This window comes from Xyrauchen texanus, chromosome 45 (genome assembly GCF_025860055.1).
Source record: "Xyrauchen texanus isolate HMW12.3.18 chromosome 45, RBS_HiC_50CHRs, whole genome shotgun sequence".
NCBI lineage: Eukaryota > Metazoa > Chordata > Actinopteri > Cypriniformes > Catostomidae > Xyrauchen > Xyrauchen texanus.
The window spans coordinates 8,356,274-8,879,399 of record NC_068320.1 but is presented as its reverse complement, the minus strand read 5'-3'; the positions used below and the strand labels follow the sequence as shown (position 1 = coordinate 8,879,399).

The following is a 523,126-nucleotide window of genomic DNA, read 5'->3' as shown; positions in this document are numbered from 1 at the left end:
TTTGTAATACATGGATTTATTGATTGATTTATTGATTGATTGGGAGAAATTAGCTAAATTAATAATAACAATTTTAATATTATTTTATTAATTTCACATTTAATAATTGTTTTTATTTTTGTATAACACCAACATTGTATTATATTATATTATATTACAATTTACACCTCCAAAAAAATGGGAAAATCAACATTATAGACAAGAGTAAACATGACAATTTGCACAATTTGTTTAAAGATTACAAAAAGTATCTACTGTACATGTATGATGCTATATTTGTAAAATATAATATAATATAAAATAATATAATATAATAAAACAATTTATAGAATAAAGTGTATAATAGCTTTAGCTAAATTGATAATAAAAATGTTGTTTATCATATTATTTTATTAATTTTATAATTAATTACTGTGTGAATTTTTGTATACAAATAAATGGACAAAAATATTATATGACATGATGATATGATGTGATATTATATTTAGGGATGTCCCGATAACGATACTGGTATCACAATCAGGTCCGATACCGCATTCATTGAGAATAAAATAAAAAAAGACTAACAACATGGTAGTCTGAACTCTTAAATAACCCTTAGAAACAAATAACCATCTGTTTCCCTAAGCATTTGTGCACTTACACAATGTTCCGTTTCAGTAAATGAACATCCTGTGCCTTTAGACCTCAGGGTCAAATATGAAAATGAACAGTGAATTATTCCTCATGCACTGATGGCTGTCTGCATACAGAAGAATATATGTTTTGGTAGATATATATGTTGTTAAACCTTTGCTATAGAGCTTCTGTGGGCAAAATGAATGAGTCATCTTAAGCCTGGCCTACATTTCCGAATCTGAGTTCATACTGTGACATGAAGACTTGATTTATATGCAGACCGCACACCCACAAAACACTGCTGTGAACAAGGACACTTCTGTTACAAAAACAAAAACATGCATCATTGCAGTCAATATGATGATGAGGAACAGATACCATGGGACAGTCATACTAGTGACATTTGGCTATTTTTAAATGATCAGCAGTGTCCCTTGTCAGCTCCAAAATCCAATAGCTTGGCGATATAAAATTATATAATTTATTCTATACAGTAGATATCTGTATTGGCATTGGCCATTGAAACACCCACATCGAACGAACATTAGGTAATACCATGATACTTAGAAATATATACCATCATACTAAATGATATCCATATTCATATACCATGGTATTTACATAGTACTTCAAGGTTTTTTAAAGGACACCATTGTACTGCCATAATGCAACATGTCCAAACAAGCAGTGTTACCAATACCAAATTTGCATTTCAACATTCTGCACTGAATTCCTATGAGGACGCGCTGTTTCTGACATAATGGAGGCTCTTTACTGGTAGTGATCACATGTGCATGCTTGATGAATATTGAGCAGGTCAATGCTCCGCTAGCATAGTAGCATCTGTTCTCCAGTCATTAAGATGTTTTGCTCCTAGCCCAACACATGGAGCTGAGCCATTGCTTTAGCACTTAAGAGATGATAGTGAGCTGTATTGGAGTGCTGTCATATATATTTAATCATTTCATTGGTCATTTAGACGCAATGCTTTCAGAAACCCTATAACTAATTTATGTGGAAGAGAAGTGGCCCCTCTTAACCGATCCAACATGCAGGCACAGCTATATGGTGTATATGTAGCTGGTATGTGGTATATGACTCTCTCTCTCTCTCTCTCTCTCTCTCTCTCTCGCTCTCTCTCTCTCTCTCTCTGTGTGTATATATATATATATATATATATATATATATATATATATATAGTGAATGTTACATAAATGCAACTTATGATGACTTCATTTAGTCATATAACTTATGGAGACTTCACATTGACCATTCAGTGAAGATTTAATTCATATAATTTCCTATAATATAATATAATAAGACAATTAAATTACAAAAAAAGTCAATAAAATAAACTGTAATTCTTATTCAACAGAAAAAAAAGGTTTTAGATGTAGTGGTGAATAAATGAAGGTCTTAAGGACATATTGCTCTCTTGATATGTGGCAACAGTGTTCAAAGAATTGTGCCTTTACACAATAGGAAAAGACTTACTACAGGTCGGGTCAATGCAATCAGCAATTTCACACCCTCTCAGTTTTGAAAAAAGGGACACACTGTTTAGTTCCTTAGTCTGAATTATAGAGCAGAACAAGCTGTCCTGTATCACAGCACCACCTTAAGGACACAAGAAGAATGATCATTTTGTTCAAGTCATGCTCTACACTAATAACTCTTACACTTATGAAACAAAATTTTTTGTTGATCGTTAGCGTCAAGTTTTGAGGTCTGTATGCGCAACTCTATATAAAATAAAGCAAAACAAAGTAGTCTAACAAGGTACACACTGTAGCATGCATTCCGATTATTCATGGAAGACTTCTGTATGTCATGTGGTACATGATTCAACATGTGTTTTTACGGAAAACACAGCTCAGCGAGTATTGACGCTGAATACCAACCCTGGAGTCATGAGATCGAATCTAGGGTGTGCTGAGTGACTCCAGACAGGTCTCCTAAGAAACCAAGTTGGCCCGGTTGCTAGGGAGGGTTGAGTCACATGGGGTAACCTCCTCGTGGTTGCGATTAGTGGTTCTTGCTCTCAGTGGGGCACGCGGTAAGTTGTGCGTGTATCGCGGAGAGTAGCATGAACCTCCACATGCCGTGAGTCTCCGCGTTGTCATACACAACGGGGCACGTGATAAGATGTGCGGATTGATGGTCTCAGATGCAGAGGCAACTGAAACTTGTTATAAAAAAGATATAATACATGAAATACTGATTGGAACCATGCAAACTAAATACAATTAAAATACAGCACTCGTTTTGAAAGTGCACGTGACACCTAGAATATTGGTAAATATTTTATTTTATTTGAATATACTGTATGTTTTTTCTTTTTCCTGAGTGAGAGAGAGGGAGAGAGAGGGAGTGAGAGTGCATTGCTGAACAGTAAAGCAGCATGTGTTGTGGGAACATAATTGACTCTCAGGGGCTTTATGGGTTTCCTGTGTGGGCTGGTAAACCTCTTTAATGGGAGTCATGGTGTCAGTAATAAACACATTAGTATAAGTGGCATTGTGAGTGCACGATCACCTAAAACAAAGATGGCGCATTTAGATGGAATAATGCTGTGATTGGAAATTATACTGATACCCATCTAGGTGAAACATTGGTCAACCTAAACTGAGGTTTAGAGTTGTTTACAGTAATTCATTTGCAATGGAAGTCTATGGGGAAAGGCACAACACCGTAAATAACTTTAAAATACACACTTTCGAAAGTATAGCCTCAAGACCCACACATGACCTGGAATTCTTTTTTTTATTGTAAAATGATTGTTTTTGTTAATTCAATTAACTAATGTTTTTAACTTCTGTTAACAAATTGAACCTTATTGTAAAGTGTTACCAAGGTGGAGTGTCACATTTAAACTGAAGAATTTGCATGATTCCTTACAAACTTTCCAAAGGTCTGATGAATAGGAGATCATGAGAATCTGCTGTGGTCTTGACCAAGATGTGTCCACAAATGGATGAAAACTCCAGTTAAGAGACGTTTAGTCTCACTTGCTGTACTCTTACTTCCAGCAAGCAGACTTTCTCATGTCAGAGTGAGTGATTCAACTTGACTTACACGTACAACAACATCTAGGAAAGGTTAATGGATTACTATCAGGAAGATGTGGTTTATCCTTCCTTCCTTCCTGCACCTTTTTTCTTCCTTCATTCCTTCATTCACTCCTATCTTTCTTCTTTCCTTTCATCCTGCATTTGCTTCTTCCTTTCTTTATTACGTCCTTCGCATCTTCCTACCTTTCTTCCTTCCTTCACTCCTTTCTTTCTTTCGTTTTCTTACTTTCTTCCTTTGTTCGCTCCTTCCTTTATTTGCTCCTTTCATTCTTTCTTCCTTTGTTCGCTCTTTTCTTTCTTTCTTTCTTTCTTTCTTTCTTCCTTTGTTCGCTCCTTTCTTTCTTTCTTTCTTTCTTTCTTCCTTTGTTCGCTCCTTTCTTTCTTTCTTCCTTTGTTCTCTCCTTCCTTTCTTTATTTCTTCCGTACTTCGTTTGCTCCTTCCTTGCATTCTTTTGTTCTTTCTGTTCTTTCTTTCTTTCTTTCTTTCTCTTTCTTTCTTACTTTCTTCCTTTGTTCGCTCCTTCCTTCCTTTGCTCCTTTCATTCTTTCTTCCTTTGTTTGCTTCTTCCTTCTTTCATTCGCTCCATTCTTTATTTATTTCTTTCTTTCTTCCGTACTTCGTTTGCTCCTTCTTGCATTCTTTAATTCTTTTGCTCTTTCGTTCTTCTTTCTTTCTTTCTTTCTTTCTTTCTTTTCTTCATTTGCTCCTTCCTTTATTCCTTCCTTTGTTCCTTTCTTTCTTCCTTCTTTCATCCCTTTTCTCATTCCTTTCTTTACTCCTTCATTCTTGTCTTTCTTCTGTCCTTCATTTGCTCCTTCCTTCCTTTCTTTCTTTCTACGTTTGCTCCTTCATTCATTCCTTCATTCGCTCATTTCTTTCTTTCTTTCTTTGCTCCTTCCTTCTTTTCTCATTCCTTCCTTTGTTTACTCCTTCCTTTTGTCTTCCTTCTGTCCTTTATTTGCTCCTTCCTTCATTCCTCCCTTCCGTCCTTTCATTCTTTCTTTCTTCCTTCATCCCTTTTCTCATTCCTTTGTTTACTCCTTCATTCTTGTCTACCTTCTGTCCTTCATTTGCTCCTTCCTTCCTTCCTTCCTTTCTACGTTTGCTCTCTCAAATTTGAGATTTATTTGAGATTGTATGTCTACAGAGTCCGCTATGATGTATGTACAATCCATGTTTATTTCTCATATTACGTATTGTTTAATAACTTGATTACAAGCTAGTACAACTACTCTAAAACCATTGGAGTCTCTATATAAACAATCACTAAAAACTTGTTTATTTTCATCATTGTTCAATATTAAAAAAATATAATCTGCTTAGTTGGGAAAACATGATCAAATATTATACATATATTATACATAGCTTGACCTCCCTGTTAAAACAGTAGGTTAACATAAGAACAACTGCACATCGGTCCACAAGGGGTGAGGCAAGAGGGGACTGTATTATTCCCCTTAGAAAGTGTCAATTTAGTCGGTCTGTATTTTCCGTGCATGGGAATGGATCTGCATCCCATCGAGAATTAGAGGACTGGATACATACGGTTCTTTAAGTTTCATCTTAGAAACTTGATAAATTAATTCTCAGCACTGTCTACATTAGAGTTTTATTTCATCCAATTTTAGCTTGTCTGTAATAATTGTTCTTGGTTAATTGTTATTCTCCTGTCGCTATCTCTCTGACCTCTTACTTGGCACAATATGAGTTTAGATAAAATGTCCAACTAATATAATGTATTTAATATAATTTATTGTGCTTGGAATCAATTGTGTGCTTGTATTTTATCATTAGTATTAACAGATGAAAAATAGCCATTTGGCTAATTCTGGCACATTTACAGTCATGTTAGTTAATGCATACCATCCTATATGTGTCCTTGTCCCAATCAGTTTTTGCTGTCTTTGTAGGAGGTGCTGACAACCGTGAGCTTTTTCTTAAAAGGATTAGAGAATTTAATAACGAACTGACTGAGGACGCTCTTTTCAGGGTTTCCGTTTTCATTTTTCACTGCGTTCCAGTCACACAAGCTTGACTAAGAAGTTCTAAATGTTTTAACGGTAAATTGTGTAATTTTTCGATGTAAAAGTACTTCAATACTTTGCCCTGTTTGTTGAGCATCCCTACCAGTCTCACACAGAACCGTTAGCATAATATCAAACACTTTCAGTGTGGTCTCAGAATAGAATAGTTCATTAGACTAGAAGTTAATTGTATTTTGGACACCCAAAGTCACCACAAGATAGCAGCATAGTCCTCCAAACTTCCTACAGTATATTTACTCATACTCAAATGGTGCACCCCTCAATGTTTTAATGCCTTTTCTTTTATGCTGAAAATTGGGCCTATTCCCAACAATCTGCTAAAGTGTAACATCAATATGTTTAGACAGATTATTTTTCTCTCTCTCCACATCCATTTCTTTGTTTGCCTGATGATTATAATATTTCATAAGTAAAGATATAATGGTTAGCTCAAATATATCTAATAAGAAACACTCACAAAAACACAGAAATAACAGTGTGTTGTGTGAATTAGTTATCATTTCAACCCAAATGACGACGCATGCATGTTAGTCATTCAATGAGCTGTATGAGCCTCAAGCAATCTTTCATTGACAGACATCTATATGAAATTGTCTCTTGAATAATTAAGAGGGCTTAATTGACTTTTTAAATAAGGACGAGCTGCTTATATTCCCTGTATTGATTACAATTCCAGAGACGTTCAGATCAGTGCAGTTACTGGCTTCCTTGATTGCTTTCCATTTGGTTGCACTTTCCATCACTTTGATATGAACGTTCCAGCACCCTTGAAAAACACCACGCTTACCATCTACAATCCATAGGATTGGACAGTACAGCCCCAGTGATCTATATAGAGGATACAGAACAAAGTTCTTCATTTTTAACATCTTTGAAAATCTCAGCATGCTTCAGTCAGTCAAATTCAGATATGTCAAGAAACAGTTTGAGCATGTATTCATTTCAAGTACGCATGTACTGAGCTGTGATCCTGTATGAGTCTGAAGGTGTTTGTGCACAGCCGAGTTAAGACTGCTCTGAGCCTTCACAAAATTCTGCTTAAAGACGTGATGCAGCATAAAAGCCAGACTAAATTATGCCTGCTTTGATCCATCTCAGCCCCTATAGTATCAAATGAAGTTGTGATGCTGCTTAAGTTCTGTGTAAATGAAAGGCAGCATCAAAGCAGCCTTAAACGTTGTTGTGATAACATTGCATAATTTCATAATTCATTTAAAAAAATGTTTTGCCATCTCTGTGCAGCATTAAACAGTCATAAACCTGCCCTTGGTATATATGCCACTTCCACAGAGAAAAGTATTTTGATGGTTGAAGTTTCTTGTTCTATTTGGTTTTTCGTTATGCTTACACATTATCTTGTTGAAGGAATTTTTCATTCTGTCACTCACTCGACGTTGTGTCGAATGTTGTGACACAAGGGCTCTTTCTTGAGAGCCTCGCGTACCACTGAACTTGAGGAAAGGCCAATGAGAACTTGGCAGACAGAATTAGCATGTCCTGCCCCAGACATACAGGTATAAAGGGAAGCGGGTGTGCGTCTGTCAGTCAGATTTTTTCTTCGGAGCCGAGCAGTTGTGCAGCAGCAAGCTGAGTCTCCCTACTGTTACACTCGCCTCTATCAGAGCATTGCTGTTGGATCTACGGCGCAGTACCAGCGGATTTCTCCCTCTCTGCACACTGTGCAGTCCACACTCCCTGGGCGCTTCGACAGCGCTTCTATAAAAGAGTGTATAACTCTAAAAGAGAAGTATCTTTCCCCTCTAAAAAGTATTTTCATTCACAAAAGAGCAATACACAGCAGGAATTGAACGTCCTTTTCAGGACGTGTCTTTTTAAAGATGTCTTTCCGCCTCTGAGTAGTTCCTGGAGCAGTGGGCACCACAGGCCTAATTCCCTCTTCAGGTAACTCCCTGTGATGTATTTTCCACGATACGGTCCCCCTGTTGGCAGACCCGCGCATCCCTTTGGCAGTCCCTCTGCCCCCGGTCGCTGTGTTTGTAGAGCTCCTCCCTCACCAGGTAGGACCTACCACCGAACCACTTCCACGTGTGGCTTGACAACCCATGTGACGTATTGGCCACATGTTACCTCCTCCCAGTCTGGGCAGGATGTGGTCTCCGCAGGGTCTTTTTCCCCTGAAAGAATCGGAATGGAAAAGATTGCCTTCCCCGACGTATTTCATAGCGTTAGGATAGCCCCAGCTGGTTTGCTTCCAAGATAGTCATGTTGCCTGTTCCCCCCTTATGGGTGCTGGGAACCTAAGGTCTGTATATGACACCTTTTTCTGGGGGCGTTGGGGAGGGTTACGTGTGGCCGATACAGTTGCTTCTAGCATGCAGTAGCTTGCTTGCACCTGTGTCAGCAGTTCCCTTAACACGGTCTAGTGCATGCCATTTTTAAATGGGACCCCTTGTGTCACTAAACCCTTTTTGGAGGGTTTAAAGGCAGAAATGTGAAGCTTATCATTTTATAAAAGCCGTTCATAAAATCATTAAGTCTTCTGTTTAAACTCATGTATTATTTAAGCTGTTTAGTTGTTAAAATCATAATTTTTAAAGTCGTTTTAGGATTTGTTGACCTTACATCATCATGCCAACGAAGTGGCTATAACACAGAAAATGTAAGTGATTTTATCCCACAAAAATTATGTTAATACGCTGTGGCATGGGGGGGTGTGGTCGTGTGTCGGTCTGAGGGAGAGAGAGAGAGAGTGGTAAGGCTTGTCACCTGGTTTGTTATTATCTCTAACACCTGTGTCTTGTTGTAGTGATATGTTTAAAGGGACGCCAAGTGTCGAGAGGGAGAGAGTGGATCCAGAAAGCTCCACAGACTGACACACGACCACGCCCCCCCCATGTCACATGCGTAGAAATGTGAACATAAACAAAACAATAGCACACTCTTTCTAGATCCACTCTCTCTCTCTCCCTCTCCCTCTCGACACTTGGCGTCCCTTTAAATGTCTCTCTCCGTATCACTACAACAAGACACAGGTGCCACACACGCATATTGTTTGTCTTGTAGCTATACTTTTGAAATAGTGAGTATTTTAACATTTATGGATTCGCCCTCATTCACTTCCAATGTAAGTGACTCACTGTAACCCCGTTTTTTTTGTGTTTTTATTAAGAAAAGGAGGGACGAGTCAAAATAAATATTTATGCTAATCAACATTATGCCATTATGCAAGTTCAATAGTTTAACTGTTTAATGACAATTACAATGTAATCATAGTGTAACCTTTTTTTATATATAAAATGGTTAACAAAGTCCTGAAAGTTCAGCTTTTATTAGTCATATCATTTTCCAATTCTCCCTAATACCCTGACTTGGATAGTCAATCGACAATGTGACAAATGCTCTATGATCTAGTTCCATTATTGCTTTCGAGGCATTTTGAAAAATATTTTTTCTGTCAGCTCAAAGGAGTCTGGCATTCTCTATTGACCTCTCTCATCAACAAGACATTTCTGTCTGCAGAACTGCCACTCACTGGATGTTTTTTTGTTTTTGGCACCATTCTGTGTAAACTTTAGAGAAAATCCCAGGAGATCAGCAGTTACAGAACAGGCACCAACAATCATGCCAGGTTTGAAATCACTGAGATTCCATTTTTCCCATTCTGATGGTTGATGTGAACATTAACTGAAGCGCCTGACACGTATCTGCATGATTTTATGCATTGTAATGCTGCCACACGATTGGCTGATTAGATAATTGCATGAATAAGTAGGAGTACAGATGTACCCGATAAAGTGGTTGGTGAGTGCATAGAGTCTTATAATGCATTGGCGATATACACTTAAGTTTATCTTACATATGAAGCTCGATTTAGATTGAATCTGCCCATTTGATCCTATTATTAAAAAAGTCCACTGGAAAACAGCAAAAGATTTTGACTAACTTTTAATTACAGCATTTTAAAGCATGCAGACATTTACAGTATTTGTATCAAAGATTTATACCTCTACAAATGTGTCTAATTTGATCCGCACAAAACATTTTTATTGGAAGTTCTTTGAGACAAAGTATAAAGTAAATATATTTAAATTATATTTTAATGTTGATTAATTGCAATTAATCACACAAGACTGTGCGATAAATTAGTTCAAATGTTTTAATTGATACACAGTCCTAGAAATGGGTGAAATTACTGTTTAAAAAGACAGTATTCCATAATATTCCAAACAGGACAAATTAGATGTTCAGATGTATGAATAGTTACATTAGAGTTAAACAGCAACCTCTAATGCAAGTTTTGACTCATCATTCAGAAAGTGAAGAAGTCAAACATTATGTGTGTGTGTGTGTGCACGCATGTGTGAGAGAGAGAGCAAGAGAGAGAGAAAGAGAATTTGAAAAACACCTTTATTACAAATTCTCTCTTTTTTTTTTTTTTAAACTTAAAACAAACAAATTAAAATAAATTACATAAATTGAATAAAACAAAGATTGTCATTTACAACAGAGCACAAAGCCCCTCCATAACACCAAACATCCTCAAACATGGCAAGACATGAAGTAGCTTTATAAAACCTAAAATCAATCAAAATTCTTGACTTCACCATGGCACTAAACACAGACACCAGATTAAAATCCTGATTTTTTCAATTTTACCTTTTCGACTCATATATATTGTCATTTTACTTTTGCCCAAAACAAAATTTAACAACTGACACTCTCTCTTTCGTCTCTTTGTATATTTAACCCCAAAGATAAAAGCTTGCATTGAAAAATCTTCATCAAAAGACCCAAACAAATTTTGTAAAACCTCAAATAAAGGTTTAAGTCTATGACAACTCATAAAAACATGAAAAACAGTCTCCCTTTGTGAGCAAAATGGACATTCATGGCCTACCTCAGGATTCAACACAGATATAAAGGCATTTACAGCAACAATACAATGTAAAATCCTCCACTGCAAATCTCCAATTTTCTTATTTAATGGTGGCTTGTAAAAAATTCTCCAATTTGGCTTAAAAACTTCATCCAAACCTAACACCCTTCGCCAAGGTGTATCAGTTTTTCCATTTAATGCTTTTTTATTAAAACACTTCACACATGACTTGTACAATCTCTTTCCATTCACATCTTCAAAGTTCAAAACCACTACTTTTTCAGCTTCCAGAAAAATTCCACCTTCCTCCTCTAAATTAGGTGAAACCATCAACCTTGGAAAAAATCATTATCATTGGGAGTAATTTCTCCCTCACAATGTTTCTTAAGTAAATCAGTCTCTTCCTCTGTAAGGATAGTCTGTATCTTTCGTAATAGTTTTTCAACCACTCGAGTGGATCTAAACCCCAATTGTGTTGCCACCGCATCCACTTCAATAAAATCTGGTCCTGCCAGACTCATCAATTGACGAAGAGTCACCACTTTAGCCTTTACAAAGGCTTCTATCATTGACACTGATGCATTAGTGATGTCCAGTCTCGCACCACAAAGCAAAGGCTCTTCCAACAGCCAATACAATGATGTGGGAACGCTTCTCCTTTGGAGTTTAAAAAGACTCCATACTTTAAAAAGATTCCGATAAAAAACTGGAAGTTTCTCCACATTTAAAGTTTTTGGATCCAATAAAAATAAGGATTTGTCCAGAGATAGACCTGCAGCAGTTTTAAAAATAGCACTTGCCACTGGTCTCCAACTTGCAGACTCTGGGCCTGTCAGGAAGCGTTGTATGAACTGTGCACTGAAAAGTTGCTGTCCTACTTTGTAGATGCACAAGCCCTTGTCCACCTTCTTCCTTGGGTAAGTACAAGATGTTATGGATCACCCAGTGCATCTTATCCCAGAAGAAGTCTATCAACATTGATTGTATCTTAGCAAGAAAAAGTAGTGGTGGGTCAACACAAGTCAGTCGATGCCAAAGAGATGAAGCAACAAGGTTATTAATAATAAGGGTTCGACCCCTATAGGACAATATTTTCTTAATCCACTTCCATTTATCCAAGCGGCCCTTTATTTTCTCAATCATCCCTTCCCAATTTTTTAATTGAAAAGACTCATCCCCCAAATAAACTCCCAAATACTTTAACCCATCCTTTTTCCATGTCAGCCCGCCAGGGAGTTTGGGGGGCACTGTCATCCGCTCTCCCACCAAAACTGCTTCACTCTTTGACCAATTCACTTTTGCAGCTGATACCATTTCAAACTCATCCAAAGTTTCCATTAAAAGGTTTACATCATTTTGCTCTTTTACAATTACAACAACATCATCAGCATAAGCTGATAAAACAAAAGAACGTTCACAGTTCATCAATATGAGGCCATTTAAAACCCTTCTCAATCTTTGCAAAAGTGGTTCTATTGCTAATGTATAGAGCATACCTGATAATGAACAACCTTGCCTCACTCCACGCTGAACCTTAAAAGGAAAACACAAGCCACCATTAAATTTCAACATACTCTCAATGTCATTATATAGTACTTTAATGTAACCTTTAAAAACTGAATTAAAACCAAAGGCATCTAAAATCTTCCATAAGTAATCATGCTCTACGCGGTCAAATGCCTTTTCCTGATCAATGGAAATCAAGCCAAAATTAACACCACAAATATTTGAAAAAACCATCAGATCTCGGATTAAAAAAATGTTATCAAATATAGATCTTCCAGGCACACAATAGGATTGGTCAGGACTAATTATATCATCTAAAACTTTCCCTAATCTAATCGCCAATACTTTAGACAGAATTTTATAGTCAGAGCACAGTAAAGACACTGGTCTCCAATTTTTAATATCACTCAAATCTCCTTTCTTTGGAAGGAGTGTAAGAACTGCTCTCCGACTACTAAGTGGTAAAAAGCCACAGACCAAACTATCACGAAGAACTGCAAGCAAGTCTTCTCCTATAATGCCCCAGTATGCTTTATAGAATTCAAAAGGAATCCCATCTATCCCTGGAACTTTCCCATTTTATGTACTCTGGAGAGCTTCATACAGTTCAATTAAAGTTATATCTTCACTAAGTTTTGCATTAGCACTTTCTGATAAATTTGGCAGATCTTCAAAAAGAAACCATCAACATCTTGATCTATCCTAAGGTCAGAACTATAAAGATTTTTATAAAATGAAACAGCTCTTTTTCTCATTTCGACTGGGTCTGATAACAGAACCCCAGCTTCAGACCTTAAATTCTGAATATAACGTTTTTGACCGTTCTTTTTTCTAGTCCGAAAAAAACTTTGATGGAACATCCATCTGCTCCACATCCTGAAAACGTGATCTGACCAATGCCCCTTGTGCCTTTCTCTTATAGAATTCAGACAGTTCTGATTTTTTCATGAAAAGAGAATCTAAATGGTCTTGATTTCCTGTTTCTTGAATTAAAACTTGAATTTCTATAATTTCCTCTTCTAACTTCTTTATAGACTGAGTTAAAACTCTTGTGACATTTAGAGTATATTGTTGACATAATTGCCTAATGTTTACTTTCCCAATGTCCCACCGTTCCTGTAAAGATGAAAAAAGATCTTTTTGTTCTTTAAAAGACTCCCAATAAAACCTAAAAACATCTTTAAACTGTAAATCTGACAACAGAGACACATTAAAATGCCAATAAGAACTACTTAATTTAACAGAACTAACAATCATTCTACACACAACCAAACTATGATCAGAGAAACCTACTGGAAAAATTGAGCCATTTACAAAAAAACTAAGATGATGTTTAAAAACATAAAACCTATCTAACCGTGCCATTGACAACACATTTTCACGAGCATGTGTACATGTGTATTGTTTAACGTCATGGTTAAAGTTTCTCCATACATCACCAAGCTCATTCCCTTCTATCATTTGTATCAGTTTTCACGTGAAGCCATATGTGGTTCTACATGATTCCTGTCTATATTTCTTTCGACACAATTAAAATCTCCTCCCACAACCAAAAATTCTTCATTATCACATTTTTCTATTACTGTATTCAATTGATCTAAAAAGCACATTCTTCCTATCTGTGAGGTTGGTGCATACACACAAATAAAAACAAAAACATGATCTTCAAAATGAGCTTTTATCTTTAACAATCTACCTTTTACAGTCTCCTCTACTACACAAGATGAGGGAGCAAAATTTTTATTAAACAAAACTGCAACTCCTCCACTAAGTGAAGTATTGTGACTCAGAAAAGAAGACCACCCCATTCCTTAGCCCATTCAACAGCAATTTCCACATCACTATGTGTCTCCTGTAGAAACAGGACATCAATTTTATTCTGTTTCGCTACTTCATAAATCTGAGCTCTCTTTCTGCAGTCTCTAGCCCCATTAACATTTAAAGATGCAATGCGAATGTCACTCATAAATAAAAAGAAAAAAGAAAACAGAACACCGAGAGCAAAGCATCCAATAAGGGCATAAATACTAAACATAAATACTGATGATGAAGTGCATCATTATTCAGTTGGAATTGAATTTTTGTGACGATTTTGTTTAAACGATATACCTCTTTATCTGTAAATCTTCCTTCACTCATTAAACACCTAATATTTTCCAGGAGTCTTCTGAGATCTGGAAAATATTCTTCAATTTGCACTCCTCTCATATTTTTGGTCACCTTCAAGAATTTTCTGATCTCATCCACTCCATATTCAAGACATGACCAACTGGATTGTGAACAAACGGAGCCACTAGAATCAGAGCACTCACCCTCACTGCTTTCATTGTCCACTTTATTCCCTTCTTGATTCTTTCTAGCCTGTTTCAAAACCATGCTTTTGTCATTTTTTTTCCTCTTCAGTGGCGTTTTAAAAACAACCTGATCCATATCCATTAAAGTGTCCTCATTTTGAACTACACTCTCCACTTGTGACTCAGTATCAAAGAACTGATTCAATCTCATTTGTGTGTTGTCAAGAGCTCCTCCACAATCAATACTGTTGCTTTCCACACTCTCCCTGTTTACAATTTCAGAATTTTTGGCATTTCTTTCATTAACTTCAACACTTTCTCTAGTTAGATCAGATTCAACATTTTTTCTACAGACATTACTTTTGGACCACTAGAATTCGGTGCATTAGAAGTACTGGCGACTTCTCCGTCTTTATTCTGCTCAGCGTTACCATTTACAGCGTCATTCTGCCCACTGCGCTGAGCGCTGTTTTCCGGGCACCGCGGATCAAATGACCAGACTTTCCACACCCAAAGCACCTCATCGTGTCTGTAGTTACAAAAACGGTGTAATCAAACTCATCCACTTTAAATTTAAAATTTACATCAAGATCAGTTCTACTTCCGTTCAGAATCATAAACGTGAAACGCCTGAACGACACTACATGCTTCACCAACCCCGATTTACATCCTATAGCGATCTTTTTATGGGAGCAATCAGTTTGCCAAAACGTGACAATTCCTTCATCAACATCTCATCTTTAATGAAGGGAGTACGTTCGATATTGTGACTTTTTAGCAGGAGCAGAAAGAGGTAATACTGGAGTATATAATCCACGTATGTTTATTCCCTTTCCAACAACTTCATTCGCTTTTTCTACTGTATTTAAAAACAGTACAATTGAGTTATTCATTTTGGACGCCGCTAACACACATTCATGACCCACTACATCACCGACCGCTACACTACACTCCTCCACACTCCCGCAGCCACCACCTTCACACCGTGGCGCCGCGTGAGTGCGTCGAGAGCATTAATTCCCTGAGCCGCCATGCTCCCCAGTACAAGGACTGGCTTAGGCAGGCGCTCAGTACTAAGTCTCTCTACTAATTTCTCAACAAACAACAAACAAAACAACAAAAAACACAAAAAAGTAAGAGGGGGAAATAATCTTTTAAAGCCACAATGGGCACAAAAAAAGACCACACACTCACCACACCACTCGCTCCGCTCAACAAACGCCCGCACATGCGCACAGACAGAGAGAGAGAGAGAGAGAGAGAGAGAGAGAGAGAGAGAGAGAGCAAGAGAGAGATAGAGAATGATGTCTAAACAGAGATAGAGAGCAAGGCGTTTGGCCTCCAGTCACAGACGACATTAGATTAGCTCAGCATTGTAAAGACAGCCGTGGTAAATTTGATGCATGGTGGTGGAGATGAATGTTCACTTTGAAGCTATACATTACAACCTTTAGTGAGGTGCAAGGAATTAGCATGTCGAATGTAGATCTTACCTTGAAAAACAGATTTTGAATTAAGCTGCCTCTGCCTGACTAATCAAGTCATGACATAAAATGTTTTATTTGTTTATAGACATCGGCCAGTGTGCATGCAGGGCAGTCCTTGAGTCACATCATTATTGAAAGTATTTTTTATGGGTGTATGGTGTACGTCTTCCTTTCCAGTTCACCCCACCCTTCTCGCTCTCACATGTTCTCTTTAAATACTCTCTCAGTAATGAATTAGTCTTCTCCAAGTTATCCCCACAAACAGGGAATGGGCTTTATATCTCAATGGAATAGAAACCAGTCACCAGCTCTGTAGGTCCTTACAGTGCAAGTGAATTGTGACCAGACCTTTGAAGGTCCAAAAATCACATAAAGGCAGCATTAAAGTAATCCATAAGATTCCAGTGGTTAAATGTATATCTTCAGAAGCGATATGATATGTGAGGGTGAGAAACAGATCAATAAGTCTATTTTTACCATACATTCTCCTCCCTGCCCAGTAGGTGGCGATATGCATGACAAATGCAAATCGCCATAAAACAAAAGAAGAAAAAAGTGAGTGGGGATTTATAGTAAAAAAGGACTTAAATATTGATCTGTTTCTCACCCACACCTATCATATCGCTTCTGAAAATACAAATTTAACCACTGGAATCTGGGATGGCATGAGGGTGAGGAACTCATTTTTGGGTGAACTATCCCTTTAATACTCGTAATTGCATGGTCATATCTCGTAATTGACTTTATCATAATTACAAGATATAAAGTCACAACTGTGACTTTATTTCTTGTAGATATGACAATATTTCATAATTGCAACTTACGTTTCACATAAATTGCGTGAGATATAAACTCGCAGTTACGAGAAACTTTATCGCAATTATGAAATATAAAGTTGCAATTGTGAGTTCATATCTCATATTTACAAGAAATAAAGTCACAATTTTTCAAGTCAGAGTCAATTTTTGGATTTAACAGTAAGTGGAACAGAATTATCAAAGAGAAATTGTGACGCTGTTGTTGCTTTGTTGCACACTCACACAAAAAGGTAGACCCCCCTCTCTCTCGGTCTCCCTCTTTCTTTTCTCTTGTTTGACTTGCCCTTTCTGTTCTATGTGTCTAATACCTTGACATTTCTGTTTGTGCTGCTGAAACAGTCTGACCTTCAACTCTGAGAGCTTGCCAGCGTGCCAGGTGGTGGCAGACTCTCAGAACTGAGAGAGAAACCTTCCTCCTCCTAAAAAATACTCTTTACTCCCAAGTTAGGGACACATCAAATACGCTTTGAGTTAATTGTTTTTCTGACAGGAATTAATGAGCTAAACCAAGAGAAAAGAAATGATGTTGATGTAATGATGAAACTTAATTGATTAATGTGGAACCGAGGTACATGATTAAATCATGCACATTCAAAGCATTTTTTCCCAGTGTAGTTGCATTTGGAAGGAATAAAAATGTACATATTTGGCTTGAACAACCAGAACCATATATGCAGAGTCATGTCTAGTATGTGTCTCAAACCGTCTCTGTTTCTCACCCACACTTGGTCTTTCATGGTCGCATATAACCCGTCAGTGAAAAAGCATGAAGTGACCAAGTGTAACATTCACTTTGTATCTGCATTCATGAGTTTGTGAATGTGTTTTCCAATTCTGGATATGTCTGAAGCTAACAATTCTTAGCAATAAGTGTTACAAGGTTGCTTTTCAATATAACGTTTTGCCTGATGTTAACTTTTGCATTCTACAGTGCTGTTTCTGTGATGAACAGAATATTAGATGGAAAGACTTCAAATCATCTCTAATGCCTTTAGGTTAATGTACCATGATGTGGTACATTAACCATGCTGTTTATGAGCACACACACACACACACACACACACACACACACACACACACATACACACGTTGGTGCCGCTATCATTATGAGAACTCTCCATAGACAGAATGATTTTTATACTGTATGAACTATAGATTCTATCCCCAAACCAAACCCTGTATTTTTACATTTCCAAAAACATTGTTTAGTATATTTTTTAAGTGATTTGAATTATGGGGACATTAGAAATGTCCTCATAAACTAAATTTATAGCATAATAGCCTTGTAATTACCAGTTTGTATCCTAATAATATGTCCTCATAAACCACACACACACGCACACACAAGCACACACACACACACACATGCGCACACGCGCACACCAACAACAAGTGGCGGTGATGTCACCACAACACTTGTGCCAGGCTATGTGCACCTTGAGGCCATGTGAATTGTCCAAAGCCCGCTGGCAGGAGGTCTCAGGGCTGACTGAGACGACTGGCTGATGGACCACCTGTGCCCCCTACTGTTCCAACTTGCTGTGCTTTAGCCATCCATTGTTGTTGGAGGGCAACTGCCTGCAACTGCCCAGTAGTGTCCTTCACGAGCCTCCTCCACGGAGACCGATCTTGACACCGTTGTTACCAGTCAGTGGCAAGTCTGCTCAGCTCCACATCCTTCCATACCATATCACTCCACATCAGGAATACGGTGGCTGGGCAAGCAGGCTACATGGCCCAGCCAACGCAGCCTTGCCTACCAGAGGGGCTTACCGATGGGACTTTTTCCAGATCTTTCAAGGATTTGTGATCTCCTCACACAATCCAGCCTGGTAAGCAGCTGCTTAGTTTTGGTTATCAGCACCCCCAACTCCTCCTCTGTTTGAGCAGCAATTACCAGATCATCGTATACATAACATGGTTGAACAAAAGGGAGCCATCCCTTGACTGCACCCGGGCAGTCTCCCATTGTATCTGTACAAGATGGAAATTCCTTCTGTACAGCCATTGAAGGCTTCATGAACTATGTGGTCGAAATAGATGTTAAATAATATGGGAGCAAGAGGATATCCCTGTCGCACCCCAAGGTGCCCAGGGAATGGCTCTGACTCCCATGATGGTCCTTAATGATCGTGGGCAGAGGGTCAGGGACTCCGAAAACACGAAGAACAACCCAGAGCCCAGGCCTACTGATGGTATCATAGGCCTTGACCAGGTCAATAATGCAGAGATGTAGGTCTTTTTGGAATTCCCTACATCTCTGCTGTAGCAGACGGACAGAAAATATGGCATCCGTGCAGGACCGCCCTTTCCTGAAACCGCATTGGGGCTCCACAAGACTCTGCTCAGCGTGCCTAGCGAGGCGATATTGAATAATCCTTGCCAGGACCTTTCCCGGTACAATGAGGAATGAGATGCCCCTGTAGTTGTTACAGTCTGTGCAGTCACCCTTCTTAAAGACGGGGACCACCAGGACATCCTTCCAATCCTGCGGAACCCTTCCAGTGGTCCAGACTTTTGTTATGATGTCATGTAGGGCAGTCTGTATCCTCAGCAATTCACCTAGGAGATCATCTCTGTCCGGTGCCTTTCCCGGCCTCAGACTCTGGATCACTTTCAGTACATCCTCAACAGAAGGCACCTCAGCCAACCATTCACAGGGGGTGACTTCTTCCTCCAAGATTTACGCACCGCAGCCTCAGCAGGATCATCCCCACTTTTTCCCACATTGTTTTTCTGGCTGAGGGATTTCCCCTCCCCAGGACCTCACAGAAATGCTCAGCAAACCTGCAAACCTGTTCTTTGCTTCGGAGATTGGATCACCTTTCATTCCCCTAATGATGGTAATAGGTGTGGCGCTGCAGGTTACTTTTTTATGTAATTAAAGAGCGTGATCATGGGCCACTGAGGCAGACTCCATCTCCTGTGCAACCTGTGACCACCACCTATCCTGGTAGCGCCTCACGGCTCTCCTAACATCTGAGTGAAGGCTGCAGTAAGCCTCCTCATTCTCCAACGTGGGATAATGTAGCCGATGAGAGTGGGCCTGTTGCTTTTTCTCAGCCAGTTTGAACACCTCCTCTTTCAGCCAGGGTCTTTGGGGAGGTCTGGACCATGTACCCAAAGCAGCCATTGCAGCTGTATGAGCCACAGTCCTAAACATCCCCCATTTCCTCTCGACATCTGTAGGATTGGGGGATGATGCCAAACCCAGTCGCAGACAATGATGAAATTCTCGCTTTCAACTTTCATCAGCTACCTGAGACCATGCCACTAAGGGTTTGACTGGAGACCTGGAGTGGAACCAACCACCGGAGTGGAAGAACGATGGTCAGTGGTCAGATCAGCTCCACGGTAGGTCCTGGTGTCAAGGACATATGCCCGCAGCCACTATTTTCCAGGAGTTCAGTCCAATAAGTTACATTTTTGTCTCATCTGACTATAAAACCTTAGGGTACTCGTTACTTTTCAAAACTTGATCCGACACTGAATGCTCAAGCAGCCTAATTTACACTCCAATATTTCTGTGTGCTATGTCTTTATTAGAGCATCTCGTAGTTAGCTTAGCAACATGCTAACACCTTGTTGCATGTGTAGGTGACTGTCAGAGAGTTTTTGCCTATGTAGAGTGTTCCAAATCAGTCAATTAAGAGGTTTAGTTTTGGTTAGGAAGCCACCTTAGACGGCAGCTATCTAGACAGCGAGACAGCTCACCAGTTTTTGAATCTGAGCTTATGACTTAATTAGCTAGTTAGAATTCATAACTTCTTTGTTTTGTTTATGATAATTTCTCCAGTATCGGCACCAACCAGGCACTTTTTGTTTACTTTGTTTAATAAGCTCTTCTAGATACATTAATTAACTGTTCTGTTTTTAATTTGACTTTCAATTATCTTTTTGTTTGCAGAGACATTCTTCAGCATGAAGAAAACAGAAAGGATAAAATCTCTAAACAAGAAATGTTATAGGATACTCTGGAGTCTTTTGCTCCCGTTGGCCTACAAAAATATGTGGACACCGAAACAACAAATCTGTATACGCTTGTCTAGCATTTCATTGTAAAACCATGGGCATTAAAATGAAGTTCATATTTACTGGATTAGCCAGACCTCTTATTTGACCATACTTCCGGTCATGCAGTTTATCCTTTTCTGTTAACTGAACTAAGTGGAACAAAGGGCATTTTCAGCTAACTCCTCAGTAATCAACTTTATTATTTATTTATTTATTTTCATTTATTTATTTTTTAAGAGAGAAGGGCTTTCAAAAATGATTCTGCTGGTACTGTACTGTACATGATCTTGCATTTTACATGGCTAGTTACCAAATTAATAAATGAATGGACAAAATATGAATTATGTAAGAAGAAAGGGACCACAGAGTGATACTAGAAACATGAAACTAGGACAGATATATAGGCAATCGGTTGCTTGAGACAACAATCAATTATACAGTTTAGTTGTCATAATATATAAAACATATATATCCCCAAAATGCAGCGATTGACTCCTCGCCTACTTGATCAAAACCAGTATTCCATAAAGTTGTGTAATATATGTCTTTTGGACCTCAATGTTATAGCATCTGTAACATAACAGCTTGTCTCGCCCTTTTTAAATGGGCCCTTATTTAATGTATCCTCTTTATCAAGATGACCAAAGAGACTTATGTGCCAGTTCCGCTTCAGCTTCTTGTATTATGTGTGTAACTGACCAGGTGGAAATGTTCCAAATCTACCACCCACAGTCTCTGAAATGGAATTGTTCTTCATATTAAACCTGTATTTGAACCTTTTCATTCCTCTAAAGGACCAGCAGGGGGCACTGTCGAGCTGGTACAGTTCTTTGCTAAACCAAAAATAGCTCAAGGCAGGGCAGAGAGATGCAAACATGTTTTAGTATCTGGGTCATGTGAAATAATTTAATTTCAGTGGCCAGGGAAAATATTTATCAAACTGTGTGTGCCGCACATAGTGTGCAGGTGTGAAAAAGGAAGCAAATCACTAGGATTATAGCCGATTATATTAAATGAACCTAAAATACACTTTAACAAGTAATTGATAACCCTGTGTCAAGTTTTTAGAGGTTGTCAGAAACCTGAATTACTTCAAACAGTAAAATACACAGACTAAATCCTATGTGTCAAACTTTTAATTGGAGTTCCAGGTTAATTTAGGCTAGTCAAACCCGGCCTGCATTTACATTTTGGTACACTATTGTGGTTGGTTAGTCTTTTTCTGCTTTCATTATTCTTTTTCAAGTGTCTCCCTATTGACTGCAAAAGACCTCATATATGTGTGGATTTTCAAAAACGATCAACATCTGAAATATTTAGAGGGATGTACTCCCACAGCAAACAGAGTGTGTGGAAAATAAAACATCATTAGTCATTTTAGGTGGAGCTGTATCGTAGAATTTAGGGTCCTACTAAGCTCTGGGCTTTGATTATGCTTTGACACTTTCTAAATTGGCCTTATCAGTTGTTAGATGTTTACTCTGTCACACTTTGACAGCCACTTACAACACATTTTTATCCAAATGTACACATTCAGGGAACCAACCATTCCAGTGCAATTGTAATTGGACCACAAGAGATAGCCATTGATAGTACCTGTCCAAAATCTATTTGTGCTATCTTGATATCTTGTTCTATAATCAAAAAGGCCTTTCCGGTTATCATGTTGTAGCCTGGCTAGCTACATATAATAAATAGTACAAATAAATACTGTTAACATATTAACTTGTACACAACTGGATTAGCAAGCTAATCAGAAAGCTTATGCTAAGCTAGTAGGCTAATCTGTTAGCTTGTGATATAATTAAAAACATAGAGAAATGTTGTTTACTTATATTTTATAACTTAACTTATGAAATAACTTTCCTGCTAGTACACATACAGTACATCACCCAGACGTCTATTTGAAATGTCTGTTTACATCTGGAAGACATATTTTTTAGGTTGTTTGCTCATCTGCAATTAATCTATAAGAAGTTTCCTCTCAGATGTAATGAGGCATTCATCAGATGTCTTTGATGTCTGTTAATGATTTAGAATGTTTGTAAATCATATATTTTTAAGATGTTTAGCAGATGTTCATTAGATTGAGAGATTTTCCAGATGAAAAGATCTAAAACAGACATCTCAGAGATGTACTTGTGCTATCTAAGGCTATGTTTTATGTTTTATGATACCAGTGTTGTCAGATTTTACTGCTGATTTGAAATATGTTTTTTTATCTTAATCTTGGTGAACTGTTTTGGAGATTTCGGTCTTAAGGAGCTGCACTTTCATGACTGGAAATAGCTTCCAGTGATTGTTCCAAAGATGGCCTCCAGTGGCCTGACTTGCTAGAAAGACTTTGGGTGCATCTCAGTCAGCTCCCTAGATCAGTAGTCAAAGCACTGATCAGGGTGGCGGCCATTTTAAGGCCTCTCTAAATCGCAAAATTTCTCCAGTGCACTGAAACATTTACTCCCTAAAAAATCAACAATGCATCGTAAAAACCAGGGAGCATCGTTGCTCACTATGTTCCCTTACCGGAAACGTCATCATGTCTTTCAAGTCATTAGAAGATTGGCACAAGCGTAAATATATGATGTCAAAGCCATATTTTTCTTTAATAGAGATGTTGTTTGTAATTTCTTTCCTCCATAATGACCATGAAAGGGAAACAATCTTTTAAATATTATAGTTGTTAAAAGTAGGTTTAAAATATTCTCCTTTATATTTTGATTTCTTTATTTAATGTAATTTATCTTTCAGAATAACACTGTACGTTTGAATATCTTAAATGAAAATGAACGAGAGTGTCATTTATACAGCGATGTTGCTGATTAATAACAGCTGAGCTTGAATGCTCAAGTTTGTTAAGTCGCAGGTAACTGAGTCATAAGTGTCCCAATGTTGGATGAACACCCTTGCCAGTGCCCAAATTCATGTTCACTATATACTGGTTCAGGACAAACAGAGCTAGAGAGCTGATTGAGACAATTTGGTTTTATTGTGTCTGTTAGAGCATCTCGCAGTTAGCTTAGCAACATGCTAATGCCTTGTGTTGCGAGTGTAGGTGATTGTTAAAGTTTTTGCCTATGTAGATTGTTCTAAATCAGTCACTTATGAGGTTTAATTTCAAAAGATCTAAAATAGAAATTGCGGATATGTACACGTGCTATCTGGGTTTTGACATGTGACATTATTTAAAGGGATCATGAAGAGATCCAATGATAATGTTGTAAAGGTTTTTTTTCTCACCAAAACAGTCACAATTTAGTAATATATGTTCATTTTCCACCCTGTTTTTTGTTTTTTTGGCATAAGCACCTCCTGAAAACTTCAACATAAACGGCCACTGTTATGATTGGCTAACGTCATGCATCCCCTTAAATTCAGCAAACTCAATCGGAAGAGAATGAACCACCGACAATTTTATAAAACACCCACATTTCAGGGTTTACACATAACACATATCCAACATATTGCATCTGGATTTATTAAACGGTTCATCTCTTTTTTCTGATTAACTTTTTTTTATTGATTCATATAGATAAAGTAAAGCAAAACAAATATACACAGTCAACATATAACCCCTACTATTACCCCTCCCAATCCCCAACCCCACGCTGACCCTCAAAAACATCCCTGTGGTCACACATGACAAAAAAAAAAAAAAAAATAATATATATTAATCACACACATTTATAACTAAACTTCTCTCTCCACTGCCCCTCTCTGAGAGCCCTCCAAAAACATTCAATCAAACAAATAAACGAATCCCAATTCCCCAGCTTTCTACATGATGCTTCCCATCTCCATGCAACATTCTTGAAATGAGGGCAGTCCAGCTGACTTACATCCCCTTAAAACAATTGATCTGCCAACCATAACACTGGAAAGGACCCAATTTTTTATGTATTTATCTCCTATATTGATGACTGCCTCATCACCTAAAATACAGAGTCTGGGACAAAATTACATTTGAGTGCCCAATACATCACACATACAACTCTGAACCTTCAACCATAATTCTTGGATCTTAACACACCACCAAAAGACATGGGTTGTGTCACCATCTTCTGATTGACATCACCAGCAGGTGGGTGTGTCTTTAAGACACATACAATACAATATTATACAATCTATAGGGGGTCCAATAAAATCAATGTAAAATCTTGACTTGCATAAGGTGCACCCTTGCATCTCTAGATGCAAATTTGATGGTTTTTAGAATCCTAGCCCACACTCCCTCCTCCAATACCAAGTTTAAATCTTTCTCCCATAATCTCTTGAGAGAAGCAGAAGCTCCGTCCCCCAGACTCTGAATTAGCAGGGAGTAATACACTGATGCCTCATGACCTTTTCCAAAAGCAGTAATCACCACTCACAGAGTATCTGCCGCTTTAGGGGGGTGTATGCTACTGTCAAATATAGTACAGAGCAGGTGGCACAGCAGTAAATATCTAAAAAGCTCAGATCTGGGAATCCCAAAATGTTGAACCAAATTTTAAAAGGATCTCAACACTTCACTCTCATATAGGTCACCGAGTGTATTAACCTCCCTCACAATCCACTCTGACCAGCAGAATGGGACTTATTATTACATAATTTAGGGTTCAGCCATATGCTCAAGGCAACATTTAAATAATTGTCAGAATTAAACACTTGTCTATGCTGAGTGCAAATACAAGATAACAGGGTGTAAAAGACTTTACAATGGCAAATTAGGGTCAAGAACTTCCTGTTCAATACAAAAACAGGGAGGTGCTCTCTCAGGTTGAAGCGACCAATGAGCCAAATGTCTGATAACGATTGCATAATAATAAAAACAAAATCTTGGGTAGGCCTAGCCTTACTGAAATGTCATCTGGGACGTTTCCCATTCCAAATGAAGGACTTCGCTATGCTATCAAATTGCTTGAAATAAGAGAGGGGGACATCTATAGGGAGAGATTGTAGAAGGTACTTGAATTTTAGAATACAATTCATTTTAATAACATTAACCTTCCCAATCATAGATAAATAAAATGAAGTCCACTTGCGCTCATCACTCGAAAAACTTTTTATTAAAGGGTCAAACTTGACTAAAACTAAACTGAACTGAATCACACAAATTTGCTTGGAATAAAATGCCCAAATACTTAATGCCCTGTTTGGGCCACTGGAAGCCGTCCAGCTGAAAAGCCGTCACTGGGCAGTATGCTGTCAGAGCCAAAGCTTCGGATTTAAACCAATTGAATCTGTATCCTGAGAACTTAGAAAAGGAATGAATAATTCTGTGGAGGCAAAGCATAGATCTGTAGGGTCAGAGATGAATGATAAAATATCATCTGTGTAAAGCAAAAGCTTATGCACCACACCTCCCGCCACCACCCCTGGAAAATCATCGTCCTTTATTATCGTGGCTGCTAATGGTTCCAGGCAAGACAGAACAATAATAGGGAAAGATGGCAACCCTGCCAGGTGCCCCTTTCCAGAGTAAAATATTCTGAAATTAATCCATTTGTTTGTACCACCGCTACAGTGTGTCTATAAATTAACTTAATCCAACCAATAAAAGTATTCCCGAACCCATACATTTTCAAAATCTTTAAATAATAATCCCTTTCAACCATATCAAACGCATTTTCTGCATCAAGAGATATGGCTCTGATCATTCGCAACTGACCAGATGATATTGATAAAATGCCTAATGTTATCAGAAGAGCTACTGCCCCGAATAAACCCCACTTGATCTACATGCATAAGAGATGTCATAACTTTACATAATTGGTTAGCCAACATTGTTGACAATATTTTAACATCTAACTGGTTCAGGGAAATTGGACGGTAACTATTACACTCACTTGGATCTTTGTCCTTTTTAAGAATCAGACCGTGGCCAGTCTTACATCATGGTTGGCTTTCCATTCTTTAATGATTCTGAATAAACTTCTAGCAAAAATGGAGCCAATACTGTTGCATAAGATTAAAAAAATTCAGTGGCAAAGCTGTCTGGCCACGCTGTCTTGCCTGTTGGCAAGGCCTTAATTACCTCGTTAAGCTCCTCCAAAATTATCTCAGAATCAAGAGAATGTTTTTGCTCAGCCATCAGTTCTAACAAGTTCTAATGGTTGCACAAAGTTTTTTTTTATATCCTCATCAGTAGATGAAGACGTGTAACTATAGAGATCAAGATATAATTCATATAAAAAAGCATTATTAATATAAATGGCTGAGGTTAATATTTCACCACCAGTAGATTTCATTGAGGGAATGGTAGAAAAAGACTCTCTCTGTTTTATATATCTAGCCAGAGGTTTTCCTGCCTTGTCCCCTGACTCAAAGTATAACTAGCATGAATAGCAAAAACTCCACCTTCTGCAACAAAATAGTATTATATCTGTATTTCAGTATTATATTCTGTCAATTCTCTGATGCCATTAGATGCCATTCAGCACTTCAGCTCTGCCTCATTTTTTTTATATTCCAATTTAACAATAATATTTAACATTCTTCTGCTTTGGATTTTTTTGTGAATGAGGCATACTGTATGATCCGGCCCCTAAGAAACACCTTAAGTGCATCCCAAGCCATGCCCACAGAGTATACTGAGGACCAGTTGGTCTCCATATAAACATTGATTTCAGCCTTTAACATTTGTTGGAATTTAGGATTTTGCAAAAGGTGGCAAAAGTGCCAACTATATGATTTCATTTCTCAACACCTATAAACTCACCAGGGCATGATCTGAGACTAAAATGTTTCCTATTGAGCAATCAACCCTCATTTCTACAGATGAAATGAGGGACTTAGATATAAAAAGTCCCTACCTTATGGGTTCAAATGTCTCCAAATATCTGTAAGACCAAGATTTTTACACATCCTGGGAAGCATCAATGTTGCTCTAAGGGGCTTACACATTTTTGCTTCGCTATGATCAAGGACTGAGTCCATCAAAAGATAAAAATCTCCTCGTCCTAATTTATCTTTAATCTGTTTGAGACATTTTAATTGTAGATCCTTACTTATCAGTGTAATAACTCCCCTGCTCTTACCTGAGCCAGCACTAAAGAAAACATGTCCATGTTCTGGATGTAACACTATATCATATTTCTTACGTTTAAGAAGAAAAATAACTTTCCTTGTTTTTATGGGGTGGCCTCTTTCACATCCACGTGTAGAGAGACAATCCACTCATATTAACATTTGACATTTTTACATAATAGAAAAAATAGATTGTGTGTCAAAAACTAAATTATAAAGACCATATGTGACAAGGAGGAGGGTGGGGCAGGGTCGTGAGTCTGTACGGCCGGCCTCCAGTGGGGCTAATCAGCTGAAGAGAGGGCAGAGCCAGATGCACAGTTTGGGAGAGAGAGAGAGCCACATGCAGCTGCCATCTGTCTGTGTTTATGTTTGTGTTTTTGTTTAAGTTTTCATAAAAATATTACTTTGATGCTTTGTCTGGTTTCCTCCTTCTCCTTGCCCATTTTAACCGTGTTACATTGGTGCAATACCCGGGAAGGAGGAGGGATGCACTGTCGTGGAGTCATCGCCACTGCGTCTACCCAATGGAGCAGCCGGAGCCATCCGTCAAGGGACGGGGGAGTCACTGCCGGCCGCCTGGACTCTGAGGAACGTCCGCTGTCTGCGAGGGGAGGTGGGGCTCGTTGACGGCCGCCTAGAGTGGTGGAGCCGCTGCCAGGGGTGGAGGGGCTTGCTACCAGCTGCCAGAACGCGGAGGGGTGTTCTATCCATCAGGGGTCGTAGGACTCGCTCCGGTCCGCCAGGGGAGGAGCGGCTGTCGTCTGCCAGAGGGTGGAGGAGTGGTTGAGTACCAGGCGATGGCGTGTCTGGGAACTGGCGAGCAATTTTTTCTCTCTCTCTCTCCTCTTTTCCCTCCCCTTGTCTCCCTCCTAGTGTTCAAAAGGCGGGAAAACCTGCCAGCAGGCACGGCCGGAAGGGCAATGGAGGAATGTCATGACAGGGGTTCCCCGGCCGGAGGCAAAGGAGGGAGGAGTGTGATGAGGAGGAGTGCGGGGCTGGTTCGTGAGTGCGCATGGCCGGCCCCCAATCGTACTAATCAGCTGAGGAGAGGGATAAGGCCGAGCCAGATGTAGCAGTTCAGGAGAGAGAGAGCCACACTCAGCTGCCGTGTGAGTTTATGTTTATTGTGTCTTTTTAAAAACTAAAAATTATTTTGAAGATTCATCCAGTTTCCACCTCCTCCTTGCCAAATTTTAACCCTTGTTACATTACATTCCAACATTAGTGCAACAATCAAACCTCAAACTTCCCCCAGAAACAAACAAATTGAAAAAAGAAAAACGTGCGCATTAACGACTGCGCCACCTGGCATACATCCCTCTGAACCAGCATTTCTTAAACTTTTTGCAAGTGCGACCCCCTTTTAAGAATGACTGAAAATATAGTTTTATAATATCAAGCAACATCAATGTTTACAATAGAGGATGCGCTACCTACTCTTGGCTGAGTAGGGCTGAGAAAAAGACACAAACTATCTTCAACAACCAGTCTTGCTCTATACTTGTTCTTCAGGTACAGTAGTGCTAAAAAAACTGTCTGACAGAGATAGGTCGATGAAAATGGGAGAAGTTTTTTTCAAAGCAATGTCACTCCAAAAATCCACCAGGGGCTATTCTGTGAACCTCTGCTTCAAGGCCATGTCTGTTGCCATGTCAACCAGTGACTCTTCCAATTCAATTGCCATTCCTGTCAATGATGTCTCTGTAAATGGGTTTCTAATCCACTCTTCTGTTACAGACACGGCTTGATTTTCTGGGAAATACTCACGGAGTTGCATTTGCATGTAATTTAGGTGAGCCCCAATAACCGGCCACAAGTTTGCTTTTAGCACAGTGTTCTCATTCAGAAAATCGTCCAGTAAAGTTAAAGCATCAAAGATATCATTGTCTAAGCGTATTCGCCATAATGTCAGTTTTCTGATCCATGCTTCAATCCTATCATTAAATATATTTTTGCCCTAAAGTCCTGCGTTTAGATTATTAAGTCGGCTGAAAATGTCAGCCAAGTAGGCCAGAAGGGCAAGCCATTTTTCATCAGAACATTTTGATGTTAGCGGGGAGTTTTTCTCCAAATAAAAGTTCCTCACATTTTCTCGGAGCTCATACAGTCAACTGAGAACTTTTCTTCTGGAAAGCCACCATACTTTTCTATGGAACAGCAGCTGCTGGAGTTCTGCTCCAATCTCTTGACAGAGAACTTTGAAAAGTCGTTTTTATCGCATTGATTGTGCAGACGGCTTCATCCATTACTTGATTTAGATCAGGTGGCATTTTCTTGGCCGCAAGAGCTTTTCTATGTATCATGCAATGTGTCCATACTGCAAGTGGAGCAACAGCCTGCACTTTTGTCACAAATCCACTGTGTTTACCGGTCTGTGGCAGCAGGGTGTGGTCAAGCGCCCGTCTGGGAGAGAAAAGCGGTAAGGGCGCTTACACCTGAGCTAAATTATGTCTAACACCTGTCTCTAATTTCAGTGAGCACGGGGAGAGCGCCATAAAAACGCTAACCCAGTGCGCTTGTGTCATATTGTGTGTTATTATAAATTGTATAAATTACGTCGGCATTAAAAGGCTTACCTTGTGGTGAAGACCTGCTTCCTGTCCTCCTTTCCATTGAATAGTATTACACTGGTGCCGAAACCCAGGACTTTAAAGGAGGACAGGAAGCAGGTCTTCACCACAAGGTAAGCCTTTTAATGCCGACATAATTTATACAATTTATAATAACACACAATATGACACAAGCGCACTGGTTTAGCTTGTCGTCTCTCTCCCCTGGAGGCCCTCTCGCTGCCTTTTTATGCCGCTCTCCCCGTGCTCACTGAAATTAGAGACAGGTGTTAGACATAATTTAGCTCAGGTGTAAGCGCCCTTACCGCTTTTCTCTCCCGGACCTTCAGAGCAAATTCCCACACAGTTCTTCCATTCAATGTCATATTCACGTACATGTGAATCCAATGTGGCAAAAAGTTGCTCACCTGTTGCAACAAATCTGATGTAAACCAATACTTGTGCTTCTCTGGCAATTTCTGTGCTCTTGTCAATTTGGTCAAAAAAATACAAAATCCCCATTATCTGCTCTTTCACATCTGTCTGATTTCAAAAGGAAATGTTTCAGCAGGATGACAATGTGACAGGGTGGAGGGCGGGGCCGGGTCGTGATCATACACACCCGGTCCCTTATCAGGCAAATTAAGCCACCGTCTGTCATCGGCCTTTATCCCTCTCGGAGGCTTAATTTGCCTGATAAGGGTCCGGGTGTGTATGATCATGACCCGGCCCCGCCCTCCACCCTGCCACAGGCAACTATAAATGCACTTTTTAGACTGGGGAGAACGTTTTGGGTTCTAAAATGTACAACATGTTTTTATAGTACAGTTACCTCTTATGTGTCTAAATATCAAGGAAAATTTGATTATCCATTTCATGCAAGGACATTCATTGTTGATTTACATAGTTAAGACAACATACATCATGAAACTTTTTTAACAATTTCTAATCAGGCATAGAATTTAGTAACCATTCAAGTTCTTTCAGCCAATAGAATGGCTTTATGGACCTCAGAAAATGCATAGAGCACTATTATAGTTTTTCTTTATTTTAGACAACTCATTAAAATGTAATGGTGATATGGGAAAATGCAATTTGGCTGGTATTCAGATGAAAAACTTAATTATACGAGTGAGTCATGGGCACTCAGCATATATAAAACAAAGTCCAGTTGCTTTTTACTAGACACCTACCAGACAAGACTTGGTCTGCATTTGTATGCCACAAAAAGGATGACATCTGTCTGTCAGCTTTATAGTGCATTAGCTGTGCTTTTTCCTGCCTGCCACATTACATAAAGAATAGAGACCGATTTCTGAAGTAAGAGTGTTATATAACTGCTCACTTAGTGCAAAGAGTGTGAAATTATAGCTGTTTTCACTTAAAGGCATGTGAGATTCTTTGAACTCAGTAAGCAAGCATCATGTATACAACTACACAGAGCGTTAGAGGACAATGATGAGTAAAGAAGTGTAACCAGAATAATTAAGGAATCAGGTCCCTAAAAAGATTTAACTCTTGTGAAACCTGTTTGAGCAGGATGATTGCTCTGTTCCAGTAACCTCTTGCAGTTTAACACATGCATTATACGCTCCATCACACGCTCCATCACAGGTGATTTAGATTGGAGTCCATCATACTGTCAGCCACTTTGCCCACTAGGTGGCAGCTGCCATGTTCATGATGAATGTGTACAAGTAATTTACTACATTTTTCATGCCAACACTCCATCCTTGAACTCGTAGAGTGCTTTAGAAGAACAAACGAGAGACTCTTTTAGAAGCTTTGTGTTTGAAAGTAGTTAAAAGTGTTTTGAAGGTAACTTATCATTCAGCTAATATTTTGGAAGCCAAACACTCTGTCATCTCAGATATATTCCCTTGAGGGCTGCCCACTTGATTATGTAATACCGAGTTAACACTACATGATTTTCAGCCTGATCAATCATCAATAGTGAAATGTTTTGTAATGTGTTGACCCCATCGCCGATTCCTTGTGTAATATGAACGGTACCACGATCTGACATCTTTGAAAGTCATGTAGTGTGTAGGAGGCATAACTGGTCCTGCCGACCCACTCTGAGTGGGATTTGAACCAGCATCAGTTTGAACCGGTGTGGGAGGTGGACTCGCTATCAAGGAGGCTAAAGGCTACAGCATCAGTAGCTAGAGTGCCTACTGCACAGCTAACTACCGGCTGGCTCCCATTACACTCACCCCCCAAAACCTCACTCCCATCCGGGTCACAGCACCACTATAACTTTTCCTACTTGACCTGTTCTGAATGGGATTTGAACCAGTGTCTCTGGCATGGGGATAAAGGCTACAGCCTCTAATGTATGTCACTAGTGCACCTCGTGAGGCTATGGGAGTGATGTTTACATCTACCTACCAGCTGGCTCCCGTTACTATTACATTGCAGGTGAGCGAGTGTAAAATCCAGGTCACGGCACCACTGTAACCGGTCCTGCCGACCCGCTCTGAGAGGGATTCGAATTGGCATCTCCTGTGTGGGAGGTGGATGCGCTAACAAGGAGGCTAAAGCCTATAGCATCAGTAGCTAGTGTGCCTCTTGAGGCCAGGGAAGTGATGTTTACATCTACATACCAGCTGGCTCCCATTACTATTACATTGCAGGTGAGTGAGTGTAACATCTGTAGGAATGAGGCATGAGGAGGAGTATCTAAGTGCAGAATTTTGTCCATAAAACTCTGAAAACTAAACACACTTAACTCAGAACATAACAGAAGAACAAACCAAACATCCATACAGGTTTAACAACTGACAAAAATGGAGAGAACATGAGGGCAGTATATACACAGACAAGGGAAACACATGACAAAGAAAACCAATGACAAGACTTAACTAATAACAGGATAACAAGACTACTAAACAGGAACAAATAACAGAACAGAACTGATAACACGTTAACAAGACAATAAACCAATGAGAACAAGACACATGAACATGAGGGAAACAGGATATCACATGACTAGACAAACTAAAAATCTTAAATACACCTAGCGATCTCTAGTTTCCGCTAGGACATTTGTCTCAATTGTTTGAGCGAGAGATTGCTTCCTCCAGCTTTTCCAGACTCGATTGTCCCGTTTCGGAAGGCCACCTGCTCCCTGATGCACAAGCAGGGATTGAGAATCTCATATCTGGGAGTGATATCTTTTACTGTTGGATGAAAATGTGCAAGTGTGGGTGTCAGTGTGAGCCAGATTCAGAACAGACATAAACAGCTCTTCAAGTTCTGACCTAAAATCCAGATAGAGAGAGGGAAGAATTTGCTTTGCTAATATTGCAAGTGCTGGAAAGTAAATTTATCTTAAAGGAAGACAATATACTAGAGCCTAATTAAAGAAATAGTTCATCCGAAATGAAGATTCTGTCATTATTTACTCACTGTCAGGTCATTTCAAACAAGTACAGTATGACTATCTTTCTACTGTGGAACATAGGAGATGTGAGGCAGAATATTTATGCTGATCTTTTACATATAATGAAAGTGAGAGGGTTTAAGATCCAAAAAGGACAAAAACGTAAAATATAAGTAGTAAAACAAGTAGGTAATATGACTTCTGTGCTATTTTGCGTGCTATATACCAAATATAATTGGTTCCTCCATGTTTCGTAACTATTTAAGTTTGAATATAAAAAAGAGATTTGTGGTGAAGTGAAAGATTTTCAACCAAAAGCAATTTTAGTCTGTTTCTTACACAAAAATGTGTTCTTGTCCATACAATGGACCTACAAAATTGTTATTTTTGGGTGATTCCTTTCATTTTTTTTATTTTTTATTTTTGGGTGATTCCTTTAAGAAGCTATTCCTAATGTATTCAGGTTGATTCAGTGTTGTTAAATGATGTATTTGACTTGAAACATGACACACATTAAATAGTAAATGAAGGCAGAATTGTCATTTTTGGGTGCACTCTTCCTTTAAGAAGTCAAATTTATATAATGAGCAAAGCACTTCTTTCCTTTATGAGGATTAGTGTCACACGCTCTCCAAAACGTGGGCTATAGGCGTGATGTGATGTCCATTTTAACAACACAACACTCCTCAATATCCTTTTTGCCACTCTCAGGGAATTCCTAAAGTTGTTTAAAAACCTCCTGCCAAACAATTCTTCTTGCCTTGTCTTTTTCACCCTCTCCCTCTTTCTATCTATTTGTCTCCCACTCTCACTCATCGCCCAGATACTCCCATCTGTGGAATGCTCTGCCTGTAGGAGCAAAGGTCACGGCAGTGGCCCTTGTTATTTCCTCGGAACCTCACCTAATGCTATCTCAACATCATTCTAATGTAATCACTGTCAGTTCCATTTTTTTATTAAATAAAAACTGAAAAAAGACGACACAGAGTATGAGCAGAAGGCATTCTAGCAAAATCTGACTAAACACCAGGACAGTGGATATTATACATTCAGATATCAGTGAAAGAAGCAGACTTTGCTGTTTTACTGCAGGAGGAGAGATAAGAGTGAGTTTTCACTATGGAGTTCGAAAGTGACTCAAGGGAACTGTCTTGGAAGTCAGAGTACAGACATAAAAGCATGTGTTTTGTTTGATGATGGATTATACCAAAAGAAAAATACACTAAAACTCATTTGGCTTAGTTTCAAGCTTACTTGATCATAAAATGATGCTGTGTTGCTCTGTAACTAATCTACTTAAAAACCTGGTCTTATAAAAAAGCAATAAGAACGACTGCATTACACGGGATTAAAATAGATCTATAAATACCATGAGTTACAGTCTCATTTATTTATTTGCGTAGGTGCATATGCTTGTATATTTCTTTGTAAGTGTGATCATGTTGGTTTTAATGTATTAAGTGATGTTTCAAGATTACATATGAAACATCAGCACAAAGACATGCGAGAAGGCACAGATTTCTGCTGTCCTGTCTCTGGACTCTGTTAGACAGTATCCTAATCTATGCAGGATTAACCAGCTATCAACTTTACTGTCACTATGATTCTAAACTACTTGGTGCATAATCTCATAAACTGCATTTACCATGAATAAAATCAGTGGATGGGCTATATATAATGATTTTAAACAGAGATTATTTATTGATGCTGATAATACATATCTGACTGTCTCCAAATACTGTTTATCCTTACTAAAGATCTGTGTACTTACACACATAAATTTAAGTATAACCTTCAGAGCTGTTAATTCTGATAATAAAAAATATTATTATATTGCTTTTGTTAAAATGTTATAATAACTTTGATTAAAACACTATTGCATTATATACATCTTTAACAGGTCATCAGTTTTTTTCAAACTGAAAAAATATATAAATAAATGTTGGTTTAATTTAATAAATAACACTGGTTTAATACAGTTTAGAGTGTCAGCTGTTCTGTGTTTTATTTAAAAAATATATTAAAAGATTACATAATATAATAATAATAATAATAATAATAATAATAATAATAATAAATAAATAAAGTATTGTTTACTTGCTGTAATCTAAATAATTGCTGGGATGAGGGCTAATAATTTAAATACTAAAGTGTTTTATTTTATTTATTTTTTACATTTCTATTAATTCTATGCCTGCAGCACAACAGCTGCCGAAAAAAACAACTGCGTGTCTCTCCAAAACTCTACAGTAGATATAATTTTCAGCTTCATTTAGCATTTTACCCAGAAGGAGGCACAGTGGTCGTTTATAATGGAAAAAAGCGCTCCGGTCTGATGGTATGATGGAAGTTCCGTTACTTCTTTCTCTTTTCTCTTCTCTCCTCCTCCTCACATCACATCCGGCTCTGTTTCCCCAGCAGTTTAGACAGCTTCAATGCAGCGTTGAGAAATCTGTTTCATTTCAGCGATTCGGTTTGCTCGGATGAAGAGATTCAGAAAACGAGTCACCGGTTCCTTCGAGTCATCGCTCAAAAGCGTTACCACATGTCCTCGCACGGCATTTTACATCGTGCTTTTGTTGTTGATATGGACAGTTTTAAAAAAGAGTGACCGTTTTATTCGTATCATTGCTTAAAAGTGTTTCCTGAGGTCCCCACACGACGTTAATGTCTTAATTGTATTAGACAAAGATGTATTTAGCAAACTACTGCTATTAATCTCAATATTTTCGATTAAGTTTTATATATCGTGTCAATGTTTGAGTTATTTTGTCTCTAACATATCTCCCACTACAAAGTTTTACTCACAGCGTTCTTAAACAGTCGAGTGATTCGCACGCGCTTTGCGAATCGGTTTGGTTGAATCATGAAAAATGAACCGATTCAAATAAACAATTCTTTCGCGAATCGGACATCACAGTTACAGTGTAGCAGTTTTAAGAGGCTGCCGTGGATCTGCTGCTGATATGGAGACTCCTGCAACCCAACGATTCTGATCAGTCAACTTTGGTTAACAGACTGGCCGGATAACGCGCTTTCATGGCTGTTCTCATGTCACATTAGCAACTCCAAACATGTCCAAAAGCTTGAAGAAGAAAAGTCACTGGACCAACAGGGTCCATGAGGTTGTGTTGTCCAGGAGTCCGAGTGGTGAGCTCGGGTTCGAGCTGCAGGGAGGCGCGGAGAACGGACAGTTCCCTGTTATTGGGGAGATGAAACTGGACTGGAGCAAACTGAATCAGGACGAGCTATTGCTGGAAGTGAATGATACTCCAATGGCCGGACTGACCATCAGGGATGTGTGGGCTGTGGTCAGACACTGCAAAGACCCCGTCCGTCTGAAGTGTGTCAAACAAGGTTAGTTTAAGTAGACTTTTTTGACATTAAGTCAGTTTATGTGCCAAAATGGTTACCATGGTAACCATAGTTTCCACAGTTATTGTTACTATAAAAACAATAATAGACGCTTTCAGATTTTTGCTTACATACATTAATAAATACAAAATGTGTATGTATTTATTTTGATGACAGTAGTGGCTTATTAAATCACATTATTCGTGAATATTATATCTGTTTGTGTACTTGTTTGCTTTAATGAATGAGTATCAAATGTCTAGCATGTATTAATTTACATCAAAATGTTACTTAAGAAAGTAAACAAGAGGGTGTTTGAAAGTGATAAATTTGTTGCTACAGAAGCGCAGTTGGTTGAAAGGGGCGTGTCCTCACGGAAGACCGTAACGCGATTACGTCATCGCCAGGTTGATAACGTCAAAGCGCTGCATACCAAATTCTGTCTTCCTGCTGTAATACTGTTATGCAGTGTTTGTAAACTTGTAACTAATTTTACAGTCTTTGTTGAGACTGCAGGTTTATCTCTCCGTCATCCTTCAGTTTAGTTTGTGTTATCAGATTGTAATCTAGACTGTGTGGGTGTGTGCCACAGTTGACATGACTATTTTCCCTATTGGGCTGCATCTGAACCTCACAATCACACTGTCATGAATCATGCCAACCCACTTAAGCATACATAATCAAACTAAAGAAGATTTAACATAATTGCCATAATATATCCCTTTCTGTTTAGTAACAGACCTATAATTGTAAGCATTTTAGCTCCTTTAGCGTCGATTAGTAGTTTAAGATGTGTTTGTGGTATTCCTTTCATTACTGGAAGGTCACTTACCTGTCATAAATATAGACACGCCTAATCATTCTTTTTAATTACAGTTTTCACATTTAAAGGGATAGTTTACACAAAAATGAAAATTCCCTTAGCATTTACACACCCACATGCCATCCCATATGTGTATGACTTTATTTCTTCTGCTGGACCGAAATGGAGATTTTTGGAAAAATATCTCAGCTCTGTAGTTCCATACAATGGAAGTGAATAGTGACCAGAACTTTGAAGTTCCAAAAAGCACATAAAAGCAGCATAAAAATAATCCATACGACTCCAGTGTTTAAATCCATATCTTCTGAAGCAATATAAGTGTGGTTGAGAAACAGATCAATATTTAAGTCCTTTTTTTACTATAAATCTCCACATTCATTTCACATTTGTCTTCTTTTGTTTTTGTCGATTTGCATTCTTCCTGCATATCGCCACCTACTGGGCAGGGAGGAGAATTTATAATAAAAAATACTCTTATTTTGAACTGTTTCTCACCCACACGTATCATATCACTTCTGATTATATGGATTTAACCACTGGAGATAATTTGGATTACTTTTATGCTGCATCACCACTGAGTTCAGCCGAATACCACTGCTGTCTGTGAATATTGTTACTCTACATACAACTGTACTGAATAAAAGACAATGTGGTATTTCACTGTTATTATGAAGCTTGAGTCTGGAGTAGTAGGAATCAGTGCAAGTGTAACACAACGTGAACTGTTTATTAAAGCCCCCTTATTTTACTTTTGACAACATTTCAGAATATGGACCAATTAAAATTTTTTATTTATTTATTTTATGCACATTAGTTGAAAATGAAATGCTTTTTTAAACAGCCAGTATAGGAATGTTCTTTGCAATAATATAATGGTGCTGAATGGTTTATGTAGTTATTGCGCCCTCTTGTAGACTAAGGAAACAACGTCAATTTAATCAATCAGCTGACTTAAAAATGTGAATATTAGTTCAAATATATTAATATTTATATATTTATTTAATTTAAAAAAAGTACAATACATTTTCATGGTTCAGTCAGTACTGTTTATTTTTGTAATGAAGTTCAGCACTATTTTACTTTCATTCAGTATCAATTTTAAAAAGTATCGGTTGATTCATTGGTTATCGGCAGATACTGCCCAACTTAGTTATTGGTATGGATAAAATCCACTATCGGGCGACATCTAGTTTCCAAATAGTCACATTTTTCTTTGCATGCTCTCACTTCAAGTTAAAAAAACGTCATTATCAGAGGAACATAGTTTTTTATTATTATTATTATTCCTCTATCGGCATAGATTTTTGTCGATAACGGATAGTTCAAAAAAGCAACTATTTCCACCGATATATCGGTCTACCTCTAGTTCCCATGTATGTTTGTTGACTGCTTTTCCTTCACTACCCAGTCAAACTGACCCAGTAAAAATGAATAAATAAAGCAATTAAATTTTAGTTTAAACAAACAAACAAACAAAGATTTTGTTCTATAGTTTTACAAAATAGTTTTGTTATTAAATTCAACAATGTTTGTCTACATAACTAATTTCAAGCATTTAGGCATTGAAGACTAAGCCTTTAGGTCAAAAGTGTATGAAGCACTTTCAAATACAGTGCTAATTTGCCAACTCTCACCTCCCCTTTTGCCTTCTGAGGAGCAATGCTTGTTCAGCTTAAAAGAGGGACCAGGATGTGCTGTCCTGTTATCTTTTGGGTTGCACAAACAAGTACATTTTTATACAAAACCTTGTATCAAAATATCTGAACCCTGTGTCCTCATATTTGGAAGAAGGTTTTATGTGTCTAATTTATCTTTGGCTTTAAACATCTGCTACCTTCCTGTGAAATTAATAACTCTTGATTTGAATTTTATAATATTATACAAAAACTTTTCGGGCCTCTCTGTATTGTATCTTCATCACATGTGGTCATACTTGTTAAAAAAAGTCTACATTTTTGTCACAGCATTGCAGGTAATAGGCTTTTTTCTTGAGCACAGTAGCAGGTGGCTCCTACTTGATATTCATTGGACACAGTGGTAGGGCAGACTCAATACTGTGCTTGGTATGGTCAGGTGGCTAGGTAAGTACTCTAAGATGTCTGTAGCTTTTATCTGTGAAATAACAGGTTATGAAACACACACACACACACACACACACACACACACACACACACACACACACACACACACACACACACACACACATACATTCAAACAGTCTCCCGGGTTGACCTGGCCAACTTTTTATGTGTGGTTGTCAGTTATCAGTGAGGCCATTTGCCAAAATCATGTTCTTAACACTTGTATCACATTGAGAAGCTGCAAAGTGAAGGATGACCTTTAACTGTAGTTTTGATACATTGTAATTATTAGGGAACAGCACGTTATTGTATTTATGTTTCATTCACCCCCTTTGGGTAGAATGAGATGAGGTTTACATAAATTATAGTCTCTCAGCCGCCAGTTATAATTGTAAATTTAATTTCAGATTTGAAGGTGTAATTATTATCACGCCACTGAACTGATGTGTTTATGCACAGTGTTTTTTGTCATATTCAGTGTGGGATGAGTTGAACTGTACTTAATGGGCTGTGTGTTAAAAGAAAAGGACATAAATAAACATAAATATCAGGATAGTAGCATTTGCTGTTAATGGGTTGCAACTCATTCCCAAGGCTTCAAAGACTTACGCTTGTGCAAGAGCCCAGCGCGTCAATCTACAGACGCTAAAAGTGCCCTTCGGCATCAGTTTTACAATGCGTCCGGCAAGTGGGTTATTTTCAATGAAAAACCTTTGACGTCAACTGACTGACACGTTGGGCATTACAGTTTTAGCATCGTTTAGTAATAAGTTGAGGTACAATTTTTGTCTGTACACATCCTGCACTGCTGAAGCGACCCATTTCATTCTGGGTGTATTCCGAGTCTTAATAGTTTTATGTGAAGAATAAACATAAATGTAAGTTTTATGACCGATCACGGTGACTGCAAATGCTGCACAAGTTTCATTATAACACATTCAAAATTTACCGCCTCAAGTGTAATGACACGGGTTTGACGTCAGAGACTCAACGATTATGCCATTGGCTCTCGCGTGTCTTGTGACCGAATAAAACGGCCTCAAGTTTGGATGTATACATTTTTTGATTGAGACGTGCTGGTAGAATCAGGATAACAGTTCCTTCATGGAGGGGGAATATTTTCTCCAATTAAAACCTTAAGTTTCACTCTGCTATTCACACAATGCCATCGTATAGTTTGGAATATTATTATAGTTAGTTTATTTTTTTAAATAAATGACTATGACTGTACTTTATCCGCTTGTTACATCTTTTCTGTTGTTGAGAACTGGTTGAGTTTAGGCATAAATGTGTGGTTAGGTGCTTAAAAATTCTAATAAATCAAATTATGAATATCTAAGTGTCTCTTTTTCGTGTTATATATTGATGATTATCAGTTAGGTTTAGAAATGGGGTTGGGTTAGGGGGATCTAAAATATTATATATGATTGTACAGTATAATGTAGTATAATGCTAATATATTTATAAGTATTGTAAAACATTGAGGTTAAGCACACAAAATAATATTCAAAAATTTATAACTGACGGCAAAGTTTTCTAGCTGAACAACGGGGTTTCTCATTCCGACAATGAGAGGATGCCGGGGGAACCTTGGGGTCATCATGCAGATGTGGATGGCTTCAGCACAATGTGTCAAAATTGGACGCTTGGGGAATAAGAACATGTTGGTTAATTTTAATCAGGCCAAAGCACATGATTAAAATGAAATACAAATAATATATAGTACTGTGAAAAAGTTTTAGGCACATAAGATTTGCATTTGTCTTAATATGGTTATTTATATCTTAGACTCACAAACATTACTTTTGCAAATAGAATAGAAGTGGATTTGCACAGTACTGTATATATGTTTATGTGTGTGTGTGTGTGTGTGTGTATATGTATTTTATTTTTATTTATATTATTGCTTGTATATAGGGTTAGGGATTTGACCAAACCCTTAATCCTAAGTATTAAACAGAAATGAATGACACCTCTAGTTGTTCTACCTGTTGAGAGAGGTGAACTGTTACTTTTCTAAGCAATTACTGTTATGATTTTTGCCTGGTGGATGATAACGGGCAAAACAATCCCATTGAATTTAATTTACGTTGGGACCCTTAGACATACATAGGGACCAGAATAACCAGACTGATTGCACTGTGAATTCGGTGAACGTAGGTTGAAAGTTTTATTGCTGAAATCGGCCTGTGATCACTGAAATTCAAACAACTGCTCCCATTGGCTGAAGCTGGAAGTGTTGAGCGTGTGGAGATGTGTGAGCAGTTTTTGGGGGAAATGTCTACAGAGTGGCGCCAAAAGGAAGTTTATAGTTTTAGCTTTAAACGATGCAGTATTGTAAAAAGGAATACATATCCGGACCCACTTTACATTAGTTGTCTTTAACTACTACGTACTAACATTAAAATACATACAATATAATGTACTTATTGTGTAACTACATGTTGTTCTGCAAAATTCTCAAGATTCACATTTGCCACTTCTGAGGTTGTGGTACGGATAGGTTTAGGGGTAAGGTTAGGTTTAGGGTTGGGTTACGCAACACAACAGTACCTAGCACTAAAGGGAAAGGGAAAAACATTAGGCAGAATAGGGTAGATTTCAGGGTTCATGAACATTCAGAAGCAAATATCAACAAATTCAATTTTAAGGGAATTCAGTCCTCTCGGTGTCGATCTTGGAAACCCTCCCAGTGTCGATCTACAGCTCCTATCTATTTGAATGGGGAAAGACAGAAATCTCTAAAATGGTTGGTCAAGATTACAATCATAGTTTTTTTTTACTTGGGCCAGTAAGCAACCACCCTCAATACTCTAGAATCGAGGTGGCAAGTTTAAAATTTCACTCTGATAAATCAAGAAGGATCTGAATGTTGTAAATTCGAACTACTTATTTATGTTTATTTGCAGTGGATCCACTAGAGCCTGTTTATGAGAGCGCAGAAACAACCGGAGTGGATTATATATACAGTACATACTGTAGGCACTCACTGGGAAGCAGTCCCTAGTCTTAGGAAAGCATCGAATGTGTTCCAACCTGTCTAGACGAAATGAAATGTACTGATGTCTCTGTGCTATACTATCAATGCCTACTGTATATCAGCTTACCCGTTAATACTTGTCTTGTCGCATTATAGATGTATATGCACAAACACATATAGCCTTGTCTCCCAGGTGTAGGCATGGCATCCTGGTGCTCATGTGTTGTAATGATGTGTACGCAGTCAGCCAGAAATCCTGCAGAGCTCAGTAATACTGGACCTCTGGTGGTCTAGTCTTGTGCCCTCAGCACTTACTTATTGTCAGATTGCATGGTGTGACACCCATGAGAGGGGTTGTAGTTGGTGATAATGGATGGAGTCATTACTCTGACATCTGTCTTTAACATTCCCTCACACTCTGACTCTTAGTCTTTCACTTTTCGTTCAGGTGGGAAGCTCTCTCAAGGAAAAAAGCAGTCTTATTTCCAATACAAGATCATGTCTTTCAGAACGCTTGAACATTGCATTTCAATTGCCTTGCTTTTATTTTTGCCTGTGGTAATGAATGAATGAATGTTGCTGGTGCAATCAAGTACAGGAGTGTGATTGTGTATTATTTATTCTTTCACTCCATTAAGTATTTTATGCAGTGCTTGTTAAAATCTACCCGAAGTGTAAGTTACAGCCTCCACTGAGATGCATCTTGGGCTGATTAATTTAATGATACAAGATTAGTCTACTTGTATATCTCCTGCCAAAACACTATACAAGTGTAACCTGCAATTGTTACCTCAAGGATCTATTTCTACCTGATATAACCCTTAAAATGTGTTTTGTGGGTTTAACCTAATGTATTCAGATTGATTCATAGATGTTAAACATTTTTGGATGAATTAAACCAGTAGGGTTGGGCGATGTCCCCTAAATTGGCAGTTGACGATGTTGACAGTAAAACATTGCGATGGACGATGATATCGTCGGTGGGGGTGGGGTATATAATTTCATATAATTTAAAAAATTATATGAAAAATTATAATTTCGTTATTTTACTAACCCAACTAATGACTCGTCGGCGCTTTATCAGTAGGTTGCACCGACACGTGAAGCATTTATTTTTTTTAGCTTTCACTTAAGAAGAGTTGTGCACTATTTATTTTAATATATCTCTTTACATAAATACTATTTTCCACTTAAAAACTATAATTTCGTTATTTTACTCACTGATGAGCAAAAGGTCGAGGCAGAAATGACCATGTACCTGCAGGAAATGGCCATTGATGGGGAAGAGGACCCGCTGACTTGGTGGAAAACGAACGACAAAATGTTTCCGTTCATGGCAAGATTAGAACGGAAATATCTGTGCATATGTGCTACCAGTACTCCATCAGAGCGGGTCTTCGGCACAGCGGGTAGTGTAGTTACTCCAATCCGCAGCTTATTAAAACCAGATAAAGTGAATATGTTGGTATTTCTGGCCAGAAACATCGAAATTTAAACATGGTCTATGGTGAAAGATATTAGACTTCTTTACGCATTTTTCGCCATCCGTTGCGGAGCTTCGATTTTGCATATTATTTTTTAAACGTTCATTTGTGTAGTTCATATGACCATATAACATAATTTATTTTGTAGCCTGTGCTGAAGTTAATTGTGCTGCTAATTATAAGTGAAATGTTAATGCCGAGTTTTGGTCTGAGTGTTGTTCCCGTTTTCTTGTTCTTTATTTGTTGTTCTTCTATGTTTTAATAAATGTGTGTTATTCATATTCACCTTGTTTCTTTCATTTGATTTGACATTATGGATTTATGGCCAAGGAAATTTTTCTTTAAAAGTATTAACCAGACCAAAGTTATTTGACGTTCGCTGGTCTGGGTTTATCTTCAGTGTATACAAGAGCTATGTGACAATGAGCAAGATGTTCTGAGACACTACAACTACTAATAATTAATTAATAAAGGCTATTTTCTTGTAGCCTACAACATAAAATATTTTAATCTAAATGTACAGTGTAAGACAAGAAGCTAACAATGTCAAGATCAATATTTGTGTAGTCTGCCTGACACGGTATTTTCACAGACTAACACGTCACGTCTCTGGCATATACCACAGTATTTAAAATAGCATATATGCATTAGTTATATTCTCAATTTAATTTACAGAGCAATCCCTGCAAAGTTTTTAGGTTAACTATAGAAGAGACTAGGATTAGTGAGTCACACTAGCAAGACTCGCAAAAGGGGGCGTGGCATCACGATGGTGGCTCTACATTGTGATGTTGGTCAGCCATCATCGTCCATCGGCACAACCCTATAAACCAGTTAATTTAGATTTTACTACATGAAGCACATTTATTTTTCAGGTTAACAGTGTTTTCAGTGCTGGTAGGTAAGCATCAAAGCATCAAATCTTCATTTGAACAGTCTCGATATCAATTCTTAAATCCCAAGATCGATCTTTTCCTCTATACGCAACCCTCTACATTCGCAACCAAATTTGCTGTGAGTTTGTAGCAAGCTTGCCATGAACTCTCGATTTTTGTTAGATAAAGTAATTTGAGTTCTCTCTCATTCATCTACAGACGTTCTTCACAGAAGTGCAGATTTAGTTAAAGAGACAGTACCGGTTTTAAACATGTTCAACAAATCAATGTAAATACTTGTAAATGGTATAAATTATACGATTAAACAATAAACATGTAAATAAAAAATTATATATTAAATAGAATATCTTATCTTTTGATTGAATGCATGGATTTGTTCATTCTTAAAAGCCAAAATGTGATCAAATGATAAAAATAAATAAAATCTAATTAGTAAATTAATATTTTCATAATGTACCTAGATACAGTCACCTGTAGATAATTTCTTTCATATCTAAGCAAAAGGGACTTTATAACTTAATTATACCCATATGAATCGATATTGTATTGAATCGAATTGCAATAGAATAGGGCTGCAACTAATGATTATTTTGATAATCGACTAATCTAACGCTTATTAAAACGATTATTCGAATATTCAGTTGATTATTGCAACGATTAATCATTAGCTCCTAACTGACTATTCAGCTTGTGCCCGACTTAACATGTTGTAAATGTGCTTACTAACAATAAAGAGGACAAACTCTTCTTTTAAAAATACCTCTAAATGACATTCACTGAAATAAAGGAAAAAAATACTTTTTTATTAAGTTTAAATATCCTAATGTTATCAAGTGTTTTTTAATTGTTTTCCATTTAAAATGGTCTAAAATCATTAAAACAAGATACATTTAATTGATAAGCAACATATAAGATATTTAGACTTCCTTTAAGGTGATGTATCTTAAATATAAGTGTATTTTGTATAGAAGTGTATTCTTTTCACTTGGTTATACTTCTGCCAGTGCAGTAAAGACAAAATATACTTATATTCAAGATCTATTCTCTAAAAGCAAGTCTAAATATCTTATATGCTCCTCTTTTTGTTATATTTGTAGATATTTGTAAATATTTATATTTTTAATATTATATTCAACATTCTGAGATAAAAAAAAATGTCTTCTGCAGTATAGTTCTGCAGTAAAGTAAATGTACATTGTTTTAAAGGAGTTTTAGTTACATTTGAAAGTCAGGCGTTTACACAAACCTTAGCCAAATACATTTAAACTCTGACATTTAATCATAGAAAACATTCCCTGTCTTAGGTCAGTTAGGATCACTACTTTACTATTATTCTGAAATTTCTCATTCTTAAAATAGAGATTTATTTCAGCTTATATATATTTCATCACATTCCCAGTGGTCAGAAGTTTACATACACTTTGTTAGTATTTGGTAGCATTGCCTTTAAATTGTTTAACTTGGGTTAAACGTTTTGGGTAGCCTTCCACAAGCTTCTCATATTAAGTTGCTGGAATTTTTGTCCATTCCTCCAGACAGAACTGGTGTAAGGTTTGTAGGCCTCCTTGCTCACACATGCTTTTTCAGTTCTGCCCACACAATTTCTATCGGATTGAGGTCAGGTGAGGTCTTTGTGATGGCCACTCCAATACCTTAACGTTTTTGTCCTTAAGCCATTTTGCGGTATTATTTGTTGAGGTATTGTGGTCATTGTCCATTTGGAAGACCCATTTGTGACCAAAATGTTACTTCCCAACTGATGTTGCTTCAATATATCCTTGTAGTTTTCCTTCTTCATGATGCCATCTATTTTGCTAAGTGCACCAGTCCCTCTTGCAGCAAACCACCCCCACAACATGATGCTGCCACCCCCATGCTTCACAGTTGGGATGGTGTTCTTCAGCTTGCAAGCCTCATCCTTTTTCCTCCAAACATGACGATGGTCATTATGGCCAAAATGTAAAATTTTTGTTTCATCAGACCAGATAACATTTCTCCCAAAAGTAAGATCTTTGTCCCCATGTGCACTTCTGTAGTCAAGCTTTTTTTATGGTGGTTTGGCTTCTTCCTTGCTGAGCAGCCTTTCAGGTTATGTTGATATAGGACTTGTTTTACCGTGGATATATATACTTGTCTACCGGTTTCCTTCAGCATCTTCACAAGGTCCATTGCTGTTGTTCTGGGATTGATTTGTGCTTTTCGCACCAAGCAACGTTCATCTCTAGGAGACTGAATGCGTCTTCTTCCCGAGCGGTATAATGGCTGAGTGGTCCCATGGTGTTTATACTATTGTTTGTACAGATGAACGTGGTACCTTCAGGCATTTGGAAATTGCTCCCAAGGATGAACCAGACTTGTGGAGGTGCACAATTAATTTTCTGATGTATTGACTGATTTCTTTTGATTTCCCCATGATGTCAAGCAAGAGGTCACTGAATTTGAAGGTATGCCTTAAAATACATCCACAGGTACACCTCCAATTGATTCCAATTAGCCTATCAGAAGCTAATTGGCTAATTGCCTAAAGGCTTGACATAATTTTGTGGAATTTTCTGGAATGGTCTGAGAGTCCTTCAGGTGCATTTTGGCAAACTCCAGGTGGATACATACAGGCCTGATTCGTGGAGTGCTGCAGTGATGGAAGGTTCTCTTCTCTCCACAGAGAAAGGCTGGAGCTCTGTCAGAGTGACCATCAGGTTCTTGGTCACCTCCCTGACTAAGGCCCTTCTCCCCAGATTGCTCAGTTTGGCCGGGCGGCCAGCTCTAGGAAGAGTTCTGGTGGTTCCAAACTTCTTCCATTTACGGATGATGGAGGCTACTGTGCTCATTGGGACCTTCAATGCTGCAGAAATGTTTCTGTACCCTTCCCCAGATCTGTGCCTCGATACAATCCTGTCTCGGAGGTCTACAGACAATTCCTTGAAATTCATGTCTTGGTTTGTGCTCTGACATGCACTTAACTGTGGGACCTTATATAGACAGGTGTGTGCCTTTCCAAATCATGTCCAATCAACTGAATTTACCACAGGTGGACTCCAATCGAGTTGTAGAAAAATCTCAAGGATGATCAGTGGAAACAGGATGCACCTGAGCTCAATTTTGAGTGTCATGGCAAAGGCTGTGAATACTTATGTACATGTGACACACACAACACTTAGACATAAAAAATATAAAAAGTGTTTTTCCTCCCTTTTGAAATGATCCCAAATACAGTACATTATAGGTTGTTTTACCTCCTTTCCACAACACCTATTAAAACAGATCTGCAACCCAATTTTTTTTTTTTTTTTTTACGTGACCCACCAGTTAAGAACCACTGTTATGAAGTATTTAAGTATCCATCTAGTCATGTCTTTTACTGTGACAGACGTGGAGAAAATTGTTTCTCGTCCAAGGGATCTGATTTGAGATCTGTCAGAGACAGATCTGTTGTGTCTCGTGTTGCTGGATATCTGTAATAAGCATGTAACAGAATGACGCCGATCATTTTGAGTGAAGCTTTCTGCTGAGGATGTATATTAGTCTGTTTATAGTGTGTATTTGTGATTTATATTTCCCCAAGTGGCAGTCACTTAAGGTTACACCATCTTCTGCTTTAATTTGTTATTCTTAAAGCATGTGTTATCAAAAGTAATTAATTTCTGATATTCTCAAAGGCAGCGTGGCACCTCTTCCCACAAGGGTGCTTTTAGTGTATAACTGTTTGGCATCTTACTCAGGCTAATGAGTTTGCCAAAATGTGTGCCAAAATTGTATTTAAGGGGAAATACAGTATAATAGAAAACAGGATTTTTCTTACTTTTGTGTGTTCATATGTAAGAGTCTGCAATTTGTAAAACATTTGCTAAGATTTGAACTACGATTATATGCAAAAGTTAGCCACTCATAACAGAGGTCATTTACATATACATTCTTAAAGATACAGTAGCTAAAAATCTGTTTAAGGAGAGAGTCAGCAATTGTTGTGAAAACTAATATTGTTTTTGGTGCAAGAATCCTGAAATAACATTTTAAATGGACTTTGGGGGAAAAACATTAAATGCTACAAAAATGCGGCACACAATATGGCTGCTTTAATGTCATCTCTGAACCGCATTAAATACAGGGTGTGTTTTGTTTATGTGTTTGTACTTATTTTCAGATAGAGCAGAGAGAATGGTCTGTGATTGTTCTTTCCTCACCCAAGAAAATACTTTGATGACTCACTGGAAAAAGAATGACAGAAATCAGAATAAAGTGTGTGTGTTTCAGGTTGCGTATTTGTATCTTTCATTTCGACTGTAACAACTGGAGAATTGGACACACACACACACACACACACACACACACACACACATGTTGTGTTTCCATGTTTTATGGGGACTTTCCATAGACATAATGGTTTTTATACTGTACAAACTTTATATTCTATCCCCTAAACCTAACCCTACCCCTAAACCTAACCCTCACAGAAAACTTTCTGCATTTTTACATTTTCAAAAAACATAATTTAGTATGATTTATAAGCTGTTTTCCTCATGGGGACCGACAAAATGTCCCCACAAGGTCAAACATTTCAGGTTTTACTATCCTTATGGGGACATTTGGTCCCCACAAAGTGATAAATACACGCTCACACACACACACACACACACACACACACACACACACACACACACACACACACACACACACACACACACACACGCACACAATAGTACTGAAGTAGTACATGCTGTGCGCAAATGTGAATGTTTATGCAAGGTTCAAGGACTGTTGTACAAAATCAGGAAATATAAAATAAAGAAAACAATCATTATTAATGTTTGTACAAGACAAGTGGAAATAGACTATATTTATCTGTGTGTGGCTTAACACATGTTGCTGTATGTTTACACTATTCTGCAGTTGCCGTCTCAAGGTTTAAAGAACAAAACATTGAAAACTTTTGTTCAATTTAGTTCATCTCACCATCTGCACTAACAATACGCTTAATTGTGATACTGTGAAGGAATGAGCAATGCTTATAAAAAACTGCCCGCCACTCACTGTCATGTTATTGAGTTATTTACATTCAATGAAATGTTAACTTTGTAGAGAATTTTCTTTTTCCTTCCACCAGTTTTTAAACATATGGTCATGAAGGCTGGGTCATGACCGAAAGAACTAGGTCGCGAGTACAAGCGGCCTAAATGGGCTTCCTCAGAAGGGTGGCGGGCTTCTCCCTTAGAGATAGGGTGAGGAGCTCAGTCATCCGTGAGGAGCTCGGAGTAGAGCCGCTGCTCCTTTGCGTCGAAAGGAGTCAGTTGAGGTGGTTTGGGCATCTGGTAAGGATGCCCCCTGGTCGCCTCCCTAGGGAGATGTTTCAGGCACATCCAGCTGGGAGGAGGCCTCGGGGAAGACCCAGGATTAGGTGGAGAGATTACATCTACAGCTTCGGGGTCCCCCAGTCAGAGCTGGTTAATGTGGCTCAGGATAGGGAAGTTTGGGGCCCCCTGCTGGAGCAGCTGCCCCCGCGACCCGACTTCGGATAAGCGGTTGAAGATGGATGGATGGATGGATGGAAGTAATGCTCTAGTTTCAACTCCCTCAGGTTCTGTCATGGGGGAAATCAAGGCCATTTTGCCATTTTAGCAGCAAGTTTGTTTGTGGTCAGCAAAGTCTGCCAAAAAGGAAAAGCAACATCTAAAGAGTTTACCTCTGACATCACCAGCACAGTCATGTGAACCTGAATTCTCTTCTCTACATCGATCTATCCATCCATCCATCCATCCATCTGTTTGTGAACCCTTTGGAATTAGTTTTTCTTAATCGATTTTACACATTTCTCCAAACTATAATTAATGCTCTCAAAACAATTCACACAGCCGACAAAACAGACGAAATACTGACATCAAAACCATAGATGTGTTCTCTATTGAATTCATAGTATTTACAGCTATGGACACGACTCTACTATTGAAATAACACATTTGTCTTACAAATCCACAATAAAGACCTTTTTCTGCATTTTCTTTAGTTCTAGTTGTTTACTGCTTTTCCTCTGGAAAGAGGATGAGGAAGCTAATTATTAAAAAAATATAGAGCTCAGTAATTGTGGACATTGATCGTGGCATGCAGACCAATGCCATTCCTCCCTATTCTTTTTTGTTTAGTCTGAAGTCACTGTAGATCTGCTCACATTAGACCGAAATCTTTGTGTGTCTCGGAGAGACTGTGATTCAGAACATGATCAATAAGAGCAACTCTCAGATCATTTGAGCTTCATCTGTGTCTTCTTTACTCTTCCACCCTTCTGCCCTCTTTCTCTCTGCTCACCATCATTATAGCATCTCCATTTGGTCTTTCCTCAACTCTTTCAATGCTCACCCCTGTAAGAGTTGAAAAAATCGTCCCCTCCCTCTTCTCATCACATCTTCCTAATTCGTCTTCCTCCACTCTACTTCTTATCCGTTTGCCCTCTTCTTCCTTATTATTGTTTTGCTCAGAATTTTCATATATGACCCCTTTAATAGATATAGCAAATTCATTATAGTTGTGTGAAAAATATAGTAAAATGCATTTCCTTTGCGGTGTGCATTACTAACACAGCAGCCATCCAAATAAAAAGATTTGACAACCTGGCATGTGCATTTGAGAATTTGACTTTTTTTTAGTTGTTTGTGTTAACGGTTTTGAAAGCATGAATCTTGGATCAGAGAAATGTGTGTGTAGTCTTTCAAGAAAATGATGAAAATCAAGAAAAATGTACAGTTTGTTTAGGACAGTTTGGAGAAATGAGTAAAATCAATCAACAAAAACTGTAACTGGTTTTCTACTAAGGATTGGGGGGATTGGTCAATTGCTTTGGCTCATTTTTTGAAACAGTCTTAACATTCTCTAAACTGTTTGTGCAATTGTCAGGACTGATTTATGGGACATCACAACTCTGTTGCATGTCTGCAAAATGTAGTAACCCAGAACATTGAATTTATGCTTCAAAACAGTTATTCTGTCTATAAATTGAAAAGTTTTTTTGTCATTGTGTGAGCCGTACTGGTCAAAATGTTTACCTGTTTTTTCCACCATGGCAGTCAAATGTTTGTTATTGACAAATTTCATTTTTGTTCTACTTTTTTGTTGACACTGACTGCTTACTGTACTATACAAGAATGTCAGTTTTGTCTAGCTGAATGCTATTGTGTATCACTCTGAGCTTTTTAGATTACAATTTCAACAGTAGGTAAAAGTTTACTGGTAAAAGTCAATACTGTAGTACACAGAAAAAAGATATGCACATTTGGATGTATACAGTACATATATTTTTGTAGCAATGTGTTACATGTTAACAGAAAATTCACATTTGCATGTCCATTTTTACACATTTATTACATGTAAAGTCATATATAGGAAATAGAAAATTGCCACAAAAATGTTAATAAATAAACAATTACCCCACAGCAATGAAAAAACCTGCGATAGTTCTGTAAAAACAATAAATTGTACCTACTCGCAGTATGTAACACTACAAGTTCCCATCTTTTTAGTGGACAACTTTGCATGTGATGGCTCACACGATGAAAGAATGTTTAGAAGTTGTGAAGAGTATGACCATTTCACTGAGAATCAACTCATCAGTTTTGAACATTAAGCCATGTGTATTTAGTTATGGAGTCCGGTCCATCCGTCCATCCATCCATCTTTGTCTTCTCTCTGTGTGTGTGTGTAGAGTTTTAGGTTTTCAGTAAAAAGAAGGTAAGGGAGTGCACTTTTCCTCTGCTGAGTCTTAGAAAGTGTTTCTCAGAAACAGGTCAAGAGCCACATTTTGTCCCCACACAAACAAAACACCCACCTCTATCGCTTTCTCAACCTTTTATAACTCATCCCTTCTCCTGCTGTAATCTCCCTTTCTCACATGCCTTAACCCTCCCTGCATCTGTCTGCTTTTAATTAATGCCTACTGTATTATCGGAAGTATGTGGGTCCTGTTGTTTACCAGCGGTGTATCTGTTTGCCCGGAGCTCACATGATGAACTAAGTTGATTAACTTACAACAAGCAAATGATCCTGAATGGAGGTCAGGGTTTAAATGGAGGTTAGAGTTTGTACCTACTGTAAGTCTTGTTAAGTGAAGGAGCTGTCTGTCTAATAAAAACTAAATTTAATTTAGTAAATAATATAAGGCCATTAACTTGCAAGCCAACATCAGTTTAACAGAAAAAGAAAAAAAAAGCTTCAGTGAATTTTGCTTAAACTGTTAAAAAAGACCTTTCTTGTTATATTTAAATAGGTTCTCAGTATGGCCATCACAGGCGGGTCCAACAGTAAGGCTGCTGAGATTTCAGTTGCAGTTTGTGGAAATCATTCTAGGATTTGGATACACATCGTACACCTCTTCAATCTCTGCGAGTCACTATTGTACTTAAGGCCCTCTATTGTTCATGTGAAGTTCTCACAGCTGTAGACCGAGAAGTTAGGTTGACATGCTTCAATTTCTTTCCCTTCATACAGAGATGAAGTTATAAGTTGAAGTTGTAGGAAGGACCTATGGTCTGAGTTGTTACAATTGGTGGACTGGTAGTCTCTTGGGCCCGTATGAGGAACCCATCTCTGCATACATTACCATGAGCTATGGGCCGCCGTTGTCCCCATATGAAAGGACCGCACAGTTATTCTAATGAAACGTGGGAAAGGGTGGGGGGGGGGGATACAAGTGTATACATGTGTTTGTACTTGTGTGTGTGCAGCAAAGCTGGTAACAGTGTAACAGGGTTTTTTCCGTTCATTTTTAGATTTCATATGAAGTAAATCGGGGCCTTTATGTTTAAGGTTAGGGGTACTGTTAGGGTTAGGATTCAAAAATAGATAGATTATTTATAGATAGACTTTTTATCTTTTTATTGCATTGTTGGGTTTAATAAACGAACAGCATGATCGGTGTCCGATTTGTGAACAAATATCTTTGAGTCTGTTTTTTGTAATAAACCAGTCTGCACCTGATCAGCCCCAAAGAGCGCCGGCCCACCGGGAAAATGCCCGGTATGCCAGATTACCAGTCCAGCCCTGTGTGCCATCAAACTGTATGGCATTGGTTAGGTAATGCAATTATATTGATGTAAAATTATTATGTTGACAATTATTGAAACTTTACAGACAAACTCAACTCAAGTTATTGTAAGTGCTGTTGTATTTATGTAATTATGGACTAAGTATAAGATAAGACTGTTAGGATATAGTGTTTTCCAGAATCATGTAACACCCAACAAAGGCAATGACAGTATCAGCTGACTATAGGATGTTACAGTTAACAATAAATAATAAATAGACAGTGTATACTCAAATTACAGAGCAGGACATTTACAAGCTTTGCAATGTAGGAAAGACAGAAACAAGCAGTTCATTCTGGGAAGAAACTGCTGGAGCTATGGGCCTATGTACCTTATTAGTACTGCAAACTTTCCTCTTAATATTGAGAGAATATTTATGGGACCTTTAAAGGGCCTTGCTTGTTTTTAGTGTCTGAATATTTTTAATATCTCCCTCTCGCTTCCACTCATTTACCCACTCACTCACTCTTTTGTGCTATTTTAATCAGGTTTGAGATTCATATTCTATGCTGTTGGCTGGGGGAGAAGTTCAGCTATTGACTTATATAGGTCAGAAGGTTTAATTGGATCGCACTTTATTGAGATAGAACCCTTTGTCTAAATATGTGTGTGGATGCAGATGTGCACACACACACACACACACACTTTGCAAATTGGAGGCTGCAGCTAATGTAAAAAAAAAACACAAGGGGAGCTATAGCGGGCACTAGTGTAATCTTTCATCTACAGTCAAATTTCTCATTTAGGTCAACTATTGCCATGGTGGAGCAAAAGTTTGTAGACCAGGGGTATCAAACTCAATTTACCTGGGGGCCACTAGCCAGTTGGTGTTCTTCATCGAGAGCCAGTTGAACAGTTCATATACATATATATATATATATATATATATACCCAGTTGAAGTCAGAAGTTTACATACACCTTAAGACAAATAAAGTTCAACTCAGTTTTTATTTATTTATTTATTTATTTATTTTTACAATTCATGACATTTCATTGTAGAAAACATTCTCTGTCTTAGGTCAGTTAGGATCACTACTTCATGTTAAGAATGTGAAATGGCAAAATAATAGTAGAGAGAATTATTTGTTTCAGCTTTTATTTATTTCATCACATTCACAGTGGGTTCAGAATTTTATGTACAATTTATTAGTATTTGGTAGCATTGCTGTAACGTGCACAAGAAGAGACAGTCACACTGTCGAATAAAAACAGCTTTATTCGCTAAGCAGGCAACAGTACAAAAGGGCAAATCCAGTGAAGAGTCGTCAAGGGGGAGCGTGAGTCGAAAGCCGGGGAATCAAGATAGGGTAAAGGGGCAAATCCGGGAGCGGGAGGTCGAAGCCGGGAAACAGGACACAACTAGACGGGACTAGCGGGAGCAAAATACAAGGGAAACTAGGGGAACACTAGCGCTGGCAAAGCGAAGGGGTAAACTAAACACAATAACAAACACGCGTGAGACGAAAGGGTTGTGATATATATAGGGGTGAGTGCAGGTGTAAACAATGATGGGTGATCAGACGAGTGCAGGTGAAACTAATGTGGTGACGGAGAGTGGGCTTGCGAGCCTGAGGAGGGAGACCTGCTAACGAGCATGAGAGCTCGAGGGAGCAAAACGAGCGTGCAAGCTTGAGGGAGCAAAACGAGCGTGCGAGCTCGAGGGAGCAAAACGAGCGTGCAAGCTCGAGGGAGCAAAACGAGCGTGGAAGTTCGAGGGAGCAAAACGAGCGTGCGAGCTCGAGGGAGCAAAACGAGCGTGCGAGCTCGAGAGGGCGGAACGAGCATGGAAGCTCGAGGGGGCGGAGCGAGGGAGCGTGGTTCGTGACAGTACTCCCCCCTCTATAACGGACGGCTCCTGACGGCCGCGTTCAGTCGCGAGGAGCGCGACCTCTGGGAAGTGGTGCTGGACGATCCCAACAAACAAAAAACCCCTGAACAGAAAACCCACAAAACACATCAACAAAATTGAGGGCAGTCCAAGGGGCACAGAGGGAAATGAGACAGTCCATGGGGTCAATGGGCAGTTTCAAGGCAAGGTCAGGGGGAACATAGCGGACAGGCGGGTGGTCGGGAGATCTAGGGGGCAGCCATAGGGCAGAGGCTGGGTCAGGGGTCTGGAAGGCGACTGGAGGACAGGGACTGGGTCCGGAGGCCAGGGAAAAGGCCACAGGACAGGGAGAGGGTCAAGAAGTCCGGGCTGAGCCGTGAAAGGCAGAGCCGTCAGAGGCGGCACCGTAGGCGGGGTTCTGGAAGGCTCTGGAGGTGGAGCCGAAGGAGGCTTTAGGGGCGAAGGCCTGGAAGGCTCTGGAGGTGGAGCCAAGGGAGGCGGCACCGTGGGGGGTTTCCGAGGCGACGGCCTGGCAGGCTCTGTAGTCTCGGGGGGTAGAGCCGTAGGAGGCTCAAGGGGCAGAGCTCTAGAAAGCTCTGGAGTCTCTGGGAGCAGAGCCGTGGGAGGCTCGGGAGGTGGAGCCGTAGGAGGCTCTGGAGGAGGAGCCATAGGAGGCTCGGGAGGCGGAGCCCTAGAAAGCTCTGGAGTCTTTGGGAGCAGAGCCATGATAGGCTCGGGAGGTGGAGCCGTGAAAGACTCGAGAGACGAAGCCCTGAGAGGCTTGAGAGGGGGAGGAGTCCTGAAAGACTCGAGGGACGGAGCCCTGAGAGGCTCGAGAGGAGGAGGAGCTCTGAGAGACTCGAGAGACGAAGCCCTGAGAGGCTGGAGGGGAGGAGGAGCCCTGGGAGACTCGAGAGACGAAGCCCTGAGAGGCTTGAGGGGTGGAGCCATGAAAGACTCGAGGGGGGGAGGAGCCCTGAAAGACTCGAGAGGAGAAGCCCTGAGAGGCTTGAGAGGGGGTGGAGCTCCAAGAGACTCGAGAGACGAAGCCCTGAGAGGCTTGAGGGGTGAAGCCATGAAAGACTCGAGGGACGGGGCCCTGAGAGGCTCGAGGGGGGGAGGAGCCCTGAAAGACTCGAGAGGAGAAGCCCTGAGAGGCTTGAGAGGGGGTGGAGCCCTAAGAGACTTGAGAGATGAAGCCCTGAGAGGCTTGAGGGGTGGAGCCATGAGAGGTTCGAGGGACGGAGCCCTGAGAGGCTCGAGGGGAGGAGGAGCCCTGAAAGACTCGAGAGGAGAAGCCCTGGGAGGCTTGAGAGGGGGAGGAGCCCTGAGAGACTGGAGAGACGAAGCCCTGAGAGGCTTGGGGGGAAGAGGAGCCCTGAAAGACTCGAGAGGAGAAGCCCTGAGAGGCTTGGAAGGAGGGGGAGCCCTGAAAGACTCGAGAGGAGGAGCCCTGGGAGGCTTGAGAGGCGGAGCCCGGGGGGGCTCGAGGGGTAGAGCTCTGGGAGGCTCGAGAAACGGAGCCCTGGGAGGCTCGAGAGGAGGAGCCCTGGGAGGCTCGAGAGGAGGAGCCTTGGGAGGCTCGTGAGGCAGAGGCCGCGAGGGCTCTGAGGGGCGAGCAGGGGCTGGCAGAGCCGTGGAAGACTCGGAGAGCGGAGCAGAGGCTGGCAGAGTCGTGGAAGACTCTGAGGGCAGAGCAGAGCCCGGCAGAGCCGTGGAAGACTCTGAGGGCGGAGCGGAGCCCGGCAGAGCCGTGGAAGACTCTGAGGGCGGAGCAGAGCTCGGCAGAACCGTGGAAGACTCTGAGGGCGGAGCCAAGCCCGGCAGAGCCGTGGAAGACTCTGAGGGCGGAGTAGAGCCTGGCAGAGCCATGGAAGACTCTGAGGGCGGAGCAGAACCCGGCAGAGCCGTGGAAGACTCTGAGGGCGGAGCAGAGGTCGGTTGAGCTGTGGAAGGCTCTGAGGGAACCTCTGCGGTCTTGAGCACAAGTCGAGACTGGGGAGAAGGTCTTCGGCCAACAGGGGACGTGGCCATGGGGGACAGTCGAGGCTACAGGCGCTGGCTCTCTTACCGTGGAAGACATGGGCGTTGGCTCGCCGGCCGTGGCAGGCATGGGTGCTGGCTCATTGGCCGTGGCAGACCTGGGCGCTGGCTTGTTGGCCATGGCAGACCTGGGCGCTGGCTCGTTGGCCGTGGCAGGCATGGGCGCTGGCTCGCTGGCCGTGACCGGCATGGGCGCTGGCTCGCTGGCCGTGGCAGGCATGGGCGCTGGCTCGCTGGCCGTGGCAGGCAAGGGCGCTGGCTCGCTGGCTGTGACAGGCTTCGGGACTGGGGCCGTGACAGGCTTCGGGACCGCGGGCCGTGACAGGCTCCGGGACTGGGGCCGTGACAGGCCTCGGGACTGGGGCGGTGTCAGGCTTCGGGACTGGGGCCGTGGTAGGCTTCGAGACGGGGGCCGTGGTAGGCTTCGAGACGGGGGCCGTGGTAGGCTTCGAGACGGGGGCCGTGGTAGGCTTCGAGGCTGGGGCCGTGGTAGGCTTCGAGACTGGGGCCGTGGTAGGCTTCGAGGCTGGGGCCGTGGTAGGCTTCGAGGCTGGGGCCGTGGTAGGCTTCGAGGCTGGGGCTGTGGCGTGGAACTCTGGTTCAGAGTCTGCCTCCCCCACAGTAAATGAGGAACCAGCGAACAGTAGGGCGAGGTCAATAAACTGAGCCAGGTCGAGGGAGCAGCGACCACCAGGCATAAATGATGAGGTTGGCTCATTCAGTCCACATTGAAAAATGTCTTTTAGAGCCACCTCATCGAAGTTCACCTGGTTAGCCAGGGCACAAAAGTCAACCACATAAGCCTCCAAGGGTTGAATCCCTTGACGCAAAACCAAGAGTTGGGCCGCTGGGTCCATAATGTTAAGGGCACGGTTTAAAGTTCTACAACTGCTGCCCTGCATAAACAACCCTTGGCTAGCGCCCGAAGAGCCATCAAACCTCTCAGGGGGTTGAAGGCTTACGGCGCTCGGGGATGTGTTGGGAGCATAAACGGGCTCAGGGACAGACACAGGCGGAACAGGGTGAAACAAATCAAAAATCGCACGTACCTGCTGTCCCTGGGCCGTGAGCGCTCGGTCATGCCTCCCAACGGTAGATCCTTCTGCGGAGCGTGCTGAAGAAATCCGCTCTAGTGAGCTGTGATAAAAATCCTCCGCGGGATACATTGTGACTGTCTTCCGTGAGGTTGGTTATTCTGTAACGCGCACAAGAAGAGACAGTCACAATGTCGAATAAAAACAGCTTTATTCGCTAAGCAGGCAACAGTACAAAAGGGCAAATCCAGTGAAGAGTCGTCAAGGGGGAGCGTGAGTCGAAAGCCGGGGAATCAAGATAGGGTAAAGGGGCAAATCCGGGAGAGAGTGGTCAACGAGAGCGGGAGGTCGAAGCCGGGAAACAGGACACAACTAGACGGGACTAGACAAGGGAAACTAGGGGAACACTAGCACTGGCAAAGCGAAGGGGTAAACTAAACACAATAACCAACACGCGTGAGACGAAAGGGTTGTGATATATATAGGGGCGAGTGCAGGTGTAAACAATGATGGGTGATCAGACCAGTGCAGGTGAAACTAATGTGGTGACGGAGAGCGGGCTTGCGAGCCCGAGGAGGGAGACCTGCTAACGTGCATGAGAGCTCGAGGGAGCAAAACGAGCGTGCGAGCTCGAGGGAGCAGAACGAGCGTGCGAGCTCGAGGGAGCAAAACGAGCGTGCGAGCTCGAATAAATTATTCACTAAATATAAGTAAATAAATTATTTACTTCCACTGATGGTGGAAATGGGCATTTTTAATGTTTTGGCTCTCGAGCCTTCCAGGACTCAGCCTCTCGAGCCTTCCAGGGCTCCGCCTCTCGAGCCTCCTACGGCTCCGCCTCCCGAGCCTCCTAGGGCTCCGCCCCTCAAGTCTCTTGAGCCGTCCAGGGCTCCGCCCCTCAAGCCCCTCGAGCCTTCCTGGGCTCCGCCCCCCGAGCCCACGGCCATCTCCCAGGCCACCAAAACCGGCCTCTGTCCTCTGGGCTCCTCCCAGGCCCCCTGAACCGGCCCGTACCTTATGGCCAGCCCCCGGGCCATCTAAACCTGTGTCTGCCCGGTCAACACCTCCCAGACCACCTAAACCTGTCCCTGCCCGGTCGATACCACCCCGGCCTCCTAAACCTGTCCCTTTGTGCCCCCGTGGACTGCCTAATTGCCCCTTGTGCCCCCATGGACTGTCTCATCTCCCTTTGTGCCCCCGTGGACTGTCTCATTTCCCCTGGTGGCCCCCCTTGGACTTCCTGCCTGCCCTTTGTGCCCCCTTGGACTTCCTGCCTGCCCTCTGTGCCCCTTGGACTGCCTCCTTACTCTTGTGCCCCCCCTGGTCTGCCTGTCTGCCCCCGGTGCCATCATTTTGTTATTTGTGGGTTTTTTGTCTTTTGTCTTTGTTTTTTAGGATTGTCTGGAAGCCGATCCTTTGAGGGGGGGCTCTGTTATGTATACCCTATCTTGTTCCACCGTTGCCCTTTTGTTTACCATTTTTGTCACTTTTGTACTCCTTAGTTTTCACTTTTGGCCCTTTTGTAATTCCACTGTCTCCTTGTTAGCTTTCGTTCATTGTTTGCACCTGCCCTCATTTGTTTGCCTTTGGTTTCTGTCGATCACCTTGTTATCTTGTTTGAGTCCTGTTTGTTCATTGGCCCCTTTGTCCCACATTCTTGTATTTAAACCCTGTCTGTTTGTGCAGTCTCTGTCAGTCGTTGTTTGTATGTTCATGAATGTTGTTAGCCTGGTGTGTGTTTCCCTGCCCGAAGTTCTCTGTTCATGTTTATTTCCCCATTGAGGGTTTTCCTTTGTGTTTTGTTTATAATAAAGAAAGCTGCATTTGGATCCTCAACCTTCGTCTGCCTTCGTTGTCTGCAATTCGTGACACGTCCACACAGACACAACGTTTTTGTTCATTAAAGCGGTTAAATAAAAAAAAAATAAAAAAACCTGGTCTCTTCAGTGGTAGTGGTGAACCTGGAGCAAACCTTTGGCAACAATGAACAATTTGCTGCAAGTTTGCCACAAAGCTAATTTGCATGTGAATATGATCAGTGGCAAATTTGCCATGAACTCTTGATTTTTGTATATACAGAGTATGTTTTGAAAATGAAAACGCTGTTTTCATATTTATCCAGATTATTGTGGATGTAGACTTATTTGAACTAGTTTATTTGGATGAAGCATACAAACTAATCGATTAATTCAAATGAATATGACTTCCCAACGGTTAATATAATTGATTAGGTGAATAGTTTAATAGCTTAAGTAACATGAACTGTATGAACAAATAGACTGGTTCACTTAAACGATTTGGATTTCCAGCGCTACACATGAGAAAGAAACGAAAAGAGAAAGAGCTTAAATGCTGCATGTGCAATGCATCATTTCTCATTGGAAAATGTAGTTTGTTACTGGAAAAGCTACACTATTGTGAAAATAGCTGAGCTACTGTAGTTAGTTGTGTAACTACTTTACTTTTAGTTAGACACTCCCCAACACTGCTGAATCAAAATATAATTGTTTTAATGGCAAATCAAGGATGTCTAATATACCTGGAGAGAACTCCATTAGCATTCCCTTTCATCTAAATTCTTCACATTTGCATAAATGTGTTGCTGATCACTTTGGCACTGCGGGAAAATGTTGACTTAATAATGCTAAATCCATTTCATGTTTTTAAGAGCCATCCAGAAAATTGGTTAAAAACTTTTGAAAATTAATTTAAATTTTTTAAACTTTTGAATAGACGTCAATGGAGAAATATGCTTTTTTGCCTCACAGTAATGCAAGAACATGTTACAAAATGAAGGCAGCGAAGGCAGATGAGGAGAGCGGATCCAAATGCAGGCTTACTTTATTAAATCAACAAACAGGCAAAACACAAAGGAAAAACCCTCAATAGGGAAACAAACATAAAACTAGAAAAGCACGGGTAGGGGAAACACACCAGGCTAACAACATTTCAACGATTGACAAAGACAGAACAAAAAACCAGGGTATAAATACACAAGGACAGGATGATTACAAATGATAAACAGGTGTGAACAATGACACAAAATGGCAGTGATGACGGCAGGTGGATTGTGGGAAATGTAGTTCTAAACAATAGACTGGTGAGACACAGAACACAGGGGCAGACAACAGGGGAACGTGACATAGCCCCCCCTCAAAGGAGCGGCTTCCAGACGCTCCTCAGAAAAAAGGCAAAAAAAATCATCCAAGGAGAGAGGGGGGAGCTTGTGGTGGGCAGACAGACCAAGGGGGGCAACGACGGGCAGACAGGCAGTCCAGGGGGCAACGAGGGCCAGATAGGCAGTCTGGAGGGCAAAGAGGGGCAGATAGGCAGTCCGGAGGGCAACGAGGGGCAGACAGGGAGTCCAAGGGGGCACAATGGGCAGGTAGGAAGTCCAAGGGGCACGGCCATAAGGCAAGGGCCGGTTCAGGGGGCCTGGGAGGAGGAGTGGCCACTGGGGAGGCCGGCGGAGCCGCGGGAGGCGGAGCCGAGGTAGGCGGAGCCGTAGGAGGCTTTAGGAGCGGAGACCTGGAAGGCTCGAGAGGCAGAGCCGAAGGAGGCTCGGGAGGTGGAACCACAGAAGGCCTGAGAGGAGGCCACAGGACAGGGACGAGGTCAGGGGCCCTGGGAGGAGGCCACAGGACAGGGGCCGGGTCCGGAGGCCTGGGAGGTATCGACCGGGCAGGGACAGGTTTACATGGCCCGGGGGCTGGCCATAAGGCAAGGGCCGGTTCAGGGGGCCTGGGAGGAGGAGTGGCCACTGGGGAGGCGGAGCCGAGGTAGGCGGAGCCGTAGGAGGCTTTAGGAGCGGAGACCTGGAAGGCTCTGGAGTCTCTGGGGGCAGAGCCGTAGGAGGCTCTGGAGGCGGAGCCGTAAGAGGCTCAGGAGGCCCTGGGGGCGGAGCCGTAGGAGGCTCTGGAGGCAGAGCTGTAGGAGGCTCGGGAGGCGGAGCCGAGGAAGGTGGTGCCATAGGAGGCTCTGGAGGCGGAGGCCTGGAAGGCTCCGGAGGAGGAGTCGTAGGAGGCTCGAGAGGCAGAGCCGAAGGAGGCTCGGGAGGTGGAGCCATAGAAGGCTCGGGAGACTTGAGAGGCGGGGCCCTGGAAGGCTCGAGAGGTTTGAGAGGCGGAGCCCTGGTAGGCTCGAGAGGCTGGAGGGGTGGAGCCGTAGAAGGCTCGAGAGGCTTGAGAGGCGGAGCCCTGGAAGGCTCGAGAGGCTTGAGAGGCGGAGCCCTGGAGGGGTGGAGCCCTGGAAGGCTCGAGAGGCTTGCGGGGCGGAGCCCTGGGAGGCTCGAGAGGCTTGCGGGGCGGAGCCCTGGGAGGCTTGGGCGACTTGAGTGGCGGAGCCCTGGGAGGCTCGAGAGGCTTGAGAGGCGGAGCCCTGTGAGGCTCGAGAGGTGAAGCTCTGGGAAGCTTGGAAGGCGGAGCTCTGGAAAGCTCGAGAGGCTGGAGGGGCGGAACCCTGGAAGGCTCGAGAGGCTTGAGAGGCGGAGCCCTGGGAGGCTCGAGAGGCTTGCGGGGCGGAGCCCTGGGAGGCTCGAGCGACTTGAGGGGCGGAGCCCTGGGAGGCTCGAGAGGCTTGCGGGGCGGAGCCCTGGGAGGCTCAAGAGGTGAAGCTCTGGGAAGCTTGGAAGGCGGAGCTCTGGAAAGCTCAAGAGGCTGGAGGGCCGGAGCCCTGGAAGGCTTGAGAGGCGGAGCCCTGGGAGGCTCGAGAGGTGAAGCTCTGGGAAGCTTGGAAGGCGGAGCTCTGGAAAGCTCGGGAGGCTCGGAAGGCGGAGCTCTAGGAAGCTCGGAAGGCGGAGCTCTGGAAAGCTCGTTAGGCGGAGCTCTGGAAGGCTCGGAAGGCGGAGCTCTAGAAAGCTCGGGAGGCTCAGAAGGCGGAGCTCTAGGAAGCTCGGAAGGCGGAGCTCTGGAAAGCTCGGGAGGCTCGAAAGGCGGAGCTCTAGGAAGCTCGGAAGGCGGAGCTCTGGAAAGCTCGTTAGGCGGAGCTCAGGAAGGCTCGGAAGGCAGAGCTCTAGAAAGTTTGGGAGGCTCAGAAGGCGGAGCTCTAGGAAGCTCGGAAGGTGGAGCTCTGGAAAGCTCGGGAGGCTCGGAAGGCGGAGCTCTAGGAAGCTCGGGAGGCGGAGCTCTGTAAAGCTCGGGAGGCGGAGCTCTGGAAAGCTCGGGAGGCGGAGCTCTGGAAGGCTCGGAAGGCGGAGCTCTAGAAAGCTCGGGAGGCTCGGAAGGCGGAGCTCTAGGAAGCTCGGATACTGGCACTGGCACTGGCACTGGCTCTTGGATGGTCACGGCTACTGGCACTGGCTCTTGGAAGGTCATGGCTACTGGCACTGGCTCTGGAACGGTTGAAGCTACAGGCGCTGGCTCAGGGACGGTCGAGGCTACAGGCGCTGGCCCACTGACCTCTGGGACGACAGGCACTGGCTCACTGACCTCTGGGACGACAGGCACTGGCTCACTGACGTCTGGGACGACAGGCACTGGCTCACTGACCTCTGGGACGACAGGCACTGGCTCACTGACCTCTGGGACGACAGGCATTTGCTCACTGACCTCTGGGACGACAGGCTCGCTCACCGTGACATGCGTGGGCTCTGGCTCCCTCACAGTGACATGCGTGGGCTCTGGCTCGCTCACAGTGACATGCGTGGGCTCTGGTTCGCTCACCTTGACAGGCGTGCTCCGGAAGGCGAAAGCCTGTCTTCTCCTCCTCCTCTGGGCAGACGAAGTGGGCCGTACTGGCTCGCTGGCCGTGGCAGGCATGAAGGGACGAACCACGGGCGAATGGAGTACCAACACTGTGGGAGGAGTGGCAGGGCTCTCCTCGATGACATTCACAGTGTATGGTGAAGCGCAGACCAGCAGAGTCTCCTCAACAAAGTCCTGGAGCTTCCAACCGTACGTCGTCGGTGGCAACCGTTCTCGGAGCGCACAACTCAGGTTGGCCCGGAAAAACGCCACCAGGTCGGAGTCAGGGAAGTCAGTGGCACCCGCAATCAAGAGGAAATCGCGGGTGTAGTCCTCCACCGAACGGTTTCCCTGCTGGAGGCTTAGCAGTTTGCAGCTTGCACGTAAAGCCGCTGGATCCATGTGGCGGTCAATCGTTCTGTTACAAAATGAAGGCAGCGAAGGCAGACGAGGAGAGCGGATCCAAATGCAGGCTTACTTTATTAAATCAACAAACAGGCAAAACACAAAGGAAAAACCCTCAATAGGGAAACAAACATAAAACTAGAAAAGCACGGGTAGGGGAAACACACCAGGCTAACAACATTTCAACGATTGACAAAGACAGAACAAAAAACCAGGGTATAAATACACAAGGACAGGATGATTACAAATGATAAACAGGTGTGAACAATGACACAAAATGGCAGTGATGACGGCAGGTGGATTGTGGGAAATGTAGTTCTAAACAATAGACTGGTGAGACACAGAACACGGGCAGACAACAGGGGAACGTGACAGAACACATGATATAAGTATGTACAACAGGATCCAGGTCACTTGCAACGCACTGGCCAAGCTTCTTTGCATTTGCAAATTTGTGTACAGTGTTGGGTAAGCTACTCAAAAATGTAATCCATTACCAATGACTAATTACCCCTCTAAATTGTAATCATATTGAATGATAACTCCATGCATCACTAATTACTTTACCTTTATTTTACCTTTATTTTATAATACACTTTTCATATAAATTGTTTTCCTTGCAATGGATTAAAATAAATGTATATATTTCCTCCTTATGCATTGTCGCTCGCAAATCATACACTCAGCAACTCACGTTTTTCATATCACAGAAATGCAAACAGATATACATATAAACATATTTAATGTTTTAAATGTATTCAACATAAATGGTTTTGTTTTAGAAATATGAGAAATAATTTATTTAAATGTAATTAACTTAATTGAAGGTCAGTAACTGTAATCTGATTATAAGAATTTCAAATGTAATGTGTCACACACATTTTTTAAGTATGTAACTTTGTGTGTTGCAATACTTTCTCCTATCCCAGCTTAATATGCGGAGACAAATATTAGTAAGCCATTTATTGGTTAATTTTCTACAAAACTGTTTGTGTTGCACAATGAAAATGGCTCTGATTTGAGCAATCCACTTAGATCTGCCCCAACATCTTTACTCAACCAATGGCATGAGTTGGGGGTTGGACTATCTCTTTGTTTGACCAACAGCAGATGTGGTATGTATTCAGAAAGCTGTTTTGATAATAAGGTTATTTTTGCAATTACGTTTGGTGGCACATAAATTATGTACTTCAGCTTGAACTAAAATGTAATTGGATTACAGTAACAAATTAATTTGTAATCAGATTACACCCAATACTGTTGTCATTCAATATGTTTTGATCCTAACACTGTTTTGTTGGTCATTTATCCTGTGCTTTTCAAACCCTACTGCACCTGTTCAGTATGCTCAGTAATGTTGAATCAATTTCCTCGACTGCTTCCTTAGTCATAAAATGTAGCTCTTTTGTCAGCATACTTTAATGTGCTGTACTACAGAGAGGCTGTAATCATTGATTCTTCAGTGTGCAGTGTAAAAAGAGGCTCAGGAAGACTGGTTGCTTATTTTAGCTCCACTATGGCACTGACGCTCTGCTTTAATGCCGTCCAATTGCGTCCAGTTGTATGTTTACTGGTTATGAATGCATGCAGGTGTGTGATGTAGGGGTTTTGTAGGGTTAAATCTCACTGTGAAAAAAATTACTAAAATATTGATCTGTTTCTCACCCACACCTGTCATACAAATTCTTAAGTAATGGATTAAACCTCTGGAGTTGTATGTATTACTTTTATGCTGCTTTTATGTGCTTTTTGGTGCTTCAAAGTTTACTTACACTGAATTGACCTACAGAGCTGGAATATTCTTCTAAAAAAATCTTTATTTGTGCTCTGCAGAAAGAAAGTCATACAAATCTTGGATGGCATGAGAGTGAGTAAACAATGAGAGAATTTTCATTTTTGAGAGAATTACTGAAGTAGCACACTGTCCTGCTTTTGAGATACAATGTTTAACATTGTTTTAGTTATTGTATCTTTTAAGCCCAGAAATATTTGTGTTCTGATTCTATGATGATTATGCATGATGCACAATTTTCTGAAGTTTGTGACTGGTGGAATATTCTGCCTGAAGTATTGCTGTACAAATGTTGATCTTTACAAAGGCTAAGCATAATTATAAATGATTTTATAATCTCTACTTTCCTGGTAATTTATTATACCAATTAACACTCTCTCTACATCTGGGGTCGGTATTATTAAAAAACGAACAATATTTAATATTTAGTGGTGGTGTAGTGGTCTAAACCACATAACTGACAAACTGGTAATCAGAATGTCACTGGTTCGATCCCCACTGCCACCACCATTGTGTCCTTGGGCAAGGCACTTAACTCCAGGTTGCTCCGGGGGAATTGTCACTGTAATAAGGGCTCTGTAAGTCGCTTTGGATAAAAGCATCTGCCAACTGCATAGATGTAAAATGTAAATGAATACTTTTAAAGCTACACAAGTTATACAGCCAAAAGTAGTGAGTGGTTTTCTCGTTTCTTGTTGTGGTTTGATTAATAGCCTACTAGACAGTGCTCAATTCACGTACGTACACTTCAAGTCTGACATTTTATCAATCAAACAGAGACGTCAGGAAATAAAAAGTAAATGTCAACCTACAGCATGTATTCCTACCAGTGGTTGTCTTGCTATTGCGATCACTGAAATGAACTACTTCTAGATGTATAACATAGGCTATAGAACACTACTCAAAAGTTTGATCGAGGACATTTCTCTTTTTTCCGATAAACATTTAGATAATTTTAATCTCTCACAGCAGCCCAATAATCTCAGTGATATATAGTTAAATTACAGGCTACTTTATAGACACAGAATTTAGTAAGCAGAAATATGAAATTTACCTCAATATGTTTCTTCAAATAAACTCACATGACATGACACAGTCAAGCAATTGGCCTTTTACACAACGAAAATCCCTTTTAGGTGCTGCTGTGATTTTCAGATGATGAACTGTGTTTGAGGCATTCTCGAGAGATGGCGGCAAATCTGTTATGTGTGATTTGATTTGACGGGCGTCACGAGAATCAACCAAGAATTGTCAACAATGGGGGAGACCAGGGCTAGTTGTTACACTTGTTTCTCCAGTAAATATTTCTCAGAGTGGGTTTACATTTTTAAGTATTTTCTGTATTGACACACAGATTAAAGCCTCTCTAGCTGGTCACCAGCTTGTGCTGTGTTTTGGGTGCTGGTCAGCCAAGATGGTATATTAGTGTGGTGGCTTTTAAACTAGCTTATCCAGCTTCATCAGAATAACCATGCTGGTCAGGCTGCTTTACCAGTTAGTTTTTAATGGTGAAAAGCATGTCTATGCTGGTCCACCAACTAGACCAGCACCAAAAAAGTATAACCAACCTAGACCAGCATGGAAATTACATGCTGGTTAAGTTGGTCTTTTTTAGCAGGGTTGGTTGCAAGTAAAGCTGTTGAACACCTCCATGTTATTGCTCAGGAAAAAGATACACATTGCAGAACAACAGACCTAATAGGATGTTGTTGTAAAGGTAACATGGTTGCACCTTTTTTGGGAGCCCTGTGGAGGTATAGAGTTTGCAGGGCACACAGACTGACTCAGTTAAGCCAGACAAAAGAGAATGTATTAGTAGTAATACCACTGTGCACAACGATTTAGATGGTTGTCTGCTCGAGTCTGCAAGCTGGAAGTTTGAGTTGTGTCTATTGCACTAGAAAGTTTGGAAATTTCCACTATATGGGGGGAAAACAATGCAGCATTGTTAATTTGTATACAATGCACATAAGTAAATGTAATGATGAGACCATAGAACATTGCTTTAAAATCAAAGTTTAGTGGTTTTTAGCAGTGCTAATCAGTGCTTCCTCCTAAAACGCTTTTGAAAAGTCTCGAGACAAAACAAAATCTGCCTCAAATAATCACAAAATGTTTACATAATTATTTCATTTAATGCTAAGATTCTTATACCTTCCAGTTTCAGAGTTTAGAGAGTAAATGCGTTTTAATGGACCTATCAAAGACCCAGCTGAGGTTTGAAGCCTGAGTAATGATCGTAGAGACCCATGACCTTGTCTTTCAGTCAGAACAGATGACAACAATTACCTGCTAAACTGAATGACAGCACTGCGGTGCTAAAGCTAATTCATGTCAATAGATTTTCTGGGACCGCCAAGGCCAGCAATGCCCGTACTGATAGGACATATCCTTCAAACTCGGTTCAGGATTTTAATACATTTCTCCTTGTGTGTCCCTCAGCATAGACCTTCACCATTAAAATAAAAACTAGAGAAAAAGTGAGAAACCTTTAGCATTTACTATAAGCTAACAATGCTATTTGCTACCTGTTACCTTAGCTAACAATATAAAAAATCTAGATCTATTGAAACATTTATAAATAAGCTATTCACATTGCTGTTGGGTGAATTTATGCCACTCCTGGGGTAAAAATTCAAGCAGCTTGGCTTTGTTAGTTATTCCTCTTTATCACATTCTAGAGGTTTTCAATGTGGTTCAGGTCTGGAGATTGGGCTGGCCATGACAGTGTCTTGATCTGGTGTTCCTCCATTCACACCTTGATTGACCTGGCTTGGTGGCATGGAGCATTGTCCTGCTGGAAAAACTATCCTCAGAGTTGGGGATCATTGTCAGAGCAGAAGGAACAGTGATGATCTTGGTGTGCTTCAGCAAGGCTGGAATCGGGCAGATTCGTCTTTGTGAAGGATGCATGAATTAATGTATGCCACATACAAGGATATTATAGTTTTACAATGCAATAATCGATATTTCCAAAAAGCAACTTATCGCCACCGATAAATCAGTAAAACCAAAATATTGGTCTACCTCTAGTAAAGATGAATACTGCATGTTCTCAGGCTTTAGATATATATATATATATATATCTTTTTGATGAGCCCTGTTTGGTATTTACATGGTACTCCATGGTATTTCAAAGAATATCACAGTACTAACATGGTACATGTTAAAAAAAATAGTAGTGCCTTGTAGTGTTGTCAAAAGTACTGGTATTTTGGTATCAAATCATTTCTACAATAAAAAAGATGTAACGATTCAAGTGTTTCTCCAGTACTACTGAACACTAAATCTATCCGGTACAAGCACACAGTATGACTGACACACGACTGCTTTAAAATGCTCACAGGCTTATTTTGTACTTAAGGACATCACTCCTTGGGCACTGAAATGGACTGTTAATCAAATTAAAATCATGACATGTCCTAGTGTGATTTATTAAACTGCTAAAGGCTGCAATCTTACTGTGGAAGAGCTGCGTACTTTAAATAAATCTGACCGCTAGAAACTCCACAGGCATTGAGAATCATTCACGTTGTTTGAGATGACAGAGCAGAGCACTAATCCACTGTAAACCATGCAGCAAATTTGAAATATATATTTATATAATTAAAATCACAGCATTTACACTTTAATCTCAGCTCAACTTTATTTATATTGCATTTAAAACAATAGAGTTGACCAAAGTGCTTCACAATAAAACAATTTCAAACAAAATATTTCAAAATTACCACATACACAAATACCAGTAATCTAAAATACCTACATACATTTCATTTACCAGACGTAAAGGCCAGTGTAAAGAGATGAGATTTCAGCCGTGACTTAAGTCTTCCGTGATCACACTGGGCCATGTTGCAAACTGTCTATCCGTGAAAGTGAAGCTTCCGGCAAAATTTACGTCATAGTAAAAGCACGATTCAAAATAAAATCTATAAGCCTGAAGTTGAAGAAATTGAATAAAAATATATTATAACTGTATAGTAATGTGTAATATTCAATATAATAATAATAATAATAATTAATAAAAATATCACAAACAAGACAGCGGTTGAATAAAAAAAAAATTCAATTATATGTTGAAAAGTTATATTTTCACTTGTTAAAAGTTTTAAGCATGTATTGATTAGACACCATGTTGATGATTTGAATTAAATTAAACTTAAAAAAAAAATTCAGGAAAGTTCTGGAAAATAATAATAATTATTATACTATAATCATGAAAAATTACTAAACTGGTGTATTAGCATATTTTTGCAGTGTTATTAGATTCCTCCTGTAGGAGGAAATCTATTGTTATTGACGGTTTATTATTATTATTATTATTATTATTATTCATCTTGAGCCCCAATATTTAAAAAAGTCACTGGTCAAAAAAATTATAAATTGGGACATTGATACTCCATGCCAACGGGTACCCCCAACAACAAGAATGGCCCACATTCGCCCATAGGTGGCGCCACAGGCCACACCCAAAAAATATTTCAAAGTGATGTCATTTCCACCCCATTTGTCCAATTCTTCTGAAACTTGGTGTACATGCCTCATTTCTTATGGGGAACAAAAAAGCCTCATGGACCCATAACTTCCGCCATGATGGATTTTCCAGTACAGTGAAAATTTGGGAAAACCTACAAAACTCTTCTTCTCCTGAACCGTATCTCCAATTGACTTAAAATTTGGTACACATGTCTTTGAAAAGGTTACTTAGCAAAAATGAATATGATACAAAATGGCTGAAAGGGGCGTGTTTATGTAAATGTCCACATTTTATCAATATATATGTGTCAATAAATAACTTCCACCATGATAGATTTTCCTGTACAGTGAAAATTTGGAAAAACCTACAAAAATCTTCTTCTAAACCGTAGCTCCAATTGACTTGAAATTTGGTACCCATGTGTATAACTGATGTCTTTCAATACACAAAATGGCTGAAAGGGGCATATTTATGTAAATGTACACATTGCCTCAATATATATGTGTCAATAAATCAAATGTCATTTTGACTGATGTTTTTTCAAACCTAAAATTCTTCAAGATGACATCACTCTGAAGTACTATGCAAAGAATGGCCCACATTTGCCTTTAGGGGGCGCTACAGGCCATGCCCAAAAGAGCCTTTTTCTGGTCAAAAATGTTCTAATTGTGTACATTGATACTACAGTACAACAGGAAACCCCACACCAAGAATGACCCACATTCGGCCTTACACATTATTGCATTCAAAAACAACACGAGACACGAGGCAACAGCCAAATACATCCATCTACATGTGCATGGCTGTAGCGGTGGTGCTTTAAAAGGGGCTGATTTCAAAATTGAAACTTATCTGATAGGGTTTTAGCTTGCTAACTTTCAAAAATTAAAACACAGCCTGTTGTCTGCATGCTAGTTGAAGCACAGCTGCTAAAAATATATCTAATCAATAAGTTAGTTGTTGGAGGACTGTTTGACCATCGTGACTAGCTTAAATATTATTTATTTTGTTGTCATTTTTCTGACCTCAAACTTATTCAAATAAGCATGAAAAGTGTACAGTCAAGTAACTTGCCTGGCAGTCAAACCCACAGAAATTGTAGGGTGCCAATGAAACTGCTATGCTTTTTCAAAAGAGGAACTCTAAAATCCATTCCTGTGCCATATTTAGTCTTTACATATCCAGAAAAGCTCAGATGCCATTGCCCAGACTATGTAAGACTGAGGGGTTCTGTATAAAAAGAGTCTATGTCTAAGGCTAAGTCCATACTACAGTATATTTTCGGCTGAAAAATACTTTTCATTACTTTTCAAAGTATGCAGTAATAGTGACCGTTTCTGAAAGTCTTCATTTTCAGGAGAAGAAAATGCCTTCCCAATATAGACGAGTTGCATAAATGTAGCAAAATCAATGTGTTTTCAGTATAAAATGGATCGGGACATGGCTCTGTGACTGCTAGTGATTTGATAAAATATAAATATGTTGATAATTGATCTGCATGTTATTTTATCTTCACATTTTTCAGCAATCAATATATTAACATCAGCTGACATTTAAATTAGAAGCCTAATTTGTGTGCTTTAAATTCACTGCCAGTTGCATTCCATTCAATGTATTCTGACGTTATACCTTTGGGAGACCACAAGGGGACTACATAACATTTACTAAAGCTGGTTGCAGCTTTGACTAGGGCATATCACACATACATTACGAGCTGATGGCAAAGGTTTTTGTACTTCAAGAATAAACAAAGTGATGTTGTTGAGATTGCAGGTTAATGTATGAAAATTGTGTAACTGTGCAAACTGAACGATTAGAAATGGTGATGTTTCTTATGCAATTTTCTGTATGTGTTGTTGTAGAAATTTTGATACTCATTGATCAATAATAGTCATTGCAAGGGAATGCCCCTGTGTCTGAGGAATACAGAGGGGGAGGATCTGCTTCTGTCAGACAACCTTGGAATAAAAGAGTATAAAATACAAGTCAGCCCTCCCTATCTCTGTCCCACTCACAGCACAGATTAACTCCTGTGTAATGACCGGGTCCTTCTTGCAAGAATAAATAATTTTAAAAGACTGTTTGAGTCAGAGTGTCTCTTACACAGTGATAATGGTTGGTTAATAATTTTTTGGCCACAACAGTAAGCTCAATGAAGTCTTTCTGGAATTCTTGTCCCGGAACAGCGAGCTGTTGTCTACGGAGTCAAGACAAAGTATTTATGATACCTCTTGTACCCCCCCAAAAGGAGCATGGAGAAAATAAATGAGTTTGGGGAAGGTGCTTGCTGAGCCCTGTGAGAGGTAGGCAGAGGTGCCAAAGTATGATAGAATGAGCGGGGGTTGCTAGTGGAGGAAGCCTAGGGTCTGCTCGGGGGATAGGAAACTGGGAGGTATCGAAAAGGAAGAGATGGAGAATGAAAAGTAGGCAGTAGCACTGAAGACACAGTGGCAGATGTGGCCATATCGAAATGAGAATCCTAGACTCCCGGACCAACCTTAAACGTTTCTCTGGCTGCCCTGCCAACAACACTATATGGAAGATTCGTGGACGCTCTGACGTAGTTGAAATAGGTGGCAACATTCGTTCGGAATGCTTTGTTTTGTGAACTATATTTAAAGGGGCCACAAAACATCCAGACATGTTGACCGGTATATTTTTGCCGACATATCACAAGTAGCGTATATCCTCATGAAATCTTTTAAAATATTATTATATAAACCCTAATATCCACTTCATGAACTCACCTGGCACACCAACAATTTCAGACACCTTTGTCCACGCATTGTTTTTTTATTGTATTTATATCCCTGTAAGCAAACAGGGACAGATCAGATGTTACGGGGAAACCCACCACGGCAATAATCAGTTTCTCCTCCATTTTGTCTTCAGAACTAATGTTTAGTGGGAACCAAAATTTACACTATTGTGTTCTCTAGACTTCGCTAGTGCGGAGCACTTCTGAACTCCAATAGGTTGCCGCTGAACCTCGTCAAAGCTCATTACCATAATGTTGCAAGCACTTTAACTTTCCTCTGACGCCCACACCACCCAAGACGTGCCGCGCCACTTTTCGCTGCCAAGAGACGCTGGCTGCCATTGAAAATTAATGACTTCCGGTCGATTTGACACTCGCGATGCCTCTGGTCTGAACGCACCATTAGTCAAGTCAAGTCAAGTCAAGTCAAGTGGTTTTTATTGTCGTTTCAACCATATACAGTTAGTACAGTACACAGCAAAATGAGACAACGTTCCTCCAGGACCATGGTGCTACATAAAAACAACAAAGGACCAACACAGGACCACATGAGACAGCACAACGAAATAAAATACCTATATAAAATACCTATATATACTTATATAAAGTGCACGTGCAAACATGTGCAAAGTACATGACAGTACAACAAATGTCTGACAATGAACAGGACAATAGACACAGTGCAGCACCGACCAGTACACAGTAGTGCAAAAAGATGACAGTTACTAAAAACGTAAACATAACATACTATGAGATAGTGTTCTATGCACATAGCAGTTATTGAGGTAGCAGACAGTTATAAAGTGACAGTCTCCCTTCAGGCTTAGTGATTTCGATGGATGGGTCTGTGCAGCGAATGGGCAGACCCATTCCTGGTGGCCGCTCGAGCAGCCAAGTATAACCTGTGATCGAAATGGGGCTTTCACTACGGTTTGAATGGTAGAGCCCTTGTGGATTGCGCTGGGGGAGTCAAGGGCTGGATGGGAGTAGGGAGGTTGAAAATTTAAATTGATTGACCTGTTTGGGTTTAATCTGTTTTGCTTTGTTTGATGAAGTATCTGATTGTGTCATCCTCTAGGATCTGGAGGTCAGATAGCAGGATGGATTTTGGGGTTGAATTTTGACATAGTGGTGAGTTCGTAGCAACAGAGGACGCAACGTTGCCAAAGAACGCAAGTATGAACATGGTGTCTAGGGTCTTTTAGATGTTTTAAGGAAATGTAGCCTTGATGAAGAGTGTTTAGGATACGAGTTTGTAAATCGATGGTGAGTGGTTGTCTGGTACCGGTTCTGGGTGGCTGGGGTTTGTGGATGCCCTTGAGAAGGAGTGAGATCTGGGGATGGTTTATTGTGGAAGAATTTTTTCCAAAAATTAATTTGTGGAAAAAATGAATGAAGATTTGGTACCCTTTGATAGCCCCAGGATGAAAGTTTTTGGTTTTGTTGCTGTGTGAGGGGAAAGAGGATTCAGAGAGGAGAGATAAATTAGGAAATGGTAGGTTATAAATCAAATGGAAATCTTTGTAGGGTAGGTTTGTAGGGTTCGGGGGGAAACTGCTTGGAGAATGGAGTCCAGGGAAGCATGATGGAGGAGTGTGAGAGGATGGTTTAAGGGAATTTCAGTACTAAACATGGAGGAACTTGGTGTTGGGTTGGTGTTGGGTTTGCTTCTGGAGCCAAGGCTCTGAATTTCTGATGAATATCTTACTGATCTGCCGTGGTAGTGTAAGGAACGTAGTTAGTAGATTTAATATCCATGGTGGCATGTTGAGGGGGTGTAATTGAAGGGCAGGACATGGATTGGTGTTCAGTTGACCTGCAGATGGCACATGAGATGCTCTTGCATCCCAGGAACACTTTATTATGTAAGTCTAAATCTAGAGCTCCCCAGTACTGACATTGGTTCCCCTGTGCTACTCTAGCTGCAAATTTAGCAGAAAATAATTTGTGGTATGTGAAGAAGTGACTGCCTCCATAAGATAGTGATAGTTCAGTGATGATGGATAGATAATCATTGAGCTCACCCCATCTGTGTGGGAACGTGGAGCATATAATTATGGTATAACGGCCGAGGGCGATGCAAAATTCGGAGAAGGTGAGCATGTGGAAAACGCTGTCGGAGGGATTTTTAAGGTTAACAGAGAACTCGCCGCAGTCTATGGTTCTGATCATATTATCATGAGGGATTGTCGAAAGTAAATAGGAAAGGTATATGTCGGCGTCTGCTAGAATTTGAGAACATAGATGGTTGGAGACTGGATGGGATTCTGAAACTGCAGTGTTTGGAGGAATAGCGAGAGGTATTGCTTTCTGCAATGTAAGTGAAGGCAAGCAATCTGGGAAGTCATGAAAATCCAGAAAAGGATTTGGGACCGGATTCACTTGATGAGAAAGCTTTGCGCAAGGAATTGTTCCGGTGTGGTTGGGGTTAGAATGATGAATAGAAAGGGGATAAAGTTAAGAAGGGAATGGGTCTAGAGCGGGATGAGACTCACATGGGACTCCAGTGGCCCATAGATAGAAAGGAGTGGAGGGGAAGCTGGAGGCGGGAGGAATGGCTTGTGTGGAAAAGGCAGAGGCATTTGGAAGGGTTGATGTTACATTTACATTGTACATTTATGCATTTGGCAGACATTTTTATCTAAAGTGACTTACAGTGCACTTATTACAGGGACAATCCCCCTGGAGGAACCTGGAGTTAAGTGCCTTGCTCAAGGACACAATGGTGGTGGCTGTGGGGATCAAACCATCAACCTTCTGTTTACCAGTCCTGTGCTTTAGCCCACTACACCACAACCACACCTATTGTTGATGGATGTGGGCGATAGTCTGTATGAGCCTGCAGGACAGATGATTGGCTTGCTGCATGAAAAGAGAAGGGATTGTAGAACAATCCATCATTTGGTGGAGATTTACACTGAAAGCTTGGAGAGGGAGATGATGCGTGCTACGCGACTGGAGGCTCTGTGCAAGTGCCAAACTTCCATATTTACCTCTGGGTGTATGTTGCCACTAGAGCTGGATGGCTGAGGAAGGATTCCCACAGATTTGTGGTTAAAGGCTGCCGATTTTGGGTGTGTAGCGGGTGGAGATGGGGTAGGAGAAACATCTGAATCGCCATGTTTAGAGGTGACGAGCAGCTTGAAGAGCTGGGTTTTGTTTGCGTGCCTAGGGTGCATGATATCTGCGGTGGCTAGAGCGTGTCATAATCCATTAATGGTCAATTTAGCTATGCTGGGGATGGAATGGCAATCTGCCATGGAAAAGGCATGCGATAAGGAGGAATGTGAAGCTCTTGAGGGAGGGGGAGAAGTGATAATCCTGCTGGGGTGCCTGGGAGAAGAGGTCTCTGAGGGTGAGGTTTGGCAGCCTCGATTCACTCCTGGAGGTTGAGGAACGTATTGGGGAAGCAGAGATGGTCCTGGGTTTGATGAGCTGTTGTGGGGAGTCCGGAGCGATAGGGAATTAATTGTTGGAGGGTCTAGTTCCTGAGACATCTTCAAGTATGGGTGGGGATGTCATGAGACATCTTCAAGTATGTAGTGGTAAGTGGCTTTTTATATTTGCTTACTCAGGCGACAGTCATTGGTCAGATTAAATTACCTTGCTCCTCCCGAACCTTGTTTATAAAACTCAATTTAGTACTCAGGAATTTGTTCATATCCCTAATCATTAAGCAGTAATTTATAAGCAGTAGCAAGCCACTTTTTATATTTTTTTTCCAAAGTTTGAACAACAGAATTGAAAAACCATTTGAAACTAATCCATAGGCCTAGACCTTTAGTTCCCTCTGAATGATCAAAAATGAAGTTCAGTCATTACAACTCTCAAAATGATTTAGCATGTTTATTTGGGTATGGCAGTGTAAATAAGATTTGGTCTTGGTGGACTAGATATGCTATGTTACTGCTGTTGCAGAGAAAGTAAAAAGACTGGCTACTGCTAGAACATACACCTACATGCTGAGCTTTTTGATGCTGCTGCTGTTGAACAGTTAGACAAAACACAAGTCATGCTGTACTGAGCATGTAGGACATGCTTCTGCTCAATAAGACATACACAATCCCCATGTAGCAGACCTTTGATGCTGGGGAGGAGGAGGGTTTCAGAGAAGAACTTGCAGTGTGCTGCAGTAAAATGGATACAATGCGATTGGCACAAAACATCACATGCTAAAGAGTAAGCAAGCAGATTGGCTAGCAGATTACGAGTTCAAAGAACCTATCAGATTGTGCCGTTTAGAGCTTCATTACTGATCTATCAAGTAATTCATTATCCATGACATGAAATCTTATATTAATCGTGACTAGCTCTCATGTGTGTCAGCTGGGGTTTCTATGCTGCTGTAAGGTGCTTGTTGAGTGAGTGATGACTAACAGAGAGAGAGAGAGCGAGAGAGAGAGATATTTGAGAGGTAAAAGTGAATGAGGAACTGCTGTTTAAACAAGTGGGAGATTTTGGCTATCGAAGGGCCAACTTTCTGAAGTTTTTATTTTGGTCCAAACAATTTCTCTACATTGTTTTAATGTTATGATCTGTCCATGTCATGGAAGTGTGCAGTTTGTTTCGCTAAAAATGTATTTGAATGAAAGAAAGAGAGTAAAAGAGACATCTAAGTTTCCTGTGATCGAGTGAGCTGTACTTATCACATCCGCTGTATCTGTAAAAATTTTGAGGAATAATTCAACACATTTAGAAGTCTCTTTCAGGTGAATAATTGACACAATTCCCATTGATCCACTCTGCCTATTATGTTATACTTTAGCTGAATTATTTCAAATTACAGAGCCAAACTTCATCTGATTAGGCAAAGAGGGACATCAAACTTTTAGGTTGGTGTATAATGACCACTTAATCTTCACACTTTGGATAATGAAATATTATTAATGGATGCATTGGAAATGACTGCAGTCTCGCTGGTTTAGTATGCATTGTAGTAAATCATTGAGCAATCATTAAGTCTGTTTCATGAACTTGGTGCCATCTCCTGGTGGCCATATGTAATTAGAGTGAACAATCCTCTCTGCCCATATTTGGATGACTTCCATTTCTGGTTGCAGCAATATGAATCCCAATACAATTCCTAATAAAGTAAGCTGATCCTGGAGAGCTAATGTGTTTTTAGCCAGATAGCACATTATGTGCAGTGTGCACATTGTGGTCTTGTGATTATCTAATGATCTCTGCATCTGATTACATTGTGTGTGTGGGCTCATTTTAAAGACAATCACCTCCTCTAAGTAATGTGATATTTATGTTCTGTTTATTTTTCGTGAAGTTATAAGTGAATTTGCGGCATATACATACTGTGCAGCTATTTACATGTAACATGTATGTCAAAGACATATACTTAGCTATTACTCGCTATATTTGTCTGTGAGTAAAACAACTCTTCCCCTCTTTGAGAGCTTTCCAACGACATATGACACATGGCTATTTGATCAGATGAGTGTTTTATGGATTACAATAAAATGTACTGTGCAAAATAATCGAAACAGATTACTTCAGATTTGTCTGCAAATTTCAAAGCTCTTTTTAAGTTTTGGTCATAATGCCTACATACATTTTAATGTAGAGCTTCTAAGCTTTAAAACATTACCTATTTTGTGTTGGTCAAGACTGTAGTTATTAATATTTTGATAATTATTTATTCCACTGCTGGCTGGCCAGTGAGTTATATCATGTGGCCTTCAACATTATATCAGAAAGATGAAACTGTTATTTTTAAAGGGGCAAATGTCATAGCATAACAGGGTTGGAAAGAAAGTACAAAATATTTTTTTTCTCTGAAAATGCATAAGAAAAAAAAAAACAAATATACATAGACAGTAAAATCATTACATTTACATTTCAATAAATGCAGAATTTAGGTAGAATTGTTTTTTATTTATTCTATTTAAGCCATTAAAATACAATTGTGTTGAACGGGGACTTGCAATTTATTCTGATGACTTTTTTTTATGACACAATAAACAGTCAAATCTATCAAATAATGTGACTAAATTCAGTATCCTTTTAATTATATTTCCTAGAAATGACCAATAAGTTTGCATATATGATCTGTTTCTTTCATATTAGTTTCTGGCCTTATAATCTCACATCAATATCTAGTGGGGCCTGCTGGGTGAACATATTAAGTTAAGCATGAAGGTACCTTCTAAAGTCTCCTATGTGCAGATTAGTATTTATAATGCCATTTGCATTACTCTGCTCAGACTTTATTTGAATAACTCAGCAGATGAATCCTCTTTAAAAGCATCCTCAAAGGACAGCTGTTTTGATTTTTATTGTAAAAGATGATCATCATGGCCCATAATGATTTCACATGCAGCACTTGTCTTTATTCAATCCATCACAATTTGACGTTTATGAAATGTTTAAGCAGAATTTGTTGGTTGAAGAATGTAGTGTCTATTCATGTGTGTGGTATATTCTAATCACTGTGGCGTTAACCCTGTTATGTCACTGTCAGCATGTCAAAGTGCTCTGTGTGGAATGACAAAAGGACAGTTTGCTGGTTCAAAGAAGAAAATAGTTTGCTCTTTGCTTTCATTCTTTTTATCACCTTTCTATTTCTCATGCTTTTTCTGATGGGCCTTTTTCCGCAAAGCATTGAAATATGGATGATAGCTTATGTTTTCCTCTTTTGTAAGTCGCTTTGGATAAAAGCGTCTGCCAAATGAATAAATGTAAATGTAAATGTAAATATGGAATTAACTCTTTAATATCTGAGGGTGTTTTAAAAGGTTTCCTGTGTCAGTGGCATACCCAAAGTTAAAGGCTTATAATTCGACTCAGCTCGAGGAGGGTCAAGTGTTTGGCATTGTAAAGAAAACGATTACATTTTTAATTATATAGATTATTATGATACATTCTGAGACTCGCAGTCTAAGAAACTGCTGAAAAATCACAACTAATCACAAATAAATTCTTATTTTTCTCCAGGTGTCTAAAATCCTCTCCAAACAAATATAACCTATTAATTATACATAAAAAGTAATTACACATGCAAGCATGAGAATGACAAAAGGTTTCTACAGCATGCAGATGTGGTTTTAGTAATAAGATTTCACAGAATGAGTTTCATTCTCTGCCATTTGAGTCATCATTGAGTCTGTGTCATATACTTGGTGGCCATATGTAACAGTAACCAATAACATGTCGCTCTCTGCCCAGATATGGATGACTTTTTGCACTGATCTGAACCCAATCCGATTGGTTTAGCATTCCATGATGCTACATCATTTCCATAAAATTATTTATCTTATCCCTGCCAGTGTTATTTTTGTTAAAGAAAAAACTAATAAAACTAAAACGAAATGAAAACATTTTTGTTAACTGAAATAAATGACTGGAAAAAACTGAAACGAAGCTAAAATAATACGAATTATATGGTAGTATATGATAACATTTCCTCCACCTTAATTAAACATGAAAATGCCACTAAAAAAAGGTTAACACAAGACTGCCCTGAGATATGTACTAATGACACTAAACATATTTCAACATATAGATCTGGTACTAAACCTAAAATAGAAAGCTAAACTGAAACTAGAAAACACTAAGAAAATGAAAACGAAACTACAAATAATAGAAATAGTGTTAAAACAAATGAAAACTAAACTGAACTGGAATGAGAAATTGAATATAAAATATAATATATTTTTATTGATTTCTATGAAAAGTTTAAACACTGTGGCCATATCATTTTTGCAGTTATGTTTGGTGATGCCAGTGATGCAGAAATTACAGACTTCAGCCTTAAGGATAAGATTTGTCTCATAAGGTTCTTCTAAATCTCCTTGGTAGACTGAGAAATAGATACTAATAATGACACAACTGTTGACATACAGTAAGCTTTTACAGCTGTAATATTAATGTGTATTGCATAGCTCCAATAATTATTGTCTTGAAAAAACTCTCATTTTGAGATCTGACTTTTAAATACAGACTTTGGTATCTTAGCAGATCACAGTTTGAAACACTGTTGAGATCTCTTCTGACACTCTAAAGGGGAGATGTGAGTGAAAAATACAAGGTCTTTTTCTCAATTATATTGAGTCCCTATTTGATCTCCATTTGATCTCATTTCTCTCTTGGAGAAAAGATTGATATTATAAAGAGATCTCATTTGTAATTTTTCTTTAATGAGCTGAAATCATCTCACTCCAATGCAGTGCCAATGAACATGTTCCACCAGTAGAAAGCAGCAGTGAGTCACATTTGAGCAGAGAGCTATAAAGTCTCTGTTGAGAAAAGGAAATGAAGACAGGAGGGAAAAGGCTCGGAGAGAATGAGTGAACATGGCCAGAGTTTTAATGAGAGAGAGAATGAGAAAGAAAAAAGGGGAGGGGTGGATGCAGAGAAATAGCTGCATAAGGTGAGGTAGAGAGATGGGATAAAAATGGTGAGGGAGGGATGTCAAAATAGATTAACAGAAAGTTGAAGAGCATGTGGTGATTCCAAGAAATGCCACAAGAAATGCCACAAAATGTCATGAATTTTGGTTATTGAACTATTCACAAAGAATTCATCTGCACCAGTATCTAGACACAATCTCCGCTTTGTTTTGTCTTGTTTTATACTAAACCTGTATTGCATACAAAATTAAACAGACATACGCAACAGAAAACTGGAGAATTGCGAGAGCAATGTCTTCTTATTTCACTTGTCCTGTTCCCCTGGCGAAGCATCTAAGTCATTTTCAATTAGACAGAGTTTCTTCATGCATTCTAATTTTGTGTTTCAGTGATGAATTAAATATAAAATCTTGTTTTTTTCAGACATTAAGAGGACATTTTAGAGCATATGCTACAAATGGCTTACTTATAGATGTCTGTGCATATTTTATTGGAATATGATAAAGTATTGTATTAGATAAAAAAATACACACATCAGATTTTAAGAAAATAACAAAAATGTAATTTAAAATAGATACAAGCATTTGTCCAAGCAAGAATGGGTAGAAAAATCATTAAAAGCAAGCAGGAAAAAAAGAGATGTGTAAACTGACTCATGCTGTGTCAGTGAATAGCACAACTATGAAACAGCAGTCAGTCACTTTATGGGTCTTCGGTGAACTCTAAAAAGCCAGAAAACTCTATAACAAAAAGAAGGATGCAATAAATAGAAATAATGTTAAGATTTCTTTCTTTATACAAAATATAACACCTGTACTAACATGTGAGATGTTCTTATTTACAGTAAAAGATAACTAATGTATTAGTATGCACTTTATTTTTTATGACAGAATGGAATAATTCTTCCATGTTCCAGTTTTCTAAATGCTCTCAATTTATGTCACTACATAAAAAAAGGCTGTGAAACAATTGATCAGAGATAGATTGGATGATTTGACTTGTTTTATGCTCACTGTTAAAAGGGTCTAGTCTCTTGACACTAAAAGCAAGTTCTCTGAAACAGATGTTGTTTTTAAGGTTAACGTTCTATCAAGTTCCCCTTCTGTCACTCACTCGACGTTGAGTCGATGTAGAGACACAAGGGGTCTCTCTTGAGAGCCTCGGTTTCCTCTTTTCTATGAGAAAAAGCCAATGAGAATTGGCGAACAGAATTTGCTTTCACAAACGCTGCCTCGGTTTGATTGCTGCCCAGAGACTCTTTTTCTGCTTTGGTGGACAGCGGAAAGGGAACGCTGTCTCCAAACAGAGGATTGCCCTCTGGATCGTGGATGCCATTGCGTTGGCCTACCAGACCTTGGCCGTGCCCGCCCCTTGCAGGTTCAAGCACACTCAAGGAGAAGTTTGGCATCCTCGTGGGCACTGGCCCGGTCTCGTCCCATGTTTTGTCAGGTCCGAACACGTAGAATTCAGCTGGCCGGGTGTATCGCTTGCGCATAGCGCCTTTCCCCTCTCCTGAGGTGAAGACTTGCACTCTACTTCCCCAGTCAAGTCCACAAGTCACGGACCCTGGATGTCCTTCCTCCCTAGTCCTCTGACTCCGAATTCAGCAGAGGATTTCGCAGCCAGACCCACTGCAGGCACCGAGATGCCTGTACTGGAACAGGTGCTCCACAGGTACTTATTACTCCGGTAACCTCCTGTGATGTATTTTCCGCGGTACGGTCCCCCTGTCGGCGGACCCACGTCTCCTTGGGCAGAGTTCCCTCTGCCCCCGGTCGCTGTGTTTGTAGAGCTCCTCCCCATTGAGGCAGGACCTACCACCGAGGCTCTCAAGAGAGACTCCTGGTGTCACTACATCAACACAATGTCTTGTTCCCTCCATCAAGGAACTGAGGTTACGACAGTAACCAAAACGATTTAGTGCATTGAAATCTACTACCCTACCCTAAACCCTAAACCAAACTGGTAGTGTTATAAAAAGCAAATGTGTCATGAAAAACACAACTGACGAAGTGGTGCTTCTATGACATTTTCGGCTAAGGTGTTGGCTCTTCAGGGCTCATACTTTATTTCATTGTACTGCAAGTGTTAAAATGTATCGCCTTCCAGTCATACACTATACTAAATGTGTTTAGATGTTTATGAACTGATAATCTGCCATTTCACTCTTGATTTCTGTAAAAGGGAATGTAAAGGGATCAATGGAAAGGAGGAGGCGAGAACCGGCTTGACGATATAAATAATGGTTTAATGATAAACTTAAAAGACAACATAAACACACACGACGGACATGTCCGTAAACGATCTCTCTCTCCCGCACGATCCCCTGCAGTCGACCTTTATCCCTCGGAGGCTTAATTAGCCTAATACGGGACCGGGTGTGTAGGATCACGACCCGGCCCCGCCCTCCGCACTGCCACATTCCTCCCTCGTTCTCTCAGGCTGGGGAGCCCCCAGCCATCGTCCTCTTTCAGGCGGCTGGGCTCCTCGTCCCCCGGCAGATGGCCGCAGCTGCTCCGTTGGGGTGGACGGTAGTGGCGAGAACTCTACTACGGCGTATCCTCCTCCTTCCTGGGTTTCCGGCACCAGTGTAAAGGGATCAATGGAAAGGAGGAGGCGAGAACCGGCTTGACGATATAAATAATGGTTTAATGATAAACTTAAAAGACAACATAAACACACACATGACGGACATGTCCGTAAACGATCTCTCTCTCCCGCACAATCCCCTGCAGTCGACCTTTATCCCTCTGAGGCTTAATTAGCCTAATAATAGGGTGTGTAGGATCATGACCCGGCCCCGCCCTCTGCCCTGCCACAGGGAATAAGCCAATTCTGGCCAAGAACGGCCCACTTAGGCCACGTCCTCATTAATTTGTTCAAGTTTGAAATATGGCTGAGACAAATGGGGGTTTGAAACAGCCAGAGAAACAAATTATAAATAGAAACAATAATAAAAGAGACAAATACTGTAATGTTATCTGTGCGTGTATTTATATTTAAACTTTAGTTTGGCTTTTTGCTAGGGAACTTTCAAAATGGTACAGTGGACTCTTTTCAAGGTTGTCCTTTCTCAAAATGCCGCACACAAAAGAAAGACCACAAAGGATGCGCAAACCCTTAATGTGATAAACTGAAAATGAAATCTTTCACTCAAAGGTTATGAACAGCACTGATTTAACAGGATGATGTTTGTAGGGCATGAATAATTTAACCTAGCTGTATAACCTAACCTTAGACGTAAAAGTGAATGACAGGAATTGACATGATCAGACTTATTCTCTATGGCATGATCATCGCCAATCAGGCATGGGTTTGAGAAGGCATTTGAGATTGTTCATCATTGATTGCAGCCTTACAGCATTTCCCTAGAGGTTTCCTGCTGCTGTGTGGTATACAAAGAGAGGTATCATTTGAAGAGCGGCTAATGTATTGTGACTGTTTCCTGCTAACTACCCCTTCACCACATGGGTCACGGCTCTATCAGTGCTGTGTAAATGACAGAAATCTGAGCAGATCTGATTCACACCAACCGAAAACCAACAAAATAGTTAAAGGTAATTTGTAAGTATGAACCGATGTCTCGGCCACCGATATTTATCAGCCAATTATTGACCAAATTTAAACCATCTACAGTGAAAACGCTGATATGAAAAACAGATGGATTATTTATAAATAATTATCATCACACTTTGTTAAAACTCTGTGAATTCAAATGCACAATCCAGAAACAATAATAGCCACAGAATGTAGAAGGGTTTGCACTCCTAAGAACATGTCATATTTATTTTTTAATCATTCTCGGTTTCCCATTAATGAGGAAAAACTGTTGTTACAGACATGACAGTTGTGAAAGCAGCACTTACATACACATGATAAGGTAAAACAATCCAAATGCTCTTAAACCAGCAAACTTTGACATTGGTATGGTATTCATCAAGTCTACAGAATTGACTAAGATTGAAATCACAATGTCTTGAATGATTACTAAACTTTGAAAGCATAAAAATATACTGCATTCTGATATTCAGTTAGCGCTTCAGTTAGCATTGCGTAAGCAAGTGGCACCCTCTAGTGGTGTGTATGGCATTATCTATTATACCACAGAAGAACTTGAAAGGGTGTTTTGTTCCTTTGGTAACTTTGTATTTTTCCAGAATGAGGCTGATATTTCTGTGAAATTGCATAGAACATAATAAAATTAAACAGACATGATCCTAAAGGTCTCTTCTTGCAAGCCCGATAAGTAGGCGGAACTTCTGGTTCGTTTTTGCGCACTGTTCCCAGCAAGGTAATTTGTTTGCAGAGCAAATCATCTGTGAGTTTTGCACTTGTAAAACAGTTATCTGTTGTGACATTTTCTCCAGAGTTCAGAATTGGCTCAATTTCTTCACTACACTGTCTACCAATCCTGTGCATTGCTGATTGCCTTCATGGCCAATGTAGGGTAGCCCATTGAATGTATGCTGTTGCAACATCACACATTAGAAACCTTTTTGTGCCATATTTGTCCTTTTTTGGGGCCATGTGCTGATGAAAGCTGCAGCGTTCTCTGAATGGGATCTGCTGCTCATCAATAGTCACAAATGTGCCAACCATGTAGGGCAGAAATTATTAGTTGACATTATCGACAGTGATTGTCACAACGACATTATCGACATTGATAAAAAATTGTCAACAAAAATTTGAATTGCCATATAGTCGTCTAATTTCATTTAACACAACATGAGATCTTTTGAAATGCTAATGATGACACGGGACGGAGTGGAGACGCTCATCACTGGCACATGCTTGCTTCAGCTAGATTTTGTTTATAGTGATTGCTCGCGACATAGTGAATTATGATATGAGTGTCACAGTGTATATCTTATGGTGAAGAAAATCAGTGATACACAGCTCTATAAAGAAGAAAGAGTTTGTTTTTTGTGAGTTAAAGATGGATCGAAAACAAATGAACAAAAAAGGTGAGAGGGTGTAGTCTTAGCCCTTTATACAATGCAAGAAAATTTTTGGGTTTGTTTTTTTAATATAAATATCTAAAACTCCTTATGTACATTTACTTAAGCAGATATACTGCAGAAGAAAAAATTGTTCTCTGAGAATTTTGAATATAATACTATAATATCATTTTAATATGAACATATTTAAAAATATTGAAAATCCTTAAAACATGATACATTTACCTGAGAATATAAGATATTTAGACTTGATTATAGAGCATATATCTTGAATATGAGTATATATTTCTTTACTGCACTGGCAGAAGTATGAACAAGTGAAAAAATACACTTATCAAAATACACTTATATTTAAGATACATTCTATCAGGAAGATAGGAAGACTTGAGTGAAATTTAAGATGACATGTAATTGATGAATATAAAACAGAAAAGTAATGTCTCTCTTTGGCCTAGGCCCCGTCTATTGGTCCAAAGAAGTTGTAATCGGAACCGTCATATCCTGCTGGAGATAGGAGGCATGGGCGAGGAGCCTAACCCCATGCAGGACGGGACTCATCTGGTGGTGGTGGGGTGGTGGAGGTTGCCGTGTTAGCACACTGAAACAGCAATGTGATAGATTGTGAGCAGATTTATAAAGCAATGGCTTACATGTGATTGGCTAGGATTTACCCAGCTAATGGTGCGATGATGTACAGCTGCTAGTCTTCCTGCTAGAACTACGCTGCGCTTCCATTTCTCTTAAAGTCTAAATGTGTTATATGTTGCTTCTCAAGTTAAATGTATCTTGTTTTAAGGATTTTTAGACAATGTTAAATGGAAAATAAGACAAAAACACTTGATAACAATTGGATGTTTTGCAGTGAAATTTTGTATTAATTAAATAATACAAATCCAAGTAGTTTTTCCCCTTTAATTCAGTAAATATAATTTAGAGGTATTTCTAAAAGATGATTTTATCCTCTTTATTGTTAGTAAGCATGTTTAATACAACCTTTTAAGTCAGGGCACAAGCTGAATAGTCTTTTAAGAGCTAATGATTAATCATTGCAATACAATCGCCCGAATAGTCAAATAATCGTTCTAATAATCGTTAGATTAGTCGGTTATAAAAATAATCGTTAGTTGCAGCCCTACAACCATGTTGTTTTTTTCTTGCACTTTTCATTGAAGGCATTACAGAGAAAATGAAATTTAGCAAATTTGTCATTGGTTTTGTCATTAGATCTTACGTGTGTCATGATCATAAAATCTTATAAATGCTTCAGTCTGCTCAAACCTATTGATGCTGAATGTAGCTTTGAATATTGAATATATGCTTCCCACATTGAGTGCTGGACCAGAGAGATCTCAGAGACTTGTGCTGTGAGTTATAGATACCAAGTAGATAGAGGACTCCTATAACGGCTTTTATCTCAGTTTCATCAGTTTTATCTGCAGTAAATTGGTGAGCCATGTCATGTTTTGCAGATGAGACTTTTATGTGCGTGATACTGGTTGTTACTAATGCATCACTTCCTCATTGTATATCAGGCATTACCACCTTGAGGAACAATGGCAAATAACACTTTTTCAGTGGGTTCCTAACACATCAGAGATTCAAAATTGTTCAGCATGGTCCCATGAACATTATGTGACTGTGGATACATTTTTGCAAAAAGAAATTACTTTCCTAGTCCTAAAGCTATTACCCAGTCCTAAAGCTAACCAATAGTGTTAGCAAAGTGAGAAATTAAAACACAAACAAAATGAGAAATGACAAGAACATTTTCTGAAGCAACCATGTCAAAACATAGCAGTGTGTGGTAATAGTGCAAGAAATGTGTTTATAAAGTCATAATCAGCTGTTTTTGTTGTGATATGTGTGTGAAAGTGAAATAAACGTATCGTTGTTGTGCCTCTAGTGTTAATTTCACCAAGAAACTGTAACGTAATGTAGAATAGGGCAGGTAAGAGTCAGTTTGCAAAAATGTAGTTATAGTGATGTTCATTCTATGAAATATGATATGTTGTAATTGTAGCACAGAAAAAAATACACTATAGCATTCCTCGTGTTACTAGCGACCCTTTAAAAAAAATTTCTTGTTATATTGTTGATAACGAATATATTTAAGAATACGGAGATGGGGGTCTATTGGCAAAAACAAGGTCGCTAACGAATGGAGGTATCCTTTCTGTACTTTTCAGTCAGTTGTTGATCAAAAACAACTAAATATATATATATATATATAGTTGTTTTGATCCAAATATAAAATATATATTGGGGTGTAACGGTTTGAATTTCTCATGGTTTGTTTTGTATCACAATTTAAGTGTCACGGTTTCAGTACGGTTCGATATTTGCTTTGTTCATAAAGAAATATTACTGCCATATCTAAAGAATAAACTATTTGTTAAACACTTCAACAGGTTTGCCCTTAAATAACAATTATTGTTTCACAACATTAACTATAGTTTAACTATGGCATTTGTTGTAATATCATAGTAACCACAATATAAACATGGTTACTCTCATGTTTACAATATATAGAAAATCATCATTACTATATAGAAACTACAGTATTACTGTTATAAAACCATGGTTACTTGTATCAATACCATGATTTCTGCTCAGAAAGTCATGGTGACAGCAGTTATGGTTAATACAATATTACTATAGTAAAACCATGGTTAATTTTTGTCAAGGTCCTTAACTAATTATTTTCTCTAAATACTAAATCAACATTTTAACTTAATACCTGCACTATTACGCTACATGCGTCAACATAAAGTGCACATAAAACTCAACTCAACATATATTAAATATTCAGAAGATGTACATCACTATAGAAGGAATAACCTTGATATTAAAATGCATGCGAGAAGGGATGTAGTGATAATGCTGCTCAAGTATTTTAATAATACGTGGAAATCCCACATGAACAACCCAAGCGTTATTGTTTCACGTCTATTCGAATTAGCACTGAGTGCCTGCTTAAAAACGGAAGGGAGAGTGTGCAGTTTCGGCTCTTTCCCTGGGTGATGTCGGTGTAAATGATTTATCTCGTATCAATGTATTACTATAACTGTATCTTAATGCCATTAATCAAAGCACATTATTGAAGCTTGCGATAGATTACAGCCGCGCGAGGAAAAATGAATAGTGTGCACGTTTTAAATAAATCCTCATGTGCATTATTGACATATAGTACTAGTATACAGCACTCGTGTCGAGCAATGTCTGCAAACAGTGGCTGTTTTGTAAATGTCTTTTGACCATTGCTGTTGTAATTGACAGCAAAAAGAAAATGTTCCCAAAAAGGAGAAATGCAGGGGTCTTCTTTATTAGTGTCTTGTTTTCTCCACTTGCCATTTTCAACTACACACGACTCATGCAGAACAGTGATATCATCAAGTTCACCTATGTAAAACTGAATGAATATCCATCTACAGATCCATTCAGGTGCATTAGCAGCAGCTAATATCTTCGTCACAATATTGGTACATGTTTTTAGTTTACACACATAATTTGTATATATATATATATATATATATATATATATATATATATATATATATATATATATATATATTGTAATTTTAATCAAATTAATTACATGATATGCCGATTAATCGCAATTGCAAATACATATGCTTAGGTTGAACATTTTTAAACTAATTTTTTAACCACTAATTTTTTAGGAAATGCCTGCAAAATATACATTAATCCAATTTTACTCTTACAGAAAAGAGCGATTAGAATTACCAGTGGAAGTGGATACAGAGATCCAACTAATCCTTTATTCATTCAGCTAAAAACTCTGAAATTTTATGAATTAGTAGAGTATAACCTTCTAAAAACCATGTATAAAGCTCATATGGAAAGTTTACCAAACAATCTGCAAAACAAATTTACCAAGAGGAAAAGTGCCTATGAGTTAAAAGGTACTGAGATTTTTACAAAACCCAGGTTCCAATCGGCTGCAAAGGAAAAATGTGTCACAATCAAAGGAGTCAGTTTGTGGAACAGTCTTGATTGTAAAATTAAAACTTCAAAGTCCATTTTTGTGTTTAAGAAGTATGTTAAATTATCAATGTTGCAGAAATATAATACTGCGGAAATAGTAGATCAACTTTATTGATGTAATTTTGTGTTTTGATATCTTGATGAGGAAAAGAGACGGCTGCATGAGACAGCTCAAAAGAACTGGAACTGTAAATGATTTTGTGTTGATAGGGGGCAGACATTATAAGTTTTTACTTCTTTCTGCTCCTTTTCATTCATGATAAATGCTGTCGTTGTATTTGTTTTAAATGAATGAAATAAATAAAATAAAATAATAAATATATATATATTTTAACCACTCCACAGATTTAATTTTAGCAAACTAGTTTTGGCAAGTCATTTAGGACATCTGCTTTGTGCACGCACAAGTAATTTTTCCAAAAATTGTTTACAGACAAATTGTTTCACTTTTAATTGACTATATCACAATTCCAGAGGGTCAGAAGTTAACATACACTAAGATAACTGTGTCTTTAAGCAGCTTGGAAAATTACAAAAAATTATGTCAAGCTGTTAGACAGTTAGCCAGTTGGCTTTTGATAGGAGGTGTACTGAATTGGAGGTGTACCGAATTGGAGGTGTACCTGTGGATGTATTTAAGGCCTAGCTTCAAACTCAGTGCCTCTTTGCTTGACATCATGGGAAAATCTAAAGAAATCAGCCAAGACCTCAGAAAAATAATTGTGGACCTCCACAAGCCTGGTTCATCCTTGGGAGCAATTTCCAAATGCCTGAAGGTACCACGTTCATCTGTACAAACAATAGTATGCAAGTATAAACACCATGGGACCACGCAGTCATCATACCTCTCAGGAAGGAGATGCATTCTCTCTCCTAGAGATGAACGTAGTTTTGTTCAAAAAGTGCAAATCAATCCCAGAACAACAGCAAATGACTTTGTGAAGATGCTGGAGGAAACAGGTAGGGAAGTATCTATATCCACAGTAAAACGATTCCTATATGGACTTAACCTGAAAGGCTGCTCAGCAAGGAAGAAGACAATGCTCCAAATATATATATATATATATTATACACTACCGTTCAAAAGTTTGGGGTCACTTGCCTGAAAAGTTTCTCATGGATTATATTATATTTAGGACTAGGTGATACAATCCCTTGTGTGTTGCACATACTTTGAGGCCTTGCTGTTATGAGTGGGAAGGATGATGACATCTCAGGGTTTTCAAGTGGGCACCCGCCTTCTTCAGTGTTTCACTGATGAGCCCACTACTAGAGGTCAACCGATTAATCGGTCGGCCGATTAATCGGCCGATTTTTTGAATTTTTTTACATAATCGGCATCGGCCAATATCCACGCATATCAAGCCGATTATTAGGCAGGTGCACCTGTGGGCAGCCTAGTGTTGTTGTGGAACACGTGTTCAACGCACACTGCCCCTAGAGTCATTTTCCAGCAGAGTGAGCAGACCTCATCCAGTGCTAAGTTCCTTGGAGAAAACAGTAAGGATTACATTTGTATAACTTCTTTATATTTAATTAAAAACTTTTGATATGTTACTGCCAACTTCAAGAAAAAACGCGATAGGCGACATGACGTTCGGCTACTTTGGATATTGATAGCGTAGTTGAAGTTGCATTATCACAGCAGAAGGGTTGCTATCATGTCACAATAAGTAAGCAAGAATTTTGCAATTACAGACAGTGAATCTGAGACTTTTATTTGTTCTGTTTGTGTGTCTTATATTTGAGAGGGTTGTCACTCAATGCAGAGAAATAAGTAATATAAAAGCTACAAACGCGCTATAGGCTATTGAAGGACTGGCTTTGGTAAGCTCGGACGTTATCGCTTCTGCTGTCGGTACTGGAGAAATTAAGAAAATACATTTATTATTGCTATAAAGAGAAAGTTATTTTATCTCGCCAGCCATTTCTATGTATAATAATATGAAACCATTTGTCTGTGATGCAATTTAGCTATTCACAGTCAGAGAGAGAGAGAGAGAGAGAGAGAGAGAGATCTCACGCGGTGCCACAGCGAGCACAACACAGCCCTGCATAATGAGTGACAGAACTAAACATTCAAACATAGCCTGGTTTAGATCTGTGATATTAGTCTGATTTTATTTTAGATTTCGCCTTCCAAAGATTATAAAAATAATATTTATACATAAGCCGCAATCTGTCTAGCACAACGTCCTTCCCTTCACAGCGGTGCACTGACATTTCTCCCTAAAACTCAAACTTAACGTCAGAATCAGCACGATCGGTGATTGTTGTAAAATGCAGTTTAGCTACTGTTGCTGAATTGCGGGACGCGTTTAATAATAAATAGAGCGCAAGCTCCGAAACACACCGCAATGAGACAAGCAAAGTATAGGCTACTTTGGGTTTCATGTGCGCGTCTAAACGATTAACTACAAAAATATATCAAAACGACTGGCTTGGAGATTCACTTAAACACAGATTATGTCTTAAATGGACGTAGTTATGGAAATAGTTAGGGAGAAAATATGCTGCATCAAGAGCCTATTAGACTCGGTCTTAAAGGGGAAGCGTCCTAATAAACATGTGACGATTGAGCCATTACTGCGAATCAAACAACAAAAGGCAAAGAGAAAATCACTTACAGCTCTTTAATGAATAACTTCTGCATTAATGCGCATTAATCTATCTATGATAAACTATGCAGTGTTATTTTACAATTGATAACTTTATTAGATTTCTTTTTAGACCACGCCTGAACAGTAATGTTAGTAGACCTTCCTGAAATTAAATCACTGTGCCTATATAACGTTTATCTTTGTGTAATTGTTTATCTGTTGTTTAATATATATATATATATATATATATATATATATATATATATATATATATATATATATATATATATATATAACAAAAGAACCGTTAAGAATACAGTTGAAGTACCGGATCGATAAGCAGTATCGGTAAGATAGTAATACCATTAAAACCTTAACGATACACATCCCTAGTTATGCCTGTGCTTCTCTTGGATGCTCTGAATATTGGATTACGTGTCTGAATTGCCCCTTAATTAAAGCTGCATTTGGATCTCAACCTTCGTGTCTCTGAGCAGTTTCGTAACACCTGCTTTGTTTATTTAATATATTTGTTATACATTATTTATACAATATGTTTTCACATTATACATTTTTAATTTAAGTGTACAAGTGCAGATTGGTCAAGTGTTCAGTAAATGTATTTGTTGAGAAATTTTGTCTATCTTAAGTAATTATTTGTGTTACATTTTATCTTTCAAATAAAAGGTTCAAATAAGAGGTTAAAAACAAGCACATATCGGCCAAATATCGGCCAAAATAAATCGGCAGCATTAATCGGCCATCGGCCGACCCGGATTTCAAAAGATCGGCATCGGCCTGAAAAACCAATATCGGTCGACCTCTACCCACTACACCTCCAGAGGGTTCAGCAATGGCTTGCCCTTTCGGCTGCACTAGAATCTTGCCGTTGGGCCTGGCCTCGGATTCCCATGTCCTTAAGCAGCCTGCTAGTTGACATGCCTACGAAGCCTCTGCAGCCAACTTCCACTGGACAAACCTTATCTTTCCAGCCATTTTGTTCAGCGTCGGCTGCCAGCTCAACGTACTTAAGGCTATTCCGTTCATAGGCCTCATCCACAGCATCCTCCCAGGGCACTGTAAGCTCTATGATGTATGTGGTGTGAATTGAGGTGGACCAGAGCACAAGGTCCAGTCGGTTGTGGCGATCTCAGTTGGGAAGCAGAGCCTCTGTTCCAGGTCCGCCAGTAGCTTCCAGTCCCGTGCCGCTCCCAGTTGCCCGGTCTCTGGTTTTGAAGCCAGCCTTGGGTTGCTTTGCACCTTCCCGGACAAACTCTCTTGGCGATGCAGGATGGGATGACTGAGGAGGCTGAGCGTTAATGGCTGTCCGTCTGCTCTCCAACATAGCTGCTAGTCACTTCAGCTCTTGGTTGTGCCGCCAGGTGTAGCGGCCTTGTTTAAGGCTATTCTTGCAGCCAATGAGAATGTGCTTCAGGTTTGCTGGGGATGGACAGAGTGGGCATGTATGGTCTTCGTCGTACCATTGGCTGAGGTTTTTGGGAGATGGCAGGACATCATATGTGGCTCGTATAATGAAGCTGGTTCGAAATGCTTCCATGTCCCACAACTCCTTCCAAGAGAACTTTCTCTTCTCAACTCCCTCCCATCTCATCAACTGTCCTTGCTTTGATTGAGAAGCCAAAATTGAAGGCACCAGAGCTTCAACCTGCCAGGAAGCAAGGACTTATCGATACTATCTAGGCTGTTGGTGATGTCCTGCCTAAGCTGGTCCACTTGATCTGTGTCCTTGAGGGTTGCATAAAAACCATAATTAATTAATAGAATTAGCTGAGAGATAATTTCTTTCAAATGTTAGCAAAATTGATATCATAACTGTAATATACCCAAATGAATCAGAATCGAATGGGAATCAATAGCTTGTGATTCGGAATTAAATTGAATTGAGAAATATGTATCAATACCCAGCACTATAGGCGACCAGTAATCAGTATTATATTTTCAGCTGGGAGATTTGGCTGCAGATATTCCCTCTCAATCTACCTGCACCTGTTTGGTGCACAGCTGAGCAGTTTCAGAGCATTGCTCATATTAATTCATGTAATTCATGAAAATGGTGCTAGAGAAACTGGCAACAATTCCATTATTGTACCAATACAAACAACATCACGACATTTTGTATCATATAACACAGTTCATTGTTCAGCCTACCTCTTCTGTATCTTATTAATCTACCAGTTGTGTTTGGTAGAGAGATTTCAAGAGCATATTTTAGAACTTGTCATGCTTTCTGATTACTTATAATTATGTTACTGATTTGGTGGAACTTCTTGTTCAAGTCTATTTATGTTTTTGCCTGCGTGTGTGCATGTAAATGTGTGTATGCGCGCACAATACGTGAATCCAGGTATTTTCCAAGTATTACAGCGGTGCGAACATAAATTAGACGATGCTCAGTGGGCGCAAGGTGCGGACACATTGATTTAATCTGCATATATATGATTTACACTTTCTCTTACTGATGAAACATTGACGCACACACTTCAACATGCCCCACATGTGTTTGAAGAACTGAGAGCGGGTCTGGATTTTCATCAAAATGCATCTAAAGCTTATTGGCTCTGTAAGAACAAATAACTATACAATAATGCATGTGTGTGATTGCCTAAAACCCTATTTGCCATATGGGTGGCATTTCTGATTTAATAACAAGTGGGTATCTATTGATTCCTCAACACAGGATCCATAATGTACCACGGTTTAGCATCAGAATGAATTCAGGCTTGATTTGAGAGGCTGATACAAATGGCACTTACTCATGATCAGCTGTCAATGAATGAGATACCTGTTCTATATCTCTGTCCTAATATACTCTTGCTCTCTCACCTGTCTTTTAAATATGATACAGTCAATTATAAGGTTTTTAGAGTATAGATACAGTATACTGTAGGTTTAATTTTGAGACAATTTGAGAAAATGTTTCTAATTAACATGTTTCTAAACTCAAGTAAGCACCTTGAGTGTGTTACTTCATCTGTTGTGTCTCTCATCTGTGATAAGCCTTAATGCTGAAGTTGTTAGTTTAACTCTTATTTCCGAGCTGTAGTGTAGTAGCAATCAGAGTTATCATGGAGTGAGAGACAATGCCGATGACTTAAAAAAATAAAGCTCACTGACTGACATGGCTGACACTGACAACTTATGCCTCCTACACACTACACGACTTTCAAAGGTGTCGGATTGTGGTACCGTTCATATTACACAACTGTCTGTCTTGTCATGGAAGTCGTAGAATTTCAAATTAGACGACAGGGGTGAACACATTACAAAACATTTCACTATTGATGAATCCACAACGACTCTGCCTGGACACCAAATTACGTTTCACAACAGAGTACATGTGAGAAGTGATACGAGATACGAAAACAAATGCATGATCATATGTTATGCATTTCAGAATATAATGTGTATGTTTTTAATCATATTTTTATTGGTTACAATATGAAAAAGTACCTCCTACGGTAAAATCTACCTATTTGCTTACCTGACTGTTCAAGAGAATTGCCAATTTCTCTCCAACTATTCTCTTTCTCCAACCGGTTGTGGTACAGTTCAGATGAAATATCAAATAGGCACTGGTGCTCCTGCCAATGTTCCACAAATTTCTCCTCTTTTTCTTCGGTCCAATGAGACTTTCTTGATACCGCAGCCATGCTAGTTGATGTTCTGTTGCAGGTACATCAGGACTCCTCCCACTGAAACTTCCCGTGCCCCATTTCTTGCTCTCTCATTGGCTGTAGGTCAACGCTGCAGTTGTATTCAGTCAAAACACATTTCACATTGTGCGATTTGGATTCGCAGACGGGTCCAGATATTTTAAATTCTAGATATCTTGCTGACATCTGTGAAGCGTCGGTGCTTCTCTCAAATTGCGTCTTTGATAGTTAATACATTGCGATTGTCAATCACAGGAGCGAGCTGCGATTTGGCTATGATTCCAGGCTTTTTGATCAGCGATCTCCCCAAAACTGTCGGCGAGCGAAAATCGGCCTTAAAATTGTGCAGTATAAACTTGGCATTAACTGGCTCACAGTCAAAAATGTAAAGACACTCATTTAGCTGCTTTTTGACATCTGCGCTGCTCTTACACTTTAGTTTAGAATGCCACAAACACAAGCAGAGGGATACAAATTGTAATGCGTCCGAGTGCTGATGGTGGGGGCATCAGTGCTCTTTGAATGGATCTTGTCCAGTCAAATTCGAGGACTATTACTATATATATATATATATATATATATATATATATATATATATTCCTCTCTATTTCGATCCACAAGAGTCATTCAATATAGAAACATTGATGTCCTCTGCAATTTTAAACAGTATGTATCCAATGTGGAAACTCTGATAAAAGGTAAGCACTTGAGTGCTGTAATAAATCAGCCCCCTTAGACAGCTCATATGGGGGCATTTTTGTTTAACCTTTTTTTACCATATTTTTTTCTAGCCTTATGGCTCTTTCATAATTTATTATGTCAAATAATTTAATAAACATTTTTTTTTTTAAATAATTACAAAATTGAATGATCTCTACATTGCATAATGTGCATTTTTACTGAAACTTTCATTTTCTCATTCACATTTTTCCAAATATTTCGGCTGAAGATCCATTTATCCTTCTTTGAGTCTAAATCGATATGCAATCAGATTACCCATAGTATTTCAATATTACAGCAGCACTTTCAGCAAAAGTGCGAGATGTACTTGCGTGTCGTTCCGTTATGGACTCTGTTATGATCGTGGATTGTTGTTGTCTTGATGGATGATGAGGTGGGCTTTTGCAAGAAAGACTTGGGACTCACGTTGCGTGTGTGTGACCCATAGAGCAGAGAGTGAAAGGCTTTTTCAGGAATTCAGGTCCCGAGTTTCCTTGGACTCTACTTGGCACGGAGGCTGCAAGCCACGATGGCAAGAGCACGGAGGATGAGGAGCTGCAGAGGAAGTGAAAGAAGCAAGAAAGCCTTCTTCCTTGGTTGGAAACTGAAATTGGCCACACCCCAAAGGTGTCTTAAGCCAATCAGAAGTGGCTTTTCAGAGTCACATGGTCAAATGATCTGTCCTTTTCAAAGTTGATTTACAATCCTTTGTGTGGAGGATTCTTACAAATGTCCCGCTCAAAATAGTGCATTTTTAATCATGAACGTTTATATCTTGGATACAACTGAATATATCAAATTAATGAACATAAACATTCCTGAAATGCAGAAAGAATTTCAACGATAGTAAACATGAGGCGTTTTATCCTGTATAGTTAACATTCTTAGTAAAAATTACATAACACAAGATTAAAGATTAAAATCATCAATTTGTCAGTTATAAAAGTGATCACAGGTCATAAAGTATTTTCAGAATTATCTAGCAAGGCAAGGTATTGTGTACATTTTGGGTCCAAATGCATTCTGTACATTTTAGAGGGTTAAATCACAAGTACTGGTACTTTGTGTGAAATGTTCATGGATTCCTTTTTAGCTGCTGTTTGCAGAATATTGATCACTATGTATTGTGATCTGATGAGTCTAGTTTAAGTGTAGCAAATTGGTTTGTATCGAAGGACAAAACAGAGTGTGTTTTAAGCCTTTCCCAGGGTTTTCAGGGAGTGTGTTCACTGTCTTTTATTGGCCTTAACCTTTGCCCTTAGAGTCTCTTTGCCGAGATGGTCTTGATGGCAGATCAGGCGATAACCATTAAATGTGGGGTATTTCCTCAGAAGCATGAAGTTCTCAAGTCATGTGCTATCTGGACAAGTCCCTTTTGTTAGTTGACCAGATGTGAGCTTCAGCTAGTTTTCTTACACCTAGTCAAGAAGAATCTTTTAATTTATGACATTGGGATGGGTTTTCTAGATTCAAGTCGTATTGCAGAAATTGTTCGCTCTTCTGCACCTAATAAACTACAAGCCTACAAAACAAATGCACTGACACAGAGGAGTAGATGACAGCATTTCTCCAGATTTGGAATCAGGAGCTTATAATAAAACTTAGCAACTCCTTCGAGCAACTCCTTATTCAGAGATATGAATCATACACCAAAATTGGTTAAAGTTCAGTAAAATAACTACTGTTTCATTAATAACATTTTATTTAACATCAAAGCCATTTAACATATACATATATTGTTTTTGTTAATATTATTATTATTAACTACATTATAGCATTTGGGATTTTTAGTGCAGGAGCACGACACCGAACTGATGCAATGGAGTGCCCGTCTGTGTGACTCTGCAACATCTGCACAATGGATGGCACGAAACAAATAATGTTCAGTGAAAATTCTAATTAATTCACAATGGATATATTAATTTAGAACTATGTAAGATTGCAGGGGATTACATTTTTTTTTGCACAGAGCTAATTTCAGACTCTGGATGGAACTAGAGATGGAGATGAGAGACGTAACCGATGTTTATGCGTCTCTTCGACCATGCAGCTGCTACATTACACAAACATTTTTGCTACTCTACCTTTCTTGCAAATGTGCTGCGTTATGAATAATGAGGGAGCACCAAGATATGAAAGGTGCACACGCTTGCAATGTTAACTTTGTTGATTATAAACAGGAATCGTAGAGTTTTATTGCATCGCTCGCTTACGGAGAATTAACAGGTTTACACACCTGTAACATCTTAAGTTCAGTATCTATGCATCAGAGCACTTTCTAACTGTATGCACAATTCTGACAATGCTGACAGCTGAACGATGGAGAAAGAAAGAGACTGAGTGGATTTATTTGTGCAGCATCTTGAATTAGAGTTGTTCTTGTTTGGGCATCTCTGATCTACATTAAGTGAATTAGAAATATGGAACAAACTATCAGTTATGATAACACCAACACACTAAACCCGATTCTGTGCTCACTGCATAGCCTACTGGTCAATGAATTGAAGACATGTATGAAACATTTTTGATACCTGAGTTGTTGACTATGAGCAAGTTTCCACCATAGCTTTTGCTTTACCAATGTTTATTGCACAAATTGTATAAGGATAAATAATTTTCAGAGCTTCAAAACAATGAGTCATTTTGCGAAGCAATTGGTTCAGTGTATTGCAAGTTCAGAAAGCTTTGTTTCTTCCATTACTCGTGAAAAGTGCTAGTTGCATACTCAGTGTTTGCCACAAGGGGTGCTAAAGCAACTAATAACAGATGCCTTCTTCTAAAGTCATGTGACTGTCATGGCGGAGCAGCAGTATGGATGCTTCTCATTTCCTAAATCGTGCATCCTCGTTTCCTCGGTCCTCCATCCTCAAATCCACCATCATGAAAGATGTATCGATTCTCTAACTGCACCTCGAGGAGGTGAGGTTGGAGGCCGCAGGAACCTTCTTGAGGAGGCTTGAATGAGGAAGCACAGGTGGATCCTATGCAGAAATCTTTAGTGTTGATGCATGCATAAATTCTCATCCCCCCCCCTCACATCTGGTTTTAATTCATGTTTCACCTTTGTGGTTCAAATGAACAATATTTGTCACATATTTCCACAGTGCATCTTGAATTATTAGGAATAATTATGAATAAATTAGTGAATCAAGTTTTAACAACAAAACAGCTAGCACTCTGAGAATACAGCTGCGCAAATAGGGCACGCTAAAGTGATGTGTGTGTTTTAAAGGACATTTCATTTTATGAATACATCTTGCTTCAATTCCTCCATTCTTGTGTCCTTTCCTTTTATCGTTTTCTTGTTTCTTAAGAGGGTGACTCTTGGAAATGAGGAAAGGATGCACGGAAAGGAAACGAGGATGCACGATTTTAGAAATGAGAAGCACCAATTGAAGACAATTCTGGCCTTGTTAGTTGAAGTTGTTTATAGCTGCTAACCTAACATTTGAAGCACCCTATAGTACTAAGGTTTGTTACTACCACAAAAACAAATTTTACATATGTACAAAAAGACTGTTCGTTTTCAGTGCACCTGGCCTTGCATTCACAGCTGCGTACTTGTATAAAGTATGTTTCTGGCTTTTTTTAGGCATGTGTGCAGACTAAAGAAATTGCAAATACATTTCTATAGACCTTAGTCAGGGTAGACACCATATTGAATTTTATGTGAATGTGGATTATGTGGTCTGTACAATGGCATGCAATGTATAAAGATCTCTTTTTTTGTTTTGTCAGCTCAACACAAATTTAAAGGAATAGTTTACCCAAAAATTTTAATTCTGTCATAATTTACCTGAATAATCTGATAACATAAAATGTTTTCAGCGAAAAACTTGATGTCTGTTTTCCGTTCATGAGTGTATAAATTTTTAGTGCTAAAAATAACATAATTGTGGTGTAAACACACAAGCCACTATGAACTAGCTTCTCTCATAGTGTTCATGGATGCATACATAACCTGGTTCAGGCATAAAACTCTAAATGGTGCAAGCTGTTATGCTCTTTGATCTTGTTATCTGTTAGCCAATCAGCTTGCTCACATGTGATATGTCAAGCCAATCAGCTAACATGGTGTAAATTGGTGTGCAATCGGATAGGCAATCAATGTGCATACTCTCTCTTTGTCTAACATTTAAATTTCCTCAGTTTGCAAGGAAGCCAGTTTTACTGTAGCGTGCTGCAAGAGTTTTCTCTGAAACCCTCCTCCTCCCCAGGTTCAACTGTCTAGATCTGCTACATGGGGATTGTATTTATGTCTAAATGTGCAACAGCATGTCATACATACTTTATGCAGCATATTTTGTGTTTTTATAATTGTGCAGCAGCAGCAACAGCATGTCCACATGCTTAACTCTGTATGTCTGTGTATGTTTTAGCAGTAGCAAGTCTCCATACTTGCACTCCAGCAGCAGCAGCAGCAGTGTAGCAGATTTAGTCCGCCAAGACCAATATCCTATCAATATGTCATACCTATAGCCTAACATGTTAATACATACCATGCTTAATCTTTCAGAGAGTTATCATGACTGAACTGATCTCAAGCTTTTTCCCAAAAAAATTACTTAAATTTCAGATTGTCTCTCACCAAAAGCTTTTTTGGAACGACACGACACAAGAGTGAAATTATTACAGTTTCTTTTTGTTTTGTTTATTTCGGGTGAACTATCTCTTTGAATAATTGAATTGACTTTCAATCCATCGCCATCTTGTTTTCATTCCTGTCGATAACTGCATGAGGTCCATAGACATATGTTTCAGATTGAATCCTCTACTTTTTAACCTAGCAAACATATTCATCAGTTGGAACAAATACCTTGATGATAATTGCCCTCCTGTGGTAAAATCCAGATGATTATGGTGTTAGTATTACTTCTGGCTATCCACCTCACAGCACACACTCACATAAGCAAGCCTTGCCATGCTATAGCATAATTACCTCTAGACAAATGGATTTGCGCTGACCATAGCTGAATTTACAATTAGCTTGCCCTGACCCACCATCCCCAATCAATACAAGTCACTTTATGTCTCCATTAATGAGATTCCAGCAACAATGCATTGTTAGAAAAAGTTAATGGGCACTCAAGCAATACAACTCTATAAGAGTAGGACACCTGTGTTGCTCTTCAATGGGACATAAAGAGGCTGAATTGTATTGGATGCAATTCTGGGATTGGAAAACATAAAACAGACTGCAAATGCAGCATAATGTTTCAGAAAGTATATTAAAGGAACTGTAAGCATTTTCTTTAAGTAATGGGAAAGAATTCATCATTATTATCTTACATTTCACTCTCTGCCTGTCTATCATTTTATGTTAAAAATATGGTTATCAGGAAGCTGAGAGCATGGTTGATACAAAACAATCAAGTATAACAGCATATTTAGCTTCATAAATCACTGTGTAGTTTGTCATACAAGAACATTGTTTTACTACCATTGCTCATGAAAGTTTTGGCAACACTGAGATAATGCATTGCTGCTGCTCTGCTCCATATCTAAAGGTATTTTTGTAGGCGGGGTTTTGGAAAGAGGGCGCGGCGCGTGTCTATTTCAATGGAGGACGTCAGGTTTTCAAAGTGGCTATCAGAGTTTACAGCATTGCTGCCTTGCACACACTGTACATTTAATGTCTCTAATGGAATTCCCAAAATTTAATACTGAAATTCACCTTTAAAGTTTCCCTGCCAGCAGGGATGAATTTAGCTCTATTTCATAATAAAAGTAGAGGTGCGGGTGATTCTTACAGATTGCTTGAGAGATAAGTTGGTTATGCATGACAGATTTAGCTGTTTCCTTGACTTATTCATCTTTAGTGCAGACTGAAATCTACATGTTTAAATGTAACCCCTTATGTGAAGGCACAGTCTCTTAAATAATGATATCTTCTAAATTTGTTCCTGTTAGGCACTTCCTGTTGTTTTCTGTTTTTCCTTTTTTTCTTACATTTCTCTACTGTCTTGTAATTTCACTTCTCTAGCAGTGTACTATTCTGGTTATCTATTGAATTACCGTATTGCGATTCTTCTAACATTGTAGGCTCCTTTATGATACATTACTTGTGTTTTTCCACATTTACAAGTCACTTTGGATAAAAAAAATGTCTACTGAATGAATACATTTAAATTGTATGAACACTCAGCTAAACAGTTTTTGGATTACTGTTTCTGGTAAATGTACCTTATCTGTTATTCATACATGCAAGTTTTTCCATCTGACAGCGAAGGTAATAAAGGACAGGGAATGAATACACCACATGCATGAGTTTTTGTCCGCCATTATTTCCCCCGATTTTAAGGTGCAACTAGTCCCAAATCTCAGAGATTACCATTGGTCAATGGAAGCCTTCATCAGTTGAGAAATGTTTTCTACTTTTGGTCACATGATGGAGTTTCATGATAGGAAACTGTAAAGGCATTCAATGGAAAGGAGGAGGCGAGAACCGGCTTTTCAATATAAATAATAGTTTAATGGTAAACTTAAAAGACAACATAAACACACATGACGGACATGTCCGTAAACGATCTCTCTCTCTCCCGCACGACACCCTGCAGTCGACCTTTATACCTCGGAGGCTTGATTAGCCTAATACAGGACCGGGTGCATAGGATCATGACCCGGCCCCGCCCTCCGCCCTGCCACAGAAACATCTCAAGTTACTTAACTGTAACCCCTATTCACTGAAAAAGTGGAACGAGATGCTCTGCTTGATTCAGCGCTTTGGGAATGATTTTCGAGTGACCAGCTGTGAATATGTGTGCAACAATTCAATTAAATTGACTAGAACCTTTATAGCCTCTGTTGGTGACATCATCAGAATGCGCCAGTACCAGGGCTATAAATAGATGTGCCACAGGTGCATTGTCATGTATATTTGTCTGATGAGCAGTCCTGGGACATCCTCAGTGTGTCAATGAAGCACAGCATCTCGTTATGGTTTTTCAGGGAACAAGCGTTACAGTTAAGTAACCTGAGACATTCCCTGTCAAAAACTACACTTAATGCTGCATTTGATTCAGCACTTTGATAATGAGAATACCCACGCCGCCGCACTATGGGTGTCTGGACCCCTTACGGTTGTGAAGATAGTGATCACAAGAACACGAAAAGGTCTCAGACATGAACTTGTAATGTTGACTCAAGGATGTGTCATGAACATCCAATCTATAAAATCTTATGAATGTGTGCAGAGAGGACCAGCCTGCCACATTACAAACATGCTGCAGAGGGGCACCCCCTGCCAAAGCTTTAGAAGAAGCAATCCCCTGGAAGAATGAGCCCTCATGCCTACTGGTGAAGCTTGACCACATGCCTCATAGGCAAGGGCAGTAGCGTCCCTCACCCAATGTGACATTGTCTGTTTTGTGGCGGCCGCCCCCTTGTTACGGCCCCATGAAAAACAAATAGTTGCCCTGACTTACGCCACCGGCAAGTATGGTGGACGTAGGCCTGAAGAGCACGAACTGGACACAGTCTGAAATGTTTCTCCTGATCCGGCGGAGGACAGAAGGCCTCAAGAGTGACCGGATGTACAATCAAGAAAGGAACCTTAGGCAGGTTGTCAGGATGAGGATGCAATGCTATTCCTGCCATTCCTGGGGCAAAGTCTAAGCAGGATGGCAAGACAGACAGAGCCTGCAAGTCCCCAATTCTTTTCATAGAATAGCCATAAGAAAAACATCTTTAGAGTCAGGAGCTTGTCAAATACCAACTCTAGAGGTTCTCAACCAGACCCTCAAGGACTATAGCTAAGTCCCATGAAGGGATCCTGGTTCTAACAGGAGGCCTCAGTCGCCGAACGAAGCGATTAAGCAAGGGATGCAAGGGCTATCTCGTCATGGAGTTCTTCAAAGAAGAGGAGAGACTGATTTTGTGTTCCCTTCCCCTGGCCACCAGACAGAAATCTGTCTTCTAGTTTTGATCGGTTGGGTGTCTCTTGTGCAAGTGGCCAGTCTAGCTGTAATCTGGCCACCGCACGAGTAACCACCTTGAGTAATTCCTCAAATGCTTTATCATTACGTGAGGAACATTCAGAGGTTGGCAACTCAAAGTCCACAGACCCAAGAGATTCATCGTCCCCCTCGTAAACTGAAGAGGCGCCGGGGCACGCTTCGAGAACACCTGACAATGCACCTCTGGCACATCTATTTATAGCCCTGGTACTAGCGCATTCTGATGATGTCACCAACAGAGGCTATAAAGGTTTTAGTCAATGTCATTGACGTGTTGCACGCATATTCACAGCTGGTCACTCCAAAGACATTCCCAAAACTCTGAATCAAGCACACATTAAGTGTAGCTTTTGACAGGGAACTTGCGTTTTTCCTCTCCGTCCTTCCGATGAACCATCCTCATTGAGATCAATGTATTCGAAGCATTTGCTGATGCAGTAAATTCTAGAGTGTAGGTGCCCTAACTCAACCACTGGCATACGTTTGGGGCGGGACTATGTTTTAGTTCGACCAATGACAGGTGAAGGGTGTATTCATAAAGCAATGTTTATTTTTACAGATCTGTTTTTGGCGCTAGTGGCAAAACAGCTTTGAAGTGCAATGTAAATCATTTTGAGTTTTTAACCCTATAAAGCCTGACATATTAAATAATAGTCAAAAAATTATATATTCTTTAAATGGAGCATTTATTTATTTTTTTACATATAAACAAAATAAAAAAAAACGGACATGTCCGTTAACGATCTCTCTCTCCCGCACAATCCCCTGCAGTCGGCCTTTAACCCTCACGGAGGCATAATTAGCCTAATACGGGACCGGGTGTGTAGGATCACGACCCAGCCCTGCCCTCCGCCCTGCCACAGTCCTATTTACAGTTTTACAGCCTTTAAAATGTTGCTTTCTTAAAAGATTGAGGCTGATATCTTGAGCTGTACATCCTGTAGTCACTGCTAATGTGCTGGTCAGCAGGATCTCTCAGTGGTTGAAAATATGCAACACATGCATGTTTTGAGAGTTTTTAGAAGAATATGAAGTCGGAATGAAGTCTGATTCCCTTTACAGCTTATTCTGGCTAAGAATAAAAAAGATAAAGAAAAAGACCGTCTGACCAACATGTAAAGAACAAAGTTTCTTTTTGTTTTATGTGATGTTTATGGGCAGGTTAATCTACCTGTATAGATTTCCACCATATGGCTCTTTTGCAGGGCAGTGGCTGAAGTCATCTTTAAATGAAAGACTAATTAAGAAGCATTCCATTGATTCTCTTCTGTCTTTCTCTCTTCCCATCCCATCCCATCCCCAGTCCTCTTCTCTCGTTGCACGGGAAAAACAAATCAATAGTTGATCCACACAGAAGCTGAGATTCATATACCAGCAGAGACCCATTTTTAACACATATGAATGAGGGAACAGAGTAAGAATCTTTGTAAAACTGTGTACAATATCTTTTGTCAGCAGAATTTCTGTTTCTGGATGAATTACGCTTGTTTTCAATTAACTGAAATCAGTGTTGGGTGGTAACATGTTACCAGTAACGCATGTATTTAATCAGATAAATTACGCGTCAAGTAACACAATATCTTTTTTGATTTTAGTCTATAATGTCAGAGTTACTTTTTAGGTAGAGTGTGGACACTCTACCTGAAAAGATCTGCTTTGAGAAAAAAATCTGATTTGCCTGCAGTCTGGACATAGTGTCTAAAATATTCCCAACATTTGTTTGTTGCTGATTCATGAAACAAACTTTGAAGCTGTATGCGATCAACCAGTGGTGTATGTACTAGTGCTGAATGATTAATTGCATTTGAGATAAAATCGAGATATTATAAAACGAGATTTTTTAACCGCAAAGGCTGTGATTACACACTGGTCATGGGACACGCGAGAGTAAACCACTCTGCAGAGGAAGCATCAAATTGGCCTGTTGTACAATGGCTTCAGGCTCGACAGAACCTGACACTGTTGAAACTAGTGTCAAAGAGAAACAGTATGTCAGTTGTGTAGGACTATTTTGGCTTTAAAAAAGAAGATGCTGCGCAGCGTTAGGTATTGTGCAAAACCTGCCTTGCTAACGTTGCTACCTCACAAGGCAACACTTCTAACCTGTATCAGCACATAAAAAAACACCACTAAGCCATGTGCGATAGTTGCATGGCTAAAAAGCCGAACACCAGTGTGTCAAGTAAGCCACATACCATCCGACAGGTATCACTGACCGAAATGTTTTTAAGCGTAACTCCATATGAACGTACTTCAAAAGATTCAACCAGAATTCAACCAGATCGAATGCAGCACTCAGGTCTAACAAGACCAAAGCCATGGATTTCCCTGAATCAGTCTCGGTGAAAATATTGTTTGAAACTCTTAAAAGAGCCGATTCGGAACTGTGTAAGTGTTTAAAACCAGATTGAAAGCTTTCATGTATAGAGGTACATGTCAAATATGATTGTAATTGAATCAATACCACTTCCTCTAGAATTTTCTAAATAAAAGGTAGTTTAGAAATTGGGCAAAAATTAGACAAAGTGGAGGGATTAAGGTTTTTTTTTTTTTTTTTTGATACCACAGCATATTTAAGGCAGTTTGGGAAAGAACCAAATAGCTGGACATTTGTTAATGACCAGCTAAAGGGCAGGACCAACATTGTCAATTTGTTTAAGGAAATCAGGAAGAATAACTTCCTGGGGACATATTGTTGGCTTTATGTGACCTACAATTTCCCTACATAAGCCCAAGTCAATAGTCTTAAACTCAGACCAAGTGACATAGCATAGTGAAACGTCGGGCAAAGTAAAATCCAAATGCGAAATCTGAGATCTTTAAATTGTAATCTTCTCTATAAAAAACCTTCCAAACTTTTCACAGAGAGAGACAGAAGGCTCAGAAAAAGGATGCACAGAAGGGTTTTGGTAGAGGTAATGGTAGAGAAAATAATTTTTGGTCTATGGCAATTGTTTGTGATAAGTTATATATACATTTAGCAGCCTTTGCAGCTTTCTGAAACATGTTGTAGGAGTTCCTCAAGATTTCATATGAAACCTACACCCTGTCCTTTTTCCATTTATGTACAGCATGTCTGCAAGCCTGTCTGAGTGAGCATGTAGTATCATTATGCCAGGGCACTGGCACAAGCTTATGATTTTTAAACCTTAAGGGCGCAATGGAGTTCATGATATTGGCACAGGTGGAATTAAATAGATTAAAATGTTCATCTGCATCCATATTATGCAGAGTAGAGTCCATTTCCAGAGATTTGCATACTTCCTAATATGTAGTTGAAAAGTCTTCTCTGGAGCGTTGGGTGAGAGAGCGTGATAGACGTGCCATTGATGGATTTTTCAGGATTCGGTCAGCAAGGGGAACAGAGAAAAGTACAGGCCTGTGGTCAGAGAATCTTTCACAGCTGATTTCTGTTTCAGAGATTGAAAAACCATAAGTTAAAATTAAATCCAATGTGTGTCCTTGAGAGTGTGTGGGACCAGATACCCATTGAGCAAAGTCAAACGACTCTATTAAATTAAGAAAATCAGTAGAGTATGGTTTGGAGGCACAACATATATGAAAGTTGAATCACCCAACAGCAATATTTGTTCATGCCTAGTAACTAAATCCACTATAAATAAAGCAAAAAAAAAAAAAAAAGTAATTTATAATAGTTTTGTTTACCAGAGACCAGGCACTAATAAGAGCCACCTTGAACTGTGATGACATTTTCACAGAGTGTGTTTGATGACAAAATGAAACACAATGTTTGATGAAAATTCGCTCCTCCACGACGAGGATGTGGAGAAATCCAACATGGAAATGCAGAACAGAATCCAGGAATAATAGGGCTCTGCTGGATGTAAACCATTCAGAGGACGCCGACCGGCACTGAGTAGATGGACTAACCCAGTTCCATGCAAGAAGGAAGGAAGCTGCGCGCCACAGTCCTGCATCAGTGCTGATCTGAGCCACACAGCAACACCCCCACGTCTTCCGCGCCTCCTCTGGCGTCTTCTCAGAGACAGATCCACAGGAGGCCAACACAGGTATGCTGGTAGATGAGTGGAAAATGTTGGAGAGCAGAAACGCTGTCCGCAAACATCAGGCCTGTGCAGGGAACCAACCACACTATGAATGTTGAGTAGTGTTAGGCGGTCGTACGCCAATGTAGAGCTGCAATTTAAGGTTAAAAAAGACAATAATAAAAACATAGCAAATGCCAAAGGCAGAAACAAGGAGCACCGCAGACGGCATGCCACAGACACTGGCACCATCACTTTCACTTCCATGAAAAAAAAATGTCATACTTAGACCACATCTTTACCCTTTAATGTTTCACAACATTCAGGGTTATTACACTGCACACAAGATCTTTATTTCTCATTTTTTGTAAAGCTGTGTGATATCATTCTGTCATTGTGTGATATTTGTATAATGAGCTGAGAAACAGAACGAGAGAGTGTGTGTTTGTGTCGGAGGCTGCAGCTCTTTCTGCAGTGCTGTGGATGATGGACGTTTTCTATTAGCTGCTGTAACACCACTGCCAGTGTGAGAGAGGAGTGTGTATGTGTGTGTGCTTATGAGTTTGTGTGTGTTAGATGCACCTAAGACAGACTTCGACACTCCATCAGGCTCTTGGACTAATCTATATGTAGAGAGTGTGACTGACACATCTCAGATAACAATACAGTTTACTACGGGAGAATGTTTGTGTGTATTTGTGTGTGTGTGTGTGTGTTTGTTTATACATGCTGAGCTATTGTGTGGTTAGTATAGTTGTCCCCAAATGTGTGCTAGATATGATTTTTGTATTTTTATTATTATTATTATTATTGTAAAAATGTGTTTTAGGGTTAGAGTTAATTATAATTTGCTTTATATACAGGGATCCCACACTTTTTTATCAATGCATTTCCATGACTTTTTACTAAGGTCAAGGGTTCATTTCTCAGGGAGTGCATGAAACATATTCTTTGAATGCACTGTAAGTCACTGTAAAAGTGTCTGCCAAATGCATAAATGTAAATGATGTGAGTGGCTTGTGCAGTTGCTACTTGAAAGTCTCTGCTGGTGTGGACAGGGGTTCAGCTCAATCCCTCTCTGCTAATTAGAGGCTTGTTATCTAAACAGCTGTCTTCTTGCTGCCCACTCCAAATATGGGGGCACATATGGATACCCCCCCCCCCCCCCACACACACACACACACTCACTCATTACCGAAACATTAAACTATAATAAATTGCTACATCTGCCCACTATGCTAAAAGGTGCAGCACTGCAGTGTGTAGCACATAATGATTCTATGATTTAATGTAGCATGAGTGTGAAACATGTTAACTCACCAGATGTTGCACAATTGTATTGTGTTTATGTATGTCAGAGTAGCTACACACTTACACAGCTGGATAAAGTGCAAGTTTTCCTGGGCTGACGGCCACCAGCCAATGGTATAACCAGGTTAACAAATCATAAAAAACATGGTTTTTCTTGCTTTTTTTTTTTTTTATAAAAATGTTTTATGTATTATGAAGACTTATTCTTAATGTTCACAATGTAATGCTCCCTCCCCAGTGCACTCAGACAAGCTTTTAGTGCCTTTTTCAGTATTAGACTGATCACAATGTGAATTCGGTGACAGGAGGTTGAAAATTCTGCTGCTGAATTCAGTCTGTGCTTACCGAAATTTGAACCACTGCCCCCAGTGGCCAAAGCTGAAAGTGTTGTTTAGATGAAATGTCCACAATGTGGCCCCAAAACCGAGTTGTATTTTTATTTGTAAAAAAACAATCAGCAGCCAGTAGCCATACCCCCAACCCAAAACCTAACCAGTCAGGGTTGGCTAAAAGTGTAATTTTAGAGCCAAAATGTTACCTCTAAATCGCACTCAGCATTGTGTGAACAACTGAACTGATTCGAGATGAGCCAATCTGAACTGAATTAAATCTAATCTAATCGAGTTATCCTGAACTGAACTGAACTGAATTGAGCTGTACTGAACTGGATAAAGCTGAACTGAACTGAATAAAGCCGAGTCAATCTGAACTGAACTGAATCAGATTTAATGGAATCAAGTTGTCCTGATCCGAACTGAATTGAGCCAAACTGAACTGAATCGGGCCGAGCCAATCTGAACTGAATTTAATACAATTTAATCAAATCGAATCAAGCTGTCCTGAACTGAAATAATAAGATGAATGTATCTAAACAGATTTCAAATAATTTGAGAGACTGATCCATACATTATGCAGAAATTGTGTAATAATGTCCACAAAGTGGAACCAAAACCGAGTTGTATTTTTAGTTGTTAATGATGTTATACAGTCAACAGCCTGTAACCACACTGCCAACCCTAACACCAATCGTAAATCTAGCCAGTCAGTTAAGTAAGTGTAATTTTAGAGTGAAAATACTACCTCTGAATCGTGCTCAGCATTGTTTATGTGTGTTCCAACTAGGCGCAACACGATTTAGCTACAATTCCTAAAAAGATTCTTTGTTTATTTGACTTTCTGTCATAACTAGACTTGATTTTAACAAGTCTTTCAGCGATGGGCATCAAGTCATTTTGTCGGTCGGTGAGTCCTATTTTTGTTGCATCATGCTGGGTAGCTCCGCCCATAGTGAAATATCATTGGTCAAAAATCCTGATTACATTGCTGAATGTTAAAGATCATATATGTTCCGATTGGGTGTGATTGTGCCGTGCAATGCAGCATTTTCACTTTTACTGTGTATAGAAAATGTAGGCTACTTGTTGCACGAAAACCGATGAGATGAGAGAAATTATTTGCTCTTTTGTAATTTCAGTAAATCAGTTGACAAATGTCTGTATGTATTGTACAGATATGCAGTTGCTCTTTTCTGAAAGATGTTCAAGATTGCTTCTGGCACTGAAGTCCTGTGAGGCAGCAGCTGTGGTGCATTATGAGAACTCATCTCATTCTGTTTGCTCACTCTGGGAGTTCTGGCAGCACCTGTTCTTTATCATGTGCTCTATACTTACTCAAGGGCATATCACCAATGGCACCCTGATGTAGCGAATCAGCTCTATATTCTTCCACCATTAGGTAGCGAATCAGCTCTATGAAATATTAATAATCAATCATAACTTGTTATAATCGATTATGAATATTTGGACCAGTTAATCGGGTTAACTTGATGTAGCTACATTAACATTACAACCAAATACTCGGTTCATCCCGTGAACACTCAATATTGGTTAATAATTAATTAATTAATAGAAAGGTACATTTCCGGGGCATGGGAAATGTCTTTCTTACTAAGTATTAAGAGCAAGTAGTCAAAATCTATGATTAGTGACTTTAGATATGAGCTTGAGACACAGACAACTTTACATGTGACATGAACAAGACTTTATTAACTAGACTAAACATTTAAACTACTCTAACATACATATACATACATTCATACAGTTTACCAAGGGAAAGAGGGCTGAAACAGAATACAGGAAGGCAAGAAGTTATAGCATTGTTTGAAGTTCAGCAGATCAACAGCCTGAGCAAACCATCATATTAGTTCTGACACGCCCTTTTTAGAAAGGGGTTAAGGATACTTAATGTATCAAATAATGAGACTAAGTTTGATACTTGCATGTCCCATTTGAAATAAACTGTCCTGATGCAATTTGTTGAGGCTCCAGTTGATCTTTGATGTTGTCTTGATGAGAGAGAGAACCAGTGAGAGTCAGAGGATCTTGGTGAATGGGCAGTCAAGGCTGTAGGTAGCCTGGCACATGCTTGGGAGTCCTTGGGGCCTTCTAGGGTGGCATCATTCAGCGAGAGAGTGAGAGAGCACAAGGCTCAGAGGGCAAGAGAGGCAGGAAGCAAGGGAGGCTAAGAGTGAGCGAGGAAGAGAGAGGATAAGAGGTAAGAAGAGAATGAGAGGAAGTGGGCGCAGCAATTTTATACCCTCGGGAAACAGGTCCCACCTCTCATTGGCTCGACCAATAAGAAGGGTTTGAGTTCTAGGCGGGAATTTGGTTTATTGCTCTTTGTTGTAAAATTGCCCATTGCATGTGCAAGAAAGAAAATAGGAAATATACTTTTAATACTAATATGTTGTTGTTATCGACATATCATGTACACAGTCATTTCAATCTTCAAAATACCAAGTTATAGAGACCAAATATGCCACACATATGATTTTGGTTAACCATAGTATGCAAAGTCTGAAACATTAACCCATTAGTTTGCAAGAAAACATAGATCAAGCACATTTAAGGGAAAATGTGAGATGGCACATTAGATACATGTCAATATTTATCACATGGATATATAGAATATATATATAGGATTAACAGGGTTCATTTCTCTTTCTCAGTAAGAGAATGAAGGGAGGGTCAGCACTTCTCTGAACATTCCTTTGGAGGTCGTAAAGGCCTCCATTACTCTGGGCATGAGAGAGTTCCTTTGTCAAAGCTCATTTGCATGTTTATGACAGTAAGAGATTTTGGGCTGAATGATTCAAAAGATAGTAAAACATCGCGTAATATCATTCTACAGAGATCTTATATTCGAATTCAGCTCGGACAAATCGTAAGGTTTAATTTGATACCAAGAAAGGTATATTTAGTACACTTAATAAGGGAATATACACTGAGGCTATTAAATATGAGGCCTCAGAGTTTAAAACACACCACGAAACAGTTCTAACGAGTTTGATATACCTCAGAAATACACAACATACAGGGATTACACGTATTTCATTAGCAATATGCAGTTCTGTGTTTAACTGAAAAACACACACACACACACATTTTTACGTTCAAAGTTTCCCCCTTCCTGTCCACACGATAAGCACGTGGTGAGCATGCGGATGTCACATGCGGTTCTCTGTCAATAGTTCATTGTCTCTTTGTCAATACATTTATTGTGCTTGTGGAGGCTGGTTGGCGCTATTTCAGTAATTAGGGGAGTTTTTAACAGTAAGTTCTTGTTTGTTCGTGGAATCTGTTAAGGCCACTGATCCTCCGCCATACCTTACAGTCCCCTTTTTCGTCAGGTGATGTCCCTGTTGGAGACATCATCGGACGACAATCATCACGATGGCGGATGGCAGGTGAATCATGAGGGTTTTGTAGCAGGTGGTTGTTCCACGGTGGGTGATGTAGACAGTAGCCACATCCAGGTCTCTGCAGCAGGTGCAGAGGCAGCAGGTGCAGAGGCAGCATGTGCCTTGACAGTGTGTCACCTGTCATTATGAAGTCAGTTTGTTTGAGGCAGGTGCTTGTTTGTGGCTGCAGGGAGTGGTTATGGGCATTGTGTAGTGTGGAGAGAGTTCCAGACTGACCTAGTACTGGTAGCAAAAGGGCAGCAGGTGGCCGTTCAGCCCTTGGTTCGGCACCTAGTCACCAGGTGTCTGAAGTCTGCAGTGTTACTCTGCTCTGGCAGCAGTGCTGACTTGAGCTTGCCTGAGTGGTGTTGGGCAAGAGTCAGAGGTTTGTTCTTCCCAGTACTCCTCAGGGGAGTTCTGTTCCAGGAGCTCTTTTGCTAGTGCTAGCAGCTCTTGTAACTCAGTAACAGGCGTTTCTAGCTGTCTTTGTGCAGCCTCTGTTTGGCACCTGTTTGAAAGGTGTACAGGAGGATGTTGTTGTAGACTGCTGTGGGACGTCCTGTGGTGTTCCCTGGGTGAGGCCTTGTGTTTGTTAAAGGCCTTCTGTGTCAGGTCACGCAGTTGTTGGATAGGCATTGTGTGGGGGCAGGCCATAATGCCTAAATGGTGACTTACCATAGGATGGAGGTTTCGGAGGAAAAGGCTCTTGAAGCTGGTGTCCTCCTCCATCCCAGGTTTGTTGCGAGCTCCGAAGTAAGCTCGTCTGAGTCTGTGGTAGTAAACATAGGGAGTTTCATGCCGACCCTGTTTGGTGTCTAGGGCAGCGATCAGTCCGTTTTTAGACTCTGAGAATTCCCTTATGATGGCTTGTTTCAGCTGCTGGTAGTTAGAATGGATGTTTTCTGGCTTTCGAGCCAGAAAGCGTCGCAACTCTGGGCTGGACGTGATCCAGATCAGATGGAGTCTATCTTGATGGTTCACACTCATCAAAGACTGCAGGTGAAAGTCAATGTCTCGCAGGTAAGCGTGGACGTCGTGGTCTCCTGCAAGCTCTGGTGTAAATGCAGGGATATGTCTGACCATTCGGTTGAGGTCTTTGAGTGTTGCTACACGTGTTGTTTCAAGATTCGTCTGAATCAATCCTTTTCCTTCCGCGGCTGCAGAAGCTTTAAGGAAACTGTCCGATGACGTGTTAAGCAGAGGGGTTTGTCTCCCCCCTTTGTAAATCTGTGCTTGGCTGGGGGAGGTTTCTCTGCTGATTGCAAGTGGGGGAGTGAGATGTCTCTCCTGCTGTGGTTCCTTTTGCAGCAGGTAAGAGTGTCTCAGTTCTCGTTGGACCATGTCAAGTTCATCTTTGGTGTTTTCCAGCTGCTGAGTCAGCACTTTAACTTCAGCTCTGGACACATTCAGTTGACCTTCACAGGCCATGGTTCTGGCATCATTGTCCAAGAGTTCAGAATTTGCTGTTTTTAACAGTGAATCTTTGTGAAAAAGTACCTTTTCCAGGTGCTCTCTGGCTGTCTTTTCCAACTGCTCTTGTTGTTTAGCAGCTGTCAGAGCCGTTTGAAGTCTGTGGATTACCTCCTGTGACTCCCTTCTGCCAGGGTCCTTGTGTCTGTCCTGAGTCTCCATCTCTAGCTGGTCTATGCGGTTTTTAGCATGTGTCAGCTCCGTTTGGGACTCAGTGATCTGGCGTTGGAGGTTGTTTACCTCCTGTTTCAAACCTGTGAGGTTGTGGGCCAGGATGATAACCTCAGTCAGATATTTGTGCTCATACCTCTGGTTTGAGTCGTCTGTCATTAGTTCTTTTCCCTCGTTTTCCAGTTGCTTTTTGTTCTGTTGCTGAAGGTCGTCAGCAGCCATGGATAAAAGGGTGTTCCTCAAAACACCTAGCCAGTCCTTTTGGCCTGCCATCTGGGCAGTTAGGCTAAGCATCTGCAACATTTTGGCACACTTCTGGTGAGAGTAAGGGCAAGAGACTAATGCAAGATCAAACAGAATTTGGAGCTAAAGGCAAAGTGAGACAGCAACGTGTATAATGTACAGCTAGGTTTTGCTAGGTGTGGTTAACAATTGAAATGTGTTCCTGATTATTACTATCTTAGCTGCAAATAGCAGGGTGCTCAGATTTGTGTGGATCTGAGTGGTTTTGCTAAAAGAGCGTAAGCCTAGATTTAATAAATGACTTAAGATGTTTCGTTGGGTCAAATTATTTATCAGCACTTACTGATAGCATACAACAGGCTTGATCTTTGAACACATGAAGAGGAGAAAGAAAGAGGAAGAAAAGAGCTTTCCTATTAGATTGTGTCTATTAGTGGTGCTCAAAATTATGCCATAGAAATCGTCTAGATTACTAGTGTAGCTGGCTCATAAAATTTAAGCAACTTGTTGCAAATAAACACAAAATCGAGAAGAAAAGTATGTCTAGTTACTTTTGCAGTTTTATGGGGAAATAAAACTACACTAGACCAAGAGGGTTAAATGGGAAAATGAATAGCTGACTTCTATTATTAGTAAAAATAATAAAAAGGCTTGAAGAAGTGATTAAAATAGCAGAATAACCTTGTATTGGGAATAATCAATAGCACTTATGATCAACAATTAGATTTGCTTTGGGCATCATTCTATAGTTGGTTACAGCTGTTGCGTGTTCAAGACCACACCATGTGTTTGTCCCTCTATAAAGTTTAGTCAACGTGCCATTGAAAGTTCCCAATAACTATAAAAATTATTCTCTATCTAAACAGTTTACATGTAATCAAGTTTTTAGATTTAATCAACAAAGTAACTGCAAATTTAGCTGAACAGCGTTCAGTAAGGGATGCACCTGAAAGGTGCAGGTGAAGTTAGATGAGAAGAATTAAAGTTAAGGAAAGAGAAAGTGAGAATTCAGAAACCAGAAATGGGGTTAAAGGAAAATGGTTTAGATCACTTCACTCTGCATGCACACAAGCTGTAGATAAAGGCTTCATGTAAATTATGCTTGCAGCTAACTGTTGAAGCTATTAGTTAGCTTAGCCTAAGCTAAGGGGCTGCTAAGTTGGGTTAGCTTAGCCACCTAGGCTGGTTTGTTTACAAAATGGCGTCGGAAGGAAACACGTGCTATCTGGAGTGAGCACTTCCTGTGACAAGTCGTTGTCATGGGAACCAATGCACTTCAGAGTTTCAGTGAGTGAAACACAGTTTTGATCACCAGGAAGCTAAGCCTTTTAGATGCACAGATAATGTTTAGATGAAGGACATCAATCTAACTATAATTTGTAAGGCCTTTATACTGTGAAAATGGGAGCATCGCCCAAATCTACATTTATATAACACTGTACTGAGATTTCTTCATCAGAAACAGGTTAAGCAATCAATTCTGGTACAGTTTACATGCCGCTGAGCTGAGATACCTTCATCAAAACAGACTTACACTTTAATACTGAAATTAGGGTTTCTCCGCTAAAATCATATTACTCGTACACTGATACCTTTTGAAAATATGCTTAAATGTGTTAAGACTCTTTCAATTACAGTAGAGATGTCAATTCAAGCCATCACTTTATCCGCATCCAAACAAGCCAGCAACTAGTGAAGCAAATGCCGTTTCGCATGTCATGTCCTATTCTGACCGGAATTATTCAATGCACACTTTTAAGTTGACAGTGGTTAAAGCTCATAACCTTTGTTTAATCATGCCCGCATTCTCCACCATTATGTAGCGAATCAGCTCTATATTCTTCCACCATTAGGTAGCGAATCAGCTCTATGAAATATTAATAATCAATCATAACTTGTTATAATCGATTATGAATATTTGGATCAGTTAATCGGGTTAACTTGATGTAGCTACATTAACATTACAACCAAATACTCGGTTCATCCCGTGAACACTCAATATTGGTTATTAATTAATTAATTAATTAATAGAAAGGTACATTTCCGGGGCATGGGAAATGTCTTTCTTACTAAGTATTAAGAGCAAGTAGTCAAAATCTATGATTAGTGACTTTAGATATGAGCTTGAGACACAGACAACTTTACATGTGACATGAACAAGACTTTATTAACTAGACTAAACATTTAAACTACTCTAACATACATATACATACATTCATACAGTTTACCAAGGGAAAGAGGGCTGAAACAGAATACAGGAAGGCAAGAAGTTATAGCATTGTTTGAAGTTCAGCAGATCAACAGCCTGAGCAAACCATCATATTAGTTCTGACACGCCCTTTTTAGAAAGGGGTTAAGGATACTTAATGTATCAAATAATGAGACTAAGTTTGATACTTGCATGTCCCATTTGAAATAAACTGTCCTGATGCAATTTGTTGAGGCTCCAGTTGATCTTTGATGTTGTCTTGATGAGAGAGAGAACCAGTGAGAGTCAGAGGATCTTGGTGAATGGGCAGTCAAGGCTGTAGGTAGCCTGGCACATGCTTGGGAGTCCTTGGGGCCTTCTAGGGTGGCATCATTCAGCGAGAGAGTGAGAGAGCACAAGGCTCAGAGGGCAAGAGAGGCAGGAAGCAAGGGAGGCTAAGAGTGAGCGAGGAAGAGAGAGGATAAGAGGTAAGAAGAGAATGAGAGGAAGTGGGCGTAGCAATTTTATACCCTCGGAAACAGGTCCCACCTCTCATTGGCTCGACCAATAAGAAGGGTTTGAGTTCTAGGCGGAATTTGGTTTATTGCTCTTTGTTGTAAAATTGCCCATTGCATGTGCAAGAAAGAAAATAGGAAATATACTTTTAATACTAATATGTTGTTGTTATCGACATATCATGTACACAGTCATTTCAATCTTCAAAATACCAAGTTATAGAGACCAAATATGCCACACATATGATTTTGGTTAACCATAGTATGCAAAGTCTGAAACATTAACCCATTAGTTTGCAAGAAAACATAGATCAAGCACATTTAAGGGAAAATGTGAGATGGCACATTAGATACATGTCAATATTTATCACATGGATATATAGAATATATATATAGGATTAACAGGGTTCATTTCTCTTTCTCAGTAAGAGAATGAAGGGAGGGTCAGCACTTCTCTGAACATTCCTTTGGAGGTCGTAAAGGCCTCCATTACTCTGGGCATGAGAGAGTTCCTTTGTCAAAGCTCATTTGCATGTTTATGACAGTAAGAGATTTTGGGCTGAATGACTCAAAAGATAGTAAAACATCGCGTAATATCATTCTACAGAGATCTTATATTCGAATTCAGCTCGGACAAATCGTAAGGTTTAATTTGATACCAAGAAAGGTATATTTAGTACACTTAATAAGGGAATATACACTGAGGCTATTAAATATGAGGCCTCAGAGTTTAAAACACACCACGAAACAGTTCTAACGAGTTTGATATACCTCAGAAATACACAACATACAGGGATTACACGTATTTCATTAGCAATATGCAGTTCTGTGTTTAACTGAAAAACACACACACACACACATTTTTACGTTCAAAGTTTCCCCCTTCCTGTCAACACGATAAGCACGTGGTGAGCATGCGGATGTCACATGCGGTTCTCTGTCAATAGTTCATTGTCTCTTTGTCAATACATTTATTGTGCTTGTGGAGGCTGGTTGGCGCTATTTCAGTAATTAGGGGAGTTTTTAACAGTAAGTTCTTGTTTGTTCGTGAATCTGTTAAGGCCACTGATCCTCCGCCATACCTTACACTGAATACTTAACTTACTGACCCTGTGTGGGTTTGTTATGAAATGTATTTGTTAAGAAACAACTTTGCACGCTCATTTAAACTGTGAAGTTCTCTCAAGTTCTTTTATACAAAAGGTCAAAGAGTTCTTCCATTGACCAGTGTTCAGACTTCTGTCGCTTTTTCTTGATTCATATTCAGCCATCTGACTTTCTAGGGTATGCCTTTGATGGGTTTTTTTTTTTTTTATTAAACTTCTGTTGTGTCCAAAATCAAATGGTGGTGTTGCGGTGTCTTCATTTCTTCACAAAGCCCATTCCAGCATCTCCATAGTTCTGACCCTGATTCTAATAATTTTCTTCATACAGTGCTGTGAAAAAGTATTTTATTATGTTTATTTTTGTGTATTTTCTTCAAGCAAGATATAAAATAAACAAAGGTAACCTGAGTAAACACAAAATACAGTTTTCAAATATATATATATATATATATATATATATATATATATATATATATATATATTTAATTGAAGCAAAAAAAGATGTTAAAAAAGAACTCCTTAAACTTAATAGCTAGTTGTGCCACCTTTAGCAGCACCAACTGCAACCAAACGATTCCGATAATTGGAGATCAGTCTTTCACAACGCTGTGGTGGAATTTTTGGCCAACTCATCTTTACAGAACTGCTTTAGTTCAGCCACATTGGAGGGTTTTCATGCATGAACTGCCCGTTTAAGGTCCTGTCACAGCATCCCAATTGGGTTCAAGTCAGAAGTTTGACTTGGCCACTCCAGAAGTTTAATTTGGCTTCTTTTGAGCCATTCAGAGGTGGTGTAACTCCTAAGCTTTGGATCAACTTTGGTCTTGCTGCATAATCCAGTTGCCCTTAAGCTTCAACTCGCAGAATGATGACTGGACGTTCTCCTTTAGGATTTTCTAGTAGAGAGCAGAATTCATGTTTCCCTCAATTATTGCACATTGCCCTGGTCACACTACCACCACCATGCTTGACTGTAGGTATGATGCTCTTTTTTTTTTAATTCTGAGTTTGATTTAATGATGTAACGGGAACCCTGTCATTCCAAACTACTCCACTTTCTCCCAAAAGATTTGAGGATCATAAAGGTGTGTTTTGGAAAAATTCAGATGATCCTTAATGTTCTTCTGGGTTAGCAGTGGTTTTCTCCTCGCCGCACTTGCATGGATGCCATTTTTCACCCATTGTCTTTCTGATAGTAGAGTCATGAAAAGTGACACTACCCCCCTCCCCACACACACACAGACACATCATGGTGTCCAATCTAGACAGGACAGGATGGAACGACCAAGGGCAGGAAGGTGGCCAAGGCACCAGGGCAGACTGAGCGGACAATTGAGGAGCCAGGTTAGGTCAGGTGGTCGGCCAGGGAAAAAGGGCAGACGGGTGGAGATTTAGGGAGCTAGAATAGTTTTGGTGGACAGCCAGGGAAACAAGACAGACTAGGTGAAGGAATGGGAACCAACAAGCAGACCCAGTGATGAGGAAGGGACAAGAAAGGAGTTTGGTGCAGAAAAGAACTAGAATGGGGCTTAGGTCAGGGAAAGTGGCAACGCAAGTGGGAACTTGGGAGAGGATGAGGGTAGTAATGAGGGTGATAAAGGCAGGATGAGCCTGGGTGGTAACTGGGCGATATATCATTTATAGCGGGAGATATCATTTATACATACATTCTCATTTATACATTCATTCATTTGGCAGATGCTTTTATCCAAAGCGACTTACAAAAGAGGAACACATAAGCGAACCATCAGACAGTGGTATGAAAAAGTGCCATATTGCAAAGTTTCACTAGCATCAGAATAGTAATATTCAAAACAGATTAAAGTGCACAATAATAATTTATTTATTTTTTGCTCATTGAAAAAATGTGTTTTAAGCCATTTTTTGAAGACAGCTTAACGGATGGAGTTGGAATGTCATTCTGCCAATGTGGTACGATGAAGCCAAATGTCTGGGAAAGTATTTTGGTACAACAAGGCGACGTTCCTTAGCCAACCGCAGGCTTCTAGTGGGCGCGTAGCTCTACAGAATTGATTTTAGGTATGCTGAAGCAGACCCAGTAACTGTTCTGTATGCCAGCATCAGAGCCTTGAATTTGATACATGCATCAACAAGTCACTGAACAACAAGTTGTATGGCATGTTCAGAGAGGAAGGGTCGTATCTTCCTGATATGTAAATCTACATGATCTTGGGGTCTTTGATATGTGATCTGTGAAATTTCGTTTTTTATCGATGGTTACCCCTAGATTTCTGACCACTTTGGAAGGCTTTACTGTAGTTGAACCCAGCTGCACAGTGATGTTGTGTTCAACAGCAGGGTTGGCTGGAAAGACAAGGAGTTCGTTCTTTGCTGGGTTGGTGTTGCAGTTGGTGTTCCTTCATCCAGGCCAAGATGTTTGCCAAAAAGGCAGAGATTCCAGCAGTTACTGTGGCGTCATTGGGATGGAAAGACAAGTAGAGCTGTGTGTCATTGGCATAGTGGTAAGATAAACCATATGCCTGAATGATGGGCCAATGAAAGAAGAAGTCATTGATTGAATGATTGGTAGCAGATGTCAGACAGGTGCTGGTTACTGGGCTGAGCAACAGACTGGCCACAGGGAACAGGACAGGCTCGTTGACTGTCTCAGGAAACTGGAAAGACTCGACCATGGGGAACTGGACTGGCAGTGATCGGCTGCCATGGTCGGGAGTGCTGGCAGCGACTGGGAAACTGCCTCCATGGCCGAGAACACTGACGGCTGCAGGGGAATGGCCTTCGTGGCCGAGGGAGCTAGCAGCGACTGGGGAACTGTCTCCATGTCCGAGAACACTGATGGCAGCAGGGGAATGGCCTTCGTCGCAGCAACTGGGGGCTGGCAGCAACTGGGGGCTGAAAACATGTGCTGACAGATTGAAAAGGCAGTGAGGGGAGATGGAAAAAGGAAGATTCCCATTGTGCCTTTGTTGGGTCCAGAATTGGTTGGATTGTTCTGTCAAAGTTTGTAAGGAAGGACCCAAATGCAAGAAGGCAGAAAACTGCTTTTATTTAAATAAACAAATAAAATACAAATCAAAACTCTTATGAGGGAGAAGAACAAACAACCGAAAAACAAATCAGAAACTAGATCGACTGAAACTGGAGACAGGAAATGGAGAACTGACCAGAACATGCTGACAGAGCTTCAACACAGCAAAACAATCCAACAAAGACAAAGGAGAGAATATATAGGAGCTGGAATTTGGAGAGAGGTGCCGCTGGTGACGAGCTGAGTGGAGAAACTATCAGTCATTCTAGCAACAGAGCTGACATACTCCATGTGGCACCTGCAAAACACATGAGGGAGAGAAAGGAAAACAGACACATACCAACACATGACCAGACAGACTGTGACAATTTGGCCTTGTTAGGAGATGATCAACATTATTTGCTTCACCTGTGAGTGGTCATAATATTTTGACTCATCTGTACATATAATTTGAAATGAACAGTAATGTTAAGCTAGTCTGTTAAACCTGTTTGTGAGTGTTTGATTTGAAGGGCTTTGAGTTCGAAGAATCATTCAGAAATTTGCTAAAAAATGGATACAAGGTGTCTGGGCAATACTTAGATTTTTTGGCTGGGATGGACATTTAACCTTCCAGATAATCTAATAGCTCAAGGGATGTGGACAAGGGAACACATTTCAGTTTCTGTGTGTGGCAAATCTACAGCCTGCAGGGTTTGTCAAAGTCAAACTCTAGTCTTATTTTGGTTATGTTTCTTGTTTGCTGTACTCTGAGTCTGTTGCGTTGTACGAAAAAATATTGCATGCTCAAACCCTAGTGTGACCACCCATTAATTAAGAAGTAGTTAATCCAAAATGTAACATTCTGTCATTATTTACTCAGCCTCATGTTGTTCCAAACCAGTATGCCTTTCTTTCTTCTGCAGAACACAAAAGTGATTTTTTTTTCTGGAAAAGTCTATATAATGCATGTAGATAGTGAATTTTGAACACCCTAGCAACCACCTTGCAACCACTAGCATGGTGGAAGTGAGTTTTGCACAGACAAGCACCACTCTAGTTGTGAAATCTAGTTAATTTATGCTGCACATCTCGAGTCCACCCATAGAGGGTGATGAATCACTATTCATCACCCTTGTTGGACATGGAGGGAGAGAGAGCTTTGTGATAGGTTTCCACTGTCAGAGCGCGTTCCTTCTGCAGCGTCCCAGTGCTCAGCCTCTCTTTCTCTCTCTCCGGTCACTGCAGCGCGGCAGTCTCTGTTACGGCAACGTGCAGAGAGACAGCCTATAGCACTGAACCCATCTCACACTTCTAGAAACCTGCACACTGTGGCCGCAGACCTGTGGAGATCTGGACTACACACACACACACACACACACACATACATGCACACAGACACTCAAACGTCATCTGAAACATCTGGCTGAACCATGCAAGAGAGGTGCCTTTCTACTGTGCTCTGTGAGTCAACTTATGAATCGTGTTAATGTGTGTGGGGGCTTGAGAGTGGGGGCGGGGGTGGGGTGTGTGAATGCAGGGGTCTTCAGGGTCTGCAGTCTTAATTTATTTCTCTTCAAGGAGCTGTGTGTGAAACTGAGATACTATTCAATTTGTATGTTCATTTGACACTAATATCCTGTTTTGTGTAAGCCAGACAGAGCTGTCTGTGTTTTATTTTAATTTGTGCTTTGATTGTAAATCAGAGGTTTTACTGAATTGTGATTGTATTTGTGAGAGCATGATTGTCATGTCTGGTTAACAGGTTTGTCTGAACTAGGTTATTCTGAAAGCGTATGGTTTGTTCTAGGGTTCTCATCTCCACTGGTGTGGATGTCTGACGTGTGTTTGTGTATGTGTGTGTGTGTGTGTGTGTGTGAGTGTGTAGGTGTGTTTTTGGTGTGTGCATGGTTGAAGCACGGAAGTCTAAGAGTCAATGCTTTTTGAAACACAACGATGAACACAATTAGTTTGTATAACTTCTATTCGATACGCTCCTCATGGTCTTTGATGACATACGACAGGTGACATCTTGTTTTTGAATTAGCTTTAGTGTGTAAATTATACCTATTTGTTGCTGCAAATTTGCATGACTTTTTTTATTTGTGGCATACGAAAGGAGACATTTTACAGAATGCCCTGGCTGCTCTTTTCCATACAATTGAAGTGAATGGGGACTGGGTTGTTGAGCACCAAAAAGGACAAAAAGGCACCATAAAAGTAGCTTATTTGACTTGTGACCTATATTTGCAGTCTTCTGAAGCCATACAATAGGTTTGTGTGAGAAACAGTGATATTTATGTTGTTATTAGTTGAAAAACGTCCCCTCAGTGGTGCTCATAAATCTCATTCAATGCATATAAATACTTAAAGTTGGCACCTGAAAATGCATCCCACTAGGTTTGGTGACTACAAATGCCATCGGTTTTTGTGTGCTTTGTAACAACATAAAGTTGAATATGCAGATGTGCAAATATTCTTTTTTGGGGGGGGGACTAGTTAGTTTAGGGTGTAAGCTTTGCTGTGAAAGTTTTGCTTTTGTCTTATTGCTATTTTTTGTATTGGAGGAAAGATTAGGAGGAATAGGGATTCCTATGGACTTGGAAAACCTCAAAATATCACGGAATTTAAAAATCCGTTTTTTCAGGCCTGGTAAAATCAACATTTCTATATTGAATATAAACTTTCTAGTTATGGTCTGCTATAAATATTTCATCATTTAATATTGCTTTTTATTAGAGCTTGTGTAGAGTAGACCAATAGTGTTGCCTGATGTGTTGCCTGAGAGATTAATTCACAAATCAGTGTGTATATATATATATATATATATATATATATATATATATATATATATATATATATATTTTATATATGGTTTCCAGAAATCACAAAAGACTAGAATAATATGGTGGGTCAAATTACTCAAAATTAAATAATTAAATACTTATTTACATACATTGTTTAATACATGATGAAGTAGTTTTTAACAATTTCATTATGTATTTAAATATGTAAATATTTTTATATTTATTTAATTGTTTAATTTTGAATAATTTGTCCCTACATAGAAAATTCATGGGAAATCTTTGGTCAAAAAGAGTGGGAACTGTGGATGAACCAATGTATCTGCCACCGATATTTATCGGCCTATTATTGACCAAATGAAAACAATCGGCATATCGATCATAAGCATGAAAACGCTGATATGAAAAACCGATGGTTTATTAATAATTAATAACATAAATATTTTACATTGTATTAAGTTTATAATCATTTATTCTATGCATAACATAAAAACCCTACCAAATGTTGAATATGCATAGTATATATTGTGCTCTATCATAATATGTAAAATGTGAGTTCTGTTGTTTAGAAGGGCAAAACTCTTTTAGAAGTGCAAAATAAACCCTTTTCCCCCAAATCAATCTTCATGTTATATTTCTTGTTTTAATCTTTTTTAATCATTTGTATTTATCTTTGATTGTGCACCTGCTGAAAATACCCCCAATTGAAATTCTAAGAGTTTTCATTACGAGTACTATTACTAGTCTAGTGTGTTTTGGTCATATTCCATTAGGATTTAATGGTATGTATTGGATTCCATTATAGATATGCATTGGTCTATAATAGTATCCACTAGACATAACATGCCACCAATAGAAGCCAACCCATTACCAGTACAGACCCACCCGGACCATTATAGTTTCCATTAAAACCAATACAGTTAGCATTATAACCATTAAAACCAATACAATTAGCATTATAACCATTAAAACCATTACAATTTCTGTGAGGGTTTCTGTTGTTGTTGTTGTTTTTTCAGCATGACCTGTCATGTATTCAACAGATCCTTATTCCTAAGCAAAATAGTGCTCTGACTACAGTAAGTTAAGTAGCTGGCAAAATATTGGTATTGGCCTATCATTTTTTGTTACATCGGTGCATCCCAAGTGGAAACCCTGAGGAATGCTGTAGATTCACTACTCTTTTTCTTTCTCTGCTTATAAAACACATTTTCAAAAGCTATCCCCCTCCCCATTTCATCATAGGATGTAACAATGATGACAACGTGTGTGTGAATGTATACCATTGGAAAGACCCTATGGGAATCTCTGCACTGTTATGTGGCACTGTAATGCCAAGATATTTCCTTCCACTATCGGAAACATATTATGTGGTATATTTGGCCCATGTGTGTGTTTGTGTGTTTATATCGATGGAAGAATGGCTTTACAGGAAAAAAATACCCCCTCAGGAGCCTGACAAAAATATTTTACCACTGAACAAAGTGAAAAACTATCACAGATGTGTTCTTGCAGCTCTTCAGAGCAGCACTTTGGGGTCGGGTTTATATCAAGTGACCGAATCTTGGTTTGCTGTAGTATTGTCAGGCCATTTCCTCTACAAGCATGCACATAATGGAGTCGTTTATTACCTCAGAAAACTTCACACAAAGGCATTTCTGTTTATAGCAATTGTGAAGTAAATGCTTTGGAGTTTGTTATCAGATGAGATTTCATCACGGTGGAGGATCATCTCACTATCTGTGTGTCTGTGTTACAGGAGGTGTCGTGGATAAAGATCTTAGACAGTATCTCAACCTACGTTTCCAGAAAGGCTCACTGGATCACGAGCTTCAGCAAATAATTCGGGACAACCTTTATCTTCGCACCATACCCTGTGAGTAACCGTTGACTCACGCCGCCCACTCTGGCCTGACCCTCTAGGCTGGCCTCTGGCTTATGGGTGATTTATCTGTTTTGTTCATGAAGCCCTGGCTGATATTTTCTGATTGTTGTATTAAAAGGTGGTCACTCTAGATTTTAGGTATATACTTTGTTTTAAATAACCATTTCCACCCTCAAACCAAGTCTTTTTCTTTATAATGAAGTGGAGTTTATATGTGTAATTGCATATACTTAAAGCTGTAATCTGTAAGTGGTTGTTTGAAATGTTTGAAGATGTTATTCACAGAGGTAAGCTTTGTCTTTGGTTTTCACTGTCGCTTGAAAGGATTTCAATGTACAGTAGCTTTTACTCAAGTGTAGGACTTGTGTTATTTTATGAGAGCAAGAGAGTGATTACTGTCCATCTGAGAGACTGAGCTGTGATTCCATGAGACCAGAGAGCGACACATGAGAAGAGGACCCTGGAGAGAGCAGGAGAGAGAATATAGATGAGAGAGAGAGAGAGAGAGGTATGGACTGACAGTGAGGTGAGTGAGGTGTGAGGACTCTAGATAGAACGCCTCAGATGTTGAAATCATTGAACGCTGGCAAGACAAAGAAGCAACAAGTAAACTCATAGCTTTAATTAAAGATAAACGAAAGAGAGAGAGACTGGGGTAGAGAGGGAGAATGAGGAATTGGATAGCTTGAAAACCCATGCATACATTTATTTTCGATCACATGTAATGGACAGGGTTCTCATGGTCATGGAAAACCTGGAAATATCAGAAATAGCCTATGGATTTTATATAGTGGATTTTATATAGTGGATTTTGCCAATACCGATAACTAAGGTGATGGAAAGGGCAGATAACAGTTTAATTGGCCAATAGTTTTTTACAAACGATTGATAGAATGTTGCAACATTTTCTTTGTCGACATAGACATAGAGGCCAGTGTCCAAAATGAATAATTTTGGGGAAAAAAGAATATTGGTTTCATAATATGGGACTTTTATCACTAAACAAGTTTGAAACACACTGGGAACTTTTATTTTGAAATTTTGGAAACTTGGTTCCGTTATAATGCTCTACACTCACCTAAAGAATTATTAGGAACACCATACTAATACTGTGTTTGACCCCCTTTCACCTTCAGAACTGCCTTAATTCTACGTGGCATTGATTCAACAAGGTGCTGAAAGCATTCTTTAGAAATGTTGGCCCATATTGATAGGATAGCATCTTGCAGTTGATGGAGATTTGTGGGATGCACATCCAGGGCACGAAGCTCCCGTTCCACCACATCCCAAAGATGCTCTATTGGGTTGAGATCTGGTGACTGTGGGGGCCAATTTAGTACAGTGAACTCATTGTCATGTTCAAGAAACCAATTTGAAATGATTCGAGCTTTGTGACATGGTGCATTATCCTGCTGGAAGTAGCCATCAGAGGATGGGTACATGGTGGCCATAAAGGGATGGACATGGTCAGAAACAATGCTCAGGTAGGCCGTGGCATTTAAACGATGCCCAATTGGCACTAAGAGGCCTAAAGTGTGCCAAGAAAACATCCCCACACCATTACACCACCACCACCAGCCTGCACAGTGGTAACAAGGCATGATGGATCCATGTTCTCATTCTGTTTACGCCAGATTCTGACTCTACCATCTGAATGTCTCAACAGAAATCGAGACTCATCAGACCAGGCAACATTTTTCCAGTCTTCAACTGTCCAATTTTGGTGAGGTCTTGCAAATTGTAGCCTCTTTTTCCTATTTGTAGTGGAGATGAGTGGGACTCGGTGGGGTCTTCTGCTGTTGTAGCCCATCCGCCTCAAGGTTGTGTGTGTTGTGGCTTCACAAATGCTTTGCTGCATACCTCGGTTGTAACGAGTGGTTATTTCAATCAAAGTTGCTCTTCTATCAGCTTGAATCAGTCGGCCCATTCTCCTCTGACCTCTAGCATCAACAAGGCATTTTCGCCCACAGGACTGCCGCATACTGGATGTTTTTCCCTTTTCACACCATTCTTTGTAAACCCTAGAAATGGTTGTGCGTGAAAATCCCAGTAACTGAGCAGATTGTGAAATACTCAGAATGGCCCGTCTGGCACCAACAACCATGCCACGCTCAAAATTGCTTAAATCACCTTTCTTTCCCATTCTGACATTCAGTTTGGAGTTCAGGAGATTGTCTTGACCAGGACCACACCCCTAAATGCATTGAAGCAACTGCCATGTGATTGGTTGATTAGATAATTGCATTATTGAGAAATTGAACAGGTGTTCCTAATAATCCTTTAGGTGAGTGTATATTTAATATTTACCAAATTAAGCTTTTTTAATCAATAATAAATTGTATTATTATTATTCACAATATACCTGTATGAAGTTGGAGACACGATGAATGTGCTGATGAGGGGTATTTCCATATAGTCACATTTGTCTTGCCTGCCCTCGCTTCAATTTAAAAAATTTAATTATCAGAGGAACATGGAGAAATAAAAAAAAGAACTATCTGCAACTATCGGCATATATTTCTGCCGATAACCGATAGTTCCAAAAAGCAACTATCGACACCAATTAGTCGGAAAAAATTATTTAATATTAGGACTTTTCAGATCTTCGTTTTCCAATGGATCACAATCTTCATTTGAACGATCTTGAAACTGATTCTTTAATCCCAGGATCAAACTTTTACTCTAAACATACTCTACAATGCGAGTAAACTACTTGCATATGTGACTAAATTTCAGGCTTTGCAACTAAAAATGTCTGTGGTTAGCCACTGCATGGTAAACTTTTATATTTCACTCACAGAGTCGAAAAGTTTTAACACAGAGTTCCTCTTACTGCCTGTTTAAAGTATGGTTTGACACACTGGTTACTTGTGTCCAAAGATCCAATCCACGAAAGCCATTTGTCATTGAACATTGTATTTATATCATTATATGCGCTACTGGGTGATGCCGGTAGTCTTAAAGGAATGTTCCGTGTTCAATACAAGTTAAGCTCAATCAACAGCATTTGTGGCATAATGTTGATTACCACAAATATTTGTCCCTCCTTTCCTTTAAAAAAAGCACAAATCTCAGTTTCAATGAGGCACTTACAATGATAGTGAGTGGGGTCAATGAAAGTGAATGTGGCCAATTATTGGAGAGTTCAAGCCACTGATATAAATAGAACTGGATCGCTGATGCAACATTAAACTACCAGCAGGAGGTGAAGCCACTGGAAGTGTTCCAGTGGCCATCTTATTATGCCCAACCTCTCAAAGAGTGTTAATGACTGACTGGAGAAAACACCCCTGTTTCACCGTCTCTGACCTGTGGATACGAAAGTTGCATTTTGCCCTCTAGTGACAATCATGTTTTCTCTGCTTTTCTCCCCAATTTGGCATGCCCAATTACCAATGTGCTCTAAGTCCTTGTGTTTGCGTAGTGACTTGCCTCAGCCCGGGTGGCAGTGGTCAATCCGTGCTCCTTATCACATGGCTTGTTGAGCGCATTACCGTGGAGACATTGCGCATGTGGAGGCTTCACGCTATTCTCAGCGGCATCAACGCACAACTCACCACACACCCCACCAAGAGCGAGAACCACATTATAGCGACCACGAGTGTGATGCTACCCACTGTAGCAAACGTGCCAATTTGGTTGCTTAGGAGACCTGGCTGGAGTCACTCAGGACGCCCTGGATTTGAACTTGTGACTCCAGGTGTGGCAGTCAGCTGAGCTACCCAGGCCCCCCGTCATGTTTAATGTTTGATTTGCTTAGATCTTTGCATTGTAGTGATGTACGTTCAGATGTTTACTTGCTGAAATTAGATGATTTCCTATTAAGTCAATAGGGACTTAACAATATGGCAGCACTGGTCTAATGAAAATAGATTTTTAAAAATATAACTTTGAATTGTACATAGAAGGGTTACCTAGAAGGTTATAAGGTCCATTTATAATTAACAGCATTTGCTGAGAGAGATTTTCTTTCATATGTAAGCAAATGGAACGGAAATATACTCAAATGAGTCAATGACAAATTGGAATCTAATCCAAAGCTTGTGAATTGGAATCAAATCTGGAAATCTGTATCGATACGCAGCGCTATTTAAAATATTTTATTTGTGGTTATGCTTGACTATAAAATATTTAATTGGCTAGCTATTGCTGTTATGTAGAGTAAAATTTGCTTGCAAACCATTTTGACTTGTTTCAGTTCTTTTCAATGAATTGGTGAAACTCGCTCACAATTTCGTCTAAATGATTTGTTTGCGAATCAGCTCTGAGATTGAAAGTTCGTGGAAAAGTCATGGAAATTCATTGGTTAAAAAGTGTTGGGACCCTGAATGCAAAAGCTTTGTTCCACAACTTAGTGAGCTGCCTACTTAGACAGCATTTTAAAGCAAACTATTTTCATAGGCACATCCGACGCAAAAGCTCATCCAACAATATGCCTCGTTTTGTCCAATATCTAAGGCAGTAGTATATATATAAAATGTCTAATGTCCAGTATATATAGTAATGTCAAATTCTACTGAAATCAGTTGTATGTCAAGTCTCTCGTTTCCTTAAAGCACTACACTGCTGCCTTTGTAGAGCATTTCAATATGGCAACTCCTTAGAAGGTAGCTGTCTATATAGGCAGTTGAAAGCAAAGGTAGCTTACTAGGTTTTGAAACAGTGCTCGTGACTACAGATATTATACAATCAAAGAAAGGAAGTTGAGGACATTTCCCAATTCCCATCACATTCTCCACGACATGATTGGCTGCTTGCTGAGCAATAGACAGTAATGCTCATAATCACAGAACTGCCTTTTGAATTATGCAACATATCTATTACAGCTTAGGGTGCTATGACAGGTTAGACATGCCACACGCACAAACACACTCACACACAGAGTGAGAGTGAGAGTCAGGGTGACATTAGACGTTGTTAGTGTTGACATTGAACCTCTAAAGGGATGAGACATGAGACACTATTATTAATGAGGGACGCAACGTCCTCTGATATCTTACCAGAGACCCTGAGACACATCATTTCTAAAATGTACCATCAGAATCAGAATTAGCTTTATTGCCAAGTATTCTTACACAAAAAAAGAATTTTATTTGGTGACAGAAGCTCCCAGTGCACAAACAATACAGCAACAAGACAAGATAATAATAATAATAATAATAATAATAATAATAATAATAATACAAAATAGATAAGCTAATTGAAGATATAAGTATATATAGAAATACACAATAAGACATAATGGGGCAGTTTTAACTGTTCTTAAGATGGATAGCCAGAGAGAAAAAAACTGTTCTTGTGCCTGATGATTCTGGTGCTCAGAGCTCTTTAGCGCCGGTCAGAAGGCAACAGTTCAAAAAGGTAATGGAAGGGTGAGTGGGGTCCAGTGGGGAGTTATTTTTCCAACTATTTTCCTCAATCTGGAAGTGTATAGTTATTGAAGGGAGGGCAGGGGGCAACCAATAATCCGCTCATCAGTCCGAACTGTCCTTTGTAGTCTTCTGATGTCTGATTTCATAGCTGAACCAAACCAGACAGTTATAGAGGTGCAGAGGACAGACTCAATGACTGCTGAGTAGAACTGGATTGGCAGCGCCTGTGGCAGGTTGAACTTTCTTAACTGGCAAAGGAAGTACAACCTCTGCTGGGCCTTTTTCACAATGGAGTCAATGTGGGTCTTCAGGTCCTGGGAGATGGTTGTGTCAATGCTGTTTAGAATGGTGACTGGGGTAAATGTTGCGGTGTTTCTCCTTAAGTCCACAATTATCTCCACTGTTGAGTGCGTTGAGCTCCAGGTTGTTATGACTGAACTAGTGAGTCAGCCGTTCAACCTCCCTTCTGTATGCAGACTCATCATAACCCTGGATGAGGCCAATGACAGTAATGTCATCTGCAAACTTCAAGAGCTTGACAGAGGGGTCCTTGGTGGTGTAGTCATTGGTATACAGGGAGAAGAGTAGTGGTGAGAGCACACATCCCTGGGGGACACCAGTGCTGATTGTACATGTGCCGGAAGTGAATTTCCTAGTCTCACTAGCTGCTGCCTGTCCATCAGAAAGCTGGTGATCCACTGACAGATAAATGTGGGAATAGAGAGCTGGGTTAATTTATTCCATAGGAGAGCTAGGATGATGGTGTTGAAAGCCAAACTGAAATCCACTAAAATGATTCTTGCATATGTCCCTGGTCTGTCCAGATGTTGCAGGATATGTTGCAATACCATGTTGACTGCATCATCCACAGATCCGTTTGCTCTATAAGCAAGGTGGGGCAACAACAGTCTCTCAAATGACTTCAAGACCACAGATATCAGAGTAAAGGGTCTGTAGTTATTAAGTCCTTTGATCTTGGGCTTCTTTGGGACAGGGTTGATAGTGGAGCGTTTGAAGCAGCAGGCAACTTCCCACTTCCCCAGTGATCTTTTGAAGATCTGTGTGAAGATGAACGTCTGAATAGTCCAAAACTGGGAAATGATTGTCTGGTGTGTGCTGCCGAATGTTCAGCAGTTCGTCCCTGGTAAAACTGGTTGGGAAAAAAATTACTAAACACAGGTGTGGCATGGGGGGCGTGATCATGTGTCGGTCTGCGGGAGAGAGATAGAGCGGTAAGGCTTGTCACCTGGTTTGTATTTATCTCTAACACCTGTGTCTTATTATAGTGAAACGGAGATAGAGACATTTTAATTTACAGTAATGACTGGCGGCGGCATATGCAACATCTGAGGGCGGTCCTGAGAGCACTGAGGCGGGCGGGACTCACGGCAAACCGGAAGAAGTGTGCAATTGGGCGGGTGGAAGTTAGGTATCTGGGGTTCCACTTGGGTCATGGGCAGGTGCGTCCACAGGTTGACAAAACCACAGCGATCGCAGCCTGCCCGGCACCCAAGACCAAAAAGTGGGTACGGCAGTTTTTGGGGCTGGCTGGCTACTACCGAAGGTTTGTGCCTAGTTATTCTGATGTCACCAGCCCGCTGACTGACCTTACTAAAAAGGGGGCTCCCAATCCGGTCCAGTGGACAGAGTCGTGCCAACAGGCCTTCCTTAAGGTAAAATCTGCACTGTGTGGGGGGCTGCTTTTACATGCACCTGATTTCTCTCTCCCCTTTATTTTGCAGACTGATGCATCTGACAGGGGGCTGGGCGCAGTGCTCTCGCAGGTGGTCGGAGGGGAGGAACGGCCAGTGCTTTTTATTAGTCGCAAGCTCTCCTTCAGGAAGACAAAATATAGCACCATCGAGAAGGAGTGCTTTGCGATTAAGTGGGTGGTTCTGACGCTCTGCTACTACCTGCTGGGGCGGGCCTTCACCCTCTGTTCCGATCATGCCCCTCTGCAGTGGCTCCACCGCGTGAAGGATACTAATGCGCGGATCACCTGTTTGTATCTGGCTCTCCAGCCCTTTAAATTCAAGGTGGTCCACAGGCCAGGGGCGCAGATGGTTTTGGCTGACTTTCTGTCCAGAAATGGGGGGGGAGTGGGCAGGCCTATCTTTATAAAATAATATTAAGTTGTTATCGACAGTGACCAAACAGTGTTACTTAAAAAGGGGAATAATAAAAGGACTGACCTTGATCCTGCCTCGTTGTCTCCTGACTCCTCCATTGCTCCAATCAAACCAGTTCACAACAGGATAAAAAAACTAAAACAACAAAAGAATCGGAGAGCTGCACACCGAGGCGGCATCTTAAGCTTTTATTGACCATGACACCAGTAATAATTCTTCTGTTTCTCTCTTTCTCTATTCATCCATCCATCCATTCATCACTCTATTTTATAAAGGAAGGGTAAGGGTAACCAGAAGTCTAAAATTTGAATTCAGTCATCATTTACTCGCCCTCAACAATTCTTTCTTTTGTGTTCCACAAAAGAAAAAGTAATAACGGTGAGTAAATAATGAGAGCATTTTCTTAACTTTCTTAAAGGGTTGCTCTGTCTGCATCTTTCTCTCACTGTGTAGTCTGTAAATCCAAAATGTTTGAGGGAACATTTGATGTCTCATAACAAGTCTGAAGCAGGTCTCATTTTCACTTTAGAAAACTACAATGTGTATCAGGCTTTTTTCCAGACCACCTGCCACTATGAACAGTCTTACACATTTTCAGAGCAAAACCACACACCTGAAAAATTTAACAAGCTTGAATTGGCAGATAAAGGTACCCAGAGTTCTCTATAACTCCCTTGCTACTGAGCAAGACCTGAATGGAGAATCCAATAAAACAAGCCACTCTGATTTTATTTTAAAGTACGCGATCCCAAAATCTAATTTTCAGTACTCTTTAATTGAATTGCTGCAGTCTAAAGAAGTGGTTTCATCATACCAGTTATCAAAAATGGATATAAAACTCATCTACAGTATATTTTTCCAAGACTTTGGATTCTTGCGAGTCACAAACTGGATTTCCATCTACATTCTATGCAGATTTTGGGATATTGCCTTAAAAATGCTTGGGTTTTTTTGTATTCTGTAAGATGGCCACTACTGATGCAAACACATATACTAAATACATTTCTAGAGTTGCATCAAAAAGTCTTATGACTTTGTCTCAACAAGTCATGCTATTGAATAATTCACTCATAACTGGACTAATCTATATTTCTGGCAAACTAGCCGCAAACTTGCCACAAATGTTCCACTCATTATTTTGCAGATCTTCACCAGTAGTGGTAACCATGCAGTAAACCTTTGGCAACAAAGGACAATTTGCCACAAGTTTGCTGCAAAGCTCATTTGCATGTGTTTGCATTGGCAAGTTTGCAGAAAATCTGCCACGAACTCTTGATTTTTGTAAGGGTGGACAAATATAATTGCATAGCATCATATATTTTGCTCTTTGGTTATTCTGAAATGCCAAAGCCTGTCATCAAAATGATTGGCTATTATTACATTACAGAAATGTCAGACATGCTTTTGTTCCCAGATATAAGGCATCTGCTGCAGATCGCAAGCAAAAAATTCTAAAAAGTTCATCAGAGTGTTTTTTCCGTACATTCTAAAACAGACATGGGCAACATATGGCCCGCGGGCCAGATCAGGCCCTCCACATGTTTTATGTGGCTCATTTATCGTAAAAGTTCTCATGATGCAGCATAACTTTGTGCATCCTCTCTCTGTCATTGTGATACATCAGCCCTGTTGAAATTAATGTAATGTAATTTAAGCGAGGCAAGGCAGAAACAATTGTTGTGTGAAGGCATCCTAAGTTGCACAAATTTGGGTCACTCAGAAATCGTCATGGTCATGACTATGAGTACATTAACATGTCACCACCAATGATTACATATCAATGCTTATTGATGATTGAGTTTAGCCAATCATAACTGTGGTCATGTACTGTATGTATAAAAGTAGATTTATGCCACAAAAGTGTAAAATGTGGCTTAAGTGGTTCAACAGTCAGGCCTTAAGAAATGACTGCAGGCATCTCACTCTTAATATCTCTCTCTCTCTCTGATCTTCTTATTCTTATTTTGTTCACTACCTATGTTTCATGATTTGTCTTCCTCTCTTTAGGTGTCTCTCTCTCTCTCTCTCTCTCTCTCTCTTTCTCTCTCTCTCGCTCTGTCTCTCTCTCTTTGACTCTCTCGGCTATAGTTTTTAAGCGACATGAAAAGGAGTTTGACTAGATTTCCATGGTAACTGGTGTTTCCCACCCCCCGCAGTCTGCGTCAGACCAGTGACGCCTCGACCCCCTCCACCTAATTCCATTATCCATCCCTCCATCTACTATGAATGAATACACAGGAACTTAAGGAATGGTGCTGCTTTTGTTCAGCTCTTACAAAACAGGGCTTAAATTGGACAGGTTTCATGTGCATTATGCTCTCTGATTGCATGAGGTACATGACGGGACCAAATTCAGATGCTGAGTGCTTCTGGCATCAGATGAAGATGCGTTTAACTGCCGATGAGGTCAGGAGACAACGGACAAATCTGTGTTTGTGTGTGTGTGTGTGTGTGGGGGGCACAGAAAATGATAGTGTGTATACTGTTTATCTTTGCATATCCTTTTTCTTTCAATTGTGATGTCTATTTGGGACAGAGGTCTAATGGGTATGTGGGAGTACGTATGTGAAATACACCTTGAACATTTCTTCGTGAGATTCACCCTTGTACCCTGCACAATATTTCTTACCATTGCAACTCAAACTGGTTGGCTTACAGTACATGGCTCATATGGCTATTTATGTCATAAGAGATTATGTGAGATTTGATACACCCTGATCCTAATCTGTTCTAGGAAGACAATATGTCAAAGAATTCAAAATCCTTAGGCTCTGGAGACATTAACTCTTTCCCCGCCAAACACGGAATTTTCCGTGTTTTATGAAAAAACGCTTCCCCGCCAAACACGGAATTTTTCGGGTTTCCGTGTTTTAGGTGTTATACGGTAAGGAAGACCCTCAGCATGTTTTGAAAGAGTACGCAACTCTTTGATCAAAGAAACAGACTGCGATCGTCTCAAACATGAAGAAGTGGAGTATGAGAAGCTCAAAATATCAGACATAAACATGCCTTTTTCTCAGCTTTTTGTCTGAAATGTTGTTTTTGACAAAACTGACCTCTGTTCAAGTCGCAATAAAAAAGAACAAATGAAGATAAAATAAAATCGCTTTTTTTTTTGCCTAAAAGCAGAGGCTCAGATCTTTATTGTGATATATAGCATCTTCATATATTCATGGAAGAAAATATTCTGCGGGCCATTAAAGTTTAGCGAAAATCATCAAAAACCCTGGCGGTGGCTGGCAACTTTTTTTTAAAAACGCTGGCGGGGAAAGAGTTAAAGGGGACCTATTATGCAAAATTCACTTTTACATGGTGTTTGTACATAAATGTGAGTCAGCAGTATGTGTACTCAACCACCCTACAATGTTAAAAGTCCATTCTTTATTATATTTCTATTAATCAAAAACAGTGTGTCAAAAGGAACGGTTTTCATTTCTGCTCTAAAGTGATGTCCCGTTCGGGAGAACCGAACGGGCCGGTGGGTCAGCCGCTATAAGCTAAAATGAGCCGCCGCTTTATGCAGAACGGACCACAAAAGGTAGCCACAATATGCAGATAAGGACAGCGAACCAGATGCTATGTAAATTCTCAGGGCGATTTCTCTTCCCATTCCAGCCCTACCTGAACTCTGATGTTTATGCTGTCAGTCATATAGTTTCTGATTTGTTGTTGCTTTAGTAACCAAAGCATGAGCTGTAAAGGCACAGCCCTCTTCCAGAAAGGGGGCGGGGAGCAGCAGTTAATTTGCATTTATAGAGACATACACGAAATCAGCGTGTTTTTGATTTCACCCAAAAAGAGGCATTTATAACATGGTATAATAAATGCTCCGTGGGGTATTTTGAGCTGAAAATTCACAGACACATTCTGGGGATACCTGAGACTTATATTACATCTTGTAAAAAGGGGCATAATAGGTTTCCTTTAAAAGATACTTATGTGCTCAAGCTGAAGTCCCTTGTAGGCAATGCCGACGAAGGTCAATGCTGACATGGAGAATCTTGCAGTAATACGTTTATCGACAAAATTTGATATGGTTACAACAGTGGGGGATGTCGAGAAACAGATTGATTATCTGGAGTCATCGGAGTGGGAATTAGCTGCTAATCTGCTAGCGACCATGGTGGAATTGGAGCACGTCTGGGAAAAGTTGGAGGAAATGGAAAATCGTAGTTGGCGGAATAACATCTGAATAACGATTCCTGAGGCCGAATAAGGTTAGGATATGGTGAAATTCCTGGACGAGCTCCTTCCGAGTCTGCTCGACATAACAGGCCATAAGCTGAAATCGAGCAAGCTCACAGGGTTCAGACTCGGTGATCTGCTAAGGGAGACAGGAACTGATCAATTCTGGCCCAATTTTTATCCAATAATCCAATAAGCATCTCATGTTACGTGAGGCGAGGAGTAAAGGAAGGCTTTCCTGGAAGAACCACATCATTTTCTTTTTCCCAGACTTTGCAAATTTGACAGGAGAGAAACGTGATTGTTTCAAGGAATGCAAGAAACCCTAACATCAACGGAAGTTCGCTTTTGCACTGATGTTCCCGGCCAAATTGAGAATAGATGCTAAGGATGGCAGCAACATTTTTACTTGTCTCCAACAAGCGATGTCCTTCATAAAGTCAATGGAGTGATTAAGTTATTTTGTGGTAATCAATTTGCAGCCAAGTGAGCCTGACTCACTGAACATTCACATGACTGTCCGAGGAAACAAGTGCCTTTTTCGTTTCCTTTTGTGCTGGTTCCAAGTTTGTTTTGTGTAGTAACACACCTTTGGGACAGTGTTGTGTATGAATCTGCACAGTCTTTGTGCTTATGCCTCCTATTTGTTGGTGTTTGTTTTGTTAAGTTTTTGTTGCAGGACATTGGAGTGATTAAGTAATTTGTTGCACTCATGTAACAGCCGAATGGTCCAGGTCACTGAACATTTGTTTAACTGTCCGAGGAAACTGCCTTTTGTGTGTGTGTGTGTGTGTGTGTGTGTGTGTGTGTGTGTGTGTGTGTGTGTATATATATATATATATATATATATATATATATATATATATATATATTATATTTATTTATTTATTTATTTAAATGTTTTACTGGTTCCGCAAGTGGCTGGAGTTTGTTTTGTGGAGGAACACACCTTTGGGACAGTTATGTGGATGAATCTATGCATGCTTTGTGTTTATTCCGCCTATTGGCTGTAGTTTATTTTATAGATTATCTTCGGTTATGTAATTCTGTCTCACAAAATTTGTATAGAAACACCGGACTTGAGCAATCCGCAAAGTTGACGTGGGGGCTCTCGTTGGAGTACATGGACTGTTTGAGTTTAGAGGGATGAACGGCATTTGCCGCTGTCGTACCCGGGGTTAATGCACACATTTTCTTTTTTCTGTTTGTTTGGTTTGGGGAGAAGTTTGGGGTTTGATTGTTGCACTAATGTTGGAATGTTGTCTTTATAATTTTATTTTTGACACACAATACATTTTTTTATAATATAGTCAGGTCCATAAATATTGGGACATTGACACAATTCGAATCTTTTTGGCTCTATACACCATCACAATGGATTTGAAATGAAACGAACAAGATGTGCTTTAACTGCAGACTTTCAGCTTTAATTTGAGGGTATTTACATCCAAATCAGGTGAACAGTGTAGGAATTACAACAGTTTGTATATGTGCCTCCCACTTTTTAAGGGACCAAAAGTAATGGGACAGATTAACAATCATAAATCAAACTTTCACTTTTTAATACTTGGTTGCAAATCCTTTGCAGTCAATTACAGCCTGAAGTCTGGAACGCATAGACATCACCAGACACTGGGTTTCATCCCTGGTGATGCTCTGCCAGGCCTGTACTGCAACTGTCTTCAATTCCTGCTTGTTCTTGGGGCATTTTCCCTTCAGTTTTGTCTTCAGCAAGTGAAATGCATGCTCAATCGGATTCAGGTCAGGTTATTGACTTGGCCATTGCATAACATTCCACTTCTTTCCCTTAAAAAACTCTTTGGTTGCTTTCGCAGTATGCTTCAGGTCATTGTCCATCTGTACTGTGAAGCGCCGTCCAATGAGTTCTGAATCATTTGGCTGAATATGAGCAGATAATATTGCCCGAAACACTTCAGAATTCATCCTGCTGCTTTTGTCAGCAGTCACATCATCAATAAATACAAGAGAAGCAGTTCCATTGGCAGCCATACATGCCCACACCATGACACTACCACCACCATGCTTCACTGATGAGGTGGTATGCTTTGAATCATGAGCAGTTCCTTTCCTTCTCCATACTCTTCTCTTCCCATCACTCTGGTACAAGTTGATCTTTGTCTCATCTGTCCATAGGATGTTGTTCAAGAACTGTGAAGGCTTTTTTAGTTGTTGTTTGGCAAACTCTAATTCTGTTTTTGAGACTCACCAGTGGTTTAAATCTTGTGGTGAACCCTCTGTATTCACTCTGGTGAAGTCTTCTCTTGATTGTTGACTTTGACACACATACACCTACCTCCTGGAGAGTGTTCTTGATCTGGCCAACTGTTGTGAAGGGTGTTTTCTTCACCAGGGACAGAATTCTTCGGTCATCCACCACAGTTGTTTTCCATGGTCTTCCGGGTCTTTTGGTGTTGCTGAGCTCACCGGTGCGTTCTTTCTTTTTAAGAATGTTCAAAACAGTTGATGTGGCCACACCTAATGTTTTTGCTATCTCTCCGATGGGTTTGTTTTGATTGTTCAGCCTAATGATGGTTTGCTTCACTGATAGTGACAGCTCTTTGGATCTCATATTGAGAGTTGACAGCAACAGATTCCAATTGTAAATAGCGCACTTGAAATGAACTCTGGACCTTTTATCTGCTCCTTGTAAATGGGATAATGAGGGAATAACACACACCTGGCCATGGAACAGATGAGTAGCCAATTGTTCCATTACTTTTGATCCCTTAAAAAGTGGGAGGCACATATACAAACTGTTGTAATTCCTACACCGTTCACCTGATTTGGATGTAAATACCCTCAAATTAAAGCTGAAAGTCTGCAGTTAAATCACATCTTGTTCGTTTCATTTCAAATCCATTGTGATGGTGTATAGAACCAAAAAGATTCGAATTGTGTCTATGTCCCAATATTTATGGACCTGACTGTAGGTCAAAATGTCAAATGTTAATATGAGTGGATTGTCTTTCTCCACATGGAATGCGAATGGGTTGGAGTACCCCATAAAAAGAAGGATAGTTATTTCTCTTCTTAAACGTTAGAAATATGATATAGTGTTTCTTCAAGAAACGCATTTTCCTGACAGGAAGCTGAAAAATTTGGGAAGATATAAGGTGGACATGTTTTCTTTAGTGCTGGCTCACGTAAGAGCAGGGGAGCCATTACTCTTATAAGTAAGCATCTACAATTACAATATCTTAAACTGAATAAAGATAAATTAGGAAGAGTCAATATAATTTTAGCAGAGATTCAGGGGCAAAGTCTTATTTAGGCTAATATTCATGCACCCAACTTTGATGATCAGGTCTTTTTTATAGATCTTGAAGGGATGTTGCAAGCCGCTGGCACCCCTCATGATATAATATTGGGAGGAGACCAGTATTTTTACTTTTGTTGGACTCAGTCTTGATCATAGTGAAGCAGAAGTGTGCAAGCCCCCTAGAGCAACATTGATGCTTCATAGGATGTGTAAAAATCTTGGTCTTACAGATATTTGGAGACTTTTGAACCCATCTGGTAGGGACTATACATTTTTTTCATCAGTCCATAAGATTTATTCTAGAAGTCCCTCATTTCATCTGTTGTCATTTGCTCAATAGGAAACATTTTAATCTCAGTTCACACCATGGTGAATTAGAGATGTTGCTACATATGGAGTAAAGTAAATGTTATAGTTGCCACTGTAATGTATCCCTTTTGCAAAATTCTGAATTCCAACAAATATTAAAGGCTGAAATCAATGTTTATATGGAGACAAACTGGTTCTTAGTGTTCTCTCTGGGCATGGCTTAGGAGGCACTTAAAGCGGATCTTAGGGGCCGGATCATACATTATGCCTCATTCGCCAAAAAATCCAAAGCACGAGATCTCGTGGAGTTGGAAGGGAATAGTAAAAGTGACGAGGCAGAGCTGAAGCGCCAAATGTCATCTGATGGCCTCAGAGAATTGACCTGATTGAAATACATATATAATACTATTTTGTTGCGGAAGGTGCAGTTTTGGCTATTCAGGGCAAGAAAGTCATACTTTGGGTCTGGGGACAAAGCAGGAAAACTTCTGGCTAGATATATAAATGTGTTTTTCTACCATTCCCTCAGTGAAACTATCTTGATCTCTATAGTTCCACGTCTTTGTCTACTGATGAAGATATTAGAAACTTTGTGGGACCATTAGAACTCCCTAAACTGACGAATGAGAAAAAAATGTCTCTTGATTCTGAGATAAACTTGAGGAGCTTGGCGAGGTAATTAAGGCCTTGCCTACAGGCAAGGCTCAGAGGCTAGATGGCTTTGCCACTGAGTTTTTTTTAATCTTTTGCTACAGAATTGGCTCCACCTTTGCTAGAAGTTTATGCAGAATCATTAAATAATGGAAAGCTTCCGCCAACCATGATGCAAGCCCGGATCAGTCTGATTTTTAAAAAGGACAAAGATCCAAGTGAGTGTAAGTGTTAACATCCAATTTACCTGATCCAGTAAGACATTAAAATATTGTCAAAAATATGGGTTAACTGATTAAGTAAAGTTATGACATCTCTTATACATATAGATCAGGTAGGGTTTATTCAGGGTTGTAGCTCTTCTAAAAACATTAGCTGTTTCATCAATATCATGTGGTCAGTGGCAAATGCAAAGACTCAGAGCCATCTCACTGACGACTCCGAAAAGGCATTTGATATGGTAGAATGAGATTATTTTTTTTTAAAGATTTTGTAAATGTACGAGTTGGGGAATACGTTTATTCGATGGATTAAGTTACTTTATAGACACCCAGTAGTGGTGGTACAAAAAAAATAATTATTTTCAGATTACTGTATGCTAGATAGGGGCACGCTTGCTCTCTTTCCCCATTATTGTTCTATTTTGCCCTGGAACCATTAGCAGCTGCGATAGTAAAGGAGGATGAATTTCCAGGGGTGATTGCGGGAGGTGTGGCACATAAACTTTTGCTTTACTCAGATGATATTTTATTATTGATCTCCGAATGTACTAGATTTGCCTTGCCTCCACAGAATTATTAATAATTTTTCTAAGTTCTTGGGATACAGTGTTAATTGGTCTAAATCCGAAGCTTTTGCCCTACTAAGTTTGCTTCATCAATTTTTATGAGTACAGTTGCAAATTGGAATTTATCAATTTAATATTTAAGGTTGTAAAGTTAAGAATTATCACAATTGTCCTATCTATAGATCTACAGATCTATTTAACTGTTTATATTCGTCTCCAAGACAGTGAGGTACAGACAATCTCTGTTTTTAACATTATGTTGTGGATGAAGTCTAATCTGCTGACATTGATTTCTTACTTTGAGACACTCGCTTTCTGAAGTCTGTGTGGGACAGCTGAAGTCAGTGTCAAATGCAAACCACACTCACTGAGCCAAATATAATCTCCTTATCTCCAGAGTACAACACAAGCTATCCCAGAGTAAACACACATACACACACACTCTCAGTCTGTGTGCAGAATTCAAAGCCAAACTTCAGCACAGATCCCCCATGATCCTTCAGAACATGAACCTCAGATGGCCTTCTGCAATGAAAAAACCCAAACAACACTGATCCATGGTTATGTGTCAGGATTTTATAGTAGTATAATACAGGTTTCCATTGAGTATCCTATATTTGCATTCACTCCTTGTCAAAATTGTAACTGTGCCTGATGTAAGATTTTCAGTGGATCTGAAGCATGTTGTTTCAGAGAGTTACAGTATCCTAGGATTGGCCACGTTATGCCGACACGCTGACAAGACATGGACAGTGGTTCTATGAGTTTGAAATGAGTTTACTTAACTTATTACATCATGATTTTATTAACACAACAATTTATTGTTGAAATAACTTAGTTGAATTGCTTAAACCCAACAAAATTAGATGTGTCAATGTAACAAAAAAAAACTTTTAATGATGTACTAATTAGTGAAAGTGAGGGTTAGCATGCTAAATACATGCTGGTTGGAAAAACAACATAGTTTAGTTTAGTAACGATGCTATGGTTAGCACAGCATTTGCTCAGTGGTTGAGGCTCAGGGTAACTGACCAGAAGGTCGGGGGTTCAAGCCCCAGCACCACCAAGATGCCACTGTTGGGCCCTTGAGCAAGGCCCTTAACTCCAGGTTGCTCCAGGGGGATTGCCCCTGTAATAATTGCACTGTAAGTTGCTTTGGATAAAAGCGCCTGCCAAATGCATAAATGTAAATGTCTTCACCATTATAGGACCCTCAAATCTTCAACAGAACAGAAACTCTTCTAAATCTCAGCATATCAAAACATGAATCACTAACAAGAATCACCCTTTATTTTCATCCTTCACAAAAATACATTTACTTGCCCTATTTCGTCCCGTGCAAAGCATACTGGGAATTGGTAATCTCCTGCCCAGTTTTATCAGTGCTACATAAACACCACAACAAGTATTCATGTAGTCCCAATGTGTTGAGTAAACTTCCATTTTACAAATTAAAAAGGATAGAACACAATGAAATCAAGTTGGGACAAAATGTTCTAGAATTGTGTTGGTTTCGTTTTTATTAAGTAAATGAAACAAGCAGCAAAAATCCTTCAATTGAGATAGTAAAAGAGATCTAATTTCTGATTTTTATTTCTGATTGGGTGCTTGGTTTCACACATGAAGGCGTTGTCAAGGCAGTCCTGTGATTGTTGTTGTGGTTTATCTGTGTGTGGTCAGTAAGCATTTGAGTCATGCAAAGTTTGTTATGAGTCAGATCTTTAATGACAAGAGCATGTGATGTGTTTGCAAACTTTATCCATTGTATCTCAGAGTCATATGAAACTCTGTGGTTGTTTGTGTTATGTGTATAATTAGTGAAGAGCTCACACTAAAAGACATAGTAACCATTACCCATTTTCCACCATCTGTGCTGGTGCATTGTAACTGATATGAAACCGTTTCTTGCATTGCTGTGCCACAAGAATAGGCTCCACATTAGCCAGTGTCAGAGATCGAGGGAAAATGCCTTCAACATAAGCATAAGATTTTTAAAGCATGTCTGGTTAGATTGATGCAAAACAAACTCGATGGCACAAAACAAGATCACTCATGATAATCAATGGAGCTGTCTACACTGGGATGCCCCTTTCCTGTTTTTGTTACCCTGCAAATCTTCTCAAGTTTTTTTTTCTTGTTCAATCGCATTCTCTAAAGGACTCGTAACTTGGTACTCTGAATCGCAAGTGTAATGCTCAATCAGGTGAGGTACCAAGCAATTTGACAAGACTTAAAAAAAAAAACGTGCAAATGTAGTTGGTTAGGTAATGCAAACGTTATAATATTTCACCTTACATAGAGTGCGCTGATATGAAACTTTATGGCCGATACCCATTTTAGCAAAAAACTAGGCTGATGACATAAGTTTTTATATATTTGCAATTTGCCGCTTTTCTCTAGATTTGTGTGAAAGTTTATAAAAGTCATTGATGTTTTTGCGCCTCTAGTAATCTTTTAACCAGGAGGCTGCTACAATACGTACAAGTCAATTAAAAATAATTTTGCAAAAATATAGGTATAGTTACGTGTTTCTATAAAACTAGGTAGTTTAAAACACCAATATCTACCCATGCCTCACCTTCATGCTGTCCCATGTGTCCCATAATTTGAATACTCTATGCCAAAATGCAGATATACCCAACAGTTTGCTTTGTAATTGAAATGACAAAGTAGACATCTACTCCTTCATCGTCCCTCAAGATTGTGTTTCAGGTGAATCCAACTGCTCTAGAAGGTTGTGAAAAACATGAGTACCTGCTTGAGGATCAACAGAGTCTATTGTGTGAACATATAGTCCAAGTGTAATGTGTACATCCACTTGAGTATTTTTGCAGTGGCTTTAATGCATCTTAGAGCGATCTCCAAAGCGAGCCTGCAGGGAGTGGGATGGTAGTGTGGAGATGGACAAGACACTCCATTGCATCAATATTCATATGACGAAGCACCATGGCGCATGGACGCATTTCAGCTGAGGAGAAACGGCGCGTTTTTAAACAAACAAAAGCGGCATCCATTATTTAAAGTCATTGGACCTGTGCTTATGCACTCACACAGTCAGAACAAAAACACTCACAAACACTCATAATCTTGTCATCTCTCTGGAATACTGGTGAAAAATAAAACATTATGTAGACAAGACTTTGAATGAGTCTTCATCCCAAAGTACTAATGTGAGTTCTGCCGGTCCCCACGTCTTAGGAAATGTGTGCATAAGATTTTTAAGAGCATAAGAAGTCATTAGTTATGAGATGTTTATTTTCTGGAAATAATGGATGCATCACCCAAAAAAACAAGAATCAAAAGGAATTAGGCAATCTGATGGAAATTTGATATGAAATTGAAATGTATAAATCTTAAAAACTAGTGTAACGGGGTAAAATGGAAAGGAGGAGACGAGAACCTGCTTGACAATATAAATAATAATTTAATGGTTAACTTAGAGCAAAAGACAAAACATTAATGTATACAGGGCAGCTGCCTGTAGCTCTCTCTCTCTCTCCCGAACTGCTGCTTCCACCCACCTTTATCCCTCTCGTGGGCTTGATTAGACTGAATAGGGGCCGGGCGTGCATCATCATGGCTGGCCCTCGCCCTCCACCTCCACCAATAGTAAAAAAAATATTTTTTGTGTACATGGAATTTGTAAATTTTTAAAAAGCTAAAATGTGACCAAAATGATGAAAAACTAATGATGAAATAAAATTACCAAAATCTATATTTTCTTAAAGTAACAACTTAGAAGGTCCCCTTGTACAACATGAAATGAGAGAAAATTTCATCCAATGTAAGCAAAATGAACATTATAACTAAAATATACCAAGTTGAATAAGAATTGAATCAAATCAAACTGAAATTGAATCGAGAGCTTGCTATTCTAAATATCAATACCCAGCACTATGTAACACAATAATTTTTTTATTAAAATGAGCATAAATTCAGTATAACAAGTCTTATCATGATGTATAAATACTTAACCATTTATATAATATATCATGTTTTTTCCCCCCAGAATTATGGTAATGAGAATACGATTTTTACACATTACAAGAAAATTGGGTTGGGGGAATGTGCCTTATTGTCTTTAAAATAATTTCACAATGCAAGAAAATCACAATGGTCCGAAAACATGGTCATGGTAAAACATTTATATACAGTGTATATATATATATACACACACACCGAGCAGCCACAACATTAATACCACCTGCCTAATATTGTGTGGGTCCCCCTCGTGCCACCAAAACACATAATAGCACATAATAGTTCAGAATAGCATTCATGCTCTGAACCACAATTGTACAGAGTGGTTATCTGAGTTACCGTAGACTTTGTCAGTTCAAACTGGTCTGGAATTCTCTGTTGACCTCTCTCATCAACAAGGCGTTTCCATCCACAGAACTGCCGCTCACTGGATGTTTTTTGTTTTTGGCACAATTCAGAGAGAATTCTAGAGACTTTTGTGTGTGCAAATCCCAGGAGATCAGCAGTTACAGAAACACTCAAACCAGCCCATCTGGCACCAACAATCATGCCATGGTCAAAATGACTGAGATCACATTTTTCCCCCATTCTGGTGGTTGATGTAAACATTAACTGAAGCTCCTGTTCCGTATCTGCCTGATTGTATGCACTGCACTGCTGCCACATGATTGGCTGATTAGATAATCGCATGGATGATTGTTGGTGCCAGACAGGCTGGTTTGAGTATTTCTGTAACTGCTGATCTCCTGGGATTTGCACACACAACAGTCTCTAGAATTCTCTCTGAATTGTGCCAAAAACAAAAAACATCCAGTTTTTGATCAAATCTAGACAGACCCCATTTCCAGCAGCCATCGCTTCAACACCTTATCCTTGAGTAATATTGCTAAATTGATCATTTGGTTCTAGAAAATCATTTGCCATTATATCAATCACAGTTGGCAGCTATTTGTTTCGTTAAATGAAGCTTAACATTTTCTTTGTGTTTGATTTTGAGTCGCCACAGTATGCAATAGACTGGCATGTCTTATGGTCAATATTAGGTCAAAAATAGTAAAAAAGAAACATCTTTCTCTTGAAACTCACCAGTCAATCATTGTTTTGAAGAATGAAGGATATACAATGCTTGAAATTGCCATTACAGTCTTCAAAGACAAAGGAAAACTGGCTCTAACAAGGACAGAAAGAGATGTGGAAGAACATATGTTCAACTAAACAAGAGGATAAGTACGTCAGAGACTCTAGTTTGAGAAATAGACACCTCACATGTCCTCAGCTGACAGCTTCATTGAATTCTACCTGCTCAACACCAGTTTCATGTACAACAGTAAAGAGAAGACTCATGGGTGCAGGCCTTATGGGAAGAATTGTAAAGAAAAAGACACTTTTTAAACAGAAAAACAAAAGAAAAGGGCAAAGAAACACAGACATTGGACAACAGATCATTGGAAAAGAGTGTTATGGATCTTAACTCCATTTAGCTTTTGTGAGATCACAATCTTATCAGACTGTAAGGTGTGTGACAAATGTGCTTTAGCACATAACTGGTAATCGCCACTCAAATTTTTCAAATTTAATAGTGTATTTTCACATTATTAATGTCCTGACTATACATTGTGATCAGCTGAATGCCACTTAAAGTAGCAATTTCTGTCCATAAGAGCAAAATCTGTACATTATTCCAAAATTTTGGTCACCAGTGGATATATAAATGTTTTGTTGTTGTTTACAAACAGGTTTCCCAAACAACCACAAACAAATAGTATCACTCATACCATTGGTTGACTCATTGTTGTGATGATGGGTTGGGGGGCATTTCCAGTACAACAACATAACTCTCTGCTTAACCACCATAGTACGATGCTTAGTTGGAGACTAGCTAGTCATGACTGTTTCTCAAAACCGTAGAAAAATATTTCGCACATCCATCGTTCGAACCACGTTGGTTCAACAGTAAAGAGCTGTCATTAATGATGTTACACAGGGGGTGGAGTAACAACTTCTGAAGATATCAAACCATAATAGTTATTTACACATACTACAGAAAACTGTTTAATGCACGAAAGCTGCTGAAGACATGAAAGCATGTAATGTAAATGCGATGGATAAATTGCGCTTCACTAGTGGGGTTTTCCTCAACATCAGACTCCAGGGTTCCCCCGGTGCACTTTAGAACATACGCACATGAACACTCTTCAAAAACATGAGCTTCACTTATGTGTTAACACAGACTCATAAGCCATGTACTCCAACAAATGCCATGTGTAGTAAATGGCTTTCTCTTAACAGCATTTAATCCCTAAAATGGCAGCATTCATGTTAACATGTCATTTTAGAACAGCACTTTCTGCAAAACCCTGGAGTAAGCAGTTATCTTAAGTGCATGTAAACATGGTCAAAGTCTTTACAGAATGAAAGATATTTGGAATAAAAGATATAGAAGCCTCAGCATAGTCAAATGATGTCCACACAGCAAACTTGCAAGGAACTATGTTTCTAACTACAGGTAAAGAGCTTTGCAGTTCTGTTTGTGAATGTTGATTTGAACTACGGTTTCTGCAAACACCAAATCATTGAACTATGTTGTTAACAATGGAATTTTCAACCAAAGTTGGCAAATGATGCACCACTGGTCAGGTGTTTTGCGTTTGCGGCACAGACAAATCAATCTAAGCATGGCTTACTTACATATTGTGTCTATATTAAACTGGGAGAGGAGAAAGTATTTTAACACAGAAAAAAAATTGACACTTTAAAAACAAAATATCTTATTTTTTCAATTGGAGACATCCCTAAAGGGAGTTTTGTCAGATTTAGCTAACTTCTAAGGACAATTGTGTCTCCAAACTATTGCTAAAGTAAACCCACACAGTGATGTGTGTTAGTACAGCTCACAGCCAGTGACTCATTGAGCTGCGAAATCAATGCACAACTCCACAGCACTTTACTACACCCAATGAATTCACTGCCAGAACCTGGTTAGACAAAAGGAACACTTGAGAGAGAAAAGTAAAGAGAGGCGGAAGAGAGATAAAAAGGACATTTGAAATAGACATAGAGTTTCATATGAGACATGGCAGAAGGAGAAGAGGAAATAGAGGGTGGCCGGTCCCTTGCGTCTGTCTTTAGTCTAATTAAAGCATGAGTCAGAACTCGAGGCTGCTGGGCTTTAGTGAGTGCAGCTACTATGGAGTCTCAGTGTGGTAATTACTGCAGCCCTGCACTATGACAGAACCCATGGGAAGAAAATGGCAGGACCATATAAAAAGAGGTGACAGAGGACGTCAGCAAGCCAACTGAGCAGGTAAAGAGTGCAGGAAGCGCTTTGATTGTCCGTGAGATCTTCCATGGCTCAGAAACAGTTCACTCATATAATCATTGGAAGTCTCTGAGACTTGTTGTTATGATTTCTGTAGATTACATAATGTTACTTTGGGGTTCCTAGGGTGTTCTGAGTGGCTGCTACATGGCTCAAGTCATAAGATATTGTATATTCTGGTGCGTATATATAGCTTGGGTCCTTTTGTAATGTGAAGAACGAAAACAGAACTTTCTAAACATGTCTGAAGGGTTTGTAGCTGAAGGATTTATGCATTTCTATGCCCAGCCTTATTCTTTTGAATGGAGCACTTGGAAATGAAACCGAAACATAGAGATGGCTACATGCAGCCACAGTCACACCGTGTCCTAACCTGACGGCAAACGACACGTGATAAAAGGTATATTTGTCTATGTTAATCAGAATTTTTGTCCTGACCAGCCGTGATGAGCTATGGTACATCCTATTGATCGCTTGTTTCTATTTTCAGCATAGCGCGGATAATTCCGTCCACTGCAAACTGGCAATGATCCAAAAAAAAAAAATATATATATATATATATATATATATATATATATATATATATATATAAGGTTAGAAAAAAATATGGCCGACCTGTTTTTAGATTAACAATCAAGTTTTCGCTTGAACGCCCCAATGTCTCGAGGGGGCTACGTGAACTGTTGCTGTCGTGCCCTATGAGATCAATGGTCAGTGAACAGTTTCACTAAATAACACATTACATTTTGGTTTGTTTCTCACCAAACCTGATCATATGCTTCCATAACAATCATGAGTCTCATGGAATAATTTATTAAACTTCTGAATTATACTTTTGCATTCTTTTGAAGCTTGAAGATGTAGTCACCATAAACTGCCATTGTATGACATCACTGAGCAAAACATTTTTTTCTCAATTTCTCCCTTTGTTTTAAGAAGAAAAAGAAAGTAATATAGGGTTATAACAACACAGGGATGAGATAACAATGACTACATTTTCAGTTTTGGGTGAACTATACCTTTTATAAACACCATTTATAATGTATTGCACCAGTAATGATCTACCTCCTTCAGCACACAGTGCCTGCTGTCAAAGTCAATAGAATTAGCAAAAAGTTGTGTTTCAGGTGGGATTTGTTTACCTCTAAGTCACTTAGAAATTCTGCCTGTAATCCTCCAAGAAAGAATGTGTCAGGACATGGGCTTGTTAAAGAATAGCACGTCATGTTAATTGAAACTTGCCAGACAGAAAGTGCCATTACGGCTCAAGTGATTTAAGGTACCCGAGGGCTGTATTGATATTCATAAGCTCAGAGGAAACTCTGCTTATAAGGAGGTGGAAAAGAGAGGCCTGCTCTGTGAATGAATGACAGAGACACTTAAAAGATAGCTCAGTGACTTTAAGACTCTTAAAGGACATTCCTGTGATGAATATGAATGATGGTACGGCAAGAAAACATCCTAAACAGCCTTAGAACAAAATCTTTAATCCTCTTGCTTCTAAGTGGGGAGTCTCAGCTTCTGACAGCAAAAGGTTAGACCTTCTGATGCATATTGCACACAAAAAGCATGGCTAAAATTGGCCATTCAAATCTGATTGGCTGGCTTCTACGTAATTTGAGGAGTCAATTCATACCTGTGATGAGGTTAGAGATAACATTTCTATATGCATTTTTAACTTGACACGAGTCAATCACAAGTTCCATCTGGGCTTGTTTTGTACAACAAATAGTGTTAAGTGGTCCTTTCTCCATCATTTGATCTCTGACACGGCTGATGTGTGTGTTTATGGTGTGTGCGTCAGTGTAATGACTCTGGGTGGACACATCACAAAGGTTCCCCCCTACTCCGACCAGTGTTTATGCTGGTTTAGGCCTCATTATCGGTAAATGCGTTATTCGCGATTAAGCAAAATTAACCAGTTTATCTTTTTTAAATGAATCACATGCATTAACACATTGACTTTGACAGCTCTTATACAAACCCATATGACTTTCTTCCATGAAACACAAAAGGTGAATTGTTTTAATAGCCTTCAGTGGGTTTATTTGCCTTATCGGCCTTATTGGCCTTAAACCAAATATATTTCTAAATTAAAATTACACTGAAAAATAATACAAATAACAAAGTGGTCAAAATATAGCACTCGACCACCTCCACAAATCCATACATTTACCGACTCGAATTTCACTCTTTTGTTGTGACATAAACGTATGGCTACAGCAACAAGTGCAACATTTCCAATACAAATTAAGATTATAAATATAATTACGAATTTTAACATAATAAAAGTTATAATAATTGAAATGTAAATATACTATTAGAAAGCTTAACACAAATACTATAATTGATATTTTCATAAAACGGCTATAACACATATAGTGCAAGTTATTAATGACTCTACTTTTACAGTGACTTTTCTTCTTCTTCTTTTTTGCATTTTATTTTTACCATTGTTGAACTTGAAAGCCCAAACTACTCACGCTGTATATCCCATGTCTTCTGAAGCGATCACTTTGTAAGTAGAAATTAATTCAAATTAAGTTGTTATTTACTCTCAAATCAAATAATGAATAAAGCGCTGAAGTCAAATATGGTTCTCTTGTCTTATTGAGTAAATAATGACAGAATTTTCATTATTTGGTGAACTATTCCTTTTTTGAAGAAGGGATTTTTTGAAGGATGTATGAATGTATGGTAGTATTTGTGAATAAGGACTTACATTTTTATCTGTTTCACACTGAAAGTTTAATCATAGGTCTGCAGCCTAAAAAAATACCACAAAACCATTGGCTCTGAAACATTTAGGAGCCAAATTACGGTTTTTGGTTGCCAAATTACTGAATTACTCATTTAGATGGTTAATCAGAACCATGAAGAAAAATGCTGATAACCGATTAATTGGACGATTCATTTTTAAAATCAACATATGAATAAAGTGTTCAAATTGTTCCTAGTCTTTCCTTACTCTGATGGGCCAGCCCAGAAACAAAGTCTACAAGACTGCAAATCAAATTAAATTCCAGATGCAGTTTATTGTGCAACCAAAATCCCAATAATGACCAGAAAAAATATATATTTATTGTATTCATTATTCATTACGCTCTTCAATAATCAAAAATGTTTTGTAACTTATTGGAATATTTTAGAACACCATTTGTTAATTAATTTCAAGAAAACTCAGTTGTGAATATGTATCTTCACGTGAATCGTGCATTTTGGCTCACACTGTTTGTTGTTGCGTGCAGCAATCTCATATGTAAGGTTGAAAAGTAACAGAAGACACACTGGGTGCATGCTCTAAAGATATAATTCTGTAACTCACAAGATGATATCTGATCTATATAAGCATAGACTTTGATATGAACGCACACAAAGTATTCCCACCTTTTACAATGGTCGCAATTCATTATTTTTGGTCGCAGTCTGGATCCCTGTATCATATATGTACATATCACTACAGAAGGTATGGATTAAACATCTCAAGTCCTATGGATTCTTTAATGCTGTCTTTATGTCCTTTTTGGAGCTTGAATGTGTGGTCCTCATTGACTTACATTGACTTGTCCGTTGACCACAAAGCAATTGTTGTTTGGGTTCCATAGAAGGAAGAAAATCATACAAGTTTGAGTTGGCATGAAAATGTTCCTTTTTGGGTAAACTATTCATTTGAGTTCTTATTATGTCCTTGCTATTGTTTTAAATCTTTAAATAACCCATTAGTCATTCTGGAACCCAGACAGTTTTGTAACTTCAGCTGTGCTTATGTATTTCCTGAATATATGTAGAGCAGTTTGACATATCTGGCCCATCTGAGTTTCAGGATTAAAATAAGCAATGAATAGTCTTTTCATAGTGTGTGAGCGTATTTACTGGTGGGAGAAGGAGATGTGTCAGTATATAGTAGCAGAAGTATGCTTAAGAGGCTTTTTGGCTGAGACGGGGCTACTTACACTTCTGTTGGTGAATGAGCACCACTGAGGCACAGTAATGTGTGTATGTGTGTGTTCCGGTGTTTTCACATAGTGGCTCATTTGTGGCATTGTTGAATGAGCATGAATGGGCAGGACAGTGTGGAATCAGCCAGAACACATTGAGTAATGAACATTAATGCAGCAGTGCTTCTAAGAATGATCTGGAAAATAGAGGGAGAGGGGTTAGCTAGGATTGTGTTAGAGAAGATAATAGGGAGACAAGGGGAAAAGAGTACAAGAAGAATGAGTCAGCGGGGGTGAAGCGATGCTGTATCACTCTAGATGAGGCGATGCTAAATCAAAGAGATTTTGATGGACAACGCTCTCAAGTGTTAATTAAAGACATGTTAGGTTGATGAATATAATTAGAGATGACTTGTCTCAAGATTGAGACATGTGAATGCACAGTAAGTGTAATCTCGCAGGAAATGTGCATATGTTTGTATGTGACTCAACGATCGCTGGGGTGAATGCCATGAAACCGGTGAAGAAAATGTAGAGGTCCTGTTTCACAACCAAATAAAAAGAAAAAAATAAGAAATCATATTTTGCTTACATAAAATGAAGCCTAGTTTAAAGACCATTAAGCATTTTTGGGGGATTTTCTGATTATTTCAACTTGATCTCATCACAAGTCGTAAGAATATTACGAGATGGCAAAATTGTACATCTTGGATTGTACAAAACAAACAACTTTTACTGGTGTGTGCCATGGAAGATAAAGAAACAGCATGATTTTTAAGTATTGGTCTGATGATTTATCATAAGTCTAAACCCTAAACTAACCCAAACCCCAAACCTAAACCTAACCACAAACATTAACATATGATATCATACTCAAACCTTAAACAAAAATATTTTACTATTCATTGACAAATCTATTGGTAGATTTTGGAACTGAAACAAGGGAAAATGGTAAATGGTCTACACTTATATAGCACTTTTTTTTAACCTTAGAGGTTACCAAAGCACTTTACACTGTGTCCCAATCACTCATTCACACACACCAATGGTGGCAGAGATGCCATGCAAGGAACTAGCCTGCCATTGGGAGCAACTTGGGGTTCAGTGTCTTGCCCAAGGGCACTTTGGCATGTGGAGTCATGTGGGCTAGGAATCGAACCACCAACCCTGCGATTGGCAGCCGACCCGCTCTACCACCTGAGCCACAGCTGCCCCAAACACTAAATTAACACTTCTGTTTATTGGCCAAATGAACATGGTTATCATGGTCTGGCCCATATACCAGTTCACACTTTCTCCTATCCCAGCTTAATACGCAGAGACAGAATGCTATTTGTTGGTTTTTAAACACTATGGCTCTCTGGCACTATAAAATTTTTGTTTTTGTTTTGAGCAACCCATCCAGCCCAACACAACAACACTGACTCAAACAATGGCATGATTTTGGGGCCAGAGTATCTGTTTGTTTGATCAACAGAAGATGGGGCATATTTAGAAGGTTAATTGAAAACAATGAATATTTAAGCAATTCTGTTCTGTCGGGAAAGTGGCGTATAAATTACACACTTCAGCTCTAATCCTATCCTGTGACATATGATCATATATATATATATATATATATATATATATGCCACAGTAGTAAATCTTGGGGAGGAAATCTTAAGAGGTCACCCTGGGCTTTTCAGAGATACCAAATGTTTAGGGTTTTGGGCATGACATATCCTCTCCTTGGCCAATAGAAATGGACGACATTGCAATCAAATCACACTGCATATCAAATTTGAGATTTATATATAAAAGAGATAAACTTAAATATATAAAAATAATGCCTGTTGTATCATATTTTATGTTCAAATTTTGACATGATTTTTCTATAAAATTATTTACAACTATGCTCAAGTTGCTTTAATTCAGCAAATACTCATTTTGAAATATCAGTAACGTTATAACGTTATTGTTGCTTTTACTTTATCAAAGTTGGAAACAGCAAACAGAAGGGCATTACAGTATGAAGGCGGGTCTTATTGTAATAGAAGAACTATTTCAAGGTCTTCTACTTCCAGAACAGCATAACAACTTTCACCAGGAGGCAGCAGACATTAGGGATGTGCAAAATTACCAATTTTCATAATCAACTAGTCAATCGGTTGTTTGAACAACTAGTCGACTAGCTAGTGATATGTTATGGTTCTGTTATGGTCATGTGACCATGATGCTAAGTGCAGCACTTCAACATGGTTACAAATGTTGAAATAAAAATAAAATTACAAATAAAAAGGCTAAATTATTATAAAATCATATTGCACAAAACTATCAAAGTAAGAAATAAGAAAGGCTTCAATAAATAATGGCACAAAACCGCTTATGCGCATCCTGAATCCAGAATGATGCCCTTCAATGTAAACAGATAGCTTGGGAGTCTCAGGGTTATCCTTGCTGCACATTTAAAAGCTCAGAACTGCAAGATAATGATGTAGGTAGACATTTAGTTTATGACATCGAGCAGTATAACCTTTCTTACTGAAACTAAAAGAATCAGCAAAAGACTTTAATCTCTCCAAAGCACCTGACAAATATGGGAATATTACTCACAGCAGTGGATTTAAAGTCCAACAATGATCGTCTTGAAATGTATTGTTGATGCAGCATTTTTATGGCTGTAAAAGTAGCAGTGCATAAATGGACTAAACAAGCACCACTAAAAATATTGTTAGTTGTCTACCCCAATAAACAGTCAGTTTTTGAACGACTAGTCGATTAGTCGACACCCGTAGTACATGTTGATGATTTACAACTTTATAGGGTTAATAATGTAAAGGTAAATGCTACAAGTGAGTCTCGAAATGTCTGTTTATTGATTATGTCAACATCATAACCAATATTCTGCATCTAATTATCAATCCTCCATTCAACTCATCCCTCTTTTCTATTTCGTTCTTTCTATATTTTCTCGTCTCCAGTTAACCTACTTTCTATTTTACTGCTGTTAGCATCTGGCAAATGAGCCTATTCTGAGACAGTGGCTTATGTCTCCAATTAAAGCAAAGGCTGCTTGAAGATGTACTGGGGCAAGAGAAGAGATAAAGAGAGAGATAGAGATAGACAGAAGCTGGACAGCTCTCCAGTGCTCATAAAGAGCTGGTAATCTACCTGTTTTCCTGCTTGTCTTTGTTATTGGGGCAGTTCAAGAGAAGTGTGGAAAGAAAGACAATCATAACTACTGCTAAACCTAGGTTTAGGGATTTGAACAAAAAGTATTAAACTTTGGCGAGTAACTCGTTCATTCATTTGTGCAACGGATTTGAAATATACCTCAAATTGTGTTTTTTATTAAAGAGAGGTGTGCTATTTCTGTTCTATGCTGTCAGACTTATGATTTCCACCTGGTGGACGATAAAGCTGGAAAAAAAATCCCTAGAATGCAACTCAGGTCTATCAACTGGCCTGCCAGGGCCAAAAGCCTCGGACCTCGAGTCACAAGACTAAAATCGATCTGTGTTTCCACCATCGGGCCAAAAGCCCCACAGAGCTGCCCTAAAACCATCCCTTAAAACACTGCCCTGCTGCCAAAGTCACACACCCCTCCAATTTTACAAGCAAGAGGGAAGCTCAAGCTGAGGCTTTATGTCAATTAGTTATCTAATGTCGATTTTATATCATTTATAAATGTTAGCTAGCTAGCAAGATAAGTTATCATTAACTAATCACCGACTGTAACTGCCATGGTGTCCCGAGTGGTCTCTCCACTAACAAGGGATGATGTCCCAGCACACCGACTGTAACTGCCATGGTGTCCCGAGTGGTCTCTCCACTAACACGGGATGATGTCCCAGCACACCGTCCATGATCTCGAACCATGGAAAGTTATTTCTTTGGGCACCACTTTGTCTGTTGTGGGTTTTAACAGATTTGTACTGTATCTGCAATTTTTTTATTTTTCAACCTGGCATGTTCAGCAAAACTCAGCCTTTGACATTGACCCCATCTCACTCGCCAGTTGGCCTTGTTTGTCCCATGGGTAATTGGCAAGCTAAAGACCATTGGCCTGTTGGCCCCGAGAAAGCCCAGAGGTGGCATGATAAATCCCCATAAGAGAGAGTAGGAACACAAATGGCCCTGGCACACACTACCATGCCCTCATTTGGCCCAATAGTGGAAACGCGGCTATTGAGACTTGGGAGTGGGCTTATTTGACTTTGACCTGTAAGTAATAACTCCCTAGAAATGACCCAGAACACCCAAGCAACTGCAAAGCAACAGGCTAAAGCCACTTCGAACACCTTAGCAACCGCAAAACAACACCCTTGGAACCACCCACAGCACCCTAGCATCATGGTAAAGAGTTTTGTACAAGCAAGCACAACCATTTTCTATCAAAAATGTAAATTTAGCTACTTTAGGTTTTGACAGGGTTGGGCATAATTCAGATTTCCACAATTCCCTTTCAATTCATGAGTTTCAATTTAAGCTTGTTGTACAACCTTGATGTTTTGCTAATTTGTTTTTGCAGCAGGGGGCAGTCAGCTCCAGCTCAACTGATCTCTAAGACAGCTCAACCGAGCACAACATAAGTGCCCTTGAGACACATTTTTCAATATTTCAAACGGCATTTAACTTATCACTGCTTTGTCAAACACAGTTATTACTAATGTAGCAGGTAGCAGAAGTGAGATACTACGCAACCAAAGTGAGACTTTGGTAGACCAAGAGTAGACCACCGATTAAAACTAGCGCAGATATAATTAGTTCAACAATATTTTCAGCAATATGGAAATAAAGAAAGCAATATTTTAACTTTTTAATCCACTTTTTGAATTGTCTAAATGCTTTACTTGTTCGCTGCCACATCATATGCACTATATGAAAATTATAATTTAATAATTTAAGCCACAGCCTATTTGCATATGTGTGTATGTTTGTTGTGGACAGCTTATTCAGGCTGCAGTAGTGCTTCCTCCCTGTGAGAGTGGATTTAAATTGAGGCAAATCCAAATTCAGGAGTTCAAATCGCTTTTTCTGTGTGGCTATAAAGCCAGTTGACTTCTTTGTCACAACTGGGAGTAGACAGTCGTCATAGACAGTGGCCTAAAACCTATACAGTCTATATATATATATATATATATATATATATATATATATATATATATATATATATATATATATATGATATATAAAAACAATATATAAAAAATCATTTTTCATCTCATATCTGTCTCTTTAGTGAAGTTGACTTATAATGCCAGCTTGTGATTCTTTGACATTTCTGCTCACATCAAAGTACATGTGTGTGTCCATTTTCATGTGATTCCGTGTGTGCCTGTGTGCAAGAGTACACACATTAATCTCAACATGCTTGGTATTCCATGCCAGTTGTTTCCTAACACTCACGGCTGCCGCAGTCTTTCTCCTAGCGGATTTCCGACCGGCAGAGGCGTCACCATGGAGACAGACATGATGTCAGCCTGGTGGCATTGCTGATGACTATAGAATGAAGTTTCACTCTCTTCCATCCACAGTGTGTTTATGCAGTATGTTTGTGTATGCTTGTGTGTTTGGAAACAGCAGTTTGAGATTTCTTTAGCTGAAATGAGTCTGTGCTTACTGAAATTTGAAACACTGCCAGTGGCCAAAGCGGTAAATGTTGTTGGGCATATGAACATGCGTGCACTCCATTTTCCAGGTGAAATGTCCATGAAGCGAGTTGCTTTCAGCAGTACAAGCTTGTAATACAGTGAAGAGGAATGCATATTTTATTCACTGTACCCCCAACCCAAACCCCAAACATAAATGTAACCATCAGTGGAGTAAAAAATGAATGTTAGAGGGGAAAAATGCAACCTTGCTGATAATTCGCTCTTCGAATTACTTCCTGGTTTCAACACATGATTTGAACCCAGGTCTTCCACACTGCTAACGCAATGTGCATTTTTCCCTCAAGGGAAGGTAAATACATTGAAGATGATGCAAAAATGTCTGATGGGCGATGGCGCTTGTCATTGAGTCAGCATAATATGTTCGATCCTATTGTTCCGGAAACTTCCTGTGTGATCATGTTGGTGTGTTAGTTGAAGGTTTTAGACCCAGTAGAAAAGCAGAGACCAGCTGTTTGTTCAAACACTTGTTCCGTGAAATGAGCTCGGCATGAAACCAACTCGGAGTGGGTGACCAACCGAACAATCATCCCTCTCTATATTTGCATATGCGTTGAGTGAATGCCATCATATGACTCTTATTACACCCTTGTGAATTTCAACTTCTAATTCCCCTTATATTTCATCTCTCCTTAAGATTTGTCAATCCCCCACGTCTCATGCCTGAAACATATTTCTTCCTGATTGGCCACACTGAATAGCCACACTGACATTTAAGTACAAAGAGCATTTAAAACAGGGTCTCTGACCCTTATTGCATAAGCACCTGGTGTAAATTTTACATAACATAGATCAATTCATTGAGAATTCAAAATAATTATTCCAACATCTCATTAAACCGAAATGGAATGAATGAAACCTGAATAATGCACATAATTGCTTATTACATTGTTGTTACATGTAATTACACATGTATTACTATGTAATACAGATGCTGTTATTGCTAAATTTGGTTTCTTTGAAATGGGGTCTGATTCTTTGAATCTTAAGGGCTCTTGTGAGTGATCATTGTCTGCGTATGTGTTGTTTCTCAGCTCACGTACCTGAGCACTTGTGAATGCATGGACAGTTTACCCTGTCTCTGCCCTCTCTACCGCCCCATCTCTAGAAATTTCTTTAGAGAAATGAACATGCTGTTGGCTCAGCGTGAGGAAAACAATACTATGCCCTCATCTTTGTGTTTTCATACCCTTATTTTTCCCTTTCCTTTCTTATTCTTCTAAACTTAATGTCTTTTTTTTTTTTTACTTTCTTCTCATTCTCGCTCTCTCTCTCTCTCTCTCTCTCTCTCTCTCTCTCTCTCTCATGTGGGACTCAGGGATGGAAAGGTCATCGGTTAGATCTAACTTCCTAAAATAATCCCTTCCTCCCTCCTGTGATTCTGATTCAGATAAGATGATGCCTTGAGATGAGGACTTCTTGACTATGAGGGTTCTCTAAGACACTTAATTACAGTGGAAGATTTCAAATCACAGTTTATTATTTGGTATTTAAATTTGTCATATAATAGAAAATATGATTTAGTTGCTCCTTTGAAGTATTAGAGCGTGACGTACTATGTAGGCATCCTGTAACGGATTGTTTTGAATTGTTTCTTAAAATGGTTTACTGTATTGTAACAAATAAATAAATGCAATTAAATATTATTCTTCTATAAATGTATTAAGTGAAAAAAATGTAAGTGGGACTATCTAAACTAAACTTTTATTGTATTTTAGTTATTGCATTACATTTTTCTAATCTACTTTGCAATAGTTGCTGTTTGTTCCAAATTATGACACTTCTAAGTGAACAAATGTACCCTTTTAAACTATCTGAGAATATTGAATATCATCAAAAGGTTAAAAAAAAAGCACACAGAAAAGCCTTGCCCAGCCCTTAACGCGATTCATACATATTCAGCTAACTGTATTGACCTTTCTATTTAACCCTTTAGGCTCTGAGGGTGTTTTTAAAGATTTCCTGTTTCAGTGGCATACCAAAAATTAAAGGCTTATAACTCAGAAATGGTATTATTTTGAAGAAACCTTTTACAAATTTGTAATAATATAGATTATGATAAATTCTGAGTCTCCCAGACTAGGGAACTTCTAAAAAAATCACCTAAATACTTTAGCCTTTTCTTTCTTATTTTTCTGATTTACAGTATATATCTCAGGGTGTAAATAAAGTAGCTTAAAAATGTAAGAAAGAGATCTCATTCAGTTCCATTATGTGTAATTTGAGCCATCATTGAGTATGTGTTGTGTGCTCAGTGCCAACTCCTGGTGGCCATATGTAATTAGAGAGAATGATCTTCTCTGCCCATATTTGGATGACTTCAACCTCTGGTTGCAGTGATCTGAATCCTATTACAATTGGTTTAGCATTTCATTAAGCTGGACAATGCACTACACAATTCCCGATGAAGTCATCTGGTCCAGTAAAGCTAACGTGTTTTAAGCCAAATATTTTAATGGTAAGCAACACCTGTTTACATGTAACATTTATATAACTTTTCATATAAAAATGTGTTTACGTAATTGGTCTTAAAGTCTGTTTTAAATTGACATCTTCTTCATATCTTCAATTTAATTTCCTTAAACCTGCAGAAACCCTTGAAATACAGTATAGAGAATGGCGCTATATCATTTCTATATGTATATGTGATATATGCTAATGTTTATTATTGCAAGGTGTGTACATTTATACATCAAAATTAGTGTATATTTTAATGCAATATTAACCTGAATTTCACTAGAAATATTTGAAAAATAAAACAACACTTTATTGACTAGGTTGTAGGCCTATGTAGATTTTGGAACTAACACATGGCTAACATTTCTGTGAAATGGTCAAGTGGGCATGGTTATCATCTGATTTTGATGGTCTCAAAATGCCAAAATATCAACCAATTTATTGACCTGACCAAATACATTGCTGAAAAGGTATAGTAGCAAAACAGCCTGTTTAATTCAAAGAGGGGGCAGAAAATGGTCATGTAAAAATGTATTATGACTGTTTTTGGTGCAAAAAACCTTGACTAATATTTATAAAAAATCTTTTTGTGAATATGGCACATTTTAAGTGTGGTTAGTGAAGGAACCTGTATAATTGTCATCAAGAATATTTTTTAGAAATGCTAGCCAAAGTGTTATGAAAGTATCTGTTTGGAAGAGGATATTACCATAGCGGTTAAATACTAACACTGAAATGATATAATCAGTCCTTGAATAAATAAAAATAAAGAAAGAAATGAAGAAAACTTTATCCTTATATCCCAGGCTTGAATCGTGAGAGTTTTAATAAAGAGCTTTGTGACCCCCTGCCTTCCCCATAACAGTTCACAAAAATAATCTCTCATCTTTGTCTCTCTCCTGGTGTTCCACTGCTGTTATTTATTCCTGTCTTTTGTTGTTTTCTGCTCTGCCATTTGGAATATTAAAACGGGGAGAAGAGATATACATTGATTTGTTTTTGTGGCTGGCTAGATGGAAGTCTCAGCCACTGCACTGACAAAGTTGACGTGTGTCTAAAAGGCTCTTGAGTGGGCAGCTGGGCTTTAGTAATAGATTACCTGAACCATCATTATTGACAGGAATTTGAAGTATGTGTGGACAAGAGCTGCAGCTTTTTATGGCAAGAGAGTTCGCTTGAATGTGTTTTTCTGTTGCTTGTCTTTATATCGTTTTGTTGTGCTGTTGCTTAGAGCTTGCTTCAAGGTTTCTGTTTTTAAAAGGATGACAAGTGTCTTATATTCACTCAACACAGAGTTCAGATCATGCGTAATGTGTTCAGCACACATTTAGAGCCATTCTTTAGGGATCTGAATTTTATGTTTGCTTGTTCCATCACAAATACATGCTGTGTTTAAGCAAGGCTTAAAATTCTGTTATTATTTACTCACCCTCATGCCTTTCCAAACCTGTATGCTGTATATAGGAGAATTTTGGAATAATCTTTAATCAGTTTTTACCCATATAATGTTCCAAAAATTACCCAAAAACATCATAGCAGTTGTTTATATGACTTGTGTAATATATTCCAAGACTTATGAAGCAATTCAATAGCTTTGTTAGAAGAACAGACCAAAATGTTGTTCTTTAGCCTACTCGCAGAAACTTTTCCCCGCTGCTGCAGCTATCAAATCTCATTTTCCATTCCTGAAACTTTCCAACTGGCACACTTTTGTTTACAATACACAAAAATAAATTAAGTCTGGTGTCAATTGCATCAAACCTGGCACACTAAATTTATTTTAACCTTAAACTGAATGAGATTTCAGAGCTTCTGCGGAGGGAAAGATTTTCATTGAATAACAACTTTTGCCGATTCATTTTAAATCAAGCTTTTTTTTTTGTTTTTGTTGGAAAGCAGTGGCTTCCTTCGTTATGTCCTGCCATGGACACCATGCATGTTTAATATTTTCTGTATAATAGACTCATAAACAGAGATGTTATCCAGTTCCAATGACTCCTTCAAGTCTTTAGCTGTCACACTAGGGTTCTTTTTTACATCACTGAGCATTCTACAGTGTGCCCTTTGAGTTATCTTGGCTGGACGGCCACTTCTAGGGAGAGTAGCCACAGTACTAATATTCATTTAAAAACAATTTGTCTAACTGTAGACAGATGAATAATATCTAAACTTTTCGAGATAACTATGTAATCCTTTCCATCTTAATGCAAAGCAACAATTCTTGATTGTAGGTCTTCTGAGATTTCTGATTATCAGCAGATACTCAAATGTTTGAGTGCTTTTTATAAGTCAAAGTAGCTCTAACCCACACCTCCAATCTTGTTTCATTAATTGGATGCCAGGTTTGCCAACTCCTGACTCTAATTAGCTTTGTTGTTGTCATTAGCCTAGGGGTTCACATACTGTTCCCAGCCTAAACTGTGAATAAATGCAGGTAATTCCAAAGGATATCTTGCGTCATCCCCACCTTCCTCGACCTGGGAGGAGACAGGAGGGGGAAAAACAACAACAAAAACAAAATAGGCGAGGGAAAAGGCCAACGCGGTGCGAAAGAGAGAGAGAGAGGAGAGAGAGAAAAAGCTCACTCACCGGTTCTCTGATGTACCATCACGTGGTCCTTGAACACTCCTCCACACTCTCTGGCGGACGACAGCCGCTCCTCTCCGGGCGAATCGGAGTCAAATCTCCGACCCCCAGCAGACAGAACGCCCCTCCGCTTTTCTGGCGGCACCTGGGGACATTCCTCCGCCCCTGGCAGCGGCCCTACCGTTCCAGGCGTTCGGGGGGTTACTTCCCTCCTCCCCTCGCGGACGGCGGTCTTCACTCGACCCCTCCACATTTCTGGGGGACGGCAGGGCACTCCTCCGCCCCTGGCAGCGGCTCCATCGCTCCAGGAGGTCAGGGAATCCAGTCCCCACTCACCCCGCGGACGGCGGCCGTTCACTGCATCCGGGCGGTCGGGCTACTCCGTCACCTGGCAGATGGCAGCGGCAGATGGCAGCGGCGCACCCCAGGGTGGACAGCAGTGTCTAGGACTCTGCGACGGGCATCCCACCTCCTTCCCGGGTTTCGGCACCAATGTAACACTGTTAAGGATGGGCAAGGAGGAGGCGAGAACCGGCTTGTCAACATAAATTATAATTTTAATGAAACCTTAAACCAAAAGCATAAACAAACACACACACGACAGACATGCCCATAATTCTCTCTCTCTCGAACCATCGTCACCGGCCGTCTTTATCCCTCGCACGCCTCATCAGGCCGATTGGGGACCGGGCGCGCGATATTCCGACCCGGCCCCGCCCCCCTCTGCTCCACAGTATTATATTTTATTAAATATTACTAATTTGATGGATTTTATTATTACAAAATATATTTGTCAAGAGAACATCAAAGGTTGTCTACACACTTTATTAATGAACTTTTGTTGTATAAAAAGAGCTTCAAAAAGATTCTTAAAAAATGGGTGAGGTGAGGAAATAATGACATAAATGTAATTTTTGGGTGAACTAGTCTTTTAATTTCTATGGAAATCTCCACATTTGATCACATAATATTACAAATTGCACAACTAGCATTACCAGGAAGGACTGACTATCTATGAGCAGTTGAATGGGTTGTGTGTGTGTGTTAGTGTGTTGCAGGTGCAGCTCTAGTAGTGTCTGCTCTCTGTAATGCTAATAAGAACACCAGACTGACTGATCGCACCCCCCACCCCGCCTGCTCTCCACACAGGAGCTTCTTACACACACAGCTGAGAGACCCAGAGAAGAGGGAATGAGAAGGAGAGATAAGAGCAGAGGAGAGAATTTGAATGACTAAACTTTATGGTCGAGAGACAGGTGGCAAAGAATATAAATAGGGCCAACGAGACAAACCTCAGTGTAAACTGTGAAGTTGTTTGGTTGTGTTGAATGAGGCATGGAGATACTGACTGATCCTACTGGCTTCTTTTGTACCCGCACCAGGATACTTGACTCCAAAGTCAAGATTACTCTCAGTTAACAGCACGAGTGGCCCTAAAGAGCAACTACAGTCAGAGGGGCACTAATGCACTGCCAAGTATACTAGACTATCAGAGGGAAGGAGAGATGAACGATAAAGAGTGAGACAAAGGAAAGTCCAAAATGGAAAGAGAAAGAGTGGAGATTTTGCAATGGGAGATTGAGGTAATAGATTTAGCCAGTTAATGACTTAACAGACAATTTTTTGTCCATATGAAGATGCCAGGTTTCAGACAGGTTTCTAAGGCACCAGAGCTTCATGTCTAATCGCATAATCACAAACAATGACATATTCAGACATATCAACCCAGAACAATCAAAATGGTGGCCCATGTTGTAGTGGCGTTGTTGGGCCTGCTATTCACTTTGGTAGCGTTGTTTAAGATAACAAAAGATCCAAACTATAAAAGTACCAAGGAACCATTGGCTCCTAAACTGTTAGTTTACATAACAGGTATTTACATAAAGTATAACTTGCATATAGTAGTATGTTGCCTTCTTGAGCATAAGTGAATGTTTGCACCTTGTGTAATAGTTGTGTAAGAGTCCATCAATTGTCTTAAGTATCAAAAGCTGGATCTCATATAATTTTTTTTATAAATTATATATATTAAAACCACCTGCTTAGTATTGTGTAGGCCACCAAAACAGCACCAACCCGCATCTCAGAATAGCATTCTGAAATACTATTCTTCTCACTTCAGTTGTACAGAGTGGTTATCTGAGTTACTGTACACTTTGTCAGTTTGAATCTTTCTGGTCATTCTCTGTTGATCTCTCTCATCAACAAGGCATTTCTATCCACAGAACTGCCGCTCACTGGATGTTTTTTGTTTTTGGCACCATTCTGAGTAAACTCTAGAGACTGCTGTGTGAACATTCCAGGAGATCAGCAGTTACAGAAATACTCAAACCAGCCCAGCTGGCACCAACAATCGTGTCATGGTCGAAATTACTGAGATCAAATTTTATCCCCAATCTGATGGTTGATGTGAACATTAACTGAAGCTCCTGACCCGTATCTGCATGATTTTATGCACTGATGCCACATGATTGGCTGATTAGATAATCGCATGGATGATTGTTGGTGCCAGACGGGCTGGTTTGAGTATTTCTGTAACTGTTGATATCCTGGGATTTGCACACACAACAGTCTCTCTCTCTCTCTCTCTCTCTCTCTCTCTCTCTCTCTATCAATTTTTCAATTTCAATTAAAAAGTACTTTATTGGCATGATTGTGTTTACATACAATATTGCCAAAGCATTAATAAACAAAATAGATAATGACAAGACAAATAATAATGATAAGATAGAATTAAAATAAGGTGCCAGGTAATGAATAAAATAAAAACTATAATAACAGTAAACACTAAAAAGAGGCTTTAAAAGCAAGATTCCTGCTCGCTCTCTCTCTCTCTCTCTCTCTCTCTCTCTCTCTCTCTCTCTCTCATATATATATATATATATATACTGCATATATATACACACTGGCAGCCAAATGTTTGGAGTAATGGACAGATTTTGCTTTTATGGAAAGAAACTGGTACTTTTATTCACTAAAGTGGCATTCAACTGATCACAGTGTATAGTCAGGACATTAATAATGTGAGAAACTACTATTACAATTCGAAAAAAAATTTAACTACTTCAAAAACTCCTCCAGGAGCAGCAATGACAGCTTTGCAGATCCTTGTCATTCTAGCTGTCAGTTTGTCCAGATACTCTTTTCTCTTTTTGACATTTCACACGACACTTCATGTAGCACTTGCCATAGATGTGTCTGTCTTTACGGGTACTTCACGCACACCGTACAGTCTATCTGATCTCACAAAAGCTCAATGGGATTACAATCCATAGCACACTTTTCCAATTATCTGTTGTCCATTGTCTGAGTTTCTTTGCCCACTCTAACCTTTTATTTTTATTTTTCTATCAGTTGAATGCCACTTTGGTGAATTAAAGTACCGATTTCCTTCCGAAACAGCAAAATCTGTACAGTATTCCAAACTTTTGGCTGCCAGTGTGTGTATATATATATATATATATATATATATATATATATATATATATATATATATATATATATATATATATATATATAATATTTGATAAGAATGAATTAAACACAAGAACAGTTTAGATGAAATAATTTTTTTATTTGAGGACAAAAATATAAAGTTAAATTATTAGACAAATTCATTAAGATCCATAAAGTAATCATACATAATTAATAAAACATTTAAAGGAACAGTTCACCCCAAAAATTTAAATGTTCACATAATTTACTCACCATTATGCAGAGCACAAATGAAGATCTGTAGAAGAAAATCTCAGGTCTGTTGGTCCCTACAATGCATAGGTCTCAACATTTTTTAGCTCTATAAAGCAGAATAAGGCAGCATAAAAGTAAAACAAGATTCCAGTGGTTTCATCACTATCTTCTGTAATATCAATATCTTCGATTATACTTCCTACAGCTTGACGCATGCGTACAGCCGCTAGATGGCGCTAGGAAGAGTAATTGAGCTTGAAATCTTGATCGTACCGAGAGACTGCAATGGCAATATGTACGGTGAAAAAGGAGTTGCATTTTGGTTTGTTCTCACCCAAAGCCATTGGAGTCTTATGGATAACTTTTATGCTGCCCTTTTATACTTACAGAGCTGAAATATTCTTCTAAAAATCTTCATTTGTGTTCTGCAGAAGAAAGAAAGTCATAAACATCTGGGATGAGGGTGAGTAAGTTATGAGAGAAAAATTTAAATTTTTGGGTGAACTATCCCTTTAAGGAAAAAACAGTTATATTAAGTTTTAGGAGGTGGCAGAAGCAAAAGGATCAACCTCAGTGCACTGGTACCTGTGGAAAGTCAACTGGTGTCAGTATGACTGTGTTTCAGTTTAATATATGACAATATTCATGGTTACAAAGTGATGTTGAAGAAAATGCATTTTACCTTGTGTCTCTGTTAGACATTGAAGTTTCACATCCTGTCAAACAGACGTGACTACAGCCATGACGCGAAGCATACTCAATCACTCTCCTCATCATTGATGCAGGCAAAACTGCAAGCGCGTGACTTATGTGAGCGACATCGTGTTGTCGCTGTCCTTTTCTGCATATCGCTGCCCCCTTCAGCATATCCATTCACAGTTTTGTGGCCCATTCTGCATATTGCGGCAGCCCATTTCAGCTTATCACGGCCCATTCAGCCCTGTTTCGCGGCCGGCCCTTCGGGAAAGGTCCCGGTTCTCCTGATGGCCAGTCTGCCCCTGGTCGCATCGCTCTCTCTGGATGTAAGCATTGTGTCCGTCAGCATTTGAGCAAAGCCTGCAAAATTCCTATTTCTTTATACTGCTTGCGAAGAGGTTTCATGCTTTGTGATATTTTTAACCAAGCATTTCAATACTCAATTTCTATCTCTGTTGAATCAGTGTTATATGGAGAGAATAATATTTAAATAGAGGAAGAATTGATTTCTGCCACTAAAGGAAATTCAGAGCTACATTGGAGTCCACCTTTCACAGGCTCCATTTGGATTGCTGAATAGAGTCTCTTTCCTGAGGTGTGAAATGAGATGGAAAATTAGACGAACGGATGTGAGTGGGGCTTTTTTTCCCACTCTGTCTCTCAAAAGCATTCGACTGCTCACAGAGTCATACGTTCTTGTTCTCATGTGAGAGGATTTAAGTGGAAGATGAATCAACTCTTGCCCTTGTGTGTCAGGTGTGAAGATGATGAAGTGTGTGTGTAGTTATCAATGCAGGAATCTTGCTTTTAGAGCCTCTTTTTTGTTTTCAACTCTATTTGTTGTGATGACTACTTAATATCATGTATCTCTTTGTGATTTTTGTACTTAATATCATGTATCTCTTTGTGATTTCTGTTCTTAATATCAGGTATCTCTTTGTAAAATTCAGACACAATTGGCAGGGAATATTTTTAAACAGGAGCCCAAATAGGGAGCAGTGATTGGTATGGAATAGAGCTTATATTCGGGTTCAGAGAAGTAAAAATCCCATTCATTTTCACCATTGAGGAATTGATTTTTATTTAAACTTATAAACCTTTAAAGACTGACCTATTGCGAACTCCGAGGTGATTCATTGATGATAAATACATCTTTTAAAGCCATTAGTCCACTTTATTTCAACCTCATAAAAAAAATCTTAATAGGGGAATTCCCGGTGAAGAACTACACTACCCATAATTCCGAGGGAGAAAATCCACCAATCAGAGAATCGCTGCAAACAAATTGCGGCAAAAGAACTCTGGAGTGACCATCCACTTTTATATATATATATATATATATAATTTTCAATTTGTTTACATCATTCCCAATGCTTCATAGTATTGTAGTTAATTGTGCATTCAGGTCATATTGGAATGATCATATTTATGAGTTGAACGCACATGAATGTAGGGCTGGGCGATATGGCAAAAAAATTAAATCTCGATTTTTATCAATGTTATGGACGGTTCACGATTCGATTTGTTCAACTTTTTAATGTTCTCCAACATGATTCAAAATGCATATTCTTTATTAGAATGAAAGGCAACCTGGTTAGAGAAATCCAAGGTTGTCAACATAGCGTAAATGTAAAATAAATTCAAATCTAGTTCATCCATATGTTCAGAAATAATAGAATGAAATGAGAAAACTGCTAAATACTTCTTAGAAAGTTATCTAGAAATCAATATCTATAAATGATCAAGTTTATCTAGAAAGTACTACAAACCATTTGTGTGTATATTCATAAACCCCTGCAGAGATGCGCCTTCTAGCTCTTCACACTTAGCAGCGCAGCAATATGAAATAATATCTCCTAATTCAACTTGCAAAGTTTGTCAATATGATCGCTTGCCAGATGTTGGCTATAGATGCAGTACACTTGAAACATGTCACAGAACAAAGCAATCATTAGCAATCTATCTGAATCATCTTAATCACATGATGGTGTATACATGCATGATCGTACTGCCCTATATAAACAGCACCACAAAGTAATAATTATGAGTGAACTTCTTCGATCCCGGAGTTCCAAGATGGGGGCATGTCAATTAAAGTATCATGGGGGAAGCAAATTGTAATGGGTAATTGTTTTAGTTGAGGATTTTGTCTGTGCAGTGTAGTTTGTATGCATGTTTTGTACTGTTAATAACGAATAACGATAAAACCTGCCAGAAAACAAGTCTCATTTTGATGGTTAATGCAGCGACAAGCATTTGCAACAAAATGACATTTCCCATCATTATATGTGGCCAAACAAGAATGATAAAATAGATAGATTAAGCATTAATTACACACCTAATGAGTGGCTTTGCTCTTTATTTTTTTGCATTGGTGCTAAAACTTCTTCCTGTCTTCGCCAATATGTAATAAAGAGAGTAAGAAATATGAAATTGCAAAATGGGTCCGTTCTTTCCGACTAAAATCACTTGAACGTTTATCAAACATTGATCAATTTACGATTTCTGAAGAACGAACATCCTTGGAGGACTTGAATGCACCATAAGTAAACAATCTTCTTCAAATATTTTTTGCTTCAAATCAATGTTTGTAATGTTGTGATTCACCTCGGTGCTGGTTGGTTTGGTTCATGACTTACAACTCTTTTATGAAGTATTTGATGAAATCCTGAAAATACTTCTGGAACCTAATGGCTAAAAAAGTTGACAGGCACCATTGTGCTATTTCTATCAGTCATTATTCTTAAAGGAATAGTTCACCCCAAATAAAAAAAAAAGATCTGTCATCTGTTACTCACCCGTATATCATTCTAAATCTATATTTATAATTTTTTTTTCTGTGGAACTCGATTGGAGAATTGAAGACGATGGGATCTGTGGAACATGACAAAGGTTGGTCCATTGAGGTCCACTTGTCTCAAAGAAGAAAACTTGTGAAACCACAAGATTAAAGGTCAGCAGTGATACGCCTCATCACTCCCTTTCAATCTTTCATTCATGTGTCCTGCCAGTCAAGTGTGTGAGCCAGCAGGAAGAAAGCCAGGGCAGGTACGAGTCTGTCAATATCTTGTCAGCATTGAGCTAATTTACACCAAGAACCGCCCACAAATCTAATCTAATGTAAAGTGACCAACCCCAGTATGTTTAGGGATGACAAATCTAAAATTGAGGATTACACAATTATAGAGCGGTGTGCACCAAAATGAAGATAATTTAAATGATTGCACAGCAGTCAACACCAAACAATTGGTGGAAATGTGTGTTGACCTTTATGTCTGTCCGTTCAAAAGCAACGAGCACCAATTATCACCATGGACATAACCGTGAATAAAGGATGTAAAGTTATGCTTTATGGTGTCCTGTTTATTTGCTTGTAAGTGGCTCAAATATAAACATAGTTTTGATGTCATGAACCTCACAAACTCTGGTGAATCAAGTAATTAGCTGTAGTTTCCTAGTGGAATGGTACAAATCTGTGCACTCTTGCACTTTTTTTTATAGCCAATCAGGTTAGTGTTTCCAAAAAAGCATCATTAGCTAACTATGGTCGCAAGTTCCATTGTTACCAATAGTTCAATGATTTGTTGTTTCTGAAACCGTAGTTCCAATGATCATTGTTAAACTGCATTGCTAAATTTTTGGTTGGAACTACAGCTCTTTACCTGTAGTTAGAAGCATAGTTCATTGCAGTTTGCTGTGTGGAAATCATTTGACTCGCTGAGGCTTCTATATCTTTTATTCCATATACATCTTTCATTCTTTCAAGGCTTTGACCATGTTAACATGAACTTAAGAAAACTGCTTATTCTGGTGTTTTGGAGAAAGCGCCATTTTGAAACATTACATAGACACAAATGCAGCCATTTAAGGGATTAAAGGCTGCTAAAAGAATGCGCTTTAACACACATGGCTTCTGTCAGAGATCATGGCTTATATGTCCATGTTAACACATGGTGTTATTAATTATATGCTTTTGAAGAGTGCGCATGTGCATATGTGCTCCGGGGGAACCCCTGATTCTGATGTTGAGGGAAATCCCCACTATTGCAACACAATTTATCTGTCTTATTTACATCTTCAGCAGCTTTCGTGCATTAGACAGCTTTCTGGAGTACGTGTACATAAGCTATTTTTATTTGAAATCCTTATATGTTTTTACCCCCCCCAATTCAAATGATGATTCAAGTGATTCAAATGATGGATGTGTAACACATTTACTGCAGTTTCGGGAAACATTCGTCACTAGCTTGTTAATTTATCCAATGATACATCAGACCATGATGGTTTAGCAGTGAGTTACGCTGTTCCCAGATTGGAGCTTGTGATTTTGGAAGGTTCTTGCGATTTCTGTCTGCCATATGCATCAGATGGTGTAGAGACAGTTATTTTTCAAAAACAATTTATGTATTGAGAAAATAACTGACTTATCAATTATTGTTACCCTCTGTTTAAAATTGATTCCATTATTATCATGTCCTTTGTTAAAATGGCTTAAAAAGTAATTGCATTTGACATAATCAAGCATTAACACAGCCAATGAAAACTGTACTGAAATTATGCTAATTGATTCAAAAGGATTCAGCCAAACTTCATCTGCATGTCCTGTTGGATATTTTTTTCTCTGTTTTACCCTCGGCTCCCCTGATTCATGCAAACTCAATTCATTTGGCAGAGATGGTAATCCCGTCCAGAATTAAAATGTATGTAACTACTCCTAACTGAGATTAATTATGATTCAGAGTCATTTTTATCCAGAATGAATAGGACTTAAGTTCAAACACATAAAAGTAAATGCTTTACTTACATCGAGCAATTACACTTGACCATGTGCCTGAAGTGTTTGACCTGATGTTTTAGTGATTGTGATTTTATACCCCTTCTGTTTTATGTACGTATATGCACATACATACTTATATCCCGAGGGGACATGACTAGATTGGACTCATTTCTCCCTGACGTTTCTTTACCTAAAAACTGTCTATGCTTACCGAAATTTCAAACACTGCCCCCAGTCACCAAAGGGTCAAGTGTTGTTGGGCATAAGGGCATGTGAGAGCTCCATTTTCTGTGTGTAATTTCCGCAGAGGGGCACCAAAAGCTAGTTATTTACAACTGTAAACTGTAACAGGATGTAATACAGTGAACAGCAATGCATATTTTATAATCTGAACCCCTAAACCCAAAGTTAAAACTGCTACCTTTCTACTGCATTCGTCACTGATTACGCAAATGCAATTGCTTTCTTATTTCACTTCAGGTTCCGAACTCAGATAAATTTGCTAATTTAATTGTTATTTTTTTGCTAAATAATACATTTGGCCAAACCATTTGTAATTAATTTGCAATCAATCAATGCTTGAGCAAATTAATTGTATGTCTAAATGCATTGTTTTCCTCCTTTGTTCTCCTGCAGTCTTGTAAAATGTGTTGGTGGTTCTGTTAGCACAGTGACTGATTGCTGTGGGGTTTTACACTCTTTAATTTATGACCTGTCTGTTTCAAGTCAAGATCCAAATGTAACATGGCACCAGTGTAAACATGACAAATAAAAATATACATGGATATAAAATACATTAGGAATGAATGAAAGGGTGCAACTAATGAAGAGTGAAAGAAGATAAAGAGAGAGTTTCTAAGTTGACTCATGATACTAGTGTAAGTGCAGCCTGTCATACCTCACACTATTACTTTTTTTTCATGTTTTGACCCCAATGTGGTGTCAAATCACTTATGCAGAACTACACTACCGCCAGAAGCCTGCGGTTGGCTAAGGAACGTCGCCTTGTTGTACCAAAACAGAGTCACCAAAACACTTTCCCGGACTTTCAGTTTCATCATACCACGTTGATGGAATGACCTTCCCAACTCAATCCGTGAAGCTGACTCACTCTCTATCTTCAAAAAACTTCTAAAAACACATCTTTTCCAAAAGCACTTAACCAGTCACTACTAAAAAAAAAAAAATACAATTATATATATTAATAATTCTTGTTGCACATAAATCTGTTTTATATTCTATTTTGATGCTAGTGAAACTTTGTAGTATGGCACTTATCGTACCACTGTCTCCTTAAGATGATTCGTTCCTTTTGGATAAAACACTTTATTTTCCATGATGTTGTTTACATTTTCATGGAATTGCCCAGCATATGGTAAATGGTCTGCACTTATATAGCACTTTTTATTAACCTTAGAGGTTACCAAAGCACTTCACACTGTGTCCCAATCACCCATCCACACTCACATTCACACACCAATGGCAGCAGAGCTGCCATGCAAAGCGCTAGCCTGACATTGGGAGCAACTTGGGGTTCAGTGTCTTGCCCAAGGACAATTCGGCAGGTGGAGCTGTGTGGGCCAGGATTCGAACCACCAACCCTGCGATTGGTAGCCAACCCGCTCTACCATCTGAGCCACAGCCGCCATATATGCATAGTATGAATTTGTAATGTTCCATCGTATACAGTACATACATGTAAACTGTGAGTTCTGTTTAAACAGCAAAAACAAAGATGCGTTATTTTGTACAGAGAAGTACAAAATAATTTCATAATGTTATCATATTTAGTTATTTTTGTATCTTATTATATTCTATTTATATTTTATTTTGGCTCTCTTTAAAATGTTGGCCTGTCATGTGTTCCAATCCATGTTCAAGGGAGTCCAAACAGACTACAGATCCAATCAAGCCTTGCTCACTTTACACCTAGGTGTGAGATTCTGAAGGATCGAACTCTTAACTCCTATTGGATGAAATGCATGACAGAAACCCCGGTGGTTTCTCCTAAGCTTTGCTTCCAATGACAGTATGCGCCACGTCTTGTTGCAGCCCTGCTGCTCCCAGGTGTAGCCTCGTTGCCCAAGGAAGTAACGAACCTACCTGAACTTTGGCCATACAATCTCCATCTCGCTGGACGAGCCGAGATTCTCCGTGTTCCACCAAGCACGCTAACGGATCCGAAGGAGACCGGCGAGCAATCCGCGTCTCACCCTTTTGGCTGCAGAAGTGAAGAAAGTCGACTCTGATATCTTCGCCAACCTGCCGAGAATCAGCCGCCATACCGCCCACCGACAGAGCGAGGAAACGGCCTCCCATCATCACCCAAGCTTCGAAGAACCGAGTCGAAGTTAAACAATGGGCGAATACACATTCTACCCACATCCACACATGACTCAAGGAAGAGGTTTACGTCTGGGCAGAGATAGATTATTATAGTGTGTTATTCTTGTGTATCAAGGTTATTGCTTTTACAGTTTATGGACCGCCGAGTACGCTCATTGCTGCTAATAATACTCAAGGTATTACTGTAACTTACTGCTACAATAAATGTGATTTGCTGTGTTGTCGTCCAACCACGCTGGGCTTTTTGTGCATTTCCACCATTGCGGGTGAGACTGGCACACTGAGTTTATCCATTAAAGAACCAATGACCATGGCGGACAGATTACAAACCATTCACTGCGTCTCTGAGTGATAAAACTAACGATTACCATCCCTCCCACGATCACTAAACTGGCTTCGGTGCCGTTACCCTGTTCTCTCTCTCTCTCTCTCTCTCTCTCTCTCTCTCTCTCTATCTCTCTCGTACTAACCGCACAAGACCCCTCACAAACATAACTGCACAAACATTTGGCGAACATATAACTTGGCGATAGAGCCCAGCTTAGTCCCTAAGTTATCATACCAGTGGAGACACGTGTTAAATGGTCAGACGCCATTAACCAATCTCTCCGCCTACATTCGTGCGGCCACATTCTCTGGCTGGAAACCTTGTGTGATGTAATCTCCATGAGAGCCACGCTCACTATTTTGTGCACTCCTTCTCTCCTTACACACACACACACGCATGCACGCACACACACATACACATACCCTCCTCTCATGTATATAGGCTTAACCATATATAATAATTTTACTGTTTGTAGTTGGAAGTTGGAAGTTTATCGACTGCATTGTATTGATTATTAATTGATATTACTTGCATCAGTAACTTTGTTATACTTTAAAGAGAAGTATTTAATCAAAAACACTGTGAAACTGCTGGTATTATCACACTTGAGTCCTTGGTAGTACTGTGGCCCTGCTATATAATTCAAATTTTGAAAAATGTTTCAGTGAATATTCAGAATATTTTTTGTTTCTCAGCCCTGTACAATGAGTACAATTTCAGTTGGACTAAAGCATTTTAAAAAGACAAATTATTAAGTATACTGAAATTTTAATTAAAGGAATATTTCACCCAAAAGTGTAAATTCTCTCATAATTTCCTCACCCTCATGCCATCCCAGATGTATATCCCTTTAAAGTGCATGGAAATGTACTGAGTCTTACAAATAGTGGTCGACCGATATATCACGAGGCGATAAATCGGCCGATATTCTGACTTTTTTAATTATCACATCAGTCGATAAATCTTCCCATTTGGCTGATTTGTTTCTTGAGGGTGCTTAAAATTGCCTGCTTGCATGTGAAGCGACTGAGACATATAAACAAACAGTCACGGTTTGTTTTGTTGTTACATGCCATCGTGTTACTACAATAATAGACCAGTGTGCAACACAGTGTCATTTAAAAGGTCCACAAATTTGAGCCACGTCTGAGCTCATAATGTAAAAGTGCTCTCTCTCCTCAAGAGTTGAACTCGTAACTTGTAACTGTCTGGTCTAATTATAAAAAGACAAATATAAATAAAACGAATGTCATATACCATCTGCAAATATGCACATATCTTGTTTAAACAGATGTAATAAACAAACCTCACAAAATTTGAGCAGATCCAGCATCCTGTGGAACGCTCATTTATTTACCTCTAAAGCAAGTATTATATCAGCCTCTCTGCAGCAGTTCCCTGTCACTTTTAATATTAAGTAAGTTGGTATAAGTAAAGATCTTATTCACTATCACTGTATGTGCAATTGGTTTGATTCAGTCTTTTTTGAGAAAATGCGATTGCTAACATCTACAATGCCATCCATGGTTGCTGGACTACTGTGTCTGCATTGTATTAGCCTATCGGCCACCCTGCTAACTGGTTATCTGCATCGGCCATTAAAAACCCATATCGGTCGACCACAACTTACAACTTGTTTTCAGATTTGCAAGTACTTTTTTCTTTTGAATCAAGTGTTGCAATGTTATGATTCATCTTGGAGCTGGTCGCTTTGGTTCAAGGCTTACAACTCTTAATTGAAGAATTTATTGAAATGTCAGTGGATAACATGAATGGAAATATAAGTGGGCGATCACCATTTAGCTCCATTGATACCCGGTAGCATTTAAAAAAAGAGCCTTTATCTCTTGCAAAAGGAACGTAAGCGTCTTACAGAAGTGTAAAACATCTACTCTTTATTAAGCCATACAAGACGGTCTTTTGAAGAGGAAATACTGAACAAATTTCTTGGTTAGAATACGTAACCTGACCCCTTCATCTAATGTCTCGAATAGATGCCATCCATACCCCCCAACCCCCACGCCCTTCTATTTCAGAGGCAAAGTAAGTTTAAAGTCTTTTATTAAATGGCACACACTTTGATGTGTCTGTCCTCTCTCATTTTCTTCTTTTTTCAGTGTTTTGACTTGCTGATATCCGGACAGGAGTAGTTAACCTTTACTGCTGCACAATGTCTCCTGCTACATCTCATTAAGCGAGCTGTGCTCGGTTAAATACCGCAGTGTTTTACTGTCATTAATGAGCATTGCGAAAGTTAGTGTGCTTGTCAAGTCTAGTCAACTTTATGTATAAAGCACATTTAAAAACAACAAAAGTTGAACCAAAGTGCTTGTTCATGTCTGCGTCTATAGCTGTGCAGAGTTGGGTTTTTGCTGAACAGATGTTTTGCAACTAAAATTTGGCATCTCACACAAAGCGTATAAAATGAGCAATGCAAAAAAAACTGTAGTGCCTCAGATTAATGTTTGATGTACAGTGCTCGTGCTAATGGCAAAGAAAACACATGTGTGCATAAATAATACTTTCTGCTGTGTATTCAAAGTCCTGATACACACTCACACATACACACACTATGGATTTTCTCACAAACTTCCATGCTAAGCTCTGTGAGTACTGTCTGCCTTCCTCTTGCAGAGGCAGGTCTGCTCCTTATAGATAGGTGGAAACAGACAAGAGGAGAGTTTTGGGAGGCTCAGTCTACAGATCAGCTCTGACACAGACTTTATACTGTAGCAGAACCTAATCTGTGTGCGGTAAATGGTGGACAAGACTCAACGTAAGGGGAAAACTGCGTTTATGTACTTGAGAACTCAGAAGGTTTTTGGCCGTAGTGAATGTTATTTTAGTTTTGGAAGGCTTTATTGATAAATTGATGAATGAGTACTGCTGTAAGAAATGGGATGAAGGCTCAGACTTATTATATATTTTGTCTCAAAGTTTTTTTTGTTTTTTTTGGTCTGTACATGCCTCTTTTTCAGTAAGGCTGCCTCTAATTCAGTATTAAATATCCATTACAACTCAAAAATGAATATTTTGTCAGAATTTACTCACCTTCATATTGTTGTGTATGACTTTCTTTCCTGCCCGGAACACAAAAGGAGAAGTTTAGGAGAATATTCATGTTGCTTTTTTTCCATACAATGAAAGTGGATGGTGTCAGAAACAGTCAACCTCCAAAAATGACAAAAAGCACCACAAAGAATAACAAAAGTCCATACGGCTTTATATTCTAAGTCTTCTGAAGACAGAAGACACAAATTGTAGTCATACTTTACTATAAATGTTGCAATATAAAGGGGTGAATCTCACAAATCCTGGCAGTACAAAAATCTAAGCGATACAAAATTTATTAAATATATGTTGTATTTAGAAAAGGAAGCATACAATTTGGAAAAAAACAGGATACTTCAGCACATTGTACTTTTACTATTCTCATTATTTTCCATGATGATTCGAAAAACCGTAACATGGTCATGTCTTCATTGTATTAAACTAACTTTCAGTTTTTGTACATCCAGCCCCAAAGGACATGTTCTCGACCTGTTTCCTGAGAATCCCCCGTATATTCATATATGGCAGAAGATAAATCATGCCAGGTGTCACATAAATGATACGAAATTGCACTGGTTGAGTCTCGTAACTGACTGCGTGCGATGTGGCAGGTTTACAGAGCTATGAGAAATTCGAATTTTTTCAGTGAATAACAACCAATATTTAAGCTTGTTCCTCACACAGAGTTATAGACTTGACATATAGTGCCTTAGACGTATTGGCTACTTTTTATTGTGCTTTTTTGTGAATTAAAAAGATTTACAGTCCCAGTTTTTATGGGACTATTTACAGTCCCAGTTTTTATCCTTTAAAAGTCACGCAAACTGTGATATAAACTTCATTTTCATTCAGCGATTACATTTTCTAGCTCATTCATCTATGCAATTAAAAGTGAGCACACACACTCTCGATGCCATTAGTCCAGACATTCTCACCTGACGTTTTCGCAGCTGCGCTGATGGGTGAGTGTCAGTGTGATTTGTCCCAAGAAAAGAGAGAGAGAGAAATCGAGTCAAGTGACAGTGAAGAATCTTTGTCACTTTGTGGCCCTCTGGGAAATGTGAAGTTGCGCTGTGTTGATGCATCCAAATGTGTCACCTATCAAATCTTGCCCAATGCAACATCTCCAATGAAATTGCTTACTCTTTTTAGACTGTGGGAGTTTGCACACTTGATTCGGTATGATTGTCTTTTTGAAGAGCTCTCAATGACATAACAGAACATTCCAAGAATATCATTATCTAGAGAGACCATCTCTGCCACTTCCATTTGGTTTTGAAAAGTGCTTTTGTGGCTTCTAGTTGCATTGGCTTCCAAGAAAATTAAGGATGTCGTTGTGGCAGGCCCTCTGCCTTTCTATGGAAGGAGGAAGCAGGGACCGGGTGGATAATCCAACGTAAAACATTTTAAGTCATGTCTTTTCAGTGTACATCAAACATAAACGTGCTTTTCAGCGCAATAAATAAGCACATTCAACAACAGCCTTGATTTTCACTTGACACATTAACACAGACACTCACACTCACAGCTTTATGCGTCTCTCTCCCGTCAGCCGCTGTCTCCTCACCTTAAGTACTTCCGCTGCTTGTTACTGGAACGCGAGAATGGTGTGGCGCACAGGTGGAACTCGTTCGCCACTTGTTTCATTAGCATCGCTCTACTCAGACACCCTGCTCGCCACAGTCATGTATAATTGCAAAAACATGCAGGTATTTTAGGTGCCTAGGAGCTTGTATTACCAAATATTAATCCTAATGGTTGCCATGAAGAAATGGTGTTGAGAGGGACGGTCTTTGGTAAACCATACAGAAGAGAGTTTTCAGCGAGATACAGTTTGGTATTGATCAACGGTGTGCACTGAAGCTTAAAAGTTTAAATTGTGATGCATTCAAGTCTCAAGACATTTTTTTAATATTTTGTCTAATTGGGAACATTTGTACCCTAGGAAATGTGTAATTCCCAGACTGATTTCACAATGAAATTGGAAAGAGTAGATTGACTTATCAAACCTGTTCCTAGAGGCCCCCAACACTACACTTTTTTAATATCTCCCTCAATAAACTCACCTGATTCAACTCATCCACTCATTAGTGGAGACTCCAAGACCTGAATTGGTTGTGTCAGAAAAGGGAGATATAGAAAATGTGCAGTGTTGGGGGGCCTCCAGGAACAATGTTGGGAACCACTACAATACACAATACATATGCAATAGGATGTTAAGAAGAATTGTTTATGTATCAATCAATGTTTTCACCTATTTTGTATGTAAAATAGCTACTAGATAGCCAACTAGCTAGCATCTGGAAGACTCTGCATGTGTTTAAGCATTTGGAATGTGTTCATGTGACAGTGACGTGTGATTTACTGGAACGCAATGAGGTTGGAAGTGGGACATTTTAACTCGGATATATCCACCTCCAACTTTGTCTGGAATGCAGCATAACCTACTGGAGTTTCCACATTGCAAGCAGATGTAAACATTTAGCATGGCAGATGAGAAAAACAAACTGACTACCAGGAAATACTCAGGGAGGATCCCGCTGGGACTGTTATTTTTTACATAGAGAATATAGGATGTATTTAACCAAAATTCCATTATCTTCTGTGAGCTGACTAGCACACAAGGCTGAATCCAGATTCTTATTCACGCTACAGCTATAGCTTTTCTGATTTGTTTTTCTCTGCTTGGGAGTTTCAACAAATGCAGGTAATCGCACATGCTCAATCTCTCTCTCTCTCTCTCTCTCTCTCTCTCTCTCTCTCTCTCTCTCTCTCTCTCTCTCTCAAACACACACCCACACACACACACACACACAAACACACCCTTGTCACTTCACGTGACAATCAGCACAGATGTTGGCTTTAGGGGTTAAGTAAAAATTGAACTATACAAATATATTTATAATATAAAGGATTTGTAAATATTTTTACATTTCTGTACAGGATATGTAAAATGTTTATGTTTTAGATTCTGTCAATAAATCTATATGGTATTTTTCAGCATCTATCAAAACATAAAGAAATTTGTGTTGAATATCTATGTATAATAATGATATCAGGCTGGTAATTCACATGTTTTACTGTTGTTAGTAAAACTAAAGTCTAGCTGATCATCTGATCGGTCCTTCTTAGTTATTAGTTAATAAACATTGACTAAAAAATTCACAATGAAAAAGAAAAATAGGAGAATTATTATTTAGACCCTTCATAGTACCTGACCAATTAGACGCAACTTCTAGGCTGCTAAGCCCCACCCATTTTGACATACCTCATTTCATGCTAATTACCATTTGATTGGCTTAATCTATTCCTATGGGAGCATCTGATCAGGGCTGGGAGGAAGCTTAGTTTGACAACTGTTTATGTATGTGAGATGTACGCTGTCAAAAAGCCTGTTGGATGTGTGATAGTATGCCCCCTATGGAATTGTTATTATATTATGTTATTATGTTATTTAACAGACACTTTCTAAACCAGAGATGAAGTGCATTTATTTCACTGCCAGTACCCCTGTTGCACCCTGGGATTTAGTGCCAGGGTGCAAAAGGGCACTATAAAGGGCACTATGGCGACAAGGGATCCCAGCTCACACTCATTATTAGCCTATTAGTGTTAATTGGTAACCAGCAGAGACTGACTGTATCTGTGTGTCTGGTGTTACATACAGATGCCCAGTTCAGTTTATCGCATAGAGCCAGTACCATTTTTTTATTCTCAGTATTAGGGGTGGCCGACATAATAAAATCTTGTATCATGATATGAATAATTTTATGTCACCTTATTTACCATTATATACATCAAAATAGTTATTTTTGCTGGAAAATGTGTTAATAATCATGTGGCAATATTGTGGCAGTAAAGTATTTTAAATATGTGTTGTTGAGGTTGTCCGAGATCATTAAAATAAGAAATCGTATAAAACTCTAGTTTCAAATAGATGCATCAGGTTTGCCCACATTGGTTTCATAAATCTTTGAATATTTATACAATTTTCTGCCAAAAAATAAAAAGTGTTTTAACCAAGTAAAAGGCAGTAAAATACTTGCACATTTTTATCACATGTCGATGTACATTTCATAAAAGGTTTCAAACATATTTTTTTAAAGTTAAAGATAATTTTATTTTACATATATTAATTTTTGTAAACATGAATATTAAGATGTTTTCTCAGGGTTACTCAATTTTAACAAAATTTGTCTTTTCAAATGTGAAAATATCAGATTTGGGGAGACAAAAACAGTTGGGGTGGGAATCACAAAGTAACTGGCAATAATTATATCGATATTTAGGTCACGATACAATATAATTGTGATTCTTTATTTTTGGTGTATTCTTGAGCAATGGATAAAAAGCCAACTTTCATCACATAAAAGAACATGCAAAATTATAAAAATGTGATTGCCTTGATGAAGACTCTAAGTTTATGCTTGTGCATCACCCTAATGGTGTCAGTAATGGTTTCTGTGCAAGTCCTGGGTCAGTGCAAATGTTTTTTTTACTGATATTTAAAAAACATTGTTGAAGTTAGCTTATTTTTAATACATTCTTTGTAACTTATGTGAATAAAACAAAATATAAATGTACGTAGGTGTCATACTTGTTCTGTTTAATGTACACAAACATTTTAATTTACGAGAATTCGATTGCTTTTGTCATACATTAATGGCTTGTTCCCTCACTTGCGAAGCTCAAAGGAGGTGGAGGATGGACTGTCTATCTTCTCCAGGCTCAATAGTGGCTGTGGAGTCCAATCCGTGCGGCACAGAGCTTTCTGCACTTGGGAGAAGAGAAGCCCTGGGCTGCTCCTTCCATCTTTTCCTCTTGTCTTCAACAGCTGCCCATCTGTCAGCTTCAAACTTGAGGCTAGCTGCATTGATGCAGCTTTGCCAGCATTTTCTGTCGCTTGCTTTCTGTTGCCACGAGAGATAACTGGCTAGTTGAAAGCTGCTTCTTGAGCTGGTCTTTAAAGCACTTTCTGGTGGCCCCTTGATTGCGTTTACCTTCACGAAGTTCACCAAAAAAGCTCTCCATACTTGCGAGATGCCCCAGCCATCGCTGTTGGTGTTTCAGTAACATGGCTTCGATGCTCGGCAAATGTGCTTTCTCTAGCACCTCCTCGTTGGAGATGTACTCTTGCCATTTGATGTTGCGGATGATGTGTAGGCAGTGTTGGTGGATGCATTCTAGTGGATGCACCTGCTTCCTGTACAAGACCCCGTGTCTCTGCTCTAAATGAGAGGATGGGGACTACAACTGCTCTGTATACATTTAGCTTTGTGGAGAGGCACAGAGAGTCTTGCCACACTCTCTTAGCAAGGGGCCTGAAGGAGCTGTTGGCTTTGGAGAGGCGGTTGTCTATGTCCTTGCTGGTTGTGGGATCATTGGACATGACACTGCCCAGGTACGTGATGTGCTCCAATGTGCTGAGTTTGGTGCCATCGATGATGATGTGCGGCATACAATAGGGTTCACCTGGTGAAGGCTTGTACATAACCTCTGTTTTCTTCAGGCTGATTGTGAGGCCAAAGACCTTTGCTGCCATCACAAAGCAGTTGACTATACATGTAGTGTCTCCTCTGTGTGCGCAATCAAGGCACAGTCATCCGCAAACATGAGCTCCAGGACTAGCTGCTCCAGGGTTTTCATCTTGACAAGCAGGCGCCGCAGATTGAAAATGTTGCCATCGGTCTGGAAGTGGATGTAGACGCTGTCTGCTCTGTTGTCCTTGGCTATGTTGTCCTTAGTTTAGCGGAGCATCATACTGAAGAAGATGGAGAACAGTGTTGAGGCGAATACACATTTGATTTCTCTCCTCCTGCCTGCGCCAAGTTGTAGGTTTTTGTCAGAGTAGCCTTCTCTTTGATGAACTGCCTTACAGGGCTGAAGGGCTCCATCTACCCTGCTATTTACCCGGTTTGTGGGCACCAGGGTGTGTCCCCATGCTGGGGGCCTGCATGCTGCACGTCTGGGGACAGACCTCCTCAGAGTCAATGAGGCCACATGGTATCAAGTTTCCATCTGTCAATACAAGGTTTCTATGCATAGGATTTGCTGTGTAGAGGCTATATACTTGCGAGAGAGACTGATGCACTCGGCTCTGCTTTTGCGGTGCTGAAAACAGCGGTGCTAGCCAGCAGCAAGGTCAGAAACACTTCACCAAAGCACTATTCCCATTTCACAGCCAGCCATTTTACAGATTTTTTCATACATACAGTATGTTTATTTGCATGTTTATTGTGTACCTGAATAATTTGTACTATTTACAAGTATTAGAAAAAGCTAGAACGATACTGTCTCTTTAAGACTCCCGGCGGTAGTTCAGCCAGTGTGCACATATTAACGAGAGAGGACGTGAACTGTATTAAAAGAGACATTATTCAATGACATATTGATTGTGTGGATCTCATCTTTGGACATACATTACAATGGATGAGTTAAAACAAACATTTACTCTCAGCACACAGTGAAAAGATCTTGGTGCCTAAATTTGCATATAGTAAAAGATCAATATAATCGGGATTGTTCAATGAAGATTGCGATTAATTGGAAAATTGATGTTTGCCTATCCTTATCCTTATTATTTTTATTTTAAACCACACATTTACTTAGGTTCAACATAGCAAAATAAAATTATTTTCACTTACAGTACCTTCTGGAACCTGCTTACTATTAGGTACGCTTGAATAGCTTACTATGTCACTGAATATTAAGCTGGAAAAGGAAAATGCACATTTCAGTTCTCAGTTCAAATGATGAGTCATTTAAAATGCAGTCTAAACTCATAAAAAAAATACAAAAAATTCAAGAAACTCCCACAGACACGCCCACAAAAGCACTAAGACAGCATTCTAATTTCACCCCAGTAAATCTGTTCCTCACCGCTTGCTTCTGGTGTGTGTGTGATGATGCTATTGTCAGGATGGAGACTGTGGCCCTGTGTGCTCAGAGCTCTGTGTGCACATGATAAGGGGCCTCCATTACCAGACTTAACAGCCAGGCAGGTAAACACTCTCTGTACCCTCCTGCACTTATCTCCAGTACACACACACACACACACACAAACACACACACATCTTTCTTTCACACTGAAAGGTCAGCATGATTTGTTGTTATGTGGATTGCATGACCAGTCCATCAGACACCAAGCATGTTATAGTGTTAAAGCATGTTAAAGCATGTTGTAGTCCTAACTGTGTTGAAGTATAGCACACGGGGTAACATACATACAACACAGACAGGGTTGAAAAAGTTAACAGGATTAAAAATATAGGACCCCCAATTTTTCTTGTTTTATCATAAAATGCACCCATTTTTTTATTTAGATTTCTCTTAAGACAAGATTTATATATTATGTAATTTTGCTTCTCATGAAATGCATGTAGTTTTAAGGATATTTAGATATGTTTAATGGGAACCAAGACAAAACCTATTTTGTTTTGAAAAATCGGTCACACTTTATATTAGTTGGCCTTAACCACTATGTATTAACATTAAATACATACAATACTATGTATTTGCTGTTGAACTACACATTGTTCTGCAAAATACCCACATTTGCTGCTACACAGGTTAAGGTATGGGTAGTATTAGGTGTAAGGGTAGGGTTAGGGTTAGGATTAGAGATTCGAGATAGGATTTGGGGTAAGGGTTGGGTAGTGTTAGGGGTAAAGTTAACAGTATAACTACAAATGTAATTAAATGCAAGTACTTTCATTGTACTTGCAATGCAACAACATGTTTGTACATAATAAGTACATTGTATCAAAGTTAAATTAAGGTTAAGTACATAGTAGTTAAGCCCACCTAATCTTTTCCTCAAAAAAATAAATAAATAAATAAATAAATAATTTTATATATATATATATAATATATATTTTCCTCAAAAACCATTTTACATAAAACCTGATATTTATGCTGGCAGTCATTGTCAACCAACAGAGGTCCATAAATTCAAGTAATTTATTAATTTAGTCACAAAACCCTTGTCAATATGAATGCAATAGTGCCGGAAGGATTATCGCATTGAATTTGAGACATATGGCACATCTTCAATGAATACATTACACAGAGCACTTTAATATATTTTCTCATACCTGTTCCTTCTATGTATGAAAGCACAAGCTGAATATCAGTGAGAAGGAGGGAGTATATCCTATTGCTTTTTACAAGTACTCTTGTTTATTTAAGGCAGTAGTGTGTGTTATCAGATTTGATGAAGGAAGGCTTTCTTGCTGCTGTGGCGTATAATCAGTACCTTAATGCCTGGCAGGGGTTTAACTGTGCCATGCTGAATAACCCAAGCCCATAAAAAGCATGATTAGGCACAGCTATGGGCAATGCAAGCAAGTGTGTGTGTATCTATGAAGAGATAATAGAAATATGCATATTTGTACCATACCAGGATTCCATCATTTTCTGGGGATCCTGCAGTTTTTATTTATTCCCTTTTGCCTGTCATCCATCCATAAGTCCATTCGTCCATCAATCTATCCATCCATCCATACATACATCCAACTTTGCATTACACATCCATCTTTCCATACGTCAATCAATCCATACATTGCTCTTTCAGTTTGTTAATTTATCCATCTATCCATCCATTCATTCATCCCTCTGTCAGTTTGTTCATCCATCCATCCATTCAACCTTCTACCTGTCCATCCATTCATACATCCCTCTGTCTGTTTGTTCATTTATCCATCCATCTATCCATCATTCATCCCTCTTTCAGTTTTTTTTTATTTATCCATACATCGATCAATCCATCCATCCATGCATCCATCTATGCATGCATTCAACCACCCACCTGTCCATTCTTCCATCAATCAATACATGCATTCAACTGTCCATCTGTCCATCCTTCCATCCATCCATCCATCTGTTTGTTCATTTATCCATTCATGTAGCCATCATCCATCCCTCTTTCAGTTTTTTCATTTATCCATCCATCGATCCATCCAAACATCCATCGATCCAGCCATCCATTCATGCATTCAACCACCTATCTGTCTATCCATCAACCATCCATCTGTCTGTATTTCCATCCCTCTGTCAGTTTGTTCATGTATCCATCCATTCATCCATCCATCCATCATCCACCCATCAGTACATCTGCCCATACGTCAATCAATCCATACATCCCTCTTTCAGTTGTTAATTTATCCATCCATCTGTATATCCGTCCATCTGTCTGTCCACCTCTCCTTCCATACTTCTGTTAGTTTGTCCATCCATCCATCCATTCATCCATCCATCCATTCATCCATCCATCCATCCATCTGTCTGTTCGTCCTTTTCTCCTTCCATCCATCCATCCATCCATCCATCTATCTGTTTATTTATCCATCTACCCATCTGTCCAGTCCAGGGTTCAGCCCCTGATGTAGAAATCTCATATATTATTCATGTGATTGACTTTCCCTAATCACTGTGAAAGAGTTAATCATTGCAGAAATTCCCTCGAGTGTCTAAACAGCTTGTATGTGCACTACACCCTGTTAAGCATACTATAAAAATTACCCATAAAAAGCTATGAATTGCATGGTATGCCATTACATAGTGAATTTGATACACATATAAATAAATGGTTTACACATATTAAATAACAGATCTATAGTAATACAACTTCTAGTTTAATATAACTGAAGCAAAATGACACAAAATAAAATAAAGAGACTTATGCTAATGTGTCCTGCAAAGTGCATTGTCTTTAATGTAGTCTATAGTTTATTTCACAGGAGATATGCTGCAGGATTTTATAGGTATCATAAAGTTTTAATAAGAGTCAGCATTTTCAGTGAATGGAACTCTTAATTCTTTTGTGGATATGCACTGGGAACAAAATCATGATATTGGCTAAGTTCCTAACTCTAGTAAACAGCTATTATCTTCTGTCTGCAGAGGCAAATAGACTACCTTTTAACCAAAATGGAACCTCCTTAGTGACTGATTTGGAACACTCTAACTTGGAAGATTTGGAAACTGCTCCCAAACTCTCAAGTGTTGTCCAAAGGCCTCATGGAGTGCAACCATTTTAGTTATGGTATGTCATTCTTGGATTTTTGTTGAAAAGACGGGTGCAGGTTTAAAGGTTAAGGCTCACTCACGCATGTCACACAATAATCAGTTGGCCAACTGGACAGTGTTAGCCGATCTCAAAACTGCCAAGTATCGGCTGATTATTAGCCTGGCTGATATCATTCTGTCACTACATATAATCGTCAATTCTCTTGACACTGTCCACCATCTTGAACGTACATTTTCAATAATCTTGTCAGTGCATTCTGTGATTGCATCCATATAATTTGGCCATCCAGAAGGTTTTTCCTCCCTATAGATTTTGCACCACATAATTGTTGCGTGCTATATCTCATTGTACCGGAGAATTTTATTAGGTTTTTAATGGGTTTTTTTTTTTGTTTCGTTTTTTCAAATATCATTGTCCAATCCCATTTAGCCTACCTTGCATCCAGGGTTTAGCCAAGGGACAGGTAATGTTCTCCCCTATGCAAAAGTCACTATAACCTGGATATGCAGCTTCAGTTAATGGCTTTTACAGTCCCCTAAAAGATTCCTAATAAATTCTGGATATGGCCAGAGATGATTTGTCTCTGGGTGAAATTGGATTAGTTGAACTGTAAAGCTCAAACGTCATGCTTGAATTGTTCTGGCTCTCCACAAATAAACAGAGAGAGAGAGAGAGAGAGAGAGAGAGAACAAAAAAACTTAAATTACAGGAAGTACTGTTTGAAGGCAGACACCTTTAGAGGGATCCAATTCATTTTTATGTTGAGCTGCCAGTCTGCAATGGGCCAGGGGTTGACTCTATAGAGAGACTGTCTGTGAGTAGAGCTGCTGTACTGGAGATGATATAGTATGATTTGGTGATTTATCTTTGAGTTTTCAGGGGTTAATATTAGGGGTGTAACGGTTCTTGATAAAAAAATCAAACCATACAGTTCGCCACCCATAATTCAGAAAGCATTTGCCCCGTGGTTCATCTAGAGTCTAACGACACATTTGGAGCATACAGTTTGGTGAAGAAAACACAGCGTCAAATAGATGGACACAGTTACAACCTCCGCTACTTATATGGCTCTGCAAATGGATAGGCTCCACATGGATCAACATGGATTTGTGTGTAGTTGAAAATGGCAAGCAGAGAAGATAAGCAACTGAGAGAGAAGCTCCCTGTGTTATTCAAGTCTCCTGTCTGGAAACATTTTCGATTTGCAGTTATTTACAACAGCGATAGTCAAAAAACGTTGACAAAAATGTCACTGTTTGCAGATATTACTCAACGTGAGTGCCATTAACTCATGGTAAAACATAAAATATGGGAAAATAATGAGAATACCTTGTTTAAATACTCAAGACACAGTGCATTTTCAGTGCTGATTGCATCTGCAAAACTAAATTGCGAGTGGCTAGTGAATAAGACTGAAGTACCACGTGCAAAAGTGCCGCACCTGTTTAGTGAATCTGCCCCATAATATTTTTGTTTAAAACCCCCAAACGTTTATCTAATTGGAGCGAATATGTATCAGGCAGTGGCAATTCTTAAAGTTACACACTGATTGGAGCACATTTACTTCAAATAATGGGATCGAACTACTCACCAAACGGCCATGATGGTCAAGGATGTACTCTTGTCCTGTATTTTTTCTTTAAGATGTTGGATCTATTTGATCTTTTGGATCTATTTGATTAAATTAGTTGACAAAATACTCAGAAAGTCAGACTACTAAGGCTTAATATTAATTATATTTCCCCATATGTCGCTGACTTCGACGTTGTGTCGAAGAAGCGACGCTAGTGGTCTTTCTTGAGAGCCTTGCACATCTCTGAACTTGAGAAAAGGCTAATGAGAAATTGGCAGACAGAATTGGCATGTCCCGCCCCCTGACATACATGTATAAAGGGAGGGAAATGAGTCTGTCCATTCAGATTTTTCCTTCAGAGCCGAGCGGTTGTGTGATCAGCGAGCTGCATTCACGAGACTGTTCACTTCATCTCTTCAAGAGCATATGCTGTTGGATCTACAGTGCATATCAGCAGCTTTCTCCTTCTCTGCACAGCTGTGCAGCTGTGCCCCTGGGCACTTCGACAGTGCTGTTTAAAGAGAATATTTCACTAAAAGACTTTATTTCTGTAAAAGAGTTATACACAGTGGCGTTGAACGTCCTTTTCAGGACGTGTCTTTATAAAGATGCCCTTCCACCCCTGTGTAGTTCCTGGATGCAGTCGAGTTCTCTCCACTCCTGACGGTCACAGGCGCTGCCTCGTGTGTCTGGGTCGCGATCACACCGAGGCAGCATTTGTGTTCTCACTGTGAGAACCTTACCATGGCAACATTGCGGTCGCGGCTTTCCTACCTAAAAAGGAAAACCACTTCAGTCGTTCCTTCTTCCCACAGGATTGAGGATGACCCGGCTGGCGATGTAGGTGATTTGGGAATGGCAGCGGGCTCGGTATCGCCGGGTAAATCCCCACGAACCACCCGCCCCCCGACACGCTCGTTGACTTCCGCCCGGGCTCGGGGTGGCAGTGGCTCGCCTCACGGCTAGTCTGCTTATCCCCTTGAGCCTCCAAGCTGGATGATGAGCTCAACGCTGCATTGGAGAGTGTCATGTATATTTGATTCTGATACGGAAGACTCGAGTCTGACACTGATGCCCAGATGGCTGACATGCTTGCCTGGGCTGCGTGGGGCTGAACTGGAACCCACTGTCCTCCCCACAGCCTTCACGGTTGGATGATTGGTTCCTCGGGTCTGGGCGCCGCTCACAGCACCCCCCCCCCCGCTTCCTTTATTCCCGGAGGTGCATGATGAGCTGACAAGGTCATGGAGGGAACCATTTACAGCCCGCTCACACTGCCCTCGATGGGTAACCGGCAGTCCCATGGATAGGGCGGTTGCGATCCACCTGTGTCCCGAGAACGCCTCCACCTGGCCGGATCGCCCGGTGCTCCCCTCCCAGGCCTGTTGGTTGATGTCGTCACTGACCTCCAAAGACTACAGCGCCAGTGGACAGGCCGCTTCCACCTTGCATGTTATGGCCCTCCTGCAAGTTCACCAGGCCAGGCTTGCGCTGCACACCTCTAAACAAACAGCGAATCAGAGACATGAGCATTGACGTCTTTTCTTTTGTCTGTTCTTAGAAATATAATAAAGTGTGTTTCTTCAAGCCTGTGTCTTTGTGACTAACTGCATTTCTTGTCATGTGTCACTCTGAGAGCAAAATTACCTGCACATGAAATACATTTGGACGAGGAGCTTGCGAACTGGATTCAGCTTTGTTGTATTTTGCGGGTGAAGGGTGCAAGTTTCACACCCTGGCCGCTGTTTAATATATTTAGCCAATTCCAAGATCCATGGTTTTACCATTTCCCGATATTGATGACCATCGTCTGTTCACAATCGGCATCGGGATCTTTGTAATCAATATCTGATTACATCGTCCTTTCGCCCAGCCCTAGAGCACATCGGTTTGGATTACGGTAAATCTGGACTCATCAGACCACATTACCTTTTTCCATTGCTCCACAGTCCAAATATTATGCTCCCTAGCAATTTTTTTTTCCAGATTAGCCTCACTAACGTGGCTTTCTTGTGGCCACACAGCTGTTCAGTCCCAATCCTGTAAGTTCAAGTCGCATTATGCGTGTGGAAATTATCTTACTTTCACTATTAAACATAGCCGTGAGTTCTACTGTCGATATTTTATGATGTTCTATTGATCTCCGATCATTCAAGATTTTTTTCTGACCACATTTATTTAGTGCAGCTGACGGTTCACCACTATCCTTCCAATTTTAAATAATGTGTTGGACAGCTCTTAAGCCAATTCCAGTGATTTCAGCAATCTCCTTAGTTGTTTCCTTTGCTTGAATCTGGTCAATAATTTGCCTCTTCTGAAACTCTGTAACTTGTTTTCCACGACCACAGGATACGTTTTTCGACATGGTTGTTTAAGAAATGAGAAGCTAAACACTGCATAAATTAGGGATAAAATAATTGTGTCTAGCTGAAACATATTAATCACTGCAATAAAAATCCAGTCATAGGCTATGATTGATTCAGAATGAATAGTGCAACAAATATACAACAAATCTATGCATGGGAAAATGCCCTGAAAAAGCAGTTATTTGAATCTAAGTTTCACTTTAAGCTATTAAAATCCCCTCTCAAGAGTCTATGGGAGTGCTTGAACATAGGTTGGTGTCTTGACAGAATATAAGATGCACTGTAATCTTGAATACACACACGGCATTCAGACAGCTCGCGGCACAGTTCAACTCCACTGTACACAAATGTGAATGTGTTTACCTTACATTAGTGTTTTTATGAACACTGTCTCCAAATCTTTATCTACCATACCCAGTTAACTGCCGAGTGGGTACGGTTTACTGAGAGCACAATCTTCATCCATAGCTAGAAGCTCAATGCTAGGAGGAGGCAAATATGTAAATTATTCATCCTGAGGTTTTAATTATTTATGATTTTTGTATAAACTTGTATCATGCAGTTGTTGTTTTTTTTATGAAATTTCAGGCTTTTTTGGAGTCAGATTGCATTGTCTTTTGGGCAGAAACTGGAAAAAGGAGAGAAAATCTGTGTCATATTTTGACTTCATAACTTGTCGACACAGAAAAGCAATTGAGAGAATTTGATTTCTTTATTGAAATTCAAACCAGAAACTTCCTGATCTGGGAAATGTAATATGCTCTATTTTTGTGTTTTAAAGAGACTTTCAGCCTTGCTATCTACTGCCTACCCTGCTGACCAGTCCAGCCTAAACCAACCTGATGTGGTTTGTTGGTTTAAGGTTTGCTGTTCTTTTTTAAGCCAGTCTAGCTAGTGTCACAGCCTGACCAAAGTGGTGTTTAGCTGGTCAGCAAGCTGGTCTCCGTGCCTGACCAGCTGACAAGTGCCCAAACCCCTCTAAATCCATCATACCAGACCAGTAAATCAAGTTAGACTGATCTAGGCTGTTTCTTTTCCAAAGAGTTTTTTAACCTCCTGAAGCCTGAGCGTGACTGCTGTGTATGGCATTTTTTGGACCTGTTTGATAATGTCAGTTATGCTTCTTAACTTTCTAATTCCAACTGCCAACCCCAACAAAAACCTACAAAAACGTATGTTGGGTCATTGTGTTCACCCAGTTGGTGTTTGTTGGGGCATTTTGAAAATGACAGTTATGCTACTTAACATTCTAAATCCAACTCCCAACCCCAACAAACTCCAACAAACAAATTTTTTGTGGGTCAGTGTGTTCACCCTTTTGGCATTTTTTGGGCCGGTTTGTTCATGTCAGTTGAGGCCAATTCACACTGCCCCAACAAATGCCAACAAACGGCAATAAACACATCTGTTCACCCATGCCAATGTGTTCACCCTGATGGCGTTGTTGGTATTCTTTGGCGTCTGTTTTCACAGATTCAACATGTTCAAACGGCATTTGTCAGGTCTTGAAATGTTTGAGCAATCTGGTATGGTTTTCCAACAAACTCTGACATAATCTGACTTTAGCGTGAACTGTTGCCATGACAATGAGGCAAGGGTCCCTGTCAACTCACAGAAAATGAATGCACGCGGCCGCACCTGCATTGATACAGCTGGAGAAACACAGTCAATCACGATTAATCACATTTTTGTAGTAAACTTGTTAAAGCATTCCAATCCTTTCTAAAGAAAACTAAATTACGTAAGTGTTGAGTTCAACAGTTTGTGTAGGAAAGGGAAATACAAATATGCATGACACAAACGCAGATTCATTTGTGCTGAATTGCTCTTTTCAAATGAAAAAGCACAGATCTTTTATTTCTCAAATGGTGTTAAATCACAGAAAAAAAATCAAAATACTAAATTAAATGCAGATATGCAATAATATTAACTTATATCTACAATTTGTCCCCACATTTTGTGGATAAACCTCATGTAAAGTTATAGGCTAATGTATTTACATGCTAAACATATATAATTAATTGCACCTAATATTTCGATATTAAATTACACATGCTTGGCTTCATTCGCATCCTCTTCCTTGTCAGTCGTCTTCAAAGGCAAACAGTAAAGACACAAGTTTGTTAGTGTTTGTTGGATCGGTGGGGACAGTTTAATTCTTAACACTCTAAATTCAACAGCCAACTTTAGAATTTTGGAAGTTTTGGTGTCTATTGCTGTTTATTGGGGCAGTGTGAACTGGCATTTATTATTCTTAGCATTCTAAATCCAACTGCCAACCCCAACAAACCAACAAACACCAACAAACATTATTTTTTTCAGTCAGTGTGTTCACACTTTTAGGACTTGTGGCCAGTTAGATAATATCAGTTATGCTTCTTACATTCTAAATCCAACTCCCAACCCCAACAAATTCCAACAAACACCAACAATCACATTTGATGGGTTTTGTTGGGTCAGTGTATTCATCCTGTTGGCATTTGTTGCACTGGTTTAATAATGTCGCTTATCCATCCATCCATCCATCGTCAACCGCTTATCCTGTGTACAGGGTCGCGGGATAATGTCGCTTATGTTTCTTAATATTCTAAATTAAACTGCCAACCCCAATACCTCCAACAAACACATTGGTTGGGTTTTGTTGAGTCAGTGAGTTCATCCTGTTGATGTTTGCTGGGGCAGTTGGTCAATTAAAGTTATGCTTCTGTACATTCTACAGTAAATCCAACAGCTAACTTTAGAATCTTGGTGTTTGTTAGAGTTTGTTGGAGCTTGTTGGATGTTAGTGTTTGTTGCTTAAATTGAGAGTGAATTGGCCTTAATGTTAGAGTTTGTTGGAGTTTGCTGGGGTATTGTGAGTTAAAATGCTTGCTAGGCAGTTCATTCGTTTTTCGAACAAAGTTTACTTTTAAAAGTCTAATTTTAATGTGTAAGTATTTTCTTCTTGATTATAAAGCATAATAATTGTGAACAAAATTGTGAGCTTCTTTTTATGCATACAGGGTATCTATATGTATAATTGGTTCTCATTTGCATAATAATCCTCCACCATTTGTTGTCTCCATATGTTGAGGTATGTATAATTGAAGATGCTGAAAAGCTTTTTTCTCTGTGAGGTTTTGAGGTTTGAAGTCATAGATTGTGGTGGTGTTCACTGATATTAAGCAAAACGAAGTGCTTACTTCTTTTCTTTCTTCAACCCCACCCGTCCTCTTTTCTCATCTCTTCACCTTCTATCGTCTCACAAGAAGATATGTCTAGGGCTGGCAGCCTTTACTTTTAATTAGAAAGAGTGTAGAAATGACATTGTGTACATGGAATAGAAAATGGAGTCTTTGTTTATAATAGCCGACAAACTCTCAGATTTGAGTAGGTATGTACTGTCCTCTTGCATAAGCTAGACTCTCATGGGTCATAGAAGACATGCAAAACCATACACACTAATAATTCCCTCAGATGCTCAGACACGCCTGTGCTCGTAAAGCTCAATGATGCAAATACACTAGAGAGCTCCATGTAGAATCACCTCTGGAGTGAAAGAGGTCAAGTGCTTGATCATTTTATTAGTTTGGGAAGGTAATTTCCTTAACATTTGAACTTTGTGACCTGGGTTTAAATTGCTGATGTAATTTCAATAAAACTGGGCAAACTGGCCCCTCTGAGACTAGACAATGAGAAACAGCTTTTGCAGTGCATGAAACCTCAGTAATCTGAAACTTTTCCAATTGTAAAATCATGTACAGTAGAGTGGGACTTGATTTTATCCACTGAGATTAATTGGATTATGAAAAGTAGGCTATGTTATTGGTGTATATTCTTTTTTCTTGATTACATAAGCTGAAAAGAAAGTCATTTGGGAAGTGGAGAAAGTTATTACATCAAATTATTTTGCAAAAACAAACTTTGTTTTTGGGAATAATGTGCACTGCTGAATCGTGCACAATAAAGCCAAGCACATGTATTATGATGGGGTTCATTTTTATGTTATTTTATCTTTACAGTGTACGTGAAACAATGTTCACAGTCTATTTTCTAGTTATTTATTCTAAAATCCAAATGACAAAGGATAATAAAGCTCAACAGTTGGGCTCCGTAAGTAAAAATCCCATTCATTTTCTCCATAGGGAGATTGATTTTCAAATAGAAATGATGAACCTATTAAGTCAGACCTACCATGAGCTCTAAAGTTGTTTATCAATTCTATATGCTTTTGCAGAAGCAATTAGTCCATATTATTTCAACTTCATTGTTTAAAAAATGTGTTTAATAGCAGAATTCCTGGTGAAGAACTACACTACCCATGATCCAGCAGAGAAAGATGCACCAATCAGAGAATAATGCCCCACAAAGTGCGCCAAAAGAGCTCTACATTGACCGCCCACTAGCAAGACATGCTGTGAATGATGCAACCAAGTCGGTCTACCAACACTCTCAAACTACTTGTATATTTAACTTTTTTGCTCTAAAATATTGTTAATATACTTATAAACAACCACTTTAAATCAATAGTTTTATATTGTTGTCCATTGTTTATAATTGCTATGATTGTAGTTTGTGCCCTCATTAAAGACATTAAGTACACAGTCTTGTACTTTATTCTTTTTTGTCAGATTTTTTGCAATGTTGTGATTCGCCACGAAGCTGGTTTTTGATTGAATCATGCAAAATGGATGTTACATACCAGAATGTAGCCAGATGGTTGAATGGAAGGAGTTGAAAAAAAAGAGTCCGTTAGCTAAAAAGGCAATATGTTTCAAAGTTGCTCATTCTGATATTAGATTATGACAACAAACAGTTTTTGCCTTTGGAATAATATGCAGTGATGAATCTATGTTCTATGAGCACTATGAACAGACTGAGTAACACAGCTCTTGCTTTTTGTCTTTCGGTTGCCACAGTAATATTTACAGAGGATTAGGTTGACAGCAAAACATCCGATGTAGGATCAGGCTCACAGAAGATCAGCACGTGCTGATGCCTCCCTCAAGCCCTCTCTGTCTGTTCAGTCTTTCTCTCTTTTAGCCCTCACTCTGAGTCATATCATCATTTTTGTCTGCCGCTCACATGACTGAGCTGTCAGATGAAACACCCACAGTGGGTTCTCTGACCGTCTGATGCATATTGTATGAAAAATGTGGGTTTGAAAAGTAGTGCTTGAAATCGGCAATTTCTATCTGATTGGCTGGTTGTCATGTAACTTTTTTCTTTAGAATGCTGTTCACTGATGAATTGTGTACTTTAAGACAAGGGACAGTTATTAAGGAAATAGCCTAAATATGGCTGATTTTGATAAGTGGTGCAACCGATGTGGCTTTTTCTATGTTCGACTAAGCAGGAGGGAACATCTTGGACATTGGACATCCACTGCACCTCCTCACCCTTTCCTGGATGGCATGAGATTAAAGGAAGCGGGTCAGACAGATTGTTGAGGTTACATCTCACAGATAAGATCAGAGATGTGCTCGCTGTCGAACCGTTCCAAATTGCATTTTTTTCCCAAGCTGTTCCTTCTTTTCCTTCTTTTCTGACTACTTAGATGCATGTATGCCTCTGAAGTTGCAGGGAGGCAAAAGCTTTTTTGTCACGATCCAAAAAGGTAAACAAGGAAGGGAGAGACATGAAATGTGCAAGATCAAACATATGATTGGAGAACACCCCACCCGTCACCAGAAAGCTTGGAGGAAAGCTGTCGTGCATTTGTCAAAGAAGCTGCGGGGTGTTTTACAAGGACATAAAACATGATCAAGTCCCTGCTTAAGGGTATGTAGAATTTGTTTGAGTCATTTTGATATGTAGTCTTTTGTCTGGTTAAAAATTGTCGCTGGTATTCAATCTGTTAAATGTTGCTTCTGCGATAGTTTAATTCAGATATTCTTGGTTTATTTGGCACAGCCCCTTGTACGTAAGGTTTGTGATTTATAATCTATCAGACAAAAGGGAATTTATGTGTATCTGAATGGCATGACAGCTGCTTTTTATCTTCATGTACGTTTCATGATGTTTTGCATTGGTAGCTAATAGTTAAAGGAAGATTCTGGGTTCAATACAATATATATATATATATATATATATATATATATATATATATATATATATATATATATACATTAATAACTACTCACTTGACCAACACAAAATAGGTGTTGAGAAACTGGAATTTTCAATGCATATGGGCAATATTACCAACCAATAATATGTGCTCTTTAATTTGCTGGCAAATTACAAGTGTTCCATTGTCATATGAAAGATGATTGTTTATTGAAGACCATACTGTTCAAACTTAAGGTCGAAACATAAAAATTGGAATGGTGTCTAGATGAATACAGCATATAGGCCTAATATGGCATATTGTTTCACTCACAGACCATATATTTATATTCCTGCGCTCTTGCTGAGAATACCGTCCAGCTCTATAACTATTATATAACATCTGTGTGCTTGAACATGAATCTCCCTAAACCCAGTTTGCTCCAGGGCGACGTTTAAAGTTAGTCACTGAAAACAAATATGCTTGGATATATTTTGTCAAAGTATTCCATTGACAATTACTGAGAGTACTAATTAATCAACAATCAAAACCGATTTTCTTTAAGTTGGCTGTTTTCACCTCACTGAAGGTTGTATTTGTTTGATTTGACAATATCAATATGATTACTTAGAAGTATGGCCAACAAATGCATTACTGATAGCACACTTTGTTGATTTGGTGAAGGATTTACTTGCTTCCTCGTGTTAAATTTATTTGCTTTGTAAGCATTTTTCAAGAACTGCTGAATGAAAACCAACTAAGGGGTTGCATTGCCAATCTAAAGAGTTCCCTCAAGCCATCTGTGGTTGTAAAAGGTGTTTCAAAAGCCACAAATCTCTGTGAATGATTAATATAAACACATCTGTGGTGGCAGGTTCTCCACTATGGATTTTAACACAGTCAGTTGGCAAATAGACAGTGACTTATTACACTAGTGTTTTCTCTTCCTTCCTCTTGTCTTCCCTTCCTCTCTGGCATCAATGATACCACTGTATCAATACACCTTATGGAGGTGTAGCTAATAATGAAATTCCTGGGAGGGCAGGGCTGTTACCGTTTCAACAGGCTCGCGGGGCAATTTGCTGGTTCAGAAATCAGTCTTGCATGTCCACTATTAATCACTGTGAAGCGCCTTGGACTTTTTCTGATTTGTGGCTTCTTACCAGCTGAAAGAGCACAAACATATTGTTAATCTTGTTTGTGTATCCTAGCTTGGTTGAAAACAATACCCTTGGTGTGCCTCAAGGGTCAATGTTAGGCCCTTGAGAGTTTTTCCTTTTACTCACTGAATGTTCTTCATCACCATTGGATTTCTCAGGTCCATTATAGTGAATATTTGACAGACCAAAACAAGCATATCTATAGCTCTCTGCTTTGGGTGTCGTGCTGGGGAAGTGCATTGAAAGCAGATTTCTATTGTGCATCTCAAAGGCCCATTTCCGGACACCCTGTTTCTATTCCTAGTAGTGTCTGAATACCCGGGTTATCCAGCCCCCTAATACCGCAGCGTTAGGAGGACATGCTGTTTTCTAGTTGACTAATGGTCAGATTAGGGAAGACACAATAGACCTTGCTGACATGGCCCCTCACAATGATAACAGATGGATTACAAACTTAAATGGGACTGAACAACGGCAGTGGCAGTACTGTAAAAACATTGCCTTAGCCAATCGGACCCAGTGAGCGGCTCTCATTACTTCTCTCTTCCATGCTTCCATCTTTCTGTGCACCACTATCTCCATTGCCTGCTCCTTATGTCCATTTCACCAGATTGCATCTTACCATTTGCCTTTTCTACTTCAGAGAACCACAGTCCAATCATCAAACATTATTACAGCACATATCTCATAATCATGCCAGAATAATGCTGCTCTTCCCACAGTATATGGTTTGGTGGTTGTGAATGGTATTGTCAGTTCCTTTTGCTAAGCATTAATAACAAGCTACAATTTCCCTTGATGAATCACACTGCGATGTTGTCAAATTGTCTCAGAAACAGGAGGCGGTTGAAGTAGGTCACTGTGGTTTCTCAGCACACAGTGCATCTATGCTTTTATGCATAGGCAGGACACGAATGGGACCATTTGCAGCTAAAAGGTTGATTTTCCTTTATGTATTGGCATGGCAAAATTATGCAGCATGACTTTGAGGGCCAGGAAGAGAGTTGCCCGAAGTCTTTCTTTGAAGTTTGTCACATCGTGGTGGCTGGTCCTTAGATTATAACTTGTATCTTCCAGCATGCCCAGATAGAGAAAGAGAGGGATTCAAGTTAAAGAGACAGGGTCCATCTTGTTAGCATTAGGATGTGTCCTGGAGGATCTTTTGGGTTTGGTGAGTGCTCAGTTCTACCAGTTTGGCTGGCAGCTGGAGCTCCAAGATGATTCATTGCACACAGCCATACGACAGAAACATGCTACACAAAGCTGCACAAACCCCATACTACACCAGCTTTCTAGCAGAACAAACACACTGTCTATAGAGGCTACTTACATGAGTCGCTGCCTACTAACACAATAACTGCAATCCTTATGGATCAAGGGAAGATTATCACATGTATGCAGTGAAACTCTAGAAATTATGGGTTTCAAACTATGTATGTCTTGAATGTTTCGAAAACCGTTTTACACTGATTTCAAAATATTTTAAATGTTTTTAACTTACGTCTTGACATCAGAGCTATGGCCTAGCGCTTATTGCATGTGCTCCGACCTGTTGAGCCGTGATGCTCATGCTCATCCATTTTCCAGTTGAGTTAATCAGTCTATCCATGGTACAACACATATTTGTGCTTGTCTGTAAACATGCATCAGCTAACACTTTCAGTGTGTCTCACTGTTCTTTTTTTTTAAGTTTTTATGACCCTGTGTCAAGCTAAATGTAGTTTGAGACTTTAAAAATTAAGTTTTAAGACTGCACTCTGTTCCGTCCAGCTGTCTTTTCACAGAATGGCAAATACACATCATACAGAATGAGTCAAACCAAACTTTTGCTTTCAACACACAGTGAATGGACATCAGTGTTGAAATTGGTTGCATATTCAAGGGATTTATTTGCATTGTAGAGATTGTTCAAGTGCAGATCATGATTAATCAGAAAATCTATATTTTGATCAAGTCATATTATACTATAAGTGTGTCAGTTTTTGCTGTGCATTCAGAATTCACTCATATCCCTCTTGGAGATCAGTAGTTTGGAGGAGAATATAATGCAATAACTCAGAGGATCCGCTTTCACGTCCATGCACTGGAAACCAAGACCTTCTAGTCAATACGATGCACACACTGTTCTTGTTACATGCCTTTTGAGGTTGACTGGGCACACATGCCAGTTTTTAGCCCACGCGCCAGGTTTTCAAAGAACGCCAAGCCCAAATTCTTCTAGCCTTGCTCAAACAAATGTGCAAAGGCAATTTCCAGATAATATTTCTGTTTTCATTTTTCATTCCCTTTGCACTCAGCTGGGGAACCAGAGGTATATTTTGTACACAGTAAGATGCTGCCACTTCCAAGTTATTGTGGAAGATACTGAAGTACAAGTAGCTTGCCGTTGGCTACATTGAGAAGCAGTAACCTTTTTTGTCTTCCTCTGGAGGTTGGTAAACTGGAAAGCTCTTCCTGAGTGCTGCAGAATGAAATGTAAATTGGTTAAAAGCTTGATTATGAAAAACAGGCTTGAGAAATACTCAAAAAACTAGGAAAGTGTTTTATATTATTTACTAGGTAATATAATTATATACAAGTTTATTATAAACACCATGCTAAATGCTCTTTCAAATGACTTGCATCAAGCTACAGCAAGTATGAGCGTTGTAGTGCAGCATTCTAAGTGCAAAATAAGGCTGTTGATTTCACACATTTATTTAGTGTGATTAAAAGTGCTGTTAAGTGATTTCAGCCATTCTACTTCTACAAGACTGAGCTGTTGGATTAGCCCCCCTCTTTTAAAAACAACAGCTCAAAAATAGCGCCCTCAACTGACAACTGGTATGAACAGCATAACATAAAAACTTATTATGCCGCAATAATTCACTGCAACTATAATACTATGAAAACGCGCAAAATGATTGACAAGTGAAAAGCGGCAGTCCGTAGGCTGCGGACACATTTTTGTTTGAGTCTAGAGCTGTCAAATACACCAGTGAGATATCTCAGGACACTTACTTCATTAATATCTTTCAGGGAGTAGGAACATTTTTTGCATACCTTTCCATGAAAAAATTACTTACAGCACCTTGAATTATATAAAAAAACAACACATTAAATAATGAATGCAATTAATCATGCCCTTGACTGTGCATAAATTCCCTAAGAAGGAAATTTTAAACTATCTGTGCATATTCAGGCTTTAAGTACCACCTTCATTGTTTTGCGCATAGCAGTCAGCAGGGGACAGTCAGAGCAACTCCAGCTGTATAGACTTGCCAAGTAAAACAATCACACGGGAAGTTAGCATGTTTTTTCCTAGAGTTACACTACCATAGGATTGGCCAAATTATGCTGACTCACTGACAAGCATCATCTCCCATAAGACATTTTTGCATCGGCTCAAGCATGTTTATCTTCCATTGTTGCGCAAGAGAAAACATGTTGCTTTTAGCAGCATGGAAGACCTGGGTTCAGACTCAGCATTGAAACCAGAAAGTAATTACCTTCACATAATCAGTGATGAGTGTGATTGGGAGATTGCATGTTCCCCTCTAACATTAGATTTTTTGTACTGATGGTTAGGTTTAGGTTTGGAATGGGGGCACAGTTTATAAAGCATTCATCTTCACTGTATTACAGCTTGTACAGCTGTAAACAACTAGCTTCACAACTCACTTTTGGCACCCCTTTGTACACCAGTAAAATGGAGCCCACACATGCCCATACGCCCAACAACACTTACCGTTTGGCCACTGGGGGCTGTTTTTTCAATTTCGATAAGCAACTGCTTAAGAAAAGTCAACCTACTCTTTCCCAATCTTATCTGTTTCGGCCGCCCTCAACCAGCACTGGCCTTGGCCAAGGCCGCTGTTGGAACAACAACTCCCCCGGAAGAGCACTGCAGTGAGCCACTCTCGCGTTCCTTCCCCGACTCCCCAGACACCTGGTGACTGTTGACTATGTCTGGGACCTGATCAAGGTTGTCTCCATGGCAACTTGCTGTGTATCGCTATGACAACCCTGCGGACTGAGGCACCTAGATTAGATGCTGGCATAGCGACTCTCCAGGCCTACACACACATGAACTCTTACACATATATACAGATATGCAATCATCCGCCCGATACCCTATCCCTCGCCTTAGCGCTTTGTACCCCCAGTCTGACAGGCGGGTCTGTGACCAGCGCCGAACATGGCTGCAGGTCCGGATGGCTGCTTGCCTGTGCTGGGCCACCTCCACCCCCAATCCCTCCCCTGTTGCAAGTCTTGTTCATGTTGTAGAGTGTACTGATTATGTGCTAATGTTGCTGAGGTGTTTTTTTCCCTGTTCCCACACTGTACTTCTTAAGGAGCATAGTCTGGGGGCTGCCTTTTTTTTCTCCTATCCTCTCCTCATGTCATGCTGTATTTCTTCTAATTCCCTGTCTTCCTGTCCTGTCTATCCCCTTGTCATATGTATGTTTGTATGGACAGGTCGATGGCCAATTTCACTGGTTTACTATGTGACAATAAAGGACTACTACTACTACTACTACTACTACTACTGATTTCACTGCAAAATTAGAGCAGGCAGCACAAAATGAGCCTCACACACTGGTTGGAGCACAAACTTGACAGTGTCATAAAACTTGATCATTATGGTGCAAGATACCAAAAATCAATAAGATGCAATGCAACCAAAAGTGAAAATCTCCAAATGCATCTGTCTGAAGCATGTGTACAAAGACCAGCTAAATAAGTGCAGATGGAATGCAAAAATGTGTCCAATGAGAACAGCCCTCTCTACCTCAGCCTGATTAACATACTCAATTGTAAAATGGATTGCTGTGGAGTGTAGGCCAGCAACAGGCTTATGTTCAATTATATTGAAATAAAACAAACTATATTTGCTGCTAAATCCATTTTTTGTGTTTTCTAATGAATGCTGTAGTCATCTGCCACAATAATGTGATGTATGTGAATTAACTGAATTATTATATTTAATATATTATATTAATCATTTAATAAATAATATAAATATAATTTTAAATATAGCTGCAAGCAGCAAATACAGGGCCAAGTGCCAGCATGGCAACAACTGCACAACACAAAGAACTCACAGAGCCAGCATAGATCACATTGCCCCCAGATGGATTTGAACCCACAACTTTGCATTTCACAGTTCATTGTGCCATCAATTGCACCACACAGCCACAATATTACTAGTTAATGGTCAAGGGACAACCCTAATTTAGAGGAATCACAGCCACAGGTTTTACCATGATCAAATTTATATTCATGCAACTTTTCAACAAAAATGCAAATCAACATTTGATTGGGGAAAAGCCCATCCTCCATTCAGTAAGGACAATACAAAATCTCCAGAACTACACATATTTCTAATGCATGACTTGCTGAGGTGGAGAACAAGCCCAGAACCTTCAGGTTGACATTTCATGGCTCTAACCACTGCTTTTTTTTCACAGCTTAGCACAACAGTCAATATGATTGGCTTTGTATTCATCTAACTTTTCAACATGGATCAAATTTAGAATTTGATTGTGGAACAGCCCAGTAGCCTTTCATTGAGCACAATACAAAAATCACCAGAACTACCGAACTTTTTACAGAATGACTTGCAGAGGTGGGGGTTCAAACCCATGACATTTTAAACTATGAACCAGTGCTTTAACATACTAAGCCACTCAATTACTGAGGTTAAATCAGCACTCCAAACTGCCTAAGTATAGGACATGATGTTGATGATGCATGCCATTTTTCTTTGAAATCTGACAATGTATTTAAAAGATGTATAATTTTTTTAATAAATATAAATCATATGGTGAGGAGTCAGTATGGCTGATATGGTATAGTTGAAATCTGCATGGCCAAAGGAATCCACAGACACCAACCCCATGAATTTAGGACATACGGTTAAAAAGTTGTGGGCAAAAATAGCCATTTTGTCCCATAGATGGCGCTATCGCAAAACTCTGCAGGTGAATTCAGACTATGGTCCTCATGAAGCGTGCCAGGTTTTTTCTATAGGACAAAGTGTTGCTGAGATACAGCCTCAAATCCGTTTTCATGGCCACCTCGTTAACTATGTTTGCGTAACTTTTCAACAAAGTCAAATATTAAAATTCTCGGTCTAGAGATTATTTTGAACCATTTTGTGGGCAAATCAGGCAAAGTTTGAAGGAGCAGAAGTGAAAAGAAATTATGAATGACATAATCCAAGATGGCGGCCACTGTAATGGGCAGAGTTTTATTGTAAGGGGTCCATTGGAATCATCAGGAGGGAAGTAATCAGATAAAACAAGAATTGTATCTCTAAAAACGGTTCAAATAGCAACGCACAAAATAAAATGAAAATTTTTATATAGGTGCTGTAGAGTATGTCCTAGAGACCCCAAATTTGGTATGGGTGCTATTCATAACCACCCATATCAGTGTGCCAAATTTCATAATTATGTGTGATGTATAATTATCAGGGATGAACGGATTGATCCTAAAATAACAATACTTTGTATATCGAATAAAAAATGTATGTATTTTAATGTTTGTAGCATACTTATTAGCATAAGATGTCTAATATAAAGAGAGACCAAAAAGCGACTAATCCTGTGCGTATCATATCAAGATATGATTTTTTTTTTGATGGCACAAAGTTGAAAGCATTTCATAACTTTCATAAAATTTACATGATCCATATAACATGATGCTATCTGCAACTCTTTTCATGTGATGGTCAAAGTGATGCATGACGCTTGTTTTGAGAGGTTCTTTGAAGCCCTGACGAAAGCGCCTTAATATATCGACCCGGACTGTTAACATGGAGGAATTCTGTTTTGAATTTAGACGACTAGACAATCAAACAGCAATGTTACCAATCCCTAACAGATAGAGCAAACAAATCTATTAAATGACCCAAAATTCAGTATTATGAGGTAACACCTCAAATGGCTGATGAATAAATTACATGCTAAAATGTGAGCGATTCAGCTTCGCTCCCGTGAGAAAGTACTGTCACTAGGAAAAAAAGCACTCTGGATAGCATGGCTAATTATAGCTGTCCAACATCAAAGGTCCTCTTTGAAGCTGATAGTGTAGAGTGTGTCTCTTTGTGCATGCAAGAATGCGTTAGCACAGTTGGCTGGGATAATCTTTGACTGAGACACATTTATCCACAGATTTCTCCACGGGTGGCAGTAAATGTGAATACTGACTTTACTGTATGTTCAGGTGACATACCATAAAGTACATATGAACTGGACTTACATGTCTTTAGAAAGTGTGTTTGCTTAGACCAGATAAGACCACCAAACCATCTTAAGCTGATATAAGCTAGGGTTGTTTTTTCATCTGGGCTCAGATGTATGAAGATTCCCCCTTCACACTCAGTCAGGGCCAACAATTTCTGAACATGTCTGCTATTCTTAGGCTAGCAACTGATAAGTGTTGTGTTTCCTACCACCGTCAAGCTACTCTTTGTCCATCCATCCAGCCACTTATCATATGTAGGTTTTGCAGGGTATAGCTGGAGCTACTCTTTGTGTCACAGCAAAATAAACAGATTGATGCAACATCTCGTCATCAAAACCCTTCTGCCAAAGTAGCTGTCTCTCCAAAGGAGAAATCGTTGGTGTGGCGATCGATCCATGTTCCAGCAATTTGCTTTTCTCATTTAAAGTATGATTTGTCAACAAATTGAGCTTTAAGTTGATATTGGCAAGCGATTTAATGGTCGTAGTGGATTCATTTTCTTTTCATTACATTATTACATGCTTGGGTAGCCAGCAGTATTGTGAGATATTCTCATTGTTGTGACGAGGCAGCCTTGTTCAGGCCTCTGTCAGGCCTCATCCTCGCATAGACACGGTTGTAAATGTGGAGACGTTCCATTGGCCCCTATTTGCTTTGACCTGTCATTAGCATGCCCAACATGTCTGAAAGATAGGATATCATTGTGGAAAGCCACTGGCTCCAGGCTTGTTGTCATTGTGTAGATATATATTAATAGATGATGAGGGATGATGTGTGTTTGAAACAAAGGTGACAACTTGATGGCTGTGCACGATTCCTGTTTAGATTTCCATATCACTCCATGCTGATGTATCAGTGCAGTTGGAATTTCTGCTGTCAGATGTGGTTCTAAACTGCTGTAGTTGAATTTGGATTGCAGTGAACTGGCAGTTGGTAGTTCAGATAATGAATGAGAATGCTACCAGTCCACGTACACCAGTGTTTGGACTATAAAGGAGGAATATTCAATGTTTTTTTTGGCTTCTACACTCACTGATTACTTTATTAGGAGCACAATGGTTCTAATAAAGTGCCAGATGTGGTCTTCTGCTGTTGGAATAATAATAATAATACATTATATTACGTTTATATAGCATTGTAGCCCATCCGCCTCAAGGTTCTACGTGTTGCACATTCTAAGATCCTATTCTGCTCACTACAATTTGTACAGAGTGGTTATCTGAGTTACCATAGCCTTTGGTTTACCATAGCCACAGCTCAAATCAGTCTGACCATTCTCCGTTGACCTCTCTCATCAACAAGGTGTTTCCGTCTGCAAAACAGCCACTAACTGTTTTCTGCCACTGAACGTTTTCTGTTTTTGGCACCATTCTGAGTAAACTATAGGGACTAGGGATGTGCATCTCCATAACTGAGGCCGATGCGATACGCATTTCGATGCATAGCCAACGATACGAAACATTAAAGATACATATGAAGCAGCTACTGCTGCAATGCGTTACGATTCACCCCTATTACTATGCAGTCAGATCCGATTTCGATTCGATTCAACACAATGCGATTCAATGCAATACGACGCAATATATGATGCTATGCAATTCAATATGGTAGGCTACAGCTCAGGTTCAGACAGACAGCAAATCATAAATTAACTTAAGTGCCTTCTGACATCTAACGCATGGACCTTTCACAAAGAGGCCTTTGTAGTGTTCTGTCTCCAGTTACACATTTATCAGTGAAACAATTTAAGGATGTTCAGGGATAAACAATGAAATGTTCCGTAACTTGCCAGCAGAGGAATTCACTTTCGTGTCGGCGATTCAAATGGGTTGTTAAACCAGTTTTATATATATATTTTATAGTAGCATGACATATTTTACAAACTGCATGGTTTTATCAAAATCTCCATCTCTCTTATAAAACCCAAAGTGTTTTTCTGTATACTTATTACAGTATATATATATATATATATATATATATATATATATATATATACAGTATTTGGCTGACAAAGTTATAGTATTTGGCTGACAAAGAAGTGTTAACTTTTATTTAAATATGTTTTATAAAATATGCTGATAAATTTCTCAGAGCTTTCTAGTGTTATCTTTATTACTACATAATAAGATAAGAACTAACAATAAACAATAATTTTACTGTATTTATAAATCTTAGTTAATGTTAATTTCAACATATACTTTTTCATTTTTTTATGAAATGTTTAGGGCTGGTAAATTTAACACATTATTATTTTTTTTTTTTTTCGATGAATAGTTCACTGTAAAGCATAAACAATTAAAGAACGCAATTAATTCAGTGTAAATGTTTTCACTTCCTGAAACTTCGCTAATGTTTTTACCCACTTCCAGTGGCTGAAATTAGCATACCTAAATTTCCAGGAGCTGCACACTCGACTGCAAATCCTAGCACAGAAACTGATGTGTGGAGCAGTGCATGCTTGTTGATTATGCACGACACGTGTACTGTAATAAACATGAGAGCGGATTTACTGGACGGAGTCTTCACCTGCAAGTTATGAGTCAGGTGTCGGAGACATGCAGGCAAGCTGCCTTATCTCTTTGCATCACTGAAAATGCTCACTCAATTTCATCTGAACCAGTGTCAAAAGCGAGACCTATTGTGTGTGCAATAGAAACTGAATGGCAGCCTGAGAAAATAATAGTTTTAAGATTTTAAACTAAAGCAAATTAACTTTTGATATTATTTGAATCCTGCCCATTTAATCCTTAAAGAAATCTACTGGAAAACACCAGAAGATTTTGCACAACTTTTAATTATAGCATGTTCACTGATTTTATGGCATGTAAACATATACTTGTATCAAAGGGTTTATACAGTACCTGCAAAAAACTTTAACATGTACATATTTGAATAATTAAAATAAATGATGACTAACCAATTTCCTGCTAGTTCTTTTAGACAAAGTAGATATATTTTTGATTATATATTTTTAAATGTTTGTTGTAATGTACCATAATTAATCGCAATTAATCGCAATTAATCACAGAAAACTGTGCAATTCATTTGGGATTTTTTTTTATTATTGATGTATTTATACACAGAATTATGTACACAGTGAGCTCTGAGCCGAAATAGCACAATACATACTGTAGATATTCAAATGATAAAATCACTCACATTAAAGTCAAACAAAAATAATCAAGCTGTCTCTGCCTACAACAGAAAGTATTTAATATAAGTGCTAAATCTGATATGTGCTCTGTATTTCAGGTTCACATTTCTGTGGGGCAATGAACGCTAGTATTGTTGTTTGTGTGCGTGGCTGCTTTTATTTTTAAACGGTTTAGCATTAACCTGTGGAATTATTGTTAGCACACCAGAGCAGCAGGAAAAAAACACATTGTCTTTCCGCTGATCCAGCACACTTAAAGGGCACCTATTATGGCATTAATAGTTCCAAATGTTCCTAATATTGTTTTGGGAGTCGCCAACAACAGTTTTACATGTATGCAATGACAAAAAAACACTTTTGTTGTCTTATAATATGCATTTATGTTTACCTGATTTGCTCACCGACTCCCAAATGATTCGTTCAACGACTCATTTTTCCAAACCCCTCCTTTGCGTGACGCTAATCTGCGGTGATTGGTCAGATGACCCAGTCAGTTGTGATTGGTATACTCTGTGCAGAGATTGTCGGAAACGGAACGCCCATTTTTTTAGTAAAAAAATCAAAATCAGAGAAGGAATTTGAGTTGATTTATGTTAGCGATCATAGCCCAAAGTTCAGTGGTAAACACCCAATCAGTTATTGTTTGCGTTAGCCCAACGCATAAACATATTGATAAAGCACTGCATTACAACAAGTTATTGCTCTATTCTTTATGACAACTCCAATAACATCGACAAACATTTCACATATTTCAAAAAAATTGACATTGGAGACCTAGAAGCTGCGCTGAGCATAACGTACACAACACACACAAATACTTATTAAGCATGCTAAAAAACACATAAAAGCAACAATTATTAATAATACTTACAGGTTGTGATTCGGAGGAGGAAGCTGATCCAAATAAACTTGGTACTGAACCTTCCTTCAGTATCAACCGGCTCGCGAATCCACACTTGAAAGCATTCATGTTCGTAAAGCAATCATCATTAAAATGACGCGAACACAGCACAAGGTTTGGGCTATACTTGTGTGGTATAGTTGTAAATATAAACTCTAGCCACTGATTCTTCACATGCTCGTCCCTGGGCAGTGAAAAAAAGGTCGCTTTTGATATGCACTTCAGAACGCAGCGTCTTGTTGTCGACATGATGTTTTCAAGTTTTCCGTGGTGTCTGCGCGCGCAATGAGTGGGCGTGGCCAATTTGATCATTTTTCGTCTTGACGTCACAACGAAAAGGAAAATTACTCATTGGAAAAATGATTCATTAAACTGACTCAGAGTCGTTTGAGAGACAATAAGTTTTTTTTACGGTGAACTTTCATATATAAAACTTTGCAGGATGTTTTTGTTCACTTAAATCTATGTTACACACTACATGAAAGGTAATTTTCAAAATTCCATAATAGGTGCCCTTTAACTGGGTGAAAAACAATGTGGAATCATTTGTAAAGGCCCATTTACACCAAGAACAGTTGGTAAATATAACTATAACCTTAAAGCTTTAACATTGTTCTAACACTAAGAGAATAGCAGAGTCCAAACGACAACTATAACGATAACGACACAGAGGAACGATATTGTTTGGATCACTTTAAGAGTGATTTTCTTTCCAGCTGATGAAAGATAAATACCTTGACAGCCATTCAAAATCCATCCAACTTTTAAGTGCTTTAAAATTGCACTTTTTCAATATTAACTAAGATGAGATAATGAAAAGCTAACGTATGCTGGTAGCATAGATTTACCTCAGGTAGGCTATCCAGCGCTAATGTCGACAACATTGTCTTGTCTGCTTTAAAGTTGTATCCGTTTGTTTTCTTTGCTAAATGTAGAAGAGTAGCAGGTAAGGTACATCCATTTTCTTGACTGTAAACATAACTGCGGTGTGTGCTTTGAATAAACAGAAAGTTATCATCTGTTGGTGTGTATGCTAATATGAGTAGTAATCTTTGTTGTTATGGTTATCATTCTTTATGTGAATAGGCCTTTAGACTGATAAAAAAAGTCTAGTAAAGATGCGTGACCAAATAATTATTGCTGGTTAAGCTAGTTTAGAGGCCTCGTGAAGATACCAACACATCAACATCTAAAACACAACACATGCTGGTGACCAGCAATGCTAGTCTTTTCATGTGCTAGTGTGCATTTGGGAGCTAGGGGTGGGTGAAATTAGGTCATTAAAGTCTTTAAGGTGTTAACTGTTAGAAATCTTACAGATCCGTAGCACATGGGTTAAGTGCTTTATCCTGGAGCTTTCTCCGCTAACAGTAATTAGCACATCTGGCACTGCTAGCTGGCTAATTACAGCTCTGCAACATCCAAAAGCATGAATACATTAACACCTGAATTTAGCATTTAACCCCACTTTCAGTTATTCTCACAAACATTTAAACAGTCAGTAGGGGGTGGTTGGTGTTGAATCATATTTGATAGTGTGGAAATTGAAAGCAGTTAAGCTAGTTAAAATGGACCTTAAGCATACTCCTAACATGGTCAAATGTTTTTATCTTAAAAAAAAGAAAAACAGCCCAAGGTGGTTTGCTGGTCTTAAGGTGGTTTAAGCTTGTTTAATTGCTTAAACAGTCTCTATTCAGCCCAGTCTCACAAGGAAACACATATACTGTGCGCTGTAGGACACTTTCACTTCAATTTAGCACATTTTATGTAAAATTTGAAGCACAAGGGTGCTAAAAAAAAATAGCTACAGGCCAATTAGAGGATAAGAAGCTCAATCATTCTAGCTCTTGGGAATTTTGTCCATCAAAACTGTGATGAGCAGGAGGCACAATAATTGAATCCTTGGAATTGGCGAAAACTACATGTTTCCTTCTCTGCTGATGAGGTTGCATCATTACTTCGTCTGCACCCTCAAAAGAACTTTCAATTGTTTTTCTTTCTCCTTTTTCTGTCTGACAGACTGTCAGACAGCATATGTAGTGCTTTGTGTAAAAATTAAGTGTGCCAGTTACTCAGGCACCTGTTCTGTTTGGCTCATACTGGGATTTTTTATTTTTTATGTTGTTGGACGAGCTTTCTAGCTGCTGATTAAACCTATGGCTCAAAGGCTTTAGGGGCTTGCTGACCTGAAATAACTCACGCGTCTCTCTTTCTCTTTGTGCAGGTACAACCAGGCAGCCTAAAGAAGGAGAGGTTCCAGGAGTAGACTACAACTTTGTGACCTTTGAGCGGTTTGTGGAATTGGAGAGAAGTGGAGCTTTGCTGGAAAGTGGAACTTATGAAGGTAAAGTGGAAACCCATTGGCCACAGTGCACCAGCAAGACTCATCATTCATTTGAAAATGAACTAGACTGCTTTTTGTACCAATCTCTCATTAGTAGCACTATTAGAGCAAAGCCAGAACCCTAAGGCCATTTCCACACTCATACATTTTAGTTGAGAAGGCATTAATTTTGCTTCGTTTACATCTCTGTGATAAGATTCACGAGCTGACTGTCTCAGAAGCGGAGGCAACTGAGATTTGTCCTCTGCCACCCGGATTGAGGTGAGCAACTGCGCCACCACAAGTACCTAGTGAGTATTGGGATTTGGGTATGCCAAACTGGGTAGAAAAGGGGAGGGAAAAAGGTGTTTACATGACTTCACAGGTTGCCGACTTGTTTAGCATAATTGGCGCAATATCATGCCTGTAAACATGCTCAATTATACGCCAAATGTTCCTGTCCTCCTGGTTGGTCAGCTCTGATTTTCAATTGTTTGCAGATAACTATTACGGCACGCCTAAGCCCCCGGCAGAGCCTAGCCCACTTCTGCTGAATGTAGCAGAGCAACTGTTGCCAGGCTCCACACCCAGAGCAGAGGGGAAGCGCAGACGCAACAAATCCGTCAGCAACATGGAGAAGGCTGGCATCGATCCTCCCGAAGATGAAGAGGAGGAGAGGCCCATTGTCAATGGCAACGGAATGGCCATCACCCCAGGTGATGATCTATCAATCAATTTAAGAGAAAGAGAGATCTTTGATGCCATCTTGTCATATGAGTGGTCTCCTGTGTAGTAAATTAGCACAGTACTATGACCTGAGAGCAGGGTTACCAGCATAGATATGATTACTGATAGGCCACTAGGTGCATCATGTATCATAGCAACTGTCTCCACTATAAATTACCTCATAGTAACTAACTGTTGTCAGGGCAGTAGCCTAGCAACCACCATGGCAGCATGTTATCACACGTTTCCTATTTTTCTCTCCATAACAGCAGCTCTGTGGGGCGGAAACGTGCATCAAGTCTGTACTCTATGTACTGTGAAAACCTCCTTGTTTTGTTCTAGCTTCAATACACCAGCGTGATGAAGTGGTTTTCAATTTTAGAGAGAGGAAATTTCAGACGTTGAATTCTATTAGCATAAAGAGGAACATTTTATTGCTCAGGAGACTTAAAGGAATAGTTCACCCTAAAATTAAAATTTGCTGATAATTTACTCACCCTCAGGCCATCCAAGGTGTATCTGAGTTTCTTTCTTCATCAAAACAGAATTTAAGATTTTTAGGATTTCATTTCAGGCCTCCTCCTTTAAACAATGCAAGTGAATGTAGGGTGAATGTAGGTATATTTAGGGTGCATAAAAATAAACCACATGACTCCAGTTGACAAATAAAGTTCTTCTGAACCCAAACGATTGATTATTTTTAGAAACAAAACAATACTTATATACTAACGCCAATTCAGGGTTGGTTTTGATCCCCAAAACCATCCCTCCAGGAATCAAATGCCCTGCCGATGTTCACTCTTGTTTTTGCTCGACAACGATCATGTTCCCACATAACCAGATTGGATTCAGTATATAAATGGCTTTTTTTTGGCTGACTCAGAGTTTGTGGAGGAGTCGGTGTTGTGCCGGGAGGTTTGCTGGATTCCATCTCTAAGATAACGTCACCTAGTGTTGCAGACTGTCTGTTGACGCTGTTGAATAGTGGAAGCACTGAGGCAAGGCTCTCTGGAGTGCGCATAAATGTCACATCCTTTGGATTATCCCGGCAAAAGTGACCCGCTCCCTTTGCATGAAAATCAGCCTACAGGCTTTAATAGACAGCCTAGGAAGTCTGGGAAGGGCTCATTTTTTAAGTTGCATTACAAGCCGTTCACACATTGGCAAAAAAACATATAGCACCTTTAAGTTGATTGATTTTATAGAAATCTATGAAGCCCCTCAGAGGACATGGTGGGAATCTTTTATTGAAATCATTTTTTGTGCCCTCACAATAAGTTTTGCGTTCCCTCGCAATAGTTTTCATTCCTTTGCAATTTGTTTCACATGCCCTCGCAATAGTTTGTGTTCCCTTTCAATACCTTTACCATGGTTTTACTATAGTAACAATATTTTAACCTTGATATTTGTAGTATAACCATTTTAATAATACATGAAAATGAAAAATGGTTATAAAAATCATAATTTTGTGGTTATAATGGTTTTACTACACATTTGTTGTAAAAACATATTAACCACAAGAATTACCAAAATCATGTTTTTTTTTTTGTTATGTTTTAATTTTCCTTTACTATGGTGTCACTACAAATGCTATGGTTAAAATATGATTACTGTACTAAACCGTGGTAATTTGCGAGGGTACGCAAAACTTATTGCGAGGGCACGCAGAACTATTTAAGAAAAAATATTGTACTTAGCTGCTTATGTAGACAGTAGAGAGTAAAGCCCAAAATATACCACGGTCAGATGCAAATGCTAGGCGTCTATGTACAGGATGCTTGACACAAATTTCATCATCAACCCAGTGCTTGAGAACTGAACGCAAGTGTATCTGCCTGCGTACAGCGAGACAAAAAGAAACACCCATTACACAACACACCCACTCCAAGTTAGCCTATTAGCTTAGCATAGAGTTGGCTTCTTCTCCTCTTCATTTTCATTACATTTCTCCTCATGGTCGCCTCCTAGTGATACGGCAGTATGATTGTATTTAATAGAACTTTTAAGATGATGTTTTAATCTTATCGGTTGGGGTTTGATTTAAGGGTAGGTATAGGGTTGCTGCGGGACACCATAAACACACTGTATGAATGTGACATCCAACTGTGGCAAGACTCAAGCATTATGCTGGTTATTTGAAGGGGCCGTAACTTGTAGTGGGCATGCCTTGTAGTCGGCGTGTCTTGTACTAGTCTTGCAAGATGCAGGCAGACCTTTCTCCACATGCTGCCTGATTTATTTGCACTAATTAGTGGGTCCACAAGGTGGCAACACTTACAGTTGAGCTGTTGCTTTCACTAAGAAGCACTAGAGAAAGAGGTAATCACCGCTGAACATGGAAACGAATGTAGAAACAACAACAGTGGAAAGACTATAAAGGCATAGTGTATTTATGTGTCTAATTTCCTGAAGAGATATAGACCACTATATTATAGCAGCCGTAGCACGCATGCGCCAACCACCCGTGTATGCTCGCACAGTCAAATTAAGTATACCAGAGACTATTTAGCAGAGACAGGCCACTTCTATTAAAATGAATGGGAGAAATTGGAATGCCAAAGTCCCGCCTCACAGGTAAAAGAGCCAATCACCTTTTAAATACAGACATCGCCTGCCAATCAACCTGAGAACACACATGCACATTAGCTATACCAGCTAGGAAAATTGCGTAATTTGAGATTAAGACGCACAATTTATGATTCCAGTGTTGTCAGATTTCACTGCTGATTTGAAATATGTTCATTGATCGTAATCTTGACCAACTGTTGAGATTTTGGTGTTCCACCATTCAAGTAGATAAGAGCTGCACTTTCATGCCTGAAATAGCTTCCAGAGAGTTTTCCAAAGATGGCCGCCAGTCGACTGACTTGCTAGTAAGATTTTGTGTATATTTTGAAGGCTAGTGGTCGACTGTACGCAGACACTAAGCATTCACGTTAAAACTGATGTATGCATTCGGCTTATGGCAGCTCACTAGATTTTGAAACAGTGCCGTTCCCTTCCCCACACTCTGTCTTTTGTGGTTCTCCACTGGGACCTACAACCTCCATAACTCAAACTAGGACACGGTTGTCTCTCTTTCTATTTTTCTCTCAACTCCTCTTTCTCTTTCTTTTTTCCTTACCACAGACTTCATTTTAATCACTCCACTGTTCTTTCTCTCTTTCAGTCCAGCTAACTTTATCTCTTTCTGTTCTCTCATTCTAACATCTCTCTCTTACAGTGACCTGTTTTTCGATTCTCCAAATCTCAGTTACAGCTCTCTCTCTCTCTCTCTCTCTCTCTCTTTCTCTCTCTCTCTCTCTTATAAATATTTCTCTATGTCTCTGCCTATCTCACTCACCTTCACAGGTTTTCTGTGGTCTGAGACTCTGAATTTCAACAATGTTGTTGTTAAATGTTGGATGCGGCTTTCAGAATATTGTGCTGGGTGCTCGTAAATTTGACAGCACCTTTGTACATGAGTAGATGCGCTTGATGTTATTTTACTGAATTAGATTATGCCATTCATCTTTTTCAATCTGCTTTTACTGTCTGAATTTTCTTGACTGATAAAGGCATTCAGATTGGAGATGCAGATTTGCATTTTCATTGTTTAAAGGTTATGGATTTAATACTGTCTTCCGTGAGGCAGTTTGCCATTTAAACAGAGTTTAGCAGCTGATCCTAAAGTAAATTTGCTCAGTACAATATTATCTATGAAGGAGTCATTTAGCTACTATAAGTTTTGCCAATGTTCTTCGATGAGAGCCCACTCCAGAGTTTTTGGTTTGATTTTTAGACAGTGGATTTTGTTTAGGCAGATAATGACTTTACGATGTCTAGTTTGCAATTTCTAGTTCTTTGTTTAGAATAATAGTTACTGGCTTTTGTTAAGGCAACTAATGTAGGAAATAACTTGTTTAGTCTCACCTAACCAGACTATCAGCTGGTCCACTTTGCAGGTTATTCTGGCCATGAACCACCTACAATGTTGTGAGTTATATTCCCAATGGACACACAAATGGATAAATGTACCTTGAATTCACTGTAAAAGCATCTGTAAATAACATTTTATTGACAAACTGTGCACCCTGACTCCTGGAAATTGCATTAAGGCAGCCAATCAGATTAGTGCTTGCTGTTTTAATTTTTTTTGTGTGCAGTTTATTAGATATTTCATTAAAAGTTAATAGTTTAAGACAAGCTTACATCAAGCTGTAGCATTTAAAGGAATAGTTCTGCCAAAAAAGAAGATTTTGTCTTTTACTCATCTTTGTGTCGTTGCAAGACTTTATGAGGTTTCTTAAACAAAAATTGTAACATTCTAACCATTTAAGTTTGGATATTTATAACTACAGTCTTGACCAAGACCATAGTTTTAAAGATAAGAAGCTCTATTTAACAATGCATGTAGGCATTATGATCAAAACTGAACAAGTGCTTTGACATTTTCAAACAAATCAGATTTGTCCGTTTGATAATTTTTTAACATTTTGCACTGTACATATTAGTTTGCACTGTAGTTATTATTTCAATCTGTAAAAATATCAATAAAATAGCGTCATGTGTGTCATATGTTTTTGGAAAGCTCTCAAAGAGTAGAATACAACCAGCCCATTTTTTTACTCACAGACAAATATAGTCATCAGAATTGCCGTAGCGTTTAGGTTCAGATTGCTCCAACAAGTGGTGATAGTCCTCCATATTTGGGAAGAGAGTAATGTGATCAACCACTGTAATTACATATGGCTACCAGGAGATGGCACCAAGTACATGACACAGACTCAATGATGACTCTAATGGCACATACTTAAACTCCTTCTGTGAAATCTGATTACTAAAATCATGTCTGCATACATTATTATGTTTTATATTGTGATTTTTCAGCACTTTCTTAGGCTGATAGTCTCAATTTATCTAAATATATATTATTAACAAATACAATTGTGGGAATGCTACTGAAACAGGAAATCTTAGAAACACCCTCAGAGCTTAAAGAGAATTTAAGAGGTCTGTCTTTTCAATGCAATTACACTAGCTTAAAAAGCACCCAAAAGAATCATAAAAACAATCTGTGCATTATTTTTGAAGTATTTTAACAGCACACAATAGATGGGCAAGGAGGAGGCGGGAACTGACTGAACAGTACACATAAACTGCATCATCACGGCCTGGCTACGCCCTCCTCCTCGTCACAACGAGTACATTTTTTTAGTTAATTGTTTTAATATCTTTTCTGAAATTGCTATTTTTCAGAGTCCAGTGAGCATGAAGACAAGAATACAGATCTTTCTGGAGAGATGCCCTCCACAAGCCCCCCAGAGACCCCCACAGATGCCCCTAAAGAAGAAGCTGAACCCCCCAAATCTCCCCCCAAACCAGATGAGAATGATGATATGGGTCCTCTCCCTGATAACTGGGAGATGGCTTACACAGAGAAAGGAGAGGTGTACTTTATAGAGTGGGTATTTGTATATGTCATATAGTGGATTTGCGTTTTTGTTTTTTACTAGCTAAACATTTGTGGTCAAAATTGCTGAAAAAATATTTTAGAAGTTAGCTTACACTGACAAAGCTCAATTTCGCCATAATATTTCAAATTCTGCAAAATATTAAAAGGAATATTTGACCCCAAAATTACAAATATGATGTCATTTACTCAACCTTGTTTCAAACACAAAAGGATATTTAAAAATTCTTGACTTGATATGGACTTACTTTAAAGCTTAAAAAACACCCAAAAGTGATATAAAATTAGTCAATGCGACATTCATTATATAAAGTGATTGTATGTCTTCAGAAGACTTGGAATATTCACGCATTGCATAGGCTACTTTTATCACACATCTGGGTGTTTTAAAGCTTTAAAGTGAGTTAATATTCAACTGCTCTTCTATGGAAATCAATGACCGTTCTTTAAAACATTTCCTTTGTGGTTCTGCAGAAGAAAGCAAGTCATATTGGGTAGGAACAACATGAGGTTGAATAAATAATGGCATAATTTATGTTTTTGAGTAAACTATGGGGTGGAGGGTTTGTAGAACCTTGTGAATGACGGGCTCGCTCTCTCACACACTTTCTCTCTTTCCAATAATTTTCTGTCCCTACTGTGCTGTCTAACAAATGCCTAAACATAGAATACAGTACAGCACTGATTTTGTCCAAAGGGACATGTTGTATCATTCATGACAGAAGCTGTATCTTAGTGACTCTGCAAGGACAGATCTTTCACTGCTTCATGTAACTTCACACAAACACACACACACACACACACACACACACACACACACACACTGTATGCACTGGCCCACACAGCATGAGTGTTGAGGATTTAATAGAGTTGTCAAGCAGCCAGTGGCGCCTTGTTTTTCTCAATCTCCCTCACAGACGGAACGCCTTTAATTCTAAAACTGTAGGCACTTCTCCATATGTCTATCTCTCACCACACACACACACTCATACAAACATTCTGGACCAGATTAATCATCACAAAATGTCTCCACACACGCATTTAGTTGCATTTATACTGAACATAAGCTGTGGAAATGCACAGTGACAATAGCGCGTCCTTTGATGTACCTTTACGTTAAATAAAGTCACTCTCCTCTCTGAAAGGGAGTTTAGGCACAAGGGAGAAAGACACTAGCTGAAAGACAGAGATACAAGGTCGTATGGAAGTGTGGAGTGTCATAGAGAGAGATTGCTGGGAGAAAGTAAGACAAGTACATCAAAGGTGCACCATCTTTTTGCCCCCGGCTGCAATTTCTCTGGCCAGTCACTTGGCAGACTGCAGTCAGTTGAGTCGTATCAGTGAGATAGTTGAGTTGCACTTACTCCCACTGATCTCAGAGCAGTTTCTTCTGCTAGTTCTGACAAAAGGTGTGTCTCGAGGTATTTTACTCGACCCTTAACAGTAGGGTCGAGTAAAAATCCTATTCATTTTCTTCATAGAGAAACTGTTTTTTAACTATAATGTATGAACGTTTCAAGACAGACCTGACTTAATCTTCAAGATAATATAGAGTTGATATAGGGTATGATTCTATAGAACCCACAAGTCCACACTAAGACATTTGAAAACGCATTGATTTCTCTATGTTTTGTCCTTCTGTCCACACGTGTGTTTGACAGCAAAAACTGAAAACGCTCTCCCAAGTGGATACATTTTAAAATGGTGTCTTCGCATTGTAGTGTGGATGGGGAAGACGGAGATATCTGAAAATGAAAAATGATGGCGTATTTGCTGTCATGTGACACAGTCACGTGATCTATTCTATCCAAACAATCAAGATGGTGGCCCAAATTGTATAGCTGCTTTATTGTCTTCCTGCGACGAAACACGAGGACAATTGCATCTCCTAGCGTGCATAAAACGATGATGTTTTCCTTGCCCAGTGAATGGATTTAAGTGTTTTCATACGTTTTAGTGTGAACGAGAAACTTTTGGAAAAGCTTGAAAACGGCAGTGTGGACGTAGAGCATTTTGAAAACAAAAACATTGTTTTCAAATGTATCTGAATTAATGTGTACGTAGCCTTAGATGGCATTTTTGTCCTGCAAAAACGTAACCTTTCGAAAAACTTCTGCCAAGTAGATACGTTTGAAAATGTTGACATATTTGTTGTCATGTGATGCAGTCATGTGATCCTTTCATCCCAAAACAATTAAGATGATGTAGTCTTAAAGGGCACCTATTATGGCATTTAAAATGGTCCTAATATTGTTTTGGGAGTTGCCAACAACAGTTTTACATGCATGCAATGACAAAAAACACTTTTGTTGTCTTATAATATGCATTTATGTTTACCTGATTTGCTCACCGACTCCCAAATGATTCGTTCAACGACTAATTTTTCCAAAATCTTTGGTCAGATGACCCAGTCAGTTGTGATTGGTATACTCTGTGCAGAGATTGTCGGAAACGGAACACCCATCACCGCTTTGTAGTAAAAAAATCTAAATCAGAGAAGGAATTTGAGTTGATTTATGTTAGCGATCATAGCCCAAAGTTCGGTGGTAAACACCCAATCAGTTATTGTTTGCGTTAGCCCAACGCATAAACATATTGATAAAGCACTGCATTACAACAAGTTATTGCTCTATTCTCTATGACAACTCCAATAACATCAACAAACATTTCACATATTTCAAAAAAATTGACATTGGAGACCTAGAAGCTGCGCTGAGCGTAACTTACACAACACACACAAATACTTATTAAGCATGCTAAAAAACACATAAAAGCAACAATTATTAATAATACTTACAGGTTGTGATTCGGAGGAGGAAGCTGATCCAAATAAACTTGGTACTGAACCTTCCTTCAGTATCAACCGGCTCGCGAATCCACACTTGAAAGCATTCATGTTCGTAAAGCAATCGTCATTAAAATGACGCGAACACAGCACAAGGTTCGGGCTATACTTGTGTGGTATAGTTGTAAATATAAACTCTAGCCACTGATTCTTCACATGCTCGTCCCTGGGCAGTGAAAAAAAGGTCGCTTTTGATATTCACTTCAGAACACAGCGTCTTGTTGTCGACATGATGTTTTCAAGTTTTCCCTGGTGTCTGCGCACGCAATGAGTGGGCGTGGCCAATTTGATAATTTTTCGTCTTGACATCACAATGAAAAGGAAAATGACTCATTGGAAAAACGATTCATTACATTGACTCAGAGTCGACTCCTACTTTTGAGAGACAAGAGTAAATTTTTACGGTGAACTTTGATATTTAAAACTTTGCAGGATGTTTTTGTTCACTTAAATCTATGTTACACACTACATGAAAGGTAATTTTCAAAATTCCATAATAGGTGCCCTTTAACATCTTAATTATTTAAAAAATATGAATACAAATTAATTTCCTGTGAAGAACTACACTACCCATAAGCCTGAAGACGAATCCACCAATCAGAGAAGTCACTGTTATAATAAAGAGCAACAGTGCCCGCCCACTTTTTTAAGTATTTTTCCCATTCATTTCTAGATCTCATAAAGTACTTCCCAATCAAATCAATCAGCTCCATGGTGAATCAAAACTTTGATTTGAAGCAATAAAGTCAAACAAAAAGACAAAGGTACAAGACTGTGCACTTGACGTCTTGAACTACAGTAAAATCCCATGATGCATTGCGATTGACGAAAATAAAAACGTAGTAAAAATACACAAATTTTTATTTAAGTGGTTGATTATAAGTTTAAACTCAATATATTTCAAGTGTATTGACAAAATATTCATATATATAAAAATATATCAGTAGTTTGAGAATGTAGGGAAACCGATCAATTGCGTCATTTCCAGTGCGTCACGGTCGCTGCAGAGCTCTTTTGGTGGGCTTTGTATGCTGTCATTCTCTGATTGGTGGATAATTTCCCTTCAGGATCATGGGTAGTGTAGTTCTTCACCAGGACATTTGCTGTTAAACACGATGTTTTACTAAATGAAGATGAAATATCACAGATTGATGGCTTCAACAGAAGCATACACTATCAATTAACAACCTCGGAGCTCAGGTCTGATTTATAATCAATCCCCCTATAGAAAACATTCATTTGATAAATTTTTATTCTGAAACCAGACTGTTGTGCTTAATTGAAATGAGAATTGCTGCAAAAGAAAGTCAGGGTTTTGCTTCGTGGTGCAACTGTTTAGTAAATCTGCCCCTTAATGTTCAGTTCTCCTCCTTCATTCAGCAAGTCCCTCACATCATCCTCTTCCTCTCTGTCCTGCTCCTCCTGCTCTTTCTTGCTGTGATAATGAGAAGCTTACAGCTAATTAAAAGTATCGATTGCCGTTTTGTTTAGCTAAACTTCTTTCTCACTTTTGTTTAGAGATGAGATCCCAAGAGACATCCTTTCCTTCTCTTTGCTCTCATCAGTGTGGTGATTTACAGTTACAGTTTGCAGTTCTTTCATCTCTGTCTCTCACACACACACTTCCTCTCTGTCTCTTTTTGCTCAATTTCTCTACTCTCCAGCCACAATACAAAGACTACATCGTGGTTGGACCCCCGGCTCGCAAAGAAAGCGAAGCCCCCTGAAGAATGCAAAGAGAACGGTGAGTGTTTATCATTACCTTTATTTCTTTCTGGCTATGTTCACACAGCTGCGGACCACAGTTGTAAGTCCTGTTTTGAGTGCTATATTTGGTTCTGTTTGAACACTTTGGTTATGAAAGAGTGACAACTTCATTCTTTATCCAGAGTGACTCTTTAACATTTTCAAGACTCACAACTGAGTTTTAAGAGCTAGTTTGGTTGATATGTGTTGTATTAACAGAACTGCAGTCGACAACTAGTTGTTTGTTGTGTCATCGACACATCATGTTTGACATGAGACACACACTTTCTTTGCTGTATACTGGTAATTCAGTGAGTATTTTATCGTTTACGGATTGGCCCCATTGACTTCCATTGTAAGGGCCTTACTCTAACACAGATTTTTGCTTTTTTAGACACCTTAGCAACGGTATAGTAAACCACCCTCAGCATCTGCATTCATCATCACTGTGGATTTGAGCTTGCTCTAACTACTTGACTTGTCAATTAGTTCTGTCACTAGTCGACACGTTGGGTCTGTGTCGACTAGTCTTAATTAGGGGTCAACCAATATTGGATTTTGCCGATACGATAATTAAAATGTTGGACGAATGCCAATAACCGTTTAATCAGCCAAAAGTTTTTAAAATCGATATATTGAATGTGTTATAAAAGGGAACTATTGTTGTTCATTTTTGCTGATAACCGATAGTTTAATTAATTGGGAAACCCGAGAAAGTGGTTGGCCTATAGTCTTGAATTACATTGTCACTTGTGCTTGTTCTGTATTGTGACAGAAGGAAAACAATTCCTTTGCAAAGTGCTTTTACATAAACATTAACCTGTTGACTAGTCGATTACTTTTCTGGTAGATTAATCGACTTGTAAAAATAAGTACTTTTGCTGCAAATGAAAGCGCAGCGTAGTTCTATCGGGAAGACTAGCAGCTGTACATCATCACATCATTAGCTGGGTAATTCCTAGCCAATCGCATGTAAGCCATTGCTTTGTAAGTCCGCTCACAATCTATCACATTGCTGCTTCGGTGTGCTAACACCGCAACCTCCACCACCCCACCACCACCAGTTGAGCCCTGTCCCACACGGGGGTAGGCTCCTCGCCCCTGCCTCCTATCTCCGGCAGGACATGACAGTTCCTGGTACAACTCCCTCGGACCGCTGGACGGGGCCTACGCCAAAGAGAGAGACATTACTTTCTGTTTTACATCTATCAAATAAATGGCATCGTCACTCAAGCCTGCGTGTCTTCCCGATATAACCCTTTTTTTTCACATCTTAAAGGGATAGTTAACCCAAAAATGAAAATTCTATCATTGTTTACTTACCGTCATGTAATTTTCAAACCTGTATGACTTTCTTTTATTTGTGGAACATCAAAGAATATGTTAGGCAGAATGTTAGCCTCCGTCATCATTCACTTCCAAACAATGAAAGTGAATAGTGACTAAGGCTAACATTCTGCCTTGCGTCGCTTTTTGTGTTCCACGGAGAAAAGAAAGTCTTAAGGTTTTGCCCTCTTGTTTCAGGAACGGAAGGTAAGACACATCTCTGGATTCAAATCAAAGTCGTCGTTGTTGTCTTTAATACCGTCACACTCAAGTTCCAACAATGTTTATTCTCTGTGAATATTTACCACAGTAGAGAGTGAAGTTTCGCTCAATATTTCGCAGTCTTCTCTCCTGTTTACCTGTCATCTCTATCTTTCTGTCTTGGTGTCTTTCTCTCTGATGGTGAGAATTCCCTGGGATGGCAAGTGAATGAATAAAAACAACTAGCATGCCTCTCGGTCTGTCACTCCAGTTTCAGTGCATTTCATCATTTCTGATGCCGTCACTGTCAGCAAGTGCTTGAAAAAAAACCCATGTAGACACTCACTGGGAACAGGTGGAGTTATGATTACAGAAACAGATGTGTAGATGGATTGATGGATGGATGTAAGGGGATTTTTTACCTGTTTTCACAGTTCTATTGTGTGAATTTTGTTTATTAATTTAGCTAAAGCCCAAAAGCATCAAAACGCAGCACTCAGCAGTGTTGATTGACCTTTTAAGATGGTCCCTTACCACATCCTCCACAGTTTTAGGACATTGAGCTCAATCTGTTGACGTTTCAGACGGTCCCTTAGAGGGTAGGCACAATTTTCATCGTATATCACGGTTAAATGTACGATCTTGAATGATTTTGCGGCGACGTCATCAGACCAGCTTAAATATGGGACAAATCGCATCCCATATTGATTAGATTATGGAACACATCATTTCATCTTTTAATATGGGATGAGCCCATATTTTATGGGAAGGGTGGCAATCCTACTAATCGCTAACTCTCATTGAAAATTAATAACTTCTATTCACTTTGTCAACTCAAATTGCTCAAACAGTCCTTCTAGAGTATTCTCAGCTCTGTACAAAACGGTGTGTGTGCAAGTATTGTTTTCAAAGAAAGAAGAATTATAAGGCGTTATAGTTGGGAGTTATTTTTGGAGACAGAGTCTGGCAGACAGCAGATGATGAAGCAGATATGAGTGTTTGTTTTTGTGATGACACACACACTTATTCCATCAATGAACTCTCAGATTGAGAATAGTGAGTCAGTGAATTAAAAAGTAAAGGATGTTTTGAAGAGAGAGAAAGATTTCATCCTAGTCTTTAAAAACTGTTTGTTAAATTGTGAATTATGTTGCAGTCCTTAAAACGCTACAGGACAACTGGCTTGTCATTTATTTATTTATTCATTAAAGTAAATTTTTATTTGAATTTTTCAGTTCATTCACATTCATTCATATGAGGCATATACGACTTTATACTTTCCTTTGTTTCCTTTTCCCCCTTTCTCCCTTCTCATTCCCTCCACCTCCCTCATTTTAGTAAAGGTCAAAGCTTTTAACAAACCAAAACAATTTACTGGTGTTGCTGCAAAGGGCAGGCAGATTTTTAAATAGCAGCATTATTTAAATGTTGTGCTAACAGACTGCAAATATTGAGGAAAGTAATTAGCTTGAGCTCACAATTCTCAATTCTCCTTAGTTGAGCCCAAAGGCCTCTGTGGTAACAGTTGGATTGACTGTGGTGTTGAAAACGGGGGATTTTTTTATGTAAAAATGTGATATGTCAGTGTCCTCATTTGTACGTTTTGCGTTTTTTGCCTTTTCTGTCCTTTTATAAACATGTTTACTTCAACTCTGTGCTTTTTTTAGTGTAAGTGATGATGATAAATCAGTGAGTCACTCTTCTGAAAACCCAATAACAGTTTTTTATAAAACTGATAATAAAAGGCCTTAGTAGCTACATTTCCAGTGTCACTTCTGGGGCTTCATTGTGCCTCCTTGGGGCTTCCTCGGGGCTAACGGCCAAGCCCCAGAGAAGGGTAGCTCAGTGAGTACTGATGATAACTACCACCCCTGGAGTCACAAGTTCAAATCCAGGGTGTGCTGAGTGACTCCAGCCAAGTCTCCTAAGCAACCAAATTGGCCCAGTTGCTAGGGAGTTTTGAGTCACATGGGGTAACTTCCTCATGGTCGCTATAATGTGGTTCTTGCTCACAGTGGGGCACGTGGTGTGCATTGATTCCAAGGAGAATAGCGTGGGCCTCCACATGCACAACGTCTCCACGGTAACGCGCTCAACAAGTCATGTGATAAGATGCGCGGATTGACGGCCTCAGACACCTGGGCAGCTGAGATTTGTCCTCCGCCACCCGGATTGAGACAAGTCACTACGCCACCACGATGACTTAGAGCACATTGGGAATTGGGCATTCCAAATTGGGGACAAAACAATTATTAAAAAAACAATGCCAATTGGGAATTGAGAGGGGGTCAATGTCAAAGGCAGAGTTTCGCTGAGTCAGGTCAGAGGTTTCAGCACCAAGATACTAATTTCCCAAATTTTCATATCTAGCTACCATCTTACCTTTAAAGATCAACAGAGAACGGAGAATTGTCAATACTGGTCAGTTGATGAAACCAGGGCTCTTCTGAATATTTGGGCTAATGAAAATGTGCAATGTCAGATCAATGGCACCTGACGATATGAAGACAGGATTAAGTATATTGTTGCCGAACTAGGCAAGTTTTGTATCCAGCACACAACGTTACAGGTTCGGGAAAGAATAAAAAAAATGTGCGGGCAAAGAACAATACAAATCCCATGTTCATTTTGAGGGCTAGGTAGTCTCCAGAGTCATACCTCAGCTTGAGTTTCCCGCTTGCTTGTGAAATTGGCGGGGTGTGTGACATTGGCACCAGGGTGGTGTATTAAAGGCGGGTTTTAGGTCAACGCTGCGGGGCTATTGGCCCGATGGTGGGAATGTAGATCGATTTTGGTCTTGCTGCTCTACCATTGAGGCTATGGCCCGGCTGACCAGCTGAAAACCTTGGCTTACACTGGCCCGATAAGCAAAAAGCAGCTAGTGTGTAGGAGCTGATCTGAGAACAGCAGAATGTTTTTGTCCATGTAGTCTCGCATAGCCAGACTTTTGACAATTGGCATAAAGTCTGGTCCATTTATCAACTTATTCTGGCCAAGAATCACCTGACATTTCTTGACCAACCTGTCAAACAACTGACTACAGTTTGTTTAGTTTTTACAGGCCATTTAAGGACAGTTTTATTTTAAGTAGTTGATGCCACGGTAATTGATAAAAGAAGCTCATTCAAATAATTGTAATTAGTTCTTTCAAAATCACTCCCGTACCTTGTAAACATGACTGTTTCAAGGCAGACTGAGAGTGGAGAGAAAGAAACATAATTGGAGTGGCCTATTGTCTTATGCTTGAAAAATTAAGTAAGTAGAAGAATATCTGGAGTGTTTACAAAAAGATAGTATGCACATGCTCATGACACGTTGCAGCTGTTGTGCTCCTGGGGATGCAGGTTCAGGTCTGGCCTCTCATTTCCAGATACCATTCCTACCTCTCTCTCTCTCTCTCTCTCTCTCTCTCTCTCTCTCTAATAATTATGTATAATTATAATTCCGTATTTTTGTTTGTTTGTTTTTTAGATAAGTTAAGCTCAATCAAAGCATTTGTGACATAATGCTGATTACCACAAAAAAATATTTCGAGTTGTCTTTAAAAAAAAAAAAGTATTAGTTTCAAAACTATTGCCACATGACATAAACAATATGTGTGTACCTTTTCTGTGTAAAGTTATATCCACTTTTACAACACTGTCATGACGGCATAATACCGTAACCCCTAAAATCCTTAAACGATTATAAAACAATAATTTAAACAACTTTAAAATTTCAACTTTCAGAAAAAAATTATGTAAGAGCTTTTATAAAATTATAAGCTTCACGTTTGACTTTAAACCCTCCAAAAATTGGCCCCATTCAATACCATTGTATAGTGTGTGTCACTGTATGCTTGATTTTTGCTTTTTTTAAAGGAGGAATGAGTAGAAATTATATTTTGTTGGAACCAACATTATGCCACTAATGCTGTAGATTGAGCTTCACTTGTATTGAACTCAAAATATGAATGTGTTCATTCTAAATATGCGGATTGAACTATGCGCTTGCTTGTCTTCACAAGTTGGACATTTTAATAAGATGACTAACAGCTCATAGCACAGCAGTAGAGTAATATCCAGCATGCTTTGATCTGTCTGTGTGTGTGCGCTAGATAGATTAATTGAAAACATAGTCTCTGTCATTGCAAATTTACAAGTTGTGTGTGATTTACATGGTGTCTGGCATGTCACTCTACTCAAAGTATAGTTTGTGTATTTTTTTAAATACATTTTTATGTGTGTGTGCTTGTAATTGCACTGAGTTTGCTTGTCACTTTCATCTTAAAACCCAGTGAATATGCATTCTATAGAGAGCATGTATTCAAGTGTGCATGTTTTGAAGAGCATGTGTATTCAAGCGCGAAAGTGTTTACTGTATGTATATATTTGTCTATAGATTAATAATATGATTTCAGCCAGCTGACACAACCTCTCTGACCAATGAATTGTGACTTATCTTGTTTCCATCTCATTATATGTACAGTAAATTGTGTGACACCAAGTAAATTCATCCTATGTTATTAAACAATAGGACGTATTGGGATAGACCCAATAAATGAAACAGGATGAATCTCATGACGGAATAAATGGGTCATATTTGACCCACTAAATAACTAAATGAATAATGTAAATTTTAATAAAAGTGTTAAATATACAATGGCAAGAAAAATTATGTGAACCCTTTTAATTGGTAATAAAATGGGATATCATCTTTATCAAAGTCAAGTATAGACAAACACCAATGTGCTTAGTCTAACAACACACAGACAATAATAATATTGCATGAAAACATCCCATTAAACATTCACAGTGTTGTGTAAAAATTAAGTTAACCCCCTAGGCTAATGACATCAACAAGTTGAGTTGGCAAGCCTGGCATCCATTAAATGAAAGAGGTTTTAGGTGTTGGTTAGAGCTACTTTCAATTATAAAAAGCACAAAAAATGTTACGTTTGCTATTCACAAGAAGCTTCTACTGACGTGGACCATGCATCGCAAAAAAGAAATCTCAGAAGACCTACGATCAAGAATTGCTGCTTTGCATAAAGCTGGAAAGGGTTGCAAAGCAATCTCCATGAGCTTAAACATACATCTGTCCACAGTTAGACAAATAGTTTATAAATGGATATGATTTAATACTGTGGATACTCTCCCTAGAAGTGGCCGTCCAGCCAAAATGACTCAAAGGGCACAGCACAGAATTCTCAACTAGGAAAAAAAGAACCCTAGTGTGACAACTGAAGACTAGAAGCAATTATTGGAACTGGTTACCATCTCTGATCATGAGTCTACTATACGGAAAACATTAAACAGGCATGGTGACCATGGCAGGACACCACAAAGGAAGCCGCTCCTTTCCATTCATTGCTGCATGCCTGAAGTTTGCTAAAAACCACCTTGACACTCCACAACGCTACTGCGAAAATGTTTTTTGGACTAGAAACTAAGGTTGAATTGTTTGGGACAAACACGATCTATGTAGGGCATAACAAGGGCACCGCACATGAAAACATTATCCCAACAGTGAAGTAAATTGGAGGGTGCATCATGATTTAGGGCTGATTTGCTGCTTCGGGATCTGGACCACTTGCTATCATTGAGGGAAAAATGAATACCCAATGGTCCTGTGAGGCACAACAATTAATTCCCTTGTATGTCTCTACATATAGCAGAATGACAATCAAGCTGACTTGATAATGTTAGGGTAATTGTATGCCAGCTGAAGCTCAGAAGAAGTTGGATGATGCAGCAGGACCATGACCCTAAACATTGAAGTAAATCCACTACAGAATGGCTTAATCCACCTTTTGGAGTGGCCCAGTCAGGGCCCAGACCATAACCCAATGAGACTGTGGACTGACCTCATGAGAGCCAGACATCCTAAGAATATGGCTGAGCTGAAACAGTTCTGTAATGAAGAATGGTCCAAAATGATTTCTTAATGTTGTGCAGGTCTAATCTGCAGAAACCAGAAATGCTTGGTTGTGGTTATTGCTCCCAAAAGAGGATCAACCAGTTATGAAATCCAAGGGTTTACTCACTTTTTCCACAGCACTATAAATGGTTAATTGGATGTGTTCAATAAAGACATGTTTGTGTGTTGTTAATTTAAGCACATTGTGTTTGTCTGCTTGTAACTTTGATGAAGCTGACATCACATTTTATGACCAATTAATGCAGAAAACCAGCTTATTCCAAAGAGTTCACATGCTTTTTCTTGCTACTGTAAATGTATAAAGTCTGCTTTAAGGTGTTGAATAAAATGTTATTGTGGGTTTAATTTTTTAATTTGTTTGTTTCCAGAGCTTCCTTATGGCTGGGAGAAAATCGATGACCCTATTTATGGAACCTACTACGTTGAGTAAGTTCGCAGCATTCTCTATTAACAAACATAATCAAACCACACTTTGGATCCCTATGTTCTCTCACAGCTCTGGATTAATTGGTTAAATTGCCGCTGCAGCATATCCCGCCAAAAATCAGCTGGTCTGTTGTTTCCTAATTCAGTTCCCAGTGTGTGAGTGTGTGCTTGTATGTGTGTGCCATCATTCGTCTTGCTTAATGCCCAGTATGGGGTGAGGAGGGACTATTTATAGTACAGTTTGCTTGGCTACTCTTCCTCCCAAGACAGAAGAGAACAGAAGGCCTATAGCCAATAATGTAGCTGTAGTAGCATGTGGATACACAACCACAAACATCTCTCTGAACTGCCTCATAAATGTTTTGCAGAGCTACATTCACTCCTGTTGTCTGCAAATGGGATTATGGCATGATTGGAACACCACCCCAAATTATTTAATCAAATTGAACCATGCAGTCACAATATATCTATCCATCCATCTGTCTGTTGGTCGGTCGGTCATTTGGTCTGTCTATGGAAGGGTGAATAGTAACTGTATGGCTGTGGGTTTTATGTTGTGGTTGATGACAGCTGGGGGAATGTGAAGCTGCATCTGGTGTGAAATGACTGTAATTCAATGTGTCTGGTGGCTTTTCACAGGAGTCACATAACGAGAACATAATGCAGAAGGATAATCATTGCTTAATTTGTATTGTTGTGCTCTGTGTATTTTAAGTAGCATGACTTTAACCTTACAATTGATGGTTTAAAGGTTTGAATTGGTTTAACAAATTAAATTCCACTCTGCCTGTTTCTTCTTTGCCAAACCTAACGTTATTGTGCTGTAAGAAAATGTGAAACTGATCTTGGATAAAGTACTACAAATAATTTTTGGATAAAGAAAAATCTGATTGCTTATTATACTTTGATCAGTTGTATCAATCATCAGGCCTTAGTCCCCAAAACAAATCTAAAATCTATCTTGCTCAAAAAATTGATCTTGCTTTGTGTTGGCACAGAGCTATAATCACAAATGACACATCTTTACAAAGAGTCATTACCCCTTTTCAAAAGAATGACTCTTAATGGGCCATAATTGTCTTTGCCATTTGCAAATGTCTGTTTTTTATCAGCACCTCTCAAAAAGATTGAATTAACACTGACAGAGATGAACAGACTGTCCAGAGATCCATTTCCTTTTCACAATGTTCTGATTACTGTCTGAGCCCATTGTTGGATCATTCTTTAAACAAAGATAAGGACTAATTGGGCTGAAGTTGTACTTAATAACCAGAGCCTGTTCGATTTTAAATGAGTTGTTAAAATGTGTTAAAATCAACACTAATGCTTTAAATTTTTATTTTTTGGGCAAGATCAGGATTTTTTGGGCAATTTGCAATGATCAGGATTTAGATGAAAGTGCATTTAGCAGTCCCAACACAAGGGGTAAATTGCATTATATATAGCTATGATATAGAATGGATAGAAGGATCTTTGGTCAGAAGGATGAATGTTATTATTGCTATTATTAAATCTTTATTTTTACCAGGGTAGTCTCTTGGGATTCAAATCTTTTCAAATCTCTTTGAAAGAGATGTGGCCAAAATTGTAGCATATAACATTAAACTTAACAGTAAACACAACAACCATAAAATAAGTATGAAAATAAATATGAAATCTAAATATTAAAAAAAAATGTGTTGGAATTAACTATACATTAAAATACTGACATTTTGCAAATTTTCTGTTTTAAAAGTCTTGGGATAAAAGGATTTGTGTCCTAAACCATGGCACTAAATTATGGCACTAAAGTTCGTAATTTCATCGTTTTTGAAGTGTGCTCCAAGCAAACATTTAGTTTTAGCAAACACCATATTTTCACAAAGCACAGAGGCACATATTATACATCAAAGCTACTTTTAAAATACACATGTTTCGCTGGTTCAACATTTTAAAACATTTAAACCTGGTATAATATGTTAAATGGAGCTGAGAGTACTATTGGTAAATAGCTGAGAGCACAGCATAAGCTATCTGTAGCTTGCTAAGTTAACTGGGGCTAACTGCCCTGCTGAAGTAATACAAAAACTAGCCGAAGGTGTTTAGCTAGTTGCAAAGCTAGCCTACCAGCCTTACTAGCTGTCAAATGATCAGCAAGCTAACTTTATAGGCTGGTTTAAACAGTTGTTTTTGTTTTCATTGTAGCCTAACTCACCCTCAGTTAGCCAATGCTACTTAGCCTCAGTTAGCCTAATGAGAACATACCTGTATTTGTTTTAATAAATGCACAAGATGGGAGATGTATGAACACTGTGAAAGATAATTGTGTTCCAAATCATTGAGCATTTCTGCGTATACAGGAAGTTCTTTTAGCACATATATTCTGTGTTGACCTGTTCATGTGTTAGTATGTAGCTTCTCAAAATTTCACATGTTTTAATACAAACTGTTGTATGAGTTTCTGTATGCATTTTTTGATTGCAGTCACATAAACCGAAGGACTCAGTTTGAAAACCCTGTTTTAGAGGCCAAGAGAAGACTACAACAGGAACAGCAGATGCAGAGTCAAGGCCTATCGTCTCTCCCCCTGCCTGCTGTCTACAGAGGTAAAGTATAACATCCAATCAAATGACAAATTGAATTTTATTGTGTGGTACTAACAGCACAGCAGTATGAAAGTCTAGTTAAAATGCCATTGTGTTCCCAAACTCTCCTGCTTAGCCACACTGATGGTGTCAAAATAACACGTATTTGTTCTAAATGCAATGACATGTTTAAGGTTAAATATGGTGGAATTACTGTCTGTCTCCATAGTATCACATTTGATCTAGGACTTTGTTGGCGTTCCATCTGTGTGAACTTAAGCTCAATTGTTGGGGTTTAAGACGAAATATGAAGCTTAAATTGTTTTAGCACTTACAGTAATTACTATGTACAAATGTGTATTATTTGAGCTGTAAAGTTGTTAAATCATCCTTTTGTACTACTTCCGTACACCAAGACTTTGGAGATATTCCATCTTCAGCTGTACAGTTGATGTGCACTCAAACTGAAATGCATCCTGTTCTCTTTGAGACCCAGTTATCCATTGAGAATGTGTCCCTTTTCATTATATGATCTTAGCAGCATCCTCATTATGGTTAGAAGTATTTCTAGCAATAATTCCTGTCTCAGCTAATCCATTTAGCATGGCCATGCTGTTACCAAAATGAAGTTAAGGGGCAGCACATGTTCAGCCAGAAGGGGGTTAACAAGAATGACTTTTGTTTCCGCTTTTGGCCAGCTTTCAGAAAGAGCATTTACCTGACTCTCATATTCAGTAGACAGACAAGTTATGGCCTCAAATATGTTGTTGCTGAACTGGCTATAATGGACATTGGTGGGTAACATTTATAAAAAAAAAGTCCCATGGTAATATAGCTTGTCCACAGTTGCGACACTAGAAATCTCTGTTTTAAATAAGATCTTGTGACCACAGGAGTGATGTAGATTGAATTATAAACAAAAATCATGGCATAGTTTCATTGCTACATCTACAATACCTTTCTGTTGACTGTGATTTTGCCAAGTATATGTTCCTGAAACAGTTTCTTTTGTTTGTTCTGGAACAACATTGTCAAAATGCATAGTCCTAACCATAAACAAATTCTAAAATTAGAGGGAAATAATTGGTTTATAAGAATGTAGTGGAAGCCCACCTAACCCTAACCTAAGCCTAAACCCTGATTCATACTATGGAAGAAGCCAAAGTATTTCCTATTTAAGGGCCTGGGTAGCTCATCGATCAAAGACGCAATCTACCACCCCTGGATTCGCAAGTTCAAATCCAGGGCGTGCTGATTGACTGCAGCCATTTCTCCTAAGCAGCCAAATTAGCCCGGTTGCTAGGGAAGGTAGAGTCACATGGGGTAACCTCCTCGTGGTTGCTATAATGTGGTTCTCGCTCTTGGTGGGGCATGTGGTGAGTTGTGCGTGGATGCTGCGGAGAATAGTGTGGCACCTCCACACGTGCAATGTCTCCACGGTAACGCACTCAGCAAGTTACGTGATAAGATGCTCGAATTGACGGTCTCAGATGCAGAGGCAACTGAGATTCGTCCTCTGCCACCCTGATTGAGGCGAGTCACTACGACCATGAGGACTTAAAGCGCATTGGGAATTGGGCATTCCAAATTGGAGAGAAAAGGGGAGAAAAATCAAAGAAAAGAAAAAGAAATACTACATTATTTTAAAATTAGTTTGTTGAGGGAAGTGTCAAAGAAGGCTGTCAACTCTCTGGCGGACGACACATTAGTTTAGCTGTCTCGAGAGACAGGCTTCAAAGTTATTAGTTTTAACCACAGTAACCTAGGTAACAACTCCTCAGCTGGTACGAATGATTGTAAATAAAAATAGTCACGTCGAAGCCACACCCATGATTAGTTTTAACTAGGGCTGTCGATTTAACGCGTTAATTCAGTGCGATTAATTTGACAAAAAATAATGCGTAAAAAAAATGTACGCAATTAATCGGAATGCCCCTGGACCGTAATAAGGAAGATTCCTGGGAAATGCAAGCTTGTAATACCACCTGTTTACTCCAGAGGGCAGTAATTGAAATTTCAGCTGTATGAGCAACGCACAGTTTATATAGTGAAGAAAACACTTCAGTAGGCAGAACAACACAAACATGCGTTCCGTTCTTGCGTTCAAAACACTTGAAGGAGCACAAATGCGAACTAGGGGATCTCAAGATGTGTTTAAAGATTGAGTATTAAACTATATTTATCTTGACACAGTGACCCAAAAATTTTTTGTCACAGTGACGCAACGCACCCGAGATGCTACACAAGCATGTCTGACGCAGGTGAATGATTGAAGGGTCCTTAAACAAGCCCTCATAATAAATCTCCAACTGATTGACAAATTCACTTGTGAAATGGATTGCTGTGAACTGTGTGCCAATGACTGACTTATGTTCAATATTATGGTAGTAAACAATACATTGTATTCTAAAGCTGCTTTTTGTATTGTCTTATCAATGATTAACACTTCTGCTACAGGAATGTAAAGCATTTTAATTATCTGAATATTTTAAATTTGTATATATTTAAAGACAACTATGTATAATTATTTCATCATTATATATTGAATTATCGTTATATGAGGGGCATTCTCAGCAAATATTTGTATATGCGATTAAATGCGATTAATCACGATTAATTAATCAGGACACCGTGTAATTACTATAATTCGATTAAAATTTGTAATCGATTGACAGCCCTAGTTTTAACCAGTCATCAATGATGTTCGACCAGCTGAGTTCTCCTAGGTCAAGAATTTCAGACATGAATGCGAACAGGAGAAAAATCATCAAGCGAACACATTGGCAGAAGAAAAACGTACTGCATTTCGCCATCATTTGTTGGCGAACTGAGCGAAACCTGTTCGACCAGTAAGTATAAATTAGCCTAAACCTAACCTTAACCACAGCCTTATGCTTAACCCTGAACCTAACCGTGAAATCTGATTGGAATATAGTTCTACCTTTCTAAAAGATAAAAAAAAATATCCTAATCCAGTCTTAGATGGTTTCCCATCCTGGTCATGCTGGTACTCAGCTGGTTTAGCTGCTTGGCAATCTTGTCTCATAGAATGACCAGCTGAAAAGTGTCTCAAATCCCCCAAAAAACTGCCTACAGATCAGTATGACCAGGTTGGGTGACCAGCAAATCTTAGGCACTTTAATTAGGATGTTGATCCAGAAGCAATTTCTACTTGGCAAAATCACCTTACATTTCCTATTGAAACTTAACTCTTCTTTGTGCAGTTCCTCAAATTACATGTATCCATTTCCTGTGTGAGTTGAGGGTTTTTCTTCTTTATAACAGTGGAGGAGAGCCCCTCCTCTGCTACCTTACCCAGGGCCAGACTGGCATATGTGGGACCCGCTCCCGAGCGTTCTCACAGTCTCACTGACCTGTCTGAGGCCCCCCTGTACCGGGCCGGTGTGTTTGGACTGCATGGTACGTCCCTAAAATGGCACCACCTTGTGCAGTGTAGGAACTACTGCAGAAGTCTCTTTCCTGGCTTTTTTGCATAGTCCTTAAGCCCCTCCACGGAGCATTCTCTCAGTTTCTAAACCCGTGGAGGCTTTTTTGTTGGCTTTATTTAATTTTTGGGGGTTTTGTATTTTATTTTTGCCTGCGCTTTTAGGATACGCATGAGTACATCTACCCTGCCATAAACACTTGCATATCTGGTGACCAGCATATGTTGTGATGGGGATGTTGGTTCCCAGCATGGGATGCTGGTGTGCTGGTTTCTTCCATCGGTCTACCTTATCTAGTAATGGTGAGACAGGATGGTCGAATAGTCGTCTAAAACCGACTTGAATAGAGATTAGTGAGATCGACTAAATATTTTGCCCAAAGTTTAAAATTCTGTCATTATTTAGTCACCCTCATTTAGTTCCAAACCCGTATGACTTACTTTATTTGCGGAAAATGAAAAAATATACTTGCAATTGTACTGTGCAATGTTGCAATTGCTAATTTCCATACAAAAGCAGTTGATAGTGGCTCACTTTATAGCTTAAAAAAGCATCCAAATGAGTCATAAAAGTAGTCCATGTGACTCATGCATCATATTCCAAGTCTTTTGAAGGCATACAATCCCTCTGTGTAATGAACAGGCTGAACATTTTATCAATATACACACAAATCAAACCTATGTATTGCAAAGCCAAAATCAAATATGGCGACATGTCAGTAACACCAGACCTCATTGGTTCTTGCGTGTCTAATGACCAAACGTCATGTCATCATGATGCAAGAAGCAATGAGGTTTGATGTTATTGATGTGTCGCTGTATTTGATTTATGCTCTGTATACAGAGAGTTGAAGAATTATTTGATTTTAGAGTGAATAACAACTTTCGATCAGATTCAGCCATAATACAAAGTTAATGTTATCGATTTAGAAGACTTGGAATATGTTGAATGAGTGGCATTGACTGCTTTTATAAACATTTTGGGTGCTTTTATAGGCTTTAAAATGAGTCACTATCTACTGTAATTGTATGGAAACCAGCAATAGCAACAGTCTTTGAAATATCTCATTTTAATGCATCCCTTTTAAAGCATTTCCACTACAGCACAGCTTTAATAACAAATGTACCACCTTCAACAATAAATAAAGACAATTACTGTCAGCCTTCACATCACCTGCTGTGAACAATGTTCCCTTTATTATGCAAAATCTCTTATTTGTGAGGAATGTGATGGTTTCGTGCAATTAAATGTATTAGTTATTTAGCCTATTATTATTTTATTTCTTGATTAAGGGCTAAACTTAGCACCCATATGCTTTGGTTCTGACTAGTCAAGATGACAGAGATTTTGCCATTCGTGTCACACAAACATAGTCTTTACCATAACCTACCCCTAAATCTATTTGGGAATAGGTTGATCCAGAAACATGTCTTATTTCATGAAGTCATGGTAATCGACTACTTGTCATTCAGACAACCCACATACTAGTCGATTTTGGAAATATTAACTTTTTCTACAACCCTATAGAGCACAACAGTGCCTGCCTACTTTTCTTGGTTCCATAAGTACATTTATTCATATTTTTCCATAGGGATTTCCTAGAAGTCTTCACAAAAGAGTTCTAAGCCATGAACCAAACCAACCAGCCCTGAAGTGAATCACAAATTTACTTACTTACAATAAGACAAACTTTAATGAGGGCACAAACTACAATCCCATGAAGCATTGCAAATTATATAATTGAATTAAAAACAATATAATGTTGATTAGAAGTATAGAAACAATATATTTAAAGTGTATTACAAAATATTCAGATATACAGTATACAAATATATGAGTAGTTGAAAGTGAAGGGATTGTGTCATTCCCAGTGTATCACATAATTTTTTTTTAATGAAGATTAAACAATGCAGGCTGATAGCTTCAACAGACATGCTTACCATCGATTAACAACCTCAGTGCTCAAGGACTTTGAAGGATATACGTTACCATTAAAAATCAATTCTCCTATGGAAAAAACATTTGGATTTGTACTTTCGGAACCAGACTGTTGTGCTCTATTATCTAGCTTAACCAATACCAACTTGATCAACCAGCATAGATTATGTTGGTTGATCAACTAGACCAGCTCAAAGCCAGCCTGGATCAGCTTGCAAACTTCATGCAGGTTTAAGCTGGGTTTTCAGCTGGGTATCTGGACCAGCTGTTGCCCCTAACAAATGCATAGCAGAAATGGCTAAAGGTCTACACTGGAACTTGGTGGTTGACCAAACAAACTCTAAACAAGAAAAGGAGATGAAGTAACTATGAAAGGGATCTTGTAACTCCATACAGTACTGAAGCAAGCATCTCTAGTTTTGAAGAAGCAGCTCTTCAGTACAAAGGTCCTTGTTGTACGATTGCAGCTAAAGAGCTTCTCCAGAATGGTTTTTGCTTTTCTCCTCTCTGAGAGAATAGAAGAACCCGTCTGCCTGCGCTGGTTCTTCTCCTGGCTTTTTTTTTTTTGGTTTGTTTGTTTTTTGCTTAAGTCTCCAGAGACAACCCTGGTCATGGCTAAACAGCATTAAATGTAACATTGGAGTGCGTTTAAAGTTCCAAAGTGAGGCTTGAGCAAAAAACAAGCCATCCTTTCCCACTCTTCTGTTCTATGTTTGGCTGCAAGCAGAGTGCTTGGCCTTCTACCCAGGATTCCCCAATGTGGCGTGATTGGCTGCTTGTAATGATTTTAGAGTGGCTTACAAAGTACCCCATACATTTCTGGATATCTTCAACTGGCATTGCTTTATTGTGAACTAGTGTGTTACTACATCTTTTTGCCCTGGCAGAAAAGCCTCGATTCACACGGGACCCCACACAGCTGAAGGGCAGCTTCCTTTCGACAGCTCTGCAGAAAAGCAACATGGGATTTGGCTTCACCATCATTGGCGGTGACGAACCAGATGAGTTCCTACAGGTCAAAAGTGTCATACCAGATGGGCCTGCAGCACAGGATGGGAAAATGGCTACAGGTAAACTACATGCTTTCATGCTGGCAGGTCGATGTTTGAATGGTGCTAATGTGCTATTCTCACTCAAACTGAGTTCCCAGCTGGCTATTATCTCTCAATCTCTGTTTGTGTCCATGCTACTGTTGGGGTTGCAGAGTGAAAATTTCATTTTATTGGTTGATAGTTCGTTAGAAACAGTCAGGGGTTAAATGTCTTGATGGGCCATGTATTTATTGGCACTGTGTGTGTGTGTGTGTGTGTGTGTGTGTGTGTGTGTGTGTGTTTATCACTTTGTGTGGAACAAATGTCCCCATAAGGATAGTAAAACCTGACATTTTTGACCTTGTGGGGATATTTTGTCAGTCCCCATGAGGAAAACAGCTTATAAATCATACTAAATGATGTTTTTTGAAAATGTAAAAATGCAGAATGTTTTCTGTGAGGGTTAGGTTTAGGGGTAGGGTTAGGGTTGGGGGAAATAATATATAGTTTGTACAGTATAAAAAACATTCTGTCTATGGAAAATGGAAAGTCCCCATGAAACATGGAAACCCAACATGTGTGTGTGTGTGTGTGTGTGTGTGTGTGTGTGTGTGTGTGTGCTTTCTGCAACAGGGGACGTATCTATTAATCACATTGTGGCTTATGAACCCTATAATTTTAGCCCAGTGTAGTTGGGAGTGTGACTGTGGCAGGATTACTCAAACACACTATTACAGCAGTTTTGAGTGTGCTGGTCATTTTTAATCAGTTCTGGATTACAATTCCAAAGTAATCTACCCAGCACTGTCCTTTTGTAAATCAGACGATAAAACCACACTAACAGCGCTAGAATGTACAATGTGCAATAAACAACATTATAAGTGGACACATTGATTCTAAATTTCTTTAAAACGTTGTTTTTATCTATTCAGAATATAGGCAATGCATCTCCCAGGATGCCACTTTATTTTTATTATTGTTGTTGGTACTGGTGAAAATGATCCTCTCTGCTCCTTTCCTCTCCCCTGTGTACCTCTCTTCCACCCTTCCTGCTCCCCTGGGCTCCTTGTCCTACTTGTGCTGTTCCGCAGTCACAGTCTCGCACACACACACACACACACACACACACACACACAATTAGACAGTGTTGTGGAGGAGCTTCAGGTCCATGTTAGTGCGAAATTCCCAATTCTGCTAGATTAGGGAGGCTGCGGTGCTCAGGGATGAAACCCACTCAGAGATGAGAGCACACAGATGAGCAACACCAGTGCAGCGGAATGTTACATTTAAAAGTAATGCATCCCATTTTTTGCATTTCTCCTAACAAAAGCAACTAATTACTTAAAAGTTACTTTGTTGTGTATACAGTAATGCATTAGTTTATTTTGCCTTACACTACAGTGTGACACGAAACTATTAAAGCCAATCAGAGCATTTTTGACATTTATCATACAGCTATGTAAAGTGGGATTTTAGACCAATGAGATTTCTCTTTGGGTGGGCTACCCAGCATGACGTGACAAAATTAGAAACCCAATGACAAACAAAACATTGCAAAATTATGTAATATATGAATTATTATTTTTTTTTTTCAGATAAAATCTAAATGTAATGAGGATTGACCCAGGATTATCTTTAAAAATGGCCGAAAAGGAATTAGGCTGAAGCCAAAACCTATTATGTCTACCCTTCTTTTTTGAATTATTATTATTATTTTTATGTAATTATTTATTTAGTTTATTTTTCTTACCCCACTGGCAATTGTTTTTTTAATTGTATTATTTTGTTAGATTTGTTTTGCTAAATTTTGTTCAAAATTTTTTTCCTCCCCAAATTGGAATGCCCAGTTCCCAATATGCTCTAGATTCTCATGGTGGCGTAGTGACTTGCCTCAATCCAGGTGGTTGAGGATGAATCTCAGTTGCCTCCGCATCTGAGACCGTCAATCCATGCATCTTATTGCTTGTTGAGTGTGTTACCATGGAGACATAGTGCGTGTGGAGGCTTCACCTTATTCTCCGCGGCATATACGCATAACTCTCCACGCGCCCCACCGAGAGCAAATTACATTATAGTGACCACGAGGAGGATACCTCATGTGACTCTACCCTCCCTTGTAACCAAGCCAATTTGGTTGCTCAGGAGACCTGGCTCGAGTCACTCAGCACACCCTGGATTCGAACTCGCAACTCCAGGTGTGGTAGTCAGCATCTTTACTCGCTGAGCTACCCAGGCCCTTTGTTTCTGAAAACAAGACCATGACTACCACAATAACTACCTGTCATGTGACAAACATGACATATATTTCTCTTTACCCTTTCCTCCTGGCCGAGTATTTGCTGATAAATTAAACCCATCATGCAGACTGCTGTGATCTTTTGAGTTCTGCCATCCACCCCATACAAGCACATAATAGATGCGTCCGCGGTGTGTATGTTTACTCTGCCCCTCACAGCTGCACCAGAGTCCTCTCATAAAGAACTTAACAAGCACATAATGAGTTGAATCAGGTGCACTAGTATGCTGCTTAGGGACAGGAAGCACACGACTCATAAGCCTGCTAGAAGAGCTCTGCATATATTAGATGTTTAATGCTTCATTCACATAAAGTAGAGTGTCTGTTTTTGTTGCTCAGCGACAGTGTGCGGTGGATTGTGTATTGATTGTGTTCATTTAGAATTCCAGTGGCAGAGCAGGTGCTCCTCTGGGCTTCCTGGCATGCGCCAACATGAGACGACTCAGACGTTTGTTCTCAGAGCTCTTCTTAGTTAGACTCTGTCGTTAGCTGTATGCAACCCCTCTTCCCCTTCAGAGACTAAGGTCTGTAGTGAAGCAGCAGAGTTTAAAATGTTTTTTTTTCTATTAGTGATATAGCTACAAAAATATACCGGAGACCGAAGTTGTCACAAGGGCTATACAGTATCTCAGTAATGATAGGATTTTGGATCAAAAGTCCAATTATGCAAATTTGCTACTGGTGTAATGGCAGGTTCCATTGTGACAACTTACCCCATATACTGTGAAAACATGCCCTGCTGTTTGGGGTAAGTTGTCACAAACATTCAACATGTGCACAATGAATTGTATCTTTTTTCCTGGGCAATAACAGTGAAAATGTTCATAGCTTTTTATTGTTGCCAAGACTCTAAGGTCATATATATATATAACATTATACATATTAACATGACTTTACCAGCACTGAATTGGCGAGTGATTTTATCACACTAAGATCATATGAAAATATAGATTTTTGAGTAGTTTAATGAATATGGCCCTTACTTTTATTGTAAGGGCCTCACTGTAAACCATATTTAAAAAAAAAAAAAAAAAAAATTTATAAATGAGGCACAAGTATATTTGTCTATAAAGCTGTTGATTTGGCTCAAATTGCATCCTCCATGTTTTCTCTCCAACAACAAAAACTTGAAAGTGAGGGAAATACACTTGGTATAATTCCGATAGCACGTATGGCAGCATCACTCCACGATCAGATCAGATTACTATCACACTACAGCTGAGGAATAGAGTTAAACTAACAGAAGCAGGTATTCACATGCTCGGTCACTCTCTCTCTCTTTTTCTCTCTCTTTCTCTCTCTCTCACTCCCTCTCATACACACACATGTCCTTGCTTTTCCAATAACTTATTAAACAGCCCAAGTGAATTCTAAAATGTGATTTTCGAATTAGTAACAGAGGCTTGTGTGCATCTTTAGAACTACCAACAGCAGATCCCACACACATGAGCGTTTTTTGGGACAGTCCTTAGTTTTTCCCTAATTATTTATTTACTTGTGCATTTATTGAACTGTTGTATAAAAGCAAATTCATACTCGCAGTCATAATTTATTGTCCATCTATCAGCATGGCTGTGATTACCTGTGGGAATGCTGAAAGCTGGACATACAGTATTTTAGTCGCAGCCTCAAATGGCACTGTCCGTTCTGAAATCGTCTGATGCGCCAAACAGCCAAACTCTTACTCGTGTGACCACATAGTTTTAGCATGTAGTGTATCTTAGGATTGAGTTTGAATTTTAAGTGGATGGTAATGCCTTGTTTGGATAGGTGTAATGATCTGGTTTGCCCTGTGCTGATTTGGTCTAGATTGATGCTGACACAAAGCTAGGTGTGGCACAGCGGGTTCATACCGCTATCATTTGCTCTCCAGAAGCATGTGAGATTATTGATTGAGATGCAAGAGGCTCTAGTCAAATGTCAAAAGTATTTGCCAAGATTAATTAAAATTTCTGCACACCACACACCAGTCAGGAGGGGCCAGGCCCATCGATAGAAGCGTATGCCATTGCATGAAATGTCGCTTGGAAATGGAAGCATTGTACCAGTAACAAACAGACACACTCTGAGACCCATTTGTTTTTTTTTCAGCATTCCAAGACAGAGGCCAAAGCCTAACTAAATGTGCATTTCCTGCTGGAAATAGATTGCAATGCCAAAAAAGCATAAAGTCAAAGGAAAAGTGTCATTTTGGGGAGAAATATACCTTTAAGTATGTGGGTATTTAAAAAATAAAGTAGTATGACATGCTATATGTCAACTATTTTAAACAGTGTACATTGCCACACACATGAAAGAGGAGGCATCAAACAAAAAGTATGTTATTTCCACAACTAATGAAGCGTACGTCTTATCCGTAAATTACTGAGGAAAGAGTAAAAAAATGAGTGACAAGCCACAAATTGAGTTGGAAGGTCTGGTAAGCAGTCTTGATGAAAGGGAGGTAAAGATCACAATTAAAGTCTATTGTTAAATGAGAGATACTTCAGTAGGATTGAGAAAAGAGTTTTTGTGCCTTCAAATTGGTTTGCTGTAATTGTCACAGTTGCCAAGGGAAACGACATGAATAAATATTGGATGACTTAAAAGCTGGCCAATTGGCAAACGTTTTTCATCCTGATTAGAGAGAATGTTCTTATTAGGTAAAATGTTATTATTTTATTTGACTCAATAGCTTTGTTCCAGAACCTAGAGCTGCTTTGCTGTCTGCTTCTACATAGGCAGCTGACATCTGCCTTTCTTTTGGGCTCACTGCATAGGTAGCGCACGACACGTGAAGCGCACAGAAGACTCGACTCACAATTGATTTCAATGGATTTTGCTGTTAGCATGTTGCTATGCTAACAATGCGATACTCGAATAAGTATTACAATTAGAGCTGTCAAAGTTAACACATTTATGTGTGTGATTAATTAAAAAGGTTTAACGTGTTAGTTTTTCTTAATCACGATTAATGCATTTACCATTAATAAAGTGTAAACCAGCATATACACTCGTCGGAAAATGGCAGAACATTTGCTCCTGGAGTCATTACACTGATGCTCACACCACAAACACATGCACAGTTTCAGTGAACAAATGATGGGGAAAGGACCTCTTAAGGATATTTGTTGTACAAAACAAGCCCAGATGGGATTTGTGATATAAATCAAGTACTTTGCAGCCTCTGGTAGGTGCAATTTAATTACCACAGAAGCACGCCATGTCTAAACTAACACCAAAACACAAAATTAAATGTTTTTTGAAAGTGTTTTTCATGTGGTGTTCAAAGCGGCGCATGACGCTAGTATTGACGCCCTGATGCGAATCATGAATGCAGCTTCACGACTGCTGTAGCTTCAGCCTGCTACAGCAATCTGTGGAGGATAAGAGTTTAAGAGATTTAACACACGTTGTAATGGAAGTCCAACTTGTAGTTGCATAGACTTTTAAATTACTCAACCTCCCACTTCAACATTAGGAAACATTTAATGTTACTTGAATCAGTGCCATTATCATAATGTGGAATACTTTGTTTGAAAAATTTTAATAAAGCATTAATGTTACATATTGTTTTGTTTTCTTTCCTAAGTAGGAATTAAGTGCATTTTGATAGGATATAAGAGTATACTGTAATATAGAGTAAAATGTAAGCACTTTCAAAATCTGCAATTAATCACGATTAACTATGACAAATTATGCGATTAATCGTGATTTCACATTTTTTACTGATAGCACTAATTAAAATACATAGTACAATACATTTTGGCTGAAAAAGTCCATTTTAATTAGATTGTACTAGATATATGTGATCATTGCTGGATATAACTTGTTTCTTATCCGAGACTGACTTTAGATTCACCTCCAATTAATCAAGCAATTGACATTTCACAGATTACACCAGCAATTCAATAAAAAAAAAGCTAGCGCTGCAGTCATTTTCAGTCCTGTCCAGCATGTCAGAGCCCAGAAAGCACTTGTAATTAATGAAAAAATGTAATATTATTATTATTCATATTCTGATATACTGTATGTATTTATATTATACTGTGTGTGTGTGTATATATATATATATATATATATATATACAATACTGTGCAAAAGTCTTAGAGACATAAGATGTTTCACAAAAACATTTGTCTAAAAAGGGATAGTTCACCCAAAAATTTTAATTTAATCACTCTCATGCCATCCGAGATGTGTCTGACTTTCTTTCTTCTGCTAAACACAAACAGAGATTTTTAGAAGAATATCTCAGCTCTGTAGGTCTATACAAGGTAAGTAAATGGTAACCAAAAAGTAACCAAAACTTTGAAGTTCAGAAAGGCACATAAAGGCAGCATAAATGTAATTTACCACTCCAATATCCAGGCACATATTTAAGTCATTTTCTTTCTACAAATATCCACTTTCACTTTCTTCTTCTTTTGTTTTTTGGTGATTCACATTCTTTGTGTATATCAACATCTTCTGGGTGGGAAGGAGAATTTATTGTAAAAAAGGAAGACATGGGGTTAACCAATGGAGTCATGTGGGTTACTTTTATGCAGCCTTTATGTGCTTTTTGGAGCTTTGTAATTCTAGTTACCATTTATTTGCATTGTATGGACCTACAGAGCTGAGATATTCTTCTAAAAATCTCTGTCTATGTTCAGCAAAGAAAAAAATCACTCATCTGACATGGCATTAGGGTGAGTAAATGATGAGATAATTTAAATTTTTGGGGGATCTATCCCTTTAATTCAGATGCAGACCTATTCCGTAAAGGACACGTGAAATGACGGGCAAAACGAGGAACCTTAAAAGCCACCATACTGTAAATATGCTGCTAACCTTTTGAACAACCCTTAGCGTTGGGACCATGCCTCTGAAGCCTTAAAATGCTGTCTAGGTAGGCAGCTCACTACATTCTGAAACCGTACTAATATCTGTTTCTTTGTGCCTATTTATTTTTTTATCTCTAGGAGATGTAATCGTCTACATCAATGACGTTTGTGTCTTGGGCACCACCCACGCCGACGTGGTGAAACTTTTCCAGTCAGTCCCGATTGGTCAGAGCGTAACCCTTGTCCTGTGCAGGGGTTACCCTCTTCCTTACGACCCTGAGGACATAGCCAGCACCCTCCTATCCCCTCTCGGGCTCATTGAGCGCCCTCTACTGGTCAACGGTCGAAACAGCTATGACAGCTACATGGAATACATCTCCCGTACGGCTCGCTTCATTGACCCCCTTCAAACGACGTTGGGACAGCCACACCCTGGAGACACCCACCTGGATACCGGACTGCTCAAGGACAGCATCTCCATGGCCTCGTCGGGAATGGCTGGAGGAGAGCTGCTGACGGTTACCATGGTGAAAGGGGCGGATGGTTTTGGATTCACCATAGAAGACAGCAATGGAGGGCAGAGGGTAAAGCAGATTCTAGAGGCGCAGGGATGCCCGGGGCTGTGCGAGAGCGATCTCATTGTGGAGATTAACCAGCAACCTGCGTTAACACTGTCACACACACAAGTGGTGGAGCTGCTGAAGGAGTGTCCGGTTGGAGCAGAGGCCACGCTGGTCATACAGAGGGGAGGGACAGGTAAGGCAGCACATGTTTGTGGTGGTGTGGGTGTTTTGGGGATCTTTTCGAGACAACAGAAACTCAATGGACAGTTGCTCTAATATCTCAAATTCATTCAATGCATCAAAGCATTGGGTTAACAAAAATTTAGAATAGTGATAGTTAGGCAATATCACCATAAGAGTGCCGTGGTTGTTGTTGTGCTGATAGACTGAATTGCAAGTGTGATATTCCTTTATCGCCACCTACTGGAGTAAATATCCAATCTCCAGAAATGGTCAGTGAGCAAATTAGTAAGTTAAATTGAAATGAACTATGAATGAAAATCCCCGCCACTATTAGGAAAGCCACGAACATTGAGCAGCAAAGTGATACAAACAGTAAAGCGTCATAGGGCTGTTGGAACATATATCAGCACTCTGAGAACACGTCCAATCAGATTCAGCATATTTATCAGTCAGGCTTATTAATTGGCTGCTATTTGGTCATTTTGAGATTACTTTGGGTCCCCCGTCCTCAAAAATCCCAATTTAGCCTGTGTCAAGTTCTCCAAGACGCTTGGAACAACCTACAGCAGGGGTCGGCAACCTATAGCACGCAGAGGGGTAATCACTGGCACGCACAAACATGCATACACACTACCTGTGCACTTAGTAGATTTATTTGTATCCTGTATTCAGCCTGAATTTTCATGCTGTTCTTTTCCATCCAATGAAAGCATATAGTGATCAGGGGCTGTCAAGCTCCAAAAGGACACACAGCATCATAAAATGACTTATCGTGCACTATAACGTTTTCTGAAGCCATACGATTACTTTGTGTGATTAACAAACCAAAATTGAAACTGATATTTACAGAAAATTGTTCCCTCCACTTCAGGTCTCAATCCTATTTCACACTGTTTTCAAATATGGTGTGTGAACACTGTTTGGTCTTGTGACACATTATCTGTCGTGATGTGGCAAGTTTGAATATGCGGAAGGGACAATGAGATTTGAGAGCTACGGCGGAGGAGAACATTAAATTTAGGTTTTTACTCTTTGGCAAAGGTGTCGTATGTTTTCAGAGGACTTGGAATATAGCACATAAGTGGTACGTATCTCTTTATGGTGCTTTCTTGTCATTTTTGGACATCGGCTGCCCCAGTACCCTTCCACATTTATTGGAAGGAAAAGAGCAGCATTAAATATTCTGCAAAACTTCTCCTATTGTGTTCCAGAGAAGAAAGAAAGTCATATGGGTAGCTTTGCAATGACATAAGGATAAGTAAATGGTTTTTCATTATTTTTGTTATTAATTTTTATATTTATTTGGTTAAACTGTTTAATTTTTAATTACAGATAAAAATCTTTAATTACAGATAACGGATGCTCTAATGAAGCTCTTAAAATGAATCTAAATATCTAAAACACTGACCAGTACATAAACACTTCCCACACACACACACACACACACACACACACACACTTCCCAGACACCTACAATGACTCACAAATGACGGCTTTCTGTTTCAGTATCTTGTTCTCGAGGGCCAGTGAATCAATACTGATTTTATTACAGTGCTGTTGATCATTGCTGGATATAACTTGTTTCTTATCCGAGACTGACTTTAGATTCACCTCCAATTAATCAAGCAATTGACATTTCACAGATTACACCAGCAATTCAATAAAAAAAAAGCTAGCGCTGCAGTCATTTTCAGTCCTGTCCAGCATGTCAGAGCCCAGAAAGCACTGAATTTGAGCTGTAATTGCAGTTGGAAGCACTCTGCATTGAATTTTGCTTTTAGGCCTGTGGCTTTAGGCCGAGATTACTTGTGAATCATTCATGTCAGAACATTAAAAGCAGGCAAAAGCCAATCCACATGAACCTGCCTATACTGTAGAAAAAGCAGTTTGTTTGGTACGTTTTAGTATTCAGTACAAAAAAGCCCTTCAGCTCTAATTGGGACCTATTGAGAGAACATTTAAGATCTTTTAAAAGCAGTTTGAGCCACTGTGATTTTTGACCCATGGCAGTCAGAGTGTCTCATTTAACCCAGAGAAAGAGAAAGAAAGTGAGGGAATATACAGAATAAAGATTTGAGACAGAGAGAGAAGGAGTATAGATCTTAATCACAAGAAAGTGGGATAGATTAGGAGAAGAGAAAATATATTTAGAGAGCTTATGTGAAGTATGTGGAGTCAGGTCAGAGGTTAACAAGAGGAACATGGATGATCGGTAAGCCCCTGTGATCACTATGCTAGATTTAAGCTATGTGGTTTACATGGTAAGTACAGATGCACTCAGATCTCAGAATTAAACATTTTACCCCAAATTCAACAGACAAAAGATAAGATAATTATTTAAGAATAAAGCCCTTTTTCCCTTCTGTCTCTCTCTGGGACGTTAAAGTGCCCAAAGTTATAGAAACACCAATAAATATTTTACAATTGTAATATTATTACACTTCTATCAGTTTGGTGGTATGCATTAGTATACTTGTGTATAAACTACCTGATGCAAGATCAACCAATCGGGTGAGTTTTTACAGGTTAACGGAGACTAGCTTGGTAGCGTCAGCTACTGTTAGCTAACCACCTGCTTGGTGAATAGCAAGCTATAATAGCAATAGTTGTAGCAAGACTGTAGTGATGATGTCTGTTATAAAAATACATTAAAAAGTCACAAAACCCCCAGAATGATTTGATTACATCATTAATTCATCCATTCCTCCAGTATAGTTTGCCTTGAATCAAATGTTGTAGTGTTGTGATTGGTTTGGTTCGATCTTTGAAATGCCTATGTAGAATATGAATGGGAAATATCCATCCGAAACCTAGGCTGCTGAAAATGTGGGCGGTCACAGATGATATCTACTGTCAATCAAGTTATTTGGACTTTTGACCGACGCAAAGGTCAGCCTGTTTCCAAACTCTTTGAAGCAGACCATGTGGCGTGATTTATACCTCACCAAAGTGTTGTGTAATAAAACTAGATTGTGTTAAATGGCCATGTGTGTCTGCACAGGCGCTGACCCATAACCGGGACGTATGTTTTGAGTGAGTGTGCGAATAGACACATTTTTGTGCCACCAACACAATCAGCCTGTTTGAAGGTCATTATGGTCACTTGAATATGAACATGGCCTGCTGTCCCATACATAAGCAATCTGTCCCATTCACAGCCTTGTCATATCCAGACTGGCTCCATAGTGAGCCTTGAAACGCTAAACAGCCTGTAACATCACGCTACCACCCAACTTCAGCATCCGTCTGTTAAGACGTGCCACGACTGACATATGGAGGACAGAAAAGGATTTGCACAAGCAAACAGTTTCTGTGAAGCAGAGTCACAGGGTCGGTTTTAACAGTGCAGATTCCATCTGTACTTATCTGCACTATTTCACAGTCATTTGCACAGTATAGTGGAGCACTTACATGGCAACTGTCTGTAAATGACCTTTAATGGGATTTACCCAAGTAGAACATGTATTAACATCCTTATTGGTCCTGGAACAACATGTCTATCAACCAATCAGATATTAGGGTTATGGTAGGGGATAGGTTTTAAAGAGTTGGGGTTCAGAATAGCCATGGTTGGTTATTTAGCGAAGATCTTATTGTTATCACTTAACTCTTGGCACTGAAAAAACAGTTTCTTCCCTGGAAATTCACGATGACAGTGTTGGTACAACAAGTGGAGAAGTAGTGATCATTGGCTGTGATGTGCAAAAGCAAGCTAGAGAGCTCCAGAAATAAAATAATTCCTTTGGTTAGGTTTGGTTCGGTTAGGGTTCAATAAAAAGCCCGGGTCCCGGCAGAATGAGCCAGATCACGGTGATATGCTGAATCTTCCGCAGTATCCTTACTCAGAACTGGCCCGTGAGATCGGATAATACCTTTGGTAAATATGGCACTAAACCAGCGGATGCACACAACCACGCTTTTATGGGGCGCAATTCATTCTTAGTGAATTCCCCCATCAGAGTTTAGTTTAAATGGCACTTAGTAGCAATTCAATTGGATATCCACAATCAGAGCTTTATATGAAGCTTTGTTTTCTTATTTATGTCTTTCAAATAGCCTTTACTGAGGTTCTCTGTGCTGCACTACACATTTTCTGGTATGTGTTCATGTGTATTCTGTGCAATCGCTCACAAAGATTGCTGCACCGTTATTTAAATTCAATTTCTTTTATGTTTTAATACATACATCTCATATAACCCTACCCCTAAATGGCACATAATTACAAAACTGACTGTTAATAATGGCTTTACATCCTAGTTAGACAGCTCCTCCTGTCTAAGTGGGTGGTTCTTAAGCAGTTTAAGCTATAATACAGTCCAGACCTTTGTCGTTTTAGTCAAAGGTCTGGCTACGAGAGACTATACCAAGTTTACCAAGAACCAAACACAGGCAAATTACATCAAGCTCGCTCAAATAGAGGACTCTGTAACAGCGGGTCAGGTAGACTTTAGAGCGAAGGGCCTCTCTACGAACTCAATCAGTGGAACGGTCCAGAACCATTTAGACAGCTCATTAAATGCCCTACTAAAACTGTCAATGCTCCAGTGAAATAATGGGCCACTTCTTAACATGCCTCAATTTGGCCCCTCTGTGTCTCCACTGGACATCAGCCATCCTTTCAAATTACACAAGTGCAAATGTGAATCTCTCTTGTGAACAGTCTGGTTTACTCTTATACCTCTTTATTATAACTCTGTATCTTTGATCATCATTTCTTGTCTTTTCTGTCCTCCTTTGTTCTATTCCCAGGCTATTGTGGCAAAATCTAAAGCCGAAGACTTCCTGTGACAGTGAATCGATTGTTTATAAATCTCTCATTTATAATGTCCAGATGGTGATGGGGTTTTACTGCCAGATCTCTTTGTCTCTGCGATAATTTCACTGTCCCACGTGTCTAGCGCTCTTCACTTGTGAAAATGCCCTTGGCTGCTGATTTAAGTGCAGTTTGGCTTGGTCCCTTGAAATGGTTAGTGTTTGGGTTTGTCTTTAAAGAGCTGGTCCAGGATCAGAGTCTCTAAGCGGAGTCTATTGATTACAACACACCCTGCCAATGCACCATTTGCCGTTGCCATGATTGGCTTATTTAGCGAAGATCTTATTGTTATCACTTAACTGTTTGTACTGAAAAGCCAGTTTCTCCCCGGGAACTTCATGATGACAGTGTTGGTCAGACAAGCAGCTAAGTAGTAATCATTGGCTGTGATACAGAGCTCCACAAAACAAATTACTTTAGAGCCTCTGAAATAGAAGGCGGCAAATTATTTTGTGGTCAACAAATTTAGAAAAGTCAGATGCTATTTGCACCCTAGTGCAAAAAATGGTATATGCTATTATTTACACCCCAGTGCAGATAGTAGCAGATATTATTTGCACCCCAACCATGGTGCAAATAATGGTAGATTCTAATTGCGCCCTAGTGAAAATAGTGTCGAACACTGTTTGCACTCATATTTAAATATTAACATACAGCATAAAAACTTTGGTTTTACTACTGTAAGCATGATTTCACCATGGTTTTTGTACATTTACAGTAGCCACATAATTAACCATGTCTACTATATTAGCATCATATTACTGTACTAAAACAACATTGTTAATTGCATTAAAACTATGGTTTCTGCCAAAGAACATGGTTACTATTTCTAGAGAATGTTGTGCGTGCAAATCCCAGGAGATCAGCAGTTACAGAAATACTCAAACAGCCCGTCTGGCACCAACAATTATGCCATGGTCCAAATCACTGAGATCACATTTCTCCTCATTCTGATGGTTGATGTGAACATTAACTGAAGCTCCTGACCTGTATCTGCATGATTTTTTTGTACTGCATTGCTGCCACATGATTGGCTGATTAGATAATCACATGGATGATTGTTGGTGCCAGATGGGCTGGTTTGAGTATTTCCGAAACTGCTGATCTCCTGGGATTGGTGCCAAAAACAAAAGAATTTGGAATAATGTACAGATTTAGCTCTGATGGAAAGAAATTTTTACTTTTATTCACCAAAGTGTTATTCAACTGATCACAGTATATAGTCAGAACATTAATAACATGAACAATTTACTATTACAAAATGTTCAGATGTCTTACCTACTTCATAGAGTTCTCATCAAAAAAATCCTCCACGTGCAGCAATGACAGCTTTGCAGATCCTTGGCATTCCAGCTGTCTGTTTGTCCAGATACTCAGGTGACATTTCACCCCACACTTCCTGTAGCACTTGGCATAGATGTGGTTGTCTTGTCAAGCACCTTACAGTCTAGCTGATCCCACAAAAGCTCAATGGGGTTAAGATCCATAACACTCTTTTCCAATTATCTGTTGTTCAATGTCTGTGTTTCTTTGCCCACTCGAACCTTTTCTTTTAGGTTTTCTGTTACAAAAGTGGCTTTTTCTTTGCAATTCTTCCCATAAGGCCTTCACCCCTGAGTCTTCTCTTTACTGTTGTACATGAAACTGGTGTTGAGCGGGTAGAATTCAATGAAGCTGTCAGCTGAGGACATGTTAGTTGTACATCTGTCCTTCCACATCTCTTTCTGTCCTTGTTAGAGCCAGTTGTCTTCTGTCTTTGAAGACTGTAGTGTACATCTTTGTATGAAATCTTCAGTTTTTTTTATTTATTTCAAGCATTGTATAGCCTTCATTCCTCAAAACAATGATTGACTGATGAGTTTCTAGAGAATGCTGTTTCATTATATATATATATATATATATATATATATATATATATATATATATATATATATATTTACAGTGCATCCGGAAAGTATTCACAGCGCTTCACTTTTTCCACATTTTGTTATGTTACAGCCTTTTCCCAAAATTTATTAAATTCATTATTTTCCTCAAAATTCTACAAACAATACCCCATAATGACAACATGAAAGAAGTTTGTTTGAAATCTTTGCAAATTTATTAAAAATTAAAAATCACATGTACATAAGATTCACAGCCTTTGCCATGACACTCAAAATTGAGCTCAGGTGCATCATGTTTCCACTGATCGTCCTTGAGATGTTTCTACAACTTAATTGTAAAGGCACACACCAGGATTCTATTGAGCCACAGATCTGGGGAAGGGTACAGAAAACATTCTGCAGCATTGAAGGTCCCAATGAGCACAGTGGCCGCCATCATCCAAGTTTGGAACCACCAGGACTCTTCCTGAGCGATCGGGGGAGAAGGGCCTTAGTCAGGGAGGTGAACAAAACCCGATGGTCACTCTGACAGAGCTCCAGCGTTTCTCTGTGGAGAGAGGAGAACCTTCCAGAACCTTCCATCTCTGCAGCACTCCACCAGTCAGGCCTGTATCATAGAGTGGCCAGACGGAAGCCACTCCTCAGTAAAAGGTACATGACAGCCCGCCTGGAGTTTGCCAAAAGGCACCTGAAGGACTCTCAGACCATGAGAAACAAAAGATTGAACGTTTTGGCCTGAATGGCAAGTGTCATGTCTGGAGGAAATCAGGCACCGCTCATCACCTGGCCAATACCATCCCTACAGTGAAGCATAGTGATGGCAGCATCAGGCTGTGGGGATGCTTTTCAGCGGCAGGAACTGGGAGACTAGTCAGGATCGAGGTAAAGATGAATGCAGCAATGTACAGAGACATCCTTGATGAAAACCTGCTCCAGAGCGCTCTGGACCTCAGACTGGGGCAAAGGTTCATCTTCCAATGGGACAACGACCCTAAGCACACAGCCAAGATAACAAAGGAGTGGCTAAGGGACAACTCTGTGAATGTCCTTGAGTGGCCCAGCCAGAGCCCAGACTTGAACCCGATTGAACATCTCTGGAGAAATCTGAAAATGGCTGTGCACCGTCGCTCCCCATCCAACCTGATGGAGCTTGAGAGGTCCTGCAAAGAAGAATAGGAGAAACTGCCCAAAAATAGGTGTGCCAAGCTTCATACTGAAAAAGACTTGAGGCTGGTAATTGGTGCCAAAGGTGCTTCAACAAAGTATTGAGCAAAGGCTGTGAAAACTTATGTATATGTGATTTCTTAAAATTTTTATTTTTAATACATTTTCAAAGATTTCAAACAAACTTCTTTCATGTTGTCATTATGGGGTATTGTTTGTAGAATTTTGAGGAAAGTAATGAATATAATCCATTTTGGAATAAGGCTGTAACAACAAAATGTGGAAAAATGTAAACGCTGTGAATACTTTCCAGATGCACTGTATATACTGTATATATATTTGGGGAAATTCTGTCATCATTTACTATTACATTATTATGAATTATTAATCCACTACAGATTACTAATTACTTATATAAAAACTGTAAACAGATTACACTACTCAGAACATTTTTGAATAGGTAATCACATGAATAATTATTTTACATTATATAAGTTTTACTTTGTACAACAAAAATAAAACTTTTCCTCTAAACAAGTTAAAATTAATTTCTATATTTCCTCCTTGTTAGGAGGAATATATCCTTAAGCTGTCACAGAAGTGCAATCAGATGTACATATCAACATAATTCATGTCTTACATGTATTCTATATAAAGACAATTATTTTAGAAATATGATTAACCCCATTGATGTATTTAAAAGTAATAAACTCAATTGAAAGTCAGTAACTGTTATTTGATTACTAAACTGTTTTGCATATACTAACTTTCTGTCACATTTGCAAGCTTTTTACAACATTTACAGTATGTCTGGAACCCTGAAGACAGAGTGTGTTTAAGACAGAGAGAACATTGATGTACTTGAGGAAATGTACTGTCTAGCATTATCTGTGAGTGTTTGAGAGATGTGTGTACTGTTTAATTATTTTTAATGATCAAGGTCTGTTGTAATTTCTCATATGTTATGATCAACACGTTTCATCAGTTTTAGTAGCAATTGTGTCCATCCAACTGTATGTGTGTGTAATAACAGAAGCCGATGACTCTTAGCTGTTTAAGGAAAACAAAAGCCTCGTAGCGACTCATCAAATAGCTAATTAGCTCCGGCTCTACTGATATTCTCATTAGCTGATGTATACCCATCAATTCAGTCATGGGCATGGGACCATTAGCTTACCAGACTCATGATTCAAAAATTTCAAATGTAGCTTATGGGGAATGTGTATTGATTGAGGATACAAACACACACACACATTGTTAAAGAAAATTATTTCGTTGTGTTTTGGCTAGGGCTGTTGAATTTAACGTGTTAATTTAGTATGATTAATTATATATTATAATAATAAAATAGCGTGTTAAAAACATTAACTGTCATCTAGACTGTAACAAGCAATATTTCTAAAATCTGAGCAATTCAGTGTTGATGTACCACCTGTTTTCAGCGGGGGTCAGTAAGCGAAACTCCAGCTGTATACGCAATGCATAGCTGTACAGGTTGGGAGGTTTACTTCTGGAATGTATTCCACTACAGATTACAGAATACATGCTGTAAAATTTAATTTGTAACATATTCCATTAGATTACTCAAGGTCAGAAACATTTTCTAAATACTTTGGATTACTTCTTCAGCACTTGTAGATTTTTTCACTTGTTTTGAGTATAAAAACTCTGCCAGTACAGTAAGACAAAATACACATTAGAAATACATTCTTTGAAAAACTTGTTTCTAAAACAAGATAAATCAAATTGATCTTGTTTTAAGGATTTTTAGATATTTTTACAGGAACACAATACAAAAAATCAAGAATACGATATTTGCCCTAGTATCAGGTCTTACTAGAAAAAGAATTATGATCCAACATGAATTATCTTGATAAAAAATATGATCGTGTCTGGTAACGTGCATGTAAAATGGCTAGAAAAAGCATTTTAGCTTAGCATAAAGCTGACAATTTATGCAAGGTTTATTTCTTCTTATTTCTATTGCTCCAAATTACTTCAAACTTACTTCTCTGTCTGCTCGTATGAATGTAACACATCAGCGGTGAAACACTTTCTTATGTTCCAATACACTTTAGATCACATCATTTATATGTATAAATGTTTTCCATCTGAAAGGACTAAATATTAAATGAAACAATTGACAATAAAAAGGGCAGTGGTGGCTCAGCGGTTAAGGCTCTGGGTTACTGACCAAAAGGTCAGGGGTTCAAGCCCCAACACCACCAAGACACCACTGTTGGGCCCTTGAGCAAAGCCCTTGAACCTATCTGCTCCAGGGGCGCCGTATCATGGCTGACCCTGCACTCTGACCCCAGCTTAGCTGGGATATGTGAAAAATAAATAATTTCACCATGTATATGCAGAAATGTATGTATAATGTGTGACAATTGATCAATTTATATTTATATTATTGTGGAGCGGAGGGGGGCGGGGCCGGGTCGGAATATCGCGTGCCCTTACCGCTTTTCTCTCCCGGACGGGGACCGGGACCACGCCCCCGCTGCCACATTCCGACCCGGCCCCGCCCCCCTCCGCTCCACAATTATATTAAAATGCAAAGTAATCTCTTCGGTAATCAACATATTTTTTTAATGGAACTGTATTCTAATTACTGTATTCAATGATTCAATGATCTAACTGTAGTGGAATACAGTTACTAATATTTTGTATTTTAAATACGTAATCCCATTATATGTATTCCATTACTCCCCAACCCTGTGTATAGACAACAAACCAAAAACACTTCTCAATTATTCCATTTCTCAATGCTAAGAACACAGTGAACAGACTTGCGTTCTTATGAATGCCAGTCTTTCCAAGCTACATTGGAAGAACGAACTCTGAAGGACTGCAGGATGTAGAACTCATCTATTGCGAGCTTTGAGATGTGGTGCCATCTTTCTGTTGTGCAATTGTCCATTCCAGCTTGTTTTGTAGCCACTGAGAGAACTACTGGCATTAAATGGGTTCTTTCCAGAGCCCTTCAATCAAGGGGAGCCTAGAAGGTTAGCATAGCAACGCGTAATGCGTCGGTCGCATAGACGGACGAGGCTGTTTTTTTGTTTGGAGGTTTATGGAGGAGATGCTTCAGTGTGCATAATAATCTGCTTTTGTGAGGAAACAGCTCATGACTTAATGAACTGACCGCTTGTCTTCTAATTTACACTAAATAATACTTTTGGAATGAACTTTTGTGGGTTCTGTCGTAACACGCTTGTTGACCATTACGCTCTTTCCTATGGTAAAAGTGCAGACGTTGTTATCTCTTTATAGAAGATCTCAGTTTCTGGCTCACAAGTCATCATCCGATGCATCCTCGATATTCGGCCTGATCAAGAAAACATTCGGGTAATTTTGTGTATTCTTTGTAATTGCGTTCGTGAGTTTTGGAATTGAATTTTGGCTGAGTCCACAAGAGCATAAGAACACAAAAGAATGCACGTTGAGAAATAGCCTTAGGCTAGCTTTTGAATGCGTTCTTGCGTTCAAACCAAAGACTATTAAACAAAGACGGACCACTTCTATTCATATGAATGGGAGAAATTGGAACTCCCAACGAATGCAGAGATCTCGATTTTGTTTTCCCAAGTTTCAAACTACATTAAACTTGACACAGTGACCCAAAAGCATTGTGTTTATCATATGACGCAACCAAAGCGAGAATGTGATTGTTATTCTTCTGTGATGAACTGTAATATTCAACATATAGGAATATATATTGAATACTGTATATGCTACCGGCAGATTCATAGATTTGATCTGCTCAGCAGTCAGACTGCTCCCTGCTGTCTCTGTGTGTATGTTATAAATAAATGAAGATTTATGATCCCCATCTGATCTCTGCGCTGTTTAAATCTTGTTTAGATAATGAAATATGCCTCAGTCATAAAGCGAGCACTAGACCGTAAGCAAATCGTTGATTTGCGGTAAAGTGGACATCAGATGTCCCGAGTACCCAGAGCATATTTTAATCATGCACCATAGCCGCCCATATGAGAGCTTGGAAAAAGAGAGACTTTCATTTGCATACTCCTTTATATGCCTGCACAAAAATCAGTTATTATCCAGTGTCCTTTTGGGTTTGCTCTTTGTTCATTTATTAATTGTTGTATTATTTATTATTATTGCGCCAACAACCGCCGTTCACCAAACAGCTTTGCACCCTGCTTTTCACAAAACACTACTTTGAGCAAATATCTCCTTTTTGTCAAGGATGTTTTGGTTATTTTGCATCATAAGACCATTTGAGACGGATCTTTGCTTGTTGATGAGCTTGATATGACCTGAATCTGCGTCCCAGAGCTCTCAAAACCTCTCCTGTACACGGCTCTTTCCACATTTAAATGAAGCAGTATCAAGACACTTCCACTCCCTGTCATTCTACGACTGTACTGCTTAGCATTGCTGATTTCTGCCAGTTTTACTGTGGGAGAAGCTACTTGGAAACTGCAACTGGTCTGGCTACAAGTTACTCATAATTTAAACAGCCTGATCTCATGAAATTTGTGTGTCAATGGCAACAATTTTGCAAATCAAAATGATCTGCTGCATTACACTTTTGGCTGCAGTTTCCCAGGGAAATGTCCAGCGGGGGGTGCCAAAAGCGAGTGAAATTATGGTGTAACCAGACAAGGTTTTTGAGGTGAATAGTGCATATAATAGTGTAATAGTGCAATAATGCATGTTTTAATGAGTAAAACGTACCTCCCTAACCTAAAACTTTAACCAAAACCTAACCAATAGTGTCTTAAAAGATAAATGAGATGTGAACAATACAGACATCCATACCCTAAACTTAACGGAAAGTGTTCAAATTGATAAATGAGAGGTGAACATAACAGAAATCCGTACTCTTAACCAACACCTAAACCTAACTGATAGCTTTTTAAAAACAAAATCAACATGAAAAGCACATTACTGAATCAACCATGTCATCTTGTGTTGCTTCTATGGCACTTTTGCATAACCTTCACTATAATTTCGAGCATTCTGGGCTGGACTCAAGGCTCGGCCTCAGAGTCCAAAGTCCAACACTCTGTCAGGTGAGCTAGTGCGGAAGATTATCACATTGGAAAAAGTGTGTAAATGTCTGTGAGTCTGTAATACAGGCATTAAAATTGGTATGTTGATATAATAACATAGCAGGGTGTGAGTACTAGTTTGAAAAGTAAGTCTTTATAAAGTCAAAATCATAGAACTCCTGATTTGTGTGGAACTGCAGCAAAACATAGACCTGTTAACGCTCTTTGTTATACAAAACAAGCTCGGATGGGCTCAATCAAGTTCTTTGCAGCTTTTATAAGGCTCAATTTAATTACCACAGAAACATATCAAGTCTTAACTATCTAAAAAATGCAGATTTAGACGTTTGCAAATGCTTTCGTTTTGGAGTTCAAAGCGGCGCTCAACATTTGCCTTGATTCTCTGACATGAATCATTAAAGCTGCTTCACGATTGCTGTAGTAAAGTGGATAGCCACAGTCTGCCATCTGATTAATATTGTGGAGGATGAGAGTTTTAGAGATTTAATGCCCTTTGCAATGAAAATGCAACCTATGCTGGGACTATTTCTTTCTCAACCTCCCACTTAGACTTTGGTTAATGTTTAATATTACTGGAATTGGTGCTATTTTAGTGCATTTCTATCTTAATACTATGGAAGGCTTTGTTTGGAAAATGTTAATAAAGCATTATTTTTTTACACATTGTTTTGTTTTCTTTCCTAAGAGGGAAATAAATGCAGTTTGACAGGAAAAGAAGTATATAGTGTCAAATTTCATCACTTTTGAAATATGGAATTAATCGCGATTATCTTTTGAAAAAATATGCGATTAATTGCGATTAAAAAAATATTGATTGAAAGAACTAACATGATGTAATGTATTTGAATTACCTGAATTATGATGTTTATTATATTTAATATTTATGATTATTGTAATAGTTATACTGTATATTCAATTATCGTGATTTGGGGCATTTTTCACAGTAAATATTGATATATGTGATTAATTGCGATGAATATGATTAATTGATTGGCATGTAGCTTAATTAATTTAATTAATTAAATTGTATCAATTTATCATATGATGTAATTTATATATTTATTTATTTCCGATCAGAGCAGTATTTATCTAGCACATGAGAATTATGATCTCATTTAAACAGCATTTGAACAATTATTTACACTAAATACCACAAAATTAACTTTAAAAACCACCAATAAATCTAGAAAACACTATAACTTAAAGCAATAGTTGTATAATTGTTGTAACTAATATTATAATAATATTTTTACTTTTTTCGTTACAATAAAAGATGCGTAGGTGGATGTTCAGGGGCTCAGATGAATCTTATTTATTTATACCGAATAAGTTCATTAAAATGCATTAGATTTTCCAAACACTCCTGCTGAGCATATTCGATTATTACATATGTGTGCTTGGCTATAAAGCGGCATTCACAATACAGTACGACAAAAAAAAAACCCCTAGCAATGTAACATTTTATAACACTGTTTTATTTGTCGGAAAAATAAGCTTTATTGCATGTAGAAGCTAACATGTTTTTCGAGCTACTGTCAGTCTGAAAAATGGGGTTCAGTTAGTAACGTCACTACTTTTAGTTAGTTTCTCCCCATCGCTGTTTGTTACGGACGCCTTGCTCACAAAAGCAGCTCACCTTCGCCCTGTACGACTCTCTGATCTCACTAATCTTATTTGATGACTCATGCACAAGCGATGGCAGCACGTAGCTCTTTGCTTTTTAATCATCCAGTTTTCGCTGTGTTTGTGTTGTAAATACGGCAAAAAGGAAAAGTATTGTTTGTGTGTGTGTGTGTGTGTGTGTGTGTGTGTGTTTGTGCGCACTTAGTCCCTCTTGCTGATTCCAAGCAGGCCATTTGCATCGCTGTGTTCATTCCTGAAGGGCATTTGTGGCAAGACTTGAAAGAGAGAGAGTGAGAAGTTGAATGCAGAAGACATTGAATGGTGTGTGTGCATGCGCATGTTTATTTGTGTGTTTCAAGGCCGATTTAGAAAGAGTTGAGAGAGAAAATATTCATGAATCTGCTGTTTGATGTCAGCAGGCATTGTTTAGCTCTTAATTCCAGGAGAGGTGCTCTCTACCGTCAGCATTTTCTGTTTGTAATGATTAAAGTTCAGAAGGCCTTTCGCTCATCTTAGCTGCTGTTTTTTTTTTCTCTGCGGGGGAAATGAGCATTTGATGTGATGCAAAGATGTGATTCAGTGCATTTTAATCATCTCTCTGTCATTGGATTTGGGCATCCTTTTATTGATTGCCAGAAGAGACTTTATTTTTTTAAATAATCTTTTCTTAATTCCACAAATATATTCCTTAGGGTCAATGTATATTTTAGATGTGAAAAAAAAAAATCTTATCTTACTAAACTGATAACTGTAGTTCCACAGTAATCCTGTCTGGGCTCTTTTTAAATTTGATGTACTTTAAATATTGCTTTATTCACATATTATAATTAGCCAGATGCAACAACAAAGAAAATCAATGAACATGCATTTGAAGTATAAAATCAAAATCTGAACATTCTATTAACTTAAACTTGGGAGTTTATTAACTTGACAGATTCAATGTAACTGACACATTGTTTTGAGTTTACAGTGAATGCTAAGAAATGCTGATATTCATGCAAACTGTCCAGCAATAATGAATTGCAAAATTAAATAAAACAGTGTTTAAAGGGCTCGGAATCTGTGGACAAACAACTGTTGACGAATGCAAACCAGATCAGTGATAAATGGGTGGACACTGAAAAAAATGATGTGTTGAATTGCTTAAAAATATATTGCATTGGGGCCTGAGTAGCTCACTGGTAAAGACGCTGGCTACCACACATGTAACACTTCTGACTACCATCCCTGAAGTCACAAGTTCAAATCACAGGACGTGCTGAGGGACTCCAGCCAGGTCTCCAAAGCAACCAAATTTGCCCAGTTGCTAGGGAGGGTATAGTCACATGGGGTAACCTCCTCGTAATCTCTATAATGTGGTTCTTGCTCTCTGTGCGTGGATGCCGCGGTGGATGGTGTGAAGCCTCCACGCATGCTATGTCTCCGTGGCAACGCGCTCAACAAGCCATGTGATAAGATGACAGTCTCAGGTGCGGAGGTTGCTAGGATTCGTCCTCCGCCTCCCAGATTGAGGCGAATCACTACATGACCAAGAGAACTTTAAACACATTGGGAATTGGGCATTCCAAATTGGGAGGAAAAGTGGAGAAAAAAAAAATATATATATATATTTAGTGCATCGTTTTTGCAACCCACTTTTTAAGCAAATTCCACTTGGAATTTTAAGCAACATTTCCTAAAAAATCCCGTAGTTGGTAATGGCCAAATTAATGAGCTTCCATTCCAAAATATTTTACTTAAAATACTGTGCCACGCCAGCTACTACATTTAATGTTTTTTAACCCTAAGAGTCTCTGTTTACGCAACCAAGCATTTTAAGCTCATTTAGCTCAATTGTAAGTGCTATTAGCAGCTTCAAATTCTAGGTTCTGTTCATTTAATTTCAATTACATTTAAAATAAAATAGAAACAGTTTGTATTTATAAATGAAACTATGAATTCAAAATAACTTTTACATTTAGCCAGACCTTGCCATCATCAAGATTCAACACCACTTACTGTATGACCTCAAAAAAAGAAAGAGAATGTGTCAGCTTCTTTGGGTAGCTGATGCCAAGGGCATGAAGTAGCCCAAAAAGTCAGTGCATTAACCCAAGCTTTGACACATTTCCCCAACTCATTTTCGAGGACAATCAATACATCCAGTAAGTTGATTTTTGCACTTCCTGCTCCACCAGCCTGATCTCATAGTGAAATCGGAAAGAGTAGACCGACATTTCTTTCACCAAATTCAGTATACGTTGACTAAAATTTAGAAAAACTGCCCCCAGTGCCCAAAGCTCTAAGTGTTGTAGGGCATATGGGCTCGTGTGAGATCCATTTATGTCCAGGAGAGATCGCCAAAAGCTAATAGTGAAGCAAGTTGTTTTCAGCTTTACAGGATGTTATACAATGAAGAGAAAAGCATATATTTATAGATTCTATCCCCCAACATAAACCCAAAATTGACCTTAACCATTAGTGGAGTAAAAAAGTAATGTTAGAGGAAAAAGTCATTGATTATTCAAACGTGGTTACTGCCTGGCTTTGAACCCTAGTCTCCGACGCAGCTGATGCAACGTGTTGCCAATCGCGCCAGGTGGAAAGGTAATCTGATAAGAATGCAGCATACAGTCGCCGATCCTAGGGTACCGCAAATATCATGCCGACTTCACGTGTGATCGTGATCCACAGCTATGATGGCATCTGCTCCTGTCTGTCCTTTATCAAGCTCCTCTTCCTAAATGCATAGAAATAATCTTTGTCAAAATGTATATTAACAATTCCCGTTGTATTTATTTGCACAATTAAAAAGAGAAGTGATGCTTAAAGGGATAGTTCACCCAGAAATACAAATTCTCTCATTTACTCACCACCATGCCATACCAGATGTGTTGGACGTTCTTCTGTTGAACATCAAAAAAGATTTTTAGAAGAATATCTCAGCTCTGTTGGTACATTCAATACAAGTGAATGGTGGTCAAAAATCACATAAAGGTTGCATAAAATTAATCCATGACTTCTGAAGTGATATGATAAGTGTGGTTGAGAAACAGATGACCTGTGATCAATCTCCACTTTCACTTCCATGTTTGTCTTCTCTGGTTTTTCGGGGGATTCACATTCTTTCTGCATTTCGCAGAACCTACTGGGCAGGGAGGAAAATTCATTGTAAAAATGACTTAAATATTGATCTGTTTCTCTTTCACACCTATCATATAGCTTGAAGACATGGATTTAACCACTAGAGTCATATTAATATCTTTAATGCTGCCTTTATGTGCTTTTTGTACTTTCAAAGTTCTGATCACATTCACTTACATTGTATGGACCTACAGAGCTGAGATATTCTTCTAAAAATCATATTTTGTGTTTAGCAGAACAAAGAAAGTCATACACATCTGGGATGGCATGAGGGTGAGTAAATGATGAGAGAACTTTCATTTGAATGGTAAATGGTCTAAACTTATATAGAGCCTTATTTAACCTTAGAGGTTACCAAAGCACTTTACATTGTCCCATTCACCCATTCACACACACACATACACACTCACACTCATACACACTCATTGAAGCACACTGCTATTCAACCACTGTACCAAATGAATACATGTATATGGAAGTCAGCTGATATGTTCAAATGGTGCTATATAAATATGAATCATGTCATCCAAATGTGTTTCCAAGTTTTTTTGTTTTTTTTGCCCTTGAAACCTTCAGATGACTCGTCTTTCAGTTATAGCTGTAGACCTGCCAGGACTACAATTTAAATGACCCAATACTGTTAGACAAAAAAAATAAAAACTGGGTTTCCTAAACTTCAAATCATTATCGCTTCACTCAAAATAATTAGCAAAGTTTCTTTGTTATTATGAATCTCAATATCTTGTGTCACATATATAGTGTTTAATTAAGGAAAGTTGGCAACATTATGTTTTCAGTAAAATCTGTTTATTTTAATGAGCACTATTTGCTGAAGCAATTAATCTTTTTTTTTCAGTGTAGTCAGGCTTAATTTTGTTTTGATTTTCTTAAATTCCCCCTTTACGTCTTACATTAAAGATTCAGCAGTCTAAACATTTTGTTCTTTTACCATTGCAGGTCATTTTTCTCCTTGGAAAACCTCTAAACAGGTAAAACGTATCATCTTCCAGCCCTCCGACTCTGAATAATCAACTAACAACAGTGTTCACATATATTATAACAGTTTTGAGTGATTACATCAAATTACTTACATTATACAACATATTTATATATAACCATAACGCCAGAGCCTTATTACTAAGATAAATGCATAATATATGCTTTATTACATTGTTATAACATACTAACGCCACAAACTGTATTGTTCTATGCTTCTGCTTGTCTCTTTTAAAGGAAACTTTAAATAAAGCTCAATTTACAGCATTTGTGGCATAATATTGATTACCACCAAAAATTATTTTGACTTATCCTTCTGTTTTTTTATTTTTTATTATTTAAAACGGAAAAGAAAAAAAGCACAATTCTGGAGTGAATGAAGTCAATCCGTAAATGTTAAATTACTCATTATTTCAAAACTAGCAACAACACATAAACAGTACGTGTGTTAACATGATTTTTGTTTTTATAAAATCACTTACTAGCCTTTTTTGTGTTACAGTCCTAAACCTAACATATCCCTTGTCAACAAAGCCTAAAACCTTAAAATGACTGTAAAAATAAGACTAAAACAAGAATACAGCTCAAAAAATACTTAATTTTTAGCAGAAGAAATAATGTAAATGCTTTTATAAAATTATAAGTTTCACATTTCTTCCTTTTAATCCCTCCAAAAACTGGCCCCATTCACTTCCATTATAAGTACCTCACTGTAACTTCAATTTATGTTTTTTCTTTTTTAAAGAAATAGAGGGACGAATTGATTTTTATTTATTTTTTCGTCAAAATTATGCCACAAATGCTGTCGATTGAGCTTAACTCGTATTGAACCTGGAATTTTCCTTTAATGAACATATTAGAATGAATAATTTTCTTCATATATATAGTATTACAAAATTATTATAATTTTTTTTTTAAACAAAATAATTGTTTACGCATTAGATTGAACAGGGTTCCCTCAGTCATGGAAAAACTTTCAAATGTTTAAATTGTGATTTCTACATCCGGAAAAGGCTGGAATGAAAACTTATAAGTATACAGTAAATGTTACTAGCTATGCTCAGCTTGGCTAAAAATGCCACTTTTTGAGCGCAATCTCTATTAAATCCTTAAAATAAATTTGAACCAAGCTCTCATGAATGACTGGAAATGTCATGAAAATTCATTGGTCAAAATGTGTGGGAACCCTGCTTGAAATAAACACTTAAATATGGTAATTCTATATCTGTGAACAACATCTTTAAAAAATGCAAATTCACCAATATTTTGAACAAGCATACACTACATTCTTTAATAAATTCAATAATCTTTCCACACTTACCAGTACACCAGTTTAATGTATGATGTAAATCATAACAAACGAATCGGTTACTAACGTAACCTCGGTTCTCTCTAGATGAGGGAACGAGTATTGCGTAAGCTAGCTTACGCTATGGGAAAGATTAATCTTTTCTGAGATATTGAAGCCAAAAAATTATCCTTAATTTTGTATCCATTGTCAACGCAGTGCGGCAGCTGCAGACCTTGAGCGGGCTAGCTAGCGAGCTCATTGGTTGCTCTGCGGCAACTGCTGCAGCCTATAGACGAGCCTGGGCGAACTCGCATCCAATGAGAGGCGTCCGCGCGCTCACTGCATCAAAGCCCGCCAAAAAGGGCGTGACTAGAGTGCATATAAGCGTAGTTCGTAGGCTGGAACCCTGTTTTTCATTGAATGAAGCGAAAAATCGCTGCGTGGCGCGAAGCACGGCCGGTTACGCAATACTCGTTCCCTCATCTAGAGAGAACCGAGGTTACGTTAGTAACCGATTCGTTCTCTTACGAGAGGTTCTCTCATATTGCGTAAGCTAGCTTACGCTCACGGGAACCCTTTGTCAACGCCGTGCGCGCTCAAGCATCCACTGCATGAGCCCCAGGGAATTAAGGGGGACCCGGGGAGCCCTTGTGAGTGGGGAATTAATATTTGGCCGGCAAGAGTGCGGGCCAGTGTGTGTGTAGTACATAAGCACATAGACAGAGCGGCGGTGCCGGTCTGTGTGGACTGTGTCCCATTAATGCAGCTCACCAGGGGAGCTGTAGCGTATTAAACCGCTAGCAGTTTAGCCTGCAGAGCGGGTACTTCCAGATTGTAAAATCTGACAAAGGTGGAGGGGGAAGCCCAGCCCGCTGCCACACATATGTCGTGAATGGAAATCCCGCTTGACCATGCCCACGAGGAGGCCATGCCTCTAGTGGAGTGAGCCTTAATGCCTAGCGGACATGGTAGGTCTTTTGACGCGTACGCGGCAGCAGTAGCGTCCACTATACATCTGGACAGTGTCTGTTTCGAGGCGGCGAGATAGATAGCGCGTGAAGGTCTCCCACCCGTTTAACTGATGATAGGGCAGTTAGAAAAACGGTTTTAAGTGAGAGGTGTTTCACATCCACGGATTGAAGCGGTTCGAAAGGGGGCTTTCATAGCTCGAGAACTATAGAAAGGTCCCAGATAGGAACCGATGGGAGCGCGGAGGGTTCATCCTTCTAGCTCCCCTGAGGAAGCGGATGACCAGCTCGTTTTTACCCTGTGACTGGCCGTGCAGGGGTTCAGCGAACGCCGCGACGGCCGCCACGCTACACTTTGAGCGTGGATGGGGATCTGCCCTTATCCAGCAGCTCTTGTAAAAACACGAGCAGCGGCGACACCCCACATGTCCGTGGGTCCAGGTCTCTGTCGGTGCAACATTTTGAAAACACAGACCATTTTGACGCATAGAGTCTTCTCGTGGAGGGGGCTCTAGCGTGTATGATGGTGTTTATTACTCCTTCTGGCAAAGCGACGGGTAGTCGTTGATCACCCAGCGTGTAGCGCCCAGCGCTCTGGGTGGGGATGCCAGATCGTTCCGCGAGCTTGCGAGAGGAGATCTGCTCTCACTGGGATTGGCCACGGCGCTGTCAGTGACGGCTGCGTAAGCTCCGGGAACCATGTTTGATTCTCCCAGCGCGGGGCTATGAGGAGCACCGAGTGGCGCGTTTCCCTGATCCTCTGCATTACCTGTGGCAATAGCGAGACGGGAGGGAAGGCGTAAGCGGGCGGTTGGGCCAGTCCTGGGCCAGCGCGTCCTCGCTTCGAGAAAAATATTGGGCAGTGAGAGTTCTCTTCTGACGCTAAAGAGGTCTATCTCTGCTCTGCTGAATATGCGCCATAAGGTCTGGACTGTTTGAGCGTGCAGGGACCATTCCCTGGGGAATATTGTCTCTGGACAGTCTGTCTGGGCCGTCGTTCAGGTGGCCTGGCACGTGCGTCGCCCTCAGCGAGCGCAGGTGGCGCTGGGACCAACTCAGTATGCGTTTCGTCAGATGGAAGAGGTTCCTGGATCTGACACCACCCTGACGGTTTAGATAGGATACCACAGACCTGTTGTCCGGCGGACCAGGGCGTGGTGACCCTGAATGATCGGGAGGAAGTGCACGCGGCGTGCTCGACCACTATCATTTCCAGACAATTTATGTGAAGGAGCTTTTCCTGAACTGACCATAGGCCAAAAACCGGAGAGCCCTCGCAGACCGCGCCCCAACCCGTGTTGGACGCGTCTGTCGAGATGACTTTTCGGTGAGATACAGCTCCCATCATCACTCCCCGCTGATACCACTCGGCCACTGTCCAGGGCTGCAGAGCTGAAATACAGGTCTGAGTCACTCTGATTGGCTGGCGGCCTGTGGCCCAAGCCCAGTGAGACGCGCGGGTGTTTAGCCAATGCTGAAGCGGGCGCATGCGCAGTAAACCCAGTTGAAGTACTGCTGCGGCTGAGGCCATGTAGCCTAGCACTCTCTGAAACTTCTTCAGAGGTGTGAGGCTGTTCATCTGAAATGACGCGGCTAGTCGCTGCACACGGCGTGCGCGCTGTGTAGATAAGCGAGCCGTCATTGCCACTGAGTCTAGTTCTATTCCAAGGAAGGAAATTGTCTGACTGGGCTGTAGTGAGCTCTTGGTCCAATTGACTGCAAGGCCCAAACTGTTCAGATGACTGAGAAGAACTGTCCTGTGAGACAGAAGCTCCGTATGTGATTGTGCCAAAATCAGCCAATCGTCCAAATAGTTCAGAATTCGCAAACCCTGACTCCGCAGGGAGTGCGGCGCCAGCGTCCATGCACTTCGTGAAAGTACGGGGTGCTAAGGACAGGCCGAACGGAAGGACGGTGTATTGATAAACCTGGCCGTCAAAGGCGAATCTCAAGAATGGCCTGTGACGGGGATTTATCTGAATCTGAAAGTATGCATCTTTCAGATCGAGAGAAATAAACCAGTCCCCCTGGCGCACATGCGCGAGGAGTTTGCTGGATGTAAGCATTTTGAACGGTCTTTTTGCAAGCGCTTTGTTCAAAACCCTGAGATGTAATATTGGTCTGAGGCCGCCGTCTTTCTTGGGGACAAGAAAATAACGGCTGTAAAAACCCCGACTCGCTCAGGGGAGGCGGCACTCTCTCTATGGCCCTTTTGCACAGAAGGTTTGCTATTTCTGAACGAAGCATGCACGCTGCTTCCATGTTCACAGTAGTTTCGAGCCGTGCTCTGAAGCGAGGAGGACGGCGATCGAACTGTAGCAAATAGCCCTGTTTTATTGTGCTTAACACCCATTCGGATATCCCTGGAATATCTTCCCACGCTTTGAAGCGTAATGTTAGAGGGTGAGTGGCCAAATCGCTCTGATTGCCGCACACAGCGTGCTGAACAGAATGTGTGAGCGCGCTTACTGTGCTTATGCTGGACTGCTCGCAGACAGCATGGACAGGCTGTTCTGTGAGTGACTTCCCGATTGAGGTGAATGGGGAAAGAGTCACGTCTGTTAAGTGATACGCAAGCATAGTCACGGGCATGGGACTTACATACAGAGAAGTGTTTGCTGGCCGTGTGACAGAGCGGGCAGAGAATGGGCACACGCACGTATTCGTGAGCGCATTTATTGACTCTAACACTCGAGTGGTTCGTAACCGCTTTTGAGTGTGCTCTGATGGGGACACGGAACGTGTAATACTTGTGTTTAGAGGTGAACACTGGATTGTGGGCACATTTTCTACACATAAGGCTGGTCGTGTGACAGAGCGGCCAGAGAATGGGCGCACGCACGGATTTGTGGGTGCGTTTATTAACCCTAACACTCGAGCAGTTCGTAACCGCTTTATGTGAGTGTGCCGTGATAGGGCCACGGGATGTGTAATGCTTGTGTGTAGGGGTGAACACTGGATTGTGGGCACATTTTCTACACATAAGACATGTTTGCTCTCTGGTATGGACACGGGATGTGTAATGCTTGTGTGTAGAGGTGAACACTGGGTTGTGGGCACATTTTCTACACATATGGCATGCTTGCTCTTTACCAGATTTATTTGGGTCGCCGTGAAAACGGCGTTTGAGCGCAGGCAAGCGGGCGTTAACACCGGCCTGTTGGCTGCTGAATCTACCACTGTAGTAGCCTGAAGGAAGGGGACTGACAGGGGGCGAAGCTTTGACGGTGGTCCGGCCGCAGTGGGACTGATCCGTCGTTTTGTCAACAAAGCTAGGAGGACTTCGGTTGTTCAGGTTTCAGCGCAATTCTAGTCCGAGGCCCGCGGGGGGGGCGGCGGTCTGAGCGCGATCGAGGGTGGCCGCCCTGTCGACGCTGAGAAGTCTGGCTTTGTTGAGCTGGGCGCTGTGAAGTAGGCTCATGCAGGAGGCTTACGTGGGCGGCCTGCAGAGGAGCTAGCGCGACGAGGCAGAAAGAGATTCATGACTTGTGTGGCTTTTTGGACCTCTGAAAACCAGTCAATGATACCACTCACCGCGGAGCCGAAGAGACCGGATGGAGAGAGCGGTGCGTTGAGGAACGTAGAGCGCTCTGCTTCTCCTATGTCGGCTAGCGATAGCCACAGATGTCTCTCGGTCACAGTCAGCACGGCCATGCACTTCCCTATAGCTTGGGCTGCAGCTTTGGTAGCGCGGAGGGCGAGGTCCGTAGCACTCCGTATGTCTGCAACCGCCTCTGGATGCCTGCTTTCCTCATCCCACTCCTGCAGAAGGTCCGCTTGGAGGATCTGTAGGACGGCCATAGAGTGCAGAGCAGATGCAGCTTGGCTGGCGGCGGAATAGGCGCGGCCAACACAGGCGGAAGTTGTTCTGCAGGCCTTAGACGGGAGCACTGGTTTAGACCGCCATCTCGAGGAGGGCGGGCAAAGGTGTGCTGTGTGCAACAAGTCTGTTGGGTGCCTGCTCAAGGGGTGGTGACCACTCGAGCCCGAGGCGGTCGACGGCCTGTGTGAGGAGGCGTGTTAGTTCCCCTTCGACTCCGGCGCGGGTCCTGCTGGATTCCTGGGCCGAGGAGGAGGCGTGTGAGCCTGACCACTCCTCGCTGTCCGAAGCCATGATGGAACAGCCCTTATCCTCCGCTTCTTCGTCCGAGATGGCAGCAGAGCAGCCGCTCGGCGGCAAATGCACGTCCCGGGTAGGCGGGGAGGGTGAAGGCGATGCTCGAGGGATGGGCTCCGGCGAGGCAATCGCTTCTACCACTGTTTCCGGCAGCCTTTGAGAGCGGCGCTTTTTTCTGCACGGCTGAATGGAAGGCGGCGCGGCGGCTTCGGTCCTGAGCGCTTCGAGTCGAGCCCGCAGGAGTCGACATCGGCAGCTCCTCGCAGAGATCGCATCCGCCTTCGGCGAGGGCGAGCTCTGCATGCCCCAGTCCCAGGCAGAGAGCGCAGAAGATGTGGCGGTCTCCGGTGCTGAGAGGAGCGCGGCATGAGGCGCAAGTGGAGCGAGGCATCTTAAAAAAGACGCTCGTACTCTTTTGTGAAGTTCTTTAAGAACTAGCTTGCTTTTAAAAAAGGATACGTCGCCGGATGGCGTAGCTCGCAGGACGGCTGAAGGTGGCGAAGATGACCGGCTTCTTCGAGCGCTGTCCACGCTTGCTTGATGCCCCTCGAACGGCGACGCGGCTTCCAGTTCAGTGATGCGAAGAGCTTCGCTGAAGAGATGAAAATCAGGGTTCCAGCCTACGAACTACGCTTATATGCACTCTAGTCACGCCCTTTTTGGCGGGCTTTGATGCAGTGAGCGCGCGGACGCCTCTCATTGGATGCGAGTTCGCCCAAGCTCGTCTATAGGCTGCAGCAGTTACCGCAGAGCAACCAATGAGCTCGCTAGCTAGCCCGCTCAAGGTCTGCAGCTGCCGCACTGCGTTGACAATGGATACAAAATTAAGGATAATTTTTTGGCTTCAATATCTCAGAAAATATGAATCTTTCCCGTAGCGTAAGCTAGCTTAAGCAATACGAGAGAACCTCTCGTAAGAGAACTGCTTTACCGCTCTTTTTTCGCAGTCTTTCTATGTACTGCTCCTAATTTGTATTCAATACCATCAACTTTCATATCTTCCTGTCCACAACCCCAAAGTAAATTATTCTGAATAAACTCAGAAGTCACCTGTTCATATAGCCTAAATATTGAAACTAAATCATACCTTCCACCCACCCATTTATGTATTTTTGATCTGAGAAGCAGACCAGCCCAACCCCCAACTTTCTTCAGTGCCCATATAACAGAGACCAGACTCTAACATAAATCAAGTGACTTTTCTTTACACTGCAGAGAGCCAGTCACAGCACTGCCTTGAGCCACTGTAAGCTCATTCCTCAACATCTCTCTATCTGTCTGTCTCAAGGGAACAGAATTGGGACATAGAAAGTTCCTATCCAGTGCAGTAAAGTAGTGAGCTGCTGGGTCTTTTATCATCTCTTTATCTCTCTCTCTCTCTCTCTCTCTCTAATGCTGAAGTTTAATTAGATATCATTTGCTTTAGGACTACCGTCACAGCCTTCACAATGTAGCAGAAATAGTTATGTTAAAGGGATGACTGGAAGATGTTAGAGGTCCATTATTTTCAATAACCAAAGAATATTACATAGAATGACAAAAAGTCTTATGATCGAAGCATGAAATCACATTTGAAATGCCAGTATGTGATATCATGGCTAATCAAATTCTTGCATTCAGAATCTGCATACACCTTTTGAATTCGTGAGTCAATTTTGACCCGGTGGAATTCAAGCTTCTAAATCATTTATAACCTGATGGTTTTCATCTAAAACTACACTCACTGAGCACTTTATAAGGAACACTATGGTCCTAATAAAGTGCCGACGTAGTCTTCTGCTGTTGTTGCCCATCTGCCTCAAGGTTTGACGTGTTGTGCATTCTGAGATGCTATTCTGGTCACCATTGTACAGAGTGGTTATCTGAGTTACTGTAGCCTCTCTGTAAGCTCAAACCAGTCTGGCCATTTTCCATTGACCTCTCTCATCAACAATGCTTTTCCGTCCACAGAACTGCAGCTCACTGAACATTTTTTGATTTGCCACCATTCTGAGTAAACCCTAGAGACTGTTTAGACATCCCAGGAGATCAGCAGTTACAGAAATACTCAAACCAGCCCGTCTGGCACCAACAATCATGCCATGTCCAAATCACTGAGATCACATTTTTCCCCATTCTGATGGTTGATGTGAACATTAACTGAAGCTCCTGACCCGTACATGCATGATTTTATGCATTGCACTGCTGCCACGTGATTGGATGATTAGGTAATCGCATGAATAAGTAGATGTGTAGGTGTTCCTAATAAAGTGCTCAGTGAGTGCATTTTGTAAGTCATTCATATTCTCTTAACTGTTTATACTTGTAAAAAGATTAATATTTTATTATTATTATCTACTCCTCTCTGGTCAAAAATGACCCGTGTTGCCATGAGCATAGTGTTAAGGTAAGGGCATAACTAAATGGTTATTTATTATTATTCTTTTACCTTTTTTAATCATTAACATGTTAAATTGACAGCCCTAGTTGTAACCAATAACAGAAGAGCCTTTCTAAATAGTTGGTCTGTGTGTAACATCAAGCGTGTATCATGATAACCCAAGTTCAGTTTTATTGTGACAGAAAAAATCTATTTGCAAATGTGATTTCACAAAAATATCCAAAACAAGGCAAGAACTAGACATGACCATAGGGCACATAGGCACTGTTTATACAAAGACTAATTGGATTAAACAAGACTTGTGATAATAGGGAAAGATACAAAAAAAAGTCACTGACTAAGAAACTTTCTTAAAATATATACAAGCATGCAAAAACACTTTCGGTGTGAACGGCCCCTAACTCATTTGTTCACGTGTGTCTGTGTGAGTGAAAGTGGGTGAGCGAAACAAGTTCGGAAAGCCTGTATGTTTTTTCATAAATTACAAACCCGAACCCAAAGTCCCCCCTGACTTCCGGGGCCCCACACAATTGCGTGGTTGTTAAAACCGCTACTGTGTGTCTTAGCGCTTTGCTCAGGTAGTAAATGTGTTCTTCCGTATGTGTGTTTATGTGTGTGTCTGTGTTTACTTGGCAATGACACATTTTAATCTGCACACAACAGCCCTGAGACATTTGCCTTCATGCGCTGATAATCTCTGAGATTAACATACTAACACTGACCTATTTTCATATTTCTCATCTTGGCATCTGTTTTATGTCTTGTGTTTTTTATTATCCTTTAATTATGCCTTTGTTACTTTTGGCTTGCCACAGAGACTAAAATTAATATGAATGGCTTACCTATAGTTGACTCTGCTGGGATAGAAGAAAGTATTGTATCTATTGCTGTTAGTAGATAAAAAATGTAGATAAAGAAATTTGCCACTTTATACTTCTTTTCCTGTCAAAATGCATTTCTTTCTTTTTAGTAAAGAAAACCAAACAATATCTAACAATATAATGCTTTATTATCATTTTCAAAACTAAGCCTTCCACAGTATAAAGATAGAAATGCACTAAAATAACACCAATTCAGGTAACATTAAACTTTCCCAGAGGTTGACACATTGAATGAAATAGTACCCATAGGTAACATTTTCATTACATTGGGCATTAAATCTCTTAAACTCTCATTCTCCCAATATGAATCTGCCGGTTGACTGTGTCTATCTGCTTAGCTACAGCAATCATGAAGCTGCATTCATGATTCGCATCAGGGTGTCAATGCTAACTCCAAGTGCCGCTTTGAGCTCCACATGAAAAGCACTTGTGCTGTTATTTGAGCATCCCGCCATCAGGGTTTTGCCTTTTTTAAGTTTGTGAAGTTGGAATAATTATTTTAAAAACACAGCTCGCGAACCCCATTTTATTCTGTTGCGCTTCGTTTAGCTGTTTTTGAACACAAAACCATGTCTTGTGAAAATTCCCCATATGAAACATGTCCAATTGCAGTCAGGTAAACCCAGAAATCAGCCTTATTATATAGCGCTTCCTTAAAACTGATTGATTGACTAGTCTTTCAGGCAACTGAGCAACTAGTCTAGTCTAGAATTTTAAAATGGGTCGTTTTGGACATCCTACAATTAGGCATATATCTGTCATTCCTGCATGCTGCTCTTTATGCATTCTGCCTGTGTAACCTTATTTTGGTTGTATTGAGGAAGCCAGGTGTAGTGAAGTGGTTTGGCACCATTCTCGCCTACAGCTGCATTAGCATGAGAAAACCAAAAGATTGCATTCAGTACTGTCAGCAGCAAATCGTCCTCAATGAACCCATGACGCTGCCTTGTTTTGCTGAGCTTGAACTAACACATTGTGTGTATTTAAAAGCTAATTACTTCAAGAGGCTCCAATGTTAAAAAAACACCTTCCCATACTACGGCCAAAGAAATTCCAGGCGGAAGTTGTCTGGAAGAGCATTGTTTGCTTACTCAGTTCAGCATAATAATAGGCTCAGCGCTCAAGGACTCATTTGTTAGGCGATTTACTGAATTCCGGTGTATTTGCAGGTTTTGGAGCATTGGGATACTCACAGCAGTCCCACGACCAGTCTATCTATCCATGCTCTTCCCCACAGTGCTCCGTATCTACACTGGCCCTCAGGTCCAGAGTTTGACATGGGCAAGCCTGACCCCTATTACCTGTATGAGAAGTCCAGGGCTATCTATGAGAATAGGCGTAAGTAACCAAAGCAATGTTTTTGTCAGCGGCAAAAGCTGCAGTTGATGTCTTTCTATGTAATTACTGTAGTTGGTTTATTTAATATAGTACGCCGTATTTTCATGCTAAAAATTCACACACATTCTCAAACACATCAAACATATTGGATTTATTATGTTTTGCTTTTAAATTTGTGTCGGGCCTTCAAAATAAATGCATAGGGTCAATCGACAGCCTTTGTGGCATAATGTTAATAATCAGAAAAATACATTTCAACTCATCCCTTCTTTTCTTTCAAAAGTATAGACACAAGACATAAACAATATGCATGTTAACATTATTTTAGTGTGATAAAATCTGTTACTGGCCTTTTCTGTGTAGTTATAGCCAATTTTAGAACTTCGATGTCATGTTGATATAATGCCGTAAACCTTAAAACCCTAAAACGACTGAAAAAATGACAATTAAAACATCTTTAGGGCTCAAATTACAAACGAGTTTTAACTGAAGAATTAATGGAAATGCTTTTGTAAAATTAATAGCTTCACATTTTTGCCTTTAAACCCTCCAAAAATTGGCCAATTCACTTCCACTGTAAGTGCCTCGCTGAGTGGCAGGTCATTTTGTCGGATGGTTGGTTTCCATTTCTGTGGCGTTGTGCTGGGTAGCCCCACCAAGGGGAAAATCTCATTGGTCCAAAATCACACTCTGTATAGCTGTATATTAAACGATAAAAATGTTCTGATTGTTTGTGAATTGCGAAGAATTTCCACTTTCATTGTGGACAGACTAAATTGTTGATGGAAATGTCTTGCATTGTGCCTAGTTAGGACATGTTGTAAGTCTCCATCGACAGTTATATCTCCTATCTCAGACTTATGAATGGGTATTTTCATTGTTGTATCTCACAACCTGTTGTTGTGAATCCAGATTGGTTAGATAGAATCACATTACTATACCTACATTTTTGCTAACTGATTTATACGTGGCTTGTTGAATGTATCGTGGCAGTTTCCTGGTGAAATTAACAATAGAGGTTAATCATTTTTATTTATTTTTTACAACAACAATCATTTTTATTTATTTTTATTTTATTTACTATAAGGCAATAATATCAGTTCATAAACACTTACTTTTCACCCTGTTTTACTTATGACACAATTGGTTAGGTTTAGGGTAGGGAGGTAGTTTTGGTGATTTAAAAGTCAACTCACTTTGAGTCCTACACAGTGAACATTTCACTTGGAACTGCTGTGATGCATGTAAGGAACCATGCAATATCATTTAGTAAGAATGTCGCCACAGTCACAGAATTTTCATGAGATCAAGGGTGCATCATCGCTAGCCAACTATGGCCGCAAATTCCATCATTACCAACATAGTTGTCGCGCACACACACACACAAGACGAGACAGTCACAATGTCAGAGTAAACTGCTTTAATCGATAAAGCAGTCAACAGTACAAAAAGGGCAAATCCAGAGAAGAGTGGTAAACGGGAGCGTAAGGTCGAAGCTGGGGAATCAGAATAGGGTAAAGGGGCAAATCTGGATGAGAGTGGTCAAGGGGAGCGTAGGGTCGAAGCTGGGAAACAAGCATGAACTAGACGGGACTAGCGAGAGGAAAAGACAGGGGAACTAGAGGATCACAAGTGCTGGCAAAGCGAGGGGGGGTAAACTAAACAATAACCAACAGGAGTGAGACGAACGGGTTGTGAAATATATAGGGGCGAGTGCAGGTGTAAACAATGATAGGTGATGAGACGAGTGCAGGTGAAACTAATGTGCAGGAGTGCAGATGACGCGAGTGCAGGTGGTCATAATGTTCTGGGGGATTGGAAACGCGTGAGAAACTCGAGGAAGGGAGATAACCTACGAGCATGTGGGCGAGTAGGAGCAAAGTGGGCGTGAGGGCTCGAGCGAGCAAAAAGAGTGTGCAAAGCTCGAGGGGGCGGAGCGAGGGAGTGAGGTCGAGGGAGTGAGTGTGTGTGCGACGAAGTGGGGATGGGGCAGAGGAGCGGGGTTCGTGACAGTACTCTCCCCTCTGAATAGGACGGCTCCTGACGGCCGCGGGAGGCGGTGCAGGATGATCGGGGTCAGACAAAGGGAAGTGAGACAGTCCATGGGCAGTTTCAAGGCAAGGTCAGGGGGAACATAGCGGACAGGCGGGTGGTCGGGAGATCTAGGGGGCAGCCATAGGGCAAAGGCTGGGTCAGGGGGTCTGGAAGGCGACTGGAGGACAGGGACTGGGTCCGGGGGTCTGGAAGGTGACCACCGGACAGGAACAGGATCAGGAGGCCAGGGAAGAGGCCACAGGACAGGGAGAGTGTCAGGGGGCCACCGGACAGGGTCAGGGTGCCAGGGAAGAGCCGTGAAAGGCGGTGCCATCAGAGGCGGCACTGTAGGCGGCTCTGGAGGTGGGGTTCTGGAAGGCTCTGGAGGTGGAGCCGAAGGAGGCTTTAGGGGCGAAGGCCTGAAAGGCTCTGGAGGTGGAGCCAATGACGGTGGCGCCGTGGGAGGCTCTAGAGGCGGAGGCCTGGAAGGCTCAGGAGGTGGAGCCAATGGATGTGGCGCCGTGGGAGGTCCCCGAGGCGACGACCTGGCAGGCTCTGTAGTCTCGGGGGGTAGATCCGTAGGAGGCCCGAGAGGCGGAGCCATAGAAAGCTCTGGAGTCTTTGGGAGCAGAGCCGTGAGGGCTCGGGAGGTGGAGCCATGGGAGGCTCGGGAGGCGGAGCCGTAGGAGGCTCGGGAGGCGGAGCCGTAGGAGGCTCGAGAGGCGGAGCCCTAGGAAGCTCTGGAGTCTCTGGGAGTAGAGCCGTGAGAGGCTCGGGGAAAAAGGTCGTGGAAGACTCGAGAGGCTCTAGAGGTGGGGCCCTGGAAGGCTTGAGAGGCTCGAGGGGGGGAGCCATGAAAGACTCAAGAGACGGAGCCCCGAGAGGCTCGGGAGGAGGAGGAGCCCTGGAAGACTCGAGAGACGAAGCCCTGAGAGGCTTGGAAGGGGGTGGAGCCCTGAAAGACTCGAGAGGAGAAGCCCTGAGAGGCTTGAGGGGAGGAGGAGCTCTGAGAGACTCGAGAGGGGAAGCCCTGAGAGGCTTGAGAGGGGGAGGAGCCCTGAGAGACTCAAGAGGCGAAGCCGTGAGAGGCTTGAGGGGTGGAGCCATGAAAGACTCGAGGGACGGAGCCCTGAGAGGCTTGAGGGGAGGAGGAGCCCTGAAAGACTCGAGAGGGGAAGCCCTGAGAGGCTTGAGGGGGGGAGGAGCCCTTAGAGACTCGAGAGGCGAAGCCGTGAGAGGCTTGAGGGTTGGAGCCCTGAAAGACTCGAGAGGAGAAGCCCTGAGAGGCTTGGGAGGGGGAGCCCTGAAAGACTCGAGAGGAGAAGCCCTGAGAGGCTCGAGAGGAGGAGCCCTGGGAGGCTTGGGAGGAGGAGCCTTGAAAGACTCGGGAGGAGAAGCCCTGAGAGGCTTGACAGGCGGCGCTCTGGGAGGCTCGAGGGGTAGAGCTCTGGGACGCTCGAGAGACCTGAAAGGCAGAACCCTGGGGGGCTTGGGAGGTAGAGCTCTGGGAGGCTCGAGAGGAGGAGCCTTAGGAGGCTCGAGAGGAAGAGCCCTGGGAGGCTTGGGAGGAGGAGCCTTGGGAGAGTCGAGAGGCGGAGGCCGTGAGGGCTCTGAGGGGTGAGCAGAGGCTGGCAGAGCTGTGGAAGACTCTGAGAGCGGAGCAGAGGCTGGCGGAGCCGTGGAAGACTCTGGAGGCGGAGCAGAACCCGGCAGAGCCGTGGAAGACTCTGGGGGTGGAGCAGAACCCGGCAGAGCCGTGGAAGACTCTGGGGGCGGAGCAGAACCCGGCAGAGCCGTGGAAGACTCTGGGGGCGGAGCAGAACCCGGCAGGGCCGTGGAAGACCCTGGGGGCGGAGCAGAACCCGGCAGAGCCGTGGAAGACTCTGGGGGCGGAGCAGAACCCGGCAGAGCCGTGGAAGACTCTGGGGGTGGAGCAGAACCCGGCAGAGCCGTGGAACACTCTGAGGGCGGAGCAGAACTCGGCAGAGCCGTGGAAGACTCTGAGGGCGGAGCAGAGATCGGTAGAGCTGTGGAACACTCTGAGGGAACCTCTGCGGTCTTGAGCACAAGACGAGACTGGGGAGAAGGGGCCCTCTTCCTTCTCTTGCGTCCTCGGCCAACAGGGGACGTGGCCATGGGGACGGTCGAAGCTACAGCCGCTGGCTCGCCGACCGTGGTGGGCATGGGCGCTGGCTCGCTTGGCGTCGTGGCGTGGCTGGGCATGGGCGCTGGCTCGCTGGCCGTGGCGGGCATGGGCAGCTGGCTGCGGCTGGCGTCGGACTGGGGCGGCAGGCTGACTGGGGCGTGTGAGCTTCGGGCTGGGCCGTGCCAGGCTTCGGGACTGGGGCCGTGACAGGCCTCGGGACTGGGGCCATGTCAGGCTTCGGGACTAGGGCCGTGACAGGCTTCGGGACTGGGGCCGTGACAGGCCTCGAGACTGGGGCCGTGTCAGGCTTCGGGGCTAGGGCCGTGTCAGGCTTCGGGGCTAGGGCCGTGTAAGGCTTCGGGACTAGGGCCGTGTCAGGCTTCGGGACTAGGGCCGTGACAGGCTTCGGGACGAGGGCCGTGACAGGCTTCAAGACGGGGGCCGTGGTAGGCTTCAAGACGGGGGCCGTGGTAGGCTTCAAGACGGGGGCTGTGGTATGGAACGCTGGTTCAGTTTCTGCCTCCCCCACAGTAAACGAGGAACCAGCGTACAGTAGGGCGAGGTCAATAAACTGAGCCAGGTTGAGGGAGCAGCGACCACCAGGCATAACTGATGAGGTTGGCTCATTCAGCCCACATTGAAAAATGTCTTTCAGAGCCACCTCATCAAAGTTCACCTGGTTAGCCAGGGCACAAAAGTCAACCACGTAAGCCTCCAAGGGTTGACTCCCCTGACGCAAAGCCAAGAGTCGGGCCGCTGGCTCCAAAAAGTTAAGGGCAGGGTTTACCTTTCTATAACCGCTGCCCTGCTTAAACAACCCTTGGCAAGCGTCCGAAGAGCCATCAAACCTCTCAGGGGGTTGAAGGCTTACGGCGCTCGGGGTGGGTTGGGAGCATAAACGGGCTCAGGGACAGACACAGGTAGAACAGGGTGACATAAATCAAAAATCGCACGTACCTGCTGTCCCTGGGCCGTGAGCGCTCGATCATGTCTCCCAACCGTAGGTCCTCGTGCAGAACGTGCCGTGAACATCCGCTCTAGTGAGCTGCGAAAATCCACCGGGGAATACATTGTGACTGTCTTCTGTATAGGTTGGTTATTCTGTCGCGCACACACACACACAAGATGAGACAGTCACAATGTCAGAGTAAACTGCTTTAATCGATAAAGCAGTCAACAGTACAAAAAGGGCAAATCCAGAGAAGAGTGGTAAACGGGAGAGTAAGGTCGAAGCTGGGGAATCAGAATAGGGTAAAGGGGCAAATCCGGATGAGAGTGGTCAAGGGGAGCGTAGGGTCGAATCCAGGAAACAAGCATGAACTAGACGGGACTAGCGAGAGGAAAAGACAGGGGAACTAGAGGATCACAAGTGCTGGCAAAGCGAGGGGGGGTAAACTAAATAATAACCAACAGGAGTGAGACGAACGGGTTGTGAAATATATAGGGGCGAGTGCAGGTGTAAACAATGATAGGTGATGAGACGAGTGCAGGTGAAACTAATGTGCAGGAGTGCAGATGACGCGAGTGCAGGTGGTCATAATGTTCTGGGGGATTGGAAACGCGTGAGAAACTCGAGGAAGGGAGATAACCTACGAGCATGTGGGCGAGTAGGAGCAAAGTGGGCGTGAGGGCTCGAGCGAGCAAAAAGAGTGTGCAAAGCTCGAGGGGGCGGAGCGAGGGAGTGAGGTCGAGGGAGTGAGTGTGTGTGCGACGAAGCGGGGATGGGGCAGAGGAGCGGGGTTCGTGACAATATTTCAAAGATTTGGTGTTTCCCTAAACCGTAGTTCCAACGAACAACATCGCAAAGTTGTTTGGTTGGGACTACAGCTCTCCACCTGATAGTTCCTTGTTAGTTTGCTGTGTGAACATCATTTGACTTTGCTGAGGTTTTTCTATGTTTATATATATATATATATATATAACATTCTATGAAGACTTTGATCACATTTATCTGCACTTAACAAAACGGCATAATCCAGGATTTGGCAGAAAGCGCCATTCTGGAACATCACATAGACGCAAGCGCAGCCATTTAAGGGATTAAAGCCTGTCAAGAGAAAGCATTTAAACACACGGCTTCTGTCAGTGAACACTGCTTATGTGTCCATGTTAACGTTAAAGTGGCGTACTTATAGGTTTTTGACCATTGAGTGCACATGTGCTTATGTGCTCAAGTGCACCGGGGGAATCCCAAAGTCTGATGTAAAGGGAAACCCCACTGTTGCAGCGCAATCATCTGTCGCATTACACAGTGCACGCCGCCTTCATGTCTTCAGCATTTTTCGCACATTAAACATCTTTCTGGAGTATGTGTAAATGAGCTATTTTAATTTGATATCTGCAGAAGTTATTACTCCACCCCCAGCATAACTTCATTATCAACAGCTCTATCTTGTTGAACCATTGTGGTTCACACGATGGATGTGCAACATTCATACTATGGTAGTCGTGACTAGCTAGTTAATTCCTCCAACGTTGCATCATAGCATGGTGATTAAGCAGCGCGTTACCTAGTTGTACAGTAACCCAGGCTGGTTTTTATTCCACAACGAGATACATAAGCCTACTCTCCAATGTCTGGGTGTGAACTCCAATGGCCTTAAGTTCATTGGCTTCATGTTGTATAACAGAGTTACCTAGTTGTACAGGAGACGCACCCCATGCTGGTTATCCTCAATTATCCGTAATTTTTTTTTTTTTTGGGTGGTCGTGTCTTGCTACATTGGAATTATTCCACGATGAGATGCATAAATCTACTCTCCACTGTCTGGGTGAACTCCAGTGGCCTTAAGTTCATTGACTTCATGTTGTATAACATTTTACATTATTAATGCAGGCACTCTCTTTGCCATATTTAGAGATGTTACAAGACACTGAAGCTTTCTGGATGTTCAGAAGTTTTAGTGAACCAACAAAAATATTCACTTGCATTGTAAATAGAACCATAGGTTATTTATATATTCAAAAATACATTTATTTATTCATTATTATATGTTATTACTTAAAACCTATAGTTTATGGAAGGGATATGTTTGGCTTGTCAGCAGAGATGATGTTGCATACTGTAAATGAAAGAAAAACTTTACCACAGTGGTCTCCAATTTAATGTTTGTTTGTCTTTTGGAAGCCAGATCATTGTATCCATCTTGTATACATCATTCCTACATCATTTTGACACATCATAAGATATAGTTTGCAAACTACAGATTTATGGAGCCAAGAAACACTGTGAATAAAAGTTGTGGTGAGAGTTCTCTATATTTCAATTTCTCTCCCTGGTGAATATGCTCAGCTCCTGAAGACTGATTACATCTCACAATTTATTTCTGAAACTGATCTTATTTCATGAGCAATATGTTTTATAAAGTCATAAATAGCCTCATTTTGTGAAATGTCAATTCCTAAACTGACAACGACAGGAATTTTTCAGTCTAATCAATCATAACACTATTAATGTTTTATAGATGTTTGTATATGCAGTAGATGTTGTTGATAGGCTGTCAGGAAGGCAAGTCAATTGAATTGCTCAAATTCGAGCGAGGTAGCTGAGTGCTGGGTGATATAGCAAAAAAACAATATGTTAATATTGTTTAGCCTTTTGATGATATTTTATGTAGGAAAGTCCAGGGCGAGTTGTCACGTGGGGAAGTTGTCATAGGGGCTATATCTCAGTAAGTATAAAATTTTGAGTGAAAAGTCCAGACACACAAATGGGTTTTCTCTAGGAGTGGTTTTGTGTGTTGGTTTCAAACACCTACTTCAAAACTTTCTTAAATTAGAATAAATACATTATAATTTAATTTTGAAATCTAACCTAGACTCCTAGCCCGTGCGAATCTGTTAAGTTCGAAAACTCAGTTTTCAGTTTCCTAACGTCATAGTTTTCCAAAGTATGCAGTAATGGAGCGTTTTGGAAACACAACATTTTTTATTGTGATTTTGGAATTTTGGGATTTTTAGAATGTTAAAATTTTTCTTAGATTTTCCTTACTATGATGATCAAAGACACAGAGTCTACAAGAGTCCAAAATGAATCAAATCCAAGGTGCAGTTTATTGTGCAACCAAAAATAACAAAAAAATGTATAAAAATAAGATTTGGAGCAAACTATGACTATGGGACTTTGAACAAGCTCAAAATGCACTTACTTATTTATGTTGACTGTTCTGCTGGTTCCTGCCTCCTCCTTGCTTATACTGTTACAGTGGTGCCGAAACCCGGGAAGGAGGAGGGATGCGCTGTCGCGGAGTCCTCGTTGCTTCCGTCCACCAAAGGAGCAGTCACAGCTGTCTGATTGGGGATGGCAGTGAGTCCTCTGGTCCCTGGCGGATCGCAGCGACCCCTCCGTCCCCAGGCAGACAGCTGTGGCTGCTCCCCTGGTGAATGGCAGCGGTGAGGACAGTCAACATAAAGTTTTAATGCAAAACTCAACATAAACAAACATAAACCATAACACAAAAAGACACACACAACGCAGCCATGTGAATCTCTCTCTATCGAACCAGTGCCTCCGGACGCCTTATCTCGCTCTCCCGCTGATCAGCTGATTCAGCACCTGCCAGGCCAGCCATGCTCTCCTCCTCGCCACACTTGTATTTAAACTCTGGAGACTGCTGTTATACTGTAGAACCAAGTTGTTCAAACTGTTGAATCCTCTGGAGGAGAAATATGGAGGAATAAAAATACTATAGCAACTATCGGCATAGAGTTTTGCCGATAACTGATAGTTCTATCGCAACTATCGGCACTTATTGAGTTATATCGGTTTACCTCAAATGTGGATGTGGCCTGAACGAGCTCATTCACTAGTCACAACACAAGAAGCCTTTACAAAACTTGCCTACTGGTATTTATGAATCTTAATGGACACATAAAAAGAGTAACGTTTATCTGATCTTAAGTATACAAGATATTGGCCTGCTGTAGCAGAGAGACAGCAGGAATTTGGCAAATTGATTGAAGATTGGAGTCTCTCTGAGAATTAGAATCAGGCCCAAGCTCCACTTGGAATTATTATAAATACATTATACATCCTGTAGAGTTTGTTATACATGGTTGAGAGACATGAGTAAGCTAAGAAAAGGTCTGTGTGGCCGTTTTTAGGCAGAAATGTGCTCCTCATGCTGATCTCGATATTAGTTCCTGTCTGCTGTGAGACAGGAACTTAAAGGAATAGTTCACCCCCATAGTTTAAATTCTATCATCATTTACTCACCCTCTGGCCATCCCAGATGTGTATGACTTTCTTTCCTTTGCTGAACACAAGCAAAAAATATCTGTAATATCTTTACAATGCAAGTGAATGGTGGGCAGAATATTGAAGGTCCTAAAAGCGCGCAAAGGCAGCATAAAAATAATCCATATGACTCCAGTAGTTAAATCCATATCTTCAGAAGTTATATGATAGGTGTGGGTGAGAAACAAATCAAGATTTAATCCTTTTTTTACTATAAATCTCCACTTTCACATTATTCTTCTTTTGTTTTGGCCGAAACACATTCTTTGTTGTTATCGCCACCTGCTGGGCAGGGAGGTGAATTTATATTAAAAAAGGAACTATATGAACTTCATCTGTGGTTTCTCTACAAGGACACCTGTGTGAATTTGAAAAAGTAGTTGGTTTTAAAGCAGCTGCATAATAATAATAATAGTAATACTAATAAGTGAGATAAGAGAAGTTAGTTCTGAGAAAAACTTCAGCATTATTTGCTTCCAATGCCACATTCCAATTGGTTAAAAATTTGGTCTAATTCAGTTACATTCCATTGACTTTTGAAGCGTGGGTTAAGTGTCCAAATACTGTTTAGGCCACTGTATATTACCTATATTGCTTTGTAAATTTGGCATCATATTAGCAGTGAGTCAAGTTATCTGGATACAGTATTATAGTTAGTGTATTTCCAGGTGTGTATGTGTATGTTGGTGGATAAAGGCTGGGATTTATGGGCTGCCCCCCCTCTCTCTCTCTCTCTCTCTCTCTCTCTCTCTCAGAGCCAGGACTTCCTCGAATGGCCCTCCCTCAAGACCCCTCAGGTAAGAAAATAAATCTGTAACCAAAAGAGTAACACACTGACAAAAAGTTCTGCATAGACTCAATAAAGTAAAAGTCTGAAAGTCTAAAATTGTTTTTCATCCAGTGACCTTTATAAAGTAGTACCTGACGTTTGTGGGATATGTACAGAATAGTTTCACCGAAAGTGACAAAATTGTCCCCAAAATGGCTTTAATGTATTCTGAGATAAATGTGTCACCAATGTTCCTCTGTGCAGCGGCTGAGTTCCATGAGGTGGAGGTACATCTGCGCAGATACAAATCCGGGTTCGGCTTCAGGATTCTGGGTGGGGAGGAACCAGGACAGCCTGTGAGTCCGGAGGCCCAGGAGAAGGCTCGTACTCTAGAACTAACACACATTCTTTCAAAGACAGAGCTAACCAAAATTGTACCTTTAGGGGTACAACAGCTTGTCACTGGGTCAGTACCCTCAAAGGTACACCCACTGTATGCTTTACATGTCAATTGGAACATATGTGTACCTGATCTGTCCCAAAAGGGTGCATAATAGTACGTTAAGTGTCTTTTCAGTCCCTAAAGGGTATATATATATTAGTTAAGAAGGTACTGTGGGTGTACAACTTTTACAATAAAGCTTCCTGACAGTGTACTCACTCTAATAGATGTCACAATCCATGACTAACATTTCTAAACCAGTAAACACATTGTTTACTGGACAAACACTTGAATCTAAAGTGACTTACAGTGCATACAATGTATACATTTTATCAGCATGTATGTTCCTTGGGTATTGAGTCCATAACCCTGCTTTTGCAAGCACTATGGTGTACCAGTTGAGCTAAAACAACTAGGTGACAAACTTAACCAACAAATACCAGGCTGCTTTACTAACTTGACCAGCAGTACTGCCTTATTATGGTCCATAGTAACAGCCCTGTGCCTGTACAGATCCTGATTGGTGCAATCATCGAGAAGAGCCCAGCAGATAAAGATGGGCGTCTCCGGCCTGGGGACGAGCTGATGTCGGTCGATGGAATCCCTGTGGCAGGAAAACCTCACCGTTATGTCATAGAACTGATGCATGGAGCAGCCCGGAACGGCCAGGTCAAACTCACTGTGCGACGGGGAGTTCAGCCCACAGGTGAACAAGATCAAACATGAAGGTCAAAGATCAAAGGTTATTTACCCAGGCACAATGTTTTCAAAGGTTTACACTTGAACAATCATTATGTTTTAACCCTTTTAAGATGGGCCCATCGGCAGGTGTCATATGTCGTTTGAAAGCTCTCGAAAAGTAGAATACAAACTACTTATTTTTCTCCCACAGACATATATACATGCGTAATAGCTAAGTATATGTCTTTGACATACATGTTACATGCCACATTTTTCTTATAAATTCATGAAAAATAAACAGAACATAAAATATCATATACTGTAACTTTATCTTTAAAACAAGCCCACACACAATGTTATAGGATATATAGATATAGATCATTAGATAATCCACACAAAACACAATGTGCAATCTGGCCCAAACTCATTGCTTTCCTGGATCGGACGGCTTTATCATAAATTATGTAGTATGTTGTCCAGTATCATGGAATGCTAAACCAATCGTATTAGGATTCACATCACTGCAACTAGAGGTGGAAGTCAAAATATGAGCTGAGAGGATCGTTTATTCTAATTACATATGGCCATCAGGAGGTTGTGCTAAGTACATGAATCAGACTTAATGATGGCTCAAATGGCACAGAATGGAACTGAATGAGATTTTGTTACTCATGCCAGCATGCTTTGGAGAGAGAATATACCTTTAGTCATTGTTGTATTTGCATGTGTAATTAGTTCTTATGTACAATTAGAATTGTACACTAGGATTCATTATTTTTGTAATGCTAATTTCTGATTGCTTTGTCGCATCAACATAAAATGTAGCCACAACATTAAAAACCACCTGCCTAATATTGTGTATATCCATCTCGTGCTGCCAAAACAAAATAGCATTCTAAAATGCTATTCTTCTCACCACAATTGTACAGAGCAGTTATCTGAGTCACCCTAGACTTTGTCACTTGAAACCAGTCTGGCCATGCTGTGTTAACCTCTCTCATCAACAAGGCGTTGATGACTGAAAGTAACAGATTGTGCGTTCCTTGTGTAACTCGGGCAGTTGTTGTTGCCATCCTGTACCTGTCCCGCAGGTGTGATATTCGGATGTGCCGATCCTGTGCAGGTGTTGTTACATGTGGCCTGCAACTGCAAGGACCAGCTGTCCTTCCTGTCTCCCTGTAGCGCTGTCTTAGGCGTCTCACAGTACGGACATTGCAATTTATTACCCTGGCCACATCTGCAGTCCCCATGCCTCACTGCAGCATGCCTAAACACGTTCACACAGATGAACAGGGACCCTGGGCATCTTTCTTTTGGTGTTTTTCAGAGTCAGTAGAAAGGTCTCTTTAGTGTCCTAAGTTTTTATAACTGTGACCTTAATTACCTACCATCTGTAAGCTGTTCCACAGGTGCATGTTCATTTATTGTTTATGGTTTATTGAACAGCATGGAAAACATTGTTTAAACCCTTTACAATAAAGATCTGTAAAGTTATTTGGATTTTTGCTAAATTATCTTAAAAAATACAGTGTCCTGAAATAGGGATGTTTCTTTTTCACTGAGTTTATATTGTGCATTTGTTGTTTAAAGATTCAGGTTTGTTATTTTCTGACAGTTACAGCAATTATAGACTGTTGTAACATGTGTTTGCTTGTCATGTGTGGGGAGGTAATGAAGGTAAGGTAATGTGAGGTAATGAAGCAGGTTCTGTAATTTTACTACTGCTTGTAATACAACTATCTCTCTCTCTATCTCTCTTGCTCGTCCACACTATGTACTGTTTCTTAATGTAGCTGAGGCTCAGATCATGTGCCCACTGGAGCCCTGCCTTCATCTGATTCATCCTCCCATTCTTATCTGTTCTGGACAATCGTTTCTCCTCCTCCATCTCAGTGGAGCTGTAGGAGAAATGGCCGGCTGCTGTCTTTATTGGCTTAATTTATGATCTCAGAGATGCTTCAGAACAGCTTTAGATGATCCCTTATTAGCTTGTGTATCTTTCTCTTTTTTTCTCTCTTTGTTCCTCTCACACTAAAGACAAAAAGTTAATAAATTGGGAGTACAAGTTACAACAAATATGATATCACTCATAGACATTTCCAGTGCAGTAGAGACTAACAAAATGCACATTCAAATATACATGACAAATGTCATTATTTGTAATAAATTATATAAAGTTTCTTTGCCGCTAAGAATATGTGACCTTTTCCACAGCAACGCATGAGAACATTTCTTTTAGCCGTCAAGATATAGTGGGCCTTTCCAAGAGATGGCAATGAGCTGTTTAGCCTGCAAAATACAAATCTATTAATATCTGGAAATCATTTTTAATATGCATATACACTAGAAGATTACCTATAATGAATAACCCAGTTAGGGTTGCCTCCGGTCCCGTAAAATACCGGATCGTTCCGTATTTAAATATGAAATTAACAGTATGGGACGTGATTTGTCCCGTTTTTAAGCTGGTCAGATGGCATCATGGTGAAATAGGTCCAGATCGGCAGTTTAACATTGACATAAGTTAGAAAAGTTGTCTACAGTGACTAAGGGACCATCTGAAAAGTCTACACATTGTTCTAAAACGTGCTAATAAATAAACATCCATCCATCCATCCATCGTCAACCGCTTATCCTGTGTACAGGGTCGCGGGGGGCTGGAGCCTATCCCAGCTAACATTGGGCGAAAGGCGGGGGACACCCTGGACAGGTCGCCAGTCCATCGCAGGGCCACACATAGACAGACATACACTCACACTCACCTCCACATCCACATCCACACCTAGGGCAATTTTTTTTGGAGACACCAATTAACCTAGCCTGCATGTCTTTTGGATGGTGGGAGGAAGCCGGAGTACCCGGAGAGAACCCACGCAGACACGGGGAGAACATGCAAACTCCACACAGAAAGGCCGGGGCAACCAGGGTTTAATAAATAAACAAATAAAATAAATTTAAATGATATAAAACAAATTAAAATATGTATAAACCTTCCAAAATGTATACATAAATAAGATAAAAAAGACAAATATTCGAAAAAATTTAAATAAACATATTTTTAACATATAAATGATGTATTTATTTATAAGTCATTGGTCAGGAAAGTTCTCATTTTAGCATATAAAAAGGATATACAATTTTTATTAATAACGCATATTAACACATGTATTGCTAAAACTGTGGAGGATGTGGTTAGGGGCTATGATTGTATGTATCTAGAAAATAAGACAAAAATACTATTAAGAATTTGTTTTTGTTTTTTTGCCTGTGCTCTACTTTCCCTATCTTGCAATTTTATTATTTATTACTAATAACTGTATATGTCTAAAAATTTTACTCATCAGGCATTTAATGTGTGTAATGTTACTGTTTCTAGAAAATAATCAGGGAATTGTAGGAGAAAATTGCTGATAAAGTACTGGATAACGTTGAATATTCAAATTGTAAATGTTCCATTAAATATTCACAATCCCTATTATCAAACTCAAGTACATCAAGCTCTTTTATTTCACTTCTATCCCTTTAGCGTACATTCTCTCTCTCACTTTGTTATCTTTAGGTGAACCCTTTCCTGAGAACGGCCGCAGTCCTGGATCTACCCAGCACAGCTCCCCAAGGAGTGACTTCAACTCCAGAATTTTCTCTAATAACTCTGCCCTATCCCAGAACTCCGCCCCATCCACCATAGGTTCCTCCCCACCAGACACAGGAGCTAATCAGAATCACCAGACAAGTGATGTCACCATCCAGCGCAAGGAGACCGAAGGATTCGGATTTGTTATTATCAGTTCATTGAACAGACCTGAAACTGCACCTGCTGCTGGTAAGCATTCTACACATTCATTACAAACCATATTTGTTCTGTAAGCTGTTACACTGTACTCACAGGCTACAGACAACTGAATATATCACAGTGGATTGGAACCACCAAGTGAGATCCCTTTAATTCCAGAAGGTGGACTTTGCTCCATGTAAACAGTACTTTGTGAATAGATTCATGTTAGCACATACAACGTTTAGGTCTTGTGGCTATACTTTCAAAACTGTGTGTATTTTAACATATATTCCAATGCAATACCTTGCCTCTTAGACTTTCATTGTAAGTGCATAACTGTAAATGCAATGTGTGTATGTTTTCACAAACTGAGAGATAAATTGAAATGATTGTCTATGGTCATTTACAGCATGTCACAGATGTTGCCCATAGAGCTTAACTTTTGAACCCGAGACATTCCTTTAACATCTTGCCCAAAACAGTAGACAGTACGATGCTAATAGCTCACTCAGTCTTGCTGCTTCTGAGAGTCATAGTGGTATTAAATATGCAGCATGTCTTTTAAACTTATATTTCAATAATTGATGCTCCTCTATTTGAGGTCTGAAGAGGCTGGCTACTGTGTTCTAATGCAGCGCCCACGCTTGTACAAAAACGACAGTGCTAACAGAAAAGGAAATTTAGAGGCCATGATGGAAAACGCTAAATTTGGAGGAACTCTGGTACTGTATCACTTAAAAAGTGTGTGTATGTGTGTGTGTCGCAGATGTGCCTCATAAGATTGGGCGAATCATTGAGGGAAGTCCAGCAGACCACAGTGGGAAACTGAAAGTTGGAGATCGCATATTAGCTGTCAACAATCAGTCTATCGTTAACATGCCGCACGCGGACATCGTCAAACTGATCAAGGACGCCGGACTCAGTGTGACACTCAGGATCATCCCTCAGGATGGTGAGTGGATGTCTGTTGAACTTTGTGCAGAAAGTATCTGGATGCTTTCACTCAAATAGCGATTCAAACATTTAAACGATGAAAAAACGAGTAGTAGTAAATGGCGAAATAAGTTTCTTTTTTGGGTGAACTATCTGTAGTAACTGTCGATTACTACAGATCATTTAGTCCTTAGTTTGTTAAACAAGAACGAAAAACAGTAATGCATGTCCAATAAAAGTCTATGGGGCAATTAATTTACCTTCAACAAACATTTAAAATATATAATTATTGCAAAGTATATCCACAGGACTTAAACATCGTTCCTGTTAACATAAGACCAGTGTTATAAAATAGCTTACAACCTTATAATGAACATGTAAAGCCAATAAGGTGACGCAACTATTCCTAAATCACTTTTTACATGGAGAAAACTCCATCCACAGGAATTGGAAAAATGTTCTCTATCTAGAAAAGTAGTCCCACCTCAAAATGATGATTTGGACAACTTTACGGCTCAAAAAGTATATATATATATATATATCTTATTATCTTTTATTGTTACACAGGTGTGAGTGAGATTTGCTCTTTCAAGTTTAACAAATCATTTTTGAATAGAGTTGCTGCTTAACAATACCTGTTGAACAAAGGGATCTTCTCAAAATAATGGAGCTTTTGTCCGGCAGTTATAGATTGATTTGAGGGTTAATTGGAAATGTTTAAGAGGAAATTTGCCAAGTGAAGATTTGACACCCCTGAAATGAACTTATCTCACTCTAATCCTCATCTGCTCTGTTTCAGAGATGAACAGCACACCCTCTGCAGGCAGCTCAGAGAAACAGAGCCCAATGGCTCAGCCCAGTCCAGTGTGCCAATCCAACACTGTGAACCAGACCAATTCTGCTCCTCTACTCAACTCCACCCCTCAATCTAACTCTGCACCTCAGCCTAACTCAGAAGCACAACACAGCCCTGCCACTCAAGCCAGTCCAGCCAATCAGCCCAGCTCAGTGACCCAGCAAAACATGCCCACCCAGCCCTCAACTGTGCCAATACAGATCTACAGCCATGACAGTGGGTAAGTCCCAAACACAAATGTCTTTATTGATTCAGCATGTTTTTATAAGGTTTGTTTTGTGTCATATTCATAATTATTTCATGATGCAAGAATCACTATTACTTTAGCTCATACTTGGGGTAACGTGTTTGAAGAATAAGTAGTATTAAATGTTTATTCTGTATAACCCTTTAATATAAAAATTAAAATAATTTTAACCTGTTTATTTAAAAACGTTGTTACAGTAAGGCATTTACAATGGAAGTCAATGGGGCCAATCCGTAAACCCCCAAATAAAGAAGGTATAGCCACAAGGCGTAAACATTATAAATGTTAACATGATTTGAGTAGATAAAATTCAGGGATTTACCGGCGTTACAACGTTTCACAGATTATAGGGTTTGTTGGCATCATGACAATAGAAGTTGTTATACTGTACTCAAAAAATGAAGTCATTACACTTACTTAATAGAATTTGAGAACGTTTTTACAAGCAGTTTATTTTATTATATTCAAATGAAGCCAGTCTCATTCAGCCAACATAATTTAGATGGATTTGGTCAAATGAATGTACTATTGTAGCTTTAACTCAACTTAACTAAGCTTACTAATGTTTAATTAATTTTCTTATGTTGGTCCAAATTAATTTATTTTATTAATCATTAGTATTTGCCATTTAGCAAGTGTAAGGATAGTGAAATCAGCACTCGAATCAAACATCACTTGTAAGTAAAAGTCCATCGCCAATCTAAGCACAAGCGCCAGTATTCACCACAATGGTAACCCCCAAAACTCTAGCAAACTCATTTTAAATACCAATATAACAGAACATTCAATATTAACACTAGAGGTCGACTGATAGTGGATTTTGCCGATACTGATAACTAAGGTGGTGGGAAAGGCCTATAACCAATTTATCAGCATATACTTTTTAAAATCAATTTATAAACTGTAAAAAAAAAAATATTTCTTTACTATGGAGGGCAAAGAGAATGAGTCCAAAATGAATTTTGGCCAGAATTTTGTGCATAACACGGGACTTTTAAGTATAAACAAGCCCAAAACACACCAGGGACTCTTATTTTGAAATAATGAAATGATGAAAAACTACCGATAACCGATAGTTCCAAAAAGCAACTCTCAGCACCAATCAATCAGTAAAACCGATATATCAGTCTACCTCTTAATTAACACATCTCCTATTCTCATTTTGCTCAAAAAGACATAAAATAATGCATAATAGCAACATTTGTTAACCCCATCCAGTCCCATGCAACGCATACAGGGAAACGGAAACGGCAAAGCATTTTGTATCAATGTTACAAAAAGTATTCATGTAGTCCAATTCACTATTCAAGTGGATTAATAAGTAAACTTCAGTTTTACAAATTTAATTGGATAGAATGCAATGAAAACAAGTAGTGTTAAAGTGTTCTCGAATTCAGTTGCTTTAGTTCATTCTGCAAACTCTATGTCGGCTTTTGGATTTTTCTAGACACCTTTATATCAGGATGACCAGAAAAACTTTTCAGATTCGATTGTTGGTCCAGTTATGAATGAGTTATTCAGTGGCATGACTTTTCTGATGCGCATCTTGTATTCCTAAATCCATTTTGGTGTAACACATTCTGCAAGTTTTCTGCGACAGAGGAGAGATGTGTTATTACTAAAATGATTGAATGTACAATTTTCGCCTTGCAGACAATAAAACAGGTGGAAAAGAATCCCATAGACTTGCATTGAAGCAGGCTATCTAAACATACTGTATGTAGACACCAAAATATCATAGACTCTTTTAAATTGACTAGTTAGCAACCACTCTGAACACCTTAGTAACCGCATAGTAATGATAAAAAAAACACCCAGTTCAGGTAAGCAACTGCATAGCAACAACTTGGCAACCATCCTTAACACCTTAGAATCACTGGCAAACACCACTCATTTTTTTCGAAAACAATTTAAATCTAGTTTGAGATTATGATTGTCAAATATCTCTCTGTTTAGAAAAACTGTCATTTTTGAGTGTGATTATTTAGAGTTAACATACTGTATTGTTTCTGCAGATATACTTCAGTCAGACTCGGCCTATCACCTGGTTAAAATAACATACTTGGTTAAAGTTCATAGTATTAAGTTGTGGCTCTTAACACTCTCACTATTAGGTTGTTAGGTAAAATCACGTAACTCTTACAGAACTGAATAATTTACCTGCATGGCTCTTTAAAACAGGTTTTAATCATTTATATAGCCTGCAGGGGCCAGTGATTCCACTTCTCACTTCCTCTCCGAGCTCACTCAAGTTTCAATATATACTCTAGAGCTCCTTAGGCTTTGCCATTTTCAACGGAACATTATCCTGCATTAAACTTGAAAAATTCATTAGAGCATTAGTTCTATCTGTGCTAGGGTGTTGTTGACAGCTTCCACCAGAAAACCGACATAATTTCAGTAAATACTGTATTACCAAAGTGTGAACAGAAATGTGTATCAGTATGTGTAACAGTAATACAGTGTCAGTATTCCTTATTCCAGTGTATTGAAGTGGTTGTTTGTTGATGAAACCTAGTATTTCAAATGGCTGCAGCTTTTGAACATTGGTTTCACACAAAACTGAATCTTCTGTCATTATTTACTCACCCTTATGTTGTTCCAGACCTGTAAGATTGTTTGTTTGTTTTTCTTCTGTGGAATGCATAAGGTATTTTAAAGAATGGCCATGCTGTTTTTTTCTATACAGTGAAAGTGGATGGTGACCAGGAGCTGTTGAGCTACAAAATAAAAAAAAAATAAAAAAAAGTAGTCCATATAACTCATGTGCTATATTACAAGACTTCTGAAGCCATATTCTTTTTTTCCCCCCTTTTTTTTTTTTTTTTGAGGAACAGACCTAAATTTTAGTAGTTACTCAATGATAATCTCCCCTTCTCAAATCTCATTGCGCAACTTTGGTTGATTTGTCCAGCAGCCATATCACCCTGTAGCTCAAGACCAGTTGCCCACTGAAGCTAAGCCGGGTTGAGGCTGGTCAGTACCTGGATGGGAGAACTTCTGGGGCATTCATTCGTTCATTCATATTCTGTGATTTAATTGGTTGTTCAGCTACAGGTCAGAAGTGAAAGCAAGACAGGATGTAAAACCCGATATTCGACAGCCGTTCACTGATTACCGTCAACCCCCAGTGGACTACAGACACCCTCCTGTTGCAGACTACAGACAGCCACCCACACTTGATTACAGGCACCCTCCACTGCTGGACTACAGACAGCTGTCCACTGACCCACGCACCTTTCCCTTACCAGACTACCGGATGCCACAGGTAGCTCTGCAGTTACAATACTCTTTACATAATACAACTGTATTGTAGATTTCAGTATGGAGTTAGATAGAAAACAGTTCTGATGTAAATAATAGAAGAACGTATAGACACAAGATGTAAACATGATTTTAGCGTTAAAAAATTGCTTACAAATCATATATGTGTAAAGTTATATGCAATTTTACAACTTTGTTGTCACGACAACTTACCATCAGTAAACCCTTCCACTGTACATGTAATTTTTGCTTTTTTTCTAAATTGTATACATTTTTTATTATTTATATTTTGTGGTAATAAACATTATGCCACAAATGCTTTCAAAAGAGCTTAACTTGTATTGAACCCAAAATATCCCTTTAAGTGGCACTTTCAAACAGAGGTTTGCATACCAACATTTTTTTTTTTAATTATGCATCTTCAGAATGTATCCAAATCGTAATTTATTCTTGTGTGTGTGTGTGTGTGTGTGTGTGTGTGTGTGTGTGTGTGCCGCGTGTGTGTTTTCAGGATTTTGATTTCTTTACGGTTGAGTTGGAAAAGGGTATGAAAGGTTTTGGCTTCAGTATCCGTGGAGGTCACGAGTATAAGATGGACCTGTTTGTTCTGCGATTGGCCGAAGATGGACCAGCTATACGTAACGGGAGAATGAGGGTAAGATGGCATCCCTTACAGTTCCAGAATGTTTTCCTAGGTGAAATCTTGGTCCCTTGAGAGGAAATTTATGAGACATTGTGAAATGCAGGTGTCAGCAAACTTTTGGGACGCTTTAGGGCAAACTATGGGATATGGCACAATAATTATCAAGAATAATTAAACATGGCACCTTATGTGTCATTGGTTGCCAATTTCTGCTTTAGATCCTAAAGGACTATAAAGGATTATCGTGACCAGTCATCCTGAATCAAGATTAATTTGTCAAGCTCACTGCCTCATTTACTTGTTTTAATTAATGATTGATGGCAGCAGTTCCATGTTATACATAGACTGCATAATCCAGTCTGTTGGAGCAGCCAAACAAATGACAACTGTTTATGGCACTGGAAACTCAGTCTGTCTTCTGTCTGTCTGTCTTCTGTCTGTCTGTCTTCTGTCTGTCTGTGCATCTTATTGATCTAATTATCCATCCATCTCCTTCTTATCTATCTATCTATCTATCTATCTATCTATCTATCTATCTATCTATCTATCTATCTATCTATCTATCTATCTATATATATATATATTATCCATCCATCTCCTTTCTTATCCATCCATCCATCTTATTGATCTATTTATCCATCCATCCAACTCTCTTACTTATCTATCTATCTATCTATCTATCTATCTGTCTGTCTGTCTGTCTGTCTGTCTGTCTGTCTGTCTGTCTGTCTATCTATCTATCTATCTGTCTGTCTGTCTGTCTGTCTGTCTGTCTATCTATCTATCTATCTATCAACCATCCATCCATCCATCCATCCATCCATCCATCCATCCACCTACCCACCAATCCATCCATCTAACTATCTTATTCATCTATTTATCCATCCATCCATATCTATCTATCTATCTATCTATCTATCTATCTATCTATCTATCTATCTATCTATCTATCTATCTATCTATCTATCTATCTATCTATCTATCATCTTATTCATCTATTTATCCATCCATCCATCCATCCATCCAGCTACCTATCTGCCTGTCTGTCTACCTATCTCTCTCTCTCTCTATATATATATATATTATCCATCCATCCATCACTCTTTCTTATCCATCCATCAATCTTATTGATCTATTTATCCATCCATCCATCTATCTCTCTTTCTTATCTATCTATCTGTCTGTCTATCTGTCTGTCTGTCATTCCGTCTGTACCTATCTATCTATATATCTATATCTATCTATATATATATATATATATATATATATATATATATATATATATATATATATAGTATCCATCCATCTCTCTTTCTTATCCATTCATCCAACTTACTGATCTATTTATCCATCCATCCAACTCTCTTACTTATCTATCTATCTATCAATCATCCATCCATCCACCTACCCACCAATCCATCCATCTATCTATCTTATTCATCTATTTATCTATCTATCTATCTATCTATCTATCTATCTATCTATCTATCTATCTATCTATCTATCTATCTATCATCTTATTCATCTATTTATCCATCCATCCATCCATCCATCCATCTACCTGCCTGTCTGTCCGTCCGTCTGTCTACCTATCTCTCTCTCTCTCTCTCTATCTATCTATATATATATATATATATATATATATATATATATATATATATTATCCATCCATCCATCCCTCTTTCTTATCCATCCATCAATCTTTTTGATCTATTTATCCATCCATCCATCTATCTCTCTTTCTAATCTATCTATCATCCACCCATCCAACATCTATCTGTCTGTCTATCTATCTATCTATCTATCTATCTATCTATCTATCTATCTATCTATCTATCTATCTATCTATCTATCGTCTGTCTGTCTGTTATCCATCCATTCATCCACCCATCTCTTTCTTTTCCATCCATCTGGCTCTCTTTCATGTCCATCCATCCATCGCAACTCTTTTATTTTATACTGTTCCCTCTATACTTCTTCTCTGTAATTAAGCTGTCATTGCTAATGTCCATTAACAGCCCCTACGGATATTCTATCTCTCTCTTTCTACCTCTCTCTCACTGTTTTATAACCTCTCATATTTATCTGATAGTCCCTTACCTGCAGACCACACACACATAAAGGGAGTAAATGTATCCAAAGCACGTTGGAAAAATGCCTTTGGAAGGAATTGTAATTAGTTTGTGGTGGTACAGACCTGTGGTATTTAAAAACTCCATTAAACATGAAGTCATATAGTCCCCTCAAACACTGCGGCTGTAGATTACCACAGATACCCTCTAGATACACAGTGATGAGCTGTAAACAGTATAGAGATTCTGATGCTGTGAGCTGCAAGGGTTTTACTAATGACATACTCCACCCCAACTCACATGGGTCAGAGGAACCCAGTCCAGGAACAATGACCAGAAACTGCTCGTCAATAATGGGAGAGAGTTGAGGGTCGTACTGTTCTCTATACCCAATTCAATCAAGATCTTAATGAGTCAAATGAGACCATTTGAGAAGAATTCTCCATTTGTAACTATAATTGGCTCTTTCATTTTCCCCAGCCCCAGGCTAATTAGTCCACAGACACAAGACAAGTTCTGCATGCAACTTCGTGCTTACCATAGATTCAGGATGAGTGTAGGTGGCTTTTCCTGTCATGGGGCGCTTACAGCTATATTTTCAAAAATTTGCAGCATTTGTCTGCAAATTTTATTTTTAGCATTATTTGGACTGGATTTGTTTTCTAAAAGATGTTTGACTTACAATTATTTATACGGGAGACCTGCAATTTCATAAAATGGTACTAATTCAGGCGTGATTGGGATCTATAGTTATTACAGAGGTAGAAGTGGCTGTACCTTTGCATGTAAAACATAGGTTGTCAAACGAATAGGATGTCAGAATCCTCAGTATAAATAAAGCAGTAGACAAACAATTTAAAACGATGAATTAAAAAAAATGGCTGATGGCTCCTTTCAACTGCAGGTGCTAAAAGTACCAAGAAACCTGTTCCTTGTGGTAATGTGCTTGTGTAACAACACCTAAGTAAATTAACTCAGGCCCCCTGAGTAGAGTAAAACATGTTCACCTGACCTCCTCAGGGAAACTAGTCTCATCTGAATATGGCTTTTGTCAGTTAATGGAGAACTTTAGAGTACTTGTGATAATATCTACGACCATACCAGGCCCCTGTTTATCTGTAATGGGTAATTAAGATGCCCTCATTATCTTCGATAGTCCCACATCTGACACAGAGGAGCTTTAGGACATCAGTATTTTGGTCCATAGGGGCTTGGTACCTATGGTTTATTAATTCAGTGACGTTAAAGCTTAAATTAATTGGTGCTAAAGCGTATTCGTGACTGCTAATACTGATTAGCGCTCAGCCAAAGCAGCCAACGTGCGTTATGAACCAATACTGATCCTACTGAATAATTATCTATAATACATTACATTCATATTAATTGTATCATTAAAACCTGAGGTGTTGCAATTCAAAGTTGTCATGGAATAATTACTTTTGAACATGCATTTGAAAACACATCACTAAATGCTAAATGGAATCCTAGCCTAACATGTTGAACTAGTATGTTGATTAATAATTATGGTGTGTTTTAGGATGGAAATTACACAACCAATTTATTTTTTATTTTATTTTTATGATCAGAATTGCTGCTTGAATGGGTCTATAAATCTGTTATAGTATTCTGTTATAGTATAAAGTCATAACAATAAATTATAATAAAACATTACACATTGCCATATTTTTATTACGATAAATTGTTAAATTATTCAAGGTAATGGATTAAAATGGCTTGAGAAGTTATGCAGTAATACATGTAACTTCTTGTATTGGCAAGAATTTATGGTCTGACCACCGCTACTTTGTAACCTCCAACAATAAAATCAATGCATGTGTGAACGCCTTTTGAGAGATTAACAATTTTCTTTCCATCAAAAACCTTGATTGTTTAAACCATTTTTCCTATAAATATATTAGTCATATTTTGTCTCTTTTTCAGGTTGGTGATCAAATCATTGAGATAAATGGGGAGAGCACGAGAGATATGACCCATGCTCACGCTATTGAGCTCATCAAATCAGGTGGCCGCAGGGTTCGTCTGCTACTCAAGAGAGGCACAGGGCAGGTCCCTGAGTATGGTAGGTTTACACACTCACTTCCTGAACAAACACCTTATAGCTCACAAATATTAGCTAACTTAATGTACAAGGCCTAAAGATTACATTTATGGAGTAAAGATACATTTATCTCAACAATAGACTTCTTTGAGTACTTATAATTAAGCAATAAGGAATGAGAGGCTGTGCTATATTGTGAATATAGTCACAGCTTAAGGCCATCGTTAGGCACGACTTGAAGCGGAGTGCCTGCAACCCCTTCAGCAGTGACTATACTGGAACTATCCATTTTATAATATGTAATATGTTGTTGATCCATTATGTTTGATATCTGACTCCACAGTATCAAGACGATTTGGAGCAAATTGATTTGAGAAAGTCATGTTAAAGACTTATTCACACCAAACGAAATTCTTCTTGCAACAAAGCTAGGTTTTTTTTCTGTTGGTCGATTTTTTTGTTTGTTTGTTTTTTTGTAAAAAATACCTTTTGTCTGCTATTTATTCGATTTATTTTCTACTTGTGTAAATAAACCTTTCTTCTGTATTTTCTTCTTTCTTGTTCTAAATAGACCTTTCATCTGCAATTTGTTTACTTTATTTGTTCCTGGTGTGAATAGTCCTTTCATCTGCAATTTGTTTACTTTATTTTTTCCTGGTATGAATAGTCCTTTCATCTGCAATTTGTTTACTTTATTTGTTCCTGGTGTGAATAGTCCTTTCATCTGCAATTTGTTTACTTTATTTGTTCCTGGTGTGAATAGTCCTTTCATCTGCAATTTGTTTACTTTTTTGTTCTTGGTGTGAATAGTCCTTTCATCTGCAATTTGTTTACTTTTTTGTTCTTGGTGTGAATAGTCCTTTCATCTGCAATTTGTTTACTTTTTTGTTCTTGGTGTCAATAGTCCTTTCATCTGCAATTTGTTTACTTTTTTGTTCTTGGCGTGAATAGTCCTTTCGTCTGCAATTTGTTTTAGTTTTTTTCTTTGTGTAAATAGACCTTTCATCTGTGATTTGTTTTCTGTTCTTTTTTACTGGTGGAATTAGACCTTTTGTCTGCGATTTGTTTAGCTATTTTTCTTTCATGGTGTGAAAAGACCTTTGACTTGCGATTTGTTTGGCTTTTTCTTTCTTGGTGTAAATAGACCTGTCATCTGCGATTTGTTTCATGTTTTGTTTCGATCTTGGTGTGAACAGACTTTTTTACCACCAGTTTAGTGGCAAAGGCTGTACAGCAGTTGTAGGCTGTAAAATAAACTCAGCTTTATGGTAAATCAATTTCTGTTCTCAAAGGGGATTTCTGGCAGGTAAATTCGTCCTCAGAGGGAGGCCACCATAAGTTAAATCATGCATTTGTACACTAATAATTAAAAACTCTATGTTTGTTACATTAAAAATCGTTCAGTTTAGTTTTCCTGCTAACAAAGCACTCTTCTTTAACATGTATATGAAAGCATGCTCTTTGTATCAGTGTAGATACAGCTAATTTTCCTCTAATCTTTCATCTGTGTGATGGCTTTCTGTTAATAATTCTCCCTCCCTTTCTCAATGTACCTCTCTAAATACTATCTCAGCACTGATCTTAATAACTGTCTTAGCCTTTGGCTGCTGCTCTAACCCTAATGATTGGTCTAGGTTGTTACTTCGCTTCTTATAGGAATGGTACCTTCCAGTCTCTCCATGTGCATGGAAAGTGACAACCATGGCTCCCCCTATTTCTTCCTAATGGGTCATCCTAAAGACACGGTTTGTAACTTACGAGTGCATGTGTTCTAACAAACCAATTGCCATTCTGACTGCCTTTTGGATTGGGTTTTTCAGTTGGTTTGTTCAGTTTGTTGAGTGTTTTTTTTATAGATAGTCTTAAATTATAATTTTTGTGTGTGTGTCAATTTATTCTATGTTGTGCTGTATTTCAGTTGAATTAATTCTAAAGTTTGCTGCTATGACATTGTGTGTTTTTCTATATATGTGTATTTCCACAAAATATGTCAATGAAAGCTTTAGTTAGTTTTAGTATTCAGACTTTATACATAAGTTCCAAAATGTCAGTTATAACACAAACACTATCTTCTGTAGACCTCGAACACCTAGATTGGATGGCTACATTTGTAAGCATGACCATTAAAAACAGTTCCCCTTCTGTCGCTCACTCCACGTTGTGTCGGAGAAGTGACACTAGGTGTCTCTCTTGAGCACCGAATATACATCTGTGGAGCGGAGGGGGGCGAGGCCGGGTCGGAATATCGCGCGCCCGGTCCCCAATCGGCCTGATGAGGCGCGCGAGGGATAAAGGCGGCCGGTGACGATTGTTCGAGAGAGAGAGAATTACGGGCATGTCCGTCATGTGTGTTTGTTTATGTGTTTTTGGTTTGAGTTTTCATTAAATTATGATTTATATTGACAAGCCGGTTCTCGCCTCCTCCTTGCCCATCCTTTAACTGTTTTACATTGGTGCCGAAAGCCGGAAAGGTGGAGGGATGGCCGTCGCAGAGTCCTTGACACTGCCGTCCACCCAGGGGAGCGCCGCTGCCATCTGCCGGGTGACGGAGTAGCCTGACCGCCCGGATGCAGGGTACGGCTGTCGTCCGCGGGGCAAGTGGGGACTGGATAGCCCGACCGCCTGGAGCGAGGGAGCCGCTGCCGGGGGCGGAGGAGTGTCCCCATTTGCCGCCAGAAAAGCGGAGGCGCGTTCTGCCTGCTGGGGGTCGACGGTTTCACTCCGGTTCGCCCGGGGGTGGAGCAGCTGTCGTCCGCCTGAGTGTGGAGGAGTGTTCGAGGACCACGCAACGGTACATCAGAGAACCGGTGAGTGAGCTTTTTCTCTCTCTCCTCTCTCTCTCCCTTTCGCACCGTGTTGGCCTTTTCCCTCGCCTATTTTATTGTTGTTTTTCCCCTCCTGTCTCCTCCCAGGGCGAGGAAGGCGGGGATGACCACACGGGACGCGAGATACACCCCGCCCCAGGGATGGGGGGGTGTACATCGTGATAACGCCAGGAGGAATGTGGAGCGGAGGGGGGCGGGGCCGGGTCGGAATATCGCGCGCCCGGTCCCCAATCGGCCTGATGAGGCGCGCGAGGGATAAAGGCGGCCGGTGACGATTGTTCGAGAGAGAGAGAATTACGGGCATGTCCGTCATGTGTGTTTGTTTATGTGTTTTTGGTTTGAGTTTTCATTAAATTATGATTTATATTGACAAGCCGGTTCTCGCCTCCTCCTTGCCCATCCTTTAACTGTTTTACAACATCTGATCTATGAAAAAAGGCCATTGAGAAGTTGGCAGCTAGTATTTGCATACCCCGCCCCCGGACATACGGGTACAAAGGCGAGGCAAATACTAGAGTTCATTCAGAACTTTTCTTCGGAGCCGATGGTTGTGCATGCTGTTCGCATGAGATCACACCAGTTCCAGTATTCCTCTGACGCTCTGCATGCTGTTGGATTGATTACAGCTGCGATTTCCCTTCTTGCATGGCAGTGCAATTGCCCCTGGGCGCTTCGACAGTGCAGAAACCCAAACTCTAAGAGAGTTGTTAAAAGAGTGATTTTCTCTAAAAGAGCAATACACAGCGGCGTTGAATGTCCTTCTCCAGACGCATCTTTTTAAAGATGTGTTTCCGCCTCTGTGTAGTTTCTGGATGCGGTTGATTTCTCCCCACCTCCGACGGCCATAAAAGGTAAAACCCTGGCGTACCTGGGCTGAGATTACACGCAGGCAGCGTTTTTATGAATGGTCTATGTTTTCAGGGCGAGAACATAGCCATGACAGCATTGTGGTCGCAGGCTTTCTTTTGTCATGAGAGAAAGCCACTTGAGCCGCCCCCCCGCGCCTTGCCTCTTTTCCACGCACTGGCACACAGCTGGCCCGCGGGGCTGCACAAGTACGCATTTCCCCCAGTGAGCCTTCTTGCACAGGTGCTGTGCAAGGTCAGGGAGGACGAGTAAGTCACACTAGTGGCTCCATATTGGCCCACCCGGACCTGGTTCTCGGACCTCGTACTCCTTGCGACAGCCCCTCCCTGGCGAGTTCCCCTGAGGAAGGACCTTCTTTCTCAGGGGCAGGGCATGCTCTGGGATCTGCATCCAGACCTCTGGAAACTCCACGTCTGGTCCCGGGACGGGACGCGGTAGATCTAGCTGGCCTACCACCTACTGTCGTAGACATGATCAACCAAGCCAGAGCCCCTTCCACCAGGCAGCTCTACGCCCTGAAGTGCCGCTTGTTCGCAGATTGATGTTCTTCCCGGGCTGAAGACCCACAGAGGTGCGCAGTTAGGTCAGTGCTCCTATTCCTGCAGGAGAGGTTGGAGGGGAGGCTGTCCCTGTCCACCTTGAAGGTGTATTTTGCTGCTATCGTGGCCCACCATGACGAAGCAGACTTAATCATCAGGTTCCTAAGATGCGCCTGGAGGTTAAATCCCTCCCGGCCAAGCCTGTTCCCCTCCTGGGACCTCTCGGTAGTCCTCGCGGGCCTCCAGAGACCTCCCTTCGAGCCGCTAGAATCAGTTGGACTCAGGGCCCTCTCTCTTAAGACTGCCCTGCTGATCGCGCTCGCTTCCATCAAGAGGGTTGGGGACCTGCAAGCGTTCTCTGTCAGCGACACTTGCCTGGAGTTCGGTCCGGCAGACACTCATGTGATCCTAAGACCGCGACCGGGCTACGTGCCCAAGGTTCCTACTACTCCCTTTAGAGACCAGGTCGTGAACCTGCAAGCACTGCCCCGGGAGGAGGCAGACCCATCCCCGTCGTTGCTGTGTCCGGTACGTGCTATGCGTACCTATCTGGACCGCATGCAGAGCTTTAGACACTCTGAGCAGCTCTTTGTATGCTTTGGGGGCAGCGGAAAGCAAACGCTGTCTCCAAAAAGAGGCTTTCCCACTGGGTAGTAGATGCCATTTCATTGGCTTATCACACTCAGGCCGTGTCCATTAAGTCTGCCTTTAAGTCCTGATTAGGAATTTGGATGTGTGTTTCAAGTGTTAATGGTTGGAATAAAATGGACACATTGGGCAATTTCATTTAATTTGTCTTTTGCTATTTCACTGACAAGACAGAAATATTTTTTTGTATAACAAAATGAATATCAAAAAAAAAAGGCACTTTAAGTGCAGAATCTGAACTTTATCATTTTCGTGCTGGCACAATGAGGGGAAATGTAGTTTTGTCACATAGCCTAAGCATGTTGCCTTATAATACGGATAAATTCGAAGTATTTTCTGTCAAGCTTATTGCTGTTCTTCACCAACAGTACACTAATTGCGCACAAATGAAATTGTACAGCCAACAGTCACAATCTCACTGTTAATTATGAATTTCTTCTAAATACGATCATTCCAGTCTGACTTGAAGGCAGCAAATTTGTGTTCGTCTATCTACCCCTAGACACACACTCTTCAATGTTCTTGTAAACAGACTCTCCATTCTGATTAAAACTTAAGAGCTATGGTCTTCTCACAGGTGCTATAACAATTCCGTAACAATATTTATAACAACAATTGCCTTTGAATTCCGCTCACACTCGGCCATCACTTCACACATATATTATCCCCCAGAGATCTCTGGGGCGACATTAAAGTCGAGTTAGTTGTGGAATTTTACATTCAATACCTATCTTCTATTCCACAGTGAAAAGCCTTTATGAGCTTGAATTAAACTTTTCCGTCTACAGACCAGTAATTTTTGCAGCACCTGGGCCATTTAAGCAAGAAATATAATCCCAAAAGACCATTATAAAGCCAGCCAAGAGGCACAATGATACATACTTGTTTACACTTGATATATCTTACTATGCTTAAAACTTAGTAAGATATAAGCTAAAATAGATGTAGTTTTAGTGCTTGTTTTCTGTGGAAGTAATTTTTTTTAGACGATTTGCTTGTTAGCATGCGTTAAAATGACCGATTGTGTGCATATGCTATGTAGGTTGAGAGAAAGCTGAGCAGTCCTCAGTGTAGTCCACATTAAATGAGGTGACAGTAGGATTAGTGATGTGTAAGGAAAATGTTAAGGGCAGCAACCCTCTTTCAGTTGATATGTGTGTCAAACGTGCTATTGTGTATTGGGAGTCTACACTAAGGAAATGTGAAGATGCCACTCCAATATAAGTGTCTAGGTGTGAAGTGATGTGTGTGAGTGTATGCGGCATGGATAGCAGATGAAGCCAATGGGAAAAACTTGATTATTCCACATCCAGTAGACACATCCAAAGAATATCTGTTTTCTATAGGCCTAGTTTTCTGTCTTTAATGGAAGATTTCTTTGGTAGGTGAATAACGTAGTGCTTTGTACACTTACATAAATGTACTGTGGTGGCACCATGGAACAGTGTATGGTCTCAGATGGTATTGGTGATATCATGGCACTGAATGATAACCATAGCCATATACAATGGTATTGCATTTACATGGTGATCCAATGTACTTTAAAGAAAGCAATGAAACTACCAAGGTACATATTAAATAAAATCACAAAAGTATTGTCTTTATTTGGATTCCAAATTAGAGGCTTGTGAACAAAACAAATCTTTAGGTCTACAAGGAGAATGATTGTCTCCGAATAGCCGTGATAAAGGACTAAGCCTTGAGACTTGACTTACACTGTCTGTCAACATTGAACGCAACAAGGCTGCACAACACAGGGAAAATCTCCTACACTTAAATTACTTATAAATCAGAAATCAGAGCAGTCAGGTGGTTAGTGAACGTAAATCCTTTTCTCACTGTAGCTGCGTATGAATATACTCTTTCTATGGCATGAAAGGCTAAAATGCAATTAAACACATTCACAAAGTAAAGTTACTCCATGAACAGTCGGTAGGTGTGACACCCTTGTTTTAACAGCTAGTGAGATGGCAGATTTAACATACAGTTTAATGTACTTTAACATACTTAATAGAGGATGGGGCTACCTGATGCAAAGCCGCAGGAATGGAATCCAAGCGATCGACAGAATATCCTGTCGCTTGCAGCGGTCGTGGCTGGTTAGGAAATGAAACTTTGATTACAGTGGAAAAGATACCTATTACCACATTGTGTCTGGTTAGGACAGGGTGTTAGACTTAGCCTTCAAAGTCATGAGTTTAACATGAGTCCTCACAAGAGACTTAAGACTTGACTTAGACTACTAATTAGAGACTCATGAATAAGTCTTCCTTGGTAAAATATATATATATATAAAATAAAAAATAGCAATACCATGGTAATATTTTGTTAGTGTGGTTCATGTTATTTTCTTTTTCTATTTTTTGCTTGTGTTAGCATTTTCTCTAAACTTTTTTATTTCTATTTTTTTATTCTGGTGTGTAAAATGTGTGTGCATCAGTGCCTGGTAAACCCTATTTTGCACCGGACCTTTTTACTAATGACTGTCACCCTGTTTCCCCAGCAGATAGTCCCACACCCTGGGATGCTCGCACTACAGCCTCCCCAAGTCTGTCGGAAGTAGCACCACCCCTCGACAGCTTGTCAAATCCATCAGCTTCTCATGTGAACCCTCCCCCTGACCCACCTCATACATCGTCCTTGGAAGCAAAAGTTCCCAACAGTTCCCAAGGTCCTAGAGGCTCAGAGAGTAGAGCTCTGGAGCAGGCCAGCATGGGGAAGAAGTCAGGCCTAGCAGGCAGAGGTGGGACCAAGCACAGGGAGGGTGGTAGGACCAACCGTTGCTCTAGTGAAGGGAAAGGTCGCCAACATCATGACCGTGATGAACTTCTGGAAGAATCTTACGAGTCTAAACCCCTGAAAAGCAGTCGGGCGAAGTCCAAGGAGCGCAGGAGGGAAAGGAGCAACACGCCTTCTCGAAAACGAGAGTCCCCCAAAAGTCTCCAACCAGACACCAATATCAATGGGGGGAATGGAAACCCTGAAGGTAGTGGCAACCAGCAAGGGGCTGCGGTGCAACTCAAAGCCCTACCGAAGGAACCAGTGAAGGGTCATGTCGAGAGTCGTCCTGACCGCAACTCCAAGAACAGCAGCAATCCACCAAGCAGGAAGGCCACAGTTTCCCCAGGACCTTGGAAGATCCCAGGTTCAGAAAAGCTACCCAGCACCCTACGCTCAGCCAACTCCACTATCAGCAGATAACATCTCACCCCAATCAAATGCCCTTCTCCTGGCTTGATCTTGATTTTTGCCTTGACTTCGTAGGCCTGCTCTTTTGGACCAACTTCTGGCCATGATTCACCTTGTTTTTTTCAGCCTGGTTAGGCTTGGGTTCTGCTTGATTACTCTACTTGGTAGAGCTAGGTTTTAACCTTGTGTGACCAAGCACTACCCCTTCCCACAACCCTCACTAAAGACTTTCCCATGCATTTCTAGACAGAGCATTTTTTATTTATATTTTATTCTAAATTATTTTAAGATATATGACACCCACCACCTTAAGAACTGGAAGCATTCACTCCAAAATGGAACTGTGGTAGAATGAGTAATGCATTTAATGTGCAATAAACCCCAGACCGGTTTGAACTGTTGGGGGAAAGCACTCAGACATACAGACTTACATGCACAAGAGAACCACTTACTAACTAGACCACCACTGGTGGCCACATACATTTTTATACACTTTCATTAAAAAATGAAGAATATAAAGGAGTTTGCTTGACATTTTTTGTGTATTTGAAGAATGAAAATGGAAAAAAAAAAAAAATTCTATATAATGGACATTCAACAATAGAACTCTGCCTTAAATAAAGACTCTATTGACCTGCAGATGTCTGTAACAAAGGTCAGTAAAATGAATATAGAAATAGATATATTATATGACTACATACAGTATATATATATTGTAAATATGGTCTTTATACACCCATGTGAGCCCATTCTGGAGTGTTGACATCAAACACAGTGTTAATTAGAAGAGTATAAACTACAATGAATTTTCCGTTCCAATATTAAGGTGCTTTTACACTGAAAGTGATGTAAATCGCTGCACTGTTGGTTGGTAATAGTCATTCTTATTTGCAGTGTACCAGGAGGTGGGTCTCATGAGCTTCACTGTCTGAACTTTTAATGGTAGTTTCCACGTCAAGTTGATCTCTGCTCAACTTTGTTGCAGTATCAACAGTCGCTGCTGCTCATGTCGCCTCAAATCGGCAACTATCACTGAAAATTTATGACTTATTGTTTTATCACTTTCTTATGGTAAATCGCCATGTGAACGCCTCTCAAGGCCTGTGATTGGCCAGCTGCTTTGTCAAGCCCAAAGTATACTTCAGTTATACGAAAATGCTAAGTGTGGGCATACAGAATTTGTGATGTAAATTTCATTAACAGAGTTCTCGAGCACTGAATTTGTGCATCCAGATTTTTTTAACCGTGCATTCTGAATGCAAAATGTGCACATGTACCTGGATTTATTTGCAATAATTAGTGAATCCACAAGGTGGCAACACTCACAACTGAGCCGTTGCTGTCATGAGGAAGTGCCAGATGATGTATTCGCTAGTAAACAACAGGAGATGAAGGTTGAAGGTGGCGTGTGAGAGTAGGTCAGAAGATACCTGCATTTGTATAACTTGAGTCTGAAGGACTATAAAGACATCTTTATGGGTCTAACCTCCTGAAGAAACTGTCCAGATTCTCATAGCAGTCTTAGTGAACAAACGTCAACCGCCTGTGGATGCACGCAAAGTCAAATGGAGTATACTTTGAAAGGCTGGAGTGTTAGACTGTATGCATACACCAAGCGATTCATGTCAGAACCGAAATATACTTTGGGCTTCAGGCTCTCAAAGAGCCAATGGGCTTTGACTATCTCTTGACTCAGTCATCACTGGCTTGATCTATTCTCCCTTTACTTGTCTATACATAACAAAGCAATTAGAAAGGTTAGAGGTGGTTTAAATGAAACACAAAATGGTTTTGATTGGGGCAGAGTGCCTTATGTAGACAGTTTAAAGCTTTATTTGAGTATTTAGCTACATTCTAGGCAACAACTTCACGACTGAAAAAGGTATATACTGTACATACCTGTTGGAAAGTCCAGTTTAAGCTGGTAGCTGTTTTTTGGAACATGGTTGCTGGTTTTTAGCTGGTCTTAGCTGGTTATTAGCTGCTCCAAGATGGTTCAAAATGGTCATTAGGTGCACCAAGCTGGGAGACCATTTTGGACCAGCAACAAACCAGCCACCAGATGGTCATACCAGCTCAAGTTGGTCAAGCTGTTTTTTTGAACGTGGTAGCTAGTCGACCAGCTAAGGTCTGGCTTGGACCAGCAAGAAATCAGCTACTATGTTCCAAAACACAGTTACCAGCTGTAGCTGGATTGCCTGCAGGACTTAATTTTATTCAGTGGCAAAAAAAAAGTGCCAGGACTGGATAAGCTTGTTGTCATATCCCCAACTTTGAATGCCATTGGTCTCCAGTTCAACTGTGAGGCTCTTTTTTTTAAATTCACAGTATAGATGTATCAATAAAACAATGAAATGCTATTTTCCTAAATAGATAGAGGTGCTAGTCTATTAAGAGAAGTGCAGATATTTATTAATGATATCTCTGAGTGGAGACAGGAGTTCAAGTGTTTGTTCAGCACTTTGTCTATAAGTAGATAGTCAGTAGCTGTGATTATTACATATAAAGGCAGAACTGGTAAGAATAATGCTGTAGATCCATGATATTCATTGGATGTTTTTTTTAATTAATCAACACACATGATAAAGGTAACCATGCATTATTTTTATCTGGAAATGTTCTGAAATGCTTTTGACGTGTCGTACAATCCATATAGATGTGCACCGCCCACTTAATGATACATCGCGTGAATTGTCTGGTAATCACTGGGTGCACTTCAAAGGTCAGCAGTAACTCTGTGCATCACATAACAATGCTTCATATGTGAAGGTACTGTAGTTTGACACTCCCAGCTCAGTGCATTCTGGAACATTGACACGAATCATGTGAAAGGGCCTTTGAAGTGCAACCAAAATGTTTGAAAATCTAATTTTTCCAAGTTACATTGCCATTGGTCATTAACTCATACACCATTTTGGTTGCACTTAAAAAGGTCAAACACTTCAAGACACCAAAATTGCTTCATTGTGTATTCATAATCAAAAGATTGCAGTATAGTCCAAAATGATGTGAAATGTTTCACTTCTTTGATAATTGTGTTTATGTGAATGACTTTAATTTATGCGTGTCAACTCATCAACTTTACTTTAAAGTTCTTCTGCAAAGCACCCAAGACAAGACTGTTCTCTCCATTGTTATAACACCATATCTATTATATTCATCTCCCACAGAAATAAAGCATTGACTGGTTCCACTGATGCACTTTGACAAATTTTTGTAGATGACAAGGAGAGCCAACAATAATCTAGTCATTACAAGATAGTGCAAACTTTTCCCCGATAAAGACAAACTAATTGAAGCACGCCAAATGTGATTGTGCCTTTGTGGCTTGGCTATTACATTCTCTGTAATATTTTTCATTCACTTCCTTAAAAACCATAGACAGGCATTGTCGAAGTAAATGTATTTTCCATAGAGCCCCGGCAAAGACATAATAAATAAATAAGATAGATAATTCCATATGCAGCTATGATACCTGTCCATAGAGCTATAGACATGAACTGTGGAATTTTGCTTAAAGTATACATTTTTTAGAGTCTTTTTAAAGCATCTTAAGGCCAGAAACATATGCTTGTACACAAATGCATATGCAAATGGTCGGCCAGCACGTTGAAAGCGTCCAATCCTGTTGTTGTCCCATACTTAAAGGGATAGTATGCAAAATAAAAATTCTCTCATTTCCTCACCCTCATGCCATCCCGGATGTGTGACTTTCTTTATTCTGCTGAACACAAAAGATGATTTTTAGAAAAATATCTCAGCTCTGTAGGTCCATACAATGTAAGTGAATGGTGACCAGAACATTTAAGGTCTAAAAAGCACATTAAGGCAGCTTAAAAGTCATTCATATGACTCCAGTGGTTAAATCCATGTCTTCAGAAGTGATTTGATAGGTGTGGGTGAAAAACAGATCAATATTTAAGTCCTTTTTTTACTATAAATCTCCACTTTCACTTTCTTCATCTTTTGCTTTTGGTAATTTGCATTCTTTGTATCGCCACCTATGGGGGAGGGAGGAGAATTGATTGTAAAATGGACTGAAATATGGATCTGTTTCACACACACACACACACACACACACACACACCTATCATATTGCTTCAGAAGACATGAATTAAACCACTTCAGTCATATGGATTATGCTTCATTTATGTGCTTTTTGGACCTTCAAAGACCATTTACATGCATTGTATGGACCTACAGAGCGGAGATTTTCTTCTAAACATCTTTATGTTCAGCAGAAGAAAGTCAAACACATCTGGGATGGCATGATGGTGAGTAAATGATGAGAGACTTCTCATTTTGGGGTGAACTATCCTTTAATGTCCATTCTTGCATTACTGTGGCGAGATACCTTCAAATATTTGTGCCATTAAAGTGGATTTGATATTATTCAGGCAGCTAGCTATAAGCATGTCGACAGTTTAACTATCTTTGACATTAAAAAAATGTTGAATTATGAACTGTGTTCTGACACATTTTGAAATGCAATGACGGGGAATCAAGCTTTCTTATCTAGAAGCATTTGTATTTACATATTAGAGTATGCTTCTGGCTTTAAGGTTTTTGTTATCATTATGTAAGTCAGTCAATTGATACTGACTTCAAGTCTGTGTTGTCTTGACTGAGTTTGGCAAATGCTACAGAGACTTTACAGAAATGATTTGAAACAAGAAGATTTATTGGTGGAGACGGTGCAATGACATGCCCATCAGGGGCTCTGTATCACTGTGTAGAACTTTAAGAACAGTGCAGTTCACTCTGTACAGCTGAAAATATAAAGTCAACATTATGTATTATGACTGTCAAAAAATATAATTTTTTATTAAATGCAATTCAATGGGTATATAAAGACAGTACTTACTTTTGCAGAGCTCTTGTTTACTGTATGATATTTACTGAAATACTGTCAAATTAAACCTTCACATGGTGTAAAGTATTCAAGTAAAGTGCAAGTGATTTGTGAGTGTTCTGCTTAACCAGTGTTTTGATTTTGTGCTGCATGACTTTCCATGTAATTATTCCGGCAAATTCTTTATATGGCTTTTCACACTTGAAATCATGAACCTGTATTGAAATTTCATAACCCAGGTTTAAAAATGCTGAAAATCCTTTTTCAACTTGTGTGTAACGTTGTTTAACCTAAAGGTTTAAAACTGGCCTTATTGAATGTTAAGTTTGGTTACGGTTAAGGTATATTCCATTTTGAAAACCAAACACTGTGGAAATTAAACTTCAGCACTTAGGAAGTAGAAGCAGATAATGAAGGTGAAATTTAACTTAGTGTGCTAATAGATTTTTTGCTAATTGCAAATGTTTTTAACAGAAAGACAATGAAAAGTATTATATATATATATATATATATATATATATATATATATATATATATATATATATATATACCGATCAGCCACAACATTAAAACCACCTGCCTAATATTGTGTAGGTCCCCCTCGTGCCGCCGAAACAGCGCCCACCCGCATCTCAGCATAGCAGTCTGAGATTTTATTTTTCTCACTGGATATACATGGCGAGAAACTACACCACCACTACTCGAGCCCAATACCCACTACTAAGTAGTGGGTATTGGGCATTCCAAATTGGGAGAAAAGGGGATGGAAATTAAAAAAACGAAACCAAAAACAGTCCATGTGGCACCAACAATCATCCATGAGATTATCTAATCAGCCAATCATGTGGCAGCAGTGCAGTGCATAAAATAATGCAGATACAGGCCAGGAGCTTCCATTAATGTTCACATCAACCATCAAAATGGGGAAAAATGTGATCTCAGTGATTTCATCTGCGGCATGATTGTTGGTGCCAGTTGGGCTGGTTTGAGTATTTCTGTAACTGATGATCTTCTGGGATTTTCACGCACAACAGTCTCTTAAATTTACTCAGAATGGTGCCAAAAACAAAAAACATCCAGTGAGCGGCAGTTCTGTGGATGGAAATGCCTTATTGATGAGAGAGGTCAACAGAGAATGCCAGACTGGTTACGAATTGACAAAGAGTACAGTAACTTAAATAACCGCTCTGTACAATTGTGGTGAGGAGAACAGCGGATTGGCACTGTTTTGGTGGCACGAGGGGGGCCTACACGATATTAAGCAGATGGTTTTAATGTTGTTGCTGATCAGTGTATACAAACAGAGACAATCAGATGTGGAAGACAGTATGTTTACTCTCATTTAGTGTGAATATTTAAATTTGGCTATGCTAATTTGTATTTCTGATTTAGTTTTGATCTTCCTTCAAGTCTTAATGGACATTTTTCAGTGTTATAGCTTTTACTGGGGAAACATTGTGATAAAATAGTCTAAATTGTGATTGTTTTGGGGTAAAATGGTTAATCATCACTTTATTTAGGTGGGCCTGGTTAGCTCAGAAAGTAATGACAGCTGACTACCCCCCCCCTGGAGTCATGAGTTAGAATCCAGGGCATGCTGAGTGACTCTAGCCAGGTCTACTAAGCAACCAAATTGGCCTGGTTGCTAGGGAGGGTAGAGTCACATGGGGTAACCTCTTCATTGTTGCTATAATTTGGTTCGCTCTCGGTGGGGTCTGTGAAGAGTTGCGCGTGGACGCCTCGCAACATTTTATCACATGGCATGTTGAGCGCGGTAGCCACGTGATAAAATATGTGGATTGATGTCTCAGATGCAGAGGTAGCTGAGATTCATCCTCCGCCACCCAGATTGAGGCGAGTCACTACGCCATCATGAGGACTTAGAGCACTATGGGAATTGGGCATTCCAAAATGAGGAGAAAAAATGGAGGAAATACAAAAGAAAGAAAGAAATCATCACTGTATTTGCAGATCAGATATGCACAGCCTATCAGAATATACTAAAATGTGAATAAAGCCCCTTTCCCACACAGATTCCGGGATTAATCTTAAAAAATAAAAGTAGTTCCTGTAACTGTTTTGGGACTGCAAAATTTGTTCATTCACACTGCAAAAGCTGTCCCGTTATCTGTGCTTGCATTCACACACATCCCGTCTTAAGTTTACTGATAACCATGTCTTTTCTCTTGAGAAACCCGCTCTTTCATTCTTTTGTAAACAAATACATTTCGTATAGTGACTTAACTGACGGTTAATTTCAGCATCTGTGCAGATGGCGAGTATCTCCCTGTCTCCCAAGAACAATAAAGATTAAAAGTAGGGCTGTCAATTTAGCGCGTTAATTCAGTGCGATTAATTTTACAAAATATAACGTGTTAAAAAAATGTATACCATTAATCGCAATGCCCCCGGACAATAATAAGGAAGATTCCTCAGAAATGCAAGCTTGTAGTACCACCTGCTTACTCCAGAGGGCAGTAAGTGAAATCTCAGCTGTGTGGCAACGCAGTTTATACAGTGAAGAAAACACTTCAGCAGCAGAACAACAAACATGCGTTACGTTCTTGCATTCAAAACACTTGATGGAGCGCAAATGCGAACTAAGGGATCTCAAGATGTGTTTAAAAATTGAGTATTAAACTAGATTTAACTTGACACAGTGACCTAAATATTTTATGTTTATGATGCAACACACCTGAGAAGTCTGATGCAGGTGTAAATTGACGGGTCCTTAAACAACCCCTCATAATAAATCTCCAACTGATTGACAAATTCACTTTTGAAATGGATTGCTGTGAACTGTATGCCAATGATATGTTGAAAGTAATCATCATCAAAAAAAAAATTAAATGCACAGTGACAATGTGCATTCCAATATTATTAATATTAAATAATAAAAATATGATATTTAAAATACAAATCATTTTCAGTGATACTGCCCTGCGAAAGTTAAGTTGTGCATTAAATTCAGTAATCGTGTTTGTAATTTTGTTTTATTTTAAATGGGCCTACCTTCCTAAAAATAAAGAAAATTTACTAGCTTACACCGACATGGTAAAAAAAAAATATTTCTTCAGATATTAAAATTTTTTACAATAAAAAATGATTAGGCTATTTATTTGCCGTACATTTTTCCATAGATGAATTCATGGGTGTACATGTGGATTGAACATTGGGGAGGTTGCATTGTGAAGCATTTAACCATGTTTCCATTGATCGTGGTATAAATAATGGGTTGATGGTTTGGACTTGCTGAAGTGTCAAATATCTCATTGACATAATTTCTATTTAGGGCTTTATTTAATTGATTCCCCATACAAAATGTCATAGTAATATAGCGCAACACTGCCCGCCCACTTGTTTAGCTATCTGGGTTCCGGAAGTATTTTTCCCATTCCAGCTCCGAAGAGAATCCCATCATCACAAACTTGGTTTTGAGGCAAAAAAGTATTTGAAAATCTGACAAAAAGACAAAGATACAAGACTGTGTACTTACCGTGTATCATTGCGGTACAGACTGCAATTGCATAAAGCATTTCAAATGACATAATTGAATAAAATACGATGAGAATATATAGAACTATTGATTGTAGGTTGTTGATTATAAATATAGAAACAATATATTTTACGTTTATAGCTAAATACTCTGATATGTACAAATAGATAGGTAGTTTAACGGTGTAGAGACACCGACTCGATTAAGCCATTCACAGTGCATCATGGGAGTTGGTGGTCCCCCAAGGCACGTTACGCTAGCTTGGTGCTCTGATTGGTCGATCTGTCTCTGTTGGACCATGGGTTAAAACACGATTTTTAAACAATGAGGTTGAAATAACGCAGACTGATGGCTTCAGTAGAAGCATATACCATCGATGAACAACCTCGGAGCTCAATGAAGGTCTGTCTTTATAGGTTTATAATTTATCATTGAAAATCATTTCATGTGAGAAGAAGACTCCAGTCGTATCAGTAACTTTACAAAAGCTGTATGACATGGAGAGGGTCGCCTCATGGGGCTGCCATGTTAGTATCACATGACCAATTGAATATTACTTGCTCAGTATCTGCCCTGTTATTGGACAGTTTGATGTGATTAGTGAATTTTTACAATGGCATTGGTCACTAAAAACTATTGAGTTTAAATGATGCTGCATCTATGCCGTTTGGTGTCAGTGTAGGTCCAAACCTACATACTCTATATACAAAAGTTACTGCGTGTACCTTGATGAAGAAATTGACCAAGGTTGGCCGTTATTGTCATTGCATATATTGAATTGGATTAGTCTGAAAATACACTTTCTGAGAAAAGAAACCCATATTCATGCAGTAAAATCAGGGCCAGATGAGATGTTATCCAGATACTGAAATAGACATTTGAAAAGACTGACTGAAAAGATACAGGCAGACCATGTGTGACAACACCTGCACAGGATCGATACATCCGAATATCACACCTGCAGGACAGGTACAGGCCTCGAGTTACACCGAGGCCTGTACTCTGGAGTGGGATCGATTTGGAGGTGGAGGGTCCATCATGGTCTGGGGTGGTGTGTCACAGCATCATCGGACTGAGCTTGTTGTCATTGCAATCAATCTCAATGCTGTCCATTACAGGGAAGACATCCTCCTCCTTTATGTGGTACCCTTCCTGCAGGCTCATCCTGACATGAGAATGCCACCAGCCATACTGCTCGTTCTCTGCATGATTTCCTGCAAGACAGGAATGTCAATGTTTTGCCATGGCCAGCAAAGAGCCCGGATCTCAATCCCATTGAGCACATCTCGGACCTGTTGGATCGGAGGGTGAGGTCTAGGGTTATTCCCCCCAGAAATGTCCGGGAACTTGCAAGTACTTGTTGGAAGAGTGGGGTAACATCTCACAGCAAGAACTGGCAAATCTGGTGAAGTCCATGAGGAGATGCACTGCAGTACTTAATGCAGCTGGTATATTTGTTGTTGAATTTTTTTATGTTCATGCAAATACACATGTCAAGTTCTCTGAAAATAAAAGCAGTTGAAAGTGAGAGGACGTTTCTTTTTTTGCTGAGTTTACTTACCGTCAAGTGCTCCGTCTCGGGCTAAAAAGAGTCTCTGTTATTACTGATTCCTCCGCGTCGGCAGGGGGCAGCGTGGTGTTTCAATGACCTGCTTACCTCACCAGAAGAAGTGAAAAAGCAAAATAAAATCTCTGCGCTAGCTCGCAATTATAATCTTACTGACATTATAGACTGGTAAATGTCACACTGTATTATTATTTACTGTCTTTATATGTTATTTTACTCTTTGTCACCATTAAGTTTGATTCATGTGTTCGTCCTGAAATTAAGCTGTTTTGTAATATTGTTAGAGATTATTATAAACGTGTAGCTCCACATGTCAGTTTCAGTATTATAAAATAAAAACATTGAATATAATAAAACGTAAGAAATTAAAATAGTAGAAAATGTTTATGATAAAAAAAAAAATGTGGTATTAACTTGTACTACTTACGTACATCATGAATTACGTTTGGTTAAGTCTTATATATATATATATATATATATATATATATATATATATAATGTATATACACACACACACACACATATATGGTGGCCAGAAGTTGTGAATAATATACAGATTTTGCTCTTATGGAAAGAAATTTGTACTTTTATTCACCAAAGTGGCATTCAACTGATCACAATGTATAGTCAGGACATTAATAACATGAACAATTACTATTAGAATTATATTTTATTTAACAAACAAAATAGCGTTCAACTGTATTTGATATAATGGCAAATACATTTTTTAGTACCAAATTATCATTTTAGCATGATATATCAAGGATAAGGTTGAAATAGTGATGGTGCTGTTTTTTACGTCAGTAATGTCCTGACTATACTTTGTGATCAGTTTAATGCCACTTTGGTGAATTAAAGAACAAATTTCCTTCTGCACATTATTCCAAATTTTGGCTGTCAGTGTGTGTGTGTGTGTGTGTGTGTGTGTGTGTGTGTGTGTATATATATATACACTATATATATAATATATATATATATAAAATAAAACAAATTTTTTAACCACTCCTTAGAGTTCATATTAGCAAACTATAGTTTTGGCAAGTCATTTAGGACATCTTTGTGCATGACACAAATTATTTTTCCAGCAATTGTTTACAGACTGATTGTTTCACTTTTAACTGACTACATCACAATTACAGTGGGTCAGAAGTTTACATACACCAAGTTAACTGTGCCTTTAAACAGCTTGTTGGCAGTTAGCTTCTGATAGGCTAATTGGAGACAATTGGAGGTGTACCTGTGGATGTATTTTAAGGCCTACCTTCAAACTCAGTGCTTCTTTGCTTGACATCATGGGGAAATCATCCATGACCTCAGAAAAAAAATTTGGAACTCCAAAAATCTGGTTCATCCTTGGGAGCAATTTCCAAATGCCTGAAGGTACAACGTTCATCTGTACAAACAATAGTACGCAGTATAAACACCATGGGATCACACAGCCATCATACTGCTCAGTAAGGAGATGTATTCTGTCTCCTAGAGATGAACATAGTTTGGTGCGAAAAGTGCAAATCAATCCCAGAACAACAGCAATGGACCTTGTGAAGATGCTGGAGGAAACAGATAGACAAGTATCTATATCCACAGTAAAATTAGTCCTATATAAAACAAGTTCACATGAGTAAAGATCTTACTTTTTGAGAAATGACCTCTGGTCTGATGAAACATAAACGGAACTGTTTGGCCATAATGACCATCATTATGTTTGGAGGAGGCTTGCAAGCCAAAGAACACCATCCCAACCGGGAATTATGGGGGTGGCAGCATCATGTGGTAAGGGTGTTTTGCTGCAGGAGGGACTGGTGCACTTCACAAAATAGATGGCATCATGAGGAAGGAAATGTATGTGGGTACACTGAAGCAACATCTCAAGATATCAGCCAAGTTAAAGCTTGGTCACAAATGGGTCTTCCAAATGGACAATGACCACAATAATACCTCCAAAGTAGCTGCAAAATTGCTTAAGGACAACAAAGTCAAGATATTGGAGTGGCATCACAAAGCCTTGACCTCAATCTGATAGAAAATTTGGGCAGAAATGAAAAAAAGCATGTGTGAGCAAGGAGGCCTACAAACCTGACTCAGTTACACCAGTTCTGTCTGGAGGAATGGGCTAAAATTCCATCAACTTATTGTGAGAAGCTTGTGGAAGGCTACCCAAAATGTTTGAATAAAGTTAAACAATTTAAAGGCAATGCTACCAAATACTAACTACTAAAGTGTATGAAAACTTATGACCCACTGATGAAAGAAATTAAAGCTGAAATAAATCATTTTTTCTACTATTATTCTGATATTTAACATTCTTAAAATAAAGAAGTGATCCTAACTGACCCAAGACAGAGAATGTTTTCTATGATTAAATGTCAGGAATTGTGAAAAACAGAGTTTAAATCTAGACAGGTACCATTTTCAGCAGCAATCACTCCATTATATCAAACACTGCTGAAAGATAGTTGGTTCGTTAAATGAAGTTTGTTTTGAGTTGCCACAGTATGCAATAGACTGGCATGTTTTCAGATCAACATTATTTCGAAAATGGCAAAAAAGAAACCGCTTTCTCTAGAAACTCGTCAGTCAATCGTTGTTTTGAGGAATGAAGACTATACAATGCTTGAATTTGCCACAAAACTGAAGATTTCATACAAAGATGTACACTACAGTCCTCAAAGACAAAGGACAACTGGCTCTAACAAGGACAGAAGAGATGTGGAAGGACAGATGTACAACTAAACAAGAGGAAAAGTACGTCAGAGACTCTAGTTTGAGAAATAGACACCTCACATGTCCTCAGCTGACAGCTTCATTGAATTCTACCCGCTCAACACCAGTTTCATGTACAACAGTAAAGAGAAGACTCGGGTGTGCAGCCTTATGGGAAGAATTGCAAAGAAAAAGACACTTTTGAAACAGAAAAACAAAAAGAAAAGGTTAGAGTGGGCAAAGAAACACAGACATTGAACAACAGATAATTGGAAAAGAGTGTTACGGATCTAAACCCTGTTGAGCTTTTGTGAGATCAGCTAGAATGTAAGGTGTGTGAGAAGTGCCCGACAGGACAGCCACATCTATGGCAAGTGTTACAGGAAGTGTGGGGTGAAATGTCACCTGAGTATCAGGACAAACTGACAGCTGGGATGCCAAGGATCTGCAAAGCTGTCATTGCTGCACACGGAGGAGCTTTTTGCTGAGAACTCTTTGAAGTAATTTAAGAAATTCTGAATTTAAAAAAAAAATTGTAATAGTAATTCACGTTATTAATGTATATATTGTATATATATATTATTATTATTATAAAAATTTTTTTTACTGTAATTGCATGTCATTATTTTTTCCATCTGTTCTGTGTAGGAGTCAACCCTGGTTGAGTGTAGCAGTTTGAGACTCTGAAGTAACCCGGGCTGCTCGCAGAAAGAGTTCACACAAAAAAGTGGCATGTATCCTTTCCTAGATAGGTATTCACTTTCTAAAAATGCATAAGATTCATTACTATTGGAATATCCCTCTCTGCGTTTCCAGGGCTGAATGTATGTTTTAAAGCTGTAGGAAGTAGTTTTGTTTCCTTGACTGTTGTTCAGTTCCTTTGGCACAGGATCCTGGCCACAGCACAACCCCTGCTAGAACACAACTGCGCCAAACGCCCGGATCCCTCCTCAAGCAAACATGTTGGTTAAAGACATTCTAGACTTCCTCCTTACCAACAAACGTTTGTGTTTTGTATATTTGTGAGCAGAGCATTCTGTTATGTGCAGTTGTTTACGGTTTACATTCCCATGCAGACACACCCCGTAGTGCCTTGAGGAACACGGATGTGTCGGCCATCCTCGGGACAGGAAGCAGGACTCCTCGCTTCTTAAACACGCCCCGTGGCAATCTGAGCATGGTGGGTGATCAGGATTCATAAGAAAACAACTGCCTTTACCCACCCTACAACATCCTGACACAAGCCTATATTTGCTTCTTTTTTGCAGTCATGTTTATGTCAGCGCTTTGACAAATAAATGTAATATAAATCTTGATGTCTCTGTTTTTGTCTGGGACTGCAGAACATGGATGACAGTGACTGGACGAACAGTCTTTACTTGTCACCTCTGTCTGGGCTAGTGGACACCAGCTTCACTGTTGATGTCAGCATGAGCGCTCTAATTCTCAAAGAAGATGATCCAGAAGAGGCTGGTGATTGATTTTGTAAAAAATAAAAGATATTTCAGCACTGTTCATGTCAGCATTACTCTTTTCAAGAGTTTCAGCTTCTTCTTGTCAATCATATATAACAAGTAATATACTGACGTGTGTTGTAGGTCAGTACGTTGCAGAAGCTGGTTCTCTGATCAGCCCCCGGCCAGCAAAAATCCTCCAAGACCATCAGCATCACCTGGGTACTTCAGCAAGAGATGGTAACCTGGAGACTTATTACTTCCTTGTACAGGTAGAAAACCCACATAAATACCTGCATGATCATCTGATGACTTTTCTCTGAACAAAGAAATGTTACTTACATGCTTACATACTGCTGTTGCTGTCTTTTATACACAGAGACTGAGTTCAGACAGTACTAGAGGAAGACATCATGATGGACCTAACTGTAAGTGCAATTTGTGTGTGTGTGTGTTATACCAGTGGTTCTCAACTGGTAGCATTACAACCTAAAATGTGTCATAGGTCAGTTCTGAAAGGGTTGAGAAACAGGGATAAACACTGTTAAATCTAAATAATAAAATGTAGCTAACCATAACATTTTGGATAGTTAGGATAGTATTCTAAATAGGGGAGAAAAAGCACTTCCCATATATGTTTTTCAATGACGTCATTGGCTGTTTGTCCAATTAAACACAGTATTTTGGCTTAAAATTAACCTGTGATTTGGATGAGCCAAATTAGACAGATGCCAACATACACAAAACAAAGCAAGGTAAATGTAAAAACAGCCAGTTGGCCTGTCTTGATCATTTCAGATAACCAAGATTATTGTGCACTTTAAATTCCAAACACATTTTACTTTCAAAATATGACTTCTGAAGACATGGATTAAACCACTGGGGTGTTGTGAATTAATTTTTTCCTGCCTTTATGTACTTTTTAGATCTTCAAAGTTCTGGCCACCATTCACTTGTTTGTTTTTGTTTGTGTTCTGCAGAAGAAAGTCATACACATCTGGGATGGCATGAGGGTGAGTAAATAAGAGAATTTTCATTTTCCCTTTAACTGTTTCTGAAGTGCTGTAATGTGTTAATTGACGGTTAATTGTCTGTTTTAGGGCTGTGATGTTTAATTGTCTGTTTTAGGGCTGTGACGGTTAATTGTCTGTTTTAGGGCTGTGATGTTTAATTGTCTGTTTTAGGGCTGTGACGTTTAATGGTCTGTTTTAGGGCTGTGATGTTTAATGGTCTGTTTTAGGGCTGTGACGTTTAATGGTCTGTTTTAGGGCTGTGATGTTTAATGGTCTGTTTTAGGGCTGTGACGTTTAATGGTCTGTTTTAGGGCTGTGATGTATAATTGTCTGTTTTAGGGCTGTGACCTTTAATTGTCTGTTTTAGGGCTGTGATGTTTAATGGTCTGTTGTAGGGCTGTGACGTTTAATGGTCTGTTTTAGGACTGTGATGTTTAATTGTCTGTTTTAGGGCTGTGACGTTTAATGGTCTGTTTTAGGACTGTGATGTTTAATTGTCTGTTGTAGGGCTGTGATGTTTAATTGTCTGTTTTAGGGCTGTGACGGTTAATTGTCTGTTTTAGGACTGTGACATTTAATTGTCTGTTTTAGGACTGTGACGTTTAATGGTCTGTTGTAGGGCTGTGACGTTTAATTGTCTGTTTTAGGACTGTGATGTTTAATTGTCTGTTTTAGGGCTGTGACATTTAATTGTCTGTTTTAGGGCTGTGATGTTTAATTGTCTGTTTTAGGGCTGTGACATTTAATTGTCTGTTTTAGGGCTGTGATGTTTCATGGTCTGTTGTAGGGCTGTGATGTTTAATTGTCTGTTTTAGGGCTGTGACGTTTAATTGTCTGTTTTAGGGCTGTGACGTTTAATTGCCTGTTTTAGGGCTGTGACATTTAATTGTCTGTTTTAGGACTGTGACGTTTAATGGTCTGTTTTAGGACTGTGATGTTTAATTGTCTGTTTTAGGACTGTGACGTTTAATTGTCTGTTTTAGGACTGTGACGTTTAATGGTCTGTTGTAGGGCTGTGACATTTCATTGTCTGTTTTAGGACTGTGACGTTTAATGGTCTGTTTTAGGACTGTGACGTTTAATGGTCTGTTTTAGGGCTGTGACATTTAATTGTCTGTTTTAGGGCTGTGACGTTTAATTGTCTGTTTTAGGACTGTGACGTTTAATGGTCTGTTTTAGGACTGTGACGTTTAATGGTCTGTTTTAGGGCTGTGACATTTAATTGTCTGTTTTAGGGCTGTGACGTTTAATGGTCTGTTTTAGGACTGTGACGTTTAATGGTCTGTTTTAGGACTGTGACGTTTAATGGTCTGTTTTAGGGCTGTGACATTTAATTGTCTGTTTTAGGGCTGTGACGTGTAATTGTCTGTTTTAGGACTGTGACGTTTAATTGTCTGTTTTAGGGCTGTGATGTTTAATTGTCTGTTTTAGGGCTGTGACGGTTAATTGTCTGTTTTAGGGCTGTGACGGTAAATTGTCTGTTTTAGGGCTGTGACGTTTAATTGTCTGTTTTAGGGCTGTGACGTTTAATTGTCTGTTTTAGGGCTGTGACGTTTAATTGTCTGTTTTAGGACTGTGATGTTTAATTGTCTGTTTTAGGACTGTGACGTTTAATGGTCTGTTGTAGGGCTGTGACATTTCATTGTCTGTTTTAGGACTGTGACGTTTAATGGTCTGTTTTAGGACTGTGACGTTTAATGGTCTGTTTTAGGGCTGTGACATTTAATTGTCTGTTTTAGGGCTGTGACGTTTAATTGTCTGTTTTAGGACTGTGACGTTTAATGGTCTGTTTTAGGACTGTGACGTTTAATGGTCTGTTTTAGGGCTGTGACATTTAATTGTCTGTTTTAGGGCTGTGACGTTTAATGGTCTGTTTTAGGACTGTGACATTTAATGGTCTGTTTTAGGACTGTGACGTTTAATGGTCTGTTTTAGGACTGTGACGTTTAATGGTCTGTTTTAGGGCTGTGACATTTAATTGTCTGTTTTAGGGCTGTGACGTGTAATTGTCTGTTTTAGGACTGTGACGTTTAATTGTCTGTTTTAGGGCTGTGATGTTTAATTGTCTGTTTTAGGGCTGTGACGGTTAATTGTCTGTTTTAGGGCTGTGACGGTAAATTGTCTGTTTTAGGGCTGTGACGTTTAATTGTCTGTTTTAGGGCTGTGACGGTTAATTGTCTGTTTTAGGGCTGTGACGGTTAATTGTCTGTTTTAGGGCTGTGACGTTTAATTGTCTGTTTTAGGGCTGTGACATTTAATTGTCTGTTTTAGGGCTGTGATGTTTAATGGTCTGTTTTAGGGCTGTGATGGTTAATTGTCATAATTCATATGTAACTTCAGATAAATTAATTGAATAATAAAATAGGGATATATGATTTCCTTTTAAAGCTTTAAAAACTTAATGTCGTGAAAAATTATGTTTTAAATATCAAAATAATTCTAAATACTCAAAATATGTTTTTTCAACTTTAGTTTTGGACAATTTTACATCAACACTGTTGTTTTTTTGAACTCCTATTTTACATAATAAAATATTGCTGTTCTGATTTCTTCACTTTCACACATTATTTTAATGGGCTTCGATTAAACCCACGAGCCTTCATTTCTCATGATGCAAAACCTTGAGATTTAATTTCATTATTTAATCACTCCACAGAAATAGAGTAAGCGTGCATCTCTTCTGTGTCACTGCGTCATTAACATGCTTATATGAACTCATAATGACCAGAAGCATTTGACATTACACAGTCATTTGAAGTAAAGCCGGAGCGCTTTGCTTTCACTATCAAAGTTTATATTTGTTCATTTATATTTTTGCGGGAGTTTGGCACACGCCTCTGCTGACGGCTCACTCATAAGAGCGCTTGAGAAATGGTTCAAGTGCTCATCTGGACAGAAGCTGCTGGTTGACATCTGCGGTGTGGCTCAGTGAAGCTCGGAGATCGACTGAATGACACACAAATGCGCTGTTGACGACATTTAGCCTATAAACAGTACTGTGCAAAGGTTTTAGGCACATGTGAAAAATGTTGCATAGTGAGTCTTCAAAAATAAAGCCATAATTAGTTTTCATTTATCAATTAACAGCATACAAAGTCCAGTAAACATAAAAAGCTAAATCAGTATTTGTTGTGACCACCTTTGCCTTTAAAATCCACAGTTTCCACAGTTCTTCTATGTATTTAGGCTGTCTATTCATGTAATCTTAGACTGACTCGATGTTCAGTGGGGGAATCTATGGGGCCATGGCATCTATTCTATTTGCAAAAGTAATGTTTGGGAGTCTAAATTCATATTTCCTATTGACACACTAAAGCTGAATATATAAATGGCCATCTTGAGACAAATGTTTTTAATCGCGACAGGCCTACCTGGGATTTAGATTAATTTGAACAGTCAGACAGACGGGTATGTTATGGAGGATTGTGTGTGTGTCTATAGGGAGAACACCCTCCACACACTGAAGCTGAGGAGGCATCAGTCCAGCAGTGGTTTCAGCAGGCCTCTGGTGGCCAAACTGGACCCTGATGCTCCCATCAGACAGAAGAGACCACTGGCAGACTTGGACACCCGCCTCCTCAAAAACCTCTTCAACGTCTTTCGAGCTGGAATGACCAATGAGGTGTGTACATTCACACTATACTAGTTATGTATGTATTTATTTTGTACGTATTTTTAATTAAAGCATTGGTGCAAGGCCAAACAATTGTGCAAAAAAATTATATATATATATATATATATATATATATATATATATATATATATATATATATATATATATATATATATTGATATTGATATATATATTGATATTTATAGTTATATAAGTTCAGAGGCTGCTTAAATATGCATAGTGATTTTCCCAGCATGTAAAAATGTATTAATTCACATTTTAACTAATATTTTCACACAAAAATGTCCTGCTGCATCACCCAACTTTTACTTAGATTTAGCTGGTGCACAGCCACCCTGACATTATCCAGTAGGATGTCTTGACAAACTGGCAAGCAGTCCATGCCCCGAAGCAGCAAAGCAGCCCCAAATCATGATGCTCCCTCTACCGTACTTCACCGTTGGGATGATGATTTCATGTTGGCATGCGTGTAGTGCGTGTTCTTTTCTAGTTTCATCAGTCCACAAAACATTTTCTCTGTAGTGTTGTGGAGTGTCAAGGTGGTCCTTGGCTTCAGGCATGCAGCAATGATTGTGTTGGAAAGCAGAAGCTTCCTTTGTGGTGTCCTGCCATCGAGACCATGCCGGTTTAATTTTATCTGTATAGTAAACTCATAAACTCAATGTTATCCAGTTCCAATGATTCCAAGTCTTTAGCTGTAACTCTAGGGTTCTCTTTTTTTTTTTTTACCTCATTGAGCATTCTGCGGTTCGCCCTTTGAGTCATCGTGGCTGGATGGCCACTTCAAGGAAGAGTAGCCACAGTACTAAATTGTCTCCATTTATGTATATGTTCCTGTTCTGGCAGAGTGAATGCTGGTGTGTTTGTCTACCGCTGCTCGCCGATTATCTTTTTATTTTTCTTTGTTGATTGTTGATTTTATTATTATGAAAAGGTTAAAATACTGTGGTCTTTTAAAGATTTAAAACATTGCTACGCTCACCGTTGACCTGGGTTAGAAGTGTGTGGAAGCCATCTCTTGTGTCAATCCATTGTCGGCTGATGAAGAATATGGTCTGCTTTCTATCATCCATATTAGCCAGCGCAAGCATTTTGTTATTCCTTGCCAGCTTCAACAGAGTGCATCCTGTGTATTTATGGGTTTATGCTGTTACTCCAACATGGTTCTACACTATCTAGCCTCAGATCTATGGCATTTAAAGTCTTCGGCCCGCCTGTCAGTGGAAGTTTACAACCATTGTGCCTCTCTGGGGATTGTATGTCCCCGGCATGTGCATCGAGGATCTCTACAAATTAGATCCCCGGCTGGCTCCCTGGACAACAACCATATTCTGACTATTTGGTCTTTGCGACGCTGCCTCCTGATGTGCACAAAAAAGGATAAGCGGACGATTAATCCCAACAATTTACATTTTTTGAGACATGCCTCTTTTATTTTGATGAACAAAATGGATGTCTTGACTATTAAGATGGCCCTTACAAATGCTCGATCCTCCTTCATTTTGAATGAGTTTATCACATCGTGATATTTATTACAGAGACCTGGTTAAACCTGTGCGAACTAATGACTCTGGGAGACTTTTTAAATTCTCCACGGACTTCAGGGCGAAGAGGAGGTGGAGTGGCTACTATTTTTAGAGACTCATTTAAATGTAGGACACTACCTGTGGACACATGCTCCAGCTTCGAGGTTCAGTTATTGAAGGTTGATGTCTCAAGTCCCGTTTTCTGTGCATTTCTGTACAGACCTCCCAATTTCAACAAGGCAATTCAACAATTCTCTGACTTTCTCTCTGGACTAGTGTCTCATAGTGACACATTTTTTATTCTTGGGGACTTTAACATACATATATACTGTCCATCAAAGCCCATAGTAAACTAATTTCTTTCCCGCATTGAATAGTTAACTTTTGTACAAAACATTTTTGGTCCAACCCTTTTTCACATACTTTTTCCAACCTACACTTTGACCGTTTGTATGATGTATTAAATATGTACAAGTACAATACAATTATAGTGTTTTTAGTTAGTTACAAGGTTGTATTTGTTCATTATTGTAACTTGTATGAAGATCAAACCAGATTTTAAGACAAATTACATAATTATACATAAATGCAGGTAATTCCAAAGGGTTCACATAATTTTTCTTGTCACACTAGTTACTATAGGATTGTATTTAATGTTCCTTTTTTTGCCATAGCATCTAAGAAGCATGATGTCGCTAAGATGGTCTTCGCCAAGGTTCCGGAAGATTCCATGCGGGAGATCTACTCCCAGTGGGAGGAGCAGGGCATGGACACACCTCTTCCTGCTGAGGAGGAGAATGCTATTCGTGAGCACCTCTGTGTCCGAGCCTATCTGGATAGAAGCACCACCTTTGAGAAACACTGATTTTTCGTCTTCTTTGATTTTATTTTTTTTAAGAGTGTATGTATCTGTGTTTGTTTACCTGCAGGAAGCTCATGAAGCCTTTAATGAGTGGTTCAAGCATATGAACTGTCCTCCAGTGAAACCCATGGCACCTGCTCAAGAGAGAAGGTGGCCCATGAGATGAAAGAGACAGAGTACAAGGTTAATGTTGGATAACCACACACATCACTGCTTTAGAATCAACTTTGACCTATAATTTATCACGAATGGCTTTTCTCTATCACTTGCTCCAGATTGAGTATCAGAATTGGCAGGGGCGTCTGGGAGCTTTGACGGAGGACGGAAAGGATCTATAATTTGCTGTTGTTAGTGGATGGAGGCTGGATGGTGGATGTCAGAGAGGTGAGAAACTATTAAGTACACATAACACTGTGACAGTTGAAAGATGAAAAAAATTTGTACTAGCACATTCAGTGATGTAAGTCAAGAACAAGGCAATTGATTCACAGAGTGAGTCGTATGACTGATTCAAACCAATTAACTCAACGAGTTTGAGACTAAATTGGTCAATCATTGGCTAATTGGACTACACCGGTTGTTCTGTATATTTGTTGCATATATATCGAGTGCATCCCCACAGTTGGTAATTTGCAGAAAATATGCCCGAACCATCTCCATGTCAGAGCCTTTCGCACAACCTTATCTGTACATTCATCTCTTTGCAAACATCCTTAAAGATGCGCTCTGTCTCCTGAGAGCATGTGCTGTAAGATTTGTGAGTTAAGCCAAGGGTTGAAACATATTAAACACATGCTGTACTATATAGTCCTAGAAAACACGTGATCGGCTGCATTTTAATGCAGAACCAAGGCTTCTTTGCTCAAGTTAAAACACGTTTTTGTTGTTGTTGTTGTTGTTGTTGTTGTTGTTGCTCTAAACTTATTGTAGGGTTCAATCATTCAATTTCTACTAATATGCTGTATATTAAACCCATTTTGCCTTAACACATTCCATGTTTTAAATGATTTATGATTGTGTGAATATTTTTATTTCATTATCATTATTGTCTTTATTTTGAATAAATGTGATTTTATTTGGTTCAAAATGAACACTACACACTAAGTTTTCTGTTTCCCAACATCATTTTCCAGAGTATGCGGTACTAGAGAGCATTTTTCAGAACAAAAACACTGTTCCAGTGTGTATGAGAGGCGTAAATGCAGCAATCAATACATTTTTTACTGAAAATGTATTATTGTGGATGTGGCCTTAGAATAAATTTAAGTGCTTACTTGATGAATATGACTTTCGTGCACAGGGTTTATGCACAAGGTAGGCCTAAGGCCTAAACATACTCTACGCCAGTACGTGAACGTAGATTCCAGTACATGGCCACCACATTGCCAACAATGTTCTTGAGGACGTAAATATTCCCAGCTTGCATGTGAAGCGACTGAGACATGTAAACTACCAGTCATAGTTCATTTTGTTGTTACGTACCATTGTGCTACTACAATAATAGACCGGTGTGCAACACAGTGTCATTTAAATGATCCACATATCAGAGCAGTAGACACCTGGGTAGCTCAGTGGTAAAGACATTGACTACCACCCCTGGAGTTCACTAGTTCAAATCCCAGGGCTTGCTCAGTGACTCCAGCTAGCTCTCCTAAGCAACCAAATTGGCCAGGTTGCTAGGGAGGGTAGAGTCACACGGGGTAACCTCCTCGTGATCACTACACGTGTGCTATCGGTAAATAACTTATTCACTATCACTGTATGTACAATTGGTTTAATTATGTATTTTTTTGAGAAAATACGATTGCTAACGTGTACATGCCATCCATGGTTCTGGACTACTGTGTGTACTGTTATTTCATTCTTCCTAATATACAGTATTTACAATTTTTTAATGTGCAAATAAATTACTAAAATTTGATGACAAAAGAGAAATCTGAAGAAACCGCTATCCACCATTTAAAATTCAATATAATTTTTTTGTTTTGTTTGAAATTGAGTAAATATAGTTCTAAATATATATTTTTTAGCACTTTTATGTTTGTTATTTACTATAATAAATTGTGTGAAATATTGACATTGTATTGGCCTATCGGACACTTTGCTGTCTGGATATTGGCATCGGCCATTAAAAAACCCATATCAGTCGACCACTAGTCAATTCAGTACAGGCACAGTGATGTTGAAGATGCATGAAACACCAGGTCAGAGGTAATTCAGAGGATTTTAAATCTTGGTGTGTTCTGGCAGGATGCAGAGGAAGACTCTGAGTGAACTCATCAGATGGCTCTGTTGCGGCGTTTGTGTCTGCCCATGATGACATTCCTTCTGTTAACCGTACTGCAGCGCACTGAACGTCACCAGGAGAGTCTGTGTCTGGCTGACATCATTGCATCTGATCAACACAGACTTTATGAGGTTTTGATACTATCTCTAAATGATCAATGGAAATGCAATACTGTCTTTTTAAAAAGTGAAGCTTTCACACAGATGTTTTTGTTCTCACACAGTTCAGCATTTTCACTTTTTTTCACTTTCAGGTGTTCTCTAAAGAGAAGCTGCAGAGGTTTCTTCAGAAGAAGAGGGAGTCCTCACTACTCCTGCTGGATAAAGACTTGGATCTGAGATTCATCCCTAGACACTTGTTTTCTCATGCTGTTCTTGTTGATAATCCTGTTTGGAAATATAAAAGCTTTTATTTTGTGTGTGAATAAAGATGTGTGAATTGTTTAAAAGCAGTGTGTAGTTTGGCAAGTTCTACAATGAATATGTCAATTTTCATAAAGGTTTCTTTAATCATTCTGTCAACCACAACTTTGGTTGATTTCAGAGGTAACACTTTTTCTGGATTTCTGTACACTCATTTAATGAGTCACAGTGCAGTATAAAATATTACAGCTAAGAACATGCTTTTATCTCAACATTATACATATTTTTTTCATTTTTCTTGCTCTTTTCTTTACTTCAATAGACATCTTTTCTCTGTCTAAATATACAGTTGAAGTCAGAATTTTACCTCTTAGCCAAATACATTTTTCACAATTCCTGACATATAATCATAGAAAGCATTCCCTGAGGTCAGTTAGGATCACTATTTTAATAACGTGAAATGTGAGAATAATAGTAGAGACAATTATTTATTTCAGCTTTTATTTCTTTCATCACATTCCCAGTGGGTCAGAAGTTTACATACACTTTGTTAGTATTTGGTTGCATTGCCTTTAAATTGTTTAACTTGGGTCAAACACTTTGGGTAGCCTTCCATCAGCTATTCACAATAAGTTGCTGGAATTGCACTGGCAGTGGCTTCTTCCTTGCTGAGCAGCCTTTCAGGTTATATCGATATAGGACATGTTTTACTGTGGATATAGATACTTGTCCACCTGTTTCCTCTAGCAACTTCTCAAGGTCCATTGCTGTTGTTAATTTGCACTTTTCACATCAAACTACATTCATCTTTAGGGGACAGAATGCCCCAACTTCCTGAGTGGTATGATGGCTGTGTGGTCCCATGGTGTTTATATTTGCATACTATTGTTTGTACAGATGAATGTTGTACCTTCAGGCATTTGGAAATTGCTCCCAGGGATGAACCAGACTTGTGGAGGTCTTGGCTGATTTCTTTTGCTTTTCCCATGATGTCAACCAAAGAGGCACTGGATTTGAAGTTAGCCCTTAAAATACATTCACAGGTACACCACCAATTAACTCCAATTAGCCTGTCAGAAGCTAATTACCTAAAAGCTTGACATCATTTTCTGGAATTTTACAAGCTGCTTAAAGGCACAGTTAACTTGACCCACTGGAATTGTGATATAGTCAATTAAAAGTGAAACAATCAATCAGTGAACAATTGTTCGAAAAATGACTCCTGCCATACACAAAGTTGATGTCCTGAACGACTTAGTTTAGCCAAAACTAGTTTGCTAGTCCACTCGTCCACTGGCTCGTCTATTTCCATATGCTCGGTGGGGCACGAGAGTTGGAGAGATTCTCATTCCACTTGCTGACTCTCATCCCCTTCTGCCTGGTATGTAGACATCTGGATAGTCTATGTCCATGGGCACAACTTTTTTTTTTCCAGAGGGCCATTAATTCACTATCTACGCTATATGCAGATGCTCCTGGGGTTAATGAAGAGCTTGATGGTAGTTATGTTTGCACCAGTGGTCTCCAGTCCAGACTTGCCCACTAGCTCGTCTGTTTCTATGCAGGAGCTGGAGCGGCTGTTATCCCACTCGCCAACTTCGTGCTGCTCAGCCTGTTGAAGGCACGTTTTTTTTCCTAGCTCTTGAGCGCAGTCTTGCATTTAACAAGGTAGTGCCCATGAATGTGGATGACCCTTTTGCTCTTCATTTTTGTATTTTTACAACCTGTAGCTCAGACTTTCAGATCACTCAATTAATACAGTTTGCATAATTTGATGCAATCAAATTACCTTGATGATTTGGGCACTGTTCACTGGAGTGGTCTGGAACAGCACAAACAGTTATTGTGGCACTGTCTTGCTACTCCTGGAGTTGATGAAGAACTTGTTGGTAGTTGTGTTGGCACCAGTGGACTCAAGTCCATGAGCTCGGACTTGCCCATCAGCTCGTCTATTTCTATTGGCTCTTATACATCTGCCCCGAGGTTAGATGCAGGAGCTGAGATGGCTCTCATCCCACTCGTCAGCTTTGTGCTGCCTGACCTTTAGACCTCTGGGCTGTCCACGTTCATGGGCACTGCCTTATTAAAATGCTGAGCACAAGAGCCAGGAATGTTCAGATTGCTCAATTTATACAGTTTGCATAATTTGATTGCAGTCAATGTCAGTTTGCATACAGTTATGATTTTCGACAGCAGGATTGTCTACTTCAATGGGTACTACTTTCTTCACTTAACAAACAGAGCAGGATGCAAGTGTCTCGACACATTTTTAATTGTTGAAGTTATTTTTAACTTGACACGTCGTCTGAAAAAAACAACTAAACATGTTGTAGTGGTCAAAGACATCCATCTAGTGAATGTTTACATGGAAAGCAAACGAAAAACAGCGTGGACAGTCGTAAAATCCTGTTCACGGCAGTCATTGAACGTTTTCAAAGATACTTCTTTTACAAGCTAGCCTTTTGTTTCAGTTGATTTTAGGTAAATATCGACTTAGTGAGAGAGTGGTCTGAACAAATCGGACCATTTAGAAAGCTCATTTGGCCAATTCACTGAAATTTACTGACTCAAAAGAATGATTCAGTAATTCTGATTTGTAAACAGCTGACAGAAATACGGGACACATGCCATGATTACATTCTGAGAGAACATTTTTCTCTCATGAGTTGGAGGCACAACTGTATGAGCTCTACTGGCTGTTTCTGTAGCTGTATCTCGTTTCCAAGGCTGTGTGCTCTGGATGTTGCATTTGTTGACTGCATATGTTGCAGAGGCTGTCTTGTTTCAGAATAGCAAGTAGGACACTACTAGGGCCTACTATGCTTTTGACAAAGTTCTGGGCACCATTCATTTGCATTGTATGCACCTACAGAGCTGAAATATTCTTCTGAAAATCTTTGTGTTCAGCAGAAGAAAGTCATACACAGCTGGGATGGCATGAGGGCCAGTAAATGGTGAGATTTTTCATTTTTGGGTGAACATACCTTTAAACACTATACAGAATTTGAGATGTAATGGAAATGGCACCCAGGTGGGAATTTAGTGAGAGTGTGACATTTTTTTGTAAAATTTTTTCCCCAGAAATGGGCTTCCATTAAAACCCCTGGCTCCTCTATTTCCCAAGGAGCTCTTAAAGCTTTTGCCCACTAGACGGCGTGTAAGACCAATTTCTAGTACATCCACTGACGTGGCGTTGCTTGTTTACTGGCGGGCAACGAGCGTCGCTGTTGATGACGTCACACCAATGTGTTCAGAGGCAGCGCGCAGTGTGAGAGCGAGTCCTTCAGTCCTATAATGAAAGCCTTTCTGAACCGCTTCCACACTGTCAGTCACAAACAAACGGTGGATTATTTTGTCCCTCTGCTGTTGAAATACCCAAACTGACGCTTGAAACTGTTTGTCCATATTTATTTTCATCTAGAAGATTAAAACTGTTTCTGAATCAAATCCGTTATGGCGACTCGACTCTCTGATCTGTTTGGAAACAGCCGGATTATTGCCGGACTGCTGGTCAATTTGCTGTCTTCAATCTGCATAGTGTTCATCAACAAATGGATATATGTGCACTACCGATTTCCCAACATGACTATGACTCTCATTCATTTCGTGGTGACATGGCTGGGGCTGTTTATGTGTCAGAAGATGGATATTTTCTCTCCCAAGAGTCTCAGACCCTCTAAAATCATCCTGCTGGCTTTGAGTTTCTGTGGCTTTGTTGTATTCACTAATCTTTCTCTGCAAAAGAACACTATAGGAACATACCAGCTGGCCAAGTCCATGACAACACCTGTGATCATAGTCATACAGACCATGTACTACAGAAAGACATTCTCCACAAAAATTAAACTCACTCTAGTAAGTGGATTTTCATTATATAGAGGTTTAGAAGAAGTGTAATCTGTAATGCCTAACATATAAATTGTTCATTCAAATATTAGGCTATATAATTAAAATTGAAATGTATATAAAAGACAACAAATGAAAAAAGTTTCTTGATATTCGTTATATTTTCATAAAAAAGGATCTTTTAAGCAGTATGCAATGTAATGGTATGTTACCTAGACAAAGCTGTTTAATATTTTCTGTATAGTAGACTCATAAACAGATGTTAACCAGTTCCATTGATTCCTTTACGTCTTTAGCTGTCACTCTAGGGTTCTTTTTTTACGTCATTGCGCATTCTGCGGTGTGCCCATGAGACATCGTGACTGGACAGCCACTTCTAGGGAGAGTAGCCACAGTACTAAATCATCTCCATTTATAAATCTATGGTTAGACCAAAACGATCAATTGTAACTCCTTGAGCTTTTAAGCTACATCCACCAAACTCTGTACCATCAAATATTAAAATAATCCCATTGAATTGCATTGACAGAATGTTCAAATTGGCCAACAGAACGCTAGTTAATTTCAAACTCCAAATGTCAAAAAATTCTAATGTAAACAATCGTACACAAGGCAAGACCTGCCATATCAAGGCTCTATTCATCTTTCCAAGGTTTTATCTAAAGTTGTGCTCTATCATTTTAAAATGTTCAGACAAATGCTTTGTCAAGGCAACATCAAAGTTGGTCTTGACAAACTTTAACTATCTAGTTTTTGACTTTGGTTAATATTATGTTGACTTGCTTTTATAACATGCATGTGTTATGAACTATGCTCACAGTAATTTCCTTGGCTGATAAAAGCCATGTCACTGTTACTTGTACTGAATCAACAGCTGTAATCTAGTTTTATACCAGCTCAATCATTCTTCTTTTCTATTCTTTACAAACAGGTGCCAATCACTCTAGGAGTTATACTGAACTCTTACTATGATGTCAAGTTCAATCTTTTAGGCATGGTCTTTGCCACACTAGGGGTCTTCGTCACCTCACTATATCAAGTGGTAAGTAATCTGACATTCTCACTTTGTACACATATTGAACCTTGAAGTCATATCCCTTTTTCAACCTTTTTTCAACACACACACACATATATATATATATATATACCCCATTGGCCATCATTGGGACCCCTGATATAAATAATGTTAGAATTAATAAAAGACTGTATAATACCTTTGATTGATAATAACCAAATGAACCAAATACATTGTAAGGGGTTGTTTCTTTTTAACATTATTATAAAAAATAACTAAAGAGTAAATGCATGGTCACATTTACCTTTGTACGGCAAATTTCGCGGTGAAGGAGGTGTCTTATGTCTTATATTGAGCACATGTGAAACCAGCAAAAAACGAATTGCCTAGCAGCCTCTTTTTAATGCTGCACTTTATACTCTGGGAGAGTAAAGTTACAAAGAAACTTGGTGATAAAATGATATTGTTTTCCATTGTGAATATTCAGTCTAGCTGTGTACAAAGCACCACCCACACATAGGTCACTGCCAAACCGAGCAATTTCATATTGGTCAACGAGGCGAATTCGCCTGTCAAAGTTCACCAAACTTAAACTCCATGCGAAATTCACACTGGGAAATTCTTTGCCAATGGAAGACCATTATGCGAAATTCACGATCGCACGGATTCCCATTCAGATGACTGTATTTCGCCCGCGGAATTTCGCAAGTAGGTATAGCTGCAGGCCGGAGATCTCCAAATGGATATGGAATCTCCTAAAGAGGGTGGGGTTACTCCAGAAGGGGTTTGCGGCAACTCCAAAAGGGGGCGTCACTTCCCCTCATGGTTAAGGTTATTGAAAGGGTTAGGGGCTCCGTATATCTTTGCTGGCGGGTTGGATCTCCAGCCCCTTTTTTGGAGCACTGCCTGCAACTATATCTTTCTCGAATTTTGCCGAGCAAAGGTACAGTAAATGTGACCATGCCTTAAATGTCTTGTATTAGTCTAAAAATTTATTTCTCCTCCCTTTGTGTTGTAGTGGGTTGGTGCCAAACAGCATGAGCTACAGGTGAACTCTATGCAGTTACTGTATTATCAGGCACCCATGTCTTCTGCATTTCTCTTGGTTCTGGTTCCATTCTTCGAACCGCTCACTGGAGATGGTGGCATCTTCGGCCCCTGGTCGTTCCAGGCCCTGGTAAGAGAAAAGTGCCCCTCTTTCTTGGCTCACACACTCTCTTCCCACCTACTGGAAAGAATTTCCTGCTTCCACAAACAGTCACAAAAAGGGGCTTGTGTTCTAGCAGAGACTGCCTGGAAAAATGTCAAATGTTTTTTTTTCCTGCCTTAGGTAAACGTGTTAAACTTCAACACTAAGCTTTATCTTTATTTTTGTCTTGCAGGTGACTAAATGTGCATTTATTACTGTAATTATTTACAGCAATGTTCATGGCTACTTTCCATCTTCGTAATAGTTTCATTAACAGTAACAATCTTGATGCTCTCAAATTTTTGAGTGACACTACATTTCACAAATGTTTGTTTTCCCATCTCCATCAAGGTGTTGGTCTTTCTATCTGGAGTTATCGCCTTCCTAGTCAATTTGTCCATATACTGGATCATTGGGAACACGTCACCTGTTACGTATCCTTTCTACTACTTTTAAAATCTCAGTGACTCCACTATAGCTATTTTCTCCTCTACTCTTTTTTTTGGTACAAAACACACCCTTTAGTCAAATATCTGCTAACAGTGTCCTCAATCCAGTGTGACTTTGATGTAGGTATATGTTTGCAATAATGCAAGCAATTGTTTGTTCATAAGAGCCTTAAAGCTCAGCAAACAGCTAACACGTGTTCAGTTACACACTTAGTTAATAATAAAACGGGAAGCAGTAAATCAGGCCACATTTTAGCCCAAAGCCATACTTAACACATGTCCTGTATTTGAATGCATCCATTGAGGAACTGATAACAAGAGACTTTTTCCAATTTGACCAGCAGAGGGAGCACTTTACAAGTATGTGTTTCAATTGCCATGTCCCAGAGTACTTTGACCAAAGTCCTAAATTGAAGCATCCAAGTTATCAACACATACTGATAATGTGTGAAGAAATTAGGGTAAAACTTTTTTGTGATGAATATGGAAAAAATCCTAGGAGTAGCATGGCTCAACATAAAGCAGGGCTCGCAGTATGCGAGAGTTTTGGGCCAGTTTTTGAAATGCAACTTGGAACTGCAACACTGTGTTCACACTATTTTACATTTGTTAATGTCTTTTTATGCCTTGCAAACTTAACATATTGGATTGCAGTTATGTATTGAACATTATTGTTGTGGATTCTGCTGATGTAGTGGGGCCAGATAAACTCTTGAAAAATGTATAACCAATTGCCAGCCAGGCCAGCAGAAATAAATCCTAATCGTGGAGCCCTGGGTAGTAATAAAATATCCTCATATTAATATAAAAAATAGTTATACTGTTAAAAAAATAATAATTTAACAATCAATCAAAAACCTAATGTCAAAGTATTCCTATTGCCACACAGCAAGTGTAATGGTTAAACTATGCAATTGGAATTAGCAGATTTTCTGCATTAATTGGTCATAAAATGTGATCTCATCTTCATCAAAGTCACAATATAGACAAACACAATGTGCTTAAACTAACAACACACAAACAATTATAAACGTTCATGTCTTTATTGTACACATCCCATTAATCATTCACAGTGATTTGGGAAAAAGTATGTGAACCCTTGGATTTAATACCTGATCAATCCTCCTATGGCAGCAATAACCCCAACCAAGCATTTCTAGTAGCTGGGGATTAGACCTGCACAATGTTCAGAAGGAATTTTGGACCATTCTTCCTTACAGAACTGCTTTAGCTCAGCTATATTCTTAAAATGTTTGGTGTGAACGGCTCTTTTGAGGTCATTTCACAGCATCTCTTTTGGGTTAAGCTCTGGGCTCTGACTGGGCCACTCCAAAAGGTGGATTTTCTTTTTTTGAAGCCATTCTGTAGTGAATTTACTTTGATGTTTAGGGTCATTGTCCTGATGCATCACACAAATTTTACTGAGCTTCAGCTGGTGCACAGATATTTTGATAAACTTGGGAATTCATTTTTCCCTCTGATGGAAAACGGTCCAGGCCCCGAAGCAGTAAAGCAGCCCCAAATCATGATGCTCCCTCCACTGTACTTCACCGTTGGGATGATGTTTTCATATTGGTGTGCAATGCCCTTTTTAAGCCATGCATAGTGCTGTGTGTTCTTACCAAACAATTCGACCTTAGTTTCATCAGTCCACAATACATTTTCCCAGTAGTGTTGTGGAGTATCAAAGTGGTTTTTGGCAAATTTCAGGCACGCAGCAATGTTTTATTGGATAGCAGCGGCTTCCTTCGTAGTGTCCTACCATGGATACCATGCCTGTTTAATGTTTACTGTATAGTAGAGTCATGAACAAACGTTAACCAGTTCCATTGATTCCTTCAAGTCATTGTCACTTTGTCAGGGTTCTTTTTTACCTCATTGAGCATTCTGCTGTGTGCCCTTTGAGTCATCTTGGCTAGACGGCCACTTCTAGGGAGAGTAGCCACAGTACTAAATCGTCTTCATTTATAGAAAAATTGTATATCTGTGGGCAGATGAATATCTAAACTTTTTGAAATAACTTTGTAAACCTTTCCAGCGTTATGCAAAACAACAATTCTTGATCATAGGTCTTCTGACATTTCTTTTTTTTTGCGAGGCATGGTCAACATCAACAGATTCTTGTTGTGAATAGCAAACTTAAAATATTTGAGTGCTTTCAAAGTAAAAGTAGCTCTAACCCACACCTCCAATCTCATTTCATTAATTGGATGCCAGGTTTGCCAACTCCTGACTCTAATTAGCTTTTGTTGGTGTCATTAGCCTAGGGGTTCACATACTTTTCCAACCTGCACTGTAAATGTGTGAATGATGTATTCAATGTGTACAAGAACAATACAATAATAGTGTTATTAGTTAAAAGTATATTGTGTTTGTTCATTATTGTAACTTAGATGAACATCAGATCAGATTTGGAGACAAGTGTATACATATTTTCAGGCAATTCCACATACAAAATTACTTTTTCTTGCCACTGTAATTGAATTGAGTAAGCAGTAAAAATCCCGTTGAGTGAACGCCATCCATTAGAAGTCTGAATGCATCCATTTGAACATTTCATATCTGTCTGATCATATCACTTTTTGACGACTGTTGAATATCAGTTTACACAATACAATTGTTTTAATCTCAAACATAAATGTATTAAGTTGATTTCAAGTTTAGTATTTTCAATAGAGTTGCTTTCTCTTTTTTTCAGTGTAGCTACATTATCAGCAGTTTCCAGTAATGAACCTGTGTACACAGATCACAACAGACAGAATAATTAGAAATAATTTCTGGTCAATTACATATCTCTTCAACTTAAGTACAAGTCAAGTCAAAGGGAATTGCAGAAGGTTACAGTACATTAACATTTGACCTGACAATTGTTCCTCCTTGATATGTAATCATTGTCTAACAAGTTTGGGAATTTCCTTAACCTGCATCTCTAAAGCTACAACATGTTTGGACACTTCAAGTTCTGCATCACATTACTGGGTGGGTATGTGCTCTTCCAGGACCCTTTATCTTTAAACCAAGGTCTGGGCATCCTCTGCACCCTCATTGGCATCCTGGCATACACCCACTTCAAACTGGCAGAGCAAGAGGAGGGCAAAAGCAGGCTCATTCAAAGGCCATAGGCTAGCTGATGTGGCAATCAAATGATTAAGCCATCGTTCAGTGCCTGATAGTGTTCAGGATACATAGCGATGGCTCCTATGTAGGGGCATGAAGAGACTAACCAAACACGGACAGTATGGAAGTAGATTTAAGCCATAGTGGCTAAGAACTTTTAACAGCATTTCAATGAACCACATTCGTGTACTTTTAACATTTCATTTTTATTTCAAGTATTCAATCTTGGCTGAACACTTAAATGGAGCTGATAGTTTCTAAGCAAAGCTCTTTATCGTCAAGCACATTTCCTTTTTAATTTTTTGGGATTTGTACAACAATAAAACTTATTTTACAGAAATTAAGCTGTTACTTCTTGACCAGACAGTATAACAAACATTACAGCAGATGTCCATTTCAACTGGTGCAATTCAAACCAATTACAAATTATATTTGAGAAGTACTGTAGACAGACATACTCCTTGTGTGTTTTATCTTGTCTAATTGTTCAAGGATGCTATGTTATCTTATATTGAGTCTAGTCACAACATTTTAGGACAAGGGTCACTGCCTGTTTGGCAAAAAGACGTAATGTTTACTGGAGTCTCTCACTGTCTGGAATGCTATGTCAATCATTTTTTAAGTTGCTGAACGCTTGACTGAGGCTTTTTCAACATGTTATTCTCTTTTGCAATGTGTTAGTCACACTCCAACGTCCTTTCTCTCATTTGAAATCTATATATTTTCCTTCTTTTCTTGTGAATATTTGCTTCAGTCCACCGTGACGAATTGTGCTGAATCTGAAGAGGATGTGGTAAACAAAAATGCTGAATGTTATGCTGCTCAAGGGGAAGTAAATTTGTTTAGGCACAGTGTTTTATGAGGCTTTCATTCTAAGCCCACACGGATCAAGACAGATGCTAAATAAAATTGGATTGGAAAACTTTATACATAAGAAATTAGAAGGACTACATTGGACCAAATTGGAAAACATGGACCATGACTACATGCAACTATTACATTTAAATGGCTAAGCATTGAGGACAAGGATATAAAATGCCTTAATCATAATCCTTAGATACATTAATTCAATTAAAAGCTTTTTTTTTTTTTATGACTTCAGTGGTCCATTGAATTTCCTCATTATTACAGAGGAAATTCAAACAAGTCCAAACATGTTGAGCTTAAAGGAACATGTTGCACTAAAATAAACTCTTGAGTCATTGTGCCCGGGCCCTAAAGAAAAGTTCCTGCCACAGAGACTTGTATTCATGGTCCATTTGTTTTCATCATTAAACTGCTTAAATGAGTAAGCTTTGGGATTGTGGGACAAACAGCACCTCCCTTAACTGTAGAAAGTCTTGTGTAGTTAACTAAACTCAGAAGAGACTGACAATCACACTGATGTAAGTAAGGGTCATGTCATGACAACAGACTGCTGCCTTTTCACTTCACAAACGTATCTGCTGTTGATATACATTGATGTATTCACATACACACAATGATCTGGTGACGCAACATTGTCTTATGTTCATCGGAGGAAGTGCAGAGCACCTTTACTCATCAAGAAATAAAAACATCTTATGAAAGTTGTTTTAGTTTGTAAGGTAGAATCTGGCATTTATTGTAATGATCACCTCTAAAATGGCATCATTAATCAACAGCTGAATTCATTCATCAGTGGTCTTTATGAGAGAGAGGCACTCAATTTGATGAGATTAACTATAAACAGTATTACATAACATGTACTAAAATACATTACCAGTCAAAGGTTTGGACACTCATATTCTTTCTTTATTGTTGTTATTTCCCACATTTTAGAATAATAGTAAAGTCGTCAAAACTGGGGAAAAAAAACCCCAATAGGAATGATGTAGTGCCTCACACATTTTAAACAAATCAGTATTTCAAGAGTTACTTTAGTAGCTGTACCCATTGTCTGTTTTTCCTTGAATATTTACTTCAGTTCATCCATATAATAATTATTATTTTATTATTAATAATTATTTAAGAAGTTCCAGTGTTTACTTGTTGTCTACTTTGTCTTGAACTTCCACTTAAGTTAATCTATTTAATATTAATAACAATGATTATTAATAATAATTATAATTATTTAAGAAGTTCCAGAATGCTGGGTAATTGTCTGCTTTTTCTTCAACATCCACATCAGTTCATCCATTTAATAATGATAATAATAATAATAATAACTGTTAATTATTATTATTTAAGGAGTTCCTGTGTATACTGGGTAGTTTGGTGTTTTTCCTTGAACTTTCACTTAAGTTCATCTATTTTATATTAGTAATAATAATTATTATTAATAATAATAATTATTATTATTTAAGGAGTTCCTGTTAATTGGTAGGAAACTCACAATCGAGTTAGATAAAACATGATTTCACTTAGTGGGAAATGAATAATGTAAAATAATCAGCTTAACAATGATAAACATATATGTATACATACACATGTATAAGTTATTAGATAACTTCTGTGTTTATTGAGTAATACTCATCGCACGTGCTCGAACATTTCAAGTTTCACACGGCGTCATTAGAGGGAGCAAGACAGCTCGCGCCACTCAACGGTCAGCAGCAGGTAAGACACGTAATTAAAACTTTCACTTTTCCTCTCTTTCGCTCTCTCATATAGCTATTGCATTTCCGAATCTGTCTTGTAGTTTCAGAAACGCATTAATTTGACGTAGTCTGGTGCTTTAAATGCACACTTAATTGCGTGGAATCATTCGTTTTCAGATTCGGGCTACAGATGTGAGGTGCGGCCTGCTGAAGCCTCGGGTTTTCCTGAGCGTTTACACCGTGAAAAAGTTCCTCAAGAGTGTGCGCACTTGTGACGTTATCACGATGGCGACAGTATTGCTCTTGTTGTTTAAAATCCGCAACATTTTAGAATGATAAAAAGCACCATATCTGCTCATCAAACATACCTGGGTGTAGGAAAAGACATTTTACGAAATATTGCTAAACAGTGACTTTAGACATTAAATAGAAATGCCGTCTGCAGCTTAAATGAGAATTGTATGCTTTGCAACTGCAAGAATGAGATCCTAATTCATTATTATTAATAATAATAATTATTATTATTTAAGCAGTTCCTGTTAATTGGTAGGAAACTCACAATCGAATTAGATAAAACAGTATGTGCTTTTAGTCTCACTTATATATTGAAACCTGATAGACAATACTGTCAAAAGCGCTCAATACTCGAGTCCAGATCGCATGTCAACATCCATGTAAATCCATTTGATTTTACCTCTGTTGTCTTGAGAACAAATCTAAAGCTTTTATGTGTGTGTACTGTTTCCTGATCGTTTCTGTAAGTAGACATGTCTGCAAATAAACATAGCTAAAGGAAATGTAGTCCAAAACTGTTCTTCAAGAACATCCATCCATCCATAGTACTTGTAATGATGGCGTGAACTTTTGTTGTTTACGTTTTTCTTTTTGGCTCAAGTTTATTTGACACGGCCGATAATAATCCAAGAGAGTCATCGCTTTAGTCCAAACACCCCGATGTTTCACCTGTTACTGGGCTGATAAGCTTCAAATCCTAGTGCTTAGTCAGCAACAGGACGGGTGCAGTGAGACAGGACATGCCTGGGCATGATCGCAGAGAGAGAGACCGAGTCTAACCGACCGTAGGGCTTCTGTAGCCACACACGCTTTGAGGTGTCATGCCCGAACCCGCCCAGGTCATGATGATCCTGCTGTGGATTCTAGCCCTGACATGTCTCTCTCTCTCTGTCTATTTAAACTGTAAACCTGTCCTGAACCGGCTCCCACTCCTCACTAACCCTGAGCTCAAGCACTTTATGTACAGCTAGTAGACTATATATATTGAAGAGTCTTATGTACAATAACTCCTTTACCTCTATTTGCACAGGTAACATTGTTCTGGATTTCGTTTGATGAATACCTTGTCTTCAAATAGCTGTTTCTAAATTCTAACTCTGTTTATTTTCACAGATAACTTACCAGTATGGCTACAGAAAGTTGTTTGAGCAGTTCTCAGATCGGCAAGGTCGACAACGAAGAACTGGTAAGTTAACATGTTGTGCGTGTGTGTGTGTGTTTTTGAATGGTGTTCTTTGAGCTTGACTTTTAATTTGATTAACTGCATCTTCCTCAGGTAAGACCCAAAGTGCAGTTGAAAAGACTATTAGAGGACGCAGGTGCAGACAAGGATGTTTTTACCATGAAAGAGGTAAGAGGATGCGGATCTTGACCGCACGTGACTTGACTTTTCTAGTAGTTAAATGTTTAATTAATTTGAATCTCGTGTAGCACATAATCCACACTATGCCAAGAGTGGCTTTAAAATATTCACGAAACATGTTTGTTTCATGTTTAACTGTCTTTTACAGTTTATAGTACCTTGGCTGTAATTTTAATGTTATTTGAATTACAAAAAAGAAAAGAAAAAATCATCAACTTGTTTGTGAAGTAGTGAGCCATTTTCTCTTTTGGTAGAATTATTTGTGGTTGTGACTCACTGACAGGAATATATTACTCATCTATATTACATATTTCAATAGGCACATGCAACCAGTTGCAGCAAAACTCTTTAAGTTAAGAAATCACTTAGTAATAATACAGTTGTAATTATTAGTGTTTTTTTTTTTTTGGTAACTGGTTTGTTGCAAATGGGTACTGATCTATATCCACATTGCTGCAGGAGAAATTGATTAAGTGGATAGTTCACCCAGAAATGAAAATTCTCTCATCATTTACTCGCATATGTTTGACTTTCCTCTGCTGAACACAAACAATAATTTTTAGAAGAAAATTTCAGCTCTGTAGGGCCATACAATGCAAGTAAACTGTGCCCAGAACTTTGAAACTCCAAAAAGCATATAAAGGCAGCATAAAAGTAATCCATGAGACTCTGGTCATGATTAACTTGTCTTCAGATGCAATATGATGAGAAACAGATACATTTTTAAGCCTTTTTTTTTTACTGCAAATTATCCTCCCTGCTCATATGCGCAAGAATACAAATCGCCAAAAACAAAAGGACTTCAAGTGAAAGTGGAGATTTATAGAAAAAAATTAAATAAAAAAGGCTTAAAAATGACATTGTTATCTGTTTCTCACCCACACCTAACATATCGCTTCTGAAGATATGGATTTAACCATTGCAGTCTTATGGATTACATTTATGCTGCCTTTATATGCTATTTGGACCTAAGTACTGTCCACCATTCACTTGCAATGTATGGACCTACAGAGCTGAGATATTCTTCTAAAAATCTTTGTTCGTGTTCTGCCGAAGAAAGAAAGTCATACACATCTGTAATGGCATGATGGGAAGTAAATTATGAGAGAATTGTCATTTTTTTGGTGCACTATCCCTTTAAATAGATTTGCTCTTTCATCTTCAAACCTGGTATTTTTTTGTGTTTAGGTTATGTTTTATTTAGGGAAGTATATCATGAGCAAGGAGTTGTATGACAAGCAGCAGCAACACATCGTCCACTGTGGAGAGGATCCTCTTGGTGCTGTCCTGGGGGTGAAAAGCTTCTCAGTCAAAGAGCCCCGGTATGCATTTTCCCTTTATTTAAGTTGATCTTTCAACCATATTGCAGGAGCCCTTGGAAAGGCAGAAACAGCTGTACAACAAATAACTCCTGAGATAACAGCGTGGGGCTGTAGAGGAACAGGTGGCAGCTTCAGGCATTTGATCCTCTTCTAGCTCTGACTGAGCTTGCCATCACCTGTTTCATAAGATAGCTTGGTGTAATGAAAAATCAATCTAAATAACATATTCCTCCAATTTTTTTAAATGTTTTTTTGATATGATATATGAAACCAATTTGGATGCATTGGAAAATACATTTCGCTAGATGAAAATAAGGTTAATTTGACCTTGTTTTGTTTTTTTTAGAGCCCTTTTTGCAATGATCAGCAGGAACCTTGTTCCAGTAAAAAACCCAGGTACTAGCACAGTTAAACAACCTTTGTTCTATCTCTTCTCTCTCTATATTAAAGCATATTGTGTTTCACTCTTAACACATTGTATGCTTTTATCTGCATCATTATTTAAACTCTGCTTTTTGTTCTTTTACAGAGACTCAATCCACCTTCTCTGAACCCAGGAGTCAAAGTGAACCAGACAGAGGGCCTGGGGTAAACACTCTTTTTGTGCTCAGAACATACTTAGAACCACAGTGTATTGACCCATTCCAAACAGTTGCCCTGGTAGTGTTGAGTTTGTGCTTGAATGGCTTTTATAGAGCCCCTGCTGTGTTAAAGATTGAAGTGTGACTGAAACTCGACTGTCTGTTCCAGGACACAGATTCTGAGTCTCGCTCATCTACCTCACAGCAGCAGCAGCGCAGGAGGAGGAGAAGCAGTGATCCTGGTGAGCATAGATAAACAAAATTGTCCATTCACCAGCCACTAAATGAAAAAGTTAATTTCATAATGTTTTAATAAGTGTACTGTAAGTTGCTTTGGATATGGACAATAATGCTTTGGACAAGTCATGGGTCTGTTCCAAAACCTAGTAAGCTGCCTTGGTGTCTTCCGCCTACATAAATGGTCTGCACTTATATAGCGCCTTTGTAACCTTAATTAAAAGCGCATTACACTGCGTCTCATTCACACACCAATGACGGCAGAGCTGCCATGCAAGGCGCTAGCCTGCCATTGGGAGCGACTTGGGGTTCAGTGTCTTGCCCAAGGACACTTCGGCACATGGAGTCTTGTGGGCTGGGAATCGAACTGCCAACCCTGTGATTAGTGGCCGACCCGCTCTACCACCTGAGCCACAGCCACCCTAATATGAAGACATAGGCAGCTAGGTGTCTTAAATAGCAGCATCCTAACTGAAAGGCAGCCTCATAAGATACCAATTTGGAACGCTGTTCAGTGGCAGCAACTCTGCGTGCCATAGGAGATTCGACTCGCAACTGTTTTCAATACAGGTGACGCAACAGCATCGAGGCGATATTCTTGAATGTGTATATATGGTATATATGTATAATATAGCACACACACACATTTTTGGTGAAATAGTCAGTTTTCTATTAAACCATTTTTATTGATACATTTTCTGTTTATGAAATATAGGTATATTTATCATTTCTCTCGCTTCGTCCGCTATTTTGGATTAATGTTTCTACTGAGCTCATCACAGTGCATTCTGGGATATCCTACAGGGGAAAGATACATGCAATGCTTCCTTTGAATCTGGCCAAAACAAGATATCTTGGGAGGGAGCATAATTAAGATACCTACCTTTTAGCACAGCCTTCGCGTTGGGAGCACGCCCATGATGCCTTAAAATAACTGCCTTTGGAGGCAGCTCAGTAGGTTTTGGAAACCACCCCATTATTTCAAGTTTGTTTTTTATTATTTATTTATTAGTATTATTGTTTTGTGAATGGCAGCAGTGGCACAAGAGACTCTTGACTCTTACTGTGCCCTCTGTTTATTGGGTCTTTAGAGAATGATCATCCATTAGGCATTCGCAATAGACTCAATCGCTGAGCGGACTGCTCAAAAGGACATTGAGATCTAGAGGCTTTGCAGAATTTGCACAGATGACAGCTGCTCTTCAGTGGCCCATTTTAAAGCCTCAGCCCTGCACACAAAGACAGTTTGTTGAGCAAGCACCACTAGATGCACCGTTTAAACCGGGTTATTGCTGAGAGCATTGTTCCTGTTGGGCGTAAGTGTCCATAGTTGAGCGCACATAATGAGAGAACATCAGCAAATTAGGCCATGTGTAGCGTATACTCAAGTATTTAAGTTACATATATATTTAGCAGAGTGTGATGAGAAACAGATTGGTAATGTTTGGAAAGACTAGGGAGCAGTTGTAAATGTGTACACTTGTAGTAGTGTATCATAGATAACAAATAAGCTCAATGCTGTGTTTGTGTTTAAAATAGAGGGTTCCTCGGCAGAAGACGAGCCCAGAGAACGCAGGAAGAGGCACAAGTCAGACAGCTTCTCCCTGACATTTGATGACAGCCTGTCATGGTGTGTGATTGGCGGCCTCCACCGAGAGAGAGGGAACAGCGAGTCTTCGAACGCACAAAGCAACCCTGTAAGTAGCACCTGTAAACATACTCATAAACGCGTATTCTGACAGCTGCATAGGTGGGTGGGATGACCAAAATCTTATATCATCTTATGAGTAATTTTATGGTATAGTAATGGTATATATCATAATAAAAGTGTTTTTGCTTGGAATTTCAGACTCGAAATGTTTTATGTATTACATAAGGATGAAGCAGTTCCTATTTTTGCTGCAATTTTGTGAATTGTGCTTTACAAATCTCATTTTGGGAGAAAATACTTTTAAATATAAATGAAAACAGACAAAAGATTAGTTTACTCATAAGAAATAAATAATCTTTTAATATACAGTATGTTAAAATGTTTTACACATGTTAATAAACAGTATAGCAGAGTCTCTAAAGGTTGAAATGTTTCTATGTTGTATTGTGCATAACGTCATACTGCCCCACCCAAGACAGTAGTGTCTAATACATAACTTGTGTGCCATTTTTTGACTGTTGTTTTATTTGTTTACAGGGTGAAGGTATCTCTCACAGTGAGGACAGTGAAGAGAGTGAGAACTCTGAATCTGACTCTGATAACTTCAGTGTGGAGTTTGAAGTGGAGTCCATTGCCTCTGATGCTTACAGTGAGAACAATGATGATGATTCGGTGCCGGGAGAGAATGAGGTTTCAACTCAAAATCCTACTTATTGAAACAAAATGAGCATAATGACCTGACTAAACTAATAAATGAACACCAACTCACTGCCGTTATATTTTTCTGTTTCTTTAGGTGTATGAAGTGACAATCTTCGCTGAGGATGAAGACTCATTTGATGAGGATACAGAGATAACCAAAGCAGTATGTGGAATATTGTTTTTGGTTGAGTTTCCTCCTTTTAATGTCAACACGAAACACAATTTGCAACCCATTTTACTTTTATCTGACATTTATCCGATACATACAATATCTGTGTGAAATTGAATTTAAAAAGAGAAGATGCAGGCCTGGAGTTGATGGGATAAGTCATGAAAAGTGGGCGTTACATACCAGAATGGAGCCAGACAGGTGAATGGGTGGGGTTGAAAGATTACGGGGCTGGATAACATCAACTGTATAGGAAAAACATTTAAAAGATCGAGAAGGTTACTGCATTTTGATGAAAGATAATGAAGACAGAAACCTCATTCACACTGGGCTTTGATGCCAGGATTTTCCCAGTGTAATTGCAGAGGTGAATGCAAGCCAGAGCCTGAGTGACAGAAAATTTGTTCTTGGAATCAGACCTTAGTATCATTGCCGGGATCATTCCCGGAAAGTGTCTGTGAACAAAGAGCCGATGCCATGTAGGGTGTGTGGCGTTGTGATGACATAGGTGTCATGCAACAATTCAACCAGGATAGCTATAGCGTAGAAAAATAAGGGGAAGTGTCTTGTACAGAGTTCCAAAAAAAGATGCTTAAAGAAGAAAACAATGTGAATGAGAGTTACTCGTCATCTGCGCAGATAAAGAAATCACCCCTCAGCTCAGTGGTGCTGTCCATGATCATAATGGCAGGATTGGCAGCTGAAGTTTGACTGGCCATATTTTGATATGTGCCAGGGTATATGTGGGACGTGCCATTCAAAAGAACGTAAACATTTCCGATGTGGTCCCAGAGGATGCGCATATTAGACGTCATATCATGACGTCACTTTGTTCTTACAGGATGTTCCCTGGATGTGTGTGAATGCAAGCACAGTTTATGCGAAAGCTCTGCTAGTGTGAATTAACAAAATAACACAATGCCAGAATTGTTGCTGTAATTACTTTTCTGGAATCATTGTGGGATAAACTTCTGTTGAGTAATATGCACCAGTAGCCGCTTTTCCACTATCAACTGTCCTGCTGGGGCTAATAGCCTCAACTTGAGCCACGAGACCAAAATCTCTCCGCTTTCCCACCATTGGTCCAATAGCCTTTAACACGCCGCCCTGGTTACACACACTGCCCATTTCATAAGCAAGAGGGAAGCTCAAGCTGAGGTATCATGTTATCTAGTTATCTAGAATATTGAGTTAATATTGTTTTTAAACAAGCTAGCAAGCAAGATAAGTTAGCATTGACAACTCACTGAATGTAACTGCCTTGGTGTCCCGAGTGGTCTCTCCATTGACAGCGGGACAATGTCACAGCACACCGTCCATGATCTCGAACCATGGAAAGGTCTTTCTTTGGCCACCGCTTTGTTCATTGTGCATTTTAAGAGATTTTTACTGTACCAGCAATTTTTTTAATTTTTCCTGAACCTGTACCGTTGTTCACAATCTGGCAAGTTCGGCGAAACTCCACCTTGACTGTTGGCCCCGAGGAGGCACTATAAAGCCCCGGAAGTGACTGTGGGAACACAACTGGCCCTGCCACGCACTAGCATGCCCTCATTTGGCCCAATAGTGGAAACGTGGCTAATGAGTCCTGCACAATAATACAGGAAGCATGTATTAAGACAGTAAATGTGGTCAACTTTGATTTCATATTGACTAAAGCCACTTTAGGGGCCATATTCTTTACTTATTTTTTTTAATTTCACTGATGTCCACTTGTGTCAATGTTTCTCAAATTATTTAGTAGACATTTTCATCCTTACATCCTTTAGAACAAGCTATTTTTGTTACTGTATGTTTAAGATTTCTAAATGTTAATGACCTTTGTAATGGTTGCATATATCTTCTACGTACTGAAGTTCACACAAATGTTCTTTATGGTGGGCCAAATTGCTAAATACAGACTAGTTGTTAATAAGTAAATTTGGGTCTTACGTTAATGTGCTCAGGGTTGTAACCAAGACATTTTTGTAGCTTAGTTAAGAGGTCTGTGTTAGCCTGGGGAGGGAGCATTGTGAACATTAGTATGCCCACCTAAATAATACATCAAACTCTTTATTTCAACCAATGAATAATCTAATGTTGCATTGTTTACTCAGGACTACTGGAAGTGTGCCAAGTGTGATGAGCTCAACCCTCCTCTACCTCGACACTGCAAAAGCTGTTGGACCGTTCGCCCTGGCTGGCTTCCAGACATGCAGTCCATCAGTGAAAACAACTTTAACACACAAAACAGCACAGAACACACCAGCATAACCACACCACCCAGCACTGGCCGCAGCTCGGCCTCGTATGCCAAAATGCTTCCATCGAAGCCCTCCAACCCTCTCCTGGAAATAGATGAAGGAGTGGACGTACCCGATGGCAAGTGCTCGCAGTCTCCTGCCATGTCCAGAGATTGTCTTCCCTCTCAAAACACATCATCCCAGCCCTCCACCTCTTCAGGGGGCAGCAGCCAGGAAGAGACCCCTGAGCTGGAGCGCTACAACAGCCTGGAGGCCTGCCTGCCCACCACCTGCCTCGAGCCATGTGTAATCTGTCAGAGTCGTCCCAAAAATGGCTGTATTGTCCATGGAAGAACTGGACATCTTATGGCATGTTATACATGTGCCAAGAAATTGAAAAACCGTAACAAATTGTGTCCGGTGTGCCGAGAGCCCATTCAGTCAGTCGTACTGACCTATGTGAGCTGAGGCACAGTAAATATACCTCCTCGTCTTTCCTCTTAAGTTTGGGATGGTCAGATTTTGCCTTGCCTTGTATTATAGTCCCTATAAATATTTTGTGTTAAAGTCAATTTGTAAAATGTTTATGAATTTTATTTATAACTTTTTGACAAGCGAGGTTTCTCTTACATGCTGGGTGGTAAATTCACACAGCTATGTGTTAGGGGTTGGGTTGAGTTTGGGTTTGAATTGAGAACAATTGCAAAGATTGCATAACTAATCAAAATGTATAAATACTTTTTTAGTGAATTGCACATAAGCATTTTGATTGTATAATTGTTAATTTATATTCATGCTGATGCATAGGTTTCCTATGGTGTAATATTAATTTCATTTGTTTGCTGCACTGAATTGTTCCTGAGTGTTAGGGTAACCCCCCAAGATCAGCATGGGATGTTTAAACACTTTGTTTATTTTACACTGTAAGTCCCACAGAATCCCTACACCTATCCTGCCCCAAAACCTAACCCTACCACTTAATATAACCCTAAACCAAACCTTAGTAACAATCATTGAGACTCTTTCAAGACTTGGGCTACCTTCTAGACACAGCTGAGTCAGAGCTCCTTTAAAAATGTCCCTCCTCTGGTAGAAATACCCACTTTTTGTTGCAAAGACTCAGTGCTATTGAAATTCAGCATTTCTACCCCCTCTCTTTTTAATTGTAATGCTTTTGATTTTCTTGAGTTTAATGGGCTTTAGAGTAGTCAGTTGGCATTGGGGTGACGTGATCGGCTTCAGTTAGTATGCTGTTATTTGTTGAGCTGTACGCAGTGGTCATCAGGAGTTCTTTGGTTACCAGGGAACCCACTTTTCACTCAATATCAGGAGACATGTTCTGACCTGTCGTCTCTCTCCAATGGCAACCTGGCACAAACATAGTCTCTCAGCTATATATTTTTTCTTTTTTATTATAATAAAAAATATTCCCACTCGTAATACTCCCAAGTGCTTCTATAGCTGTCTATTGTGTAGTTGGTCAAAACAAGCACCATGGTGAACAGTTTCATATTTCTGGTTTATATGAATGTTTCAGTCACTCATGGTGGTCATGAGTGTATAGGAGTTGCTCATTGACTCTGCTAACTGTTTTACCATGCTCTGTTTAAAGAATGGTACAATTGGCGTTGAAAACATGCACCATTATACAATTTTGGGTTTAATTCTAATTGACATGGTGAGAATCTTGTGTGAGCCTTTTTTGCCTCGTGACCAATTGATGTATTCTACCATGCTGCAGAATACATGATTATGATGTGATGTTTCTTAAAAAATATATATATATATTTGGAGCAAGTTTTATAGATATGACAGTAGGAAAGCCACATTAAAAATGCTGACATAATTCAAATTGTGAAAAACCGTAGTAACAGGTCAAAAAGTAACTATCAACAAATAAATAAAATATGTATTGTATAAAAACTGCAATGATTGCTGTATTTGTGTTTTTCATTAATAACAGGGCTTAATGAGGCAAAATAACTAAACAATTTGTTACTATCAAACCCATAATATTAATAACAAAATTTACACTAATGACATTTATTAATTAAATGCATTAAATGTTTTAAATACATATAATATATTGAACTGAACAAATTAAATCTATAGTAACATTAATACAGTTAATAATGGCCATAAAATAAAACAATAAAAAAAAGATCAGACGCCATTAAAAATAATATTTATACTACACGTCACACTTTTCAGTCCTGCTGTGGCCAGGTGTAGCCACCTTCCCTAAAGATCACATTTTTATGACAAGCTCCTTGGGCTGGCATTTTTTGTTCATGTCACATAATATTTAGTGTGGATAATATGTGAACAAAGACTCAGGGCTTGTTTCTCCCCTCACCTGGGTTCATGCTCATTGTATTTTCTGACTTATTTGCCAATGACATTCAAGTGCCAGCTTTACAGATCACATAAAGAGGTTGTGCTACATATATTTGTTCATGTCCAAAGAAAGTGAACAGATGGTCATCCTAGATTGTTGCATAATAATACATGCCATAAATGATTTCTATTACCAATCATTTTATTTATTTTACATGAAAATAATAGTTAATTAAATGCTAAGAAATGGAGAAATCAAATTGTTCTGCATGATATTAAACTATAATAATATATACTGTATATTTATAAATATAATAATAATTAACTCTCTTAATTAACGACACATTAAAATCCCATGGTGGAGACTATGAACTTTTTCATTGTCTGTGAAACCCCCTTCACCTCCTTGACTTATTTACAGCTGATATGTGACTGAAATAATATCCCAAAATGACTCTAGGGTCATGCCAGTTATTACATCTACTGTCATATCTAACTTTTGAGTCATTCCTCTCTTTCCTTCCTTAATTTGTATCTCATGACTATTGTGCCATCTGCTAGCCATGATATGCCAGATGTTACATAAACAGCTTATAGCAATTATATCATGTTATTGAGCTTTTGATTTGTTGATAGTTCAATCAATAGCACAAAGAGCACAACGAAGATAATTAACATGTGGTAATCAAACATGCCTTAAAAGATTTTTAAAACTCATAAGGCTGCACACTAGAACTTGCAGTCTTAAGGATGCAATGTAGAAACTCCACCGCTTAACCAGAATGCTTGATATTATATAGGCTATATCTTTTATGGCCTATCATGCTTAACCGTCATGCAGATTCTATGCAACACTACCTCTAAATCTTTGGGACATATTGCTTTCTGTTTACTGCCCTGGGCTGCGTTCCCCAAAAGCATCGTAAGCCTAAGTAGATCGTAGAAACCATAGGCACCAAAGGTCTCTACGATCAACTTAAGCTTAAGATGCTTTTGGGGAATGCAGCCCAGGTTAGGGATTCTCAGTGAAACATCTCAGCGCCATATGCCAGTCATATTTTCTGGGTGCTTGTAGGTCCACGGCGTGACAAAGCATTCTTTTTCCTCAAAGGGATGCAAATGAATTTACGATGTGTGCTCGAATTTGGAGCTTTCTTCCCTCCATCATCCTACAAATGTCTTTCTAATTCACAGAGACTCTCCATTTGAAATGTGTTTTTGTTTTATCCATCTCTTCGGGTTTGACCAAAGCTTATACAATTTGGCAAAAACCATCTACACTCAAAAAAAGGATGTTTGCTGCTTGTTCAATTTACTTATCTAAAAATGAACTAAAGCAACACAGTTCTAGAACATTTTGTCACAACTTGATTTCATTGTTTTCTATACATTAAAATGTGTAAAATGGAAGTTGACTTACTCTACATGATTTTGGGACTACATTAATATGTTTTGTGGTGTTCATGTAGCATTGATGAAACTGTGCAGGGGATTTCCTTTTCCCAGCAGCTTTGGAGAGTAGATGTTCAAATTAAGTGTTATTTTATGTGTTTTATGCAGGATGAATATAAATGGTTATACTTGTTAACAGTGGCGGGCCATGCATTAAAAGTCTAGGCCTTCAGTGTGATTCATGCCATTAAGAATAAACAGTTTCACAATGAATAAGACATCCTATGCCTTTGGGCATCATACACAGGACAGGGGCCATTCAGGGGCAGACTGGCCATCAGGGGAACCATGCGGGCAGGTGGGTCGGCCACGAAATGGGCCGTCGATATGCAGAAAAGGACAGCGAATTTCATTTTGTCAGGGTACATGGTTACGCTGCCTTCCATTCATGTTGGATGTGGGATATTCCTCCTTGATATCTCCGACCATAAATGCATTCCATTCCCCAATAGTCGGAACTGCAATGCTCCCGTTAGCTTAGCAGGCGTTTGACTCTCTTTAGAAATGTCTCCTAGCAACCCAACTGATAAACAATGCTGCAATGTCAGCATTTGTGCTTCAGGTATACAATTATCAAAAGAGATTATAATGTTTTAAACTCCTGTTTCTGCAGGCATTTGTTAAACAAGCTTTAATATCATGTAATGTGGAAACAAACTTATTTATCAATATTACTTAATAAAGTGAATGTTTATAACTTTCTTTGTGTATCTCCCTGAGTGCCGACATGTTTGTGACATCATGCCATTGCATCTGGGTGAAATCGGAGTTAAGAAATTCTGCACGAGCCTACAAGTTGTAATTCTGACTACAAGATGCATTTCATTGCACTTTTCCAAATAGGAAAATCCGACTTTCCGAGTTGAATGGAACGCAGCACTACTTTTCAAAACTTGATCCGACACTAAATTCTCAAGCAGCCTAAATTACACTTAGAAAACTCCTGATGTTGCTATAAGAATGCAGAAAGCATTTACCCATTTGCTTGAAGTGAAAATCAGCTTGATTAATAAATCAAGCAATCACACGGTCAGAACATCTCGTTTTTTTAAAACATCCATACTAGCATTTTGTCTTACCAAGGTTTCAGCAGTCTTATGGGCTCTTTTGGGTTCCACATTTATTCCATTATTTAAGACTTCTACCTTGTTATGCATAAATCTAAAACTAAAAAGTAGCTTGGCTGAAAGTGTTTTGGAAATGGTTGGCTGGGATTCAGTCTAGGGCTTGTGCTTCAGCTGAAGCTTGAACCCCATCAGTCTCCAGGGTGTGCTCTTCCATACTGAAGTACCAGCTTTCTAAAATATCTTGGTTTCTATCTGGTACATGTCTTAAATAATTCTGAATCAAATCCTCAGGAGATCTTGCCTTTTCAGCCTCAGTAATCTTATGTGTATTCCATGTGGGATTTGAAACTGAATCTCAGTGGACTAATGAACAGAATGCTTCCATACTGTGCCAACATGTTCACCCAATACACTTTGATGTGTGGGACTCTTGTCTTAAATATTTCTGAATGACTCTGCTTTGAAGATGAGATAAAAGTATATTCTCTAATCAAAGTGTGTGGTCTTGCCAGAGATCCAAGATACTCAATTAAATGTGAAACTCTTTGAAGAGAATGATCAGGTATTTTTAGTGATTTAATTAAGATTAAAAGAATATTCCAGGTTTATTACAAGTTAAAATCGGTCGTCATCATTTGCGGCGTAACGTTGATTACCACACAAAAATCAAACAATCAATTGCCCCTACTTTTCTTTAAAAAAAGAGAAGAAGCAACAATCGAGGTTATAGTGAGGCACTTACAATGGAAGTCAATGGGGCCAATGTTTGGAGGGTTTAAAGGCAGAAATGTGAAGCTTATCATTTTATAAAAGCACTTACACTGGCAGCCAAAGGTTTGAAATAATGTACAGATTAATGTACAGATTTGTGCTTATTTTAAAAAAAGTAGTGGCATGTGGTAATCAATATTATGCCACAAATGCTGTTAATTGAGCTTAATTTGTATTGAACCAGGAATACCTCCCATAAGTAAACTAGCCAATCAGAATGGAGCAATTGCTTCCCTGTGAAATGTCTTCAAAAAAAGGTAAAATGGGGGTTATATTGGTTTGATAAATATGGTTTTAGCCCACACGTCAGCCTCCTCAGAAAATTCCAAGATAGGTCAGAAGAAAATGGTGGCCTTAATATTTTTTTTTTTATTATGTCACATTTTACCTTATAAAATAATATATAAAGGGTGTAGTATAATAACAATAATGCTATTTACATTAGCTCGACCTCTTGTAAATTATAGATGAGGCCAAGAGGCATATTGCATTAAAGCCAGTGAGTACCACATGATGGCACTGTGGCATCATGTTTTCAGACAGAAATGGGGAACAGCATCCTGTTCTCATTCGTCATCCACTCTAACACAAGAAGTGCAGCTGTAACCACCATATTACACATTTAGGGGGACGAGTTTCCCCCATTTTTCAGATTAGTGGTCGCTCATGATGGGCTTTTCAAGGTCTCCAACAAGTCACCCATATTTTATTTTATACATAGTGTTAACAATAATCAATTAAAACTACATTTTCATGTTAGAGTTTAGAAATCATCTTACTCTCGTTTTTCTGTATAGTCCCTATACTGTATGTCCTAAAATGAAAATCACATTTATGTAAATTCTTGTATTGAAGTGTGCTTTGCACTGGGCTTTGGCCAATAAAAAAACTAAACCTTTGTAGTGTTTCTACATGTGCTGAAAGTGCGTAAAGGGAATGAATAACCAATCCTTTATGATGAATTGGTTTGCGTGTGAACATATATGTGGCTATATAAGGAAACCGGTATTCATTTATAACAACATCTGTGCTCGTCGACTTCCAGTAGTTTCTTTCCTTTACTCTTTGAGATTGTGTGCCTTTTGATGAGGGTAAGCATGTGTGTGAAATAACCTCTCTGTTCCTCTAACATGTTGAAAGAAACCAAATCCATAATCACTTTAAATAAAACCAACTGCTGATAAATTCCCTCATCTGTGTTGTAGTTTCTTGACTATTTGAAACGTTTGTTTGTAACATGTCTCGTCACAAAACATACTTGAAGCAAAGAGATTCAAAGGCATTTCATATATTTTTGCTGTAAGGATAATAATTAAATGCTGGCATACTGTAGATATGAGACTCTGCTGACAAGTAAAAAAGCAGAACTCACTGGACTGAAATAAAAGCATTTGCTAGTGAAATAACAATAACGAAATCCAGACAGACACTTTATTGATCCCTGAAGGAAATTCAGGACAAAATGGCACAACAAATCAACTGAAATTCTAAATTGTTTTTCAATGGCAGGTAGAGGTTCACGTCTCTGGACCAGTCTGGCATGTCAGGTCTCTTTTAGTGTGCTCACTTGAATACAAACAGATCTTGGACAGTCATATATCCTGCTTGTATTCTTCAACCTTTTCTGTAGTCTGTACCCAGTGAAGCTGTTCACACCACAGTGTCTGAAACACTGGCACATGCCAGCCTGCAGAATGCCAATAGCTCCAGTCTCTTGCTTCTGGTGATATTCTAGGCAATATGAAACACTGTAAACTGATTAAATGTGAAATTGAGTTTGTTTGTTTTAAAAATATGTTGTTCCAGAGTCAACCAAATTTAACCCAGGATCTTGTCCTACTTGGAAAAATCAGTCACCCATTGGGTTACTGGCAGGTTTAAATTGTTTGTAGATCACAGGACACTCAACAGATTGATTGGCTGTTAAAATACACAAGCTTAGATTTAGTCTACTAGGATAGATATTTGATGTACACTGCCTGTAGAAAGTCAGCATACCCTTCTGGAATAGTCACTTATTTTGTCCTACTGCCTGCCTGTAATCAAAACCCATAAAAACATTTTTTTTCCAGCTTTATTTAAAAATTTTGCCTAACAACATTCAAGTAACAAAAAAGGCAACAGTTCCAAAAATGTATAGAACAACAAGGGTTTGAAAGTAATCATACCCCTGGATTTAATACTTCGTAGAGCTAACTTTTGCTATATTGACAGCCATCAGTCTGTTTGGATATGTCTCTACCAGAATATTTGCCCGTTATTCCTTCCAGAATTGTTCAAGTTCAGTTGAATTATGGGGCTAGTGGGAATGGACTGCTCTCTTAAAGTCCATCCACAGGTTTTTTATTGGATTTAGGTCAGGGCTCTGACTTGGGCCACTCAAGGACTTCGACATTCCTATCCTAAAGCCACTGCACTGTTTTTTTTGGTGGTGTTTAGGGCCATTGTCGTGCTGAAGGTGAACCACTTGCCCATCTTAGAGGACCACAGATTTACCTCAAGAATTTGGGTGTACTCGGCAGCATCCATTTCCCTTCAATCCTGACCAATTGCCCAACCCCGCTGAAGACAAACACCCCCACAACATAATGTTGCCACCACCATGCTTCACCGTAGGTATGGTATGTTCTGGGTGGTGTGATGTGTTTGGTTCTCTCCAAATAGTTACATTTTTGTCTCATCTGACCATCAAACATTTCGCCACATGGCATCAGAATCCTTCCACGTGTTTTTTTGTTGTTGTTTTGTTTGTTTTTTCTCACAAAATGCAAGCAAGAAATAGTGTTTTTCAGAAGAGGCTTCTTTCTTGCCACCCATACAAGCCAGCTTTGTGTAAAGCTTGGGAGATTGTTGTTACATGCACAGGTCGATCAATCTCAGCCATAAGGGCTTGTAAATCCTTCAAAGTCGCCTTTGGCATCTTGATAGTTTCCCTGATCAATATCCTTTTGCCATGGTCATCCAGTTTGGAGGGACCATGCCAGAAGGCAAGGTTTTGGTGGTGCCATGTGGTTTCCTCTTCTTAATAATGCTCCATACCTTACTCAGAGGTATAAAAACCTTTGAAATATTTTTGTACCCTTCTCCTAACCTGTGCCTTTCCACAATTTCATCTCAGAGCCCTTTGAAAGCACCTTTCCAACCATGGTGAATTAATTACATGCTCTTCTACTAATGGAATCCTCATGGAACAGATTTATTCTGAAATAATCAAAACCACTAAAATTTATGTCATGTGGGGGCCAGTTAGCCAGGTACGTGATCTGAAAAGTGATTGGTTGTACCTGAGCAATTTTGTAACAGTTACTCTTAAGGGGCTGATCACTTATCTAAACTAGGTATTTTACTAAATAATTTTTTAATAATTGTTCAGAATTGTTTTTACACTTTGATGTTGAAGGTTATAATGTGTAAATACTGTACAGAAGAATATCTCAGCTCTGTAGGTCCATATGCAATGCAAGTTAATTGTGACCAAACATTGAAGCGCCAAAGCACATAAAGGCATCTTAAAAGCATACATAAATCTCCAGGGGTTAAATATGTATTCTCAAGCGATCCAATCGGTTTTGGGTGAGAAACAGATAAACATTTAAGTTCTTTTTAACTATAAAGTCTCCTTCCTGCCCAGTAGGTGGCTATATTCATTAAGAATGTGAATCACCAAAAAACAAAAGAAGAACTTGTTCCTCACCTGAACATGCATTTTTCTGGACCTACAAAACTGAGATTTTCTTCTAAACATCAACACAGAAGAAAGGAAGTCATACACATATGGCATGGTAAGATATTACAATTTTGGGTGAACTATTCCTTTAACATAAAACCTGGATGCTTGATCATAGAAACACTGTACATTCAGTAGAAGCATGTGGGTTTTCAGTTTTTCTCCAAGATATCCTCCTCTGGAATTAAATAGTGTCAGCAGATTAGGAGTGTAAAGGTTCAATGCAGATATACAGTAAAATTAGATTCCAGAAGCATGGTGGTTATTCTCTGAAATTCTGCATTGACCTGAAACGCATGGGGGAGTTAGTTGACAAAATTGAATTACTATAGACTAAAACTGACTTATTTCCAATTATCAAGTCAATTATTGTTTAAAGCAATCTATCACATTGATTTTCAAGATAACCCTGCTAATTTTCAATGTCTCCCTAATCAAACACACCTGATTCAACTCATCAACTAGTTATTCGAGGATGGTTGTGTTAAATAAGGGAGACTTGACAATGTGCAGCGCTGTGGGCCCCTAGAACTAGGATTGAAATCCAGTTATCTGTTACATGGGTATACTTTCCATTTTGTTTTAGACAAAATTATCTTGTGGCCCTAAAATAATATCTTGTGGTGTCAATAAGCTGTGATGTTCAAGGAGTTATAACGTGACCACAACAATACTATGTGAACAGAAACCTTCCCTTAAGGCAAACTATTTACAAGATATTAAATTATATTATTCCAAAAAATACCTAAGGATTTCACATCATGTAGACAAGTTAAGCAAGCTAAAGCACTTTTCCAAATATAACTATTAAACCTATTAAAATTACCATCAGAATTGCCATGTTCATTGCAAAGTGAGGGAAACTGAATTGATCCGTTTGGGACTGCGTGTAAAAGGCGCATTTAAAGGCCTTGCCTACAGGCAAGGCTCCGGGGCCTGATGGTTTTGGCACTGAATGTTTTAGATCTTATGCTACAGAACACTTGTTAGATGTTTATATGGAATCATTAAAGAATGGAAAGCTTCTGCCAACCATGACACATGCCTGGATCAGTCTGATTCTTAAAAAAGACAAAGGTCCAAGTGAGTGTAAGAGTTACCAACCGATTTCCCTGATCCAGCTAGACGTAAAAAAATTTTTTTTTTAATTCTGGCTAACCGATTAAGTTATGACATCTCTTATACATATAGATAATTTGGGGTTTATTCAGGGCCGCAGCTCTCCTGATAACATTAGGCGTTTCATCAATGTTATGTGGTCAGTGGCGAATGATCAGACTTCGGTCCTGGCCATCTCACTTGACGCAGAAAAGACGTTTGATATAGTAGAATGGGATTATCTTTTTAAGATTTTGGAAATATATGTGTTCGGGAATACTTTTTATTGGATGGATAAATGTACTTTATAGACACCTGGTTGCGGCGGTGCAAACAAAGGGATTCATTTCAGGTTATTTATTTATTTATATCCTTTATTTATCCAGGAAGGTCCCATTAAGATAATACAATCTATTCTTCCAGGGAGTCCTGGTAAAGATGGCAGCACATATAAGTTTCACAATAAAATTCAAAAGATAACAAATACTACAATTACACACACACACAAAAACAACATACTGTCGATATATACAATTAGATCAAATAAAACAATTACAAGTGTCCTTTAAAACAGTTAGCAAAAGACATTTAAAAGTGTTCAAAGTGGGAAGTATATCTAAATAGATTACATTTTGCAATTCATTCCATGCCAAAAACATTTTTACCAAATTCAGAATGTACCCTTGGGACTTTGAGCTGAATTTGAGTTGTAGATCTTGTGCAGTAACTATTTGTACGATAGGTTAAAAGATTAGAAACATAAGAGGGTCATTTACCTAAAAGTGCCTTGGCAATAAATAAAAATATATGTAACATATGCAATTTGCTCCTGTGATATAAAGATGACCAAGCTAACGATTCATACAAAATACAGTGATGAGTATGTGACACTGCACCACAAATAAAGCGTAGTACAGCATGATAAACAGAGTTCAGTTGCTTAAGTTAGGATGCAGCTGAATGCATATATAATAGATCTCCATAGTCCATTACAGATAGAAAGGCACTCTCTACTATTTTCTTTCTAGCCCCATAAGGGAAGCATTTTTTTAAATGATAAAAGAATCCTAATTTTGGCCTAAGGGTTTTCAACAAGTTATCAATATGTACATCGAAATATAATCTTTCGTCAAGCCATATACCTAAATATTTATAAGAACTAAATCTTTCTATAGATATACCTTCCAAAGTCAAGATAGCCAAATCCGCTATTTTAGAGCGAACATGGCTAAAAATCATATATTCTTTCTTTTATTTAATTAAAAACCAGTTTCAAATGTAATAATGAATGCTGCATTGTTTGAAACGCACTCTGCAATCGCTGTAAGGCTTGATATACGGAGGGAACCACTGTATAGATAATTGTACAATCAGCACACAAATGTATTTTAGCTAGATTTATTCCAAGACCTAAATCATTAATAAAGATGGAGAATAAAAGAGGAGCTAAAACAGACCCTTGTGGAACACCTTTGTTAACTTTAAGAATAGATGAGCTATGTGTCTCCACTGAGACACATTGGGTTCATTCAGAATAGTTTTCAAACCATCTTAGTGCGACTTCACTAAAACCTATATACCTGAAACTCTGTAATAATAAATTATGATCTACATGATTTTACTCTGGATAGGGGCACCCGGCAGGCTTGCCCTCTTTCCTCATTATTGTTCTGTCTTGCCCTGAAACCATTAGCAGCCACTACAAGAAAGGAGGGTGATTTTCCAGGGGTGATGGTGGGAGGTGTGGCACATGAGCTTCTGCTTTACGCAAATTATATTTTATTATTCGTCTCTGACCCTTCTAGATCTATGCCTTGCCTCCACTGGATTATTATTTCCTTTTCTAAGTTCTCAGGATACAGAGTTAATTGGTCTAAATCTGAAGCTTTGTCTCTGAGAGCATACTCATAATGGCTTTTCAACCTGGTGCCTTTTACTGGCCCAAACAGTGGATTAAGTATTTGGGTATTTTATTTCCAGCAAATTTGTGTGATTTAGTTAGTTAATGTTGACCCTTTAATAAAAAGGTTTTTGAGCGATGTGGGCAGGTGGGCTATACTACATTTATCGATGATTGGGAAGACTAATGTTATTAAAATTAATTGTATTCCAAAATTCAACTACCTGCTACAATCTGCCTGTAGAAGCCCCCCTCTCTTATTTCAAGCAATTTGATAGCATAGCGAAGTCCTTCATTTGGAATGGGAAACGTCCCAGATTACATCTCAGTAAGCTGCATAGGCCGATTGACAAAGGTGGGCTAGGCCTACCCAAGATTTTGTTTTATTATTATGCATTCGGTGTCAGACATTTGGCTGGTTTTGTATAGAACAGGAAAATCTTGCCCATATTTCACCATTGCAAAGCCTTTCTATGAAACTAACTGGAGAAGTTAAATTATACTCCATTATCTCGCATTTACACTCGGTATGGACAAAAGTGTCCAGAGTGTTTAATTCAGACATTTATTTAAATGTTGTCTCGAGCATATGGCTGAACCCCAAATTATGTATTAATAAGTCCCCTCTCTGCTGGTCAGAGTGGATTGTGAGGGAGGTTAATACACTCGGTGACCTATATGAGAGCGGAGTGTTGAGATCCTTTGAAAATTTGGTTTGACATTTTAGGATTCCCAGATCTCAGCTCTTTAAAATTTACAGCTGCACCACCTGCTCTTCACTATTTTGGAGAGTAGCATACACCCCCCTAAAGCGGCAGATACTCTGGGAGTGGTGATTACAGCTTTTGGAAAAGGTCATGAGGCATCAATGTATTACTCCCTGCTAATTCAGAGTCTGTGGAACAGAGCTTTAACTTCAATCAAGAAGTTAGATTTGAGAAAGGTTTAAACTTGGTATTGGAGGAGGGAGAGTGGGCTAGGATTCTTAAAAACATCAAGTCTGCATCTAGAGACGCAAGGGTGCACCTTACGCAAGGGTGCAACTTATGCACCATATATTTTATATGGATTCTATTGGACCCCCTATAGATTGTATTGGTTTGGTTTTAAAATTCACACCCACCTCCTGGTTATGCCATTCAGAGGATGGAGACATAACCCATGTCTTTTGGGGTTGTGTTAAGATCTAGGAGTTTTGGTTGAAGGTTCAGAGTTTTTGTGTGTGATGTATTGGGCACTCTGGTTTCAATTTGCCCCAGACTCTGTATTTTGGGCGATGGTGCGGTCATTGATGTTGAGAATAGACACATAAAGAGTTGGGTCTTAACCAGTGTCATGATCACCAGACAGATTCTTTTAAGGGGTTGGAGGTCGGCTGGAGCACCCTCATTTCAGGAGTGGTGCTCAGAAATGGGGAGGGTGGCGGCCTTTGAAGAAAGGTAATTTAGAAGACTAGGGAAATTGAACTTGTTTGTGGAGAAATGGGGCGGATATCTGATGTTGCTGGATGAAATTATTATTTTTTTTTTGTTGTTGTCGTTGTTGTGTGTTTCTATAATCCTGTATGATCACCGGGATGCTGTTGGGGGCCAGGGTGGGGTTGGGGGTTGGGGATTGGGAGGAGGAGGGGTGATAGCAGGGGTTAATTGTTGATTCTATGTATATATGTCTGTGTTCAATATGTAAATCAATAAAAAATTGTTAATCATGAAAAAGGTATAGACTGGAAATGCTATTGAGTTTAAAACAAATTACTTTTAAGTCAATTTCAATCAATAAAATCTTCATTTGGAATTTAATTTAAAAGGACTTATTTGCATTAAATTGAAGCTCTACATGAAAACAGACTCACAATTTCATGGCTGGACTGTTTTGTATGTTGAACCACTACATTGTACGTAGAGCTCAGGATGTTAAACTTGAAGCATCTTTCATCACACCGCTGGGCCTGTGACTGCTATCAAGGCAGCAAAATGAAGTCCTTTATAATATTGTATCAGCCTCATTTCATCCTTGTTCCCCTCACTTGGCAAACATTCCCTGATTTATTGGTTGTGACAGTTACCCATTAATGGGATGAAATGATAAAGAATCAGCAAACAGGCTGACAGTTCATTTTCCAGATTAGAGGCTGTTTTCATAAACATATTGATACTGTGAGTCAATTAAAGGGCATGTCCAAACTTCATTGCCTTCTTATAAGTGTATAATAGCAAAAGCCAAATAAATTCACTTCCTCCTGAGGGCTTTCTAAGTCAGGTGCCTTGCCAAATTGATTTGCAGCAAACTTGTGGTACATTTATGGTAAATATGTGGCAAATGTGGTGAACGTGCAGCAAAACGTTGGCATGAACAGTTTACCACTACGGTTTCAAGATGGTGAGTGTACTGTATCCTGAAGGTGTTATCATGTTCTGTTTTAGATCTCCCTCATGGTCTTGCACTTAGAGACCATGACTTATTGATTAGTTTTAATGGGCAATAAATAATTAAACAAAGACTTCTTTACATATGCTTGCTAAGTGTTCTCAAGAACAGCAGATGGGTGGATTATACAACTCTTTTAAAGCATGTCCAATAAGAGATTATATATTTTTAGCTAACAAGAAAATCTGTTCTCAGCACTGGTGTTGCTTTCCATCTAAATATCTGATGTGAGTAGTGGATGTTTAGTCCTTCTCAAGAGAAAATCAGTATCTTACATAAAGCCTGTTTGACTCACCTGCTTTAATTTCCCTTTGACTGTGAAACACAACAGGTGTGTCAGTGGTCTGCTGACATATACAAGGGGATAAAAGAGACTTGTAAGGTCTCAGATAATCAAAGGTTACTAAAACATCAAAGAAACAAACTGGAGTGATGGGCAGCAACAAATAACACTTCAAGATCAAATCTGAAAAACAGCTCTCAAACACTCACAGCTTATTCAGACAAGTTATTTAGTGTTTATAAGACACTGGATTTTCTCTGGAAAATCGTACTATAATTGTTGCTGGCATCACTCTCCTATTGGATGTCCAGCTAAAGAGCAGACTGGATTAGAGGCTGACCGATTTTGCCGATACCGATAACTAAGATGGTGGAAAGGGACAATAATAGACCTATACTTTTTAAAATGGTTTTTTTAATGTTAAATTGTTCTTCGTCGTTCCTTACTGTGACCAATGTCCAGGAAAGTCATTGTAGATACTTCCAAAAAGCAACTATCGTGACACTTAATCGGTAAAACAGATATATCGGTCAACCTTTAGACTGGATTAGATTGACACTGCCAGTTCTCTGTCCTGTCAAACCAGAACACCCATTAGCCTACTGTTACAGATACACCAGTAAGGAGAGATGGCAGTTTCTGACATTCTTGTACCTACTTTACTCTTCATATACTCTTCAAAAATCATGTTCCCTTTGAAGTTGTTCATTTTGACACTGGATCAGTAGTGAAACTAATTATCTCTGAAGCTCTTTAGAATCTATTGGTAGATGGTACTTGACGCTCCGCCCCTGGTGCACGCATCCGTGGGAATGTAAGCAGGAGCAAATCACCATTTCATCAGAATTTTCCTCTTCAAGGTTGCGATAAGATTTGTCGTGTCCTGGACAGCAGAATCTTCGATTCGTCTTTAAATCTGCACACCTTAATAGGGAGTGAATTATTTTCCATCTCCCTGCTCGTGCTCCAATGAACAGCGTATTCCTTATCACTTCTGCATTTGAAATGCTGTTGCATTGTGATGGTTGTGTGGTTCATTGAGTGTTAAACACATCAAAGAGCCGTGTTTTCCACATTGTAACCGATATATCCCTCTGTCTGATTGCAAGAGTGCTGTTTTATATTGCATTCACTGTGAATTTTCATTTTAAGGAGACCGTAGTATGAAAAGTGCTGCATTACAACATTTTAATTGCATCAGAAAAGTACTATCCAAGACATGTATTTTTTGAGTGTATGGCCAAGTGCTCATGAATGTTGTGGGAAGTTGGGATGGTCATTCCACCAACAAGGTACAGTTTTTTCTTGATCCGTATATAAATATTTTTTATATATTTTATATAGGCAATATTTTGTCTTGTATTTTGTTATTATTCTCATGTTTTTAAGATCCCATACAATCAGAATTGGCTTTTTGTAGCCTGAAGTCAGTGTATGTTAGCTTAGAGGCTATTTGAAATGCTGGAAACTTTTAACAGATATCCATATTTTGTGCAATAAAATACTCTCTTTAGAATAATGTCTTCTCCACCTAATACAACCTGCCACTGTTTAGCAATAATAAGTAGCAAATCATGGTTTGGTAAAGTGTCTTAAACTAAAGACCTTTGGCTCCACGTTTTCCTGTTGCAATTGAAAAGTCATGAAACCCTTTAATTGGGTCTTTAAGCATAAATCTCAGAGCAATGACATTGCATACAGTAGTTTTGTTTTGCATGGTCAACTTTGATTGCAGTATGTTTTTTGCAGGCTTTGCATTTAATATGGTGCTGCTTTGCAGCTGAATATCTCCTTAGGGTTCCAGAGAAGTGTAATTTATGGTTCCTTGACTTTAGATGTTCTTTTAGCCTAATAGTTTGACACAGTGCAATTTAAATTCTTCCTCTGCATTGATAGTCCTTCATATAATCGGGTCATTCAGAAATGCGTAATGCATTTTGTGCATTCTTATCGTTGTTTTAGTTTTGGGCTCAGTGTGTCTGGTTGGAGAGATAATGATAATTGACAATGACTGAAGCACTCTGTCATTTGGACGTGAATCCTCTCGTGGACTGTGGCAAAACTCAAGAAAGTGGCTCCTTATCTGTTCTCAGTAAAGGACAGAATTACAATAGACAAAAAATCATCAATGTGTGACTTTAAAAGGTTGTAAAGCTCCAGAATAGCTTGAGAGGAAAAGACATTAAACAGTCCTTGAACAAACAGACAATTAGTTGAAGGGTTTGTCAAAGCGATATCGCCCTCGAGTGCATGAGTGCAGGGCACAGTGGAAATGCCTGTCAATTCAAAGTTGAAGATTGGACAGCCATTAATTTACCTCAAGGTGCTCTGTATGCTTTACTTTGAAGTGCAAAAACAAACAACACCCTGGAGTTCCATGACTAAAAATGTCCATTCCCTTATTCGAAATACGCCTAGTCGAGTTTCTGTAGGACATTCTGAGGTAAAGACTGCAGTGATGCAGTAGCTCCTTTGATTCCCAAAACAGTTTTCATCAATGACTTTATAGGGAATACAAGCTCAAAACATTGCATCGTCTCTGTTTACTTTGGGTGAGATTTTTTTGAGTCTCTTTAGGGTTATTTGTAGCTCTTCCTGTATACATTTGGCATTTTCTGTGCTGCAGTTTGAGCAGATAGATAAAACTCTGACAAATGGATTCACATGCTAACAGTGGCCTTGGCAATCAGACTGTATAGATGTTTCTGGTATCAGGGCACTTTGTTAGTTTGATGTATGCTGTTCCAGCAGTGAGGTGAAAGCCATACTTCTGTATGCATCCTGTCTCATTCACAGCTTAATAACAACATGTGCCCACAATGTTCAAGAAATCAAACCACATATTCTGTGTTGCTTCAGACTGTTAGAATAACACTATTAAGCATGTGTTAAAATTTATTCAGTTGTCCTCTAATTGACAGGAAACATGGTGTAAGTATACATGCATACACGGCAGTTGCTTTACTTGTAATATCTGTGTATATTCATACTGTTATTTCACAACACTCTTGAGAAAGCATTTCAACTTAAGTTTGCAATCTAAATCTCACCATGAAGTCGAAGAGTGCTGATTTGGGAAGAGAAACACATATTCAAAAGCGTTCTTGTGAGCCACTTAGTCACAGCAGGACTCCATAATCATTAGCCATGTGAATCCAAAGAGACGATTGTTTACAGAGTAACAGAAGAATGACACTTTGCAAAGAGGAAGATTACCACTCAGCGAGAACAGCTCTTGGTACAAAATCTGAACAAGTGAGCTTCAGAGAACTGGGTGGGTTTGAAAGCGTTTGTTGGCTCTGTAAGAGCATATCGGCAGCCATTAGCAAACAGCCAATGCATTTCAATGCAGGAAGTGACTGGCATTGGGCACCCGAACACTCATAACCTTGTCTATTGAGGAGAAGGTGTCAGTTACCTTGATTAGAGCACTTGATCAATGAGCACCTGATCCATTTACCCTGAATCTCAGAGACTCCACAGTCCACCATGAGATATTTACCTATTCAATCTTCATCACTGTTTTTCACAATAAACGCCCCTCTGGAGAAATATCACTGAATATTTGTCTACAGCCCATTGTTCTTGAGACCATTTTATCAGATCAAATAGAAGGGTAGAACTTTCAGTCTTATAAAGTTAGCATCTAAAACCATGTCTCAGAACAACTTACAGGCCGAATATCAATCGTGTTGTACCTTGTTTGCGATTCCAACCTCAGTTAAAATCCCCTGGGTCAGCCTACAGCATTCTCCCCACGTTTTGACTGACAGCATGTTTGGTGCAAGCCAATTTGTCTTTGAGTAAAAGTTGCCGTTTTTTTGTATAAAGTTACTCATTTTCCCCTGTGTAGTTTTGTTTCTAGACCTGCCTTGGACTTGAATCACTCAAATGAGCTTCTGTGGACCCCCGTGGGAAATTCCAAGCCACCTCTATGTCGGTCTAACTGATACCTGATGGATAAATTGGGATGTCTGTCAAACTGATTTCCACAATTACTCTCTAGTGCCAGGATACGGAGAGCACAGTGTGTGAAACAGTGGATGCTGAATGTTTACAATATATTGCTGTGTGATCAGAAAGATAAAGGCAGCGATTAATGAAGACTCTTTCTCAAACAGTCTCAGAAGGTCTTGTCTAATCAGAAACGCCACGCCATCTGTAGGTGTGACCTGAAGCTCCACCTACTACATTACATTTTTCAGTCAGTATTCAACATGAACACACCGGTGTGCAAAACCATGTCATGCGATTTTAGTTTTGTTTAATTAGTCTACACATTAATCAAATCTACATTAAATACTCATAAGTGCCCATTCACTGATGTGTCATCTGCAGCAAAAGCCATTCACACATCTTCCCAAAGTAAGATATGCCTCTGCCACCATTCTTTTGTCTGTATTCTGAATATTAACACACTTTTATAGACGTTTATAAACTACAATCTTTGCAGTAGTATCAGTGTCATCATAAACTACAATACAAGAGTGTAATTGGTGCATATTATGGCTATATATAGAGTTAGCTCATTAGCTTCATTATAATTCAGAACATAAACAAGACAAATTATACATTTTCTACTATATATAATATATATAGTAGAAAATGTTTAATTTGTGACTTTAAAGCATCATCGAGTGGTTAAAACAGCTTCTTTTACTGATCTCATGTGAATTCTACTCATAGAATGAGGCATAAAGCCATTGATAGCACATTTTAATGTCACATTAGTTTAGGTTTTACATGTAGCATCCTCATATTTAAATGCTCCTCTAAACGCCTCCCACAGCGGTGTGACCGGTGTCTGAATGTTTTCAAACAGTATACCATTCCTTGGCTGTTTAGAACTTCTTTTTACCCCTGAACGAAGAACGAAGAAAAACTTCTCCAGAAGTATGTCAGGGCCTATAGGGTAAATATTAGGGCTATGGTTAGTGTTTAGGGTAAGGTTTGGGGTAGTGCTAGGTTTAGGGGTAAGTGTAACAGTGTAACTGCAGATGCATTTAATTGCAGGTACTTGAAGTACAATGCTACAACACATACGCACGTAATAAGTACATTGTATTAAATGCTTAAGTACATAGTAGTTAATGACACCTTATATTAAGTAGGTCTGTGGTGCTTGCTAAGATGTGGTTTTGAAGAAACTCTTAACCCAAAAGCCTAATTTATACAATGGAAGAAGCTAACATTTTTCTTCTGAACATGCTAAAGCAACCTAATGGCTCCTACACACTACACGGTTTTTAAAGACGTCGGATCCTCCAAATTACATTTCCCAACAGAGTACATGTGAGAAGTGATACGAGATATGAAAACAAATGCGTGATCATATGTTACGCATTTCAGAATTTGATGTTTATGTTTTTAATTGCCTCAAGGCATGATGTATTTTATTGGTTACAATATGAAAAAGTTCCTCCCACTGTAAAATCTACCTATTTGTTTACCTGACTGTCCAAGAGAATTGCCAATTTCTCTCCAACTCTTCTCGTTCTCCAACCGGTTGTGGTACAGTTCAGATGAAGCATCTGATGATTGGTGCTCCTGCCAATGTTCCACAAATATTTCCTCCATTTCTTTGGTCCAATGAGACTTTCTTGATACCGCAGCCATGCTAGTTGATGTTCTGTTGCAGGTACATCAGGACTCCTCCCACTGAAACTTCCCGTGCCCCGTTTCTTGCTCTCTCATTGGCTGTAGGTCAACGCTGCAATTGTATTCCGTCAAAACACATTTCACATTGTGCGATTTGGAATCGCAGACGGGTCCAGATATTTAAAATTCTAGATATCTTGCTGACATCTGCGATGCGTCGGCACTTCTCTCAAATCGCGTCTTTGATAGTTCATACATTGCAATCATCGTTCGCGGGAGCGAGCTCTGATTTGCCCACGATTTCAGGCTTTTGTCGGCGAGCTCCATAAAACTGTCGGCGAGCGAAAATCAGGCTTAAAATCGTGTAGTGTAAACTCGCCATAAGTGAATCAAGCCTGTGTTTATACTACGTGTGCTGTCGTTTTAAAAGTAGTTTGTTGAGGAAAATAAATGAAGAACGTCATGTCAAAAACATACAAACAATTAGTTTTTTAACCAATTATCAATGCGCTTTGACTAGCCGTATTTCGTCATAATAGGTGAAGTAAGAGCCTGTTCGCCCAGCTAGTATATATTATAAGACTTTGGTGCTTAATTAGTACTACACCATTTGTGTGACAGACATGAATTATTCCTCAAATCATGCCAAAATCATGTTCTGTTACTTTTCATTGCGTAGGCTACATTAAAGTACATTAGCAAGTGAATTACAATGAAGGTTTTAGTCCATTTCATGGAATATAAAAAGCCATTACTGCTAAGTTAACATTTTTCCCTTTTTCTCATGCAAGCTTCAAGTTAATGGTGTGTAACATTAAATGGCCTGTTCATTTTTGGGCCCATCATAGTTACCAGATATTTTTCCTCTAAGGATCCAAAACAAAATGAATATAGAATATGACTACAATACCACACTCAATCAATCTTCATATTTCATATCTCCTACAAATGATGTGATATTATAAAACCCACAAAACATCAGCAACATCATGCACAGAGCTTTAATCTTCATAACTCCAAAACAGAAGTCATTGGACATCAAGACCTCATTTAACTGAAGACCTCATTTAAGACTCCTCGTATTCACCGTCCCACTTTAAAGGTTAGTCGTGGTCTATAATGTCACCCATCCATCACAATTAAATAAGCTCATTGTGGTCACATTAGGGTTGTTCCTGAATTGGACTAGGCGGGTAGAAGAAGATTTTGACTTTCTCTTTAAGCCGAGAGGAGATTGAAAACTAAACAGGATTAAAGGACTATAGATGATCTCCATGAATCATAGAGACCGAATGCAGCCTGCAGTCATTATGGTTCATTTTTCCTATACTGCAACATTCTTGCATTAAATGCAGATCTGAGTCAGATCATTTACACTCTCAATAAATAGGCTTGATGATTAATTCCCAGCTTTGTCTTAGAAAAATATATCAGTATCAATCTAATATTTGGTCCATCCCTATTCACAGTTTGTATTGCATCATATTGATTATTCAGTAATATGCACACCGAGGGGACATTTAATTTCAAGGCAGATGCACAGTCTAATGAGACCACTCATGTATATACAATGTATTCCCAACAAGCAAATCAAATATGAAATGTGATATGTCCTGTATAGCTTCTGGGTGTTATTAAACTAACCCTGTGTGTGTAATTGTAACCCTTGAGGACTTCTTGTAAACCAGCTATTCAAAGATGCTTTCATGTAAGTAAGCTCTGATTAAATACCTGCACCTAATAGATTTTTCTTCCCTTATTTTCTTCTGTCAGTTCAATGAAGTGCATCAGAAATAATTGAACAGCCATTAGAAAATATTTGAAGCCAAGGTACATTTAAAAAGGATACATTTAAAGGAGTAATCTCCCTAATTAAGACAGTAATCCCTTTAAATTATGTCAATAATTTAAATACTTTAAAACAAATGCAAATTATCCTCAAAAGGAGGAAATTGCAAATCGAGGCAACCTCATATGCTAATGTGTGTCAGATGAGTGACGCTTCGACTTTTCTAAATTTGGCTAATTCGTGCGATATTGCGCGACTGCTCTGAATTCCTACGACTTTCACTACAGCCAATGACGTCGCTAGGCATTGTTTCCATCTAACACGTGACAATTACTTGCTTCTGTCACACACAACAGGTTCCTATCATGTTTACACACTTTACTGATTGGTTAAGTTTAGATAAGGAGTTTGGGTAAGGGCACAATATTAATAAGCCTCGTGCGCGGAACTCGCGCTTACTTCCGCATTAGACATCCGGGAATTTGCACGTTATGAAGTCGTTCGAGTTTATGCGAACAACATCGCACACAACCATACGAAATAGCCAACTCGGAAATTATGAATGACTATTCATGAGATCGGGTTGCCATTGAACCATATTAATCATTAACCAGTTACCTGTTGAGAATCACTGGTGTTCATTTTTATCACAGCAAATTTGCCATGTCTCAAATGAGTTATTAATTTTCTCTTTTAATGTTTCAATGATAATAACTCATGCCTAATTAAAGCTACCATTGATGAAATGCCCAAATTATGAATATTTTATCCCACAAAGCACAAGAATTTAAGTATGCACAATCATTAATCATTTATTACAGACGAGACTATATTAGTTATTCTTGTAATTAGAAAATGCATTTGGCTCATTAGAACTCTGTTGTGTTTAGCAGGAGGTTCTGGGAAACAGGAATCTAGAGTCAAACGTTGATGAATGTTGACTAAAAGAAAAACTGTGATGAATTACAAAATAGTTCATATAGCTCTGTAATAAAAACCTAGTGAGCTTTCTTCCTGGAAAGCATTTTAAGACATCGTGGGGCGCTCCCAATCCAAAGGCTCTTCCAATAGGTAAGCAGCAACATTATGATGCCTTCTAATATACCTTGTTTTGGCCAAATTCTAAGGTAGCAATGCATGAATCCTTTGCAAGCAATCCCATAATGCATTGCAACAAACTCAATGAAACAATCCATGCAAGTATGTTGACTTTTGATGTAAACTATAAATATTAAATAATGAAAAGTTAACTTTAGTCTTTTTCTTCAGCAGGGTGTGCTAAAATGTTTGATGATGGATGAAACAGTCAGAGAGTGAAAACCCAGTTGGGAACTCCAGTGGTGTCTTAGAGTCGGGCAATGGGCAAACAAGCATGTGCTTTCTGTTCAAGCTTGTTTGCCCAAGTATTAGAATGAGTTAGCGGCTGTACACATGTGTTTTTGCATGTGTCTGCACTGTTTTTAAATAGTTTTTCTATATAAACACGTTCTGGGCGGACATCTATGACTGTTTTTTCTTCAGTGTTGGATCACTGCATAGGCTTTTTACTAGGAGTCACAAAAAACGTTCTGGTTGCTAAGAGGACTTCATGTGACTATATTTCCACATTGTTTTTCTCATGGAAATGTTTCAGCTCTTAACTATAAGACAATGTTGTTTTCCTTTTTCGTTCTGGTGTGCAGACATTTTTATTACAAGAGACTTACAAAATGAGGAAGGACACATCGCAAGCGATTCATCTTAAGGAGCTAGTAGTGCGAAAATTGCTGAATTGCAAAATAAAATAAAGTATTAGTAAATATATATATATATATATTTAATATTAACAATTATATTTCAGCAGAAGCTTTCTCTCTTTCAACCTAGATAACAATCTGTTAATAAACATTAACATTCCCTAACATTAACTCATCTACAAATGCATTATAAATCATTTATTTGCAGTTATAACAACATAAATGAAAAGGGCGACTTTCATGCAATACCTGCCAAATAGTGAGCCAGTTTTAACTCACATGTTATAAATGCTTAATAAAGGCACTTGTTCATATTCATTTTAATCAAAATCATGAAATGGCAAAATAATGATCCAGCAAAAATAGACTAGTTTAGAGATTAAAAGATATTGTGTCTATATTCATTATTGTAATGTTTATGATTATGACACTTTCCTGGTAATGTTAATGTAAAAACAATTGTGCTACTCCGAGTGGATTCTTACACAGAACTCTGCAGGTCTTCGTGCTCACAAACATCATTGTTTGACAATTCAAAGTTTCTTTATTGTTTATAAAAAGATTTTTCATGAATCTTTAATTGTATTAACGATTTATGAAAAGACTTTAATCGTACCTTATAAAGCTTTAAGGTGAATATATCAACCTTGTAACCTCAGAAAGGGTATCTTAATGTAAAATGGACACCTATATTGTTTATTTATGAGTTAAACATGAAGCATTTATTATATATTAATAAAGTACCAACATTAGTAAGCTGAAAGTGTACCTTAATGTAAAGTTTATTAATGATTTAAAAGCATTAGTAAATGAAAATATGTAGTTTAGTTTAAAGTGACCACCTGTGAACCATTTATTTATGAGTTACAAAAGTTAGTAAATGAAAATGTGTAGTTAAATGTAAAGTGACCACCTGTGAACCATTTATTAATGAGTTACAAAAGTTAGTAAATGAAAATGTGTAGTTCAATGTAACGTGAGCACATGTGAACCATTTATTAATGAGTTATAAATGTTAGTAAATGAAAATGTGTAGTTCAATGTAAAGTGACCACCTGTGAACCATTTATTAATGAGTTATAAACGTTAGTAAATGAAAATGTGTAGTTCAATGTAAAGTGAGCACATGTGAACCATTTATTAATGAGTTATAAACGTTAGTAAATTAAAATGTGTAGTTAAATGTAAAGTGACCACCTGTGAACCATTTATTAATGAGTTACAAAAGTTAGTAAATGAAAATGTGTAGTTCAATGTAACGTGAGCACATGTGAACCATTTATTAATGAGTTATAAATGTTAGTAAATGAAAATGTGTAGTTCAATGTAAAGTGACCACCTGTGAACCATTTATTAATGAGTTATAAACGTTAGTAAATGAAAATGTGTAGTTCAATGTAACCTGAGCACATGTGAACCATTTATTAATGAGTTATAAACGTTAGTAAATGAAAATGTGTAGTTCAATGTAAAGTGAGCACATGTGAACCATTTATTAATGAGTTATAAACGTTAGTAAATGAAAATGTGTAGTTAAATGTAAAGTGATCACCTGTGAACCATTTATTAAAGAGTTACAAACGTTAGTAAATGAAAATGTGTAGTTCAATGTAACGTGAGCACATGTTAACCATTTATTAATGAGTTATAAATGTTAGTAAATGAAAATGTGTAGTTCAATGTAAAGTGACCACCTGTGAACCATTTATTAATGAGTTATAAACGTTAGTAAATGAAAATGTGTAGTTCAATGTAACGTGAGCACATGTGAACCATTTATTAATGAGTTATAAACGTTAGTAAATGAAAATGTGTAGTTCAATGTAACGTGAGCACATGTGAACCATTTATTAATGAGTTATAAACGTTAGTAAATGAAAATGTGTAGTTAAATGTAAAGTGACCACCTGTGAACCATTTATTAAAGAGTTATAAACGTTAGTAAATGAAAATGTGTAGTTCAATGTAAAGTGAGCACATGTGAACCATTTATTAATGAGTTATAAACGTTAGTAAATGAAAATGTGTAGTTAAATGTAAAGTGACCACCTGTGAACCATTTATTAATGAGTTACAAAAGTTAGTAAATGAAAATGTGTAGTTCAATGTAACGTGAGCACATGTGAACCATTTATTAATGAGTTATAAATGTTAGTAAATGAAAATGTGTAGTTCAATGTAAAGTGACCACCTGTGAACCATTTATTAATGAGTTATAAACGTTAGTAAATGAAAATGTGTAGTTCAATGTAAAGTGAGCACATGTGAACCATTTATTAATGAGTTATAAACGTTAGTAAATGAAAATGTGTAGTTAAATGTAAAGTGACCACCTGTGAACCATTTATTAATGAGTTACAAAAGTTAGTAAATGAAAATGTGTAGTTCAATGTAACGTGAGCACATGTGAACCATTTATTAATGAGTTATAAATGTTAGTAAATGAAAATGTGTAGTTCAATGTAAAGTGACCACCTGTGAACCATTTATTAATGAGTTATAAACGTTAGTAAATGAAAATGTGTAGTTCAATGTAACCTGAGCACATGTGAACCATTTATTAATGAGTTATAAACGTTAGTAAATGAAAATGTGTAGTTCAATGTAAAGTGAGCACATGTGAACCATTTATTAATGAGTTATAAACGTTAGTAAATGAAAATGTGTAGTTAAATGTAAAGTGATCACATGTGAACCATTTATTAAAGAGTTACAAACGTTAGTAAATGAAAATGTGTAGTTCAATGTAACGTGAGCACATGTTAACCATTTATTAATGAGTTATAAATGTTAGTAAATGAAAATGTGTAGTTCAATGTAAAGTGACCACCTGTGAACCATTTATTAATGAGTTATAAACGTTAGTAAATGAAAATGTGTAGTTCAATGTAACGTGAGCACATGTGAACCATTTATTAATGAGTTATAAACGTTAGTAAATGAAAATGTGTAGTTCAATGTAACGTGAGCACATGTGAACCATTTATTAATGAGTTATAAACGTTAGTAAATGAAAATGTGTAGTTCAATGTAAAGTGACCACCTGTGAACCATTTATTAAAGAGTTACAAACGTTAGTAAATGAAAATGTGTAGTTCAATGTAACGTGAGCACATGTGAACCATTTATTAATGAGTTATAAACGTTAGTAAATGAAAATGTGTAGTTAAATGTAAAGTGACCACCTGTGAACCATTTATTAAAGAGTTACAAACGTTAGTAAATGAAAATGTGTAGTTCAATGTAACGTGAGCACATGTAAACCATTTATTAATGAGTTATAAACGTTAGTAAATGAAAATGTGTAGTTCAATGTAAAGTGACCAACTGTGAACCATTTATTAATGCGTTATAAACGTTAGTAAATGAAAATGTGTAGTTCAATGTAACGTGAGCACATGTGAACCATTTATTAATGAGTTATAAACGTTGTAAATGAAAATGTGTAGTTAAATGTAAAGTAACCACCTGTGAACCATTTATTAAAGAGTTACAAACGTTAGTAAATGAAAATGTGTAGTTTAATGTAACGTGAGCACATGTGAACCATTTAAGAATAAGTTACAAACATTAGTAAATGATAATATTGACCTTAATGTAAAGTGACCACCTGTGAACCATTTATTATTGACTTTTCAACATTAGTAACCTTTGAGAGTAAAACTCACTCTCAGAGCCACTCTCTGGCTCACTATTTGTCAGGAATTTCATGAAAGTCACCTTTTTATTCATATTCATGAACATAAAAGATTTATAATGCATTTGTTGATGAGTTATTAATTATTAACGTACCCATTTATAAACCCTTTACAAAGGGAATATTAATGAAACATTTATAAATAAAAACAAACTTTAAGTTGAAATACTGAGAAACGGAATAGTTTTATAATGTTGCAGCAATAATAAAGTGTTATGCGGTAATGAGCAACTGTCATGAAAATTCTAAATCCCTAAATTAGTATTTAATTAGAGTTTCCAGCTCAGTGAAATTGTGTATATTTCATGTAATAGTCCTAATTTGATGCTGGACTTGTTGTGGTAATGATGTATTAAACAGAAAAGTCTGTAAAAATCGATAATAATGCATGAAATGATTTGCAGTCTTTGTGCAAGGTGTAACACGTGTACCTGTATATCTATTGTGTTCAATTTTGAGAATAAAATTTAATAGAAATCCTCACTGCTGTGGTTGAAGTTCAGTTTCATGAGAATTAACCATACAGAGGGTTGCACAAGTAAATCATTGTGCTTTTTAACCTCAATCAACTTGACTCTTTTACTTACACACACACACACACACACACACACACACACACACACACACACACACACACACACACACACACACACACACACTCTCATAGAAAGATCTTCGAAGAAACAGGCTAATAAAATGCCATTCCATTAGGCTAGTAGTTGCTCTGATGACAGCCCTGAAGACTGCTCAGAATATCAAAGCACAATGAACTAGGATGTTGAACATTTGACAGCTGGGTCCCTACGGCACTACAGGGCTCTTCTAAAATAGATCTCAATTAGCTGCTTGCTTGCTTTTTTCATGTGTCATTATCTGCCTCTGTTGTACTTGAAAATGAAATAGTGAGGCCGAAGGGAAGAGAGGTAGACGAGACAATTGTAGTAAAGTGGGCCAGTGAATAACACACACGCAAGAGCAGTGTATGAAAATCAGCACACTATACACACGTATAACGTTTCTGTGTGCGTTTGTTCATTTTTTATTTCATGTATTCTATTTTTAAATGAGTTTATATCCTGTTTTCCTCATGTCAATGTGTCTTGTTCTCATTTGTTTATTGCCTTGTTACCTGATCAGTCTTGTATATCAATTGGTTCATGTTTTAGTGGTCTTGTTGTCTTGTTATTAGTTAAGTCTTTTCATTGGTTGTCTTTGTCATGTGTTTGCCTTGTCTGTGTTTTTAAGCTCACGTGTTTGCTATAGTCCTTTGTTTTCTCTTTGAATCGTCTAGTGTAGTTTTGAGTATGACTGGTTTAAGGAGGGTGAACCTGTATGCTAGGTTGGAAATCTCAAGGATTAATAGTGGTGTTTTCCTTATTACATCACGTGTTGTTCTGAAAGCAAAAAGAAACAAATGAAACACGGAATGTAGGCTGTCATCCACTGACCGGAGCAAAGTGGAACAACTGAAGGTGATGGTAAAACTCCCTCTTTGTAAAGGGTTTATAAATGGGTGCAATTCAAATCTCGTAACATTTGAACTTTTTGAATTTATTCAGCTCATGAAAACATGCTACATGATCATGGGGATGGATTACGTCAAGATGTCGATTGGAATGCAGGTGCGGAATTTATATAAATAAAATAGTCTACTTCTCTCTCACTGTTGCTGGCATGTCAGTGATTACCCCTCCGAGTGCCAATCCTGGCACACTTGCCGACCCCTACCCTAGCATCAAGGCATCAAACGCCACTCTAGTTAACATACAAATCTAGTTAACTAGATTAGGTATAATGTGAGAAATACCTATTATAAATAGATTTTTCTATTAATATTTGATGTAATGATTTGCACTCGTTATACAGTACAAATTGAGATTTCAACAAAGTGAATCACATAAAAATATAAAATACTACAAAGCAGTAATCTCCATCTTGAAAATCCTCACTCTGAACAGTGTTTCTTTTATTGAAATGTCTTTCTATTTGTGCATTCAATATTTAGCGAGCTAAATTGAACAGCACACATTTCAGTGCCCAAAAAAGGGAAAATCAAACATGTCAAGAAATCCTTTAAGCAATAGAACTTTGATCACTTTGTATCTATTTATTATTCATTTGAGGGTCTTCAGAAGGCTTGCTGCACATGTACTTAGACCTGCAATCAATTCAGAGGATTAATGATAAAATGTTTGTGTGTGTGTGAGAGAGAGAGAGAAAGAGAGGGCAGAGCTAGTGAGAGATACATGTCTGCTCATCCATCTATGCAGACAGTTACAATAATTGCAGCAGCTCCTCAGCTCTGTCTTGTCACTTTTTATTACTTTTTTTTTCTTTTATAAAAGCTTCCCTACTTCAGTAAACACAAGCAAATTAATTAAAAAAAATAATTTTGCACAAATCACCTCTCATTCCCCTCAAGGCCCCTCTTCTCATCAATAACTTTTCTCAGAATATCACACAGATGGAATTGATTGCTTCAATTTACCTCATAACGCTCTGAGAAATTACACATGAATCCAGAAGACATTTAATCCAAACCAACCACACAGGTGCTTGATGAAAGCATTTAAAGTGTTTGTTATTTTTACAGGAACTTTGAACAAAAAAACCCCAAAGTAAACAACACTGCATCGTGCTTGTTAGCATTAGTGGCTAAAGTCAGCTTCAGTGTACATGTCATGTCAACGTCTGCTAAATAATGAAAGCCTTTTGCAGAAACTAGTTATTTGTGACAAACTTCCATCTAATATGTGGTAAATCTGCTACGGTGTGCCATAAACTCTTTAGAAAAATATGAGTTTGTAGCAAATTTGGTGCTCAGCTATATAAGTTGGGAGGCTAGCTGGTCTCTCCAACTGAAAAGAGCCCCAAATCCCTTTAAAACCAGCCAAAAGACCAGTCTGGCCTTAATTGGAAGTATAATTGACCTCATATAAATGCTCTTATAGCTAACAGACAATGACTAAAACTCAGAAAATGTAGTCTTTATGGGTCGTGAATCTGATTTGTACAGACAATGCTAAAGTCTGAAGTGAACAGTATGAAATCTTGAAGCAGTGTGTGTTTATAAGAACTTTTTGCACTTATATTTTGCCTGATCTCTAATAACTTCTCCATTTGTGAGGCCCTAACTTGAGCTTCCATTTTGAAAACATCAAACGATTCTCTCGAAGTAAAGCATGAATGCTGAGGTTCATTAGTCTTTCTGAGTCTTTACAGAGAGTGTTGAACTTGAGTGCTGTGAGTTTACCAAGATGTCTGAGAGGAAGCTGGACATGCTCATTTACTCTCCAGTATTCGCTCGACTCAAACCTCTCCAAATAATTTAACTCTACCTGCGGATTTCTTTTATTTCACTCTCTCTTACTGTTGCTATTGGCAACAGTACCTGGAATCATTAACAGAGTGTTTATTATGGCCTTCATGGTGAGCCAACAATGACATAGTGAATAGAAAAGAGCAGCTGAAGTTAAATATAAATTAAATGGTTAAGTAAACTTGTGTTTTAATAGCACTTGACTGTAATCATTATAGTATTTTTTAATTAACAATGAATGTACTCCTCAATGCTGGTTGGATTTAAAAATGGGAACATGCAGTTTATTGTAAAATGTTATGTGTTGAATTTTATTTATCCCCAAATATTTGTCTTATCCAAGCTTGCCATAGGCCAATTCAGTCTGTCTATTTCAGTAAGCAGTTGAATGTTTTAATGAAAAAGCAGAATGCTTTAATGGCAAGTAAAAAAAAAGTTAATTTCCCTGTAGGTCTGTAAACAACTGTAGGCTGTTTACAGTTGCCAAGCAACAAAGCAACTTGCCGTAATGTTACAGCATTCAATTGGTGTGCAGCTGTGATGTTATTGGCTATTGTACAGCAGATTAAAAAAAGACTCGTCCAATAAGATTTTAGAGTTGGAACTGCTACATTTGATTTACAATATATTCATAAAATGGTCAAGTACAGTTTTCCAACCATATAAAATACACAATAGAGACATAGAGTAGCAGGTGAACAGGTGTTTAGGGTCATATCTGTTACTATATTGTTTATATCACGCATAGAATGATTGATATCACTGTAATAGATGTCTTGAGATGTCACACCTGTCTCTGTCACAGCCTTTGGCTCTTTAAATGGCAAAAGAAACACTCTCTGCCAGTGTAGCTCTCAGTGTGCGTTTCACAAGACAGCTGAATAATGGAATTGTTTCTGTGGGATCAAACAGCTTGAGGCAGAATTACTTCAGATACCCTCCGCTTCATCTCAGCAGTTGTAAAATTAACAGTGGTTAATCTTTGTTGCTACTAAGATGGATATTTTATTGTTACCATGATACAGTTCACATTTGCTACAGAGAAGGTGCAGACGATGTCTTGTTTTGTGAAAAGCCAAATGACTAACAGAGATTCAGTAACACTAACAAGCAGATTCAAGCCTTTTGTGGCAACACATTTCACATTGTTATTCAGTCTGACATTCTCAACATAGTGTTGCTTAATAGTGTCAGGAAAAGCGTTTTTATTTGTATTTTTTTCAGTGTGCTGAATAAAGTGTTTGAGTCGTGGAAGAAGTCTGTGACCATGTCTGCTATCTATACCATTATCTATAAGAAGAAGACCCAAAACAGAAGACAGAATAAATGTTTGCACAGCATTCAGTGTGACAGCTGGAGTTTAGAAGCAGTGAATTGTTCTTCTTTACCTCAAGAAAGTAGAAGTACATTAAAAAGCCTGAGGCCTCTGTCCTTCAGTTGTTGTGAGTCATTGTGGAATGTTCTTAGACATAAATTGAATGAGTTTGTTTTATCCCATTGAATGACTGCAGGGAACAAAGAGAGAAAAGGGCATGAAGTTTTGTTAGTTTTCCATCTTGTTAGAATGACAGAAGGACTGAGAGAAGGACACACACCTGTAATATTCAAGAAGCACAGAGAGCAGTCTGTGTGTGTGTGTGTGTGTGTGTGTGTGTGTATATGTGTGAGATGGTTTGTTAACGGTCTTTCACATGAAGACACTGTTTGTTTAAATTTACGGTGATGTTTTAAGCAGAAGCTTTCATACCGGAGTAACTTTCAACACAGCACATTAAAACACATTACAAACTAACACTACTGGCAGCTAAGAATACACAACGCTTGCTAAGCTAGGCCTCAATTACTCACTACATGAACATAACCAACACAGCACAGGCATATAACTTTATAAGGCAGCTTTATCATTTTGAATTACTAGGTCTGTGTAGCAACTGTGCGACGATGTGAATAATTTACTGTCCACTGAAAACACTTGGGCAATTGCACTGCCATTTTCTTCAGCCAAAAATGAGCAGTGAAATTAGCCATCAATCCCAGACTTTGTTTGAAAGTGTGAATGAATTCCACTGATGATACGTTTGTGTTACTGAAATAAACAGGAAATGTATGGTTGTGGTTTAACATTAGCATGCTTCTCAGGCTCTGGGTTCTTGTGATGGTGATAAGATGAGCTTCCAATCAGAGTGAAAGCGCTGCACATGCAAGTCAGATAAACTCAGAAAAGTCTGATTAACCCAGACTCAGCATGCAGATACTCTAGGGTGTAGGTTTGGTCTGAAAGTGGGTAAGGACATATTGCAAGGAAAACATTATTCAAAATGCTGATATTAAGAATGTGAGAAAGTATTCTGTATGTATATAGGCAACATATTTGCTCATTTAACAAGTGTCATTTTCTATTCCTATTCCCTACCAAATATTAGCCTGTTTTTTCCACTAATGTTCTTCTACAATGTGTGAAATAAAACATGCATTGGCTAAAAGTTTGCCATACATTGTGCTGAAAATATTAAATATTACTATGAAATGCAAACATCCGGGGGCCTGGGTAGTTCATTGAGTAAAGACTAACACCCCTGGAGTCACAAGTTCAAATCCAGGGCATACTGAGTGGCTCCAGCCGGGTCTCCTATGCAACCAAATTGGCCCAGTTGCTAGTGAGTGTAGAGTCACATGAGGTAACCTCCTTGTGGTCGCTATAATGTGGTTTGCTCTCAGTGAGGCACGTGGTGAGTTGTGCATGGATGCAGCGGAGAATAACATGAAGCCTCCACACATGCTTTGTATCCACGGTAACGCGCTCAACAAACCACATGATAAGATGCCTGGATTGAAAGTCTCAGACATGGAGGCAACTGAGATTCTTCCTCTACCACACGGATTGAGGCAAGTCACTACGCCATCATGAGGACTTAGAGTGCATTGGGAATTGGGACTTCCAAAGAGAGGAGAAAATTGAAAAAAGAAGAAAAAAAGAAAAGAAATGCTGACATAGACCAACTCATTTTGACAAGCTGGTTTCTTGACTCTTTCAAACATGTCTTTTTCATCATAGACGAGCACACATAGGCCTACTAGACGCTTGCCTAATAATTTCTGAAAAATAAATATTGTTAAGCTCCACTGGCCACCACAAAATTCTTAATTTGGTATGTCAGTCAGTTGTCTGTGTAGTTATAATAGCATTTTAAAATCCTGCTCCTCTAATCCACCCTAGAGGTCTGCAACCCGACCCGGGCCAGACAGAACCCGAGAACCTGATGGGTTTTGGGCTGGGTTCGGGTCAGTTTTTCAAGTAGGACTTCAGGTTTGGATCGGGTTCGGCTTTGTAAATAATGAAAAAATTAACAGGCCTACCAAATTTTTTTTGCACACTCTCTCTCACTCACAGACACGGAATGTATGGACGAAAGGACGAGGTAGAGGCTGTTCACATCTAACACCTGTTCTGTTTCCCCATTGTTTTCCTATGTAAACACATGCTGGATGACATCTTTGACATCTTCAGCATCTCGCGCAGGACCGGCACATTTTAAATACTGTGTCAATTTAAAAATAACTTTTTGTTGAGATACAAGTTACCTTTATTGTCACTGTACAAGTACAATGAGATGGCATTTGGATCAAGCCTGTAGATGCCCAATTAAGAATAAAACTATAAAGAATAAAAACACAAACTTTGAGACACAAATTATAAGATAAGATAAATATATATGAAATACAAAAATATAAAATAAGATAATGTGTCTGGTATTGAGAGCAAGAGGAGCCAGTAGCGCATCATTGCAGTAGGAATATTGCACATAACATATTATTGCACTTGAGGGGTCAGGAATAAATAAGAGGAACAGTCACAGTGGTTGAGATATAATTATTGCGTGCCAAAAGGAATAGATTGCACATAGGTCAGTATTTGTAAGTATGTAATGTGGATAGTGTAGCTGAGGTCCAGTACAGTTACAGTAGTGGTGCTGTTATAAGGTGGAAAGTGAGCACTGTGTGTTCAGCAGTGTGACATCTCTGGGGTAAAAGCTGTTCTTTAGCCTGGTCGTGAGGGCATACAGGACTCTGTAATGCTTGCCAGGGTTTGTCAAATCTCTACAGATGTTTGTGGCTTTGCGGCTGCAGCGGGTTCTAAAGATTTCTTCTAGTGTTGGAAGCTGTGAGCCAGTGATCTTCTGGGCTGATTTGATGATGGGCTGGAGGACCTTCCTGTTCTCAGATGTGCAGCCAGGGTACCATGCTGTAATGCAGTATGTAATGATGGAATCTATGGCACACCTGTAGAAGTTGACCAGCAGCTGTTGTGGGAGCTGAACTGCATATAGCTTGTTTCTAAACATGTTCAAGCTGCTTAGAGGGAACTGTTACATTGTTTTATATTATTCCAGATTGTTCATGCATCAAGCAAAGTTTGGACCTAAGATACAAATGGAAATCCGGGCCATTTTCAACTTTATAAAAGTTGATACGGTCATGCCCCTATCATCCCTACCTAAATTTAAGCTCATGCAGATACTACAGTCTTAGATTAAAGAGTTTATTAATTGTCAAATTCATTGATTTATAGACTTTCCATGCGGCACCAGTGTAAAGTTGTCAGTGGAAAGGAGGAGGCAAGAACCAGCTTGACAATATAAATAATAGTTTTAATGATAAACTGACATGTCCGTAAACTATCTCTCTCTCCCACACAATCCTCCGCAGTCAGCCTTTATCCCTCTCGGAGGCTTGATTAGCCTGATAAGGGACCGGGTGTGTATGATCACGACCCGGCCCCGCCCTCCGTCCAGCCACAGATTCATACTAAACAAAGGAACTAAACATTACTGATACTTCTCTAAACAGACGGCAAAGCAAAAACGATGTTAATAAGATGGAGAAGGGATGTCGATTCATGCGTCCATTTGTGATCAGTGAAGATAAAGGCATATTAATGATGACTAAACAGATCTGGAGGAAATGAGGTAAGCTTTTCATTGACTGGTGCTGTCGTTCTGTGCTGGACACATTATTAGTGTTAATGGAGGCGAGACGGTGTTGGTCTTACATTGATGATTCTAGCATGACTAACTGTCCCTGAAATCTCATCGCATGTGGGAGAAATCAGACATCTGGGTTTCGAAAATGAGGCGTAGAAAATGAAATTAGTTTTATGATGAGCAAATGACAATGAGCAAATGCATTCATTAATTTCCTGTTGCAAGCAACATGCACACACAAACACACAACACAGTCAAAATACTGTAGGGTTTTAATGGACGATAATAAAAATGATGAAATGCGACTGCTAATAAAACAACAGATCTCGTGTCAGTTTGAAGTGAAAATCATTTTGATAGTTTTGCAGCTATATTGGCTCATCTGTGTTTTTATCCCACTCAAAATGCAGCAAATCATCCACCTCCTGGTAGAGGTGCTCATTATCTTGTTCCACCCACTCGCTAATTGAATTATTTGTCCTGCTCAATCTGGCAGCATTGGGCGAGTCGCATCATTTGCAACTGGACGTGCAGCTACACACGCAGAGCTCAAAATAATACAGACATGTCGTCACAGTTGACTGAGCAGGAATCTTGTTAAAGTCAAAATGTATGACTCAAAGTCAGAAGCAATGTGAATGGCACATACAACGTACGTTTTCTGGCTGTGTTATTTACTAATTGGCCAATATCATGTGAACACAAATTCCAATCTGCATGATACTTGGTACGCATTCACAAAGGGGCATTCAGAGAATACCCACTAAACCTGGTTCAATTCCACCTATAGTGGGCGCTATTAACTAAAAATGGCCATCTGTGCAGTTGTTTGAAATATACTAACCTTTGATGGTGTAATGGTATTCAGTTGTGCCAAATTAGCTAATTGTTGTCATTTTCCCCTTTTCAGTGTGCTTGGATCTCAATATGTAGTGATAATGGAATATTTGGTTTATCCAGTAGGATCTTATTTGATTCTTGTTTGATCCCTTAAAGATTGGATCCAAATTATGATAGAAATTACATTAGGATTGCTTTTAGGATTTATTTGTATTTATGTATTAATTTTGAGCACATGGCTGCTGCAAAAATATCAGGAATACTTTTGACTTCTTGAAAACATGAAAGCAGACATGAAAGGAATTTTTTTGAGTCACACTTTGGCTGAGAGACTGAATTACATGAAAAACTTTGACAAACACGCTTCAAGACATGGTTATATATAAGCTGTTGGCTACATATATTCTGAAGAATAAAACACCAATCAGAATTAATTAACTGACTCCCCCTTACACCACTGACAAATATGTCCATTGTGTTTATAATTAAATGCATTGTTTTGGTCTGAATATTTTCATTATCTCATTCAGAACAGAATCATATGACCATTGTGGACTTACAGCTATGCTTGCTCAGTGTGGTGCAATTTAGGACAGAACAATTAATCATATTACAGTCACCTTTACTGCCTCTCATGGTTAATTAGGCATAACCATCTGCAGTATTAGTAAGGTAGCAAGCCTTGAAATTACAGCCAAGTAAAGTTGCAGAATTTTGCCACTAAACAATCACTGTTTCACTTTTGAGCAAGCTCTGAAATATGGAACCGCAGAAGTTTACGGGCATAAAAGTAGTCTGTCTTACACATGGACAATACTCCAAGTCGTCTAAATTTATATAATACCATTTTTGTGATAAATGTTTTTTTTATTTTTTTATTTGGAATAAACCATTCCTTTAAGATATCATCTATGATACTTTGTTATTTACAAAGTCTCATTCAAGTGTGCTGTAAAAATTTGAGATGTGAAGGGAAATTTCAGGCATTTGTGAGCAGCTAAATCTTGTAACTAGCGACTAGCCCTGGTGCTGTGTAAAAGTAGATATCATTACTGTAATTTTAGTGCATTTGAGCCCCCAGTTTGTGCGCTATTTCATATCTGACATCTTTGGAAAGGAAAGAGGCTTACTTATGATTTATGCATACCTTAAACAGAAGATAAGAAGTTGAAAACGTATCAAAGCTGAACGTTTGCTGCCTAACTGTTTTCATCAGTGATTGTGTGATTGCTGTGTCATTGAGAATAAATACCTTTGTGTCCATTACAGTGTGGCTTGCCTCTGCATAAAGTGGGAGAAGACATATATGGGGCTTTTCCACTGCATGGTACAACTCGACTCTGCTCGCTTTTTTGGGGGTTTTCCTCTGTGGATAGTACCTGGTATCTGATACTTTTTTTAGTACCACCTCAGTTGAGGTTCCAAGCTAGCTGAGCCGATACTAAATGTGACGTCAAAATCCTGCAGATCACTGATTGGTCAGGGAGAATCATCACTACAAGCATCACTGGGTTTCCGACATGTGACATCAGCCCGCTAGTTTGCTAAGTTAGCAACAGCAATAACAGTATAATTTGTTCACTGGACTTTTGAAATTATAAAAAAGAAATGGCTGTGTGCAAAACAACGCCGTGGTCAATAAACAAGGTGCAGATGGTCCACTTGTAGCGAAGAGCGAAACGAAAAATGCTGCGGCAAGTCCAACTGTAACATGCAGTGGAAAAGTGCCTTTAGGGTTGTGTTCACACTTAGCAGGTTTGGTTCAATTAAAACAAACTCTGATACGATTGCTCTGTTATTGCGTTTCATTTGAACAAGTTTGAACGCTCCCATGCGAACCTTGATGCGCACTTAACAAGCGGTTAAGACCCCCTGAATAGTGGGTCTCTGCCCGCTTCCAAATGAACTCTAGTACAGTTCGATTGATATATGAATGCAGCATGGACCAAAGATGTCTAAACAGACCAATAACAGGAAGTAATTTGTCTAAAACTGACCTCAAGCACACCTGGTTCTTCTCATCATAGGAGCAATGTTGCCCATTACAGTTTGGTACAGGCGTCGGAAACGCCGTCAGCCGTCCTTGCAGCATATCTTCGTTTTTGCACAATGGAGGATTTCCTGGTGCTGTTTGATCAGGACGCCTGTTTGATCAGCCTAGTTGTGTTTGTGTCTGTGTTCGTTGTTCGCTTAGCTGTCTTGTTTGTCCGCCCGCGCGCTTCGGCGTGTGGTGTTTGTGTTCGTTCACCATGTGTGTCTGCACGTGTTGTTTTTCATGCGCGCAACTGTCAGCTGTCGCCCCTCCCTCTTGTTACCTTGTTATTTCAACATTACACTCACGTGTCACTCCTCATTAGCCTCTCTTTATATTCCTTTGTGTTTTTTGTCCCTTGCCAGATCGTGTTTTGCGTGTTGTTATTCACGTCTTGCTAGTCTTGCTTTTTTTCCTTGCTGTTCTTGGTGGTCTAGTTATCTAGTCAAGTTTTATTTTTCTTCAATTTTGATTTGCTTTGGATTCCAAGGTTTTTTCCTATTTTTCTTTTCTTTTGCTGTGTCTTGATCCCAGCTTGTTATCAGCCTTGATTTGATTTATAATTTTTTATCTTTATTGATTATTTTTATTTATTTTTCCTATACAATAACTTGGCATAGTTAATAGGTTTTTGCTTTATTTTTTCCCTATCCTGTGTGGCTTGCATCCTGAGCAGTTTAGTCCTTTCCCTTTTTTCTTTTTTTTTTCTCTCCAGTCTTCCCATCTTCCAGGCTGCTGGACAGAGCTTATTCCCCCGCCACCTCCGGCCTACCAGCAGTCATCTCCCTTCCCCTTTGCCGTGCCAACACTGCCCGTTGCTTCCCCCATCTCATTCGCCACCATCCTTGACCTCTTGTGCGGACTGCTCTTGGCTTACTGGTCCATGGACCTAGTCTACGCATTCTGAGGCCGTTATTGTCTGTGGACCTTATCCTGTCCGGCTCATGCTTGTTTATTTCCCAATAAACCGAGGTTTACCCTGCAATTGAATCCTCTTCTTTCTGAACCTGACAATTAGCTCTTTGTTCTCAGCTGGTAAACATACCACCATACATTAATCCAACGAGCGCATTTTGCCCAGCAGCCAGCATTGTTTTAGATGTTCGGCAAGTTCCGCCGCAAAATATACGTCATAAAAGCTGTCCAATCAGGATGTGGCCTTATCCTTATGCCTTTTTTTGGGGGGTATCTTTAGGTTAGGTTTTAAAAATGCCAGTGTGAACGCTAAGCGAGCCAGGACAAAATGTATCCAAGAGAACCGAACTTCAATTGTGAACACACCCTTAAATCAATATCAGTTTAACTTGTTTAACTCTGATAGGCACCGTCACGTTCAGTATATTCCGACAACAGCTGATCAGTGAAACATTTCTCAAAAGCCATTAACTTCACATATCTCATGTCAGAAATGTGTACAACAGTGCTTTGCTTATCCAACATGCTGCTGCTGATTCATACGTGTTTGTCACAGATGATCCTCAGGTGCAATGACTCATAACTTTCACCTGGTTGGACATGAATTGCAGTTGTTCATATGAGTTTATTTCATAGAGAGTTTACACTGTTTAAGTTTAGCTGACTTTTGATATAAGTATTTGAGAATTAGTGTGTTGATACAGTAACGTAAACCTAACAACCCAAACCAATTATGTTCCATAACAGCTTTAATTTTTTAAAGTTTTATAAACATATGCACAGATCATTAGATCTGTCAAGTTTCAAAACTGATCATGACATTCTGTGCTGAGTATATTTTTATCAGGATTTCTCACACCTCAAGATTTCCACATCTTAGAGTTTCCACATCCACCTAATGAGAGTCAGCACATGTTTTCTCACAGTCGCCAGTAGGAATCTATCTGCTGAAGGGTTGGCCAGATCTTTAGAGCACTCTTTTCTTAATAATGTATGATTCTTGCAGAGTGTCAAGCAATAAAAAGACCTTTAGTCACAGACCACAATGTGTATCAGTGTGAGCAGATGCTCAGGCCTGTGGGGATTCCAGATAAATGTGATGTACATCAATGGATCTCATGTCTCTGTGAAGATACATGTCAGATTAAACTCCCAAAACAAAGCCTGAAGATTCTGATGCTTTTTCTCTGATGCTGGTACATGACTTGTGTCAACGGATTCCAGAAATGGCCATGCTGCTTAACCATTAAAGCCTCTTATACAACCAATGACTCACAGCTGTAGATCAGAGAGTTCCTGCATACAGTATGTGGTTCTCTAAGAAATTGAATATTATCAACTTTTATTTAGATGATGGTGGGGACAATTGTTTGAAAAACATTGAAAGTGATGAAGAGAAATTATTTGCATAGCCTGGTTCTTCCTAATGGGGCCTCATCTTTCAATACAGCGATTGCTATAAAAACCAAATGAACCTAAAATCTGATTGGAACTCATTGGCATAACATTTCAACCAGGGGTGGAGCCAGGAGTTTTTCCAAGGGGTAGTCGGGCAGGGGCAAGCAATCAGTCTGTGGTGGCACAGAAATGTTCGGGCAGCATTTTTATAACGTCAGACCAGGGGCGTTGCTAGGATCTTGATACATTGGGGGCTTAGCCCAGTCCCCACCAACCCACCCCCGCCCGCCCGCCCGCTTTTGGTAACTACTTCTTCTACTCATAGGCACATAATAATAAGCAATAATAATATAAATGGGGGTCTGGGGACCTCCCCAGGAAATGTTGGCCATTAAACACTTCATTTCCTGCATTCAGGTGCATTTTTTTAGCATTTTAAATGATAGGTAAAAAGATAGAATGCTTTATTTGTAGAACTGTAACAGCTATTCACAGAAACGCAAATAAATAATACATGAATATTAAATAATATTTTAAAAAATGAATATATAACTATATATATAATGTGTATATAGATATTTATCTTTCTATATTTATCTATATCTATTTATCTATCTATCTATACACACACACACACACACACACACACACACACACACACACACATAAATCACTCCAACAGTCTGCTTGTATAAGTCTGGAAAAGGAACTATAGACAGTGCAGGTCCAGTAAAGAGGGCATTCAACAGACAGTAAACACAGGCACTCTGTATAGGTTTGTAAAGAGAACTATATACATTTAAATAACATAGGTATAAACATAAATAATAGGGAAGAGGGGCACTGTATCCAGCGCCCATTCCTCTGGGAGTAGGGAACTGGGGTTTCGGGAAAGGTGCAATGTGTCCAGCGTCGGTTTCGGGAGCGCCCATTCCTCGGGATGTGTGTGTTGTTGGGGGGCACTTCTATTTTTTCTGGGGAGGAAGCATAAGGGTGTGGCGTCTTGATTTCAGTTGGGCGAATGTGTCAATCACTTTGTCATTATCAAGGCCTCCAATCAACTCTCTCTCAATGGACAACACTGCCAGATCATTGATTCTCTGCTGGTCCATGGTGCGCCTCAACCAAGTATGTAGTCGGCGAAGAGCACTAAACAATCTCTCACAGCTGCAGCTACTGACTGGAATGGTAATGGCCACCTGTAAGATCACCTTCAATGATGGGAACATCATGGGATCAAGGATCTTGAACACACTCAGAATGTCTGGGATGGCTTCTGGCCCTTTCCTGCTCAAAAAGCTTTTTGCCACAAAGACCTCTTCTGGAACTAGTTGAATGTTGTAATGTGAGGCCAGTTTCTCTAGAGACTGCATGCACAGGAAGGTATCAGAGGCTGGGTGACATGCTTGAATGCCAATCATGACCTCTTTCCCAACACTGGAAAAACGATTTCCTAGCTCATATGTCATACGATCGATGAAAAGCCTCTGCTTGAGATGTTCTGAATTACTGAGCAGGTCTGAGCTGGATGCACAGGAGACTTCCACAACAAAGTCTTCCATCCTCTTCTGTTTCCTTCTTGGACCAAAAGAGGGCTCCTGGATGATGTTCTCCTCACATGTTGTCTTTGTCATGGCATAGATGTCTTCAGCCACTTGTGTAGTTCGCTGGCTGACCAGGGTGTCATGGACAGCATTTTTGTAGTGCACTGCCTGTGCCAAGTCAATGGTTTCTTTCTGAAGAACCTTGTGAAACCCTTCAGTGATGCCAAGCAACTTTTTGAACACAACCAACAGGTAGACTACAGGGAGTTTAGATATTTTTAAAAGCAGACCCAGTGCTGTTGGTGTTTTGATCATCTGAAGGGATTTCATGACGGCAGGAAAATTCTTCAGGAGTGCATTAACAGAGCGCAACTGACATGACCATCGGGTGTTTGATATTTGTGCAAGCTCTCCCTGTTCAATATGGAGCTCTTTCTGAATGGCAGCAAACTGATCATGGTTGACTATAGACACACTGTAAAAAGAGTAGAGGTTCTCAAGCAGATCAAAAAATCACTGGCTTCAGGAATGGCCTTGCAAGTATGGCAAAGGACCAGGTTTAGGTCATGTGCATAGCAATGCACATAGACAGCCTCTGGATGCTTTTCCCGAAACGAGCTTGCACTCCTTGAACAGATCCACTCATCACTGCTGCACCGCCATATGTTTGGGCCACCACTTTCAGTTCAGCAATGTTGTTTGAGACAAGAACTTGCTCGACAGCATTTGTGATTGCTTCTGCACCATAGCCATCCAGTTTCTGCAAGCAAAGAAATCTCTCCTTGATGTCACCTTCCAGTGAAACGTATCGCACACAAACAGCAAGTTGTTCTGTGTGCCCATCCTTAGCTTCGTCTGCCATTACCGCATACATCTTGGATTCCTTTACTTCTTTAATTATTTGTGCTGTCACCTCCATGGAGCAACATCCAATTAATTCATTTTGAGAAGAAGGTGACAGGTATGTAGTATTGGCAGGAGCTTTGTATCCCTGCAGGAAAGGGTCAAACTTTTGCAGCAGCTGCATACATTCAAGGAAGTTCCCTTTGTTAGGGCTGTCATCCGTTTCACTGTGGCCACGAAAGGGAATGCCCTGTTTGCCTAGAAAGGCGTAACTGAAACAATGCGGCGGAGATACTCCTTCTTTCAGCTAACCTCAGCGACACTAGCAGCTTGTAACTGCTCAGCAACGTCACCATAAATCTTGCTTGCTTTGTAGCTCATCCATGCCACCATGGAGGCCTTGTGTAACACAGTCTTCTCATGGTCCCTAAACGAATCTAAAGCCCTCTTCCAGTTGGTGTAGCCATTAGAGGCCAGACCGTCTTTGTTGAGCCTACCTTCCTGCGTGCTGAACAATCTGCAGCAGAAACAGAAGGCGAATTTTGGCTCACTGAATATTCAAGCCATTTAAAAGTGTTGTACCAGCTCTTCTGAAAGGACCTCTTCTGAAGTCCAAAATGGTTGGAAGGAAACTGGACATCTTTAACTTGCTTTGGACCTGTGTCTGGGCTTCCTAAATCTGTCTCTTTAGAGCTCTCTCCTGTCTTTCCCTCATCTCTCCTCCCTGGCTCGCCTGTAAAGCAACAGTAAACTACAAGTTCAAGCCCTCTACTTTTATCTATCCACAGCAACTCTATCAACTGTATTCTTCTTCTGTTTTATTGTCCTATATTTGTCACAGTGTCTGGTTGTGTTTCCCTGGGTTATCACTAGAGGTCCTCGTTCTCACGGTGTCATTCACATTTAACTACATTTCCCAGCATTCTGTTCTGCCACTCATCATTTCATTGCACACAGCTGTTTCCCATCACCTTGTTAATCCTGTGTGTATATATACCCTGTCTGTTTTTGTGTTTATAGCGGAGGCGGACATCTTTTTTAGATGTTTATCGAGCATTAGCATTAGCATTAGCATTAGCATTAGCATTAGCATTAATCGAGAGAGTCACTGCTCGTATTTGCTCTGGAGAGCAGAAACCGCTGCGTAGGGTACATCGTCGCTGTACTCGGATCCACCAGACCCTCCGGAGGGTTTCAGGAGTTTCACCATTTGCTCCAGGAGCTAGGTTTGGTGGACCTAACGGTGACTGTGTGTTCACACGACGCTGAATAGCGCCAGGCGCAAGTGATTTCAATGTTAAGTCAATGCAAAGCCGCTCTACACCTCATTCGCGCCGCAGGAATTTTTTACGCTGCAATGCGCCTTTGCATTGACTTAACATAGAAAGCACTCGCGCTTCGACGCGCTATTCAGCGTCCGGTATGAACGCAGCATAGTCATCTGACTTGAAGTTCAATGATAGGAATGAAGCAATGAATGAGTTGTTGTTAATTCTCCATTTTCAGTGTATGTTTCATTAAAACAACGGCGACAAAACGCCCCGGTTACGTATGTAACCCTAGTTCCCCGAAGGAACGGACGCTGCGTGAAATCGCGAGCGAACGCCCCAGCTGTAACGCCGCCTGAAGCATGAATGAAATCAGTCAATGGAGAGATGGAGCCTACCGATGTATGTGTATCCTGATGACATCGCTATAGGCTATCATTTGATGGTACTACCAAGGGTATCACTGGTTGTTCCCTCATCATAGGTCACACAATCACTATTCAATTCATACATTAATCTAAGTTCTTGTTAAAGAGACTCAAAATGAATAAACTGACTGTGTTGCTTTTCAGTCCAAATGTGTGGGTGGCATCTTCTCTCGGCATCTCTCTCTCTGTTCCTTCATCCTCAGCTTCTCCTCTCTCTGTCTCTCCTCTCTCTGTTCCTTCATCCTCAGCTGCTTCTCCTCTCTCGGTCTCTCCTCTCTCTGTTCCTTCTCTCTCGAATTGTCCTGTCTCTGTTTCTTCATTCTCTGTTTGTCTTTCCTCTTTTCCTCTTTCCTCATCTCCTTTCTCTATCTCTCTCCTCTCTATATCTCCTCTCTCTGTGCTCTCTGCATAATTGTCTGTCTCACCCATGTCTGTAAAATGAAGTTAAAATGGAGAAAAGACAGCTTAGCACACTACATCCTGTCAAAATCGTGGATTATATCGCTTTAACAGTCAAAAACATGTGAAAATTATGTCAATTTCGGTCTTGGTGAGTATCCTCTAAACACAGTCGGTTATGTCTTAAATAAGCATAAATCGCACGTGACAGTATAATGAAAACCGGATCCGTGCACTAGCTCTTACAGTGACAGCAGCCATATGTGTCTGTCATTAATTTGGTTGTCAAAACAACAAAACATAGCTTTCATTTTAAGGAATCAGGATTAATAGCCTATGTATTTAATTTAGTCAGGACTAAAATACTACCCAGTGTTATTTTACATTTGTTTACTTTATTCAGTCTCTGTAGTATTTCTGAATGTTAGACCTAAGCAAAAACTTTTCTCTTTATTAATTATTGGTATCTTTATTCTATTGTATTTATTTGTGCTATTTTTTTCCAATTTAATTCAAAGATTGAAATCAAGCTTCCTTGTGTAGTGTAAATTCTTAAGAACAAAATTACCCCATTGTAAAAATGCAATGAGTGATTATAGATGAGCATTTAGATGAGATAAATGTAATTAAAAAAAAAAGTCTAAACTCCCCTCAAATTAAAAAATTCCCCGATAAGAATAACCTAAGGGGATTCAGCCCCTCTGAATGAAATTCAGGCCCTGCATCTGAGGTAGACTGACCACGAGCTATGTGTTTGTGAAACGAAAGTTTCTGCTTCTGTAGAAGCTATAGTTCTGTATGAAATCAACATTGTTACAAGAAAAACATGTTTTTATCATAGACTGTAAAAAATAGGTTTTTATCCACGCAATCTTATGGAGAAAAACTACACTACTACCCACAGTCCTAAGCTTAACAGCTGACGCCTCTGATTGGTCCAACTCGCTGTTACCATAGAAACGCTTACCGCACTCACGAACGGCTATAGCGATAACATTAACTAGCTATCTGACTAACGTTACAAAAGGGAGCTTGTTGTCACAAACTTTCAGTGGTTTAAATGCCAGAGAATGCATATAATTACATCCAGTTATTTATCTGATAATGTATCCTGAATTTTACTTGTAACATTGGATAATGGGAAAAGGTAGAGGTGACTTGTTGAGTCAGTGACATGAATCTAATTATCTATTAATCTAACCAAATTAACCTCAAAAACATGAAGTTTAGTACTGTTTTCCGAGCTCACTCACTTTGGGATTGTAGCTGAGGCCGTTTGCTGGCCTCAGGAGGTGGAGGACTGCCGCCTTGACGGCGCTTAAAAAATTGCCGGATATCCATTTTTACATTAGACGCTTGGGCTAGTGAGTGACGGATGAATCTTGATGCAGTCTGCTGCTTCCTGCTGATTGGTCAACAAGACAGCACGCTGTATATAGCTGGTAGTAGTCAATATCGATGCACGCGCATGGAGCGCATTATGAAAGACTTCGTCTTAGGTTTAACAACCTATGAAACTATTAATGAACAATATGAAACTAAAAAGACATAAGCTTAATTTAAAATGGCTTAGGAACTATCTATTTAAAGGTGGATAAACGCAATTTAGAGGTGGATAAACCCACTTTGGAGGTGGGTAAACGCTATTTCCGAATTTTGGGAGGTGCGTAAACGGCGTTTATGTGCGTTTAGCCTCCACTACATCCCTAAATAACGTTAATTTACACATCGTGTTTTAGTCGCCAAATCAGATGTATAGGCTACTTCATCTACATTCCTCACGAGAAACGGATTATGGCTCACAAAATGGATTAGCTATAGGCGAAATAGTAAGGTCCCACGTACTTTATATATACAGTACATGTTCTGCATTAATACCACAGTGAGTAACTTACAGGGCTAGTAAGTTAGACCAGGGTTTGCTTAAGAGCCTTCACCGACCTGAGCTTAATGATGAGGAACGGCGCCAGTAGATAACTCTTCTTGCCTCCCTCAGTATCGTTCATGACTCCTTATTTTACTTTTTAAAAAGTGTCTAATGTCCATAATAGCTACCACCAGAAGCCACAAACAACAATGACAGTCAAGCCCTAAAGCTGTAAGTTAACCGATGACTCTTTCAGGCTCTCTCCTCTGGTGCGACTCTAAATACAAGCATTCTGTAACCATAGTAACTTTGATCTGCTTGAACACATTTTAATCGCCTTTAATACATGATTCGAAGGATAGATTAAAAGACCCGGTACATTTTTTTAAATAAATACAAAATTATTAAAAAATAATAATAATTATCAATAAATTCAATTTTTTGAGATCCGGGGCTATAAAAAAAACATCCGGGGCTGAAGCCCCGGATGCCCATGTCTAACGACGCGCCTGCGTCAGACTACAATGACACCCAGGATGGAGAGGTTTGGCGACCTTCGTGTGTGCACATGTAAAGTTTGTACATTTGTACAGCGATGATTTCTCCTCTAAAGAACTAAATTGTGCCAAAAAAATGACAAAAAAAGACTAAAACAGCAATTGCGAGTGGGGTGGCCAATGGGGTCCGTTGTGGCCAAGGCCACCCCTGGCCACCCCCTAGCTCCGCCACTGATTTCAACTTGTTTTTCACTGAACAACTCATTTACACATTCAACTGCAATTCAGACATCATATTTAACTGGCTTTTCGTCTGTGTGTTTCATCAAATGTCCATTGACTGAGAGCTTTGTACTTTCTCTGTGACATGTGTGTGAGCAAATCAGAGTCAAGGAAATAAAAACGTCCTCTCTAAAGTGTGACTTTTAGAGCAACTAACTTTATCATCACTTGTAGCAGGACTAGAAATATATCAGAAAAGCTCATAAGGTGAAGAGGTGCTGATATACTCACCTGAGCCCAGAAACACTGAGATTTTGTCCAACATGAAGCTCTGTGACATTTAATCTATCATCTAGAGGGGAGAGAAGAGATTGAGAGAGTTTCAACAAAGCATGTCAACACTGGAGAGAACAGTGAAAGACAACAGTGAAATTTACTGCCATTGCTCATAAAATATTAAGATCCTAAATATTAGGAACCAACGATTATTGTTATTTTTATGTAAGTTGTTATTTCAATTAAGTTGTTAGAGCAAGATACTAAGTCACAACTACGTGTGTCAAAAATAATGTACATTTAAAACCAAATCGTCTTATAATTTCAAAGTAAATAAAATGTCACCTTGCGCATCAGGGCTTCCGTAGTTCACAAAACTGAACTGAAACACATTGGACCATTAGATGTTTGTAAAGTGCTGCTGCAAAGCAAATGAAATAATGTTGAGAACTCTTGTGCAATTTAATATGACATCAAGAGGAGCCTTGGGTGCCAGTTCAGTCACATTATAACTGAAAGTAAAAGCCTCCAGAAAGTTTTAAAAGTTTGAACTTGGAGTTGACTTCAAACATTCACCCTGAAGACAGGATGAACAACTCAGGTTTCATCAGTACAAGCAGAGTTGTCCTTGGGGACAGTTGTGGGATAAGAAAAGATCAATTCATATGTTATATGCCTGTGAAAACATGCCATATTAGATTTGTTTTTGTAGATGTGAATGATTCATTTTGTCCGTCTCTTGGAGCTTATTGAACTAATCAGTTTGCCATTCCAGAGTTATTTGTGCTGTATTGTGGTATAGTTTTTGTGTTTCTTTGAAATTATTTTATCATGTAATTAAGGATGTGATGGCTAAATCTTCTAATTTGCTTTGCCTGTAGTGTAACTCAAGGCCTTCAAAAGTACAACCAGCGGAAGACATTCAGTGATTCAATTAAAGACTGTAATTGGGTTTCAAACATTTTGAAGGAGCGCCAATTTAATTTAGCAAAGCATACTGGAATCATCAAGGGATGAATTAAAACGATGAGGTCTAAGTGCAAATGTGAGTTAAGGAGAGATGAGAGAGATAAATATAAAAAGTGGCATAACCCTGTTTCCAAGAACAAACCACAAGACAAGGACACTCTTGACATTCCTTATGAGATGAATGCCTCCTCTTTGGTTTGTAATCCAAGATGTCATTTCACACATAACAAGAGATTGATCTCCCTTATCATGACAGAACAAAATGCTGTGTCAATTGCTCCTGTAAATCTGCCCCTTTGCTCAAGTGTGAGAGACTCTGAGACACTTCAGATATTCATCCTCAAAGGATCTGTAGCAAGATAGAAAAGAGCACAAACATACAAATTCAGGGATTAGCAACTGTCTTCACTGAGCGCTATACGGCTCATCTACTATCTGTTTTCTCTTGCACCTTTAGAGCTTTAGTGCTTTGCTTCAAATCCACATCGACTTAAAAGAACATGGAGAAAAGCTTCTGGTTCTTAGAGTTAAAGATCAGCTCAAGTGTTTCTGCATCTTTCTGTGGGGGGTCTCTGAATCACTTGATTGCATGTATGGCAAATCAACATCTAAATCAACTGGTGGAATGATATAGGGCTGCACAATAATGCTGAAAATGTATCCCCTTTTCTCCCAATTTGGAATGCCCAATTCCCACTACTTAGTAGGTCCTCGTGGTGGCGCGGTTACTCACCTCAATCTGGGTGGCGGAGGACATGACTCAGTTGCCTCCGCTTCTGAGATCAATCCGTGGCTTATCACGTGGCTTGTCGTGCATGACACTGCGAAGACTCAGCATGTGGAGACTCATGCTACTCTCCGCGATCAGCGCAACTTACCACACGCTCCATTGAGAGCGAGAACCACATATTGCGACCACAAGGAGGTTACCCCATGTGACTTTACCCTCCTTAGCAACCGGGCCAATTTGGTTGATTAGGAGACCTGGCTGGAGTCACTCAGCACACCCTGGATTTGAAAGTGACCAACCAGAGCAGACTGGGCTTTTCGGAAAGGGGGGCTTTAATGAGACAGGAGCTACAACAGAGCGTTTCAGCCTGATGGTGAAAAATGGTGCTACAGTAATATATACTGTGAGAAAACGTATGTGTTTTTTGAACATTAAAGCATGTAAACCTAGTATCTACTATACTAGTAGACCCCCAAACTAAAATTTCGAACCCGTAAATTAGTAGAATATAGGCTCTTTAATGTTACTTGAACTGGTGCTATTTTAGAGCATTTCTATCTTTATACTGTGAAAGGCTTTCTTTGGAAAATGTTAATAAAACTTTATATTGTTAAAAAAAAAAAACTTTCCTAAAATGGAAATAAATGCATTTTGAGTATAAGTATATATAGTGTCAAATTTCAGCACTTTCAAAATTTGCTTAATCATGATTAACTACAAAACATTATGTGATTTATTGATTTAAAAAAAATTATCTAGTGACAGCACTAGTTTAGCACATTTCCAGCACATTATCAAGCTTTACACCAAATGGGGTTGTGGGTGTCTGAACAGTGTGTTTGTAAGTCAATGTTGGATGGATAAAATGGCATGAGCTTTAATGTAGACATGCAGTGGTGGGAGGAAAGCCTTTTGAATGTGTTGAAAGTATCTCTCTGTGTTTTCCAGGATGTCTGTAGAATAATGAAGCTCATCAGAGAGAGCATGGGGGATTTAAAAGAAAGACATTGTGGTGTGACTTGATGTGGGATATTAGGATGGCACACAGTGCATTTGTGTTCTGTGGGCATCTGATTGCAGCGGTGGAGGCATAATTTGCTTGTCATTTTGCACAGTTATTGAAATTCATGTTAAACTTGCATGCATAATTTCAGTTCTCATTTTCTTATATATGCTTGTCATGTTAGGGACTTCGAAATGGCTGTGTTTGTGTGGGTGTTTCTCTCATTTTAATCAATGGTTGTGTGTCATGAATATATCTTTTCTGTGTTTGAGCTGCCTGTTAAATTATATAATCTGCAACTGAAGAAAAGCATAGTTGAAGAAATTAGATCTGAGACTAAAATAATGCTTGTATTCAAGAACAGATGGGTGAGTCTCTATCGAAATACTCTTGTTGTCAGCCTCTTATTAAAGGCTAGTTGCAGTAATTGCAGATTGTTTTTGTTTTTTAAAGCATAACCTTTACTTTTTTGTTTTAAAACATTATTGATGTGACAAGGAGCCCTGAGATAAGTATTCATATTTTGTACATAGAAGACAGATGTTGACTATCAAGATTTCTGAGCCAATATTTAGCTGCAGATGTCTCACAAGCTTATAAGATGTGCTATATACACATAGCTTGCAGCAAGGGCATAGATTTGGCTTGAACATTGGGACTCTCCTCCCTCCCTCCCTCCATTCCCCCTGGAATCTACGTCACTGGCTTGCAGTATGTATAATGTGTGCCTTGAACCAAAGTACACAACACGTTATCAGCTCTGAATGTTCAGAAGACTGCTGCGTGTTCCTTTAAACAAACCATGAAAACAGGCAAGAACACATTGTGCACAGCTCTTTAGCTTCAGTCCAACACATTTCTTACAGTCCTCATGATAATGCCAGAGAGAGATAGAGAGCGAAAGAGAAAACAGAGAGAGAGAGAGAGAGAGAGAGAGAGAGAGAGAGAAACCTTGGATAATGGATAGTGAAATAAAAAGGGAAATTCTTCTCTTAGACACAGAAATGAAGGAGATGGAGAGATGTTGAGGTTATTATGAATCATGGTAAAATATCAGAGCTGGTTTTGAGTTCATTCTTAATTCGATTTGTGATGCCAAATACTTCAACCATCAACACTGATGATGACCTTTGAACTGACTGAGTATTGTCCTAGTAATATTGGAAATATTTAAAGAGGGGAAAATTCTTGTCTTCATACACATACACAGATGAGACAAAACATTATGACAACTCAAAGGTGACGTGAAAAACTCATTTCCTAACAAGGCCTCATGTCAAGGCCTTGGCAGATTAGATGGTAAGCAAACAATCAGTTCTCATAGTCAACATTTTGAATGCAGGAGAATTGGGCAGGAGTGAAGACATGAGTGACTTTGATAAGGGCCAAATTGTTATAGCCAGACGACTGGGTCGGAGCATCTCTGAAACGTTAAGGCTTATGTGGTGCTCCCAGTCAGTGGTGGCGAGTACCTACCGACAGTGGTCCGAGGTGGGACAAACCACAAACTGGTGACAAAGTGTTGGGCACCCAAGGCTCATCGATGCGCGAGGGCAACTAATGCTATCCCGTTGATTCGAACCAGCAGAAGGTCTACTGTGGTGCAAGTCACAGAAGATTTTAATGATGGCTATGGAAGAAATGTGTCACAACACACAGTGCATCACACCCTGCTGCATTTAGGGCTGTGTAGATGCAGACCGTTTAGAGTGCCCATGATGAGGGGTTCACCATCGAAAGCGCATACAATGGGCACGTGAGCATCTGAACTGGACCTTGGAGCAGTGGAAGAAGGTTGCCTGGCCCGATGAGTCCCATTTTCTTTTACATCACTTGGACGGCCATGTACATGTGTGCCATTAACCTGGGGAGGTGATGGCATCAGGATGCACTGTGGGAAGACGACAAGCAGGTGAAGGGAGTGTGATGCTCTGGGCAATGTTCTGCTGGGAAACTCTGGGTCTGGCCATTCAGATGGACATCAATTTGACACGTGCCACTTACCTAAACATTGTTGCAGACCAGGTACACCCCTTCCTGGCAATGGTATTCTCTGATGGCAGTGGTCTCTTTTAGCATGATAATGCGCCCCTGCCACACTGCACACATTGCTCGAGAATGGTCTGAGGAACATGAAGAAGAATTCAAGGTGTTGCCCTGGCCTCTAAATTCCCCATATCTCAATCCGATTGAGCATCTGTAGGATGTGTTGCACCAACATGTCTGATCCACTGCGGCTCCACCTCGCAACTTACAGTACTTGAAGGATCTGCTGCTAATGTCTTGGTGCCAGATAGAACAGGACACCTTCAGGGGTCTTGTAGAGTCCATGCCTCATGGGGAAGTCGCTGTTATGGCAGCACATGGAGGACCAACACATATTAGGCAGGTTGTCTCATTATGTTTTGGCTCATCAGTGTATAGCTCAATATCAAACTCTGTTTTAGCCGTGTGCATCTGTTCAATATTCATGTGGCTTCTTGGTTTCTCTGATATGGATTTGAGTACTCGTCTTCCTGTATTAGATATCCTGCTTGATAGAGGATATGGAATTATTTAGAGATTAGGAGAACATGAGGATAGCATGACACATCATCTTTCCTAAAAAAAATATGTGCACTACATGATAAAAACAAGTCTAGGAGCTTCAGATTTAAGTCTCGGCATATGATAGCAGAAAGTATTTGAAAATCCAAAAAGTTTGCAGCCAAGTTGTCAAAGCATTTTTTTTTTTTGCCAAGGTAAATACTCTGATTAAAAATAAAGTGTCAGTGATGTATGACTTCGTATAAGATGTACTAAACGCCCACATATGAAACTTCACCCTTGATATATTTCAAGGAATCTCACTAAGTCTAGGTGACACTGCAATCCATGATATTTTGTTTGCGACTTGCATATGTTGCTATGTTGACATCTTGCCATCTTACGACATTGTGATAATTCTGAAATATCCTGCAACCTTTAATTTTTTTTTACTTCTTTAGAACACCTAACCCACACAAACTGTTGAATAGAACAGCTTCTATCAGTGTTAGAGTCGTCTGAGTGACAGTGTCTTCTCCAGCAGCCTGTGAAACTACAGGGAACAAGCAAAGGCTTATAATTACAGTGTATCCTCCAGTCCTAATAGCAACTGCTTATATTTAATTACATACTGTCATCGGCCCAAAGAGCATTGCAAACAAAGAACACTGCTGTTGCCTTGACAACCGGTGGAGCAAATCATTGTAATTAATCAGTGGAGAGAATGACAGGGAAATAATTTTCCCAAACCATTTACAGATAAGTTTTACTGTGTAAAAACCATGATACATGAATATGGTAAGCATTCAGTCCTATGGTATTCATTATTGTACCATGGTACCACCAAAGCATTCTTTTGTAAGGGCACATATTGCTTCTTGCAATCCTATTGTAACTTTATTACAAGTTAAATCCAAATTGAGATGCATTATTTAAATTCCTGTGGTTGGCATTATGATAAATGTTGGTAGAGTTCAGAATAAATCACCTCATAACTGTGTGAAAATATGAAATGCTCATAAATGTATCAAACCTTCACCATGATTCATCACTCACAGCTAATAGATGTTGTTTAAACTTTAAAAATATGCATTGAAACACTGCAGTGTTTTCTTGCTTATAAGACTGCTTCAAAAAAGAGAGTGTGTGTGTGTGTGTGTGTGTGTGTGTGTGTGTGTACAGTCACAGGTGTTTTGTGATTGCGTGAGTAATTCCAGTGCAATTCCAGCTTTAGTTTAAGCAGTTCACTTGATAAGAGGCTGCAGATTGATTCATCTGAACTAACTGGCAAACTTACTGACCTGGACATGGATTGGACCAATGCATTTGCTTGGTGCTTGGTGCTGCTTCATGTCTCTGTAGCTCAACCAGTGAGAGCTGCAGCTGCTCACTTTCTTATTTTACTCGCAGTCATTTCTGTTGCTCAAGGCTTTTCATTTAATGCTATTTAAACACATGTATTCATGTTGTGAGTAAAAAAAAGGGTTCTTCTTAGTGCTGCTTTTATGGAAGAACATTTGACCACATTGAGCTCTGTAGATGTTCTTGAATCAGATACACAGGCACTTCAATCTACTGGTGAATTAATCAAGGTGTGCCAAATTCATGATTTAACTATCTATTTTATCATTCTTATGCAGCCACATAAAATGATGGGAAATGTAGTTTTGTTGCAAACTCTTAAACCAGTTAAACCAGCTTAGCAAGTCTTATTTTCTGGCATGTTTTATCATTATTCTTTATTAACAGGACATAAATGCATATAAACTAAACTGTACTGTCAGACAAGTATGTCTGAATTATTATGAATAAAATGTTTCTTCTGCCAATATTCTTAAATTAACACACCCCCAACTCAGATAGTCAAATAAAATCCACAGTTTACCCACTCGTATTTACCACTAGGTGGTGCCATTCATGTGTGCTTAACTCGTAATTACGATCATTGTGACATGACTTGAATTCACCCTCAATCAACTCGAGAATGCACATGCACAGTAGCGGAACCAGTCTGACAAATAGTGTTTTTATCGTGATCTGAGTTAAAGAAGTGCAATTTATGATACCATTGTTGTCAGATTTTATTGCTGAAATATGTTATTTGATTTTAATCTTGACCAACCATTTCTGAGATTTCGCACCTTCCCTATTCATGTAGATAGTAGCTGTACCTTTATGCAGCTTTTATCCTAGGGGCGGCTGTGGCTCAGGTGGTAGAGTGGATTTGCTGCTAATCTCAGGGTTGGCGGTTCGATTCCTGGCCCACATGACTCCACATGCCGAAGTGTCCTTGGGCAAGAATCTGAACCCCAAGTTGCTCCCAATAGCAGGTTAGCGCTTTGCATGGCAGCTCTGCCACCATTGGTTTATGAGTGTGTGTGTGTGAATGGGTGATTGGGACACAGTGTGAAGTGCTTTGGTAACCTCTGAAGTTAGAATAAGTGCTATATAAGTAAAGACCATTTACCATTTTATCCATAGAAAATGGGTGCACGGATGGAGCGTTCCTAAGATGGCCATGGAGTGGACTGACTTGCCATTTAAAAAAAATTTAAATGGCTCTGCACAGTTGCATTACTGAGTCATATTCTGTATAACTAGACCAGAAACATACATCTTTGCATGTATGGAAAAGCAGACGTCAATGCTTTGCCAACACATTGTAAGTGTGCATTACTGTTGTAAATACTAAATGTACATTGTGAAACCTCAATACTCTCAGTATTTTCAAATGTCTGAGCTATAAACCTGTCGAGGGTTTAAATAACTTAAAATAACAAGATTCTCTTAAACTGTTGCTTCATCATGACAGTTTTCTGAGAGTTTATGCTAACGCTAGCTGTAGCATCCCTTGCGGAAAGAAAGCCACATGTACTTTTGTTTGTTCTGACACATTTCAGAAGCGTTTGCATACTTGTGTAGGATGTTTCAGACCTAAGACAGCTCATGGTGCACACATTTTCTACAAAACAGTAATAATGAGGTTTTTTGTGGTACTTTTAAAATAGCTACAACATGATGTGAGTCAAGCAGGTGTTTGAGGTGAGATTTTCAGTTGCTCTGCAGGTGGGCTCATCCATTACCTGAAAAAATAACAGCTGGTTAAGCTTGTAGACATCAGTGTTCCAGAAGTTACACTGGACAAGAACATCTGTTTACTTAATGAGATGATGAATAACAGCAAAGAGTGCTGCAAGCTGACACTATGTCCAATGTTGCTTGTGACACTAATGCTAGTGTTACTTCTGGACTGCAGGGGGAGATGTGGATCTGCTCTGATTAAATACAGCCCACATACTGTAAAATTCTCTCTCTCTCTGTGTTTCCCTCCCTTTTTATCCTCTCAGCAGAAATGACCCTCTGTGTGCAGGCAGTCGCGGCTATGCTCAAGGGCGTTTTACTAACATTTAATATTCAATTAAAACCCTCACAGTCTCTCAAGGCTGATCTATCATTGTACATTTTCATTCATCTCTCAGTCAGCAGGAGGGTTCACACACATTTGCTCAGAATGAGACGGACTTTTGTGTGTAGATACCACATGGAAATTGCTTATTTCTCTCTTTAACAGCAAACAGGTCTCTGCCTGCATTTTCATTTTATATAAATATCTGACAATCATTCTAGGACATTCAATCTCTGCCAGATTATTTCATAAGAATAGGTTTTAAATTCCATCAGGGGTGCAGAGGATCTTGATGGGAAGGGAATCTAAATGCATTTCCTTCTCATTCTATTTTAAAGAGTTTAAAATGTGAATAAAATCACTTAGGCACACCCTTTCTCCTTGGCCCTGTCCCAAATGTCACACTTGGTGCGAACTTGCAGGCTCGTGGCCTTCATTTGCGTGTTCCTGCGAAGTCCACAAGACCGTATGGTGCTAATGACATTTTAGTGCTCAGAAGGGTGCTCGAGCACCTCCTTTGCGCACTCAGTGTGCCCTTTGGCTGAGCCCACATCACTGTGAGCTCCACAGCGGACCCAACAACTACTCTCAGCCTCAGACAGCATGCCCATGGACTGCCCACAGTCTGTTCTCTAACCTTCTGATGCACATAGCAGAAAAACTGGAAACTGCTTTCTCGAACAACTCAGCACAAATCTGATTGTCTACTTTTTCTATCAGTATTGATATTCACTTCTCTTCCCCAACACTGATCACATGTGGCATCCCACAAGGCTCCGTGTTGGGTCCTCTGCTTTTTTCTCTGTATATGCTTCCTTCAGGCTCTATCTTTCAGAAGTACACCTCTTCAATCATCAAATCAGTTACTCCTCTCTGTTCCTCGTTCCCGTTTGTAAACCAAAGGTGATCGGGCGTTTGTAGTTGCGGCCCCCAGGTTGTGGAATGCACTCCCATTTGTTGTTAGGTCTTCTTCCTCATTGCCCATATATTTGAGAATTATAGGGGTTATATGTGTAGGTTTTATAATTTTATTAGTTTGTTCTTTTTAACATTCTATTTAATTCTGGTATTATTGTTTGTAAAACATTGTACAGCACTTTGGTTACAACAGTTGTTGTTTTTAAGTGAGCATCATTGGCTAGTTTGATGAAACTTCTGTGAGTAGATGCACACAGGTGGTTTAATCAATCTGCTTGGAAGCCGATTTGTGTTCACAAGGTTCTGTGTTGATAGAATGTGTGCTTTTGAGAATAAGTGATCACAGAATTTCTGGCAGGTTAGTGACATTTTGTTTGAGACATGTAGCAGAAAGTAGAGGTCGATACCCACGAACAGATCTACATTTTCTGCTTATTTAGATATGTCTGTGAAAATGAGGTTTTCTACGATGTTCTTAAACTCTCAACACATTTTGTGCTATTCTCCCTTGTGTAATCTGTGCAATTGCTTGCAGACACTTGCTCACCATTATACAAATATTTTTTCCCCCATGTCTTTCTTTTATTGTTGTGTGATACATCTCTGATAATCCCACCCATAAACATCTTATAATGACCAAACCGACTGTGGTTGGTTGCTCAACATGTTAGTTAGATGACTTTTCCTGTCTAAATGGGTAGTTCTTGGCCAATTGAAGCTGCTATAGAGCTGTTAAGATTGTAGACCAAAAATCTTGAAGAGAATTGGGTTCCATCTGGATTTTCCTATGGATTTTTATAATGGGGTTTTGGAACTTATGATTAAAATAAGGTCTTTGGTAAACATTACTTGACGGTTCGTGGATGCTTTGTTCTACAACATAGAGTAGATTACACAGTCATACCTCAAAGTGAATTTTGAAGCATATTCAATTACATTCACACTCATTTAGTGGGATGCTGACATATTGTCAAGTAATGTTTACCACAGACCTTATTTTACTCATATATATAAAAACCCCATTATAAAGATCCATAGGAAAATCCTGAGGGAACCCATGATGAATTAGACTTCCGGGTTCACCTACAAATTGATGTCACACCTGAACAACTCTATTGACCCCAGATCTATAGCATAGTCATAGGTCTGGCTACATGCGACTACAACCCAAAAGTCCCTGCTGCTGATCCTCTTGACCAATCACAACGGGCTTGAGTTTCCGTGCTGGTGGAAAAATCATGGTGGATGAGGCGATGTAAATTGCAGATTAAATATTTATTTCAATAATTGCTTTTTTGTGATTGTCAATGACAGATCACTTGCTTATCTTGTGTAAATATAGTAACACTTTTTGGTCTGATGTGTGCGTCTGGTTCAAAAGATTGATTATATTTATTGCTATAGCATTGTTCGGTCTATTGACAATCTACACTCACCGAGCACTTAACAAGGAACACTATGGTCCTAATAAAGTGCCCGACATGGTCTTCTGCTGTTGTAGCCCATCCGCCTCAATGTTCGACGTGTTGTGCATTCTCAAAAGCTGTTCTGCTCACTACAATTGTACAGGGTGGTTATCTGAGTAACTGTAGCCTTTCTGTCTACTCGAACCAATCTGGTCATTCTCGATTGACCTCTCTCATCAAAAATGCTTTTCCATCAGCAGACCTGACACTCACCTTATGTTTTTTGTTTTTGGCACCATTCTGAGTAAATTCTAGAGACGGTTGTGCATGCATATCCCAGGAGATCAGCAGTTACAGAAACACTCAAACCAGCCTGTCTGGCACCAACAATTATGCCACATTCAAAATCACTGTCGTTTTTTTCCCCATTATGATGTTTGATGTGAAAATTAACTGAAGCTCTTGACCTGTATCTGCATGATATTATGCACTGCACTGCTGCCACACTACTGGCTGATTAGATAATTGCATGCATAATAAATAAGTGCTCAGCGAGTCTATAGACTGTACTTGAAGTGTGGGTGTGTGTATAATGATTTTTGCAATATACAGCTTGTTGTCATTGTTATATGTGCGCTTTGTTTTTCAGAGGTTCTTGGTAAGATTATCTAATGCTTTACTGTCATTGTGTTTCTTGGAATTATGTAATAAAACAAATATTCAAGAGTTATTTTAATGAGTGTACTTATCTATCCATGTCATGACTTTTCAAATAATAATTTGTTAAACTGCACGTATATGAAGCATCATCTGATTTATGTCTGTCCCAAATGAACACTTTTATCACTCATGCACCCTCATGGACTTGCTGACTAGTCTGGACTCAAGTCTTAGTGCTTAGGGACAGGGCCCATCTCTCTCTCTCTCTGCTCTCTTAAGGTTTAAGGGTCTTCACACACTCATTGCTCTCCTCTTGCTGTGTTTAAGCAGCCATGACAAGAGCTGCAAATTGCAAACTATGTTCAAAGAGCTGCTGCTGGTCTACCCTTCATGGAACAGACTCTAAACAATGACAGATATACCAAGAGGGCCAAGTGCTGGACAACATGAAGGTAGTCTGTTTTGGTAAAAGATCTCCAATGTCACATGCAGTTATTTACGCAGTGAAACATTCAAAATCTCATTAAATTCCTGCAACTATTTGTTTCAGCACCATGGACAGCATCCTTCAGTTTACTGTTGCAGCTAATGTTATGAATATGATTAATTATGTTAAGATTTATGAAAGGGAAACATTGGCCATGCAAACAAAAACACATGGAAACACACACTATTGCACAGCAGCAAATATAGTTTTTTTAATTTTTTTTATTTGACCTATTTACACATTTATACAGTACAAAAGTAATTGGGCTCTGTTTTGACTGGCCAAACAAAAAAAGCACATCAATGTAGTTTATTCAGTTAGTCTCTGCACCTCCTTTGAAATGCTTTTGTTGTGAATGTACACAACTGTATTCTCAGCTCAGCTATAAGATTTGACACATACATGTCTCAAATGCATGTCTCATTTTCCATTACATTTAATTTGAGTTTCATTTTTAAGTTTCACATTCATGCAGTTCAGCACTTTTGATTTGTGAAAGAGAAGAATTGATATCTGTATGCATATTGCATTGTTTAATTAGAAGCAACTCGACTAAACACAAGGCGAAATATGTAGATGATGAGAGAGAGAGAGAGAGAGAGAGAGAGAGAGAGAGAGAGAGAGAGAGAGAGAGAGAGAGAGAGAGCATGAGGATGGAGGCAGAAGGGGAAATGAGAACAGAACAGACATTCACAGAAACAATCTTGTGATTGATTATGAATCAGGTGTGCTGGAACTAAATCCACATCAGACTCAAATCAGACGGATTTGTGGGGATGTGCACGTGCAGTACGTACTCTGTATTTCAGTCGATGAGCTCATTTATTGATCTGTATGTCTCTTGCGCACCCTTTTGGATGCTGAAAACTTTTCGGTCAGAATCTCATAATATACTTTTTTTTTTTTTTTAAGTGTTTTGCATGATCTTTGCCCGATATCCGTCTGATCATTCATCCTCTGTAGTTTTGAGGTGGAGCTGCTTAACGATACCTTGATCCCGCGTAAAACTGAGATCACATTCTTCATAAAACCGGTCACGTATTGTGCGTCTGTATTGAAAACACTTAAATGTTTCAAAGCTTTTTATTTGAATGTTAATCCCGTTTCTAATGCAGTGAGGATTCGTACCGATGGGTATTGAGGGCACGAGCATGAGGAACGGACGGGCTCTGTCCGATCAATGGGCCGACAGCGTGGTGGTCCGGCCCCGCACGACCGAACAGCACATCACGGTGCACAAGAGACTCGTGTTGGGCTTCGCCATCTCCATCCTCACCCTCATCATCGTCACGGCCATCGCCATCACACTCAGCGTGAGCTTCCAGAGATGCGCCGGGGACAGCAGGGGGGTTCAAGCCGCAAACGGCTCCAGTAACAGTAAAGTGAAACAGTCCCGGGACGGGAACAGCAGCAGATACTCAGAGGACGTCCAGCAGCCCTGGAGACATGTGCGCTTACCGGCCACCCTGCGCCCTCGCCACTACGACCTCCAACTGTCCGTGCACATGGAGAACTTCACCTTCTCCGGTGAGGTGAACATTGAGTTTGAATGCGTCCGCGCCACTAAGTTGATCGTGCTGCACACGGACAGGTTGGAGATGGAGAAAGTGCTGGTGTATTCCGACAGTAAGAAAGCTGCAGGTGCCATGAGGATCCAGCGACGCTTCCACTATCAGCCCAAGCAGGTGTATGTGCTCGCGCTGCACAGAGAGATGAAGCCCCTCAGAACATACAAGATCAACATCACTTTTCATGCGCCCATTCAACATGAACTCTTGGGATTTTTCCGCAGCTCATACATGCTGCATGGACAGAGAAGGTAATTCACATCTCAAAATTATACACTGCTGTCATAATCAATTATTGCTATACTTAATGCTACGCTCAAAACATTTCCCGCCAAAATGCCACAGTTACTGCAGTTAATATTATTGCTGTACAACTATAATACATTAATATGGAATCTCTATCAAACAGTTTAAGAAGCTTTCAGAATCTCACTGACATTGTTTTGAATGTATTGATGGCAGTAGTGGATAATAAAAAGCTAGCATATTTGTTTGGATGTACCTTAGTTGTTTAAAGTAACAGAAACTTACTAGTTACTGGTATTTTGGTTAAAGCTATTGTGAATTTTATTACAGTAATGGGAGACCATCCAAACAACACAGAACAACATGGTTTCCAAATATTATTACAACATTAGATTTTATTCCTGGTTATGGTTATGTTTGGGTTAGGTGCCCCAACACTGAAAAAAATGAGTTCATTGGCTGAACTTGATTCAGTTGTGGACAGTGATTCAACGTATTTGAAATGAGTTTTCGGAACTTACAATTATTTGGTGTGGAAAGAACCTAACTGAATTTGGTAAACCCAACAAAATAAGACATGTCAATGTAACTCAAATAAATCTTTTTTTTTTTTTTTTTTTATGCAATAACTAGTGAAAGTGAATGTTAGCATTCTAAAACATGCTGGTTGGAAGCACTAGAGTGTTCAATCAATGTCATGTGCAACATCGACCTGTCCTCATCGTTAGCTCAAGCTCAACCGTTAACCATTTTGGTAACCCCAGAAAATTCCAACATAACTGAAACTCTTCTGAATCTCAATATAACAAAACATTAAATACTAACAAGTACTCCTCCCCCACCTTTATATTAATCTATCACAAAAACACATTTACTCTACCTTTCGAGTACCATGAAAAGCATGCTGGGAAATGGAAATCCCCTGTCCAGTTTCATAAAAAGTATTCATGTAGTCCCAACTGTGACAAAACTGTTTAGGTCATCAGATGTCAGTAAGCTCAACACACAGATCTGAATGAACATTAATTATACCTCTGTGTTGAAGTCACAGCTGTGTCATACATTGAAGCTCTTACAACTTTACAGGAGGTTTTCAAGCACAGTGCTAAATTCCCATAATTCCACTCTAAGTTGTATATGTCAAAGAAGATCTTTATTATCCCACAACAATTTACACAGTTCCTTCCCTAATGTGTCAAAATAAATAGTGATCTTATACAGGTAGATTAAAGTGTTTAGGTCTATATGGTAAATGGTAAATGGTCTGCACTTATGTAGCACTTTTTTAACCTTAGCGGTTTTCAAAGCGCTTTAAACTGTGACTCATTCACCCATTTCATTCACACACACACACACACACACACACACACACACACACACACACACACACACACACACACACACACACACACACACACACACACACACACACACACACTCTATTCTTTGAAAAACTTCAAATCCCATGCAAGTATTAAAGATCAGCTTTACCACCCCATATTCCAGAGCTGTTGGGTTGACAGCACAAAATATCTACTTTTTGTTGCTTTTTGGCATCTTAATGTTCCTTCATCCTCTGACAGGGAAAAGTGGAACATTTTTGAATCCTTAACACATTTGAGACATTTTGATTTACCCTAAAGGGGTCCTTTCATGGCAGCACTCCATAAATCTTTTGTCCATTCACTAGCTGCAACCTCTGTCTTTGCAATAACCGGGTAATTGTGCCAACCTTTAGACCTGCTTTCAGTAAACACAGTAATTGCAAAACAGTTTATTTCCATATCAGTCACCTCTTTTCTTTGACGTCTCATTGCATATCAGTGATGTTATAATGATCTAGTGTAGCAGGGACAGTCCTGTCACAACACCAGACAATGAAACAACAAACTGAAACAGCAGCATTCACAGCAGGGATTTCCAGTTGCTTTCAGCATATACAGTTTCTTCAGCAACACCCGCTGCCTGCTTCTCAACTGTGACCAGAATGCTGTACAGGGATGTTGGTTCATCAGTCAGAGCTTTATCTGTATATAGTAAAGTCATGTGACAATTTAATGAAGTTTATATGAGATTAATTCTTCCCTTAAAACTCCTGGCCCACTTAAATGACTTGGCTTAGTTAGAGAGTTTTATTTCTCTCTCATCTGTCTCTCTTTCTCTATTCCTGGCATTATTCTGCAGGTATCTTGCTGTGACACAGTTCTCACCGACTCACGCCAGAAAGGCATTCCCGTGTTTCGACGAGCCCATCTATAAAGCCACTTTCAGAGTGAGTTTGAGACACGAGAGCTCGTATCAGTCCCTGTCCAACATGCCAGTGGAGGTCTCTACATTTGACCAGGACGGGTGGGTGACCAACCATTTCTCCAGGACGCCCCGCATGTCCACATACTACCTGGCCTGGGCCATGTGCAACTTCACATACAGAGAAGCAATCACAGATAATGGAGTTGTGGTGAGTCTCATTTGAAGCAATCAGAGTCACCAGGTTTAAAATGTTTTCTACAAAGTTAGGCGATTGGTTGAGAGTAAAGCAGCCAGTAAAGTACATTTGATGGCTATTGTATCACTTTCATCACATGCACTTTCTCAATATTTGTATTGAATTAAAATCAGAAAAAAGGATGTGTCTACATTACAATATTGAAAGTGCCCCCCTCCCCGAAACATCCCCACCACAGTATTCAACCCCCACCCCTATTAACAAAGCATAATACAAATAGAAAAAAAATCCAATAAGTCTCCATCTATGCTTTACCACTAGACTCAGGTGTACAAGTTCCAGAAGGACTCAAGGGTTCCTGTGTGTGAAACTTTTCAAGCCTGATACACTGAATGATCTCCTGGATCTAGCTGTCATACTGTGGGAGGATAGAGGCATGTTTCCATTTAAGAAGAATAGCTCGTCTGGCTATTATGGTGGTAAAGATCATTAGTCGACCATATAGATGTAGTTGGAGAGAACAGATTATTATTTTTTTTTTAAATATGGGTAAGAAAAGAAGCTCTGTGTAGCCAGTGGTCTCAAATTTATTTGGTCAAACCCCCCTTTGAACAAAAACTTTTGAAAAATTGTACAGGATTCTTCATAGCAGGTAAAAACATTTTATTTATATTCAAAATACTTTGAAAACTGAATGAATGAACATGTCACATTGCCAACATTGTTCTGTTAGTTTGTGTATACTTTATGAATTACATAAATAAATAAAAAGTGCTACTAGTGCAGGAGCAACCCCTGGGCATGAACATATTTTAAACTGAATCCTCCATTCATTTGTGTTTAATTAGCAGAACCTTTTTCTCTCAATGGAGACATTTAAACTTTTATTTAAAAAAAAAAAAAAAAGATAATAATAATTATTGCAAGGATTCATACCTGTGAATGTTAATCCACCTCAGTAGTATCTATAAAACCATTTTTAAACTCCAATAAACTTCCAGTAAGAATAAACTACTGTGATTGGGCCATCCTGGTCAGCACTGAGAAAAGTAACAGGTACTATGTGTCAGCGACAAGCCTGAGAGATGAGAGGATGGTGATAGGCTTTCCAAGTTCCAAAAGCACCATTAAAGTCATCCTTAACTCTTGTGCCTTATATATCAATTCTTCTGAAGCCATTTGATAGTGTTGTGTGAGGGACCGACCAAAACATCAGTGTAAATTCATAGTTTCCCCCATTTGGAACTGGCAGGAGAAAAAGCAGAGGTGTAGTAATTGCTCACATTGGTTCTTGCGTGTATTGTCACTATTTTTGCTGAATGTGTGAAAGTGATTTGAGAACGGGTCAGACTTCCACGCTCCCCTTACAATATCCTTTGCGCATGCCCCACACTTTGAGAATCACTGGTGTAAGTCGTAATGTTTTCAGAATTTTATAGGAATCAGTAAAGTAGGTGACAGTAGGTAACAGGTTGGATGGCCCCTGGCCTGAGTCAGGAAAGGGGGTTATGTTGCAAGCAGAGCAAAGCTGAGTGATAAGGATGGACGGCTGGGGGAGAATTATCGCAATCAGCCGTGAGAGAGATAAAGAGGAGTCAGAGCCACAGTTCGAGAAAGATACACATACACAGACTCTCTATGTTGAGAGGCTGCTGAAAAGCCCACCGTAAAGTGTGACACTGAAAAGTTTGTGAGTTAATAAATCTTAATTTTGGATGTTTAACCTGCTCCTGCTTCCTACATAAGAAAGCGGAGGCCTGCCACAGCCTACAATGGGCATGCAGGCATCAGAACTAGACCTTAGAGCAGTGGAAGAAGGTCGCCTGCACCGATGAGTCCTGTTTTCTTTTACATCACGTGGATGGCTGTGTACTTGAGCTGTATACTTACATTTACATGTTGAAGTGATGGCACCAGGATGACGACAAGCAGGTGGAGGGAGTGTGATGCTCTGGGCAATGTTAGGGAAACCCTAAGTCCAGCCATTCATGTGGATGCCAATTTGACACGTACTACCTACCTAAACATCGTTGCAGACCAGGTACACCCCTTAATGACAATGGTATTCCCTAACAGTGGCCTCTTTCATTAGGATAAGGCACCCCTGCCACACTGCACACATTGTTTGGGAATGGTTTGAGGAATATGATGAAGAGTTTAAGATGTTGCCCTGTTCTCCAAGTTCCCCAGATCTCAATCCGATTGAACATCTGTGGGATGTGCTGGACTAACAAGTCCGATCCACTGCAGCTCCACCTCACAACTTACAGGACATGTAGGATCTGCTGCTAATGCCTTGGTGCCAGATACCACAGGACACATTCAGGGGTCTAGTAGAGTCCATGCATTGGTGGGTCGGTGCTGTTTTGGTGGCATGCAGAGGACCAACAGCATATTAGGGAGGTTGTCATAATGTTTGTGTGTGTCTGTATTGACCACTGCACCTTCTCTAATGTGTCACATATGGAACATAGACCATTTTATAATGATTTTCATTGGTTTAAAAAGTGACGTCTTTGTTCCTAGAACATTTCTGGTTAGTTGTCAAACTCATCCGAATCAAGAGCGGGAGATGCTTCATTTATCATGACTTGTAGCAGTAACATTAACATGATTGTCATCAAATGTCAGCATTAAAATTTAGACTATGACCTTCATTGGCTGGATGCTCCATGGATGCCTGAATCTAACAAAAATTAAAGTGTTTCGATTTCTGAAAAGAAACGACAAATTGATGCATGCAGGGCGGATTATGAATAGTGAGGGCCCTGGGGCCAATTTCCATATCTTTCAAATATACACACTACTTTACAGCTTATGTTTAAAGATATAAGGTATAAGTATATTACTAACTTTCTCTTTTTTAAGTTACATCCAACAAACTCTGCAAAGAGTTCAGGCATGGCTCGCGCTGCTATATCTGTTCTTACTCATCTGAATTATGGAGTGCATTCTAATAAGAAGTGATCATCCCTATACCCTATTTCCTTTAGGGACTTAAGTCTTCACTGTGAGGTGGGCTGAAAGGTGTGGAGCTCATAAATAGTGGTCATTTTAATTGATTAGAAATTATGTTTGGAACGGCCCTACAGATTGGCTACCATTATTATTACTCCCAACCAAGTGCCCTGCGAAGGCATCATTTTTGCTTGCAAAGTGGCCACAAATCCCCAAGACTTCATTACATTGACAGAATGTTCAAATGTGCTGAGTTTGTAAGGGCATGCTCCTGTTTTTTTTTTTTTTTGCCTGTAAAACCTGTAAAATGACAGCAAGGTACATATGTAAAATAACTAGCTGTACCCACTTTATTTTAATTTTTTTAATTTTATGTCTGTATTTTCAAAGCTTGTCTTTTTTATTGTTGTGAGCATGGATGTAATGCAGGAGTCTGCAACCTTTTTGACATGGAGTGCCATTTTTAATTTTCCTCGTCAATGGCTGTGCAAACGTATGCGATTTTCCAAAGTATGAATCCACTTGTGAAAATGTTTCTATTTTGCATTTTTCTAATTGAATTGTTTATTTTTCATTACAAATTAGATTATACGCATAACAGTTTGAGTTTTGTGATATAATCTTGATCCTGCATGTGAATTTTCACAGAGCATCTTAAGTGTTTAATGAAAGAAAACCTGTAATTTTATACAACATGAGTTAACACAATTAGTTTCACAAATATGCTTATTTGATTACTGATTACCAAATGATGTGGAATCTTAAATATTTCTTATATTATGTCATTGTAATCATGTAATCACATGCATGCAATTAATAGCGAGAGAGAAGCAGGCTATTTTATTTATATGATATTTTTCGCACCTGCTTTCCAATCTAGATATTAATGTAATCCTTCCTCATGATCACACAGCGTGTTTTCATCAGCTGAATGGGAGACTAAACACTATTAAAGTGTGATGAGACTCGCGCTGCACGTGAAAGCCGTTAACAAAATCTTTCAGAGAGCTGTCATGACTGAACTGTAAGATATGTAGCACACATTTTATTTCTGGAAGTTGAACGTAATTTTTGCCAGCTAATCGTAAGTTTGATATGAAGAGTCTAACTGGCTATTTAATTCAGAGTTTTTCTTTACAGGCTCTAAAAGTGACCTTATCGATCGCCCCCATAATAATGAACGAAGCTTCACAAGTCACACACTGGCAGGTTTATGGATTATAATAGGAGCAACCAAATATTCCAGACCTTTCTGCTGAGGAAATAATTGTAAGCATCTGAACTATGATATGCTGTCTTAGCCTCTCTCTCAGTGTCTACAAGATAATGGTACACATCTGGAGAAAAGTTGGTGCCTCAAAATCTTGTCTAAAGATCCGGTGACACAATGACATATCATTGTTTTTCCCCCTTTTTTGCATGTGTCTTGTTTGTTCTGTTTCAGCTAGACTCAAAAAGTATGGACTAGCAATTTTGTTTTGACATTTGTTCTGGGTTATAAAAATGCTTCTACCAGAAAAGCTTCAGGACCAGACATGCACAGCAGGCGTTGTTCTTCCTTTGTTTTTGATTATTTCTGTGAAATGGTCTATATTCCACCAGTCTGGCCCCATAGGTTCCCACAGATTCATAATTTATCACACAAAACAAATACTGGTGCAGAGTTTACCTTTATGAATGATCATTTTAACTGGTTGCCTTATATTAGTTTAAGAGATAAAACAAGTGGAACTGGTCATTGATTGGCATAAAAGAGCAGATTCAACTCAAAACACTGTAGGAGTCATGATGTGTTCATGGGTTAGTACCAGACACATACAGTATTGTTTATGTCATAAAAAAAAAAAAAGCAAATCAAAATTTTACACCACTATACACAATATGCTCATTATGTTGTACCCCTGAAAAGGGGAAGAAGATTAAAACAGAAAACTCGCACTCGCTGTTTCTCCACTGCAAGCTTTATGTTGAATCTTTTTGTAATTGACATTAAGCAGTTCTTTTTCACATTAACCTCATTGACATTTCTTAACAAATATTCAACAATTTGTAACGTACACATTTAGTTACATGAGTACACTTCTTTATAATAGGCTATTTGAAAACCATGACACTATATAAAAGTATACAAAAAAAGTACATATAAGGCATTTTCAATTACCTGAGAATAAAACTCTTTTCAATCTTTCTCTTTTTAGTCAAATGCATATCAACTATACAGCAAATCAGTCATCAGCACGTAAATGTACTATTTCAGCTAATTATTTCAGCTGAAAATGCATCGGACATTCTCAATTCACTTATAATACTTTATACATTCACCTTTGTACAGCAAGTGACCAAATCAGCACTAAATAAACAGAATTACACCTTACATACACAAACATCGAACATACTCTAACTTTGCGCCATTATATAGGCCTAATGCCATGACCAACGTGCTTAAAATGGAGTCCCGAGCGCGCGCATTTCTTAACTAACCATTTCAAACACACAATCAATATAATATTCGCGTCTGCATACTCTTAAACATATTAAACATCATATCAAAGTATTTTGACTAAACATTATACTCCATACCTGAAAAGGGGAAGAAGATTAAAACAGAAAACTCGCACTCGCTGTTTCTCCACTGCAAGCTTTATGTTGAATGGAGAAATCCCGCGGGCTCTTCCCCTAGTGTTCACGCAGACCAGAAAAATCTATCGTCCAACTTATCGTGCCAATTAACTGATCACAGATAAACTCAGAATAACTTTAAACTACATATTTATATTTTATAAACTTTTCTACATATTCAAAATAGCGAATATATATATATAAAACAGTTTACACAGACTTATGCATTTTTAAAATACACATTGAGAATATACTCTGTCACAATTACATATTCACGGTATTACTATGATCATGTTTACTGCATTTAAAGGACAAAATTAGGATTTTAGCAGTAGTATACAAATACCCAAATAACGTCTTTTTAGGTTTCAAAACTAACGTTACCACACCAGCATCCCATGTGCAAAATATCCTGGTGAGCTACTCTTATCTAAAGGGAACCCTATTATTACATCTAAAAGAGGAGATAATATTCCCAGATTGCACATTCTTGTACCATTGAAGATCTCAACACAATTTACCCTGTAATTTTAGAGCAGTGAATTTCTGCTGAAGTGTTTCAAGTGCTCTCTTCCTCTTCTGAGTGGATTGAAAGTTTCATTGTTCCACATGTTTGGCAGATATATCCTTATTAGTGAGATCAATGCTGAGAAGTGATTTATTGAGAGTCTCTTTTAAAGTTCAATTAACCTTATTTAAGTCATCTGACAAGCTACCTTCAACAAAAACAAACAAACAAACAAACATATGAATCAGTCAGCACTTGCATCAGATTGAACCATCTGTACAATGGCTGATTAATGAAGCATCTCTTGAGCGGTTTGTCTAATTACAGGTTGATTTAATTTATTGGGCTTGAATAATTTCCACAGCTCTAAGTCCAGCTCATTCATCTTTATATCAGTAATAGAGGCGATCAATACAGCAGCAACATCTGAGGTAAACAACAAATAATTCAATGTGCATAGCAGAAACAATGCCTTTCCTCCTGCTTGTTGTGCACTGTAACTCTGTTCGGCTGAGCATATGAGGACATTCATTCTTACTAGATGGTGCTCGATCAGAAAGCCATGGCATCAGCCTTTGGCTAAAAGAGCCCAGAGATCAATTTTACTGAGGGATTACATTTACCACAAAATTACACTTAACACTCTTTCTCTTTCACACACTCTGTGTTAAAAACAGAAAAAATATCCTGTTGTTATTCAGAGCTTAATATTTTAAGTCCAAAACAGTTCTCATTGGATGATTTCAGGTTAGAAATTAACTCAGAACCAAACTGTTTATATAAGAGTTTGTTCATCACATGACACCTTTTACTTTTTTCTCTCTCTCTTCCTATATTGTGTTATCAAAGATTCGTCTGTATGCCAGACCTGATGCCATCGAGAGCGGATCGGGGGACTATGCTCTTCACATCACCAAGAGACTCCTTCAGTTCTACCAGGATTACTTCAAAGTCAAATATTCCCTCCCCAAATTAGGTAAGGCAAGCGGTGAAGTGTTTCAGCTTTGAATGGCCTCAGTGATGCATTTGAAATGGCCAATAAATGTTCCTCTCATGGGAAACTGGCAGATTTTTCTTTGTTTGTACTTCAGCTGGTTCTTTGTGACATCCTGATTTTTGCTGGTGTAAAGGATGAAGTCAAGGAGTGTCAGTAGAAACTCTGTTCTTTCAGGAAGACTTGCAGATTTGAGTAAAGTTTTAGATTACATTTGTTTGATGAATATAAAACATGAATGTAATGTCTTTGGCATAAGCCCCATCTGGTGGTCCATAGTTGTTGTACTCAAAACCATCAAATCCTGCTGGAGATAGGGGCAGGGGCAAGGAGCCTACTCCAAAAGATAGAAATAAAATACTACCCCAAAAGACAGGATCCGGTCAGGTTACAAACCTGGTCTTGTGTTTAGCATTCAATCTAGAGAAGAAAAAGCCATACGATAATGGTGACGTTGCGTAAAATACCCTTCATTGAAAGAAAGCAACGTTTGATTATGAACCATTCAACGAGGGCAGGTGTTGTTTGGAGAATCTTTGCTGAAAGATGAACAACGTAGCGTAAAGCCATACGATAATGCTGATGTTATTGTGCAATACCCTTTGTTGAAAGATATCCCATGTTGGTTATGAGGACGAGCTAGGCTTTTGCAGTAGCTATGCAAAGGAAAACCATGCTGGGATTGTGAAAGCCTTAGTGAGGAGGGTGGATGTGGTTATGCTATGTCCTTGGCAGGATAATAGACAGCTTACATTTGATAAGTGTTGGAAAGATGTGGATGGGCAGTGAGGCCACCAACCGCCACCAAATAGGTATGAAAACTTATGGCTGAGGAAGTTTGAGCATGTGTAATGATTGAGGGTTGGGTCAAGTATATTTCTGGAGGATGAGGAATATCAGCGCTGGAGCATCTGATTGTGGGTTCTGATAGTCCTTAATGAGCAACCGTACCAATTCTGATAGTGTGCCTCGAGACTAGGGGAGGGGCTGCAATATTTGAGGGATCAGATGCAAATTGTGAACTAGTTTTCCGAATATGCTTGGGGGAGGGGTAATCAGGCAGTAGGAGCTGGAGGCTATAGATAATGTTATGCTACAACCGCATCCCAGGTGGTAAGTTTAGGAGTGTTAGAGAAAAGAGGTGACATGAGCGTGGGCTGGGTGAGTCCTTTCTGCATGAGTTTAAGTGGAATCTAAGGGGAAGAGTGAGGGGCATAGACCACCAGAAGGTTCAAAAGGTGTGGGCAGAGCATAAGCAGTATGATGGCGAGTGGACATGTCGATGGAACTCTGAACGAGATAGAGTAAAGACGAATTGAAAACCTGGGAAAGTGCTTGACTGAGAGAATGGGGTTCAGTTGGATCTCTGCCATGTCAAATGTCTTAATAGGGGCTAAGGAGCTTAGAGGAGGACAGCCTTTGATATGACGGTGGTTGTCGAGTCTCAAAAATGACAATACGTTTGCGTGCCAGTAGGAGACCCCATAATATGTTGACGATGGGGTGATTTCGAAGATGCTGATGAAGGGGAGCTGATGTGAGTTAAAATTTGGTCAGGCCATTTCCCTGCAAATCATGATCCTATTCAGATTGCCTCAGGACCTTCGGACGGGTGTGCGAGCGTGACAAGGGACTGTTTCTGGGTTTTGTTATGGAAAAGGGGGAAACTGTTCCAGTGATTAGTAAAGGGGATCAAATTGAGGTCCGATCAGCAGTGGTAGTCAATAGATACATTGTCAGTATTTATCGACGAAATGCTAGCGTGAGGCGAGAGATGGGGCAGCCTTGATGAATGATGTGTATGCGAAATAAGGTGGCCCAAGGGGGTGGGAGATTGAATGTGAAACTGTAACTGCTCAGGAAGGAGGAAATGTGAACTAATGATAGGTCTTGTTGATAGAGAGGTGGGGAAGCTTGTATCTGTGAGAAATAGAGCATAATGGCAATATATATATATATACATATACATATATATATATATATATATATATATATATATATATGTATATGAGCTTTTATTCAGCACAGATTTTATCCAATGATTGCCAAACCTACTTACCTGCTACTGAATGTAACGTCACCAAAAGTGAACAGCATCATACTGAAATGCGTTGATACTTAAATTAAAATGTAATGTAGTTAGGCTGACATGACTGTTAAACTCATGAGCTTTGAAATTTGGAACATTGATAAAGCCCCAATGCTTGAAGATCCCCATAGATTGGGGTGGTCCGAACAGAGATGAAAGTGAATGATTTATGAATACACATACGATGCAAATTTCTGCACTTTAATGATGCCTGAATGAGTAATAAAATACAGTATAAATATTCTGTGAAATAGGAATCACCCCCTGATTCCTGATCATATAGGTGAAATGCATTATGCTGGTAATAAAATGATCTGATGAACAATGTGCACTGAACATCATGACATGCCTAAATAATGATCTTAATTCCCCGATGGGGAACACTTAAGGCATGCAATACGGTGAATGACATGCGAGTGAAGCTTGACCGAGTTTCCCTCATATGATCAAGCTGTGAACGTGTGATTGCTTGCCATTACTATGACAGTTAATGCGCTGTTGACTTGAAATATTGGCTTTTGATATTGATGCAGCTGTGTTATGTTGAACAGAGAGCAGGCAACAGACAGTCATAGACCCATAACTATAATCTGAATGCATTTGAAGGATATGATTAAGAACTTAGCTTATTTCTGATGGAAATCAGCTGCTGCCTGGCCGATGATTTTGACAGACTTGGCGAGGAGCGCACTCCTGTGCCGGGTTGTGTATTCTGATTGAGGTGGATGCAGTGGCTCGATCTCCTAAGTGAATGAGATATGGATGAATATCTGGGTTTGCTGATTGTTTACTCCCCATGGGTTTGATGCGGGCAGAAGTTGAGATGAAGTGATGATGTCGTTGCGAAGGGAAGGTGGGCTTCCAGAGATGTTCTGTGCACTGTTTCGCCAGTGGCCTGGAGAGGTTGGAACATGTATATCATCATTCCAAGAGAGCGCAATCCCACTGAGAATCCAGAAATGTGCAGATGTGTGTTGCGCGAGGAGCTGCTGATTCTGGATAAAGGTAAGGAGCAGTGAATAAGTCCATCCATAGCTGGATGTTGATTGGACTCTACGTCAGACAGTGCTATAGAATGAGCTTGTCGTGTGTGGAGCGGAGGTGGACATGTCCGTCATGTGTGTGTTTATGTTTGTGCTTTTGTTTTGAGCTTAAATAAATTCTTATTTATATTGACAAGCCGGTTCTCGCCGCCTCCTTGCCCATCTTAACCCCCTTACATTGGTGCCGAAACCCGGGAGGGAGGAGGGATGCCCGTCGCAGAGTCCTCGACACTGCCATCCACCCAGGGAATGCCGCTGCCATCTGCCAGGTGATGGAGTAGCCCGACCGCCCGGATGCGTGGAACGGCCGCCGTCCGTGGGGCGAGTGGGGACTGGATTCCCCGACCTCCTGGAGCGATGGAGCCGCTGCCAGGGGCAGAGGAGTGCCCTGCCATCCCCCAGAAACGCGGAGGGGTCGAGGGAAGACCTGATGGGGCGCGCGAGGGATAAAGGCAGCCGGTGACGACGGTTCGAGAGAGAGAGAATTACGGGCATGTCCGTCATGTGTGTGTTTATGTTTGTGCTTTTGTTTTGAGTTTAATAAAATTATTATTTATATTGACAAGCTGGTTCTCGCCTCCTCCTTGCCCATCTTAACCCCCTTACACCGTGTTAGCACACTGAAACAACAATGTGATAGATTGTGAGCAGATTTATAAAGCAATGACTTACATGTGATTGGCTAGGAGTTACCTAGCTAATGGTGCAATGATGTACAGCTGCTAGTCTTCCTGCTAGAATTATGCTGCGCTTACATTTCTTGCATTTCTTTATCCTAAAATCTTTTTGTAGTGTTTGTGGTTGTATTGGTATTCAGAGCACGTGTGTAAATTTCAAGAATGTTTGTGTCTGTGTATTGTTGCTCTACCCCTACCTGCTCCATTTTAAACCATCTCAACACGCCCTCTTGCTCCTTATGAGTCTTTTCATTACGAATACTCTTTTGATTGATGTCCTGAAGGATTGAATCTTTTCAAACAGGGTCAAACTCTTTAAATTAAATCAGGGTTGAGATGGTTTGAGCTTTAAGCACAGCCTCATCCGAGAAACTATGTGGACGTAATGAATGCTGCTCTTACGTAAGTCACCATCTATATGTTAAGGGTGGAAGCAGTTGCATCCCCTCAGGTACAGGGACATTCTGTCATTCTGTTCATGCACAAGAGAAGCATTCAGAGAAATTAAATCAGAGTGTTCAATGAGCAGATCACATGCTTACTCAAGTCCTTGAAGGTTCCACACTTTCACAAAGCTGGTCTCATTGAAACATGCTTTTCTAAAGATGTATGTTTTCCACCTTTTGGTCTTGGCTTAATTTGAAGATGTTTCTTGTCTCTATTCTCTACAATGTCACCATGTTTGGATGGTGTCATGTTTGCATTAACATTTAATGATTCGCTTTGTTGAGTGTGCACCACAGTTGGTTTTGAAACAATCAATTTATTTGTATTGTGTTGTGACTAATTACATCATTATAAGCATAATATATGTCATGTTATGTGTCTTATTCAGGAATCTTTAGAACTCAAGTCATTTCCTGATCTGTGGGCTTCTTCTGAGTAAAACTGACCATCTGTTATCTATTTATCAGATGTTTTGATCACGGCATTGGCTGTAATATCAACGTTAGTGATGAACAGTATTATAAGTATTACTTACTGCTGTCAGTCAGTACATTTTTTTAATTGCAATAAATCGCATATTTTTTGCAGTTAATCACGATTAATCTGAGCTTTTGAAAATTTTGACATTTTTCACCATATGTTCATCTTTTCCTGTCAAAATGCATTTATTTCTATCTAAGGCAAGAGAACAAAACAACATGTAACAATATAATGCTTTATTAATATTTTACAAACAAAGCCTTCCACAGGATAAAGACAGGAATGCAATAAAATAGCACCAATTCATTAAAATGTAAACTTTACCCAAAGTCTAACTGGGAGGTTGACTTATTGAAAGATTTAGTCCCCAAAGGTTGAGTATTGATTTTTTTTTTAAATTAATTTCATATTTCTATATTTTCTATATATCTCATAATTTTACATTTCAAATATTAATCTCATAACATTATTTATGCATTTGCAACTTCTGTGTAAATGCATTTATTCCTGCTCTGTGAAAATACATCTAACTGCAACTTTGCTTTGAACTCCAAGGAGTGATAGTTAAGACTTGATGTGCTTCTTTGGTATTTAAAATATGCCTTACATAAGTCCCATCTGGGCTTGTTTTGTACATTAAATAATAGCACTAAGAGGCCCTTTCTCCAATAATTGTATCCCTGACAAGGGATTGTATCCCGTAACTGTAATGACTCCGGGCAGACACATTTCAAAGGTTCCCTCCTCCCAACCAGTGTTAATGCTGGTTTATGCTGTATTAATGGTAAATGCCTTAATTGTAATAAATTAACATGTTAAACTTTTGCAATTAACGTGTTAATTCCGTCAGCACTAGTATTACTACATTGTTATTACATTGTAGTTACAATGTAGTTACAGTAGTTAGATTGTAAAATCTGTTGAATGTATTTTCTTACATTCTGGATCTGGTTTCAAGAAATCCCTTATGTTAATAAAATGTTTAGTAACAGTATCCTTAATATTATAAGGGTTGTCTCAACATAAAGGCTTTTTTGTAACCAGGCTCCGGTACAAAAATTTTTTACAGACTGAGAGATTTTAAGCCATTTGCTTTGTCACTTCTTTGACTTTAAGGCTCAGTTCTGTGGTTTTTGGCATGTGATCAGTCTCTAATGGCATAATGATTTTTCTCAGTTTGAGAAACGTTGCCACAAACCACAACACGACTCATTCATCACAGTGGCCCATTATTCACACATAGAATCTTAAATAGAGTCCAATTAGAGCAGATTAATCAGAGCCGCCATCTACTGTGACTGACAAATGAGAGCGTAAGAGCTGCGACACACTTTCTCTCTTTCACATTTCTCTTTGCCTTTCACTTCCCTCTCTCTTATAGGCACAAAAAGAACAGCAGGTTAAAATTATTCATATATGAATATAGAATGGTGAAAACTGTGTAAATGGAAAAGTCCTAGTAAAAGCTTTCAGAATGCTTATTGTCAATTCAGAGTCACACACACACATAAAGATAACAAGGGAGTATGGAATTGTATGAAGAGTCAAAGCTTAGTGAGTTTGCATCCACAATAAACTTTATCCATTTTGTTTTCAGTGAGTTTAGCTCTCATTACATTTAAAAGTGTCCTCAGCTGCAAAAATCAATGCAGCTGAGGATGCTTTTGGTGCTTTTGGGAGTTGTTGTGAGATGTTGTGATGACGACTTCCAGCTAAACAGTGAAATTAATAAATTAAACTGTCAAAAGCGAGCGTTTGCAGCCTCTTTCATTTAGAAATTTCACCCTCACAAATCTTTGAGTCCAGACGCTATCTCTCAGACTGCAGTGAATTCTAGAGAGAACTTTTACACCGTCTGGTGCTCAAACATTCATTAAATATATACAGTATAACAAACAAGATGCTGCTCAGAACAATTTGATAAAATAAAACTCTTTAAAAAGCAATAGGCAAATCAAAGAACTTCAGAAACTTGGTCTCAAATTTTATAACTCAAGCAGGCTTCACATTCACTTTGTAAATATGACATTGAAATGTATTTAGTTTCCATTACAAGTTGACTTGACAGTTGGTTCAGCATATGTTTTCTGTTTGTGCCAATATCAAAATGTGATTTCTATAAAGACTGTAATGAGCACATTCATGTTTTTGTGACAGAAAAGGGACAGTTGGAATGTCTGAAGTAGCATTTAGCATATGCTTTGAGAGGAAGGTGATGTATCTTAGATATTGATCTACAGTAAGTGATCCTCAGAGAGAGATCAATGGCCAATCAAAGAAGGCTAAGCTTCTCCTCTCTCTTCTATGACTTTGCAGTGGCTTGTGTGTGACAGATATGGGTGATTACAAAAATAAATGTAATCCGTGACAAATGTGGACAGATCTCTATCCTGTTGAAAGTGCAGAAAAAACCAGTAGCAGTATGTGTCTTTGATTATCTGGACACTGAAAAGAGATTCAGTCCAAGAGAACGCCATTACCAACCAATGAAATCCTCTTTCTGTCTTTGTGTTACTTGTGTTCCTCTTAGACTTCTTAAGAAAAGATTACATATCTGCAGATGTGTGATCTGATCTTGATCAAGTTACAAAGTCCTAAAACCAAACCTTAATGTAATCCTAAAATCTGATGATTTGATTGGAATATTGTTCCAGGACCAACACAAATGTCGATTGGAACAAGTCTTCCGTGACATTACAGAGGTACCAGAGTTCAGAGATGGCTCATAATCACATGCATTTGACCTTCAGATTTATTTCTAACCCACCCCATGATGAGAATGATGACATTTATCATGGTCACCTCTGGATCAGCTACGCTTAATGAGGAGATTATAGTGAGAAGAGCATTCTGGGATGATTTGCAGTCTGTTGGAGGTTCAATTGAGCAGTCTTCAATCAAACTATGCTGTTTGTATTAATCTAAGAAAGACATGAGACTTTATAAACTTAAAGACATGCCATCTCAGGACATCTGATGCTCAGGTACAGAAGACCAGTGGTGCAAAAGTACTGCTACTGCAGAAATAATAAAAAAGTAGAAGTACTAAGACTCCAGTAAGAGTAAATAAGTAGTTTGCCAAAAAACTACTCAAGCGTTACAAGTTACAAATTATATTATATATAGTATATACACTTCCATTTTTAAAACACAGTGTCACACGCACAAGAAGAGATAGTCACAATGTCAGGAAAAACTGCTTTATTGGCAGAATGGCAAAAGTACAAAGGGGCAAATCCAAAGAAGCATAGTAAAGGGAAGCGTAAGGTCGAAGCCGGGAGATCAGAATATAACAAACAAACAAGAGAGTAGATTAAACAGGGGAAAGCTAGCGAAACACTAGAGCTGGCAAAGCGAATGGGTAAACTAAACAATAACCAACAACTGTGGGGAGAAAGGGCTGGGTATAAATAAGGGAAAAGAACAGTGCAGGTGAAACTAATATTCCGGTGATTGGGAGCGAGTGTGAGAGCTAGAGGGGGCGGGGTGAACTTGGGGATTAGCTTTCGTTACAGTACATCCCCCTTTGCTACGGACGGCTCCGGATGGCCGCGCTCGATTACGAGGAGCGCGACCTCTGGGAAGTGGTGCGGGACGATCGGGATGCTGGCGATGGTAATCAAGCTTGAGAGCTTGGTCCAAGACATCCCTCGACTGTACCCACGACTGTTCCTCAGGTCCGTAGCCCTCCCAGTCTACCAGGTACTGCAACTGGCCACCCCGACGTCTGGAGTCTAACAAGGCCTGGACAGTATATGCGGGCTGACCTCCGACATCGAGTGGTGGAGGGGGTGTCTGGGATGCAGTGGGCGGGAACATGGGGCTGTAAAACACGGGCTTAAGAAGGGAAACATGAAACACAGGACAGATTTTGTAGAGGGGTGGCAAAAGTAATTTATAAGTGACAGGGTTAATTCTCCGCACAATCTTAAAAGGGCCGACGTACTTAGGGCTCAGCTTCTTGGACGGGAGACTAAGACGGATGTCTCAGGTCGATAACCACACCCGCTGGCCCGGATGGAATATAGGAGTGGGTCGGCGTCGGCGGTCTGCCTTGGATTTCTGGGTCTGAGTGGAGCATTGTAGACGGTCATGGGTGGCTCTCCAGACCTGGGTGCACTTCTGGGCCCAGGCATCCACGGCCAGAACGACACTGGGATCAGCCTCCCAAGGGAAAAGGGGTGGCTGATAGCCCAGGACGCATTGGAATGGGGTGAGGCGAGTCGAAGAGCTGACCAGGCTATTTTGGGCGTATTCGGCCCAAGGAAGGTAGGTGTGCCAGTTACCCTGGTTCTGGGCACAGTAGGCTCTCAGGTATTTTCCTATCTCCTGGTTAAGGCGCTCAGTCTGACCATTGGTTTGGGGGTGGTATCCCAAGGAGAAGTTTAGCTGGATGCCTAGTCTGTTGCTGAAGGCTCGCCAGAATCGAGACATGAATTGGGTCCCTCTATCAGACGTAATCTCCTCGGGGATGCCGAAGTTCCGGAAGACGTGGTTGATCATGAGGTCGGCCAGTTGGGTCGCGTTGGGTAGTCCAGGTAGGGGAATCAAGCGGCACATCTTTGAAAACCTGTCTATCACCACTAGGATCTCCGTCCGACCGTCGGAGGGAGGTAAGTCGGTGATGAAGTCCATGGCGATGTGGGACCACGGCCGATCGGGTATGGGCAACGGTTGGAGGAGCCCAGCGGGAATGTGACGAGGAGTTTTGGACTGGGCACAGACTGGACAGGAAAGGACATAGTCATGGACATCGTCCTTGAGTGAGGGCCACCAAAATCTCCTCGCGAGTAGCTCAGTGGAACGGGTGATACCTGGATGGCCGGAACAAAGGGAAGTGTGGACCCACTGCATTAGCTGAGGGTGAATAATGGTGGGTACGTACATCTTGTTGGGGGGGTTTGAGGAGGTGCGGGCTCATTGCCTTGAGCCTGTAGGATGGCCTCCATCAATTCCCACCTAACGGGTGCTACGACGCACGATGTAGGGAGAATAGTCTCTGGCCCCGGAGGTTTAGAGCCGTAGCTGAAGAGCCGAGAGAGGGCGTCAGCCTTGGTGGTTTTGGAGCCTGGGCGAAAAGTGACAGAAAAGTTAAAACGGGTGAAGAACATGGCCCACCTGGCTTGTCTGGGGTTCAACCTCTTGGCTGAGCGAATGTACTCCAGGTTCTTGTGGTCGGTGAAGACAACGAAAGGGAACCCTCCAACCAATGACGCCATTCCTCTAGGGCTAGCTTAATGGCCAGCAACTCTCTATTCCCGACGTCATAGTTTTGTTCAGGGGAGGACAGTTTATGGGAGTAGAAGGCACAAGGGTACAGCTTAGCGGGAGTCCCGTGTAGTTGTGAGAGGACTGCTCCCACCCCCACCTCAGAGGCGTCCACCTCTACCACGAACGGGAGAGTGGGATCGGGTTGCTGGAGAACAGGGGAAGTGGTAAAAACGTCTTTTAGAGCTTGGAAGGCCTGCTGAGCGGGAGTGCTCCATGTGAGGGACTTCGGGTTGCCTCATGTCAGAGCAGTGAGGGGTGCGGCGATCTTACCGAAGTTTCGGATGAAGCGACTGTAGTAGTTGGCGAAACCCAGAAACCGTTGGAGCTCCTTCAGCGTTCTAGGTTCTGGCCAGGACAGGACTGCGGCATCCTTGTTGGTTTCCATCTTCATCGTTCCTGCAGACAAGACATAGCCCAGAAAGGAGACGGAGGAACGGTGAAAGGCACACTTCTCTGCCTTAAAAAACAAGTCGTGCTCTCTAAGTCTCTGTAACACCCTCGAGACGTGATTGGTGTGTTCCGAGAGTGTGGAGGAGTGGATTAAAAGATCGTCTATGTAGACGATGAGGAATTGGTCCAGCATGTCTCGGAAGATCTCGTTCATGAACGACTGAAACACCGAAGGGGAGTTAGCGAGGCCGTATGGCATCACCAAGTATTCGTAGTGCCCCCTGGTGGTGATGAACGCAGTCTTCCACTCGTCCCCCTTTTGAATGCGCACAAGGTTGTATGCGCTCCTGAGGTCAAGCTTGGTGAAGATCTTGGCTTTGCTGACTTGCTCAAGGGCCGGTTGGATGAGAGGCAAGGGATAGGCAAACTTTACCGTTGCTTTATTCAAGGCACGGTAATCGATGCAGGGGCGAAGCCCGCCATCCTTCTTGCCTACGAAGAAGAAGCCTGATGCTACTGGGGAGGTGGACGGTCGTATTATGCCGAGACTGAGCGCCTCGTTGATGTAGTCCTCCATGGCCTTGGTTTCGGGCAGCGTTAAGGGATATACTCTGCTTTTAGGGAGCGGGGACCCCGGAAGAAGATCGATGGCGCAGTCCACACTACGATGTGGAGGGAGATTAACCTGGGTCTTTTCGAACACAACGGCATAAGAGGAATACTCCGGGGGAATGGAGACCGGAGAGCTCACCTCGGGGCTCTCGACGGAGGTTGAGAAGACAGGAAGGGAAATACAGTGGGACAAACAATGGTCAGTCCAGCGCAACAGCTCCCCCGTGCGCCAGGAAATATGGGGGTCGTGAAGAGATAACCAGGGGTGACCCAAAACTACTGGGTCCCTGGGTGACTGAACAATAAAAAACTGAATGGCCTCCTTGTGGAACAAGCCTACTTGGAGGGACAATGGCATGGTTCTGAAGGAAATGAATCCCGAGCCGAGGGGTGCCCCATCCAAAGAATTAACCTTGAGAGGTGGCACGACCGGACTAAGTGGGATACCAAGTCTTTGGACCAAGCCATCGTCCAAAAAATTCCCTGCTGCCCCGGAATCATCTAGGGCTGGGGTAGAAAAGGAGACATCATTAAAAATCAAAACTACAGGGAGGCAGACTTGTTTCTGGGTAATGCTAAGAATGACGGATGTTCTAACCTGGATTCTGGAGAGAGAAGGCTGGGGACAGACCGGGCATGAGGCAATACGATGACCCGGTTTGCCACAGTACAGACAGAGGCTCTGTGTCAAACGTCTAGTGTGCTCTGCAGGGGTTAACGGCGTGCGACCAAGCTACATGGGTTCAGAGTTGGAAGAGCTTTCGAGAGGTGGGGGTTAGACGAGTTGGAGCCCACCGAACGCTCTTGGATGACTGAGGGACTACGAAAAGCACGATCGCATAGGAGATTATCAACCGTAATGGAGAGTTGAATATAATTCTCCAGAGACAGTGATTCTCCTCTACAGGCTAGCTCCATCTGCAGTTGACTGCTTAAACCCAGGCGGTAGACAGTTAGAAGAGCGGGGTCGCTCCACCCGCTGCCAGCGGCAAGGGTGCAGAAATCAAGGGCATAATCGGCTGCGGTGCGTGACGCCTGTTTAAGAAACACGAGGCGACTGCCCACATCTCTACCAGCTGCTGGGTGATCAAAAACCACGGCAATTGATCGTATGAAGTAAGAAGTGGGCTATCAGCCGTCCACAACGCGGTGGCCCATTGCCGTGCTTTGCCAGTGAGAAGTGAGATCAAAAAATGAATTCTCTCACTGTCAGAGCGTAAAAGGGGGTGATACTTCATATAAACACTGCACTGCATTAAAAACCCTTGGCAAGTGTCCGAAGAGCCATCAAACCTCTCGGGGGGTTGAAAACTCACGGCGCTTGGGAACACGTTGGGAGCATCAACGGGTTCAGGGACAGACACAGGTGGAACAGGGTTAAGCTGATCAGAAAGAGCACGTACCGTCTGTAGTATTTCTTGTATCTGCTGCCCCTGGGTTGTAAGCGCTTGATCATGTCTCCCCACGGTAGATCCTTGGGCAGAAATCGCCGCACAAATCCGCTCTAGTGAGCCTTGGAGGTTTTCCAAGGAATCCATTGTGAATAAATTTTGTGGGGTTGGTTATTTTGTCACGCGCACAAGAAGAGATAGTCACAATGTCGGGAAAAACTGCTTTATTGGCAGAATGGCAAAAGTACAAAGGGGCAAATCCAAAGAAGCGTAGTAAAGGGAAGCGTAAGGTCGAAGCCGTGAGATCAGAATATAACAAACAAACAAGAGAGTAGATTAAACAGGGGAAAGCTAGCGAAACACTAGAGCTGGCAAAGCGAAGGGGTAAACTAAACAATAACCAACAACTGTGGGGAGAAAGGGCAGGGTATAAATAAGGGAAAAGAACAGTGCAGGTGAAACTAATATTCCGGTGATTGGGAGCTAGTGTGAGAGCTAGAGGGGGCGGGGTGAACTTGGGGATTAGCGTTCGTTACACACAGACACTTTTGATCTTGAAAGATATTTATGCTTCCTTTCACCAGTGATACATTACATTGATGAAAAATACTGCCAAAATTATTAATTGCAAATTATTATTATTACAGTTTGAAATTATTTTTTTAAGTGGAATTTATTAAAAAATGTTCATTACCCGTGATGGTAAACATATGCTGTGTCACCTATTCCTAACAAATGCATTCTAAAATGTTAATTTGGTACTCAGGAAAATTATCTTATTATTAGAACAATTGAAAATGGTGGCGCTGCCATGCGGAAATCACAATACAGTGTTTTTTCCCCTAAACTAGCAGCTTCTAAATGCCAAAGACCTGCACTGCTGCAAGAGGATTCATGGACAAACAGAACATTTAATGAATTCTACATTTATTTCAATAGAAATAGCCATTTGTAACATTCTAAATGTCTCTAAATAGTCTCTAAACAACATAATGTGCATTGCGACTGAAACACTTATTTAAGGTTTATTCTCTTTCACATATGTCCAAGTATCTTGGCTATTAAGTTAACATACTGTACTAATATAATGCAATATCATAGATGAGGAAATGTATCCTCTATGATATTAATTATCCAGATATAGAATGAGATTAATAAGCAAACTGTTATCAACTCCAACCAGGGTTTCCGTTGTCCGGTAATTACCGGACATTGGCCGGTAAAAAAATTAAATGTCCGACAAAATTAAATCTCTCCGGTCAAATTGTCCGATTAAAATTGCCTAATAATCCCGTCCCCCTAACACAATCTGAATTTGAGAATAAGCCTAAAATGTATAAAGCAAAAATACACCGATCTCTTGCTATGTTATAAAGGAACAGGCTCTATCGTTTGAAAGTTATGAAACAACATCGCATGCTGCATTTCAAATAAAGCGCACGCCTAAAACGGCTGCAATATAGACCTAAACAACGAACGATTGAGTGAGACGTTTCAAATATGGCCAGGCCCAGGCAGACTAGCTTTAAAAGCTTTTTTCAGAGGCCAGACGATGGTGAATCAGGAACATCTCATTATAGATAGATCAGTGCTTCTAATCCGCGCGATTCGTGCAGTTTTTTCTCTATCATCAAAACTGAATAGCCTATGTTCATCAGTGCATGGTTACATATCAAGCAGGGACACGTTTGTGTGCATTTTATTTTGTGATTTCACCAGAATTAATAGAGAGTCTCTGCAACGGCGATAGATTGAAACGCTGCGTCCTAGTGAAGATTGCGCAACTTCGCGCAGCGCGTCGTCCATGCAACTGATAGCAGCGGACACGAGCGCTCAGCTTGATTTCAAAAACAACAGATTTTAGCGCTAGATCTCTTATTTAATAACGGACTAAATGAATGATCTGCTAGTTAACTGGAGATGTTTTATTTATTTGTATTAGGTACATCCGTGCCTCAATGTTTCAAAAAGTGAATGTGTGTGAAACCACAGTAAAAAACAATTGGCGTTGATTGACGCCAATCGGACGTTCATGTTTTTTTTTCCGTCTATTTGAAAGTTAAGCTAATAATAATATGTTGCATTCTATACAGCCTGATTATGTCATTTTTTAAGTTACATAGACTGCCTCCAGTTTTCCTCAACTTGACTAATTAAGAGGCGATATATTTGACCGGCATATCATCAAAATGTCCGTAAAACGAAACCTCAAAGTGACCGGCACCATTTTTTTCTAGCGGAAACTCTGACTCCAACATGCCAACTGAATAAAATAAGGCAAAAATAAACATTTCACTCAGTGTTTAATGAGATATATGATTGATTCAGACGCTGCATAAAAGTGGTTGTTCTGTATTGTTTTAAGGTTGTAATAATGAAGTCTTACTGAGAAATGACAAAACAAAATGTAACCAAATGCTACATTATAAAAATATGGGTATAATGTAGCATTTGTTTACCTTTTTTTTGTGATTTCTCATACCTTGTTTATATAACATCTATCCTTTGCGCACTTTTGGTCTCTAGCAGGTGAGTCTTTTCAGACAGATAAACAGCAGCACAGGGCAGGGAAGTACCACACCATGAGTGAGTGTTATCCACTAGGACACTTTATTTTGAACAAGAGGGGTAAACAGTTACAGAATTTAACATGAGATTACAATACTGAACTGATGCGGATTGCATTGCACACGATGGTGAGGAACCAGACCGAGAAGGCAGAGAAGTGCATACTTCATCTAATACAGTACATACTCGCAATTCTGGATGAAGAGACTGTCTGTTTCTGTACTCTGAATTTTTTTTTTTTTACGTTTTGAACGAGTCCCTTTCCTAATTCATTTTTGCATTTAGTGACCTCTGGAAGGATCACTTTTTTTAATTGTGCAAATCACGCTTTCTCTATTATTCCACATCATTATTTTATTAAAACTTCAACCAGTGGTACTTCATACAGTCTCTTCTTCTCACTTTATTTTTCCTTCTTTCCAAACTCATCCCACAGTCACCACCATCATTTCTCAAAAAATAGAAGCATTAGCTGCACTATTACATATCCAGCTGCTTGTGTGTTACTGTGTCAACCACTGTCTTCCTTTCTATCAGAATGATTCAGGTTGGGCCCTTAATATAAAAAACAAACCAAAGGATTATGGTAATCTCTTCTGGAATTCATTATAGATAATCATCAAGGTCAGATGAGGGGCGTTTTGAAAGCGACTCACCATCAAAGTAAAAGTGACATCCATAAAAATGAAAGTATTTCACTTGGTGAAAAATTAGGCACATTATAAAATAATTACAAGATGTGTCTGATGAATGTTATCAAAGTGAACGCTCTGAGCTCCCTCAGCTGCTCCGAGAAACAAGTTAAAGAGTTTGTCACGAAAGTTTTCTCAAACCTGACCTTTGACCCTTGACCTTTAAAAGGTCTTTTAAGGGTTGGGCAATGTCTTGAAAGCCAGTCTACGTTTGGAATTAAAAAAACTGACATACTGCTTACTGCATGCTGTCTAATATACACTGCATACTGCCTACTAAAAATAGTATGTATAATGCAACAATAAACATTCTACACAGTGAAGTTCAATTTTAAGTTGAATTTACCTTTAAAGCGTAAGTCCATTCATGAGCTTCATGGTTCATAAATGACTCCTGTTCATAACAGATCAGACTTTTACATTATTTTCTATTATCAGCGTCTCAAAGCCAGAGCTCATTTAGAATGTAAATAAGATGACTGTTGTCTGCTTTATGTTTCTGTTTATCAGAGAAAGCTATTCGATCACACAGATAGAATTTATCATACATCACATGCAGGGCTGGACTGTAATCTGGCATATTGGGCATTTTCCCGGTGGGCCGACGCACTTTGGGGGTGATCGGGGCGGTCTGTCCACCGGGAGAACCAGTCGGGCCGGGTCAGCCGTGAAACGGGACGAATGGGCCGCGATAAGCTAAAATGACCTGCCGCGTTATGCAGAACAGACAACAAAATGTGCAGATATGCAGAAAAGGACAACGAATAACCACCACTGAACATATATTTGTGTGCTCTGTATTTTTGATGCTCATTGGAATATCTTTTTGTTAGCTTAGTAACATGCTAATGTCAAACTTTATCTGAATCAGCAAGTCACAGTTTTTGTGTGGTCTATGCTGCACACGTAGTGTAGTTGTGGCCTATGTAGATCGTTCCAAATCAGTCACTCATTTTAGTAAGGATAATGCTTTAGAAGGTAACTGCCTACAGTTCAGCTATTGCTAATGTGTTATAAATGTAGCGCTCCATCTGCTCACATGCTGCCCTAATGATTCACACCGCCATCTTTGTTTCCTTCTGCTCAGACCAGAAGCCGCACAAGAAGAGATTCAGAACAGCAAGAGAGGAACTGTGCTGTTTCCTTTTACGTGATTTAAAGTATTGCTGGTAGTTGAGGGAATCCAAATATCAGATTAAACTTAGAAAAAAAACACCATGGAGGAACATGACTGATGTTTCTGTTGGTTTGTGTTGTTTGGTGTGTGAGATGCCATTAATGATCTTTTTCTCTGTGTGAGCATCTGTCCCATGATCCTCAGCTGTGACTAGAACTGAGATGTTCTGATCATCATACTGCAGGTCTGTAGTTGTTTTTCAGTGACTGTTTGAATCAGACTGGCCATATATCATCTTACTGTGCTGAAAGGATTAGCTTAGGCATTTCCCTGCTGGTTCAGGCTGGTCCGTCCAGGTCTGTACAAATCAATACAATCATATATATCAAAGTCTTACGGTATTACACTCTGATACTATTGTTTTACCATGGTACAATCACAATACTTTATAGGAAAGTAAGGAGTGATTATAATTTAGTTTAGTTGTGTTGGTTGCACACTATATAGCCAACACCCTACTTAGTGTGTGTTAATTACATTGAGCCCACTGTTAAACACAAGGGAGCTTCACACTTTGAGTTCCGTGCAAGCGGTATCATAGACCCTTCACATGTTTGCCATTGTAAGCAGTTTTGAAAGGTGAGGAAAATACTTTTCTGTGGTGTGCCGTCCCATCCCTGCTTTTTTAAAGACATGAATTCAAGCTCAGTTTGTGCAGGAGATTAGAGTCATTTGTCTGAGAAAGTAACACTGTCATCAATTTCGCTGTCATTCATCACCTGTGAGACAGCTGACCCCTCTTGCTGATGCATCGTGACTACCCTATACATACATTTCTAAAAGTCCATCATTCAGCTTACATAAAACATAATTCAAACCCCAAGACAAGTTCAAAAGTGCAAAATGCTAAATATTTTCTGAATCAGAGCAGAATGGACAATGCTCCATTGCAAATCAGAAGTCCTCTTATCAATGGGGACTTCATGCAGGGTCCCCCATAGGTCAAATCCTGCTAACCTTTGCCACTTAGACTCCAATATGTCCATTAATGACTTATGGTGCATAACTTTTACACAGGTATGATATAGAGTTCTCTTTCCAGCATCACCAAACAATTTTAGTTATTGAGTCTTAAAACTCTGCAACCTTCCTTCCTACCTTCCTCTTGCATATGTCTCCACAGAAGCTCTCACCTCCAGTTTTGGAAAGTTGCTTGTCTCACTATTGTAATTTTGTTTTGTTTCTTCTTTCTCTAAATTCTCTATAATATTGATGGTAAAACATCTAAAAGTCAGTCCTTACTCTCTCTGTAACATGAAGTGAAGTAACACCAAGCTTTGCTGCAATTTCCTCATGAGTCACCATTCACCCTTACTTTAAAGATATGAGAATTTACATTTTCCATAACAGCCCGCATTGAGTGAGAGCCCAATATTTACATAGATAAAGACCCATGATCCACTTACAAGTCCTTGTTCTCGAGAAACACTGAAAACTTTTCTTACATTTAAGAACTGTCCTATATAAAAGGGGTACTCCACCCATTTAAATCCATTAAAAACAGATGGCGATATAATTCGGGCTGTCCTTCTCTCCTCAGAAGGCCAAATTCCACATCAGTCCAGCTAATGTCTCTTCCATATAGAAGCATCTGAGCAACTTGTAGCCTAAAAGCAGCTATCCTACATTTGATGTCTATTTGTCCTTGCCCATCTTCTTTGTTATCAGCATAAGCTGAAGATCATTTCACGTTGTTTGAAATAAATGAGCCATCTATATGTAAACCAGTCAACTCATCTCTTATTTTACACAGCAGAGGTTCAATTACAAGACTATAAAGTTGACCGGAGAAAGGGCAGCCATGACATATTCCCCTCTGTACTTTAATAGGAGTACTTAGACCTCTAGCCACCTTTACCATACACTCAGCTCCATTGTATTATAGACCAACCCATGAGATAAAAACACCCCCAAAACTATATGCCTTTAACAAATCAAAAATATTAATATGGTCCACTCTGTCAAAGTATTCTCTTGATTTGGAGATATTACTGCCAAATCATGGCCATTATACATTGCACAGTCTAATATATCCACCATCAAGAATAAATGATCCCTGATTGATCAACACTTTGCATAGTAAGATTTGTCCTTCATAGTTAGTATTCTCATGTAAATATTTAGAGTGTTGGCAATGCCCCTTGAAAAAACTCATAGTCCATACACATTAAAGCAACAAGTCTCCAATTTTTCTAAAAGTTCAGATCACCTTTCTTAGGGAACAGAGACAATACTGCTTTTAGGTAAAGACCCAGTCTGCATTTAAGCTAAAAGCGTTTCAAAATAACGCTTTCCAATCACATCCAAAAGAAAAAATGTAAATTCAGATTGAAGTCCATCTAATTCAGGGGCCTGGCCTGGTGAAAGTTTCTGCTCAGCTTTTGTCATTTCCTGTAAAGTAAGTGGAGCATCAATATCTGCTTATTGCCCATGCACAAGTTTTTTAAGATACTGGAATATATCAGCTTGACTTTGCGGGTAGGAATCACCAGCAGTGTAAAGTTCAATATAGAAATCAATAATACGTTTTTTTTTTCATTGCAGAAGGCTCTGAGGTATCAACACCATCATTCCTCAAGCACACCATCAGCTTTTCTTGACTAGTATTTTGTTCTAATAAAATTTAATTTAACCATCAATTTATTAGTTTGTATGAAACATGCTCTGACAAGGACACCCTTCACTTTAGCATTCAATAAAGAGCTAAACTGGAGATTCCTCTCAGCAAGACCATGTCCATTCCTCGCCATCATTTTCTCCTCTGTTACAGAGATCTCATACTCCAAATTCTATTTCCTGGTCCTTATCATTTTTTGCTGAATGTGATGAATACTGCACACAGAAAACTCTGATTTGTTTTTTACCAATTTACCACCATTGAGTATATGGAGGACAAAACCTGCAAAAATAATAAATAAATACATAAATAAATAAATAAATGTAATAATAAGACAATACATAAAGGAATAAATGTCTTGATAAAACAAATATAATTAGTTTTAAATGAAAGTTATTCTTGAATAAATTTTTGTAGACTTTTTTCCTTTTATTATTTTCTCTTTTAAATGTTTATTCTTTAAAACTTTTTTTATTCTTTCATTTGTTTATTATTATTATTATTATTATTATTTATTTATGCATTCATTTATATTTATATTTATTTATTCCCACCTGTATTTATTTCCATATTTTAAATATTCCATATTTAAATATTTATTTTTATATGTATTCTTATATTTCTGTCTCTTGTATGATAATTATGTGGGCTGGTCCTGCTTACCATTGGTTTATCGTTGATTGATTCGTGTGTTCGATTACTCTTGACTTGTTTTGATGTGACGTTAGGTCATACCCATATCGTGTAAACTATAGCTATTTGTGGGGCTAAAAACATAAGAGCTTAAGTCAATCCAAGATTTATTGGTTATAGTACAATCACAATATATAAACGGGGAGCCATTTCTTCAACAAAACCACAAAATGAGCAAGTTTCATAAATTATATGATTTAACCTTATGCTTTTCTTCTTTTTCTGTGTTTATAACTTCATATTTTGATGTCCGCAAATCCATAATATTGATTTCTGTTGTTATGATTGTTCATTGTAAAATATACAACCATGCTTCATTTCCCTGATCGTTCATGTATGTATGTATGTATATACGTTCTGCAATAAAAAATATAATAAAAAAATCTATAGCTGACGCTTCACATATATCTAGAAAGTTGCGCAACTTGCGAATTAAGTCGATAACCACGCATCAAATGACTATGTTTCATTTAGAGTAGAGGTACTTATTGATGGTTTAGGAGAGCTGTAGGCCGGTATGAATGTCGAAGCACATCCTGGATTGTTACACTCTCTGCAAAACGTTTCCCTGCATATTCTAAATCTGTGCGAGTCAGGGGGGGTGCTAAGGTGGGATGTCCATCTTATTTGCTTTCGATAAGTACTATTGAGCTCTCAACCAATGATGCACTGGAGCTACGCAAGGACCGCCTCCCTCATTTCCATGTTGCACACAGAAAAGTAAAAATAAATACATGTATAAATAAAAACATATATATGGGAATATATAAATATGGAAATAAATATATGTGGGAATAAATAAATATAAAAAAAAAAATAACACATAAATAAAAAAATAAAAAACAATACAAAATAAATGAATAAATAAAAATAATGTTAAAAATAAATAGAGAAAATAATAAAGGTCATACAATAATACATTCAGGAATACATTTAATTAAAAACTAATTATATTTGTTTTATCAAGACATTTATTCCTTTTATTTATTTATTTTTTATTATTACATTTATTTATTATTTTTGCAGTTTTGGGCCTCCATATGAGTAATTTTACTGTAAGTATTTTATTTGCATTCGCCATGTTTCAATTTTTTTTTTTTTTACATTTGCAAAAACATTGTGTCCTGCAAGAGTTTTGTGTTAAAATGCCAATAAACATTCCTTTACCTTCCATTGATACTGTAACATCTACTGTAATAATTATATGGTCTGAAATAAGGTTTGGAATAATACTAGCATTGCACATGCGATTCCTCGAATTGCATGAAATATAGAATGCATGAACTCTACCCTCTGACACTTTTACCAAATTATATGGTTTAAGACATGGATTTTTTGTTCTCCAAATATCATTAAGATCTAGCATTGCATCAGAATTTTTAACATGAAAATCTCTTATTTCCAATATCACCACATTCTAAACTCTCCATTCTCATGTCTTCTAAAAGATGTGTTTAAGTGCAGGATTTCAACATCGTAAAGGAATGATTTTACAGTGCTGATAGCCATTCTGATACTTGCAAGATCTCTCACTATTATTTTGTTTGTACTACATGGGGGAACAATGGAAATCATTACTTTTGTTGATGGTGCAAAAAATAGAGTAACATAAACAAAAGTTTCCTTCACGCATATACGGCTTTCAATTATATCATTAACAAATGCTTCTCTTTCAAGTCAAGCTACCACACCTTTATTCATTTGTGGAATTAATGTTTTCATGGCCGACTTGATCATCGTCAGCTATCAAGACCTCTTCAATGGTGGCACGCCTCCGGCACAAACTTGAAGCCGTGAAGGGGGATAATGGTGTCATTCCTCCCAACGGAACAGACACCATACGTAATGCCAAGTGAACCGTGCAAATAATGGCACACCACTCATCAAATCACTTGAGTTATATAGCGCATTTCACTCTGGTGTTTCAGTGTGCATGCCCAATATTAAATGTTGCAACCCTTTAGTTTTTTTGGACAACAATTCTATCTCTTAGAAACATTCCATGGAATCTAAAACCCTCCATGATCCAAAGTAATCCATCTGGAAGGCTAGGTTCTACATTTGACCAGTTCACAACCAGTATGGCTTCATTTTAAGATCCGTTTACTCTTTTATAGGAGAGCACTTAAAAATCATTAAATATTTTCAACATTATTTTCATATCTCTCTAGCCACTAATGAAAGCAACAAAACCGTCATCATATGCTGAAAATGTAAACACATTTGTACAACTGGGAATACACAGTCCATACAATTCTGTTCTTAGCTTGTTTAAAAGAGGCTCTTTGCCAAAGTATACAAAATACCAGACAAGGTACAACCCTGCCTAACAACCCTATAAACTCTTGAAGGAGCATATAAGTCACCATTTAACACTTTCAATGCTACAGTACATAACATTTATTTTAGAAATAAAATAATGGGTTAAAACCAAACACTGCTAAAACCTTCCATAAAAAATTGTGCCTGACTTTCTTTTTTTTTTTTGGTGTTTTGACACCCGACCAAAATACATATTGTGAAACTTGCCAATATCCATAACATCCCTGATATAATAGATGTCATAAAAAATGTACCTACCTGGCACAAAATATGTCTGATCTGGGTGGATGACCTGTCCAAAACTTCTCTAAATCTATTAACAAATGCCTTTCAGAGCAGTTTATAATCCTTGCATAGAAAACTCACTGGTCTCATAGTAAGAACCGCCCTACAACAACTTAGCGTTAGCCTTCCATTAGCTAAGCTTTTGATAACTACAGCCAATAGATCTGGGCCAACCTTCATCCAAAAAGTCTTAAAGTAAATCTGTAGACCAGCAATGCCAGGCACTTTTCCATACCCCACACTTTAGAAGGCTCTTTCCAGCTCCTCCAAATTTAGAGCACTGCTGAGCTCAGAATTAGCTTCCTTTGATACCTTGGAGGCAAATTATCATGAACATTATTATCAATAATTTGTTCATGCACAAGTTCACTTTATACAGCTCTTCTTCTAATGTCAGAGGGGTTTGACAATGAAAATGGCAGCGGAGACCGCATGGCCCTTTATTCTGTTTTCAAAGGTGAGACATTGAACACAGTTTCACAGCTGTATATGAAGACCCGGCCATAGACCCAATCTCATACGTCATTGGTCAAAAAGCAGTCTATGACCGATGACGTCATCTTGTCAACAAGATTTGATTTCGGCCTCTCTGTGCCCAGCTTCTAAGCTAGTGGTTTGAAAGAGACATATGAAGGAGTTTCCCTCCTTCTGGACAAAGAGACCCTTGTTTTTCTAACCTCACCATTTGGCCACGGTAGAGTAAGATTAATTTAGCTTTGTTCCAGTCTAGACATATACGTATTACAATCGGTTCACCATTGTTGCAAGACAACAGTGAATATATTTAGAAAACGGAAAGGTGACCAGCTTCCCTTCTCCCCCGTTTTCTATCAACATTGACCATCGCCTGCATTTCTCTCCATCACCAGACCCGAGGAACAAAGCAGAGACGCGTCATTTCACTGACGACCAGATCGTTTTCTCCTCACCGCTCAATGCAACAGGAATTCAAACAGACAACCCTGCTGAAATCAAACAGGATTTCCAAGTAAGGCTTGATATCTGGGCAGATTTAGGTTAGAAACTGTGACTTTTCTTGTATAACTAAATCGTATATTTGATGCTGAATGTTTGATGTTTTGAGTATAATCTTGTATGTTTAACTCTGATCGCTGTTTTGCTGTTTTGATTTGTGAGATCTTCATTTTTGGGTGAAATGTTGTTTATTGAGTGATCGGAACTAGCGATTCAGTCACGCTGTCACCAGCGTTTATACTCCGTTAAATTGCATGCACCCCTGTTTGTTCGCTCTCTCTTTCTCTCACACACACTGAAATGTATGGAGTGAGCAGCACTGCGGTTTATGTCCAACTCAGGCTGGTGTTTTCAAATTCTCCCGCCTGTTTCGTCAGTTCCTTTGTGCCTGCTCATTTCCACCCCACGTGGTATTAGCTCTGTCACCTGGATCTGATACAGCAATCTTTTTTTCCCTCCACTTTCAAATAATCGTTAGCTCCACCCTTTATGACCTAATCCTCCATTTTTAAACAAGTTTCCATTTTGAATTCAGTTCACCATTGAATTCAGAAGCTAGTTCTAATGTTGAAACCGATCCTCCATTTTGAAACTAGTTCCCCATGTGGAGTTTAATCCACCATTTTGTTTCCTTTGTTACCGAATCTAGACACACACCCACATACATACATCCATACACTAGCATATAGCTCCACTATTTAGTTAGGACTTCCATGATTTGTGAACAAGCTTTTTTCTGGCATAGTTTTAATAGCAGGTCTGGGTGAACTGAGTAGCGAGTATTACGTTGTGAATGTAAGCACATGTCTGTATAGTTCATCAAACTATTTCATTTCAAAAGAGCAACAAAAATGGCCTGCTGTTTAACATGATGTGTCCGCTAAAGTGACATCATGAACCTTCGTCCATGTGATTTTTATAAAAACTATTCCACCTTTTCCTTATCTTTTCATCTCTTCACAGGCCACTTTGGTGAATAAAAGTAGCAATTTCTTTCCAAAAGAGAAAAATCTGTACATTATTCCAAACTTTTGGCCGATAGTGTATGTCAACAGTGTACTTCCATTGTTAAGAGAGACATAATCTGTTTAATAAAAGAAATGGAGAGAAAACTGGTAGAATTTCAGGAGCTTGAGAATACTATGAAAAATCCTGCACATGTTGAGACTTTCAAGAAAAAAAGAAACCTAACTACACAACAAGCTTTGGTCAGATCACACTTTCAGAGTGTAGAATTTATGGATGCACCTTCAAAAATAGATAGAAAAGTCCATTCATTGGATCAATTCAGACTGCCAGCCCCACTTGTCCTGTCTGGAAACATTGCAGAAAATTGGAGGAGGAAGATGAGATGATGGATGACATAATAGTTGCATTTGAGAAGTAAAATTGTATTTGAAAGACACCCGTTCTGAGCACACCCTATGGCTGATTCATTTAGCATAAACAAATATTTGACTGAACTTAAAACAGATAAGCAAAGACTTTGAATTTGGTGCAGCACAGCCAGACATGATAAGGGATGAGATCGTTTTCAGCATCAATGATCAAAGTCTAAAAGATAGAGAGAGAGGTGGATCTCACTCTTGAGAATGCTGTGGATATAGATGCAAACCAACACAAGAAATAGAAAATTCAGCCACATAAAAAACAAAAACAAGTACAAATACATTTGCTTGTATAAAATGCGGAACATCCTATCAGCCACAACAATGTCCAGATTCTGGGGCTAAATGTCACACCTGTGGAAAACACAAATATTTTGCCAAAATGTTAAGTTCAGACAAATCAAATCCAAGATAATGGCAAAAAAAAAAAAACATGCCGCTGTGGACTTGTTGTACATAGGGTTTGTAAAAGTAGAGGAGATATCGAGCACGACTGACAAAGCATGGGACATGAACATTGATGCTGAAAATGTGTCTGTGAGATTTAAGTTGGACACTGTGGCTGAGGTAAACATCCTTAAATTGCAGGTCCCTTAAAAGTGCTAAATATGTCCAGAGTTGCAACCTACACAGACTATGCTGTTTGAATTTGGTAGGACAAAGCTGAAGCCAGAGGGTATAATCAAACTCCAGTGCATCACCCCTAAAGCACGGGCACATCTACCCTTCTAAGTGACTAAGCATTCGTCCACAGCAATACTAGGAAAAAAGGCATGTGAATTGATGCAGCTAGTGAGGAGAGTTGAGACTGTTGTGATCAAATGCCCTGCCTATAAAGAGGAGCTGATAACCGATAATAAGCAGTTTTTGAAGGATTGGGGCAGTTTCCTGGAGAGCACTATATATATGTGGACACAAATGTTCCCCTATCATTCATGGCTGTAGAAAGGTTCCTTTAGCAGTCATAAGTAGACCGAAGATTACTCTTGACCAGTTACTACAGGCAGTTATCATAGCTCTTGTCATTCAGTCCACTCCATGTGTCAACAGCCTCATTGTGACTGAAAAGAAGAATGGGTCATTACGGATTGCTTGAATCCCTGTGACCTGAACAAAGCTGCCCTTTGTCAACATTACTCCATTCCCATGACTGAGGATGTGCTTTGCAAGCTGTCTGGAAAGGGTGTAAATTCCATCCTTGACTAAAATGATGGATACTGACAAATTAAGCTTGATAAAGAGTCTTCACTACTGTGCACATTCAGCACTCAATGGGGGAGGTACCAATGCTACTGAACAAAAACATGAGATAATTGCAAGAGTATTGGAGAGAGCTGAACAGCTTAACAAAGTTCAATCCTGACAAAATCAAATACAAAGTGAACTGAGTCCGATTCATGGGTCATGTGATCATGAGGGAGTCAAAGCAGACAAAGGCAAAGTACAAGCAGTGGTGAGTATGCCAACACCCACAGACAAAGAAGCACTGCAGCGCCTTCTTGGTATGATAAGATACCTGGCCCCATTCATCCCGGGTGAGTCGTCACTCACAGCTCCTCTAAAACAACTACTGCGTAAAGACATTGCATGGCAGTGGCAAACAGAGCATGAAAAGGCACTGTCCTCACAAAAAACAGCACTGACCAATGCACCTGCACTCCAGGTACAATGACGTCAATCTGCCACTCACCATTCAGACTTATGCATCAAAAGATGGGTTAGGTGCATGTCTGATGCAAGTAGGGCAACAAGTCGCATATGCATGCCATTAGATTCAATTCTTAAAAAACCTTTGAACAAAGACTTTAGAGGATGCTACTTCACCTAAAAAGATATTTAATTTAATTGATCAATTGTCACACATTATACATACATTTCTGCATATACATGGTGAAATTATTTATTTTAAACATATCCCAGCTAAGCTAAGCTAAGCTGGGGTCAGAGTGCAGGGTCAGCCATGATACAGCACCCCTGGAGCAGATAGGTTCAAAGGCCTTGCTCAAGGGCCCAACAGTGGTGTCTTGGTGGTGTTGGGGCTTGAACCCCTGACCTTCTGGTCAGTAACCCAGAGCCTTAACCACTGAGCCACCACTGCCCTTTTGAGATATGATCTCAATGATCAGTACACACCCGGCAAGGAGATGCTGATCGCTCATGCCCTGTCATGGGCTGCTGGTGAGGGCCAACGCATAACCCCAGATGAGCTCAGTGATGAAAGAGTTGCTTACTCCCTTAACCCTCTGGGGTCAATGGATGCGCTGGTGCATCCTGCTGGATTTTTTTCATCATTACAGCAGAAACAACTTATAATGCTCCGCCATTTTGGGGCATACAGATAAGTGTAAGACATCATTAGAGACTATAAAGGGTCTACTTTTATTTGTGTACACTCACAGTAACATCAAATCCTTGTTCTTCTGTAAAATAAATACATTATAAAGGGTGCACTTTCAGCTGTCTCTGTGTTCACAAGCATATTTCTGAAACACGTCCCAAAAATGAACTGAAACTCCACAAATACTTATCACACAAACATGAAACATATGTCTAAAGAAAGTTTAAATTGTCTACTTTTAAATAAAACTATTCAAATTTCAAACAAATATTCTCCTGCAATGTAATCTGTATGAAAAAAAGCAATGTACAATTTCTCCTGGCTCCGCTAATTATCCCTAATGTGATCACACCCACTGGCAGAGTGCTATTCATACGGTAATGTGCTGAGGCTATCAATGCAAATGGTAAATGCCCCCGACTGTGCCTTAAAAACCATCAAGTTCATTCACTTTTCTGCGCGTTAGGCAGATAGCATGATACACAGGCAAGGAAACTCCTGGATAGTGACGAAGTGTTAAAATTTTCCTCAGAAGAAGAGCGGGACTCCGATGAACGTTTGCATTTTGAAGAGAGTCTTGATGTGCAAACTTGATGATTTCAGATGTGCAAGTCATTTAATTTTACTTACATATTAGTTGACCTGCTATTTTGTATAAACATGTACATATTTTACTAGTGGGACTGTTTCCTGACTTGCCAGCCAGGATTCAGAGTATTGAAATTTGAAATGTGTCCTAATAAGCAAGTTTTAGTTACATTTAAATGTTGTTTTGGCTAAAGCAGGTATTTAAATTGTATGCTGTATGATATAAATATGATATGTAATATGATATAAAAATAATATGAATGTGTAACGAAGTTCAATGGAAATGAGGAGGCGAGAACCGGCTTGACGACATAAATAATATTTTAATAATTAACTTAAACCAAAGACAAACACACACACATGACGGACATGTCCGTAAACGATCTCGCTCTCGCACCATCCTCCGCAGTTGGCCTTTATCCCTCTCAGAGGCTTAATCAGCCTGATAAGGGACCAGGTGTATAGAATCACGACCCGGCCCCGCCCTCCGCCCTGCCACAGAATGTTTAGATTATATTTTAACTAGTGTTTATGCTGCCTCATTATCATCAATGAAGCTTGTTCTTGCAAATATGTGTTCAGGTGTAAATGTGTCAAATGTGATGTAAATATGCCCATATTAGAAAATTAGCATATTACAATGATTTCTGAAGGATCATGTGACACTGATGACTGCAGTAATGATTCTGAAAATTCAGCTTTGATCACAAATTGTATTTAACATTATATTCAAATAGAAAACTGTTCTTTTAAATTGTAAAAAGAGTTAACAATATCACTGTTTTTTATTGTATTTTGGATCAAATAAATGCAGCCTTGGTGAGCAGAAGAGACTTCTTTTAAATGGTAGTGTAGGTCTAAAATTAAGTAAAGTCAGATTACTTCCTTTAACTTAAAACATGATTTTGATCATTAAGTCTCCTCACATTCATTCTCTCTCTATCACATTCCTCAGTGATAGGCCCAAGGGAGGGGGCTTTGTCTCCTCAGGTGTGAATTACATCAATATTCATGTTAATTCACGCCTCCTCACATATGACTAACACTAAAAGTGTCTAACAAAAGTTAAATGACTAAATTGTTTTGTATAAATGAGTGTCGGATGGTTTTCACATCATTTTGTAGCAAAAACTCTAGGCTGCAAGATCCAGTTCTCAAAAGTCTTGTTGACAAATGTTTAGTATGTTTTATATGGCCTTATTTCAATCAATTCAGCAGTACTTAGTATTACTGACATCAGACAGGACCATAATTCCTGACACAAAGAAAGCAGTGATGTTGCAGAAGCTACACATCACTCATCAGGTATTCAGCGCACAAAAGTACATGCCAGGAAATGACTGTATTGACCAGGATCGTGAATAAACACATTGAGCAGATGATTGAGGCATGTCCAACATGCCAGCATGCCATCAAAAGGAGCCACTCATCTTGCATGACATCTCCAGCTGCCCCCCGCATTGCTCCTCCTTCCCACGGGATTGAGGACGATGCGGCTGGCGCTGGACATGATCTGGGGATGGCAGCGGGTGCAGCTCCGCCGGGTACGCTCCCTCGGACCACCCGCCCCCCAGCACGCTTGTTGACTCCTGTCCATGCTCGAAGAAACAGCGGCTCGCCTCACAGCCAGTCTGCCTATCCTCTCGAGCTCAAAGCCGATGAGCTTGCCGCTGCATCGGAGAGCGCAGTATCTGACGCCGAGGACTCCCTTGGGCTGCTGCTTTTGGGCCAGCAAGCCCAGGCTGAGGCCGACGCTCAGATTACCGACATGCTTTACCGGGCCGCCGCTAGCATCTGGATTGGAACCCTCCATCCTCCCCACAGCCTTCACGGCTGGATGACATGTTCCTGGGGTCCGGGCGCCACTCACAGCCTCACCCCCTCCAGTCCCGTTTTTCCCGGAGGTGCACGATTAGCTGACGTCACGCCCCCTGTCTCACGGACCCCCTCGAGGACCCGGAAGGCTCCAAGGCGCTCCAAGGCGCTCCTGAGACATCCGACCCAGAGTCCAAGATGTTAGCTCTGGAGGTGGTAAGACCACTCCGTCCCCCGGTGGAGGGCCGGGAGGAGAATCGTATGTTTTTTCATTTGCCGCACCCCCTTGCAGGGGCTGCGGTACCTGCATTCTGAATAAAAGAGCTATTTCCTTTATCTCTGGGTCACCTGGTCCACAAATGCCATTCTCATGGCACTTTGCTTCCAGATCTCAACAGTTCTGGCTCCCTGGACGCGGTACCTCTGCCCTCAGCCCCACGACTGTGGACGCCAACATCGTCCTCCTCCTTAGTCACCCGTTTGTTCTCAGCACCCGTGCCTCTCGACGCCACACTACCTTCTCCACTTTGCTGCAAAGCCCCGCCAGGTACGTCCAAAACACTCGTACCCTTTGTGCCCCTAGCACGGAGTTTAGAGGCGTGGATTTCACTGCCCAACCCGTCACGCTGGCTGCACCGGACCATTCGACTCGGTTACGCAATTCAATTCAGGTCTCCGCCCCCCCTTCGTGGGCGTCCGTTTTTCTGCAGTACACGGCGAACATGCCAATTCACTGTGCACGGAAATCGCCACTCTTTTACTGAAAGATGCGATAGAGCCTGTCCCTCCAACCAAAATGAAGAAGGGTTTCTATAGCCCTTCATTGTACAAAAGAAAGGCGGCAGCTTACAACTGATCTTGGACCTGCGAGTTTTCAATGGGGCTTTGCTCAAACTCCCGTTCAAAATGCTCACGCAAAAACAGATTCTGACTTGCGTCCGGCATCTAGATTGGTTCGCAGCGGTAGACCTGAAGGACGCGTACTTCCACGTCTTGATTCTGCCGCGACACCGACACTTTTTACGGTTCATGTTCGACGGCCAGGCGTATCAGTACGAAGTCCTCCCCTTCGGCCTGTCTCTGTCCCCTCACGTCTTCACGAAAGTCGCAGAGGCAGCTCTTGCCCCGCTCCGAGAAGCCGGCATCTGCATACTCAACTACCTCGATGATTAACTCATCCTGGCCCCCTCACGAGAATTACTATGTGCGCACAGAGACCAGGTGCTCAGGCACCTCAGCTGTTTGAGACTTCAGGTCAACTGGGAAAAGAGCAAGCTCGCCCCCGTTAAGAGCATCTCTTTTCTCGGAATGGAGTTAGACTCAGTCTCAATGTCAGCACGTCTCACCAACGAGCGTGCAAAGTCGTTGCTGAAATGAAAGGGACACTATGGTCCCTTTAAAACTTTTCCAAAGGCTCCTGGGGTATATGGTATCCTCCGCGTCGGTCGCGCCGCTGGGGTTGATGCAATTGAGACCACTTCAGCACTGGCTTCAGACTCGAGTCCCGAGACGAGCAGTGCGCCACCACCACCTGCCGCCAAACATTCAAACCCTGGACAGACCTCTGCTTTCTGCGGGCAGGAGTACCCTTGCAGCAGGTGTCCCGACGCGTCCTGGTCACGACCGACGCCTCCAGATCAGTTTGGGGCGCCGTGTGCAACGGGCACGCAGCCGCGGGCCGTTGGATAGTGGCCCCTCTGCGCTGGCACATCAACTGCCTAGAGTTGCTGACTGTTTTCTTTGCCCTGAGGAAGTTCCTTCCCTTAATTCAGGACAAACATGTCCTGGTCAGGTCAGACAGCACCGCAGTGGTGGCGTACATAAATTGCCAAGGCGGAGTACGCTCCCACAACATGTCACGACTCGCCCATCGTCTCCTCCTTTGGAGCCAGCAGCAAATTGTTTGATGCCTTTGAACGGACCAATTATTTGTTGTGGACAAACTTTAATGCCGTTTTTCCACATAGCTTGTGTAGGGCCTTGCCCCACTCAAAATGGCAGCAGAGATAGCATGGCCCTTTGTTCTATGATCAAAGGTGAGACGTTGAACTCGGATTCCCAGAATGCTTCACAGCTGGACGGGAAGTCACAGACCCAATCTCAAACGTCATTGGTCAAAAGCGGCCTATGACCGATGACGTCATTTTCTTAACAAAACCAGCGGTCAGATTTGATTTAGCTCTCTCTGCCTACAGCTGCGGTCTAAAGAGACACGTATCTACACACAAAGAAATTTCCCTCCTCCTGGACAAAGAGAGACCATGTTTTTCTAACCTCACCATTTGACCACGGTAGAGTAAGATTAACTTAGCTTTGTTCCAGTCATGTTGTATACTTATTACAATTGGTTCATTTCATTTTTACTGCGAGACAACAGTGAATTTATTTAGAAAACGGAAAAGGCGACCATCTTCCCTTCTCAATCATTTTCTATCAATGTTGACTACCTCCCTGCCTTTCTCTCCATCACTGGACCCGAGAAATAACGCAGAGACGCGTCTTTTCGCTGACGAGCATAAGACAAAGGACCGAATCCAGATCCCGCTCAATGCAACAGGAATTCAAACGGACAACCCTGCTGAAATCACACAGGATTTCCCAAGTAAGGCTTGATATCTGGGCAGATTTAGGTTAGAAACTGTGACTTTTCTTATAAACTAAATCATATATTTGATACTGAATGTTTGATGATTTGTTTACATTTGTATGTTTAACTACGATCGCTGATTGCTGTTTTGATTTGTGAGATCATCATTTTTGGGTGAAATTAATTAATTATTTATTTATTTGAGTGATCTGAACTAACGATTCAATCGCGCTGTTACCAGCATGTATCCTCTGTTAAATTGCATGAACCCCTGTTTGTTCGCTCTCTCTCACACTCACTGAAATTCCCGGAGCGATCAGCAACGCGGTTTATGTCCTAATCAGGCTGGTGTTTTCAAATTCTCCCGCCTGTTTTGTTCAGTTCCTTTGTGTGTCTGCTTATTTCCACCCACACGTAGTATTAGCTCCGTTGCTCTGGATCTGATCCAGCCATCTTTCTTTCCTACACATTCAAATAAGTTTAGTCTGCCATTTTGTGTCTTTGTTACCGAATCTAGACACACACACATCACTAGCATATAGCTCCACAATTTAGTTAGGATTTCCATTTTATGTTTTTGTGTTATATTAATCTAGTATTGGCAGTGTTCATTGCTGTTTGATTATAATATATCTTGTTATATTATAATAAGTACTCCTAGTTGTTTGTTTGAATATTGTGTTGAAGCCAGCCTCTGCCACGTCAAAAACTCCAGTATTACTTCAGTATTTGTTAAATTGTTGTTGTTAGAAGCCAACTGTAACCAGATTACTGTTGGATTCATATGGCAATAATTTGACTAGCTTCTTCCCTTTTTGTTTATTTTGATTTTTAATCAAAATACTCAATCTTAAGGGTAGAATTTTATGAGACTTGATCAGTCACTTACTTTCATTTTTCTCTTGTCAAAGAGTGGTGCTCCAAGGATTCTATTACATAATTTAATTAATAAACATTCATTATTAGTTATATCTGATATTAAAACTGATCTAAACAAACAGTGCACCCTAGACTTGTTTGGAACATTTGTTTCAGAACCTGGCAAGTTTTCTCCCTTGGTTCGGTTCGTTTAGGCATATATGAACATGGCAGTTGTACTCAGATCTGCACAAAAACAAATGGTCTGAGACAGAAAATGCTACATTGTAACAATTTATGAGTACAAGTGAGTGCGGTATCAGACCTGATTCCAATGCCAGTATCGGTGCATCCCTATTTACAATATTTCTTTATTGCTCAGTTAGAAGCCATCACATTCATATGTCCTCTCTGTCAGGTTATAGCTGCAGACATTGCTCCAAAAAGACCCTAACCTAACTGTTTCCCTAAACGTAACCCTGAGTGGAAGTGATACCCCCTTTTTGAGTTGGTGCAACCCCCTTTTGGAGTAACCCTGCCCTCTTTTGGAGATTCCATACCCAATTGGAGGTCTCCAGCCTGCAGCTATACCTACTTGGAATAATTGACCAAAGTGTTGTTGGATAATTGACCACATCCATTCTGAAAAAAAAAGTTGTTTTGCTGGTCTTAGCTGGTCTAATGGTTGGTTTTTAGAGGAATTTGGACACTTTTCAGCTGGATAGGCTGGGAGATCAGCTGAAGACCAGCTTGGCCAGGTTAGTAGACCAGCTTAAACAGGCTAAGATCATCTTAAATCAGCTAAGACCAGCAAACCAGCATAGTCTGTTTTTTTTTTCCAGAAGTGGTGGACATACACAGCTCAACAGGCTAGTTTGATCTCTTCCTTGATTCATTTCTGACATTTTAAACTAAAAGAAATTCAGTGATACAAAGGAAACCTTTGTTGCTCTATGTGTGAGTGTACAGTATGTGTGTGTGTTATCTGTTTTCTCTTTTTTTAAGAATTGTTGGTGTTTGGTACTCCTCCTCAACAATAATAGATCTCTCCAGTTCACTCTTGACTCTTCAGGGGATTGTCTGATACGTGCGTCTTCTGTCTCAAGCTGACAATGACACACATCTATCTGTGTCCTTCCTCTCCACTCAGTTTTTGTCTCGAGTGCTTCAACAAATATGTATCCTCTGACTTCTAGATGTTTTCATTTCTGTTGTTCTTCTGATTTCTTCTGTTGAGTCATCAAAGAGCTCTTCTCATCATTAAAATAACGGGACACAATCTCACACTGTCTGTCAGATCTAAACTTAATCTGTGTGTGCATATGTTTTTTCAGGTCATATTTTCTTTATTACGTGGTGTGTCATTATGCTGATGAAAAACGTTGTTGGTTTATTTTGGTAATGATTCAAATCACAGGCCCATAACATACAGTTTGGCATTATGCCATCATGTCTTGTTTTTCTTGTAAGGAGATCATGGGTTAAAGTGTCGTGTACATTAACATTTTTTGTAAGGGAAACAGTATGTATGAGCTAGGAATTAAATTAAATGGTCCTAATTCTACATTACTATGTAATGGAATTTATAATGGAATCAGTCGCGTTTGACAACCGTTATAATTTAGATAAATGACAATTAACGCTATTATTTGTCTGAATAAAATTCTCCACCATTAAATTCGTAATACAACGTTTCGTTGAATCAGCTTACAATTTCTACTGTTGGGAATTAGCTTTAATAAGAGAATTATGATTAATTCTCTTATTTGAGTGATATTATTCTCATGGCTTATTGACAGTAATATTACACATATGTATAGATTTGAAGCTAAATCTTTTAGAAACAGGAATGAGATTATTTATCAAAGTATACCACAGTCAACATACCATTAAAAGGTAAATATGAATAATGAATCATAACTCATTATAATTAATTATGAATATTTGGATTGGTTAATTGAATCAACTTGATGTAGCTGAATTAATATTATAATCAATATATCTGTTCGTCCAGCAAACACTCAGTATTTATTGTCTATAAATTCTCAGAAAGGATATGTTTCGTGGCCACACAAAAATAACTCTTTCTTAGCATGGAGCTGAGATTGAATCGTTAAATTTACATTGATTTACAAGCAGACCAGAATGAACTTGCAATAATGTACACAAACGTTTATTGAACTAAAATACGAACACCTAAATAATCTAAACAAACTCATACACACAAATCACTCATACACGGGAAAGAGAAAAATAAAATTAAACCGAAATAGAATAGGGGAATTGAAGTTATGAAAAGAGTCACTTAACCATCTGAGGGAACCATCCGTTTCTTAATTTAAAAGCAACTTTGTTACAAAGGGGTTTTCATGTCTTATACTAAACCTACGTTCAGTTAGCACCTGGTATGATACTTGCAATTGCCTTGGCTGTTGAGAGAGTGCCCAGATGCAGTCGCAAGAGAAAGGCTTGATGGTTCCTTGGGTCGATGGTGTTGCACATGGCTTGAGGTGTTGAGAGAGCAGCAGAGAGAAGAGAGAGTCAGGGGAAAAGAGCCAGGGGAAAAGAGCGAAAGTAAGAGGCGAGACATGTCTTCTGATGAAGGTCCCTCCTCTCGATTCTGGCTTGACCAATGAGAAAGGTGCAATATCCAAGCGGGAAATGTTCCATTGTTTGGAAACTGACTCATTTGCATGATTGGGGGGGTGGTAAGTTGTTAAGCCCCTTTATGCTCTGATTAATATAGCAAACATACAATGCATGTTGTCAGAATTATATACGGTATATACCATTGTGCAGGATGTCACAAGGATTCATCTGGTAGGAAACATGATACTAAATCATTTTACATTAGCTGGTAGTCCTGTCATAAGTCATGCATAAAACAGTATACACTACACAAAAACACTTTACAAGTCAGTAATGATCCTATACATAATGTCCTGACAGTTTGTCTCTATAATTTAATTAAGAAAAGTCTGTTGTCCTGGGCTTTATGTCCATTTTCTATGGGGGAAAGGAGTGAATCAATATTTCTGCATTCTTTGCTCTAGCAGGCAGCTAACCTTCCCCCTCCCCCCCCACACACTTGGAATGTCACTGGGGGTCAGTGTCTAAAGGCTTGATAATGATCAGTGGGGGAGCAGACATAACAGAGTCTGCTTGGGCCTACTTGGACCTTTTCTTGTTACAGTCTTGAGATATGTGTTGGCTTATTCATTAAATAATTAATTATTGTATGTGTCTGATTGCTCCAGATGCTACATCAACTTACATATTTAACAAAGATCCTGACTTTCAGCTGAGGCCTCAATGGTTTGACACTGAAGCTGCTGTTTTTTATTTGTTTTCTACTTACCTTTGTTCTGTTGTTTCTTTTTCTACACTTCTGCTGAATGTCACACTCGTTATGCCATTCACTCAGTCAGCAGATTCTGTACCCACAATCCCTCACTATCTGAAGGTTTGAGCACAGACCATCCATCCATACATACATACATTTCCTCAATATCTCACCTCAGAACAATATTTCCACCATTAAAAAAACATTTTAAGACTCCATGTGAACTTGTAAGTGAACTTAATAGATTCTGCTTGATGCAGAAATGCTGCTTGCACATTGAGAGAGCAGCAGGTCACATCACAGTCAATCAGTCAAGATATCCAGATGAAGACTCATTAAAACTTCACAGAGAGAAACGGTCAATGAGATAAATAGATAGATAGATAGAGAGAGAGAGAGAGAGAGAGAGAGAGAGATAAGATTCAGAATCAGTGAGGAAGAGATTCAATTTAAGCAGAATTCTCCTCCACATACATTACCTTATCCACCTAAAGATCCCTTTCAGACCAAAGCACCTGAAAGGTTCTCCAGTTGATCTCAGAGCAGCATGTGTGACTGATGAAGATTGTGGCTGATCTATATGCAGCCTGTAGTATGCAGTGTTCACTTCACTCTCATTGTGCTGCAGATCTTTTGCTGACTGTGCTGCCTTCATCCAAATGACTGTGCTTGTGTTTTAGGCCGCAGAGAAACACTTATTCAGCACTGATTCACAACAGACACACAGCACCTTAATAAATATAGCCACATAAAAATAAAGCCACAGAACAATGATCTTACAGGGAAAATCAGCTGCACAATACAAACAACATATTTTTTTTCTCCCATATGTAAAATCACAGAGTGTCTTTATCCTAATGACATTACATATCAGCTTCAAGAATTCAACAATAAGATGTTTGTCCATGTCTGTAACGCCTCACCCAACCCTCATGAGCAAATGACAGTGTCTGCCAATACCATTGATCGTTTGAAGCATCTGCCATATGAACAAAGTTTAATAAATAAAGTTTGGAAGGAGCAAGTTAATTTAACCCGCCCTATCACACTGCCAGAGTCTCTGCCCACTAACGCACGACAGATCCATGTGACAGTTTTGGATGACACATGACTGTGCAAAGCATTTGCCCTCATCAGATAAGCTCTTCCATCACTATCGTTACATTATATATATTATTCACCAAGCTGCCACAGCAGCCACTATACATTTTTTGTGGCAATACTGGCTGCCAATTTAACTGTTGTCTTTCTTTTATTATCATCTTTCCTCACCAATGCAGACCTAGCATCGAGGCTGCCTCTGCACAGGCCACTACTTCGCTGTAAACCTGTTTTACAGCCCTCTATAGGTGTACACAGGTCCTCTCATCCTATTTATTCTGCCTGGAGTGGTCCCAATAGCATGAGGCTGCTTCCGCGAATGGACGTTGCTCCGGCTTCATGCCACTTGAGCTCAATTAAAACTTTAATTTAAGTTGAATGATTTAAACATTATTCCAACGCACTCCAGGGTTTCAATTCAGTTCTCCCACACAGTTGATTCCTGTCAGCCTGATTAAGTCACTGTGCAGCTCCTTTAGGGCGTGTTCCATTCAGTGGTCATTCCCATGACCTATCACTTCGAAGACTTTACCATCAACCGTGAGATATTTGGAGGGCTAAGTAGTGGGGGACTCAAAAAATTCGGAACACACATTTAAGCCTTTATTATCAGAAATTCCATTTGAAGTTATCTTCCAAAATGACTATCATCATTGTTCTCCCTTCAAAGTGCCCTTCGGAGTGTGATTAATTCCATTTGAAACACAGGGAAAAAATGCAACAAGTTAACTTCCTATCAAATGACCGCTGCTCTAATTACAAACATCTTTCCAAATCAGTGAAGACATTTTATTGCGAGCTTGCTGCCGCAGCAGCATCTACTATGAACATGCTCTAGCTCACTATGGCTATTTACAGCTTCTGTCCGAACAGACACAAACTCAATTTGGCTCTGCAAACGTGTCTTGCCTCCTTGCATCATTCGAGCTCTCTGCACAGCTCCGATAACTATGAAGAAAGCACTTCTACAAACTTCTGTTCATCTCTATAACATGAATTTCTCTCCTCTTACATTGGACAAACTTTTCATGCATGTGAATTCAATCCATCATTTTAATTTTACAGACAAATCTACTTTTGCCTGAATCATTGGATTAAAAATGCTTAACAAGCTTGACCATAGAACTTAATTGCTGCATGACTTTAATGTGTTTCAACAATCTGTCATAATCTTGTGCTCCACTCAACCTTAAAGTAATGGGTTGAAATCGGCACCGGATGATTTGGCTTCACATTTTGCTTAATTCTCACAGTATTTTAGTTTTTCTGTAGAATTGATTATCTATGTTATAAGTTATCAATATAAGAAATAGTATTTATTCACCACACTACTGAACGGTGCCCATATAGTATCTATTAAATACAATTCTCAGGCACAAACTCCAAATGATTACGTACATCCTTGTCAAAATGAAACAAACTGAATCAAACTTAAGTTAAATAAATATCAGACTACGGTATTCATCTTGGTACTTAGTTTCTGGTGCATTCTAATTTAATGACAAATCACCACATTAAATAATGTTGTACGTATGCACATGCAAGCATATAGCCTGACATTCACCTGTTCCAGATATTTAATCTAGCAAACAATCCATTTTTACGTGTCCGAAGACACTATGTTTAATCACGTCTCCTTCAACAAGCATTTGTACAAGCGTGTTCGCAATTGTCTTGCAACACCTAATCTTGTGGAGAAAAAAAACACCCTCAAAGTTCAAAATATCTTCCTAGAAGTGCTTTTACAAAAAACAGCTTTTTACTATTTGTCTGTTAGCCCAGTCGCCAGTGCCATTGAATTCTAGACGGATCTGCAAATGCATGTTTTACATATTAATGTTTACATTATCCGTAAATGTTAGATTATACATAAATCTGTCCCTCTAGGAAGCAGCGAATAGTGGTAGCCCTGCTTCTAATGATTCCAACAATGTACAACTTCTATCAGAGTGTTGGGCTAGGCCATTATCCCAGTTGATTGCAGATGCCTGCCCAAACATAAGCCCCGGCTAGTTGCAACGTTAGCTGCGGACCACTGTGATCTATGTCCGACCGCTTCAGGTTCCTTTGGCCACATTCACTAATGGCTCTAATGCCAACCCACTGCAGACTCAGCATTTATAACAAGCCCTGACTTTGCAACTGCAAGTCCCTTTCTCCTCTAACTCATACGTGCTACTCCGGTATCTCACCCCAAATCCTCTCCTTGGGCAGTGCGCTCAAGCTTGGCCACACCACAACCGTGGCCCCTACTATTGGCTCAATACATCTCTGAAGCAGTGCAAATGCACCATTCACACGCTGCAAACATCAGCATTCATGGTTCCATAACCGTGACATGTATTTTCTGTGAATCGTCCCATATTATGCCACTCATACCAAACTAACCATTTCCCACCAAGTGATTGACAACACCCGGGTTGTTTTAGTTCTTTCCTAAACAGTTCTCCATAAGCCTGCATCTCTGCATCAATCAATTTAATTAAAATATAGCTTAGAATACATCCACCCATTGAACGCCATGCTTGATGACTCAGCCCATTCGTATCGCAGAGTGAGTTTTTCGTTTATATGCAGTGTACAGCTCTCACATTCAAACGCAGCACGAGCCCTCTTCGATCACTGCATGGGATCTCTTGTTCGAATACAGTGAGAGTCACCACGTCCAGGCCATGGGCTCTCCCATTCTAAAAAGTTAATAATTTACGTGAATCAGATCAACAAAAGAGGACATTCAAATTTAATCTTCAATCTGCCAACTCCTATCCAGACCTTCCAATCTCTAGCACACTATCTAAATTACAGAGGGTCACAAACCAAATCCCCTCTCGATCTGCTCTTTATCAACGACAAAAATCAAGCTGAGCTCAAATCCGGAATCTCAGCAAAACTATACTCAACCCATTACTTCCGCATTGGTGCCATGACAACAGCAGCCCATAAAGGCCTGCCTGAGCACCAAATCTGTTTACTGGGCTGTTGGTCATCCAATGCATATCACACCTACCAACCGCCTCCACATCAAAACGGTACAACAAGCCCTCATCAGCTAATCACAAAATTGTTTAGATTCGGGGCCAGGGGGCACTTGCTTCATCCTTGTCCGTTCACTAGGATGACCCTTCCATTTGGACACTGGAAAGGGGGGCCCTGCCAGTCCAGAAGCCCACCCTTCTAAAATCACCATGACGGTCCACTTGCTTAAGCACATCAAGGGCTCTCCCGTTTTAATCACAGTGAGGGTTCTCCCATTCGAATGCAGTGTGAGCTAACTCACGTTTATTTCTATTGTGGGCTCTCCCATTCGAAGTGCTGTGAGACTCCCCCATTCCAATGCAGTGAGGGCCCCCATTCGTTTGCAGGTTTTTTCATTTACGGGGTTCGACCATTCTCTGCACAGGCCCATCCCGTCTTACCAATTGCATCTGGAGTCGCGGCTTAAGGTCTGGTCTGAGTGGCATGGAGTCACACCTCCGCCCGGGGTGTAATCCCTCCAGTGCAATAACAGCTCACGCAAGAGCTCATTTCTATGCAGCCATAACTGCCACTGTCCCTTCAGTGCTTCAGATTAATTTCACTCTCCCGGTTTCCTATCCCCAAGCGGACATTAAAGTGAGGCAAACTCCGCTAGCGGCTCCGCTCGTTCTATCATCTTTGGCACCTCTGCCCATCTCACAGAAAAGGCTTAGCAATGCCCCCACGTATGTCTTTTTTTAGGGGGGAATAAGAGGCATCGTTGTATATTTTATCTCTTTCCAAACATTTCACTTCATACTACAAGGCTCAGTAGCTAACGGTTTGCTGTCACTGATTTTTGGGGAGTATTCGAGCTCTGATCTCAAGCCTCGAGCCCTTCGCTTAGGACAGCAAGCAAAACCCGTTTACACTATACCCAATGCATATTATATTAATTTGGGAACTACTGAAAGAACAGATTGCCTTATTGAGTGTGAGGATACAAGGAAAATGCAAGAATGTGTCATCAACAGAGAGTATTGATAAATTTTGGCACAACCAAAACCTTTAAAAACACGTCTGTTCTGCTCCATTTCATTGCTGCCACTGGCTGGGAGAACCACGTTTGTCCAAAGTAAACAGATGATGGAATATATGAGTGCCAGTGAAGCACTTCACACTTTTGAAGCATCCCAACATCAAGAAATAATGACTGAAGTTTACCAAAGTTATTAATTGCATCAGTGCAGGATATGTGAAACATGACACACACACACAGTGTGTGTGTGCGTCATGTTTCACCGTGCACTGGATTATGTGTGTTCACCATAATTCAGCATTGACTGTATGTGTGATCGGATCATTTCAGCATGCATTATATGTATTTGCGACTCATTTCAGCATGGATTGCTTATATCATTTTACATATCATATTTATATACTACAGCACACAATTTAAATACCTGCTTTAGCCGAAAACAGGATTTAAATGTAACTAAAACTTGCTTATTAGGACATATTTCAAATGTCAATACTCTGAATCCTGGCTGGCAAGTCTGGAAACAGTCCCACTAGTAAAATATGAACATGTTTATATAAAATAGCATGTCAACTAATTAAAACTAAATGAATTACTTGTCCGAAATTGTATCCTAGGCTGGATCAAGTCTCTCTTCAGAATGCAAAATTTTATTGGAGTCTCGTTCTTCTTCTGAGGAAAATTGTAACTCTTCATCACTATCCAGGAGTTTTCTCACTTGTGTATCTTGCGATCTTTCAAACGTGCAGAAAAGTGAATGCACTTTTGTTTTAAGGAACAGTCGGGGACGTTTACCATTTGCCTTGATCGTCTCAGCACATTACCGTATGAATAGAGCCCACTGCCTGTGGATGTGATCACATTACAGATAATGAAGCTGAGCCAAGTGCAACTGTACATCGCTTTGTTTCATACAGATTACATTGCAGGAGAATATTTGTTTTAAATTTGATTGTTTTATTTAAAAGTAGACATTTTAAGCTTTCTTTAGACATATGTTTCATGTTTGTGTGATAAGTATTCGCAGAGTTTCAGTTCATTTTTGTGACGTGTTTCAGAAATCTGCTCGTGAACACAGAGACTGCTGAAAGCTCACCCTTTTTATTTTCTTTATTTGACAAAAGTACAAGGTTTTGTTGTTATTGTGAGTGTACACAAATAAAAGTAGTACCCTTTATAGTCTCTAATGATGTCTTACACTTATCTGAATGCCCCAAAATGATGGAGAATATTATGTTGTTTCCGCTGTAATGACGAAAAAAATACAGCAGGACGCTGAAACTGGCATTTGCGTTTGCGGTCGGAGTCGCGTGAAAAACATCGAGAGAGTTTCAGACTTCTCCACTGTCTAAAAATCTTTAAAACAAGATACATTTACTTGAGAAGCAGCATATAAGATATTTAGACTTGCTTTTAGAGCATTTATGTTGAATATAAGTATATTTTTTGTATGAACAAGTGAAAAAATACACTTATTAAAATACATTTATATTTAAGATACATTCTCTTAAATCAAGTCTAAATATCTTATATGCTGCTTCTCAAGTAAATTTATCTTGTTTTAAGGAAAAGACAAAAACACTTGATAACATTATAATTTTTTTAATGAATTAATCAATAAAAATCCAAGTAGTTTTTCCCCTTTAATTTAGTGAATGTCATGTAGAGGTATTTTTAAAAGATGATTTTTCCTCTTTATTGTTAGTGAGCACATTTAATACAACCTTTAAGTCAAGGTACAAGCTGAGTAATCAGCTAAGCGCTAATGATTAATCGTTGCAATAATCGCCCGAATAGTCGAATAATCGCTCTAATAATTGTTAGATTTGTCGATATAAAAATAATCGTTAGTTGCAGCCCTACTGTCCACAGTTACACACTGTTTAGGTTACATGGCCAATTGCTCACTTGATGTTCAGCAGGATTAAATGTGTAACTGGATCAGCAGTAATTTCCTAAAACAGATCTGACACAGTATTTACTGAATAAATAAGATGTATTAAATGCTGCTGCTGCTGTTGTTATTGTTGATGTTGTATCATGTTTACTCTAATATCAGCACTGACATTTAGTCAAATGTCAACAGTGAGGTCAGAGGGAAAACCCTCCGAGTGTTAATGATATGTGTGTGTGTGTGTGTGCTGTTGTGACTGGATTAGGAATGTGCAAATTTACCAGTTTTCATAATTGACTAGTTGATTAATTAACTAGTTAACTAGTCAGTGTTAAGTGTAAAAATGTATAATTAGGTTCCATTATGTTCACGTGACCCCGATCAGATGCCACTTAGAGGGATATTTATGGACGTTAAGCACAGCACTTCAAAATGGTAACTAACAGATATTCACCTAATAAATAGGATAAATAACAGTAATATCTTATTGCACAAAACTAACAAAGTAAGAAAAGTAGTAAACAAAAAGGCTTCAACACAGTACTCCCTGTTAAGCAAAGCAAGCTATCATCATGCAAAAACACTCTCTAAGAAGTTATTTGAGAACTGTATCCCCCATTAAATACCACCACCACTAAAAACATTTATGTTAGTAGTCGACCCTACTAATCGACTAGTCAGTTGCTGAAAGACTAGTCAATTAGTCGACCACCTTGGTGTATACCTTGACTGAATGCCAAGACTTAGGGTGTTAAAATCTTCCAAAACATCCTCCTGCCTTCAAACAGAAAGATAACATGAGTGATTCTGGGATAATTTGTGGTGTTTGTAAGGCAAATGTTGTGTTTGTAAATGATTGTTGAGAGTGAAATATCTCTTTAATAATAAACATAAAATGTACAAAAGTGTTGAAGGGGGATTAGTGTTCAGAATAAAGGGGGAGTCTGGCATCCTCATGGTGAACGGGGCTCCATGGAAGGGTGGGGCAATGTCCATAGGAAGGCCCAGGGGGTGTGCACACTCTTTAGCCGCCCACACAGGAATGCTACTTCCTCAACCAGGCCCTATGGTCGGAGTGAACGTATGGGGATACCTCTCCGGGCCAGCTCCTCCTCTCACTCGCACCCAGGTGGGAACAGAGAAAAAACACAAATTAATATGACGACCTCATCCAACCCAGTGCAAATGCTTATTAAGTGCCACTTACCCTTTGCTGTAGCTGAGAGGCCGTCCTCGTGTTTTCGCCGTCCCACTCCAGGCTTTCCGTCTAACTGGCGAATGAGAGGAAGAGTGACGTCACTGATGGTGCTCAACTGCGTCGTCTCTGCCCACAAAAGTGCCTGCATTCTCCACCACTGTGGCAGGGTGAGCGAGAGACAGACACAGTGGGTGTGGCGTCAAGCCTCGGAGAGGCATTTATTTGAAAAAATTATAAACATAAAATGTCCAAAAGAGCTGATAAACCCCGGCGACTCTTCAACTCGTCTGGGGGTCCGAAGAACGAGTCCGTTAGCAGACCATCTGTTCAGCTCCGAACCCTCCCAGCTCTGGTCCTGGACGTGCGAGGATGCCAGTGTGTGCACACATGGAGATTTGAAGCCGGTTCCCCGAGAAGAGATGCGCTCTGCATTTCAATTATCCCCATCAGGTTTTCCTCATTCACCTCTGACCAAACAAACGTATTAATTATGCACCTCTTTTAGCTCTCCCGCCCCACTCCCATCGTGAGCCAGGCTGAAGGGCGGCCCTAAGAGACGGAGCGACGATGACGAGCCAGAGGGGTGGATCATTCCATCACATATTGCATAGAACATTCCTGTCCTGGCTGTTTAAAAAGAGAATTTCATAAAATAAATAAATAAAAAGTTTTAATCAGTCCATATTCTCAAATGTTAAGTCAAAAGTAAAATGAGGGGGAAGACACTTCAATAGACAGTTCACATTGTGTTACACTTGCACTGATTCCTACTACTCCATACTCAAGCTTCATAATAACAGTGAAATACCACATTGTTTTTATTCACAGATAGCAGTGGTATTCGGTTGAACTAGGTGGTGTAGTGGCTCAGTCTAGGAGCCCAGGCCAGAGGCTGTTCAAACAGACAGAACACCACAGAATGGAACCGAATGCGAGAATCTCGAGACACATATTTCCAAGAACGTCTTTACTGACAAAGCATTTAAACAACTCATTGTTTAATCTGAGAAATGCTTATAATAGAGCAAGATGCAATGGCCAAAGACATCCACCAACTGTAAGGGGCTTTTGCAACCATCCATTTGTATATCTATGTAAACGCGCGCTAGACGAACGTCTTTGTTTCAATTTTAACTTTTTTATTCAGGCTCTCGTGCAGGATGCTGTTTTTAGATGATGTGTCTAATTCTAAAAGAACTTAAAAAGCATAGTGAGACACATGCTTTCTGTTAAACTGTATTTGTTGTGCTGTGTCTAGTCTTCTTTTTGCACAAGAATGTGATCGATCTGAAGTCATCGGATTATAGTGAGGATAAAAAAACTGAATTGAAAATAGGATGCATTTCTGATTTGTTTATATGTTTCTCTCGGCTGCTTGAAGATATGAATTTGCTTTCTCACATCACTTGCTTTAAATATGCAACTTAGCTGGCTAACAAATGCATAAACGTGAACAGCTGGATATAAACTAATGCCAATAGATGGTAATAGATAGTAACAATCGTAATATTTAAACATTTGGGTAGGCGTTTATTTTTGTCACATTGTTCTAACCGCTTGAGGTTAGCTTTAATGTTAGCATCCTCTCAGCATTTTTGGCAAACATACTGCTGTTCTCTACTGATGCAGCATCTAGTCAATAAATGAATGACTTTTAATGATATAACAACCTGTACTGTAGTGTAATGTATACATACCTTTTCATTGTTGATGTTTTAAATATGCATCTAAAGTGTTCCACTCCATGCAATGTGTAGTCTCACATGTCAAAACAAACACCACAAGGCATCATGAAGTGATAGGGTTTTTTTTTTTTTTTTGGCGAAAATAGAGGTCAATCTCATGCTGTATTATGACAGCGAACCCTTCACAGCCACTCCAGCACCGGACGCAATTGGGAAAAACTGTCGGTGTGGATTTTTGCAGATAACTATTAGTTCCTTAAATCTGTTATTGGAGCTGATTTATCGGCAAAACCGATATATCGTTTGACCTCTACAAGAGAATAACGAAGCGCTGTACTGCTTTTTCATAATTTTTAGACAAACACGGTTTCTCCGTTTTTGAAGAAGTGGCACATTGTTTTTCAAGGTGACCTACAGGAGGTAACCAAAACAAAAGAAACTATTAATTATCTTTACAATACATGTCCTGTGTGTTTTCCTGTATGAAAGAGCCTGACCATGCTGTTTAAATTATTTTCATTTCTGCACTTGGTAATTTTACATTCACACATATTAAAGTGCAAGTTCACGGCTTTGAATGTTTCTGTTTTTCTATTTCTGTCACTTTTACAGTTTCAGCAGAGCTCTGGGTGTCAGCAGAGTGACAAAAAGTCCAATAAGCACCAACTTTGTCTTTCCTCCTCTACCAATTACTGCTAAAAATGAATATGAAATGGAGAGTAGAGAGTGCTGGATTGTTTCAGGACAATATCAATGGCTCACTGAAATGACTAATACAAGAAAACATGTTTGTGTCCCTCCGTTCTGCTTCTGTGCTTCTCTGATTTGTAGTTAACAGCTGAATTTGGCCACTTCTCACTTTTATTGCCTCTCCCCTCTAAAAACTTGTGTCCTTTCAGCTCGTCCTGTAAGCTGTGATTTGTGAATGAATAGAATGGGTGGCAGTAGAGCAGACATCATTAGAGAGAGATTGAGCTGATACTAACTGTACACTCCAGATGGAGCTTTAATAGTGCTAATAGTGAAATTGATATTGATTGTGTTATCAGTTTGAGAACAGGAAGCGCCGACGGTTTGATAGAGGGCTGATCGGAGAGGGCTGATAAGAGGGAGAGAGAGATTCAGTACTTTCTGATTGCAAATCTGTACTTCAGACCACCTAAGAACATTTCATCCAAAAACTCATTTCATTTCTGTAACCAACTTTTAAGAAGTTTAACCCTCTGGGGTCTGAGGGTGTTTTGGGCCCGGGAGAAGTTTTGACATGCCTTGACATTTCTGCTTTTTTCAGTTGCTTAAAAACATATTAATGGCTAAAGTCTGATAACACTGTATTCAGCACAAACTGGGCTACAATAATATGTGAGCAACATGTACAGGTTTGTGGGAACTCATTTTACAATTTAAAATAACAGTTTTCTATTTAAATATATTGTAAAAGGCAATTTGTGATCAAAGCTGAATTTTCAGCATCATTACTGCAGTCTTCAGTGTCACATGATCCTTCAGAAATCATTATAAGGTGGTGATTTTCTAATATGGGCATATTTAAAGTGCATTTTACTCATTTAACCTGAACACATATTTGCAAGCACAAACTTTGTTGATGATAATGAGGCAGCATAAACACATTGTGGCAGCGGGGGCGTGGTCAAGTGCCCGTCCGGGAGAGAAAAGCGGTAAGGGTGCTTACACCTGAGCTAAATTATTTCTAACACCTGTGTCTAATTGCAGTAAGCATGAGGAGAGCAGCATAAATAGCAGCAGCCACAGAGCCTCGAGAGGGAGAGCCCGTCATCAAAGCCACCAGAAGAAGTGGTTGAACTGTTGCATTGTAAAAGTCTAAAGAGTGTAAATTAAAGAGTCTTACCTTTGAAGCCAAAACGCTGTTTCCCGTTTCTTCCTTAGTGGAAACCTTTACACACGTTAAAATATAATCTAAACATTCATATTATTTTTTATATCATATTACATATCATATTTATATCATACAGCATACAATTGAAATACCTGCTTTTGCTGAAACAGCATTTAAATGTAACTAAAACTTGCCTATTAGGACATATTTCAAATGTTTCAAACTGGATAGTAAGGAAGAGTTAACATTTTCCTCAGAAGAAGAGCGGGACTCCGATGAACCTTTGCATTTTGAAGAGATACTTGATCTAGCCGAGGATACAATTTCAGATGAGTAAGTCATTTAGTTTTCATTAGTTGACATGCTATTTTATATAAACATACATATTTTACTAGTGGAACTGTTCCGAGACTTCCCAGCCAGGATTCAGAGTATTGAAATATGTCCTAATAAGCAAGTTTTAGTTACATTTAAATGCTGTTTCGGCTAAAGCAGGTATTTAAATTGTGTGCTGTAGTATATAAATATGATATGTAATATGATATAAAAATAATATGAATGTTTAGATTATATTATATCTAGTGTTTATGCTGCCTCATTGTCATCAACAAAGCTTGTGCTTGCAAATATGTGTTCAGGTTAAATTAGTATAATGCACTTTAAATATGCCCATATTAGAAAATCAGCATATTATAATGATTTCTTTAAGGATCAATCCATTTGTGATGCTGAAAATTCTGCTTTGATCACAAATGCATTTTACAATATATTCAAATAGAAAACTGTTATTTTAAATTGTAAAAAGAGTTTTTACTGTATTTTGGATCAAATAAATGCAGTCTTGGTGAGCAGAAGAGACTTCTTTGAAATGGTAGTGTAGGTCTAAAATTAAGTAAAGTGTTTATATAAAGAAAATGTATATTCAGATTACTTCTTTTAACTTAAAACTTGATTTTGATCATTAGGTCTCCTCACATTCATTCTCTTTCTGTCACATTCCTCATTGATAGGCCCAGGGGAGGGGTCTTTTGTCTCCTCAGGTGTGAATCACCTCAATATTCATGGTAGTTCACGCCTCCTTGCATATTACCTTTCTAACACTAAAATTGTCTTACAAAAGTTAAATTACTATATTGTTTTGTATGAATGAGTGATCATTATGATTTTCACATAATTTTGTAGCAAAAACTCTAGGTTAACAGGTCCAGTTCTCAAAAGTCTTGTGGACAAATGTTTAGTATGTGTTATATGGCCTTATTTCAGTTTAGTTTTTTCAAAAACCATGCATAAACATTATTTTCTCAAAAATACAAACCTATACATACATGTTGCTCACATATTATTGTAGCCCAGTTTGTGCTGAATACAGTGTTATCAGACTTTAGCCATTAATATGTTTTTAAGCAACTGAAAAAAGCAGAAATGTCAAGGCATGTCAAAACTTCTCCAGGGCCCAAAACACCCTCAGACCCCAGAGGGTTATACAGGATCCTCCATCTGTCTCTCACAAGGAAGTCCAGACTCAATAAACCTGGCCACTTCTAGGCTTTTTTGTCACTTCAGTTAATTACTACTTTGACTGTAATTTACTAAAGTGCGTTCTTTGATGTGAACTCAAAGAAATCCATTTGAGGACTCTGAAAAGACAGAATTGTGTCATCAACCTCACACTGTTCATCGTACATGACAGGTTCAATGCTGATCTGTGGAAACTCATGTTCATCTCATTGGTTTAATATTTGACCACTTGCAATAAGTTCTATGTTACTACTCTGTATTACAGCAAAAAATTCCTCCATCAACCTTGATGCAAGTCTTGGTGACCTTAAGCCTGTCACCTCCGAATAGCCTCCACTGATTTCCATCCTTCATTATCCAAAGAGTTGACCTAACTTTTCAATTCCATTCCTCTTCATACTAACTTAATATAGAAATCTTGTCTGCACCATATTATTAAAACAATGGTTCCTTAGAAGCCTAGTTAACAGAACTGTTCATGTCTCTGTACCTCAAGCCTGAAGCATTTACCGATAAAAGGTATAAACTGAGATAAACCACCCTCTTACAGATTTAATAAACGCAAGGGTTTTACACCTGCCCACAGCAGGATTACACATGCAGTATGAGCCCATAACAAGTCTATTGTAGAAAGGTCTCTTTGTTGCATATAATCTAAAAGCATGGATGTGACTCTTAACATTCACTAATCCCTATCCTCGTTCATCTACTGGTAGAAAGATTGCTGCCTCTAGGATCCAGTCCTCCCCACTCCAGACAAAAAATCTTACTCTGCACTTATATATAATTATATGAAATAGTGCAGTAGCAGCCAGGTAATTAACAAGCAGAACTCACTCTGTATTACAGATGTGGTGTTACCCTGCTGAAAAGTGTTTTGGGTGCTGGTCCCCCAGCAAGGGATGCTGGTGACCTTATCAGACTTTTAAACCAGCTTAACCTGCTTCATAAGAAAGATCATGCTGGTAAACAACTTTCACCAGCTAGGTTCTGATGGTGAAAAGCACTGCTATGCTAGTCCACCAGCTAGGCCAGCACCAAACCAGCACTAACTGCACTAATTACATGATGGTTAAGCTGGTATTTGTAGCAGGGTAGCCATTGCTATTTAGATAATCGGGCAGACAACTTTTCCAGCATTCCTTCCCAGTTCTTCGGTTGAAATTTTAAATTTCCTAAAAAGACACCTAAAACGTACAGTCTGTCCCTTTCCCATCTCAACCCACCTGGAAGTTGTGGAGGACCTGCCCTATCCCACTGACCTATAATATAACCTTAACGTTCCCTCCAATTAACTACAGCATTAGACGTAGACCTTTTGATATAGACCAGTATTTTGGATTAGAAATGTAAGTATAAGTCCTTTACAGAAACCTGGCTGAGTGAAGTTATTCCGGACAGCGTGTTACATCTACCTGTTCTTTCAGCATCGCATTGATACTCAACCTGCACTTATGATCTGTGGAAAGGATGTGTCTCGGGTTTTCCGGAAACAAAAGATAAGGAAAAAACACGGCCCAGATGTGTTTCACTCACTTGTCTAAAATCCTGTGCTGACCAGCTGGCCTCCATCTTCACATAGATCTTCAACAGGTCACTGGAGCAGTGTGAAGTTCCCTGTAGCTTCAAATGCTCTACTATCATCCCTGTCACAAAGAAACCCATGATCAAAGGACTTAATGACTACAGACCTGTCGCTCTGATGTCTGTGGTCATGAAGTCATTTGAGAGACTGGTGTTGGCCCACCTAAAGGATATCACTGGACCCTTTCTAGATCCCCTTCAATTTGCTTATAGAGCAAACAGGTCTGTGGATGATGCAGTCAACATGGGATAGCATCATATCCTTTTTGTGGATTTCAGTTCGGCTTTCAACACCATCATCCCAGCTCTATTATGGAATACATTAACCCAGCTCTCTGTTCCCATGTCTTGTCACAGTTCCGGCATTTGTGTCAGCTCATACTATTGTTTGTTTTACTCTCTCTCTCGTGTCTCACAGGTGGAGCCGGCACGCGTGATCAGCGTTTCCATGGGAAATCTGATCATTCCCGGTGAGGTGTTGATCATGGCAAAGACTTACTTGCCTGTTCCACCTGCTTCTCAATGATTCCACTCCCTACTTATTCCTTGTGTTTTACCTCTTTTTTTGCCAGGATAATTATTTTCTTTCAAGTGTTAACCGTGCTCTCTTGTCTAGTTAGAGATTGCTTGTGTGTCTGTTGGTTGCCAGTCTCTAGAGGTGTGGTTACCTTCCTGTTTGCCGTCGCCTTCACATTTCACCTGTATTGCTGCCCAGTTCCCTTAGAGGAGGATTCCTCGGTCTCTGCCGCATGTCGGGGGAGAATCTCGCCTGGGCTTTGCACCACACCAGCTTCAATGGACTCTCTTCATCGTGTGTGAGACACTCATTCCATAACGCACTGAGTGGCTATTGCTTTTAACTCTGGTCACTGCATCTGGTTCCAAGTGCGCCTGTCCTCATTCACAAGACTGTTGGTAATAAACATATTGATCTATTTCCCTCTGCATTTGGGTCCCTTTGTCTCCCCTCACACTCTGACATGTCTATCTGTCAGTGGATCACCAGCTTTCTAATGGATAGGCATCAGCTAGTGAGAATGGGGAAAGTCGCCTCCAGCACATGTACAAATCAGCACTGGTGCCCCCAGGAATATGTGCTCTCCCCATTACTGTTCCTTTAAAAAGGATCCATTCTCCTTTTTTTTCTTATTTATAGTGTCATTCTGATCAATTTCAGTATCATTTATAAGTAATTTCTCTAGGCACTCCATTTCTTTTTGTAGTCTTATGCAGTTGCTTTAACCAGTGTTGAAGTATATGAGGCACAATTCTGACAAAAAATAAATGAAAAAAATCTAATCTGTGTCTTATCAACATCCATCCACTGACTAAAACTGTCAGAGTTCATTTCATTTTCCTGTTCCAGTTTCCAAAGAATCTTGTAACAATTTCACAATAAACTGCCAATAGTATTTTCATTTTAACATTTGCTTCATATTACAATCAAAACTGACCATATTATAGTCTGAAAAAACATTGTTTAAGATAAAAATATTTATTTCACTGTTATCCCATATTTTATCCATATAAAATTGATCTGATCTAGCCTCACTGACCATATTGTCAGACACTTTACTTCATGTATACTGTATTGTTCATTGTGTTCTCAGTTCTCCATATATATGATTCATTATTTTGGAGAGTAACACATTAGACTCATTATGAAGTTCTTGTCTTTATTCTTATCAATAGTAACATTTGTTGTACAATTCCAGTCACCTCCTACAATTACACAATACTGGCATCAAAATGTTTAAGAAATTCTTTCAATTTCTTAAAAACTGCCACCAGTTCTAAGACATGACATGCTGAAAAAAAAAAGAAAAAACATAACACCTCCATACTCTGCGAGTGTTAATAAAACCCTACCTTTATCCTACAACATTTAAAATATGAACATTCATATTTTTAAAAATAGAATGGCTACGCTCTATAATTTGACCCCATGACTCAAAACAAACTTTCCTACCCACCTCATACCCCATTAGATTTCATCATCATCATTTGTGTATGTTTCTGGTAAAAGAGCAACGTGTACTTGTTTTATTAAAAAAAAAATAAAAAAAAACTCTGATATTAACGCTAATTTATTTCTGTCTGTAACCCCATTTATAGCTCCATAACACATTTTAAATATAAAAAGGACAAAACAGGCAAAGAAACCATACAGACACCCTGAGCATTTTGGTCATTTTCTTACTTGTGTGAAACAGGTGCTTTACCCTTTCTTAACTTTAAGATATTTTCAGACAGTGCTTTATCATCCCTCTCATTCTGCATCTTTGCACAACATTTTAAATTGGACATTTCAGTCTGTTCATTATTAGCCATTTACTGCGTCAGTGCTTTTGTAATCTCTACACCTCTGTCTTCACTAGAACACACTAGAATAGCTTCCTCACCAGTCTCGTAACATTATTACATGCATCTCTTCAATAATCCACTATTTCATCATTATTTCTCTCAACTGCATCGTTCTTCTGAGTTTTGTTTTTTAGCTCCAGGATCTGTAATAGAACCTGTGTCCTCATTGCTCTTAGATTTATGCGTGAAAACAGGCCACTTATGGACAATATCCCCACATTCAAAACATTTCTTACTTCCAGTAATTGTGTAAACCAGATACGACTTTCCTTCATACCACAATCTGAAGGATACATCCAACACAGGTTCATTCTGGAACAAAAAACATGTCTTCTAAACATCATTACATGCTTCAATGACACATTTATACATCCCAAAGGAATAGTTTTAATTGCACTTGCAAATTTCCCTTAAATTTCCTTAAAACTCAAGATCTTGTTCAAATTCATAATTATTTAAGAAAGGCACACTACACTATAGTGGAACATAAACACAACACACCACAATTCCACTGCTTGTCAGGCGAGTAACCAAGTTTTCCTCCTATACAAAAACTACTACCGCTTTAATAATTCTGGATGCCAAGGAAATATTATCATATCCAACCAGCTTGTTGGCACATCTTCCACAGTTATGCCAGGTTCAGAGAAACACTTGATGCCATGATGGAGCGAGAAAGTGTCGCTCCCCCCCTCGCCATCCTCAACTCCGCCGGCAAACTTCACAAGAGTTCACTTTTGCACTTTTAACCAACCATCAATCCACTTCACTTTCACTTTAAAAATGTTATGAAATTAAGAAATGAAAAGACACACCCTCTCCCCGTGAGCACCCTCACATGCACCCAAACGCTACTAGCATGCACCATACACACCTCAGTCACTGAGACAAATAGATAGCAAGACAAATAATAAAGAGTGATACAAATCCGTCTCTGTGCAATAACATTTCCTCTGTGTAACACTATTGCTTTAACAATTTCAGCCCCAACAGTTTTATGCTATGCCATCTTGAATATGAAATCTTTCAAATGGTATATTGGTGGTCAAGATTAATTAATAATTTGACAAGACCGATATAGTTCAACACTGGTGTACCACAGCTATCTTGTTGAGGGTACACCAAATGTTAAAAGACAAATGTTATAATGCATTTCAGATGAAATGAAGCAGTGAATCTCTCTTGTTATCTTCACTAAATGTGTTGAAATGAATTCTTTACAGAGAGTTGAGTGAAGTGTGTGATATAAGAGCATCTGTTTGACCCTCTCTAGGCTTTTCTTCTCATGCTTCACTTCAACTCCATGAAGAGCTTCTCTCTTCTGCCTCTGCCTGTGTTAAGAGCTCACATGTGGAAACACCACAGGCCATGTTATAGACCCAAAAACACTCCCTCTCTACTCATATTCAGTATTATGTTCTCCTGAGGTAAATAAAGGTTACGGTTAAATTAGAGCAGACATTTTTCTCTTCACCATGAAGCATTTCAGGACATAGTGTATGAGTGTGTTTTGACATGAAGTATGTCTCTGTTGAGTTTCAGCATGCTGAGTTTCAGGGGCCTTGACCCTGCATTGACTCCTCTGAGCTGTAGTGGAGGTTTAAATTCAGTGTGTTTGACAGGAGAGAGAGAGAGAGAGAGAGAGAGAGAGAGAGAGAGAGAGAGAGAGAGAGAGAGAGAGAGAGAGAGAGAGAGAGAGAGAGAGAGAGAGAGAGAGAGAGAGAGAGAGAGAGATAGGAAGGCTCCTCAAACTACAACACACGGAAATCACATTCCCACTTGAACATCATCAGAGAGTTTAAACATGACAGTACACTTACTGGAAGAAAAAGCCAAAAGCTATACACAGTGAAAATGAATTGAAATGAAACAAAAACACTCATTTTAGGTCTGGTGTGATTTTAAGCACATGATTTGGTCTAATATATTTTTAGTAAAGTGAAATACAGTATGAGGCTCAATTAGCCAAAGCTGCAGAAATTATGACAAGCACCAAATGTTCTGCACAAACATCCAATAAAAAATTACAATCAGGTCAAACTGGGCAGATAATTGTGATAATTAATATCCAGGTGAGAGACCTTCTAGTCTGCAAATATTTCAAATCAAGCCTTTGTGATTTACCTCTGTAGATACATTAGAGACAAAAAAATATAAACATTAATAAAAACAAAACTGAGATTAACACTGAAGAGAGCTTTAATCGCTTTATCATATCACGTCTGATTAGGACACGCTAAACATTTACAAGATCATCAAACTAACAAAAAGCACCATTTGTGCTTGAAACTAAAACATTAAGCAAATTAATGATTTAATACCTTTTAAAAGAGAATATGAATAATATCATTACCAAGTAAGTGGATCTGTGGGAATTGAAAAACAAACAAGACTGATAAACTCTGTCTTCTAATTCTCAAATTGCAAGATAAAAATGCAGTATATAATCTACATTTGACTATGAATATGATAAATTTAAACTACAGGTGGAAGCCTGTGATGACACAGTTATCTAAACTACTGTATATATGAAAGATAGAAAGAAAGCAGGTCCAATATCTGTCCTGCAGAAGCTATTTTTGATGCAGTATATCAGACATCACTGGTGTCTGTCCATTTCACACATATTAAGCTAGCACATCAGTGTAATGTTGGTGCGGCTATACTTATGAGGACTCTCCATAGATATAATGGAGATTATTTATTTTTATACTGCACAAAATATAGAGTCTATCCCCAAACCAGAACCCTACCCCTAAACCTAACCCTCACCAAAAACGTTATGAATTTTTACATAAATTTTTTTTTTTACATTTTTATGTGTATTTTAGTGCTTGTAACCTAAAACAATTTCCTCATAAACCACCCAAACCTGCACGAACGAACGCACGCACGCGTGAACACACACAGAAGCTTCAATGCTCATTAAGTGTAGTAATCTATCAAAAGTCTTTTTTTTTGTAGTGTAGTATAGTTTTATTGTGTGCTGGTCACTGCTACACAAACTACAGTGGAGGTCAATTTGAGTAAATGTACATCCACTGGCTGATTTTTCATATTTAGAAATCATTGTAGTTCCACTGTGCCCTGACACACTCAGAGTGGGAGGTTGACTATTTGAAATAACTAATCCCCATAGGTTAAGTGTTCATTGCAATGGGCTTTAAATCTCTTAAACCCTCATCCTCCATAATATTAATCGAGGCCATCCACTTTGCTACAGCAATCTTGGAGTTGCTTTCACATGATTCATCCTCTTTTTAACGCCACATGAAATTCGCCTGCAGAGAACGTCTTGTTTTTTCTGTAAGCATTGCACACATACATTATGTCCATCCATCCATCTTCAACCGCTTATCCGAAGTCGGGTCGCGAGGCAGCTGCTCCAGCAGCTTCACTTGAACAAACTTCCCTCTCCCGAGCCACATTAACCAGCTCTGACTGGGGGACCCCGAGGCATTCCCAGGCCAGTGTGGAGATCTCTCCACCTAATCCTGGGTCTTCCCCGAGGCCTCCTCCCAGCTGGACGTGCCTGAAACACCTCCCTAGGGAGGCGACCAGGGGGCATCCTTACCAGATGCCCAAACCAACTCAACTGACTCCTTTCGACGCAAAGGAGCAGCGGCTCTACTCCAAGCTCCTCACGGATGACTGAGCTCCTCACCCTATCTCTAAGGGAGAAGCCCACCAACCTTCTGAGGAAGCCCATTTCGGCCGCTTGTACTCGTGACCTAGTTCTTTCGGTCATGACTCAGCCTTCATGACCATAGGTGAGGGTAGGAACAAAAATTGACCGGTAGATCGAGAGCTTTGCCTTTCGGCTCAGCTCTCTTTTCGTGACAATGGTGCGATAGAGCGAGTGCAATACCGCCCCCGCTGCCCCGATACTCCGGCCAACCTCCCGCTCCATTGTCCCCTCACTCGTGAACAAGACCCCGAGGTACTTGAACTCCTTCACTTGGGGCAATACCTCCTAAAAAAATTATGTCCTTTATCCAAATAGTCAGGTAAGGCAAAAGCGATGCACTGCGCCAGGGAAATACTGATGCTTCACTCCAGCATGTCATCTGAATGCAGCTTTTCACAGGTCCCATCTAGGTTTGTTATGTACAAAAAATACGGTTTTGAGGTCCTTTCTCCATCACTTGATCATTGACATGGAATCACTGTTGTGTGTGCTTGTGGTGTGTGCATCAATGGAAGCCAGGAAACTCTGGATCCTTATGCTTTCATTGAACAAGGCATCTCATCGAATCACAATACAGCCGCCACGTTATAAACCTACAAACCTGTCTCTATTGTTTTCATACTTCTGATGTTTTCACTCACACACATGTGCAGGAGACACACATCATGTTATACATTATGCCTCGCTTCTCCAAGCAACAATCGCTTCATGTTGGATTGGCACTTACCTTGATGTCATACTTGTAGCGAATCAGCTCTATATTCTTCCACCATTAGGAAGCGAATCAGATCTATGAAATATTAATAATCAATCATAACTTGTTATAATCGATTATGAATATTTGGATCAGTTAATCGGGTTAACTTGATGTAGCTACATTAACATTACAACCAAATACTCGGTTCATCCCGTGAACACTCAATTTTGGTTATTAATTAATTAATTAATAGAAATGTACATTTCCGGGCAAGGGAAATGTCTTTCTTACTAAGTATTAAGAGCAAGTAGTCAAAATCTATGATTAGTGACTTTAGATATGAGCTTGAGACACAGACAACTTTACATGTGACATGAACAAGACTTTATTAACTAGACTAAACATTTAAACTACTCTAACATACATATACATACATTCATACAGTTTACCAAGGGAAAGAGGGCTGAAGCAGAATACAGGAAGGCAAGAAGTTATAGCATTGTTTGAAGTTCAGCAGATCAACAGCCTGAGCAAACCATCATATTAGTTCTGACACGCTCTTTTAGAAAGGGGTTAAGGATACTTAATGTATCAAATAATGAGACTAAGTTTGATACTTGCATGTCCCATTTGAATTAAACTGTCCTGATGCAATTTGTTGAGGCTCCAGTTGATCTTTGATGATGTTGTCTTGATGAGAGAGAACCAGTGAGAGTCAGAGGATCTTGGTGAATGGGCAGTCGAGGCCGTAGCCTGGCACATGCTTGGGAGTCCTTGGGGCCTTTAGTTTGGCATCATTCAGCGAGAGAGTGAGAGAGCACAAGGCTCAGAGAGCAAGAGAGGCTAAGAGCAGCGAAGAGGATAAGAGTTGGTAAGATAAGAGAGAGGAAAGAGGAAGTGGGCGTAGCAATTTTATACCCTCGAAACAGGTCCCACCTCTCATTGGCTCGACTCAATAAGAAGGGTTTGAGTTCTAGGCGGAATTTGGTTTATTGCTCTTGTTGTAAAATTGCCCATTGCATGTGCAAGAAAGAAAATAGGAAATATACTTTTAATACTAATATGTTGTTGTTATCGACATATCATGTACACAGTCATTTCGATCTTCAAAATACCAAGTTATAGAGACCAAATATGCCACACATATGATTTTGGTTAACCATAGTATGCAAAGTCTGAAACATTAACCCATTAGTTTGCAAGAAAACATAGATCAAGCACATTTAAGGGAAAATGTGAGATGGCACACTAGATACATGTCAATATTTATCACATGGATATATAGAATATATATATAGGATTAACAGGGTTCATTTCTCTTTCTCAGTAAGAGAATGAAGGGAGGGTCAGCACTTCTCTGAACATTCCTTTGGAGGTCGTGAAGGCCTCCATTACTCTGGGCAGGAGAATGATTCCTTTGTTCCGCCACGCTCATTTGCATGTTTCTGGCTGGGCTTATGACGGTAAGAGATTTTGGGCTGAATGACTCAAAAGATGGCAAAACATAACGTAATATCATTCTACTTAAGATCTTATATTCGAATTTAGCTAGGCCAAATCGTAAGGTTTAATTTGATACCAAGAAAAGTATATTTAGTACACTTAGAAAGGGAATATACACTGAGGCTATTAAATATGAGGCCTCAGAGTTTAAAAACACACAACTAAACAGTTCTAACGAAGTTTGATATACCTCAGAAATACACAACATACAGGGATTACACGTATTTCATTAGCAATATGCAGTTCTGTGTTTAACTGAAAAACACACACACACACACATTTTTACGCTCAAAGTTTCCTTCCTGTCCACATGATAAGCACGCGGTGAGCATGCGGATGTCACATGCGTTCTCTGTCAATAGTTCATTGTCTCTTTGTCAATACATTTATTGTGCTTGTGGAGGCTGGTTGCGCTTATTTCAGTAATTAGGGGTTTTTAACAGTAAGTTCTTGTTTGTTCGGGAATCTGTTAAGGCACTGATCCTCCGCCATACCTTACAGTCCCCTTTTTCGCCAGGTGGTGTCCCTGTTGGAGACATCATCGGATCTACAATCATCACAATGGCGGATGGCAGGTGAATCATGAGGGTTTTGTAGCAGGTGGTTGTTCCACGGTGGGTGATGTAGACAGTAGCCACATCCAGGTCTCTGCAGCAGGTGCAGAGGCAGCAGGTGCCTTGACAGTGTGTCACCTGTCATTATGAAGTCAGTTCTGCTTGAGGCAGGTGCTTGTTTGTGGCTGCAGGGAGTGGTTATGGGCATTGTGTAGTGTGGAGAGAGTTTCAGACTGACCTAGTACTGGTAGCAAAAGGGCAGCAGGTGGCCGCTCAGCCCTTGGTTCGGCACCCAGTCACCAGGTGTCTGAAGTCTGCAGTGTTACTCTGCTCTGGCAGCAGTGCTGACTTGAGCTTGCCTGAGTGGTGTTGGGCAAGAGTCAGAGGTTTGTTCTTCCCAGTACTCCTCAGGGGAGTTCTGTTCCAGGAGCTCTTTGCTAGTGCTAGCAGCTCTTGTAACTCAGTAACAGGCGCTTCTAGCTGTCTTTGTGCAGCCTCTGTTTGGCACCTGTTTGAAAGGTGTACAGGAGGATGTTGTTGTAGACTGCTGTGGGACGCCCTGTGGTGTTTGCTGGGTGAGGCCTTGTGTTTGTTAAAGGCCTTCTGTGTCAGGTCACGCAGTTGTTGGATAGGCATTGTGTGGGGCAGGCCATAATGCCTAAATGGTGACTTACCATAGGATGGAGGTTTCGGAGGAAAAGGCTCTTGAAGCTGGTGTCCTCCTCCATCCCAGGTTTGTTGCGAGCTCCAAGTAAGCTCGCCTGAGTCTGTGGTAGTAAACATAGGGAGTTTCATGCCGACCCTGTTTGGTGTCTAGGGCAGCGATCAGTCCGTTGTTAGACTCTGAGAATTCCCTTATGATGGCTTGTTTCAGCTGCTGGTAGTTAGACTGGATGTTTTCTGGCTGTCGAGCCAGAAAGCGCCGCAACTCTGGGCTGGACGTGATCCAGATCAGATGGAGTCTATCTTGATGGTTCACACTCATCAAAGACTGCAGGTGAAAGTCAATGTCTCGCAGGTAAGCGTGGACGCCGTGGTCTCCTGCAAGCTCTGGTGTAAATGCAGGGATATGTCTGGCCATTCGTTGAGGTCTTTGAGTGTCGCTACACGCGTCGCTTCAAGATTCGCCTGAATCAATCCTTTTCCTTCCGCGGCTGCAGAAGCTTTAAGGAAACTGTCCGATGACGCGTTAAGCAGTAGGGGTTTGTCTCCCCTTTGTAAATCTGTGCTTGGCTGGGGAGGTTTCTCTGCTGATTGCAAGTGGGGAGTGAGATGTCTCTCCTGCTGTGGTTCCTTTTGCAGCAGGTAAGAGTGTCTCAGTTCTCGTTGGACCATGTCAAGTTCATCTTTGGTGTTTTCCAGCTGCTGAGTCAGCACTTTAACTTCAGCTCTGGACACATTCAGTTGACCTTCACAGGCCATGATTCTGGCATCTTTGTCCAAGAGTTCAGAATTTGCTGTTTTTAACAGTGAATCTTTGTGAAAAAGTACCTTTTCCAGGTGCTCTCTAGCTGTCTTTTCCAACTGCTCTTGTTGTTTAGCAGCTGTCAGAGCCGCTTGAAGTCTGTGGATTACCTCCTGTGACTCCCTTCTGCCAGGGTCCTTGTGTCTGTCCTGAGCCTCCATCTCTAGCTGGTCTATGCGGTTTTTAGCATGTGTCAGCTCCGCTTGGGACTCAGTGATCTGGCGCTTGAGGTTGTTTACCTCCTGTTTCAAACCTGTGAGGTTGTGGGCCAGGACGATAACCTCAGTCAGATATTTGTGCTCATACCTCTGGTTTGAGTCGCCTGTCATTAGTTCTTTTCCCTCGTTTTCCAGTTGCTTTTTGTTCTGTTGCTGAAGGTCGCCAGCAGCCATGGATAAAAGGGTGTTCCTCAAAACACCTAGCCAGTCCTTTTGGCCTGCCATCTGGGCAGTTAGGCTGAGCATCTGCAACATTTTGGCACACTTCTGGTGAGAGTAAGGGCAAGAGACTAATGCAAGATCAAACAGAATTTGGAGCTAAAGGCAAAGTGAGACAGCAAGGTGTATAATGTACAGCTAGGTTTTGCTAGGTGTGGTTAACAATTGAAATGTGTTCCTGATTATTACTATCTTAGCTGCAAATAGCAGGATGCTCAGATTTGTGTGGATCTGAGTGGCTTTGCTAAAAGAGCGTAAGCCTAGATTTAATAAATGACTTAAGATGTTTCTTTGGGTCAAATTATTTATCAGCACTTACTGATAGCATACAACAGGCTTGATCTTTGAACACATGAAGAGGAGAAAGAAAGAGGAAGAAAAGAGCTTTCCTATTAGATTGTGTCTATTAGTGGTGCTCAAAATTATGCCATAGAAATCGCCTAGATTACTAGTGTAGCTGGCTCATAAAATTTAAGCAACTTGTTGCAAATAAACACAAAATCGAGAAGAAAAGTATGTCTAGTTACTTTTGCAGTTTTATGGGGAAATAAAACCACACTAGACCAAGAGGGTTAAATGGGAAAATGAATAGCTGACTTCTATTATTAGTAAAAATAATAAAAAGACTTGAAGAAGTGATTAAAATAGCAGAATAACCTTGTATTGGGAATAATCAATAGCACTTATGATCAACAATTAGATTTGCTTTGGACATCATTCTATAGTTGGTCACAGCTGTTATGTGTTCAAGACCACACAATGTGTTTGTCCCTCTATAAAGTTTAGTCAACGTGCCATTGAAAGTTCCTAATAACTATAAAAATTATTCTCTATCTAAACAGTTTACATGTAATTAAGTTTTTAGATTTAATTAACAAAGTAACTGTAAATTTAGCTGAACAGCTGCTCAGTAAGGGATGCACCTGAAAGGTGCAGGTGAAGTTAGATGAGAAGAATTAAAGTTAAGGAAAGAGAAAGTGAAAATTCAGAAACCAGAAATGGGGTTAAAGGAAAATGGTTTAGATCACTTCACTCTGCATGCACACAAGCTGTAGATAAAGGCTTCATGTAAATTATGCTAGCAGCTAACTGTTGAAGCTATTAGTTAGCTTAGCCTAAGCTAAGGGGCTGCTAAGTTGGGTTAGCTTAGCCACCTAGGCTGGTTTGTTTACAAAATGGCGCCGGAAGGAAACACATGTGCTATCTGGAGTGAGCACTTCCTGTGACAAGTCGTTGTCATGGGAACCAATGCACTTCAGAGTTTCAGTGAGTGAAACACAGTTTTGATCACCAGGAAGCTAAGCCTTTTAGATGCACAGATAAAGTTTAGATGAAGGACATCAATCTAACTATAATTTGTAAGGCCTTTATACTGTGAAAAGGGAGCATCGCCCAAATCTACATTTATATAACACTGTACTGAGATTTCTTCATCAGAAACAGGTTAAGCAATCAATTCTGGTACAGTTTACATGTCGCTGAGCTGAGATTCCTTCATCAAAACAGACTTACACTTTAATACTGAAATTAGGTTTCTCCGCTAAAATCATATTACTCGTACACTGATACCTTTTGAAAATATGCTTAAATGTTTTAAAACTCTTTCAATTACAGTAGAGATGTCAATTCAAGCCATCACTTTATCCGCGATCCAAACAAGCCAGCAACTAGTGAAGCAAATGCCGCTTCGCATGTCATGTCCTATTCTGACCGGAATTATTCAATGCACACTTTTAGGTTGACAGTGGTTCAAGCTCATAACCTTTGTTTAATCATGCCCGCATTCTCCACCATTATGTAGCTGAATCAGCTCTATATTCTTCCACCATTAGGAAGCTTAATCAGATCTATGAAATATTAATAATCAATCATAACTTGTTATAATCGATTATGAATATTTGGATCAGTTAATCGGGTTAACTTGATGTAGCTACATTAACATTACAACCAAATACTCGGTTCATCCCGTGAACACTCAATTTTGGTTATTAATTAATTAATTAATAGAAATGTACATTTCCGGGCAAGGGAAATGTCTTTCTTACTAAGTATTAAGAGCAAGTAGTCAAAATCTATGATTAGTGACTTTAGATATGAGCTTGAGACACAGACAACTTTACATGTGACATGAACAAGACTTTATTAACTAGACTAAACATTTAAACTACTCTAACATACATATACATACATTCATACAGTTTACCAAGGGAAAGAGGGCTGAAGCAGAATACAGGAAGGCAAGAAGTTATAGCATTGTTTGAAGTTCAGCAGATCAACAGCCTGAGCAAACCATCATATTAGTTCTGACACGCTTTTTAGAAAGGGGTTAAGGATACTTAATGTATCAAATAATGAGACTAAGTTTGATACTTGCATGTCCCATTTGAATTAAACTGTCCTGATGCAATTTGTTGAGGCTCCAGTTGATCTTTGATGATGTTGTCTTGATGAGAGAGAACCAGTGAGAGTCAGAGGATCTTGGTGAATGGGCAGTCGAGGCCGTAGCCTGGCACATGCTTGGGAGTCCTTGGGGCCTTTAGTTTGGCATCATTCAGCGAGAGAGTGAGAGAGCACAAGGCTCAGAGAGCAAGAGAGGCTAAGAGCAGCGAAGAGGATAAGAGTTGGTAAGATAAGAGAGAGGAAAGAGGAAGTGGGCGTAGCAATTTTATACCCTCGGAAACAGGTCCCACCTCTCATTGGCTCGACCAATAAGAAGGGTTTGAGTTCTAGGCGGAATTTGGTTTATTGCTCTTTGTTGTAAAATTGCCCATTGCATGTGCAAGAAAGAAAATAGGAAATATACTTTTAATACTAATATGTTGTTGTTATCGACATATCATGTACACAGTCATTTCGATCTTCAAAATACCAAGTTATAGAGACCAAATATGCCACACATATGATTTTGGTTAACCATAGTATGCAAAGTCTGAAACATTAACCCATTAGTTTGCAAGAAAACATAGATCAAGCACATTTAAGGGAAAATGTGAGATGGCACACTAGATATATGTCAATATTTATCACATGGATATATAGAATATATATATAGGATTAACAGGGTTCATTTCTCTTTCTCAGTAAGAGAATGAAGGGAGGGTCAGCACTTCTCTGAACATTCCTTTGGAGGTCGTAAAGGCCTCCATTACTCTGGGCAGGAGAATGATTCCTTTGTTCCGCCACTGCTCATTTGCATGTTTCTGGCTGGGTTTATGACGGTAAGAGATTTTGGGCTGAATGACTCAAAAGATGGCAAAACATAACGTAATATCATTCTACTGAAGATCTTATATTCGAATTTAGCTAGGCCAAATCGTAAGGTTTAATTTGATACCAAGAAAAGTATATTTAGTACACTTAGAAAGGGAATATACACTGAGGCTATTAAATATGAGGCCTCAGAGTTTAAAACACACAACTAAACAGTTCTAACGAGTTTGATATACCTCAGAAATACACAACATACAGGGATTACACGTATTTCATTAGCAATATGCAGTTCTGTGTTTAACTGGAAAACACACACACACACACATTTTTACGCTCAAAGTTTCCTTCCTGTCCACATGATAAGCACGTGGTGAGCATGCGGATGTCACATGCGGTTCTCTGTCAATAGTTCATTGTCTCTTTGTCAATACATTTATTGTGCTTGTGGAGGCTGGTTGGCGCTATTTCAGTAATTAGGGGGGTTTTTAACAGTAAGTTCTTGTTTGTTCGGGAATCTGTTAAGGCACTGATCCTCCGCCATACCTTACATACTCTACACCCATGAAAAAATGCTAAGTTCTCAGTCTATTCTTCTTCTTTGGGGAACTTTCGTCATTGCAAATAGATGGTGGAAGATGGGGTTTCAGGCTTTCTGCTTCCAATGTTATCAATTCTCTGTTCATCATATCCTTTATGCGTCAAAATCGGTTTCAAGCAGCAGTATTTTATTTTACTAGAGCACTTGGTTCTCACCGATCATGTTTGGTGATTATGCGTGATGCAGCGTGGTGAGCTTAGGTTCACAAACATGGATATCTTTGTTTAGCGTTTATGCCCAAGTTAGACATTGCTCATCACATTTCTGTATTTCATAAACAGCACACTGCTATTGCACTCTATTACAAGCAATTATCAAAGCAATCAAGGTAATATTTTCATATCATGTTACATGTTTCATTTCGAGTCATCTTGGCATCATTACAGTGTAAAGATTTGCATTACTATGGGTCTCTGAAACAATGTATTATTTTATTAGTGACTGGACCATGAAACTTTCTATGGGGCCTTCCACACAATGGGGCTTTATCATAAACATTTGAAATTCCAAGTGACATTTCATTTCTGAGCTATTTTTCAAATCATAAGCTCTCCATTAATTGCTCTCTATGTTAGTTCATCAACATATGTCTTCACTATATGTGCTCGTGGCAACTGCGTTTTGTCTTTCTTGCCATGCAATCAAGCATCACATGCCACCGCAACTGTGGTGTGTTTTCTGCTGAACATCTCATAAGCAGCACTATTGTGCTCTCTAGGTGCCAGGCATGTCTTTCGGACCATGCATCTAGGCATCCCATAACAACGCAAATGCAGTTTATGTAGAAAGCATTAATTTCCATTCACATGTTAAAGCTTTGTTTATCTTTGCAGGGGTTTTGCACAAACAATGCTCACCCCCAATGTAGTGTTATTGTTGTTAGGGGTATGTATAAGGGGTATTGCACAATCCACATCACCCCTATCGTGGGGCTCAAACACAAAGTATTTAGGTCCTTTTGCAGGAGAATTGCACAGAAGACATTGCTCTTATCAAGGGCTCAAGTGCAAAACATTGTGTACTTTTGCAGGGGTATTGCACAACTATGCCTGCCTTTTTGCAAGGGCTCAATGACAAGCAAGGACTCTGTCACAAGCATCGTTTACCCCTCTGCAAAGATATTGCACAACAAGGCACACTCATTCGCAGGGGCTCTACAATTCTAATAAGCTTGCCTACTCTTCTGTAGGGTCAGGCACAATAGTAGCGTGTCGCACAGTCATATGCAGGCATATGTTTGCATCATTCATCAATATTTCCTCTTCTTTCAGATTTGTCCTCACCTTCTGAAGACCTGGGTGTTGTCCTGAGTCTAATTATTTGGTTTTTATATATTTTGGGAGCAAAGGTTAAATTAGATTCTTATTCCTTTTGGGGTAAGCTCCGCTCCCCTGCCGTCAACGCCTCTGGCAGGATCTGATGGTTCAAGTAATTATCTGAGCACTTAACCGTAGGATGGGGCTTATGCCTAATATTATAAGTTTCTCTACATTCATAATAATTCAAATCATCCAAAGTCTTTTCTGTTAGAAGTGTAATTGACTCTGGACACATCACAATGTTTTTGCCCTATTCCAACCAGTGTTCAGAGGAGCTGAATATAATACAAGAATGTAATGTGAAAACTGGCAAATGTGTTAATCGTGTTAAACATTTTAATTTAATTTCATGTGTTAATGTGTAAATTTCAACAGCTCTAATTTATATATGTATAGTCTGTGTATAAAGTGAATGTTCAGCTGTGAGTGTGTGACTGTTTGCAGGTGTGTGTGACAGACAGAAGCTGCTGTGAGTAAAGATTTATGTTCACTTCCTCCTGCCTTCTGCATCACTTTCTGCAGTTTCCCCAAGAGCTGCTCACCCTAAAACAGCCTCAAAGAGAATTAATACACACCTACAGACACACCTGAATTACCTCAGGCTCTGTTGTGCATGTGTGTGTGTGTGTGTGTGTGTGTGTGTGTGTGTGTGTGTGTGTGTGTGTGTGTGTGTGTAAAACAGTGCTAAATAATTGTTTAGTGAAGTTTAATGTGATAGTTTCTTTCTTTCTCAAGTATCTTTTAGTAGCAGCTATGATACAGTGAATGACAGACAGAGATGGACAGATGAGGGAATTTCTCTAACTTTGCATCATCATGATTTCTGCAGGTTACGGCGCTCTGACAAAAACATTCTTTTCAATCTGTTATATCCAAAACTGCAACATGGATAAAATATCAATCATTACATTAAAACTATGATTATTTTTGAGTTGAATGACTGATTAGTTGTATCCTGGATTAAAGGTGAACTTATATCCCTGTAGTGATAATCAGACTGGGCACCAATTGAAATGAACCGGGGCACACAGTGTGGTCCACCCTCCCTTCTCTGTGTGGAATGCATTTGCATATTTTAAAGTGCACAGTTAGACCCTAACAATATTATCTATGCATAATTTATTTTACAATCAGTTTTCTAATTACATAGTCTAAATATGGTACTGAAAGATGAAATATAACTCATGCATTCATTTAAACCTTAATAGTTCAATTTGTGTGAACTATTGTGTTAATCAAACAACTGCAGTTTACATAAACAGTTCTATGAACAAACATGGAGTGGATGTGTTGCAGGTTGCTGTCTATTTTAGGAGTAAAATTTTGGGTTTAAATATTTGTCTTTGTGGCTTCTTTGTTTCAGCTTTTGCCACTTGGTAAGCTAATCTTGCTTAGAGAGGTCTTGATTAATTTTTATGGTCCTTAGCTCAACCTTAGGAATGGGGTTTTTAGATGTTGCACAGGATTTTGGTGATAAGAGACCACTAGTGGGCCATTAATAAGTCAGTTCCAATGTGTTGGTAGGTCCGGGGCTTTCCTTCTGAGATGTCTGGCAGTTGTCCTAGCAGCTTATCTGAAGGCTGTTCCACCATGATCCAATCAAATTAGAGCCATTTTCCCTTGCCTTGACAGTTAGTGATAGGCCATACAATAAACTAAGATTCCTTGAATTTAATTTTGTCTGATTGTTCACCACATCCTTTACAAAAAGTATGCACAAATGCATTAAACATAAACAAAAAACAACACCACAACCAAGCAGATCTATCACCAAGACTTGTGTACTGCTGCTGCTCCGAAGAGCCATGTGCCTCAGTGTATGCTATCTAGGTGTGCATTGGCCACCGGCCGAATGAGGTAACGCTATCAAACAAAATTTCTATGTGTAAGTGGGTCTGCTTGGCCGAATGGCTTAAAAAGCTAGTGACTTAACTCTTAATGTGTACCTTGACCAGAAATGCCCAGAGCGTATGTAACTAGTGTGAAATTATTTAAACTATTGATCTAAGATAGCGATGTGTGCCAGGCAAGATTTGGCTAAGGCTTACGTTGTTAAAGACACGCTTATGTGTCATGGCCAAAATCAGACCTTACAATACAAGCTGATAGAAGAAAAGCCCTAGCCACCACGACAGCATTTTTAGAGAAAAACTCTTGCAGCAGGCTGCAGTGAACCCGGCGTACTTGTAAATGAGCAAATAAAAATTGTAGGCAAACAAAGAGTATGCAAGTTGATTGGCTAACCGATTACATGTCAAACAACCAATCAACTTACAACATGCGAGCAGATTGGCTTAACATGTCACATGTGAGTGAACTGATGAGCTAACAGATAACACGTTCAAAGAACCTATCAGCTTAATCTAAACCTACCACACAGTTACATGCCTCAACTTCAGTCATACCCAAAGGACAATTCAATCAGGACCAAGGTCTAAACCTCTCTAGAGCAGGTTTAAAGCGAGTCCAGAGCTATGTGAATATTCCCTAGTGCTGAACGTGCTTTTATTCCTGCTCTCCATGCACTACCTCTCTCCCTGCTAAAGAGGCGCAGCTTAAAGCCTAATTTACTGTACATAATTGCAGCTGTGGTTATTTTAACAACATTATTGGAGATAACGCTACAAATACTGGCATTTTTGCTTAAACACTGCAGAAAACAAGAAAGAAGCATAGTGAAACTATCTTTATCTGTCTGATATGTGATTCAGATGGTTCAACTAAGCCAGGTCTTTGTCAGGAAAGTAAACATGCGCCTTTAGACAATAAAGATTTTTATTTTTATTAATCAGCATGTTACGAACCTTTCATAATAAACATTGTAACAAAGACTCAGGTAGGCTGGGATCCATAAGCAGTGTTTTATTGAAACTCACAGATATATGCAGGCAATGGTCAGGCAATGGGGAATCAGGGCTAACGTAGGCAGAGCAGGAGCGTTGTGAGGGAAGCAGGATGTCAGGGCAGGCAGCAATGGGCAATCACGAAGGGACAGGCAAGGTTCAGGTAGGCAGGCAGTAATCAATCGTAGTCAACAGGGAAAGCAAGGTCGGTAGGCAGATAATCAAACAGGAATGGTAGTAGAACGCTCAGTAGTGTAGCCGGAACAAACAAGACTTCGCAGTGAGTGTGTCACTGCGTGAAGCTTAAATAGAGGGAGCTGGGATAGGAATCAGCTGTGAATTAAATCAAGCCCGGTATGTGGGTGCATGGGTGATTGGTACTCGCGGAGGTGCTTTCGAAAGCATTTGTAACAGAGCCCCCCTCTTGTGAGCGGCTCCTGAAGCGAGGATCTGGTCGGCGCCGGGGTCAACCTCGAGGGCGGAGGGCCGGTCTTTCTGGATGGACTCGGTGGAATTCGGTGATGAGGTTGGGGTCAAGGATGTCATCGGCTTCGACCCAGGACCTCTCCTCCGGACCGTACCCCTCCCAGTCCACTAGGTATTGGACTCAACCCCGTAAACGTCTGGATTCCAGTAGTGTTCGCACCAGGAAAGCTTCCTCGCCGCCCACGATGATGGGGTTCGTCTCCTCCTCCGATCTCGGGGTTTGAGTAGGGAGACATGGAAGGTGGGAGAGATGCGGTAATTAGCGGGCGGTTGCAGATGGAATGATACAGCATTGATTCGTTTGAGGATTTTGAAGGGACCCACATACCTGGGACTGAGCTTTCTGCAGGGAAGGCGAAGACGTAGATCTCTGGTGGAGAGCCAAACCAACTGACCCGGGGAGTAGACGGGACTGGGACGGCAGCGCCGATCCGCCTGTTCCTTGGTTCGGTTCACGGCCCGTTGGAGGTGGACGTGAGCTTGGTCCCACACTGCCTCGCTGCGCTGGAGCCAGTCGTTGACTGCCAGAACCTCTGATGGCTCGCCGGACCAGGGGAACAGAGGGGGTTGGTACCCCAAGATGCATTGGAACAGGGTGAGGTTTGTTGCGGGTTTCAGGAGTGAATTCTGTGCGTACTCGGCCCACGGGAGGAAGCGGCTCCAATCGGCCTGGTTGTGATGGCAGTAGGTGCGGAGAAACCTGGTGATCTCTTGGTTCAGGCGCTCCGTCTGGCCGTTGGACTAGGGGTGGTACCCTGAGGTGAGGCTGACATTGATGTCAAGCAGACGGAAGAAGGCTCGCCATACCCTGGAGGTAAACTGGGGTCCGTGATCCGAAACGATGTCCTCTGGTAGGCCGTAGTAACGGAACACCCAGTGGAGGAGGAGTTCTGTGGTTTCTAGCGCTGTGGGGAGCTTGGGGACTGGGATTAAGCGGCATGCTTTGGAGAAGCGGTCAATGACTGTCAGTATAGTGGTGTGTCCACGGGAGACCGGCAGGTCGGTGATGAAATCCACCGCGATGTGGGACCAGGGACGGTGAGGTATGAGTTGTGGTTGGAGAAGCCCTGCGGGTGGTTGCTTCGGAGTCTTCGTCGCGTTGCAGGCGGAACACCCGCGCACGAAGTCGGTGGCATCTCCTTGTAGGGTTCCCCACCAGAAATGGTTCTGCAGCAGGCGTATAGTGGTAGCAATCCCAGGGTGCCCGGAGCTCGTGGCGTCATGAACCCAGCGGATAACTCTCTCTCGGAGGCTGTGTGGCACAAATGTCTGGTTGGGCGGGCAGTCGGGTGGAGGCGGATCGGTCACTTGAGCCTGAACGATGTCAGCCATGATGTCCCATTGGATCGGGGCCAGAATCAAGGTGGGCGGAAGGATGGGCTCAACACTGGAGCTCGGGGGCATGGCATCGTGTTGCCGGGAAAGTGAGTCGGCCTTGACGTTCTTTGAGCCTGGTAGGTAGGTGATGGAGAAGCAGAAGCGGGTGAAGAACAGCGCCCAACGAGCCTGCCGGGGGTTGAGCCTCTTGGCAGAGCGCAAATACTCCAGGTTACGGTGGTCTGTTAGGACTTGGAAGGGATGTCGAGCTCCCTCCAACCAGTGCCGCCATTCCTCCAAGGCGGCCTTCATCGCCATGAGTTCGCGGTTGCCGACATCGTAATTTCGCTCCGCGGGCGAGAGCTTGCGGGAGTAAAACGCGCAGGGGAACAGCTTGAGAGGATTGCCCTGGCGTTGCGAGAGAATGGCCCCTATGCCTGAGCTGGATGCGTCCACTTCCACTACGAAGGGGAGATCTGGGTCGGGGTGATGCAGAATGGGAGCCGAGGTAAACCGTTCCTTGAGCTGGTTGAATGCCCGGAATGCGTCGCTGGACCAGTGAAGCTTGGTGAGTCCCCCTTCACCATGGCGGTGAGAGGCGTGGCGACAGTGCTGAAGTTCCTAATAAAGCGGGGGTAAAAGTTGGAGAAACCTAGGAACCTCTGCAGTTCCTTTACAGTGTTGGGTTGTGGCCAGTTGAGGACCGCCTGTACCTTGCTCTCGTCCATGGCCACTCCCTCTGGGCTGATGACGTACCCGAGAAATGTCACAGTGGTTAGATGGAACTCGCACTTCTCGGCCTTGGCGTAAAGTTGATGCTCTGTCAGACGTTTCAGCATGGTCCTGACCTGCGTGATGTGTTCTTCCAGGGAGTTGGAGTAGATTAATATGTCGTCGATGTAGACGATTACACACCGGTTGAGCAAGTCGCAGAAAATGTCGTTGATGTACGACTGAAACACGGAGGGGCTATTGGACAGGCCGAAAGGCATCACCAAGTATTCATAGTGGCCGTTGGTAGTGGAGAAAGCGGTCTTCCACTCGTCCCCCTCGCGGATGAGGTTGTAGGCACAGCGCAGGTCCAGCTTGGTGTAGATCTTGGCAGATCGGAGTTGCTCGAGGACCACGGGAATTAAAGGGAGCGGGTAGCGGAACTTTACGGTGACATCGTTGAGCCTGCGCTAATCGATGCAGGGGCGCAATGACCCATCCTTCTTACCCACGAAGAAGAAGCTGGCTGCGGCTGGAGAAGTGGATGGCTGGATGAACCCCTTGGCGAAGTCTTCTGTAACAAAGACTCAGGTAGGCTGGGATCCATAAGCAGTGTTTTATTGAAACTCACAGATATATGCAGGCAATGGTCAGGCAATGGGGAATCAGGGCTAACATAGGCAGAGCAGGAGCATTGTGAGGGAAGCAGGATGTCAGGGCAGGCAGCAATGGGCAATCACGAAGGGACAGGCAAGGTTCAGGTAGGCAGGCAGTAATCAATCGTAGTCAACAGGGAAAGCAAGGTCGGTAGGCAGATAATCAAACAGGAATGGTAGTAGAACGCTCAGTAGTGTAGCCGGAACAAACAAGACTTCGCAGTGAGTGTGTCACTGCGTGAAGCTTAAATAGAGGGAGCTGGGATAGGAATCAGCTGTGAATTAAATCAAGCCCGGTATGTGGGTGCATGGGTGATTAGTACTCAGGTGAATCAGATCTCCGGTGGCCGATGGCGGAGTTGCTTTCGAAAGCGTTTGTGACAGTCATCATGGCATGGGTGGCAAGGAAAGCCTATTTACAATTAAATTAAGCAAACAGTATTTTAATGCTTCACTCTCTTTATGTAAATTGTGTGTTTGTTTGTTAGAAGATTCTCAATTTAAGGAAAATATAAAAAATGTCAATTCAGACTTTTATATTTATATTTAAAAACTATTTCAGGGGAAATTACAGCGTTTTTTAAATAATTCAAAAGGGCTCATATGTCCCAAATGTTCTGAATGTAAAAATATTTAAGCATAAAAACTGGACTGCTCTTATTCAGCTGCAAAATGAACTGTTTATCTCATCTTTTAATATTCATATCCAAGTGCCCTCGACTGATGAATTCTTGATGAAATATTTTAATCTTTTGGTAGATTAAAATACTACTTGTACTTTCTCTGGGCCCACAATTTCCTTATCATTGCCTAGTTCTGAAGAGACTATTTTGACTGTTTAATTTTTTTTACAAAGTACTATTGCTGCCAATGTGACAATTTATAAAAACTATTCAAAATATATATATAGTATATCATTTCATAGCCATATGACTCTGCGTAAGATACATATTATTATTTGGACCTTTGCTGAGAAGGAAATGTAGAGAGCAGACCTCTTAGACCTCTTTAATTGAGTACCCCTGATTTATCAGACGATCACAGTCTATTTCCATATTGTTAAAATGTATAATTACACTATTACAGAGAAGTTGCAATAATTGCACACCTCTGAACGGCTCTGCACAAAGTGACAGTGTTGAATGCTGCAATAAACTAAAAATTTCTCTCTTTCAGCTCATTAAAATTTATTGTCTGGTTCTTGGACAGACAGGTCTTTGGCTGGTTCTGGGCTCCAGCTCTAATTACCACTGTAGTCTCTCTCTCTCTCTCTCTGTCAAAGAACATTGGTGATAATTGCAGTATGAGTCTGTATAAAAGCTCATTTAAAGGATCATCTATTCTCTTTCTTATCACTAATCAACGGCCAATTAAAGCTGCTCTGTCTGATTTTGATTTCCACATATTTATTTAATAGAGCACAGCGCTCCAGACTGTGCCTAAATGGTCACAGCGATCGTTTTTCCTGCCGGTGTGACTCAATTTTGTTATAGGATGCACTGGTGTGATTACAGAGTTGGCCAACTCTCACTCCCGTTATCTCTCCATTTATTCATTTTCTGTTAAGCAATATCAGATGGCAAAAAAAAGGCAAAAACTGAATGAAGTGGCTTTTCACATAGCACCACCTTTAGAAAAATTACCATGAATGTACTATAGGAACACTAACTGTATAAACTATATTATTTTAGGCAAAAATATATTTATAATAAACATGAAAAGTGAAAAACATGAAAAGAAAATGCTGGAAAGCAGAACAAATGTGGCAGAAAACACAATTTGAATTCCATTATAATATCTATAAAGACAGCCTTCATTCTTTCAATTTCAAACCAGGCACATCTAGGCAGACCTTCTTCTCCAACACTATTAACAGCAATATAAACAACGCCCGCACTCTTTTTGCTACTGTAGAGAGACTAGAAATCCCCACAACACGGGTTGCCTGTGAAATGCTCGCTGATAGCAAATGCAATGAGTTTGCATCTTTTTTCATGAAGAAGATAAATGATATTAGAATGACGAACAACTCGTCCTCATGTTGCACTTAGGTCAGACAGCACCAACTACAAAAACTTCAGAAATGAGTCACTATGTCTGATCTTGAGGAAATTGATGGTAAAACCCTGGAAGAAATAGTACAGCATTATAAAATGTCAACCTGCTGTCTTGACACACTCCCCACATCATTTTTCAAAAATGTGTCTAACTGTCTGGAAAAAGATCTGTTAGAAATAGTAAATGTGTCAATTCAGGTACAGGCACATTTCCCAAGTTCCTGAAAACTGCAGTTGTCAAGCCCCATCTTAAAAAGAGCAATCTCAATCACTCAATATTGAAAAATTACAGACCAATTTCAAATCTTCCTTCAAAAGGCTAAATCATTGAAAAACTTGTTTACAATCAGCTGAAAAAATTCTTAATCTTGAATGGCTACTTGGACAATTTACAGTCTGTTTTCTGACCGCATCATGGCACAGAGACGGCACTCATAAAGACCCTTAAATGATATTATGCTAAATACTGATTCAGGCAAAATATCAGTGCTGATATTATTAGATCTCAGTGCTGCTTTTGACATTGTTGACCACAACATTCTCCTAGACAGATTGGATAAACTGAGTAGGGCTCTCTTTCCTACTCCGCTAGTTCAGATCTTATCTAGAAGGGAGGGGTGTCTATGTGAAAATAATCGGAGTTGACATCCATGACATGTGGAGTCCCACAAGGCTCAATTCTTGCACCGCTCCTGTTCAACCTGTATATGCTCTCACTACGCCAAATTATGAAAAATAACCAAATTGCATACCATAGCTATTCAGACGACACCCAGATCTACAGTATCTAGCCCTATTGCCAAATGACTACAGCCCCATATACTCTCTGTGCCAGTGCATTAATGAAATTAACAGTTGGATGTGCCAAAACGTCCTTCAGTTAAACAATGACAAGTCTGAGGTCATTGTATTTGGCAACAAAGGTGGAATTCCAAAGGTGAATACATACCTTGACTGCAAGGGTCTAAAGACAAAAAAATCAAGTAAGGAATCTTGCTGTCATTTTGGAGTGTCCATTCAAGATGTAGAGAAACTTTTTCATGTATTCATCACCAGTAGGGTGGACTACTGCAATTGACCGACACACTGTCATCTCCTCCCCACTGCAGCCTTGCAGTTGCATCAGTCACCATGCCAATTGCAATTTCTCTTTCAAACCTCTGCAGCTGCATTCAGCTGAAATCAGAGAAACATGGAAATAAGATGCACCCCTTCAGCCCGACTGATAAACATGTTACAGCTTTAAACAGTTCCTCTTCCTCACTGACTCATTATAAGATCTGGATTTAACAGCGCCAGAGGTTTATCTGCTTCCGTTGTCATTGGTAGATGAAATCATTGTTGGTCCCCGTCATTGACCTCTGACCTTGCTCTGTGTGTGCAGATCTGCTGGCCGTGCCGAAGCATCCCTATGCAGCCATGGAGAACTGGGGTCTGAGTGTGTTTGTGGAGCAGAAGATCTTATTGGATCCTGGCATCTCCTCCTCCTCCTATCAGATGGAGCTCACCATGGTTGTGGTGCACGAGATCTGTCACCAGGTAAAACAATCATTTACTTCACATAGTTTTATGGTCACAGCTTCAACTTCATTTTTCTGTTATGAAGACATTCAGACTTCTGATTTATAGCTGCAGTATCTGTTAATAACAAATCATAACGGTCAGAATTAGTCAAATCATGTCAGTAGATCAGTCAGGGTGTCTTGTCTAGAATCTGCTGTTGTTCGTTACAAGTGCTGCACCTCGATTAAGATCCACGACTTCAATCAGGCCTGCAAATCACTCATTCTGTTTGAGAGTCTAATACACGCCAGTTCCTGCAGTGATTTATATTCAATGCTGAAGATATCTCTTTTCAATATGACGCTGTTAAACCATCACACTCAGTAAAGCTCTCCTGTGCCGATTCAGTATTTCCTGTCAATGCTGTTTATGAGGGTTGTGGTCTGACACTAGATTCATAATGATATGAAATTAATCACTTCTCAGATCTGACTGCTGTTCAGAGAAAGAAACACAGAAAAAGTTAAACTTCAGAAGTCACAGAGTCAATGAGAGAGTAAAGATGGTCAATTGTTCAGTTAAAGAGCTGACATGAGCAGATGTAGTTGGACCTTTGGAGAATTTGAAACTGGAAAGTGTCCATTGGGATGGTACAAGTAAAGATTTTTTTCTTTGCTCATCCCTCTTTCCATCTTTTTCTCTCTGTCTTGCTCTCTCTAGAGGGCTTTCCACTTATCTGTGTGTCTTTCTTGTGTTTAACCAGTTTTTTGGAGCTTTGCATCATTGCAGACTATTAGACACAGATCAAACAAGTAGCCAGGGATAATTGTTTTATTTTATTTGTTGGCTATGAAATGATGTTAATAAAAGGACTTTAACCCCTCAAATGCATCATCATGAATTGTAAAGGAAACAATGCTGAACTTATTATCTGTATCCCCTTATTATTCAGCAGCTTTTGTTTGCAGCTCTTATGTTGCAGAGAATAGTGTATCTCCATGGATTTTGTTATGGTGGATTATTTATGAGCTTTCTGGAGATTTTCTGCACTCATAAGTATCGTTCTGGATTCATCTTTTGAATAGTCTTCCTCATGTTTTGCTGAATCACAGCTCTACATTGTGTTCTAGGTGGCACTGCATGGATAAAAAAACATATTCACCCTGCAGCCGCGGTTCTTTTTCTTTTCTTTTTGTTTGTTTTTATCTCATTCTCATTTCTTCAACAGATAATAAAGCTCTGTCTGAACTCAGTTAGCTTTTTCAGAGACTATTTAGATGGGGCACTTTTGTTAAAATTAATGGCAGAAATTGGAACACCCAATATGGTGGATGTAGAAACTGAAGTCCCGCCTCACAGGTAAAATAACAAATAAAATAATCAGCTTTTAGATACAGACATCGTCTGTCAATCATCTCCAGAACGCACATGCACATTAGCTAGTCCAGCTGGAAAAATTGTGTTTTTTAATCATGATCTGAGGTAAAAGAACAGTTTATGCTACCAATGTTGTCAGACTTTACTGCTGATTTGAAATATGTTCTTTGTTCGTAATCTTGGCCAACCATTCAAGTAGATAGGAGCTGGGCTTTTATGCTGCTTGAATCCATAGAAAATAGCTGATAGGAGCATTTCCAAGATGGTAGAATAGTACAAGTAGTATGGGTAGTATGCAGTTCCGCACTCAGCTTGAGTTCAGGCATAAACTCTGAATGGCGCAAGCTGATAGGCTCTTTGAAGCCAATCAGCTCGCTAACATGTGATATGTCAAGCCGATCGGCTCACATAAGCTCATAGGTCCTTTGACGTGTAATCGGGTATCCAAACAACTTGCCCTACACTTAAATTTGTTCAGTTATCAAGGAAGCCGGTTTTACTGCTGCAAGAATTTTCTCTGAAACCCTTACTCCCCCAAGCTACAACTGTCTAGATCAGCTACATGGAAATTGTATTTATGTCTATTTGTGCTGCTGCAAGTCATACAGTTTGTCATTAACAGTATGTCTGTGTATGTTCTAGCAGTAGCAAGTCTCCATACTTGCTCTGCAGCAGCAGCATTAGAGCTGTAGATATAGTCCGCCAAGACCGATATCCTATCAATATGTCATACCTACCTTAACATGCTATATCTTTCTGAGAGTTGTCATGACTGAACTTTGGTTTTGTACAGGAAACACTCTAACATGGAGCATCAAATCATGAAAAACAGTATAAATGTGCATATTTGATATGCGTATAGCTTAAATTTGGCAGGATATCTCAGATCTTAATGTTCTCAACATGTAAAAGCTCTGTTTTATGATCAGGAATAATTGAAAGAAGAAACAGTGAAGGTTTTAAATAATGATTTTGACCAGTGACACTATTTACAGCCAGAAAACTGAAAGATGGCCACACTGTCCAGCAGTACATTAACATCCACACAAAATACACATTTAAACAAAGTACTGTCATTTACTATGTATATAACACCATTGATAGGATATTGGCAAACCTTATCTGCTACGCTGCTGCTGCTATAGACTTGCTCCTGCTAAAACATACACAGACAAACTGAGTTAAGCATGTGGACATACTGCTGCACAATTAGAAAAACACAAGACATGCTGCATCAAGCATGTATGACATGCCGCTGCACAATTAGACATATATACAATCCCCATGTAGCAGATCTAGAGATTTGATGCTGGGGTGGAGGAGGGTTTCAGAGAAAATTCTTGCAGGTGGAACAGACTTACTTACAAACTGAGCAAATTTAAAATGTTAGGCAAAGGGAGAGTATGCGAGTTGATAGGTTACCTGATTACCCATGCCTGAACTTAACTTAAGATCTTATTAAAACCTTTTCTATTATGATTATTTGGCATTTGAAGCAGAGCAATGACAATGGTGTTGATAAGTCTTTTGAATGTATTATGTTTTATTTCATGTTTTTATATGTCTTATATGTATTCTTATATGTTGAATGCTTTCTTTTAACTTTATTATTTTGGGAAGCACTTTGGTCAAGAGAAGTTGTTATTAAATGAAGGTTGTAGGTTCGATCCACACAGCCACCACCATTGTGTCCTTGAGCAAGGCACTTAACTCCAGGTTGCTCCGGGGGTATTGTCCCTGTAATTAGGGCTCTGTAAGTCGCTCTGGATAAAAGCGTCTGCCAAATGCATAAATGTAAATGTAAATGTGCTATAAAAATTTTTATTGTATTGTATTGCATTGTAGTTTGAAAAATGAGACAGTCCAAATTAGCAAACACTGTGGGAGTGTTTTTTTTTTAAAAGAGAGGGGAAAAGAAAGGGAGACAAAGAGAGAGTGAAAGAATGAGAGGGATTAGCTGTCATGCTTTTTGAATTTCGCTGGAAGCTGTTTCACACTTTCTGCTCATGTTTATGTTTTAATTTGTCACCATTTTCCAACCAAATTGTTTCCTAATTCCATCCATATGACCACTTTAGATTGCAATTTTAATCTCATGTCAGTCATTTTCCTATATAGTTTTCCACTATATTCAGTGCAGTAGTCAAGCTCAAATCATGTGGGTGGGAGGGGCTTATGTTGATTTTACATATTGATTGTCTCATATATTGAGAACACAATAAGATCAGTGGTTCTCAACCAGGGGGTTGGGACCCACTAGGAGACCTCAGCACACTTCCAGGGGGGACTCAAATCTCTTAAAATTATTAAAAATATGGTAGATGATTATAATTGTTATATAATTATTGTAATTCAACTTACTGAAAATGCAAAAATAAATAAATAAATAAATGTAATTCCCTTTAACAGCTTGATTTTTATGAAGAACATAAAGTTCTAGACATTTCAGGAATCACAAAATGTCTCATGATTAATTGTTTTAATCTATTTACGCTAATAGTTTCTCACACTAAAAAACTTATTGTAGAAGTATTTGAGGAAATATCTTATAATAGACATATCTTATTATATGAATATCTAATAGCATACATTGGGGGCCTTTGAATATTTTCTTCAACAATAGGGGGCCTTGGAGTTCAAAATGTTGAGAACAACTGCAGCAGATCACCCTAATACAGCTCTTATTCTGTAACATATTAAAAGTTCTTGATTAGTGGACAACAGGCTATTTGCTGCTCTACACTGAAACTGTACTCTCTACTCTCTCTCTCTCCTGGCTAATTTTAATGTCATATAACAGCAGATTGTTGGTAAATTTGCCCCCCCACCAACAGTATGGCTAATATGTCACATTCACTCAATCACTCTTCATTTCTCATCTCATTTCAGGCTCTCAGAATAAAATAATTGGGCGGCACTTGCACTGTCCTCCATATGCAGTTATTCAGCCAATCACACGATGAGTCTATTAGAGGCTGATACAGCTGATGTTGAGTTTTCTTATTTTCTCTCAGATAGTCTTGAGGAAAGAAGACACTCTGAGTCCTCTGACTGTGTATCAGTTTGAGAGTGAAGCTTCAGTTTTAATATGTCGCATATCATCCAATTGTTGCATTAAACAAACAGTTGCACATGACGTATGAAGATAAATGGCTAAGCTCTTATCCGTCGTGTCAAAACTGTAAGCTGCTCTTGTATTCTCTGCTCATTTATATCAACACTCTCCTCATTTATTGAAGACAGCATCTATAAACACATATACATTTGGGGGTCTCATGCTGTCACTCTGAATACTGACACATAAATCAGCATTTTTCATATTCTCTTATTATGGTTAGGAGCAGCTTAGTTCAGATTTACTCATTTTCACATATGAACAAGATAAGCAGTTGCATTTATTTGTTTGATTAGCTCATGCAGGTAGTGTGTGGATGTTTCTGTACCAACAATTTGCATTCTGCCTCACTTTCTGCATAGGCAGTTCCTTTCTAAGGCAGCATCCTAACTAAAATCAGAATCAGCTTTATTGCCAAGTTTGCTTACACATACAAGGAATTTGTCTTGGTGACAGGAGCTTCCAGTGTTCAACAATACAAAAACAATACAAAAACAGCAGCAAGACATAGATAATTAAAAGCAAAAAAAAAAAAAAAAAGAATAATAAAAATAAATAATTATACATATACGTACATACACTCACCTTCATACATACCCACATACACATTACAAATTCGTTATATAAAGAACAAAAATACAGTATATTATGTACAGTGCAATGTATGTAATGGCAGAAGTGGATATGTTGGATAATATAAATAGACTTCACTGTGTATTGCACATAATTATTGCTCAATGGGGCAATTTAACTGTTCATGAGATGGATAGCCTGAGAGAAAAAAACTGGTCCTGTGTCTGACGGTTCTGGTGCTCAGAGCTCTGAAGCGTCGGCCAGAAGGCAACGGTTCAAAAAGGTAGTGGGCTGGATGAGTGGGGTCCAGAGTGATTTTTCCAGCCTTTTTCCTCACTCTGGAAGTGTACAGTTCTTGAAGAGGGGGCAGGGGGCAACCAATAATCCTCTCAGCAGTCCGAACTGTCCTCTGAAGTCTTCTGATGTCTGATTTTGTAGCTGCACCAAACCAGACAGTTATTGAAGTGCAGAGGACAGACTCAATGACTGCTGTGTAGAACTGTATCAGCAGCGCCTGTGGCAGGTTGAACTTCCTCAGCTGGCGAAGGAAGTACAACCTCTGCTGGGCCTTTTTCACAATGGAGTCGATGTGTATCTCCCACTTCTGGTCCTGTGAGATGGTAGTGCCCAGGACCCTGAATGACTCCACTGCTGCCACAGTGCTGTTTAGAATGGTGAGGGGGGACAATGTTGGGTTGTTCCTCCTAAAGTCCACAATCATCTCCACTGTTTTGAGGGTGTTCAGCTCCAGGTTGTTTTGACTGCACCAGACAGCCAGCCGTTCAACCTCCTTTCTATATGCAGACTCATCATCATCTCGGATGAGGCAGATGACAGTGGTGTCATCTGCAAACTTCAGGAGCCTGACAGAGGGATCTTTGGTGGTGCAGTCATTGGTGTAGAGGGAGAAGAGTAGTGGGGAGAGCACACATCCCTTGGCTGGTGGTACAGGTGGTGGAAGTTAATTTTCCCTGCCTCACAAGCTGCTGCCTGTCTGTTAGTAAGCTCGTAATCCACTGACAGATAGACATGGGAACAGAGAGTTGGTTTAACTTAAGTCTGGATAATAGCTGGGATGATTGTGTTGAAAGCCGAGCTGAAATCCACAAAAAGGATCCTTGCATATGTCCCCAGTCTGTCCAGATGTTGCAGGACATGATGCAATCCCATGTTGCCTGCATCATCCACAGACCTGTTTGCTCGATAAGCAAATTGAAGGGGATCTAGAAAGGGTCCAGTGATGTCCTTCAGGTGGGCCAACACCAGTCTCTCAAATGATTTTTGGTTTCTTAGGGAAATTGGAGAGCTCCACACCGAGGCGACCATCTGCGGATGAACCTCATAAATTAATTGAAGCATTTTTCAGAGGCAACAGTCTGTTAACAGTCACTAAGCTGTTCTAGAGAGTTTTATATCTTAAAGAATATCATTAAAATGATGCTGCTTCATAAAAGGAAATGTGCTGTATATGTTGCAGTATATAGGAACAGAGTGAACTCTTCCTCCTGTGTATCTGTTCATGAAGCAGGTGAGCTTGTCTTGAAGACATTGATCATGATGTGTAATTGAGCGAGGTCTTTCACTTCCTTGTCTTCTTTCTAGAGTAGTTTAACTTCATCAGGCAAGAACAGCAAAACCTAAACTGTCAGATTCTGACAGATGTTTTTGGACATTTGGTCATTTTGTAGCTTCCAGATGGGACGTTCCATTATCTAAACTGCATTATTCTCTATTCTGTCATTGACTGTGTTTGGGGGAGCATCCAGCTATAAATGCAGTGAAATAGAAAACTGTGCTGTAATTGTGTAGCTATGGTCATTGATTGTTTTGGCCTCTATTAATCAGAGTTCAACAGCTCAGCTTGAAGACTTTTGTGAACAACATTTCTCTTTGTATTGAGTCAAGGAGCTGTTAGAAGTGGCTTGTTTTTACTTCACTTCTACTGTGAAGGGCTCGAGTTATTTGTTAAATATGTGTTAAATTTGTTCAACTCTTCTAATGAAACATGTAATGTGCTTTTCCAGATATTGTTGAAATAGGAGGGTTATTAAAAAGTGGATTGTTGGACAACTTAAAGTCTCCAAACTAGATGCAATGTGATGAAGCACTGAGTGATGAAAGCGCTTTAATGTCAATCTTTTAATGTGAGTTTTTATACTAACCAGCTGCAACCTCAGCAGTAGATATTTTGTAATTTTCTTTCTCTTTCTGTAATTTTGCATTTGGTTAGCTACGCCCACCTTGAAATGCCATTGGTCCACATAATATTAAACATCAAATATTTTCTGATTGGTTGTGATTGGCTGTTTTATATCTATGATGCTTGCTCTGTTTCTCTGTTAATGATTCTACATTAGTTATTTTCTTTAATATAAATGTAATCTTTAAAATGGTGACTCTTTTTTTTCTCTATTAATGATTCTTTGTTGTTCTCTAGTGGTTTGGTGATCTTGTCACTCCAGTTTGGTGGGAGGATGTTTGGCTGAAGGAGGGATTTGCTCAGTTCTTTGAGTACATTGCAACTGATTTCCTCTTTCCAAAGTGGAACATGGTAAGAATATTGTTATATTTAAAATGATCACCAGTGAGTACTGTAACGTTCAGTTTATTCCATTCAAATTAATTATCCAGAACCTTGAATGGAAAAAACAAAATCATTGTTTTGATGTACTCTTACTTGTGTTAATCAAAAATTTGTATTCTTACCTGTGTGAGTCACAAAATGTGTTTAATGGGATGAAAAATAATGTGAGCATATGCGAGGCATCGACAAACTATGCTGATAGTGCCACAAAAGGCCGTGGGGAACCAGATGGCACTGAGACCACGGGGGACCAGAGGACACTGGAGACTAGGGTGGTCCAGGGGACCAGGGCTGAGCTGGCGGAGGACCTGTAGGCCAGGGCAGACCAGGCAACCACGGTTGAGCTGGCGGACGGCCAGGCCACCAAGGTTGTCCAGGTGAAATGGCAGAAGACCACGGTGGATCCGGTGGAAGTCCAGGTGCATGGCCTGGCGAGATGGACGTAAGCCTTGGAGCAGTACCTGGAGAGGCTGATGAGGCAGCATGGCATGGTGGGGCTGACTCGAGCCCCTCCGCTATTGACAGCATGCCAAATACGCTTACCTCAATATACGCTCCAAAACTATATGTACCAGCAAACTTATAAAATACAGCTGTTTTGTAGAGAAAACACTTGAAGCTCCAATTGTGAAATTAAATGAGTATGCAGGTCATCAGTATATCAAAGGCAATTTATCTGATGTTTACTGTCACTGATGGTCTTTACTGTTAATTATCAGTCATGTAGATTGAAATATGTTTGTGTCTTCTGCTCATTATGACTCAGTAACTTTGTTGAGTTTTATCTTGAGCTAGTGTGCATATTGTTCAGGTGACTCACAGCTGATGTGCCCTCGACTGAAGATCTTATACACTAAGGGCAGAGTACACCAGGGGCTGTGCATGCTAAAAACAGCCTATAGAGTAAATGAAAGAGATTTAGTGCTTATTACATGCAGAAGGCAATCTGTAAACATTTTCATTCATCCCCAAAGGCAGTTGCTCAGCTGATACATGGAGGGGTGAGTTCCCCATCAAAAGTTGAATGGTGAAGCTGGTTGAAAAAGGAAGTTTTGCTTTTTAAGCTAATTAAAATGCCTGGTTGTGAAACCAGCAAACAAAAAATATGCTGGTATTTTCCATAAGGTATGACCCTATGAACCATGAGTTCACAGCTGTTGAATACGATTACATTTGATGAAACACTTTCATTCCACATGAGCGCTGCACGTATGCGCTCACATACACATTCACACGCTGACCTTCCTGTCCCATCTGTCCCAATATTTCATATTCAAAACACATGGATCATAAGGCATCAGTCAAGTAGAAAACACTATTTAGAGAACTTATTTTAACATAATTTCTGGGAGAGATTGCATCATTCATGTCTGGCCAGTTTTGATGGAAAATCTTCAGCAGAATGCTGATCAGACAGCTGTAAAAGTTTCCCTGCCACAATATGGATGTGATTGCTGCTTTAAAAGGGGAAGGACTCTAAAACAGAACTGGAAACACTGAGAAATATACTGATTTAGTGTTTCCTCTGCAAAAATCTGCCAATTTCTTTGAAACACTGGAATTTCACGGGCCTCTTCACCTGCTCATAACGTCTGGACTGTTGGTTTTCTTCCACTTTCTTTTGTTCATTTTGTCATATGGATACTCTCAAAGAAGCTGGTTACTCATCAGGCATTGCTCGGAGGTGCTTTAAAGTGCTTGATCAGTTTGTATCTCTGGATCTTCACATACTTTCAGCTGCTTTTATAGTATGTGAAGATGTTGGATGTTAATAAGCAGGATCTAAATGAAGGATTATTGGATGTAAGTACCTTATTGAGTTCAGCACATATGGGCCAGATGGAAGCTCTTCTCAGTGCTCTCATTTTATAGTGCACGTTACGTGACAAACATAAAATCAGCTCAACCTCACCAGCTGTTGTGTAACTCTCTCTCTCTCTCTCTCACACACACACTTTTATATAAGTCTATCTTATGCCTCATGTAATTTCTTTAAAGGGTTAGTTCACCCCAAAATTTTAATTATCCCATAATTTTCTCACCCTCATGCCATCCTAGGTGTATATGACTTTCTTCTTTCAGCCAATTATTCAGAGTTATATTGAAAATATCCTGGCTCTTCTGACCTTCCAAGCTCTTCCAAGAATATATGGTACCTTTGATTTTGAAATCCAAAAAAGCGCATCCGTCCATCAAAAAAGTATTCCATATGGCTCCAGCAAAGCAATGCATTCTTGTATGAAACATATCTATATTTATAACTTTATAAACTATAATCACTGGCTTCTGGTAACAGCCGTCCGCACGTTCATAAGAGAGCCGAGTTCCGGCGTATGACATAGACGTAGCGTAAGCACCGGTGAGAAGTGACGAATGCGGAAGCGCAGAGGAGAGAGCAAAACAAAACACTGGTCACAAATTAAAAGACAACAACAAGGATTTTTAAAGAAAAAGTATTTCGATATATGAGAAGATGAGATTGAATTTTTTGCCAAGCCCTGTTTGTTTGAACTGGAGTACACCAACCAGGTACTCCGGGAGATAGAGGAGGCTGCAGCAGCGGCACAAACAAAAGCATCTGGTAGATGGAGAGTACGGGAGACGTGGTGGTGCTCATGTAGGAAATGCGAGGTAATGCCAACAGAGGCTGAGAGTGTTTGCTGCCATGAATGGACGATTGGAATGACTGGATAGATGCATGAATGCAAAATTTTAAGACTAACTCATATCTACAGTATAGCTAAAACCACTTCGGCATTTTCCTTTGCTGTAAACAACACGCGCTTCCATGTTCGTCACTTCTCATCGGAGCTTACGCTTACACCTACAACGTATGCCGGAACTTAACTCTCTTGTGAACGCGCAGACAGCATGAACTAACCCTTTTTGGGTGAACTAACCCTTTAAGCTGCTTTAGCAGAATTTCAGAATATGGGATAGAAAGTGTTAAAATGATCATGCTTTGAAAACACTGGAAAAATAATTAAATTACCACTAACCAGGATTTGTTTTTGAAGTGTTTTTGCACAATGTGGAATTATATCTGTTGCTACTTTTTTGAAAACAAGATTTAATGGTTCAAATTAATATTACTGAATATATTGTAGGTTATGTATTTGTTTTAAAGGGATATTTCTCATAAATAAATGTAATCATATACTCTCCCTCATGTTCTTCCAAACCTTTCTTTCCTTTGTGGAATACAAAAAGAGATGTTGGGCAGAATGACAACCTCAGTCTCATTTCACATTCACATACAGCAGCCATATCACCCTGCAGCTCTTGCCTGATTGCCCTCTAAAGCTAAGCAAGATTGAGACTGGACAGTACCTGGATCAGAAGGTCACTGGTTTGATCCACACAATCACCACCATTGTGTCCTTGTGCAAGGCACTTAACTCCAGGTTGCTCCGGGGGGATTGTCCCTGTAATAAGTGCACTGTAAGTCGCTTTGGATAAAAGCGTCTGCCAAATGCATAAATGTAAATGTAAATGGATGGGAGACCTCCTGGGGAAAACTAAGGTTGCTGCTGGAAGTGGTATTAGGGAAGCCAGCTGGGGGTGCTCACCTTGTGGTCTGTGTGGGTCCTAATGCCCCAGTATAGTGACGGGGAAAACTATACTGTAAAAAAGCACCGTCTTTGAGATGTTAAACCAAGGTCAATCCCAGGGCACTCCTTGTAAAGAGTAGGTGTGTAACCCCTGTGTCCTGGCCAAATTCCCCCCATTGGCCCTTATCTATCATAGCCCCCTAATAATTTCCATCCCTGAACTGTCTGCTTCCCGCTACACTCCTCTCCACCAATAACTAGTGTGTGGTGGGCGTTCTGATACACTATGGCTGCTGTTGCATCATCAGGTGGATGCTGCACACTGGTGGTTGTTGAGGAGATTCCCCCTATACTAGGTAAAGTGCTTTGAGTGCCTAGAAAAAGCCCTATGGTGGGGGCTGGTTCTGGTTTTGTTTGGTCTGTATGTTTGAAGGTTTGCTCACCTTATAATATTGACATAAAAACTTTGATCAACATTTGTTTCTGGATTCATTTCTGTATGTTGTTTGTTTCAGCCTAAATCCATTGATTAAAATATCCTGTTCTGTTGGATTAATGTCTTAAATTAGATTTTTAATTAAGCTCGCAAAGCTTTTAATGAGCGAGAATTATTCTTAATTGATCCGATAATAAAAGGGTAACATACAATTTACAGTTTCAAACCCAAACTTATAACACCTGATAGTTTCTCTTAATTATCCATATTTAAATAATACATTGATGAGCAAGTCATAAAATAATACAATCTTAATGATGTTTCAGTTTAAAGTGCTATTATGAATATGGTCAGTCAGCACAGGGATTTTGCTGGAGGGCCCATTGTGAAGACATTTAGAATATGAACCTGCAGTGTAATGCTTTAATATATAATACATGTGATTCATATTTAATCCATTTTCATTTTTACATGTTTACAGATAAGTAAGACAGGAAAGCACTCTAAGATGCTCCAGAGAAAACCATGTACCCCCTCAGTTATGACAGTTTAAAAACAAATAAAGTCTAAGTTTCTCTCTCCATCTCTCTCTCTCTCTCTCTCTCTCTCTCTCTCTCTCTCTCTCTCACACACACACACACACAGGAGAATCAGAGGTTTCTCACTGATGTTCTTCACGAGGTGATGTTATTGGATGGTTTGGCGAGTTCTCATCCAATCTCTCAACAAGTGTTTGAAGCCACAGACATCGACAGAGTGTTTGACTGGATCGCATATAAGAAGGCAAGAGCTTCTCTTATCATCTTAGTAAAAATGAATGCAAACTTTGATTACCTTCATGTGCTTTTGCTTGAATGAATAGGCCTGTACTTTAATTAAAGATACATATTTATCTTTTTTTATTATGGCCATCCAGTCGTAGAGAAAATAATTCCAAAACACCAAACTCACGATTTACATATATATTTATGTTTCCAGTACTTTTAAATCCAGTGAACGTCTGAATTTGCTTACTGTTTCTTCTACCAGCATTAAAGAGTCACTTTTTATAGTTTGTCTGTGTGATTTCTTTTTAATGAAATAGCACTGTTTTATCCCTCTTCAGAGACACAAGAATAATAGTTTAATTAAAAGCTTGTTTTTTAGCAAGTCGAGGGGAAGAAACTTTCACAGAAAGATTGTGAGGTTTTGTGTCCTCGGGGACTCTAATGAGTTAATAAACATTTAATCTCAGACTAACTTAATCTATTTAATGAGCTCTTTCTCACTAGAATGCACTTTAAATAACTCCGGCACCCAAATATATCACCTCATCACATATATCGGAAAGCCATTAATTGCATTAAAAGGGGTAAGGTGAAATCTTTGTCTTCTATTAAAGTCCAGATGCAGATAAAATCTCTTTATGAACTCAGGATTTGAGTTTTTACCAAACTTCAACTTTTCATTCATTAATTGTAAGCGGTCAATCAAACCAGAGAGGATTTGTAATTGGTTCTTGCAGAGGGACCCCTTGCCCCTCTCTCCTTTTCTTTCAGGTTGTGTAGTATTATGAACACTGTCAGTCACAGTGACACATAGTGTCTCTTATCGCTTCCTCCTGATACTCTTAACACTGAAATCACACATCACATCACATGATTGAGTGCATTAACAAAAATATCAGCTTTACATTTCTGATTTAAAATCCTCCGGAATGCCTTGCCTAGACTTCCATTGTAATTGACAGTGACAATGCTGTCCATAGAGACTAGTTTGTTTTAAACCTACCACATTTCTGGCATTTAAAACTCTGCATTTATATGTTCAGTTTTGTCTTTCTGTGAACTGTTGGAATGACTACACTGGCTCGGATATATATGTGAGTCTGTTGTTGAATGCGTATTTACTGTGTGTGTGCAGGGTGCTGCTCTGATCCGTATGCTGGCTAACATCATGGGACAATCTCTATTCAAGAGGGGCCTCAATGTAAGTCAATAGTTGCTCCTCTTTCACTCCATATGTATTTCTTTTTTCTTTCTTTTCACGGTAACACAGACGCTTTGAGAATGAGTGCATGTTCACAGATTTTTCTTCTTTTCTCCTAAAGTGTTATGAATGTATGAATTATACATTGTACTTCATAATTAGGCTACAATTTTAACAGGGTTGTGGCATAATATCTACAATAATTTTCAGTTCAATTCCTTGCTTGTAATTTTTATTTTGTTTCTGAAGCTCATCTGAAGTCATCGTTCCATCCTTTAATTAACATTCCCATTAAAGCTGAATGTGTTATGAATAAATCTCACCATTTTAAACATGACTCTCAACAAATGATCATGCTCTCT

At 39.6% G+C, this 523,126-nt stretch overlaps 4 protein-coding genes and 1 pseudogene across 5 annotated transcripts in view; all 5 read left to right on the top strand.

The window, feature by feature from the left end:
* Positions 1-36,633: 36,633 nt before the first annotated feature.
* Positions 36,634-320,599, top strand: LOC127637422 (membrane-associated guanylate kinase, WW and PDZ domain-containing protein 2-like). Its single transcript, XM_052118464.1, has 22 exons — positions 36,634-36,990; positions 128,910-129,026; positions 217,232-217,351; positions 217,831-218,046; positions 223,295-223,499; positions 228,018-228,097; positions 235,914-235,971; positions 238,435-238,556; positions 244,807-244,989; positions 252,190-252,807; positions 271,409-271,440; positions 282,254-282,422; positions 292,594-292,635; positions 292,872-292,963; positions 293,563-293,755; positions 297,290-297,553; positions 298,272-298,457; positions 299,238-299,514; positions 302,593-302,809; positions 303,317-303,460; positions 307,462-307,600; positions 314,965-320,599. The coding sequence occupies exons 1-22, from the start codon at positions 36,708-36,710 to the stop codon at positions 315,657-315,659; spliced, it is 4,452 nt and encodes a 1,483-aa protein (XP_051974424.1). The 5' UTR covers positions 36,634-36,707; the 3' UTR covers positions 315,660-320,599.
* Positions 320,600-336,323: 15,724 nt separating this feature from the next.
* LOC127637249 (nuclear pore complex protein Nup107-like) lies at positions 336,324-341,450 on the top strand (annotated as a pseudogene).
* Positions 341,451-342,670: 1,220 nt separating this feature from the next.
* LOC127637432 (solute carrier family 35 member E3) lies at positions 342,671-349,348 on the top strand. The gene is made up of 5 exons (XM_052118495.1): positions 342,671-343,258; positions 344,181-344,291; positions 345,283-345,441; positions 345,805-345,887; positions 348,838-349,348. Exons 1-5 carry the CDS (start codon positions 342,857-342,859, stop codon positions 349,022-349,024), a joined length of 942 nt encoding a protein of 313 aa, XP_051974455.1. The 5' UTR covers positions 342,671-342,856; the 3' UTR covers positions 349,025-349,348.
* A 2,182-nt stretch (positions 349,349-351,530) lies between these two features.
* On the top strand, positions 351,531-362,041 carry LOC127637430 (E3 ubiquitin-protein ligase Mdm2-like). Of its 2 annotated transcripts, none has more exons than XM_052118492.1 (11): positions 351,531-351,596; positions 352,985-353,057; positions 353,148-353,222; positions 354,423-354,556; positions 354,903-354,952; positions 355,086-355,144; positions 355,307-355,379; positions 356,914-357,071; positions 357,563-357,715; positions 357,822-357,890; positions 359,993-362,041. In XM_052118492.1, exons 2-11 carry the CDS (start codon positions 352,998-353,000, stop codon positions 360,584-360,586), a joined length of 1,425 nt encoding a protein of 474 aa, XP_051974452.1. In that variant the 5' UTR covers positions 351,531-351,596; positions 352,985-352,997; the 3' UTR covers positions 360,587-362,041. The 2 variants fall into 2 exon arrangements, with proteins under 2 accessions (XP_051974452.1, XP_051974453.1); XM_052118493.1 differs by lacking the exon at positions 351,531-351,596 and adding an exon at positions 352,773-352,901.
* A 60,024-nt stretch (positions 362,042-422,065) lies between these two features.
* LOC127637426 (thyrotropin-releasing hormone-degrading ectoenzyme-like) overlaps positions 422,066-523,126 on the top strand; it is a 146,772-nt gene continuing 45,711 nt past the window's right edge. The window contains exons 1-7 of the mRNA XM_052118471.1: positions 422,066-422,754; positions 424,934-425,207; positions 432,130-432,256; positions 509,042-509,196; positions 516,663-516,776; positions 521,442-521,579; positions 522,699-522,764. Of these exons, the coding sequence (XP_051974431.1) occupies positions 422,066-422,754; positions 424,934-425,207; positions 432,130-432,256; positions 509,042-509,196; positions 516,663-516,776; positions 521,442-521,579; positions 522,699-522,764 (1,563 nt within the window). The remainder of the gene's footprint in view (positions 422,755-424,933; positions 425,208-432,129; positions 432,257-509,041; positions 509,197-516,662; positions 516,777-521,441; positions 521,580-522,698; positions 522,765-523,126) is intronic.

Bases quoted from the DNA above. Each gene is read 5' to 3' on its own strand.
- LOC127637432 (XM_052118495.1), top strand. From the start codon at position 342,857: ATGGCGACTCGACTCTCTGATCTGTTTGGAAACAGCCGGATTATTGCC. The intron at 345,442-345,804 runs GTAAGAGAAAAG...ATCTCCATCAAG, and splicing joins CCTGGTCGTTCCAGGCCCTG to GTGTTGGTCTTTCTATCTGG. The intron at 345,888-348,837 runs GTATCCTTTCTA...GCATCTCTAAAG, and splicing joins GGGAACACGTCACCTGTTAC to CTACAACATGTTTGGACACT.
- LOC127637430 (XM_052118492.1), top strand. From the start codon at position 352,998: ATGGCTACAGAAAGTTGTTTGAGCAGTTCTCAGATCGGCAAGGTCGAC. The intron at 353,223-354,422 runs GTAAGAGGATGC...TTTTGTGTTTAG, and splicing joins ATGTTTTTACCATGAAAGAG to GTTATGTTTTATTTAGGGAA. The intron at 355,380-356,913 runs GTGAGCATAGAT...TGTTTAAAATAG, and splicing joins GAGGAGAAGCAGTGATCCTG to AGGGTTCCTCGGCAGAAGAC.
- LOC127637422 (XM_052118464.1), top strand. From the start codon at position 36,708: ATGTCCAAAAGCTTGAAGAAGAAAAGTCACTGGACCAACAGGGTCCAT. The intron at 238,557-244,806 runs GTAAAGTATAAC...TTGCCCTGGCAG, and splicing joins CCTGCCTGCTGTCTACAGAG to AAAAGCCTCGATTCACACGG. The intron at 303,461-307,461 runs GTAAGATGGCAT...TCTCTTTTTCAG, and splicing joins TACGTAACGGGAGAATGAGG to GTTGGTGATCAAATCATTGA.